This window comes from Taudactylus pleione, unplaced genomic scaffold (genome assembly GCF_031769625.1).
Source record: "Taudactylus pleione unplaced genomic scaffold, aTauple2 ptg001711l, whole genome shotgun sequence".
NCBI lineage: Eukaryota > Metazoa > Chordata > Amphibia > Anura > Myobatrachidae > Taudactylus > Taudactylus pleione.
The window spans coordinates 11,140-587,855 of record NW_028286108.1 but is presented as its reverse complement, the minus strand read 5'-3'; the positions used below and the strand labels follow the sequence as shown (position 1 = coordinate 587,855).

General features: G+C 44.1%; 2 protein-coding genes across 2 annotated transcripts; one reads left to right on the top strand and one right to left on the bottom strand.

Annotated features, from left to right (window-relative positions):
- The first annotated feature begins 76,780 nt into the window (after positions 1-76,780).
- Positions 76,781-207,029, top strand: LOC148439555 (inter-alpha-trypsin inhibitor-like). Its single transcript, XM_088464594.1, has 7 exons — positions 76,781-76,902; positions 90,640-90,820; positions 115,094-115,288; positions 145,914-146,090; positions 155,558-155,614; positions 161,925-162,003; positions 206,919-207,029. The coding sequence occupies exons 2-7, from the start codon at positions 90,757-90,759 to the stop codon at positions 206,971-206,973; spliced, it is 627 nt and encodes a 208-aa protein (XP_088320720.1). The 5' UTR covers positions 76,781-76,902; positions 90,640-90,756; the 3' UTR covers positions 206,974-207,029.
- Positions 207,030-269,625: 62,596 nt separating this feature from the next.
- LOC148439554 (uncharacterized) lies at positions 269,626-532,441 on the bottom strand. Its single transcript, XM_088464593.1, has 17 exons — positions 532,381-532,441; positions 511,037-511,150; positions 507,604-507,715; positions 497,945-497,991; positions 442,643-442,702; positions 442,042-442,161; positions 434,938-435,023; positions 416,975-417,022; positions 383,374-383,421; positions 383,025-383,116; positions 375,078-375,212; positions 370,550-370,665; positions 317,848-318,020; positions 312,318-312,407; positions 307,062-307,227; positions 300,904-301,092; positions 269,626-269,805 (listed from the first exon to the last, which is right to left on the bottom strand). The coding sequence occupies exons 2-17, from the start codon at positions 511,121-511,123 to the stop codon at positions 269,764-269,766; spliced, it is 1,611 nt and encodes a 536-aa protein (XP_088320719.1). The 5' UTR covers positions 511,124-511,150; positions 532,381-532,441; the 3' UTR covers positions 269,626-269,763.
- Positions 532,442-576,716: the final 44,275 nt, after the last annotated feature.

The window sequence follows — 576,716 nt, the reverse complement described above, 5'->3', positions numbered from 1 at the left end:
TAAGGGTCGGCGACACAGGAGACAATGAAGGAGGTTTATGTATCTCTAGCTATTTATCACTCCTCTGTAACATAAATATCACAGTAAGGGTGGGCAAGACAGGAGTCAATGAAGAAGGTTTATGTATCTCTAGCTATTTATCACTCCTCTGTAACATAAATAGCACAGTAAGGGCAGGCGACACAGGAGACAATGAAGGAGTATTATGTATCCCTAGCTATTTATCACTCCTCTGTAACATAAATACCACAATAAGGGCAGGCGACACAGGAGACAATGAAGGAGGTTTATGTATCTCTAGCTATTTATCTCTCCTCTGTAACATAAATAGCACAATAAGGGTGGGCGAGACAGGAGTCAATGAAGAAGTTTTATGTTTCTCTAGCTATTTATCACTCCTCTGTAACATAAATAGCACAATAAGGGCGGGAGAGACTGGAGTCAATGAAGGAGTTTTATGTATCTCTAGCTATTTATCACTCCTCTGTAACATAAATAGCACAATAAGGGCGGGTGAGACAGGAGACAATGAAGGAGGTTTATGTATCTCTAGCTATTCATCAATTCTCTGTAAAATAAATAGCACAATAAGGGCGGGCGAGACAGGAGACAATGAAGGAGGTTTATGTATCTCTAGCTATTTATATCTTCTCTGTAACATACATAGCACAATAAAGGTGGAGGAGACAGGAGTCAATGAAGGAGCTATATGTATCTGTGGCTATTTATCACTCCTCTGTAACATAAATAGCACAATAAGGGCAGGTGACACAGGAGACAATGAAGGAGGTTTATGTATCTCTAGCTATTTATCACTCCTCTGTAACATAAATAGCGCAATAAGGGCAGGCGAGACAGGAGCCAATGAAGGAGGTTTATGTATCTCCAGCTATGTATCACTCCTCTGTAACATAAATATCACAGTAAGGGCGGGCGAGACAGGAGTCAATGATGGAGATTTATGTATCTCCAGCTATGTATCACTCCTCTGTAACATAAATAGCACAATAAGGGCGGGTGAGACAGGAGTCAATGAAGGAGGTTTATGTATCCCCAGCTATGTATCACTCCTCTGTAACATAAATATCACAGTAAGGGCGGGCGAGACAGGAGTCAATGATGGAGATTTATGTATCTCTAGCTATTTATCACTCCTCTGTAACATAAATAGCACAATATGGGCGGGTGAGACAGGAGTCAATGATGGAGATTTATGTATCTCTAGCTATTTATCACTCCTCTGTAACATAAATAGCACAATAAGGGCGGGTGAGACAGGAGTCAATGATGGAGATTTATGTATCTCTAGCTATTTATTACTCCTCTGTAACATATATAGCACAATAAGGGCGGGCGAGACAGGAGTCAATGAAGGAGTTTTATGTATCTCTAGCTATTTATCACTCCTCTGTAACATAAATAGCACAATAATGGTGGGCGAGACAGGAGTCAATGAAGGAGTTTTATGTATCTCTAGCTATTTATCACTCCTCTGTAACATAAATAGCACAATAAGGACGGGCGAGACAGGAGACAATGAAGGAGGTTTATGTATCTCTAGCTATTTATATCTTCTCTGTAACATACATAGCACAATAAAGGTGGAGGAGACAGGAGTCAATGAAGGAGCTATATGTATCTGTGGCTATTTATCACTCCTCTGTAACATAAATATCACAATAAGGGTGGGTGAAACAGGAGTCAATGAAGGAGGTTTATGTATCTCTAGCTATTTATCACTTCTCTGTAACATAAATAGCACAATAAGGGCAGGTGACACAGGAGACAATGAAGGAGGTTTATGTATCTCTAGCTATGTATCACTTCTCTGTAACATAAATAGCACAATAAGGGCGGGCGAGACAGGAGTCAATGAAGGAGTTATATGTTTCTCAAGCTATTTATCACTCCTCTGTAACATACATAGCACAATAAGGGTCGGCGACACAGGAGACAATGATGGAGGTTTATGTATCTCTAGCTATTCATCACTCCTCTGTAACATAAATAGTACAATAAGGGCGGGCGAGACAGGAGTAAATGAAGGAGCATTATGTATCTCTAGCTATTTATCACTTCTCTGTAACATAAGTAGCACAATAAGGGCGGGCGAGACAGGAGTCAATGAATGAGGTTTATGTATCTCTAGCTATTTATATCTTCTTTGTAACATACATAGCACAATAAGGGTCGGCGACACAGGAGACAATGAAGGAGGTTTATGTATCTCTAGCTATTTATCACTCCTCTGTAACATAAATAGCACAGTAAGGGCAGGCGACACAGGAGACAATGAAGGAGTATTATGTATCCCTAGCTATTTATCACTCCTCTGTAACATAAATACCACAATAAGGGCAGGCGACACAGGAGACAATGAAGGAGGTTTATGTATCTCTAGCTATTTATCTCTCCTCTGTAACATAAATAGCACAATAAGGGCGGGCGAGACAGGAGTCAATGAAGAAGTTTTATGTTTCTCTAGCTATTTATCACTCCTCTGTAACATAAATAGCACAATAAGGGCGGGAGAGACTGGAGTCAATGAAGGAGTTTTATGTATCTCTAGCTATTTATCACTCCTCTGTAACATAAATAGCACAATAAGGGCGGGTGAGACAGGAGACAATGAAGGAGGTTTATGTATCTCTAGCTATTCATCAATTCTCTGTAAAATAAATAGCACAATAAGGGCGGGCGAGACAGGAGACAATGAAGGAGGTTTATGTATCTCTAGCTATTTATATCTTCTCTGTAACATACATAGCACAATAAAGGTGGAGGAGACAGGAGTCAATGAAGGAGCTATATGTATCTGTGGCTATTTATCACTCCTCTGTAACATAAATAGCACAATAAGGGTGGGTGAAACAGGAGTCAATGAAGGAGGTTTATGTATCTCTAGCTATGTATCTCTCCTCTGTAACATAAATACTACAATACGGGTGGGCGAGACAGGAGACAATGAAGGAGGTTTATGTATCTCTAGCTATTTATCACTCCTCTAACATAAATAGCACAATAAAGGTCGAAACAGGAGTCAATGATGGAGCTTTATGTATCTCTAGCTATTTATCACTTCTCTGTAACATAAATAGCTCAACAAGGGAGGGTGAGACAGGAGTCAATGAAGGAGCTTTATGTATCTCTAGCTATTTATCACTCCACTGTAACATAAATAGCACAATAAGGGCGGGCGAGACAGGAGTCAATGAAGGAGCATTATGTATCCCTAGCTATTTATCACTCCTCTGTAACATAAATACCACAATAAGGGCAGGCGACACAGGAGACAATGAAGGAGGTTTATGTATCTCTAGCTATTTATCTCTCCTCTGTAACATAAATAGCACAATAAGGGCGGGCGAGACATGAGTCAATGAAGGAGTTTTATGTATCTCTAGCTATTTATCACTTCTCTGTAGCATAAATAGCACAATAAGGGTGGGCGAAACAGGAGTCAATGAAGGAGCATTATGTATCTCGAGCTATTTATATCTTCTCTGTAACATAAATAGCACAATAAGGGCGGGTGAGACAGGATTCAATGAAGGAGGTATCTCTAGCTATGTATCACTCCTCTGTAACATAAATAGCACAATAAGGACGAGCGACACAGGAGTCAATGAAGGAGGTCTATGTATCTCTAGCTATTTATATCTTCTCTGTAACATACATAGCACAATAAAGGCGGGCGAGACAGGAGTCAGTGAAGGAGCTATATGTATCTCTGGCTATTTATCACTCCTCTGTAACATAAATAACACAAAAAGGGTGGGCAAAACAGGAGTCAATGAAGGAGCTTTATGTATTTCTAGCTATTTATATCTTCTCTGTAACATAAATAGCACAATAATGGCGGGCGAGATAGGAGTAAATGAAGGAGGTTTATGCATCTCTAGCTATTTATCACTCCTCTGTAACATAAATAGCACAATAAGGGTGGGTGACACAGGAGACAATGAAGGAGGTTTATGTATCTCTAGCTATTTATCACTTCTCTGTAACATAAATAGCACAATAAGGGCGGGCGAGACAGGAGTAAATGAAGGAGGTTTATGCATCTCTAGCTATTTATCACTACTCTGTAACATAAATAGCACAATAAGGGTGGGCGACACAGGAGACAATGAAGGAGGTTTATGTATCTCTAGCTATTTATCACTTCTCTGTAACATAAATAGCACAATAAGGGCGGGCGAGACAGGACTCAATGAAGGAGCATTATGTATCTCTAGCTATTTATCACTCCTCTGTAACATAAATAGTACAATAAGGGCGGGTGAGACACGAGACAATAAAGGAGGTTTATGTATCTCTAGCTATTTATCACTTCTCTGTAACATAAATACCACAATAAGGGCGGGCGAGACAGGAGACAATGAAGGAGGTTTATGTATCTCTAGCTATTTATCACTTCTCTGTAACCTAAATAGCACAATAAGGGCGGGTGAGACAGGAGACAATGAAGGAGGTTTATGCATCTCTAGTTTATCAATCCTGTGTAACATAAATAGCACAATAAGGGTGGGCGAGACAGGAGTCAATGATGGATCATTATGTATCTCTAGCTATTTATCACTTCTCTGTAGCATAAATAGCACAAGAAGGGTGGGTGAGACAGGAGACAATGAAGGAGGTTTATGTATCTCTAGCTATTTATCACTTCTCTGTAACATAAATAGCACAATAAGGGTGGGTGAGACAGAAGACAATGAAGGAGCATTATGTATCTCTAGCTATTTATATATTCTCTGTAAAACAAATAGCACAATAAAGGCGGGTGAGACAGGAGTCAATGAAGGAGGTTTATGTATCTCTAGCTATCACTCCTCTGTAACATAAATAGCACAATAAGGGCAGGCGAAACAGGAGTGAATGAAGGAGATTTATGTATCTCTAGCTATGTATCACTTCTCTGTAACATAAATAGCACAATAAGGGCGGGCGAGACAGCAGTCAATGAAGGAGGGTTATGTATCTCTAGCTATTTATCACTTCTCTGTAACATAAATAGCACAATAATGGCGGGCGAGACAGGAGTAAATGAAGGAGCATTATGTATCCCTAGCTATTTATCACTCCTTTGTAACATAAATACCACAATAAGGGCGGGCGACACAGGAGACAATGAAGGAGGTTTATGTATCTCTAGCTATTTATCACTCCTCTGTAACATAAATAGCACAATAAGGGCGGGCGAGACAGGAGTCAATGATGGAGATTTATGTATCTCTAGCTATTTATCACTTCTCTGTAACATAAATAGCACAATAAGGGTGGGCGAGACAGGAGTCAATGAAGGAGGTATATGTATCTCTAGCTATGTATCACTTCTCTGTAACATAAATAGCACAATAAGGGTGGGCGAGACCGGAGTCAATGAAGGAGCATTATGTATCTCTAGCTATTTATCACTCCTCTGTAACATAAATAGCACAATAAAGGCGGGTGAGACAGGAGTCAATGAAGGAGCTTTATGTATCTCTAGCTATTTATCACTCCTCTGTAACATAAATAGCACAATAAGGGTGGGCGAAACAAGAGTCAATGAAGGAGCTTTATGTATCTCTAGCTATTTATCACTTCTCTGTAACATAAATAGCACAAAAAGGGCGGGCGAGACAGGAGTCAATGAAGGAGTTTTATGTATCTCTAGCTATTTATCACTTCCCTGTAACATAAATAGCACAATAAGGGCGGGTGAGACAGGAGTCAGTGAAGGAGGTTTAAGTATCTCTAGCTATTTATCACTTCTCTGTAACATAAATAGCACAATAAGGATGAGCGACACAGGAGTCAATGAAGGAGGTCTATGTATCTCTAGCTATTTATATCTTCTCTGTAACATACATAGCACAATAAAGGCGGGCGAGACAGGAGTCAATGAAGGAGCTATATGTATCTCTGGCTATTTATCACTCCTCTGTAACATAAATAACACAATAAGGGTGGGTGAAACAGGAGTCAATGAAGGAGCTTTATGTATCTCTAGCTATTTATATCTTCTCTGTAACATAAATAGCACAATAATGGCTGGCGAGACTGGAGTAAATGAAGGAGGTTTATGCATCTCTAGCTATTTATCACTCCTCTGTAACATAAATAGCACAATAAGGGTGGGCAAATCAGGAGTCAATGAAGGAGCATTATGTATCCCTAGCTATTTATCACTCCTCTGCAACATAAATACCACAATAAGGGCGGGCTACACAAGAGACAATGAAGGAGGTTTATGTATCTCTAGCTATTTATCACTTCTCTGTAACATAAATAGCACAATAAAGATGAGCGACACAGGAGACAATGAAGGAGGTTTATGTGTCTCTATCTATTTATCACTTCTCTGTAACATAAATAGCACAATAAGGGCGGGCGAGAAAGGAGTAAATGAAGGAGGTTTATGCATCTCTAGCTATATATCACTACTCTGTAACATAAATAGCACAATAAGGGTGGGCGACACAGGAGACAATGAAGGAGGTTTATGTATCTCTAGCTATTTATCACTTCTCTGTAACATAAATAGCACAATAAGTGCGGGAGAGACAGGAGTCAATGAAGGAGCATTATGTATCTCTAGCTATTTATCACTCCTCTGTAACATAAATAGCACAAGAAGGGTGGACGATACAGGAGTCAATGAAGGAGGTTTATGCATCTCTAGTTAATCAATCCTCTGTAACATAAATAGCACAATAAGGGTGGGTGAGACAGGAGTCAATGAAGGATCATTATGTATCTCTAGCTATTTATCACTTCTCTGTAGCATAAATAGCACAATAAGGGTGGGTGAGACAGGAGACAATGAAGGAGGTTTATGTATCTCTAGCTATTTATCACTTCTCTGTAACATAAATAGCACAATAAGGGCGGGGGAGACAAGAGACAATGAAGGAGCATTATGTATCTCTAGCTATTTATATATTCTCTGTAAAACAAATAGCACAATAAGGGCGGGTGAGACAGGAGTGAATGAAGGAGGTTTATGTATCTCTAGCTATTTATCACTCCTCTGTAACATAAATATCACAATAAGGGTGGGTGAAACAGGAGTCATTGAAGGAGCTTTATGCATCTCTAGCTATTTATCTCTCCTCTGTAACATAAATAGCACAATAAGGGCGGGCGAGACAGGAGACAATGAAGGAGGGTTATGTATCTCTAGCTATTTGTCACTATTCTGTAACACAAATAGCACAATAAGGGCGGGCGAGACAGGAGTCAATGAAGGAGGGTTATGTATCTCTAGCTATTTATCACTTCTCTGTAACATAAGTAGCACAATAAGGGCGGGCGAGACAGGAGACAATGAAGGAGGGTTATGTATCTCTAGCTATTTGTCACTATTCTGTAACACAAATAGCACAATAAGGGTGGGCGAGACAGGTGTCAATGAATGAGGTTTAAGTATCTCTAGCTATTTATATCTTCTCTGTAACATACATAGCACAATAAAGGCGGAGGAGACAGGAGTCAATGAAGGAGCTATATGTATCTCTGGCTATTTATCACTCCTCTGTAACATAAATAGCACAGTAAGGGCAGGTGACACAGGAGACAATGAAGGAGCATTATGTATCCCTAGCTATTTATCACTCCTCTGTAACATAAATACCACAATAAGGGCAGGCGACACAGGAGACAATGAAGGAGGTTTATGTATCTCTAGCTATTTATCACTCCTCTGTAACATAAATAGCGCAATAAGGGCAGGCGAGACAGGAGCCAATGAAGGAGGTTTATGTATCTCCAGCTATGTATCACTCCTCTGTAACATAAATATCACAATAAGGGCGGGCGAGACAGGAGTCAATGATGGAGATTTATGTATCTCCAGCTATGTATCACTCCTCTATAACATAAATATCACAATAAGGGCGGGTGAGACAGGAGTCAATGAAGTAGGTTTATGTATCTCTAGCTATTCATCACTCCTCTGTAACATAAATATCACAGTAAGGGCGGGCGAGACAGGAGTCAATGATGGAGATTTATGTATCTCTAGCTATTTATCACTCCTCTGTAACTTAAATAGCACAATATGGGCGGGTGAGACAGGAGTCAATGATGGAGATTTATGTATCTCTAGCTATTTATCACTTCTCTGTAACATAAATAGCACAATAAGGGCGGGTGAGACAGGAGTCAATGATGGAGATTTATGTATCTCTAGCTATTTATCACTCCTCTGTAACATATATAGCACAATAAGGGCGGGCGAGACAGGAGTCAATGAAGGAGTTTTATCTATCTCTAGCTATTTATCACTCCTCTGTAACATAAATAGCACAATAAGGGTGGGCGAGACAGGATACAATGTAGGAGGTTTATGTATCTCTAGCTATTCATCACTTCTCTGTAACATAAATTGCACAATAAGGATGGGCGAGACAGGAGACAATGAAGGTGGTTTATGTATCTCTAGCTATTTATCACTTCTCTGTAACATAAATAGCACAATAAGGGCGGGCGAGACAGGAGTCAATGAAGGAGTTTTATGCATCTCTAGCTATTTATATCTTCTCTGTAACATACGTAGCACAATAAGGGCAGGCGAGACAGGAGTCAATGAAGAAGGTTTATGTATCTCTAGCTATTTATATCTTCTCTGTAACATACATAGCACAATAAAGGTGGAGGAGACTGGAGTCAATGAGAGGTTTTTGCATCTCTAGCTATTTATCACTTCTATGTAACATAAATATCACAATAAGGGTGGGTGAAACAGGAGTCAATGAAGGAGGTTTATGTATCTCTAGCTATGTATTACTTCTCTGTAACATAAATAGCACAATAATAGCGGGCGAGACTGGAGACAATGAGAGGTTTATGCATCTCTAGCTATTTATCACTCCTCTGTAACATTAATAGCACAATAAGGGCGGGTGAGACAGGAGTCAATGAAGGAGGATTATGTATCTGTGGCTATTTATCACTCCACTGTAACATAAATATTACAATAAGGGTGGGTGAAACAGGAGTCAATGAAGGAGGTTTATGTATCTCTAGCTATGTATCACTTCTCTGTAACATAAATAGCACAATAATGGCGGGCGAGACTGGAGTCAATGAGAGGTTTATGCATCTCTAGCTATTTATCACTCCTCTGTAACATAAATAGCACAATAACGGCGGGTGAGACAGGAGTCAATGAAGGAGGTTTATGTATCTCTAGCTATGTATCACTCCTCTGTAACATAAATAGCACAATAAGGACGAGCGACACAGGAGACAATGAAGGAGTTTTATGTATCTCTAGCTATTTATCACTCCTCTGTAACATAAATAGCACAATAAGGGCGGGCGAGACAGGAGACAATGAAGGAGGGTTAGGTATCTCTAGCTATTTATCACTTCTCTGTAACATAAGTAGCACAATAAGGGCGGGCGAGACAGGAGTCAATGAAGGAGGTTTATGTATCTCTAGCTATTTATATCTTCTCTGTAACATACATAGCACAATAAGGGTGGACGAGACAGGAGTCAATGAAGGAGGTTTATGTATCTCTAGCTATTTATCACTCCTCTGTAACATAAATATCACAGTAAGGGTGGGCGAGACAGGAGTCAATGAAGGAGGTTTATGTATCTCTAGCTATTTATCTCTCCTCTGTAACATAAATAGCACAATAAGGGCGGGCGAGACAGGAGTCAATGAAGGAGTTTTATGTTTCTCTAGCTATTTATCACTCCTCTGTAACATAAATAGCACAATAAGGGCGGGAGAGACAGGAGTCAATGAAGGAGTTTTATGTATCTCTAGCTATTTATCACTCCTCTGTAACATAAATAGCACAATAAGGGCGGGTGAGACAGGAGACAATGAAGGAGGTTTATGTATCTCTAGCTATTCATCACTTCTCTGTAAAATAAATAGCACAATAAGGGCGGGCGAGACAGGAGACAATGAAGGAGGTTTATGTATCTCTAGCTATTTATATCTTCTCTGTAACATACATAGCACAATAAAGGTGGAGGAGACAGGAGTCAATGAAGGAGCTATATGTATCTTTGGCTATTTATCACTCCTCTGTAACATAAATAGCACAATAAGGGTGGGTGAAACAGGAGTCAATGAAGGAGGTTTATGTATCTCTAGCTATGTATCTCTCCTCTGTAAAATAAATACTACAATACGGGTGGGCGAGACAGGAGACAATGAAGGAGGTTTATGTATCTCTAGCTATTTATCACTCCTCTGTAACATAAATAGCACAATAAGGGCGGGCGAGACAGGAGTCAATGAAGGAGCATTATGTATCCCTAGCTATTTATCACTCCTCTGTAACATAAATACCACAATAAGGGCGGGCGAGACAGGAGTCAATGATGGAGATTTATGTATCTCTAGCTATTTATCACTCCACTGTAACATAAATAGCACAATAAGGGCGGGCGAGACAGGAGTCAATGAAGGAGCATTATGTAACCCTAGCTATTTATCACTCCTCTGTAACATAAATACCACAATAAGGGCAGGCGACACAGGAGACAATGAAGGAGGTTTATGTATCTCTAGCTATTTATCTCTCCTCTGTAACATAAATAGCACAATAAAGGTCGAAACAGGAGTCAATGAAGGAGTTTTATGTATCTCTAGCTATTTATCACTCCTCTGTAAAATAAATAGCACAATAAGGGTGGGCGAGACAGGAGACAATGAAGTAGGGTTATGTATCTCTAGCTATTTGTCACTATTCTGTAACACAAATAGCACAATAAGGGCGGTCGAGACAGGAGTCAATGAAGGAGGGTTCTGTATCTCTAGCTATTTATCACTTCTCTGTAACATAAGTAGCACAATAAGGGCGGGCGAGACAGGAGACAATGAAGGAGGGTTATGTATCTCTAGCTATTTGTCACTATTCTGTAACACAAATAGCACAATAAGGGTGGGCGAGACAGGTGTCAATGAAGGAGGTTTATGTATCTCTAGCTATTTATATCTTCTCTGTAACATACATAGCACAATAAAGGCGGAGGAGACAGGAGTCAATGAAGGAGCTATATGTATCTCTGGCTATTTATCACTCCTCTGTAACATAAATAGCACAGTAAGGGCAGGCGACACAGGAGACAATGAAGGAGGTTTATGTATCTCTAGCTATTTATCACTCCTCTGTAACATAAATAGCGCAATAAGGGCAGGCGAGACAGGAGACAATGAAGGAGGGTTATGTATCTCTAGCTATTTGTCACTATTCTGTAACACAAATAGCACAATAAGGGCGGGCGAGACAGGAGTCAATGAAGGAGGGTTATGTATCTCTAGCTATTTATCACTTCTCTGTAACATAAGTAGCACAATAAGGGCGGGCGAGACAGGAGACAATGAAGGAGGGTTATGTATCTCTAGCTATTTGTCACTATTCTGTAACACAAATAGCACAATAAGGTTGGGCGAGACAGGTGTCAATGAAGGAGGTTTATGTATCTCTAGCTATTTATATCTTCTCTGTAACATACATAGCACAATAAAGGCGGAGGAGACAGGAGTCAATGAAGGAGCTATATGTATCTCTGGCTATTTATCACTCCTCTGTAACATAAATAGCACAGTAAGGGCAGGCGACACAGGAGACAATGAAGGAGCATTATGTATCCCTAGCTATTTATCACTCCTCTGTAACATAAATACCACAATAAGGGCAGGCGACACAGGAGACAATGAAGGAGGTTTATGTATCTCTAGCTATTTATCACTCCTCTGTAACATAAATAGCGCAATAAGGGCAGGCGAGACAGGAGCCAATGAAGGAGGTTTATGTATCTCCAGCTATGTATCACTCCTCTGTAACATAAATATCACAATAAGGGCGGGGGAGACAGGAGTCAATGATGGAGATTTATGTATCTCCAGCTATGTTTCACTCCTCTGTAACATAAATATCACAATAAGGGCGGGTGAGACAGGAGTCAATGAAGGAGGTTTATGTATCTCTAGCTATTCATCACTCCTCTGTAACATAAATATCACAGTAAGAGCGGGCGAGACAGGAGTCAATGATGGAGATTTATGTATCTCTAGCTATTTATCTCTCCTCTGTAACATAAATAGCACAATAAGGGCGGGCGAGACAGGAGTCAATGAAGGAGTTTTATGTATCTCTAGCTATTTATCACTCCTCTGTAACATAAATAGCACAATAAGGGCGGGCGAGACAGGAGTCAATGAAGGAGCATTATGTATCCCTAGCTATTTATCACTCCTCTGTAACATAAATACCACAATAAGGGCGGGCGAGACAGGAGTCAATGATGGAGATTTATGTATCTCTAGCTATTTATCACTCCACTGTAACATAAATAGCACAATAAGGGCGGGCGAGACAGGAGTCAATGAAGGAGCATTATGTAACCCTAGCTATTTATCACTCCTCTGTAACATAAATACCACAATAAGGGCAGGCGACACAGGAGACAATGAAGGAGGTTTATGTATCTCTAGCTATTTATCTCTCCTCTGTAACATAAATAGCACAATAAAGGTCGAAACAGGAGTCAATGAAGGAGTTTTATGTATCTCTAGCTATTTATCACTCCTCTGTAAAATAAATAGCACAATAAGGGTGGGCGAGACAGGAGACAATGAAGGAGGGTTATGTATCTCTAGCTATTTGTCACTATTCTGTAACACAAATAGCACAATAAGGGCGGTCGAGACAGGAGTCAATGAAGGAGGGTTCTGTATCTCTAGCTATTTATCACTTCTCTGTAACATAAGTAGCACAATAAGGGCGGGCGAGACAGGAGACAATGAAGGAGGGTTATGTATCTCTAGCTATTTGTCACTATTCTGTAACACAAATAGCACAATAAGGGTGGGCGAGACAGGTGTCAATGAAGGAGGTTTATGTATCTCTAGCTATTTATATCTTCTCTGTAACATACATAGCACAATAAAGGTGGAGGAGACTGGAGTAAATGAGAGGTTTATGCATCTCTAGCTATTTATCACTTCTCTGTAACATAAATATCACAATAAGGGTGGGTGAAACAGTAGTCAATGAAGGAGGTTTATGTATCTCTAGCTATGTATTACTTCTCTGTAACATAAATAGCACAATAATAGCGGGCGAGACTGGAGACAATGAGAGGTTTATGCATCTCTAGCTATTTATCTCTCCTCTGTAACATTAATAGCACAATAAGGGCGGGTGAGACAGGAGTCAATGAAGGAGGATTATGTATCTGTGGCTATTTATCACTCCACTGTAACATAAATATCACAATAAGGGTGGGTGAAACAGGAGTCAATGAAGGAGGTTTATGTATCTCTAGCTATGTATCACTTCTCTGTAACATAAATAGCACAATAATGGCAGGCGAGACTGGAGTCAATGAGAGGTTTATGCATCTCTAGCTATTTATCACTCCTCTGTAACATAAATAGCACAATAAGGGCGGGTGAGACAGGAGTCAATGAAGGAGGTTTATGTATCTCTAGCTATGTATCACTCCTCTGTAACATAAATAGCACAATAAGGACGAGCGACACAGGAGACAATGAAGGAGTTTTATGTATCTCTAGCTATTTATCACTCCTCTGTAACATAAATAGCACAATAAGGGCGGGCGAGACAGGAGACAATGAAGGAGGGTTATGTATCTCTAGCTATTTATCACTTCTCTGTAACATAAGTAGCACAATAAGGGCGGGCCAGACAGGAGTAAATGAAGGAGGTTTATGTATCTCTAGCTATTTATATCTTCTCTGTAACATACATAGCACAATAAGGGTGGACGAGACAGGAGTCAATGAAGGAGGTTTATGTATCTCTAGCTATTTGTCACTATTCTGTAACACAAATAGCACAATAAGGGTGGGCGAGACAGGTGTCAATGAAGGAGGTTTATGTATCTCTAGCTATTTATATCTTCTCTGTAACATACATAGCACAATAAAGGCGGAGGAGACAGGAGTCAATGAAGGAGCTATATGTATCTCTGGCTATTAATCACTCCTCTGTAACATAAATAGCACAGTAAGGGCAGGCGACACAGGAGACAATGAAGGAGGTTTATGTATCTCTAGCTATTTATCACTCCTCTGTAACATAAATAGCGCAATAAGGGCAGGCGAGACAGGAGCCAATGAAGGAGGTTTATGTATCTCCAGCTATGTATCACTCCTCTGTAACATAAATATCACAATAAGGGCGGGCGAGACAGGAGTCAATGATGGAGATTTATGTATCTCCAGCTATGTATCACTCCTCTGTAAAATAAATAGCACAATAAGGGCGGGCGAGACAGGAGTCAATAAAGGAGCATTATGTATCCCTAGCTATTTATCACTCCTCTGTAACATAAATACCACAATAAGTGCAGGCGACACCGGAGACAATGAAGGAGGTTTATGTATCTCTAGCTATTTATCTCTCCTCTGTAACATAAATAGCACAATAAGGGCGGGCGAGACAGGAGTCAATGAAGGAGTTTTATGTATCTCTAGCTATTTATCACTCCTCTGTAACATAAATAGCACAATAAGGGCGGGAGAGACAGGAGTCAATGAAGGAGTTTTATGTATCTCTAGCTATTTATCACTCCTCTGTAACATAAATAGCACAATAAGGGTGGGCGAGACAGGAGACAATGAAGGAGGTTTATGTATCTCTAGCTATTCATCACTTCTCTGTAAAATAAATAGCACAATAAGGGTGGGCGAGACAGGAGACAATGAAGGAGGTTTATGTATCTCTAGCTATTTATATCTTCTCTGTAACATACATAGCACAATAAAGGTGGGCGAGACAGGAGACAATGAAGGAGGTTTATGTATCTCTAGCTATTTATCACTCCTCTGTAACATAAATAGCACAATAAGGGCAGCCAGACAGGAGTTAATGAAGGAGGTTTATGTATCTCTAGCTATTTATCACTCCTCTGTAACATAAATAACACAATAAGGGCAGGCGAGACAGGAGTCAATGATAGAGCTTTATGTATCTCTAGCTATGTATCTCTCCTCTGTTACATAAATGCTACAATACGGGCGGGCGAGACAGGAGACAATTTAGGAGCTTTATGTATCTCTAGCTATTTATATCTTCTCTGTAACATAAATAGCACAATAAGGGTGGCCGAGACAGGAGTAAATGAAGGAGGTTTATGCATCTCTAGCTATTTATCACTCCTCTGTAACATAAATAGCACAATAAGGGTGGCCGAGACAGGAGACAATGAAGGAGGTTTATGTATCTCTAGCTATTTATCACTCCTCTGTAACATAAATAGCACAATAAAGGTAGAAACAGGAGTCAATGATGGAGCTTTATGTATCTCTAGCTATTTATCACTCCTCTGTAACATAAATAGCACAATAACGGTGGGCGAGACAGGAGTCAATGAAGGAGCTTTATCCATCTCTTGCTATTTATCACTCCTCTGTAACATAAATAGCACAATAACGGTGGGCGAGACAGGAGTCAATGAAGGAGCATTATGTATCTCTAGCTTTTTATATCTTCTCTGTAACATAAATAGCACAATAAGGGCAGGCGAGACAGGAGTCCATGAAGGAGCATTATGTATCTCTAGCTATTTATCACTCCTCTGTAACATAAATAGCACAATAAGGGCGGGTGAGACAGGAGTCAATGAAGGAGATTTATGTATCTCTAGCTATTTATCACTCCTCTGTAACATAAATAGCACAATAAGGGTGGGTGAGACAGGAGTCAATGAAGGAGATTTATTTATCTCTAGCTATTTATCACTCCTCTGTAACATAAATAACACAATAAGGGCAGGCGAGACAGGAGTCAATGATGGAGCTTTATGTATCTCTAGCTATTTATCACTCCTCTGTAACATAAATAGCACAATAAGGGTGGGTGAGACAGGATTCAATGAAGGAGGTTTTTGTATCTCTAGATATTTATCACTCCTCTGTAACATAAATAGCACAATAAGGATGAGCGACACAGGAGACAATGAAGGAGTTTTATGTATCTCTAGCTATTTATTACTTCTCTGTAACATAAATAGCACAATAAGGGCGGGCGAGACAGGAGTCAATGAAGGAGGTTTATATATCTTAAGCTATTTATCACTCCTCTGTAACATAAATAGCACAATTACGGCGGGCAAGACAGGAGACAATGAAGGAGCTTTATGCATCTCTTGCTATTTATCACTCCTCTGTAACATAAATAGGACAATAACGGCGGGCGAGACAGGAGTAAATGAAGGAGCTTTATGCATCTCTTGCTATTTATCACTTCTCTGTAACATAAATAGCTCAATAAGGGCAGGCGACACAGGAGTCAATGAAGGAGGTTTATGCATCTCTAGCTATTTATCACTCCTCTGTAACATAAATAGCACAATAAGGGCAGGCGAGACTGGAGTCAATGATGGAGGTTTATGTATCTCTAGCTATTTATCACTCCTCTGTAACATAAATAGCACAATAAGGGCGGGCGAGACCGGAGTCAATGATGGAGGTTTATGTATCTCTAGCTATTTATCACTTCTCAGTAACATAAATAGCACAATAATGGCGGGCGAGACAGGAGTAAATGAAGGAGCATTATGTATCCCTAGCTATTTATCACTCCTCTGTAACATAAATACCACAATAAGGGCAGGTGACACAGGAGACAATAAAGGAGGTTTATGTATCTCTAGCTATTTATCACTCCTCTGTAACATAAATAGCGCAATAAGGGCAGGTGAGACAGGAGCCAATGAAGGAGGTTTATGTATCTCCAGCTATGTATCACTCCTCTGTAACATAAATATCACAGTAAGGGTGGGCGAGACAGGAGTCAATGATGGAGATTTATGTATCTCCAGCTATGTATCACTCCTCTGTAACATAAATATCACAGTAAGGGCGGGCGAGACAGGAGTCAATGATGGAGATTTATGTATCTCTAGCTATTTATCACTCCTCTGTAACATAAATAGCACAATATGGGCGGGTGAGACAGGAGTCAATGATGGAGATTTATGTATCTCTAGCTATTTATCACTCCTCTGTAACATAAATAGCACAATAAGGGCGGGTGAGACAGGAGTCAATGATGGAGATTTATGTATCTCTAGCTATTTATCACTCCTCTGTAACATATATAGCACAATAAGGGCGGGCGAGACAGGAGTCAATGAAGGAGTTTTATGTATCTCTAGCTATTTATATCTTCTCTGTAACATACATAGCACAATAAAGGTGGAGGAGACAGGAGTCAATGAAGGAGCTATATGTATCTGTGGCTATTTATCACTCCTCTGTAACATAAATATTACAATAAGGGTGGGTGAAACAGGAGTCAATGAAGGAGGTTTATGTATCTCTAGCTATGTATCACTTCTCTGTAACATAAATAGCACAATAAGGGCGGGCGAGACTGGAGTCAATGAGAGGTTTATGCATCTCTAGCTATTTATCACTCCTCTGTAACATAAATAGCACAATAAGGGCGGGTGAGACAGGAGTCAATGAAGGAGGTTTATGTATCTCTAGCTATGTATCACTCCTCTGTAACATAAATAGCACAATAAGGACGAGCGAAACAGGAGACAATGAAGGAGTTTTATGTATCTCTAGCTATTTATCACTCCTCTGTAACATAAATAGCACAATAAGGGCGGGCGAGACAGGAGAAAATGAAGGAGGGTTAGGTATCTCTAGCTATTTATCACTTCTCTGTAACATAAGTAGCACAATAAGGGCGGGCGAGACAGGAGTCAATGAAGGAGGTTTATGTATCTCTAGCTATTTATATCTTCTCTGTAACATACATAGCACAATAAGGGTCGGCGACACAGGAGACAATGAAGGAGGTTTATGTATCTCTAGCTATTTATCACTCCTCTGTAACATAAATAGCACAGTAAGGGCAGGTGACACAGGAGACAATGAAGGAGCATTATGTATCCCTAGCTATTTATCACTCCTCTGTAACATAAATACCACAATAAGGGCAGGCGACACAGGAGACAATGAAGTAGGTTTATGTATCTCTAGCTATTTATCTCTCCTCTGTAACATAAATAGCACAATAAGGGCGGGCAAGACAGGATTCAATGAAGGAGCATTATGTATCTCTAGCTATTTATCACTTCTCTGTAACATAAGTAGCACAATAAGGGCGGGCGAGACAGGAGTCAATGAATGAGGTTTATGTATCTCTAGCTATTTATATCTTCTCTGTAACATACATAGCACAATAAGGGTCGGCGACACAGGAGACAATGAAGGAGGTTTATGTATCTCTAGCTATTTATCACTCCTCTGTAACATAAATAGCACAATAAGGGCGGGCGAGACAGGAGTCAATGAAGGAGTTTTATGTTTCTCTAGCTATTTATCACTCCTCTGTAACATAAATAGCACAATAAGGGCGGGAGAGACAGGAGTCAATGAAGGAGTTTTATGTATCTCTAGCTATTTATCACTCCTCTGTAACATAAATAGCACAATAAGGGTGGGCGAGACAGGAGTAAATGAAGGAGCATTATGTATCTCTAGCTATGTATCTCTCCTCTGTAACATAAATACTACAATTCGGGTGGGCGATACAGGAGACAATGAAGGAGGTTTATGTATATCTAGCTATTTACCACTCCTCTGTAACATAAATAGCACAATAAAGGTCGAAACAGGAGTCAATGATGGAGCTTTATGTATCTCTAGCTATTTATCACTTCTCTGTAACATAAATCGCTCAACAAGGGTGGGTGAGACAGGAGTCAATGAAGGAGCTTTATGCATCTCTAGCTATTTATCACTTCTCTGTAACATAAATATCACAATAAGGGTGGGCGAGACAGGAGTCAATGATGGAGATTTATGTATCTCTAGCTATTTATCACTCCACTGTAACATAAATAGCACAATAAGGGCGGGCGAGACAGGAGTCAATGAAGGAGCATTATGTATCCCTAGCTATTTATCACTCCTCTGTAACATAAATACCACAATAAGGGCATGCGACACAGGAGACAATGAAGGAGGTTTATGTATCTCTAGCTATTTATATCTTCTCTGTAACATACATAGCACAATAAGGGTCGGTGACACAGGAGACAATGAAGGAGGTTTATGTATCTCTAGCTATTTATCACTCCTCTGTAACATAAATAGCACAATAAGGGCGGGCGAGACAGGAGTCAATGAAGGAGTTTTATGTTTCTCTAGCTATTTATCACTCCTCTGTAACATAAATAGCACAATAAGGGCGGGAGAGACAGGAGTCAATGAAGGAGTTTTATGTATCTCTAGCTATTTATCACTCCTCTGTAACATAAATAGCACAATAAGGGCGGGTGAGACAGGAGACAATGAAGGAGGTTTATGTATCTCTAGCTATTCATCACTTCTCTGTAAAATAAATAGCACAATAAGGGCGGGTGAGACAGGAGACAATGAAGGAGGTTTATGTATCTCTAGCTATTTATATCTTCTCTGTAACATACATAGCACAATAAAGGTGGAGGAGACAGGAGTCAATGAATGAGCTATATGTATCTGTGGCTATTTATCACTCCTCTGTAACATAATTAGCACAATAAGGGTGGGTGAAACAGGAGTCAATGAAGGAGGTTTATGTATCTCTAGCTATGTATCTCTCCTCTGTAACATAAATACTACAATACGGGTGGGCGATACAGGAGACAATGAAGGAGGTTTATGTATCTCTAGCTATTTATCACTCCTCTGTAACATAAATAGCACAATAAAGGTCGAAACAGGAGTCAATGATGGAGCTTTATGTATCTCTAGCTATTTATCACTTCTCTGTAACATAAATCGCTCAACAAGGGTGGGTGAGACAGGAGTCAATGAAGGAGCTTTATGCATCTCTAGCTATTTATCACTCCACTGTAACATAAATAGCACAATAAGGGCGGGCGAGACAGGAGTCAATGAAGGAGCATTATGTATCCCTAGCTATTTATCACTCCTCTGTAACATAAATACCACAATAAGGGCATGCGACACAGGAGACAATGAAGGAGGTTTATGTATCTCTAGCTATTTATCACTCCTCTGTAACATAAATAGCACAATAAGGGTGGGCGAGACAGGAGACAATGAAGGAGGTTTATGTATCTCTAGCTATTTATATCTTCTCTGTAACATACATAGCACAATAAAGGTGGAGGAGACAGGAGTCAATGAAGGAGGTTTATGTATCTCTAGCTATTTATATCTTCTCTGTTACATAAATACTACAATACGGGTGGGCGAGACAGGAGACAATGAAGGAGGTTTATGTATCTCTAGCTATTTATCACTCCTCTGTAACATAAATAGCACAATAAAGGTCGAAACAGGAGTCAATGATGGAGCTTTATGTATCTCTAGCTATTTATCACTTCTCTGTAACATAAATAGCTCAACAAGGGTGGGTGAGACAGGAGTCAATGAAGGAGCTTTATGCATCTCTAGCTATTTATCACTCCTCTGTAACATAAATAGCACAATAAGGATGAGCGACACAGGAGACAATGAAGGAGCTTTATGTATCTCTAGCTATTTTTATCTTCTCTGTAACATAAATAGCACAGTAAGGGCGGGTGAGACCGGAGTCAATGAAGGAGGTTTATGTATCTCTAGCTATTTATCACTCCTCTGTAACATAAATAGCACAATAAAGGCGGAGGAGACTGGAGTCAATGAAGGAGGTTTATGTATCTCTAGCTATTTATCACTCCTCTGTAACATAAATAGCACAATAAGGGTGGGCGAGACTGGAGTCAATGAAGGAGCATTATCTATCCCTAGCTATTTATCACTTCTCTGTATCATAAATAGCACAATAAGGGCGGCCAGATAGGAGTCAATGAAGGAGGTTTATGTATCTCTAGCTATTTATCACTCCTCTGTAACATAAATAGCACAATAAAGGCGGAGGAGACTGGAGTCAATGAAGGAGCATTATCTATCCCTAGCTATTTATCACTTCTCTGTAAGATAAATAGCACAATAAGGGCGGGTGAGACAGGAGTCAATGAAGGAGGTTTATGTATCTCTAGCTATGTATCTCTCCTCTGTAACATAAATAGCACAATAACGGTGGGCGAGACAGGAGTCAATGAAGGAGCATTATGTATCTCTAGCTTTTTATATCTTCTCTGTAACATAAATAGCACAATAAGGGCAGGCGAGACAGGAGTCAATGAAGGAGCATTATGTATCTCTAGCTATTCATCACTCCTCTGTAACATAAATAGCACAATAAGGGCGGGCGAAACAGGAGACCATGAAGGAGATATATTTATCTCTAGTTAATTATCACTTCTCTTTAACATAAATAGCACAATAAGGGTTGGCGAGACAGGAGTCAATGAAGGAGCATTATGTATCTCTAGCTATTTATCACTCCTCTGTAACATAAATAGCACAATAAAGGCAGGTGAGACAGGAGTCAATGAAGGAGATTTATGTATCTCTAGCTATTTATCACTCCTCTGTAACATAAATAGCACAATAAGGGCGGGTGAGACAGGAGTCAATGAAGGAGATTTATGTATCTCTAGCTATTTATCACTCCTCTGTAACATAAATAGCACAATAAGGACGGGCGAGACATGAGTCAATGATGGAGGTTTATGTATCTCTAGCTATTTATCACTCCTCTGTAACATAAATAACACAATAAGGGCAGGCGAGACAGGAGTCAATGATGGAGCTTTATGTATCTCTAGCTATTTATCACTCCTCTGTAACATAAATAGCACAATAAGGGCGGGTGAGACAGGATTCAATGAAGGAGGTTTTTGTATCTCTAGATATTTATCACTCCTCTGTAACATAAATAGCACAATAAGGATGAGCGACACAGGAGACAATGAAGGAGTTTTATATATCTTAAGCTATTTATTACTTCTCTGTAACATAAATTGCTCAATAAGGGCAGGCGACACAGGAGTCAATGAAGGAGGTTTATGCATCTCTAGCTATTTATCACTCCTCTGTAACATAAATAGCACAATAAGGGCGGGCGAGACAGGAGTCAATGAAGGAGGTTTATGTATCTCTAGCTATTTATATCTTCTCTGTAACATAAATAGCACAATAATGGCGGGCGAGACTGGAGTCAATGAAGGAGGGTTATGTATCTCTAGCTATTTATCACTCCTCTGTAACATAAATAGCACAATAAGGGCGGGCGAGACAGGAGTCAATGAAGGAGGTTTATGTATCTCTAGCTATTTATATCTTCTCTGTAACATAAGTAGCACAATAATGGCGGGCGAGACAGGAGTCAATGAAGGAGGTTTATGTATCTCTAGCTATGTATCACTCCTCTGTAACATAAATAACACAATAAGGGCATGCGAGACAGGAGTCAATGAAGGAGGTTTATGTATCTCTAGCTATTTATCACTTCTCTGTAACATAAATAGCACAATAAGGGCGGGCGAGACAGGAGTCAATGAAGGAGTTTTATGTTTCTCTAGCTATTTATCACTCCTCTGTAACATAAATAGCACAATAAGGGCGGGAGAGACAGGAGTCAATGAAGGAGTTTTATGTATCTCTAGCTATTTATCACTCCTCTGTAACATAAATAGCACAATAAAGGTCGAAACAGGAGTCAATGATGGAGCTTTATGTATCTCTAGCTATTTATCACTTCTCTGTAACATAAATCGCTCAACAAGGGTGGGTGAGACAGGAGTCAATGAAGGAGCTTTATGCATCTCTAGCTATTTATCACTTCTCTGTAACATAAATATCACAATAAGGGTGGGCGAGACAGGAGTCAATGATGGAGATTTATGTATCTCTAGCTATTTATCACTCCACTGTAACATAAATAGCACAATAAGGGCGGGCGAGACAGGAGTCAATGAAGGAGCATTATGTATCCCTAGCTATTTATCACTCCTCTGTAACATAAATACCACAATAAGGGCATGCGACACAGGAGACAATGAAGGAGGTTTATGTATCTCTAGCTATTTATCACTCCTCTGTAACATAAATAGTACAATAAGGGCGGGCGAGACAGGAGTAAATGAAGGAGCATTATGTATCTCTAGCTATTTATCACTTCTCTGTAACATAAGTAGCACAATAAGGGCGGGCGAGACAGGAGTCAATGAATGAGGTTTATGTATCTCTAGCTATTTATATCTTCTCTGTAACATACATAGCACAATAAGGGTTGGTGACACAGGAGACAATGAAGGAGGTTTATGTATCTCTAGCTATTTATCACTCCTCTGTAACATAAATAGCACAATAAGGGCGGGCGAGACAGGAGTCAATGAAGGAGTTTTATGTTTCTCTAGCTATTTATCACTCCTCTGTAACATAAATAGCACAATAAGGACGGGCGAGACATGAGTCAATGATGGAGGTTTATGTATCTCTAGCTATTTATCACTCCTCTGTAACATAAATAACACAATAAGGGCAGGCGAGACAGGAGTCAATGATGGAGCTTTATGTATCTCTAGCTATTTATCACTCCTCTGTAACATAAATAGCACAATAAGGGCGGGTGAGACAGGATTCAATGAAGGAGGTTTTTGTATCTCTAGATATTTATCACTCCTCTGTAACATAAATAGCACAATAAGGATGAGCGACACAGGAGACAATGAAGGAGTTTTATGTATTTCTAGCTATTTATTACTTCTCTGTAACATAAATAGCACAATAAGGGCGGGCGAGACAGGAGTCAATGAAGGAGGTTTATATATCTTAAGCTATTTATCACTTCTCTGTAACATAAATTGCTCAATAAGGGCAGGCGACACAGGAGTCAATGAAGGAGGTTTATGCATCTCTAGCTATTTATCACTCCTCTGTAACATAAATAGCACAATAAGGGCGGGCGAGACAGGAGTCAATGAAGGAGGTTTATGTATCTCTAGCTATTTATATCTTCTCTGTAACATAAATAGCACAATAATGGCGGGCGAGACTGGAGTCAATGAAGGAGGGTTATGTATCTCTAGCTATTTATCACTCCTCTGTAACATAAATAGCACAATAAGGGCGGGCGAGACAGGAGTCAATGAAGGAGGTTTATGTATCTCTAGCTATTTATATCTTCTCTGTAACATAAATAGCACAATAATGGCGGGCGAGACAGGAGTCAATGAAGGAGGTTTATGTATCTCTAGCTATGTATCACTCCTCTGTAACATAAATAACACAATAAGGGCATGCGAGACAGGAGTCAATGAAGGAGGTTTATGTATCTCTAGCTATTTATCACTTCTCTGTAACATAAATAGCACAATAAGGGCGGGCGAGACAGGAGTCAATGAAGGAGTTTTATGTTTCTCTAGCTATTTATCACTCCTCTGTAACATAAATAGCACAATAAGGGCGGGAGAGACAGGAGTCAATGAAGGAGTTTTATGTATCTCTAGCTATTTATCACTCCTCTGTAACATAAATAGCACAATAAAGGTCGAAACAGGAGTCAATGATGGAGCTTTATGTATCTCTAGCTATTTATCACTTCTCTGTAACATAAATCGCTCAACAAGGGTGGGTGAGACAGGAGTCAATGAAGGAGCTTTATGCATCTCTAGCTATTTATCACTTCTCTGTAACATAAATATCACAATAAGGGTGGGCGAGACAGGAGTCAATGATGGAGATTTATGTATCTCTAGCTATTTATCACTCCACTGTAACATAAATAGCACAATAAGGGCGGGCGAGACAGGAGTCAATGAAGGAGCATTATGTATCCCTAGCTATTTATCACTCCTCTGTAACATAAATACCACAATAAGGGCATGCGACACAGGAGACAATGAAGGAGGTTTATGTATCTCTAGCTATTTATCACTCCTCTGTAACATAAATAGTACAATAAGGGCGGGCGAGACAGGAGTAAATGAAGGAGCATTATGTATCTCTAGCTATTTATCACTTCTCTGTAACATAAGTAGCACAATAAGGGCGGGCGAGACAGGAGTCAATGAATGAGGTTTATGTATCTCTAGCTATTTATATCTTCTCTGTAACATACATAGCACAATAAGGGTTGGTGACACAGGAGACAATGAAGGAGGTTTATGTATCTCTAGCTATTTATCACTCCTCTGTAACATAAATAGCACAATAAGGGCGGGCGAGACAGGAGTCAATGAAGGAGTTTTATGTTTCTCTAGCTATTTATCACTCCTCTGTAACATAAATAGCACAATAAGGGCGGGAGAGACAGGAGTCAATGAAGGAGTTTTATGTATCTCTAGCTATTTATCACTCCTCTGTAACATAAATAGCACAATAAGGGCGGGTGAGACAGGAGACAATGAAGGAGGTTTATGTATCTCTAGCTATTCATCACTTCTCTGTAAAATAAATAGCACAATAAGGGCGGGTGAGACAGGAGACAATGAAGGAGGTTTATGTATCTCTAGCTATTTATATCTTCTCTGTAACATACATAGCACAATAAAGGTGGAGGAGACAGGAGTCAATGAATGAGCTATATGTATCTGTGGCTATTTATCACTCCTCTGTAACATAATTAGCACAATAAGGGTGGGTGAAACAGGAGTCAATGAAGGAGGTTTATGTATCTCTAGCTATGTATCTCTCCTCTGTAACATAAATACTACAATACGGGTGGGCGATACAGGAGACAATGAAGGAGGTTTATGTATCTCTAGCTATTTATCACTCCTCTGTAACATAAATAGCACAATAAAGGTCGAAACAGGAGTCAATGATGGAGCTTTATGTATCTCTAGCTATTTATCACTTCTCTGTAACATAAATCGCTCAACAAGGGTGGGTGAGACAGGAGTCAATGAAGGAGCTTTATGCATCTCTAGCTATTTATCACTCCACTGTAACATAAATAGCACAATAAGGGCGGGCGAGACAGGAGTCAATGAAGGAGCATTATGTATCCCTAGCTATTTATCACTCCTCTGTAACATAAATACCACAATAAGGGCATGCGACACAGGAGACAATGAAGGAGGTTTATGTATCTCTAGCTATTTATCACTCCTCTGTAACATAAATAGCACAATAAGGGTGGGCGAGACAGGAGACAATGAAGGAGGTTTATGTATCTCTAGCTATTTATATCTTCTCTGTAACATACATAGCACAATAAAGGTGGAGGAGACAGGAGTCAATGAAGGAGGTTTATGTATCTCTAGCTATTTATATCTTCTCTGTTACATAAATACTACAATACGGGTGGGCGAGACAGGAGACAATGAAGGAGGTTTATGTATCTCTAGCTATTTATCACTCCTCTGTAACATAAATAGCACAATAAAGGTCGAAACAGGAGTCAATGATGGAGCTTTATGTATCTCTAGCTATTTATCACTTCTCTGTAACATAAATAGCTCAACAAGGGTGGGTGAGACAGGAGTCAATGAAGGAGCTTTATGCATCTCTAGCTATTTATCACTCCTCTGTAACATAAATAGCACAATAAGGATGAGCGACACAGGAGACAATGAAGGAGCTTTATGTATCTCTAGCTATTTTTATCTTCTCTGTAACATAAATAGCACAGTAAGGGCGGGTGAGACCGGAGTCAATGAAGGAGGTTTATGTATCTCTAGCTATTTATCACTCCTCTGTAACATAAATAGCACAATAAAGGCGGAGGAGACTGGAGTCAATGAAGGAGGTTTATGTATCTCTAGCTATTTATCACTCCTCTGTAACATAAATAGCACAATAAGGGTGGGCGAGACTGGAGTCAATGAAGGAGCATTATCTATCCCTAGCTATTTATCACTTCTCTGTATCATAAATAGCACAATAAGGGCGGCCAGATAGGAGTCAATGAAGGAGGTTTATGTATCTCTAGCTATTTATCACTCCTCTGTAACATAAATAGCACAATAAAGGCGGAGGAGACTGGAGTCAATGAAGGAGCATTATCTACCCTAGCTATTTATCACTTCTCTGTAAGATAAATAGCACAATAAGGGCGGGTGAGACAGGAGTCAATGAAGGAGGTTTATGTATCTCTAGCTATGTATCTCTCCTCTGTAACATAAATAGCACAATAACGGTGGGCGAGACAGGAGTCAATGAAGGAGCATTATGTATCTCTAGCTTTTTATATCTTCTCTGTAACATAAATAGCACAATAAGGGCAGGCGAGACAGGAGTCAATGAAGGAGCATTATGTATCTCTAGCTATTCATCACTCCTCTGTAACATAAATAGCACAATAAGGGCGGGCGAAACAGGAGACCATGAAGGAGATATATTTATCTCTAGTTAATTATCACTTCTCTTTAACATAAATAGCACAATAAGGGTTGGCGAGACAGGAGTCAATGAAGGAGCATTATGTATCTCTAGCTATTTATCACTCCTCTGTAACATAAATAGCACAATAAAGGCAGGTGAGACAGGAGTCAATGAAGGAGATTTATGTATCTCTAGCTATTTATCACTCCTCTGTAACATAAATAGCACAATAAGGGCGGGTGAGACAGGAGTCAATGAAGGAGATTTATGTATCTCTAGCTATTTATCACTCCTCTGTAACATAAATAGCACAATAAGGACGGGCGAGACATGAGTCAATGATGGAGGTTTATGTATCTCTAGCTATTTATCACTCCTCTGTAACATAAATAACACAATAAGGGCAGGCGAGACAGGAGTCAATGATGGAGCTTTATGTATCTCTAGCTATTTATCACTCCTCTGTAACATAAATAGCACAATAAGGGCGGGTGAGACAGGATTCAATGAAGGAGGTTTTTGTATCTCTAGATATTTATCACTCCTCTGTAACATAAATAGCACAATAAGGATGAGCGACACAGGAGACAATGAAGGAGTTTTATGTATTTCTAGCTATTTATTACTTCTCTGTAACATAAATAGCACAATAAGGGCGGGCGAGACAGGAGTCAATGAAGGAGGTTTATATATCTTAAGCTATTTATCACTTCTCTGTAACATAAATTGCTCAATAAGGGCAGGCGACACAGGAGTCAATGAAGGAGGTTTATGCATCTCTAGCTATTTATCACTCCTCTGTAACATAAATAGCACAATAAGGGCGGGCGAGACAGGAGTCAATGAAGGAGGTTTATGTATCTCTAGCTATTTATATCTTCTCTGTAACATAAATAGCACAATAATGGCGGGCGAGACTGGAGTCAATGAAGGAGGGTTATGTATCTCTAGCTATTTATCACTCCTCTGTAACATAAATAGCACAATAAGGGCGGGCGAGACAGGAGTCAATGAAGGAGGTTTATGTATCTCTAGCTATTTATATCTTCTCTGTAACATAAATAGCACAATAATGGCGGGCGAGACAGGAGTCAATGAAGGAGGTTTATGTATCTCTAGCTATGTATCACTCCTCTGTAACATAAATAACACAATAAGGGCATGCGAGACAGGAGTCAATGAAGGAGGTTTATGTATCTCTAGCTATTTATCACTTCTCTGTAACATAAATAGCACAATAAGGGCGGGCGAGACAGGAGTCAATGAAGGAGGTTTATGTATCTCTAGCTATTTATATCTTCTCTGTAACATAAATAGCACAATAAGGGCGGGCGAGACAGGAGTCAATGAAGGAGGTTTATGCATCTCTAGCTATTTATCACTTCTCTGTAACATAAATAGCACAATAAGGGTGGGCGAGACAGGAGTCAATGAAGGAGGTTTATGCATCTCTAGCTATTTATCACTCCTCTGTAACATAAATATCACAATAAGGGTGGGCGAGACAGGAGACAATGAAGGAGGTTTATGTATCTCTAGCTATTTATCACTCCTCTGTAACATAAATAGCACAATAAGGGCGGGCGAGACAGGAGACAATGAAGGAGGGTTATGTATCTCTAGCTATTTATATCTTCTCTGTAACATAAATAGCACAATAAGGGCGGGCGAGACAGGAGTAAATGAAGCAGGTTTATGTATCTCTAGCTATTTATCTCTCCTCTGTAACATAAATAGCACAATAAGGGTGGGCGAGACAGGAGACAATGAAGGAGCTTTATGTATCTCTAGCTATTTATCACTCCTCTGTAACATAAATAGCACAATAAGGACGGGCGAGACAGGAGTCAATGAAGGATCATTATGTATCTCTAGCTATTTATCACTCCTCTGTAAAATAAGTTCTGAAAATAATTTGTAGCAGTACCCCAATTAAGCCACAATGTCATATATAAGTCTCCAGAAGTGGGGATGTTATTGATGTAATATAATCCTTTCACTTTGTACCTAGGCTAAAGCTATATCCCTAATTATTGATGAGATCAATCAGTACTTATACTGTAGATAATTTGAAGGTCGCTGCTTGCCGAAAACCTCAGGATAAATCAGTACCCCTGGTGCTCTTCTCTCCTTAGGATTATCTCCCTAGCACTTATTCTCCTATTTTGCTATATGTTTGACTAGGATTCCAAATAATAATGTTAGTATAAGTCTCAAGGTGACTTCTGTGGTAGAATAACTCCTATCTGTGCTGTTTACGTTTAGGGTGAATTATTAATGCTGTATGAGAGATCCAGCTGAGTGTGTTACTGCTGTAATAGTAGTCACTGTAAGTACAGCGCTACTTCTGTTCCCACTGCCACTAGTTAGCTTCACTCACTTCTGCTACCAGACTAGCTGTCAGCTGCCTGTATAATGCCGGCTCTCCTTGCCTTGGCATCGGTGGCTGGGACTCGGGCACGGCTGTCAGCTGTCTCAATATGGGCAGTCTCTCTTACTGACCGGCCCCAGCTCTAATGCCGCTGTACTCTTCACCTCCGGCTGCCTTCTACTGGAACAGCCACTGGGAAATATGGTCACCTCTGACCAAGTCACTACCCATCCAGCCTCACTCTGGCCCTGCGCAATCTCACACTCCCGGACTCTGCTAGGCTCTCCCTTCACACAGCGCCGGTGGAGTGATGAGTAGCAGCCTCTGGTGAGGGGAACTCCCGACTGTCAGGTGCTAACAGTTCTTATCTACCACTCTCTAAATGGATCCTTTTTTCCTGACTGAAACCAAATCACTCCCACCTATATTACTCCGCCCCTGCTCTGCATGCTTATGTTCCAACATTAACCCCTGCCAGTCCCGCCCTTTTACTATCAAAACATAACATTTTACAAAGATTCATCTCTATGTTTAATCTTATATGCTAAAACAACTTTCCCTAATAAATTGTGATATATCATATCTCAGAGATCTGTCACAATATCCCTATACTCCCTGTATAACAAACTCAGTCCTCAGGATCCCAAACACTGCATGTTTTGAAGGTCTCCTCACAGAATCACAAGTGCAATAATTAGCTCCACCTGTGGATGTTTTAAAATGTGTCAGTGAGTAATGAGTACACCTGTGCACCTGCTGGGTGACCTGGAAAAAGTGTACTGTGTGGGGTCCTGAGGACCGACTTTGAGAACCACTGCTCTAGACATATATCAATATGGCTACAGTAGTAAGTGATGACACTTGCTGTTTTAACTCCACAATGTCATGAAAATTAGCCCCGATATGATTTTCATTTTCAGAGATTTAATGAGACATAGAGGACAATTGTGATTTTATTTCCGCTACTGCACCCATAAATTTGTCAGCTTGTGTTTGTAGTAATGGTCCAACAGTTTCCTGAATGGCTCTGACCACCTCCGCGTACGATAAAGGGACAGGGGATACCAGAGAGTCCGAAGCTGAAAGGGTGGCATTAGAATCAGGAGTTGCTGAAATGTCTTCAGCACGCTGCAAGTTAGTATCCACACGTTTGACTCCAGTTTTACCCCGCTGAGTTTCAGGAGTGGACGATGAAACCACATATTTATCCATTCTTCAAAATAAAGGGACAAAAGGCCAAAAGCACAACTGAGGATCTCCAAATCACTTTGGTCTTGCAATATAAACTATGACCACTAGATGGCTTGCAACTCACAATATATAGGATAACATTATAATAGTGTAACCAAGTCCAGAAAAGTTAGGATTCCACGTGGTTCAATATGAGGACTGCAGTCACACAGGAGAGACCAGCAGTGTCACCAGTATAATAAGCTGACAGGTAGTGATGACTGCCAGAACAAATCTCTCCAGCAGTGTCACCAGTATAGTAAGCTGACAGGTAGTGGTGACTGCCAGAACAAATCTCTCCAGAGGTGTCACCAGTATAATAAGCTGACAGGCAGTGGTGACTGCCAGAACAAATCTCTCCAGCAGTGTCACCAGTACAGTAAGCTGACAGGTAGTGGTGACTGGCAGAACAAATCTCTCCAGCAGTGTCACCAGTATAGTAAGCTGACAGGTAGTGGTGACTGCCAGAACAAATCTCTCCAGCAGTGTCACCAGTACAGTAAGCTGACAGGTAGTGGTGACTGCCAGGACAAATCTCTCCAGCAGTGTCACCAGTATAATAAGCTGACAGATCAGGTGACCAAGCCCTCCAGCGAAACGTGCGTCCGTTCGTTTGCTAGCTGCATGCTGCCCTCCACACATGTGCTGTCTACCACCCTCCTGACCACAGGTACCTTTCTATCATTCTATCTATCATTCCACCGCGCTGCTGCGCAGAGGACACCAGCGAGTGACCCCCCTGCAATGCCTGTTAGGTAACAGGTGAGTGACACAGCTGTTATCTCTGCTTCAGCAGCGTTTCTGCATTTCCCCTGTGACCGTGGTGGCTACCCTTCTGCCGGTCCTCCATTTGATTTTGACTGGAGACTTTAGAGTGGGCTTGGCCGCTGTGTGATCACAGGACTTACTTTTTTTCCTTCTCTCATCTCATTCACGTTTGGCATTAGATGACCCTAGTTTTTGATTCTGTCCGTATATATGTGCATCAATGTCATTTTCAGCACCAGACTTATATTAGTATTTAATCTTACTTTGCGGTATACTAAATGCTTCTATTTACCATTATTGACCTGATGCTTAGCTTTTGAAATTTCAATTGTGGACTGAATTCACTGTAATATACGTCCCTCTATCTTTTGTATCCCTCCAACAAGCTCTCTCATCTGGGTTAATTTCTTATCACTCCCTCTGCAATGCTATCTGTATCAGAGGAGATTAATTTATAGTTGTCCCAGAAAGCAGAAGCGTTGCCTTACTCTTCACCTGGGAATGACGCATCAGATACACTCTCTCATCTCCTGTCTGATATAGACAGGTGACAGCAGAAGTGTATGGGCGTAACCCCATCCCAGGTCTTACTTTCTTCTTTTTCTCTTGGTATCTGTCATTTATATATATTAAGGGAACACAGATAACCGGATGATCCCTATAATCAGCACTCTCCATACTACTTTGGTGTGTGGTATCATTTTAATTGATTAAAATAATTTGTTTATTGAGGGCAGCAACAGATTAATAACAATATTTTTTGCCTTATGACATATAATTCTTGTTTTTGTTATGTCACAGAATTAATACATGTGTCACGATAGATGTCCTTCTGTGACGCTATATGATTTATTGTGATATTTTCAGAGTCACTATATATGTCACAGTAGATGTTCTCTTGTGACTATAATGTACTAGTATGCCTGTGGGTACCATGAGTCTGATTGTCATCTGTTCTGATTAGATGACAAATGTTTACATGTGGAAATTTTTGTACGTCAATTGTTCTTTCATTTTACTTCATATATTGTTATGATAAATTTGTTCATTTTTCACTTATATAATTGACTATCTATATGTATATCCAGTATATTTCTAGTGTCTCTGTTTATGTCGTTTTCTTTTAAGGTTCTTGATTAAAGGTTAAGTTTTAACCCCTTCCTATGATTATTACATGACTTTCACATTTCATTTAAGAGTGCCCCAAAATAGACGTTATTTGTCTTTCCCCCCACCTCTGCTTCTAGCATAGGTACATTCTTGATGTGTTCTGCACAAAGTCTATGGGTGCACCACCAACCACTAATTGTGTTGAATTATCTAAATAATCCACCTGTATGTTGGTCCTTATAATAAGTTTATTGCTGATTACTATTTAATCTATCACTAGTGCGGACTCATCCCTGTGTTTTTTTTGTTAGGTAGTGGTGACTGCCAGAACAAATCTCTCCAGCAGTGTCACCAGTATAATAAGCTGACAGGTAGTGGTGACTGCCAGAACAAATCTCTCCAGCAGTGTCACCAATGTAATAAGCTGACAGGTAGTGGTGACTGCCAGAACAAAACTCTCCAGCAGTGTCACCAGTATAATAAGCTGACAGGTAGTGGTGACTGCCAGAACAAATCTCTCCAGCAGTGTCACCAGTATAATAAGCTGACAGGTAGTGGTGACTGTTGAACAAATCTCTCCAGCAGTGTCACCAGTATAGTAAGCTGACAGGTAGTGGTGACTGTTGAACAAATCTCTCCAGCAGTGTCACCAGTATAATAAGCTGACAGGTAGTGGTGACTGCCAGAACAAATATCTCCAGCAGTGTCACCAGTATAGTAAGCTGACAGGTAGTGGTGACTGTTGAACAAATCTCTCCAGCAGTGTCACCAATGTAATAAGCTGACAGGTAGTGGTGACTGCCAGAACAAATCTCTTCAGCAGTGTCACCAGCATAATAAGCTGACAGGTAGTGGTGACTGCCAGAACAAATCTCTCCAGCAGTGTCACCAGTATAATAAGCTGACAGGTAGTGGTGACTGCCAGAACGAATCTCTCCAGCAGTGTCACCAGTATAATAAGCTGACAGGTAGTGGTGACTGTCAGAACAAATCTCTCCAGCAGTGTCACCAGTATAGTAAGCTGACAGGTAGTGATGACTGCCAGAACAAATCTCTTCAGCAGTGTCACCAGTATAATAAGCTGACAGGTAGTGGTGACTGCCAGAACAAATCTCTCCAGCAGTATCACCAGTATAATAAGCTGACAGGAAGAGGTGACTGCCAGAACAAATCTCTACAGCAGTGTCACCAGTATAGTAAGCTGACAGGTAGAGGTGACTGCCAGAACAAATCTCTCCAGCAGTGTCACCAGTATAGTAAGCTGACATGTAGTGGTGACTGTTGAACAAATCTCTCCAGCAGTGTCACCAGTATAGTAAGCTGACAGGTAGTGGTGACTGTTGAACAAATCTCTCCAGCAGTGTCACCAGCATTATAAACTGACAGGTAGTGGTGACTGCCAGAACAAATCTCTCCAGCAGTGTCACCAGTATAATAAGCTGACAGGTAGTGGTGACTGCCAGAACAAATCTCTCCAGCAGTGTCACCAGTATAGTAAGCTGACAGGTAGTGGTGACTGCCAGAACAAATCTCTCAAGCAGTGTCACCAGTATAGCAAGCTGACAGGTAGTGGTGACTGCCAGAACAAATCTCTCCAGCAGTGTCACCAGTATAGTAAGCTGACAGGTAGTGGTGACTGCCAGAACAAAGCTCTCCAGCAGTGTCACCAGTATAATAAGCTGATAGGTGGTGGTGACTGCCAGAACAAATCTCTCCAGCAGTGTCACCAGTATAGTAAGCTGACAGGTAGTGGTGACTGTTGAACAAATCTCTCCAGCAGTGTCACCAGTGTACTAAGCTGACAGGAAATGGTGATTGCCAGAACAAATCTCTCCAGCAGTGATACCAGCATTATAAACTGACAGGTAGTGGTAACTGCCAGAACAAATCTCTCCAGCAGTGTCACCAGTATAATAAGCTGACAGGTAGTGTTGACTGCCAGAACAAATCTCTCCAGCAGTGTCACCAGTATAGTAAGCTGACAGGTAGTTGTGACTGTTGAACAAATCTCTCCAGCGGTGTCACCAATATAGTAAGCTGACAGGTAGTGGTGATTGCCAGAACAAATCTCTCCAGCAGTGTCACCAGTATAATAAGCTGACAGGTAGTGGTGACTGCCAGAACGAATCTCTCCAGCAGTGTCACCAGTGTAGTAAGCTGACAGGTAGTGGTGACTGTTGAACAAATCTCTCCAGCAGTGTCACCAGTATAGTAAGCTGACAGGTAGTGGTGACTGCCAGAACAAATCTCTCCAGCAGTGTCACCAGTATAGTAAGCTGACAGGTAGTGGTGACTGCCAGAACAAATCTCTCCAGCAGTGTCACCAGTATAGTAAGCTGACAGGTAGTGATGACTCCCAGAACAAATCTCTTCAGCAGTGTCACCAGTATAATAAGCTGACAGGTAGTGGTGACTGCCAGAACAAATCTCTCCAGCAGTGTCACCAGTATAATAAGCTGACAGGTAGTGGTGACTGCCAGAACAAATCTCTCCAGCAGTGTCACCAGTACCGTAAGCTGACAGGTAGAGGTGACTGCCAGAACAAATCTCTCCAGCAGTGTCACCAGTATAGTAAGCTGACAGGTAGTGGTGACTGTTGAACAAATCTCTCCAGCAGTGTCACCAGTATAATAAGCTGACAGGTAGTGGTAACTGTTGAACAAATCTCTCCAGCAGTGTCACCAGTATGATAAGCTGACAGGTAGTGGTAACTGTTGAACAAATCTCTCCAGCAGTGACACCAGTACAGTAAGCTGACAGGTAGTGGTGACTGCCAGAACAAATCTCTCCTGCAGTGTCACCAGTATAGTAAGCTGACAGGTAGTGATGACTCCCAGAACAAATCTCTTCAGCAGTGTCACCAGTATAATAAGCTGACAGGTAGTGGTGACTGCCAGAACAAATCTCTCCAGCAGTGTCACCAGTATAATAAGCTGACAGGTAGTGGTGACTGCCAGAACAAATCTCTCCAGCAGTTTCACCAGTACCGTAAGCTGACAGGTAGAGGTGACTGCCAGAACAAATCTCTCCAGCAGTGTCACCAGTATAGTAAGCTGACAGGTAGTGGTGACTGTTGAACAAATCTCTCCAGCAGTGTCACCAGTATAATAAGCTGACAGGTAGTGGTAACTGTTGAACAAATCTCTCCAGCAGTGTCACCAGTATGATAAGCTGACAGGTAGTGGTAACTGTTGAACAAATCTCTCCAGCAGTGACACCAGTACTGTAAGCTGACAGGTAGTGGTGACTGCCAGAACAAATCTCTCCAGCAGTGTCACCAATGTAATAAGCTGACAGGTAGTGGTGACTGCCAGAACAAAACTCTCCAGCAGTGTCACCAGTATAATAAGCTGACAGGTAGTGGTGACTGCCAGAACAAATCTCTCCAGCAGTGTCACCAGTATAATAAGCTGACAGGTAGTGGTGACTGTTGAACAAATCTCTCCAGCAGTGTCACCAGTATAGTAAGCTGACAGGTAGTGGTGACTGTTGAACAAATCTCTCCAGCAGTGTCACCAGTATAATAAGCTGACAGGTAGTGGTGACTGCCAGAACAAATATCTCCAGCAGTGTCACCAGTATAGTAAGCTGACAGGTAGTGGTGACTGTTGAACAAATCTCTCCAGCAGTGTCACCAATGTAATAAGCTGACAGGTAGTGGTGACTGCCAGAACAAATCTCTTCAGCAGTGTCACCAGCATAATAAGCTGACAGGTAGTGGTGACTGCCAGAACAAATCTCTCCAGCAGTGTCACCAGTATAATAAGCTGACAGGTAGTGGTGACTGCCAGAACGAATCTCTCCAGCAGTGTCACCAGTATAATAAGCTGACAGGTAGTGGTGACTGTCAGAACAAATCTCTCCAGCAGTGTCACCAGTATAGTAAGCTGACAGGTAGTGATGACTGCCAGAACAAATCTCTTCAGCAGTGTCACCAGTATAATAAGCTGACAGGTAGTGGTGACTGCCAGAACAAATCTCTCCAGCAGTATCACCAGTATAATAAGCTGACAGGAAGAGGTGACTGCCAGAACAAATCTCTACAGCAGTGTCACCAGTATAGTAAGCTGACAGGTAGAGGTGACTGCCAGAACAAATCTCTCCAGCAGTGTCACCAGTATAGTAAGCTGACATGTAGTGGTGACTGTTGAACAAATCTCTCCAGCAGTGTCACCAGTATAGTAAGCTGACAGGTAGTGGTGACTGTTGAACAAATCTCTCCAGCAGTGTCACCAGTGTACTAAGCTGACAGGAAATGGTGATTGCCAGAACAAATCTCTCCAGCAGTGTCACCAGCATTATAAACTGACAGGTAGTGGTGACTGCCAGAACAAATCTCTCCAGCAGTGTCACCAGTATAATAAGCTGACAGGTAGTGGTGACTGCCAGAACAAATCTCTCCAGCAGTGTCACCAGTATAGTAAGCTGACTGGTAGTCGTGACTGTTGAACAAATCTCTCCAGCAGTGTTAGCACAAACCACGGGTTTGGGGGAGGCAGGATGGTGAAGCCCGTGTAGCAGGCTGAATGAATAGCCGGCCAGGATAGCAGCCACAAACCCAGGAGACAGAAAGGGAGTAGCAGAGTTCAACAGGAGTCAGTGCCTGGTGAGCTGGATTACCGTCTTCCGGATGAGACAGCCGCAGATAGGCAACGCACTCCACTCCCTCACAGCCACCAGCAGCAGGAGCCAGCCAGTCCCCACCAGGAGTACATACAGCGCCAGGAAGCACCCAAACACACCGCTATACTTGGTGATTGTATCAGGCAGCAGAGAGCGGGACCCAGAGGAAGAGGTCACCAGTGGGCAGGTATGACAGCCCCGGGCCACTCCGGCGGCAGGAAGAAATTGAGGCCGCAGCTTTAGCGCGGCATGCAGGCTCCAGCACCGAAGACCACCAGCGGGAACCGGGAGACGATCCGGCTGCAGCGGAAATGTCCATGAGCAGAAGCCCACGAAGGCAAGTTAAGGAGGGGTGAAAAAGGGTCTCCAGTACTTAGTAAGGCAGGAGCTCCTGAAAGATGCATCCAGCCCGGTCGGCAGCCAAGCCACTTATCCTATCTTTTAAACAAATGGACACATAAATAATACATTACTGTTTGAAAATAGAGCAAACAGCTGGTGCTCTCTATTAATTTGTATGATATATAGGTATGTGTCTAGGGTGAAAATCCTTTTATACGTACAGATCAATTGATATTGAATTGTTTCTGTACTATTTATTCTTATCATTTTATATGTAAATGATCATTTTGTGATAATATCAAAATATCTCCCAACCCGACCTCTCCGCTCAGCACAAGATCTGCGTCTCTCATCCCCAAGCATTACTTGCTCCCATTCATGGTTACAGGATTTCTTTGGGCTGCACCCCCTCTATGGAATGCCTTACCACGCACAATAAGACTTACCTTTATTCTCCAATCCTTCAAGCGATCCCTGAAAACTCACCTCTTCAGACAAGCTTATCAGATTCCAGAACCGCCCATATAACCTTCATAGCTTCCATGTCTTATTACATCCCCTCTCACAGTCCTCACATAATCTCACACATTGTCTTTCTCTCACATCCTCCTGATATTTGGCCGACATTCCTGTGTGACTGGATCATGCAGCCAACCAAGAAACTGTGCATTCTGGCCGGACCAAATTGCAATATATAGCACCTATCCTTGTGTACCATATATAGCACCTATCCTTGTGTATCATATACAGCACCTATCCTTGTGTATCATATATAGCACCTATCCCTGTGTATCATATATAGCACCTATCCTTGTGTATCATATACAGCACCTATCCTTGTGTATCATATATAGCACCTATCCTTGTGTACCATATATAGCACCTATCCTTGTGTATCATATATAGCACCTATCCTTGTGTATCATATATAGCACCTATCCCTGTGTATCATATATAGCACCTATCCTTGTGTACCATATATATCACCTATCCTTGTGTATCATATACAGCACCTATCCTTGTGTACCATATATAGCACCTATCCTTGTGTACCATATATAGCACCTATCCTTGTGTACCATATATAGCACCTATCCTTGTGTACCATATATAGCACCTATCCTTGTGTACCATATATAGCACCTATCCTTGTGTACCATATATAGCACCTATCCTTGTGTACCATATACAGCACCTATCCTTGTGTATCATATACAGCACCTATCCTGTGTACCATATAGCACCTATCCCTGTGTACCATATATAGCACCTATCCTTGTGTATCATATACAGCACCTATCCTTGTGTATCATATATAGCACCTATCCTTGTGTTCATATATAGCACCTATCCCTGTGTATCATATATAGCACCTATCCCTGTGTACCATATATAGCACCTATCCTTGTGTACCATATATAGCACCTATCCCTGTGTACCATATATAGCACCTATCCTTGTGTATCATATACAGCACCTATCCTTGTGTATCATATACAGCACCTATCCTTGTGTATCATATATAGCACCTATCCTTGTGTATCATATACAGCACCTATCCTTGTACCATATAGCACCTATCCTTGTGTATCATATATAGCACCTATCCCTGTGTATCATATATAGCACCTATCCTTGTGTATCATATATAGCACCTATCCTTGTGTATCATATATAGCACCTATCCCTGTGTATCATATATAGCACCTATCCCTGTGTATCATATATAGCACCTATCCTTGTGTATCATATATATCACCTATCCCTGTGTACCATATATAGCACCTATCCTTGTGTACAATATACAGCACCTATCCCTGTGTATCATATATAGCACCTATCCTTGTGTATCATATATAGCACCTATCCCTGTGTATCATATATATCACCTATCCCTGTGTACCATATATAGCACCTATCCTTGTGTACAATATACAGCACCTATCCCTGTGTATCATATATAGCACCTATCCTTGTGTATCATATATAGCACCTATCCCTGTGTATCATATATAGCACCTATCCTTGTGTATCATATATAGCACCTATCCTTGTGTATCATATATAGCACCTATCCCTGTGTATCATATATAGCACCTATCCTTGTGTATCATATATAGCACCTATCCTTGTGTATCATATATAGCACCTATCCTTGTGTACCATATATAGCACCTATCCTTGTGTATCATATATAGCACCTATCCTTGTGTATCATATATAGCACCTATCCCTGTGTACCATATATAGCACCTATCCTGTGTATCATATACAGCACCTATCCCTGTGTACCATATACAGCACCTATCCTTGTGTATTATATATAGCACCTATCCTTGTGTATCATATATATCACCTATCCCTGTGTATCATATATAGCACCTATCCCTGTGTACCATATATAGCACCTATCCTTGTGTATCATATACAGCACCTATCCTTGTGTATCATATACAGCACCTATCCTTGTGTATCATATACAGCACCTATCCTTGTGTATCATATATAGCACCTATCCCTGTGTATCATATATAGCACCTATCCTTGTGTATCATATACAGCACCTATCCTTGTGTATCATATACAGCACCTATCCCTGTGTACCATATATAGCACCTATCCTTGTGTATCATATATAGCACCTATCCTTGTGTATCATATATAGCACCTATCCTTGTGTATCATATACAGCACCTATCCTTGTGTATCATATACAGCACCTATCCTTGTGTATCATATACAGCACCTATCCTTGTGTATCATATACAGCACCTATCCTTGTGTATCATATACAGCACCTATCCCTGTGTACCATATACAGCACCTATCCTTGTGTATCATATATAGCACCTATCCTTGTGTATCATATATAGCACCTATCCTTGTGTATCATATATAGCACCTATCCTTGTGTATCATATATAGCACCTATCCTTGTGTATCATATATAGCACCTATCCTTGTGTATCATATACAGCACCTATCCTTGTGTATCATATACAGCACCTATCCTTGTGTATCATATACAGCACCTATCCCTGTGTATCATATATAGCACCTATCCTTGTGTATCATATATAGCACCTATCCTTGTGTATCATATACAGCACCTATCCTTGTGTATCATATACAGCACCTATCCTTGTGTATCATATACAGCACCTATCCTTGTGTATCATATATAGCACCTATCCTTGTGTATCATATATAGCACCTATCCTTGTGTATCATATATAGCACCTATCCCTGTGTATCATATATAGCACCTATCCTTGTGTATCATATACAGCACCTATCCTTGTGTATCATATACAGCACCTATCCTTGTGTATCATATATAGCACCTATCCTTGTGTACCATATATAGCACCTATCCCTGTGTATCATATACAGCACCTATCCCTGGGTATCATATACAGCACCTATCCTTGTGTATCATATACAGCACCTATCCTTGTGTATCATATACAGCACCTATCCTTGTGTATCATATATAGCACCTATCCTTGTGTACCATATATAGCACCTATCCCTGTGTATCATATATAGCACCTATCCCTGTGTATCATATATAGCACCTATCCCTGTGTATCATATATAGCACCTATCCCTGTGTATCATATATAGCACCTATCCTTGTGTATCATATATAGCACCTATCCCTGTGTATCATATATAGCACCTATCCCTGTGTATCATATATAGCACCTATCCTTGTGTACCATATATAGCACCTATCCCTGTGTATCATATATAGCACCTATCCCTGTGTATCATATATAGCACCTATCCTTGTGTATCATATATAGCACCTATCCCTGTGTATCATATATAGCACCTATCCTTGTGTATCATATATAGCACCTATCCTTGTGTATCATATATAGCACCTATCCTTGTGTATCATATATAGCACCTATCCCTGTGTATCATATATAGCACCTATCCCTGTGTATCATATATAGCACCTATCCTTGTGTACCATATATAGCACCTATCCCTGTGTATCATATATAGCACCTATCCCTGTGTATCATATATAGCACCTATCCCTGTGTACCATATATAGCACCTATCCTTGTGTATCATATATAGCACCTATCCTTGTGTATCATATATAGCACCTATCCCTGTGTATCATATATAGCACCTATCCTGTGTATCATATATAGCACCTATCCTTGTGTACCATATATAGCACCTATCCCTGTGTATCATATATATCACCTATCCCTGTGTATCATATATAGCACCTATCCTTGTGTATCATATATAGCACCTATCCCTGTGTATCATATATAGCACCTATCCTTGTGTACCATATATAGCACCTATCCTTGTGTATCATATATAGCACCTATCCTTGTGTATCATATATAGCACCTATCCTTGTGTACCATATATAGCACCTATCCCTGTGTATCATATATAGCACCTATCCTTGTGTATCATATATAGCACCTATCCTTGTGTATCATATATAGCACCTATCCCTGTGTATCATATATAGCACCTATCCTTGTGTATCATATATAGCACCTATCCTTGTGTATCATATATAGCACCTATCCCTGTGTATCATATATAGCACCTATCCTGTGTATCATATATAGCACCTATCCTTGTGTATCATATATAGCACCTATCCCTGTGTATCATATATAGCACCTATCCTTGTGTACCATATATAGCACCTATCCTTGTGTATCATATATAGCACCTATCCTTGTGTATCATATATAGCACCTATCCCTGTGTATCATATATAGCACCTATCCTTGTGTATCATATATAGCACCTATCCTTGTGTATCATATATAGCACCTATCCCTGTGTATCATATATAGCACCTATCCCTGTGTATCATATATAGCACCTATCCTTGTGTACCATATATAGCACCTATCCCTGTGTATCATATATAGCACCTATCCCTGTGTATCATATATAGCACCTATCCCTGTGTACCATATATAGCACCTATCCTTGTGTATCATATATAGCACCTATCCTTGTGTATCATATATAGCACCTATCCCTGTGTATCATATATAGCACCTATCCCTGTGTATCATATATAGCACCTATCCTTGTGTACCATATATAGCACCTATCCCTGTGTATCATATATATCACCTATCCCTGTGTATCATATATAGCACCTATCCTTGTGTATCATATATAGCACCTATCCCTGTGTATCATATATAGCACCTATCCTTGTGTACCATATATAGCACCTATCCTTGTGTATCATATATAGCACCTATCCTTGTGTATCATATATAGCACCTATCCTTGTGTATCATATATAGCACCTATCCTTGTGTACCATATATAGCACCTATCCTTGTGTATCATATATAGCACCTATCCTTGTGTATCATATATATCACCTATCCTTGTGTATCATATATAGCACCTATCCTTGTGTATCATATACAGCACCTATCCTTGTGTACCATATATAGCACCTATCCTTGTGTACCATATATATCACCTATCCCTGTGTATCATATATAGCACCTATCCTTGTGTATCATATATAGCACCTATCCCTGTGTATCATATATAGCACCTATCCTTGTGTACCATATATAGCACCTATCCTTGTGTATCATATATAGCACCTATCCTTGTGTATCATATATAGCACCTATCCTTGTGTATCATATATAGCACCTATCCTTGTGTACCATATATAGCACCTATCCTTGTGTATCATATATAGCACCTATCCTTGTGTATCATATATATCACCTATCCTTGTGTATCATATACAGCACCTATCCTTGTGTATCATATACAGCACCTATCCTTGTGTACCATATATAGCACCTATCCTTGTGTACCATATATAGCACCTATCCTTGTGTATCATATATAGCACCTATCCTTGTGTATCATATATAGCACCTATCCCTGTGTATCATATACAGCACCTATCCTTGTGTATCATATACAGCACCTATCCCTGTGTATCATATACAGCACCTATCCTTGTGTACCATATATATCACCTATCCCTGTGTATTATATACAGCACCTATCCTGTGTATCATATACAGCACCTATCCCTGTGTATCATATACAGCACCTATCCCTGTGTATCATATACAGCACCTATCCCTGTGTACCATATATAGCACCTATCCTTGTGTATCATATATAGCACCTATCCTTGTGTATCATATATAGCACCTATCCTTGTGTATCATATATAGCACCTATCCCTGTGTATCATATATAGCACCTATCCCTGTGTATCATATATAGCACCTATCCTTGTGTACCATATATAGCACCTATCCCTGTGTATCATATATAGCACCTATCCCTGTGTATCATATATAGCACCTATCCCTGTGTACCATATATAGCACCTATCCTTGTGTATCATATATAGCACCTATCCTTGTGTATCATATATAGCACCTATCCTGTGTATCATATATAGCACCTATCCCTGTGTATCATATATAGCACCTATCCTTGTGTACCATATATAGCACCTATCCCTGTGTATCATATATATCACCTATCCCTGTGTATCATATATAGCACCTATCCTTGTGTATCATATATAGCACCTATCCCTGTGTATCATATATAGCACCTATCCTTGTGTACCATATATAGCACCTATCCTTGTGTATCATATATAGCACCTATCCTTGTGTATCATATATAGCACCTATCCTTGTGTATCATATATAGCACCTATCCTTGTGTACCATATATAGCACCTATCCTTGTGTATCATATATAGCACCTATCCTTGTGTATCATATATATCACCTATCCTTGTGTATCATATATAGCACCTATCCTTGTGTATCATATACAGCACCTATCCTTGTGTACCATATATAGCACCTATCCCTGTGTACCATATATATCACCTATCCCTGTGTATCATATATAGCACCTATCCTTGTGTATCATATATAGCACCTATCCCTGTGTATCATATATAGCACCTATCCTTGTGTACCATATATAGCACCTATCCTTGTGTATCATATATAGCACCTATCCTTGTGTATCATATATAGCACCTATCCTTGTGTATCATATATAGCACCTATCCTTGTGTACCATATATAGCACCTATCCTTGTGTATCATATATAGCACCTATCCTTGTGTATCATATATATCACCTATCCTTGTGTATCATATATAGCACCTATCCTTGTGTATCATATACAGCACCTATCCTTGTGTACCATATATAGCACCTATCCTTGTGTACCATATATAGCACCTATCCTTGTGTATCATATATAGCACCTATCCTTGTGTATCATATATAGCACCTATCCCTGTGTATCATATACAGCACCTATCCTTGTGTATCATATACAGCACCTATCCCTGTGTATCATATACAGCACCTATCCTTGTGTACCATATATATCACCTATCCCTGTGTATTATATACAGCACCTATCCCTGTGTATCATATACAGCACCTATCCCTGTGTATCATATACAGCACCTATCCCTGTGTATCATATACAGCACCTATCCCTGTGTACCATATATAGCACCTATCCTTGTGTATCATATATAGCACCTATCCTTGTGTATCATATATAGCACCTATCCCTGTGTATCAATGCCTATTTCCCTATAGAGTGTAAGCTTGCAAGCAGGGCCCTCTTACCTCTATGTCTGTCTGTTATTACCCAGTTTTGTTCTATTTATGTTTCCAATTGTAAAGCGCAACAAAATATGCTGCGCTATATAAGAAACTGTTAATAAATAAATAAAATAACTATATATCTGTAGATCCAGTAAAATAAAATATTATTGTATTTATCTGGATTGTGTGTCTTAGTAAAATAAAATATTATTGTATTTATCTGGATTGTGTGTCTTTTGGGTCCAGGACAGACACTGTGGCGCTATCCTTTATCTATTCACAAATTTCTACTCGAATTAGGATGTTGGGAGACCCCTAGGAGAGCTGCCTGTCACTATTGAACTGCTGAGAGGTGGGCGCCCATGTATATTTCTTAAACTGAGCCTGTGTGTTCCTGCGCCTGTGTGTTCCTGCGCCTGTGTGTACCTGCGCCTGTGTGTGTGCTTGCACCTTTGTAAACCTGTGTGTTCCTGCACCTGTGTGTTCCTGCACCTGTGTGTTCCTGCACCTGTGTGTTCCTGCGCCTGTGTGTTCCTGCACCTGTGTGTTCCTGCACCTGTGTGTTCCTGCACCTGTGTGTTCCTGTGCCTGTGTGTACCTGCGCCTGTGTGTTCCTGCACCTGTGTGTTCCTGCACCTGTGTGTTCCTGCACCTGTGTGTGCCTGTGTGTACCTGTGTCTGTGCCTGCACCTGTGTGTGCCTGCACCTGTGTGTTCCTGCACCTGTGTGTTCCTGCACCTGTGTGTGCCTGTGTGTGCCTGTGTCTGTGCCTGCACCTGTGTGTGCCTGCACCTGTGTGTTCCTGCACCTGTGTGTTCCTGCACCTGTGTGTTCCTGTGCCTGTGTGTACCTGCGCCTGTGTGTGCCTGCACCTGTGTGTGCTGTGTCTGTGCCTGCACCTGTGTGTGCCTGCACCTGTGTGTTCCTGCACCTGTGTGTTCCTGCACCTGTGTGTTCCTGTGCCTGTGTGTACCTGCGCCTGTGTGTGCCTGCACCTGTGTGTGCCTGTGTCTGTGCCTGCACCTGTGTGTGCCTGCACCTGTGTGTTCCTGCACCTGTGTGTTCCTGTGCCTGTGTGTACCTGCGCCTGTGTGTGCCTGCGCCTGTGTGTGCCTGCGCCTGTGTGTGCCTGCGCCTGTGTGTTCCTGCGCCTGTGTGTTCCTGCGCCTGTGTGTACCTGCGCCTGTGTGTACCTGCACCTGTGTGTACCTGTGTGTGCCTGTGTGTACCTGTGTGTACCTGTGTGTTCCTGCACTTGTGTGTACCTGTGTGTACCTGTGTGTTCCTGCACCTGTGTGTACCTGTGTGTACCTGTGTGTGCCTGTGTGTACCTGTGTGTACCTGTGTGTGCCTGTAGGGGGAAGGGTGGTTTCACTTCATAGTTACGTTATTCTCATCTCTTCTCAGATGTAATATCTCCACCAGAGTCGTGTTCTGGAAACCCCCGCCTGGCCCACAATAGGTGACTCACTCACACGGCACAGTCATTAAATGGCCGGATGACTAGAAGACCAGTAACTTATTAATGAGTTGATAAAGAAGATAAAGTTGCTGAGATGACTAATACTAGGAGATACACACAGAATGTAATAACACAGTGTACAGAGGACGAGCCTAACAGTAACAGGACAAAGAAATGTCTGTAGTATCCGCAAAGATGAGATAAAGTCTCACTCTAAGAATTTAACCCCTCACACGTCACACCTAAAGTGGGTATATTCACATTTACACACAAATGTGGGGTGGGGGGGGATTGCAGGGTCTCTTTACAAACAGAGCAATGAAGGATTGTTTCTCTCTTGGTGATAATAGGATTACTAGTCCCAACAAAAGCATCTATTATATATATATAATCTCTTTATACAATCCCGTACTCACTTCTCATTTAGTCAGCATTGAGGTGCACAACCATGGACCATCACAGTAACCCAGATTTACAAAAATAAATACAAAAAAAGACTTTTTGGAAAAGAAGGCACTCACCAAAAATTGTATTTTTCATTTGGTCGACGTCTCTATTCTCACAAATCATTCTCAAGACCAACACAGCTACAGGCATTAGGGCAACTGATTCACATACAGCAGGCTTCTTTTCTACAGAGTCTTTTAATGTATAGATAGATAGATACAGAGCAGCCATCAGAAAATGCCCGGGACTGACAAAACAGACAGGGCCCCCCTCTCCTCCCGTGTTTCTGAAACTCCAGCCCTGCATTGTCTCTTTAGTTCAACAGAGTCCCCTTCTTTCTCTTCAGACCCCCCTCTGTCTGCCCAACCAGCCCTCCTTCTGTCTCCCCAGTAATAGGATGCAATCCTGTGTCTCCAAGGTCCCAGCTCCTCTTCCCCTAGGTGTCTCCAAGGTCCCAGCTCCTCTTCCGCTGTGTGTCTCCAAGGTCCCAGCTCCTCTTCCCCTGTGTGTCTCCAAGGTCCCAGCGCCTCTCCCCCTGTGTGTCTCCAAGGTCCCAGCTCCTCTCCCCCTGTGTGTCTCCATTGTCCCAGCTCCTCTCCCCCTGTGTGTCTCCATGGCCCCAGCTCCTCTCCCCCTGTGTGTCTCCATGGCCCCAGCTCCTCTTCCCCTGTGTGTCTCCAAGGTCCCAGCTCCTCTTTCCCTGTGTGTCTCCAAGGTCCCAGCTCCTCTTCCCCTGTGTGTCTCCAAGGTCCCAGCTCCTCACCCCCCGTGTGTCTCCAAGGTCCCAGCTCCTCTCCTCCCGTGTGTCTCCATGGTCCCAGCTCCTCTCCCCCTGTGTGTCTCCAAGGTCCCAGCTCCTCTTCCCCAGTATGTCTCCAAGGTCCCCGCTCCTCTCCCCCTGTGTGTCTCCAAAGTCCCAGCTCCTCTTCCCCTAGGTGTCTCCAAGGTCCCAGCTCCTCTTCCGCTGTGTGTCTCCAAGGTCCCAGCTCCTCTCCCCCTGTGTGTCTCCTTGGTCCCAGCTCCTCTCCCCCTGTGTGTCTCCATGGTCCCAGCTCCTCTCCCCCTGTGTGTCTCCATGGTCCCAGCTGCTCTCCATCGTGTGTCTCCAAGGTCCCAGCTCCTCTCCCCCTGTGTGTCTCCATGGTCCCAGCTCCTCTCCCCCTGTGTGTCTCCATGGTCCCAGCTCCTCTCCATCATGTGTCTCCATGGTCCCAGCTCCTCTCCCCCTGTGTGTCTCCTTGGTCCCAGCTCCTCTCCCCCTGTGTGTCTCCTTGGTCCCAGCTCCTCTCCCCCTGTGTGTTTCCATGATTTTAAGCTCCCATCTTGTGTCTCCTTCCCTGTGTGTCTCCATGGTCTTCAGCTATCCTCATTTGTCTCCCACCGCATAGCTTCCTTCAGCTTCTTCCCCTTTTCTCCAGCAGCCACTTACCTCTCCTACCCAGACTTGGTCTCTGCTGAGCTCTTCAACGTGGCGCGCATGCATCATGTCGTCACGAGCGCTGACACAGCGTCAACTAAACAATAAAAACTTTATTGTGTTGGGACAACATGCCCAGCTACCCTGCTGCAAGTTGATAACATCATGTGCCCGCTGATCACTAAGTTTAGCATCACAGGTAAAGGGGAGAAACAAAGCAGCGGGGCCCAGGAAGTAGCATGGAAATTTGGTAGGAGCGGGTGGGCCCCCATTCTATGCCTGAGTGTCTGGGCCCAGGACTCCAGTCCTGACAGTGCCCCCCTGATTGTGGCCCTGGATAGATAGATAGAAACATGCCCAGCCCCAGGCCACCATCATTACAGCAGTGCCACCAGGCCACCACAGTCACTCACTCGGCAGCCCAAACAAGCAGCACCTCTGGGACTCAGTGAGTCAGATGATGATTCAGGCACCAAAGCACCATCTCTGACTCATCACCACCTCATGTGCCCATCACCACCTCATGTGCCCATCAGTACCTCTTTTAGTTAGACAGTGAGTCAGATCAAGCAGGCAGCAGCACGGCCAGCACCCCAGAGATTGTATAGTACTACAGTATGGGGACTAAATAGTACTATAGTATGGGAACCGTATAGTACTATAGTATGGGAACTGTATAGTACTACAGTATGGGCATGGTATAGTACTATATTATGGGGACCGTATAGTACTATAGTATGGGGACTGTATAGTACTATAATATGGGGAGTATATAGTACTATAGTTTGGGGAGTATATAGTACTATAGTATGGGGACTGTATTGTACTATAGTATGGGGAATGTATAGTACTATAGCATGGGGACTATATTGTACTACAGTATGGGTGGTATATAGTACTATAGTATGGAGAGTATATAGTACTAAAGTATGGGGACTGTATAGTACTATAGTATGGGGACTGTATAGTACTATAGTATGGAGAGTATATAGTACTAAAGTATGGGGACTGTATAGTACTATAGTATGGGGACTGTATAGTACTATAGTATGGGGAGTATATAGTACTATAGTATGGGGACTGTATTGTACTATAGTATGGGGAATGTATAGTACTATAGCATGGGGACTGTATTGTACTATAGTATGGGTGGTATATAGTACTATAGTATGGGGACTGTATAGTACTATAGTATGGGGACTGTATAGTACTACAGTATGGGGACTGTATAGTACTATAGTGTGGGGACTGTGGACTGTATTGTACTATAGTATGGGACTATATAGTACTATAGTATGGTGACTGTATAGTATTATAGTATGGGGACTGTATAGCACTATAGTATGGGGACTGTATAGTACTATAGTATGGGGACTATATAGTATTATAGTATGGGGACTGTATAGTATTATAGTATGGGGACTGTATAGTACTATAGTATGAGGACTGTGGACTGTATTGTACTATAGTATGGGACTATATAGTACTATAGTATGGTGACTGTATAGTATTATATTATGGGGACTGTATAGCACTACAGTATGGGGACTGTATAGCACTACAGTATGGGGACTGTATAGTACTATAGTATGGGGACGGTATAGTACTATAGTATGGGGACTGTATAGTACTATAGTATGGGGACTGTGGAATTGATCGGAGGAGAATTTTAACCACGAGATATCAGTGATATCTTCTACGTTACATGAATGATGAATGGGTTTGACAATTAATTTATACAAAAATAGGTGAAAATGTTAATTTTCACCTGCTTTTGTATAAATTAAGTGATAAAAAATAGACCCCAAAGAGAGATAGCTGCCAGCGGCTGTGTATTACCTCCTGGAGAGGAACAACAAAAAACAAAACAACTTCTCTTTTAGCTGGGTTTACTCAGCCAACACATAGGAACTAGTTACCCTTAGTTGTCTTGTGCACAGGTAACTGCCACCCACCCAGGATTAACAAGGCAGAGAAAAGAGGACAGCAGCACACTTTGGCTTTCTCCGTTAACCCTTTCTCTGCTGGTGCAAACTTGCAAATTAAACTTTTACGGGACGGTTAACCCCAGTCACCCATCCAGCAGGGCAGTGTCTGGTGTCTGCCATGTGTAACATGGCTGGCAGAAGGATCCCACGAATGACACCACGTTGTAAGAATCCTGCTTACCAATGACTCCAGATTCTCTTCTGCTTAGTTAGAGGGCTTCATTATTTCATCACAGATACACTGTAACACAAGAATTGACACAACCCACAGCTTCCAGAAATTAGCTGAACCCACCAGCCCTAGCTATCGTCTGGCTTCTATTCAGTGTCAGAAGACCCACCCCAGTGTCGTAAGTTCATCCCAGATGCCTCCATTGTCTCCCATAGTTCTGCCCCTGCCCCACCCACTGGATCCCACAATCCTTTTATTCTCCTAACACATCCCAAACCAATCACACCCATTTAGTGCACCTGTGTGTAGATCCTTTCCTGTAGGTAACAACAGGATATTTAACATTGTCTGACCATTTACCACATTCTGATGTCCAGAAAAGAAATTCAAAAGTTCCCCTTTGTCATACTATAGATGAATAAATAATGTCTGTCTCTCCCATCTGTGTCACCCCTGTCTGTTTGTCCCTCCCCTTTAGAATGTAAGCTCACGAGCAGGGCCCTCTACCCTCATGTGCTTCTCCTTCCCTTACTGTACTCATATGATTGATTACTCCTGACTCGCCACAATGGCACCTAACACTTGGCTCTTTACACCCTGCTGCTTATGTAACTGTTATTCTCATTTATACAGCAATGTTTATATACCATGTCCTGCATTGTTTTGTACTGTAAGTTGCTCTTTCTTGTTTACTCATTTGTTTATGTACTTTGAAAGGTTCTAACCATTGTAGCGCCATATAAATAAAGGATGATATTAATAATGCTTTTCAAACTCAATTTTTTGTAATATTGGCTATTTATTTGCTATTCATACTGAAAAAGAATATCACAATTGAATATTTGAGAGCATAAAATTCATTTGGTGCATTGCAAGGACAGTATATTTGTTGCAGAATACACATTATGTCATGTTACTGTGTGTATGGGGCTAGCCTCTCTGCTACAGCCTGAGGTGTATAAAGCTTGTGGAGTCATTACCAAGGCTGTCACATTATGTCATGTTACTGTGTGTATGGGGCTGTCACATTATGCCATGTTACTGTGTATGGGGCTAGCCTCTCTGCTACAGCCTGAGGTGTATAAAGCTTGTGTGGTCATTGCCAAGGCTGTCACATTATGTCATGTTACTGTGTGTATGGGGCTAGCCTCTCTGCTACAGCCTGAGGTGGATAAAGCTTGTGGAGTCATTACCAAGGCTGTCACATTATGTCATGTTACTGTGTGTATGGGGCTGTCACATTATGCCATGTTACTGTGTATGGGGCTAGACTCTCTGCTGCAGCCTGAGGTGGATAAAGCTTGTGGTGTCATTACCAAGGCTGTCACATTATATCATGTTACTGTGTGTATGGGGCTAGCCTCTCTGCTACAGCCTGAGGTGGATAAAGCTTGTGGAGTCATTACCAAGGCTGTCACATTATGTCATGTTACTGTGTGTATGGGGCTAGCCTCTCTGCTACAGCCTGAGGTGGATAAAGCTTGTGGAGTCATTACCAAGGCTGTCACATTATGTCATTTTACTGTGTGTATGGGGCTAGCCTCTCTGCTGCAGTATGAGGTGGATAAAGCTTGTGGTGTCATTACCAAGGCTGTCACATTATGTCATGTTACTGTGTGTATGGGGCTAGCCTCTCTGCTACAGCCTGAGGTGGATAAAGCTTGTGGAGTCATTACCAAGGCTGTCACATTATGTCATTTTACTGTGTGTATGGGGCTAGCCTCTCTGCTGCAGTATGAGGTGGATAAAGCTTGTGGTGTCATTACCAAGGCTGTCACATTATGTCATGTTACTGTGTGTATGGGGCTAGCCTCTCTGCTACAGCCTGAGGTGGATAAAGCTTGTGGAGTCATTACCAAGGCTGTCACATTATGTCATTTTACTGTGTGTATGGGGCTGTCACATTATGCCATGTTACTGTGTATGGGGCTAGCCTCTCTGCTACAGCCTGAGGTGGATAAAGCTTGTGGTGTCATTACCAAGGTTGTCACATTATATCATGTTACTGTGTGTATGGGGCTAGCCTCTCTGCTGCAGTATGTGGGGGATAAAGCTTGTGGTGTCATTACCAAGGCTGTCACATTATGTCATGTTACTGTGTGTATGGGGCTAGCCTCTCTGCTACAGCCTGAGGTGGATAAAGCTTGTGGAGTCATTACCAAGGCTGTCACATTATGTCATTTTACTGTGTGTATGGGGCTAGCCTCTCTGCTGCAGTATAAGGTGGATAAAGCTTGTGGTGTTATTACCAAGGCTGTCACATTATGTCATGTTACTGTGTGTATGGGGCTAGCCTCTCTGCTACAGCCTGAGGTGGATAAAGCTTGTGTGGTCATTACCAAGGCTGTCACATTATACCATGTTACTGTGTGTATGGGGCTAGCCTCTCTGCTACAGCCTGAGGTGGATAAAGTGTGTGACATCATTACCAAGGCTGTCACATTATGTCATGTTACTCTGTGTGTATGGGGCTATACTCTCTGCTACAGCCAGAGGTGGATAAAGCTTGTGTGGTCATTGCCAAGGCTATCACATTATATCATCTTACTGTGTGTATGGGGCTAGCCTCTCTGCTACAGCCTGACGTGTATAAAGCTTGTGGAGTCATTACCAAGGCTGTCACACTATGTCATGTTACTGTGTGTATGGGGCAAGCCTCTCTGCTACAGCCTGAGGTGGCTAAAGCTTGTGGAATCATTACCAAGGCTGTTACATGATATCATATTACTGTGTGTATGGGACTAGCCTCTCTGTTACAGCCTGAGGTGTATAAAGCTTGTGGAGTCATTACCAAGGCTGTCACATTATGTCATGTTACTGTGTATATGGGGCTAGCCTCTCTGCTACAGCCTGAGGTGGATAAAGCTTGTGGAGTCATTACCAAGGCTGTCACATTATGTCATTTTACTGTGTGTATGGGGCTGTCACATTATCCCATGTTACTGTGTATGGAGCTAGCCTCTCTGCTACAGTATGAGGTGGATAAAGCTTGTGGTGTCTTTACCAAGGCTGTCACATTATGTCTTTTCACTGTGTGTATGGAGCTATCCTCTCCGCTACAGCCTGATGTGGATAAAACTCATGGAGTCATTACCCAGGCTGTCACATTAAGTCATGTTACTGTGTGTATGGGGCTAGCCTCTCTGCTACAGCATGAGGTGGATAAAGCTTGTGGAGTCATTACCAAGGCTGTCACATTATGTCATGTTACTATTTGTATGGGGCTAGCCACTCTGCTACCGCCTGAGGTGGATAAAGCTTGTGGTTTCATTACCAAGGCTGTCACATTATGTCATGTTACTGAGTGTATGGGGCTAGCCTCTCTGCTACAGTCTGAGGTGGATAAAGCTTGTGGAGTCATTACCAAGGCTGTCACATTATACCATGTTACTGTGTGTATGGGGCTAGCCTCTCTGCTGCAGTATGAGGTGGACAAAGCTTGTGTGGTCATTACCAAGGCTGTCACATTATGTCATGTTACTGTGTGTATGGGGCTAGCCTCTCTGCTACAGCCTGAAGTGGATAAAGCTTGTGGAGTTATTACCAAGGCTGTCACACTATGTCATGTTACTGTGTGTATGGGGCTACTCACTCTGCTACAGCCTGAGGTGGATAAAGCTTGTGGAGTCATTACCAAGGTTGTCACATTAAGTCATGTTACTGTGTGTATGGGGCTAGCCTCTCTGCTACAGCCTGAGGTGGATAAAGCTTGTGGAGTCATTACCAAGGCTGTCACATTATGTCATGTTACTGTGTGTATGGGGCTAGCCTCTCTGCTGCAGTATGAGGTGGACAAAGCTTGTGTTGTCATTACCGAGGCTGTCACATTATCTCATGTTACTGTGTGTATGGGGCTAGCCTCTCTGCTACAGCCTGAGGTGGATAAAGCTTGTGGAGTCATTACCAAGGCTGTCACATTATGTCTTTTCACTGTGTGTATGGAGCTATCCTCTCTGCTACAGCCTGATGTGGATAAAACTTATGGAGTCATAACCCAGGCTGTCACATTAAGTCATGTTACTGTGTGTATGGGGCTAGCCTCTCTGCTACAGCCTGAGGTGGATAAAGCTTGTGGAGTCATTACCAAGGCTGTCACATTATGTCATGTTACTGTGTGTATGGGACTAGCCTCTCTGCTACAGCCTGAGGTGGATAAAGCTTGTGGTGTCATTACCAAGGCTGTCACATTATGTCATGTTACTGTGTGTATGGGACTAGCCTCTCTGCTACAGTCTGAGGTGGATAAAGCTTGTGGAGTCATTACCAAGGCTGTCACATTATACCATGTTACTGTGTGTATGGGGCTAGCCTCTCTGCTACAGCATGAGGTGGATAAAGCTTGTGTGGTCATTACCAAGGCTGTCACATTATGTCATGTTACTGTGTGTATGGGGCTAGCCTCTCCGCTACAGCCAGAGGTGGATAAAGCTTGTGATGTCATTACCAAGGCTGTCACATTATGTCATGTTACTGTGTGTATGGGGCTAGCCTCTCCGCTACAGCCAGAGGTGTATAAAGCTTGTGATGTCATTACCAAGGCTGTCACATTATGTCATGTTACTGTGTGTATGGGGCTAGCCTCTCCGCTACAGCCTGAGGTGGATAAAGCTTGTGATGTAATTACCAAGGCTATCACATTGTCATGTTACTGTGTGTATGGGGCTAGTCTCTCTGCTACAGCCTGAGGTGGATAAAGCTTGTGGAGTCATTACCAAGGCTGTCACATTATGTCATGTTACTGATTGTATGGGTCTAGCCTCTCTGCTACAACATGAGGTGGAAAAAGCTTGTGGAGTCATTACCAAGGCTGTCACATTATGTCATGTTAGTGTGTGTATGGGGCTAGTGTCTCTGCTACAGCCTGAGGTGGATAAAGCTTGTGGAGTCATTACCAAGGCTGTCACACAATGTCATGTTACTGTGTGTATGGGGCAAGCCTCTCTGCTACAGCCTGAGGTGGCTAAAGCTTGTGGAATCATTACCAAGGCTGTTACATGATATCATATTACTGTGTGTATGGGACTAGCCTCTCTGTTACAGCCTGAGGTGTATAAAGCTTGTGGAGTCATTACCAAGGCTGTCACATTATGTCATGTTACTGTGTGTAAGGGGCTAGCCATTCCGCATTATCTCTCTAATTCCACAGAGTCCCCTTCTTTCTCTTCAGACCCCCCTCTGTTTGCCCAACCTGCCCTACTTCTGTCTCCCCAGTAATGGGATGCAATCCTTTGTCTCCAAGGTCCCAGGTCCTCTCCCCCTGTGTGTCTCCAAGGTCCCAGCTCCTCTCTCCCAGTGTGTCTCCAAGGTCCCAGCTCCTCTCCCCCGTGTGTCTCCAAGGTCCTAGCTCCTCTTCTCCTGTGTGTCTCCATGGTCCCAGCTCCTCTCCCCCTGTGTGTCTCCCTGGTCCCAGCTACTCTCCCCCTGTGTGTTTCCATGGTTCTGGCTCCTCTCCCCCTGTGTGTCTCCAAGGCCCTGTCTCCTCTCCCCCTGTATGTGTCCATGGTCCCAGCTCCTCTACCCCTGTGTGTCTCCAAGGTCCCAGCTCCTCTCCCCAGTGTGTCTCTAAGGTCCCAGCTCCTCTCCCGCTGTGTGTCTCCAAGGTCCCAGCTCCTCTCCCCCTGTGTGTCTCCATGGTCCCAGCTCCTCTCGCCCTGTGTGTCTCCATGGTCCCAGCTCCTCTCCCCCTGTGTGTCTCCATGGTCCCAGCTCCTCTCCCCCTGTGTGTCTCCATGGTCCCACCAGGTCCTCTCCATTGTGTGTCTCCAAAGCCCTAGCTTCTCTCCCCCTGTATGTGTCCATGGTCCCAGCTCCTCTACCCCTGTGTGTCTCCAAGGTCCCAGCTCCTCTCCTGCTGTGTGTCTCCAAGGTCAGAGCTCCTCTCCCCCTGTGTGTCTCCATGGTCCCAGCTCCTCTCGCCCTGTGTGTCTCCATGGTCCCAGCTCCTCTCCCCCTGTGTGTCTCCAAGGTCCCAGCTCCTCTCCCCCTGTATGTCTCCATGGTCCCACCAGCTCCTCTCCATTGTGTGTCTCCAAGGTCCCAGCTCCTCTTCCCCTGTGTGTCTCCATGGTCCCAGCTCCTCTCCCCCTGTGTGTCTCCATGGTCCCAGCTCCTCTCCCCCTGTGTGTCTCCATGGTCCCACCAGGTCCTCTCCATTGTGTGTCTCCAAAGCCCTAGCTTCTCTCCCCCTGTATGTGTCCATGGTCCCAGCTCCTCTACCCCTGTGTGTCTCCAAGGTCCCAGCTCCTCTCCTGCTGTGTGTCTCCAAGGTCCCAGCTCCTCTCCCCCTGTGTGTCTCCATGGTCCCAGCTCCTCTCGCCCTGTGTGTCTCCATGGTCCCAGCTCCTCTCCCCCTGTGTGTCTCCAAGGTCCCAGCTCCTCTCCCCCTGTATGTCTCCATGGTCCCACCAGCTCCTCTCCATTGTGTGTCTCCAAGGTCCCAGCTCCTCTTCCCCTGTGTGTCTCCAAAGCCCTAGCTTCTCTCCCCCTGTATGTGTCCATGGTCCCAGCTCCTCTCCCCCTGTGTGTCTCCATGGTCCCAGCTCTTCTCCCCTGTGTGTCTCCAAGGCCCTAGCTCCTCTCCCCCTGTATGTCTCCATGGTCCCACCAGCTCCTCTCCATTGTGTGTCTCCAAGGTCCCAGCTCCTCTTCCCCCTGTGTGTCTCCATGGTCCCAGCTGCTCTCCCCCTGTGTGTCTCCATGGTCCCAGCTCCTCTCTCCCTGTGTGTCTCCATGGTTCCAGCTCCTCTCCCACTGTGTGTCTCCAAGGCCCTAGCTCCTCTCCCACTCTATGTGTCCATGGTCCCAGCTCCTCTTCCCCTGTGTGTCTCCATTGTCCCAGCTCCTCTCCACCTGTATGTGTCCATGGTCCCAGCTCCTCTCCCCCTGTGTGTCTCCATGGTCCCAGCTCCTCTCCCCCTGTGTGTCTCCAAGGCCCTGTCTCCTCTCCCCCTGTATGTGTCAATGGTCCCAGCTCCTCTACCCCATGTGTCTCCCAGGTCCTCTCCCCCTGTGTGTCTCCCTGGTCCCAGCTCCTCTCCCCCGTGTGTTTCCAAAGTCCCAGCTCCTCTCCCCCGTGTGTCTCCAAGGTCCCAGCTCCTCTCCCCCTGTGTTTCTCCAAAGTCCCAGCTCCTCTCCCCCTGTGTGTCTCCATGGTCCCAGCTCCTCTCGCCCTGTGTGTCTCCCTGGTCCCAGCTCCTCTCCCCCGTGTGTCTCCCTGGTCCCAGCTCCTCTCCCCCGTGTGTCTCCAAGGTCCCAGCTCCTCTCCCCCTGTGTTTCTCCAAGGTCCCAGCTCCTCTCCCCCTGTGTGTCTCCATTGTCCCAGCTCCTCTCACCCTGTGTGTCTCCATGGTCCCAGCTCCTCTCCCCCCTGTGTGTCTCCAAGGTCCTAGCTCCTCTCCCCCTGTGTTTCTCCAAGGTCCTAGCTCCTCTCCCCTGTATGTTTCCATGGTCCCACCAGCTCCTCTCCATTGTGTGTCTCCAAGGTCCCAGCTCCTCTCCCCCTGTGTGTCTCCTTGGTCCGAGCTCCTCTCCCCCTGTGTGTCTCCATGGTCCTAGCTCCTCTCCCCCTCTGTGTCTCCATGGTTCCGCCTCCTCTCCCCCTGTGTGTCTCCATGATCCCAGCTCCTCTCCCCCTGTGTGTCTCCAAAGTCCTAGCTCCTCTCCCCCTATGTGTCTCCATGGTCCCAGCTCCTCTCTCCCTGTGTGTCTCCATGGTTCCAGCTCCTCTCCCACTGTGTGTCTCCAAGGCCCTAGCTCCTCTCCCACTCTGTGTCCATGGTCCCAGCTCCTCTTCCCCAGTGTGTCTCCATGGTCCCAGCTCCTCTCCCCCTATATGTGTCCATGGTCCCAGCTCCTCTCCCCCTGTGTGTCTCCATGGTCCCAGCTCCTCTTCCCCTGTGTGTTTCCATGGTTCTGGCTCCTCTCCCCCTGTTTGTCTCCAAGGCCCTGTCTCCTCTTCCCCTGTGTGTTTCCCTGGTCCCAGCTCCTCTCCCCCGTGTGTCTCCAAGGTCCCAGCTCCTCTCCCCCTGTGTGTCTCCAAAGTCCCAGCTCCTCTCCCCCTCTGTGTCTCCAAGGTCCCAGCTCCTCTCCCCCGTGTGTCTCCAAGGTCCCAGCTCCTCTCCCCCTGTGTGTCTCAATGGTCCCAGCTCCTCTCCCCCCTGTGTGTCTCCAAGGTCCTAGCTCCTCTCCCCCTGTGTTTCTCCAATGTCCTAGCTCCTCTCCCCCTGTGTGTCTCCATGGTCCCACCAGCTCCTCTCCATTGTGTGTCTCCAAGGTCCCAGCCCCTCTTCCCCCTGTGAATCTCCATGGTCCCTGCTGCTCTCCCCCTGTGTGTCTCCACGGCCCTAGCTTCTCTCCCCCTGTATGTGTCCATGGTCCCAGCTCCTCTCCCCCTGTGTGTCTCCATGGTTCCGGCTCCTCTCCCCCTGTGTGTCTCAATGGTCCCAGGTCCTCTCCCCCTGTGTGTCTCAATGGTCCCAGGTCCTCTCCCCCTGTGTGTCTCCAAGGTCCCAGGTCCTCTCCCCCTGTGTGTCTCCAAGGTCCTAGCTCCACTCCCCCTGTGTGTCTCCAAGGTCCTAGCTCCTCTCCCCCTGAATGTCTCCATGGTCCCAGCTCCTCTCCCCCTGTGTGTCTCCATGGTCCTAGCTCCTCTCCCCCTGTGTGTCTCCATGGTCCCAGCTCCTCTCCCCCTGTGTGTCTCCATGGTCCCAGCTCCTCTCTCCCTGTGTCTCCATGGTTCCGGCTCCTCTCCCACTGTGTGTCTCCATGGTCCCAGCTGCTCTCCCCCTGTGTGTCTCCAAGGCCCTAGCTTCTCTCCCCCTGTATGTGTCCATGGTCCCAGCTCCTCTCCCCCTGTGTGTCTCCAATATTTCCGGCTCCTCTTCCCCTGTGTGTCTCCATGGTCCCAGCTCCTCTCCCCCGTGTGTCTCCATGGTCCCAGCTCCTCTCCCCCTGTGTGTCTCCATGGTCCCACCAGCTCCTCTCCCCCTGTGTGTCTCCATGGTCCCAGCTCCTCTCCCCGTGTGTCTCCATGGTCCCAGCTCCTCTACCCCTGTGTGTCTCCATGGTCCCAGCTCCTCTCCCCGTGTGTCTCCATGGTTCCAGCTCCTCTCCCCCTGTGTGTCTCCTTGGGAAGGGAGGGAGATTCACTTTAGCTGCCATCTGAGCTGTAAGGTATCATCTATACCTTATGTATCTGTACCCACTGCAACACATAGGATACTATAAAGGGCATTGAGTAGACTTTGATTCCAGCATGCTGTGAGCCAGAGCCCTCTTTCTAGATCCCCATATTTTGGTTTTGGATCTGGATTCATTTTTGTGTTTTGGTTTGCAATACCACCCTCAAGTGTTTTTGATTTGGATAAAAATCGATAAAAACAGCTAAATATTCTGAATCCAACACCTGAGTTCAGTTTTTAAATTCTAGTTCCGAACCTTCACTCTGGGTGCGATTCAGACCCCCTCATATGTAGCTGCTAATATTTGCATAGGAAGCGATCACACGGCCAGGAAAGAGAACGCCCACTATGTCTAAGTGTGCGACGGCAGAGTGATGGCACGCCAGTCTAAAGATGCTCCCTTCCCTTTGCAGCACATGTCATCTCCAGGAAGTGTACAATATGCTTTATCACTAACAAGAGCCATCGGAGCCCTTAAGGTTGACCCTACCCTGTCGTAAGCACTGCATTCACTGCAGTCCGAAATACAACCAGGTGACGTGTACAATGACGCTTCCATGCTAATTATGCACCGTTAGAACTTAGAGGCACGCCTGCGTTCGCACATCCTCTCCCCCATTTACAAAGAGCAGCCCCTGTCACCACCCACAAATGGCACTGTCACTAGAGAGCAGAATAAGGCTGGTGTGTAATCGCTTCCCGATCGTTATGACTTGCTCGCACACACAATGTGCACATACGCATGCGCAGATGGGAAAAATCGGCCATCTGCATGCAAACGCAGCCTAGCAAGCGAGTCTGAATCAGGCCCTCTGCTCAAACTAGGTCACAAAAGTTAATCTGAACCTCGACCGGTTTTACTCGGAACCCTAAATTCGGGTGTGTCCGGATGAGAACATCTCTACTCTTTTCTACAGTATTTACAGTCACAGAGATCCTCAGCAAGTGATAATATTCTTATAAATATCCATTGAATAAAGCTGTACATGGTCACTCTGTGTCATTCATACACTGGGGAACAAAAACATTATTTTTTCTTGCCCAGGATGTAAGATCGGTGTGAGAGTACTCGCAGGTCCTATTTTCACATTAGATCTTTGCTATAGCTGAATTTGCTCCAGTTTTCAAATATAAAATGCAATTATTTCCTCCATGTGAAGTACCTTACTAGTATAGTCCTGCTTTATGTAACAGAATCTAATTAGTTTTGCATTAACAACTACGCTCTTTCAACAATAACAATAATTGGTTGTATTTGTGATAATGTAGCTTGTAGACATGTTTGTGACACATAACACATTCATATCTCCTCACTAATGCTGGGAGGAGGCGTGGCCATGCACTGCTGAGCATGCTGGGACATCCTCACACCACAGCCACGCCTCCTCCCATCATACAGAGAGGAGCAATGCACTGCTGAGCCTGCTGGGACATCCTCACACCACAGCCACGCCTCCTCCCATCATACAGAGAGGAGCAATGCACTGCTGAGCATGCTGGTACATCCTCACACCACAGCCACGCCTCCTCCCAGCATACAGAGAGGAGCAATGCACTGCTGGGCCTGCTGGTACATCCTCACACCACAGCCACGCCTCCTCCCAGCATACAGAGAGGAGCAATGCACTGCTGAGCCTGCTGGGACATCCTCTCACCACAGCCACGCCTCCTCCCAGCATACAGAGAGGAGCAATGCGCTGCTGAGCCTGCTGGGACATCCTCACACCACAGCCACACCTCCTCCCAGCATACAGAGAGGAGCAATGCACTGCTGAGCCTGCTGGGACATCCTCTCACCACAGCCACGCCTCCTCCCAGCATACAGAGAGGAGCAATGCGCTGCTGAGCCTGCTGGGACATCCTCACACCACAGCCACACCTCCTCCCAGCATACAGAGAGGAGCAATGCACTGCTGAGACTGCTGTGACATCCTCACACCACAGCCACGCCTCCTCCCTGCATAAAGAGAGGAGCAATGCACTGCTGAGCCTGCTGGGACATCCTCACACCACAGCCACGCCTCCTCCCAGCATACAGAGAGGAGCAGTGCACTGCTGAGCCTGCTGGGATATCCTCACACCGCAGCCACGCCTTCTCCCAGCATACAGAGAGGAGCAATGCACTGCTGAGCCTGCTGGGACATCCTCACACCACAGCCATGCCTCCTCCCAGCATACAGAGAGGAGCAATGCACTGCTGAGCCTGCTGGTACATCCTCACACCACAGCCACGCCTCCTCCCAGCATACAGAGAGGAGCAATGCACTGCTGAGCCTGCTGGGACATCCTCACACCACAGCCACGCCTCCTCCCAGCATACAGAGAGGAGCAATGCACTGCTGAGCCTGCTGGTACATCCTCACACCACAGCCATGCCTCCTCCCATTATACAGAGAGGAGCAGTGCACTGCTGAGCATGCTGGGACATCCTCAGACCACAGCTACGTCTCCTCCCAGCATACAGAGAGGAGCAATGCACTGCTGGGACAGCCTCACACCACAGCCACACCTCCACCCAGCATCCAGAGAGGAGCAGTGTACTAAGCCTGCTGGGAAATCCTCAGACCACAGCCACGCCTCCTCCCAGCATACAGAGAGGAGCAGTGCACTGCTGAGCCTGCTGGGACATCCTCAGACCACAGCCACGCCTCCTCCCAGCAAAAAGAGAGGAGCAATGTGCTGCTGAGCATGCTGGGACATCCACACACAACTGCCACGCCTCCTCCCAGCATACAGAGAGGAGCAATGTGCTGCTGAGCCTGCTGGGAAATCCTCACACCACAGCCACGCCTCCTCCCAGCATACAGAGAGGAGCAATGTGCTGCTGAGCCTGCTGGGACATCCTCAGACCACAGCCACACCTCCTCTCAGCATACAGAGAGGAGTAGTGCACTGCTGAGCATGCTGGGACATCCACAGACCACAGCCACGCCTCCTCCCAGCATACAGAGAGCAGCAATGCACTGCTGAGCCTGCTGGGACATCCTCACACTACAGCCACACCTCCTCCCAGCATACAGAGAGCAGCAATGCACTGCTGAGCCTGCTGGGACATCCTCACACCACAGCCACACCTCCTCCCAGCATACAGAGAGGAGCAATGCACTGCTGAGCCTGCTGGGACATTCTCAGACCACGGCCATGCCTCCTCCCAGCACACAGAGAGGAGCAGTGTGCTGCTGAGCCTGCTGGGACATCCACAGACCACAGCCACGCTTCCTCCCAGCATACAGAGGGGAGCAATGCACTGCTGGGACATTCTCAGACCACGGCCATGCCTCCTCCCATCATACATGATGATCCTGCTGGTACATCCTCAGACCACAGCCACGCCTCCCAATATTTAGAGAAAGTAGGTGACAACCTGACGTAGCTGGGTGGTTGTGATGTGGGTTTCACCTAAGTTGCCACCACAAAGAGTATTAAAATAGCGCTCTTACATTCGCCAGACACTTAATTCTGACTTAAAGGTGGGTATCCACTACCCGACAGTGAAAAGACTGAACGATATAGGTATCGTTATTGTTCACTACACTGCAGGGTGCTCACACTGAATGATATGTCGGTCAGTGCAGGCACAATCAATCATCTGCAAACATGCTGAACCTGACGATATTATCAGGTTGACCAGCATGTTTGCACGATGATAGATGTCTAAAAGACCAAATTTTCAAAAGAATTTCAAACGATGTTCTAACGATAAACAATATGGATATTATTATCTTTCAATCGCTCATTTTAATCGTCTAGTGGATAGGCACCTTTAAACTTACAGTTGTACACATATAGCATGGGCCACTCCAGGAACGTGAATTCATTAGAGCACAGTGAGAACGCTGATAAAATTTTAGGATTTATCTCTAGGGTTAAATTACAAGAACAATACATAAATAAACAAGACATACATATAATTGCACAGAATGATTTAAAGTAAAAAGAAAGGTATAAAGAATCAGAATCCTAAGGGGTCTTATGCTGAGATCTTAGAGAATTTGGGTGGAGGGAGCCCACCAGGCATCACGATGGGTAGCACCCTTAGCTACCAGCTACTCCCTAAGGGTGAACAACTAGTAGTGTGGGCTGCTGGGCCTTATAGTCCCATGACTTTCTCTCCCCCAGCAGCCCCCACCCTTTCCAGTCTCAAAAATACTATCCTTTGTTCTCCCAGGGTCTGTGTAGATGCAAATTAGCACAACTACCAGACCTGACACTAATATAACTCCCTGGACCTTGAAGGTATTTTATGATAGGAAGACTGATAGCATAAGGTGTTACAAATGACCCTTCTAGCAGCCAGTGTGTCTATGTACTGGACTTGCACAATGGCCCCCACCTAGGGTGAGAGCAAACGTTACATCCAGGAGCTTTGTCTTCACAGGCTAGGTGACACTTAGCCATTTGTTCTGATTAGCTTATGCAATCCAGTTTTGACACATTGGACCTGATTCAGACCCGCTCGCTAAGGCGCGATCACTCGCTCAGCGATTTTCTCCCATCTGTGCATGCATACAATTTGCAGTGCGCGTGCGCAAGCCATTCATTGCGATCTAATTTTGGTAGCTCGTAAGCCACTATCAGGTCGCTACTTTGAGTGACAGATAGTGCCGTTTGTGGGTGGTAACAAGGGAAGGTGCTTGTAAATGGCGTTTAAAGGGCGTGCATAATTAGCAAAGTAGCCATTGTACACATCACCTGCATGTATTTCAGCCAGCGCTGATCGCTGTGGTTGCGGCAGGCTATGGCAACCCCAAGGGCTGCGAGCAGCTCCGATGGCTGATGATGGGCTCGATTAATCTTTCATTTCACAGAGATGACGTGTTGAGAGTGGTAAAAGAGCCAAGGAGAGGGGAATAGGAAAAGTTTTTTGAGCACAGGATCGTATGAATATTCAATAATTGAATACTTTGATTAAATGATCCACAATAATATAGATAGTACCTTGAAAAAATATGAGATATGGTAAGAACTTACCCTTGTTATCTCTATTTCTACGAAGTCCATAGGGTTCCACAGGATACCTTGGGGTATAGGTGTGACGTCAGTCATCGGGCACCAAAGAGTTAAGCTTTCAGCCTCCCAGGATGCACTAGGTCCCCCTCCTATACCCCGCCCCCAAGCCAAGGCATCTCCGTTAGTTACCAAGCCATAGGCTGGAGGAGGAGAAGGAAGAGAGAGAACAAAGATCTGGACACATACAAGAATCACATTCTCACCAGAGGGAGACGGTAAACCGGTGACCAGAGCAAAGCCCATCTGCAGCACAGGTGCGACAGGGCGGGAGTCCTGTGGAACCCTATGGACTTCGTAGAAATAGAGATAACAAGGGTAAGTTCTTACCATATCTCATATTTTCTACTTCAGGGTCCATAGGGTATCCACAGGATACCTTGGGGATGTCCCAAAGCAGAATCCTTTAAGGGTGGGGACGCTCCTGTGCAGAAAGGAGAATCCGCCGCCCGAAGGAAGCATCCTGAGAGGCGAAGGTGTCAAACCTGTAATACCTCACGAAGGTATGGACAGAGGACCACGTAGCAGCCTTGCAGATCTGGACTGCAGAGGCACCACGTCAAGCTGCCCACGAAGGACCCACAGACCTAGTGGAATGAGCCTTCACAGAAGGAGGAACCGGCAGGCCTTCATGAAGATAAGCTTCAGAAATAGCCATACGGATCCAGGCTGCCAAAGTTTGCTTTGAAGCAGGCCAACCCTTTTTACGGAAGCCATAGAGGACAAACAAAGCGTCCAACTTCCTAAACGAAGAAGTGCGGTCAACATAAGTCCTTAAGGCCCGCACAACATCCAAAGAGGCCTCACCCACGGAAAGACCCGGTGAGTTAAAGGCCGGAACAACGATTTCCTCGTTAACATGAAACTGGGAAACAACTTTGGGAAGAAACTCGGGCCGAGTGCGGAGCACTGCCTTGTTCCCATGAAAAACCAAGAAAGGGGGTCTACAAGAAAGAGCCCCTAACTCAGAAACACGTCTGGCCGAAGCAATAGCCAGAAGGAAAACAGTCTTAGCTGTTAGCCATTTAAGATCCACTGAGCCCAGTGGTTCAAACGGCGGTCCTTGGAGAGCCCTCAGGACCACAGCCAAATCCCAAGGCACCACAGGTGGAACAAAGGGCGGCTGAATGCGGACAACACCTTGCATAAAGGTGCGCACATCCGGGATTGTAGCAATCCTACGGTGAAACCAAACAGACAGGGCCGAAACCTGTACCTTCAAAGAAGCAAGGCGAAGCCCATGATCTAGTCCCGCTTGTAGGAAGGCGAGAATCCGAGACAGACGAAACTCCCGCGGTGCATAACCTCTCGGTCGACACCACTGGAAGAACGTATGCCACACGCGATGGTATATCCTCGCGGAAGATGGTTTCCGAGCTCGCAACATGGTATGCACCACAGAGCTGGAAAACCCACGGGACCTCAGCATGGCCGTCTCAACAGCCACGCCGTCAAAGACAGCCGAGTCAGGTCCGGGTGAAGACAAGGACCCTGAGACAGAAGGTCCGGTCGTAGCGGCAACCGCAGAGGACTGTCCACGGACAGACCCTGAAGGTCTGAGAAACAGTGCCGTCTGGGCCACGCGGGAGCTATCAACAGGAGCATCCCTCCTTCCTGTTTGACTTTCCGGATTACCCGTGGAAGAAGGGAGACTGGAGGGAACAGGTATGCGAACCGGAACGTCCACCGGACGGACAGAGCATCCACCAGAGACGCCCCTTCATCTCTTGTGCGAGACCCGTACACCGGCAACTTGTTGTTGTGCCGGGATGCCATGAGGTCGATCTCTGGAAGACCCCACCTGTCCACCAGCAGTTGAAAAACATCCAGGTGCAGAGACCATTCCCCCGGATGAACGTCCTGGCGACTTAGAAAGTCCACCTCCCAATTTAGCACTCCCGGGATGAAGACAGCTGATATGGCCGGAAGATTGCGCTCCGCCCAAACCAGGATCCGAGAGACCTCTACGAGAGCCGCCCGACTGCGGGTTCCTCCTTGCCTGTTTATGTAGGCCACGGTGGTAGCGTTGTCCGACTAGACCTGTACCGGGTGACCCTGGAGAAACCGATGTACCTGCTGGAGAGCATTGAAGACCGCACAGATTTCCAAGATATTTATGGGAAGCTCCGCTTCTGTCGGTGTCCACTTGCCCTGGAACAAGTGTAGACCCGAAACCGCTCCCCAGCCCCGAAGACTGGCGTCCGTTGTCAACAGGACCCAATTTGGAACCCAGAACGGACGTCCCTTGTTGAGGAGGGTCGTCTGTAACCACCAAGCAAGGGACAGGCAAACCTCCGGGGTGAGCACAATCGTCTGGGACTTCAGAGACTGAGGCAGCCCATTCCACTTGGACAGGATCAGGTGCTGCAGAGGTCTGGAGTGAAACTGGGTGTATTCCACCATGTCGAACACCGACACCATGGAGCCCAGTAACCTCATCGCCGAGTGTAGGGACACCCGGCGGCTGTGCAGACAACTGCGCACCCTTGACTGTAAAGCAGAGATCTTGTCCTCCGTCACCAAGATCCTTTGCTGTCCCAAGTCCAATAAGGCTCCAAGATGCAGAATCCTCCAAGACGGGATTAGAGTGGACTTCTGCCAGTTGATTAGCAGCCGTGCTGTTGCAGCAGTGCAATGGTCAGGTCCAAGTGGTGTAACAGGAGCTCTGGAGATCCTGCCACCAATAACAGGTCGTCCAAGTACGGCAACATGCGGACTCCCTGCAGCCGCAGAGAAGCCGCCATAACCGCCATCACCTTGGTGAAAACCTGTGGTGCTGTCGCCAGGCCAAAAGGTAACGCCCGAAACTGGAAGTGGTCGCTGCAGATTGCAAACCTGAGGAACTGTTGATGGTGCAAAAGAATAGGGACATGCAGGTAAGCGTCCTGTATGTCCAATGATACCATGTAGTCCCCAGGTTCCAGCGCCAGAATGATGGACCGTAGGGTCTCCATCCGAAACTTCGGTACCCGCAAAGACCTGTTGAGTGCTTTGGGGTTGAGAATCAGACGATACGACCCATTGGGTTTCTGTACCAAAAAAAGATTTGAATACAAAACCCTGGCCCCTCTGGGAGAATGGAACAGGCACTATAACTCCAGCCTGGAGCATAGTGTGCAATACCTTCTGCAGCTCCGTAGCCTTGTTCCGGTCTGATGGTAGACCCGTGGTGAAGAATCGAGCCAGGGGTCTGTGCCGGGAGGAGAGGGCGTACCCGTGGGAGACCACCTCCAGAACCCAAGTGTCTGTCGTAGTGGTCGACCAACAGTGGGCGAACTGCAGCAGGCGGCCTCCCACCCTGGGATCCCCCAAAGGGAGGCCCGGACCGTCAGGCCGCAGGCTTGTCATCTGGCTTGGGGGCCGGACGTCTGGTACTCCATACCTGCTTCTGGGGCTTGACCGATTTCTTAGGGCCAGCCTGTCGAGGAAACGACTGTGGTTTGGGCCTGCCCTGGGCCCTAGATGACCGAAAGGACGATGGTCAAGAACCAGAAGGAGCAGCGGCCGACGGGAGACAAGCCGATTTGGCTGCCGCCAGCGTGGCCACAATCTTATCCAGATCCGGACCAAAGAGAACTTCTCCGGTAAACGGCAACGCCTCCAGACCCTTTTTGGAACCTGCGTCTGCCTTCCAGGATCGCAGCCACAAGGTGCGACGAGCAGCTACCGCTGCTGAAGAAATCCTAGACACCAGAGTACTAATGTCTAGGGCCACCTCGTTGATGTAGGTGGCCGAATCACGGAGATTGCCAATCAACTCTGCCTGTTCGGCCGGACAGTCGGAATCAAAAGAAGCCTCTAATGAATCCGCCCAGTGCTCCATCTCTCTGGCAACCCAGCAAATGGCCATAGCCTGCTGTGCTGCCCCCCCCCGCAAGGGAATAAGTGGACTTCAGGCAGATCTCCACCTTGCGGTCTGTAGCATCCTTAAGGGAGGACATGGATGGCATCGCAATGTGGCACTACGGACAAGACGGGTCACGTGAGAATCCACCTGTGGAGGGGATTCCCACTTTGCAAAATAATTATCCGCGAACGGATAAGCCACTGCCAGGCGTCTCTGCGGCTGGTATCTTTTGCCAGGCTGTTTCCACGCCTCCTCTAAATGGTCCACCAACTGACCCGAAAGAGGAAAGACTGTGGCATCGCCCTTCACATCTTTGAAAAAGGCATACTTAGATTTAGCCACTGGGGGAACTTCGTCCTCAATCACCAAGGCTGTGCGCACCGCCCGAATAAGTCCAGGAATATATACTTTGGACTTAGCATCAGCGTCCTTAGCATGGAGAGGTTCCTGATCATAAGGATCCAGAATCTCCCCATCATCAGACGTCCCCTCGTCATCCTCATAAGGAGCCGACAGAAACGCCACCGGCCGTTTATGCGGCCGCATCACAGACGCCCCTTGCAACACATCCGACAAGTGCTGTACAGAACTCGTCAGGGAGTTAACCCACGCTGGCTCCTGAGAAACCGGGAGCAGGGAAATAGGGAGACTGTGGGGTACCACCAATTGTTGTGGGAAACCCTGCAAGGGTGATGACACCACTGACTGCTGGGACAAACCCATCGGTGTAAACGCGGGCTGCGGAGCTAACTGACCCCACTAAAGGCTGTAAGCACTTGAGCGAAACAAGCCCAGGGCGGCTCCTGTACCGGTGCAGTAACCGTAAGAGGCCGCGCCATAGACAAACACTGCCGGCAGAGGCCCTCCGCGCTACCCTCCACCTCCGCTAACGGTACTTTACACGTAGTACACTGTAGCCGGAGGGGAAAATCACTTTCAGACATGATGGCACCACGTATGTGACCCCTCTCACCAATTATATATTTAAGAGGCGAGAGACCACCCTGCAGCACCGCACCGCAAGGGCTTAGCAGAAAAAACAGAGACAGTATAAAGCTGACAGTTTAGAAAAAAAGTTACAGGCAGCAGCGCTAGCACAGTCACATACAATGCAGAGAAATAACAATTCCTGCACTAACAGTGCTGATCACTCAACTACACAGACACAGGGCCTGGTAGGACACAGCGCCGCATACACAGACCTGACCACAGCGGAGGAGAGGTATGCGGGGGGACCCAGACCACGATGCTTCCAATGCAGGCTTCCAGCAGCGTTCACCATGCTTCAGAAAAGATGGCCGCCGAGGAGCAGAGAGAAGGCTGGCCTGGGGGAGGAGCGCTGACACAGGGCCAGTCAGCACAGTGCAGAGAGGGCTGTGTGCAGTGGGGGAGGCGCCGGCTGTGAGACAGGGAAGGCGCGCTCCCCTGGCATGCATTTAACCCCTGGGACGCCGCAGCGCTACTGCTTGGCTGTGGTCCGCTGTCCCAGGGGGTAGTGGAAGTGCAGGTTGGTCGCCTGGCTCCACGCTGCAGCCAGTCCCCAGGACCATGTGATCAGTGGGGACCCCGCTGCTTACCTCTGTCCCCCTTGAATCCGGCCATGGTCCGGAACATCTGGGGTCACCGCTAGCTGTGACCCCAGATGTCCACCAGCATCCCCGGATCAGTACCGGCGTTCTGATACCGGCGGGGTGTAGGGAAGACAGCATGGACATCAGGATGTCAGGATGCAGATGTGCAGCCACAGCTGCATGAAGAAAAAGCTTCAGGGGCTCTTCTAAGCCCCCCTCTAGCAGGTGCCTCCGACTCCGGCCGGACACCAAATGAAACTGAGGTGCCTTGGCTCGGGGGCGGGGTATAGGAGGGGGACCTAGTGCATCCTGGGAGGCTGAAAGCTTAACTCTTTGGTGCCGATGACTGACGTCACACCTATACCCCAAGGTATCCTGTGGATACCCTATGGACCCTGAAGTAGAAAGGAAATATTGAAGTGTGGAGGTGCTCCCCCTGAGAGTATAAATATATAGAGAACAAGGAGTAAAAAGAAGAACTCTCTTGTTGGGAGGCACTCGGCTATAAATTATCTCTAATTAATAATTAACTTTTATTTTGTATACATTAAAATGCGTTTAGCAGGTCAAAGAGTACCCACATCAAAACATGTAACATACAGGGACATAGACATAAACAAATACTAAAAACAAAGTCTCAATCATTTGAGAAGCTAAGTGAAATAATACTATAGAGTGTCAATAAGATCAATTAACTTGGGTGGTGTTGAGATCCACCTGGATATCCGATTATCCAAAATCCACCTGGAAATCCAAAAAATCCTCTCAAAACATAATATCATATCACAGCATAATAGCTAATCAAAAAAGCATGCAGCAAACACAGAAATATTAGTCGGTTTGAAGATGATGGTATACCATACAAAGAATGTGTAAATGATGCAGAAATATTCGCAGAATGTAAAGATGTATACCAATCAAATAAAATCAAACGACAAATACCTCAATATATATAGTTATATAGCCAGTGACAGATCATCCACAAGTTGCCTGAAAAAATGATAAACCCAGGTACACATAGACAGTTAAGTGTAGATACCAAGAAATAGAGTGTAGACTACTCCCTTATAGGATATCAAAAGTGGCAGCTGCTGCAAGTCATTATAATAAATGATTGAATGGCATGTGAGCGTACCACTATGTTTCCCCAGAGTAGGGAATAAGTGCAATGGACATCTGAGGGTCCTGGTGTATTATATATATTGCAGGAGCCTCCTATGGCAGGGTACCAATGAGAGTGCCCATATGGAGTATATAAAGATAATGTAATATATATCACTCAGCATAAAGTCGCAGTCTGTGCTGCTGCCACCCACATACCTAAAGGTTGTGGTGAGTGGTGGGAAGCACAGATCACATTCTGCAGTGTGGATAGAGAGATAAGAATTATACAGCTACAGTGTGATTAATCTAGTGTGAGCTGAGCCCTGTTACCTTAAGGCATTGCATGGTCATATGCTCACACATAAGATATGTGGTCACTGACTGTGCTTGAAGTAAGAAGGAAGTATAAGAAGTACCTGGGTGCACTTATGCAAGAAGTCGGCATCAGGTGGAGAGGATCTGTCATGGCAATTGGTAACTGTGCTGCTGTGCTGCATCCCGCCTGTACACAGCGGGACTCGCGGGTCTGAGACGCGCGTTTCACTGGTCGCTTCCTCAGTCAGATGCCGGTAAGGAGAGAAACACAGGTGAACTTTTACCCTGTGTTTTGGCCAATCAATGGGCGCTTCTTCTATCAGCAAGTGTGAAACACTCGCTGATAGGTTAAAGTAATCTCTCTCTCTATTGGTAGATCGTTTGGGAGAGAGAAAAAAACATGTCACCAGAGGGGGAGGTATAGTTTAAATGAGACTGAAGACTATTTACGTCCCAAAAGAGTCACGAGCTGCATATTGAGTAACCATGGTTACTATGAAAACAAAGCAAAACAAAATAGAAAGAGATGAGATTAATCGCTAAGGATGTAAACATGTAGATGGACTTAAAAGGTTTAGACACTAGGTCAGTTATATGATAACTAAAACATATATGTTGCATGAAGGGCAAATAATGTAATGAATAGTGAGGTTGTGTTAGTGAAGTAAAAAATATGAATAATAAGGTGAATATATATTATATGAACAAAAGTGAAAGTAATAATAAAACATGAATGAAAATATAAATGATTAAAAGATGAAAATATAAATAAGATGAAAAAATATACAGAGATAATTATAATTATGCAAGGTATATATGTGCATGGTATTAATGGGGTGACTATGTTGGTTATAATTATTCAGGTATGTGTATGCAAGGTAAATGTTAAATAAGTGGAAAAAAAGATAATGAGTAATAATATTAAAATATAAAAATAAAAATAAAAATAAATATGAATGAAAAATATTGGAATATATAATAATAAAAATTACAAATAAAAATGAAAATTATTATATAATGAAAAAATCAGTGGAGATCAGTAGTTTGCCCGTGACAGTATCCACATAATCAGATGGATACCTAGAGCTAGCATAATAATGAATATAAGTTATAAGAAACAAAAATGTGTAAAAAAAAGGGGTAAAGTGCAAATACTGTATAATTAAATGTATATACTGAGTAATATGAAAAAAATAATCAAAAAATATAATAAAATAATAATAGAAAGATATATTATAAACAGAAAGAATAATATAGTACAGTGATGATTTCAGTGGTTATAACCACTCCCTATGGTGTCATAAAAATGTACTGTAGTTGATCATTTCGTTGAGCCCATTAGGGCTAACAGTATTAAGTCTAAAAGTCCATTTGCTTTCCCGTTGAAGTAATGTTTTTGTCAGATTGCCACCTCGAACACCCAATCTTACATGTTCAAGACCAAATGCTTTCAAATCCTGGGTGTGTCCATTATGATACTTCAAAAAGTGTCTGGCGACTGATGTAAGTTTCTTCATTTTGACAAGGTCATCTTTAGCATTTTTAATGTTTCCCACATGTTCTAATATTCGTTGCTTGAAAATTCGACTGGTCATGCCAATGTATCTGAGGTTACAGCTGCACTCCAGGCAGTATATAACCCCCATGGCATCACAATTAATGAATTGTGTAAGGTTAATGTTCCGACCATATCTGTTGATAACATTGTCCTTTTTGATGATATAGCTACAGGCCTTACACTTACCACATGGGAAAGTCCCTCTTAATTTAGTCTGTCTTTTCGGAGTTCCTATAAAATGACTCATGACCAGTTTGTCCCTAAGGTTCTGAGATCTTCGCCAGCTGAAGATGGGTTTGTTCTCTAAACATTTCTTCAGGTCCTCATCCATAAGTAAGATGTGCCAATGCTTTGTAACCATCCTTTGAAGTTCTTGCCACTCATTACAATAATGTGATGAACCTGAACTGACTTGTATATTCCTGGGGTTTATTATTATTAAAGATCAAAGTTTGTCTGTTTGTTTTGAGTGCCTGATGTTTGGCATTCTTAATCATTTTGTTGCTGTAGCCTCTATGAAGCAGGCGTCCCGTCAGATCTTTACTTTTGAGTAAAAAGGTATCATCGGTTGTACAATTTCTCCTGAGTCTAAGAAATTCACCCTTCGGTAAGTTTTTGATGGTGGGTGGAAAGTGGGCACTACTACTATGAAGAAGACTATTTGTGGATGTCTCTTTTCTAAATAATTCTGTAAGTACATGACCATCCTCATCTGTAAATAGATGGAGGTCTAGAAAGAAGGCCTCATTCCTACTGACAGAATATGTAAGTTTCAGATTGATTGAGTTGTTGTTTAGTTCCTGAATGAAACTGAGTAAATCATTGTTACTGCCGTGCCAAATCATAAGGATATCATCGATATACCTTAGCCAGGTGATAATGTGGCTGGTAAGTTGTTCATTATTTTCATTGAAGACAATCTCCCTTTCCCACCATCCGTAGAACAGGTTGGCATATGTGGGTGCACATGCAGCGCCCATCGCTGTTCCTCGGATCTGTAGGAAGAACTTGTCATCAAATGTGAAAAAATTCTTATGTAGGACAAACTCAAGTAATTCTAATAGAAACTCTTTGAAATCATCCATCCCTTCCATTTGTAGGAAGTATCTAATAGCCGCAATCCCAATGTCATGCTGGATACTTGTGTAGAGAGATTCTACGTCTAATGTAACCAAGAGTTGGTCTTCATCAAGTTGTATGTCGTGAATCTTCCTAAGGACATCTCTTGTGTCCTGGACATATGATGGTAATGTATCAACATGATGTTGCAGTTGTTGGTCCAGGAATATGCTCGCTTGCTCAGATAGTCCCCCAATTCCTGATACGATTGGTCGTCCGGGAGGGTTGTTGATATTCTGGTGGATTTTAGGTAGCATATAAAAGGTGGGTGTTTTAGGTTTGTCCACAAATAAAAAGGCATGTTCCTGTTTGGTGATAATGCCTTTCTTGAAAGCTCCGTCGATGAGTTTGTGGTACAGCAATTTAAACAGTTCCATTGGGTTGAAAATCATTTGTTTATAGCAAGTTCTGTCATATAGTTGCCTGTAGGCTTCTTTCAAATACATTTCCTTAGGCCAGAGGACTATATTGCCCCCTTTGTCTGATGGTTTAATAAGTATATCATCCCATTTGTTCATTTCGTTGAATGCCCGTCTTTCTTCCTGATTCAGGTTGTCGCCTAAATGGTGCTTACTTTTGTCTTTCTGCGCTTGTCCATGTCTCGAGAGATCAGATCTAAGAAGATCTTTACCTCTGGACATATTGTCTCCGATGGTGTAAAAGAGCTCTTGGTTTTACAGAGGTTTCTAAGTCTTGGTAAAGCTCCAGTGGGATTATCAGATGTTTCCATAAGTTTCTTTAAATCCATGAGGGCTTGTAATTCTTCATCTGTTTGGAAGGCTGACGGGATGTCATCGGAAGGTAATTCTTGAGTTTCTATGTTGGATGTCATAGGATGAATTTTTTCTTTGTTTGAAAAGAATTTCTTAAGTAATAATTTGCGTCCGAACAGGTGTAGATCTTTTTCCCATGTGAACCTATCGAATGACATACTTGGAGAGAAGGAAAGTCCCTTGCTAAGCACATTCATTTCCGTGATGGTGAGGGACCTTGAAGATAAGTTTATAACTTTAAGGCTAGATGCAACTGTTAGTTCTTGTTGCGGTTTCTGGACGACTGTCTCTGGGGTATGGGAGAAATCCACGTCCTTATATCTCTTCCCCTTCATGTTACTTCTACTCATCCTCCTCTTTTTTGGCGAAATCCCTTTACACTTCTACTTTCCTCTAAAAAAGTGTGTGTAGTTCTATGGGGTGATGATGCCAAATCTTCTGTACCAGAAGATTCTGTTTCGGAGGAACTATAGTTGGAGGGATGTTTGTGTTCTTTATTAAAGTGATGTTGTTTCCACTTGAAAATGTTACCGTGGGAGAAATCTTTCTTGTCTCTAATGAATTTATTCCTTTTTCTTTCTATTAGTGTCTCTTCATAAATATGTAAGTCTTCTTTTGTTTTCTCAATTAATTTCTGAAACTTTGTATCCTTCTCCCACTGTTCAAGTGTCTGGCCTAAGGCATCAACTTCTTTATCCAACTCTTCAAGTATGAGAAGATTATGTTTCATTAAGATGTTCATAAGCTCATGGGAACATTTTAGAAGACAGGCTTCCCAGTCATTTTTTAGAGTACTGGTGGCAAGTTCAAATGTGGGAAAGATTTTTGGTCTTAGACCCCGGGGGACAATTTTTTGCTTCAGATAGTTCTCTATTGTGGTTAACTCCCAATTTGTCCTGGTTTGTTTCTGGAGTAAAAGCTTAAGTTTTTTCACGTCCTCATCCCAATTAGATTCGTGTGGTAAACCTGCTAAATCATTGGGGAATATATCGTTCAATTCTTCAGTAGTTTTCCGTTTGGAACTTAGTTCATTTTTAAGGCTAAATGCCATAATATATTGTTCCCTCCGTAAGAGAGTAACACAGAAGTATAAGTAGTTGATGGTCCTACAGATGTATACCAATTAGTTTTAGGAAGGTATATGCGTAGTGTGTTGCCAAATCTTATTAATATCTGTGCATCAAAAAGTAGAAACTGGGATAACCCAGAAAGACAAATCGTAAAAGAGCATGTTTACATCCTTAGCGATTAATCTCATCTCTTTCTATTTTGTTTTGCTTTGTTTTCATAGTAACCATGGTTACTCAATATGCAGCTCGTGACTCTTTTGGGACGTAAATAATCTTCAGTCTCATTTAAACTATACCTCCCCCTCTGGTGACATGTTTTTTTCTCTCTCCCAAATGATCTACCAATAGAGAGAGAGATTACTTTAACCTATCAGCGAGTGTTTCACACTTGCTGATAGAAGAAGCGCCCATTGATTGGCCAAAACACAGGGTAAAAGTTCACCTGTGTTTCTCTCCTTACCGACATCTGACTGAGGAAGCGACCAGTGAAACGCGCATCTCAGACCCGCGAGTCCCGCTGTGTACAGGCGGGATTCAGCACAGCAGCACAGTTACCAATTGCCATGACAGATCCTCTCCACCTGATGCCGACTTCTTGCATAAGTGCACCCAGGTACTTCTTATACTTCCTTCTTACTTCAAGCACAGTCAGTGACCACATATCTTATGTGTGAGCATATGACCATGCAATGCCTTAAGGTAACAGGGCTCAGCTCACACTAGATTAATCACACTGTAGCTGTATAATTCTTATCTCTCTTCCCACACTGCAGAATGTGATCTGTGCTTCCCACCACTCACCACAACCTTTAGGTATGTGGGTGGCAGCAGCACAGACTGCGATTTTATGCTGAGTGATATATATTACATTATCTTTATATACTCCATATGGGCACTCTCATTGGTACCCTGCCATAGGAGGCTCCTGCAATATATATAATACACCAGGACCCTCAGATGTACTGGGTCCAAAAGCAGATGTCCATTGCACTTATTCCCTACTCTGGGGAAACATAGTGGTACGCTCACATGCCATTCAATCATTTATTATAATGACTTGCAGCAGCTGCCACTTTTGATATCCTATAAGGGAGTAGTCTACACTCTATTTCTTGGTATCTACACTTAACTGTCTATGTGTACCTGGGTTTATCATTTTCTCAGGCAACTTGTGGATGATCTGTCACTGGCTATATAACTATATATATTGAGGTATTTGTCGTTTGATTTTATTTGATTGGTATACATCTTTACATTCTGCAAATATTTCTGCATCATTTACACATTCTTTGTATGGTATACCATCATCTTCAAACCGACTAATATTTCTGTGTTTGCTGCATGCTTTTTTGATTAGCTATTATGCTGTGATATGATATTATGTTTTGAGAGGATTTTTTGGATTTCCAGGTGGATTTTGGATAATCGGATATCCAGGTGGATCTCAACACCACCCAAGTTAATTGATCTTATTGACACTCTATAGTATTATTTCACTTAGCTTCTCAAATGATTGAGACTTTGTTTTTAGTATTTGTTTATGTCTATGTCCCTGTATGTTACATGTTTTGATGTGGGTACTCTTTGACCTGCTAAACGCATTTTAATGTATACAAAATAAAAGTTAATTATTAATTAGAGATAATTTATAGCCGAGTGCCTCCCAACAAGAGAGTTCTTCTTTTTTCTCCTTGTTCTCTATGTGTGTTGCGAGTGGCAAGGGGGCGTCTTCAGACATTTGCGAGCGCACTTTGCCGTAGCTCGCTAAAACTTAGTGGTGCAGTGTGAGCGCTTCATTTAAATATCCGGCCCCTTTTTGCCAATGAGCGATCGCATCTAGCGATCCACTGTACCCATTCCAAGCAAACAGCCATTCCTGAAATTTAGAATTATAATAACACACACACTTTATCCAGAGCACACAAAATATGTAAAGTCATGACATGGGGCTTTGAGGAATTGCCGTAACCCATGGCGATGGTCAGATTTGGATTGGGCCGGCGGGGATTCGGGGAAATCCCCGATGGGCCCCGGGCAGTCATAGCCACGCCCTCAATTGCAGGAGGGCGGGGCCTAAACCAGGTCATTGGCGCCGTTCATTTCAGCAGGTCAGGCTGCACACTGTCCCGGCAGAAGACTGCAGGCTGTGAGATCCTTTTTTTCCCCTCTTCACTAATGTCCCCTGCCCGGTCCCACGCTGCTCACTGGAGGTTTGTTTACACTGCCAGTGTCAGTAGCTCCCCCCCCTCCCCCCAGATCAGCCACCAATCAGCTGGTTTTCTTTCTCTAGAGACCTGCCCCCTCCTCTCTGTCCTGGGTCCTGCAGCAGGAATGTGCTTCTCTTCCCCTGCGTGGCTGCTGGCTTCCTGCTCTCAGTGAGGGACCCTGGCTGGCAGGTGCTTTATATCAATGTCTACTTCAGCCAAGGTCCCCAGGCATCTGTGTTTAGCATTATTACAGGTCACAAAGTGCAATACAAAAACTCTATTAAGTGTGACCCCCCTGCCTACACATGTCTCTAATCTCTGCATCCCTCCCATAGGAATCCTTGTAACTGCTTCCTCTTCAATGCATCAGCCTCTCCTGTAACCCTCTCCCTGCTATGCCAGATGCCTATATATTCTATATATTGCAACACAGTGTGTGTATATATATATACTGTATATATGCACTGTATATACACATATACGTATATACTGGGTTGCCACAGCATGCCGAATGTTTCCTACTACTGCAGTGTATGTGCATATTGCCTACTATGTACTAGGCATGTGTATATATAGATGGATATGTCTTGCAATGTGTGTATGGACGGTCCTTTGCAAGTTTCTATTTATAACCAGTCCCTGAGTGCTTTTTACTATTGACTATTGTAATGCCGGGCACCTACAGCATGTGGACATTGTGTATATGTGTATATTGTATATAATGCACACGCACACACACATATATATACACGGGATGAAAGATAGGTGCAGAAATAACGTTGCCTATTTTTTATTCCGATGCCGGATCTAGACAGAAGCCATCCCGAATTAGGTATGTCGGGGCATTTTAGCTGTTAGCCACGGGGGGGAGTGTTCAGGTTAGGCAGCATAGCGTGGTTAGGTTTTGAGGGGGGATTAGGATTAGGGACCCCTAGGGGGGCTAGGGTTAGGCACCACTGGGGGGGTTAGGGTTAAGCACCACTGGGGGGGTAGGTTTAGGCATGAAGGGGGAGATTTAGGATTAGGCACTAATGGGGAGGGGGAGGGTTACAGTGCGGGGTGGGTTAGGGTTAGGCTACAAGATGGGCAAGTTAGGGGGAGAAGGTGGGAGGGTTAGTATGCTTACTTGACCCCTGTCGGGATACCGACCATTGGGATGCCGCTGTCGGTTTCCCGACTGCCGGTATTTCATACCCATTCCGTGTACAAACGCTGGCCTCTAGGGACTACATCAGCTGCAGCCCCTAGAAGCTGGGTAGGGCTTGTTGAAAAGCAGAGGAGTGGCTTCCCATTATAAGCACTCTCTGCTAATTGTGGTATGGATTAGTAGACCCAGTGGGAGAAAGCACACCCCCCGCCCCCTGTGGCTGCCTGTCTGTCAGTGATCAGCAGATAGCGGTTCTAATAGGGAGTCAATGCCAGTAAACTCTCTTCCTCACTGGGGTGCCAGATTTTATGGGGGGATGGGAACTGCAGCCACTTATTAAAAGGGTCACAGATTTTTGATATTGTAATAGTCTGGGATGACCACACCCCTCTAATTGATGGCCACACCTACCCAAGACTGGCAATGCCCCTTCAGTGGGCCCCTGCCATTGCATTCCCCTGTGGGCCCTTCATGACCCAGTCCGACACTGGCGATGGTCACAATGAGTATTAAAGTACATTTTTTGTACAGCCATTTAGATCACCACCACTAACTTTCCTCCTAATAGGATTGAGCATATGATAAGAGATATAATCAGCCAATTGGTGTGCACCCATGCCCATACATGCGTTTTTATACAAGTAATAACCTATATCACTGTCCCTTTCATAGGGAAGTGATGTATTGATATATTGTGTTTTATATGTCTTATTAAATGTTTTTATTTGAGCCAGATGCCATTATGTTTAATTAACAATTAGCACCACACAAGGGTGATTTCTCAAACCCCACCCAGTATACCCAAAAAGTTCACACTAGCGCTGTTTTTTTTCAATTTTCCGTCTTGGCTTCCTATTGAGGAGACTTCCACCCTCCTCCTTACAGCTGCTTTCATGATTAGCGCCACTCCTTTGTTTTTTTGTGGTTATATTGTGTATTGAGTATACAGCTGCTATCATGAGTGGGTTTTTAGAAAGAGCACAAAGAAGGCAATCATATTTTAATCAATGGGATTGTGATATTAAGGGACCCCATCTTGAAGGATATTCTACCCAAATAGCCTAAGTTTAAATATAGGAGGGGGAATAACCTGAAAAATCTATTGGTGTACAAAGTAGCTTACAGTTTGAACCCTTTAATCCAGTGCGTTCCAAAGGTTTCCATCGATGCGGAACCTGCTTTGCATGCAGAACGATCCCTTCACAACAGTCTAAAATTACTGGATTCTCCACAGAGGGTTTTAATTATGAAATTAAAGATTTCATAACATGTCACACAGTAAATGTTGTATACCTTATAGAGTGTTCCTGCGGTTTGGTATATATAGGTAGAACTGGGAGAGCTTTGAAAACACGAATATCGGAACATATCCGTAACATCAAAAAAGGTTTAATTACACACACGTCTGAACATTTTTGAAAACATCATAAGTGTTCTACTTCAAACATCGTGAAATTTATAGGCATACAACATGTTAAATCCAACTGGAGAGATCGAAACGTGGAGGGAAATTTGGCTAGGTGTGAAATGAGGGGATTTTTAAATGAGAGTATAATACCAGAAGGTCTCAATTCCGATTTCGAATTAAAATGGTGTTTAAATTGAGAAAATCTATGTATTTTAAAGGATGGTATTATGGTACTCAGGAACCCATTTGAAACGGGGTTATTTTCCCCGTATTTCTTGTGTGTGTGTGTATATATATATATATATTTATTTTCATATACAATATAATTTTAGATTCATTTATGTGGTTTTATGGAATCTTGCCCTTGTTGCTATTTATGTGTTGTCCGATTGTAACTCTTTACCCTGGACCAATAGCTCTGCGTTCCACTTGTACCTGATTCTCTAAACCTCCCTCTATAGACAGGGCAGTGGAATGCTCATAACACTTAGGGACTTCCCGGTCTGCGTGTCACGAGCCACACGACTTTTAGAAACCCTGGAGCGCAGGACTTGCTGGTCCGTGTATCGAGGTTGTTTACATTGCAGGACAGTGAAACGCTCGTGACACGCAAGGACTTCCTGGTCTGCGTGTCATGAGCCACGTGACTTTTGGAAACCCTGTAGCGCAGGACTTCCGGGTCCTCGTTTCCAGGGTGTTTACATTATTGTCCGTGTGTTGGATCCACTACCAGATTGCGCCTGCTAGTTATTTGTTATTACAGACAGGGTAATGGAATGCTGGGAAAGCGAAGGACTGTTCAGTCCCTAACACGGTGTTTACTTCCGGAATCCGTGGAACGCACGACTTCCGGTCCGCGTTCTCCAGAATATATTACTGTTTTTATTGTATTTCAATGTATTTTAATGCATTAGCACTTTAGATTTTAAGAGAAGCTATAAGATGTAAACTACAATCTTCTATGTCATTAGGGTTAAGGACTATTCTATGTTTCTTTTCATTTAAGTGTGTTACATCACTTCCTGTTTGGGAGGATTTTCTTTTCATTTAAAGTGTTACATCACTTCCTGTTTGGGAGGATTTTCTTTTCATTTAAAGTGTTACATCACTTCCTGTTTGGGAGGATAAATAGCACCATTCACCCACTGTCTCATTACACCTTGACAAAGATCGAGTGAGGATCGAAACGGAGTTGGTGCTGAGACCAGTGGATATTAAAGAACAGTTACAAAAACCGGGACACCCTTATTTGGAGGATACACAGTGAGTCCATTACCTGTTTTAAGTCCGGACCTTTTACTGGTGTTTGGATTTTCTGTTTCCTCCAATTGGAAAATCTGGAACCTTGGTTATTGTACCTAGTGCCTTTTAATTTTGGAATAAAGTGAAATTTCTACAATTTGATTAATTGATCACATGATTATCTCTGGATTAATAAAATCATCAGATCAAAAGACTTAAAGATACCGATATATGTGGATCACCTCTACTCCTGAACGTGAGTTGGGGTACGCCCATTTTTAAAGATACCTTGATATACATTTCCATTCCTTGATACATGTGAGTTTATGGTACGCCCAGCTCATTTATCAGTGGTGGCGAGGCTCTATCCCTTGGATCTTCCTTAAACTGATACACTGCTCCATTTCCACACGGGAAAATTGTTGTAGCATTTATTAAGATTATCTTGCTGTAATTCACATCTGTGCCTTTTTGTTTGCTTTTGTTTACATATCCTGTCCATTTGGAGTTGACCATTCATGAGAGAGGAGTCACCTTACAACATTGGGGTTGGATTTCATTTTTATGTTAGTGTCGCCTTAGATCTTATTACCCATTTTTTCCATTACCTTTCTTTTTGCCTTTATTGGGAAGGCACTTAGGTAATAAGATTGGGCTGACATCTTTGTTTGCGCCAGGATTCCACTTACCATTTGATATATAAGTTAGGGATTGTGATATTGTTAATGCTGATTTAGTAACTGATAATTGTGATATGAATATTGATACTAATATAGTTGTAATGCGTAAATAATTATTTCATCTAGAAGAATTATTACTGAATGAATCTCGGAATTAGTTAGATTGTGTTATTCTCCAACAGTATGTGGATAGGAAGATGATTCCTAGGGGACTTAGACTCTTCAAACCCTCGATTTTTGAGGAGGGGTCTGAGTTCCAACAGGAATGGGAACAAGCATTAGATCTATGTTCTATTAATTTATTGAAAATAATTATTAGATATAGATTGAATAAAACTGATATTTTGGAAAAGTAAATAGAGAAAACAAGGAAGGAATTGGAACTCTTTCAAACTAACAAAAAATTTCAGGAGAAGGATCTAATTATTAATGAGAGGATTGTGAGTTTTGAAAAACATAGTAGAGAATAAAAAAAAGAAATTCTGAATGGTCCTGAATGATTACCAAAGTAACATGGTTAGGAGCTATAAACGCAATATTAAATTCAGGAGGAATATACCAGAATCTCATAGAGAGTCACCTAAACACATTGATAGACGATACACTAATTCATATGAGAACAGGGAATGGAGGACCCCTAGATCAGACCCCCAACATCTTATGAGAGTACAACAGAAATATGCCCATTCCCACAATGAACCAGGAGCTAGACCTAAAACTCGGTATTCATCTAATGGTAGATTAGTTAGCTCATTCCATCAGGATTTTAGGGAGGCCCCCTCTCATCCCAATCATTGGGATCTAAAACAGCCTCCATCAAGAGAATTAGGGACACCAAAAAGACAGAGAGAAAAAAGTTGAGGTTGTAGAGGAGGCACACGTAGTCAAGGGAAACACAAGAAGGATTTAAGATCTACATACTTGAATGAAAATAATAATGGGGACATTAAATTACATGAAACCTCTACACATCCGAATGTATTCAACATTTCTTCCAAAAGCTTGAACAAAGATGAATTATCCCTGCTAAGTAGGGGCTTAAAATTTTCACCAATGAGCGAACCTAATATCTTTGAGTTATTCATAGATCTCAATAAGTATGTAAGAAACTTATGTCGCAAGAGATATTTTGCGAATAAAAAATTAAGACAGGATCAGGATGACTCTGTACCAATTATTTTAGACTAAACAGATGATCTCTGTCCATTTAACATGAACTCTGGGAAGAGGGTAATACTACGGTTCTGGATACAACAGTCAAACTATATAATGCTACACTCCCCAATATAAGTCAATTCAAACTGAAATCGGAATTTTTTCCAATCTCAGCTAGGAGTAGTAATATTGAGTCATTCTATAAAGTCACTCTTGAGGACTTTAAGTCCCTATGTTATAAGGTCTCAAAAAAAAACCCTCGCACCTCCAATCTAACTAGAGCAGAGAAACGAGCACTTCACTTACTAACTAAAGACTCGTCAATAATAATAAAGGAGGCAGACAAGGGTGGTGGTCTGGTAGTTCAGGATAGGAAGGATTATCTTCAGGAAGCTAACAATCAATTTAATAATCCTATCTTCTACCAGACCCTTACCGGTAACCCTACTGCGGTTTTCCTAAGTGAGTATAAAATTATGTTGGACAGTGCTTTACATGAAGGGGTCCTATCCAGGGAGACATGGCGGTTTCTTTTCAACCCTTTCCCTACTATTCCGGTGTATTTTCATTTGCCCAAAATTCACAAATCCCTCACGTCCCCCCCCGGTTGTCCTATTATTTCTGGTATTCATTAACTCACGTCCAACCTTTATTTCTATATTGACTCTTTCTTACAACCTATTGTCCCCATGCTCAGATCTCATCTCAGGGATACACATTTTCTCTCACGTATATCGGACATCCAGTGGGAGGAGACCTTTGCATTCCTCACACTCAATGTCCAATTGTTATATATCAACATCCCCCAGTGGGTGTAGAGACTATTGCCACCTGTTTATCTCGAGATGAGAATCTGACATGAGGACAAAGGGCATTTTTATTAACCTCTATATCTTTCATTCTGTTACATAATTATTTTCTTTTTGACAACACATTTTTCCTTCAAATCATGTGGATGGACATGGGGACCAGATTTGCACTGAGCTATGCCAACCTGTACATGGGGGTGTTTGAAGACCTCCATGTGTGGGGCAGTGGCTTCGGCGCATCTCTGGTCTTCTATGGCCATTACATCGATGATCTTTTTATTATTTGGGATGGGGAATTCACTTCGGCTGAACGTTTTGTTTCTTCTCTCAATTCTAACACCTTCAATCTCACTTTCACTTTCACATACGATAGGAGACGCATTGACTTCCTGGATGTGACCTTTGAGGCTTTTGGAACCACAATACATACTTCAAATTGTACCAAACCGGTGAATACTCTGTCCTACCTCCATTTCCATAGTTTTTACCATAAACCATGGAAGACGAACATACCGAAAGGACAGTTAATGCGCTTGCGCAGAAACTGTTCATTAGATAGTGTATTCAAACAACAAGTTCATGAAATGTTGAGTGCTTTCAGATGTAGGGGCTACCCAGAGGGTGTTCTCACTAAAGCTATGAGGGAAGTCTTGGAGATGAATAGGTCAGATCTTTTGCTCCCTAAATACTTACCACATACAGAGGATCAATCCTCTATACGAGATTTTGCATTCATTTGCAGATATACTTCTCAGCATAAAGAGATTAGTGATATTATAAAGAGAAATTATAAACTGCTGGGACACGACAATATTTTGAAAGATCTCTTACCAGATACACCACGTATTATTTATAGGATTAAAAATCCTTGAAAAACATTCTTGCCCCTAGCTATCTCAAAACAACTAAGTCGATTGACTGCTCTTCTGAGAAATTGTCTTCAACACAGTGGCTACCTATTCGACCACCAGGTTTTTATAGATGTGGAAAGAAAAGATGCACTATGTGCACCCATATTCCTAGATGTACCACTGACATCAATTTGGGCTCTATGAGTGAATTACTCACGATAAATAGCTTTATGAACTGTGATTCTATTTATGTCATTTATTTGTTGACATGTGGGTGTGACCTGAGTTATGTTGGGTGCACCACCAGAGCCATTAAGACCAGGTTTATGGAATACCGTCGTAATATCAATAATAAATTTCATAACCACAGTGTATCAAGACACTTTATCGAAGCCCATGAGAGCATTTCAAGTAGTTTATCTGTTGTGGGATTAGAACAAATTCAGAACACAGCATGTGGGGGTGATAGATATAAAACCTTATGTCAGCAAGAAGTCTACTGGATGTATAGATTGAACTCCTTATATCCAGAAGGCCTAAATGAAGCAGTAGAACTTATACAATAACAATAACAATATTATCTAAACTGTATTTGAGTGTGTAGAGAGATAGAATCCCCATCACCTTTTATACTCATTAAGGTGAGGATATTTATTTTTATACATTTCTTTCTATTACTGATCTACTAAATTAATAATACTCCTCTTTACATCTGGAGTTATGGGGATACCCATCTGTTTTCTCCTTCTTTTCCTTTCCTCATGACTATGTTCCCCTCATATATCTCATATTGGGCTCTATTTATCAACATTATTTTTACTACTAAAATAAAGTGAAAAATGGTGTTTTCACACACTTTTCACATTATTTTAGTATCACCTATAGTTATTACAGGGCAATTGGAGTAGAACATCGTAAAATTCTACTCCAACCCCTAAGTATCACTTATTTTTAGTAAAGCAGATCGCATTTCCCATAACTGTAATGGGAAATGAGAGCAGAGCCGGGAGTCGGTCCCAGTAATCAGCTGTGTGGTCTAAACAGACTGCAAGCTGATTACTGTAAAAAAAAGAAAAAAAAATAGTAAAAAAAAAAATGTGCTTACCTGACTCCAGGGACCGGTGATCGGGGCTTCGGTGATGTCTCCCCTCCGGTTAGCTGGTCTCCCAAAGTGCACTGTTGCCCGGTCATCAGGTGATCGGGCCCCAGTGCAGTATGGGAGATCACCTGACCGGAGGAATGGAGAACATCACCAGAGGGCCGGAGCATGCAGGTAAGCGTAAGTAAGGGAGGGGGGGGTCACGGGGGGTCACGGGGGGTCCACGATCGTGGGGGGTGGGGCTTAGCACTGGGGGGTGGGGCTTAGCACTGGGGGGGTAGCAGCGGTTGTTTGGTCGGCGCATGCGCGGGCACTTAATCACGGTATTTTTTGTGAAAATACCGTGATAAGGCTCCGAAGGGGATTCGCAGGGACAGAGCTTCATTGCAAGCTCTGTCCCTGCAAGGGATTTGTAGTAAATCCCTGTGATATTGGCAATGCAAATTCAGTCGGTAATATCACACTACAATCTGCAGTACAAATGCGGATTGTAGTAAATACAGCCCTATGTCTCTTTCACAAACAACCATATCCCTATTGTGTCTCAGAGTCGATATATATATATATAATGTATATTTACCTAGGCATATTTGCTAATGATTTTATTGTTGATGTTTGTTTGTATATTTATTTCTAATATGAGATTATATATAATCTACTAGTTGATTCTCTAATATGAGATTATGATGATAATGTGTGACACTTCATATCTTCACCTTCACTGATCCATCCTATCTGTATTGGAGATTTACAAGTGGATAACTGATCCATCTCTGGTATAGGAGCAGTGACCAATACTTGTTATATACAGGTTTTCATGGTTAAACCTTATAAAATCTGCATTCTCTAAAAGTTATGATATGATTGTGATATCATGTTGATGTTAGCCAGTTAATATGTGAACGTAGACGTATTTTATGTAACCAGTAAGAGATTAGATGGTTACACTGTTTACATTGTGGAGTCATGTGATGGATGTTTACACCACGTGACCGCACATGTACTGTGGCCGCTATGAGCCCTGATATAATGTGCCGCACGTCTCCGCTTGGAAGCTTTTCCAAGCCATGTGCGCATGAATGACTAGCGGCCAATGGGATTTCCTCGACATCATTGAATCACGTGATCGGGCTGGAGTCACGTGATCATGACCGGGGAACAGCTAATAAAAGGTATCTCAGCATTGTATTGGAATAAAAACCACTCGTTTTTAATTACAAACCTGTTTTGGTCTATACTATGATTGCCTTCAGTGACAACTGTAGCTGGGTTGTTTGTTTTGCATAATGGCCTGGCTAATTAATTAATTGTTTTCTACACATCTGTTTATAATTTACTTATTTAAGGGGTATAAATACCAGATACACTGAGTGTGATTTACACACTTGCTCCTGATGAAGGTGTGGGTATTTCCACATGGAAACGCATTGAGCACAGTACCATTCATTTGGATCTGGTACCATCTATCTGCCTGAGGTTTTGATTCCACCTATTTGTATGCTGAACCAATTTGAGGAAGATTCCACTAACTTTACAGTTTATTGCCACCTGCTCCGGACCAGCCCAACCACTTCTATAGAGACACCACTGGACACTTCTACATTTGGTGACACTCTTGCAAGGACACCTTGCTAACCACACAGGATTGGTAAACGTCTCTTTATATTGCTGGACATTATTCCGAGACTTAACCACCACTAACTTTCCTCCTAATAGGATTGAGCATATGATAAGAGATATTATCAGCCAATTGGTGTGCACCCATGCCCATACATGTGTTTTTATACCAGTAATAACCTATATCACTGTCCCTTTCATAGGGAAGTGATGTATTGATATAATGGGCCAAATGTAATAGGGTGAGAGTTTAGAAAAGTGAGAGTTTCTGACACTTTTTAAACTTTGCTAATGTAATAGAGTCCAAAAACAAAGTAACAGAGGGAACTTGCATGTTTTTTTAGACTTAAAAAACTGTCACGATTTAAAATCTCATTCACATGTTTTCCCATTTTGAATATAAAACTCAACCAATGTAAGTGTTACTGCTAAACTCTCACATTTTCTAAACCCTCACCCTATTACATTTGGCCCATTGTGTTTTATATGTCTTATTAAATGTTTTTATTTGAGCCAGATGCCATTATGTTTAATTAACAATTAGCACCACACAAGGGTGATTTCTCAAACCCCACCCAGTATACCCAAAAACTCCACACTAGCGCTGTTTTTTTTTCAATTTTCTGTTTTGGCTTCCTATTGAGGAGACTTCCACCCTCCTCCTTACAGCTGCTTTCATGATTAGCGCCACTCCTTTGTTTTTTTGTATTTAGATCACTTCCCGTCCAATCTAGGAGATTTAAGTGAAGAACAGGGTGAACGGTTCCACCAGGATATTCAGGTAGTGGAAGAAAGATATCAAGGAAGGTGGGACCGTGACACGATGGCTGATTACTGAGTCTGCAGAGGGACTGCCCACAACAAGGATACAAAAGAAAATCCTACAAAAAACTGTTCTCATAGCTTCCTAATACTTATAAAAAGACACATGATAATTACATACATAACACTTCACAAATCAAATGTAATCAGAATAAAAAAAATATCTTTTTAACTATTTTTATCATTGTTTAATTAAATTTTTCATGAATATTAAAGACATATGCATATCTCAAAAACTAGAGTAAATTGAAAAATAAGCATGACATATTCATGATCAGGAGCACAAAATTAATCGAAATCGATGCTTAATTCCCTGGCAACAGATAGACTGTTCCCCAGTAATAATTATTTATTATCATTATATATAAAATCAAATGTCCTGATTGACTGACTGACTCATCAACACCCAGCCCAAACCCCTGGACCTAGAGAATATTCCTTCCATGACGTAGGTGCCCACTAAGCAGGGACTTTTCAAAATTCAACTCCTAAGGTGATGAAAATGGCTAAAATGTTTCCTCCCCCTGTGACTGTCTCATCGTGGCTGTAGCACAGTGCAGAATTCAAACACCAACTGCCACTCCAAGTGCTGCCAAACATAACTGGCAGTTGGTGTAAATCCCCTATTTGCATGGTGAGGGAAGGAAATATGTTAATACAGAGGCCAGAGAGGAAAATGTGTTGCAACAGCAGTGAGGGAGGAATGTGTTACTATAGATGTGAGGGAAGGGAATGTTTTACTACATAGATGAGGGAGGGGAGTGTCAAATGTGTTACTGCAGAGTGAGTGAAGGGAATGTGTTACAACATGGATGAAGGAGGGAAATGTGATATTACAGGGGTGAGCAAGGGTAATGTGTTACTCCAGAAGTGAGGAAGGGGAATAAGTTACTACAGGTGAGAGTGAGGAGAGATTGTATTTCTACGCAGGTGAGGGAGAGGAATCTCAAATGTGTTACAACATAGGTGAGGGAAGGAAATGTGTTACTACAGAGGTGTGCAAGGATAATGTGTTACTACAGTTGTGAGAGAGTGGAATGTGTTAATACACAGGTGAGAGGGGAATATGTTACTATAGCAGTGAGGGAGGGGATGCATTACTATAAAGGTGAAGGATTAATGTGTTACTGGAGTGGTGAGCTGGAAATGGAAACAGTAAATATATAAGGTCTACCTGGGTGAAACCAGATACATCAGCTAGTCTAATACAGATAGAAAAAGATGATGTCAAATGATCTGCTGTGTATAGATTACATACTATTGTGTTATCATTGTACATGAAATTGGCCTAATAAAACTGCTCCCCTTATCAGGAAGGACACATTATCTGCTTCATACACAAGATCCAAAGATCATTTACAGACTTCCGGCTGGGAACAAGTCATTGTCTGCTCGATACTACATACAACCTGCTCCTTACCCCAAAGATAATGCACTGGTTGTGCATTCTGTGTCTCGGACTCCTGTCCCTGGTCTTTGGTGCAAAATCTCAAGGTAAGAACATTTTGTCATTATTACAAGTTAATCTACATTATTCCCATCTAATAACTACCTGGGCACTGATACAATACACAATGTCCTCTCAGGCCTACCTGGGATAATAAGGACCTGCACAGGAAAGTGTACCCATCATGGGAGACACTCAGCAAAATATTATTAGTTAGAATGAAGTAAACCTCCAATCAGAGTATATAATACTGAGTGTGATGGGGTCCCACATTCAGAGTATATAATACTGAGTGTGATGGGGTCCCACATTCATAGTATAATATGGAGTGTGATGGGGTCCCACATTCAGAGTATATAATACTGAGTGTGATGGGGTCCCACATTCAGAGTATATAATACTGAGTGTGATGGGGTCCCACATTCAGAGTACAGAATGGAGTGTGATGGGGTCCCACATTCAGAGTATAGAATGGAGTGTGATGGGGTCCCACATTCAGAGTATATAATACTGAGTGTGATGGGGTCCCACATTCAGAGTATATAATACTGAGTGTGATGGGGTCCCACATTCAGAGTATATAATACTGAGTGTGATGGGGTCCCACATTCAGAGTATATAATACTGAGTGTGATGGGGTCCCACATTCAGAGTATATAATACTGAGTGTGATGGGGTCCCACATTCAGAGTACAGAATGGAGTGTGATGGGGTCCCACATTCAGAGCATAATATGGAGTGTGATGGGGTCCCACATTCAGAGTATAATACGGAGTGTGATAGGGTCCCACATTCAGAGTATAATACGGAGTGTGATAGGGTCCCACATTCAGAGTATAATATGGAGTGTGATGGGGTCCCACATTCAGAGTATAATACGGAGTGTGATGGGGTCCCACATTCAGAGTATAATACGGAGTATGATGGGGTCCCACATTCAGAGTATAGAATGGAGTGTGATGGGGTCCCACATTCAGAGTATATAATACTGAGTGTGATAGGGTCCCACATTCAGAGTATAATACGGAGTGTGATAGGGTCCCACATTCAAAGTATAATATGGAGTGTGATGGGGTCCTACATTCAGAGTACAGAACGGGGTGTGATGGGGTCCTACATTCAGAGTACAGAACGGGGTGTGATGTGATGCTGACCCCAGTAGGGTGATACCAGCCTGACTCGTGCATTGAACGGGTGTGCACCGCCCTTACTGCAGCAATATGGATGCTTTACAGACTGTCGGTTTTTCCCCGCCATGAAATAAAGCCGACACAATAGGGAAGGGAGGGCGGGAGATAAGAATCATAGAGGCTGACTAACCTACAAACATTACCCATAAGCCCAATAACCACTCCCCCCTCAACGACAAATAACCTATCCCTGTAACATAGCAACTGTCAATCCTAAATTACCCCTCCTTTCACATTATTAACCCCATCCATCCCTGTCAAGAGGATTATATGCCCTCTGCTCTATGCAAACCTCGGTTACTTTACATATTAGTGAGATGTGGAGCTCATTGCACCTAAAATAATGCTTAAGGGTGTGTGTGAGTGTGTACATGTGTGTGTGTCTGTTTACATGTACGTGTGTGTGTGTGTGTCTGTGGATGTGTGTGTGGACGTGTGTGTGTGTGTCTGTGTACGTGTGTGTGTGTACATGTGTGTGTGTGTGTCTGTTTACATGTACGTGTGTGTGTGTACGTGTGTGTCTGTGTACATGTGTGTGTGTATGTGTGTGAGTACGTGTGTGTGTGTATGTCTGTGTACGTGTGTGTCTGTGTACGTGTGTGTGTGTGTGTGTGTGTGTTTGTACATGTGTGTGTACGTGTGTGTGTGTACATGTGTGTGTGTGTGTGTACATGTGTGTGTGTGTGTGTGTGTGTGTGTGTACAGATATGCAGAGAAATGTAAGGGGAATGTGAAGGCCACATGGATTCTATTGCCTAAATCTCATGGTCCTTACACAAAACTCCATTTTGAATGTATGAAAACTCACATAGAAGACTCCCATAATGCCATGTTCTGTAATCCAATATAATGCATCCAGTAACTCACATACACTGTATATCCATATACCTGCTTAATACTCTCTTATAAATATGCAAACTGAATATTGTATACCGATTGCTAACATACATGTTACTGTTCAATGCTCTCTCGCAGATACGATACCTATTAGTGAGATGTGGAACTCATTTCACCTTGAAAACTGTATTTGGTAAATTCTTACTGTGATATCATTAGGTCACCATTATATTATATTAGTGTTCCTATATGTAATACAGCCAGCAGTCACTAGGTCACCATTGTATTATATTAGTGTTCCTATATGTAATACAGCCAGCAGTCACTAGGTCACCATTGTATTATATTAGTGTTCCTATATGTAATACAGCCAGCAGTCACTAGGTCACCATTGTATTATATTAGTATTCCTATATGTAATACAGCCAGCAGTCAATAGGTCACCATTATATTATATTAGTATTCCTATATCTAATACAGCCAGCAGTCACTAGGTCACCATTGTATTATATTAGTGTTCCTATATCTAATACAGCCAGCAGCCACTAGGTCACCATTGTATTATATTAGTGTTCCTATATGTAATACAGCCAGCAGTCACTAGGTCACCATTGTATTATATTAGTATTCCTATATGTAATACAGCCAGCAGTCACTAGGTCACCATTGTATTATATTAGTGTTCCTATATGTAATACAGCCAGCAGTTACTAGGTCGCCATTGTATTATATTAGTGTTCCTATATGTAATACAGCCAGCAGTCACTAGGTCGCCATTGTATTATATTAGCGTTCCTATATGTAATACAGCCAGCAGTCACTAGGTCACCATTGTATTATATTAGTGTTCCTATATGTAATACAGCCAGCAGTCACTAGGTCACCATTGTATTATATTAGTGTTCCTATATGTAATACAGCCAGCAGTCACTAGGTCACCATTGTATTATAATAGTATTCCTATATGTAATACAGCCAGCAGTCAATAGGTCACCATTATATTATATTAGTATTCCTATATCTAATACAGCCAGCAGTCACTAGGTCACCATTGTATTATATTAGTGTTCCTATATCTAATACAGCCAGCAGCCACTAGGTCACCATTGTATTATATTAGTGTTCCTATATGTAATACAGCCAGCAGTCACTAGGTCACCATTGTATTATATTAGTATTCCTATATGTAATACAGCCAGCAGTCACTAGGTCACCATTGTATTATATTAGTGTTCCTATATGTAATACAGCCAGCAGTTACTAGGTCGCCATTGTATTATATTAGTGTTCCTATATGTAATACAGCCAGCAGTCACTAGGTCGCCATTGTATTATATTAGTGTTCCTATATGTAATACAGCCAGCAGCCACTAGGTCACCATTGTATTATATTAGTGTTCCTATATCTAATACAGCCAGCAGTCACTAGGTCACCATTGTATTATATTAGTGTTCCTATATCTAATACAGCCAGCAGCCACTAGGTCACCATTGTATTATATTAGTGTTCCTATATGTAATACAGCCAGCAGTCACTAGGTCACCATTGTATTATATTAGTATTCCTATATGTAATACAGCCAGCAGTCACTAGGTCACCATTGTATTATATTAGTGTTCCTATATGTAATACAGCCAGCAGTTACTAGGTCGCCATTGTATTATATTAGTGTTCCTATATGTAATACAGCCAGCAGTCACTAGGTCGCCATTGTATTATATTAGTGTTCCTATATGTAATACAGCCAGCAGCCACTAGGTCACCATTGTATTATATTAGTGTTCCTATATGTAATACAGCCAGCAGTCACTAGGTCGCCATTGTATTATATTAGTGTTCCTATATGTAATACAGCCAGCAGTCACTAGGTCACCATTGTATTATATTAGTGTTCCTATATGTAATACAGCCAGCAGTCACTAGGTCACCACATTGTATTATATTAGTGTTCCTATATGTAATACAGCCAGCAGTCACTAGGTCACCATTATATTATATTAGTGTTCCTATATGTAATACAGCCAGCAGTCACTAGGTCACCATTGTATTATATTAGTGTTCCTATATGTAATACAGCCAGCAGTCACTAGGTCACCATTGTATTATATTAGTGTTCCTATATGTAATACAGCCAGCAGTCACTAGGTCACCATTGTATTATATTAGTATTCCTATATGTAATACAGCCAGCAGTCAATAGGTCACCATTATATTATATTAGTATTCCTATATCTAATACAGCCAGCAGTCACTAGGTCACCATTGTATTATATTAGTGTTCCTATATCTAATACAGCCAGCAGCCACTAGGTCACCATTGTATTATATTAGTGTTCCTATATGTAATACAGCCAGCAGTCACTAGGTCACCATTGTATTATATTAGTATTCCTATATGTAATACAGCCAGCAGTCACTAGGTCACCATTGTATTATATTAGTGTTCCTATATGTAATACAGCCAGCAGTTACTAGGTCGCCATTGTATTATATTAGTGTTCCTATATGTAATACAGCCAGCAGTCACTAGGTCGCCATTGTATTATATTAGTGTTCCTATATGTAATACAGCCAGCAGCCACTAGGTCACCATTGTATTATATTAGTGTTCCTATATCTAATACAGCCAGCAGTCACTAGGTCACCATTGTATTATATTAGTGTTCCTATATCTAATACAGCCAGCAGCCACTAGGTCACCATTGTATTATATTAGTGTTCCTATATGTAATACAGCCAGCAGTCACTAGGTCACCATTGTATTATATTAGTATTCCTATATGTAATACAGCCAGCAGTCACTAGGTCACCATTGTATTATATTAGTGTTCCTATATGTAATACAGCCAGCAGTTACTAGGTCGCCATTGTATTATATTAGTGTTCCTATATGTAATACAGCCAGCAGTCACTAGGTCGCCATTGTATTATATTAGTGTTCCTATATGTAATACAGCCAGCAGCCACTAGGTCACCATTGTATTATATTAGTGTTCCTATATGTAATACAGCCAGCAGTCACTAGGTCGCCATTGTATTATATTAGTGTTCCTATATGTAATACAGCCAGCAGTCACTAGGTCACCATTGTATTATATTAGTGTTCCTATATGTAATACAGCCAGCAGTCACTAGGTCACCACATTGTATTATATTAGTGTTCCTATATGTAATACAGCCAGCAGTCACTAGGTCGCCATTGTATTATATTAGTGTTCCTATATGTAATACAGCCAGCAGTCACTAGGTCACCATTGTATTATATTAGTGTTCCTATATGTAATACAGCCAGTAGTCACTAGGTCACCATTGTATTATATTAGTGTTCCTATATCTAATACAGCCAGCAGTCACTAGGTCACCATTGTATTATATTAGTGTTCCTATATGTAATACAGCCAGCAGTCACTAGGTCACCATTGTATTATATTAGTGTTCCTATATGTAATACAGCCAGGAGTCACCATTGTATTATATTAGTGTTCCTATATGTAATACAGCCAGCAGCCACTAGGTCACCATTGTATTATATTAGTGTTCCTATATGTAATACAGCCAGCAGTCACTAGGTCACCATTGTATTATGTTAGTGTTCCTATATCTAATACAGCCAGCAGTCACCATTGTATTATATTAGTGTTCCTATATGTAATACAGCCAGCAGCCACTAGGTCACCATTGTATTATATTAGTATTCCTATATGTAATACAGCCAGCAGTCACTAGGTCACCATTGTATTATATTAGCGTTCCTATATCTAATACAGCCAGCAGTCACTAGGTCACCATTGTATTATATTAGTGTTCCTATATCTAATACAGCCAGCAGTCACTAGGTCACCATTGTATTATATTAGTATTCCTATATGTAATACAGCCAGCAGTCACTAGGTCACCATTGTATTATATTAGTGTTCCGATATGTAATACAGCCAGCAGTCACTAGGTCACCATTGTATTATATTAGTATTCCTATATCTAATACAGCCAGCAGTCACTAGGTCACCATTGTATTATATTAGTATTCCTATATGTAATACAGCCAGCAGTCACCATTGTATTATATTAGCGTACCTATATCTAATACAGCCAGCAGTCACAAGGCCACCATTGTATTATATTAGTGTTCCTATATGTAATACAGCCAGCAGTCACTAGGTCACCATTGTATTATATTAGTGTTCCTATATGTAATACAGCCAGCAGTCACTAGGTCACCATTGTATTATATTAGTGTTCCTATTTCTACTTCAGGGTCCATAGGGTATCCACAGGATACCTTGGGGTATAGGTGATGACGTCAGTCTTCAGGCACCACAGAGTTAAAGTTTTCAGCCTCCCAGGATTCCTCTGGGTCCCTCTCCTATACCCCGCCCCCGGGCCAAGGCAGCTCAGTTTTCGTCGGTGCCTGGCCGTAGTCGGAGGCACTGTGCAGAGGGGGGCTGTGAAGAGCCCCTGAAGTTTCTTTTAAAGGCAGCGCTGGCTGCACATCTGGGAGTACAGCATGGACAGTCAGTACTGACGTCCATGCCGTCTCCCCTACACCCCGCCGGTACCAGAACGCCGGTACTGATCCGGGGATGCTGGTAGACATCTGGGGTCACGGCTAGCGGTGTCCCCAGATGTTTTGGACCATGGCCGGATCCAAGGGGATAGCAGGTAAGCAGCAGGGTCCCGTGGTGGGTCCCCGCTGGTCACATGGTCCTGAGTCCCCAGGCAGGGGGCTCCCTGGGGACTGGCTGCAGCGTGGAGCCAGGCGACCAACCTGCGCTTCCACTACCCCCTGGGACAGCGGGCCGCTGCTGAGCGGCATGCACTGCGGCGTCCCAGGGGTTAAATGCATGCCAGGGGAGTGCGCTTTCCCTGTCTCACAGCCGGCGCCTCCCCTGCTGCACACAGCCTCTCTGCTCTGCCTGATTGGCCACAGTGTGTCAGCTGTCCTCCCCAGGCCGGCCTCCTTCATCCTCTGCTCCTCGGTGGCCATCTTTAAAGCATGCTGAACGCTGCTGGAAGCCTGTGAGCGGTGGCATTGCGGTCTGGGTCCCCCAGCATACCTCTCCTCTGTTTGTTACAGGTCAGTGTATGCAGCGCTGAGTCCTACCAGCCTGAGGGTCTGAGTAGTTGAGAACCAGCGCTAATATTGCAGGGATTTGTTTCTTCTGCATTGTATGTGAGCTGAACTGCTAGCCTGCTGTCTGTACTTTCACTTTCTACTGTCAGCTTTATTACTGTCCCTGATCTTGCTCTGCTCAAAGCCCTTGCGGTGCGTGGTGTGCAGGGTGTTATTCACACTATACCAATACGTATAGGTGTGAGTGTCACATACTTACCATCATGTCTGAGACTGACTTTCCTCTCCAGCTCATGTGTACTAAATGCAAGGTACCAATAGCGGAGGGGGAGGGTAATGTGGAGGGGTTATGTCCCCAGTGCCTGGCACTGTCACGGCCGATTATGGTCATGGTCCCGGTACAGGAACCTCCCTGGGCTTGTTTCGCTAAGGCGCTTACAACCCTTGTGGGCCAGCTAGCTCCGCCACCTGCATTTACCCAGACGGGTTTGTCCCAGCAGTCAGTGGTGTCGTCACCCATGCGGGAGTTCCTGAGACAATTGATGGTACCCCACAGTCTCCCTGTCCCTTCCCAGGTTTCTCCGGAGCCTGCGTGGGTTAATACTCTAACTACATCGGTTCAGCATTTATCCGATGTTTTACAGGGGGAGTCTGTGTTGCGGCCTCATAACGGCCGGTGGCGTCTTTATCTGCTCCTTATGGGGATGACGATGAGACGTCAGATGATGGGGAGATTCTGGATCTATCTGACCAAGAACCTCTCCGTAGCAAAGAGCCGGACGCTAAGTCCAAGGTGTATATCCCTGGTCTTATTCGAGCGGTCCGCTCGGCTTTAGTTATTGAGGATATTGATCCTTTGGTGGTCACATTCATATATGCCTTTTTTAAGGATATTAAGGGTGAGGCTACGGTGTTCCCTCTTTCTGATCAATTAGTGGATCATTTAGAGGAGGCGTGGAAAAATCCAGGTAAACCGTTTCAGCCCCAGAGGCGCTTAGCCGCGGCTTATCCGTTTGCGGTCAATTATTTTTCTAAGCGGGAATCCCCTACGCAAGTGGATTCACATGTCACACGCCTAGTCAAAAGTGCCACGTTGCCTATGCCTTCGATGTCATCCTTGAAGGATGTCACTGACCGCAAGGTGGAGATCTGCCTCAAATCCGTTTATTCCCTTGCAGGGAAGCATCCAGACCGGCTCTAGCCGTGTGTTGGGTAGCCAGAGCTATGGAGCGCTGGGCGGATAATTTGGAGGCGTCTTTGGACTCTGACTGTTCAGCTGAACAGACCGAGTTGGTGGGCAATCTCCGAGACTCGGCCACTTACATTAATGAAGCGGCCTTAGATATTTGTATGCTCACCTCTAGGATCTCCTCTGCAGCCGTGGCTGCTCGTCGCACCTTATGGTTGCGTTCTTGGAAAGCGGACGCGGATTCCAAAAAGGGATTAGAAGGTCTGGACAGGTACTATTTGGTCCGGATCTGGACAAAATTGTAGTTACGTTGGCAGCAGCAAAATCTGCATGTCTTCCGTCTGCTACGATTCCTTCTAGTGCTGGTGGGTCGTCCTTTTGGCCTCACAGGGCCCAAGGTAGGCCTAAAGTACAGTTCTTTCCATGGCAGGCTGGGACCAAGAAATTGTCCAAGCCCAAGAAACAGGTCTGGAGTACCAGACGTCCGGCTCCTAGGTCAGATAACAAACCTGCGGCCTGACGGTCCAGGCCTCCTTTTGGGGGACCCCAAAGTGGGGGGCGCCTGCTTCAGTTCTCCCAGTGCTGGTCGAGGACTACGACAGACACTTGGGTTCAGGAGGTGGTCTCTCACGGGTATGCCCTCTCCTTTCGGGACAGGCTTCCGCTAGACCAGAGCAAAGCCTCGGAACTGCGGAAGGTTTTGCCCATTATGCTCCAGGCCGGAGTTTCAGTGCATGTTCCAATTTCCCAGAGGGGCCTGGGTTTCTATTCCATTCTATTTTTGGTGCAGAAACCCAATGGGTCTTACCGTTCAATACTAAACCTAAAGGCCCTCAACAAGTCCTTGAGGGTGCCTCTGTTTCGGATGGAGACCCTGCGGTCCATTATTCTGGCACTGGAACCTGGGGACTACATGGTGTCATTGGACATCCAGGACGCTTACCTGCATGTCCCTATTCTTTTGCGCCATCAGCAGTTCCTCAGATTGGCAATCTGCAATGAACATTTCCAGTTCCGGGCACTGCCTTTTGGCCTGGTGACTGCTCCACGGGTATTCACCAAGGTCATGGCGGCTCTCCTGCGGACGCAGGGAGTCCGACTGTTGCCTTATCTGGACGACCTCCTGTTGATAGCGGGGTCTCCAGAGCTTCTTTTACACCATCTGGATCTGACGATTGCGGTACTGCAACGTCACGGCTGGTTGACAAACTGGCAGAGGTCCACTCTCACCCAGTCTCAGAGGATCCTGCACCTCGGGGCCTTATTGGACTCCAGGCAGCAGTGGATCTTTTTGACGGAGGAAAAGATCCTTGCTTTGTAGTTGAGGGTGCGCAGTTGTCTGCAGTGTCATCGAGTGTCGATACACTTGGCAAAGAGGTTATTGGGCTCAATGGTGTCGGTATTCGACATGGTGGAGTACGCCCAATTTCACTCCAAACCTCTGCTGCTATTGATCCGGTCTAGATGGAATGGATTGCCTCAGTGTCTCAAGTCCCAGACGATGGGGCTCACTCTGGATGTTCGCCTGTCTCTAACCTGGTGTTTGCAGACGACCCACCTCAACAAGGGTCGCCCGTTCTGGGTGGCGAACTGGGTCCTGTTAACAATGGACGCCAGTCTCCGGTGCTGGGGAGCTGTCACGGGTCCACACTTGTTTCAGGGCAGGTGGACTCGGGCGGTAGCGGAGCTTCCAATAAACATTTTGGAGCTCCATGCGGAGTCAAGAGCTCTCCAGCGGGCATAGCCGGTTCTCCAGGGTCACCCTGTGCAGGTCCCATCAGACAACGCCACCACGGTGGCCTATTTAAACCAGCAAGGAGGAACTGGGAGAGTGGTCTTTACACCAGGACGTCTTTCGAAGTCTGGTGGACAAGTGGGGTCTTCCAGACATAGACCTCATGGCGTCCCGGCACAACAACAAGTCGCCGGTGTACGGGTCTCGAACATGAGACGAAAAGGCATCTCTGGTGTATGCCCTGTCCGTCTAGTAGACGTTCCAGTTTGCCTACCTTTTCCCTCCATTTTCCCTTCTTCCGCGGGTATTACGGAAATTCAAATCAAGAAGGTGGTACGCTACTGTTGATAGCTCCCGAGTGGCCCAGACAGCACTGGTTCTCCGACCTCCAGAGTCTGTCAGTAGAAGTTCCTCTGAGGTTACCATTACAACCGAATCTGCTGTCACAGGGTCCTTGTCTTCACCCGGACCTGACTCGGTGTGGCTGTTGAAACGGTCATGCTAAGGTCCAGAGGGTTTTTCTGGCTTCCTGGTGCAAACCATACTAAGAGCTCGTAAACCTTCCTCGGCAAGAATCTACCATCGTGTGTGGCATACTTTCTTCCGGTGGTGTAGACCTAGAGGGTATTCCCTTAGGGAGTTCCGCCTGTCTGGGGTGTTGGCTTTCCTACAGGCTGGACTGGATCATGGGCTTCGCCTGGCTTCTCTGAAAGTGCAGGTGTCTACCCTGTCAGTCTGGTTTCATCGTAGGATTGCTGCGCTCTCTGATGTGCACACCTTTATGTGAGGTGTTATTCGCATTCAGCCACCTTTTGTTCTACTGGTGGCGCCTTGGAATTGGGCTGTGGTCCTGAGAGTTCTCCAGGGACCGCCGTTTGAACCACTGGACTCAGTGGACTTTAAATGGCTTACAGCTAAAACCATATTCCTTCTGGCCATTGCCTCGGCCAGAAGGGTTTCGGATTTAGGGGTTCTCTCTTGTAGACCCCCTTTTCTGATTTTTCATAGGAATAGGGCGGTGCTTCGCACTCGTCCGGGATTCCTTCCTGAAGTGGTATCCAGTTTTCACATCAATGAAGAAATTGTTGTGCCGGCTTTCAATTCACCTGGACTTTCAGTGGGTGACACCACTTGGGATGTTGTGCGGGCATTGAGAATTTATGTTGACCGCACGTCTTCTTTTAGGAAGTCGGACGCCTTGTTTGTCCTCTATGGCTTCCGTAAAAAGGGTTGGCCTGCTTCAAAGTAGACTTTGGCAGGCTGGATTCGTATGGCAATTTCAGAAGCTTATCTTCATGAAGGTCTTCCAGTTCCTTCCTTGGTGAGGGCTCATTCCACTAGGTCTGTGGGTCCTTCGTTTGCAGCTAGACGTGGTGCCTCTGCAGTTCAGATCTGCAAGGCTGCTACGTAGTCTTCTGTCTATACCTTTGTGAGGTATTACGCTTTTGACACCTTTGCCTCTCAGGATGCTTCCTTCGGGCGGCAGATTCTCCTCTCAGCACAGGAGCGTCCCCACCCTTAAAGGATACTGCTTTGGGACATCCCCAAGGTATCCTGTGGATACCCTATGGACCCTGAAGTAGAAAATATGAGATATGGTAAGAACTTACCCTTGTTATCTCTATTTCTACGAAGTCCATAGGGTTCCACAGGACTCCCGCCCTGACGCACCTGTACTGCAGATGGGCTTTATTCTGGTCACCGGTTTTTCCGTCTCCCTATGGTGAGAATGTGATTCTTGTGAGTGTCCAGATTTTTTCTTCTCTCTCTTTCTTCTCCTCCTCCGGCCTATGGCTTGTGACGTAACTGAGCTGCCTTGGCCCTGGGGAGGGGTATAGGAGAGGGACCCAGATGCATCCAGGGAGGCTGAAAACTTTAACTCTGTGGTGCCTGAAGACTGACGTCATCACCTATACCCCAAGGTATCCTGTGGAACCCTATGGACTTCGTAGAAATAGAGATAACAAGGGTAAGTTCTTACCATATCTCATATTATGTAATACAGCCAGCAGTCACTAGGTCACCATTGTATTATATTAGTATTCCTATATCTAATACAGCCAGCAGTCACTAGGTCACAATCGTATTATATTAGTATTCCTATATCTAATACAGCCAGCAGTCACTAGGTCACCATTATATTATATTAGTGTTCCTATATGTAATACAGCCAGCAGTCACTAGGTCACCATTGTATTATATTAGTGTTCCTATATGCAATACAGCCAGCAGTCACTAGGTCACCATTGTATTATACTAGTATATCTATATGTAATAGAGCCAGCAGTCACTAGGCCACCATTGTATTATAATAGTGTTCCTTAATGTAATACAGCCAGCAGTCACCATTGTATTATATTAGTGTTCCTATATGTAATACAGCCAGCAGTCACTAGGTCACCATCGTATTATATTAGTGTTCCTATATGTAATACAGCCAGCAGTCACCATTGTATTATATTAGTGTTCCTATATGTAATACAGCCAGCAGTCACTAAGTCACCATTGTATTATATTAGTGTTCCTATATGTAATACAGCCAGCAGTCACTAGGTCACCATTGTATTATATTAGTGTTCCTATATGTAACACAGCCAGCAGTCACTAGGTCACCATTGTATTATATTAGTGTTCCTATATGTAATACAGCCAGCAGTCACTAGGTCACCATTGTATTATATTAGTGTTCCTATATGTAATACAGCCAGCAGTCACTAGGTCACCATTGTATTATATTAGTATTCCTAAATCTAATACAGCCAGCAGTCACTAGGTCACCATTGTATTATATTAGTGTTCCTATGTGTAATACAGCCAGCAGTCACTAGGTCACCATTGTATTATATTAGTGTTCCTATATGCAATACAGCCAGCAGTCACCATTGCATTATATTAGTGTTCCTATATGTAATACAGCCAGCAGTCACTAGGTCACCATTGTATTATATTAGTGTTCCTATATGTAATACAGCCAGCAGTCACCATTGTATTATATCAGAGTTCCTATATCTAATACAGCCAGCAGTCACTAGGTCACCACATTGTATTATATTAGTATTCCTATATGTAATACAGCCAGCAGTCACTAGGTCACCATTGTATTATATTAGTGTTCCTATATGTAATACAGCCAGCAGTCACCATTGTATTATATCAGAGTTCCTATATCTAATACAGCCAGCAGTCACTAGGTCACCACATTGTATTATATTAGTATTCCTATATGTAATACAGCCAGCAGTCACCATTGTATTATATTAGTGTTCCTATATATAATACAGCCAGCACTCACTAGGTCACCATTGTATTATATTAGTGTTCCTATATGTAATACAGCCAGCAGTCACTAGGTCACCATTGTATTATATTAGTGTTCCTATATGTAATACAGCCAGCAGTCTCTAGGTCACCATTGTATTATATTAGCGTACCTATATCTAATACAGCCAGCAGTCACTAGGTCACCATTGTATTATATTAGTGTTCCTATATGTAATACAGCCAGCAGTCACTAGGTCACCATTGTATTATATTAGTGTTCCTATATGTAATACAGCCAGCAGTCACCATTGTATTATATTAGTGTTCCTATATGTAATACAGCCAGCAGTCACTAGGTCACCATTGTATTATATTAGTGTTCCTATATCTAATACAGCCAGCAGTCACCATTGTATTATATCAGTGTTCCTATATCTAATACAGCCAGCAGTCACTAGGTCACCATTGTATTATATTAGTGTTCCTATATGTAATACAGCCAGCAGTCACTAGGTCACCATTGTATTATATTAGTGTTCCTATATCTAATACAGCCAGCAGTCACCATTGTATTATATTAGTATTCCTAAATCTAATACAGCCAGCAGTCACTAGGTCACCATTGTATTATATTAGTGTTCCTATATGTAATACAGCCAGCAGTCACTAAGTCACCATTGTATTATATTAGTGTTCCTATATGTAATACAGCCAGCAGTCACTAGGTCACCATTATATTATATTAGTGTTCCTATATGTAATACAGCCAGCAGTCACTAGGTCACCATTGTATTATATTAGTGTTCCTATATGTAATACAGCCAGCAGTCACTAGGTCACCATTGTATTATATTAGTGTTCCTATATGTAATACAGCCAGCAGTCACTAGGTCACCATTGTATTATATTAGTGTTCCTATATCTAATACAGCCAGCAGTCACCATTGTATTATATTAGTATTCCTAAATCTAATACAGCCAGCAGTCACTAGGTCACCATTGTATTATATTAGTGTTCCTATATGTAATACAGCCAGCAGTCACTAGGTCACCATTGTATTATATTAGCGTTCCTATATCTAATACAGCCAGCAGTCACTATGGTCACCATTGTATTATATTAGTGTTCCTATATGTAATACAGCCAGCAGTCACTAGGTCACCATTGTATTATATTAGTGTTCCTATATCTAATACAGCCAGCAGTCACTAGGTCACCATTGTATTATATTAGTATTCCTATGTGTAATACAGCCAGCAGTCACCATTGTATTATATTAGCGTTCCTATATCTAATACAGCCAGCAGTCACTAGGTCACCATTGTATTATATTAGTGTTCCTATATCTAATACAGCCAGCAGTCACCATTGTATTATATTAGTGTTCCTATATGTAATACAGCCAGCAGTCACTAGGTCACCATTGTATTATATTAGCGTTCCTATATCTAATACAGCCAGCAGTCACTAGGTCACCATTGTATTATATTAGTGTTCCTATATGTAATACAGCCAGCAGTCACTAGGTCACCATTGTATTATATTAGTGTTCCTATATGTAATACAGCCAGCAGTCACTAGGTCACCATTGTATTATATTAGTGTTCCTATATGTAATACAGCCAGCAGTCACCATTGTATTATATTAGTGTTCCTATATGTAATACAGCCAGCAGTCACTAGGTCACCATTGTATTATATTAGTGTTCCTATATGTAATACAGCCAGCAGCCACTAGGTCACCATTGTATTATATTAGTGTTCCTATATGTAATACAGCCAGCAGCCACTAGGTCACCATTGTATTATATTAGTGTTCCTATATGTAATACAGCCAGCAGCCCTAGGTCACCATTGTATTATATTAGTGTTCCTATATGTAATACAGCCAGCAGTCACTAGGTCACCATTGTATTATATTAGTGTTCCTATATGTAATACAGCCAGCAGTCACTAGGTCACCATTGTATTATATTAGTGTTCCTATATCTAATACAGCCAGCAGTCACTAGGTCACCATTGTATTATATTAGTATTCATATATCTATTACAGCCAGCCGTCACTAGGTCACCATTGTATTATATTAGCGTTCCTATATGTAATACAGCCAGCAGTCACTAGGTCACCATTTTATTATATTAGTGTTCCTATGTGTAATGCAGCCAGCAGTCACTAGGTCACCATTGTATTATATTAGTGTTCCTATATGTAATACAGCCAGCAGTCACTAGGTCACCATTGTATTATAATAGTGTTCCTATATGTAATACAGCCAGCAGTCACTTGGTCACCATTGTATTATTTTAGTGTTCCTATATGTAATACAGCCAGCAGTCACTAGGTCACCATTGTATTATATTAGTGTTCCTATATGTAATACAGCCAGCAGTCACTAGGTCACCATTGTATTATATTAGTGTTCCTATATGTAATACAGCCAGCAGTCACTAGGTCACCATTGTATTATAATAGTATTCCTATATGTAATACAGCCAGCAGTCACTAGGTCACCATTGTATTATATTAGCGTTCCTATATGTAATACAGCCAGCAGTCACTAGGTCACCATTTTATTATATTAGTGTTCCTATGTGTAATGCAGCCAGCAGTCACTAGGTCACCATTGTATTATATTAGTGTTCCTATATGTAATACAGCCAGCAGTCACTAGGTCACCATTGTATTATAATAGTGTTCCTATATGTAATACAGCCAGCAGTCACTTGGTCACCATTGTATTATTTTAGTGTTCCTATATGTAATACAGCCAGCAGTCACTAGGTCACCATTGTATTATATTAGTGTTCCTATATCTAATACAGCCAGTAGTCACTATGGCCGGCTATTGCTTAGAACATGGGGGGAGGGGGGGCACATGTGGGGAGGGGGGGGCACATGGGGGGAGTGGGGGCACATGGGGGGAGGGGGTGCATATGGGGGGAGAGGGGGCACATGGGGGGAGAGGGGGCACATGGGGGGAGGGGGAGCACATGGGGGGAGAGGGGGCACATGGGTGGATGGGGGGCAAATGGGGGGAGGGGGAGGGGGAGCACATGGGGGAAGGGGGAGCACATGGGGGGAGGGGGGGCACATGGGGGGAGGGGGAGCACATGGACTTCCTTTGTTACAAGCCTCATGCCGGCTGCCATATTGACTGCAGATTCCATTCCACACGGTTATTACTTATAACAAACCTTTTTGTATTATGCAATCCCCAAACTATTATAGTATATAAATATGATCATAATATGGCCAGTAACCCACAACTCTTATGGAACTACAATTACTTGCTGATTCCAACCTGAAATATACACATTCCATAGACTACAATATTTGAACCAGATTCCATTATACAATATTTCAGATATAAACTATCAAACAGTATAAACTACTTATGGGCTTCTTACAATAAAATTGACCACTACCGAATTACGAAATGTATATTCTGCAGCAAACAGCTCCATCCCATCTCTAACCGCGCCATACTATGTAACTGTAGCTTCCATTAAACACATGGATAGACAAATTCTAGCACTATATCATCCACTTTAACCATTATTGTAACCTGAACTATGTCCTTAGTAAGTTTCCATATGATCAGATACTTAGCATTTCCCAGGCGTCTGTAGCTGCATCTTTGTGGTCTTGTGAGAGGACCTATCTCTGAGAGAGTGTGTCCTGAGTATCTGCTACTTTCCCCATCCGATCACCTGTGAGGTCGTGCCTGTATAAGGGCATCTCAAACCTGCTTGTGTTATGTAGGGCCTCAGGCAGGAAGTGGTCTATGGGGTCTATTTACTAAGCAGTGTTAGGAGACAGAGTGAAAAGCGATAAGAAAGTGATAATGTACCAACCAATCAGCTCCCAACTGTCATTTTTCAAACACAGCCTGTGAGATGACAGTTGGGAGCTGATTGGCTGGCACCTTATCACTTTCTTATCACTTTTCACTCTATCTCCTAACACTGCTTAGTAAATAGACCCTTGTATGTGTGAACTGCTATGGCCAGGTCTGTCGATATGTAAATAACCCTGATAAACTAGTTTCTTAGATTCTGGAATAGTAATTAATCTATATATTATTGATTCTAGTTATATAAGGAATTAATATTATTATATAGTCGTAATAAGAATGTAATAGTCATTTATATTTTGTGATTTTAATAAATACACTGTCACAGGGTCCCATATTCATGTATTTATTGGAATGGGTGTAATAATAATGTGGGACATGTTTGGCGGCGTGATGTATTTATGAAAAATTTTCCATAAATACAACACACTACCATACATGTATTACATCATTATTATACCCATTTCCCATTATTATTATTATTAGTATTATGCTTTATTTATATGGCACCACAAGGGTTCCGCAGCGCCTTACAAAGTACATAAACAAATGAGCACACAAGACAACAGTTATTAACAGTACAGACAATGCAGGACACATACATGATCTATACACATTGCTGCATAACACCTAAACAAGCAGCAGGGTGTCAGTAACCAAGTGTTAGGTGCCATTGTAAATGAAAGTAAAAGTAAGGCAAGAAGAAGCACGTGAGGGAAGAGGGCCCTGCTCACGAGAGCTTACATTCTAAAAGGGAGGGTCAGACAAACAGGGGTGACACAGATGGGCTAGATAGTGAGGAAGGAGCATAGAGTAGTGGGTTAGGATGAGCACTGGAAAGCATTGAGGAAGAAATGGGTCTTAAGAGCCCATTCAAAGATTAAGAGCCAGGAAACCAAGTGATGGAGGAATTTTGAGCGAAGGCCAGGGAGACAAAAAAGGCAGCTACTCGAAAAAGTTGGAAGAGGCAAATTGTCATTAGTGTCGAATGGAAAGAATGAGATGGAGGGTTCAGAAGGTAAGAGTTGGTAGGAGTGAAGGATCCCAACACCACCACCATGGAAGCCTCCAGGCCAGGTGTGTGAAAGAATGTGAGGCCCCCAAAGGAGATAGTTGCAGGAGCAGTGGTGTCAGATGGGTAAATCCAGGGTTTGGTGATGGCAAGAAGAATCAAGGCATTGCAGATGAAGTGCTCATGTATGGGGACCAGTTTATTATAGACAGAACTGGCTTTCCAGAGGGAGCAGGAGAGAGGGACAGAATTAAGAGGCGAGAGGAGAATGAGATTATTAGGGTTGATGTAGTGTGGAGGTGATATTGATCTAGAGCAGGGGTATAAGGAGTGTGGGGGTATGTGGCTGGCTTCTGAATGAGGAAGGGTGACAGCAGGTGGTGGGTCAGGTGGAGGTTTAGTGTGGTGATGGGGGGAAGAGGACAGGTAACTTGGAGAAAAGAGAGGGTGAAGGGTTTAATGGTGGTGCAGCAGGGCCATGGTGGAAGAGAAGTGAATAATACTGGAGTTGTGGGAGATGCAGTGGAGAGACTTATATGTGATGAAGAGAGACAGAGGAGGGGGAGAATGTAGAGGGGACTATGGATGGAGAAAAGAGGTGAGAACTGGTGGTAGAGGAGAAAATAATGTGGCAGCTGAGTGAGGGAGGAGTAGAAGAAAAGAGATATTGTGTACATGAGGCAGTTGAGGGGGGAGTCAGTAGTAATGAGTGTGAGATGAGGCAGTTGGGGGGAAGTCAGTAGTAGTAATGAGTGTGAGATGAGGCAGTTGGGGGGAGTCAGTAGTAGTAATGAGTGTGAGATGAGGCAGTTGGGGGGAGTCAGTAGTAGTAATGAGTGTGAGATGAGGCAGTTGGGGGGAGTCAGTAGTAGTAATGAGTGTGAGATGAGGCAGTTGGGGGGAGTCAGTAGTAGTAATGAGTGTGAGATGAGGCAGTTGGGGGGGGAGTCAGTAGTAGTAATGAGTGTGAGATGAGGCAGTTGGGGGGAGTCAGTAGTAGTAATGAGTGTGAGATGAGGGAGTTGGGGGGGGAGTCAGTAGTAGTAATGAGTGTGAGATGAGGCAGTTGGGGGGAGTCAGTAGTAGTAATGAGTGTGAGATGAGGCAGTTGGGGGGGGAGTCAGTAGTAGTAATGAGTGTGAGATGAGGGAGTTGGGGGGGGAGTCAGTAGTAGTAATGAGTGTGAGATGAGGCAGTTGAGGGGGGAGTCAGTAGTAGTAATGAGTGTGAGATGAGGCAGTTGGGGGGAGTCAGTAGTAGTAATGAGTGTGAGATGTTGGAGGGGAGTCAGTAGTAGTAATGAGTGTGAGATGAGGCAGTTGGGGGGGGAGTCAGTAGTAGTAATGAGTGTGAGATGAGGCAGTTGGGGGGGAGTCAGTAGTAGTAATGAGTGTGAGATGAGGGAGTTGGGGGGGGAGTCAGTAGTAGTAATGAGTGTGAGATGAGGCAGTTGGGGGGAGTCAGTAGTAGTAATGAGTGTGAGATGAGGCAGTTGGGGGGGGAGTCAGTAGTAGTAATGAGTGTGAGATGAGGCAGTTGGGGGGGAGTCAGTAGTAGTAATGAGTGTGAGATGAGGCAGTTGGGGGGGGAGTCAGTAGTAGTAATGAGTGTGAGATGAGGCAGTTGGGGGGAGTCAGTAGTAGTAATGAGTGTGAGATGAGGCAGTTGGGGGGGGTCAGTAGTAGTAATGAGTGTGAGATGAGGCAGTTGGGGTGGAGTCAGTAGTAGTAATGAGTGTGAGATGAGGCAGTTGGGGGGGGTCAGTAGTAGTAATGAGTGTGAGATGAGGCAGTTGGGGGGGAGTCAGTAGTAGTAATGAGTGTGAGATGTTGGAGGGGGAGTCAGTAGTAGTAATGAGTGTGAGATGAGGCAGTTGGGGGGGAGTCAGTAGTAGTAATGAGTGTGAGATGAGGCAGTTGGGGGGGGGGTCAGTAGTAGCAATGAGTGTGAGATGAGGCAGTTGGGGGGAGTCAGTAGTAGTAATGAGTGTGAGATGTTGGAGGGGAGTCAGTAGTAGTAATGAGTGTGAGATGAGGCAGTTGGGGGGGGCAGTAGTAGTAATGAGTGTGAGATGAGGCAGTTGGGGGGGAGTCAGTAGTAGTAATGAGTGTGAGATGTTGGAGGGGAGTCAGTAGTAGTAATGAGTGTGAGATGAGGCAGTTGGGGGGGAGTCAGTAGTAGTAATGAGTGTGAGATGAGGCAGTTGGGGGGGGGGTCAGTAGTAGCAATGAGTGTGAGATGAGGCAGTTGGGGGGAGTCAGTAGTAGTAATGAGTGTGAGATGTTGGAGGGGAGTCAGTAGTAGTAATGAGTGTGAGATGAGGCAGTTGGGGGGGGCAGTAGTAGTAATGAGTGTGAGATGAGGCAGTTGGGGGGGGGGGGGCAGTAGTAGTAATGAGTGTGAGATGAGGCAGTTGGGGGGGGTCAGTAGTAGTAATGAGGGTGCGATGAGGCAGTTGGGGGGGCAGTAGTAGTAATGAGTGTGAGATGAGGCAGTTGGGGGGGGAGTCAGTAGTAGTAATGAGTGTGAGATGTTGGAGGGGGAGTCAGTAGTAGTAATGAGGGTGCGATGAGGCAGTTGGGGGGGCAGTAGTAGTAATGAGTGTGAGATGAGGCAGTTGGGGGGGGAGTCAGTAGTAGTAATGAGTGTGAGATGAGGCAGTTGGGGGGGGAGTCAGTAGTAGTAATGAGTGTGAGATGAGGGAGTTGGGGGGGAGTCAGTAGTAGTAATGAGTGTGAGATGAGGCAGTTGAGGGGGGAGTCAGTAGTAGTAATGAGTGTGAGATGAGGCAGTTGGGGGGGGAGTCAGTAGTAGTAATGAGTGTGAGATGAGGCAGTTGGGGGGAGTCAGTAGTAGTAATGAGTGTGAGATGAGGCAGTTGGGGGGGGAGTCAGTAGTAGTAATGAGTGTGAGATGAGGCAGTTGGGGGGGGAGTCAGTAGTAGTAATGAGTGTGAGATGAGGGAGTTGGGGGGGAGTCAGTAGTAGTAATGAGTGTGAGATGAGGCAGTTGAGGGGGGAGTCAGTAGTAGTAATGAGTGTGAGATGAGGCAGTTGGGGGGAGTCAGTAGTAGTAATGAGTGTGAGATGTTGGAGGGGAGTCAGTAGTAGTAATGAGTGTGAGATGAGGCAGTTGGGGGGGAGTCAGTAGTAGTAATGAGTGTGAGATGAGGCAGTTGGGGGGGGGGTCAGTAGTAGCAATGAGTGTGAGATGAGGCAGTTGGGGGGAGTCAGTAGTAGTAATGAGTGTGAGATGTTGGAGGGGAGTCAGTAGTAGTAATGAGTGTGAGATGAGGCAGTTGGGGGGGGCAGTAGTAGTAATGAGTGTGAGATGAGGCAGTTGGGGGGGAGTCAGTAGTAGTAATGAGTGTGAGATGTTGGAGGGGAGTCAGTAGTAGTAATGAGTGTGAGATGAGGCAGTTGGGGGGGAGTCAGTAGTAGTAATGAGTGTGAGATGAGGCAGTTGGGGGGGGGGGTCAGTAGTAGCAATGAGTGTGAGATGAGGCAGTTGGGGGGAGTCAGTAGTAGTAATGAGTGTGAGATGTTGGAGGGGAGTCAGTAGTAGTAATGAGTGTGAGATGAGGCAGTTGGGGGGGGCAGTAGTAGTAATGAGTGTGAGATGAGGCAGTTGGGGGGGGGGGGGGCAGTAGTAGTAATGAGTGTGAGATGAGGCAGTTGGGGGGGGTCAGTAGTAGTAATGAGGGTGCGATGAGGCAGTTGGGGGGGCAGTAGTAGTAATGAGTGTGAGATGAGGCAGTTGGGGGGGGAGTCAGTAGTAGTAATGAGTGTGAGATGTTGGAGGGGAGTCAGTAGTAGTAATGAGGGTGCGATGAGGCAGTTGGGGGGGCAGTAGTAGTAATGAGTGTGAGATGAGGCAGTTGGGGGGGGGAGTCAGTAGTAGTAATGAGTGTGAGATGAGGCAGTTGGGGGGGGAGTCAGTAGTAGTAATGAGTGTGAGATGAGGGAGTTGGGGGGGAGTCAGTAGTAGTAATGAGTGTGAGATGAGGCAGTTGAGGGGGGAGTCAGTAGTAGTAATGAGTGTGAGATGAGGCAGTTGGGGGGGGAGTCAGTAGTAGTAATGAGTGTGAGATGAGGCAGTTGGGGGGAGTCAGTAGTAGTAATGAGTGTGAGATGAGGCAGTTGGGGGGGGAGTCAGTAGTAGTAATGAGTGTGAGATGAGGCAGTTGGGGGGGGAGTCAGTAGTAGTAATGAGTGTGAGATGAGGGAGTTGGGGGGGAGTCAGTAGTAGTAATGAGTGTGAGATGAGGCAGTTGAGGGGGGGGTCAGTAGTAGTAATGAGGGTGCGATGAGGCAGTTGGGGCGGCAGTAGTAGTAATGAGTGTGAGATGAGGCAGTTGGGGGGGGGTCAGTAGTAGTAATGAGGGTGCGATGAGGCAGTTGGGGGGGCAGTAGTAGTAATGAGTGTGAGATGAGGCAGTTGGGGGGGAGTCAGTAGTAGTAATGAGTGTGAGATGAGGCAGTTGGGGGGGGGCAGTAGTAGTAATGAGTGTGAGATGAGGCAGTTGGGGGGGGGGGGCAGTAGTAGTAATGAGTGTGAGATGAGGCAGTTGGGGGGGAGTCAGTAGTAGTAATGAGTGTGAGATGAGGCAGTTGGGGGGGCAGTAGTAGTAATGAGTGTGAGATGAGGCAGTTGGGGGGGGTCAGTAGTAGTAATGAGGGTGCGATGAGGGAGCAGTAGAAGTCAATGGTCAGAATCAGATAGAAGGAAGAATAGGGCTGGAAGATGTAAAGGCAGAACTACAATAGTATATTATAACCAAAAGGAGTTTACAGCTGTTAAAGTTGCAGGACTTTAGAATTAGTATAAAGTATGATTATAAATATAAAAGGTATAGGTGTGAAACAATGGTAGATACTACAGTGGTATAGAGATAAAGTGACGGTGGTACTGGAATGATTTATACAGTGTAGAGAAGAAACACAAACATACAAGAATGAAATGTTCAGTAAGCAGGTAGTTGCTTGCAATGATGAAGCAGGGTGTTGGCAATACAACATCCCACCATACATGTATATTACATCATTATTACACCCATTTCCCATAGATACAACATCCCACCATACATGTATATTACATCATTATTACACCCATTTCCCATAGATACAACATCCCACCATACATGTATATTACATCATTATTACACCCATTTCCCATAGATACAACATCCCACCATACATGTATATTACATCATTATTACACCCATTTCCCATAGATACAACATCGCACCATACATGTATATTACATAATTATTACACCCATTTACCATAGATACAACATCCCACCATACATGTATATTACATAATTATTACAACCATTTCCCATAGATACAACATCCCACCATACATGTATATTACATCATTATTACACCCATTTCCCATAGATACAACATCCCACCATACATGTATATTACATCATTATTACACCCATTTCCCATAGATACAACATCCCACCATACATGTATATTACATCATTATTACACCCATTTACCATAGATACAACATCCCACCATACATGTATATTACATCATTATTACACCCATTTACCATAGATACAACATCGCACCATACATGTATATTACATAATTATTACACCCATTTCCCATAGATACAACATCGCACCATACATGTATATTACATCATTATTACACCCATTTCCCATAGATACAACATCCCACCATACATGTATATTACATCATTATTACACCCATTTCCCATAGATACAACATCCCACCATACATGTATATTACATCATTAAACCCACTTCCCATCAATTTAACATCATACACCAATTTAATTTCACATTTTAAGCATTTTTTTTGCCATCTCTTGATTAATTTATTATTCCTGTATGATCCTATAATAACATCGATATCATCCAGGGGTGATTATATACCTGTTTGTTAGGAGCAAATCAATAACACGAGTAATTATGGAGCAATTTGCTCCTTGATCTCACCATAATGCAATGTAAGGGGTGTATGAGGGGAAATACTGACTGCGTAGCATGTAGCTCTGATTTTCACTGAGAATTAGAGTTTATTTCCTGCACATTATTCACCTGCCCCATCTGCTTCTAACTGTGAATCAAGCCGACTATCTGCAATGCCCCAGGAGTCATTTTCTGTTCTCATTTCCCTTTGTGTGTGCAGACAGTGAATGTGACGTTTCGGTGATAGAGGACCCAGGAGCTGGACCTGTTATCAGATGGACATATGACAAATCTCAGAAATTGTGTAAAATCATCCGACAGAAAGACCCTGTAAATGGCAGCAACAGATTCCTGACTGAGAAGGAATGTCAGAGTCGGTGCAATCAGGAGTATGATGAGGTTTACCCCACAAGAGGTGAGAGACCAGTCCCACTAGGGGCATTATAGACAGGCGCAATGCCAGGTTCTGCTCATACTGTCCCTGACTGTCGGAGAGACTCCCTGAAAAATCAGCAATCTCCCTCCCCATTATGTAGCTGATATATATATATGTATGTATGTATGTATAAATACAGAAATCCAAAACAAGGGTCACTCTCCAAATCTTCAATGAATATAGCCAGCAAGGTTTATTTCACAAAACAGCTGCACTGTTGTATGTCATGTCGATGTTTCGTTCTCTTAAGACCTCTTTCAAGACACTTTCTCCATAAGTAGAAAATCCACCACCTCATAGATCCACCATTGTTCGTGAATCATATCATGGGCCACCCCTGCTGCGGGGGATTCTCTCATAAGCACGGGAGGCTTGTCTGCCTTTCCAGGGGGCCGGGAGCAGCACTCAATTTTCATGAGGCTCCCAGCCGAATCGGGAGAGTAGGCAAGTATAATCTAATAGAGGTTGTAGTATTAGTGGATGCCAGGTAAAGGATTAATAGATTGATTAAATTATTTAAATGGAACAAACTATTCAAATACAAGAATCCAAATGAGATTGATTTACAGAATTAGGACTGCCAGTAAAATCATTGGCGTGCAGTTGCCAACTATTCATGATGTTTATGGGCTTAGGGTTCTAAAGAGAACCAAGGGTATCATATCGGATCCTAGCCATCCATTTCATGAAATTGATAAGCTCCCGTCTTTAAAGCGGTTTAGAGTACTACGGGCACGTACGAGTCGCTTGAGGGTTAGTTTTCTTCCATCTGCTGTGCGCATGCTGAATGCTATGAATGTAACTCTCAGTTAATTTAACATCATTATTTCACGTAACTGTCTGTAATAACCTTTACCACGAATTGCTATTCACTGTGTTTTTTAGCGTGTTTTTGTGCAATGTAATTTCATCTGACAAACTTGTTTTGCTGATGACAATAAATAAATATGACTATAACTATAAAGAAAAACAATTTAGAGACATGGAAAACACTATCAATAAACAAGCATCCAAACCCCAATGAGATTGATTGCTTGCTCAGGATTTAAGGTAGATTAAAAACCTACTCTAATTGAATAATTATTTGCTATATAATTGTATGATTTGATGATACTAGTCTGTATCTGCTGAGAAGCTACAGGAAATGGGACCTATATGCCTGGATGAGAAGCTGGTGATGGATGACATTGCAAGATACAAAAGAACATGAGAACCCTAGTAAAGTAAAGCAATACACAGTACACTGCCTGTCACACCCACCCACTATTGGCAAAGACCATATGTTGTATGTTACAAAGAACATGCACAGTTAAACAAACCAAGCACATCAGCAACAGGGACTGCCTTTTATGGCTGAAGTGCTTGGTTTATTTGAGCCCCCACAAAACAAACTATTAAAGGGCCTAAGGTGGCTAATAGTGTTGTCAATGTCAATCATCTCTACAGTTCAAAGATGTCATTATCATCCTCATCATCACCCTCATCAGTGTTGTTAATATTATCGTCACACAATATTAGCTCATCCCCACTGAATCCACCATCACAGAAGTCTCTGTACTTTGTTGTAATAGGCAGCAAAGATCTTCCTCATAGAATTTGTAGTTAATTTTTATGAACATCAGTTTTTTCATATTTTTAGGAAGTAGCCTCATACACCCATCACTCACAAGGTTCCCGGCTGTGCTAAGCACTCTTTCTGAGTACACACTGGAGGGTCGGCAGCTTAAGTAATGCAAAGTTAGGTCCCCACTTATCAATGAATAATAACCCCTTTAGCGCTCGCTAAAGGGGTTATGCCAGGTTTCTGGATTTAACAAAGATTACCGATGTTTGTCAAGCATCGCTCTCACCATCTTTTAGATGGCGAGAGTGATGAGGTCCCCATTGTCTGCAATGGAGACCCGGTGGTGCCTTTCCTGGTTCAGCGAAGCCCTCCAGGCACTGCCAGGTCCCTGTGACATGCACATGCGCTGATGGATCGCCGCGCATGCACATAACACAGGAGCCCCATCACTGGCAGCATTAGGCTGCCAGGAGCCCAGCAGAGGAACTCGCCAAGGATGAGGACTTCCCTGGACCTCGCTGGAGGGGTGAATATTGGTAAATACTAGTACATTTTTTGTTTGTATCACAGTGACACTAAATGTTAAATTGGGGCCTTAGTTTGTACAAAGAGCTCCAAAATGCCTTTTTTTTGCCTCCCAGTATTCAAAGAGACTGTGTGAAATGCTACTTTGTACATGGTCATAAATATAATCCTTCACAGTTTTATTGATGCATAGTGTATCAGGTTGAGTAGGTGTTAAAATTTTTGGATAATTCTTTCAAGCCTGACCAGATGTCATAATGTTTTACTCTGGTGCATTGAGGCAACTTATCCTCGTCACCAGTGGGTCTGGGGACAGGTCTGTTTTTTTTTCCTGGTAGCAGCATTTGTAGGAGAACCTAAAGCAGGAGACATTGTCGTATCATGTGCCACTTGAGTTGACAACTTGCTGGTAAGGAGCCCTTTGCATCTCTTAAGATCTGTGACAGTTGGAAAGAAAGACATTTTGTTGGACTTAAACCTAGGATCAAGCAAGGTTGCCAAAATGTAGTGATCCAATTGCAAGATGTTGCAAACCCTTTGGTGCTGGTGAAGGGAATAAAGAACTTGATCTACAAGTCCATCAAACTTAGTTGAATCCATTTGTTTCATCTCCTCAAGTTCCTCTAGCTGTGTTTCAAGTTGTTTATTTAAGGGAATCACCTGACTCACGCTGGCAGTGTCTGAATTATACCCCTTTCAGACAGAAATATCCTTTCAAACCCAGCTTTTACCCCACATTTGAATGGCGGGTCATCTTGCCAGCCCCAGCCTGATCCCCCTTTCACACAAAAATGCAAAATATTGGGTCAAGCATTTCTACCCAGTAATTTACTGATCAACACTGGTATTTCGTCTGTGTGAAACGGTCAACCAGGATCAAAGTCCCAGGAATTTCAACCCAGGTTGACCTTTTCACACAGAAAAAGGACCAGTGTTGATCAGAAAATTACAAGGTAAAAGTGGTCATTTGCCTTTCTGCGTGAAAGGTTATTAGGTACATTTCAAATTTTTTCAATATTTGGCATAAAATAGAGCGTATTCTCCACTGTGCTGGAGTAAGGTACATTCCCCCTCCTCTCCTTATGTCATGGCTTGTAGTGTAGGCTTGGGTGGCTTTTTGCTGTACCTACATTGGCTAAAGCATATAAAGGTTGGAATTCCACCTTGTTACTACCTCTTTCTTCAGTTGGTGGAATTAAACTGTTCTTGCAGCTACTACAATATTTACATGCAGTTGCTGATGCTGAAAATTCCCAGAAATGTTATGGGCCACAGACGGCATCTCCTCTATGCACCTGTGATTTAAAAAAAAAAAAATATCTGAACCACCGTTTACTGTGTGTGCAAAAACATGGTACACGCTCAAAGTCACCCTGCTGTAATGCTCTGATTATGTAACTTGCATTATTGGAAATGACAAACCCTGAGGAGAGTATTAGCGGGGTAAGCGATTTGGCTATCACATCCTTGAGTTCTTCAACATGTTGACACAAGCTGGTGATACATAGAGTAGCCTCCCTGTGAATGAGCTGGCATTAGATACTGCTGCTGGTGAAGGTGATACACCAACCCACTGGGCTGCCACAGTCATGTAATCTTTCATTTGCCCAGCAGTGGCGTAACTAGGGTATTTGGAGCCCAGGGCAAAAAGGAGCCCCCCCCCCAACATCCTGAGATGTGCGGGCGCCCCAAAAAAATGGGCGTGGTCACTTAAAAATGGGGCGTGTCAACATGACACACCCCTTAATTTTCATGCTGAACATTCCTATCCATATGCACCTTAACCCCAGTAGTACCCCTTATACAGTACCCTCTTATGCAGGCCCATAGTAGTGCCCCTTACTCAGTGCCCCCAGTAGTGGTCCCCCCAAATGCAGTGCCCTATGTAGTGTTCCCCCTTATGCAGTGCCCCCAGTAGCAGTTCCCACAATGTAGTGCACCCAGTAGTGGTATCCCCTTATGCAGTGCCCTTTATATAGTGCCCCCAGTAGTAGAACCCCCCCTATGCAGTGCCCTTTATATAGTGCCCCCAGTAGTAGAAACCCCCCCTATGCAGTGCCCTTTATATAGTGCCCCCAGCAGTAGTCTCCCCCCCATGCAGTTTTCCCAGTAGTGATCCCCCCCTATCTAGTGCCCCCTGTAGTGGTCCCCGCAGTGCAGTGCCCCTAGCCCCTTATGTAGTGCCCCCAGCAGTAGTCCCCCCCTTCCCAAGCAGTGCCCCCAGTAGTGGTCCCCCCCCTTCCCAAGCAGTGCCCCCAGTAGTGGTCCCCCTGATGCAGGCAACCAGTAGTGACCCCCCTATCCAGTGGTCCCTGTAGTGGTCCTTCCTGTTATTGCCCCCAGTTGCGGTCCCCCCAGTGCAGTGCCCCTAGTAGTAGGCCCCTGTTATAATGCCCCCAGTAGTAGTCCCCCCCCAAGTAGTGGTCCCCAGTTGAGGTTCCCCCTCCCGATTAAGTGCCCCCTGTATTAGCCCCCCCAGTAGAGGTCCCCCCAATAATGGTGCCCCTAGTAGTAGCCACCCCCCCCCGTTGTGCCCCCACCCCAGTAGAGGTCCCCCCAGTAGTAGCCACCCCCCTCCCCCGTTGTGCCCCCAGTGGTGCTGACAGGTTTTAAAAAAGTAAATATATAAAAACATACCTGAATCCACGCTGCTGCTCCGGACCGCGACACCGCTCCTGCCGCCGCCACCAGTCCTTCCGGGCTGGCGCGCTCGGCATAATAGGACAGACATCATGATGTCATGACGTGAAGATTGCATGTGCTGGGATCCATCCATGTTGCTGGCAGCCGATGCTGCACTGTTCTTATTTACTTACAGGATTTTTGAGATTTTCACAAATAATTTGCATGAAGTTTCTGTAATTACTTAACAGGGAGGAGGTTCCTAGATGTTGGGGCAATTGCTGTAAATGACGTAACAGGGAGGAGGTTCCTAGATGTTGGGGCAATTGCTGTAAATGACGTAACAGGGAGGAGGTTCCTAGATGTTGGGACAATTACTGCAAAAGATGTAACAGGGAGGAGGTTCCTAGATGTTGGGACAATTACGGCAAAAGATGTAACAGGGAGGAGGTTCCTAGATGTTGGGACAATTACTGTAAGTGACGTAACAGGGAGGAGGTTCCTAGATGTTGGGGCAATTGCTGTAAATGACGTAACAGGGAGGAGGTTCCTAGATGTTGGGACAATTACTGTAAATGAAGTAACAGGGAGGAGGTTCCTAGATGTTGGGACAATTACTGCAAAAGATGTAACAGGGAGGAGGTTCCTAGATGTTGGGACAATTACTGCAAAAGATGTAACAGGGAGGAGGTTCCTAGATGTTGGGACAATTACTGTAAGTGACGTAACAGGGAGGAGGTTCCTAGATGTTGGGACAATTACTGTAAATGAAGTAACAGGGAGGAGGTTCCTAGATGTTGGGACAATTACTGTAAATGATGTAACAGGGAGGAGGTTCCTAGATGTTGGGACAATTACTGTAAATGATGTAACAGTGAGGAGGTTCCTAGATGTTGGGACAATTACTGTAAATGACGTAACAGGGAGGAGGTTCCTAGATGTTAGGACAATTACTGTAAATGACGTAACAGGGAGGAGGTTCCTAGATGTTGGGACAATTACTGTAAATGACATAACAGGGAGGAGGTTCCTAGATGTTGGGAAAATTACTGTAAATGAAGTAACAGGGAGGAGATTCCTAGATGTTGGAACAATTACTGTAAATGACGTAACAGTGAGGAGGTTCCTAGATGTTGGGGCAATTACTGTAAGTGACGTAACAGGGAGGAGGTTCCTAGTTGTAGCGGCAATTACTGTAAATGACGTAATAGTGAGGAGGTTCCTAGATGTTGGGACAATTACTATAAATGACGTAACAGGGAGGAGGCTCCTATATTGTCGGGACAATTACTATAAATGACGTAACAGGGAGGAGGTTCCTAGATGTTAGGACAATTACTGTAAATTACGTAACAGGGAGGAGTTGACATACATCACTGTATTATATATTTCCAAACTGTCGATACTGAGTACGTCTACTATGAGTAGGGTCTGTGGGCAAAAAGTGGCCCTCCTGCTGTTGTTGAACTACAAATCCCAGCATACCTTGCAACAGTTTTAGCATGGTCAGATAACAAAACTATGGCAGGGCATGCTGGGAAGTGTAGTTCTACTTTTTTCCCACCCCTAAAATAGTGACTACAGTAAGTACTTGTTAAGTTATGAATAAGATGATTAGTGGGGGAAATCCATTTGTTTTTGGCACCATGCTAATAAAAGGGCTTGTGTCACAGCAATTCTGGTGTTTTGAATTACCAAAAATGTTGGTGCCCAAAGAATTCTCACATGTAAGTAATAGGTAAGTACACAGCCTAGTACAACATGCAGGGACGGCTCATGGTTACGGCACTGCAGGTTACAACATGCCAGGATGGCTCATGGTTACGGCACTGCAGGTTACAACATGCCAGGACGGCTCATGGTTACGGCACTGCAGGTTACAACATGCCAGGATGGCTCATGGTTACGGCACTGCAGGTTACATCCACGAAGCAGCCGACCTCCCAGGGGGCTACGAGCGGCATACATTTCAGGGCAATCGGTGGCTGTGTTCATGGCTGCCATCAGAAATTGTGGGCAGATAGCTGTGTGTGTTACATTAAAGTAGGGGTGAGCGGGTTCGGATTTCTGAAATCCGAACCCCCCCGAGCCCCCCCGATCCGAGGCAGATCCGAGTCAGGCTCGACTTTTCCCACCTGACTCGGATCTGAAATCGAGGCAAAACGTCATCATCCCGCCTTCCGAGTCTCGTGGGTTTTGGATCCTATATAAGGTACCCGCGTTGGCGCCATTTTCTCACTCGGCTGTGGACAGTGAAGAGGGAGGGTGGGAGTTAGGGCTGGCTGGGCTGTGTAGTGTAGTGTAGTGTAGTGTAGTGCTGCTGTTGTCCACTACTTCAAAGTCCATAGGGGCTGGCTGTGTTGTGCTGTGTTGTTCTGTGCTGCTGTTGTTAATAGGGGCTGTGTCCACTACTTCAAAGTCCATAGGGGCTGGCTGGACTGTGTTGTGCAGTCAGTTCTCCATAGGGGCTGTGTCCACTCCAAAGTCCTGTGCAGTGTCCCAGTCCTAAAGGGGTGCTGTAGTGTTGTCCAGGGGGTGCTCTGTCCATCAGGGGTGCTCCCCCCAAGTGCTAAAAAAATAATATTTTTTCTGTGTTTGTGAATTGTGTGCGCAGTAGCCGCACGTGCATCAACAAAGTAGTGCCAAGCGTGCGCCTCTGTCATAAGTAAAGGGCCGGCTGGCTTGACCGTTAAAGGGTGCTGTAACCCCCAAAGTACACTCCAAACAAAATAAAAAATTATTTTCTGTGTTTGTGAATTGTGTGCGCAGTAGCCGCACGTGCATCAACAAAGGAGCAGTGCCAAGTGTGCGCCTGTGTCCCATAAGTAAAGGGCCGGCTGGCTCATTTCTTAAAGGGTGGTGTAACCCACAAAGTGCACTACTCTCCAGCAAAAATAAAAAAATATTTTCTGTGTTTAGCCGCACGTATATATCAAATCGATATAACATAAATGGAGGACCAAACTTTTTCTGATAAAAATAAAATAGAGAAAGATCAAGAACCACTTCCTCCTAGTGCTGAAGCTGCTCCCACTAGTCATGACATAGACGATAACATGCCATCAACGTCGTCTGCCAAGGCCGATGCCCAATGTCATAGTAGAAGCCACATACAATCACAAATGACAAAGTTCAGGAAAATGACCTTAAAAAAAACATTTAAATCATCTGAAGAGAAACGTAAACTTGCCAATATGCCATTTATGACACGGAGTGGCAAGGAACGGCTAAGGTCGATCCCTAGTATGTTCATGACTAGTGGTTCAGCTTCACATGACGATGGAAGCCCTCCTCCCGCTAAAAAAATCAAACGAGTTAAGCTGGCAAAAGCACAGCAAAGAACTGTGCGTTCTAAGAAGATATCACAAATCCCCAAGGAGAGTCCAAGTGTGGTGGCGGTTGCGATGCCTGACCTTCCCAGCACTGGACGGGAAGAGGTGGCTCTCTCCACCATTTGCACGCCCCCTGCAAGTGCTGAAAGGAGCACCCACAGTCCACTTGCTGATATGCAAATTGAAGATGTCACTGTTGAAGTACAACAGGATGAGGATACTGGTGTAGCTGGCGCTGAGGAGGAAGTTGGCGAGGAGGATTCTGATGGTGATGTGGTTTGTTTAAATCAGGCTCCGGGGGAGACAGTTGTTGTCTGTGGGATGAAAAAGCCCATCACGGTCATGCCTGGGCAGAAGACCAAACATTCCACCTCTTTGGTCTGGCAATATTTCTATCCAAATCTGGACAACAACTGTCTTGCCATATGTACCATATGTAAACGTGGAATAAGTAGGGGTAGGGATGTTAACCACCTAGGAACATCCTCCCTTATACGGCACCTGCAGCGCGTTCATAAAAAGTTACTGTCAAGTTCAGAAACTTTGGCTAAGACCGTAAGCAGTCCAGGGACACCTATATCCCGTTGTCCTGTTGTATCCAAGTGCCTGCAAACCACACCGTCAACTCCCTCCTCGTCAATTTCCTCCTTAGTCAGGATCGGAAGTAGTCCTGCAGGCCATGTCACTGGCATGACTGACTCTCTTATCCGGGATTCCTTCGGAGGATCCTGCATTGCTGCGCCTCCTGCTGCTGCTGTTGCTGCTGCTGGGAGTCGTTCATCATCCCAGAGAGGAAGTAGGAACACCACTACTTTTACTAAACAATTGACCCTCCAACAGTCCTTAGCGAGGAGGATGAAGTACGACAGCAGTCATCCTGAAGCAAAACGTATAACTGAGGCCTTGACTGCTATGTTGGTGTTAGACGTGCATCCGGTATCCGCCATTAGTGCAGTGGGATTTAGACAATTGATGGAGGTAGTGTGTCCCCGGTTCCAAATCTCGTTTAGATTCCACTTCACTAGGCAGGCGATACCGAGACTGTACAGAAACATCAACAAAAGTGTCCTCAGTGTCCTGAAAAATGCTGTTGTACCCAATGTCCACTTAACCACGGACATGTGGACAAGTGGAACAGGGCAGACTAAGGACTATATGACTGTGACAGCCCACTGGGTAGATGTATCACCTTACGCAGCAACAGCAGCAGCGTCACCAGTAGCAGCATCTCAGAAACGCCAGCTCGTTCCAAGGCAGGCTACGCTGTGTATCACCAGTTTCAGTAAGAGGCACACCGCCGACAACCTCTTAGAGAAACTGAGGGAAATCATCGCCCAGTGGCTTACCCCACTTAGACTCTCCTGGGGATTTGTGATATCTGACAACGCCACCAATATTGTGCGGGCATTACATCTGGGCAAATTCCAGCACGTCCCATGTTTTGCTCACACAATAAACTTGGTGGTGCAGAATTTTCTGAAAAGCGACAGGGACGAGCAGGAGACGCTTTGGGTGGCCCGAAAAATTTCTGGCCACTTTCGCCATTCAGTGACTGCGTGCCGAAGACTGGAGCACCAGCAAACACTCTTGAACCTGCCCCGCCATCATCTGAAGCAAGAGGTTGTGACACGGTGGAACTCAACCCTCTATATGCTTCAGAGGATGGAGGAGCAGCAAAAGGCCATTCAAGCCTATACATCCACCTATGACATAGGCAAAGGAGGGGGTATGCACCTGACTCAAGCACAGTGGAGAATGATTTCCGTATTGTGCAAGGTTCTCCAGCCCTTCGAACTTGCCACACGTGAAGTCAGTTCAGACACTGACAGCTTGAGTCAGGTCATTCCCCTCATCAGGCTTTTGCAGAAGCAGCTGGAGAAAGTGAAGGAGGAGCTATGATGGAGCGATTCCGCTCGGCATGTGGGACTTGTGGATGAAGCCCTTCTTTCGCTTTGCCAGGATTCCAGGGTGGTCAATCTGTTGAAATCAGACCACTACATTTGGCCACCGTGCTCGATCCTAGGTTTAAAGCCTATGTGGTGTCTCTCTTTCCGGCCGACACAAGCCTGCAGAGGTGCAAAGACCTGCTGGTGAAAACACTGTCAGCTGAAGCGGAACGTGACACGTCAACAGCTCCTTCTTCATTTTCTCTCGCAACTGGGGCTGCCAGGAAAAAACTTAGGTATCCTAAGCAACCCGCTGGCGGTGATGCAGGGCAGGCAGGACCAAGTTTGGACATCTGGTCCGGACTGAAGGACCTGGCAACAATTTCTGACATGTCTACTGTCACTGCATATGATACTGTCACCATTGACAGAATGGTGGAGGATTACATCGGTGACAGCATCCAAGTAGGCATGTCAGACAGTCCGTACCTGTACTGGCAGGAAAAAGAGGCAATTTGGAGGCCCCTGTACAAACTGGCTCTATTTTACCTGAGTTGCCCCCCCTCCAGTGTGTACTCCGAAAGAGTGTTTAGTGCAGCCGGGAACCTTGTCAGCGAAAGGCATAGGAGGTTGCTTCCACAAAATGTGGAGAAGATGATGTTCATAAAAATGAATTATCAACTCTTCCAGGGAGACCAGCCTCCAGAACGTACAGAGGGACCTGTGGTGGTGGATTCCAGCGGGGACGAATTAATACTCTGTGAGGATGAGGATGTACACAACACTGAAGAGGGTGAGGAATCGGTGGATGAGGATGAGGACGACATCTTGCCTCCGTAGAGCCAGTTTGTGCAGGGACAGATTAATTGCCAGCTTGTTTTGTGGGGGCCCAAACGAACCAATCATTTCAGCCACAGTCGTGTGGCAGACCCTGGTGCTGAAATGATTGGTTTGTTAAAGTGTGTATGTCCTGTTTATACAACATAAGGGTGGGTGGGAGGGCCCAAGGACAATTCCATCTTGCACCTCTTTTTTTTCTTTGAATTATGTACAGTTTGGGGCCTAGTTTTTCAAACTGCCATCCTGTCTGCCACGGCAGTGTCACTCCTAGATGGGCCACGTGTTTGTGCCGCCCACTCGTGTCGCTTAGCATAGTCATCCATCTACCTCGGTGCAACCTTTTGGACATAAAAACACTATTGTGAGGTGTGAGGTGTTCAGAATAGACTGGAATTGAGTGGAAATTAAGGTTTTTGAGGTTAATAATAGCATAGGAGCAGAAAAATCAACACATTCTGTGATTTTAGCTGTTTTTATGCTTTTTTTAAAAAAAAATACAGATCCAAAACACAAAACCCAGAACCCAAAACACGGAAGGGTGGTTTTGGCAAAACCAATCCAGATCCAAAACACGAAGAAAGATCCAGATCCAAAACACAAAACGTGGCCGGTACACACCCCTACATTAAAGAGGATGTAACGGAATGTGCAGGGGGAGGGGGCCAGATGGAGGGGGAGACTGCCAGGGAGGAGATAGGGGCAGCCAGGAGATGCCAGGGAGGAGATAGGGGCAGCCAGGAGATGGCAGGGAGGAGATAGGGGCAGCCAGGAGATGCCAGGGATAAAAGAAAAAGAAGCTACACGTGAGAATGATAGATAAAAAATTGACAGCCGCAGCTGAAGAGGTGCCCCCTGCCCTGTGGTGTCCTGTGCCACGGCACATGTGGCACCACCCTAGTTACAGCCCTGCGGTGCTCTGTGCTTCAGCACATGTGGCACCACCCTAGTTATGGACCTGCAGTGCCCTATGCCATGGCACATGTGGTACCACCCTAGTTATGGCCCTACGGTTGAATACATGACTGTGTAGAGTTGTAGGTGTATCACAGGAAATCAGCAAAGGTAACAGGAATATTCTCAGACGTTCGTAGCTGCGGGAACGATCCAAACAGCAAGTACAGGAAGCAGCAGAGTCACAGAGTGGATAATTAGAAGCGTCTGAGTCACATTTCTATCCTACCACATACAAAGGAAAATCTTGCTGCCAAACTCTGCAGTGACATAGTGATGTCATAGTGATGTCACTGATTGTAGTGAATATATTTTTATTTTGGGGCAGTTCCCAACCCTGCATTTACTAATTGTGTGTGTGACTTTAATTTTTTTGCAGTTAACTAGATATTGCTGCTACAGTATTTGCTGCAAAAGTCGCACAAGCAGAGGGGTGACTTCATAGAGCGCCCCTCAACACACTCTTCATTTGTAAGACATGTCACCACTGTGTGCCCCTAGGCGTTGGCAGAACAACGTGCAGATACAGTATGGTAGCAAAGGTTACATTTATAAAAAATATACACTGTAGATATAATATTGATTAAAAAAATCACATTGCTTAGTGCCCACGGCCTTATGGGAATCAAACCCAAGTTGACGGCTCTCTAAGCAGTTACCTTAACCATTGACCCACAGAGGGTACTGGCAACATGTCTAACACCTGTTGTCTGTGATTTGCATATTCACTGTATACTACTGTATATATACTGTATATAGAGCAAGCTGCACACACACACTGATCATTGATGCTATATAACAGGTGCTATAACGTCGCACATTTGATATGTCATACAATGATGGGCTTTTCATGCTGGAACTTGTAGTTACACCTGGTTATCAATTCTGGAGCAAAAAAAAAATATATAAATAAAAAAAACCTCTAATACTAATGTACTGTATGTGTCCCCTTACAATCATATTCACAGTATGATCTACTATAGAGCAAGCCACGCACACATGGAACATTGACGCTATAGTCACACCTGCTATAGTCAGACGCTGTAGTCGCACCAGCTATACTATAGTCACACCTTCAGTGTGTTATACAGAGATGTGCTTTTCATGCTGCGATTTCTAGTTTCACCTGGTTGTTAAATCTGGAGAAAAAGAAAATAATGAAGAAAATAATAATAATTATAATAATAATAATAATAATAATAATAACAATAATAATAATAATAATAACAATAACAATAATAATAATAATAATAACAATAATAATAATAATAATAATAATAAATAATAATAAATAATAATTAATAAAAATAATAATAACAATAATAATAATAATAATAATAGTGATATTTTGCTAAAACTTGCAGATGTTAAAAAATATATCCAGCATCTGTCCTTAGTGGGAATCAAACCCCAGTATAAGCAATGACCATACCGCTAGCCCATGGTAGCCACATAGTCTGGTGCTGCACACCTGCAGGGACATAGTGATGTCATAGTGATGTCACTGATTGTAGTGAATATTTTTTATTTCAGGTGTTTCCCAACCCTGCATTTACTTTTCTGTGTCACTTATTGTGTGTGTGACAGTATTTGCAGTTAGATATTATCGCTACAGTAGTTTGCTGCAAAAGTCGCACAAGCAGTGTTTAATCTGCAGAGACCTTTTTCTGTGCTGGGACTTGTGGTTGAGTGGTGAGGTCATAGAGAACCACCGTTCATCTGTAAGGCATGTCACCACTGCGTGAGTGCCACACATCACTGCCGAAATTGCCGCTAGGCGCTTGCAGAACAATGTGCACGGCACAAGTAATCGCACAGACAGTCTTTAATAAAATAGTCCACCGTGCAGTATTAGTACAGTATATAAAACAGACTGTTACAATGTGCAGTGCGTGATTGGCCCAGCTGTCAGCGCTTACTATTGTATTCTGTAGCGCCATACCTATCCACTGCTGTATTATTCAGGACTGTAGCTTACATTAGTGGAGCAATCGCCAGTATTGCATGCCGTGGATCCTCTTGCCCCTTAGCACGCCTTACCACACCAACCCACGCTGTTTTCATGCCATGACTAGGACGCCTGTTTGCTGCGATTATAGCAAGGATGAGCATGGACACATTTGTATATGTTGCATATGAGCTATTCTATCATTATTCCTAAGGAGCTATTCTTACCTTTAGATGTTAGGAGCCGCTGCCCTGCTCCCAGCAAGCTTCTGGGTCCTGTCCATCTCTAGGAGACTGGGACGCCAGACCATAGTACGCGCAGCCTCTCACCTGCAGTGAATAGTGATTGGGAGCTTGTCCTAGCTGGGACAATCCAATTGGCCCATGTGTTTGAAAAAAGGCAGGGAGGGCGGGCTTAGCCTCCCTGTCAGTCATAGCTTCTGCCTCACTGGAGTTACCGACCCGCTCTTATCTTCTGGATCGTGCCAGCCTCTGCTTCTGGATTCTGCCTCGCTGGAGTTACCGACCCGCTCTTATCTTCTGGATCATGCCAGCCTCTGCTTCTGGATTCTGCCTCGCTGGAGTTACCGACCCGCTCTTATCTTCTGGATCGTGCCAGCCTCTGCTTCTGTATTCTACCTCGCTGGAGTTACCGACCCGCTCTTATCTTCTGGATTGTGCCAGCCTCTGCTTCTGTATTCTGCCTCGCTGGAGTTACCGACCCGCTCTTATCTTTTGGATCGTGCCAGCCTCGGCTTCTGGGTTCTGCCTCGCTGGAGTTACCAACCCGCTCTTATCTTCTGGATCGTGCCAGCCTCGGCTTCTGGGTTCTGCCTCGCTGGAGTTACCGACCCGCTCTTATCTTCTGGATCGTGCCAGCCTCGGCTTCTGGGTTCTGCCTCGCTGGAGTTACCGACCCGCTCTTATCTTCTGGATCATGCCAGCCTCTGCTTCTGGATTCTGCCTCGCTGGAGTTACCGACCCGCTCTTATCTTCTGGATCGTGCCAGCCTCTGCTTCTGTATTCTACCTCGCTGGAGTTACCGACCCGCTCTTATCTTCTGGATTGTGCCAGCCTCTGCTTCTGTATTCTGCCTCGCTGGAGTTACCGACCCGCTCTTATCTTTTGGATCGTGCCAGCCTCGGCTTCTGGGTTCTGCCTCGCTGGAGTTACCAACCCGCTCTTATCTTCTGGATCGTGCCAGCCTCGGCTTCTGGGTTCTGCCTCGCTGGAGTTACCGACCCGCTCTTATCTTCTGGATCGTGCCAGCCTCGGCTTCTGGGTTCTGCTTCGCTGGAGTTACCGACCCGCTCTTATCTTCTGGATCGTGCCAGCCTCTGCTTCTGTATTCTACCTCGCTGGAGTTACCGACCCGCTCTTATCTTCTGGATTGTGCCAGCCTCTGCTTCTGTATTCTGCCTCGCTGGAGTTACCGACCCGCTCTTATCTTTTGGATCGTGCCAGCCTCGGCTTCTGGGTTCTGCCTCGCTGGAGTTACCAACCCGCTCTTATCTTCTGGATCGTGCCAGCCTCGGCTTCTGGGTTCTGCCTCGCTGGAGTTACCGACCCGCTCTTATCTTCTGGATCGTGCCAGCCTCGGCTTCTGGGTTCTGCTTCGCTGGAGTTACCGACCCGCTCTTATCTTCTGGATCGTGCCAGCCTCGGCTTCTGGGTTCTGCCCTGTCCTGTCATAGATTCTTATTTTTCAGCATATTGCCTCAACTTTATTTAAGTCTATATTTTTTTTATCTCCGCAATTATTGTTACATTTCCTCCTCAGAGGGGTATTCAATATGAAACGTTAACTTCACTGCCGAAGTTAACGCAGAAAAAAACACCGATATGAAACGTTAAGTCTGCTGCGCGCTCCCGCGTATCCCCGTATTCAATATCAAATTAATGAAAACGGGAAACTTCGAAGTTGGATTTGCGTAAAGTTACGAATTTTTCCTTAAAATATTTGCAAGACCCCCTAAAGTTGTAAAAACATTGGGGAACACTATGGGTACCCCCGTTTTAGCCTTTAATTGAAGGTCGGGGATTTAAATAGCCGCAGCAGGTGCTTTTTTCCCGACATTGATGAAGTGATGCAGAAGAGCACTCAGGTTATTTTTTTTTGTTTTTTTAAGTGGTCCCATCAAATTTGGGGTACATGAAAATGGGTACTAGCATATTTTGGTGTCCCTAAAGTAATTTTTTAAAAATTCTGCATTTGTGCACCTGCCGCTATAATTCTATTCTAGAAAACACCTGCCGCTATAATTCTATTCTATAATACACCTGCCGCTATAAATCTATTCTAGAAAACACCTGCCGCTATAATTCTATTCTAGAAAACACCGGCCGCTAATAGCCTATTCTAGAATACACCGGCCGCTATAATTCTATTCTATAATACACCTGCCGCTTTAAATCTATTCTAGAAAACACCTGCCGCTATAATTCTATTCTAGAAAACACCGGCCGCTAATAGCCTATTCTAGAATACACCGGCCGCTATAATTCTATTCTATAATACACCTGCCGCTATAAATCTATTCTAGAAAACACCGGCCGCTAATAGCCTATTCTAGAATACACCGGCCGCTATAATTCTATTCTATAATACACCTGCCGCTATAAATCTATTCTATAATACACCTGCCGCTATAATTCTATTCTATAATACACCTGCCGCTATAAATCTATTCTAGAAAACACCTGCCGCTATAATTCTATTCTAGAAAACACCGGCCGCTAATAGCCTATTCTAGAATACACCGGCCGCTATAATTCTATTCTAGAATACACCTGCCGCTAATAGCTTATTCTATAATACACCTGCCGCTAATAGCTTATTCTATAATACACCTGCCGCTAATAGCTTATTCTATAATACACCTGCCGCTATAATTCTATTCTAGAAAACACCGGCCGCTATAATTCTATTCTAGAATACACCGGCCGCTAATAGCTTATTCTATAATACACCGGCCGCTAATAGCTTATTCTATAATACACCGGCCGCTAATAGCTTATTCTATAATACACCTGCCGCTATAATTCTATTCTAGAAAACACCGGCCGCTATAATTCTATTCTAGAATACACCGGCCGCTATAAATCTATTCTAGAATACACCGGCCGCTAATAGCCTATTCTAGAATACACCGGCCGCATACATGCAGAATAGCCCTGAACCTATTTGCCTATTGTTTAACAATTTTTTCCCTTTTTTTTTTTTTGCACCCTAATTTTTAAATTAATTTTTTGGGGTGTCCCTATTTTTTTTAAAAACTTGTTTTGACACAGTTCTTTTTTAAATGTCAATCTCAGGGGTGCAGGCTATTTTTTTTAAGCCTGCACCCCTAAACCCCAATTCTGCACTTTTTTTCGACACCTATTCAATGGTGAAAAGTTATCACCGTTTTTTATCAAAGACTTTTCAAAACTGCGATAAGTCTTTGAAATTGAATACGGTGTAAAACTAAAACCAGTGATATTAACGCAAAAAATGATGTTATAGCACCCATATTGAATACCCCTATTAGTCTTTTCCTTGTGCACACCTAGGGGCATATTCAAATGGGGCGAGTATAGCAAAAATCCTGCACCTGCACCTGCGAGGTTTGTCCTGCACTGGGGGATTTTTGCTATTCAGTTAGTTGCGGATATTTATCTATTTTGAGCGCCGGGTTGTTCTTCTCGCAGCCCCAGAGAAAGTCTGATTTTTCTGAAAATCCTTAATTTTAGGAAAAATCAGAGGGACTTGCTCTGGGACAACCCCCCTGAGGACTAATTAAGCAATTGGAAGTGACCAATTAGCATAATTAGTCCTTAATTACTCACCTTCTGCAGCGCAGTCTTCTGCATCCAGCGTCTGGTCTTCTGCAGCTGTGAGTATGTCAGTGTTTGTAAGTCTGTGTGTATGAGCGTTGTGTGTGTGCCCCCCCAGTGTCAGTGATTCCCCCCGTAATGGGCGCTGAGAGAACTACATCTCTCAGCAGCCCTTGTGCCTCCCCGCAGCCCCCGGGACTCCCAGCAGCCCCCACTCCAATGACAAGATGGAGGAGAGGCCACCGGGAGCCGTAGAGACCACCAGAGACCCCCGGGCAGGTAAGTGTAATTTTTTTTTATTTTTACACATGTGGGGTTTTCAGCTCTGAAACCACGCAACCTCTTTTTTTAATTGGATGCCGCGGGTATCGGGAACACGCATACCCGCGGTAATCCACAATTGGGTGTGAGGTTTTTTCCTCGCTAAACCTCGCGCTCTATTGAATATGCCCCCTAGACTTAGTTTCTCCTTGTATTTATTTTATTTATAGACCTGGAAGTCCCTCATTTGTCCCTCAGCTCTTACCGAGAAAGCTATCCTTTGCGAAGGGTGGTGAGATGCATGGCAGCCTGAATGCATGCCACCCCAAGTCTGCAGGAACAGTACCTGGCGGGCACAGCATTAGAACATAACAACGGGGTAGCGATAGGTCACTTCTGGGATGAAAACTGGAAGTGTGGATATGTGTAGTCTGAGTAAACAAGTGACTCCATGGCAACTGGTAGTAAAGGATTCCAGCGGGGGTCCCGGCAATATGGAGCAATACAGGCGCCAAATACAATAGACATAAGTGGAGACCACATCACTTCCTACAACAGGTGGGGCATAAGCGGCAAATGGAAAGTAAAGATGGACTCTACATCGCTTCCAGTGTCCAAAACCACAAGTGAGGCAGTGCTGGGAAATGGATTGTTTAAAAGTTTTGAACATTATGTATTAAATGGTTTATATTGTATACATGTTTTGGGCTAAAGTGATAATTTGTAATACTTGAACCCAATTACTTTGTTTAGTAGGGTATTTAAACATACCTCATTGTGCTGTCCCTATACCTTGTAAGAGATCCAGCATTGGATAGAAACGCGCTGGTGGGGACAGGTCAGCTTACCTGGAGGGAGACCATAGAAGGAGGAGGTTTTATGTGACATACCCGAGGATTAAGGAGAGTTCAATGATGGTAAGAAGAACTGGGAGCTGAGTCCCCTTTCATTTTATTTTGGACTTCTTGCCTTAATGTTGTTAATAAAGGGATTTCTACTTGTGAACCCCTTTGGTGATTGTCTCTCCTTTTACGGTAATTGGGGGCGGCCACAGTGAAGGAACACGTCTCTGGCTAAATTAAAAAGCAGGCTTGATTTCCAATATTGAGGGGCCTATTCATCATCGGGGGGCAATAATAAAGTATTCACCTTGCCGCGGGGGATACCTAACATTGGAGCAATTCTTCATTGCTCCGATGTGGGGACAGCTGCTCCAATGTATAGGGGGAATCCCCACTACAATGATTTTGGACTATTTAGCTCCATATCCCATGTGGTGTTACATTTTATTACTGATACATTGTATAAACAGTGTTACGCCAGAACATGTTGTATCCTTTTCTCTCTTTTATGTGTATTTCATAATTGAGACTGAAGAGGATCTTTCCTTAGTGTGATTGATGTTTTTAGCGCCATATCCAAACTGTTGAATATTTTGTTTTGTATAGATGTTATAATACTATACTAGTCCTTGCACGAAGATTCACCCTCCATAGAACACATACAGTACTGTATATAAGGAAGCCAAATCTATCAGGATTTTTGATATTAGACCATCAGTGGTCTGAACATATAATCCTAACCACCATAAATGATAAAGCAGAGTTGGTATGTATGTACACGAGATACATGTTTAATGAACCTCTATCTAAGAGAGGGACTCAGTATCCTGACTCAAAAGTTAGAGTTCAGTTCTACAGCTTGGTTTAGGCCCTTTGGATGTAAAGAACCACTTCTATACCACCTAGAGGACCTCTTGTTTGCACAATTTCCCTCACTTATAAGGTGGCAGATATGGTTTCCAATCCAATTAGTTTCAAAAACGTAGGAATTGCATTATGAACTTCATGGAAAAGTCTGGAAATACTATGTTTCTGTTCTGTGCTGTGTGAGTGACTGACTGCTGCTACTACAGGGCCGTGTGCTGCACTCCGATTGGCTCTCTGAGCCAGGGAGAGCTAATCAGAGCTAGCAATGTGCCCTGTTGTTTAGCAGCAGCCTAGAGAGGGGAGGAGGCTGGAGATGGAGGGAGGAGGGGTGAGGTAATGAGGCTGGAGATGGAGGGAGGAGGGGTGAGGTAATGAGGCTGGAGATGGAGGGAGGAGGGGTGAGGTAATGAGACTGGAGATGTAGGGAGGAAGGGTGAGGTAATGAGGCTGGAGATGGAGGGAGGAGGGGTGAGGTAATGAGGCTGGAGATGGAGGGAGGAGGGGTGAGGTAATGAGGCAGGAGATGTAGGGAGGAGGGGTGAGGTAATGAGGCTGGAGATGTAGGGAGGAGCGGTGAGGTAATGAGGCTGGAGATGGAGGGAGGAGGGGTGAGGTAATGAGGCTGGAGATGGAGGGAGGAGGGGTGAGGTAATGAGGCTGGAGATGTAGGGAGGAAGGGTGAGGTAATGAGGCTGGAGATGGAGGGAGGAGGGGTGAGGTAATGAGGCTGGAGATGGAGGGAGGAGGGGTGAGGTAATGAGGCTGGAGATGGAGGGAGGAGGGGTGAGGTAATGAGGCTGGAGATGGAGGGAGGAGGGGTGAGGTAATGAGGCTGGAGATGTAGGGAGGAGGGGTGAGGTAATGAGGCTGGAGATGTAGGGAGGAGCAGTGAGGAGATGAGGCTGGAGATGTTGGGAGGAGCAGTGAGGTAATGATGCTGGAGATGTAGGGAGGAGGGGTGAGGTAATGAGGATGGAGATGTAGGGAGGAGGGGTGAGGTAATGAGGCTGGAGATGGAGGGAGGAGGGGTGAGGTAATGAGGCTGGAGATGTAGGGAGGAGCGGTGAGGTAATGAGGCTGGAGATGGAGGGAGGAGGGGTGAGGTAATGAGGCTGGAGATGTAGGGAGGAGCGGTGAGGTAATGAGGCTGGAGATGGAGGGAGGAGGGGTGAGGTAATGAGGCTGGAGATGGAGGGAGGAGGGGTGAGGTAATGAGGCTGGAGATGTAGGGAGGAGGGGTGAGGTAATGAGGCTGGAGATGGAGGGAGGAGGGGTGAGGTAATGAGGCTGGAGATGGAGGGAGGAGGGGTGAGGTAATGAGGCTGGAGATGGAGGGAGGAGGGGTGAGGTAATGAGGCAGGAGATGGAGGGAGGAGGGGTGAGGTAATGAGGCTGGAGATGTAGGAAGGAGGGGTGATGTAATGAGGCTGGAGATGTAGGGAGGAGGGGTGAGGTAATGAGGCTGGAGATGTTGGGAGGAGGGGTGAGGTAATGAGGCTGGAGATGTAGGGAGGAGCGGTGAGGTAATGAGGCAGGAGATGTAGGGAGGAGCGGTGAGGTAATGAGGCAGGAGATGTAGGGAGGAGCGGTGAGGTAATGAGGCTGGAGATGGAGGGAGGAGGGGTGAGGTAATGAGGCTGGAGATGGAGGGAGGAGGGGTGAGGTAATGAGGCTGGAGATGGAGGGAGGAGGGGTGAGGTAATGAGGCTGGAGATGGAGGGAGGAGGGGTGAGGTAATGAGGCTGGAGATGTAGGGAGGAGCAGTGAGGTAATGAGGCAGGAGATGTAGGGAGGAGGGGTGAGGTAATTAGGCTGGAGATGTTGGGAGGAGGGGTGAGGTAATGAGGCTGGAGATGTAGGGAGGAGGGGTGAGGTAATGAGGCTGGAGATGTAGGGAGGAGGGGTGAGGTAATGAGGCTGGAGATGTAGGGAGGAGCAGTGAGGAGATGAGGCTGGAGATGTTGGGAGGAGCAGTGAGGTAATGATGCTGGAGATGTAGGGATGAGGGGTGAGGTAATGAGGATGGAGATGTAGGGAGGAGGGGTGAGGTAATGAGGCTGGAGATGGAGGGAGGAGGGGTGAGGTAATGATGCTGGAGATGTATGGAGGAGGGGTGAGGTAATGATGCTGGAGATGTAGGGAGGGTGTGTGAGGTAATGAGGCTGGAGATGTAGGGAGGAGCAGTGAGGTAATGAGGCTGGAGATGTAGGGAGGAGGGGTGAGGTAATGAGGCTGGAGATGGAGGGAGGAGGGGTGAGGTAATGAGGCTGGAGATGTAGGGAGGAGCGGTGAGGTAATGAGGCAGGAGATGTAGGGAAGAGCGGTGAGGTAATGAGGCTGGAGATGTAGGGAGGTGCGGTGAGGTAATGAGGCTGGAGATGTAGGGAGGAGGGGTGATGTAATGAGGCTGGAGATGTTGGGAGGAGGGGTGAGGTAATGAGGCTGGAGATGTAGGGAGGAGGGGTGAGGTAATGAGGCTGGAGATGTAGGGAGGAGGGGTGATGTAATGAGGCTGGAGATGTTGGGAGGAGGGGTGAGGTAATGATGCTGGAGATGTATGGAGGAGGGGTGAGGTAATGATGCTGGAGATGTAGGGAGGAGCAGTGAGGAGATGAGCCTGGAGATGTAGGGATGAGGGGTGAGGTAATGAGGCTGGAGATGTAGGGAGGAGCAGTGAGGAGATGAGGCTGGAGATGTTGGGAGGAGGGGTGAGGTAATGATGCTGGAGATGTAGGGAGGGTGTGTGAGGTAATGAGGCTGGAGATGTAGGGAGGAGCAGTGAGGTAATGAGGCTGGAGATGTAGGGAGGAGGGGTGAGGTAATGAGGCTGGAGATGTAGGGTGGAGCAGTGAGGAGATGATCCTGGAGATGTAGGGAGGAGCTATGAGATGAGCCTGGAGATGTAGGGAGGAGCTGTGAGGAGATGAGCTAGGAGATGGGTGACCCCCCTTCTATTCCACATCAAGCCAGACAGGGTGACGCTCTGTGTTAGATTTAATCACCTTAATTAGGAAATGTGTATATTATTAAATGTGTATTTTATTATTATGCCTTAAAATCCTAACACACTGAAGAAAACAAAACACTCCCCTACATCCTGAGGCTACTCTGGGGATATAAGGAGAGCTACCCAGAGAGCTGGATGTTACTCACTGGCCCTAAGGTAAGAGAGGAGACTTGTTGTGGGAACTGTTGGATTGTATTACATAACTGTGTCTTGCTGTTTATCATCCATTCTGTTCAATTAACCACCACTGATCTTCACCTGCTACCATTCCTGGGTGAGCTGCAACACTGTGTCTTAATAGAGCTGATAAGCTCACTGAGATAACACATACAGAGAGAGAATGAGGCCAGGGAAAGGACCTTGGGGTGGGCGGGGCTCTGACAGAATGGGTATGCAGAGGGGAGATGTCACAGCGCCGCCGAATCCAGGTTGCCCTTACCTGGTCCGGCGACGCTGGAGTCCAGGCCGGTGTGTGACAGCGGGCGGGAGATCCCCGGCACCCGCTGTCAGCTGCTCCTCTTCTCCTCCGGCGGCTGTGTGCAGGCGGCCACGGCTTCCTTAGGCGCCGCTCTGTTAAATATTTAAAGGGACAGGCACCTGTAATGGAAGGGCTGATTGGGGACTAGTTGAACTCTGCCCTATAAAAGGAAGTTCCTGGGAGCACTCCAGTGCCAGAGTATAGGCTCCATTACCATACTCCAGCGTTCCTGTGCATATCTTGATTATTGGTTCTGACCCTTGGCGTGCTTTGTGACTCGGATTCTGGCTGATCCCTGGTTCTACGTTGATATCTGTTTCTCACCTCAGCTAATCCCTGTGACCCGTTTACGTCTGCTACCTGGTACTGCTTCGTGCGCCTTGAGGAGGACTTAGGTGACCTTGGTTTGGGCAGTTTCAGTAATATTATGAGACAAAAAGCCAAATTGGAGAGTGTCTAGGAGGGCGATGAGTGGAGAGTAAGGAGGTGAGGTGGTTGTACACCTCCTGTTCAAGGTGCTTGAAAGCAATGGTGAAAAGATAAATGGGACAGTAGTCAGTGAGAAACAAGGTGTCAAGAGGGTGTTTCTTAACAATGGGGGAGACCAGGACATGAGTGAAAGACAAAGAGAAGGTGCCAGAAGAGAGAGAAATTGACCAGGGACGGGATACATGACGCATCACATTTGGACCGCTCTGTCGGTAAGAGAGGCCCTTTGTGATGGAGCCGCCACAACCAAGCCCTGGAGTGCATATTCAGGGTTTAACCGCATTTCTGCCTTTGCTGCGTCCCGCCCCAGGTGTGCAATGCTGGGAGAAGAATCGGAGGAGGTTGAGGGAATGGAGTCAAGGGGTCAGATTGAGAGGAAAAAGTCCAGGGTGAAAGAGGACAATATTGGAAGTCCCAGTAGAAAGGGGAGAGTGAGGTTGGACCTAAAGGGTTAAGCAGAATGGAATTTGCTGGTGCGCTATATATATATATATATAGCGCACCAGCATATTATATATATTATATATATATATATATATATATTATAAAAAAAACTAATAAATCAGAAATAAATAATAAGATGCCATGGCCAATAGACTCAATTTTGGAGGTGATGTGAGTAGACGCCTCATGACATGATAATAATAATGATATTGGTCATGTTTTGAGCTTATAATTATAAGGGTCAAAAATACAATGTACAGTACACTGGCATTATACAGTATATTATTGTACCAGTATGCCTTTATTTACATTATATGTGACTACAAAGTATAGCATCACCCTTTATAGTGCACCTGAGAGAGGGCCATGGCCTCATGGGGAAGGGCCAGGGAAGAGATAGGAGAGGCCAGGAGATGCTGGGGATAAATAGGGACATAATACAGTGCACCTGAGAGAGGGCCATGGCCTCATGGGGGAAGGGCCAGGGAAGAGATAGGGGAGGCCAGGAGATGCTGGGGATAACTAGGGACATAATATAGTGCACCTGAGAGAGGGCCATGGCCTCATGGGGAAGGGACAGAGAAGTGATAGGGGAGGCCAGGAGATGCTGGGGATGAAAGAAGAGGAAGCTACAAGTGAGAATGAGAATGATAATAAACAGGAAAACTGGTTTGCCAGGACAGCGCTGATATCTCAGATTGGCTCCTCCATTTGAATAATTTTACCAATACAACACTAGAAGAAGCTTTATTCCACCCATGGAATGGATGGCTATTAACAAATCACTCCAATGTAACCCTCTTATCACTCCATTTAATACCTTTGTGGGGAAATCCAAATTTTGCACCCTCTTTGGATAACCAGACCTATAAGTCTTGGTATTGTAAGGGGATCCTAGCATTTAAAAACATTTTTGACCCTGGTGGTCATTTATTTTCATTTACACAACTCCAAGAACAATTTCATATACCCCGATCAAATTTCTTTATGTACCTTCAAGCCCGACATTATGTACAGTCACTCACTGATCCTCTAGAGTCTACCCATACTGATTCCAAATTAAGAGATGTTCTTATTCTTAGCCAAACTAAAAAAATTCAAACTAATTTTCTATATCCAGATCTTATCCAGTTAAGAGATTCCTCATGGTCAAAACTTTCAAACATCTGGCAGTCGGAAATACCAGATCTACCTGAACTTGAGGACATGCTCCGCTATAATGCAAGGATTGTACCGACGTTAAAGTCGGCACGCTTGCAGGAAATTCATATCCGTGTATTAAATAGAACTTATATTTCACCTGCCCAAAAGAAACATTTTGTTTCTACTGAGATGCGTTCATGCCTCAAATGCAAGGCCTCTTGTGCTACAATTTCCCATAATTTTTGGCTTTGTAGGAAGATTAGAAAATTCTTGTGTAAACTGCTAGACTATCTATCAACATCTCTTCATGTCCGGCTACCAAGAACAGCAAGCGTCCAGTGGTGTAACTAGGGTATTTGGAGCCCAGGGCAAATTTTAAAATGGAGACCCATAGCACCCCCCCACCCCCGTATGTGCACGCGGCAAAAAATGGGCATGGTCACAAGGGGCAGGGTCACTTAACAATGGGGCATGTCAACAGGACACATATACCCCTTTCTCGTCACTCTTAACATTCCTTTCCTTATGCACCTTAACCCCTGTAGTGCTCCTTATACAGTCCGCCCTATGCAGTGCCCCCAGTAGTGGTCCCTTGTACAGTACTCCCAGTATCCAATGTCCCCAGTACTGGTGGCTCTTATGCAGGCCCCCAGTAGTGCCCCTTGTACAGTACCCCCAGTAGTGGTCCCCCTTGTGCAGCTCCCCATTAGTTCCACTTATACAGTGCCCCCAGTAGTAATACCCTTTATGCAGCCCCCCAGTAATGGTCCCCACTATCCAGTGCCCCTTGTAGTGGTCCTCCCTATTTAGTGCCCCCAGTGCAGTGTCCCTTGTGCCTCCAGTAGTAAGCCCCTTATATAGTGCCCCCAGTAGTAGACTCCCCTTATCCAGTGCCCCTTATATAGTGAGACCAGTAGAAGTCCCCCCCATGCAGTGCCCTCAGTTGTGGTCCCCCTATGCAGTGCCCTTTATATAGTGCCCCCAGTAGTAGTCCCCCCCTATGCAGTGCCCTTTTTATAGTGCCCAAAGTAGTAGTCCCCCCTATGCAGTGCCCTTTATATAGTGCCCCCAGTAGTAGTGCCCCCCTATGCAGTGCCCTTTATATAGTGCCCCAGTAGTTGTCCCCCCGATTAGTGCCCCCAGTAGAGATCCCCCCAGTGGTGACTCCAGTAGTAGTCCCCCCAATTAGTGCCCACAGTAGAGGTTCCCCCCAGTGGTGCCCCCAATTACTGCCCACAGTAGTAGTCCCCCTGATTAGTGCCCCCAGTAGAGGTCCCCCCAGTGGTGCCTCCAGTAGTAGTCCCCCCAATTAGTGCCCCTAGTAGAGGTTCCCCCAGAGGTGCCCCCAATTACTGCACCAGTAGTAGTCCCCCCAATTAGTGCCCCCAGTAGAAGTCCCCCCAGTGGTGCCTTCAGTAGTAGTCCCCCAAATTAGTGCCCCCAGTAGAGGTTCCCCCAAGTGGTGCACAATTACTGCCCACAGTAGTAGTCCCACCAATTAGTGCCCCCAGTAGAGGTCCCCCCAGTGGTGCCTCCAGTAGTAGTCCCTCCAATTAGTGCCCTCAGTAGAGGTTCCCCCCAGTGATACCCCCATTTACTGCCCTCAGTAGTAGTCCCCCCGATTAGTGCCCCCAGTAGAGCTCCCCCCAAGTGGTGCCTCCAGTAGTAGTCCCCCCAATTAGTGCTCACAGTAGAGGTTCCCCCCAGTGGTGCCCCCAATTACTTCCCCCAGTAGTAATCCCCCTGATTAGTGCCCACAGTAGAGGTCCCCCAGTGGTGCCTCCAGTAGTAGTCCCCCCAATTAGTGCTCCTAGTAGAGGTTCCCCCCAATGGTGCCCCCAATTACTGCACCAGTAGTAGTCCCTCCAATTAGTGCCCCCAGTAGAGGTCCCCCCAGTGGTGCCTTCAGTAGTAGTCCCCTCAATTAGTGCCCCCAGTAAAGGTTCCCCCCAGTGGTGCCCCCAATTACTGCCCACAGTAGTAGTCCCCCCCGATTAGTGCCCCCAGTAGAGGTCCCCCCAGTGGTGCCTCCAGTAGCAGTCCCCCCAATTAGTTCCCCCCAGTGGTGCCCCCAATTACTGCCCACAGTGGTAGTCCCCCCGATTACTGCAGCCAGTAGTAGTCCCGCCGATTACTGCCCCCAGTAGAGGTGCCCCCCCCAAAAAAATACATAGCAAAAAATAAAATTAAAATAAAACTTACCTGCATCCACGCTCCTGCTCCCGCTGCTGCGATGTCCGCACGTCAGCCCTCCCAGACTGGCGCGCTCTGCATTATGGGAGAGACATCATGATGTCTCTCCCATTACCCACTGCAGGAGCCAGAAGGGAGCCGGCTCTTGCAGTGGGCGCTGCAGCAGCCAATGAGAGTCTATCTGGGAAGCCTAGCGCCAGTCCTACGTAAATGTGTAGTGCTGACCTCACTCACTGCGGTCGGCACTACACTGGGTAACTAGGATGGGTTGGTACCATGGCCGGTGGTGCCCCCCTGTGCCACCTGTCCCACGGTGCCCAGGGCACGTGCCCCGCTTGCCCTGCTCTAGTTACGCCACTGCTAGCGCCTTACTTTTTTCAGATTTTTCTTCATGGGAGGAGACTCAGGATATTTCCCATCTATTACCTTTATTACCAGTTATAGTTACAGTGGCCAAACAAGTTATCTTGCGACATTGGATTTATCGGTCAACTCCTACATTGGGGGAATGGAAAATAGCTTTACTAGATGTTCTCTATCACGAGCGTCATATAGCCACATTTTTCATTGAAAAAGGAGTGATTCCCTTTCATAAAAAATGAGGTGTTTATATTGATGGCCTCCCGACGCAAACACAGGAAAAGATCTGGAGAGTTTTTGAAAACACAAATTGGTTTTTGTTACAACAGCTACATAAACGGCAAAATAGTAATGTATTCCTCTGTTTACAATACCCCTTTCATTTTTAAGTAGCAAGGTTCCCAAATTTGGAAAAAAAACTCATACTATATTTTCCTGGCGAATATTGATCCTCTTTTTGTTTTTGTTTTTTTTCTCGCTCTGATTGTTTTAATTTTTTCTTTCATTATTCTTTCTTATTTAATTTTATTTACCTATTTCTTTTTTGATATAGTGTATGGTATTTTCAGTTTATTTTTTATGATTTTATGTAATTCAAGTGTTATTAGTTCATTTATATAATGTTATGTATACAGGTGCTCGCCATTGGCGGTGCACCTACCTTGTTTGTTGAAACAAAAACAAAAAATTACAGCAGATTTGATTATGTAAACTTTATTGCAGACCGAAAATGAAGATATGGTAATTTTATGTATGTCACTCTTTGTATATGTTATTCTTTTTGTCTGTATATTTTTGTTCTGCTTTTTCGATGTACAATAAATAGAATTCTGAAAAAACAAAAAAACAGGAAAACTGACAGCCCCAAACAGCGCCCCCTGCCCTGCAGTGCCCTGTGCCATGTCACTGGTCGTACCACCCTAGTTACGGCCCAGGCAGCACTCCACAAGCCTGCAATGCTAGCGTACCTGGTATGTATTATGGATTCTATTTAATCTCTATACCCCTAAAGTCGCTGTTTAGCGTTGCACAAAATAATAATTGCAGACCAGCCCAATTGTGTTTCCAAAGCACAAATAGTTATATTAGTCAACAAAAAGAAACAATACACGCTTTGATCTAGACACTGAGCATAAATACAATTATAATACAAGGTTTCAGCCAAATACATACGCTTGCGCCCCGGTACCAGGTCCCAGCTGATCAATCCAGATGTCTGTGGTCATCAAACAGGTGACGACTACTGGCCTAGCTTATTGAGCAAACATATATTCTCTTACAAGATGTATCAACACAATGGGGACAGACAAACACTGTTTCATTGGCTCTTGTTCCAGCTTGATCTTCTCATTGGACAATTCATATGATGTCATTAGGGGCATGGCTTGGTCTTGGAGTTGTTTCTTTGTGTAATTTTCCCTCTGCATAACTAATCTAAACTAGGCATTTTATTGCATACAACATTTCCAAATAAAACCATAATTTCTCTACGATCTATATTTCGGGAACACACGATGCGGCTTCCTCGTTGTCAGAACAGAGCAAAGAAACAGAGCATCAGTTGGATACTAAACATAGTGTGCTTACATTGTTCTATACCATAGATATCAAATACAATCATTTCATATTATAACTTATATCTCTAACATAAACCATAATGTGCAGGAACCTTTTATAAGTGTAAATATGTGTATATGATTGTGGTCACTAATGTGTGTCTGTATTTAAACTAAGAAAATGTTCGTGAAGGTGTATATACCTCACTAAGGTCACATGCGTCATTGGGTACTTAAATAAGTATATATACAATTATCAATGTGTGTATATTTATGATTATATGTAAATATGTGTCTATGTTTGTGCATTTATGTAATTATGTGTATTTTGTGATGAATTAATATTTTATTCATTTCTGACATATTTTAAAACTACAGTGCAATGTGTTGACAAAAAGCAAAGTTCACTTCCAAGCAGGGGGGAAGAGAGAGCCACATCTGCTTACAGGTGCCACATTCTAATTAACAAATTCAATGGTTTTTCCTCTACCTATTCACAGTCTAAATGCCAGTTCCTTTAGACTAAACTAGTACTGAACAAAGAGGCTTACAATTGCAAATGACTTGCAGGTTCTTGGCAATAACCCTTAATTTCACATTTAGATAACTTCTTTTGAGTATGCTACTGTAGTTTCTGTGTATATTTCAATTATTTGTTACAGGCATACTAGTTTAAGTATGCGGAGTCTTCTCAATACCTATGCAAACACCCACAACATACACACCAGACCTGTCTCCCACACTCTGACCAAATTCTGTAGTGATAAAAATATATATTTGTGCATATACGAATTGTGCTGACGCCAGATAGCGTCCAAGCAATTCGTCATCAGACCATAGATGACTAAATCGTCAGATGATAATTGCAAGCGATCATATCCAATTATTTGGTTTCGACAGTATCCTTTCATGGACTGGATCCCATGATTGTGGATCTGTTTGGTCTATATATCAGTGTAATTATGGCTGTTTCTTTGGTCACACACCGGAGTTTGTAAAGAGTTGGTTGCAATTGTTTTTATTGATGGTGGGTGAACTGTTTGGTTGGCGCTTTCCTGTTCCTAATTATAGCAGGTATTAAGCTGGATGATGATGGGTCCTTGAAGAAGGTGGAAGCTTCTACCAAAACGGTATAGTGACAAGAATCACATAGACCAGGTAAATTCCAACAGAAGCTTTATTTCCTCACCACAGACAGGTATACAGGACATGTTCATAGGCAAGATGTTACAGGCCGGTACACAGAATCTTCCAAACAGCAATACAGCTCTTCAACCCTGCATTGCATCAGGTATTACACAGCCACATAACCTGTGTAATTCAGTAATTCATGAGTGTCCTGGTTTAAAGGGATAGTGTGGTAAGCCTACAGTATATATTAGTGTGTGTGTAATATATATATATATATATTACACACACACATGTATATTATATTGCTTTACTTTTGTCTCTTTTTTAATATCTCCCATCTCACTGTACAGACCCTGCGTGTGAACTGCCCCAGGATACAGGCCCTTGTATGGCGCTGATTCTCATGTGGTATTATGACAAGACACGTGAAGACTGCAACACATTTTTTTATGGCGGCTGTCGGGGAAATGTAAATAGATTCAGCAACAAGGATGATTGTACAAAGCTCTGTGTGATCACCAAAAAAGGTGAGTGTGATCCATGGTACATTTTGGCTTATTCTTGTCATACTTATTACTGCTCTATTCTCCTACAAGTCCTGCTTACTTTCTTACTAAGGGCGTGATGTACTAAGCATCGAATCCACAATGCCATACATACCGCCCATTATTGGGTACATACTGATGATAATATCGCTGGTATGTGCCTAGAAAATAACAAAGGACAGCTGTCCTGCTAAGCGCTGTCCTTTGTAACAGAGGGACTACAGCTTATGACCCAGAAGACCCTCTGATGTCCTTCTGTTATACATGTGTGGCTGTGGGTAATGCTCTGAGTATCAGGGGTGTCTGTGATGTCACCATGAGGTGGGATGTGATGAGTAAGTATGAGGAAGTAATAGAAGTGTGAGGAGACTGTAGATATGTGTTATACCGGCACTCTCTGTACTGTATGTGTCCTGTGCCCCCTGTGTGCCTTTTCCCTCTCCTCTATACTGTTATACATGTCTGGCTGTGGGTAATACTGTCATGTTACTGGGTGAGTATCAGGGGTGTCTGTGATGTCACCATGAGGTGGGATGTGATGAGTAAGTATGGGGAAGTAATAGAAGTGTGAGGAGACTGTAGATATGTGTTATACTGGCACTCTCTGTACTGTATGTGTCCTGTGCCCCCTGTGTGCCTTTTCCCTCTCCTCTATACTGTTATACATGTCTGGCTGTAGGTAATGCTGTGATGTTACAGGGTGAGTATCAGGGCTGTCTGTGATGTCACCATGAGGTGGGATGTGATGAGTAAGTATGGGGAAGTAACAGAAGTGTGAGGCGACTGTAGATGTGTGTTATGCTGTGATGTTATTGGGTGATTATCAGGAGTGTCTGTGATGTCACCATGATGTCTGTGATGAGTATGTTTGGAAACTGTAGATGTGTGTTATGCTGTGATGTTGTTGGGTGATTATCAAGAGTGTCTGTGATGTCAACATGATGTCTGTGATGAGTATGTTTGGCAATTGTAGATGTGTGTTATGCTGTGATATTATTGTTTGAGTATCAGGAGTTTGTCACAGTCATGGGATCTTGAGGCTGTGTTCCTGGGTTGGGTCTTGGACCTGTGTTATTAAACTCAGATGCTCTCTGGAGGAGACTTGGTTTGATAAAGTTCCTATGCATGAAAGAGTATAGAAGTGTAGATGCTAATGAATGCGTGTAGAAGGATGTCTGAAAAGCCAGAGACAGCACAGAAACTGGTGCGGCTGGGAAGCCGCAAGGGGAACGGCGGTAGCACGGGATCTAGTAGGTGCCGCTGGGTAGCCCTATGATGAGTGGTGGTAGCATGGAAGCTACTTGGAGCTGCTGGGTAGCCGTATGATGAGTGGTGGTAGCACGGAAGCTACTTGGAGTGGCTTAGGAAGCCGTAAGCTGAATGGTGGCAGTACGGACTGCTTGGAGCGGCTTAGTTAGCCGTAAGGTGAAGTATAAGCTGGATGGTAGCAAATACCTATGGAGCTCAGTGGGAAGGCTCACTTAGTTAGACTAGGAAACTAGTTGCACTGGCAATTTGCAAGTGGGACAGGAGGTCCCTTTATACCATCTGCTGGATGCTGACTGGCCAGATCCAGAGGGAGAGCTGCTCCATTGGTGGAGACAACATCACATGTTCAGGACCAAGATGGCTGCGCCCATCTGCACTGGGAGTGCGGCAGGAGTGCTCGTGTATGACAGCCCAGCTGAGGGAGATGGAGTGCAGGTGCCGGTGGGGAGCGGAGAAGACAGCGGCGACACGGGAGCAGATGCAGAGACAGCAGCAAACAGCCAGGGAGTCAGAACACCGTGGGACAGCACCTGGACAGGTAAGCAGCTATGTCTGATGCAGAGGTTTCTGTGGCAGCTTGTGACAGTACCCCCTTCTTCATGAGTGGCCACCGGACACTATCTTGGTTTGTGAGGAAACTTCATGTGAAATGCTTTGACTAGGCGAGAAGCATAAACCTCTGAAGAGTTCATCCAAATTCTTTCCTCTGGACCATAACCTTTCCAATCAATGAGGTATTGGAGACGGTTATAACGGTAACGAGAGTCCAGTATGCTTTCAACCTCAAATTCCTCTCCTCGTTGGGTTTTATACTTGAGGCTTTGGGAAGAGCCTTCTGGAATTTGTTTAGAACTAGTGGCTTCAGGAGAGAGATATGGAAGGAATTAGGTATAGAAAAAAAGTATTTTCCCTCCAGCACACTGCAGTAAAATCAACAAAAATACTTGAATCCTACATGATAATAGAAATTCAGAGGTATTAGTTACATACATTTGCAAATATATGAATAAGCACTGGGCCAACATCAAGGCTCCTCTATACCAGCATCCCTAGCATTATGGGGTTCACGTCCGAGACGCAGGGAACCCCAAAAGAATCCAGCCAAGGACTATCCCCAAGGCATCACACGAAAAATGGAAAAAAGGTGAAAGTGAAGTGTAAAGTATAGTTGTGTAAAGATAAATCAATAAGTGTTAATGGTAAAGGGTTAAAATTACATAAATAATAGACAAACAAATAGAAAGGTGATAAAAAAATATCTATGTGAATTAAGTGGTGATGCCCTGAAAAAAGGCCCAGCCAGAGCAACTTCGGGGGCCCCACGCCCAAACGCTCACCCCAAAATAATTGTTGTTTCCTAATAGTAGCACCCACTCTGGGTCATATAATTACAAATTAATGTACTGCATAATAACAGTACATGTATAAGCTGAGAGCAGACTCACCTAGAAGGTACCCCAGAAACCTCCTTATGGCACTATTCAGACCAACACATCCTCCCAATGCTGGCTCCTTTCATGCCTCACAAAACTGCAAACAAAAAGTATGGTGGTCACTCACATCAACTTAATGACATTGCACAGGTGCTTGTAAAGGGCGGGGTTTACACTGAGCTACAGAAAAAAAGGGATTTTTCCCTCCAGCACACTGCAGCAAAATCAACAAAAATACTTGAATCCTACATGATAATAGAAATTCAGAGGTATTGGTTTACATGCATTTGCAAATATATGAATAAGCGCTGGGCCAACGTCAAGGCTCCTCTATACCAGCGTCCCTAACATTATGGGTTTCACGTCCTAAATGCAGGGAACCCCAAAAGAATCCAGCCAAGGACTATCCCCAGGGCATCACACAAGTATTTTTGTTGATTTTGCTGCAGTGCTGGAGGGAAAATCCCTTTTTTTTCTGTAGCTCACCCTGTACACAAGCACCTGTGCAATGTCATTAAGTTGATGTGAGCGACCACCATACTTTTTGTTTGCAGGAATTAGGTATACTAAGGAAAGTAATTTGAATTGGTAGGCAACGGGGTTAAGCACTTGGCATTATAGGAAATGTGCCGATGAAGCATGGAGCCAACTTCATGGAAGGAACTCAAAGTCTGAGATTACGAGTGGAGAGCCAGACCATATCTCCAGTTTGAAGATTTGGGCCCACTTGTCTCTGCAAATATTTTGTATCGAGCCGAGGCTTGGGTCATAGCAGAATAGACTTTCTTCCAGATGTCAGAGAACTTCTGGAGAGATAACTTGGCCACCGGCACATCCAAGACTGGGAGCAGAGTGAATTCTGGAACTCGTAGATGATGACCAAAGACCGTGAGGAAAGGAGTTGACTTAGTGGTGGTATGGTAGTGATTGTTGTGGGCAAACTCAGCCCAAGGAAGAAGTTCAATCCAGTCATCTTGAGAGGAGGAAATGAAGGTGCGAAGGAACTGCTCTAGATCCTGGTTAACCCTCTCGGTTTGCCTGTTGGTTTAAGGATGGTATGCAGTGGAAAACTTCAGCTCCACCCATAGGGCCGAACAAAGTGACCTTCAGAACTTTGCCATGAACTGCACCCACCTATCCAAAATGATTTCTTGGGGTAGGCCATGTAATCTAAAGATCTCCTTAATGAAAGTTTGAGCGAGTAACGGTGCAGATGGTAATCCGGTTAGGGGCATGAAATGGGTCATTTTGGAAAATCTGTCCACTATAACCCAAATGGTATTATGACCTCGAGATGGAGGAAGATCAGAGATGAAGTCCATTGACAAGTGGGTCCATGGTGTTAACGGAATAGCTAGTGGTTGGAGCTGTCTGAGTGGAGCCTGTTGGGGTACCTTGTGCTGGGCACACTTGACACATGACGATACATAAGACCTTACATCCCCTTTCATTGAGGGCCACCAATAGGACTGCTGGATGCATTCAAGAGTCTTGTCCATTCCCAAGTGACCAGAGAACTGAGAAGCATGAGCCCACTGTAGTAACTTCTTGCGGAGATGAGGAGCAACAAATGTTTTCCCAACAGGTGGATTCGGGGTCACATTAGTAGTGAAAAAAGTAGTTGGGTCCAAGATCGGATAAGATTGTTATGTGGGAGACTCAAGACCACCCTCCATGGAACGGGAAAGAGCGTCAGACTTGCTATTTTGGGATCCAGGATGATAGGAGAGCTTAAAGTTGAATCTTGAAAAGAGCATTGCCCATCTAGCTTGTTGAGGATTCAGACAATTTGCAGATTTCAGATATAACAGATTTTTATGATTGGTGTAGATGGTGATTGGATATTGAGCCCCCTCTAAGAGGTAACGCCACCCCTCAAGTGCCAATTTTATAGCAAGCAGTTCTTGGTCACCTATAGCATTGTTCCTCTCTGCGGGCAAGAATTTTCAGGGAAAAAACCACAGGGATGAAGCTTTTCATCTTCAAATTGTTGAGACAGGGATGGCACCAACACCATCTACCTCCAGAATGAATGATCAAGCTAAATCTGGTTGTTTCAAGATTGGAGTGGAGATGAATGCTTGTTTGAGGAGTTGAAATGTGGAAGTAGCTTTGACAGGCCATTTGGTTGGGTCTGCAGTCTTGCAGGTGAGGGCTGAGATGGGTGCTAACAATGTTGAAAAACCCTTCACAAACTTGCGGTAATAGTTGGCGAAGCCTAAGAACTGCTGTATGGCTTTCAGAGTTGTCGGGAGAGACCAATCAAGGACGGCTTGGAGTTTAGCAGGATCCATTTGAAGATCAGTTCCAGAGATGATGTATTCCAGAAATGGTATGCTTGATACTTCAAAAAGACACTTCTCCAGATTGAAGAAGAGTTGGTTGGAGCCTAACCTAGAAAGGACATCTTTAACTTCATTCCAATGGCTCTCTAGATCCTGAGAGAAAATAAAGATATCGTCCAAGTAGACAACCACACTCTTGTACAGAAGATCTCAGAAAATTTTGTTGATGAAGAATTGAAAAACAGCTGGGGCATTGCAGAGGACGAAGGACATAACGAGATACTCGTAATGCCCATCCCTGGTGTTGAAGGCTGTTTACCATTCGTCTCCAGGGTGAATATGAATTAAATTGTAAGGCCTCTCTTAAGTCGAGTTTGGTGAAAACTGTGGCTCCTTTGACCCTGTCGAACAATTCAGTTATGAGGGGAAGAGGATAGCAATTTTTAATGGTTATGTCATTGAGACCTCGGTAGTCAATGCATGGGCACAACCCACCATCTTTCTTTTTGACGAAGAAAAATCCTGCCATGGCTGGAGACATGGAAGGTCGAATGAAACCTTTACTCAAATTTTCCTCAATGTACTCTGACATGGCTTGAGTCTCTGGAAGAGATAGAGGATATGTTCAACCTCTGGGAGGGTTCTTCCCTGGGATCAGGTCTATAACACAATCCCAGTTATGATGGGGAGGTAAGACATCAGCGTTCTGTTTACTGACAGACCTGCCGGAAGCTGTAGATCAGAGGATCGACCAGGTACAACCTGATGGAGGCAATTCTTGAAACAATCAGAACTCCAGGAGATGATCTGCATAGTTGACCAGTCAATTTGGGGAGGATGTCTCTGTAGCCAGGGTAGTCCAAGAACTAGAGAGTGAGAGGCTTTGGGAATCACTAGGAAGGACTACTCCTCAGAATGGAGAACCCCGATGGTAAGTTTAAGTGGTTTGGTGCGATGAGCAATGGTACCACTGGTGATGCGACTACCATCGAAGGTGGTTAGAGTGATGACTCGAGGTAAAGCTTCAACGGGAATCCGATGTTCTCGGATAAAGTCCATAGTCACGAAATTCTCTGCAGATCCGGAATTCAAAAGAGCTAGAGTTGCTCTAGAACCTCGTGGAAGCTTCAACTGAGCCCAGATGGTGGAATCTGACTTCCTAGATGATTCAACGGCAACTCCTAACTTAACCTCTCTGTCATAAGTTAGGAGGGGGCATTTCCCAGATGAATGGGACAGGATCTAACTAAATGTTGGGACGATCCACAATACATATAAAGATTCTCTTTCTGCCTTTTCTGCTGTTCCTCGGTCGACAAGCAGTTGACCTGCATGGGTTCTTCGCCCACGGGAGAAGTTACATGAGTAACCGGACGTGGTCTACCGTGATCAATTTGGCTTCTTTCCAGAGCACGCTCTCTATGACGGAAGTCCACTTTGTTGCAAAGAGAGATCACATCACCCAGCTTGGGTGGAAGATCACAGGAGGCCAGATCATCTTTGAGTCTTTCTGAGAGACAACTCCAGAAGGCAGCAGTGAGAGCATCCTCATTCCAGTTGAACTCAGATGCAAGGGTTCAGAATTGGATGACATATTCCCCGACAGTCTTGCTACCCTGACGGAGAGGTAGAATATCAGTTGAGGCAGAAGTGGTTCTTCCTGGCTCATCGAAAATTCTGCAAAATGTGGCAACAAATTCAGGATAGTTGGAGAGTAAAGGATCCGATTTTTCCCAGAGGGGTGAGGCCCAATCCAGTGCTTGACCAGAGAGCAGAGAGATAATGTAGGCCACTTGGGTTCTGGCTGTCGGGAAGTTGGCAGGTTGAAGCTCGAAATTAATTTCACATTGGTTCAGAAACTCTCTGCATAACTTGGGGTTGCCATCGAACTTGCTTGGAGGTGCTAGCTGAACACTAGCAGAAGGTGAGTATGTTTGGAGATTGTAGATGTGGGTATTGCTGTGATGTTATTGGGTGATTATCAAGCGTGTCTGTGTTGTCACCATGAGGTCTGTGTTGAGTATGTTTGGAAACTGTAGATGTGTGTTATGCTGTGATGTTATTGGGTGATTATCAAGAGTGTCTGTGATGTCACCATGAGATATGTGATGAGTATGTTTGGAGACTGTAGATGTGGATAATGCTGTGATGTTATTGGGTGAGAATCAGGAGTGTATGTGATGTCACCATGACGTCTATGATGAGTATGTTTTGAGACTGTAGATGTGTGTTATGCTGTGATGTTATCGAGTGAGTATCAGGAGTGTCTGGAATGTCACCATGAGGTCTGTGATGAGTATGTTTGGAGATTGTAGATGTGTGTTATGCTGTGATGTTATTGGGTGAGTATCAGGACTGTCTGGAATGTCACCATGACGTCTGTGATGAGTATGTTTGGAAACTGTAGATGTGTGTTATGCTGTGATGTTATTGGGTGATTATCAGGAGTGTATGTGATGTCACCATGACGTCTGTGATGAGTATGTTTTGAGACTGTAGATGTGTGTTATGCTGTGATGTTATTGGGGGATTATCTGGAGTGTCTATGATGTCACCATGAGGTCTGTGATGAGTATGTTTGGAGACTGTGGATGTATGTTATGCTTTGATATTATTAGGTGATTATCAGGAGTGTCTATGATGTCACCATGAGGTCTGTGATGAGTATATTTGGAGACTTTAGATGTGTGTTATGCTGTGATGTTATTGCGTGATTATCAGGAGTGTATAAAAATGTCATCATGAGGTCTGTGATGAGTGTGAGGTTCTGATTTTGTTGTGGACCCGGGGTGGTGATAGGAGCAGACACAGAAGCAGACTTAAATGAAAAAGTGGAGTTTTTAATAAGTGGCTTAGAAGACATGGGAATGGCAAATTAAAAAAGTCCAGGTATAGCACTAAAGTGCACTGGATAACTGTAGTGGGGGTTAATGGAAGAATGTCCAGATAGTGACAGGCAGGAATAGTCCAGTATACAAGTATGGAGAGCTATAACAGAATGCAGGTATGAAGAGCTGTAACTGAATGCAGACATGGTGAGCTGTAACAGAATGCAGGTATGATGAGCTGTAACAAATGCAGGCATAGGTAGTGAAGTCCAGCTGGGAGTGAAGGGAGGCAAGGTGCAGGGAAACAGTAGGTTCAGGAACTCAGGCAGGTGAGAAGGTATATGAAGGGTAAGTCCAGCAGGTCGGAGCAGGCAAGGTTCAGGCTAGTAGCATTTACAAGCAGGCAGGTAAGACACAGGTACTCTCTCTCAGCTGCAGCTGAGAAATACGTTGCACTGGCAAGGGAAGGAAGGCTCTGGACCTTCCTAAATACTCAGTGCCGCTCTGTGACTGGCTGGAATGAGCACATGACCCACCAGGATTGGACAGCTGGAATTACATGGCTGCAGGCAAGATAGTGGCGCCCATGCCAATGGAATGGAAACACCGCCAGACCTCACCAGGCCTAGTGACAATGTGCCCGCACAGAACCACGCGCAGCCAATGCCCCTTGCCAAACACGAGCACCGCTGCCAGAGACCCCGTGCCATAACGACCTCACAGGTAATACCCGGTGACTACCATGCCGAGAAACCCTGGCCGTGACAATGAGTATGTTTGGAGACTGTAGATGTGGATAATGCTGTGATGTTATTGGGTGAGTATCAGGAATGTCTGGAATGTCACCATGAGGTCTGTGATGAGTATGTTTGGAGACTGTGGATGTATGTTATGCTTTGATATTATTAGGTGATTATCAGGAGTGTCTATGATGTCACCATGAGGTCTGTGATGAGTATATTTGGAGACTGTAGATGTGTGTTATGCTGTGATGTTATAGCGTGATTATCAGGAGTGTCTGTGATGTCACCATGAGGTCTGTGATGACTATATTTGGAGACTTTAGATGTGTGTTATCCTGTGATGTTATAGCGTGATTATCAGGAGTGTCTGTGATGTCACCATGAGGTCTGTGATGAGTATGTTTGGAGACTGTAGATGTGGATAATGCTGTGATATTATTGGGTGATCAGGAGTGTCTATGATGTCACCATGAGGTCTGTGATGAGTATGTTTGGAGACTGTAGATGTGTGTTATACTGTGATGATGTTATTGGGTGATTATCAGGAGTGTCTGTGATGTCACCATGAGGTATGTAATGAGTATGTTTTGAGACTGTGTGTTATGCTGGAACTTTCTGGAAATGACATCACTAACACTGGTGGGAGGGTCAGAGGTCTAAAAATGGTTATTACAGGCCAATGTCATTATTGCTACTTACTTTTTATCTGTGTGAGAGAATAGCCATAATGCTTTTATGAGAACCAAATATTACTTTCAATAGACAGTTTTTCCCACACTAGAAGGGCCCTGAGAAGTGAAAACTCTAATGCTGGTGATGAGATTTCATACAACAGAATGAAAGGTTCTTTGTTCATCTGGATAATAATCTTGTCGTATGTCTTCCTTGCAGGAAAGTCTGGTGTCTCGACTCAGTCTGAGGAACCCTCAGATTCACAGAACGATGCAGGTAACAATTGTCATTATTGTTCCTTCACTCTTAGAATAGCTGTGATACCAGGTACACAATCTAGTACAGAATCACTATAAAATGCACTTACATTGAATTATGGCCAATAATAGTGACCTTTAGATGTATATAATCTACACTTATAATAAAGTTGCAATGGTTGTGTCTGGAGAAATGTACAATTGGGACCAGTGTCAGAATGGGGCATGGACACAGGAAAATGCAATCATAGAGGCCCACTAAGGGGTGTGGCTAGTTGCTGGAAGGGGTGTGCCCATAATTATAGTATCTTATACCGGTTATGCATTTGCACAACCCTGCACCATTTGGAACAAAACCAAAGCAAGGTGGTCCAGTTGGATCCTGGCCAGGTTTTAAGGTGCTAAGGGTCCCGGTCAGACTACCTGTTGGTGTACGCTGGGCAGAACTTTGACCCGGAGAGCCTGTTCTGAACCTTCCTTGGATGAAAACTTCACAGAGTGGTAACATTGGATCCCAGAACACATACTAGGGGGTTGAGGTTCTGGTCGGACCTCCGGTTGGTGTACACTGGGCAGAACTTTGACCCAGGAAGCCTGTGTCTGGGCCTTTCACTGGATGGATTTGGATGAAGACTTCACAGACAGGTGGCAATTAGTCTGGGATGCCTAACTTAATAACTTGAAGACTAAACCCAGGCAATGCCGAGTACATCAGCTAGTAGAGTATAAATAAAAGAATGTATCTTTCAAATTAGGTCAATTTTACATTTTTCATTAACCCCCATCATGCTAGCAGAACATATCTACATCTTCATCACAGTTTCCCCATGTTCTGCCCTTATAAAGGTTAAAGGGGAGCCTTTAAAGTGTACCAGGTTGGCTAACACTGTCCTAGTGGATGATCCAGAGGCGGATGTAGACCTCATAGGGTCCTAAGCAAGATATCTGTTCCAGGCCCCACTCCCTCAACTGCATACAATTTTACACACACACGGCCCCCATTGCCACACAAACACACTGCCCCCATAGCAGCACACACACAGGATCCCCATAGCCGCACACAAATACAGCCACCCATAGCCACACACACACACAAGATCCCCATAGCCTCACACACACTCAATGCCCGCATAGCCTCACACACACACAGCCCCCATAGCCTCACACACATACTGCCCCCATAGCAGCACACACAAGACCCCCATAGCTGCACACACACAAGACCCCCCATAGCCACACAAACATACAGCCACCCATAGTCACACACAAAAGGCCCCCATAGCCTCACACACACACTGCCCCCATTGCCGCACAAACACACTCTGCCCCCATAGCCTCATATACACACACTGCCCCCATAGCCTCACACACACACTGCCCCCATTGCCGCACAAACACACTCTGCCCCCATAGCCTCATATACACACACTGCCCCCATAGCCTCACACACACACTGCCCCCATTGCCGCACAAACACACTCTGCCCCCATAGCCTCATATACACACACTGCCCCCATAGCCTCACACACACACTGCCCCCATTGCCGCACAAACACACTCTGCCCCCATAGCCTCATATACACACACTGCCCCCATAGCCTCATACACACACTGCCCCCATTGCCGCACAAACACACTCTGCCCCCATAGCCTCATATACACACACTGCCCCCATAGCCTCACACACACACTGCCCCCATTGCCGCACAAACACACTCTGCCCCCATAGCCTCATATACACACACTGCCCCCATAGCCTCACACACACACTGCCCCAATTGCCTCACAAACACACTGCCCCCATAGCAGCACACACACAAGACCCCCATAGCTGCAAACACAAAAGACCCCCATAGCCGCACACACATACAGCCACCCATAGTCACACACACAAGGTCCCCATAGCCTCACACACACTCACTACACCCATAGCCTCATATACACACACTGCCCCCCATAGCCTCACACACTCACTGCCACATAGACTCACACACACTGGCCCCATAGCCTCACACACACACACACACACACACACACACACACATTGCCCGCATAGCCTCATACACACACTGCCCCCATAGCCTCACACACACACAGCCCCCATAGCCTCACACACACACTGCCCCCATAGCCTCACAAACACACTCTGCCCCATAGCCTCATATACACACACTGCCCCCATGTCCTCACACACACACTGTCCCCAAAGACGCACATACACACTGCCCATATCCACATACACACACACTGCCCCCATAGCCACATACACACACACTGCCCCCATAGCCTCACACACACACAGCCCCCATAGCCTCACACACATACTGCCCCCATTGCCGCACAAACACACTCTGCCCCCATAGCCTCATATACACACACTGCCCCCATAGCCTCACACACACACACTGCCCCCATAGCCACATACACACACACACTGCCCCCATAGCCACATACACACACACAGCGTAACCTCCAGCATCATCAGTATGACAGATAAGTGTATAACACACACAGAATAACCTCCAGCATCATCAGTATGACAGATAAGTGTATAACACACACAGCGTAACCTCCAGCATCATCAGTATGACAGATAAGTGTATAACACACACAGCGTAACCTCCAGCATCATCAGTATGACAGATAAGTGTATAACACACACAGCGTAACCTCCAGCATCATCAGTATGACAGATAAGTGTATAACACACAGCGTAACCTCCAGCATCATCAGTATGACAGATAAGTGTATAACACACAGCGTAACCTCCAGCATCATCAGTATGACAGATAAGTGTATAACACACAGAATAACCTCCAGCATCATCAGTATGACAGATAAGTGTATAACACACAGAATAACCTCCAGCATCATCAGTATGACAGATAAGTGTATAACACACAGCGTAACCTCCAGCATCATCAGTATGACAGATAAGTGTATAACACACACAGCGTAACCTCCAGCATCATCAGTATGACAGATAAGTGTATAACACACACAGCGTAACCTCCAGCATCATCAGTATGACAGATAAGTGTATAACACACAGCGTAACCTCCAGCATCATCAGTATGACAGATAAGTGTATAACACACACAGCGTAACCTCCAGCATCATCAGTATGACAGATAAGTGTATAACACACAGAATAACCTCCAGCATCATCAGTATGACAGATAAGTGTATAACACACAGCGTAACCTCCAGCATCATCAGTATGACAGATAAGTGTATAACACACACAGCGTAACCTCCAGCATCATCAGTATGACAGATAAGTGTATAACACACACAGCGTAACCTCCAGCATCATCAGTATGACAGATAAGTGTATAACACACAGCGTAACCTCCAGCATCATCAGTATGACAGATAAGTGTATAACACACACAGCGTAACCTCCAGCATCATCAGTATGACAGATAAGTGTATAACACACAGCGTAACCTCCAGCATCATCAGTATGACAGATAAGTGTATAACACACACAGCGTAACCTCCAGCATCATCAGTATGACAGATAAGTGTATAACACACACAGAATAACCTCCAGCATCATCAGTATGACAGATAAGTGTATAACACACACAGCGTAACCTCCAGCATCATCAGTATGACAGATAAGTGTATAACACACACAGCGTAACCTCCAGCATCATCAGTATGACAGATAAGTGTATAACACACACAGCGTAACCTCCAGCATCATCAGTATGACAGATAAGTGTATAACACACAGCGTAACCTCCAGCATCATCAGTATGACAGATAAGTGTATAACACACAGCGTAACCTCCAGCATCATCAGTATGACAGATAAGTGTATAACACACACAGAATAACCTCCAGCATCATCAGTATGACAGATAAGTGTATAACACACACAGCGTAACCTCCAGCATCATCAGTATGACAGATAAGTGTATAACACACACAGCGTAACCTCCAGCATCATCAGTATGACAGATAAGTGTATAACACACACAGCGTAACCTCCAGCATCATCAGTATGACAGATAAGTGTATAACACACAGCGTAACCTCCAGCATCATCAGTATGACAGATAAGTGTATAACACACAGCGTAACCTCCAGCATCATCAGTATGACAGATAAGTGTATAACACACACAGCGTAACCTCCAGCATCATCAGTATGACAGATAAGTGTATAACACACAGCGTAACCTCCAGCATCATCAGTATGACAGATAAGTGTATAACACACAGCGTAACCTCCAGCATCATCAGTATGACAGATAAGTGTATAACACACAGCGTAACCTCCAGCATCATCAGTATGACAGATAAGTGTATAACACACAGCGTAACCTCCAGCATCATCAGTATGACAGATAAGTGTATAACACACACAGCGTAACCTCCAGCATCATCAGTATGACAGATAAGTGTATAACACACACAGTGTAACCTCCAGCATCATCAGTATGACAGATAAGTGTATAACACACACAGTGTAACCTCCAGCATCATCAGTATGACAGATAAGTGTATAACACACACAGTGTAACCTCCAGCATCATCAGTATGACAGATAAGTGTATAACACACAGCGTAACCTCCAGCATCATCAGTATGACAGATAAGTGTATAACACACAGTATAACCTCCAGCATCATCAGTATGACAGATAAGTGTATAACACACACAGTGTAACCTCCAGCATCATCAGTATGACAGATAAGTGTATAACACACAGCGTAACCTCCAGCATCATCAGTATGACAGATAAGTGTATAACACACAGCGTAACCTCCAGCATCATCAGTATGACAGATAAGTGTATAACACACAGCGTAACCTCCAGCATCATCAGTATGACAGATAAGTGTATAACACACAGCGTAACCTCCAGCATCATCAGTATGACAGATAAGTGTATAACACACAGCGTAACCTCCAGCATCATCAGTATGACAGATAAGTGTATAACACACAGCGTAACCTCCAGCATCATCAGTATGACAGATAAGTGTATAACACACAGCGTAACCTCCAGCATCATCAGTATGACAGATAAGTGTATAACACACAGCGTAACCTCCAGCATCATCAGTATGACAGATAAGTGTATAACACACAGCGTAACCTCCAGCATCATCAGTATGACAGATAAGTGTATAACACACAGCGTAACCTCCAGCATCATCAGTATGACAGATAAGTGTATAACACACACAGCGTAACCTCCAGCATCATCAGTATGACAGATAAGTGTATAACACACACAGCGTAACCTCCAGCATCATCAGTATGACAGATAAGTGTATAACACACAGCGTAACCTCCAGCATCATCAGTATGACAGATAAGTGTATAACACACAGCGTAACCTCCAGCATCATCAGTATGACAGATAAGTGTATAACACACAGCGTAGGTCATTACGTTACCCTGAGTGTTACATCTGTTACAGCCCCAGAATAGTTTCATCCAATCAGACCCTTAGGGTTACACGTTCTTAGTATCCTATGTGCACCATATACCCATACATGCCTACCCTCCCGGTTTTCGCGGGAGGCTCCCGATTTTTCGGGTAACCCCCCGCACCCCCGGAAGGGTAGGCATTTCTCCCGCATTCTGCCCACTTCCTAGTGAAGTGGGCAGAATTAGGAGAATACTCGCGGCAATCGCGGGTCTCCGTGAAGGGGGCGGGGCTCTAGCTGTGATTCTGCATGAATCACAGCATTTGGCCCCGCCCCCTATGTAAATTGTGCCCAATCGCGGCAATTTTACCGCGATGGGGCGTGGCTTAATGACGCAAATCGTCAAGCCCCGCCCCCGTCACCCCCCTGCTGCATCTCTTACCCGGGCTTCTCCCGGGAAGAGAATGTTAAAGGTAGGCAACCCTGCATATACCTAAGATAATTGATTAATAACTACAACGTTAAACAAGCAGATATTTCATATAAAGACCATTTATCCTGTCTGTACAGTACATTTACAACAAGGCACCTATGTAACATCATCCTCTAATGGGCAAATGGTTTAAATTAAGGCTTCTTTGCTCTAGGCGCACATCCACTACCCGATTAAACAGAGCGATTGAACTATAATGACATCGTCGACGTTCTGTCATTTGTTAATCGGGCACAAATCGGGCAGCTTAATGTCAAAAACTTCCAGCGATGCGCAACTCCCACTGGTCGTTATTTACATCTATCATCGCCGGAACATACTGCTCAATCTGCGGATAGCGACAGATCGGCCATGTTAGTGGATGAGCCTCTATAGACACTAGACCTGAGGACGTACAATCTTACTTACCCCACGTTACCCCTTCTCTCCTCCTATCTGTACACCTAGGTCTGATCATTGGGATTGTTTTCGGATGTGTATTTGGAGCAGCTTTCCTCATTACCCTGGGAATGTACCTAGTGCAGAGGTAAGTAACTAAGAGAAAAGATGTTTCCCAGAGCAACCAAATGTTTCCTTTCATATTCTAAACGCTGCTAGAAAACGTAAAGTTACTTTCTAATAAGGATCTCTGAGTATAATCATTGTACAGCAGCTGTCAGTGTTCTCATATATATCCCACGATACACGGTATGTACAATCCATGCTGTATACTAACCCTAACCCGAATATACCAGAACCAACCCTGACTGTGACCCTAACCCGAATATACCAGAACCAACCCTGACTGTGACCCTAACCCCTAATATTCCTGCATCAGACCTGACTGTGACCCTAACCCGAATATACCAGAACCAACCCTGACTGTGACCCTAACCCGAATATACCAGAACCAACCCTGACTGTGACCCTAACCCCTAATATTCCTGCATCAGACCTGACTGTGACCCTAACCCGAATATACCAGAACCAACCCTGACTGTGACCCTAACCCGAATATACCAGAACCAACCCTGACTGTGACCCTAACCCCTAATATTCCTGCATCAGACCTGACTGTGACCCTAACCCGAATATACCAGAACCAACCCTGACTGTGACCCTAACCCGAATATACCAGAACCAACCCTGACTGTGACCCTAACCCCTAATATTCCTGCATCAGACCTGACTGTGACCCTAACCCGAATATACCAGAACCAACCCTGACTGTGACCCTAACCCGAATATACCAGAACCAACCCTGACTGTGACCCTAACCCCTAATATTCCTGCATCAGACCTGACTGTGACCCTAACCCGAATATACCAGAACCAACCCTGACTGTGACCCTAACCCGAATATACCAGAACCAACCCTGACTGTGACCCTAACCCCTAATATTCCTGCATCAGACCTGACTGTGACCCTAACCCGAATATACCAGAACCAACCCTGACTGTGACCCTAACCCGAATATACCAGAACCAACCCTGACTGTGACCCTAACCCCTAATATTCCTGCATCAGACCTGACTGTGACCCTAACCCGAATATACCAGAACCAACCCTGACTGTGACCCTAACCCGAATATACCAGAACCAACCCTAACTGTGACCCTAACCCGAATATACCAGAACCAACCCTGACTGTGACCCTAACCCCTAATATTCCTGCATCAGTCCTGACTGTGACCCTAACCCGAATATACCAGAACCAACCCTGACAGTGACCCTAACCCCTAATATTCCTGCATCAGTCCTGACTGTGACCCTAACCCCTAATATTCCTGCATCAGTCCTCTAACCCTAACCCCTAATATTCCTGCATCAGTCCTGATTGTGACCCTAACCCCTAATATTCCTGCATCAGACCTGACTGTGACCCTAACCCAAATATACCAGAACCAACCCTGACTGTGACCCTAACCCGAATATACCAGAACCAACCCTGACTGTGACCCTAACCCCTAATATTCCTGCATCAGACCTGACTGTGACCCTAACCCGAATATACCAGAACCAACCCTGACTGTGACCCTAACCCGAATATACCAGAACCAACCCTGACTGTGACCCTAACCCGAATATACCAGAACCAACCCTGACTGTGACCCTAACCCCTAATATTCCTGCATCAGTCCTGACTGTGACCCTAACCCGAATATACCAGAACCAACCCTGACAGTGACCCTAACCCCTAATATTCCTGCATCAGTCCTGACTGTGACCCTAACCCCTAATATTCCTGCATCAGTCCTCTGACCCTAACCCCTAATATTCCTGCATCAGTCCTGACTGTGACCCTAACCCCTAATATTCCTGCATCAGACCTGACTGTGACCCTAACCCGAATATACCAGAACCAACCCTGACTGTGACCCTAACCCGAATATACCAGAACCAACCCTGACTGTGACCCTAACCCCTAATATTCCTGCATCAGACCTGACTGTGACCCTAACCCGAATATACCAGAACCAACCCTGACTGTGACCCTAACCCGAATATACCAGAACCAACCCTGACTGTGACCCTAACCCGAATATACCAGAACCAACCCTGACTGTGACCCTAACCCCTAATATTCCTGCATCAGTCCTGACTGTGACCCTAACCCGAATATACCAGAACCAACCCTGACAGTGACCCTAACCCCTAATATTCCTGCATCAGTCCTGACTGTGACCCTAACCCCTAATATTACTGCATCAGTCCTCTGACCCTAACCCCTAATATTCCTGCATCAGTCCTGACTGTGACCCTAACCCCTAATATTCCTGCATCACTCCTGACTGTGACCCTAACCCCTAATATTCCTGCATCAGTCCTGACTGTGACCCTAACCCCTAATATTCCTGCATCACTCCTGACTGTGACCCTAACCCCTAATATTCCTGCATCAGACCTGACTGTGACCCTAACCCCTAATATTCCTGCATCACTCCTGACTGTGACCCTAACCCCTAATATTCCTGCATCACTCCTGACTGTGACCCTAACCCCTAATATTCCTGCATCAGTCCTGACTGTGACCCTAACCCCTAATATTCCTGCATCAGACCTGACTGTGACCCTAACCCCTAATATTCCTGCATCAGTCCTAACTGTGACCCTAACCCCTAATATTCCTGCATCAGACCTTACTGTGACCCTAACCCCTAATGTTCCTGCATCAGAGCTGACTGTGACCCTAACCCTTAATTTTCCTGCATCAGTCCTGACTGTGACCCTAACCCCTAATATTCCTGCATCAGTCCTGACTGTGACCCTAACCCTTAATTTTCCTGCATCAGACCTGACTGTGACCCTAACCCGAATATACCAGAACCAACCCTGACTGTGACCCTAACCCCTAATATTCCTGCATCAGACCTGACTGTGACCCTAACCCGAATATACCAGATCCAACCCCGACTGTGACCCTAACCCCTAATATTCCTGCATCAGTCCTGACTGTGACCCTAACCCCTAATATTCCTGCATCAGTCCTGACTGTGACCCTAACCCGAATATACCAGAACCAACCCTGACTGTGACCCTAACCCGAATATACCAGAACCAACCCTGACTGTGACCCTAACCCCTAATATTCCTGCATCAGACCTGACTGTGACCCTAACCCGAATATACCAGAACCAACCCTGACTGTGACCCTAACCCGAATATACCAGAACCAACCCTGACTGTGACCCTAACCCGAATATACCAGAACCAACCCTGACTGTGACCCTAACCCCTAATATTCCTGCATCAGTCCTGACTGTGACCCTAACCCGAATATACCAGAACCAACCCTGACAGTGACCCTAACCCCTAATATTCCTGCATCAGTCCTGACTGTGACCCTAACCCCTAATATTCCTGCATCAGTCCTCTGACCCTAACCCCTAATATTCCTGCATCAGTCCTGACTGTGACCCTAACCCCTAATATTCCTGCATCAGACCTGACTGTGACCCTAACCCGAATATACCAGAACCAACCCTGTCTGTGACCCTAACCCGAATATACCAGAACCAACCCTGACTGTGACCCTAACCCCTAATATTCCTGCATCAGACCTGACTGTGACCCTAACCCGAATATACCAGAACCAACCCTGACTGTGACCCTAACCCGAATATACCAGAACCAACCCTGACTGTGACCCTAACCCGAATATACCAGAACCAACCCTGACTGTGACCCTAACCCCTAATATTCCTGCATCAGTCCTGACTGTGACCCTAACCCGAATATACCAGAACCAACCCTGACAGTGACCCTAACCCCTAATATTCCTGCATCAGTCCTGACGGTGACCCTAACCCCTAATATTCCTGCATCAGTCCTCTGACCCTAACCCCTAATATTCCTGCATCAGTCCTGACTGTGACCCTAACCCCTAATATTCCTGCATCACTCCTGACTGTGACCCTAACCCCTAATATTCCTGCATCAGTCCTCTGACCCTAACCCCTAATATTCCTGCATCAGTCCTGACTGTGACCCTAACCCCTAATATTCCTGCATCACTCCTGACTGTGACCCTAACCCCTAATATTCCTGCATCACTCCTGACTGTGACCCTAACCCCTAATATTCCTGCATCAGTCCTGACTGTGACCCTAACCCCTAATATTCCTGCATCAGTCCTGACTGTGACCCTAACCCCTAATATTCCTGCATCAGACCTGACTGTGACCCTAACCCCTAATATTCCTGCATCAGTCCTAACTGTGACCCTAACCCCTAATATTCCTGCATCAGACCTTACTGTGACCCTAACCCCTAATGTTCCTGCATCAGAGCTGACTGTGACCCTAACCCTTAATTTTCCTGCATCAGTCCTGACTGTGACCCTAACCCCTAATATTCCTGCATCAGTCCTGACTGTGACCCTAACCCTTAATTTTCCTGCATCAGACCTGACTGTGACCCTAACCCGAATATACCAGAACCAACCCTGACTGTGACCCTAACCCCTAATATTCCTGCATCAGACCTGACTGTGACCCTAACCCGAATATACCAGATCCAACCCCGACTGTGACCCTAACCCCTAATATTCCTGCATCAGTCCTGACTGTGACCCTAACCCCTAATATTCCTGCATCAGTCCTGACTGTGACCCTAACCCGAATATACCAGAACCAACCCTGACTGTGACCCTAACCCCTAATATTCCTGCATCACTCCTGAGTGTGACCCTAACCCCTAATATTCCTGCATCAGTCCTGACTGTGACCCTAACCCCTAATATTCCTGCGTCAGTCCTGACTGACCCTAACCCCTAATATTCCTGCATCAGTCCTGACTGACCCTAACCCCTAATATTCCTGCATTAGTCCTGACTGTGACCCTAACCCCTAATATTCCTGCATCACTCCTGACTGTGACCCTAACCCGAATATACCAGAACCAACCCTGACTGTGACCTAACCCCTAATATTCCTGCATCAGACCTGACTGTGACCCTAACCCCTAATATTCCTGCATCAGTCCTGACTGTGACGCTAACCCCTAATATTCCTGCGTCAGTCCTGACTGACCCTAACCCCTAATATTCCTGCATCAGTCCTGACTGACCCTAACCCCTAATATTCCTGCATTAGTCCTGACTGTGACCCTAACCCCTAATATTCCTGCATCACTCCTGACTGTGACCCTAACCCGAATATACCAGAACCAACCCTGACTGTGACCTAACCCCTAATATTCCTGCATCAGACCTGACTGTGACCCTAACCCGAATATACCAGAACCAACCCTGACTGTGACCCTAACCCCTAATATTCCTGCATCAGACCTGACTGTGACCCTAACCCGAATATACCAGAACCAACCCTGACTGTGACCCTAACCCCTAATATTCCTGCATCACTCCTGAGTGTGACCCTAACCCCTAATATTCCTGCATCACTCCTGAGTGTGACCCTAACCCCTAATATTCCTGCATCAGTCCTAACTGTGACCCTAACCCCTAATATTCCTGCATCAGTCCTGACTGTGACCCTAACCCCTAATATTCCTGCATCAGACCTGACTGTCACCCTAACCCCTAATATTCCTGCATCAGTCCTGACTGTGACCCTAACCCCTAATATTCCTGCATCAGACCTGACTGTCACCCTAACCCCTAATATTCCTGCATCAGACCTGACTGTGGCCCTAACCCCTAATATTCCTGCATCAGTCCTGTGACCCTAACCCCTAATATTCCTGCATAAGTCTTGACTGTGACCCTAACCCCTAATGTTCCTGCATCAGACCTGACTGTGACCCTAACCCGAATATACCAGAACCAACCCTGACTGTGACCCTAACCCGAATATACCAGAACCAACCCTGACTGTGACCCTAACCCCTAATATTCCTGCATCAGACCTGACTGTGACCCTAACCCGAATATACCAGAACCAACCCTGACTGTGACCCTAACCCGAATATACCAGAACCAACCCTGACTGTGACCCTAACCCCTAATATTCCTGCATCAGACCTGACTGTGACCCTAACCCGAATATACCAGAACCAACCCTGACTGTGACCCTAACCCGAATATACCAGAACCAACCCTGACTGTGACCCTAACCCGAATATACCAGAACCAACCCTGACTGTGACCCTAACCCCTAATATTCCTGCATCAGTCCTGACTGTGACCCTAACCCGAATATACCAGAACCAACCCTGACAGTGACCCTAACCCCTAATATCCTGCATCAGTCCTGACTGTGACCCTAACCCCTAATATTCCTGCATCAGTCCTCTAACCCTAACCCCTAATATTCCTGCATCAGTCCTGATTGTGACCCTAACCCCTAATATTCCTGCATCAGACCTGACTGTGACCCTAACCCAAATATACCAGAACCAACCCTGACTGTGACCCCAACCCTGACTGTGACCCTAACCCCTAATATTCCTGCATCAGACCTGACTGTGACCCTAACCCGAATATACCAGAACCAACCCTGACTGTGACCCTAACCCGAATATACCAGAACCAACCCTGACTGTGACCCTAACCCGAATATACCAGAACCAACCCTGACTGTGACCCTAACCCCTAATATTCCTGCATCAGTCCTGACTGTGACCCTAACCCGAATATACCAGAACCAACCCTGACAGTGACCCTAACCCCTAATATTCCTGCATCAGTCCTGACTGTGACCCTAACCCCTAATATTCCTGCATCAGTCCTCTGACCCTAACCCCTAATATTCCTGCATCAGTCCTGACTGTGACCCTAACCCCTAATATTCCTGCATCAGACCTGACTGTGACCCTAACCCGAATATACCAGAACCAACCCTGACTGTGACCCTAACCCGAATATACCAGAACCAACCCTGACTGTGACCCTAACCCCTAATATTCCTGCATCAGACCTGACTGTGACCCTAACCCGAATATACCAGAACCAACCCTGACTGTGACCCTAACCCGAATATACCAGAACCAACCCTGACTGTGACCCTAACCCGAATATACCAGAACCAACCCTGACTGTGACCCTAACCCCTAATATTCCTGCATCAGTCCTGACTGTGACCCTAACCCGAATATACCAGAACCAACCCTGACAGTGACCCTAACCCCTAATATTCCTGCATCAGTCCTGACTGTGACCCTAACCCCTAATATTACTGCATCAGTCCTCTGACCCTAACCCCTAATATTCCTGCATCAGTCCTGACTGTGACCCTAACCCCTAATATTCCTGCATCACTCCTGACTGTGACCCTAACCCCTAATATTCCTGCATCAGTCCTGACTGTGACCCTAACCCCTAATATTCCTGCATCACTCCTGACTGTGACCCTAACCCCTAATATTCCTGCATCAGACCTGACTGTGACCCTAACCCCTAATATGCCTGCATCACTCCTGACTGTGACCCTAACCCCTAATATTCCTGCATCACTCCTGACTGTGACCCTAACCCCTAATATTCCTGCATCAGTCCTGACTGTGACCCTAACCCCTAATATTCCTGCATCAGACCTGACTGTGACCCTAACCCCTAATATTCCTGCATCAGTCCTAACTGTGACCCTAACCCCCTAATATTCCTGCATCAGACCTTACTGTGACCCTAACCCCTAATGTTCCTGCATCAGAGCTGACTGTGACCCTAACCCTTAATTTTCCTGCATCAGTCCTGACTGTGACCCTAACCCCTAATATTCCTGCATCAGTCCTGACTGTGACCCTAACCCTTAATTTTCCTGCATCAGACCTGACTGTGACCCTAACCCGAATATACCAGAACCAACCCTGACTGTGACCCTAACCCCTAATATTCCTGCATCAGACCTGACTGTGACCCTAACCCGAATATACCAGATCCAACCCCGACTGTGACCCTAACCCCTAATATTCCTGCATCAGTCCTGACTGTGACCCTAACCCCTAATATTCCTGCATCAGTCCTGACTGTGACCCTAACCCGAATATACCAGAACCAACCCTGACTGTGACCCTAACCCGAATATACCAGAACCAACCCTGACTGTGACCCTAACCCCTAATATTCCTGCATCAGACCTGACTGTGACCCTAACCCGAATATACCAGAACCAACCCTGACTGTGACCCTAACCCGAATATACCAGAACCAACCCTGACTGTGACCCTAACCCGAATATACCAGAACCAACCCTGACTGTGACCCTAACCCCTAATATTCCTGCATCAGTCCTGACTGTGACCCTAACCCGAATATACCAGAACCAACCCTGACAATGACCCTAACCCCTAATATTCCTGCATCAGTCCTGACTGTGACCCTAACCCCTAATATTCCTGAATCAGTCCTCTGACCCTAACCCCTAATATTCCTGCATCAGTCCTGATTGTGACCCTAACCCCTAATATTCCTGCATCAGACCTGACTGTGACCCTAACCCAAATATACCAGAACCAACCCTGACTGTGACCCTAACCCGAATATACCAGAACCAACCCTGACTGTGACCCTAACCCCTAATATTCCTGCATCAGACCTGACTGTGACCCTAACCCGAATATACCAGAACCAACCCTGACTGTGACCCTAACCCGAATATACCAGAACCAACCCTGACTGTGACCCTAACCCGAATATACCAGAACCAACCCTGACTGTGACCCTAACCCCTAATATTCCTGCATCAGTCCTGACTGTGACCCTAACCCGAATATACCAGAACCAACCCTGACAGTGACCCTAACCCCTAATATTCCTGCATCAGTCCTGACTGTGACCCTAACCCCTAATATTCCTGCATCAGTCCTCTGACCCTAACCCCTAATATTCCTGCATCAGTCCTGACTGTGACCCTAACCCCTAATATTCCTGCATCAGACCTGACTGTGACCCTAACCCGAATATACCAGAACCAACCCTGACTGTGACCCTAACCCGAATATACCAGAACCAACCCTGACTGTGACCCTAACCCCTAATATTCCTGCATCAGACCTGACTGTGACCCTAACCCGAATATACCAGAACCAACCCTGACTGTGACCCTAACCCGAATATACCAGAACCAACCCTGACTGTGACCCTAACCCGAATATACCAGAACCAACCCTGACTGTGACCCTAACCCCTAATATTCCTGCATCAGTCCTGACTGTGACCCTAACCCGAATATACCAGAACCAACCCTGACAGTGACCCTAACCCCTAATATTCCTGCATCAGTCCTGACGGTGACCCTAACCCCTAATATTCCTGCATCAGTCCTCTGACCCTAACCCCTAATATTCCTGCATCAGTCCTGACTGTGACCCTAACCCCTAATATTCCTGCATCACTCCTGACTGTGACCCTAACCCCTAATATTCCTGCATCAGTCCTCTGACCCTAACCCCTAATATTCCTGCATCAGTCCTGACTGTGACCCTAACCCCTAATATTCCTGCATCACTCCTGACTGTGACCCTAACCCCTAATATTCCTGCATCACTCCTGACTGTGACCCTAACCCCTAATATTCCTGCATCAGTCCTGACTGTGACCCTAACCCCTAATATTCCTGCATCAGTCCTGACTGTGACCCTAACCCCTAATATTCCTGCATCAGACCTGACTGTGACCCTAACCCCTAATATTCCTGCATCAGTCCTAACTGTGACCCTAACCCCTAATATTCCTGCATCAGACCTTACTGTGACCCTAACCCCTAATGTTCCTGCATCAGAGCTGACTGTGACCCTAACCCTTAATTTTCCTGCATCAGTCCTGACTGTGACCCTAACCCTAATATTCCTGCATCAGTCCTGACTGTGACCCTAACCCTTAATTTTCCTGCATCAGACCTGACTGTGACCCTAACCCGAATATACCAGAACCAACCCTGACTGTGACCCTAACCCCTAATATTCCTGCATCAGACCTGACTGTGACCCTAACCCGAATATACCAGATCCAACCCCGACTGTGACCCTAACCCCTAATATTCCTGCATCAGTCCTGACTGTGACCCTAACCCCTAATATTCCTGCATCAGTCCTGACTGTGACCCTTACCCGAATATACCAGAACCAACCCTGACTGTGACCCTAACCCCTAATATTCCTGCATCACTCCTGAGTGTGACCCTAACCCCTAATATTCCTGCATCAGTCCTGACTGTGACCCTAACCCCTAATATTCCTGCGTCAGTCCTGACTGACCCTAACCCCTAATATTCCTGCATCAGTCCTGACTGACCCTAACCCCTAATATTCCTGCATTAGTCCTGACTGTGACCCTAACCCCTAATATTCCTGCATCACTCCTGACTGTGACCCTAACCCGAATATACCAGAACCAACCCTGACTGTGACCTAACCCCTAATATTCCTGCATCAGACCTGACTGTGACCCTAACCCCTAATATTCCTGCATCAGTCCTGACTGTGACGCTAACCCCTAATATTCCTGCGTCAGTCCTGACTGACCCTAACCCCTAATATTCCTGCATCAGTCCTGACTGACCCTAACCCCTAATATTCCTGCATTAGTCCTGACTGTGACCCTAACCCCTAATATTCCTGCATCACTCCTGACTGTGACCCTAACCCGAATATACCAGAACCAACCCTGACTGTGACCTAACCCCTAATATTCCTGCATCAGACCTGACTGTGACCCTAACCCGAATATACCAGAACCAACCCTGACTGTGACCCTAACCCCTAATATTCCTGCATCAGACCTGACTGTGACCCTAACCCGAATATACCAGAACCAACCCTGACTGTGACCCTAACCCCTAATATTCCTGCATCACTCCTGAGTGTGACCCTAACCCCTAATATTCCTGCATCACTCCTGAGTGTGACCCTAACCCCTAATATTCCTGCATCAGTCCTAACTGTGACCCTAACCCCTAATATTCCTGCATCAGTCCTGACTGTGACCCTAACCCCTAATATTCCTGCATCAGACCTGACTGTCACCCTAACCCCTAATATTCCTGCATCAGTCCTGACTGTGACCCTAACCCCTAATATTCCTGCATCAGACCTGACTGTCACCCTAACCCCTAATATTCCTGCATCAGCCCTGACTGTGGCCCTAACCCCTAATATTCCTGCATCAGTCCTGTGACCCTAACCCCTAATATTCCTGCATAAGTCTTGACTGTGACCCTAACCCCTAATATTCCTGCATCAGTCCTGACTGTGACCCTAACCCCTAATATTCCTGCATCAGTCCTGACTGTGACCCTAACCCCTAATATTTCTGCATCAGTCCTGACTGTGACCCTAACCCCTAATATTCCTGCATCAGTCCTGACGGTGACCCTAACCCCTAATATTCCTGCATCAGTCCTCTGACCCTAACCCCTAATATTCCTGCATCAGTCCTGACTGTGACCCTAACCCGAATATACCAGAACCAACCCTGACAGTGACCCTAACCCCTAATATTCCTGCATCAGTCCTAACTGTGACCCTAACCCCTAATATTCCTGCATCAGACCTTACTGTGACCCTAACCCCTAATGTTCCTGCATCAGAGCTGACTGTGACCCTAACCCCTAATATTCCTGCATCAGTCCTGACTGTGACCCTAACCCCTAATATTCCTGCATCAGTCCTGACTGTGACCCTAACCCTTAATTTTCCTGCATCAGACCTGACTGTGACCCTAACCCGAATATACCAGAACCAAACCTGACTGTGACCCTAACCCCTAATATTCCTGCATCAGACCTGACTGTGACCCTAACCCGAATATTCCAGATCCAACCCTGACTGTGACCCTAACCCCTAATATTCCTGCATCAGTCCTAACTGTGACCCTAACCCCTAATATTCCTGCATCAGTCCTGACTGTGACCCTAACCCGAATATACCAGAACCAACCCTGACTGTGACCCTAACCCCTAATATTCCTGCATCACTCCTGAGTGTGACCCTAACCCCTAATATTCCTGCATCAGTCCTGACTGTGACCCTAACCCCTAATATTCCTGCGTCAGTCCTGACTGACCCTAACCCCTAATATTCCTGCATCAGTCCTGACTGACCCTAACCCCTAATATTCCTGCATTAGTCCTGACTGTGACCCTAACCCCTAATATTCCTGCATCACTCCTGACTGTGACCCTAACCCCTAATATTCCTGCATCACTCCTGACTGTGACCCTAACCCGAATATACCAGAACCAACCATGACAGTGACCCTAACCCCTAATATTCCTGCATCAGACCTGACTGTGACCCTAACCCGAATATACCAGAACCAACCCTGACTGTGACCCTAACCCCTAATATTCCTGTATCAGACCTGACTGTGACCCTAACCCGAATATACCAGAACCAACCCTGACTGTGACCCTAACCCGAATATACCAGAACCAACCCTGACTGTGACCCTAACCCTTAATATTCCTGCATCAGACCTGACTGTGACCCTAACCCGAATATACCAGAACCAACCCTGACTGTGACCCTAACCCCTAATATTCCTGCATCAGACCTGACTGTGACCCTAACCCCTAATATTCCTGCATCAGTCTTGACTGTGACCCTAACCCCTAATATTCCTGCCTCAGTCCTGACTGTGACCTTAACCCCTAATATTCCTGCATCAGTCCTGACTGACCCTAACCCCTAATATTCCTGCATTAGTCCTGACTGTGACCCTAACCCCTAATATTCCTGCATCACTCCTGACTGTGACCCTAACCCCTAATATTCCTGCATCACTCCTGACTGTGACCCTAACCCCTAATATTCCTGCATCAGACCTGACTGTGGCCCTAACCCCTAATATTCCTGCATCAGACCTGACTGTGACCCTAACCCGAATATACCAGAACCAACCCTGACTGTGACCCTAACCCCTAATATTCCTGCATCAGTCCTGACTGTGACCCTAACCCCTAATATTCCTGCATCAGACCTGACTGTGACCCTAACCCCTAATATTCCTGCATCAGACCTGACTGTGACCCTAACCCGAATATACCACAACCAACCCTGACTGTGACCCTAACCCCTAATATTCCTGCATCAGTCCTAACTGTGACCCTAACCCCTAATATTCCTGCATCAGTCCTGACTGTGACCCTAACCCCTAATATTCCTGCATCAGACCTGACTGTGACCCTAACCCCTAATATTCCTGCATCAGTCCTGACTGTGACCCTAACCAGAATATAGCAGAACCAACCCTGACTGTGACCCTAACCCCTAATATTCCTGCATCAGTCCTGACTGTGACCCTAACCCCTAATTTTCCTGCATCAGTCCTGACTGTGACCCTAACCCCTAATATTCCTGCATCAGTCCTGACTGTGACCCTAACCCTTAATTTTCCTGCATCAGATCTGACTGTGACCCTAACCCGAATATACCAGAACCAACCCTGACTGTGACCCTAACCCCTAATATTCCTGCATCAGTCCTAACTGTGACCCTAACCCCTAATATTCCTGCATCAGTCCTGACTGTGACCCTAACCCCTAATATTCCTGCATCAGACCTGACTGTGACCCTAACCCCTAATATTCCTGCATCAGTCCTGACTGTGACCCTAACCAGAATATAGCAGAACCAACCCTGACTGTGACCCTAACCCCTAATATTCCTGCATCAGTCCTAACTGTGACCCTAACCCCTAATATTCCTGCATCAGACCTGACTGTGACCCTAACCCGAATATACCAGAACCAACCCTGACTGTGACCCTAACCCCTAATATTCCTGCATCAGACCTGAGTGTGACCCTAACCCCTAATATTCCTGCATCAGACCTGACTGTGACCCTAACCCCTAATATTCCTGCATCACTCCTGAGTGTGACCCTAACCCCTAATATTCCTGCATCAGTCCTAACTGTGACCCTAACCCCTAATATTCCTGCATCAGTCCTGACTGTGACCCTAACCCGAATATACCAGAACCAACCCTGACTGTGACCCTAACCCCTAATATTCCTGCATCAGTCCTGTGACCCTAACCCCTAATATTCCAGCATCAGACCTGACTGTGGCCCTAACCCCTAATATTCCTGTATCAGTCCTGTGACCCTAACCCCTAATATTCCTGCATCAGTCCTGTGACCCTAACCCCTAATATTCCTGCATCAGTCCTGACTGTGACCCTAACCAGAATATAGCAGAACCAACCCTGACTGTGACCCTAACCCCTAATATTCCTGCATCAGTCCTAACTGTGACCCTAACCCCTAATATTCCTGCATCAGTCCTGACTGTGACCCTAACCCCTAATTTTCCTGCATCAGTCCTGACTGTGACCCTAACCCCTAATATTCCTGCATCAGTCCTGACTGTGACCCTAACCCTTAATTTTCCTGCATCAGATCTGACTGTGACCCTAACCCGAATATACCAGAACCAACCCTGACTGTGACCCTAACCCCTAATATTCCTGCATCAGACCTGACTGTGACCCTAACCCGAATATACCAGAACCAACCCTGACTGTGACCCTAACCCCTAATATTCCTGCATCACTCCTGAGTGTGACCCTAACCCCTAATATTCCTGCATCAGACCTGACTGTGACCCTAACCCCAAATATTCCTGCATCACTCCTGAGTGTGACCCTAACCCCTAATATTCCTGCATCAGTCCTAACTGTGACCCTAACCCCTAATATTCCTGCATCAGTCCTGTAACCCTAACCCCTAATATTCCAGCATCAGACCTGACTGTGGCCCTAACCCCTAATATTCCTGCATCAGTCCTGTGACCCTAACCCCTAATATTCCTGCATCAGTCCTGTGACCCTAACCCCTAATATTCCTGCATCAGTCCTGACTGACCCTAACCCCTAATATTCCTGCATCAGTCCTAACTGTGACCCTAACCCCTAATATTCCTGCATCAGACCTTACTGTGACCCTAACCCCTAATGTTCCTGCATCAGAGCTGACTTTGACCCTAACCCCTAATATTCCTGCATCAGTCCTGACTGTGACCCTAACCCCTAATATTCCTGCATCAGTCCTGACTGTGACCCTAACCCCTAATATTCCTGCATCAGTCCTGTGACCCTAACCCCTAATATTCCTGCATCAGTCCTGTGACCCTAACCCTTAATTTTCCTGCATCAGTCCTGACTGTGACCCTAACCCCTAATATTCCTGCATCAGTCCTGACTGTGACCCTAACCCTTAATTTTCCTGCATCAGACCTGACTGACCATCTTTTCGTGTTTAGGTATCAACATAGCTATAGGTTATACTTAAGGAAGAGACTGCTAATATTGGGGTCTATTCATTATGTTAATTATCAAAATTCTGTTCCTATTCTAGTGTATGGGGATAGCGGCCATTCCTGATATATGTGATACTAGTGTATGGGGATAGCGGCCATTCCTGATATCTGTGATACTAGTGTATGGGGGATTGCGGCCATTCCTGATATCTGTGATACTAGTGTATGGGGGATTGCGGCCATTCCTGATATCTGTGATACTAGTGTACGGGGACAGCAGCTATTCCTGATATCTGTGATACTAGTGTACGGGGACAGCAGCTATTCCTGATATCTGTGATACTAGTGTATGGGGATAGCGGCCATTCCTGATATATGTGATACTAGTGTATGGGGATAGCGGCCATTCCTGATATCTGTGATACTAGTGTATGGGGGATTGCGGCCATTCCTGATATCTGTGATACTAGTGTATGGGGGATTGCGGCCATTCCTGATATCTGTGATACTAGTGTACGGGGACAGCAGCTATTCCTGATATCTGTGATACTAGTGTACGGGGACAGCAGCTATTCCTGATATCTGTGATACTAGTGTATGGGGATAGCGGCCATTCCTGATATCTGTGATACTAGTGTATGGGGATAGCGGCCATTCCTGATATCTGTGATACTAGTGTATGGGGGATTGCGGCCATTCCTGATATCTGTGATACTAGTGTATGGGGGATTGCGGCCATTCCTGATATCTGTGATACTAGTGTACGGGGACAGCAGCTATTCCTGATATCTGTGATACTAGTGTACGGGGACAGCAGCTATTCCTGATATCTGTGATACTAGTGTATGGGGGATTGCGGCCATTCCTGATATCTGTGATACTAGTGTATGGGGGATTGCGGCCATTCCTGATATCTGTGATACTAGTGTACGGGGACAGCAGCTATTCCTGATATCTGTGATACTAGTGTACGGGGACAGCAGCTATTCCTGATATCTGTGATACTAGTGTACGGGGACAGCGGCCATTCCTGATATCTGTGATACTAGTGTACGGGGACAGCGGCCATTCCTGGTATCTCTTGCTTTACCTACTGAATGGACCAATAACTTATACAACTTATATAACTTATAATTTCTGTAGTTGACATTTTTTCACGATAGTGAGGCTATTCCTAAATCCCCTTAGAATTACGGCCATGGATATATTACAACGCACAGGTATACAATCAGTGACGGTATCTCCTGTTTTGGCTGCTTAGAGAGAGTCATTTCCAAACAACGTCGTTATGATGCTGCTAAATTAAAAACATATCAGATCTGTAAATATCGTGACCCTATTTCCTTACTCACATAAAATACATTAACAGAATTATATCTATGACATTTCAACTATATTTACTGGTGGTCCTAATACAATATTTCACGACATGTAAATACATAGCAATCCATTATAAATGCATTCTAGATAATGTAATGTATCGCTGTATAGTATCAGTCTGTGACCTATAATGAGGTATATAGCCGGCATACAGCTGTATAGTATCAGTCTGTGACCTATAATGAGGTATATAGCCAGCATACAGCAGTATAGTATCAGTCTGTGACCTATAATGAGGTATATAGCCGGCATACAGCTGTATAGTATCAGTCTGTGACCTATAATGAGGTATATAGCCGGCATACAGCTGTATAGTATCAGTCTGTGACCTATAATGAGGTATATAGCCGGCATACAGCTGTATAGTATCAGTCTGTGACCTATAATGAGGTATATAGCCAGCATACAGCAGTATAGTATCAGTCTGTGACCTATAATGAGGTATATAGCCGGCATACAGCTGTATAGTATCGGTCTGTGACCTATAATGAGGTATATAGCCAGCATACAGCAGTATAGTATCAGTCTGTGACCTATAATGAGGTATATAGCCGGCATACAGCAGTATAGTATCAGACTGTGACCTATAATGAGGTATATAGCCAGCATACAGCAGTATAGTATCAGTCTGTGACCTATAATGAGGTATATAGCCAGCATACAGCAGTATAGTATCAGTCTGTGACCTATAATGAGGTATATAGCCAGCATACAGCAGTATAGTATCTGTCAGTGACCTATAATGAGGTATATAGCCAGCATACAGCAGTATAGTATCGGTCTGTGACCTATAATGAGGTATATAGCCAGCATACAGCAGTATAGTATAGGTCTGTGACCTATAATGAGGTATATAACCAGCATACAGCAGTATAGTATCAGTCTGTGACCTATAATGAGGTATATAGCCAGCATACAGCAGTATAGTATCTGTCTGTGACCTATAATGAGGTATATAGCCAGCATACAGCAGTATAGTATCAGTCTGTGACCTATAATGAGGTATATAGCCAGCATACAGCTGTATAGTATCGGTCTGTGACCTATAATGAGGTATATAGCCAGCATACAGCTGTATAGTATCAGTCTGTGACCTATAATGAGGTATATAGCCAGCATACAGCAGTATAGTATCAGTCTGTGACCTATAATGAGGTATATAGCCAGCATACAGCTGTATAGTATCGGTCTGTGACCTATAATGAGGTATATAGCCGGCATACAGTAGTATAGTATCGGTCTGTGGGTATATAGCCAGCATACAGCAGTATAGTATCAGTCTGTGACCTATAATGAGGTATATAGCCAGCATACAACAGTATAGTATCGGTCTGTGGGTATATAGCCAGCATACAGCAGTATAGTATCAGTCTGTGACCTATAATGAGGTATATAGCCAGCATACAGCTGTATAGTATCGGTCTGTGACCTATAATGAGGTATATAGCCAGCATACAGCAGTATAGTATCAGTCTGTGACCTATAATGAGGTATATAGCCAGCATACAGCAGTATAGTATCAGTCTGTGACCTATAATGAGGTATATAGCCGGCATACAGCTGTATAGTATCGGTCTGTGACCTATAATGAGGTATATAGCCAGCATACAGCAGTATAGTATCAGTCTGTGACCTATAATGAGGTATATAGCCGGCATACAGCAGTATAGTATCGGTCTGTGACCTATAATGAGGTATATAGCCGGCATACAGCAGTATAGTATCAGTCTGTGACCTATAATGAGGTATATAGCTGGCATACAGCAGTATAGTATCAGTCTGTGACCTATAATGAGGTATATAGCCAGCATACAGCAGTATAGTATCAGTCTGTGACCTATAATGAGGTATATAGCCAGCATACAGCAGTATAGTATCGGTCTGTGACCTATAATGAGGTATATAGCCAGCATACAGCAGTATAGTATCGGTCTGTGACCTATAATGAGGTATATAGCCAGCATATAGCAGTATAGTATCTGTCTGTGACCTATAAGGAGGTATATAGCCAGCATACAGCAGTATAGTATCGGTCTGTGGGTATATAGCCGGCATACAGCAGTATAGTATCTGTCTGTGACCTATAATGAGGTATATAGCCGGCATACAGCAGTATAGTATCAGTCTGTGACCTATAATGAGGTATATAGCCGGCATACAGCAGTATAGTATCAGTCTGTGACCTATAATGAGGTATATAGCCGGCATACAGTAGTATAGTATCAGTCTGTGACCTATAATGAGGTATATAGCCGGCATACAGTAGTATAGTATCAGTTTGTGACCTATAATGAGGTATATAGCCGGCATACAGTAGTATAGTATCAGTCTGTGACCTATAATGAGGTATATAGCCGGCATACAGCAGTATAGTATCAGTCTGTGACCTATAATGAGGTATATAGCCAGCATACAGCAGTATAGTATCAGTCTGTGACCTATAATGAGGTATATAGCCAGCATACAGCAGTATAGTATAGGTCTGTGACCTATAATGAGGTATATAGCCGGCATACAGCAGTATAAACCTTCTATCAGATGAGGTGTTGTCATGTGTGCAAACCACTTATCATACTAACATAAAATAAAGACACTGAGACGTGGATTTGGCAGATAACTTGATGGCGATTTATTGGAGCAATAATAATTATTATTTATTTAAGGATGTATGGTGGCAAAGAAAGGACAGCCAGAAATCAGCCAGTTCTGCTATGCCCACACACAAACAACAAAAGGCATAGCAGGCGTAGATCGCCCAGAGTGCATACACATAACCATGTAACTCATATCATCAACAAAAGGTAACGCTCACCCCCATCTTGACTTCCCACCCGTTTAGGTGGTGATACTGCCCCCCGTTAGGTTGGTACAGCCAACTACCAGTCAACGAAGGGAGCGCCCTTAAATCATAATTGCACCCGGACTGGCGACCTGCCGTTCTTTCCCGCCACAGCAAGGTTCTGCTTATAGAACCGCTGCACCGCCACCATACCAAGTACTACCCCAATAACGCCAACTCCTCAAAAAGATCCCCAATAAACAATGACCAACCCTCCTCTGTTAAATGAACTCCATCAGGTCTATACATATAACTAAATCGAAATTGAATGTTCTTATGGTAAATGAAACGGCCATAATTGGCCATCACAAATTTGGCAACTGCGAAATTAAGTTTCTTCCTAGCTTCGTCATTAGCAGGAAAACTCCTAACCCCACGCCAGACCTGTCGAGGTACAATGCAAGACCAAATTAATTTACACAAGGGCCAGGCCGATAGCACCCTCGCCAAATCGTTGACAATATCAACTCGTAATTCTACAGTGGACCTCTGCCCTAAGTCGTTGCCTCCTAAATAAGCCACCAAAATACGTGGCCTACCAAAAAGCCTTGCATAGTCTAACAGTTTAGGACAAAAGGAATGCCATCTCATACCTCTGGAACCTATCCAATGGACCCTAGCTGAATATTCAAAAATTTGAGCTTGATCTGAACTCATAAACCTAGCAGCCCAAAAATATATGAGTGGCCTATCACCCAAATGTCCTGCGTGTCAAAGAGCAATCCTAAAGGTGGAGGAAAGCAGTAAATAAAAAATTAGTAATTGTCATAAAACAATAAAATTTTATGGTGTATTAGTGGGATCTGATAGAACATAAGTGAGTATCTGCCAAAAAGAAAAATTTTCTATTGGTCGCCGACTTTACTATTTGAAGTGGCTGAGACAAACAGAAGACACAAAGGGGAAGAATGGGTGGGGGGGAATTGGGAAAAAACAGGTGAACTCGGCAAGAGGTAAAATAAAAACCTGCTGAGGGATGGACTATGGCCTAATTAAATGATTGAGAATAGCCGAATTGAATCCGTCAGTTCAGGTAAAAATTGTAAAATCCCTCAAGACTCCCATTGCCAGCAATGGCGAGTAGCTAATCCCGAGTAGGACGGACAGGGGTAACAGACAAGACAGGACAGTACATGAGACAAGACAAAAACCAGGCAAGCATAAAATATAAACGTAACCGGAACAGACTGTGAAATGACTTTAAAACAAAGGGCCTTCACGCCTAGGTCGAATGTAACCTTTATAACTATCCGATTTCCAACGTCCTAGGGCCTTAATTTCTGATGCCGAGAAACCCGCAGCTGCCGCCGAAGTTGCGGCTCCGATCAGAAACGAGTGTGTACCAAAATCTTGAGGCGGGAGGCCTAAAACTGATACACACCTCTTCAAAAACCAACCAAACTGGTATTTGGTAAGCGGAGTCCTGTCCATATGCATGAGTCATGAACCAGGAACATCCGGCCGCAATAACTCATACCGCATAGCTAGTGCCACGGGGCAGATCTGTTCGTACCTAGATGGACCCAACGAGATCCACCCACCCCTACCAGTCTGGTCGGTCTTTGACCGCCGAATCCTACCGAGAACAGACCTCTCACTGACCAGGATATCCGAGAGGAGCATGGCGGCATCAACCCATTTGGATGATGCCACCAGCTCCGATACCCTCAAGGTGCCGTGAAAAGCCTCTGAAAACACCACTTGAATCAGGACCGCCTCATACGCAGTAAGAGCCACTCCGAGAACCGCCCCTAATACTGCCGGAAGCAGATGAGCGTCCACAGGTCTCCTAAGGTCAGCTACTGGCCGGGAGACCCGTGCCCAACCCTTTAAAGCCTTCACAATCAGAAAACTTTTAGTAAAGTCAGGTTGGCCCTTCAATTTACAATAAAATGCAATGCACCCCAAAGAGCGCGCATCAGAAGCCCTGGATCTGCCAGCCAAATGGAGACTCCAAATAAAAGAAAGCATCGAACGATGCTGACTCTTACCTGCCTGTTTGCTGCTACGGGAATAATCTTCCCATTCATTCCATGCCTGCCGATATGCTCGCAACGTGGAGGGGGCTAAAGACTGTTCTGCTAAGCCCTCCATGCCGGCTCGATCACCTGCCAAACATAAGAGGGGCAAAGCACAACGTCAGCACCAGGGGCCACAGATCGGGACCTAGCCCACTGGAAACGTGATAACGCATTGTCTATCTCATTCTCCACCCCAGGAACGTGTCTTGCCTTAAACATGATGTTACAGCGCAAACATGTGAGCACAGCTGCGCTAGCAAGCGCAAAACCAGCAGGGAAGCCGCATGTTGCTGATTGTATCGCATGGACCACGCCCAGGTTGTCACACCTGATAATGATGCTGCGATTGCGTAACCATTCCCCCCAGATTTCCAAGGAAACCATTATGGGAAAGAGTTTGAGAAGGAGTAAGTCCTTAGTCAAACCCTTTCCCACCCATTCTTCCAGCCAACGGCCAACGGACCAGGAGCCATCAAGGTAACATCCGAACCCTGTGGTGCCTGCTGCGTCGGTGAACAGCTGCAGCTGCAAATTGTCAGCGGCTGGAGACATCCACAACCGAACGCCATTAAAATCCCGAAGAAACGAGACCCAGACAGAGAGGTCCTGCTTAATCTCTGAGGATAAACGTAGCAAATGTCTCGGTTAGTGACACCAGCCGTGGCCCTTTCCAATTTACGTGAAAAAGCTCTGCCCATTGGAATTACTTTACAGGCCCAGGAGGGATTGCGCCTGCCGCAGGGTAATTCTACTGGAAGCCGTGCATTCCGCTATGGCATTACACAACTTGACAGGATTATCGAGAGGAATGCGACAAGAACCCGCTGAGGTACAGATCTCGATACCCAGGAATGACAAGGGGAAGGGCCCTCCGTTTTGTCCGCAGCAACGGGAACTCCAAATGAAAAAACAGCGCTCGTAAAGAAAACAAAAGATAACTGCATCTGCCTGAACCGGAAGGGCCGACACACAGAAAGTCATCGAGATAGTGGGCTATTCCATGACTACCGCAAAAATTAAATAAATAAATTCTGCGCACCAGTGTAGGAAGGTGCTAAAATGCTCGAAAAACGCACAGGACACAGAACACCCCATAGGCAAGCATTTGTCTATGCAATATCCGTTGTCCAAGCTAAAAACCCATAAACTGGAATGACTCTGGGTGCAAAGGAAGTAGACGAAAAGCTGACTCAACATCTATCTTAGCCATCAGTGCGCCCGGACCATAACACCTAATGACGTCCAAAGCATCGTCAAAAGACTGGTACACCACCGAGGAAACCTCAACTGGTATGGCAAAATTTACTGACGAGCCTGGCGGATAAGACAGATGTTGCATGAGCCCTTATTTTCCTGGAATTTTCTTGGGAACCACTCCCACCGGGGAATTCACAAGATCCCTAATGGGGGTTCTGCAAAAGGCCCTGCAATGCTCCTGACGCTAACCTCGCCAGCCACTTTTTCCCTAAGAATGTGAGGCAATTCAAAGGCAGACTTCAAATTTCTAGGCGAATATGTGTCGACATCCCTGCAAATAGGTAAACGAAAACCAAAACTGAAGCCTTTTAACGAAAATTCTGCGTCCTGCAGAACCGGGTACCAACTCAACCATTTTGCTATCGCTGTGACACGGACAGGGGATGGAACTTTACTTAGCACTTGTGCCTTTTGCTGGCTGTGCAGGCTGCTGCTGGGCACCCCCCTTGAAACACTTGGCAACTGGGTGATTGCCACCACATCGCAAGCAGAGGTGACGAAAACGACATTTTAATGTGGAATTATTAAAGGCGAAGCATTTTCCCCAGACGCCTGCTGTTAGCCCTGACGAACTGAACTAGCTGCTTTGCTCGCGTTGTACCCCTCATAGGCAGGACGCGAAGGCTGCGTGACCTCCAGCAATGTATATTTGTGGAAGTAGGAGCATAGCTGAGAATGGAGCTTCCCGGTGATAGCTGCTTGGGGCAGTGATTGCAATAATAAGCTGTGCACCCTGTAGAAATTCACTGTAGCACATGTATTCTGTCTATTTTGTAAGTTAAATGCTCAGAATACAGTATATAATACAATCTCCTCTATTGGCTGATAATAATGATTCAAAGGAGATAAAAGCTAGATCTAAGGTGCTATACATAAATAAAGCAGTGTCAAAGCCATTACCCCTTACTGTCATATAACGCATCACTAAAGCATTCTATTCCCCCAATGATACCTCAATGCCCAGCATAATACTGACACTGTTTGCTGCAACTGTTTTCTACCATTAAGAGCCATAATCAGCACAGACCAGCTATAAAATACATCATACGAATGTACTGAATGATATAATTCTGGCATATACAGGACCAGCAGACACAGTAAGTAATTATATGTAGAAGTAGAGCCATCCTGTCTGAGCTGAATCTTTTTATTTCATGTGCCGGCTCCTTTACAGATCATATGAGCAAGTTGGGGAATCTGGGAGAGGGCAGAAAAAGAAACCATGCTCTGTCCTGGACACAGATGCACAGATTGGTCCCCTATGTACTGGATGGTGTATTATCCAGTATTAATAATTGATCCAATAGGTGATCCATATCAGTGCACCCCGTACAGTGCATGTTTTCCAGATCTAGTTGGTGCACAACAATATTCATTACTGGCTTTTTAACTTTTTCTACTGGCTGACACATTTAAAAGATCAACAGGGACTGTAGTGCTAGTTATTTCATTTGTGACACTGAGGGGATCCTAAAAAACATGCAACTTTAGTATTATATGCTATTTCTATTGTAGTCATCATGGTGTGGGCTGAGGGGGGGTTCAGGCAAGGCACTCATAAACCCCTCCTGCATTTGCCTATGGTGCTGGCCACTGCAGCCACAAAGATGATATTGACCAGGGGCATTAAGGACTAAAGGGAAGCACCCCTCCCCCGCACTGGCACACCTTCCACAAAGCTGCTGCAGCCTGAGGGGGGATAGAACTATCAATAGGGGAACCACACCTGCAGCTCCTAATAACATGGGGACACTGTGGAGCCAAGGACCAGGGTCTGGGGAGGCTCATTACTAGGCAGGACATAGCTACACCCACCCCCAGCAGAACAAGAAATCAGAAAAGACTGTGATTGAGGACAGAAAGGAAAAGTAAAAGCAATGATATGAAGTAAATGAAAAGAGACTAAATACAATAAGGAAAAGGAGGAGAGAAGAAGAGAAGAAGGAGAAGCACTAAGAGAATTTTATTAAGGAAAATGACAACTGACACAATGCACTTCCCTGTCCTGGAGGAATCTGGAACAAAGAGGCTTTGGCCACACTGCTAGCCCTTTATATAATGTTCCTGTTACAAACCCGCCCCTGCTTGCCATAGGCTAACTCCCACAAGTAATTTGCATACATGCCGGCCCCCATCCTAGAGGTTTAACACACCTCTTTTCTTATGCAATCTTTCGGTTTCTCTAGTATCAGTCTGTGACCTATAATGAGGTATATAGCCGGCATATAGCAGTATAGTATCTGTCTGTGACCTATAATGAGGTATATAGCCGGCATATAGCAGTATAGTATCAGTCTGTGACCTATAATGAGGTATATAGCCAGCATATAGCAGTATAGTATCTGTCTGTGACCTATAATGAGGTATATAGCCGGCATATAGCACTATAGTATCAGTCTGTGACCTATAATGAGGTATATAGCCGGCATACAGCAGTATAGTATCAGTCTGTGACCTATAATGAGGTATATAGCCAGCATACAGCAGTATAGTATCGGTCTGTGGGTATATAGCCAGCATACAGCAGTATAGTATCTGTCAGTGACCTATAATGAGGTATATAGCCGGCATATAGCACTATAGTATCAGTCTGTGACCTATAATGAGGTATATAGCCGGCATACAGTAGTATAGTATCAGTCTGTGACCTATAATGAGGTATATAGCCAGCATATAGCAGTATAGTATCAGTCTGTGACCTATAATGAGGTATATAGCCAGCATACAGCAGTATAGTGTCGATCTGTGACCTATAATGAGGTATATAGCCAGCATACAGCAGTATAGTATCATTCTGTGACCTATAATGAGGTATATAGCCAGCATACAGCAGTATAGTATCAGTCTGTGACCTATAATGAGGTATATAGCCAGCATACAGCAGTATAGTATCGGTCTGTGACCTATAATGAGGTATATAGCCGGCATACAGCAGTATAGTATCAGTCTGTGGGTATATAGCCAGCATACAGTAGTATAGTATCAGTCTGTGACCTATAATGAGGTATATAGCCGGCATACAGCTGTATAGTATCAGTCTGTGACCTATAATCAGGTATATAGCCGGCATATAGCAGTATAGTATCTGTCTGTGACCTATAATGAGGTATATAGCCGGCATATAGCACTATAGTATCAGTCTGTGACCTATAATGAGGTATATAGCCGGCATACAGCAGTATAGTATCAGTCTGTGACCTATAATGAGGTATATAGCCAGCATACAGCAGTATAGTATCAGTCTGTGACCTATAATGAGGTATATAGCCAGCATACAGCAGTATAGTATCTGTCAGTGACCTATAATGAGGTATATAGCCGGCATATAGCACTATAGTATCAGTCTGTGACCTATAATGAGGTATATAGCCGGCATACAGCAGTATAGTGTCGATCTGTGACCTATAATGAGGTATATAGCCGGCATACAGCAGTATAGTATCATTCTGTGACCTATAATGAGGTATATAGCCGGCATACAGCAGTATAGTATCGGTCTGTGACCTATAATGAGGTATATAGCCAGCATACAGCAGTATTGTATCAGTCTGTGACCTATAATGAGGTATATAGCCAGCATACAGCAGTATAGTATCGGTCTGTGACCTATAATGAGGTATATAGCCGGCATACAGCAGTATAGTATCAGTCTGTGGGTATATAGCCAGCATACAGTAGTATAGTATCAGTCTGTGACCTATAATGAGGTATATAGCCGGCATACAGCTGTATAGTATCAGTCTGTGACCTATAATGAGGTATATAGCCGGCATATAGCAGTATAGTATCTGTCTGTGACCTATAATGAGGTATATAGCCGGCATATAGCACTATAGTATCAGTCTGTGACCTATAATGAGGTATATAGCCGGCATACAGCAGTATAGTATCAGTCTGTGGGTATATAGCCAGCACACAGTAGTATAGTATCAGTCTGTGACCTATAATGAGGTATATAGCCAGCATACAGCAGTATAGTATCTGTCAGTGACCTATAATGAGGTATATAGCCGGCATATAGCACTATAGTATCAGTCTGTGACCTATAATGAGGTATATAGCCAGCATACAGCTGTATAGTATCAGTCTGTGACCTATAATGAGGTATATAGCCGGCATACAGCAGTATAGTATCAGTCTGTGACCTATAATGAGGTATATAGCCGGCATACAGCTGTATAGTATCGGTCTGTGACCTATAATGAGGTATATAGCCGGCATATAGCACTATAGTATCGGTCTGTGACCTATAATGAGGTATATAGCCGGCATACAGCAGTATAGTATCAGTCTGTGACCTATAATGAGGTATATAGCCAGCATACAGCTGTATAGTGTCGATCTGTGACCTATAATGAGGTATATAGCCAGCATACAGCAGTATAGTATCAGTCTGTGACCTATAATGAGGTATATAGCCAGCATACAGGTGTATAGTATCAGTCTGTGACCTATAATGAGGTATATAGCCAGCATACAGCAGTATAGTATCAGTCTGTGACCTATAATGAGGTATATAGCCAGCATACAGCTGTATAGTATCGGTCTGTGACCTATAATGAGGTATATAGCCGGCATATAGCACTATAGTATCGGTCTGTGACCTATAATGAGGTATATAGCCAGCATACAGCTGTATAGTATCTGTCAGTGACCTATAATGAGGTATATAGCCGGCATACAGCAGTATAGTATCAGTCTGTGACCTATAATGAGGCATATAGCCAGCATACAGCAGTATAGTATCTGTCTGTGACCTATAATGAGGTATATAGCCAGCATACAGCAGTATAGTATCAGTCTGTGACCTATAATGAGGTATATAGCCGGCATACAGCAGTATAGTATCATTCTGTGACCTATAATGAGGTATATAGCCGGCATACAGCAGTATAGTATCGGTCTGTGACCTATAATGAGGTATATAGCCAGCATACAGCAGTATTGTATCAGTCTGTGACCTATAATGAGGTATATAGCCAGCATACAGCAGTATAGTATCGGTCTGTGACCTATAATGAGGTATATAGCCGGCATACAGCAGTATAGTATCAGTCTGTGGGTATATAGCCAGCATACAGTAGTATAGTATCAGTCTGTGACCTATAATGAGGTATATAGCCGGCATACAGCTGTATAGTATCAGTCTGTGACCTATAATGAGGTATATAGCCGGCATATAGCAGTATAGTATCTGTCTGTGACCTATAATGAGGTATATAGCCGGCATATAGCACTATAGTATCAGTCTGTGACCTATAATGAGGTATATAGCCAGCATACAGCACTATAGTATCAGTCTGTGACCTATAATGAGGTATATAGCCGGCATACAGCAGTATAGTATCAGTCTGTGGGTATATAGCCAGCATACAGTAGTATAGTATCAGTCTGTGACCTATAATGAGGTATATAGCCGGCATACAGCTGTATAGTATCTGTCTGTGACCTATAATGAGGTATATAGCCGGCATATAGCAGTATAGTATCAGTCTGTGACCTATAATGAGGTATATAGCCAGCATATAGCACTATAGTATCAGTCTGTGACCTATAATGAGGTATATAGCCGGCATACAGCAGTATAGTATCAGTCTGTGACCTATAATGAGGTATATAGCCGGCATACAGCTGTATAGTATCAGTCTGTGACCTATAATGAGGTATATAGCCGGCATATAGCAGTATAGTATCTGTCTGTGACCTATAATGAGGTATATAGCCGGCATATAGCACTATAGTATCAGTCTGTGACCTATAATGAGGTATATAGCCAGCATATAGCACTATAGTATCAGTCTGTGACCTATAATGAGGTATATAGCCGGCATACAGCAGTATAGTATCAGTCTGTGGGTATATAGCCAGCATACAGTAGTATAGTATCAGTCTGTGACCTATAATGAGGTATATAGCCGGCATACAGCTGTATAGTATCGGTCTGTGACCTATAATGAGGTATATAGCCGGCATATAGCACTATAGTATCAGTCTGTGACCTATAATGAGGTATATAGCCGGCATATAGCACTATAGTATCAGTCTGTGACCTATAATGAGGTATATAGCCGGCATACAGCAGTATAGTATCAGTCTGTGGGTATATAGCCAGCATACAGTAGTATAGTATCAGTCTGTGACCTATAATGAGGTATATAGCCGGCATACAGCTGTATAGTATCGGTCTGTGACCTATAATGAGGTATATAGCCAGCATACAGCTGTATAGTATCAGTCTGTGACCTATAATGAGGTATATAGCCGGCATACAGCAGTATAGTATCAGTCTGTGACCTATAATGAGGTATATAGCCGGCATACAGCTGTATAGTATCGGTCTGTGACCTATAATGAGGTATATAGCCGGCATATAGCACTATAGTATCGGTCTGTGACCTATAACGAGGTATATAGCCGGCATACAGCAGTATAGTATCAGTCTGTGACCTATAATGAGGTATATAGCCAGCATACAGCAGTATAGTATCAGTCTGTGACCTATAATGAGGTATATAGCCAGCATACAGCAGTATAGTATCTGTCAGTGACCTATAATGAGGTATATAGCCGGCATATAGCACTATAGTATCAGTCTGTGACCTATAATGAGGTATATAGCCAGCATACAGCTGTATAGTGTCGATCTGTGACCTATAATGAGGTATATAGCCAGCATACAGCAGTATAGTATCAGTCTGTGACCTATAATGAGGTATATAGCTGGCATAAAGCAGTATAGTATCAGTCTGTGACCTATAATGAGGTATATAGCCAGCATACAGGTGTATAGTATCAGTCTGTGACCTATAATGAGGTATATAGCCAGCATACAGCAGTATAGTATCAGTCTGTGACCTATAATGAGGTATATAGCCAGCATACAGCTGTATAGTATCGGTCTGTGACCTATAATGAGGTATATAGCCGGCATATAGCACTATAGTATCGGTCTGTGACCTATAATGAGGTATATAGCCAGCATACAGCAGTATAGCATCAGTCTGTGACCTATAATGAGGTATATAGCCGGCATACAGCAGTATAGTATCAGTCTGTGACCTATAATGAGGCATATAGCCAGCATACAGCAGTATAGTATCAGTCTGTGACCTATAATGAGGTATATAGCCAGCATACAGCAGTATAGTATAGGTCTGTGACCTATAATGAGGTATATAGCCGGCATACAGCTGTATAGTATCGGTCTGTGACCTATAATGAGGTATATAGCCGGCATACAGCAGTATAGTATCGGTCTGTGACCTATAATGAGGTATATAGCCGGCATACAGCAGTATAGTATCTGTCTGTGACCTATAATGAGGTATATAGCCGGCATACAGCACTATAGTATCAGTCTGTGACCTATAATGAGGTATATAGCCAGCATACAGCAGTATAGTATTAGTCTGTGACCTATAATGAGGTATATAGCCAGCATACAGCAGTATAGTATCAGTCTGTGACCTATAATGAGGTATATAGCCAGCATACAGCAGTATAGTATCGGTCTGTGGGTATATAGCCGGCATACAGCTGTATAGTATCGGTCTGTGACCTATAATGAGGTATATAGCCAGCATACAGCAGTATAGTATCGGTCTGTGGGTATATAGCCGGCATACAGCTGTATAGTATCGGTCTGTGACCTATAATGAGGTATATAGCCAGCATACAGCTGTATAGTATCAGTCTGTGACCTATAATGAGGTATATAGCCAGCATACAGTAGTATAGTATCAGTCTGTGACCTATAATGAGGTATATAGCCGGCATACAGCAGTATAGTATCAGTCTGTGACCTATAATGAGGTATATAGCCAGCATACAGCAGTATAGTATCTGTCTGTGACCTATAATGAGGTATATAGCTGGCATAAAGCACTATAGTATCAGTCTGTGACCTATAATGAGGTATATAGCCGGCATACAGCAGTATAGTATCATTCTGTGACCTATAATGAGGTATATAGCCAGCATACAGCAGTATAGTATCTGTCTGTGACCTATAATGAGGTATATAGCCGGCATACAGCACTATAGTATCAGTCTGTGACCTATAATGAGGTATATAGCCAGCATACAGCAGTATAGTATCAGTCTGTGACCTATAATGAGGTATATAGCCAGCATACAGCAGTATAGTATCAGTCTGTGGGTATATAGCCGGCATACAGCTGTATAGTATCGGTCTGTGACCTATAATGAGGTATATAGCCAGCATACAGCTGTATAGTATCAGTCTGTGACCTATAATGAGGTATATAGCCAGCATACAGCTGTATAGTATCAGTCTGTGACCTATAATGAGGTATATAGCCAGCATACAGTAGTATAGTATCAGTCTGTGACCTATAATGAGGTATATAGCCAGCATACAGCAATATAGTATCTGTCTGTGACCTATAATGAGGTATATAGCTGGCATATAGCACTATAGTATCAGTCTGTGACCTATAATGAGGTATATAGCCGGCATACAGCAGTATAGTATCAGTCTGTGACCTATAATGAGGTATATAGCCAGCATACAGCAGTATAGTATCTGTCTGTGACCTATAATGAGGTATATAGCCAGCATACAGCACTATAGTATCAGTCTGTGACCTATAATGAGGTATATAGCCAGCATCCAGCAGTATAGTATCGGTCTGTGACTGTTAATGAGGTATATAGCCAGCATACAGCAGTATAGTATCAGTCTGTGACCTATAATGAGGTATATAGCCGGCATACAGCAGTATAGTATCAGTCTGTGGGTATATAGCCGGCATACAGCTGTATAGTATCAGTCTGTGACCTATAATGAGGTATATAGCCGGCATACAGCAGTATAGTATCAGTCTGTGACCTATAATGAGGTATATAGCCAGCATACAGCACTATAGTATCAGTCTGTGACCTATAATGAGGTATATAGCCAGCATCCAGCAGTATAGTATCGGTCTGTGACTGTTAATGAGGTATATAGCCAGCATACAGCAGTATAGTATCAGTCTGTGACCTATAATGAGGTATATAGCCGGCATACAGCAGTATAGTATCAGTCTGTGACCTATAATGAGGTATATAGCCGGCATACAGCTGTATAGTATCGGTCTGTGACCTATAATGAGGTATATAGCCGGCATACAGCTGTATAGTATCGGTCTGTGACCTATAATGAGGTATATAGCCAGCATACAGCAGTATAGTATCGGTCTGTGGGTATATAGCCGGCATACAGCTGTATAGTATCGGTCTGTGACCTATAATGAGGTATATAGCCAGCATACAGCTGTATAGTATCAGTCTGTGACCTATAATGAGGTATATAGCCAGCATACAGCTGTATAGTATCAGTCTGTGACCTATAATGAGGTATATAGCCAGCATACAGTAGTATAGTATCAGTCTGTGACCTATAATGAGGTATATAGCCAGCATACAGCAGTATAGTATCGTTCTGTGACCTATAATGAGGTATATAGCCAGCATACAGCAGTATAGTATCTGTCTGTGACCTATAATGAGGTATATAGCCAGCATACAGCAGTATAGTATAGGTCTGTGACCTATAATGAGGTATATAGCCGGCATATAGCACTATAGTATCAGTCTGTGACCTATAATGAGGTATATAGCCAGCATACAGCAGTATAGTATCAGTCTGTGACCTATAATGAGGTATATAGCCAGCATACAGCAGTATAGTATCTGTCTGTGACCTATAATGAGGTATATAGCCAGCATACAGCAGTATAGTATCGGTCTGTGGGTATATAGCCGGCATACAGCTGTATAGTATCGGTCTGTGACCTATAATGAGGTATATAGCCAGCATACAGCTGTATAGTATCAGTCTGTGACCTATAATGAGGTATATAGCCGGCATACAGCAGTATAGTATCAGTCTGTGACCTATAATGAGGTATATAGCTAGCATACAGCAGTATAGTATCTGTATGTGACCTATAATGAGGTATATAGCTGGCATATAGCACTATAGTATCAGTCTGTGACCTATAATGAGGTATATAGCCGGCATACAGCAGTATATTATCAGTCTGTGACCTATAATGAGGTATATAGCCAGCATACAGCAGTATAGTATCTGTCTGTGACCTATAATGAGGTATATAGCCGGCATACAGCACTATAGTATCAGTCTGTGACCTATAATGAGGTATATAGCCAGCATACAGCAGTATAGTATCGGTCTGTGACTGTTAATGAGGTATATAGCCAGCATACAGCAGTATAGTATCAGTCTGTGACCTATAATGAGGTATATAGCCGGCATACAGCAGTATAGTATCAGTCTGTGGGTATATAGCCGGCATACAGCTGTATAGTATCGGTCTGTGACCTATAATGAGGTATATAGCCAGCATACAGCAGTATAGTATCAGTCTGTGACCTATAATGAGGTATATAGCCAGCATACAGCTGTATAGTATCAGTCTGTGACTTATAATGAGGTATATAGCCAGCATACAGTAGTATAGTATCAGTCTGTGACCTATAATGAGGTATATAGCCAGCATACAGCAGTATAGTATCGTTCTGTGACCTATAATGAGGTATATAGCCGGCATACAGCAGTATAGTATCTGTCTGTGACCTATAATGAGGTATATAGCCGGCATACAGCAGTATAGTATCAGTCTGTGACCTATAATGAGGTATATAGCCAGCATACAGCAGTATAGTATCAGTCTGTGACCTATAATGAGGTATATAGCCAGCATACAGCTGTATAGTATCGGTCTGTGACCTATAATGAGGTATATAGCCAGCATACAGCAGTATAGTATAGGTCTGTGACCTATAATGAGGTATATAGCCGGCATACAGCAGTATAGTACCAGTCTGTGACCTATAATGAGGTATATAGCCGGCATACAGCAGTATAGTATCAGTCTGTGACCTATAATGAGGTATATAGCCAGCATACAGCAGTATAGTATCAGTCTGTGACCTATAATGAGGTATATAGCCAGCATACAGCTGTATAGTGTCGATCTGTGACCTATAATGAGGTATATAGCTGGCATAAAGCAGTATAGTATCAGTCTGTGACCTATAATGAGGTATATAGCCGGCATAAAGCAGTATAGTATCAGTCTGTGACCTATAATGAGGTATATAGCCGGCATATAGCACTATAGTATCAGTCTGTGACCTATAAGGAGGTATATAGCCAGCATACAGCAGTATAGTATCGGTCTGTGACCTATAATGAGGTATATAGCCAGCATACAGCAGTATAGTATCAGTCTGTGACCTATAATGAGGTATATAGCCAGCATACAGCTGTATAGTATCAGTCTGTGACCTATAATGAGGTATATAGCCAGCATACAGCAGTATAGTATCTGTCTGTGACCTATAATGAGGTATATAGCCGGCATACAGCAGTATAGTATCGGTCTGTGACCTATAATGAGGTATATAGCCAGCATACAGCAGTATAGTATCAGTCTGTGACCTATAATGAGGTATATAGCCAGCATACAGCTGTATAGTATCGGTCTGTGACCTATAATGAGGTATATAGCCGGCATATAGCACCTATAGTATCAGTCTGTGACCTATAATGAGGTATATAGCCAGCATACAGCAGTATAGTATCATTCTGTGACCTATAATGAGGTATATAGCCGGCATACAGCAGTATAGTATCGGTCTGTGACCTATAATGAGGTATATAGCCAGCATACAGCAGTATAGTATCGGTCTGTGACCTATAATGAGGTATATAGCCGGCATACAGCACTATAGTATCAGTCTGTGACCTATAATGAGGTATATAGCCAGCATACAGCAGTATAGTATCGGTCTGTGACTGTTAATGAGGTATATAGCCAGCATACAGTAGTATAGTATCAGTCTGTGACCTATAATGAGGTATATAGCCAGCATACAGCAGTATAGTATCAGTCTGTGACCTATAATGAGGTATATAGCCGGCATACAGCAGTATAGTATCAGTCTGTGGGTATATAGCCGGCATACAGCTGTATAGTATCGGTCTGTGACCTATAATGAGGTATATAGCCAGCATACAGCAATATAGTATCTGTCTGTGACCTATAATGAGGTATATAGCCAGCATACAAACCCTCCTTTACTTTTATTTTGGTGTTTTATTTTGTGTTTTTCATTTTATATTTATTTCTTCTTTCAAAGACTTGAAATTCTACAAACATTAATCTCAGTCTTTAATTAATATCTCCTAAGCTGTGGAATAAAACACCAAAAACTATTAGAGCTGGAGTCACAAATGCGTCCTGTACACTAACTAAACAAATGACCATAACACAACAAAAATGTAATAAAATTGTATTGTCATCCCTCAGTGGTCAGATCTAATCATTAGGCCTTAAGGAAACAAAGGCCCTCATTCAGACCCACTCGCAAGCGGGCGCACGTACGTTAGGCATACGTACAAAAATATTTAAATTCAATGGCTCGCTCGTATTTTCGTTCGCATCTAAAATTCCTCCCTAAACTCAGGCGACCCCTCCTCTAACTAACGAGCGTGCGAAATAGCGAGCGTACATCCCCGAAATGGCTTGAAGGGAACGCACGCACAAGTGAATCCGGAAGTGGCCTTGTCAGATGTCGATTACCTGCTCCTTTATTCTGCCTACCTCAATCGTATCATGCCAATCAATGTATCAATTAGCTTAATTGGTTTTTTTTTTTCAACACAATGCAAGAAACTTTACTCTTGTCCGTGTTTGTGTTTACCCGCAGAATATGTACGGATGGAACATTCGCTTTTATTGTTCAAAAAACATGTGAACCACAATTAAACAATTGTTCTATTGCTGTGGATCCCCGCATATTTTCCGGGGTTCATTTCTTTATTTAAATTTGCAAACGCATGTCACTGCATCAAGCCTATCATAACTCTCCAGAGATTTCTGGCCCTGTTGAACACATGACTCATACACTAACCAATAAAATTGCTCCTGTTAATTTCCAAAATACATTAGCCAATCAGAAATTTTGGCCACACTTTATCAAAAATGTTTTGTATGAAATACACCATTGCCATCATGAGAGCCTCCGCATTCACCAGGCGCGAGCTGCTGGTGCTTACGGAGGTGATGGATAGGCAGATCACCAGCCAGCCTCCACCCATCACCAACCGGCAGAAGCGCTCGGCGTATGCGGAGGCACGGTCCCGCCTGCGGTCGTTGGGTTCACGCCGCAACATCGGGCAGCTTGAGCGCAGGTGGTCAGACCTGCAACGGCGAACGCCCCGCTTGCTGGCATGCTTTCGCATGCAGATCGTTGAAAGTAAGTGTTATGTATTGTGGTTTTCATGTTTGTGGGGCAAACTGCGTGTGCATGTTTTCCTGTCTGTCCTATTAATTATTTGTCCTCATATCTGCGTGTGCATGTTTTCCTGTCTGTCCTATTAATTATTTGTCCTCATATCTGCGTGTGCATGTTTTCCTGTCTGTTCTATTAATTATTTGTCCTCATATCTGCGTGTGCATGTTTTCCTGTCTGTCCTATTAATTATTTGTCCTCATATCTGCGTGTGCATGTTTTCCTGTCTGTCCTATTAATTATTTGTCCTCATATCTGCGTGTGCATGTTTTCCTGTCTGTCCTATTAATTATTTGTCCTCATATCTGCGTGTGCATGTTTTCCTGTCTGTCCTATTAATTATTTGTCCTCATATCTGCGTGTGCATGTTTTCCTGTCTGTCCTATTAATTATTTGTCCTCATATCTGCGTGTGCATGTTTTCCTGTCTGTCCTATTAATTATTTGTCCTCATATCTGCGTGTGCATGTTTTCCTGTCTGTCCTATTTATTATTTGTCCTCATATCTGCGTGTGCATGTTTTCCTGTCTGTCCTATTTATTATTTGTCCTCATATCTGCGTGTGCTTGTTTTCCCTCTATTTCTGTTTTTTTCATTCTACTCCTTTTTGCATGTTTTTTGTTGCTGGTTTTTTTTTTTTTAATTTGGGCCCCGGATTTGCCCAGAAACTAACCTCAATTTGTTTGACATATTTTAGGAGGACAGCCAAGACTACGCCGTCACCGTCCGGCCAGATGGCGTTCCCGGCCACTATCCCCAACCCCCAGCCAACACTCCACCCCAAATATTTCCCCTATACCCCACTCCTCCCCAGCCTTCCCAGACCCTCTCCCGGAACTGTCGGGCCTCCTTCCCCTCCGTCCCACTTCCCCCTCTCCTCCACCCACCCCTCTTCCAATTACCCCCTCCCCGGAGTCCATCATTACCCCTCCCCGTTCTTTGGGGAATGAAGGCTCCTCCGAGGAGGAACATGGAGGGACTTCCGGAGCTCCCGTTTTGGCTCCCGGTATGTTTTTATTTCTCATTTTTTTTAAGCACAAACTGTTTGTATGTAATCATGTGTCGTGCCTTTATTCGTGCTTGTTTGGTTTACTTTTGGTGATTTAGCAGTTTGCCTTTACCTCTTCCTGCTGATTTCAACATACACATATCACACCTGTGTGAATTTGTACATAGGCCTTGTATTTTTGCCAGCACCCCCTTTTTGTTTTTTTTTGTTTTTTTCCGGTTTAGGAGTGATTTTGTTGTGTTTTTGTTTTTTTAATGTGGATTCCCTATTGTTTTATTAATCCACACACTTTTCTCACCCACAGAGGAACAGAGGCGTCGTCAAGAGGTGGACGATTGTGTTGGCCAGATGCGCCAACATGTAATTGGCCTTCTTGTGGCCCTTGACCGGCTGTCTGGCATCCTTCGCCAGTAGTTTTTTTTGTTTATTTTTGTTTTGTAAATAAATTTTGTAGTTCTAATATACGTTCTGGCTCATTCTTTTTTTCTAAAACACAAATAGTTTTCCCTGACATAAGTAGACTGTTCCTGCAAGGATTTCCATTTTTTAAAAGTTAGATTGTATTTTGTATTTGTATGTTAAACAGCCACAAGAAACACATAACAGTAACAATGTCATTTCCCTTTTTGGGTGTAGTGTCAATTAGCTATTTCGCCCTTTTACAGGTTCCTAGTTGGTGTGCAAGCTGCTTAGGCCAATCTTCAAAATCCAAAGGTTTGGACAGGCTTCCTTTTGGTGTGGGTTGGGAACCTGCAAACATATTTCAGTTTACATCAACTGGTGTCAGTACTGGATTACCCCTTAGTCAATTGTAAGGTGTGTTAACCTGGTTCCACTTGCTGTTAACGTCCAAAAAAAGGAAGACCATTTCACTCTCCAAACATTTATTCACAACATAAATGAGAAATCAAAGTGGTCAGTCCCAAAACAAAAAAACAGTGATAATCTCAAATACAACACATACAAATAAAATATTTAATTAAAAAAAACAATCAAGAACTGGTTGACGAAGGACCATGCCAACATGATTCCACAAACATGGCGTTGCGATATGGGTTCCAGAATATATGGACAAAATCACCAGATCCAGGTTTGGTAAGGGTAGCAGGAAGTAGTGAGCGTTGGAGTGCCAAAGATTATGTGAACAAACAGAAGATGGTGAAAAAATAAAAATAAATTAGATGTTCGCAAACAAACACAAACACATTAGGTATAAACACTGTAGTTTGGGTCAAACTTACCTAAAAAATCTGGCCACCACATCATCGCGTATGGCCCCCCCACATACTGACCTCCGACCAACCTCGGGGGGGCCATCCTCAGGTAAGGCATCCTCTGGCTGCATTGGGACACCACTCCTTATGGCGATGTTGTGAAATATCCCACACAGGACCACAATTTTAGACACCATATCCGGCAAATACATGAGCTCGCCACCAGAGCGGTGGAGGCATCTGAATCGGCCTTTTAAAAGGCCGATACAGCGCTCCACCACTTGCCTGGTGGCTGTAAGTGCGGAATTATACTCACTTTGTGGGCCTGGTGTGGGAGCCAAATAAGGAGTGAGCAGCCAGGACATGCAAGGGTATCCACTGTCTCCTGTGAAAAATAAGAGACAACATCAGGAACACTGTGTATCAAGCTTAACATTGTTATGTACTAAAGGTCTCCACTTACCCAGAAGCCACGCATCACCAGCTTGTAGGTTGGTTAATTTCTGCCATATCCCTGATTGCCGGATGACGAAGGAGTCATGTGCACTTCCTGGTAACTTAGCATTCAGGGACAGGATCTGGAGGGAGGCATCACATACCACCATTACATTCAGGGAGTGATAGTGTTTCCTGTTTCGAAATATTGCCTCCAGCCGTGCTGGAGGCTGAAGTGGTATGTGAGTACCATCCACAACCCCTATGATGTGTGGGAAGCCAGCTATTTGGTAAAAATTGGCCTTGGCCACACTAAGGGCACCCATATCCAAAGGCATTTGAATAAAATGATGGAGGTGCTTGAAAAGTGCCTCCATCACTGCCCTCAGGATCCGGGAAAAGGAGGATTGGGAGATGCCCGCCACTATTCCCACCATTGTTTGAAACGATCCTGAGGCACAGAAATGTAACACCACCATAAATTGCGTCAGTGGTGGTATTGCTGTTGGACTGTCAATTTGCCGCTCAAGATCACTTTCTATTAATGAGAGAGTGTCTATGATGATTTTGGGAGGTAGACGGTAGCGTCTTAAAACCTCATCATCGGGCATTCCAAAAAGGGTGACACGTGTTCGAAATATCTGGGGCCTTGCATGCCTACGATGCCTACGCCTGGGATGAGATTGAGGTTGGTCGGCTTCCGGGAGCATGGCCAGAACAATCCTCCCCAGATCAACCTGAAATTCCAAAATTTAAAAGTAAGGCTTTTGACCCACCCCAAAACTATATTAAAACAACTTAGCTTGATGATACCATCCATTGCTGCTTACATGCCGGGGTATTGTCATGATACGTCCAAACTGAAAATAAACAACAAAATTACTTGACACATTTCACTCTGTGCATTTTTGGGGATACATTTTGTGCTAGACCAAAGTTCAAATATGCCAAACACCCATTTAGCAAAACCGCAAAGCGACATTTAACACAGTACATCAAAACGGGTCAAAATGTTGGCTCAAAAAGTGAAAGCTAAACCATCAAAAAGTTAGAATGATTATTAAGCTGTTTAAAATGCGCTAATTAGTTCGCTAATACAAGTCACAAGAGTAACTACTAAAAATGCGCTAATTAGTTCGCTAATACAAGTCACAAGAGTAACTACTAAAAATGCGCTAATTAGTTCGCTAATACAAGTCACAAGAGTAACTACTAAAAATGTGCTAATTAGTTCGCTAATACAAGATAAAAAATGGACTTACCAAGAGCAAATATCTAAGATGCAAAATCAAAAGGTCTTTGGGGTCGAAAATAAACAAAATCTAAAATAGAATAAATTAGGTATCCAAAAATTACAAAATATACGAAACACAATGAAACAACAATTGAACAAAAGTTAGACTTCACAAAACTTACCAAATCAACAAACGAGGTCCCAAAAATATAAACCAACAAAGATAACGGAAAAAAAAACGCAAATCTAACCAACAAACGATTCTCCAACCTCCAACTCCTTTCTACACAATCAATAAACTCCAGCCAAGATAACCTCCAACAATCCAAAAACGCCACCTCGACTTGAGACACACCAAGCCATAAATAGTGTTTCGTTTCCCGCACAAATTAAGGAGGGATCATAGGGCCGCACAATCAATGATGCGGCCGCAAAATAAGGACGCATGTATAAATACGTCACGAAAACACATTCAAATTCTGGTGTATTTCTTGTTTGGACCGCAGACATGGCGACAGACCAGGGAAAAAATGCCCAAGAGTCAGGCGGTAAGTCTTTCATGCATTTTCTATCAACGATTAATTTGAAACATAAGATTGGGCAAGTTGTGATTTTGTGAATTCTGTAAATTTACACAAATAGGTGAGGAGGATGACATGGAAGAGGCTGCTGGGCCCAGTATTCCGGCCAAAGCGGCCAAAAAAAAAAGGCAGCCACATTTCACAAGAAAGGAGATGGAGGTTTTGATCCAGAAGTGTGTGGACATCCTGCCACAGGCAGACAGGAATATGAGTCTAAGCCAGAAGTGGAGAATGTGGGAAGAGGTAGCCGTTGCTGTCAATACGGTGGGTGATTATGTCCGTCTAGCCCGGGATGTCAAACGGCGGTAAGTAAACCCTTGCCCCCCCTAAAAACAAACCCCATTTTAAACCAAAGGATAATGGCTTCCATTTTTCCCCACAGATGGGGCGACTTCAAATATCGCCTAAAGCAAAAACTCGCGGACAGGGCTAGGCATGCAAAGGGGACAGGTGGGGGTCCCACCCCTGTGTCATTGGAGTTGACGGATTTAGAAGAGCTGGCACAGGGGTGTGTGCAGCCTGTGGAGGTGTTTGGCGTGTCCAACATGGATACGGACATGCCAGACTTTGCGGCTCCTCTTGTTGGCCCAGGTAAGTATTGTGATGTCACCAACTCTGAAATGCTATTGTGCCAATATGTAGATTCTAATGTGAGTCTTTTCTCATTTTTCCAACAGAGACACAGGCGGATGAGTCTGCTCCAGAGGGAAGCCTTGGCCGCAGAATTTCTGCTGGCTCTGCAGGGGAGGAACCAGTACATCCGGCTGAGGACCCTGCAGAAGCCAGTCCAGGGCGTGCCCCCTCGCAGGCAGTGGGCCTCCTCACAGAACTCAATTTCAAATCGGATTTCCATACGGAGATTCTGCAGAGGATGGACGCCAGTCTGCTACGGGTGGCTGAGGCCCTGGAGCAAAATGCTGCGGCCAACGTGACCATTGGTCAGGCCCTGGCGGAAAATACCAGGGCCAACATCCGCATCGCCGATGCCCTGGAGCAGCTCGTTCGCCAGCACATGGTGGAGCCGACCTCCCTTCCTGCCGGAACATCAGGATCCTCCACCTCTGGCACAACATCAGCCAATCCTCCAAATGTGCCTAGCCCTGTGCCTAGTCCAGAGGCCACAACATCTGCCTCTGGACAGGCCAGCCCGATGGCATCCCGGACCCGGTCTGGCGCCCACCCTCCCCCATCCAAACGGGCGAAAAAACGGTGACAGCAATGGCGACTTTTCCCACACTCCTTCTGTGCTTGGCTCATATTCCTTTCTGGTCAAAACTTCCCTCTCCTTTCTTGTGAAATGTTTTTAAGTTATTTTTGTACGTTTATGTTATCAGTTATTGATTTATTTTTTTTGATAAAAAGTATCTTTGGCAGAAAAACAAAAAAAAAATATTAGGCCAATTGGTTTGTGTTTAAACAATAAATTTATGATAAAAATCTGACATTGTATTGTGACATTATTGTACAAATGGGTTACATTTAATCCTGGCCCTAAAGGCAAAAAAGGACACCAAAAACCATTTCATTTGTATAAAAAAAAGGCCTCTTGAAGGAACGTTTAAAAATTCACCTAACGATGCAAATTGCACATTAAAAAAAAAAAGGGGAGCTAATTAAAACATGATGACATTATTGTCACAATAGGCCATAAACAACAAATTGAGGCCAAAAAAAACCCCAAAAAATGTACGCCAATTGATTGTGTAATCCTGACATTAGCAGGTATGATTTCCACCTGCGTACGGTTTTGTGCTATCCCAATAAACTGCAACATCGTGGAGTCCCGGGACGGAGGAGAAGGCCATCGCCAATGTGGTCGAGTAATCCAGACCCTAAACTGTGCGAGCATTTTGAAGGGAAAGAGGATGTTCCAGTGACGTATGTGACGGTCCGAACACATTTGACGTTCGCATCTGCTAATGTATGTACGCCCCAAAAACGCCTCGCCACGCCTGCGTTTTTCCATCTCCACCCCCGTCAACACCCAAAAACGCCCTGTTCTGTCAATCACATTTGACATGTCACTTCCTGTACGCTATTTTAGGAACGACAGATAAAAAGCTCGCAAACTGCCGTACGCACATGCGCAGTGTAACACCGACGCATGCGTGATTAGTCAACATCGGAACGCAACGAGCGTACTGCTGTTTGCGAGTGGCTCTGAATGAGGGCCAAAGTTTGTATTCTGAGTGTACAAATTGTCGCTTCTATACACAGTTTGCGGAACCAGTCTCCTCCCATTATGGTAGCTGGTAATTAGCTCCTTCTCCCCCACTTAGTCCCGTTGGGTCACTGTTATGCATACTGTGAGGTTGTTTCATTATAGTAACACACAATACAATTTGTAGTTTGAGCAGATGATAGAATCCCCTCCAAAACAACAAAAAAGAGCTCTAGGGTGCGATTGTCCTCTGCCCCCCTAAGGAGTCCCTGGCCAATGGAGCCACAGGATGAGGGTATTCAGACCACCCTTTTACACAAGGCTGGAGGGGGCTCAACTCAGAGATTCCACAAAGCTTTACACAGGGTGCAGAACCTTCTGTGTCCACCTGAAGCCAACAATATAGAAAGTGACAAAATAAAGGATGTGATATAAATGTGTGCGAGGGGTCATGTCTGCAGCTAGTGTAACATTTGTACAGATATATAGGGCGGACTTCCATGGAATGGAAATATTTGTACAGATATATAGGGCGGACTTCCATGGAATGGAAACATTTCTACAGATATATAGGGCGGACTTCCATGGAATGGTAACATTTGTACAGATATATAGGGCAGACTTCCATGGAATGGAAATATTTGTACAGATATATAGGGCGGACTTCCATGGAATGGAAACATTTGTACAGATATATAGGGCGGACTTCCATGGAATGGAAACATTTGTACAGATATATAGGGCGGACTTCCATGGAATGGTAACATTTGTACAGATATATAGGGTGGACTTCCATGGAATGGAAACATTTGTACAGATATATAGGGCGGACTTCCATGGAATGGAAACATTTGTACAGATATATAGGGCAGACTTCCATGGAATGGAAACATTTGTACAGATATATAGGGCGGACTTCCGTGAAATGGTAACATTTGTACAGATATATAGGGCAGACTTCCATGGAATGGAAACATTTGTACAGATATATAGGGCGGACTTCCATGGAATGGAAACATTTGTACAGATATATAGGGCGGACTTCCGTGGAATGGTAACATTTGTACAGATATATAGGGGGGAATTCCGTGGAATGGTAACATTTGTACAGATATATAGGGCGGACTTCCGTGGAATGGTAACATTTGTACAGATATATAGGGCGGACTTCCATGGAATGGAAACATTTGTATAGATATATAGGGGGGGTTCCTTGGAATGGTAACATTTGTACAGATATATAGGGCGGACTTCCATGGAATGGAAGCATTTGTACAGATATATAGGGCGGACTTCTGTGGAATGGTAACATTTGTACAGATATATAGGGCGGACTTCCATGGAATGGAAACATTTGTACAGATATATAGGGCGGACTTCCATGGAATGGAAACATTTGTACAGATATATAGGGCGGACTTCCATGGAATGGTAACATTTGTACAGATATATAGGGCAGACTTCCGTGGAATGGTAACATTTGTACAGATATATAGGGCGGACTTCCGTGGAATGGTAACATTTGTACAGATATATAGGGGGGAATTCCGTGGAATGGTAACATTTGTACAGATATATAGGGCGGACTTCCGTGGAATGGTAACATTTGTACAGATATATAGGGGGGAATTCCGTGGAATGGTAACATTTGTACAGATATATAGGGCGGACTTCCGTGGAATGGTAACATTTGTACAGATATATAGGGCGGACTTCCATGGAATGGAAGCATTTGTACAGATATATAGGGCGGACTTCTGTGGAATGGTAACATTTGTACAGATATATAGGGCGGACTTCCATGGAATGGTAACATTTGTACAGATATGTAGGGCGGACTTCCATGGAATGGTAACATTTGTACAGATATATAGGGCGGATTTACATGGAATGGTAACATTTGTACAGATATGTAGGGCGGACTTCCCTCTGATGAAGTGACGTGTAATGAAACGCATTGGAGCATGGACTGTACCATCTGTACTTGGATTATTGTACAGTAAGAAAGGGATGGGGGTGATCTGAAGTGTCTTTATACTGTATCTTTGTACCATGGCCTAGTCCTAAAGCTGCTTCAATATCTGCTTCTTCCCATTCATTTTACAGATCCACCCAGTGCACGGTTTATTTATTCTGATTAAACATGTAAAATAGGGCTCAGTACATAGATATTTGCCTCTTTCATGACTCTAATATTGTGAGGTGAAACTAGATAAACGTATTCTATCCTGATTTTCAGTGTTATTTTCTAAATCGTGCTGACAATTAATTTATGTATTAAATTATTGTATTATGTATTAATCTAAATATCCATCTTCGTCTTATCCCCTGTTCTTTATTGTTTTATAGGAAGAAACTGAAGAAGAAACAGCACAAGCTGGTCCCCGATACGCAGATGAAATAACTGTAGTAACATGATGGAGAATTTGATGTTTTATAAAAGAAATATATGAATAATAAAATGAGGAGCAGCCGGTGGGTGGGAGAATATATCTGCGTGAAGTGTTTTATTGTTAGAAATTTTATCTCAACAGTTTGTCCAACAACCAAATTACACCCTAATTACTAGTTATTACTGTATATAGCGCACACATCCCGCAGCGCTGTACAGAGAGTATTCACATCGGTCCCTGCGCCCGTGGAGCTTACGATCTACAGTCCCTACCACATACAAATAATGGAAAGACAAAGATTTGTGGTGACAAGGACAGAGTTACATAAAATATAACTTTTTATTATAAGCAATAAATGTCATATAAAAATGACTGTGAAATACTAGTAAAATGACAGAAATGTGAATAAAGATATATAATAGATATAGTGATTACAATTGCTGTGAGCAGGAATCGCACTATAAGTGTCTCTATTACTATAACAATATCAGTTACTGACCAACATCCTTTCTTACCATCCATGTGGGCATAGAGGGGGAATAGAATCTTGTGGTGAGTGCAGTGAGCCCACCGAGACCACAAGGGGACAACTTTCTTCTTTTGGTGGACAGTATGGACAGAATACTGCACTTCCGCCCTCACTTACACAGAGGTGTAGCTAGGAGCCATGGTGCCCAGAGCCCCCTCACCTGTACTGGATTGGGGATGTGGTCACATGTGGGGACATGTCAGCATTTGAAAGGAAAAAACAATTCTATCAGTGACGTGCGGTGAGGGGAATGGCTGGGGAGGCACTGGCAGTGACGTTTGTTGAGGTGAATGGCTGGGGAGGCACTGACAGTGACGTGCGGTGAGGGGAATGGCTGGGGAGGCACTGGCAGTGACGTTTGTTGAGGTGAATGGCTGGGGAGGCACTGACAGTGACGTGCGGTGAGGTGAATGGCTGGGGAGGCACTGACAGTGACGTGCGGTGAGGTGAATTGCTGGGGAGGCACTGGCAGTGACGTGCGGTGAGGTGTATGGCTGGGGAGGCACTGGCAGTGACGTGCGTGAGGTGAATGGCTGGGGAGACACTGACAGTGATGTGCGGTGAGGTGAATGGCTGGGGAGGCAGTGACGTGCGGTGAGGTGAATGGCTGGGGAGGCACTGGCAGTGACGTGCGTGAGGTGAATGGCTGGGGAGACACTGACAGTGATGTGCGGTGAGGTGAATGGCTGGGGAGGCACTGGCAGTGATGTGCGGTGAGGTGAATGGCTGGGGAGGCACTGACAGTGACGTGCGGTGAGGTGAATGGCTGGGGAGGCACTGGCAGTGACGTGCGGTGAGGTGAATGGCTGGGGAGGCACTGACAGTGATGTGCGGTGAGGTGAATGGCTGGGGAGGCACTGACAGTGATGTGCGGTGAGGTGAATGGCTGGGGAGGCACTGGCAGTGACGTGCGTGAGGTGAATGGCTGGGGAGGCACTGACAGTGACGTGCGGTGAGGTGAATGGCTGGGGAGGCACTGGCAGTGATGTGCGGTGAGGTGAATGACTGGGGAGGCACTGGCAGTGACGTGCGGTGAGGTGAATGGCTGGGGAGACACTGACAGTGACGTGCGGTGAGGTGAATGGCTGGGGAGGCACTGACAGTGATGTGCGGTGAGGTGAATGGCTGGGGAGGCACTGACAGTGATGTGCGGTGAGGTGAATGGCTGGGGAGGCACTGGCAGTGACGTGCGTGAGGTGAATGGCTGGGGAGACACTGACAGTGACGTGCGGTGAGGTGAATGGCTGGGGAGACACTGACAGTGACGTGCGGTGAGGTGAATGGCTGGGGAGGCACTGGCAGTGACGTGCAGTGAGGTGAATGGCTGGGGAGGCACTGGCTAGTATTAGAACCAGATTTACACACGTATATATACACAATAGAGGCACATGTCAGGGAGAGCTGAGCTATGTTGTGCACTGTGCACGTTTTGTTGTAGTGGAGATTGGGACCTTTGCGTGCACCCAGAGAAGGGGACATGAAATGACATGCCTGCCAGTCACTCCCCTGCTATTGTCACTCTGGGAGCATTACCCACAGTCCCTCTCACCAGTGAGCAGAAGCTGCGCGCATGTGAATGAATCTTTTCTCGCCAATATGATCAGAGCCGTAACTAGACTTTTTGGCACCCCCCTCATTTTTCAAAGGGACATAGTGCACCCAAAAAAGGGCCATGGCCTCATGGGGAAGGGCCAGGGAAGAGATAGGGGAGGCCAGGAGATGCTGGGGATAAATAGGGACATAATATAGTGCACCTGAGAGAGGGCCATGGTCTCATGGGGAAGGGCCAGGGAAGAGATAGGGGAGGCCAGGAGATGCTGGGGATAAATAGGGACATATGTCCAAACCGGCCCTTGACTTATGACACAGGCGCACGCTTGGCGCTGCTACTGTGTTGATGCATGTGCGGCTACATCGCACACAAGTCACAAACACATAAAAAATTTAGTTTTTTATTTTTTGGAGCACTTTGAGGGTTACACCACCCTTTAACAGACAGACGCACGCTTGTCGCTGCTGCTTTGAGGATGCAATTGGAATCTAGGCGGGATTTGGAACCGGGGACACACTACCTCCATCAATTGTCTAAATCCCACTGCACTAATGGCGGATACCGGACGCATGTCTAACACCAACATAGCAGTCAAGGCCTCAGTTATACGTTTTGCTTCAGGATGACTGCTGTCGTACTTCATCCTCATCGCTAAGGACTGTTGGAGGGTCAATTGTTTAGTAAAAGTAGTGATGTTCCTACTTCCTCTCTGAGATGAAGAACAACTCCCAGCAGCAGCAACAGCACTAGGAGGAAGTGGTTCTTGATCTTTCCCTATTTTATTTTTATCGGAGAAAGTTTGGTCCTCCATTTATGTTATATTGATATATACGTGCGGCTAAGGCGCACACAAACACAGAAAAATATTTTTTTATTTTGTTTGGAGTGTACTTTGGGGGTTACAGCACCCTTTAATGGTCAAGCCAGCCGGCCCTTTACTTATGACACAGGCGCACGCTTGGCACTACTTTGTTGATGCATGTGCGGCTACTGCGCACACAATTCACAAACACAGAAAATAATTATTTTTTTTGCACTTGGGGGGAGCACCCCTGATGTACAGAGCACCCCCTGGACAACACTACAGCACCCCTTTAGGACTGGGACTCTGCACAGGACTTTGGAGTGGACACAGCCCCTATGGACAACTGACTGCACAACACAGTCCAGCCAGCCCCTATGGACTTTGGAGGAGTGGACACAGCCTCTATGGACAACAGCAGCACAGCACAGCACTGCACTACACTACACTACACAGCCCAGCCAGCCAGCCCTAACTCCTACCATCCCTCTTCACTGTCCACAGCCGAGTGAGAAAATGGCGGGTACCTTATATAGGTTCCAAAACCCGCGAGACCCGGAAGACGGGATGATGATGTTTTGCCTCGATTTCAGATCCGAGTCAGGCGGGAAAAGTCGAGCCTGACTCGGATCGGCCTCGGATCGGGGGGGCTCGGGGGGGTTCAGATTTCAGAAATCCGAACCCGCTCACCCCTAATATATATATATATATATATATATATATATATACATATACACACACACATTAAATATATATATATTCACATATGTATATATATATATATATATATATATATACATACATACATACACACATATGTATATATATATTGTGACACAGTTAGGTTAGGGGGGTCCCTCTCCTGGGTAGAGGTCTCCTTCCTTACACACACACACAGCAGCAGGGAAGCAGCACACCAGTCTGGATGCAAGTACAACTGGTCGGCTCCAGTTTTTATTGTACAATGACAGAAATATAAAGAAAACATAAATATAAATCCTAGCCCTGTCGGGGCACTAACTTCACAGGTAGTTCCCTCGCTACCAGAACCTGGTAGGGCCTAATGCCCTCGCCAGCAACAAAGCACAGCACAGTACTCACAGATAGGTTTTTCAAGTGTCTCTGAGCAAACTCCCTGCCTGCTCTCCCAGGTGAGACCCTCAGCCCTAAACACACTAGGCTTATATTGGCCACTCTCAGGTGGAAAACTAACAAGCCTGTTACCAGGCTGCGAGAACCAAAACCTGGAGTGGCCGTGGGTGGAGCCCTCCCTCTCCTCTCACCCACAACCCCCAGGTCCCAAACCGGCTTTTCAAAAAGCCGAAACTCAAGCCTGCTACACTGCAGACTTACTCCTGGGGGTTTAAAACACAAAAGACAGGAATCTGGGACAAATGTACCTGCCACAGACCACTTTACCAGTGATCCTATCACAATATATATATATATATATATATATATATATACACACATACATACACACATACATGTATGCATTGTATATAATTATACATAAGTATATATATATATATGTATATGTGTATATATAACACTGTGTATGTGAGAGAGGAGTACTGTGTGATTGAAGTAGAGAGAGGAGTGCTGTGCAGCCGGCTGTACTGACCTTCCTTCCTTACTGTATGTCTGTTCAACCATCTTCTAAGCACGGGGGTGGCGTGGTGCAACTGCTGCCATTGTGTGAGCCAGACTCTCTGTGGTCACTGTGCTGTGCTCCGCTTCCAGGTCTTAAGCTCCAACAGTGAGTGGCAGCGGCTACGTGAGGACGTCGCTCCTAATCCAGTCTGGGAGCGGGGGAAGACTGTGTGCGGGCCTCGCTGCTGCTGCTCAGGGGCAGTGGGTGGGGCCTGATGAGTGGCGATCCCGTGAGGAGGCGGCGTGGGCCAGCCAGTGTCTGTCTGGCTGGATGGAGCTGCCTGCTGGCTGATGAGACACAGTGCGGTGGGGACTGATTAAGGAGATGGCACCAACTATTGGCTGTTGCGTAGCACAGCCATACTCTGCAGGACCCGCTCAGTTTTAAAATCGGGTCAGTGTATTTTGCGATCACTTGGTTTGTCAGGGGGGGTTTCTGGGTACCCCTGCGTGCGCTAGTGTCTTCTAAGGGTTGGGTATGAAATCATGGCAGTCAGGATGCCGCTGGTCAGAATCCCAACACCAATAAGAAACAAAGGTAAGTCTAACCTAACCCCTACCCTAACACTCCCTCCCCGCTATTAACTATCCTGTAACAGAAGCACCATGAAGGAGAACCAATGGAATCATACCAATCTGTTCTATTGTATTGCCTATCCCTGAAAATGTATATATGTGTGCTCTCTGAACCCAGTCTTGAGTCTTCTTGCTGTGCTGTTGACGGAGGTTTCTATTGCTGATGCCGGTATCTGGGTCCAGAGCGCATGCGTATGTAACAACTGTACCTTGGGTCTGTATGATTTACTTGCGCTAATTGTACTTAGATCACAGCTTGTAACCATCTGTTTTTATATTGAATAATATCTTTTTGTACTTTGGAACCACACTCAAAGTCTGAAGGCATTTATTTCTTGTGAGACTCATAACGGTAGCTTTGATAAGGAGGTATTGAACAATGTCCGAGATAAAATCTGTATGGTGCATTCTCTAATGAAAAAGGTAAAATATAACAAGTGTTTAAGGTTGTGGCAGCATGTTGGGGATGCGCGGCTTAAGGTGTCTCAAGCACGTTACAGGAGGGCGCACCCGCAGCGCTAAACTGCGGTGCGTGCGCGCCACGAAATAGTGCGCATGTGCAGCAAGGTAGTGTTGTGGAAGGTATTGCCAGTGGTTCACACGCTCCACCACCGCCCTATGCGGATGGGGGTGCAGGTACAGTTGTTGGAAAAATCCATAAAAATTTAACAAGTAACTTGTACCCTCTCTTAAGTAATCATAAAGAAAATGTTTATGATGCGGATGATGAGCCTATTGTTATGTCTGCCATTTCCCATGCTGTGCACACGTTAGATGTTCCATCACAACAAGCACAAATGGTGCCGCCATCTCCATCAGTGATAGTACAGCAAGTGTTAACATCCACTGCACCCGTAGAGGAATTTGTTAATCACATACATAGCAGTAACAGACTGAATCCCCAGCCAGGTAATAAGGTCAAAAGTAGCAGTGCGGCCAGTCTGCATCCCATCCGAACAATAACGGTTGCGAATGGGAATGCGGATGCGAATGGTGTAGTGCCCACAAGGGAAGTAGTAATGTATTGTCCTTGGACAAGAGCGGAGCTAAATTCCATAATGAATGATTTCCCTGATCCAAAAAAGGAATTAGCCAAATGTCAAAGATTTTTGAAAAATTTGGTAAGTGCTCACGAGTCAACCAATAAAGATTGGTGAGTGGTGTTAAGGGCTTGTCTTCCATGCAATTCCGACATGAAAAAGTTTATCACGGATTGTGTATTGGATAGAGATGTTCCCTTAACAGACGAAATTAACCAAGGTAACATTACCCGCATTATAACTCTATTGGGTGTATATTTTCCAGTAGTAGTTAACTGGAGCAAAATTTTCACCATAAAACAAAAAGAGAGTGAATCTGCAGAGAATTATTGTAACCGAGCTCTGCAGGCTATCACCCAGTACACTGGGTTAGAGGATATTAAAGATAGCACCCACCATAGGGAAATGATCATAATGGTACTTATGGATGGTCTTAAAGACAATCTGAAGACCCGAATGGTCTAAAAGAGAACTTAAAGACCCGAGTTCAGACCTCACAACCTGGCTGGAGGGGAGTCACTGTAGACACCCTCATAGAATCCACTATTGAACATTATAAGAACATCCTTAAAAAGAGAGAGACTCAGAGCGAGAAGCTAATGGCTGTTAGTATTCAAGCTCTAGAAGGAATGACTGTAACATCACAGCCACCAGACACACATACACCTCCACAGCTACACGTCCTCACCAATCCTGCACCACCTCAAACACAACCCTACCCCACTTATCACACACAGCCACAAAACCCATACTATCCACAACCACTATATTACCCTCAAACTCCTTATCCACACCCACAATCTTTCCCTACCGCTCAACCCACACAACAACCCTGTCACCCACCCCACTCATGAAGGTGCTTCAACTGCAACCAAGTGGGACATGTAAGTAAGCACTGTAGGGTGAAGAAGGTAGGACCCCCTAACCAGGGAGTACCTGGATATCCTCATAAGGGATATACACAGAGTACAGGACATTTCCAACAGTCAGCAGCTCCAATTGTAGCAGTAAATGCTGTATTGGAGGGTGAGAGTCAACGCTAGGGGTCAGGTCATACTTGTAGTCTACAGATAGTCAGGTTACTGGGAAGTACTAGGGAAGAACCGGTGATGATGGTTGATGTAGCTGGTACTAAGTATCCTTTTCTTGTAGACACAGGGGCGACCAGGTCAGTGATAAAAATCTCCCGCTAACTTACAGGTGACCAGCGAGACAGTACCAGCAATGGGTGTAACGGGTAAAGTGCAACATTATCCTTTAACAAACTCCACAGAGGTCACTATCGGGCCATTGCATACCAGGCATTCTTTCCTCCTGGCAGCAGCGGCTCCTACTAACCTACTGGGAAGGGATTTGTTATGCAAGATGGGATGTGTCATATATTGTACCCCTGATGGTATATTTGTAGATATCCCAGAGAGAGTTGCGCACGAGGTGAGGGTTATGTTGGACACTCCCCAAAGGATAATGTATCACTCTACTGGTACAGGTAAAAATCCATCTCAGGTAGATCAAATGTTATCCCAAATTCCAGATTCACTTTGGACCAAGGATGGACAGGACACTGGATTAATGGCAAACGTAAGTCCCGTAATGGTAAATCTAAAAAGTGGTAGGCAAGCTTACCCATTAAAACAGGAGGTAGAATTAGGGGTTTATCCCATAATTGAGCAATTGTTACAGCAGGGAATTTTAGTCCGTACAGCAAGTGTAGCCAACAGTCCCATCTTTCCTGTGAAAAAGAGTGGTGGGAGGGGTTATAGGCTTGTACAAGACCTTAGAGGGGTTAATAAGGTGGTAGAGAGCCAATTTCCCATAGTGCCAAATCCAGCTGTCATTCTTTGCAGATCCCACCAAATGCAACCCATTTCACTGTCATTGACCTCTGTTCTGCTTTCTTCTCTGTACGTCTTCATCCTGACTGTCAGTACCTATTCGCTTTTACATACAGGTGTGTACAATACACATGGACACGATTGTACCAGGGTTTCATAGACAGCCCCAGTATCTTCTCCCAGGCCTTACATGACTGTTTACAAACTTTTCAACCTGCCAATGGATCTGTTCTAATACAATATGTGGACGATTTATTGTTATGTTCTGATTCATTTATGTCATGTTTAAATGATACTAAACTTTTATTATTTCATCTATCACAAACTAAGGACAAACTACAGGCATGCCAGTCCAGGGTTAAATACTTGGGACACTGCCTAACCCAGGGGTTATGACATCTCTCAAATGACAGAATCGAGGCCATACAGAACATGACTGCCGCAGAATCAACAGCAAATACGTACCTTCTTGGGAATGTGTGGATACTGCAGAATGTGGATCCCAGGTTTTTCTATTTTGGCCTTGCCATTACAGGACTTAGTCTCTTCCTCAAAGCCCGATTGTGTCATACACACAGAGGAATCAGAGCAGGCTTTCCATAATCTTAAGGATAGTCTGACAAGAGCACCTGCATTGGGAATACCTGACTATAAAAAACCTTTTGATTTGTATTGTACGGAAGCTGAGGGTTGTGCAGCAGGTGTCCTCACACAAAAACATGGTGATGCCAGTAGGCCCATAGCATACTACAGTGCACAATTGGACACTGTGGCAAGATCACTCCCAACATGTTTAAGAAGTCTAGCAGCAGCTGCTCTATTGGTCAGTAAGAGTGAGGATGTAGTATTAGGCCATGATATGATTGTCTATACTCCCCATGCTGTATCTGCTTTGCTAAACACTGCCCAAACCAGACATGTCTCCTCAGCTAGGTTCACAAACTGGGAACTAGCCTTAATAGCACCTGCCAACATCACCATCAAAAGGTGCAGTACGTTATACCCAGCTACGTATTTACCATATGTGCAACATGATGCACACAGGGTGGAGAGAGGTGAGCTGCTGGCAACAGGTGAGTTCCGCAGGTATATCGATGCACATGATTGTATGGAATATCTGAATCAAACCTTTACCGTAAGACTTGACATACGGGATACACCATTAGAAAATGTAGATGTGACATTTTACACGGATGGGAGTTGCCATAGACAAACTGACACTGGAGAGTTATGTACAGGTTATGATGTGGTAAATGACGAGGACATTATAGAAGCCAAACCATTAGGCCCACCACACTCTGGGAACTGGTGGCACTAAAGAGAGCATGTGAATTAGTGGAAGGGAAATCTGCTAATATCTACACTGACTATAGGTATGCCTTCGGGGTAGTACACGATTTTGGCGCCCTATGGCGTCTGAGAAAGTTTATGACAGCAGCAGGCACACCAATCGCACATTCCAGACTTATAAAAGGACTAACAGCAATCCAATTGCCTAAGGCAGTGGTGGTAATTAAGTGTAAAGCATACATGTGAGGATGATCCGGTGTCACTGGACAACAACAGGGCAGACAAAGCTGCAAAATGGGCAGCAGGGTTGAAAATGAATGTACCAACTGAACAAATTATGACTTTTCAAACAATTGACATGCTGAAATTAATTGAGATGCAAAATTTGTGTTCTACCCAGGAAAAGGCAGTCTGGAGGCCAATGGATGTGGGCAAGATGTTCTGGACTCTGGAGAGATGGACAAGGTAAGCCAGTGGCTCCCAAGGTGTACTATCCAAGCCTGGCTGAGGCAGCGCACGGTCTGACTCATTTGGGAAAGCAAGGTATGTGCAAATTGGTGAGAGCATACTGGTGTGCACGGGTTTTTCTTCTCAAGTGGAAAAGAGAGCATTGTCCTGTCTGACCTGCTTGAGGAAAAACATTGGGAAAACGATCCCTACTGAACCATCCCACATTCCTCTGACTGACGGACCTTTCCAGGTAAGACAAATTGATTTAATCCAATTACCACCCTGCAGGAATCTCAAGTATGTATTAGTGTGCACTGATGTGTTTTCTAATTAGGTTGAGGCATATCCAGCTGCCACTAATACTGCTGTATTTACTGCCAAGAAAATTGTTCAGGAGTTTGTATGCAGATACGGTATCCCTAAAATTATCGAGAGTAATAGGGGTACTCATTTCACAGGTGATGTTTTCCAAAATATGTGTAAACTGATGGGTATTAATAGCCGACTTCATACCCCCTACCAACTGCAAGCCAGTGCCAAGGTGGAGGATGAACGGGACTATAAAAAACAAATTAAGTAAGATCATGTCAGAGACTGGACTAAGATGGCCAGAAGCATTACCGTTGGTCCTACATAGCATAAGGACCATTCCTAGACCCCCTCTAAATCTGTCCCCTTTGAAATACTGTTTGGTAGACAACCTCATTTGAGTATAAGTCCACAGGAAGATTTGAAAGGTAACAACGAGGTAACTGTAAGGTATCTTATACTAGTTAAAACAGCAACAGCAGAAACTGAAATTGTTGTCCCATGATATGCCTGAAACAAACTGTCTTGATGTTGAACCCGGAAAATATGTTATGATCAGAAATTTCTTGTGTTCAGGTTGTTTGACTGATCGGTGGGAAGGTCCGTATCAGGTGTTGCTGACGAGTACCACATCTTTGAAGGTGGCCGAGAGAGATACCTGGGTCCATTCCATGCAGTGCAAGAAGGTCAACCAACCGGTGGAGAAACAAGGCGGAGACTAGGCAGATAACGTTGACCTGTCGATCGCGAGCTTGTTCCGGGAGGGTTAATAGGTTGCAGTGAGATATCTGAGCTAAAGAAATTTGTAGATCCTTGCTACAGGAATGGACTGGTCTGCTGTGTTCATTCTTATATTCTCTTCCAGAGTTTCCATCATCCTGGTTTGTTGGGGGATTTCTGGTTTCTGTGATGGGGGACTGATAGAGGAGATGGGAGCTAATGGCACTATTGATGGAGTGGAGTCGAAAGGAGGAGCGCTATGCCAATCAGGGGAGTGTCTGACCAATCTTAGTACAGTAATTGTTAAGAGATCTGTTATTTTGGATACTCGGAGACAGTGTGAAGGTCTATCGTCTGAGGATTATTGTATGTGTGAGGTCTGTGGGTCCGTAAATGATGAGAGATGCATCCAAAGGTGTCAACCCAAGTATAATCAGTATTGGGGTGGGTATCCTTTAGAGGATTATCATACCATGGTGGGCAAAATTTTGAACCAAACCAACTGCTGGGTGTGCTCACACATGCCCCAAGGACAGCATAATGTAGGATTAGTGCCATTCCCTTTAAATGTCTCTGAAATTCTAGAATCACAAAGAGGGCATGCACTAGATGGAAAATTTCTTAAGTCCAAACCACCTCATTTTAAACTCCACCAGTACCAAGTAGATAAATCACTTTTATGTTTAAACATCACCAACTCCAATGAACCAGGAAGTTGGGAGGTAACTGGGAATAACCAGATGATGACCTTCTCACTAAGAGCTGATCATGAGCCTATGAATTATGAACTGTTACGCACAATTAGGTCGGGTGGAAGACACTTCCGGTATAAATATACACTAAGTTCCACCAAAGAAATGATTGGTAGGGTACCAGAAGGGTAATGTGCCAAGATATTACAATGAGAAACTTGTATGAGTCAAATGGGAGAACCTGAAGTAGGATCACTTGCTAGGGAAATGTGTTTGACGATAATGATGTTTACTATTCCTTATGTTCTCCCCAATGATGTGTATTTTATATGTGGAAGGAAAGCATATAAGTGGTTCTCTCCGAGTTCCGAAGGTTTGTGTTACCTGGGAAGAGTAGTCCCAGAGGTTATGACCCTTACACATGGTGAAATGCTTGGTATTCATAAAGACACACCATCACCATATCTTCACACACAGTATGAACACAGAGACAAAAGAAATATGATACCTGGTGACGTGCATAAAGCCACACAGTTAATTAGTGAGACAACTGGCTTTCAAGTTTTGGTAGCATTGTATCCCACCAGGATCGCTCGGGGTACACTAAATTTTAGATATATCCAAGATCTTGCTAAATTAGTAGATAATATCACCGAGATGTATGATGACACATTCAGGTATGCAGGTAGGGAGTTGCAAGCATACAAGAAAGAACTGGTGCAACACAGACTAGTGTTAAATTATTTAACAGCTGTCACTGGAGGGTATTGCGTAACTTTGGCCACCCAATTTGGAGTAAAGTGCTGCAGCTATGTCACCAATGATACCAGCGACCCCAAGGAGGCGATAGACCAGAAGATGGATGAAATTCTGCAGTTAAAATGGGAATTTCGAAAGAACCATAATGCTTCAGTGGCTGAAGTAGAAGAGAAGGTAGAGAAATGGGTTTCATGGTTGAACCCAGTGAAATGGTTCTCAGGTCTAGGAGAGTGGGTCCAGGAAATGATTTTGAGTATAGGTAAACTCCTGATCCTCATATTTGGTGTCATCATAGTAATTGGCATATGTGTCAGGTGTGTTCCTACTGTGTTGAAATGTGGAAAATGTAAAGATAAGGTAAACCAGAAGAATGAAATTATGATGGTGGTCAGTAGTAACAATATGAATACTGAGATAAATGTAGGACTGCATTACAACCCTGAACTAGAATGTACCATCATATGATGTATAAGATTTAGACATGCATAAAATATGTTATTAAAATGTTATTTTAAAACATTCTAAATAATGTAAGTCCCTATTTCCCCTCAAGACTTCCCTTATAGGATTGGTGTATCCCCACATCTTTCCCATGATCTCCCAAGGTCTGCGGTGTGCGTATAACAGTAGTTTTATGTCCCCTCCTAGAGACACATTATTGATGGTTTAAGAACCACCTTGTGCCATCCCATAATATAACATTAAATAATATGTCATAATGTAAGCCTAAATTAATTTTAAGATCAGAGTATGATAGCATGTTGTTTGCTATCAAAGGGTGGACTGTCGAAGCCGGATAACTGGCTGAGAGAAGGTCGGTTTAAAATTAAATCTGCGTGATCCCATTTTGCGAATGTTAATGAGACGCAATTTTGCGATTGGCCGCCCAGCGCCATTTTAGTGAATCTCGCCATTATAAGTACATACGGCGATGCTATTATTTAGCGTCGTGCGATTCCCACGCAATAGAAAGAAGTTAAAAGTCCTCACCATGTAAATACAGATAGTCACTAAAACATATAGAATGATTAACCCCGCAAAACACGTACCATGGTGTACTCCACAAACACGGAGTCGCACAATGCTAACTAGCGTCTTTTCTCAATTCCCCAATGCTTACACACTGCACACTTACATAAAAGGTTCCCTAATATTAAAGTGTAATATTCAAGGTTTATTCAGTAATGATTAATGTTGTGAAATAAGGGTTATTTAATACCTAAGGTTTAGTACATGGTAAGCAGACCGTGTTTGGTGCTGTACTGATCCACTGTGTCTCAACAGATTTCCGGTATCATCGGTGAGAAGATCGCAACATGCACCTGCAAATTAAGGACTATAGAGATTTAAATATTAAAATGTACTCTGTAATGTAGCCAGCTTAGATTTATTATGCAGCGGGAAAAAGGACACAAAGTGCTGTTGGAGGCTGATTTGTGTCCATATGAATTGACCTATTAACTATTCTGTAACAGAAGCACCATGAAGGGGAACCAATGGAATCATGCCAATCTGTTCTATTGTATTGCCTAACCCTGTAAGAGTATATATGTGTGCTCTCTGAACCCAGTCTTGAGTCTTCTTGCTGTGCTGTTGACGGAGGTTTCTATGCTGATGCCGGTATCTGGGTCCAGAGCGCGTGCATATGTAACAACTGTACCTTGGGTCTGTATGTTTTACTTGCGCTAATTGTACTTAGATCACAGCATGTAACCATCTGTTTTTATATTGAATAATATCTTTTTGTGCTTTGGAACCACACTCAAAGTCTGAAGGCATTTATTTCTTGTGCAACTTATAACGCTGAATAGTGACAATTTTAGAAGGTATAGGAAGGAATATTGGCCCTCATTCAGAGCCACTCACAAACAGCAGTACGCTCGTTGCGTTCCGATGTTGACTAACCGCGCATGCGTCGGTGTAACACTGCGCATGTGCGTACGGCAGATTGCGAGCTTTTTTGGTCTCGTTCGTCAAATAGCGTACAGGAAGTGACATGTCAAATGTGATTGACAGAACAGGGCGTTTTTGGGTGTTGATGGGGGTGGAGATGGAAAAACGCAGACGTGGCGAGGCGTTTTTGGGGCGTACATACATTAGCAGATGCGAGCGTAAAATGTGTTCGGACCGACTCATACGTCACTGGATGATCCTCTTTCCCTTCAAAATGCTCGCACAGCTTAGGGTCTGGATTACTCGACCACATTGGCGATGGCCTTCTCCTCCGTCCCGGGACTCCACGATGTTGTTGCGATTAATCGTGGGTGGTCTGAAAAGCAATTAGTGTTGGATTGAAAACCGGCTTGGTATGTGTTTTGAAATCAGTTTTTTGGGATAGCACAAAACCGTACGCAGGTGGAAATCATAGCTGCTAATGTCAGGATGACACAATCAATTTGCGTACATTTGTGGGGGTTTATTTTGGCCTCAATTTGGTGGTTAGGGCCTATTGTAACAATAATGTCATCATGTTTTAATTTTCTCACCTTTTTATTTTTGCCTGTTGAATTTGCCTCGTTATGTGAATTTTTAAACGTTCCTTAAAGAGCCCTTTTTAAAAAAAAATTGTTTGTTTTTTTTTTTGCAAGTTTTTGCCTTTTGGGCCAGGATTAAATGTAACCCATTTGTACAATAATGTCACAATACAATGTCAGATTTTTGCCGTAAATTTATTGGTCAAACCAAAACTAAAATAATAAAAAATTTGGGGACATCTTTTTTTGGCAAAGATCATTCCCAAAATCAAACAAATTGGCCCAACATAACTGTAGACATAAACGTACAACAAAAAATTAAAAACATTTCACAAGAAAGGAGAGGGAAGTTTTGACCAGAAAGGAATATGAGCCAAGCACAGAAGGAGTGTGGGAAAAGTCGCCATTGCTGTCACCGTTTTTCACCCGTTTGGATGGGGGAGGGTGGGCGCCAGAGGCCGATGTTGTGGCCTCTGGACTAGGCACAGGGCTAGGCACATTTGGAGGATTGGCTGATGTTGTGCCAGAGGTAGAGGATCCTGATGTTCCGGCAGGAAGGGAGGTCGGCTCCACCATGTGCTGGCGAACGAGCTGCTCCAGGGCATTGGCGATGCGGATGTTGGCCCTGGTATTTCCCGCCGGGGTCTGACCAATGGTCACGTTGGCCGCAGCATTTTGCTCCAGGGCCTCAGCCACCCGTAGCAGACTGGCGTCCATCCTCTGCAGAAGCTCCGTATGGAAATCCGATTTGAAATTGAGTTCTGTGAGGAGGGCCACTGCCTGCGAGGGGGATTGCCCTGGACTGGCTTCTGCAGGGTCCTCAGCCGGATGAACTGGTTCCTCCCCTGCCGAGCCAGCAGAAATTCGGCGGCCAAGGCTCCCCTCTGGAGCAGACTCATCCGCCTGTGTCTCTGTTAGGAAAAATGAGAAAAGACTCACATTAGAATCTACATATTGGCCCACTAACATTTCAGAGTTGGTGACATCAAAAGATTTACCTGGGACAACATGAGGAGCCGCAAAGTCTGGCATGTTCGTATCCATGTTGGACACGCCGAACACCTCCACAGGCTGCACACACCCCTGTGCCAGCTCTTCTAAATCCGTCAACTCCAATGACACAGGGGTGGGACCCCCACCTGTCCCCCTTGCATGCCTAGCCCTGTCCACGAGTTTTTGCTTTAGGCGATATTTGAAGTCGGCCCATCTGTGGGAAAAAATGGAAGCCATTATCCTTTTGTTTAAAATGGTGTTTGTTTTTAGGGGGGGCAAGTGTTTATTTACCGCCGTTTGACATCCAGGGCTAGACGGACATAATCACCCACCCTATTGACAGCAACGGCTACCTCTTCCCACATTCTCCACTTCTGGCTTAGACTCATATTCCTGTCTACCTGTGGCAGGATGTCCACACACTTCTGAATCAAAACCTCCATCTCCTTTCTTGTGAAATGTGGCTGCCTTTTTTTTTTTGCAGCTTTGGCCGGAATACTGGGCCCAGCAGCCTCTTCCATGTCATCCTCCTCACCTATTTGTGTAAATATTCAGATTTCTCAAATTCACAACTTGCCCAATCTTATGTTTCAAATTAATCATTGAGACAAAATGCATGAAAGACTTACCGCCTGACTCTTGGGCATTGTTTCCCTGGTCTGTCGCCATGTCTGAGGTCCAAACAAGAAATACACCAGAATTTAAATGTGTTTTCGTGACTTATTTATACATGCGTCCTTATTTTGCGGCCGCATCATTGATTGTGCGTTCCTATGATCCCTCCTTAATTTGTGCGGGAAACGAAACACTATTTATGGCTTGGGGCGTCTCGAGTCGAGGTGGCGTTTTTGGATTGTTGGAGGTTACCTTGGTTGGAGTTTCTTGTTTGCGGATAAAGGAGTTGGCGTTTGGAGTTTATTTTGTTTGCTAGATTTGCGTTTTTATTTTCAGTTATCTTTTTTGGTATATTTTTTTTTGGCCTCGTTTCTTGATTTGGTAAGTTTTGTGAAGTCTAACTTTGGTTCAATTGGTGTCTCATTGTGTTTCTTCTTGTTTTTAATTTTTGGATCCATAATTTCATATCTTTTAGCTTTTTTTTAATTTCGGACCCAAAGACCTTTTGATTTGGAATCTTATATATTTGCTCTTGGTAAGTCCATTTTTTATCTTGTATTTGTGAACTAATTACGCATTTTTCTCTGTTTGTATAGTGACTTGTATTTGCGAACTAATTAGTGCATTTTTACTACTTACTATTGTGACTTGTATTTGCGAACTAATTAGTGCATTTTTACTACTTACTATTGTGACTTGTATTTGCGAACTAATTAGCGCATTTTTACTACTTACTATTGTGACTTGTATTTGCGAACTAATTAGCGCATTTTTACTACTTACTATTGTGACTTGTATTTGCGAACTAATTAGCGCATTTTTCTCAGTTTATTAACTTGTATTTGCGAACTAATTAGCGCATTTTTAAATGCTTATTAATCCTGTCAAATTTTTTGTGGTTGCCCTTTCGCTTTTTTGGCTTACATTTCAACCCATTTTGATGTACTGTGTGCAATGTCGTTTTGCTCTTTGGCCAAATGTGTGTTTTGCATATTTTAAGTTTTGTCTAGCACAAAATTTAGTAACATAAATGCATAGACTAAAATTTTTCAAATTATTTTTGTGATTAATTTCAGTTTGGACGTATCTTGACAATACCCCGGCATGTAAGCAGCAATGGATGGTATCATCAAGCTAAGTTGTTCTTAATTTTCTTTTGGGGTGGGTCCAAAGCCTTACATTCCAATCTTGCCATTTCAGGTTGATCTTGGGCGGATTGTTCTGGCCATGCTCCCGGAAGCCGACCAACCTCAATCTCGTCCCAGGCGTAGGCATCGTAGGCGTGCAAGGCCCCAGATATTTCAAACACGTGTCACCATTTTTGGAATGCCCGATGATGAGGTTTTAAGATGCTACCGTCTTCCTCCCAAAATCATCATAGACACTCTCTCATTAATAGAGAGTGATCTTGAGCGGCAAATTGACAGTCCAACAGCAATACCACCACTTACGCAAATTATGGCGGTGTTACATTTCTGTGCCTCAGGATCGTTTCAAACAACGGTGGGAATAGTGGCGGGCATCTCACAATCCTCCTTTTCCAGGATCCTGAGGGCAGTGATGGAGGCACTTTTCAAGCACCTCCATCATTTTATTCAAATGCCTTTGGATATGGGTGCCCTTAGTGTGGCCAAGGCCAATTTTTACCAAATAGCTGGCTTCCCACACATCATAGGGGTTGTGGATGGTACTCACATACCACTTCAGCCTCCAGCACGGCTGGAGGCCATATTTCGAAACAGGAAACACTATCACTCCCTGAGTGTAATGGTGGTATGTGATGCCTCCCTCCAGATCCTGTCCCTGAATGCTAAGTTACCAGGAAGTGCACATGACTCCTTCGTCATCCGGCAATCAGGGATATGGCACAAATTAACCAACCTACAAGCTGGTGATGCGTGGCTTCTGGGTAAGTGGAGACCTTTAGTACATAACAATGTTAAGCTTGATACACAGTGTTCCTGATGTTGTCTATTATTTTTCACAGGAGACAGTGGATACCCTTGCATGTCCTGGCTGCTCACTCCTTATTTGGCTCCCACACCAGGGCCACAAAGTGAGTATAATTCCGCACTTACAGCCACCAGGCAAGTGGTGGAGCACTGTATCGGCCTTTTAAAGGCTGATTCAGATGCCTCCACCGCTCTGGTGGCGAGCTCAGGTATTTGCCGGATATGGTGTCTAAAATTGTGGTCCTGTTTGGGATATTTCACAACATCGCCATAAGGAGTGGTGTCCCAATGCAGCCAGAGGATGCCTTACCTGAGGATGGCCCCCCCGAGGTTGGTCGGAGGTCAGTATGTGGGGGGGCCATATGCGATGATGTGGTGGCCAGATTTTTTAGGTAAGTTTTGACAAAACAACAGTGTTTATACCTAATGTGTTTGGGTTTGTTTGCGAACATCTTCTGTTTTTTCACATAATCTTTGGCACTCCAACGCTCACTACTTCCTGCTACCCTTACAAAACCTGGCTGTGGACATTTTGGGAATATATTCGGGAACCCATATTGCAACGCCATGTTTGTGGAATCATGTTGGCATGGTCCTTCGTCAACCAGTTCTTGATTTGTTGTTTTTTTTTTTGTTTGTTTGGTATGTGTTGTATTTGAGATTATCCCTGTGTGTTTTTTTTGTGAGTGACCACTTTGATTTATCAGTTCTGTTGTGAATAAATGTTTGGAGAGTGAAATGTTCTTCCTTTTTTTGGACGTTACCAGCAAGTGTAACCAGGTTCACACACGTTACATTTGACTAAGGGGTAATCCAGTACTGACGCCAGTTGAGCTAAAATGTAATCTGTTTTCAGGGTCCAAACCAACACCCAAAGGAATCCTGTACAATCATTTGGCTTCGTAAGATTGGCCTAAGCAGCTTGCACACCAAATAGGAACCTGTAAAATGTAGTAATATCTAATTGACACTACACCAAAAATGGGAAATGACATTGTGACTGTTATGTGTTTCTTGTGGCTGTTTTACATACAAATACAACACACAATCTTACTGTAAAAAAAAGGAAATCCTTCCAGGAACAGTCTACTTATGTCAGGGAAAACAATCTTTGTTTTTGAAAAAATGAATGAGCCAGAACGTTACTTAGAAAAAAACAATTTATTTATAAAATGAACACAAAAAAAAAAAACTATTGATGAAGGAGGACCGACATACGGTCAAGGGCCACGAGCACCCCGATGATATTGTGGCGCATCCGTACCACAGTCGGCTAAATCTTCCCGACGCCTCTGTTCCTCTGTGGGTGAGAAAAGTGTGTGGATTAATACAACAATAGGGAAACCACATTAAAAAAAAAAAAACACAACGAAACCACCCAAATAAATTTTTTTAAAAAAGAAAAAAAAACACAGCAAACTGAAATGGGGGCTGCAAAAAATACAAGGCCTAGGTACAAATTCCCACAGGTGTGATATGTGTATGTTGAAATCAGCAGTAACAGGTAAAGGCAATCTGCAAAATCACCAAAAGTCTACCCAAAAACCCTGAAAAAAGGAACGACAAATGATTACATACAAACAGTTTGTGTTTAAAAAAAAGCCTAAAGAAAAACATACCGGAAGAAAAAACGCCAGCTCCGGAAGGCACTCCATCATCCTCCTCGGAGGTGCCTCCATTCCCCAAAGATCGGGGCGGGGTAATTACCGATTCCGGGGAGGGGGTAATTCGAACAGGGGTGGTTGGAGGAGAGGGGGAAGTGGGACGGAGGGGAAGGAGGCCCGACATTTCAGGGAGAGGGTCTTGGAAGGCTGGGGAGGAGTGGGGAATAGGTGAATTATTGGGTGTGGAGTGTTGGCTGGGGGTTGGGGAGAGTGGCCGGGAGCGCTGTCTGGCCGGACGTTGACGGCGTAGTCTTGGCTGGCCCCCTAAAAGATGATAAACAAATTGTGGTTAGTTTCAACACAAATCCTGGCCAAAAAACATTTTCAAAAAAAACCATGCAGATATGAGGACAATGCAAAAATATGAAATACAGGGAAAACATGGCCATGCAGATATGAGTAGAATGAATAAATAGGACAGATATGAAAACATGCATACGCAGATATGAGTAGAATGAATAAATAGGACAGACATGAAAACATGCACACGCAGATATGAGTAGAATGAATAAATAGGACAGACATGAAAACATGCACACGCAGATATGAGTAGAATGAATAAATAGGACAGACATGAAAACATGCACATGCAGATATGAGTAGAATGAATAAATAGGACAGACATGAAAACATGCACACGCAGATATGAGTAGAATGAATAAATAGGACAGACATGAAAACATGCACACGCAGTTAGGGACACAAAGACAAACATGAAAACCACAATACATAAAACTTACTTTCTGCGATCTGCATGCGAAAGCATGCAAGCAAGCGGGGCGTCCGCCGCTGCAGGTCCGACCACCTGCGCTCCAGGCGGCGACGTACCTCCGCATATGCGGAACGCTTCTGCTGGTTGGTGATGGGTGGAGGCTGGCTGGTGATCCGCCTATCCATGACCTCCGTAAGCACAAGGAGCTCGCGCCTGGTGAATGCGGAGGTTCTCATGATGGCAATGGTGTTTTTCTTAAAAATCATTTTTGATAAAGTGCCAAAAAAATTTCTGATTGGCTAATGTATTTGGGAAATTAACAGGAGCAATTCTATTGGTTAGTGTATGAGTCGTGTTCGACAGGGCCACAAATCTCTTGAGAGTTATGATAGGCTTGATGCAGTGACATGCGTAAGCAAATTTACATAAAGAAATGAACCCCGGGAAATATGCGGGGATCCAAAGAAATAGAACAATTGTTTAATTGAGGCTAACATGTTTTTTGAGCAATAAAAGCGAATGTTCCATCCGTACGTATTCTGCGGGTAAACACAAACACGGACAAGATTAAAGTTTCTTGCATTGTGTTGAAAAAAAAAAAACAATTAAGCTAACTGATACATTGATTGGCATGATACGATTGAGGGAGGTAGGCAGAATAAAGGAGCAGGTAATCGACATCTGACAAGCCCACTTCCGGTTTGTACTTGTGCGTGCGTTCCCTTCAAGCCATTTCGGGGATGTACGCTCGCTATTTGGCACGCTCGTTAGTTAGAGGAGGGGTCGTCTGAGTTTGGGGCGGATTTTTATATGCGTTCGAAAATACGAGCGAGTCCTTGAATTTAAATATTTTTTTACGTACGCCGAACGTACGTACGCCCAATTGCGAGTGGCTCTGAATGAGGGCCATTGTTACCTAACCTAACCTTCCCTCCCTAGTGCCTAAACCTAACATTCCCCCGAGTGCCTAAGCCTAACCTCGCCCTCCCCACACCCTAAACCTAACCTTCCCTCCCTAGTGCCTAAACCTAACCTCCCCATCCCCCTCCCCGCACCCTAAACCTAACCTCCCCGCATCCTAAACCTAACCTTCCCTCCCTAGTGCCTAAGCCTAACCTCGCCCTCTCAGCACCATAAACTTAACACTCCCTCCCTAGTACATAAACCTCACCTCCCCCTAGTGCCTAAATCTAACCTGCCCCTCCCCACACCGTAATCCTAACCCTCCCTCCCCGATGCCTAAACCTAACATTCCCCCCTAGTGCCTAAGCCTAACCTCGCCCTCCCCGCACCCTAAACCTAATCTTCCCCCCTAGTGCTTAAGCCTAACCTCCCCCTCCCTGCACCCTAAACCTAACCTTCCCACACCTTAAACCTAACCTTACTTCCCTAGTGCCTAAACCTAACATTCAACCCTAGTGCCTAAGCCTAACCTCCCCACTCCCTGCACCCCAACCCTCCCTCCCCAGTGCCTAAACCTAACATTCCCTCCTAGTGCCAAAGCCTAAACTCGCCCTCCCCGCACCCTAAACCTAACATTCCCCCCTAGTGCCTAAGCCTAACCTTGCCCTCCCCGCACCCTAAACCTAAACTTCCCTCCCTAGTGCCTAAACCTAACATTCCCCCCTAGTGCGAAAACCTAACCTCCCCCTCCCCACAACCTAAACCTAACCTTCCCTCCCTAGTGCCTAAACCTAACATTCCCCCCTAGTGCCAAAACCTAACCTCCCCCTCCCCACAACCTAAACCTAACCTTCCCTCCCTAGTGCCTAAATCTAACCTCCCCACACCCTAATCCTCCCTCCTGGTATCTAACCCTAGCCCTCTCCCTTCCCGCACCCTTATCCTTCCTCCCCGGTGCCTAAACCTAACATTCCCTCCTAGTGCCTAAGCCTAACCTCCCCCTCCCTGCACCCTAACCTTCCCTCCATAGTGCCTAAACCTAACCTCACCCTCCCCGCAACCTAATCCTCCCTCCCAGTGCCTATACCTAACATTCCCCCCAGTGCCAAAGCCTAACCTCGCCCTCCCCACACCCTAACCCTAACATTCCCCCAGTGCCTAAGCCTAACCTCGCCCTCCCCACACCCTAAACCTAACTTTCCCTCCCTAGTGCCTAAACCTAACCTCCCCTTCCCTGCACTCTAACCCTAACATTCCCCCCTAGTGCCTAAGCCTAACCTCCCCCTCCCTGCACCCTAAACCTAACCTTCCTTCCCTAGTGCCTAAACCTAACCTCCCCCTCCCTACAACCTAATCCTCCCTCCCTGGTGCCTAACCCTAACATTCCCTCCTAGTGCCTAAGCTGTCGGTCATAGCGGGTCTCACGCATGCGCACGAAGGAGCCGGCTCGCTCGTGCGCATGCGCACTGGACAAAAAATCGAGGCGGCCGTGCGGTCGCCTCTCCGTACGGCCGCCTCTGAATGAAGCCCAATGTTGTGATAGACACTGTTGCAAGTGACAATGGATCCCAGCTACTGTAGCAGCATCTCATAGTCAGACTTGCTGAGTTGCTTATAATATAGTTAGTATTAATTGTCACTGTATAATCCTCAGATGTATAATCTAAACTACATCTGATCATAGATAGAGGCTCAAAAATCTGTAAGGTTGATCTTAGTTACCGATACCTGGTGTTTATTCCCATCAAGGGTTCAGGTCTTCGTTCTTTGTGATCTCATACCATACCTTCCCACTACTAACTCATAAACAATTATATGTCATTAGACCCTGTATGAAGACTCAATGACGTCGTTGGGACAAATTATTGTAGCCATAGTAATAATTACCACACAACTCAAAGTAATATTAGTAGCTAAGTGTAGTAATATTCATCTAATGTAATAACTGCTGTTAATTAACACACTTCTAGTTGCTGTTGATTAATTACAGGGTTTAATCATAGTGCCAGAAGCCGCACACAAGTAAATGCTGTCAGCTAAACAAAAACTCTGATCCATACAAAATGAGGACAGAAGTAGTATTTATGGCGCAATGCAGTGGTCGTGTTCCTCTAATATGACAACTGCTTGTACATGGTGCCTGGTGGCCAAATTGCTGTCTGCACTGAGACTAGAGCAAATAGTATATTGTATGTAGCTGAATGTTGGTGCTATATACGTTGATGGGTTCCTGCCGCACTTAGGTTACTTTTCATTGATAGCTCCAGTTGCCGCACACAAATAAATGCTTTCAGCCAAGTAAATAGCTCTTATCCATATATACTTGGAACATAACTAGCAATGGTGGCTCTATGCAGTATTAGTGTTCCTCTAATATCACAACTGATCGTAGTTAGCTCAGGCAAAAAGCTACCGGAGGCCACTCATAGATCACTATCTGCACTAGGGGCAAAGCATGTGCCCACACATAGATCACTATCTGCACTAGGGGCAAAGCATGTGCCCACTCATAGATCACTATCTGCACTAGGGGCAAAGCATGTGCCCACTCATAGATTACTATCTGCACTAGGGGCAAAGCCCACTCATAGATTACTATCTGCACCAGGGGCAAAGCCAACTCATAGATTACTATCTGCACTAGGGGCAAAGCATGTGCCCACTCATAGATTACTATCTGCACTAGGGGAAAAGCATGTGCCCACTCATAGATCACTGTCTGCACTAGGGGCAAAGCATGTGCCCACTCATAGATCAGTCTGCACAAGGGGCAAAGCATGTGCCCACTCATAGATCACTGTCTGCACCAGGGGCAAAGCATGTGCCCACTCATAGATCACTGTCTGCACCAGGGGCAAAGCATGTGCCCACTCATAGATTACTGTCTGCACTAGGGGCAAAGCATGTGCCCACTCATAGATTACTATCTGCACTAGGGGCAAAGCATGTGCCCACTCATAGATCAGTCTGCACAAGGGGCAAAGCATGTGCCCACTCATAGATCACTATCTGCACTAGGGGCAAAGCCCACTCATAGATTACTGTCTGCCCCAGGGGCAAAGCCCACTCATAGATTGCAATCTGCACTAGGGGCAAAGCATGTGCCCACTCATAGATCACTGTCTGCACTAGGGGCAAAGCATGTGCTCACTCATAGATCACTATCTGCACTAGGGGCAAAGCATGTGCCCACTCATAGATTACTGTCTGCACTAGGGGCAAAGCATGTGCCCACTCATAGATTACTATCTGCACTAGGGGCAAAGCATGTGCCCACTCATAGATTACTATCTGCACTATGGGCAAAGCATGTGCCCACTCATAGATTACTATCTGCACTAGGGGCAAAGCATGTGCTCACTCATAGATCACGGTCTGCACCAGGGGCAAAGCATGTGCCCACTCATAGAATACTATCTGCACTAGGGGCATAGCATGTGCCCACTCATAGATCACTGTCTGCACTAGGGGCAAAGCATGTGCTCACTCATAGATCACTATCTGCACTAGGGGCAAAGCATGTGCCCACTCATAGATCACTGTCTGCACTAGGGGCAAAGCATGTGCCCACTCATAGATTACTGTCTGCACTAGGGGCAAAGCATGTGCCCACTCATAGATTACTGTCTGCACTAGGGGCAAAGCATGTGCCCACTCATAGATCACTATCTGCACTAGGGGCAAAGCCCACTCATAGATTACTGTCTGCACTAGGGGCAAAGCCCACTCATAGATTACTGTCTGCACCAGGGGCAAAGCCCACTCATAGATTACTATCTGCACCAGGGGCAAAGCCCACTCATAGACTACTATCTGCACTAGGGGCAAACCATGTGCCCACTCATAGATTACTATCTGCACTAGGGGAAAAGCATGTGCCCACTCAGATTACTGTCTGCACTAGGGGCAAAGCATGTGCCCACTCATAGATCAGTCTGCACAAGGGGCAAAGCATGTGCCCACTCATAGATCACTATCTGCACTAGGGGCAAAGCCCACTCATAGATTACTGTCTGCACCAGGGGCAAAGCCCACTCATAGATTGCTATCTGCACTAGGGGCAAAGCCCACTCATACATTACTGTCTGCACCAGGGGGAAAGCCCACTCATAGATTGCTATCTGCACTAGGGGCAAAGCCCACTCATAAATTACTGTCTGCACCAGGGTCAAAGCCCACTCATAGATTACTATCTGCACCAGGGGCAAAGCCCACTCATAGATTACTATCTGCACTAGGGGCAAAGCATGTGCCCACTCATAGATCACTATCTGCACTAGGGGCAAAGCATGTGCCCACTCATAGATTACTGTCTGCACTAGGGGCAAAGCATGTGCCCACTCATAGATTACTATCTGCACTAGGGGCAAAGCATGTGCCCACTCATAGATCAGTCTGCACTAGGGGCAAAGCATGTGCCCACTCATAGATCACTGTCTGCACTAGGGGCAAAGCATGTGCCCACTCATAGATTACTATCTGCACTAGGGGCAAAGCATGTGCCCACTCATAGATTACTATCTGCACTAGGGGCAAAGCATGTGCCCACTCATAGATCAGTCTGCACAAGGGGCAAAGCATGTGCCCACTCATAGATCACTGTCTGCACCAGGGGCAAAGCATGTGCCCACTCACTGTCTGCACCAGGGGCAAAGCATGTGCCCACTCATAGATTACTGTCTGCACTAGGGGCAAAGCATGTGCCCACTCATAGATTACTATCTGCACTAGGGGCAAAGCATGTGCCCACTCATAGATCAGTCTGCACAAGGGGCAAAGCATGTGCCCACTCATAGATCACTATCTGCACTAGGGACAAAGCCCACTCATAGATTACTGTCTGCACCAGGGGCAAAGCCCACTCATAGATTACTGTCTGCACCAGGGGCAAAGCCCACTCATAGATTACTATCTGCACTAGGGGCAAAGCCCACTCATAGATCACTGTCTGCACTAGGGGCAAAGCATGTGCCCACTCATAGCTTACTATCTGCACTAGGGGCAAAGCATGTGCCCACTCATAGCTTACTATCTGCACTAAGGGCAAAGCATGTGCCCACTCATAGATTACTATCTGCACTAGGGGCAAAGCATGTGCCCACTCATAGATTACTATCTGCACTAGGGGCAAAGCATGTGCCCACTCATAGATCAGTCTGCACAAGGGGCAAAGCATGTGCCCACTCATAGATCACTATCTGCACTAGGGGCAAAGCCCACTCATAGATTACTGTCTGCACCAGGGGCAAAGCCCACTCATAGATTGCTATCTGCACTAGGGGCAAAGCCCACTCATAAATTACTGTCTGCACCAGGGGCAAAGCCCACTCATAGATCGCTATCTGCACTAGGGGCAAAGCCCACTCATAAATTACTATCTGCACTAGGGGCAAAGCATGTGCCCACTCATAGATTACTATCTGCACTAGGGGAAAAGCATGTACCCACTCATAGATTGCTGTCTGCACTAGGGGCAAAGCATGTGGCCACTCATAGATCACTATCTGCACTAGGGGCAAAGCATGTGGTATATTGGTAGCTTATGTTGCAGCTATATACATTAATACGTGCCTGCTTTATACTGTCACACATAGGCAGTAACAGTCCCGATAGGACTGTTGGTATGAGGTAATTTTTGGACAAAGATATCATAATAATAAGATGAAAATAAATAAAAATAAAATAGTGATGGCGTTGATGGATAATTATGATATTAAAGTGTAAAACTAAGAATGTGCACCAACAATAAGAGAGAGAAAATAAAAATATATAATGTAGAAGACTCTCATAGTAAGTATAAAAAATAATAAAGTGAAAAAAAAGAAAAAACTTAGGCCCTCATTCAGACCCACTCGCAAGCGGGTGCACGTACGTTAGGCGTACGTACAAAATTATTTAAATTCAATGGCTCGCTCGTATTTTCGTTCGCATCTAAAATTCCTCCCTAAACTCAGACGACCCCTCCTCTAACTAACGAGCGTGCGAAATAGCGAGCGTACATCCCCGAAATGGCTTGAAGGGAACGCACGCACAAGTATAAACCCGGAAGTGGGCCTGTCAGATGTCGATTACCTGCTCCTTTATTCTGCCTACCTCCCTCAATCGTATCATGGCAATCAATGTATCAATTAGCTTAATTGGTTTTTTTTTTTCAACACAATGCAAGAAACTTTACTCTTGTCCGTGTTTGTGTTTACCCGCAGAATACGTACGGATGGAACATTCGCTTTTATTGTTCCAAAAACATGTGAACCACAATTAAACAATTGTTCTATTGCTGTGGATCCCCGCATATTTCCCGGGGTTCATTTCTTTATTTAAATTTGCTTACGCATGTCACTGCATCAAGCCTATCATAACTCTCCAGAGATTTCTGGCCCTGTTGAACACATGACTCATACACTAACCAATAAAATTGCTCCTGTTAATTTCCAAAATACATTAGCCAATCAGAAATTTTGGCCACACTTTATCAAAAATGATTTGTATGAAAAACACCATTGCCATCATGAGAGCCTCCGCATTCACCAGGCGCGAGCTGCTGGTGCTTACGGAGGTGATGGATCGCCGTATCACCAGACAGCCTCCACCCATCACCAACCGGCAGAAGCGCTCCGCGTATGCGGAGGCACGGTCCCGCCTGCGTTCCTTCGGTTCACGCCGCAACATCGGGCAGCTGGAGCGCAGGTGGTCAGACCTGCAACAGCGAACGCCCCGCTTGCTGGCATGCTTTCGCATGCAGATCCTTGAAAGTAAGTGTTATGTATTGTGGTTTTCATGTTTGTGTTTGTGGGGCAAACTGCGTGTGCATGTTTTCCTGTCTGTCCTATTTATTATTTGTCCTCATATCTGCGTGTGCATGTTTTCCTGTCTGTCCTATTTATTATTTGTCCTCATATCTGCGTGTGCATGTTTTCCTGTCTGTCCTATTTATTATTTGTCCTCATATCTGCGTGTGCATGTTTTCCCTCTATTTCTGTTTTTTTCATTCTACTCCTATTTGCATGTTTTTTTTTGGGCCCCGGATTTGCCCAGAAACTAACCTCAATTTGTTTGACATATTTTAGGTGGACAGCCAAGACTACGCCGTCACCGTCCGGCCAGACGGCGTTCCCGCCCACTATCCCCAACCCCCAGCCAACACTCCACCCCAAATATTTCCCCTATACCCCACTCCTCCCCAGCCTTCCAAGACCCTCTCCCGGAACTGTCGGGCCTCCTTCCCCTCCGTCCCACTTCCCCCTCTCCTCCACCCACCCCTCTTCCAATTACCCCCTCCCCGGAGTCCGTCATTACCCCTCCCCGTTCTTTGGGGAATGAAGGCTCCTCCGAGGAAGAACATGGAGGGACTTCCGGAACTCCCGTTTTGGCTCCCGGTATGTTTTTCTTTCTCATTTTTTTTAAGCACAAACTGTTTGTATGTAATCATGTGTCGTGCCTTTATTAGTGCTTTTTTGGTTTACTTTTGGTGATTTAGCAGTTTGCCTTTACCTCTTCCTGCTGATTTCAACACACACATATCACACCTGTGGGAATTTGTACATAGGCCTTGTATTTTTGGCATCACCCCCTTTTTGTTTTGGTTTAGGAGTGATTTCGTTGTGTTTTTGTTTTTTTAATGTGGATTCCCTATTGTTTTATTAATCCACACACTTTTCGCACCCACAGAGGAACAGAGGCGTCGGCAAGAGGTGGACGAATGTGTTGCCCAGATGTGCCAACATGTAATTGGCCTTCTTGTGGCCCTTGACCGGCTGTCTGGCCTCCTTCGCCAGTAGTTTTTTTTGTTTATTTTCGTTTTCTAAATAAATTTTGTAGTTCTAATATACGTTCTGGCTCATTCTTTTTTTCCAAAACAAAAATAGTTTTCCCTGACATAAGTAGACTGTTCCTGCAAGGATTTCCATTTTTTAAAAGTTAGATTGTATTTTGTATTTGTATGTTAAACAGCCACAAGAAACACATAACAGTAACAATGTAATTTCCCTTTTTGGGTGTAGTGTCAATTAGATATTTCTACATTTTACAGGTTCCTAGTTGGTGTGCAAGCTGCTTAGGCCAATCTTCAAAATCCAAAGGTTTGGACAGGCTTCCTTTTGGTGTGGGTTGGGAACCTGAAAACATATTTCAGTTTACATCAACTGGTGTCAGTACTGGATTACCCCTTAGTCAATTGTAAGGTGTGTTAACCTGGTTCCACTTGCTGTTAACGTCCAAAAAAAGGGAAGAACATTTCACTCTCCAAACATTTATTCACAACATAAATGAGAAATCAAAGTGGTCACTCCCAAAAAAAAAAACAGTGATAATCTCAAATACAACACATACAAATAAAATATTTAAATAAAAAAAACAATCAAGAACTGGTTGACGAAGGACCATGCCAACATGATTCCACAAACATGGCGTTGCGATATGGGTTCCAGAATATATGCCCAAAATCACCAGATCCAGGTTTGGTAAGGGTAGCAGGAAGTAGTGAGCGTTGGAGTGCCAAAGATTATGTGAACAAACAGAAGATGGTGAAAAAAATAAAAATCAATTAGATGTTCGCAAACAAACACAAACACATTAGGTATAAACACTGTAGTTTGGGTCAAACTTACCTAAAAAATCTGGCCACCACATCATCGCGTATGGCCCCCCCACATACTGACCTCTGACCAACCTCGGGGGGGCCATCCTCAGGTAAGGCATCCTCTGGCTGCATTGGGACACCACTCCTTATGGCGATGTTGTGAAATATCCCACACAGGACCACAATTTTAGACACCATATCCGGCAAATACATGAGCTCGCCACCAGAGCGGTGGAGGCATCTGAATCGGCCTTTTAAAAGGCTGATACAGCGCTCCACCACTTGCCTGGTGGCTGTAAGTGCGGAATTATACTCACTTTGTGGGCCTGGTGTGGGAGCCAAATAAGGAGTGAGCAGCCAGGACATGCAAGGGTATCCACTGTCTCCTGTAAAAAATAAGAGACAACATCAGGAACACTGTGTATCAAGCTTAACATTGTTATGTACTAAAGGTCTCCACTTACCCAGAAGCCACGCATCACCAGCTTGTAGGTTGGTTAATTTCTGCCATATCCCTGATTGCCGGATGACGAAGGAGTCATGTGCACTTCCTGGTAATTTAGCATTCAGGGACAGGATCTGGAGGGAGGCATCACATACCACCATTACACTCAGGGAGTGATAGTGTTTCCTGTTTCGAAATATGGCCTCCAGCCGTGCTGGAGGCTGAAGTGGTATGTGAGTACCATCCACAACCCCTATGATGTGTGGGAAGCCAGCTATTTGGTAAAAATTGGCCTTGGCCACACTAAGGGCACCCATATCCAAAGGCATTTGAATAAAATGATGGAGGTGCTTGAAAAGTGCCTCCATCACTGCCCTCAGGATCCGGGAAAAGGAGGATTGGGAGATGCCCGCCACTATTCCCACCGTTGTTTGAAACGATCCTGAGGCACAGAAATGTAACACCGCCATAAATTGCGTCAGTGGTGGTATTGCTGTTGGACTGTCAATTTGCCGCTCAAGATCACTTTCTATTAATGAGAGAGTGTCTATGATGATTTTGGGAGGTAGACGGTAGCGTCTTAAAACCTCATCATCGGGCATTCCAAAAAGGGTGACACGTGTTCGAAATATCTGGGGCCTTGCATGCCTACGATGCCTACGCCTGGGACGAGATTGAGGTTGGTCGGCTTCCGGGAGCAGGGCCAGAACAATTCGACCCAGATCTACCTGAAATTCAAAGTTTACAATGTAAGGCTTTTGAGCCACCCCAAAAGTAACATAAAACAACTTAGCTTTATGATACCATCCATAGCTGCTTACATGCCGGGGTATTGTCATGATACGTCAAAACTGTAAACAAGCCAAAAATTAAACATCAAAAATATACAGGGTGAATTTATGTTTGTCAAATTGGTGCAAGCCAAAACATAAAATAGGCAAAACACACATTTGGGCATCGATCAAAACGACATTGCACACCGTACGTCAAATAGGGGTCAAATGTAAGGCAAAAATGGTAAAGGGAAAACAAAAACTGGTTTACATGATGAATAAGCATCCCAAAATGCGCAAATTAGTTCGCAAATGCAAGTCACTAGACCAACAGTGAAAAATGCGCTAATTAGTTCGCAAATGCAAGTCACTAGACCAACAGTGAAAAATGCGCTAATTAGTTCGCAAATGCAAGAAAAATAATGGACTTACCAAGAGCTAATATAAAAGATTTCCCTCAAAAAGGTCTTTGGGTCCGCAAGCCAATAAAATCTAAAAGAGATGAAATTAGTGTTAAGCTGAAAATATTAAATTAAAAACAAGAAGTAGACACCAATTGTCCACAAGTTAGACTTCACCAAACTTACCAAATCAGGAAACGAGGCCCAAAAAAAAAAAAAAAAATGCGAACGGATAAAAAATTTAACTGTAGCAAACCCAAAAAATGCCAAAATCCGCCAAATCAACAAACCGTAAACCACAAACTCCAACCAATTTAACCGCCAATAATCCAACAACGCAACCTCGAATCCACACACACCAAGCCATAAATAGTGTTTATTTTCCCGCACAAATTAAGGATGAATCATAGGGACGCACAATCAATGATGCGGCCGCAAACTAAGGACGCATGTATAAATACGTCACGAAATCACATAGAATTTCTGGATGATTTCATGCTGGAAGCAGAGACATGGCTTCAAACCAGGGAAACAATGGGCAAAATTCCGGCGGTAAGGCCTTCATGCATTTTGTCTCAATGATTATTTTCTAACATAATATTGTGCAAGTTGTGAAGTGGCTAAATCAGCATATTTACCCAAATAGGTGAGGACGATGACATGGAAGAGACTGCTGGCCCCAGTCAACCCGCCAAAGCTGGCAAAAAAAACAGGCAGCCACATTTCACAAGAAAGGAGATGGAGGTTTTGATACAGAAGTGTGTGGACATCCTGCCACAGGCAGACAGGAATATGAGTCTAAGCCAGAAGGGGAGAATGTGGGAAGAGGTAGCCGTTGCTGTCAATAGGGTGGGTGATTATGTCCGTCTAGCCCGGGATGTAAAAAGGCGGTAAGTAAACACTTTCCCACCCTATAAACAAGCCCCATTTTAAACAAAAGGATAATGGTTCCAATTTCATTCCACAGATGGGGCGACTTCAAATATCGTCTCAAGCAAAAACTCGCGGACAGGGCTAGGCATGCAAGGGGGACAGGTGGGGGTCCCACCCCTGTGTCATTGGAGTTGACAGATTTAGAAGAGCTGGCACAGGGGTGTGTGCAGCCTGTGGAGGTGTTTGGCGTGTCCAACATGGATACGGACATGCCAGACTTTGCGGCTCCTCATGTTGGCCCAGGTAAGTCTTGTGATGTCACCAACTCTGAAATGCTATTGTGCCAATATGTAGATTCTAATGTGACTCTTTTCTCATTTTTCCAACAGAGACACAGGCGGATGAGTCTGCTCCAGAGGGGAGCCTTGGCCGCAGAATTTCTGCTGGCTCTGCAGGGGAGGAACCAGTACATCCGGCTGAGGACCCTGCAGAAGCCAGTCCAGGGCGTGCCCCCTCGCAGGCAGTGGGCCTCCTCACAGAACTCAATTTAAAATCGGATTTCCATACGGAGATTCTGCAGTGGATGGACGCCAGTCTGATACGGGTGGCTGAGACCCTGGAGCAAAATGCTGCGGCCAACGTGACCATTGGTCAGGCCCTGGCGGAAAATACCAGGGCCAACATCCGCATCGCCGATGCCCTGGAGCAGCTCGTTCGCCAGCACATGGTGGAGCCGACCTCCCTTCCTGCCGGAACATCAGGATCCTCTACCTCTGGCACAACATCAGCCAATCCTCCAAATGTGCCTAGCCCTGTGCCTAGTCCAGAGGCCACAACATCTGCCTCTGGACAGGCCAGCCCGATGGCATCCCAGACCCGGTCTGGCGCCCACCCTCCCCCATCCAAACGGGCGAAAAAACGGTGACAGCAATGGCGACTTTTCCCACACTCCTTCTGTGCTTGGCTCATATTCCTTTCTGGTCAAAACTTCCCTCTCCTTTCTTGTGAAATGTTTTTAATTTATTTTTGTACGTTTATGTTATCAGTTATTGATTATTTATTTTTGTGAAAAAGTATCTTTGCCAGAAAAAAAGGCAACAAAATATTAGGCCAATTGGTTTGTGTTTAAACAATAAATTTATGATAAAAATCTGACATTGTATTGTGACATTATTGTACAAATGGGTTACATTTAATCCTGGCCCTAAAGGCAAAAACTGACCAAAAAAACAATTTCATTTATTTTAAAAAAAGGCCTCTTGAAGGAACGTTTAAAAATTCACCTAACGATGCAAATTCCACAGTAAAAAAAAAAAGGGGAGCTAATTAAAACATGATGACATTATTGTCACAATAGGCCATAAACAACAAATTGAGGCCAAAATAAAACCCAAAAAATGTACGCAAATTGATACCTTAGCAGGTATGATTTCCACCTGCGTACGCTTTTGTGCTATCCCAATAAACTGCTTTCCAAACACATACCAAGCCGGTTTTCAATACAACACTAATTGCTTTTGTGACCACCCGTGATTAATCGCTGCAACATCGTGGAGTCCCGGGACGGAGGAGAAGGCCATCGCCAATGTGGTCGAGTAATCCAGACCCTAAGCTGTGCGAGCATTTTGAAGGGAAAGAGGATGTTCCAGTGACGTATGAGACGGTCCGAACACATTTGACGTTCGCATCTGCTAATGTATGTACGCCCCAAAAACGCCTCGCCACGCCTGCGTTTTTCCATCTCCACCCCCGTGAACACCCAAAAACGCCCTGTTCTGTCAATCACATTTGACATGTCACTTCCTGTACGCTATTTTAGGAACAAGAGAAAAAAAGCTCGCAATCTGCCGTACGCACATGCGCAGTGTAACACCGACGCATGCGCGGTTAGTCAACATCGGAACGCAACGAGCGTACTGTTGTTAACGTGCGGCTCTGAATGAGGGCCTTAATGTGTAGTGAGTAATGGATAATGTGTGAAAAAGGAAAAACAATAAAATTAAGGCAAGATGTATTGATATGTCCGACTATATTACGAGTACATGGGTCAAATGGCATAAAATAGGTCAGAAAATCAGAAAAACCTCCTCTGGGCTTTCTGCTTTCCTCTAGACTCAAAGGGTAAATATTGCCCATCAGAAAAATGAGAGGTGCTTCCCGTCTCAATAGTTGTTTGGTCATGTCACCACCACTACTGTCTGTTTTGATCCTCTCCATCACGAAGGCATTGGGGAAACGTGGGTTGCCTTGGTGATGAAGTAAACAATGCTTTACTACTGTAGTTAATGGTTTAAATCTCCTCTGGTCGGATTCAGCATTGCGGATGTTACCTGCATGCTCCAATAATCTTTGTTTAAAGAGTCTGCTCATCATACCGATATATCGGAGATTGCAGTGACACGTAAGGCAGTAGATGACATTTTGGGAGTTGCAGTTTAAAACCTCTGAGATCTGCCAGATATGATTGTATTTGTCCCAGAAATGTTTGCTTTTACCTACATATTGGAACACTTTACAGTGACCACAGTAACAAAGCCTTTGCTAGATGGTTTCAGAAGAGACTCTGGGCCTGATTCAGACCCACTCGCGAGCGGCTGTCCGCTCGCAAGTGGGTCGATGTTATGCACTGAGCATGCATATGACTCTGAATGAGGGCCTCTGTTCTATAGTGGCTATGTACAAGTAAATCTCGCAGATTTCTAGATCTTCACCACATATATGTACTCTTTCACCAACTATGGTTGCTAACTCTGGATCTGCTTATAAAACATGCCAGTGACTCTGGATAATTTCTCTTATCTATTCATTTTCCTGACAGAAAGTGCCTATAAACCTTATTGGTTGTTAAGAGCCCCCTTTATAGGATTCTGTTTAGGATGCATCAATGACTCTCTCATTCTCATTCTAGCTGAATGGTACGCTTTCCATGTGGATCTTCTGCTGTAACCTCTGGCTGTCAATCTATTGTCCAACTCCTTGGCTCTTTTGTCTAAAATCTCCTCTTCCACGTAATTTTTACGCATCCTCAAAAACTCTCGCTTCGGTATGCCAGTGATTACTGATCTCGGGTGAGAGCTAGTTGCATGTAAAATGCTATTGGTCGCAGTCTTCTTTCTAAAAATGTCAGAGGTAAGATATCTATCCTCTTTGACGGAGATAGTCAAATCTAAGAAGTTCACCGCCTGTTGGCTCATCTCCATGGTCAATTTGAGGTTGAAAGGATTGGAATTAAGGATTCGTATAAATTCCTGAAATTCTTCCTTGCTTCCATCCCAGATTATTAAGAGATCATCAATATAACACAGCAAGAGGAGGACATGCTGGGTAAGGTGTTCATTGATTTCCGTAAATACGTACTCTTTCTCCCACCAACCCATATAAAGGTTACCATAGGTTGGTGCACATGCTGTGCCCATAGTAGTGCCCCTCTACTACAGGAAAAAATTACTGTTGAAAGTAAAATCATTTTTTGTAAACACAAACTCAAGGAGTTGGAGTAGGAAGATATTGAAATTACAGTGAATATCCATGTTGAGGAAATACTCTGTTGCATGTAGAATGCTGGAGTGTTGAATACTCGTATAGAGGGACTCTATGTCACAAGTAGCCAACCATGTTCCTGGAGCTATAGTAAGGTCTTCAATTTTGGTCAGGATATCCATGGTGTCTCTGCATATGATAGAAGGCTGACAACATATTTCCTCAAATGCTTATCTATGAAAAAGCTGGCCTTCTCGGTTAGGTTAACACCGGAGACAATGGGTCTTCCTGGTGGAGTCAATTTGTCTTTGTAGACTTTGGTAACATGTAAAAAGTCGCCACTCTGGGCTCTTTTGTTTCAAGGAACTCAAATTGTGTTTTGTCTATAATACCTGCATCCCTTGCTTTCTTAATCAAATAATTATATTGTTTCAGAAATTACTCTGTTGGTTTAGAGATTAATTTTTGTAACACTGAGAGTCCGAAAGCTGTTTATAGGCTTCTTTCGTGTACATTTCTTTTGGCCAGAGTACTAAATTCCCACCTTTATCAGATGGTTTCACCAGGACATCTGGCCATGGCTGTATTTCTGTAAGAGCCTGTTGTTCTTCGTTACTGATGTTATGTTTCCCTCGGGATTTATGTACAAATAGTTGATCCAAATCATGTGAGACTAGTTCTGTGAATATTTTAATATGCGAGTTACTGTTAATATCTGGAAAAAGATTTATTTTCTAGGAGAGGTTTATTAGGAATCGTTGCTGTGGATTCAGGGGCCCATCTCTCAAGTTGGAGTCTTTGTAGGGCTTCTTTTTCTTCTATAGAGGTAAAGATTTGGAAGATTGAGTGAAGATCATCACTAGTTTGAGTTGAATATCATTGGGATTAATTGTTTTGTTACCCAATGTATCGGACTTATGCAAAAAATATTTTCTTAAGAATAGTTTCCTCGCAAAGAGGTTGACATCTTTCTCCCACTCAAATCTGTTCATGGTTTGCCTCAGCGAGTAGGATAAACCTCTGTGTAAAATCTTTTCTTGGAATTCTGTAAGGACTCTATTAGTTAAGTTGATGATTTGTAACTCCGTTTGTTCTCCTGTTAATATTGTTTCCGATTTGTTTTGGGTTTTTCTCATCTGCCTCCCATATTGCGAGTTCTTAAATTTCTTCCCCTTTCTCCTGGTCCTCTTATATTTGAATTCAAATCCTCTTGGCTTCTCCCTAAAAAATCCCTCTGACAAGACATATATTGATTTGAAGTAGATGGTACATTAGAATTATCAGAATCCGATGACTATCTCAGAGGCGGTATAACCATGCATGTCTCTATTATCTATCCGTCCTTACCCTAAGTTTCCTCCATTTATAGACTTGATCTTCTGCATAGTCATTCTTCTTATCGATGATATGTTTTTCCATATCTTCAACCTCAGAAATATATTTCTGATATAATTTCTGAAAATTCTCAGGGTTTTCAAATGGTCTCAATTTATCTACAAGGCAATTAATTTCCTTAGTGCATTGTTTAAAAATCAACTTGTTGTTTTTGATAAAGATGTTAATCAGTTCCAATCAGCTTCATTTATATCCTAGAAGGTATTATGAGTGTGCGCGAATACCCCTGGCATACGTTTTTAATCTTTAACTTTGATTCTTTAAATTTCATTCTCTGATCTACTTTTTAATACTCGCTAATTGTACAACTCCTGGAGGGGAACCATCTAATATATTTTTAATGAATACTTAATAAAAGTTATTTTTATTTTTGCAATAATTGATTTGTGCACCAAGACACTACCCCTTTTGCTTTACCATTAATTGTTATGGCGCACCCAGAAAACCACATTAACTCCAAGAATCCGCTAGATATTTCTTTACCTATAAAAGCCGCCATTTTCCCATAGAGATAGAGGCTCTTACCGGTAACAAGCAGTAGGGTACCTAAGTCAAATGTAATGTAAAAATACTGGTGCAGCAGTGAGAAATGCTGGCAAATACTGAGTAGGAGAACACTGCTGACAGACAAACATAGAATCCCAGAGGAAAGTGGAGGTACACAAAGGCAAGCTGAATATTGCTGATAGACAAAACACAGGCTGGAAACAGGACATATCGAGGATCAGCAGACAAAGTCAGGAGAACTGCAGGTCAGCTTCAATGCAGGGCAAGGACATTATAACCAGCAGTAATGCTCTCACTGCCTTTTACCTAAGCAGGCACAAAATCAGCATGTCCACTGAAATAAGCCCCTAATTATTGTAACACACTGCAGCTGCCGGGCTGTAAGGGGAAACAGCTAGCAGAAGTCATCCTGACTGCCAGGCAACAACCAGGACCAGAAGGCAGTGCGGCCGGCGTGATGACATCAGGTGCAATCCCTGTCGCATAGCAATGGCCGGGACGAGACAGGGCCATGTGAGCCGTCATGGCCAGAATGACAGCTTATAACAGGCATGGAATGCCCGTGCTACTTGCCCATAAACCAGATATTCCCATAGTCTGTAAGACATCAGCAGGTTCTTCTACAGAGTCCTCCACTTATACGTGCCAAATTGGCATCCCCTCATTGAGCCCCTCTGTCATCTACTTGAGTGGTGGCACTTGCTATATGGCCATGTTCTACTGGCTTTTCACTCTCACTCTGTCTCACCTTTCCATCTCAGGTGATGCTGTTAGGAGATGACTGGGGCCTATTGTCAAGTGGTATTAATGGAGATGTAGGAGGCTGGTGCCTGGTTCTTCTTACAGAGGGAATAAGGGGGATAAGAGGTGTGTAGCCATGAACAATGGGAACCTTTCAACTGGGCTCCTCAAAAATAGTTTATGGCATTGGTTCTTAAACTGGGGACAGGGATGTGCTGACCTGTCACCCTTAGGGTCAGCTATGTGGTGAGGACAGGGATGTGCTGACCTGTCATCCTTAGGGTCAGTTATGTGATGAGGACAGGGATGTGCTGACCTGTCATCCTTAGGGTCAGTAATGTGGTGAGGACAGGGATGTGCTGACCTGTCACCCTTAGGCTCAGTTATGTGGTGGGGGAAAGGGATGTGCTGACCTGTCACCCTTAGGGTCAGTTACAGTATGTGGTGAGGACAGGGATATGCTGACCTGTCATCCTTAGGGTCAGTTATGTGGTGGGGAGAGGGATGTGCTGTCGTCCTTAGGGTGAGTTATGTGGTGAGGACAGGGATGTGCTGACCTGTCATCCTTAGGATCAGTTATGTGGTGAGGACAGGGATGTGCTGACCTGTCATCCTTAGGGTCAGTTATGTGGTGAGGATAGGGATGTGCAGTTATGTGGTGAGGACAGGGATGTGGTGACCTGTCATCCTTAGGGTCAGTTATGTGGTGAGGACAGGGATGTGCTGACCTGTCACCCTTAGGGTCAGTTATGTGGTGAGGACAGGGATGTGCTTCTGTTTGTCTGCATATTGTATGATTGGCAGCCACCAGCTCTGGTTGTGCCTCTCACATTGACCATTAATAACTAGAGTTGGTCCTGGACCACCAGCCAATGGCTCTCTTGCAAACACCACCCAGTTTGGGAACCACTGGTCTATGGGGTTAAGGAGGTTGGTTACAGCACTATCTTTAATTGCTGGATGATTGATTTACATCAAATAATAATAATATCAACTAAAAACAAAATAAAGAAAAAATGAATAGAGGAGAGGGTAAGATACCAGCTGGTAACTGCGGCTACTTGTTTCGCAGAACGTCTGCTTTCTAAGGCTAACCTTAGTAATAGGAAGAACTATACTGGGAGATATGATATCCATGCAGCCTACACAACCACCATGGGGCAACAATAATAATTAACATACTGGTCCTATATATAGAGAGAGTGAGTATGTATAACACCATATTTTATTTGTCTTCTACGTATTTCGATAATTCATTTGGAGAATATGTAATTTGAAGCTTTGATGAAAATCATCATCCAGGGATTAAAGATAATGCCAGAACCATCCTCCTTAACCCAGAGTAGTATTCTTGGCAAAATTGCCACATCTGGTCATCCACCAATTTATGAATTCCACCCTCTCAGGGATATTTAGCAGTTTCCATTCTTATACATCATTCATACTGTAGGAGCACACCTATCTTTGCCGGGTGGTCATCTCAAATCCACACATATTCCTACCAGTGAGTTTTTTTTCCCAAGATAGCCTCATGTACTGCACATTTGCGGCTCAGCCTTGGACTGTTAGTTCCTTCATCTGCAGATAATTTTGTGAGATTCATCCCTCTATGGCCATCCGTTTTGGGAGGTTTGGGGCACTTTTCTGCCTGTCTTTGGAGTGGAATCGGTATGTAATACCAACAGACAGGATCCAGGTGGTCAGAATCCGATGCTTGGATCCCAACAGGGTTAACATACCGACACTTGGTGTTTGGTATGCTAACCCTCCCCCTCTCCCTTCCCTAGCCCTCCCTCCATGGTGCCTGAACCTAACCTCTCCCCCTAGTGCCTAAACCTAACCACCCCCTCCCCTCACCGTAAACCTCCCTCCTTAGTGTCTAACCCTAACTTTCCCCCTACTGCCTAACCCATCCCAGCGATCGGGATGCCAGAGCCGGGATTCTGACCGGCGACGGTATTCTGGCGCCGGTAAGGTAAGCATCGGCATCCAGGCACTGGCTTGTTGAACACATACCTTTGGAACCATTATGCTCATGGGCTGGATCAGTTGAAATTTGGTGCCCTGCACCAGCAAGACTGTCACCTATAGCACACTCCTCCGTTGCCTGCTTACAGGGTATGCCACCGCTGTCCAAAGCCAATACTTAAGCAGAATTCTCTTAATGTGCACACAGATTCCACTTTCCACTACCTCTGGGCACTGCTGGTAAGATATATGGTTTTAGATAAACCCCCAAAGTGCACTAATACTGGCTGGTTTTCAGATTCTGGGGCTTAGGTAATAGGGTGCGAAGCTGCAGCCGCTGCGGGAACTCCTGCCAGTCTTCTCGCATTTTAAAGCAGCAATCATTTTAAGCGCAAACCCAAGATAGTTTTGCCTTTGAAATGATTGCCACTAGAAAAATACAAAATGACTGGCAGGAGTCCAACTGTAATATAAGCACCCCAGGCTGTACATTGATCCAAACTGCGAGATCCAAACTGCTTTCCACCAATTGTGAGGATACCGGGTTTATGTTGTGAGGGTACCGGGTTTCTGTTGTGAGGGTACCGGGTTTATGTTGTGAGGATACCGGGTTTATGTTGTGAGGATACCGGGTTTATGTTGTGAGGATACCGGGTTTATGTTGTGAGGGTACCGGGTTTATGTTGTGAGGGTACCGGGTTTATATTGTGAAGATACCGGGTTTATATTGTGAAGATACCGGGTTTATATTGTGAAGATACCGGGTTTATATTGTGAGGGTACCGGGTTTATGTTGTGAGGGTACAGGGTTTATGTTGTGAGGGTACAGGGTTTATGTTGTGAGGGTACAGGGTTTATGTTGTGAGGATACCGGGTTTATGTTGTGAGGATACCGGGTTTATGTTGTGAGGATACCGGGTTTGTGTGTGCCTTATGGCCTTCACAAAAGCAGTCGTTTATCACGAGCATGGTACCAGGGTAGCTAGAGTCCCCAGATGGTACAGGAAAGACACAATAGCAAAAGTATAATGACGCCTTTATTTTACCAATCACACATAGTAACCATGTAATAACATCAACTGCAACTATATACAGAAACTATTAGAGCCCTCCACCCACTATCAGTATCAGTGCGAGTACGGAACCTACAGTCAGTAATGAATTATACTCTCCTACCTTGTACCTCTGAAGGATAAGTTGCCCCCGAGATGTGTGCTGATCCCAGCTGCTTCACCAACCCTTTATCTACTGTAGCATGGTGGGACCAGGAGCACACTGAAATCCATAAGGCATGTTCCTATCAGAGCAATGGGGTGTAATGGGGTGAAATGGGAATAAAGGCCCTCTGCTAGATCTTTGGTGCATTGCCATTTTCGTTACCTCACATAGGAGATCTGCTACTCCTTGCTGAACCTGGCAGAAACTACAATGCAAGGCCAGTTCTTCCCAGAATGTTCAATAACTCTGAGTCTCTCTGTGTCCTTCCTTATATCCTCACACTCATATCCAGATGAGGATCTAATCCCCCAGTGGGTGTCACTAACAACTTTCAGGTCTGTTATTGTATGCATGCCAACTCTCCCTGATTGTCGGGGAGACTCCCTGACATAGCAGCAGTCTCCCCGTCTCCCTGACATAGCAGCAATCTCCCCGTCTCCCTGACATAGCAGCAGTCTCCCCGTCTCCCTGACATAGCAGCAATCTCCCCGTCTCCCTGACATAGTAGCAATCTCCCTGATTACCCCCATTATGTAGCTGTTATATACTTGAGAGAAAAAAAAAGAAATCAGAGATATATACATTCAAAAAGGGATAATCAGTGCCATTTCCCTGCATTGGCTATAAGGCACAGTGATCCCTATGACTACATGCATTTTCATATAACGTTTCTCGTGGACAAGCCAGTCAGATGTACCAGTACATGCCTATCACATGTATGACACACCTCTCAGATGTAGCAGGACACACCTATCACATGTATGACACACCTCTCAGATGTAGCAGGACACACCTATCACATGTATGACACGCCTCTCAGATGTAGCAGTACACGCCTATCACATGTATGACACGCCTCTCAGATGTAGCAGGACACGCCTATCACATGTATGACACGCCTCTCAGATGTAGCAGGACACACCTATCACATGTATGAAACACCTCTCAGATGTAGCAGGACACACCTATCACATGTATGACACGCCTCTCAGATGTAGCAGTACACTCCTATCACATGTATGACATGCCTCTCAGATGTAGCAGTACACGCCTATCACATGTATGACACGCCTCTCAGATGTAGCAGGACACACCTATCACATGTATGAAACACCTCTCAGATGTAGCAGTACACTCCTATCACATGTATGACATGCCTCTCAGATGTAGCAGTACACGCCTATCACATGTATGACACGCCTCTCAGTTGTAGCAGTACACGCCTATCACATGTATGACACGCCTCTCAGATGTAGCAGTACACGCCTATCACATGTATGACACGCCTCTCAGATGTAGCAGTACACGCCTATCACATGTATGACACGCCTCTCAGATGTAGCATGACACACCTATCACATGTATGATACACCTCTCAGATGTAGCAGTACACGCCTATCACATGTATGACACGCCTCTCAGATGTAGCAGGACACACCTATCACATGTATGACACGCCTCTCAGATGTAGCAGGACACACCCACTTTACCGCCGTGCTCATAGGTGTTGCTTTCACAATCTCCCTGAAATGCTTTCTTAAGTATGTGTTATTGGTCATTTCAATATCTAGACTGTATAGTGACAGTCAGTGGAGATAGATCACCTGGTTCCCCTGTGAGGGCCCTGACAAGTCTAATGATGTCACACTGTAACAATAGTCATCTCCATTACTGAAATGTAGGATTGAAAGTAACACTGAACCTCTGTCACAGGTGACGTGTATGGGTGGGAGCAGAAGGGATTTCACTAACTGTGAGAGATTCACTCAATGCACCTTTAAGACAGATATTTACAGTACAACGAAACTAAGGCAACTGCTTCAAATACAATAACACTCAATGACTAGTAAGATAACCGAGGTTCGGATAGAACAGAGGGCACATAAACCCCTAGGCAGGGATGCGTGGGGTTAATAAAGTTAGGTAGGGGAGTGTTAGTTTTTATGGTCAGATTGACATTAGGTTAGGATTGGTGGAGTGTTGTGTAAGGAGTGTGGTTAGTAGGAGTGTGGGTAGGTCAGTAATGTTACTCTGTCTCTTTGGAATCTGATCTCCCACCCTCCCTCCCCCTTTTTTCCTCTTGTGTCGGCTTTATTTCAAGGGCGGGAAAGAACGTCAGTATCTATAAAGCGTCCACCTTGCTGCAGTATGAGCGGTGCGCCCCCTTCTATGCACTGGTTAGGCTGATTTTACCCTACTGGGGTCAGAGACACCTCTCGTCGGAGAGGGCTAAAATAGTGCATTGGGATGGGGGATGGAAACCGTCTCACTTGCCAGAGAGGGATATCGGCCCTTGCAAGTTTTATATCACTATTACACTTGAATTGGGATATTGGCCCGTTCAGTGAGTGTTTTACATCCTTGCATAAGTCAAGTGGGGCGTCAGGTTACTGGCCGTTCTTTCTTATGCCACCATACTCTGATTGTAAAATAAATAAAGCTGACCATATATTTTTGATCACATATATACTTGGTCTGTCTCTTTATTATATTTAAGCTTGGTTTAATAACTTTGTGGTTGCACGCATTATCTGCCGATAGGGAGTTTAAGAAATCTTGCACCATCATTATGTAGGTTATTAAAGTGACCATAGAATATCCCCCCCATCTATAATTACAGGCAAGAGCCAGCCCGGGACCCCATAGAAAAAAAAAAAAAGGACAAAAGTTCGGCTGTGAGATTGTAGAAAATGCTGTGCGTGTCTCTCTCTCTCTCTCTCTCTCTGTCTCTCTCTCTCTCTCTCTCTCTCTGTCTATAGGATGCAGCATGTCTGCCCAATTATTAACACCTGGCAAGGCCTCTCTTTTACAGACACGGAGGGGGTGTGGCTTGCCTGTCAATCTAGGAGGGGAGGAGCAATCTGGGATATTTAAGGCCTCTGCAGGCTATATAGCAGTATGACCGATGCCAGTTAGTGGCCGGTGACTAGGACTCAGTTAGTAAGTCACAGGGCTGTAATAATACTTCTTTGTAAAATACACTGTTTTGTGGTCATCCTGAAAACAATAAATCAGTAATGGAGAAGACCAGAATCACTATGTGTTTCTTCTATAAGGCTCCTTTTCCAGTATATAAAAAATTATTTTTCTAAAGCCCAACCCACAGTTGCGGAACCTATTTATACAGAAAAAGAGCCCTGACTGTATCCATAGACAAACAATCCATGTGACCGGGGGTATAACTATAGCCATACAGTCCATGTGACCGGGGGTATAACTATAGCCATACAGTCCATGTGACCGGGAGTGTAACTATAGCCATACAGTCCATGTGACCGGGGGTATAACTATAGCCATACAGTCCATGTGACCGCGGGTATAACTATAGCCATACAGTCCATGTGACCGGGGGTATAACTATAGCCATACAGTCCATGTGACCGGGGGTATAACTATAGCCATACAGTCCATGTGACCGGGGGTATAACTATAGCCATACAGTCCATGTGACCGCGGGTATAACTATAGCCATACAGTCCATGTGACCGGGGGTATAACTATAGCCATACAGTCCATGTGACCGGGGGTATAACTATAGCCATACAGTCCATGTGACCGGGAGTGTAACTATAGCTATACAGTCCATGTGACCGGGGGTATAACTATAGCCATACAGTCCATGTGACCGGGGGTATAACTATAGCCATACAGTCCATGTGACCGGGGGTATAACTATAGCCATACAGTCCATGTGACCGGGGGTATAACTATAGCCATACAGTCCATGTGACCGGGGTGTAACTATAGCCATACAGTCCATGTGACCGGGAGTGTAACTATAGCCATACAGTCCATGTGACCGGGGGTATAACTATAGCCATACAGTAGAATGAATGGACAATTCTGGCGCTAAACTCAATAGTCCAATAAAGCAAAAAGACTGCTGCAGATATCAAACTCTGTGTTGGTTTGAAAAAGAAATCAGAAAGAAAAAAAGTGGGGCATCTGCGCTGTCTTAATATATGTATATACACTGCTCAAAAAAATAAAGGGAAGACTAAAATAACACATCCTAGATCTGAATTAATGAAATATTCTTATTAAATACTTTGTTCTTTACATATTTGAATGTGCCGACAACAAAATCACACAAAAATTATCATTGGAAATCAAAATTATTAACCCATGGAGGTCTGGTTTTGGAGCCACACTCAAAATTAAAGTGGAAAAACACACTACAGGCTGCTCCAACTTTGATGTAATGTCCTTAAAACAAGTCATACTGAGGCTCAGTAGTGTGTGGCCTCCACGTGCCTGTATGACCTCCCTACAACGCCTGGGCATGCTCCTGATGAGGTGGCGGATGGACTCCTGAGGGATCTCCTCCCAGACCTGGACTAAAGCATTTGCCAACTCCTGGACAGTCTGTGGTGCAACGTGGCGTTGGTGGATGGAGCAAGACATCACGTCCCAGATGTGCTCAATTGGATTCAGGTCTGGGGAATGGGCGGGCCAGTCCATAGCATCAATGCCTTCGTCTTGCAGGAACTGCTCACACACTCGAGCCACATGAGGTCTAGCATTGTCTTGCATTAGGAGGAACCCAGGCCAACCGCACCAGCATATGGTCTCACAAGGGGTCTGAGGATCTCATCTCGATACCTAATCGCAGTCAGGCCACCTCTAGCGAGCACATGGAGGGCTGTGCTGCCCCCAAAGAAATGCCAGCCCACACCATTACTGACCCACTGCCAAACTGGTCATGTTGGAGGATGTTACAGGCAGCAGAACGTTCTCCTTGACGTCTCCAGACTCTGTCACATCTGTCACATGTGCTCAGTGTGAACCTGCTTTCATCTGTGAAGAGCACAGGGCGCCAGTGGCGAATTTGCCAATCTTGGTGTTCTCTGGCAAATGCCAAACGTCCTGCACGGTGTTGGGCTGTAAGCACAACCCCCACCTGTGGACGTCGGGCCCTCATACCACCCTCATGGAGTCTGTTTCTGACTGTTTGAGCAGACACATGCACATTTGTGGCCTGCTGGAGGTCATTTTGCAGGGCTCTGGCAGTGCTCCTCCTGTTCCTCATTGCACAAAGGCGGAGGTAGCGGTCCTGCTGCTGGGTTGTTGCCCTCCTACGGCCTCCTCCACGTCTTCTGATGTACTGGCCTGTCTCTTGGTAGCGCTTCTATGCTCTGGCCACTATTTTGACAGACACAGCAAACCTTCTTGCCACAGCTCCCATTGATGTGCCATCCTGGATGAGTTGCACTACCTGAGCCACTTGTGTGGGTTGTAGACTCTGTCTCATGCTACCACTAGAGTGAAAGCACTGCCAGCATTCAAAAGTGACCAAAACATCAGCCAAAAAGCATAGGAACTGAGAAGTGGTCTGTAGTCACCACCTGCAGAACCACTCCTTTATTGGGGGTGTCTTGCTAATTGCTTATAATTTCCACCTGTTGTCTATTCCATTTGCACAACAGCATGTGAAAGTGATTGTCAATCAATGTTGCTTCCTAAGTGGACAGTTTGATTTCACAGAAGTGTGAATGACTTGGAGTTACATTGTGTTGTTTAAGTGTTCCCTGTATTTTTTTGAGCAGTGTATAATGATTATCTAGTAAATAAATTATAACACAAGCAGATGGTAAGTACAAGCATATATCGATATTAAATTTAATGCATGTTAAAATACACAATGATATCAATAATACATAAAAATAAAAATTTAAAATTAAAAATAAAACAAACAAACAAAAAAATTATGTAAAGAATTTTCACCAATCAAATAATAAACAGTAAAAATAGTTGCCAGTGACTGTGATTAAACACCTTTTCAGACTGACCAAGGAAAATAAAGTGGCTGATAGAATCTGGTACTGTGAAGAGCTCTTATCATACCTAGTAATGTTTCCACTGAAAGATTATTGTTACTGTTATTGTCACTTATAGCAAATAAAAAATTGCAGTTGGTGTTGATCTCCAGTGGATACAGCTAATGCATATTGATATATTGAAAATAATGTCACAGTTCCTTGGAATAACAGCAATTAGGAAGTTTATCACATTTAGCTGTGAAGCTCATATAATAATCCGACCTCAATAGTAGCTCTGATAAAGGACTGATATAAGGGAGATATTATGTAAGCCCAAGATGACCCCAATGTTTTTTTAAAAGGCCAAATCTTACTGTGTTAAGAACACATAAATAGCCACTGAGCTGCTAACATACGTGGACGGGCAAAGTGAAAGGATCCAGATCAGCTGTACTGCACAATGACAGCACCGCTCAGAGTACTCACGGACCAATCAACCGAGTAATGTCGGGGCCCCCCCGGTTCCTGATGCCGTCCGTTATGCCTGATGGCCGAGTTGAAAAGCTGCCAATACAGTGTATAATGATACTGCGGCGTACCTCCGTGTATATACGGGCAATGCGCTCAGTCCAGCCGGATCCTGCTGGTGTGCTAACAGGGTCCCGAACAGAGACTACCAAATGTCGGAGTAGTGTCAGCAGGCAATAGTGTATCCAATAATGAATAGGTCCCGCCTAACGCATTTCGTCACAGATCATGTGACTTTTTCAAAGGTAGTGATGTAAAACACTAGAGACCTAGATATACCTGGTACCACAGGTGTTTTTAGAAGGTGAATCAAAGGAACCAATCGGTACTTAATTAGATATCCATTTGATGCATATAAGTACCATCCAGGTTACACAAGAAATATATATATATACACTTAATCATTCAAGAAATCAGCCCTGATAATACAAAACAAAAAATATAAAGTAATAAAATAAAAAAAATAAAAAAAATTATATATATATATATATATATATATAAACCAATACATATAATTGAATAAGAAAATTAAAACACCATGATACATATGTTATTGATCATAAAAAATCTATAGAAAGATCTGTACATCTGCTCACTAGTTACAATAACCAAATTAACAGATAATAAATATAAATATGTTAATGTACACACATTAAACACAAAATAATAACACAGGTTGATCTATATCAACATGAAACAGAATGGTTGACCTACATAAGAACATGGTCGGGCGATTAATCAGTCACCATGACCATGATACTATGTGTATAAACAATATTTTCCCATATTAATAACTATATTAATAGTATCTAATAACATGCACCAAAAAATAAAGAAATATAACATATTATAAAGATCAAAAAAGATCCCATGCCATGGATACTAAGAAGCTATATGTTATAACCATGATACATAAATAGAGTTTATATCAATGAGTAAACAATTAGTATAATGAACATGCATAGAAATGGAAGTGGACCTCAGATCCCTCTGGACCGGGGGTCCCTGACATCGAATCCCACCCCTACGCATATTCAAAAACCGATGACAAGTTATAATATTCTGAAATTATACAATTCAATTTACAAGTCAATTTCAATCTTTTCATTTAAGCCATCAGGAGACAATGTGCCCATTTTATGTATCCAAAAGTTCTCATTCAGGCATAATTTAGAATACCTGTCCCCTCCACTTACTGTCTGTGGGATTTGCTCAATACTTACAATCTTGATGTCCCTAGGGTTAGACCGATTGATACATGTAAAATGTCTTGGGACACTATGCAAGATATTGCTTTTCATAATTAGTCTCCTGTGCTCAAGGAATCTACATCTAAGGGGTCTTATAGTTCTCCCAATATATTGAGTCCCGCAGGTGCATTCCAACATGTATATCACATATGCTGTGTAAAAGCAACCAATGGATTGACTGGAATATTGTCTTTTAATACATTGTCAGATAATAAAATCTGAAAATTCAACCTTACAATCCCTTTAATTTTTTGTGAACAGTTGTTAAATTTTGTGATAAATTTAGGATGGTCTAAACTACCTGTGTTCCTTGGTTTAGTTTCCATGAGATCATTTTTATCAAATGATCTAGTTTTCTCAAGTGCCTTTCTGAGAAAGGCGTCGGGATAGTCCCTTTCTCTAAAAGCTTCAATGATCTCTGTCGCTTGACTCTCAAAGATTGCATCACTAGAACAATTACGATGTATACTCCTAAGTTGACCAAAAGGAATATTATATATCCAGGGTTTATAGTGTAAACTATTAAAATGTAAGTAATTATACGTGTCCACCTCTTTTCTAAAAGTCTTAGTGAAAATCATATCATTTTCTACATGAAGAGAATAATCCAAAAATGAAATACAAGAGGAGTGGTAAGTGTTGGTGAAGGTCAAATTAAAATCATTAGTGTTTAACTGTGCTATAAAACGTGACAGTGAATGTGAATCTCCATCCCAAATAAATAATAAGTATTCAATAAAGCGTCCATAGAGCACGAGGTTCGCGCCAAGCTCCCCACCCCAAACATGCGCCTCCTCAAAGGCCCCCATGTAGAGGTTAGCGAAGCTCGGCACAAACCTCATGCCCATCGCCGTCCCAAGTACTTGCAAATAAAATATTTGGTCAAAAATAAAATAATTATGTGTAAGGATGAATTCAATTGAGTCCAAAATAAACTTTCTCTGACACACAGTGACTCCAGCATCCCCTTTTAATACATTTTCCACCACTTTAATCCCCCGATCATGGGGAATACTTGAGTAGAGGGCTTGTACATCACATGTGACAAATAGATAAGTGTCCTTCCAATCAATATTTTTAATTAAGTGCAAAAAGTGATTAGTGTCTTTAATGTGTGACTTAAGTGATATTGCATACAGTCCATGTGACCGGGGTGTAACTATAGCCATAAAGTCCATGTGACCGGGGTGTAACTATAGCCATACAGTCCATGTGACTGGGGGTGTAACTATAACCATACAGTCCACGTGACTGGGGGTGTAACTATAGCCATACAGTCCATGTGACCGGGAGTGTAACTATAGCCATACAGTCCATGTGACCGGGGTGTAACTATAGCCATACAGTCCATGTGACCGGGAGTGTAACTATAGCCATACAGTCCATGTGACCGGGGGTGTAACTATAGCCATAGTACATGTGACCGGGAGTGTAACTATAGCCATACAGTACATGTGACCGGGAGTGTAACTATAGCCATACAGTCCATGTGACCGGGGTGTAACTATAGCCATACAGTCCATGTGACCGGGAGTGTAACTATAGCCATACAGTCCATGTGACCGGGGGTGTAACTATAGCCATAGTACATGTGACCGGGAGTGTAACTATAGCCATACAGTACATGTGACCGGGGTGTAACTATAGCCATACAGTCCATGTGACCGGGGGTGTAACTATAGCCATAGTACATGTGACCGGGAGTGTAACTATAGCCATACAGTACATGTGACCGGGGTGTAACTATAGCCATACAGTCCATGTGATCAAGAGTGTAACTAGTTAGTAGTTTATCTCCACTTTATTACTCTCCAATGCTTAGTCAGCTCCTGTCATTTTTAAAACAGCCTGTGACAGCAGATAGGAGCTGATTGGCTGGTACTTTATCTCTTTCCAAGGCTTAGTACATCTTCCCCAGATAGTGAAATTAGTTAGAAATATGTGAATCTAAAACTGAATTGACTACATTAGGAAAAGAAGCTTGGCCAAAACCACAGTAAAGTTACAACCATTTCATTTGTCAAAGCCCCTCATGTGCCTTCAGTGCCTTTAGAGGCTGACATACCCCTTAATATGCCATCTGCTCCATGTGTCCCTTTATAGGCCATCAGAGCCCTCACATACCCATCTTCAGTTTCCTGTATCCAGATCACCCCACTTACCTCTCTAAAATAATACCAGTCTCCTCCACCCCATCACCCAACTTTCTCAACATATTGTCATCCAACTTTTCGCACCCCTACATACTGTACCTCAGTGATAATCCAGAATTTACATCTTCAAAACTACATTATCTTCCCATTCCAGTACTAGCCTCCTGCAGCCCCCTCATCCCAGCACCCTCAGATAAACTATAGTCTCCTAGCACCTCCATCCTTAAATCCCCACTGCCCTCTAGCTATTAACAGTGCAACTTAAGTTATTGCTGGTCCCTGCCTTCTTGCCCAACAGATATGTTTCTAAGTCCTGATTTATTTCATAATGACAAAGACTAACCTGCAAGGCATGACTTAGTCTGATCCCAGATCATATGAGCTCTGGGGTGACATGAAGAACTACTTACAAAGACACATGACATATTTCTGTACAATGAGCAGAAAATAGAATAGTAATTTGGAAGCTTCTCCAAAATCGGCTGCCAGCAGCCCCCTCACCTATGGTCTTCTTTGTGGAAACTGCAGTCTGAGTCCCCGGTCACTTTGCAGGATGGGGGCAGAGTGATTAATACTACTGTAAGTGGATGGGTGACAGGGTTGATAATGGCTGGCCGAGAGTGTGCAGGTAGCTTAGGACAGGAAAGTGCACCGGGAGCCGGCAGATGGAGGTGCACAGAGCTCATTAACATCAAAGTCAGTGCTGACATTGTGGCTCTGTACAGTGCTGGGGCGGAGGAGGAGGCAAAGGTATAACATCACAGTCAGTGCTGGCATTGTGGCTCTGTACAGGGCTGGGGAGGAGGGAGCACCGGTATAACATCACAGTCAATGCTGGCATTGTGGCTCTGTACAGGGCTGGGGAGGAGGGAGCACCGGTATAACATCACAGCCAGTGCTGGCATTGGGGCTCTGTATAAGACTGGGGAGGAGGGAGCACCGGTATAACATCAGTCGGTGCTGGCATTGTGGCTCTGTACAGGGCTGGGGAGGAGGGAGCACCGGTATAACACCACAGTCAGTGCTGGCATTGTGGCTCTGTACAGGGCTGGGGAGGAGGGAATACCAGTAAAACATCACAGTCATTGCTGGCATTGTGGCTCTGTATAAGACTGGGGAGGAGGGAGCACCGGTATAACATCAGTCGGTGCTGGCATTGTGGCCCTGTACAGGGCTGGGGAGGAGGAAGCACCGGTATAACATCACAGTCAATGCTGGCATTGTGGCTCTGTACAGGGCTGGGGAGGAGGGAGCACCGGTATAACATCACAGTCAGTGCTGGCATTGTGGCTCTGTACAGGACTGGGGAGGAGGAGGGAGCACCGGTATAACATCACAGTCAGTGCTGGCATTGTGGCTCTGTACAGGGCTGGGGAGGAGGGAGCACCGGTAAAACATCACAGTCAGTGCTGGCATTGTGGCTCTGTACAGGGCTGGGGAGGAGGGAGCACCGGTATAACATCACAGTCAGTGCTGGCATTGTGGCTCTGTACAGGGCTGGGGAGAAGGAGGGAATACCAGTCAAACATCACAGTCATTGCTGGCATTGTGGCTCTGTATAAGACTGGGGAGGAGGGAGCACCGGTATAACATCAGTCGGTGCTGGCATTGTGGCTCTGTACAGGGCTGGGGAGGAGGAGGGAATACCAGTATAACATCACAGTCATTGCTGGCATTGTGGCTCTGTATAAGACTGGGGAGGAGGGAGCACCGGTATAACATCAGTCGGTGCTGGCATTGTGGCTCTGTACAGGGCTGGGGAGGGAGCACCGGTATAACATCACAGTCAATGCTGGCATTGTGGCTCAGTACAGGGCTGTGGAGGAGGAGGGAGCACTGGTATAACATCACAGTCAGTGCTGTCATTGTGGCTCTGTACAGGGCTGGGGAGGGAGCACAGGTATAACATCATAGTCAATGCTGGCATTGTGGCTCAGTACAGGTCTGTGGAGGAGGAGGGAGCACCGGTATAACATCACAGTCAGTGCTGGCATTGTGGCTCTGTATAAAACTGGGGAGGAGGGAACACCGGTATAACATCACAGTCAGTGCTGGCATTGTGGCTCAGTACAGGGCTGGGGAGGAGGGAGCACCTGTATAACATCACAGTCAATGCTGGCATTGTGGCTATGTACAGGGCTGGGGAGGAGGAGGGAATACCAGTATAACATCACAGTCAGTGCTGGCATTGTGGCTCAGTACAGGGCTGTGGAGGAGGGAGCACCGGTATAACATCACAGTCAGTGCTGGAATTGTGGCTCTGTACAGGGCTGGGGAGGAGGGAGCACCGATATAACATCAAGTCAGTGCTGGCATTGTGGCTCTGTACAGGGCTGGGGAGGAGGAGGGAATACCAGTATAACATCACAGTCATTGCTGGCATTGTGGCTCTGTATAAGACTGGGGAGGAGGGAGCACCGGTATAACATCAGTCGGTGCTGGCATTGTGGCTCTGTACAGGGCTGGGGAGGAGGGAGCACCGGTATAACATCACAGTCAGTGCTGGCATTGTGGCTCTGTACAGGGCTGGGGAGGAGGAGGGAATACCAGTCAAACATCACAGTCATTGCTGGCATTGTGGCTCTGTATAAGACTGGGGAGGAGGGAGCACCGGTATAACATCAGTCGGTGCTGGCATTGTGGCTCTGTACAGGGCTGGGGAGGGAGCACCGGTATAAAATCACAGTCAATGCTGGCATTGTGGCTCAGTACAGGGCTGTGGAGGAGGAGGGAGCACCGGTATAACATCACAGTCAGTACTGGCATTGTGGCTCTGTATAAGACTGGGGAGGAGGGAACACCGGTATAACATCACAGTCAGTGCTGGCATTGTGGCTCAGTACAGGGCTGGGGAAGAGGGAGCACCGGTATAACATCACAGTCAATGCTGGCATTGTGGCTATGTACAGGGCTGTGGAGGAGGGAGCACCGGTATAACATCACAGTCAGTGCTGGCATTGTGGCTCAGTACAGGGCTGTGGAGGAGGGAGCACCGGTATAACATCACAGCCAGTGCTGGCATTGTGGCTCTGTATAAGACTGGGGAGGAGGGAGCACCGGTATAACATCACAGTCAGTGCTGGCATTGTGGCTCTGTACAGGGCTGGGGAGGAGGGAGCACCGATATAACATCACAGTCAGTGCTGGCATTGTGGCTCTGTACAGGGCTGGGGAGGAGGAGGGAATACCAGTATAACATCACAGTCATTGCTGGCATTGTGGCTCTGTATAAGACTGGGGAGGAGGGAGCACCGGTATAACATCAGTCGGTGCTGGCATTGTGGCTCTGTACAGGGCTGGGGAGGAGGGAGCACCGGTATAACATCACAGTCAGTGCTGGCATTGTGGCTCTGTACAGGGCTGGGGAGGAGGAGGGAATACCAGTATAACATCACAGTCATTGCTGGCATTGTGGCTCTGTATAAGACTGGGGAGGAGGGAGCACCGGTATAACATCAGTCGGTGCTGGCATTGTGGCTCAGTACAGGGCTGTGGAGGAGGGAGCACCGGTATAACATCACAGTCAGTGCTGACATTGTTGCTCTGTACAGGGCTGGGGAGGAGGAGGGAGCACCGGTATAACATCACAGTCAGTGCTGGCATTGTGGCTCTGTACAGGGCTGGGGAGGAGGGAGCACCGGTATAACATCACAGTCAGTGCTGGCATTGTGGCTCTGTACAGGGCTGGGGAGGGAGCACCGGTATAACATCACAGTTAGTGCTGGCATTTTGGCTCTGTACAGGGCTGGGGAGGAGGAGGAAGCACCGGTATAACATCACAGTCAGTGCTGGCATTGTGGCTCTGTACAGTGCTGGGGAGGAGGGAGCACCGATATAACATCAGAGTCAGTGCTGGCATTGTGGCTCAGTACAGGGCTGTGGAGGAGGAGGGAGCACCGGTATAACATCACAGTCAGTGCTGGCATTGTGGCTCTGTATAAGACTGGGGAGGAGGGAGCACCGGTATAACATCACAGTCAGTGCTGGCATTGTGGCTCTGTACAGGGTTGGGGAGGATGTAGCACCGGTATAACATCACAGTCAGTGCTGGCATTGTGGCTCTGTACAGGGCTGGGGAGGGAGCACAGGTATAACATCACAGTCAATGCAGGCATTGTGGCTCTGTACAGGGCTGGGGAGGAGGGAGCACCGGTATAACATCAAAGCCAGTGCTGGCATTGTGGCTCTGTTCAGGGCTGGGGAGGAGGGAGCACCGGTATAACATCACAGTCAGTGCTGGCATTGTGGATCTGTGCAGGGCTGGGGAGGGAGCACAGGTATAACATCACAGTCAATGCTGGCATTGTGGCTCTGTTCAGGGCAGGGGAGGAGGAGGGAGCACCGGTATAACATCACAGTCAGTGCTGGCATTGTGGATCTGTGCAGGGCTGGGGAGGAGGTAGCACCGGTATAACATCACAGCCAGTTCAGGGCTGGGGAGGAGGAGGGAGCACCGGTATAACATCACAGTCAGTGCTGGTATTGTGGCTCTGTATAAGACTGGGGAGGGAGCACCGGTATAACATCACAGTTAGTGCTGGCATTGTGGCTCTGTACAGGGCTGGGGAGGAGGAGAAAGCACCGGTATAACATCACAATCAGTGCTGGCATTGTGGCTCTGTACAGGGTGGGGAGGAGGGAGCACCAGTATAACATCACAGTCAGTGCTGGCATTGTGGCTCTGTACAGGGTGGGGAGGAGGGAGCACCAGTATAACATCACAGTCAGTGCTGGGATTGTGGCTCTGTACAGGGCTGGGGAGGAGGGAGCACCGGTATAACATCACAGTCACTGTTTCAGGATGTGGCCTGGGATTGGCCGCTACTCACCATTGCGCCGGCTTCCCCTGATCTTCCAGATGGTCAGACGCCAGGTTCAGCGTCCATGTGTTGCTCCATGGTTCGGTTCCTGAGGTTACCATCGTGGACAGAGCCATGACAGTCTACATCACCTGATTAAACCTTTACCCAGTGGTAGCATTGGTTTCTGTCAGCTGACGCTATCCTCCAATGGACTGCAACGTTAGGGTATTTTATCTGACTCCAGGAACAGGAAGTTGCTGTTCAACTTCGCTTTCCCAGTGACTGTGACTCTGTTACATGGCTCCAGGCTTATGCTATTTATTTCCAGTGACTTCTTCCAGTGCTAATCAGCATCAGATTTCTCTTGTGATTTCCTCAGTACTTGTCTGTGTGCTCAGACTTTAGTTAAACTTCAGTGCCATCAGTGGCTGGATCACCAGTATGTGTTCTTAGTACATCCGTATACTGACTCCTAGTGCCACTCTCCTGTACCAATTCCACACCCAGATCTCCAGAGATACTTCCTAGTGTTCTCACATTATGAGTTCTCTACAGTGTATGAACTTTCAGTATTCTTGCATTCATTATTCTGCGTACTCATCTCCGCTCCATTTCATTACACGGAGTATGCAGTCTCTCAGTTATCCCACTCTTAGTGTTATATACCGCTCGTTGTCATTCCCAGGTACCTGACCAGAGGGCCGTGACCTGCTCAATTGGTGTGGCGAACCCAAATCTCAATAGAGGGGACACTGGTGAAGACCACCTAGTGGGGTAGACTCCGCACCTCTGGTTAGGTCTTGCCAACACCTGGGTTTGACTATATGAGGACCTTAGTACTGTCACTTTTCCAGTTGCTTACTAGCCACCATAACCCCCGGCTCCCAGTCCTCCAACTGAGGAATTCCCTGAGACAGATCGTGACACACTGCTGGCAGAGCACCAGTATAACATCAGTCAGTGCTGGCATTGTGGCTCTGTCCAGGGCTGCAGCGGAGGAGGGAGCACCAGTATAACATCACAGTCATTGCTGGCACTGTGGCTCTGTACCATGCTGGCGAAGAGGAGGGAAATGGGGGATGAGGGAATAAGGAAGGAAAGAGTGCAGCAGGAGGTAAATAGAAAAAGGAGAAGAAAGGAAAGTTGAGAAGGGAAAGAAGGGAGAAGGAAGGAAAAATGGGAGGAAGGTAAAAGGGGAGAAAGAAGGAAAAATGGAAGGATGGAAAGAAGAGAGAAGGAAGGACAAAGGGGAAGGATGGACAAAGGGGAGAAGGAAGGAAAAATGGAAGGATGGTCAAATGGGAGAAGGGAAAGAAGAGAGAAATAGGGAAAGAGGGGAGAAGAAGGGAAAGAGTGAAGAAGAGAAAGAGGGAAGGGAAAGAGGAGAGAAGGGAAAGAGGAAGAAAAAAGGAGAGAAAGAGGAAGAAAAAAGGAGAGAAGAAGAGGAGGGAAAGGGGGAATGAGGAGGGAAAGAGGGGAGGTGGAGGGAAAGAGGGGAGGAGGTTAAGAGGGGGGAGAAGAGAAAGAGGAGAATAAAGGAAAGAATGGAGAAGGAAGGAAAAAGGGGAGAAGGGAAAAGGGAAGAAGGAAAAAGGGGAGAAGGGAAAGAGTGATGGGAAAGAGAGAAGGAAACAAGGAGAGAAGAAGAGAACGAGTGGAAAGGAAGGGAAAGAGTGATGGGAAAGAGAGAAGGAAACAAGGAGAGAAGAAGAGAACGAGTGGAAAGGAAGGGAAAGAGCAGAGAAGGAAGGAAAAAGGGGAAAATAAGGGAAAGAGGAGAGAAAGAAGGAAAGAGGGGAAAACAAGGAAAATAAGAGAAAGAGGAGAGAGGGAAGGAAAAAGGGGAAAATAAGGGAAAGAGGACAGAAGGAAGGAAAGAGGGGAGAAGGGAAAGGGGAAAAAAGAGGGAAGCAGAAGAGGATAAGGAAGGAAAGAGGGGAGAAAAAGGGAAAGAGGAGAAAAAGGGAAAGAGAAGCGGAAGTGAAAGAAGAGAAGAAAGGGAAGAGGGGAGAAGGGAAAGAGGAGAAGGAAGGAAAGAGGGGAGAAGGGGAAGGGGTGAAAAAGAGAAGTGAAGCGAAAGAGAAGAAAGGAAAGAGGGGAGAAGGGAAAGAAGGGAGAAGTATGGAAAGAGGAGATTGAAGAGAAAGAGGGAAGCAGAAGAGAAAGGAGAAGAAAGGAAAGAGGGGAGAGGAAGGAAAAGAGGGTAGAAAAATAAAGAGGTGAAATAAAGGGAAAGAGGATATAAGGAAGGAAAGAGGAGAGACGGGAAAAGGGAGAAGAGAATGAGAAGCAGAAGTGAAAGAGGAGAAGAAAGGAAAGAGGGAAGAAGGAAAAGAAGGGAGAAGTAGGGAAAGTGGAGAAGAGGAATGGTAAAAAGAGGAATGGTAAAAAGAGAAAAAGAGGGGAGAAGAAGGGAAAGGGGAAAAAAGAATAATGGAAGTGAAAGGGAAAGCGGGAATAAGGGAAAAGAAGGGAGGAGTGAAAGAAAGCAGAAGGAGGTAAAAAGGGGAGAAGAATGAAAGCAATGAGGAGGAGAGCAGGGATTGTAAGGTAGAATAAATGGGGAATGTATAATTGCTGTCACACATAGAATATATTTGCAGAGTACATAATGTAATGGTGCATACACATGGTACAACCTGCACAACCAACGATATCGCTGATAGATTTCCCTTCAACTTTCTGTAGTGCAGGACAAACATTCTTATTTGTACACACTGAAAGATATATATGATAGACATTGGGTGTACACACTGATAGATATATATGATAGATATTGGGTGTACACCATGATAGCTACATATGATAGATATTGGGTGTACACACTGATAGATATGATAGACATTGGGTGTACACACTGATAGATATATATGATAGATATTGGGTGTACACACTGATAGATATATATGATAGACATTGGGTGTACACACTGATAGGTATATATGATAGATACTGGGTGTACACACTGATACAGTATATATGATAGACATTGGGTGTACACACTGATAGATATATATTATTGACATTGGGTGTACACAGTGATAGATATGTATGATAGATATTGGGTGTACACACTGATAGGTATATATGATAGATATTGGGTGTACACACTGATAGATATATATGATAGACATTGGGTGTACACAGTGATAGATATGTATGATAGATATTGGGTGTACACACTGATAGATATATATGATAGACATTGGGTGTTCACACTGATAGATATATATGATAGATATTGGATGTACACACTGATACAGTATATATGATAGACATTGGGTGTACACACTGATACAGTATATATGATAGACATTGGGTGTACACACTGATACAGTATATATGATAGACATTGGGTGTACACACTGATACAGTATATATGATAGACATTGGGTGTACACACTGATACAGTATATATGATAGACATTGGGTGTACACACTGATAGATATATATGATAGACATTGGGTGTACACACTGATAGATATATATTATTGACATTGGGTGTACACACTGATAGATATATATGATAGACATTGGGTGTACACACTGATAGGTATATATGATAGATACTGGGTGTACACACTGATACAGTATATATGATAGACATTGGGTGTACACACTGATAGATATATATGATAGACATTGGGTGTACACAGTGATAGATATATATGATAGACATTGGGTGTACACAGTGATAGATATATATGATAGATATTGGGTGTACACACTGATAGATATATATGATAGACATTGGGTGTACACACTGATACAGTATATATGATAGACATTGGGTATACACACTGATAGATATATATGATAGACATTGGTTGTACACACTGATAGATATATATTATTGACATTGGGTGTACACAGTGATAGATATGTATGATAGATATTGGGTGTACACACTGATAGGTATATATGATAGATATTGGGTGTACACACTGATAGATATATATGATAGACATTGGGTGTGTACACTGATAGATATATATGATAGATATTGGATGTACACACTGATAGATATATATGATAGACATTGGGTGTACATACTGATAGGTATATATGATAGATATTGGGTGTACACACTGATACAGTATATATGATAGACATTGGGTATACACAGTGATAGATATATATGATAGATATTGGGTGTACACACTGATAGATATATATGATAGACATTGGGTGTACACACTGATACAGTATATATGATAGACATTGGGTGTACACACTGATAGATATATATGATAGACATTGGGTGTACACACTGATAGATATATATTATTGACATTGGGTGTACACACTGATAGGTATATATGATAGATATTGGGTGTACACACTGATAGATATATATGATAGATGTTGGATGTATATATATATATATATATATATATATATGATAGATATTGGATGTACACACTGATAGATATATATGACAGACATTGGGTGTACACACTGGTAGATATATATGATAGATATTGGATGTACACACTGATAGATATATATGATAGACATTGGGTGTACACACTGATAGGTATATATGATAGATATTGGGTGTACACACTGATACAGTATATATGATAGACATTGGGTGTACACACTGATACAGTATATATGATAGACATTGGGTGTACACACTGATAGATATATATTATTGACATTGGGTGTACACACTGATAGGTATATATGATAGATATTGGGTGTACACACTGATAGATATATATGATAGATGTTGGATGTACACACTAATATATATATATATATATATATATATATATGATAGATATTGGATGTACACACTGATAGATATATATGATAGACATTGGGTGTACACACTGATAGATAGATATATATGATAGATATTGGATGTACACACTGATAGATATATATATGATAGACATTGGGTATACACACTGATAGATATATATGATAGACATTGGTTGTACACACTGATAGATAGATATATTATTGACATTGGGTGTACACACTGATACAGTATATATGATAGACATTGGGTGTACACACTGATACAGTATATATGATAGACATTGGGTGTACACACTGATACAGTATATATGATAGACATTGGGTGTACACACTGATACAGTATATATGATAGACATTGGGTGTACACACTGATAGATATATATGATAGACATTGGGTGTACACACTGATAGATATATATGATAGACATTGGGTGTACACACTGATAGATATATATGATAGACATTGGGTGTACACACTGATACAGTATATATGATAGACATTGGGTGTACACACTGATAGATATATATTATTGACATTGGGTGTACACACTGATAGATATGTATGATAGACATTGGGTGTACACACTGATAGAAATTTATGATAGATATTAGATGTACAGACTGATAGATATATATGATAGATATTGGGTGTACACCATGATAGGTATATATGATAGATATTGGGTGTACACACTGATAAACAGATATTGGGTGTACACAGTGATAGATATATATGATAGATGTTGGATGTACACACTGATAGATATATATGATAGACATTGGATGTACACACTGATAGATAGATATGATAGACATTGGGTGTACACACTGATACAGTATATATGATAGACATTGGGTGTACACACTGATAGATATATATGATAGACATTGGGTGTACACACTGATAGATATATATTATTGACATTGGGTGTACACACTGATAGATATATATGATAGACATTGGGTGTACACACTGATAGATATACATGATAGACATTGGGTGTACACACTGATAGACATATATGATAGACATTGGGTGTACACACTGATAGACATATATGATATACATTGGGTGTACACACTGATAGATATATGATAGACATTGGGTGTACACACTGATAGATAGATATGATAGACATTGGGTGTACATACTGATAGATATATATGATAGACATTGGGTGTACACACTGATAGATAGATATGATAGATATTGGGTGTACAGACCGACAGATATATATATATTAGATATTTCAGTGAAGTCATCTCTTAACATGCAAATCGTTTTGAAATCGTCCAAGTTGGGCTGCATGTACGGAAGACCATAGATATCGTTACCATCCATGCGGGAACGCACATCGTTGGTCAGTGTCAGGTTGGTGACTGCAAAAAAGAGAACGATATGAACGATATCATTATCGTTCATTAAAATCGTCCCATGTGTACGCACCATAAGAGCTAAATAACATGAACAATGAATCCTTTATAAAGCTGACAAAAAAGATAAAGTTGTAATCATTTTATTTCAAGTATGTTTACATCATTGTGTCTTCTTCTTACTCTGCCATTAATACAATTCCCATAACCTGATACAGAGTAATAATCCCACCACTCGTTATGTCACTTATTCTCTGGTTCTGATTCATGTGCTGCTGTCTCTGGTTGGTGAAGAATCCTGTGGGAGCTAATAAAACAGAAAGATAAAATCTGCATTATTATTATTATCCTTTATATAGCGCCACAAGGGTTCCGCGGCACCTTACATAAACAAATGAGTTATTAGCAGTACAAATCAATGCAGGACAAGGACATGGTATATAAACATTGCTGCATTAGGGATCATAACACTTACATAAGCAGCAGGACGTAAGCAACCAAGTGTTAGGTGCCACTGTGGGGAGTTAGGAGTAGATGATCATATGAGTAAGGGAAGGAGAAGCACATGAGGGAAGAGGGCCCTGCTCGTGAGAGCTTACATTCTAAAGGGGAGCGGCAGAAAGACAGGGGTGACACAGATCAGGTAGGCAGGGATGAAAGAGAATGGAGCAGTGGGTTAGGATGGGAGCTTACACTCTATATGGGTGGGGCAGACAGACGGGTGACAAAGATGGGGAGAGACAGTGAGGAAGGAGCATAGAGTGGTGGGTTAGGATGGGAGCTTACACTCTATAGGGGAGGGACAGACAGACAGGGGTGACACAGATGGGGTAGACAGTGAGTGAGGAGCATAGAGCAGTGGTTTAGGATGGGAGCTTACACTCTATAGGGGAGGAGCAGACAGATAGGGGTGACACAGAGGGGAGACAGTGAGTGAGGAGCATAGAGCGGTGGGTTAGGATGAGAGCTTACACTCTATAGGGGAGGGGCAGACAGACAGGGGTGACAAAGATGAGGTAGACAGTGAGGAAGGAGCATAGAGCAGTGGGTTAGGATGGGAGCTTACACTCTATAGGGGAGGGGCAGACAGACAGGGGTGACAAAGATGGGGAGAGACAGTGAGGAAGGAGCATAGAGTGGTGGGCTAGGATGAGAGCTTACACTCTATAGGGGAGGGGCAGACAGACGGGTGACAAAGATGGGGAGAGACAGTGAGGAAGGAGCATAGAGTGGTGGGCTAGGATGAGAGCTTACACTCTATATGGGTGGGGCAGACAGACGGGTGACAAAGATGGGGAGAGACAGTGAGGAAGGAGCATAGAGCGGTGGGTTAGGATGGGAGCTTACACTCTATAGGGGAGGGGCGGACAGACAGGGGTGACACAGATGGGGTAGACAGTGAGTGAGGAGCATAGAGCAGTGGGTTAGGATGGGAGCTTACACTCTATAGGGGAGGGGCAGACAGACAGGGGTGACACAGATGGTGTAAACAGTGAGGAAGGAGCATAGAGCAGTGGGTTAGGATGGGAGCTTACACTCTATAGGGGAGGGACAGACAGACAGGGGTGACACAGATGGGGTAGACAGTGAGTGAGGAGCATAGAGCGGTGGGTTAGGATGGGAGCTTACACTCTATAGGGGAGGGACAGACAGACTGGGGTGACACAGATGGGGTAGACAGTGAGTGAGGAGCATAGAGCGGTGGGTTAGGATAGGAGCTTACACTCTATAGGGGAGGAACAAGCAGAGGCACCTGTAAGGCCACACCTAGTCCTCATCATGGTTTTGGAACTTGTATAGTTTTCTTTTGGTAACATACTGAAAAATATCACTATGACAGTTAGGGTGGTATTGTATTAGCGTGCCCAATCTCCTGTTTAAAGTGACATGAGAGCATAGAGTGGGGCGCTATTGGTGCGAGCTGAATGCTGGCGCCGGCAGCTGATCGCGCCTGTCAGGAGCAACTATTGAATCATTCCGTCAGGGGGGGGGGGCGGCTTTGGACAATTGAATTCCGCCCTTAAATAGCAAAATAAGAGGCAAAAATCACAAAAAAATTACACTTTTATAAACTTAAAGAAATTCAAATTCACCTGAGAATTACACTCACTCATTATTACTCTTCACCTGAGAATTACACTCACTCATTATTACTCTTCGCCTGAGAATTACACTAACCCATTATTACTCTTCACCTGAGAATTACACTAACTCATTATTACTCTTCACCTGAGAATTACACTCACTCATTATTACTCTTCACCTGAGAATTACACTAACCCATTATTACTCTTCACCTGAGAATTACACTCACTCATTATTACTCTTCACCTGAGAATTACACTCACTCATTATTACTCTTCACCTGAGAATTACACTCACTCATTATTACTCTTCACCTGAGAATTACACTCACTCATTATTACTCTTCGCCTGAGAATTACACTAAAACATTATTACTCTTCACCTGAGAATTACACTAACTCATTATTACTCTTCACCTGAGAATTACACTCACTCATTATTACTCTTCACCTGAGAATTACACTAACCCATTATTACTCTTCACCTGAGAATTACACTCACTCATTATTACTCTTCACCTGAGAATTACACTCACTCATTATTACTCTTCACCTGAGAATTACACTCACTCATTATTACTCTTCACCTGAGAATTACACTCACTCATTATTACTCTTCACCTGAGAATTACACTAACCCATTATTACTCTTCACCTGAGAATAACACTAACCCATTATTACTCTTCACCTGAGAATAACACTAACCCATTATTACTCTTCACCTGAGAATTACACTCACTCATTATTACTCTTCACCTGAGAATTACACTCACTCATTATTACTCTTCACCTGAGAATTACACTCACTCATTATTACTCTTCACTTGAGAATTACACTCACTCATTATTACTCTTCACCTGAGAATTACACTCACTCATTATTACTCTTCACCTGAGAATTACACTCACTCATTATTACTCTTCACCTGAGAATTACACTCACTCATTATTACTCTTCACCTGAGAATTACACTCACTCATTATTACTCTTCACCTGAGAATTACACTCACTCATTATTACTCTTCACCTGAGAATTACACTCACTCATTATTACTCTTCACCTGAGAATTACACTAACCCATTATTACTCTTCACCTGAGAATTACACTCACTCATTATTACTCTTCACCTGAGAATTACACTCAATCATTATTACTCTTCACCTGAGAATTACACTCACTCATTATTACTCTTCACCTGAGAATTACACTCACTCATTATTACTCTTCACCTGAGAATTACTCTCACTCATTATTACTCTTCACCTGAGAATAACACTAACCCATTATTACTCTTCACCTGAGAATTACACTCACTCATTATTACTCTTCACCTGAGAATTACTCTCACTCATTATTACTCTTCACCTGAGAATAACACTAACCCATTATTACTCTTCACCTGAGAATTACACTCACTCATTATTACTCTTCACCTGAGAATTACACTCACTCATTATTATTCTTCACCTAAGAATAACACTAACCCATTATTACTCTTCACCTGAGAATTACACTCACTAATTATTACTCTTCACCTGAGAATTACACTCAGTCATTATTATTCTTCACCTAAGAATTACACTCACTCATTATTACTCTTCAACCTGAGAATTACTCACTCATTATTACTCTACACCTGAGAATTACACTCACTCATTATTACTCTTCACCTGAGAATTACACTCACTCATTATTACTCTTCACCTGAGAATTACACTCACTCATTATTACTCTTCACCTGAGAATTACACTCACTCATTATTACTCTTCACCTGAGAATTACACTCACTCATTATTACTCTTCACCTGAGAATAACACTAACCCATTATTACTCTTCACCTGAGAATTACACTCACTCATTATTACTCTTCACCTGAGAATTACACTCACTCATTATTACTCTTCACCTGAGAATTACACTCACTCATTATTACTCTTCACCTGAGAATAACACTAACCCATTATTACTCTTCACCTGAGAATTACACTCACTCATTATTACTCTTCACCTGAGAATTACACTCACTCATTATTACTCTTCACCTGAGAATTACACTCACTCATTATTACTCTTCACCTGAGAATTACATTTACTCATTATTACTCTTCACTTGTTTTTTTTATGCTGTTATACTTTTTTTTAGATTTATTGTTTTAAATTCAAAAGTTACAAAGACAAAAGAAAAATAGGAATAAAGATTGAAAGAGAAAGAAGAAAAAAACAAAGACAATGAAGATAATTCCAGGATCTCATAATATCAAATTTTTCAGTGTAGTTCATATAACTTATGCATAGGTACAAACACTTCTTAATATTACTCATTACTGTATGTATTATCCTTTACATAGCTCCTCAGATAATATCTCTCTCACTCTGCATACAGTATATCTGCCAGGAACGCCACTTCCTTATGGGAGTATTCACATTTTCATTGCCATTATTGTTTCCATCCAATAACTATAATTTATCTTGCTTACTATCAGTGAGATTGGGGGGGGGGGGGGATTTTTTTGCTTCCAATATTGGGCTATTGCTGATTTGGTAGCTATAAATATATGGTCAAGAATGTATAGGATACCTGGATCTGTGGTGATATATATATATGCTGAAGGACCATCTGGGGAGTTATGTTTACATCTAGGTCAAAGACTTGAAATATTAGGTTTTCTATTTCCAACCATAAGGGTGAATTTTAGCACAGTTCCAGAAGATATGTATAATATCTCCTGCATCTCCAGCAGACATCGATCTGGGATGGACAGATTCTATGTATCCTATCTGGGGTTAGATACAATATGTATAATATCTCCTGCATCTCCAGCAGACATCGATCTGGGATGGACAGATTCTATGTATCCTATCTGGGGTTAGATACAATATGTATAATATCTCTGGTATTTCCAGCAGATATTGATCTGGGATGGACAGATTCTATGTATCCTATCTGGGGTTAGATACAATATGTATAATACCTCCGGCATCTCCAGCAGACATCGATCTGGGATGGACAGATTCTATGTATCCTATCTGGGATTAGATACGATATGTATAATATCTCCAGCATCTCCAGCAGACATCGATCTGGGATGGACAGATTCTATGTATCCTATCTGTGGTTAGATATAATATGTATAATATCTCTGGCATCTCCAGCAGACATCGATCTGGGATGGACAGATTCTATGTATCCTATCTGGGGTTAGATACGATATGTATAATATCTCAGGTATCTCCAGCAGACATCGATCTGGGATGGACAGATTCTATGTATCCTATCTGGGGTTAGATACAATATGTATAATATCTCAGGTATCTCCAGCAGACATCGATCTGGGATGGACAGATTCTATGTATCCTATCTGGGGTTAGATACAATATGTATAATATCTCCGGTATATCCAGCAGACATCGATCTGGGATGGACAGATTCTATGTATCCTATCTGGGGTTAGATACAATATGTATATCATCTCCGGTATCTCCAGCAGACATCGATCTGGGATGGACAGATTCTATGTATCCTATCTGGGGTTAGATACAATATGTATAATATTTCCGGTATCTCCAGCAGACATCGATCTGGGATGGACAGATTCTATGTATCCTATCTGGGGTTAGATACAATATGTACCTCTCTAAATGATATATATATCTTGACATCTTATTATTTAAATAATTGAAACCATTCCGTTTCATCTAGTGCTATTTTTAACTCTTTCCCATTTCATTTGGGCTATTGTCTTATCTATTGGTTTGATCTTTAATAATATTGAATACTAGTACGAAATGCCTCCTTTTCGCATATGGGAAAACATTTTTGTTAAAATTTTATCAGGGATAGTCCGAAGGGTTCCTGTATAAGAAGGAAAATAATACAACCAATGCCTGATCTGCAGATATTTATAGAATTCAGCCATAGGTATTGCAAATTTTGTCCGTATTTGAGTGAACAACATCAGGATATTATCCCGATATAGATCTTTCATTGTACGGATTCCCCTAGATATCCACACATCCAAAATTAGATTTGGGATATAATTTGTCAAAGCCTGTACTGACAGATAAACAAAAGGTACTATAGCTTGATCTTGATGACGCCTTAATTTATCCCATGCTTCCAAAGTTGCTTTTAATTTGTTTTTTGACAATGTTCTATATTTAGGTTGAATCCATATTAAATGCTTTATAGAAAGCCTTCCTATCATCACATCTTCTATCTGGACCAAAAGTTTAGAGGTGTCTCTAATACACCAGTCACTTATCTGATTTATCAGTGTTGAGATTTATTATAATTCTAGATTAGGAAATTGAAGTCAGTGTGCTTTCAGTAGGGTGAGATATTTTTTTGCTAGGCTAGATTTTTTATTTCCCCAAATATACCTATTCAATATAGCGTTAAAGCTATATAGCCAATATTTTTGGAGGAGCCTTGGTATAGAACGGAATAGATATAACATTTTTGGGAGGAAGAACATTTTCACCGCTTCTATTCTTCCGACCCATGATACCTCATAATTTATCCAATCCATTATAGATGTATTAAATTGCTTTAATAAAGGGCCATAATTATAATCTAGGATATTTTCTTATTATGTTACTAAGTATATCCCTAGATATTTTAATACCTGAATTTTCCAGTTAAATCTAAATTTTGCTTTAAGATTAACCAGATCTAATGAGTTGATATTTATAGGGAGAGCTTCAGTTTTATTTTTATTTAGTTTATAATAAGAGACGTGTGCATACTGGTCTAATGTCTTGAGAACTGTCGGAAGAGATACTTTTGGACAGGGGCGTAACTATACCTACAGGGGTCCCATAGCAAAAATTTTTATGGGCCCCCTCTCAGCTCGCGGCCCCCAATCTTGTCCCGCTCTTGCCCTCCTCCGGTCTGAGGCCCCCCCGCACCCCGGCTTACCTGATCCATGGTTGCGCTGTGCAGGGCAGACCCACCTTCCCTCCCGGTCGGCTCCATCTCACTGACTGATGTTGGGAGGAGGTGACCACACCTTCTCCCAGTATCAGCCAATGGGGAGAACCGGAGCTGACTGGGAAGACGCGACCACGGAGCGGGGGGGCACGCAACCAAGGAGCAGGTAAGTGCAGTAGAGGGGAGTGAGGAGACTGATAGGGGAGTGAGGAGGGTGCGGAGGGAAGGGCAGTGGACAGCGGCCTGCAGCCGCACCCCCTGCACCCACGGTAGTTACACCACTGTTGATGGCAGATTGTGCATTGCTGAACTGTGGAAGAGAGGAGGGGTGTATGGTGGGTGGGAGGTGTGGTTGCAAATTGTATTTTCCCTTATCTCACCCCCACATCCCAGGAGCTCCTCTCGCAGATGCTACAATCGGAACATGCAGGGACAATGAATTCTAGATTTCTGATTAGGATAAATGCACATTCTCATTTTAAATATTTTTTTAAATGGGTTTATGGATCTACATAAAAATGAATACAATTTTGTATTGGCAAAAATAGAGAGGTATTGCAGAAAGCTGGGATGAAAAGGTGCGAGGAATACAAGCATGAAGGGAAAAAGCAGCGGTGCCTTGCAGTAGATATTCGCCTTTAATGTATCCTAGTCCTACAATGCAATGTACAAACCTCCTGCAGGCTGCACACATCCTATTAAGGTAACCAATGTCCTCCATGCTATGCCTCTATACTGTGCTGCTTTTACATATGGCAACAGCTATTACCGCTGCTGACCGCGGGCCTGGACACCATCATCTGCAGTGAATATTCATTTCTTGCTGCAGATGGTGGTGTCTCGGCCCGGGGTCAGCAGCGGTAATAGCTGGGTGTTGTGAGGAGCACTTTCCGGACCCAGCCGCGTCTTGACCCAATAGACTAATGCGGCTGCGGCCTGCGGGTTAGCAGTGGTAATAGTCGAGGCCCCCAGGTGGTGTGTAGGGAGAGCGGTTGCCATGCTCTTACCTTCCCACGCGCGCGCACCGTCTCCTCTCCTTCCTGGACGTTACTCGCGAGATGATGACGTCATTGTCATTATCTCACGAGTCTTCTAGCAGGCGGCTGCGGGCGGCTCACCAATCACTGCTGTACTGCTTCTCCTTGCCGGGCCCGCCCTCAGCGCGGTTAAAACCTATAGAGTGGCTGGCGCATAACTACAGATTGTTTAGGGGGCCCGTCCACACCAGATTAAATAAACTTTAAGTTTGCTTGCACTCGGGCGCCCCCAGGCCGCGGGCCCCATAGCAACTGCACCCCCTGCACCCTCTGTAGTTGCGCCAATGCTTTTGGACTAGTAAGAAGTAATAAAACATCATTAGCAATTAATAGGGTCCTTGTGTTGTATATTGTTTATCATAGGACCTGTTATGAATTGTGATTGACGTATACTCTCTGCAAGAGGCTCTATTGATAAAACAAAAATAAGTGGTGACAGGGGACACCCTTGTCTTGTCCCATTAGTAATTGGAAACTTAGATGAGATAAAACCATTACATTATATGTGGGCTTCAGGTGCCGAGTATAAGGCAGTAATTGCATCTAAGAATCTACTGACAATACCAACATTTTCAAGCACTCCTTTCATATTCTCCCAATTTTGCCTATCAAAGGCTTTTTCTGCGTCTAAAGATAGTACTATTATGGTTTTTCTTTATGGAAATATTTAAACAATTTACTATCATCTTAGCATATATTTTAGTATCATATTTAGTAATGCAATAGGTCTATAGTTTTGAGGTCTTGTTGGATCGTTACCTAATTTTAATATCGTCACAAGGTGAGCCTCTAACATCTCTGACAGGAAACTTCCCAAAGTATTGCCAAATTCAAACACCTGAAGTAGTATTGGGGCCAACTCTTCTTGAAAATCAATAAAAAAAATATTAATAAACCCGTCCGGTCCTGGTGCTTTATCTCGTTATAGGGTCCTAATGGTCTTTTTTTACTTCTTGTACTTACCATTTATTATTAAGTATATTTAGTAGTTGTTCATTTAATTTTGGTAAATTTATTTTGGATAGAAACTTTTCTATATCTTCCTTAACAGGTTGGACAACCTATGAGTCATTTCTTAAATTATACAGATGTTTATAATATTCAGCAAATACGTTGGATATATCCAGGGGATTCGCTAATTTAGTGCCTAGTGTATTATGAAGAGCTCGGACTGAATATCTCTCTCTCTTTCCTCTAAGTTTTCTTGCTAAGAGACGTGCGGCTTTATTTCACTCTATATAATACATCTGTTTAATTTTAGCTATACTATTATTAATATGTTTTAAAGTATATTTTTCTAAATGTTGCCTTATTTTAATCTTCTAGTTAGAGTACCATCCGTGGGGTTAATTTTATGTTGCTTCTCTAACTCTTCCAACTGACTCTCTAGCTCTTTCTGAAGTCTTGATTTCTGTCTTTTAAATTTTAATACAATTTGTATTTGAGACCCTCTTAAAACTGCCTTAAATGCGCACATAAAATTAATGGGATTTAAGTCAGTAGGAGAATTAGGTTTTTAAAAATCCATTAATGAGTCTCTAACCAACTGCTTGGTTTCTGTCGTAGTAAGTAGAGAGCTTGGAAATCTCTAGGCTCTACAGCCATGGGCAAAAGTTTTGAGAATGACACAAGTATTGGTTGTCACAAAGTTTGCTGCTTCAGTGTTTTTAGACCTTTTGTCAGATGTTACTATGGTATACTGAGGTAACATTACAGCATGACATAAGTGTCAGATGTTACTATGGTATACTGAGGTAACATTACAGCATGACATAAGTGTCAGATGTTACTATGGTATACTGAGGTAACATTACAGCATTACATAAGTGTCAGATGTTACTATGGTATACTGAGGTAACATTACAGCATTACATAAGTGTCAGATGTTACTATGGTATACTGAGGTAACATTACAGCATGACATAAGTGTCAGATGTTACTATGGTATACTGAGGTAACATTACAGCATGACATAAGTGTCAGATGTTACTATGGTATACTGAGGTAACATTACAGCATTACATAAGTGTCAGATGTTACTATGGTATACTGAGGTAACATTACAGCATTACATAAGTGTCAGATGTTACTATGGTATACTGAGGTAACATTACAGCATTACATAAGTGTCAGAGGCTTGTATTGACAATAACATTAAGTTTATGCAGAGAGTGAATATTTGCAGTGTTGACCCTTCTTTTTCAAGACCTCTGCAATTCGCCCTGACAGCTGTCACTCACCTTCTGGGTCACATACTGACTGATGGCCGCCCATTCTCGCCTAATCAGTGCTTGGAGTTTGTCAGAATTTGTGGGTTTTTGTCCACCCACCACCTGAGGATTAACCACAAGTTCTCAATAGGATTAAAGTTTGGGGAGTTTCCTGGCCATGGACCCAAAATTTCAATGCTTTGTTCCTTGAGCCACTTAGTTATCACTCATGCCTTATGGCAAAGTGCTCCATCAAGCTGGAAAAGGCATTGTTTATCACTAAACTATTAGTAGTGTAGTGGACTGAGTTATGTATATTGTTACACATAGGAATATTAGTAGTGTAGTGGACTGAGTTATGTATAGTTATTGTTACACATAGGAATATTAGTAGTGTAGTGGACTGAGTTATGTATATATATTGTTACACATAGGAATATTAGTAGTGTAGTGGACTGAGTTACTGTATGTATAGTTACTGTTACACATAGGAATATTAGTAGTGTAGTGGACTGAGTTACTGTATGTATAGTTATTGTTACACATAGGAATATTAGTAGTGTAGTGGACTGAGTTATGTATAGTTATTGTTACACATAGGAATATTAGTAGTGTAGTGGACTGAGTTATGTATAGTTATTGTTACACATAGGAATATTAGTAGTGTAGTGGAATGAGTTATGTATAGTTATTGTTACACATAGGAATATTATTAGTGTAGTGGACTGAGTTATGTATAGTTATTGTTACCCATAGGAATATTAGTAGTGTAGTGGAATGAGTTATGTATAGTTATTGTTACACATAGGAATATTAGTAGTGTAGTGGACTACTGTATGTATAGTTATTGTTACACATAGGAATATTAGTAGTGTAGTGGACTGAGTTATGTATATTGTTACACATAGGAATATTAGTAGTGTAGTGGACTGAGTTATGTATAGTTATTGTTACACATAGGAATATTAGTAGTGTAGTGGACTGAGTTATGTATATATATATTGTTACACATAGGAATATTAGTAGTGTAGTGGACTGAGTTACTGTATGTATAGTTACTGTTACACATAGGAATATTAGTAGTGTAGTGGACTGAGTTACTGTATGTATAGTTATTGTTACACATAGGAATATTAGTAGTGTAGTGGACTGAGTTATGTATAGTTACTGTTACACATAGGAATATTAGTAGTGTAATGGACTGAGTTATGTATAGTTATTGTTACACATAGGAATATTAGTAGTGTAGTGGACTGAGTTATGTATAGTTATTGTTACACATAGGAATATTAGTAGTGTAGTGGACTGAGTTATGTATAGTTATTGTTACACATAGGAATATTAGTAGTGTAGTGGACTGAGTTACTGTATGTATAGTTACTGTTACACATAGGAATATTAGTAGTGTAGTGGACTGAGTTACTGTATGTATAGTTATTGTTACACATAGGAATATTAGTAGTGTAGTGGACTGAGTTATGTATAGTTATTGTTACACATAGGAATATTAGTAGTGTAGTGGACTGAGTTATGTATAGTTATTGTTACACATAGGAATATTAGTAGTGTAGTGGAATGAGTTATGTATAGTTATTGTTACACATAGGTATATTAGTAGTGTAGTGGACTACTGTATGTATAGTTATTGTTACACATAGGAATATTAGTAATGTAGCGGACTGAGTTATGTATATTGTTACACATAGGAATATTAGTAGTGTAGCGAACTGAGTTATGTATATATATTGTTACACATAGGAATATTAGTAGTGTAGTGGACTGAGTTACTGTATGTATAGTTACTGTTACACATAGGAATATTAGTAGTGTAGTGGACTGAGTTATGTATGTATAGTTATTGTTACACATAGGAATATTATTAGTGTAGTGGACTGAGTTATGTATAGTTATTGTTACCCATAGGAATATTAGTAGTGTAGTGGAATGAGTTATGTATAGTTATTGTTACACATAGGAATATTAGTAGTGTAGTGGACTACTGTATGTATAGTTATTGTTACACATAGGAATATTAGTAGTGTAGTGGACTGAGTTATGTATATTGTTACACATAGGAATATTAGTAGTGTAGTGGACTGAGTTATGTATATATATTGTTACACATAGGAATATTAGTAGTGTAGTGGACTGAGTTACTGTATGTATAGTTACTGTTACACATAGGAATATTAGTAGTGTAGTGGACTGAGTTATGTATATTGTTACACATAGGAATATTAGTAGTGTAGTGGACTGAGTTATGTATAGTTATTGTTACACATAGGAATATTAGTAGTGTAGTGGACTGAGTTACTGTATGTATAGTTATTGTTACACATAGGAATATTATTAGTGTAGTGGACTGAGTTATGTATAGTTATTGTTACACATAGGAATATTAGTAGTGTAGTGGACTGAGTTATGTATAGTTATTGTTACACATAGGAATATTAGTAGTGTAGTGGACTGAGTTACTGTATATATATTGTTACACATAGGAATATTAGTAGTGTAGTGGAATGAGTTATGTATAGTTATTGTTACACATAGGAATATTAGTAGTGTAGTGGAATGAGTTATGTATAGTTATTGTTACACATAGGAATATTATTAGTGTAGTGGACTGAGTTATGTATAGTTATTGTTACACATAGGAATATTAGTAGTGTAGTGGAATGAGTTATGTATAGTTATTGTTACACATAGGAATATTAGTGGTGTAATGGACTGAGTTACTGTATGTATATTTATTGTTACACATAGGAATATTAGTAGTGTAGTGGACTGAGTTATGTATAGTTATTGTTACACATAGGAATATTAGTAGTGTAGTGGACTGAGTTATGTATATATATTGTTACACATAGGAATATTAGTAGTGTAGTGGACTGAGTTACTGTATGTATAGTTATTGTTACACATAGGAATATTAGTAGTGTAGTGGACTGAGTTACTGTATAGTTATTGTTACACATAGGAATATTAGTAGTGTAGTGGACTGAGTTACTGTATGTATAGTTATTGTTACACATAGGAATATTAGTAGTGTAGTGGACTGAGTTATGTATATTTATTGTTACACATAGGAATATTAGTAGTGTAGTGGACTGAGTTACTGTATGTATAGTTATTGTTACACATAGGAATATTAGTAGTGTAGTGGACTGAGTTATGTATAGTTATTGTTACACATAGGAATATTAGTAGTGTAGTGGACTGAGTTACTGTATGTATAGTTATTGTTACACATAGGAATATTAGTAGTGTAGTGGACTGAGTTATGTATAGTTATTGTTACACATAGGAATATTAGTAGTGTAGTGGACTGAGTTACTGTATGTATAGTTATTGTTACACATAGGAATATTAGTAGTGTAGTGGACTGAGTTACTGTATGTATAGTTATTGTTACACATAGGAATATTAGTAGTGTAGTGGACTGAGTTACTGTATGTATAGTTACTGTTACACATAGGAATATTAGTAGTGTAGTGGACTGAGTTACTGTATGTATAGTTATTGTTACACATAGGAATATTAGTAGTGTAGTGGACTGAGTTACTGTATAGTTATTGTTACACATAGGAATATTAGTAGTGTAGTGGACTGAGTTACTGTATGTATAGTTATTGTTACACATAGGAATATTATTAGTGTAGTGGAATGAGTTATGTATAGTTATTGTTACACATAGGAATATTAGTAGTGTAGTGGACTACTGTATGTATAGTTATTGTTACACATAGGAATATTAGTAGTGTAATGGACTGAGTTATGTATAGTTATTGTTACACATAGGAATATTAGTAGTGTAGTGGACTGAGTTATGTATATTTATTGTTACACATAGGAATATTAGTAGTGTAGTGGACTGAGTTACTGTATAGTTACTGTTACACATAGGAATATTAGTAGTGTAGTGGACTGAGTTATGTATAGTTATTGTTACACATAGGAATATTAGTAGTGTAGTGGACTGAGTTATGTATATTTATTGTATGTATAGTCATTGTTACACATAGGAATATTAGTAGTGTAGTGGACTGAGTTACTGTATGTATAGTTATTGTTACACATAGGAATATTAGTAGTGTAGTGGACTGAGTTACTGTATGTATAGTTATTGTTACACATAGGAATATTAGTAGTGTAGTGGACTAAGTTATGTATAGTTATTGTTACACATAGGAATATTAGTAGTGTAGTGGACTAAGTTATGTATAGTTATTGTTACACATAGGAATATTAGTAGTGTAATGGACTGAGTTATGTATAGTTATTGTTACACATAGGAATATTAGTAGTGTAGTGGACTGAGTTATGTATATTTATTGTTACACATAGGAATATTAGTAGTGTAGTGGACTGAGTTACTGTATGTATAGTTACTGTTACACATAGGAATATTAGTAGTGTAGTGGACTGAGTTATGTATAGTTATTGTTACACATAGGAATATTAGTAGTGTAGTGGACTGAGTTACTGTATAGTTACTGTTACACATAGGAATATTAGTAGTGTAGTGGACTGAGTTATGTATAGTTATTGTTACACATAGGAATATTAGTAGTGTAGTGGACTGAGTTATGTATATTTATTGTATGTATAGTCATTGTTACACATAGGAATATTAGTAGTGTAGTGGACTGAGTTACTGTATGTATAGTTATTGTTACACATAGGAATATTAGTAGTGTAGTGGACTGAGTTACTGTATGTATAGTTATTGTTACACATAGGAATATTAGTAGTGTAGTGGACTAAGTTATGTATAGTTATTGTTACACATAGGAATATTAGTAGTGTAGTGGACTAAGTTATGTATAGTTATTGTTACACATAGGAATATTAGTAGTGTAATGGACTGAGTTATGTATAGTTATTGTTACACATAGGAATATTAGTAGTGTAGTGGACTGAGTTATGTATATTTATTGTTACACATAGGAATATTAGTAGTGTAGTGGACTGAGTTACTGTATGTATAGTTACTGTTACACATAGGAATATTAGTAGTGTAGTGGACTGAGTTATGTATAGTTATTGTTACACATAGGAATATTAGTAGTGTAGTGGACTGAGTCATGTATAGTTACTGTTACACATAGGAATATTAGTAGTGTAGTGGACTGAGTTATGTATAGTTATTGTTGCACATAGGAATATTAGTAGTGTAGTGGACTGAGTTATGTATATTTATTGTATGTATAGTCATTGTTACACATAGGAATATTAGTAGTGTAGTGGACTGAGTTACTGTATGTATAGTTATTGTTACACATAGGAATATTAGTAGTGTAGTGGACTGAGTTACTGTATGTATAGTTATTGTTACACATAGGAATATTAGTAGTGTAGTGGACTGAGTTACTGTATGTATAGTTATTGTTACACATAGGAATATTAGTAGTGTAGTGGACTGAGTTATGTATAGTTATTGTTACACATAGGAATATTAGTAGTGTAGTGGACTGAGTTACTGTATGTATAGTTATTGTTACACATAGGAATATTAGTAGTGTAGTGGACTGAGTTACTGTATGTATAGTTATTGTTACACATAGGAATATTAGTAGTATAGTGGACTGAGTTACTGTATGTATAGTTATTGTTACACATAGGAATATTAGTAGTGTAGTGGACTGAGTTACTGTATGTATAGTTACTGTTACACATAGGAATATTAGTAGTGTAGTGGACTAATTTATGTATAGTTATTGTTACACATAGGAATATTAGTAGTGTAGTGGACTGAGTTACTGTATGTATAGTTATTGTTACACATAGGAATATTAGTAGTGTAGTGGACTGAGTTACTGTATGTATAGTTATTGTTACACATAGGAATATTAGTAGTGTAGTGGACTGAGTTATGTATAGTTATTGTTACACATAGGAATATTAGTAGTGTAGTGGACTGAGTTATGTATATTTAATGTTACACATAGGAATATTAGTAGTGTAGTGGACTGAGTTACTGTATGTATAGTTACTGTTACACATAGGAATATTAGTAGTGTAGTGGACTAATTTATGTATAGTTATTGTTACACATAGGAATATTAGTAGTGTAGTGGACTGAGTTACTGTATGTATAGTTATTGTTACACATAGGAATATTAGTAGTGTAGTGGACTGAGTTACTGTATGTATAGTTATTGTTACACATAGGAATATTAGTAGTGTAGTGGACTGAGTTATGTATAGTTATTGTTACACATAGGAATATTAGTAGTGTAGTGGACTGAGTTACTGTATGTATAGTTACTGTTACACATAGGAATATTAGTAGTGTAGTGGACTGAGTTACTGTATGTATAGTTACTGTTACACATAGGAATATTAGTAGTGTAGTGGACTGAGTTACTGTATGTATAGTTATTGTTACACATAGGAATATTAGTAGTGTAGTGGACTGAGTTACTGTATGTATAGTTATTGTTACACATAGGAATATTAGTAGTGTAGTGGACTGAGTTACTGTATAGTTATTGTTACACATAGGAATATTAGTAGTGTAGTGGACTGAGTTACTGTATGTATAGTTATTGTTACACATAGGAATATTATTAGTGTAGTGGAATGAGTTATGTATAGTTATTGTTACACATAGGAATATTAGTAGTGTAGTGGACTACTGTATGTATAGTTATTGTTACACATAGGAATATTAGTAGTGTAGTGGACTGAGTTATGTATAGTTATTGTTACACATAGGAATATTAGTAGTGTAGTGGACTAAGTTATGTATATTTAATGTTACACATAGGAATATTAGTAGTGTAGTGGACTGAGTTATGTATATTTAATGTTACACATAGGAATATTAGTAGTGTAGTGGACTGAGTTATGTATAGTTATTGTTACACATAGGAATATTAGTAGTGTAGTGGACTGAGTTATGTATAGTTATTGTTACACATAGGAATATTAGTAGTGTAGTGGACTAAGTTATGTATATTTAATGTTACACATAGGAATATTAGTAGTGTAGTGGACTGAGTTATGTATAGTTATTGTTACACATAGGAATATTAGTAGTGTAGTGGACTGAGTTATGTATAGTTATTGTTACACATAGGAATATTAGTAGTGTAGTGGACTGAGTTATGTATAGTTATTGTTACACATAGGAATATTAGTAGTGTAGTGGACTGAGTTATGTATAGTTATTGTTACACATAGGAATATTAGTAGTGTAGTGGACTGAGTTACTGTATGTATAGTTATTGTTACACATAGGAATATTAGTAGTGTAGTGGACTGAGTTACTGTATGTATAGTTATTGTTACACATAGGAATATTAGTAGTGTAGTGGACTGAGTTACTGTATGTATAGTTATTGTTACACATAGGAATATTAGTAGTGTAGTGGACTGAGTTATGTATAGTTATTGTTGCACATAGGAATATTAGTAGTGTAGTGGACTGAGTTATGTATATTTTATGTTACACATAGGAATATTAGTAGTGTAGTGGACTGAGTTATGTATATTTTATGTTACACATAGGAATATTAGTAGTGTAGTGGACTGAGTTATGTATAGTTATTGTTACACATAGGAATATTAGTAGTGTACTGGACTGAGTTACTGTATGTATAGTTATTGTTACACATAGGAATATTAGTAGTGTAGTGTACTAAGTTATGTATAGTCATTGTTACACATAGGAATATTAGTAGTGTAGTGGACTGAGTTACTGTATGTATAGTTATTGTTACACATAGGAATATTAGTAGTGTAGTGGACTGAGTTACTGTATGTATAGTTACTGTTACACATAGGAATATTAGTAGTGTAGTGGACTGAGTTATGTATATTTAATGTTACACATAGGAATATTAGTAGTGTAGTGGACTGAGTTATGTATAGTTATTGTTACACATAGGAATATTAGTAGTGTAGTGGACTGAGTTATGTATAGTGATTGTTACACATAGGAATATTAGTAGTGTAGTGGACTAAGTTATGTATATTTAATGTTACACATAGGAATATTAGTAGTGTAGTGGACTGAGTTATGTATAGTTATTGTTACACATAGGAATATAAGTAGTGTAGTGGACTGAGTTATGTATAGTTATTGTTACACATAGGAATATTAGTAGTGTAGTGGACTGAGTTATGTATATTTATTGTATGTATAGTCATTGTTACACATAGGAATATTAGTAGTGTAGTGGACTGAGTTACTGTATGTATAGTTCTTGTTACACATAGGAATATTAGTAGTGTAGTGGACTGAGTTACTGTATGTATAGTTACTGTTACACATAGGAATATTAGTAGTGTAGTGGACTGAGTTATGTATAGTTATTGTTACACATAGGAATATTAGTAGTGTAGTGGACTGTTATGTATAGTTATTGTTACACATAGGAATATTAGTAGTGTAGTGGACTGAGTTATGTATAGTTATTGTTACACATAGGAATATTAGTAGTGTAGTGGACTAAGTTATGTATATTTAATGTTACACATAGGAATATTAGTAGTGTAGTGGACTGAGTTATGTATATTTAATGTTACACATAGGAATATTAGTAGTGTAGTGGACTGAGTTATGTATAGTTATTGTTACACATAGGAATATTAGTAGTGTAGTGGACTGAGTTATGTATAGTTATTGTTACACATAGGAATATTAGTAGTGTAGTGGACTGAATTATGTATAGTTATTGTTACACATAGGAATATTAGTAGTGTAGTGGACTGAGTTACTGTATGTATAGTTATTGTTACACATAGGAATATTAGTAGTGTAGTGGACTGAGTTACTGTATGTATAGTTATTGTTACACATAGGAATATTAGTAGTGTAGTGGACTGAGTTATGTATAGTTATTGTTACACATAGGAATATTAGTAGTGTAGTGGACTGAGTTATGTATAGTTATTGTTACACATAGGAATATTAGTAGTGTAGTGGACTGAGTTATGTATAGTTATTGTTACACATAGGAATATTAGTAGTGTAGTGGACTGAGTTATGTATAGTTATTGTTACACATAGGAATATTAGTAGTGTAGTGGACTGAGTTATGTATAGTTATTGTTACACATAGGAATATTAGTAGTGTAGTGGACTGAGTTACTGTATGTATAGTTATTGTTACACATAGGAATATTAGTAGTGTAGTGGACTGAGTTATGTATAGTTATTGTTACACATAGGAATATTAGTAGTGTAGTGGACTGAGTTATGTATAGTTATTGTTACACATAGGAATATTAGTAGTGTAGTGGACTGAGTTATGTATAGTTATTGTTACACATAGGAATATTAGTAGTGTAGTGGACTAAGGCCCTCATTCAGAGCCGCTCGTTAGCGGCAGTACGCTCGTTCCGAGAGATGTTTGCACATCTACGCATGCATACGGTTTTTAGTACGCATGCGCGAACCAGTCAGTGCGGCCGAAAATCGTTTGTACGCTATATAGCGAGTGCCTGCTATTTTGAGTGACAGAATGAGGCGTATGTGGGTGGTAACAGGGGAAGGTGCTTGAAAATGGGGAGTGGAGATCCGAACGCAGGCGTGCTTAAAGGTCAAAACGGGCGTTTTATGGGTGTGTATATTTAAAACAGCAGCGTCAGTGACCACGTCACAGGGTTATTTTAGAGCCAGAACTGCTCGCAAATTTGTGGTAGCAAACACCAACCACAGGAATAGCGAGCAGTTCATACACTGGTCGATGTACTCGATTAATCTAATAAATAGCGGACATGACGTATGGTGCGAGCGGCCAGGGGGCGTTTTTAACAAATAAACGAGCGTATGTTTTGCTCGCTCGTTCAGACTTAGAGGTGTGAACAGACTGCAATGTGCGTACGGTTCATTTGAATAGCCACCCCTTGTTTTTAAACGAACGACCGCAAATAGCGAACGGCTCTGAATCAGGCCCTAAGTTATGTATATATATTGTTACACATAGGAATATTAGTAGTGTAGTGGACTGAGTTACTGTATGTATAGTTACTGTTACACATAGGAATATTAGTAGTGTAGTGGACTGAGTTATGTATAGTTATTGTTACACATAGGAATATTAGTAGTGTAGTGGACTGAGTTACTGTATGTATAGTTATTGTTACACATAGGAATATTAGTAGTGTAGTGGACTGAGTTATGTATAGTTATTGTTACCCATAGGAATATTAGTAGTGTAATGGACTGAGTTATGTATAGTTATTGTTACACATAGGAATATTAGTAGTGTAGTGGACTGAGTTACTGTATGTATTGTTATTTTTACACATAGGAATATTAGTAGTGTAGTGGACTGAGTTATGTATAGTTATTGTTACACATAGGAATATTAGTAGTGTAGTGGACTGAGTTACTGTATGTATAGTTATTGTTACACATAGGAATATTAGTAGTGTAGTGGACTGAGTTATGTATAGTTATTGTTACACATAGGAATATTAGTAGTGTAGTGGACTGAGTTATGTATAGTTATTGTTACACATAGGAATATTAGTAGTGTAGTGGACTGAGTTATGTATATATATTGTTACACATAGGAATATTAGTAGTGTAGTGGACTGAGTTACTGTATGTATAGTTATTGTTACACATAGGAATATTAGTAGTGTAGTGGACTGAGTTATGTATAGTTATTGTTACACATAGGAATATTAGTAGTGTAGTGGACTGAGTTATGTATAGTTATTGTTACACATAGGAATATTAGTAGTGTAGTGGACTGAGTTATGTATATATATTGTTACACATAGGAATATTAGTAGTGTAGTGGACTGAGTTACTGTATGTATAGTTATTGTTACACATAGGAATATTAGTAGTGTAGTGGACTGAGTTACTGTATGTATAGTTATTGTTACACATAGGAATATTAGTAGTGTAGGGGACTGAGTTACTGTATGTATAGTTACTGTTACACATAGGAATATTAGTAGTGTAGTGGACTAAGTTATGTATAGTTATTGTTACACATAGGAATATTAGTAGTGTAGTGGACTGAGTTACTGTATGTATAGTTACTGTTACACATAGGAATATTAGTAGTGTAGTGGACTAAGTTATGTATAGTTATTGTTACACATAGGAATATTAGTAGTGTAGTGGACTGAGTTATGTATAGTTATTGTTACACATAGGAATATTATTAGTGTAGTGGACTGAGTTATGTATAGTTATTGTTACACATAGGAATATTAGTAGTGTAGTGGACTGAGTTACTGTATGTATAGTTACTGTTACACATAGGAATATTAGTAGTGTAGTGGACTGAGTTATGTATAGTTATTGTTACACATAGGAATATTAGTAGTGTAGTGGACTGAGTTATGTATAGTTATTGTTACACATAGGAATATTAGTAGTGTAGTGGACTGAGTTATGTATAGTTATTGTTACACATAGGAATATTAGTAGTGTAGTGGACTGAGTTATGTATAGTTACTGTTACACATAGGAATATTAGTAGTGTAGTGGACTGAGTTACTGTATGTATAGTTATTGTTACACATAGGAATATTAGTAGTGTAGTGGACTGAGTTACTGTATGTATAGTTATTGTTACACATAGGAATATTAGTAGTGTAGTGGACTGAGTTAGTGTATGTATAGTTATTGTTACACATAGGAATATTAGTAGTGTAGTGGACTGAGTTACTGTATGTATAGTTACTGTTACACATAGGAATATTAATAGTGTAGTGGACTGAGTTACTGTATGTATAGTTATTGTTACACATAGGAATATTAGTAGTGTAGTGGACTAAGTTATGTATAGTCATTGTTACACATAGGAATATTAGTAGTGTAGTGGACTGAGTTACTGTATGTATAGTTATTGTTACACATAGGAATATTAGTAGTGTAGTGGACTGAGTTACTGTATGTATAGTTATTGTTACACATAGGAATATTAGTAGTGTAGTGGACTGAGTTACTGTATGTATAGTTACTGTTACACATAGGAATATTAGTAGTGTAGTGGACTAAGTTATGTATAGTTATTGTTACACATAGGAATATTAGTAGTGTAGTGGACTGAGTTACTGTATGTATAGTTATTGTTACACATAGGAATATTAGTAGTGTAGTGGACTGAGTTATGTATATTTAATATTACACATAGGAATATTAGTAGTGTAGTGGACTGAGTTATGTATATTTTATGTTACACATAGGAATATTAGTAGTGTAGTGGACTGAGTTATGTATATTTTATGTTACACATAGGAATATTAGTAGTGTAGTGGACTGAGTTATGTATAGTTATTGTTACACATAGGAATATTAGTAGTGTAGTGGACTGAGTTACTGTATGTATAGTTATTGTTACACATAGGAATATTAGTAGTGTAGTGGACTAAGTTATGTATAGTCATTGTTACACATAGGAATATTAGTAGTGTAGTGGACTGAGTTACTGTATGTATAGTTATTGTTACACATAGGAATATTAGTAGTGTAGTGGACTGAGTTACTGTATGTATAGTTACTGTTACACATAGGAATATTAGTAGTGTAGTGGACTGAGTTATGTATAGTTACTGTTACACATAGGAATATTAGTAGTGTAGTGGACTGAGTTATGTATAGTTATTGTTACACATAGGAATATTAGTAGTGTAGAGGACTGAGTTACTGTATGTATAGTTATTGTTACACATAGGAATATTAGTAGTGTAGTGGACTGAGTTACTGTATGTATAGTTACTGTTACACATAGGAATATTAGTAGTGTAGTGGACTGAGTTATGTATAGTTACTGTTACACATAGGAATATTAGTAGTGTAGTGGACTGAGTTATGTATAGTTATTGTTACACATAGGAATATTAGTAGTGTAGTGGAATGAGTTATGTATATTTAATGTTACACATAGGAATATTAGTAGTGTAGTGGACTGAGTTATGTATAGTTATTGTTACACATAGGAATATTAGTAGTGTAGTGGACTGAGTTATGTATATTTAATGTTACACATAGGAATATTAGTAGTGTAGTGGACTGAGTTATGTATAGTTATTGTTACACATAGGAATATTAGTAGTGTAGTGGACTGAGTTATGTATATTTAATGTTACACATAGGAATATTAGTAGTGTAGTGGACTGAGTTACTGTATGTATAGTTACTGTTACACATAGGAATATTAGTAGTGTAGTGGACTAAGTTATGTATAGTTATTGTTACACATAGGAATATTAGTAGTGTAGTGGACTGAGTTATGTATAGTTATTGTTACACATAGGAATATTAGTAGTGTAGTGGACTGAGTTACTGTATGTATAGTTACACATAGGAATATTAGTAGTGTAGTGGACTGAGTTATGTATAGTTATTGTTACACATAGGAATATTAGTAGTGTAGTGGACTAAGTTATGTATAGTTATTGTTACACATAGGAATATTAGTAGTGTAGTGGACTGAGTTATGTATATTTAATGTTACACATAGGAATATTAGTAGTGTAGTGGACTGAGTTATGTATATTTAATGTTACACATAGGAATATTAGTAGTGTAGTGGACTGAGTTATGTATATTTTATCTTACCATGGTTTTATGTAAAATGTTGCAGAATTGGATCAGGCATTTCGCTCTGATTGTTGAATAACATTTATGGAACTGAGTTACTGTGAATAACAGTTGTTTTCCCTTGTGTAAGTGGTTCCTGGTTCTAAGAGAGTTCTTACTTAATAAAAAGAATATAATTGTACTTTACTGTGCTGGGATTGGGGACCCCCTGCGTCTCTGCTGTAACGAGGAAAGGGAGAAATATCCCAGAAGAGTATTACATATTTATACTTTGTCACCTCTTGTATGGAGCTGCAAGCACCTTGTGTAGCGTTTAACAAATAAAATATAATACTAGTGAAATAGGGGAACAGCGGCTGCACGTACATCTCTCAGGAAACGTATCTGCGTCCCACCAAGTACAAGAGCTCATAATGGCCAACAGTACAGAAAAGACAGAGAACTCTGGTATAGTACCAACCAGTGTGGGGCTGTATCCCTCAGGGGTGTCAGGCCTGCCCTTAGGAAATGTAGCTCAGATTTGATAGCACTAAGGCTACATCATGCCCAGTATATGTATGTGTGTGAGCATTCAGGTGCTTGTAGTACTACAATCACCAGCATATTTGTGGTTATCCTGAGTACACTGGGACTTGTAGAGTACCACAGAGAAAATCTTTATAAAACTGTTATTATAAATACATATTCCTCCAGAGAAACCCTCATTCTCCAGGTTACTACAGACCTACAGTAAGTACTGGGCTCTGGGGCCCCTCTCGGTCTATGCATCACATTTATACAGTGGGGTATCCCCACACTCTGAGCCAGGTGATGGAGAGTCCCCAGGAATACACAGTGTGATATGGTGACAGCAGTGGTCTCCCCAGGCTGGTGTTTGTGGGTGCACCACCCGGCACTTTGGGAGCCTCCAAGTGGGGACAGTATCTGGGAGCTGTATAAAAAGGACCAGATCCTACAGACTTTGCAGCTTTTCATAATCAGACAACTGGGCCCCTAATAAGAGGAGAATTAATATATAAAACTGTTATTTCAAGTGTAAATCTGTCACAGCTTGGCGTGCACCTGGACCCGGAGTGGAGTCGGATGGCGAGTGAGGGTTCGTTTGCTGGTGCTTGAAAGCAGCGGCCTTAGGGGGGTATGACTCATGAAGAAATGGTTTACATAAAGGGGTGAGACAGGCTGGGAGACACTGGCGGCACTCGGAGTACCGGGGTTGGCTGGGTAAACAACGGGTAGCCGGTGTCAGGAGACAGGTAGTAACAGGAGCAGAACCGCACCAAGGCTGAGAGGTGAATCTGCAAGAACACACTGGAGCAATGGCACTTTAAGGAGCAAGGGAGCACAGAGAACTAGCTCACAGCATACGCAGTGATAGACGTTGCACTGGCAACTAAAGAGCCTCTTGACAGCCCTTTAGTACCCTCAGGTAGTGCAGGATTGGCTGCTAGCCTCCCTAGCCCAGGCTGTTACCTGATTGGCCCAAATCAACATGTGACCCAAATCCAAGATGGCCGCGCCCAGTGGTCAGTGTGCAGAAGCACTGTCAGACTCAACCTCTCTCACCTTCCTCCAGATGGAAGCCCTTAGTCTGCGGAGGCTCACAGTACCCAGCGCTGCTCTCCAGGTCTCTGCACCCCCGCCGGAGATGCCATGCCAGAGCGCCCGGATTAGTAAGGGCCGCGATCTCGGCAGCCTGTCAGCCCTGATCGTGACAGTACCCCCTCCTTTAGGGGTGGCCTCTGGACACTTCTTGGGTTTACCAGGATTTTCAGAGTGAAACTTAAGCACCAAGCGAGGAGCATGGACATCCTCAGCTTTGACCCAACAACGCTCTTCAGGACCATAACCTTTCCAATCCAGCAAATATTGAAGCTGACCATAACGAAAACGGGAGTCCAGGATTTGTTTGAACTCAAACTCTACACCCCTCTCAGTTAGGACTTTGGGAGAGCATGGCAGGACTTTGCAAAAGCGATTCAGGATGAGAGGATTCAGCAGGGAGATATGGAAGGAGTTTGGTATTTTGTGATAGGACGGGAGTTTCAATTTGTAGGTCACTGGTTTGATCACTTGAGTGATTGGGAAATGGACCGATGAAGCGGGGAGCAAACTTCATGAACGGGACCTTAAGGCGAAGATTACGAGTAGACAGCCACACTAAATCACCCGTTTTTAGGTTGGGCACCGCTCTCCTTTTTTTGTTAGCTGCTAATTTATATCGAACAGAGGCTTTTTGTAAGGCGGAATGAACCCGAGTCCAAATCTAAGAGAATTTCTGTAGTGTGGAGGTTACCGCTGGTACATCGAAGACTGGCAATTCTTGAAACTCTGGTACTCTGGGATGCAGACCAAAAACTACAAAAAATGGGGTTTGCCCCGTAGAAGAATGATAAGAGCTGTTATGGGCAAATTCGGCCCAGGGCAGAGTGTCTGCCCAGTTGTCTTGTGATGAAGACATGTGGATCCACAGAAACGTCTCGAGGTCCTGATTGACACTCTCTGTAGATCCATTAGACTGAGGGTGATAAACAAAAATTTTCAACAGCTTAATTTGGAAGACAGAACACAGAGCTCTCCAAAATCTTGCTACAAACTGCACCCCTCTATCGGAAACAATTTCAATTGGGAGTCCATGGAGACGGAAGATATTGTCGACGTACAGCTGGGCCAACCCTGGAGCAGATGGCAATTTCTTGAGGGGAAAGTAATGAACCATTTTGGAGAAACGATTCACCACAACCCAGATGGTGGTAAACCCGTTGGAAACGGGTAGGTCCGTTACAAAGTCCATGGATAGGTGTGTCCAAGGATGGGTTGATATCGACAGGGGTAGCAATGTGCCGGCAGGAGCTTGTCTGGATGTTTTATGCTGAGTGCACTGTGGAAAGGAGGAAATAAAAGCTTCAATTTCAGATTTCATAGCAGGCCACCAATATGAACGTTGCAGGAATTCCAAAGTCTTGCATATGCCCGGGTGTCCGGCGAAACGAGAAGTATGTTCAAAAACTTCAAAAGCTGTGTGCGCATATCTGGGGTCACAAAGGTTTTCCCAGGAGGGGGTTGAATGCAAGTGACAGCAAATACTCTGGAGTCCAGAACTGGAGTCTCCTTATGACCTTCGGAAGATGCATCGGAGAGAGAACGAGAGAGAGCATCTGCTTTTTGATTCAGTGAGCCTGGGCGAAAAGTCAAAGTAAAATTGAAACGGGAGAAGAATATTGCCCACCGGGCCAGACAAGAACTGAGGCACTGGATATTCTTTAGATATAGGAGGTTCCAATGATCCATATAAACGGTGATGGGAAACGTGGCACCTTCGAGAAGATAACGCCACTCTTCAAAGGCTAACTTCACAGCCAACAATTCCTGCTCTCCAATGGGATAATTCCTTTCCGCTAGGGAAAATTTCTTTGAGAAGAACCCGCAAGGATGAAACTTGTTATCCTCAAGTTTCTGGTATAGTACTGCCCCTACTGCTTTGGAAGAGGCATCCACTTCTAGAAAAAATGGGTAATTAATGTTAGGTTGTCTCAGTACAGGAGCGGAAATGAAGGCTTGTTTTAAAAGTTGAAAGGCGGTTTCGGCCTCGGGAGGCCACTGAGATGGGTTTGCCCCCTTGCGAGTCAGAGCGGAAATGGGTGCCATGAGGGTGGAGAATCCTTTGATGAATCTTCGATAATAGTTAGCGAAGCCTAGAAATCTTTGTACCGCCTTCAAAGAATTCGGACGAGACCAGTCCAAGATTGCCTGTACTTTCTGGAGATCCATTTCAAGCCTGGAACCTGAGACGATGTAACCTAGAAAGGGAACCAAGGAAACTTCGAACACACATTTTTCAGCTTTACAATACAGGTGGTTATTTCGTAAACGAGTAAGCACTTCCTTGACTTGGGACCGATGATTGTCAATATTGGAGGAGAATATCAGAATATCGTAAACCACTACAGAAATATATAATAAGTCCCGGAAGATCTCATTCACGAAGTTCTGAAAAACAGCAGGGGCGTTACAGAGGCCAAAGGGCATTACAAGATATTCAAAATGACCGTCCCGGGTATTGAATGCTGTTTTCCACTCGTCTCCGGCTCGTATCCTAATGAGATTATAGGCCCCTCTTAAATCCAGTTTGGTAAAAATAGTAGCACCTTTTACTCGATCGAAAGGTTCGCTAATGAGGGGTATCGGGTAGCGGTTTTTGAGAGTTATGTCATTTAAGCCCCTATAATCGATGCAAGGGCGCAGACCTCCATCCTTCTTTGACACAAAAAAGAATCCTGCCCCTGCCGGTGAGGAGGAAGGTCGAATTAACCCTTTTTGCAGGTTCACCTGGATGTACGCTGACATGGCCTTGGTCTCGGGCAGGGAGAGTGGGTAAGTACGACCACGTGGAGGAGTTTTGCCAGGGATCAACTCAATGGAACAATCCCACTCCCGATGAGGAGGCAGAATATCGGCCCCGGTTTTGCAGAAGACGTCAGAGAAGGAGCTGTACTGGCAGGGAATTGGAGAAGTGGTTGCAATGTGAATTTCTTTGACGGGCTTGATTTGAGGAAGGCAGGACGCTCGACAAGTTTCTCCCCAGGACAAGATTTGCATGGTACCCCAGTCAATATTGGGAGAATGCTTGCGTAACCAGGGATATCCAAGGATGACTTCATGGGAGGCTTTGGGAATCACCAAGAATTGGAAGAGCCCCAACACGAACTGGCACAGGTAGAGTACGTAGAGAGACGACTCCGTTGCTAATCTGGGTGCCATCCACTGCAGATAGGGTGACGGTATGGTCGAGAGAAGAGACAGGAATCCGAAATCTCTGGACAAGTTCGGCGGTGATTAAATTTTCGGCGGCCCCTGAATCAAGGAGAGAAAGAACAACTTTAGAACCATGGGAAATCTCTAAAGTAATGGTCAAGGTAGATTCAGTTTTTGTCGGAGACAAGGACATCACTCCCAACCTGGTGTCTCCGGCACAGGTTAGGATCGGGAGTTTCCCGGACGAAGTGGACAGGCCACGACCAGATGACCGGTTGTGCACAGGTACATGCACAGGTTCTCCCGTCGGTGCCTTTGCCGCTCCTCTACCGTGAGGCGAGCCCGATTAATCTGCATGGGTTCATCTCCCACAGGTTCAGATAGAGGGGTGGTCGGAGTAATGGTTGGCCTGAACCTAAAGCGATCTCCCCTATTTTTCTCACTCTGCCGTTCTCGGTACTGCAGGTCCACTTTATTACAGAGAGATCTAAGCTCGTTGAGGGTAGCCGGCAGATCTCGAGTGGCGAGGTCATCCTTTAAACGATCTGACAACCCACTCCAGAAGGTGGAAATCAGGGCCTCCTCATTCCACTTTAGCTCCGAGGCCAGTGTTTGAAATTGGATGATGTACTGGCTGACCGGTCGATTCCCTTGGCGAAGTCGCAGGATCTCCGCTGCAGCTGAGGTTATTCTCCCGGGCTCGTCTAAGATCCTTCGGAAGGATGTGTGAAATTCGGAGTAGTTTTCTAATAAGGGGTCAGACCTCTCCCAGAGGGGCGAAACCAAATCTAGGGCAGAACCGGACAGCAGAGACACAATATATGCCACATTGGATTTAGGAGATGGAAAGTTCGGAGGCTGTAATGTGAAGTGGACGTCACACTGGTTAAGAAACCTTCGGCATAATTTGGGGTTCCTGTCAAATTTATTGGAAGTAGGAAGGTGCAGATGGGATGGTGCAGACGGAACAGGAACGACTGGAGCTGCTGGCTGGCTTGTGGCAGCAGGCATATTAACGGTAACCAGGGAGGCTTGTAATGTGTCCTGTCGACGAGACATTTCCTGCAGGAACTGAGCCATTTGTCGCTGTGTCGCCTCTAAACCCTCCAGGTGACTGGCGATACCCTGGAGCAGGTGGGCCCTCAAATCCTGTCCACTAGCCGAATCCATTTGGCCAGTGCAAACTGTCACGGCTTGGCGTGCACCTGGACCCGGAGTGGAGTCGGATGGCGAGTGAGGGTTCGTTTGCTGGTACTTGAAAGCAGGAATGGTTTACACGAAGGGGTGAGACAGGCTGGAAGACACTGGCGGCACTCGGAGAACCGGGGTTGGCTGGGTAAACAACGGGTAGCCGGTGTCAGGAGACAGGTAGTAACAGGAGCAGAACCGCACCAAGGCTGAGAGGTGAATCTGCAGGAACACACAGGAGCAATGGCACTTTTAAGGAGCAAGGGTGCACAGAGAACTAGCTCACAGCATACGCAGTGATAGACGTTGCACTGGCAACTAAAGAGCCTCTTGACAGCCCTTTAGTACCCTCAGGTAGTGCAGGATTGGCTGCTAGCCTCCCTAGCCCAGGCTGTTACCTGATTGGCCCAAATCAACATGTGACCCAAATCCAAGATGGCCGTGCCCAGTGGTCAGTGTGCAGAAGCACTGTCAGACTCAACCTCTCTCACCTTTCTCCAGATGGAAGCCCTTAGTTTGAGGAGGCTCACAGTACCCAGCGCTGCTCTCCAGGTCCCTGCACCCCCGCCAGAGACGCCATGCCAGTGCGCCAGAAGCGGTAAGGACCGCGATCTCAGCAGCCTGTCAGCCCTGATCGTGACAAAATCATTATAAGGTCAGGGTTTAAATAATTTTATTATTGCTATTATTAAGGCCCCACCCGGCTACTTCTTGATGCTACTGACCAGCGAAGCTACACCAGTGAGTAAGGTATGAACACGATGCATGTTACTTAATATATACAGCTGCCGCCACATTAGTGTACCGGCAGCTCGTTATATTCTGCTACATGCATAGTTTTTATGAACGCATATTTTTGGCATAAATTGCATTTTAGCGCGTGAGAACAGCCGTACTAATTATCCATTATCTAAGGCTTCATTCTCACCTATTTCCATATCTAGTAAACACAAGTTCTCAATCAGACACGGAGCCCTAGGTTTTATTTTCCATGTTCCCGATATGAGAATACAATGAATTGCACGTTGTTACTAATCCAAAGATACAAACACAGTAAATCACTGATAGATCTATTTAGGGCAAGTTATACAGAGACAGTTTTCTCTCCTATTCCAACTAATTCAGCTGTTAGACGCCATCCGTGGTGGCTCTAGAGGCGGGGCTGCAGCTCAGTCTAAAATTCAATAAGGGAGCTACACCAACTGCCACCCTAAACACTGCCAAACATCGCCGGCCGGGATTACCTGGCAGTTGGTGTGGCCCCTATTTGAATTTTGAACTGCACTGCAGCCCCCCCCTCTGGAGCCGCCACTGGACGCTATCATTTCCCATTCAATGGAAACCCTTATTAGTAGGAATGATGGAAAATTCTGCTGACCTCTAGTGGTCGGACGAAGATGCTGCAATCTCAGACAATCACTGCAGCAGGCTCCATATTAAAATAGTAACATAACATGTGTCTCCATTAATAGAAATGAAGCAAAGATGACACATATACAGAATACTACCCTATTTCTTAACTAACACCGTGAAACCAATTGCAACATTTAAACACTAAAAAGAGGGATATTCAGATCCTCCTCCTCTGGGTCCTTTTGTGCCCAGGTGACTCCACATTCTTAATAAAGCAATTCTATTATTTATAGCTCCCGGAAGGACCGCCTGAGAGAAGGTCTCACCTGTTGGATCTCATGCATGGCTCGCCGAATTGACTTGTGGAGACGAGGGAGCAGGTGAGATGGCTGCACTGAATTCCTGTTGCCAGAATGGTCAGATGAAGAAGGAAGAGATGGAGCTTTCTCCCCATCCAGTGACCATGTTCTTCGCAGGAACTTTAACTCCTCACAATCAGGTTGCCAGTTATTTATCTACAGAAGAAAGATTTAGCAGTACGAAAACCCATTCCCAGGTCTCTACTATTCTTTCTCACAGCAAACACCTCATCAGACCCCTAATTCCTGGATCACTTACACTGCAAATTCTCCTTTCTTGGACTTACCCTCCAGCCTACCATCCTGACCTCTATCCTCCATCCTTCCTATCCTCTATCCTCCAGTCTTCCTATCCTCTATCCTCCAGTCTTCCTATCCTCTATTCTCCATCTGTCCTATCCTGTCTGCTATCCTCCATCCTTCCTATCCTGTGTCACAACTTGATTAGAACTTGGATCCAGAGTGGACACTGGAGACGTTCGTGGGACGGTTTGCTGGTATTGGAAAGAAGCTGGCCTCAGGGGGGCGTGATTCATGAATGGAGAGAAGTGCGGGAAGTACAGGCTGTGGCAACCAAGGGAGACGAGGTAAGTCGGACACTAGAGCTGGAGATGGAGGCTGAAGAGGACACTCAACTCCAGGGACGGCAGGCCCTTCTGCGGGATAGGCAAATAGGGTGACGCGCTCTGGACGGGAGTCAGAGGTGGTATTGGCTGGAACAGAGATATAGAAATAGCAGGCTGACTCCAACCAACTGCAGAAATATAGAGGCAAGGGAGCACAGGAACTAGCACACAACTACGCTGTGTATAACGTTGCACTGGCAACTAGAGGGTGTGCAAAACACCATTAAGTACCATAACTGGTGCAGGATAGGCTTGCTAGGACTCCCAGGAAGCTGCTGAGACAGGATTGGCTAACCAGGTCACATGACGGAATCCAAGGTGGCGGTGCCCAGTATTCATCGGCGCTGCTTGGGAATCCACTGCCTGCTGTTCCGCCTGACACCCTGCCCGATCTCCAGCATCAGGATCACCTCCAGAAGCCAGGACTCCTGCAGGAAGGACCCTGCCAGCGCGCCCTGACAGGTAAGGTCCGCGCTCTCCGGGGGCCCACAGTCCTGGTCGTGACAGTACCCCCTTCTTTAGGGATGGCCTCCGGACATCTTTTAGGTTTCCCTGGATTTTTTGAATGGAAATCGCGGATCAAACGAGGTGCCTGGACATCCTCTGCTTTTACCCAAGACCGTTCCTCAGGACCGTAACCTTTCCAATCTAGAAGGTATTGTAATTGACCATAACGAAACCTGGAGTCCAGAACTTGTTTAACCTCGAATTCCACTCCTCTCTCGGTCTTAATCTTAGGAGATGGGGGTAACACTTTGAAGAATCGATTGAGAATTAACGGTTCTAACAGAGAAATATGGAAAGAATTTGGAATTTTGAGGTAAGGCGGAAGTTTTAACTTGTAGGCCACGGGATTGATGATATCGGTAATAGAAAAAGGACCAATGAAGCGAGGAGCGAACTTCATGGAAGGAACATAATTTACGAATAGACAGCCACACTTGATCACCCACTTTGAGACTGGGGACAACTCTTCTCTTTCTGTCTGCCCCTAGTTTGTATCAGTGAGATGAACCTGGGTCCAGATTTTAGAAAACGTTTGTAAAGTCGAGGTCACGGCTGGATCATCAAAGACTGGCAGATCTTTAAACTCGGGCACACTGGGGTGAAGACCGTAGACGGCAAAAATGGGGTTTGTCCAGAAGAAGAGTGGTAGGAGCTATTGTGCGCGAATTCCACCCATGGTAGAGAATTGGACCAGTTATCCTGGGATGAAGACATATAAATTCTTAGAAAGGTTTCAAGATCCTGATTCACTCTCTCAGTGGATCCGTTGGTCTGGGGATGATATATCCCGTAGAAAATTTTAATTTGACCTGGAACACTGAACATAAGGCCCTCCAGAAATTGGCCACAAACTGGACTCCTCGGTCCGAAACGATCTCAGTAGGAAGTCAGTGTAGACGAAATATATGAAGAACAAAAAGTTGAGCCAACTCAGAGGCTGTGGGTAGCTTTTTAAGGGGGATGTAGTGTACCATTTTAGAGAAGTGATTAATCACTACCCAGATAGTGGAAAAGCCATTGGAGATGGGTAAATCCGTCACAAAGTCCATGGACAAATGAGACCAAGGTCGAGTCGGAGTGGAGAGAGGCATCAGAGCTCCTGCTGGAGGTTGTCTGGGTGTTTTGTGCTGGGTGCATAGAGTACAGGAAGAAATAAATTCAGTAACTTCGGACTTCGTGGCGGGCCACCAGTAGAATTGTTGTAAGAATTCCAGAGTCTTGCGAATGTCAGTATGTCCAGAGAAACGAGACGCATGTGCCCAAGTGAGAAGTCGTTTACGAAGAGCAGGAGCAACGAAGGTTTTCCCAGGAGGTGGCTGGATCTGGATGGTGGCGAATACCTTGGACTCCAGAACGGTAGTTTCTTTTAGAACTTCAGAGAGAGTTTCAGAGGAAAATGAACGGGAGAGGGCATCCACCTTCTGATTCAGAGATCCCGGACAAAAGGTCAGAATAAAATTAAATCTGGAGAAGAATATTGCCCATCTGGCCAGACGGGAACTGAGACACTGAATGTTCTTTAAGAACAATAAGTTCCGATGATCGGTGTAGACAGTGATGGGAAATTTGGCTCCCTCGAGGAGATAATGCCACTCTGTAAAAGCTGCTTTAACTGCCAACAACTCTTGTTCCCCAATTGGATAATTCCTCTCTGCTGTCAGAAAATTTTTAGAGAAGTATCCACAAGGATGGATCCTATTATCTTCAAACCTTTGCTATAACACAGCCCCCACGGCTTCGGGTGAGGCATCTACTTCCACAAAAAAGGGACTGTTGACATTGGGCTGTCTCAGGATGGGTGCGGAAATGAAAGCCTGTTTCAGCATCTGAAAGGCTGTCTCAGCTTCAAAAGACCACTGCGAGGGATTTGCTCCTTTGCGAGTCAACGCTGAAATTGGGGCCATTAGGGTAGAGAACCTTTTATAAACTTCCTGTAATAATTTGCAAATCCCAAGAATCTCTGTACTGCTTTTAATGAGTTAGGGCGAGACCAATCCAAAATGGCATGTACCTTCTTGGGATCCATCTCCAAACTAGACCCAGAGATGATATATCCTAGAAATGGAATGGAGGATACTTCAAATACGCATTTTTCCAGCTTGCAATACAAATAGATCTCCCTCAGGCGGTATAGGACCTCCTTCACATTGGATCGATGTTCAGAAATGGACGAGGAAAAGATCAGAATGTCATCCAGATATACAACCACAGAAACATACAGCAAATCTCTGAAAATTTAATTCACGAAGTTCTGGAAGACTGCAGGTGCATTGCAGAGCCCGAATGGCATCACCAGATACTCAAAATGTCTGTCCCTAGTATTGAAGGTGGTTTTCCATTCATCGCCAGAACGTATTCTAATGAGGTTGTACGCACCTTGTAGGTCTAATTTAGTAAATACTATAGCGCCTTTGACACGGTCAAATAATTTGTTGATAAGGGGTAATGGGTATCAATTTTTCACCGTAATGTCATTCATACCCTGTTAATCGATACAGGGTCGGAGACCCCCATCCTTCTTAGAGACAACAAAGAAACCAGCGCCAGCAGGAGAAGTGGAAGGGCGGATAAAACCTTTTTTTGGCGGTTTTCTTGTATATATTCTGACATAGCTTTGGTCTCAGGTAATGACAGCAGGTATATATGACCACGAGGAGGAATCTTGCCTGGAACTAGGTCAATGGGACAATCCCAGTCTCGATGTGGAGGTAATGCATCAGCCCTGGTTTTGCAGAACAAGTCACTAAAACATTTGTAATGGATAGGGATTTGCGAACTTTCTGAGGTTTGAATCTTTTTAATAGGCTTAATACAAGGCAAGCAGGAAACATAACAGGAATCCTCCCAGGACAATACTTGTATGAAGCTCCAATCCATTCTGGGGTTGTGTTTACATAACCATGGATATCCCAGAATAAATCCATGGGAGGCTTTAGGAATAACTAAAAAATAAATGAGTTCAGTATGAAGGGCCCCCACACGAACACGAACAGCTTGGGTTTGCATGGAAACAGTCCTGTTGAGAATTTGACTGCCGTCTACCGCCGATAAGGTGATGGTACGGGAGAGAGATTTGACAAGAATTTGAAGTTTTTGGACCAGTTCTGCGGTGATGAAGTTTTCGGCGGCCCCTGAATCGAGGAGAGAAGGAACAATTTGAGATCCTTGTTTTAATTCCAATAGGATAGACATAACAGATTTGTTCTTACTTGGAGACAACGACATAAATCCCAACCTGGTGTCACCGGTGCCAGTTAGGAACGAAGGTTTCCCGGACAACGGGAACAGGTGGCAACCAAATGACCCGTCTCTCCACAGTACATACACAGGTTCTCGCGACGGCGTCTTTGCCGTTCTTCAATAGTAAGTCAGGCTCGGTTAATTTGCATTGGTTCATCGCCCGTATGTTCAGGGATGGGGGTAACCGGAGGTTTGGTAGCTCGGAACCTGAAACGATCTCCCTTATATTTCTCAGCCTGTCTCTCACGATAACGCAGGTCAACTTTATTGCAGAGATAAATTATCTCATTTAATTTTGTTGGTACGTCTTGAGTGGCAAGGTCATCTTTTAGTCGATCCAAGAGACCATTCCAAAAAGCTGAGACTAGAGCTTCCTCATTCCATTTTAGTTCTGACGCCAAAGTTTGAAATTGTATAACATATTGGCTGACCGGGCGACTCCCTTGGCGGAGACGCATAATCTCCATGGAGGCAGATGTGGTTCTTCCCGGCTCATCGAACATCCTCCGAAAGGATGGCAAAAAGTTGGTATAACTGTCCAGCAGAGGATCCGACCTCTCCCAGAGTGGGGACACCCAGTCTAATGCAGAGCCAGACAGAAGGGAGACAATGTAGGCGACCTTAGATTTCGCGGTAGGAAAGTTCGATGGTTGGAGTGTAAAATGGACGTCACACTGAACCCCGGGGACGGCAGGCCCTTCTGTGGGATAGGCAAATAGGGTGACGCGCTCTGGACGGGAGTCAGAGGTGGTATTGGCTGGAACAGAGATATAGAAATAGCAGGCTGACTCCAACAAACTGCAGCAATACAGAGGCAAGGGAGCACAGGAACTAGCACACAACTATGCTGTGTATAACGTTGCACTGGCAACTAGAGGGTGTGCAAAACACCATTAAGTACCATAACTGGTGCAGGATAGGCTTGCTAGGACTCCCAGGAAGCTGCTGAGACAGGATTGGCTAACCAGGTCACATGTCGGAATCCAAGATGGCGGCGCCCAGTATTCATTGGTGCTGCTTGGGAATCCACTGCCTGCTGTTCCGCCTGACACCCTGCCCGATCTCCAGCATCAGGATCACCTCCAGAAGCCAGGACTCATGCAGGAAGGATCCTGCCAGAGCGCCCTGACAGGTAAGGTCCGCGATCACCAGGGGCCCGCAGTCCTGGTCGTGACATCCTGTCTTCTATCCTCCATCCTGACCTCTATCCTCCATTATTCCTATCCTCTAGTCTTCCTATCCTCTATCCATTCTATCCTCCATCCTTCCTATGCTCTATTCTCCATCCGTCCTATCCTGTCTTCTGTCTTCTATCCTCAATCCCTCCTATTGTGTCTTCTATCCTCCATCCCTCCTATCCTGTCTTCTATCCTCCATCCTGACCTCTATCCTCCATTATTCCTATCCTCTTTCCTATATCCATCCTATCCTGTCTCCTATCCTCCATTATTCCTATCCTCTAGTCTTCCTATCCTCTATCCATTCTATCCTCCATCCTTCCTATGCTCTATTCTCCATCTGTCCTATCCTGTCTTCTATCCTCCATCCTACCATCCTGACCTCTATCCTCCATTATTCCTATCCTCTATCCGTCCTATCCTGTCTTCTATCCTCCATCCGTCCTATCCTGTCTCCTATCCTCCATCCTACCATCCTGACCTATATCCTCCATCCCACAGGTTCTCAAACTCGTTTCTCAGGACCCCAAACAGTGCATGTTTTCCAGGTCTCCTCACAGAATCACAAGTTTACCTTTTCACAGGGTTTTCTCAGAACTTCCCCATAAGGCTGGATTCCAACTGTTTGGTGAAACCCCACAAGAGTGCTAAGTGAGGGGTGAGCGTGGTCCCCGCCAAGAATCACATAGCAGCCATTGGACAGCACTTGAATCATGTAATGTCGGCAGCGATCCTGGCCCCTGGCAAGATATACAATGTATTATTCAATGTGATAAAACTTCACAACTTACAGTGATACCTGAACAGACATTACTGCGTCAATAATATATTTGCAATTTTGCTAAAACATTTTGAAAGAAACAACAAACAAAGCTGACATTACAAATACTGATCATTTATTTCAAAAGATACGCATTAGACAAGGATATTTCAGAATAAATTGTTAGCTCTTGGGACAAGTCGTTCTTTTTCTGTCATGAATTTAGAGAATGTAACTTTGTCTATAGTATTCCATCATTTCCTACAGCTATAATTACAATGATAAATCTATGGAAATGTAGATTCAACCCGACCCCTCATACCCGCTGACTACCCCTAATACCCAATGCCTAACCCTCATACCCGCTGCCTACCCCTCATGCCCGCTGCCTACCCCTCATACACGCTGCCTACCCCTCATACACGCTGCCTACCCCTCACACCCGCTGCCTACCCCTCACACCTGCTGCCTACACCTCACATCCGCTGCCTACACCTTATACCTGCTGCGTAGGTGCCATCCAGAACTTGGAACTGACCTTTGCTGTCCACAATCAGGATGTTTCCAATTCCGGTTATATATCACTAAAGAAACTGCAAAAATGAGAGTTATGGTAAAACTTACCTTTGCTAACTCTCTTTCTTCGAAGTATATAGGGTCCACAGGGAGACCTTGGGGTGTAGGTGGTGGATGAGGAATCCGGGCACCACGCAGTTAAAGCTTTCAGCTCCCAGGATGCACTGGTCCACTCTCCCTATACCCCACCCCCGAGCCACCTCAGTTTATGACAAGCCAAAGGCCGGAGTAGGATACAAAAGAGAAGGAAGACTGGAACACTCAAGAATCACACACTCACAGAGAAGGAGACGGGAAACCGGTGACCAGAAACAAAGCCTCACTGAAGCCAGGTGCGTCAGGGCGGGTGCCCTGTGGACTTCGAAAAAAGAGAGTTAACAAAGGTAAGTTTTACCATAACTCTCATTTTGTTCTTCAGGATCCATAGGCTCCACAGGGAGACCTTGGGGATGTCGCAAAGCAGTCCTTTAAGGGTGGAGATGCTCCTGCGCTGAGAGGAGAATCCGGCGCCCAAAGGAAGCATCCTGAGAGGTGAAGGTATCAAATGCATAGAACCTCAATAATGTCTGGATAGAAGACCACGTGGCCGCCTTACAAAGCTGAAGAGCCGAGGTGCCACGTCGAGCTGCCCACAAGGGACCCACAGACCGAATAGAATGAGCAGTAACAGAACCCAGAACAGGAAGGCCTGCCTGCGTGTAAGCCTGAGAGAGTCATACGAAGCCATCTAGCCATTGTTTGTTTATTGGCTGGCCATCCCTTCTTGTGAAATCCATAGAGCACAAATAAGGAGTCTGATTTCCGAAGGGAACTGGTACGGTCCACATAAATCCTGAGGATGCGGACCACATACAAAGAGGCCTCACCTGCCGAGAGGTCTGGTGATTGAAAGGCTGGGACTATAATTTCCTCATTAATGTGGAAACTAGAAACAACTTTAGGAAGGAACCCAGGGTGAGTCCGAAGCACAGCCCTGTCCTGGTGAAAGATCAGAAAAGTGGAGCGACAGGAGAGCGCCTCTAACTCTGACACTCTCCTAACGGAGGCAATAGCCAGAAGAAAAAGAGTCTTTGCTGTTAACCACTTGAGTTCCACCGAATCTAGGGGTTCAATGGAGGACCCGAAGAACTACTGACAATTCCCAAGGAGCCACTGGGGGGACAAAGGGAGGTTGAATCCGAAGGATACCCTGGAGGAAGGTGTGGATAGCCAGTAGCGGAGCAATTCTACGTTGGAACCATACTGACAGAGCAGAGACTTGCACTTTCAGTGAGGCCAGGCGGTAGCCAAGGTCCAATCCAGCTTGAAGGAAGGCCAGGACTCTGGAAATCTAAAGCACCTGGGGGTCTTAATCTCTGGGACGACACCATTGGAAATATGTATGCCACACTCTGTGGTAGATCCTAGCAGAAGCTGGCTTACGCGCTCTAAGCATCGTGTTGATAACAGAGCTAGAGAATTCTTTGGACTTTAGGAGGGATGTCTCAAGAGCCACACCGTCAAAGATAGATGATCCAGGTCCAGGTAAAGGCTAGGACCCTGAGACAACAGGTCCAGACGTTGAGGCAACAGTAACGGAGTGTCGATGGAAAGACTCTGAAGATCTGAGTATCAATGATGTCTAGGCCAAGCTGGAGCCACAAGCAGGACAGTGCCTCCGTCTGGTTTGAACTTCTGAAGAACTCGAGGAGGAAGAGAGACTGGAGGAAACAGGTACGCAAACTGGAAGGCCCACTTCACTGACTGAGCGTCCACCAAGGTTGCCTCGGAATCTCTTGTTCTGGACCTGTATACTGGCAATTTGTGATTGTGTCAGGAGGCCATGAGGTCCACCTCCGGGAGGCCCCATTTGTCCACTAGGAGTTGAAACACCTCTTGGTGAAGAAACCATTCCCCGGGATGCACGTTGTGATGGCTGATGAAGTCTGCTTCCCAATTGAGAACTCCCGGTATGAACACTGCAGAAATGGAGCGGGAGATGACACTCTGCCCAAGTCAGAATGCGTGACACTTCTGTCATTGTTATCCATTGGGCTTTCCTTGGGGACGAAAGGACCTAAAGGAAGAGGTTCGAGGCTTTGAAGAAGCAAATGCTGAAGGCAGAAATGCCTATTTTTATGCTGCCAACATGTCAACAATCTTGTCCAGGTCTCCCCATTGTAGGGTAAGCCTTCCAGGCCTTTCTTAGAATCAGCACCCACCCTCCAAGAGTGCAGCCACAGAGGAGAGAGATAAAAAATACCATTAAATGAATCGCACCTATATACAAAACGTATTTTGATCAAATAAATCCTGGTTTATTAATCTACCTAAAGAGTATACACCAGCGCAGTTTTGTGTTACTAGAATTACCTCTGTGAGGTTGGCAACACCTCTTTCTGTACCTGCTGCAGGTGTACACCTTCATCCTTCCCGTACCTGGTGCAGGTGTACGCCTTCATCCTTCCTGTACCAGCTGCAGGTGTACACCTTCATCCTTCCTGTGCCTGCTGCAGGTGTACACCTTCATCCTTCCTGTACATGCTGCAGGTGTACACCTTCATCCTTCCTGTACCTGCTGCAGGTGTACACCTTCATCCTTCCTGTACCTGCTGCCGGTGTACACCATCATCCTTTCTGTACCTGCTGCCGGTGTGTACACCTTCATCCTTCCTGTACCTGCTGCCGGTGTACACCTTCATCCTTCCTGTACCTGCTGCAGGTGTACACCTTCATCCTTCCTGTACCTGCTGCAGGTGTACACCTTCATCCTTCCTGTACCTGCTGCAGGTGTACACCTTCATCCTTTCTGTACCTGCTGCAGGTGTACACCTTCATCCTTTCTGTACCTGCTGCCGGTGTACACCTTCATCCTTCCTGTACCAGCTGCAGGTGTACACCTTCATTCTTCCTGTACCTGCTGCAGGTGTACACCTTCATCCTTCCTGTACCTGCTGCTGGTGTACACCTTCATCCTTTCTGTACCTGCTGCAGGTGTACACCTTCATCCTTCCTGTACCTGCTGCAGGTGAACACCATTATCCTTCCTGTACCTGCTGCAGGTGTACACCTTCATCCTTCCTGTACCTGCTGCAGGTGTACACCATCATCCTTCCTGTACCTGCTGCAGGTGTACGCCTTCATCCTTTCTGTACCTGCTGCAGGTGTACGCCTTCATCCTTTCTGTACCTGCTGCAGGTGTACGCCTTCATCCTTCCTGTACCAGCTGCAGGTGTACGCCTTCATCCTTCCTGTACCTGCTGCAGGTGTACGCCTTCATCCTTCCTGTACCAGCTGCAGGTGTACGCCTTCATCCTTCCTGTACCTGCTGCAGGTGTACGCCTTCATCCTTCCTGTACCAGCTGCAGGTGTACGCCTTCATCCTTCCTGTACCAGCTGCAGGTGTACGCCTTCATCCTTTCTGTACCTGCTGCAGGTGTACACCATCATCCTTTCTGTACCTGCTGCAGGTGTACACCTTCATCCTTTCTGTACCTGCTGCAGATGTACACCTTCATCCTTCCTGTACCTGCTGCAGGTGTACACCTTCATCCTTCCTGTACCAGCTGCAGGTGTACACCTTCATCCTTCCTGTACCTGCTGCAGGTGTACACCATTATCCTTCCTGTACCTGCTGCAGGTGTACACCTTCATCCTTCCTGTACCTGCTGCAGGTGTACACCTTCATCCTTCCTGTACCTGCTGCAGGTGTACACCATCATCCTTCCTGTACCTGCTGCAGGTGTACACCTTCATCCTTCCTGTACCTGCTGCAGGTGTACACCTTCATCCTTCCTGTACCTGCTGCAGGTGTACACCTTCATCCTTCCTGTACCTGCTGCAGGTGTACACCTTCTTCCTTCCTGTACCTGCTGCAGGTGTACACCTTCTTCCTTCCTGTACCTGCTGCAGGTGTACACCTTCTTCCTTCCTGTACCTGCTGCAGGTGTACACCTTCATCCTTCCTGTACCTGCTGCAGGTGTACACCTTCTTCCTTCCTGTACCTGCTGCAGGTGTACACCTTCATCCTTCCTGTAGCTGCTGCAGGTGTACACCTTCATCCTTCCTGTAACTGCTGCAGGTGTACACCTTCATCCTTCCTGTACCAGCTGCAGGTGTACACCTTCTTCCTTCCTGTACCTGCTGCAGGTGTACACCTTCATCCTTCCTGTACCTCAGGTGCTTAGTATACAGTATTTCTCCACACTAGCATCTTAGCTACATCCCGGCCACTTTCCCAATTAGAATCTCTTTAAACAGTTCACAAAAAAATGAAACCGTGTTCTCTATAAAGATGCTCACAATCATTGACCCCAGAAGAACATGTATGGCCGGATCACACAGCTGTCTAAGCACAGTCTCCTATTGTAATCTGGCTGGAACAGTATTCAGCTCAGGTATCAAATCTTAATTCACTATAATATACTGTATTACTCAGTCTTGTTCCCAATTGTAAAGCACAATGGAATATACCGAGGTCGTATAAATAATAATAATAATAATAATCATCTTACCTGAAACTCAGTATGTAACCTGCATGAGTCTGGCTGATCCGAATAAGGAAATCACCAGGATCTTTATCCACCAGTAAAGTTTCTGTGTCCCTAAGTGTATATGACAGAGACTTAGGATTTTCTGCAATAAATTAGCTAGCAGATATACATATGTACTATTATATGTACAAGGTAAATATTACAGAAATTGGTCAAATGATTTACTTTAGCCGATGTTTAGAATCGCAATTCCTAGAAATTAACTGATAATCGGATTGTGCCTAATAATGTGTTAACACAAGGCCGTAACTAGGGTAGTGCTACCAGTGCCATGGCACAGGGCACCACAGGACAAGGGCCGTAACTAGGGTAGTGCTACCAGTGCCATGGCACAGGGCACCACAGGACAAGGGCCGTAACTAGGGTAGTGCTACCAGTGCCATGGCACAGGGCACCACAGGACAAGGGCCGTAACTAGGGTAGTGCAACCAGTGCCATGGCACAGGGCACCACCGGACAAGGGCCGTAACTAGGGTAGTGCGACCAGTGCCATGGTACAGGGCACCACAGGACAAGGGCCATAACTAGGGTAGTGCGACCAGTGCCATGGCACAGGGCACCGCAGCACAAGGGCCGTAACTAGGATAGTGCTACCAGTGCCATGGCACAGGGTACCACAGGACAAGGGCCGTAACTAGGGTAGTGCGACTTTGATATGGCACAGGGCACCGCAGGACAAGGGCCGTAACTAGGGTAGTGTTACCATTGCCATGGCACAGGCTCTTCCCCAAGAAGCCATGGTCCTCTCTCAGGTGCACTATATTATGTACCTATTTATCCCCAGCATCTCCTGGCCTCCCCTATCTATTCCCTGGCCCTTCCCCAAGAGGCCATGGCCCTGTTTTGGGTGCTTTATGCCCCTATTTTAAAAAGGAGGGGGGCGCCAATGCTCTTTCTGGCACAGGGCACCAAAAAGTCTAGTTAAGGCTCTGTGTCAACATATAAAACCCCAAAATACAAAGATATGACATTTTACCTGCATAATGTGTCAATAATGTTATGCCATGTTACCTGCGTGATATCACCCCTCACATTGTGCTGCCAGATGTGTCAGTCATGTTATGTCATGTTACCTGCGTGATATCACCCCTCATATTAGTAATGTTATGTCATGTTACCTGCGTGATATCACCCCTCATATTGTGCTCCTGGATGTGTCACTAATGTTATGTCATGTTACCTGCGTGATATCACCCCTCATATTGTGCTGCCAGATGTGTCACTAATGTTATGTCATGTTACCTGCGTGATATCACCCCTCATAGTGTGCTGCTGGATGTGTCTGTAATGTTATGTCATGTTACCTGCGTGATATCACCCTTCATATTGTGCTGCTGGATGAGTCAGTAATGTTATGTCATGTTACCTGCGTGATATCACACCTTACATTAGTAATGTTATGTCATGTTACCTGCGTGATATCACCCCTCACATTAGTAATGTTATGTCATGTTACCTGCGTGATATCACACCTCACATTAGTAATGTTATGTCATGTTACCTGCGTGATATCACACCTCACATTAGTAATGTTATGTCATGTTACCTGAGTGATATCACCCCTCACATTGTGCTTCCAGATGTGTCAGTAATGTTATGTCATGTTACCTGCGTGATATCACCCCTCATATTGTGCTGCGAGATGTGTCAGTAAGGTTATGCCATGTTACCTGCGTGATATCACCCCTCATATTGTGCTTCTGGATGTGTCACTAATGTTATGTCATGTTACCTGCGTGATATCACCCCTCATATTGTGCTGCCAGATGTGTCACTAATGTTATGTCATGTTACCTGCGTGATATCACCCCTCATATTGTGCTGCCAGATGTGTCACTAATGTTATGTCATGTTACCTACGTGATATCACCCCTCACATTGTGCTGCCAGATGTGTCAGTAATGTTATGTCATGTTACCTGCGTGATATCACCCCTCATATTGTGCTGCGAGATGTGTCAGTAAGGTTATGCCATGTTACCTGCGTGATATCACACCTCATATTGTGCTTCCGGATGAGTCAGTAATGTTATGTCATGTTACCTGCGTGATATCACCCCTCATATTAGTAATGTTATGTCATGTTACCTGCGTGATATCACCCCTCATATTGTGCTTCTGGATGTGTCACTAATGTTATGTCATGTTACCTGCGTGATATCACCCCTCATATTGTGCTGCCAGATGTGTCACTAATGTTATGTCATGTTACCTGCGTGATATCACCCCTCATAGTGTGCTGCTGGATGTGTCAGTAATGTTATGTCATGTTACCTGCGTGATATCACCCCTCATATTGTGCTGCTGGATGAGTCAGTAATGTTATGTCATGTTACCTGCGTGATATCACACCTTACATTAGTAATGTTATGTCATGTAACCTGCGTGATATCACCCCCCATCATATTGTGCTGCCAGATGTGTCATCATGTTACCTCAGCAATATCACCCCTAATATTAGTAATGTTATCTCATGTTACCTGAGTAATATCACCCCTAATATTAGTAATGTTATGTCATGTTACCTGAGTAATATCACTCCTAATATTAGTAATGTTATGTCATGTTACCTGAGTAATATCACTCCTAATATTAGTAATGTTATGTCATGTTACCTGAGTAATATTACCCCTAATATTAGTAATGTTATGTCATGTTACCTGCGTGATATCACCCCTCATATTGTGCTGCTGGATGTGTCAGCAATGTTACGTCATGTTACCTGCGTGATATCACCCCTCATATTGTGCTGCCAGATGAGTCATCATGTTACCTCAACATTACTAATATTAGGGGTGATATTGCTATCTCATGTTACCTGAGTAATATCACCCCTAATATTAGTAATGTTACGTCATGTTACCTGAGTAATATTACCCCTAATATTAGTAATGTTATGTCATGTTACCTGTGTGATATCACCCCTCATAGTGTGCTGCTGGATGTGTCAGTAATGCTATGTCATGTTACCTGCGTGATATCACCCCTCATATTGTGCTGCTGGATGTGTCAGCAATGTTACGTCATGTTACCTGCGTGATATCACCCCTCATATTGTGCTGCCAGATGTGTCATCATGTTACCTCAGCAATATCACCCCTAATATTAGTAATGTTATCTCATGTTACCTGAGTAATATCACCCCTAATATTAGTAATGTTACGTCATGTTACCTGAGTAATATTACCCCTAATATTAGTAATGTTATATCATGTTACCTGCGTGATATCACCCCTCACATTAGTAATGTAATGTCATGTTACCTGTGTGATATCACCCCTCACCTTGTGCTGCTGGATGTGTCTGTAATGTTACGTCATGTTACCTGAGTAATATTACCCCTAATATTAGTAATGTTATATCATGTTACCTGCGTGATATCACCCCTCACATTAGTAATGTTATGTCATGTTACCTGCGTGATATCACACCTCACATTAGTAATGTTATGTCATGTTACCTGCATGATATCACACCTCACATTAGTAATGTTATGTCATGTTACCTGCATGATATCACACCTCACATTAGTAATGTTATGTCATGCTACCTGCGTGATATCACACCTCACATTAGTAATGTTATGTCATGTTACCTGCGTGATATCACCCCTCACATTAGTAATGTTATGTCATGTTACCTGCGTGATATCACCCCTCATAGTGTGCTGCTGGATGTGTCAGCAATGTTACGTCATGTTACCTGCGTGATATCACCCCTCATATTGTGCTGCCAGATGTGTCATCATGTTACCTCAGCAATATCACCTATAATATTAGTAATGTTATCTCATGTTACCTGAGTAATATCACCCCTAATATTAGTAATGTTATGTCATGTTACCTGAGTAATATCACCCCTAATATTAGTAATGTTATGTCATGTTACCTGCATGATATCACACCTCACATTAGTAATGTTATGTCATGCTACCTGCGTGATATCACACCTCACATTAGTAATGTTATGTCATGTTACCTGCGTGATATCACACCTCACATTAGTAATGTTATGTCATGTTACCTGCGTGATATCACCCCTCACATTAGTAATGTTATGTCATGTTACCTGCGTGATATCACCCCTCATAGTGTGCTGCTGGATGTGTCAGCAATGTTACGTCATGTTACCTGCGTGATATCACCCCTCATATTGTGCTGCCAGATGTGTCATCATGTTACCTCAGCAATATCACCTATAATATTAGTAATGTTATCTCATGTTACCTGAGTAATATCACCCCTAATATTAGTAATGTTATGTCATGTTAACTGAGTAATATTACCCTTAATATTACTAATGTTATGTCATGTTACCTCAGTAATATCACCCCTAATATTAGTAATGTTATCTCATGTTACCTGAGTAATATCACCCCTAATATTAGAAATGTTATGTCATGTTACCTGAGGAATATTACCCCTAATATTAGTAATTTTATATCATGTTACCTGCGTGATATCAGCCCTCACATTAGTAATGTTATGTCATGTTACCTGCGTGATATCACCCCTCACCTTGTGCTGCTGGATGTGTCAGTAATGTTACGTCATGTTACCTGAGTAATATTACCCCTAATATTAGTAATGTTATGTCATGTTACCTGCGTGATATCACCCCTCATATTAGTAATGTTATATCATGTTACCTGCGTGATATCACCCCTCACATTAGTAATGTTAAGTCATGTTACCTGCGTGATATCACACCTCACATTAGTAATGTTACGTCATGTTACCTCAGTAATATTACCCCTAATATTAGTAATGTTATGTCATGTTACCTGCGTGATATCACCCCTCATATTAGTAATGTTATGTCATGCTACCTGCGTGATATCACACCTCACATTAGTAATGTTATGTCATGTTAACTGCGTGATATCACACCTCACATTAGTAATGTTATGTCATGTTACCTGTGTGATATCACACCTCACATTAGTAATGTTATGTTATGTTACCTGCGTGATATCACACCTCACATTAGTAATGTTATGTCATGTTACCTGCGTGATATCACACCTCACATTAGTAATGTTTTGTCATGTTACCTGCGTTATATCACCCCTCACATTAGTAATGTTATGTCATGTTACCTGCGTGATATCACCCCTCACCTTGTGTTGCTGGATGTGTCAGTAATGTTACGTCATGTTACCTGAGTAATATTACCCCCAATATTAGTAATGTTATGTCATGTTACCTGCGTGATTTCACCCCTCATATTAGTAATGTTATGTCATGTTACCTGCGTGATATCACACCTCACATTAGTAATGTTATGTCATGTTACCTGCGTGATATCACCCCTCACCTTGTGCTGCTGGATGTGTCAGTAATGTTACGTCATGTTACCTGAGTAATATTACCCCTAATATTAGTAATGTTACATCATGTTACCTGCGTGATATCACACCTCATATTAGTAATGTTATGTCATGTTACCTGCGTGATATCACCCCTCACATTAGTAATGTTATGTCATGTTACCTGCGTGATATCAGGCCATGTAGCCACGGGGGGAAGGTTCCGTCATCCAGTACTTTCCTGGCCTGTGTTTCCTTGAACCAGAGGAGAGTTTTGCGTCTCTGCATCAGCTTCTGCTCCCCGTGTGCAGTAACAGAGGGGACAGGAGAACTCTTGGGGTTGTCGAATGGGGATAACTGTAATAAGAGCACAAGTACAAAATAACCGATCCTACATCATCGTTTCTCTTCTATCCACAAGTCTCACTGACACTGATCCACCCGCAAGTCTCACTGACACCGATCCACCCCACCCGCAAGTCTCACTGACACCCCTCCACCCGCAAGTCTCACTGACACCCCTCCACCCGCAAGTCTCACTGACAATGCTCCACCCCACCCGCAAGTCTCACTGACACCACTCCACCCGCAAGTATCACTGATGCCGATCCACCCGCAAGTCTCACTGATGCCGATCCACCCGCAAGTCTCACTGACACCGATCCACCCGCAAGTCTCACTGACACCCCTCCACCCGCAAGGCTCACTGACACCCCTCCACCCGCAAATCTCACTGACACCCCTCCACCCCATCCTCAAGTCTCACAGACACCCCTCCACCCGCAAGTCTCACTGACACCCCTCCACCCGCAAGTCTCACTGACGCCGATCCACCCGCAAGTCTCACTGACGTCGATCCACCCGCAAGTCTCACTGACACCGATCCACCCGCAAGTCTCACTGACACCGATCCACCCGCAAGTCTCACTGACACCACTCCACCCGCAAGTCTCACTGACACCGATCCACCCTCAAGTCTCACTGACACCCCTCCACCCGCAAGTCTCACTGACACTGCTCCACCCCACCCGCAAGTCTCACTGACACCGCTCCACCCGCAAGTCTCACTGACACCGCTCCACCCGCAAGTCTCACTGACACCACTCCACCCCACCCGCAAGTCTCACTGACACCCCTCCACCCGCAAGTCTCACTGACACCGATCCACCCGCAAGTCTCACTGACACCGATCCACCCGCAAGTCTCACTGACACCGATCCACCCGCAAGTTTCACTGACACTGCTCCACCTGCAAGTCTCACTGACACCGCTCCACCCGCAAGTCTCACTGACAATGCTCCACCCGCAAGTCTCACTGACACCCCTCCACCCCACCAACAAGTCTCACTGACATAGCTCCACCCGCAAGTCTCAATGACACCGATCCACTCGCAAGTCTCAATGACACCGCTCCACCCGCAAGTCTCACTGACACCCCCCACCCGCAAGTCTCACTGACACCACTCCACCCGCAAGTCTCACTGATACCACTCCACCTGCAAGTCTCACTGACACCCCTCCACGCCAACCGCAAGTCTCACTGACACCACTCTACCCGCAAGTCTCAATGACACCACTCAACCCGCAAGTCTCACTGACACCACTCCACCCGCATGTCTCACTGACACCACTCCACCCGCAAGTCTCACTGACACCCCTCCACCCCACCCGCAAGTCTCACTGACACCGCTCTACCCGCAAGTCTCAATGACATCGCTCCACACGCAAGTCTCACTGACATCGCTCCACCCGCAAGTCTCACCGACACCGATCCACCCGCAAGTCTCAATGACACCCCTCCACCCGCAAGTCTCAATGACACCCCTCCACCCGCAAGTGTCACTGACACCCCTCCAGCCGCAAGTCTCACTGACACCCCTCCACCCGCAAGTCTCACTGACACCGCTCCACCCGCAAGTCTCACTGACACCGATCCACCCACAAGTCTCAATGACACCCCTCCACCCGCAAGTCTCAATGACACCGCTCCACCCGCAAGTCTCACTGACACCCCTCCACCAGCAAGTCTCACTGACACCGCTCCACCCGCAAGTCTCACTGACAATGCTCCACCCGCAAGTCTCACTGACACCCCTCCATTCCACCCGCAAGTCTCACTGACAGCGCTCCACCCGCAAGTCTCACTGACACAGATCCACCCTCAAGTCTCACTGACACCCCTCCACCCGCAAGTCTCACTGACACTGCTCCACCCCACCCGCAAGTCTCACTGACACTGCTCCACCCGCAAGTCTCACTGACACCGCTCCACCCGCAAGTCTCACTGACACCGCTCCACCCGCAAGTCTCACTGACACCACTCCACCCGCAAGTCTCACTGACACCCCTCCACCCCACCCGCAAGTCTCACTGACACCGCTCTACCCGCAAGTCTCAATGACATCGCTCCACCCGCAAGTCTCACTGACATCACTCCACCCGCAAGTCTCACTGACACCGATCCACCCGCAAGTCTCAATGACACCCCTCCACCCGCAAGTCTCACTGACACCCCTCCACCCGCAAGTCTCACTGACACCCCTCCAGCCGCAAGTCTCACTGACACCCCTCCACCCGCAAGTCTCACTGACACCGCCCCTCCCGCAAGTCTCACTGACACCACCCCACCCGCAAGTCTCACTGACACCCCTCCACCCCACCCGCAAGTCTCACTGACACCCCTCCACCCGCAAGTCTCACTGACACCGATCCACCCGCAAGTCTCACTGACACGGATCCACCCGCAAGTCTCACTGACACGGATCCACCCGTAAGTCTCACTGACACTGCTCCACCTGCAAGTCTCACTGACACCGCTCCACCCGCAAGTCTCACTGACAATGCTCCACCCGCAAGTCTCACTGACACCCCTCCACCCCACCCGCAAGTCTCACTGACACAGCTCCACCCGCAAGTCTCAATGACACCGATCCACTCGCAAGTCTCAATGACACCACTCCACCCGCAAGTCTCACTGACACCCCCCACCCGCAAGTCTCACTGACACCACTCCACCGCAAGTCTCACTGATACCACTCCACCTGCAAGTCTCACTGACACCCCTCCACGCCAACCGCAAGTCTCACTGACACCGCTCCACCCCACCCGCAAGTCTCACTGACACCGCTCCACCCCACCCGCAAGTCTCACTGACACCGCTCCACCCCACACGCAAGTCTCACTGACACCGCTCCACCCCACACGCAAGTCTCACTGACACCGCTCCACCCCACATGCAAGACTCACTGACACCGCTCCACCCCACACGCAAGACTCACTGACACCGCTCCACCCCGCACACAAGTCTCACTGACACCGCTCCACCCCACACACAAGTCTCACTGATGCCACTCCACCCGCAAGTCTCACTGACACCACTCCACCCGCAAGTCTCACTGACACCACTCCACCCGCAAGTCTCACTGACACCACTCCACCCGCAAGTCTCACTGACACCCCTCCACCCGCAAGTCTCACTGACACCCCTCCACCCCACCCGCAAGTCTCACTGACACCGCTCTACCCGCAAGTCTCAATGACATCGCTCCACCCGCAAGTCTCACTGACATCGCTCCACCCGCAAGTCTCACTGACACCGATCCACCTGCAAGTCTCAATGACACCCCTCCACCCGCAAGTCTCAATGACACCCCTCCACCCGCAAGTCTCACTGACGCCCCTCCACCCGCAAGTCTCACTGACACCCCTCCAGCCGCAAGTCTCACTGACACCCCTCCACCCGCAAGTCTCACTGACACCGCTCCACCCGCAAGTCTCACTGACACCACTCCACCCGCAAGTCTCACTGACACCCCTCCACCCCACCCGCAAGTCTCACTGACACAGCTCCACCCGCAAGTCTCAATGACACCGATCCACTCGAAGTCTCAATGACACCGCTCCACCCGCAAGTCTCACTGACACCGATCCACCCGCAAGTCTCAATGACACCCCTCCACCCACAAGTCTCAATGACACCGCTCCACCCGCAAGTCTCACTGACACCCCTCCACCCGCAAGTCTCACTGACACCCCTCCACCCGCAAGTCTCACTGACACCGATCCACCCGCAAGTCTCACTGACACCGATCCACCCGCAAGTCTCACTGACACCGATCCACCCGCAAGTCTCACTGACACCGATCCACCCGCAAGTCTCACTGACACCGATCCACCCGCAAGTCTCACTGACACTGCTCCACCTGCACGTCTCACTGACACCGCTCCACCCGCAAGTCTCACTGACAATGCTCCACCCGCAAGTCTCACTGACACCCCTCCACCCCACCCGCAAGTCTCACTGACACAGCTCCACCCGCAAGTCTCAATGACACCGATCCACTCGCAAGTCTCAATGACACCGCTCCACCCGCAAGTCTCACTGACACCCCCCACCCGCAAGTCTCACTGACACCACTCCACCCGCAAGTCTCACTGATACCACTCCACCTGCAAGTCTCACTGACACCCCTCCACGCCAACCGCAAGTCTCACTGACACCGCTCCACCCCACCCGCAAGTCTCACTGACACCGCTCCACCCCACCCGCAAGTCTCACTGACACCGCTCCACCCCACCCACAAGTCTCACTGACACCGCTCCACCCCACACGCAAGACTCACTGACACCACTCCACCCCACACACAAGTCTCACTGACACCGCTCCACCCGCAAGTCTCACTGACAATGATCCACCCGCAAGTCTCACTGACACCCCTCCACCCCACCCGCAAGTCTCACTGACACAGATCCACCCGCAAGTCTCAATGACACCGATCCACTCGCAAGTCTCAATGACACCGCTCCACCCGCAAGTCTCACTGACACCCCCCACCCGCAAGTCTCACTGACACCCCCCACCCGCAAGTCTCACTGACACCACTCCACCCGCAAGTCTCACTGATACCACTCCACCTGCAAGTCTCACTGACACCGCTCCACCCCACCCGCAAGTCTCACTGACACCGCTCCACCCCACCCGCAAGTCTCACTGACACCGCTCCACCCCACACGCAAGACTCACTGAAACCGCTCCACCCCACACGCAAGTCTCACTGACACGGATCCACCCGCAAGTCTCACTGACACGGATCCACCCGCAAGTCTCACTGACACGGATCCACCCGCAAGTCTCACTGACACCGCTCCACCCCACCCGCAAGTCTCACTGACACCGCTCCACCCCACCCGCAAGTCTCACTGACACCGCTCCACCCCACACGCAAGACTCACTGACACCACTCCACCCCACACACAAGTCTCACTGACACCGCTCCACCCCACACACAAGTCTCACTGACGCCCCTCCACCCATAATTCTCCCAACCTAGGCACTCCCAACGTAAGCACTCCCAACCTAAGTATTCCCAATATAAGCACTCCCAACCTAGGCACTCCCAACATAAGTATTCCCAATATAGGCACTCCCAACCTAGGCACTCCCAACATAAGCACTCCCAACATAAGCACTCCCAATATAGGCACTTCCAACCTAGGCACTCCCAATATAGGCACTTCCAACCTAGCCACTCCCAACCTAGGCACTCCCAACATAAGCACTCCCAACCTACGTATTCCCAATATAGGCACTTCCAACCTAGGCACTCCCAATATAAGCACTCTCAACCTAGGCACTCCCAATATAAGCACTCCCAACCTAAGTATTCCCAATATAGGCACTTCCAACCTAGGCACTCCCAACCTAGACAACCCCAACAAAAGCAATCCCAACCTAGGCACTCCCAACATAAGCACTCCCAACCTAGGTAACCCCAACAAAAGCACTCCCAACCTAGGCACTCCCAACATAAGCACTGCCAACCTAGGTAACCCCAACATAAGCACTCCCAACCTAGGCACTCCCAATATAAGCACTCCCAACCTAGGCAACCCCAACATAAGCACTCCCAACCTAGGCACTCCCAATATAAGCACTCCCAACCTAGGCAACCCCAACAAAAGCACTCCCAACCAAGGTAACCCCAACATAAGCACTCCCAACCTAGGCACTCCAAATATAAGCACTCCCAACCTAGGCAACCCCAACAAAAGCACTCCCAACCTAGGTACTCCCAATATAAGCACTTCCAACCTAGGCACTCCCAACCTAGGCAACTCCAACATAAGCACTCTCAACCTAAGCACTCCCAACATAAGCACTCCCAACCTAGGCAACCCCAACATAAGCACTCCCAAACTAGGCACTCCCAACATAAGCACTTCCAACATAGGCAACCCCAACATAACCAATCCCAAACTAGGTACTCACAACATAAGCACTTCCTACCTAGGCACTCCCAACATAAGCACTCCCAACCTAGGTACTCCCAACATAAGCACTCCCAACATAGGCACTCCCAACCTAGGCACTCCCAACCTAGGCACTCCCAACCTAGGCACTCCCAACCTAGGCACTCCCAACATAAGCAATCCCAACCTAGGCAATCCCAACATAGGCACTCCCAACCTAGGCACTCCCAACCTAGGCACTCCCAACCTAGGCACTCCCAACCTAGGCACTCCCAACCTAGGCACTCCCAACCTAGGCACTCCCAACCTAGGCACTCCCAACATAAGCACTCCCAACATAAGCACTCCCAACATAAGCACTCCCAACATACTGTAAGCACTCCCAACATAAGCACTTCTGAACTCAGCACCCCTTTACATCAACCGCTCCCAACCTATGTGTCCTCATACATCTAGCCTCCTTGCGCGCCATGACTTGGTAGCGCCAACAGTCTTTTCATGCGACTTGTTACCTTCAAATATGTTTAATTCGCACAGCAATGTGAAAAGATAGCACAAGCAGCTTCTGCTGAGTAAAATGATATGCAGCATGCCTATGTTATGTGAGTGAGTGCGGGTGTATCTGCATGTGAAATGCTATGTTACAGTGTCAGCATCTGTAACACTGTAATATAGCATTTTGCAATTGGCTATCCCAATGTAATCACCCCCAATGCAAGCAATGCGAATTCAGTCGGTAATATCACACTACAAGCTGCATTACAGAAGCGGATTGTTGTAGATAGAGCCCTAAGTAACAGATTGCTCTTGGGATATTCTCCCATAGGATGTGTTTATGGAAGTGACTAGCCTAAGATTGGCATGGGCAGTGTGTTGGGTTCAGGCACTTTCTTTGAAATGCACACTATGGGGTCTCTGTATGTCTCTGTGTAGAATGTGCAGCAAGTATATGGGGAGGGGCAGTTGGCTCTTTCCTGTACATACGTGGAGGTCATGTGCTGATTCTGTTGCGGTTTGGGCTGCATAGATACTTTGATTCTGTGTTGGATATATGAAAGGAGGAATACAAATGTCCAGTCCTGTGATAAGTTATTTGTGTACTAGTCTTAGAGGTCCGGGCGGTCTAACCCCCCTGTGGTATTGTGTGTTAGAAGTTGGAAATGGATAAAAAAAGAATGCCTGCCTGTCCTGAATGTGTATATCCCCTGGCCATCTAGGGAGTAGTAACCTTCTGTAACATCTTGTATGCTGTGGAGAAACAAACATTAATTGCTTTAAGACGCCTGCATCTGCTAGCATCCTGTTACCACCAGAATAGCCCAAAATGTTACTCCATTCTCATGCTGTCCTGGATTGAGCCCAGTATCTCCGAGCTGTAACCCTTTGCCCGATACTCAGTGTAGACTGGTCCAAAGTGAGGGACCAGGGGGAATTAGCCAACACTACCCAGGAGGTGTTGCAGCAGCATTTCCACATATACCCAGAAGTAAGCAGTTCCAGGTGCCGGTGGTAGAAGCCTGCATGGATCAAGTGGTTCCTGGTGCCAGTGTAGAAACCTGGTGATGGCAGTGAGTTACCCACCCACTATGCAGTGGGTGGAGTCAGTAACAGGCGGTTGCTGATGGTGAAAGGAAATACCTAGGAGTGGTGGCATAAGTCCACTCAGATTACTCAGGGATAAGTAACCACCCTCTGTGGCCCCTGGTGGAGCGAGGTCATCCAGCCACAACCCCATAATAAGCTCTCCCAACATAATCAGCCCCATAAACGCTTCAAATATAATCAGCACCATCCAACGTTACCCCCAATCTAAGCACTTACAACCTAATTTCCCCATAATAAGCACAAGCAATTAAATCACCCCCAAAATACAGTACAATTACCCATAATAAGCTCTCCCAACATAATCACTTCCAATATAAGGGATCAAGGCCAGAACGTGAACAAGCTGATAGAAGGCGAAACGCGTGTCATTCACATGGTGTTGGTCTGTGCATGGACGGGACACTCAGAGATTACTGGTTCCTTCTCTTCCATTACCCTGAACATACTGCTACTACTACTTCCAGGTGCTTTTCACCCTCTGTTCTGCACTCTCATTGGGGCACGCTGCAGCACACAACCAGGCGTCAGCTTCAGCTGTGTACCTGACATCAGATCCCTTCTCCTGCACTCTCATTGGGGCACGCTGCACCACACAACCAGGCACCAGCTTCAGCTGTGTACCTGACATCAGATCCCTTCTCCTGCACTCTCATTGGGGCACGCTGCACCACACAACCAGGCCCCAGCTTCAGCTGTGTACCTGACATCAGATCCGTTCTCCTGCACTCTCATTGGGGCACGCTGCACCACACAACCAGGCCACAGCTTCAGCTGTGTACCTGACATCAGATCCATTCTCCTGCATTCTCATTGGGGCACGCTGCACCACAGAACCAGGCCCCAGCTTCAGCTGTGTACCTGACATCAGATCCCTTCTCCTGCACTCTCATTGGGACAAGCTGCACCACACAAGCAGGCGCCAGCTTCAGCTGTGTACCTGATATCAGATCCCTTTTCCTGCACTCTCATTGGGGCACGCTGCACCACACTACCAGGCCCCAGCTTCAGCTGTGTATCTGACATCAGATCCATTCTCCTGCATTCTCATTGGGGCACGCTGCACCACACAACCAGGCCCCAGCTTCAGCTGTGTACCTGACATCAGATCCCTTCTCCTGCATTCTCATTGGGGCACGCTGCACCACACAACCAGTCCCCAGCTTCAGCTGTGTACCTGACATCAGATCCCTTCTCCTGCACTCTCATTGGGGCACGCTGCACCACACAACCAGACCCCAGCTTCAGCTGTGTACCTGAGATCAGATCCCTTCTCCTGCATTCTCATTGGGGCATGCTGCACCACACAACCAGGCCCCAGCTTCAGCTGTGTACCTGACATCAGATCCCTTCTCCTGCATTCTCACTGGGGCACGCTGCACCACACAACCAGGCACCAGCTTCAACTGTGTACCTGACATCAGATCCCTTCTCCTGCACCCTCATTGGGGCAGGCTGCACCACACAACCAGGCGCCAGCTTCAGCTGTGTACCTGACATCAGATCCGTTCTCCTGCACTCTCATTGGGGCACGCTGCACCACACAACCAGGCCCCAGCTTCAGCTGTGTACCTGACATCAGATCCATTCTCCTGCACCCTCATTGGGGCAGGCTGCACCACACAACCAGGCGCCAGCTTCAGCTGTGTACCTGACATCAGATCCGTTCTCCTGCACTCTCATTGGGGCACGCTGCACCACACAACCAGGCCCCAGCTTCAGCTGTGTACCTGACATCAGATCCATTCTCCTGCACTCTCATTGGGGCATGCTGCACCACACAACCAGGCCCCAGCATCAGCTGTGTACCTGACATCAGATCCCTTCACCTGCACTCTCATTGGGGCACGCTGCACCACACAACCAGGCACCAGCTTCAGCTGTGTACCTGACATCAGATCCCTTCTCCTGCACCCTCATTGGGGCACGCTGCACCACACAACCAGTCCCCAGCTTCAGCTGTGTACCTGACATCAGATCCGTTCTCCTGCACTCTCATTGGGGCACGCTGCACCACACAACCAGGCGCCAGCTTCAGCTGTGTACCTGACATCAGATCCCTTCTCCTGCACTCTCATTGGGGCACATTGCACCACACAACCAGGCGCCAGCTTCAGCTGTGTACCTGACATCAGATCCGTTCTCCTGCACTCTCATTGGGGCACGCTGCACCACACAACCAGGCGCCAGCTTCAGCTGTGTACCTGACATAAGATCCGTTCTCCTGCACTCTCATTGGGGCACGCTGCACCACACAACCAGGCCCCAGCTTCAGCTGTGTACCTGACATCAGATCCCTTCACCTGCACTCTCATTGGGGCACGCTGCACCACACAACCAGGCGCCAGCTTCAGCTGTGTACCTGACATCAGATCCATTCTCCTGCACTCTCATTGGGGCACGCTGCACCACACAACCAGGTCCCAGCTTCAGCTGTGTACCTGACATCAGATCCCTTCACATGCACTCTCATTGGGGCACGCTGCACCACACAAACAGGCCCCAGCTTCAGCTGTGTACCTGACATCAGATCCCTTCTCCTGCACTCTCATTGGGGCACGCTGCACCACACAACCAGGTGCCAGCTTCAGCTGTGTACTTGACATCAGATCCCTTCTCCAGCATTCTCATTGGGGCACGCTGCACCAGACAACCAGACGCCAGCTTCAGCTGTGTACCTGACATCAGATCCGTTCTCCTGCACTCTCATTGGGGCACGCTGCACCACACAACCAGGCCCCAGCTTCAGCTGTGTACCTGACATCAGATCCCTTCTCCTGCACTCTCATTGGGGCACGCTGCACCACACAACCAGTCCCCAGCTTCAGCTGTGTACCTGACATCAGATCCGTTAACCTGCACTCTCATTGGGGCACGCTGCACCACACAACCAGGCGCCAGCTTCAGCTGTGTACGTGACATCAGATCCCTTTTCCTGCACTCTCATTGGGGCACGCTGCACCACACATCCAGGCCCCAGCTTCAGCTGTGTACCTGTCATCAGATCCCTTCTCCTGCACTCTCATTGGGGCACGCTGCACCACACAAATGGGCCCCAGCTTCGGCTGTGTACCTGTCATCTGATCCCTTCTCCTGCACTCTCATTGGGGCACGCTGCACCACACAACCAGGCCCCAGCTTCAGCTGTGTACCTGACATCAGATCCATTCTCCTGCACTCTCATTGGGGCATGCTGCACCACACAACCAGGCCCCAGCATCAGCTGTGTACCTGACATCAGATCCCTTCACCTGCACTCTCATTGGGGCACGCTGCACCACACAACCAGGCACCAGCTTCAGCTGTGTACCTGACATCAGATCCCTTCTCCTGCACCCTCATTGGGGCACGCTGCACCACACAACCAGTCCCCAGCTTCAGCTGTGTACCTGACATCAGATCCGTTCTCCTGCACTCTCATTGGGGCACGCTGCACCACACAACCAGGCGCCAGCTTCAGCTGTGTACCTGACATCAGATCCCTTCTCCTGCACTCTCATTGGGGCACATTGCACCACACAACCAGGCGCCAGCTTCAGCTGTGTACCTGACATCAGATCCGTTCTCCTGCACTCTCATTGGGGCACGCTGCACCACACAACCAGGCGCCAGCTTCAGCTGTGTACCTGACATAAGATCCGTTCTCCTGCACTCTCATTGGGGCACGCTGCACCACACAACCAGGCCCCAGCTTCAGCTGTGTACCTGACATCAGAACCCTTCACCTGCACTCTCATTGGGGCACGCTGCACCACACAACCAGGCGCCAGCTTCAGCTGTGTACCTGACATCAGATCCATTCTCCTGCACTCTCATTGGGGCACGCTGCACCACACAACCAGGTCCCAGCTTCAGCTGTGTACCTGACATCAGATCCCTTCACATGCACTCTCATTGGGGCACGCTGCACCACACAAACAGGCCCCAGCTTCAGCTGTGTACCTGACATCAGATCCCTTCTCCTGCACTCTCATTGGGGCACGCTGCACCACACAACCAGGTGCCAGCTTCAGCTGTGTACCTGACATCAGATCCCGTCTCCTGCACTCTCATTTCAGCACGCTGCACCACACAACCAGGCGCCAGCTTCAGCTGTGTACCTGACAGCAGATCCCTTCTCCTGCACTCTCATTGGGGTACGCTGCACCACACAACCAGGCACCAGCTTCAGCTGTGTACCTGAACTCAGATCCCTTCTACTGCACTATCATTGGGGCACGCTGCACCACACAACCAGGCGCCAGCTTCAGCTGTGTACCTGACATCAGATCCCTTCTCCTGCATTCTCATTGGGGCACGCTGCACCAGACAACCAGGCGCCAGCTTCAGCTGTGTACCTGACATAAGATCCCTTCTCCTGCATTCTCATTGGGGCACGCTGCACCACACAACCAGGCACCAGCTTCAGCTGTGTACTTGACATCAGATCCCTTCTCCAGCATTCTCATTGGGGCACGCTGCACCAGACAACCAGACGCCAGCTTCAGCTGTGTACCTGACATCAGATCCGTTCTCCTGCACTCTCATTGGGGCACGCTGCACCACACAACCAGGCCCCAGCTTCAGCTGTGTACCTGACATCAGATCCCTTCTCCTGCACTCTCATTGGGGCACGCTGCACCACACAACCAGTCCCCAGCTTCAGCTGTGTACCTGACATCAGATCCGTTAACCTGCACTCTCATTGGGGCACGCTGCACCACACAACCAGGCGCCAGCTTCAGCTGTGTACGTGACATCAGATCCCTTCTCCTGCACTCTCATTGGGGCACGCTGCACCACACATCCAGGCCCCAGCTTCAGCTGTGTACCTGTCATCAGATCCCTTCTCCTGCACTCTCATTGGGGCACGCTGCACCACACAAATGGGCCCCAGCTTCGGCTGTGTACCTGTCATCTGATCCCTTCTCCTGCACTCTCATTGGGGCACGCTGCACCACACAACCAGGCCCCAGCTTCAGCTGTGTACCTGAACTCAGAACCCTTCTCCTGCAGTCTCATTGGGGCACGCTGCACCACACAACTAGGTGCCAGCTTCAGCTGTGTACCTGACATCAGATCCCTTCTCCTGCACTCTCACTGGGGCACGCTGTACCACACAACCAGGCGCCAGCTTCAGCTGTGTACCTGACATCAGATCCCTTCTCCTGCACTCTCATTGGGGCACACTGCACCACACAACCAGGCACCAGCTACAGCTGTGTACCTGACATCAGATCCCTTCTCCTGCACTCTCATTGGGGAACGCTGCACCAAACAAACAGGCCCCAGCTTCAGCTGTGTACCTGACATCAGATCCCTTCTCCTGCACTCTCATTGGGGCACATTGCACCACACAACCAGGCCCCAGCTTCAGCTTTGTACCTGACATCAGATCCCTTCTCCTGCACTCTCATTGGGGCAAGCTGCACCACACAACCAGGCCCCAGCTTCAGCTGTGTACCTGACATCAAATCCCTTCTCCTGCACTCTCATTGGGGCACACTGCACCACACAACCAGGCACCTGCTTCAGCTGTGTACCTGACATCAGATCCCCTCTCCTGCACTCTCATTGGGGCACACTGCACCACACAACCAGGCCCCAGCTTCAGCTGTGTAGCTGACATCAGATCCCTTCTCCTGCACTCTCATTGGGGCACGCTGCACCACACAACCAAGTGCCAACTTCAGCTGTGTACCTGACATCAGATCCCTTCTCCTGCACTCTCATTGGGGGAGGCTGCACCATACAATCAGGCCCCAGCTTCAGCTGTGTACCTGACATCAGATCCCTTTTCCTGCACTCTCATTGGGGCACACTGCACCACACAACCAGACCCCAGCTTCAGCTGTGTACCTGACATCAGATCCGTTCTCCTGCACTCTCACTGGGGCACACTGCACCACACAACCAGGCCCCAGCTTCAGCTGTGTACCTGACATTAGATCCCTTCTCCAGCACTCTCATTGGGGCACACTGCACCACACAACCAGGCCACAGCATCAGCTGTGTACCTGACATCAGATCCCTTCTCCTGCACTCTCATTGGGGCACACTGCACCACACAACCAAGCGCCAGCTTCAGCTGTGTACCTGACATCAGATTCCTTCTCCTGCACTCTCATTGGGGCACGCTGCACCACACATCCAAGCGCCAGCTTCAGCTGTGTACCTGACATCAGATCCCTTCTCCTGCACTCTCATTGGGGCATACTGCACCACACAACCAAGCGCCAGCTTCAGCTGTGTACCTGACATAAGATCCCTTCTCCTGCACTCTCATTGGGGCACATTTCACCACACAACCAAGCGCCATCTTCAGCTGTGTACCTGACATCAGATCCCTTCTCCTGCATTCTCATTGGGGCACATTGCACCACACAACCAGGCACCAGCTACAGCTGTGTACCTGACATCAGATCCCTTCTCCTGCACTCTCATTGGGGCACGCTGCACCACACAAACAGGCCCCAGCTTCAGCTGTGTACCTGACATCAGATCCCTTCTCCTGCATTCTCATTGGGGCACGCTGCACCATACAACCAGGCACCAGCTTCAGTTGTGTACCTGACATCAGATCCCTTCTCCTGCACTCTCATTGGGGTATGCTGCACCACACAACCAAGCGCCAACTTCAGCTGTGTACCTGACATCAGATCCCTTTTCCTGCACTCTCATTGGGGCACGCTGCACCACACAACCAGGCGCCAGCTTCAGCTGTGTACCTGACATCAGATCCCTTCTCCTGCACTCTCATTGGGGCACGCTGCACCACTCAACCAGGCACCATCTTCAGCTGTGTACCTGACATCAGATCCGTTCTCCTGCACTCTCATTAGGGCACACTGCACCACACAACCAGGCCCCAGCTTCAGCTGTGTACCTGACATCAGATCCATTCTCCTGCATTCTCATTGGGGCACGCTGCACCACACATCCAGGCCCCAGCTTCAGCTGTGTACCTGACATAAGATCCCTTCTTCTGCACTCTCATTGGGGCACATTGCACCACACAACCAGGCCCCAGTTTCAGCTTTGTACCTGACATCAGATCTCTTCTCCTGCACTCTCATTGGGGCACGCTGCACCACACTACCAGGCCCCAGCTTCAGCTGTGTACCTGACAGCAGATCCCTTCTCCTGCACTCTCATTGGGGCACACTGCACCACACAACCAGGCCCCAGCTTCAGCTGTGTACCTGACACCAGATCCCTTCTCCTGCACTCTCATTGGGGCACGCTGCACCACACAACCAAGCGCCAACTTCAGCTGTGTACCTGACATCAGATCCCTTCTCCTGCACTCTCATTGGGGCACGCTGCACCACACAACCAGGCCCCAGCTTCAGCTGTGTACCTGACAGCAGATCCCTTCTCCTGCACTCTCATTGGGGCACGCTGCACCACACAACCAAGCGCCAGCTTCAGCTGTGTACCTGACATCAGATCCCTTCTCCTGCACTCTCATTGGGGCACATTGCACCACACAACCAGGCACCAGCTACAGCTGTGTACCTGACATCAGATCCCTTCTCCTGCACTCTCATTGGGGCACGCTGCACCACACAACCAGGCCCCAGCTTCACCTGTGTACCTGACATTAGATCCTTTCTCCTGCAGTCTCATTGGGGCACGCTGCACCACACAACCAGGTGCCAGCTTCAGCTGTGTACCTGACATCAGATCCCTTCTCCTGCACTCGCATTGGTGCATGCTGCACCACACAACCAGGCCCCAGCTTCAGTTGTGTACCTGAACTCAGATCCCTTCCCCAGCACTCTCATTGGGGCACGCTGCACCACACAACCAAGCGCCAGCTTCAGCTGTGTACCTGACATCAGATCCCTTCTCCTGCACTCTCATTGGGGCATACTGCACCACACAACCAAGCGCCAGCTTCAGCTGTGTACCTGACATAAGATCCCTTCTCCTGCACTCTCATTGGGGCACACTGCACCACACAACCAAGCGCCATCTTCAGCTGTGTACCTGACATCAGATCCCTTCTCCTGCATTCTCATTGGGGCACAATGCACCACACAACCAGGCACCAGCTACAGCTGTGTACCTGACATCAGATCCCTTCTCCTGCACTCTCATTGGGGCACGCTGCACCACACAAACAGGCCCCAGCTTCAGCTGTGTACCTGACATCAGATCCCTTCTCCTGCATTCTCATTGGGGCACGCTGCACCATACAACCAGGCACCAGCTTCAGTTGTGTACCTGACATCAGATCCCTTCTCCTGCACTCTCATTGGGGTATGCTGCACCACACAACCAAGCGCCAACTTCAGCTGTGTACCTGACATCAGATCCCTTCTCCTGCACTCTCATTGGGGCACGCTGCACCACTCAACCAGGCACCATCTTCAGCTGTGTACCTGACATCAGATCTGTTCTCCTGCACTCTCATTAGGGCACACTGCACCACACAACCAGGCCCCAGCTTCAGCTGTGTACCTGACATCAGATCCCTTCTCCTGCACTCTCATTGGGGCACATTGCACCACACAACCAGGCCACAGTTTCAGCTTTGTACCTGACATCAGATCTCTTCTCCTGCACTCTCATTGGGGCACGCTGCACCACACAACCAAGCGCCAACTTCAGCTGTGTACCTGACATCAGATCCCTTCTCCTGCACTCTCATTGGGGCACGCTGCACCACACAACCAGGCCCCAGCTTCACCTGTGTACCTGACAGCAGATCCCTTCTCCTGCACTCTCATTGGGGCACGCTGCACCACACAACCAAGCGCCAGCTTCAGCTGTGTACCTGACATCAGATCCCTTCTCCTGCACTCTCATTGGGGCACATTGCACCACACAACCAGGCACCAGCTACAGCTGTGTACCTGACATCAGATCCCTTCTCCTGCACTCTCATTGGGGTACGCTGCACCATACAACCAGGCCCCAGCTTAAGCTGTGTACCTGACATCAGATCCATTCTCCTGCACTCTCATTGGGGCACGCTGCACCACACAACCAGGCCCCAGCTTCACCTGTGTACCTGACATTAGATCCTTTCTCCTGCAGTCTCATTGGGGCACGCTGCACCACACAACCAGGTGCCAGCTTCAGCTGTGTACCTGACATCAGATCCCTTCTCCTGCACTCGCATTGGGGCATGCTGCACCACACAACCAGGCCCCAGCTTCAGTTGTGTACCTGAACTCAGATCCCTTCCCCAGCACTCTCATTGGGGCACGCTGCACCACACAACCAAGCGCCAGCTTCAGCTGTGTACCTGACATCAGATCCCTTCTCCTGCACTCTCATTGGGGCACGCTGCACCACACAACCAGTCCCCAGCTTCAGCTGTGTACCTGACATCAGATCCGTTCTCCTGCACTCTCATTGGGGCTTGATGCACCACACAACCAGGCCCCAGCTTCAGCTGTGTACGTGACATCAGATCCCTTCACCTGCACTCTCATTGGGGCACGCTGCACCACACAACCGGGCAGCTTCGGCTATGTACCTGTCATCAGATCCCTTCACCTGCACTCTCATTGGGGCATGCTGCACCACACAACCAGGCGCCTGCTTCAGCTGTGTACCTGACATCAGATCCCTTCTCCTGCACTCGCATTGGGGCATGCTGCACCACACAACCAGGCGCCTGCTTCAGCTGTGTACCTGACATCAGATCCCTTCTCCTGCACTCTCATTGGGGCACATTGCCCCACACAACCAGGCCCCAGCTTCAGCTTTGTACCAGACATCAGATCCCTTCTCCTGCACTCTCATTGGGGCACGCTGCACCACACAACCAGGCCCAGGCTTCAGCTGTGTACCTGACATCAGATCCCTTCTCCTGCACTCTCATTGGGGCACACTGCACCACACAACCAGGCCCCAGCTTCAGCATTGTACCAGACATCAGATCCCTTCTCCTGCACTCTCATTGGGGCACGCTGCACCACACAACCAGGCCCAGGCTTCAGCTGTGTACCTGACATCAGATCCCTTCTCCTGCACTCTCATTGGGGCACACTGCACCACACAACCAGGCCCAAGCTTCAGCTGTGTACCTGACATCAGATCTCATCTCCTGCACTCTCATTGGTGAACGCTGCACCACACAACCAGGCACTAGCTTCAGCTGTGTACCTGACATCAGATCCCTTCTCCTGCACTCTCATTGGGGCACACTGCACCACACAACCAGGCCCCAGCTTCAGCTGTGTACCTGACACCAGATCCCTTCTCCTGCCCTCTCATTGGGGCACGCTGCACCACACAACCAAGCGCCAACTTCAGCTGTGTACCTGACATCAGATCCCTTCTCCTGCACTCTCATTGGGGCACGCTGCACCACACAACCAGGCCCCAGCTACAGCTGTGTACCTGACATCAGATCCCTTCTCCTGCACTCTCATTGGGGGAGGCTGCACCATACAACCAGGCCCCAGCTTCAGCTGTGTACCTGACAACAGATCCCTTCTCCTGCACTCTCATTGGGGCACGCTGCACCACACATCCAGGCCCCAGCTTCAGCTGTGTACCTTTCATCAGATCCCTTCTCCTGCACTCTCATTGGGGCACGCTGCACCACACAACCGGGCAGCTTCGGCTATGTACCTGTCATCATATCCCTTCACCTGCACTCTCATTGGGGCATGCTGCACCACACAACCAGGCCCCAGCTTCAGCTGTGTACCTGAACTCAGATCCCTTCTCCTGCACTCTCATTGGGGCACGCTGCACCACACAACCAGGCCCCAGATTCAGGTGTACCTGACATCAGATCCCTTCTCCTGCACTCTCATTGGGGCACGCTGCACAACACAACCAGGCTCCAGCTTCAGCTGTGTACCTGACATCAGATCCCTTCTCCTGCACTCTCATTGGGGCACGCTGCACCACACAACCAGGTGCCAGCTTCAGCTGTGTACCTGACATCAGATCCCGTCTAATGCACTCTCATTTCAGCACGCTGCACCACACAACCAGGCGCCAGCTTCAGCTTTGTACCTGACATCAGATCCCTTCTCCTGCTTTCTCATTGGGGCACACTGCACCACACAACCAGGTGCCAGCTTCAGCTGTGTACCTGACAGCAGATCCCTTCTCCTGCACTCTCATTGGGGCACGCTGCACCACACAACCAGGCCCCAGCTTCACCTGTGTACCTGACATTAGATCCTTTCTCCTGCAGTCTCATTGGGGCACGCTGCACCACACAACCAGGTGCCAGCTTCAGCTGTGTACCTGACATCAGATCCCTTCTCCTGCACTCGCATTGGGGCATGCTGCACCACACAACCAGGCCCCAGCTTCAGTTGTGTACCTGAACTCAGATCCCTTCCCCAGCACTCTCATTGGGGCACGCTGCACCACACAACCAAGCGCCAGCTTCAGCTGTGTACCTGACATCAGATCCCTTCTCCTGCACTCTCATTGGGGCATACTGCACCACACAACCAAGCGCCAGCTTCAGCTGTGTACCTGACATAAGATCCCTTCTCCTGCACTCTCATTGGGGCACACTGCACCACACAACCAAGCGCCATCTTCAGCTGTGTACCTGACATCAGATCCCTTCTCCTGCATTCTCATTGGGGCACATTGCACCACACAACCAGGCACCAGCTACAGCTGTGTACCTGACATCAGATCCCTTCTCCTGCACTCTCATTGGGGCACGCTGCACCACACAAACAGGCCCCAGCTTCAGCTGTGTACCTGACATCAGATCCCTTCTCCTGCATTCTCATTGGGGCACGCTGCACCATACAACCAGGCACCAGCTTCAGTTGTGTACCTGACATCAGATCCCTTCTCCTGCACTCTCATTGGGGTATGCTGCACCACACAACCAAGCGCCAACTTCAGCTGTGTACCTGACATCAGATCCCTTTTCCTGCACTCTCATTGGGGCACGCTGCACCACACAACCAGGCGCCAGCTTCAGCTGTGTACCTGACATCAGATCCCTTCTCCTGCACTCTCATTGGGGCACGCTGCACCACTCAACCAGGCACCATCTTCAGCTGTGTACCTGACATCAGATCCGTTCTCCTGCACTCTCATTAGGGCACACTGCACCACACAACCAGGCCCCAGCTTCAGCTGTGTACCTGACATCAGATCCATTCTCCTGCATTCTCATTGGGGCACGCTGCACCACACATCCAGGCCCCAGCTTCAGCTGTGTACCTGACATCAGATCCCTTCTCCTGCACTCTCATTGGGGCACATTGCACCACACAACCAGGCCACAGTTTCAGCTTTGTACCTGACATCAGATCTCTTCTCCTGCACTCTCATTGGGGCACGCTGCACCACACAACCAAGCGCCAACTTCAGCTGTGTACCTGACATCAGATCCCTTCTCCTGCACTCTCATTGGGGCACGCTGCACCACACAACCAGGCCCCAGCTTCACCTGTGTACCTGACAGCAGATCCCTTCTCCTGCACTCTCATTGGGGCACGCTGCACCACACAACCAAGCGCCAGCTTCAGCTGTGTACCTGACATCAGATCCCTTCTCCTGCACTCTCATTGGGGCACATTGCACCACACAACCAGGCACCAGCTACAGCTGTGTACCTGACATCAGATCCCTTCTCCTGCACTCTCATTGGGGTACGCTGCACCATACAACCAGGCCCCAGCTTAAGCTGTGTACCTGACATCAGATCCCTTCTCCTGCACTCTCATTGGGGCACGCTGCACCACACAACCAGGCCCCAGCTTCACCTGTGTACCTGACATTAGATCCTTTCTCCTGCAGTCTCATTGGGGCACGCTGCACCACACAACCAGGTGCCAGCTTCAGCTGTGTACCTGACATCAGATCCCTTCTCCTGCACTCGCATTGGGGCATGCTGCACCACACAACCAGGCCCCAGCTTCAGTTGTGTACCTGAACTCAGATCCCTTCCCCAGCACTCTCATTGGGGCACGCTGCACCACACAACCAAGCGCCAGCTTCAGCTGTGTACCTGACATCAGATCCCTTCCCCTGCACTCTCATTGGGGCACGCTGCACCACACAACCAGTCCCCAGCTTCAGCTGTGTACCTGACATCAGATCCGTTCTCCTGCACTCTCATTGGGGCTTGATGCACCACACAACCAGGCCCCAGCTTCAGCTGTGTACGTGACATCAGATCCCTTCTCCTGCACTCTCATTGGGGCACGCTGCACCACACAACCGGGCAGCTTCGGCTATGTACCTGTCATCAGATCCCTTCACCTGCACTCTCATTGGGGCATGCTGCACCACACAACCAGGCGCCTGCTTCAGCTGTGTACCTGACATCAGATCCCTTCTCCTGCACTCGCATTGGGGCATGCTGCACCACACAACCAGGCGCCTGCTTCAGCTGTGTACCTGACATCAGATCCCTTCTCCTGCACTCTCATTGGGGCACGCTGCACCACACAACCAGGCCCAGGCTTCAGCTGTGTACCTGACATCAGATCCCTTCTCCTGCACTCTCATTGGGGCACACTGCACCACACAACCAGGCCCAAGCTTCAGCTGTGTACCTGACATCAGATCTCATCTCCTGCACTCTCATTGGGGAACGCTGCACCACACAACCAGGCACTAGCTTCAGCTGTGTACCTGACATCAGATCCCCTCTCCTGCACTCTCATTGGGGCACACTGCACCACACAACCAGGCCCCAGCTTCAGCTGTGTACCTGACACCAGATCCCTTCTCCTGCCCTCTCATTGGGGCACGCTGCACCACACAACCAAGCGCCAACTTCAGCTGTGTACCTGACATCAGATCCCTTCTCCTGCACTCTCATTGGGGCACGCTGCACCACACAACCAGGCCCCAGCTACAGCTGTGTACCTGACATCAGATCCCTTCTCCTGCACTCTCATTGGGGGAGGCTGCACCATACAACCAGGCCCCAGCTTCAGCTGTGTACCTGACAACAGATCCCTTCTCCTGCACTCTCATTGGGGCATGCTGCACCACACATCCAGGCCCCAGCTTCAGCTGTGTACCTTTCATCAGATCCCTTCTCCTGCACTCTCATTGGGGCACGCTGCACCACACAACCGGGCAGCTTCGGCTATGTACCTGTCATCATATCCCTTCACCTGCACTCTCATTGGGGCATGCTGCACCACACAACCAGGCCCCAGCTTCAGCTGTGTACCTGAACTCAGATCCCTTCTCCTGCACTCTCATTGGGGCACGCTGCACCACACAACCAGGCCCCAGATTCAGGTGTACCTGACATCAGATCCCTTCTCCTGCACTCTCATTGGGGCACGCTGCACAACACAACCAGGCTCCAGCTTCAGCTGTGTACCTGACATCAGATCCCTTCTCCTGCACTCTCATTGGGGCACGCTGCACCACACAACCAGGTGCCAGCTTCAGCTCTGTACCTGACATCAGATCCCGTCTAATGCACTCTCATTTCAGCACGCTGCACCACACAACCAGGCGCCAGCTTCAGCTTTGTACCTGACATCAGATCCCTTCTCCTGCTTTCTCATTGGGGCACACTGCACCACACAACCAGGTGCCAGCTTCAGCTGTGTACCTGACAGCAGATCCCTTCTCCTGCACTCTCATTGGGGCACGCTGCACCACACAACCGGGCAGCTTCGGCTATGTACCTGTCATCATATCCCTTCACCTGCACTCTCATTGGGGCACGCTGCACCCCACAACCAGGCCCCAGCTTCAGCTGTGTACCTGAACTCAGATCCCTTCTACTGCACTCTCATTGGGGCACGCTGCACCACACAACCAAGCGCCAGCTTCAGCTGTGTACCTGACATCAGATCCCTTCTCCTGCACTCTCATTGGGGCACATTGCACCACACAACCAGGCAACAGCTACAGCTGTGTACCTGACATCAGATCCCTTCTCCTGCACTCTCATTGGGGCACACTGCATCACACAAACAGGCCCCAGCTTCAGCTGTGTACCTGACACCAGATCCCTTCTCCTGCACTCTCATTGGGGTACGCTGCACCACACAACCAGGCAACAGCTACAGCTGTGTACCTGACATCAGATCCCTTCTCCTGCACTCTCATTGGGGCACACTGCACCACACAAACAGGCCCCAGCTTCAGCTGTGTACCTGACACCAGATCCCTTCTCCTGCACACTCATTGGGGCACGCTGCACCACACAACCAAGCGCCATCTTCAGCTGTGTACCTGACATCAGATCCCTTCTCCTGCATTCTCATTGGGGCACATTGCACCACACAACCAGGCACCAGCTACAGCTGTGTACCTGACATCAGATCCCATCTCCTGCACTCTCATTGGGGCACGCTGCACCACACAAACAGGCCCCAGCTTCAGCTGTGTACCTGACATCAGATCCCTTCTCCTGCACTCTCATTGGGGCACGCTGTACCACACAACCAGGCGCCAGCTTCAGCTGTGTACCTGACATCAGATCCCTTCTCCTGCACTCTCATTGGGGTACGCTGCACCATAAAACCAGGCCCCAGCTTAAGCTGTGTACCTGACATCAGATCCCTTCTCCTGCACTGTCATTGGGGCACGCTGCACCACACAACCAGGCCCCAGCTTCACCTGTGTACCTGACATTAGATCCTTTCTCCTGCAGTCTCATTGGGGCACGCTGCACCACACAACCAGGTGCCAGCTTCAGCTGTGTACCTGACATCAGATCCCTTCTCCTGCACTCGCATTGGGGCATGCTGCACCACACAACCAGGCCCCAGCTTCAGTTGTGTACCTGAACTCAGATCCCTTCCCCAGCACTCTCATTGGGGCACGCTGCACCACACAACCAAGCGCCAGCTTCAGCTGTGTACCTGACATCAGATCCCTTCTCCTGCACTCTCATTGGGGCACGCTGCACCACACAACCAAGCGCCAGCTTCAGCTGTGTACCTGACATCAGATCCATTCTCCTGCACTCTCATTGGGGCACACTGCACCACACAACCAGGCCCCAGCTTCAGCTGTGTACCTGACATCAGATCCCTTCTCCTGCACTCTCATTGGGGCACGCTGCACCACACAACCAAGCGCCAGCTTCAGCTGTGTACCTGACATCAGATCCCTTCTCCTGCACTCTCATTGGGGCACATTGCACCACACAACCAGGCACCAGCTACAGCTGTGTACCTGACATCAAATCCCTTCTCCTGCACTCTCATTGGGGGAGGCTGCACCATACAACCAGGCCCCAGCTTCAGCTGTGTACCTGACATCAGATCCCTTCTCCTACACTCTCATTGGGGCACACTGCACCACACAACCAGGCCCCAGCTTCTGCTGTGTACCTGACATCAGATCCGTTCTCCTGCACTCGCATTGGGGCATGCTGCACCACACAACCAGGCCCCAGCTTCAGTTGTGTACCTGAACTCAGATCCCTTCCCCAGCACTCTCATTGGGGCACGCTGCACCACACAACCAAGCGCCAGCTTCAGCTGTGTACCTGACATCAGATCCCTTCTCCTGCACTCTCATTGGGGCACGCTGCACCACACAACCAGTCCCCAGCTTCAGCTGTGTACCTGACATCAGATCCGTTCTCCTGCACTCTCATTGGGGCTTGATGCACCACACAACCAGGCCCCAGCTTCAGCTGTGTACGTGACATCAGATCCCTTCTCCTGCACTCTCATTGGGGCACGCTGCACCACACAACCGGGCAGCTTCGGCTATGTACCTGTCATCAGATCCCTTCACCTGCACTCTCATTGGGGCATGCTGCACCACACAACCAGGCGCCTGCTTCAGCTGTGTACCTGACATCAGATCCCTTCTCCTGCACTCGCATTGGGGCATGCTGCACCACACAACCAGGCGCCTGCTTCAGCTGTGTACCTGACATCAGATCCCTTCTCCTGCACTCTCATTGGGGCACATTGCCCCACACAACCAGGCCCCAGCTTCAGCTTTGTACCAGACATCAGATCCCTTCTCCTGCACTCTCATTGGGGCACGCTGCACCACACAACCAGGCCCAGGCTTCAGCTGTGTACCTGACATCAGATCCCTTCTCCTGCACTCTCATTGGGGCACACTGCACCACACAACCAGGCCCCAGCTTCAGCATTGTACCAGACATCAGATCCCTTCTCCTGCACTCTCATTGGGGCACGCTGCACCACACAACCAGGCCCAGGCTTCAGCTGTGTACCTGACATCAGATCCCTTCTCCTGCACTCTCATTGGGGCACACTGCACCACACAACCAGGCCCAAGCTTCAGCTGTGTACCTGACATCAGATCTCATCTCCTGCACTCTCATTGGTGAACGCTGCACCACACAACCAGGCACTAGCTTCAGCTGTGTACCTGACATCAGATCCCTTCTCCTGCACTCTCATTGGGGCACACTGCACCACACAACCAGGCCCCAGCTTCAGCTGTGTACCTGACACCAGATCCCTTCTCCTGCCCTCTCATTGGGGCACGCTGCACCACACAACCAAGCGCCAACTTCAGCTGTGTACCTGACATCAGATCCCTTCTCCTGCACTCTCATTGGGGCACGCTGCACCACACAACCAGGCCCCAGCTACAGCTGTGTACCTGACATCAGATCCCTTCTCCTGCACTCTCATTGGGGGAGGCTGCACCATACAACCAGGCCCCAGCTTCAGCTGTGTACCTGACAACAGATCCCTTCTCCTGCACTCTCATTGGGGCACGCTGCACCACACATCCAGGCCCCAGCTTCAGCTGTGTACCTTTCATCAGATCCCTTCTCCTGCACTCTCATTGGGGCACGCTGCACCACACAACCGGGCAGCTTCGGCTATGTACCTGTCATCATATCCCTTCACCTGCACTCTCATTGGGGCATGCTGCACCACACAACCAGGCCCCAGCTTCAGCTGTGTACCTGAACTCAGATCCCTTCTCCTGCACTCTCATTGGGGCACGCTGCACCACACAACCAGGCCCCAGATTCAGGTGTACCTGACATCAGATCCCTTCTCCTGCACTCTCATTGGGGCACGCTGCACAACACAACCAGGCTCCAGCTTCAGCTGTGTACCTGACATCAGATCCCTTCTCCTGCACTCTCATTGGGGCACGCTGCACCACACAACCAGGTGCCAGCTTCAGCTGTGTACCTGACATCAGATCCCGTCTAATGCACTCTCATTTCAGCACGCTGCACCACACAACCAGGCGCCAGCTTCAGCTTTGTACCTGACATCAGATCCCTTCTCCTGCTTTCTCATTGGGGCACACTGCACCACACAACCAGGTGCCAGCTTCAGCTGTGTACCTGACAGCAGATCCCTTCTCCTGCACTCTCATTGGGGCACGCTGCACCACACAACCAGTCCCCAGCTTCAGCTGTGTACCTGACATCAGATCCGTTCTCCTGCACTCTCATTGGGGCTTGATGCACCACACAACCAGGCCCCAGCTTCAGCTGTGTACGTGACATCAGATCCCTTCTCCTGCACTCTCATTGGGGCACGCTGCACCACACAACCGGGCAGCTTCGGCTATGTACCTGTCATCAGATCCCTTCACCTGCACTCTCATTGGGGCATGCTGCACCACACAACCAGGCGCCTGCTTCAGCTGTGTACCTGACATCAGATCCCTTCTCCTGCACTCGCATTGGGGCATGCTGCACCACACAACCAGGCGCCTGCTTCAGCTGTGTACCTGACATCAGATCCCTTCTCCTGCACTCTCATTGGGGCACATTGCCCCACACAACCAGGCCCCAGCTTCAGCTTTGTACCAGACATCAGATCCCTTCTCCTGCACTCTCATTGGGGCACGCTGCACCACACAACCAGGCCCAGGCTTCAGCTGTGTACCTGACATCAGATCCCTTCTCCTGCACTCTCATTGGGGCACACTGCACCACACAACCAGGCCCCAGCTTCAGCATTGTACCAGACATCAGATCCCTTCTCCTGCACTCTCATTGGGGCACGCTGCACCACACAACCAGGCCCAGGCTTCAGCTGTGTACCTGACATCAGATCCCTTCTCCTGCACTCTCATTGGGGCACACTGCACCACACAACCAGGCCCAAGCTTCAGCTGTGTACCTGACATCAGATCTCATCTCCTGCACTCTCATTGGTGAACGCTGCACCACACAACCAGGCACTAGCTTCAGCTGTGTACCTGACATCAGATCCCTTCTCCTGCACTCTCATTGGGGCACACTGCACCACACAACCAGGCCCCAGCTTCAGCTGTGTACCTGACACCAGATCCCTTCTCCTGCCCTCTCATTGGGGCACGCTGCACCACACAACCAAGCGCCAACTTCAGCTGTGTACCTGACATCAGATCCCTTCTCCTGCACTCTCATTGGGGCACGCTGCACCACACAACCAGGCCCCAGCTACAGCTGTGTACCTGACATCAGATCCCTTCTCCTGCACTCTCATTGGGGGAGGCTGCACCATACAACCAGGCCCCAGCTTCAGCTGTGTACCTGACAACAGATCCCTTCTCCTGCACTCTCATTGGGGCACGCTGCACCACACATCCAGGCCCCAGCTTCAGCTGTGTACCTTTCATCAGATCCCTTCTCCTGCACTCTCATTGGGGCACGCTGCACCACACAACCGGGCAGCTTCGGCTATGTACCTGTCATCATATCCCTTCACCTGCACTCTCATTGGGGCATGCTGCACCACACAACCAGGCCCCAGCTTCAGCTGTGTACCTGAACTCAGATCCCTTCTCCTACACTCTCATTGGGGCACGCTGCACCACACAACCAGGCCCCAGATTCAGGTGTACCTGACATCAGATCCCTTCTCCTGCACTCTCATTGGGGCACGCTGCACAACACAACCAGGCTCCAGCTTCAGCTGTGTACCTGACATCAGATCCCTTCTCCTGCACTCTCATTGGGGCACGCTGCACCACACAACCAGGTGCCAGCTTCAGCTGTGTACCTGACATCAGATCCCGTCTAATGCACTCTCATTTCAGCACGCTGCACCACACAACCAGGCGCCAGCTTCAGCTTTGTACCTGACATCAGATCCCTTCTCCTGCTTTCTCATTGGGGCACACTGCACCACACAACCAGGTGCCAGCTTCAGCTGTGTACCTGACAGCAGATCCCTTCTCCTGCACTCTCATTGGGGCACGCTGCACCACACAACCAGGCCCCAGCTTCACCTGTGTACCTGACATTAGATCCTTTCTCCTGCAGTCTCATTGGGGCACGCTGCACCACACAACCAGGTGCCAGCTTCAGCTGTGTACCTGACATCAGATCCCTTCTCCTGCACTCGCATTGGGGCATGCTGCACCACACAACCAGGCCCCAGCTTCAGTTGTGTACCTGAACTCAGATCCCTTCCCCAGCACTCTCATTGGGGCACGCTGCACCACACAACCAAGCGCCAGCTTCAGCTGTGTACCTGACATCAGATCCCTTCTCCTGCACTCTCATTGGGGCATACTGCACCACACAACCAAGCGCCAGCTTCAGCTGTGTACCTGACATAAGATCCCTTCTCCTGCACTCTCATTGGGGCACACTGCACCACACAACCAAGCGCCATCTTCAGCTGTGTACCTGACATCAGATCCCTTCTCCTGCATTCTCATTGGGGCACATTGCACCACACAACCAGGCACCAGCTACAGCTGTGTACCTGACATCAGATCCCTTCTCCTGCACTCTCATTGGGGCACGCTGCACCACACAAACAGGCCCCAGCTTCAGCTGTGTACCTGACATCAGATCCCTTCTCCTGCATTCTCATTGGGGCACGCTGCACCATACAACCAGGCACCAGCTTCAGTTGTGTACCTGACATCAGATCCCTTCTCCTGCACTCTCATTGGGGTATGCTGCACCACACAACCAAGCGCCAACTTCAGCTGTGTACCTGACATCAGATCCCTTTTCCTGCACTCTCATTGGGGCACGCTGCACCACACAACCAGGCGCCAGCTTCAGCTGTGTACCTGACATCAGATCCCTTCTCCTGCACTCTCATTGGGGCACGCTGCACCACTCAACCAGGCACCATCTTCAGCTGTGTACCTGACATCAGATCCGTTCTCCTGCACTCTCATTAGGGCACACTGCACCACACAACCAGGCCCCAGCTTCAGCTGTGTACCTGACATCAGATCCATTCTCCTGCATTCTCATTGGGGCACGCTGCACCACACATCCAGGCCCCAGCTTCAGCTGTGTACCTGACATCAGATCCCTTCTCCTGCACTCTCATTGGGGCACATTGCACCACACAACCAGGCCACAGTTTCAGCTTTGTACCTGACATCAGATCTCTTCTCCTGCACTCTCATTGGGGCACGCTGCACCACACAACCAAGCGCCAACTTCAGCTGTGTACCTGACATCAGATCCCTTCTCCTGCACTCTCATTGGGGCACGCTGCACCACACAACCAGGCCCCAGCTTCACCTGTGTACCTGACAGCAGATCCCTTCTCCTGCACTCTCATTGGGGCACGCTGCACCACACAACCAAGCGCCAGCTTCAGCTGTGTACCTGACATCAGATCCCTTCTCCTGCACTCTCATTGGGGCACATTGCACCACACAACCAGGCACCAGCTACAGCTGTGTACCTGACATCAGATCCCTTCTCCTGCACTCTCATTGGGGTACGCTGCACCATACAACCAGGCCCCAGCTTAAGCTGTGTACCTGACATCAGATCCCTTCTCCTGCACTCTCATTGGGGCACGCTGCACCACACAACCAGGCCCCAGCTTCACCTGTGTACCTGACATTAGATCCTTTCTCCTGCAGTCTCATTGGGGCACGCTGCACCACACAACCAGGTGCCAGCTTCAGCTGTGTACCTGACATCAGATCCCTTCTCCTGCACTCGCATTGGGGCATGCTGCACCACACAACCAGGCCCCAGCTTCAGTTGTGTACCTGAACTCAGATCCCTTCCCCAGCACTCTCATTGGGGCACGCTGCACCACACAACCAAGCGCCAGCTTCAGCTGTGTACCTGACATCAGATCCCTTCCCCTGCACTCTCATTGGGGCACGCTGCACCACACAACCAGTCCCCAGCTTCAGCTGTATACCTGACATCAGATCCGTTCTCCTGCACTCTCATTGGGGCTTGATGCACCACACAACCAGGCCCCAGCTTCAGCTGTGTACGTGACATCAGATCCCTTCTCCTGCACTCTCATTGGGGCACGCTGCACCACACAACCGGGCAGCTTCGGCTATGTACCTGTCATCAGATCCCTTCACCTGCACTCTCATTGGGGCATGCTGCACCACACAACCAGGCGCCTGCTTCAGCTGTGTACCTGACATCAGATCCCTTCTCCTGCACTCGCATTGGGGCATGCTGCACCACACAACCAGGCGCCTGCTTCAGCTGTGTACCTGACATCAGATCCCTTCTCCTGCACTCTCATTGGGGCACGCTGCACCACACAACCAGGCCCAGGCTTCAGCTGTGTACCTGACATCAGATCCCTTCTCCTGCACTCTCATTGGGGCACACTGCACCACACAACCAGGCCCAAGCTTCAGCTGTGTACCTGACATCAGATCTCATCTCCTGCACTCTCATTGGGGAACGCTGCACCACACAACCAGGCACTAGCTTCAGCTGTGTACCTGACATCAGATCCCCTCTCCTGCACTCTCATTGGGGCACACTGCACCACACAACCAGGCCCCAGCTTCAGCTGTGTACCTGACACCAGATCCCTTCTCCTGCCCTCTCATTGGGGCACGCTGCACCACACAACCAAGCGCCAACTTCAGCTGTGTACCTGACATCAGATCCCTTCTCCTGCACTCTCATTGGGGCACGCTGCACCACACAACCAGGCCCCAGCTACAGCTGTGTACCTGACATCAGATCCCTTCTCCTGCACTCTCATTGGGGGAGGCTGCACCATACAACCAGGCCCCAGCTTCAGCTGTGTACCTGACAACAGATCCCTTCTCCTGCACTCTCATTGGGGCATGCTGCACCACACATCCAGGACCCAGATTCAGCTGTGTACCTTTCATCAGATCCCTTCTCCTGCACTCTCATTGGGGCACGCTGCACCACACAACCGGGCAGCTTCGGCTATGTACCTGTCATCATATCCCTTCACCTGCACTCTCATTGGGGCATGCTGCACCACACAACCAGGCCCCAGCTTCAGCTGTGTACCTGAACTCAGATCCCTTCTCCTGCACTCTCATTGGGGCACGCTGCACCACACAACCAGGCCCCAGATTCAGGTGTACCTGACATCAGATCCCTTCTCCTGCACTCTCATTGGGGCACGCTGCACAACACAACCAGGCTCCAGCTTCAGCTGTGTACCTGACATCAGATCCCTTCTCCTGCACTCTCATTGGGGCACGCTGCACCACACAACCAGGTGCCAGCTTCAGCTCTGTACCTGACATCAGATCCCGTCTAATGCACTCTCATTTCAGCACGCTGCACCACACAACCAGGCGCCAGCTTCAGCTTTGTACCTGACATCAGATCCCTTCTCCTGCTTTCTCATTGGGGCACACTGCACCACACAACCAGGTGCCAGCTTCAGCTGTGTACCTGACAGCAGATCCCTTCTCCTGCACTCTCATTGGGGCACGCTGCACCACACAACCGGGCAGCTTCGGCTATGTACCTGTCATCATATCCCTTCACCTGCACTCTCATTGGGGCACGCTGCACCCCACAACCAGGCCCCAGCTTCAGCTGTGTACCTGAACTCAGATCCCTTCTACTGCACTCTCATTGGGGCACGCTGCACCACACAACCAAGCGCCAGCTTCAGCTGTGTACCTGACATCAGATCCCTTCTCCTGCACTCTCACTGGGGCACATTGCACCACACAACCAGGCAACAGCTACAGCTGTGTACCTGACATCAGATCCCTTCTCCTGCACTCTCATTGGGGCACACTGCATCACACAAACAGGCCCCAGCTTCAGCTGTGTACCTGACACCAGATCCCTTCTCCTGCACTCTCATTGGGGTACGCTGCACCACACAACCAGGCAACAGCTACAGCTGTGTACCTGACATCAGATCCCTTCTCCTGCACTCTCATTGGGGCACACTGCACCACACAAACAGGACCCAGCTTCAGCTGTGTACCTGACACCAGATCCCTTCTCCTGCACACTCATTGGGGCACGCTGCACCACACAACCAAGCGCCATCTTCAGCTGTGTACCTGACATCAGATCCCTTCTCCTGCATTCTCATTGGGGCACATTGCACCACACAACCAGGCACCAGCTACAGCTGTGTACCTGACATCAGATCCCATCTCCTGCACTCTCATTGGGGCACGCTGCACCACACAAACAGGCCCCAGCTTCAGCTGTGTACCTGACATCAGATCCCTTCTCCTGCACTCTCATTGGGGCACGCTGTACCACACAACCAGGCGCCAGCTTCAGCTGTGTACCTGACATCAGATCCCTTCTCCTGCACTCTCATTGGGGTACGCTGCACCATAAAACCAGGCCCCAGCTTAAGCTGTGTACCTGACATCAGATCCCTTCTCCTGCACTGTCATTGGGGCACGCTGCACCACACAACCAGGCCCCAGCTTCACCTGTGTACCTGACATTAGATCCTTTCTCCTGCAGTCTCATTGGGGCACGCTGCACCACACAACCAGGTGCCAGCTTCAGCTGTGTACCTGACATCAGATCCCTTCTCCTGCACTCGCATTGGGGCATGCTGCACCACACAACCAGGCCCCAGCTTCAGTTGTGTACCTGAACTCAGATCCCTTCCCCAGCACTCTCATTGGGGCACGCTGCACCACACAACCAAGCGCCAGCTTCAGCTGTGTACCTGACATCAGATCCCTTCTCCTGCACTCTCATTGGGGCACGCTGCACCACACAACCAAGCGCCAGCTTCAGCTGTGTACCTGACATCAGATCCATTCTCCTGCACTCTCATTGGGGCACACTGCACCACACAACCAGGCCCCAGCTTCAGCTGTGTACCTGACATCAGATCCCTTCTCCTGCACTCTCATTGGGGCACGCTGCACCACACAACCAAGCGCCAGCTTCAGCTGTGTACCTGACATCAGATCCCTTCTCCTGCACTCTCATTGGGGCACATTGCACCACACAACCAGGCACCAGCTACAGCTGTGTACCTGACATCAAATCCCTTCTCCTGCACTCTCATTGGGGGAGGCTGCACCATACAACCAGGCCCCAGCTTCAGCTGTGTACCTGACATCAGATCCCTTCTCCTACACTCTCATTGGGGCACACTGCACCACACAACCAGGCCCCAGCTTCTGCTGTGTACCTGACATCAGATCCGTTCTCCTGCACTCTCATTGGGGCACGCTGCACCACACAACCAGGCCCCAGCTTCAGCTGTGTACCTGACATCAGATCCCTTCTCCTGCACTCTCATTGGGGCACACTGCACCACACAACCAGGCCCCAGCTTCAGCTGTGTACCTGACATCAGATCCGTTCTCCTGCACTCTCATTGGGGCACGCTGCACCCCACAACGAGGCGCCAGCTTCAGCTGTGTACCTGACATCAGATCCCTTCTCCTGCACTCTCATTGGGGCACGCTGCACCACACAACCAAGCGCCAGCTTCAGCTGTGTACCTGACATCAGATCCCTTCTCCTGCACTCTCATTGGGGTACGCTGCACCACACAACCAGGCCCCAGCTTCAGCTGTGTACCTGACATCAGATCCCTTCTCCTGCACTCTCATTGGGGCACGCTGCACCACACAACCAGGCGCCAGCTTCAGCTGTGTACGTGACATCAGATCCCTTCTCCTGCACTCTCATTGGGGCACGCTGCACCACACATCCAGGCCCCAGCTTCAGCTGTGTACCTGACATCAGATCCCTTCACCTGCACTCTCATTGGGGCACGCTGCACCACACAAACAGGCCCCAGCTTCAGCTGTGTACCTGACATCAGATCCCTTCTCCTGCACTCTCATTGCGGAACGCTGCACCACACAACCAGGCCCCAGATTCAGGTGTACCTCACATCAGATCCCTTCTCCTGCACTCTCATTGGGGCACGCTGCACAACACAACCAGGCTCCAGCTTCAGCTGTGTACCTGACATCAGATCCCTTCTCCTGCACTCTCATTGGGGCACGCTGCACCACACAACCAAGCGCCAGCTTCAGCTGTGTACCTGACATCAGATCCCTTCTCCTGCACTCTCATTGGGGTACGCTGCACCACACAACCAGGCCCCAGCTTCAGCTGTGTACCTGACATCAGATCCCTTCTCCTGCACTCTCATTGGGGCACGCTGCACCACACAACCAGGCGCCAGCTTCAGCTGTGTACGTGACATCAGATCCCTTCTCCTGCACTCTCATTGGGGCACGCTGCACCACACAGCCAGGCCCAGGCTTCAGCTGTGTACCTGACATCAGATCCCTTCTCCTGCACTCTCATTGGGGCACACTGCACCACACAACCAGGCCCAAGCTTCAGCTGTGTACCTGACATCAGATCTCATCTCCTGCACTCTCATTGGTGAACGCTGCACCACACAACCAGGCACTAGCTTCAGCTGTGTACCTGACATCAGATCCCCTCTCCTGCACTCTCATTGGGGCACACTGCACCACACAACCAGGCCCCAGCTTCAGCTGTGTACCTGACACCAGATCCCTTCTCCTGCCCTCTCATTGGGGCACGCTGCACCACACAACCAAGCGCCAACTTCAGCTGTGTACCTGACATCAGATCCCTTCTCCTGCACTCTCATTGGGGCACGCTGCACCACACAACCAGGCCCCAGCTACAGCTGTGTACCTGACATCAGATCCCTTCTCCTGCACTCTCATTGGGGGAGGCTGCACCATACAACCAGGCCCCAGCTTCAGCTGTGTACCTGACAACAGATCCCTTCTCCTGCACTCTCATTGGGGCACGCTGCACCACACATCCAGGCCCCAGCTTCAGCTGTGTACCTTTCATCAGATCCCTTCTCCTGCATTCTCATTGGGGCACGCTGCACCACACAACCGGGCAGCTTCGGCTATGTACCTGTCATCATATCCCTTCACCTGCACTCTCATTGGGGCATGCTGCACCACACAACCAGGCCCCAGCTTCAGCTGTGTACCTGAACTCAGATCCCTTCTCTTGCACTCTCATTGGGGCACGCTGCACCACACAACCAGGCCCCAGATTCAGGTGTACCTGACATCAGATACCTTCTCCTGCACTCTCATTGGGGCACGCTGCACAACACAACCAGGCTCCAGCTTCAGCTGTGTACCTGACATCAGATCCCTTCTCCTGCACTCTCATTGGGGCACGCTGCACCACACAACCAGGTGCCAGCTTCAGCTGTGTACCTGACATCAGATCCCGTCTAATGCACTCTTATTTCAGCACGCTGCACCACACAACCAGGCGCCAGCTTCAGCTTTGTACCTGACATCAGATCCCTTCTCCTGCTTTCTCATTGGGGCACACTGCACCACACAACCAGGTGCCAGCTTCAGCTGTGTACCTGACAGCAGATCCCTTCTCCTGCACTCTCATTGGGGCACGCTGCACCACACAACCAGGCCCCAGCTTCACCTGTGTACCTGACATTAGATCCTTTCTCCTGCAGTCTCATTGGGGCACGCTGCACCACACAACCAGGTGCCAGCTTCAGCTGTGTACCTGACATCAGATCCCTTCTCCTGCACTCGCATTGGGGCATGCTGCACCACACAACCAGGCCCCAGCTTCAGTTGTGTACCTGAACTCAGATCCCTTCCCCAGCACTCTCATTGGGGCACGCTGCACCACACAACCAAGCGCCAGCTTCAGCTGTGTACCTGACATCAGATCCCTTCTCCTGCACTCTCATTGGGGCATACTGCACCACACAACCAAGCGCCAGCTTCAGCTGTGTACCTGACATAAGATCCCTTCTCCTGCACTCTCATTGGGGCACACTGCACCACACAACCAAGCGCCATCTTCAGCTGTGTACCTGACATCAGATCCCTTCTCCTGCATTCTCATTGGGGCACATTGCACCACACAACCAGGCACCAGCTACAGCTGTGTACCTGACATCAGATCCCTTCTCCTGCACTCTCATTGGGGCACGCTGCACCACACAAACAGGCCCCAGCTTCAGCTGTGTACCTGACATCAGATCCCTTCTCCTGCATTCTCATTGGGGCACGCTGCACCATACAACCAGGCACCAGCTTCAGTTGTGTACCTGACATCAGATCCCTTCTCCTGCACTCTCATTGGGGTATGCTGCACCACACAACCAAGCGCCAACTTCAGCTGTGTAGCTGACATCAGATCCCTTCTCCTGCACTCTCATTGGGGCACGCTGCACCACTCAACCAGGCACCATCTTCAGCTGTGTACCTGACATCAGATCCGTTCTCCTGCACTCTCATTAGGGCACACTGCACCACACAACCAGGCCCCAGCTTCAGCTGTGTACCTGACATCAGATCCATTCTCCTGCATTCTCATTGGGGCACGCTGCACCACACATCCAGGCCCCAGCTTCAGCTGTGTACCTGACATCAGATCCCTTCTCCTGCACTCTCATTGGGGCACATTGCACCACACAACCAGGCCACAGTTTCAGCTTTGTACCTGACATCAGATCTCTTCTCCTGCACTCTCATTGGGGCACGCTGCACCACACAACCAAGCGCCAACTTCAGCTGTGTACCTGACATCAGATCCCTTCTCCTGCACTCTCATTGGGGCACGCTGCACCACACAACCAGGCCCCAGCTTCACCTGTGTACCTGACAGCAGATCCCTTCTCCTGCACTCTCATTGGGGCACGCTGCACCACACAACCAAGCGCCAGCTTCAGCTGTGTACCTGACATCAGATCCCTTCTCCTGCACTCTCATTGGGGCACATTGCACCACACAACCAGGCACCAGCTACAGCTGTGTACCTGACATCAGATCCCTTCTCCTGCACTCTCATTGGGGTACGCTGCACCATACAACCAGGCCCCAGCTTAAGCTGTGTACCTGACATCAGATCCCTTCTCCTGCACTCTCATTGGGGCACGCTGCACCACACAACCAGGCCCCAGCTTCACCTGTGTACCTGACATTAGATCCTTTCTCCTGCAGTCTCATTGGGGCACGCTGCACCACACAACCAGGTGCCAGCTTCAGCTGTGTACCTGACATCAGATCCCTTCTCCTGCACTCGCATTGGGGCATGCTGCACCACACAACCAGGCCCCAGCTTCAGTTGTGTACCTGAACTCAGATCCCTTCCCCAGCACTCTCATTGGGGCACGCTGCACCACACAACCAAGCGCCAGCTTCAGCTGTGTACCTGACATCAGATCCCTTCCCCTGCACTCTCATTGGGGCACGCTGCACCACACAACCAGTCCCCAGCTTCAGCTGTGTACCTGACATCAGATCCGTTCTCCTGCACTCTCATTGGGGCTTGATGCACCACACAACCAGGCCCCAGCTTCAGCTGTGTACGTGACATCAGATCCCTTCTCCTGCACTCTCATTGGGGCACGCTGCACCACACAACCGGGGAGCTTCGGCTATGTACCTGTCATCAGATCCCTTCACCTGCACTCTCATTGGGGCATGCTGCACCACACAACCAGGCGCCTGCTTCAGCTGTGTACCTGACATCAGATCCCTTCTCCTGCACTCGCATTGGGGCATGCTGCACCACACAACCAGGCGCCTGCTTCAGCTGTGTACCTGACATCAGATCCCTTCTCCTGCACTCTCATTGGGGCACATTGCCCCACACAACCAGGCCCCAGCTTCAGCTTTGTACCAGACATCAGATCCCTTCTCCTGCACTCTCATTGGGGCACGCTGCACCACACAACCAGGCCCAGGCTTCAGCTGTGTACCTGACATCAGATCCCTTCTCCTGCACTCTCATTGGGGCACACTGCACCACACAACCAGGCCCCAGCTTCAGCATTGTACCAGACATCAGATCCCTTCTCCTGCACTCTCATTGGGGCACGCTGCACCACACAACCAGGCCCAGGCTTCAGCTGTGTACCTGACATCAGATCCCTTCTCCTGCACTCTCATTGGGGCACACTGCACCACACAACCAGGCCCAAGCTTCAGCTGTGTACCTGACATCAGATCTCATCTCCTGCACTCTCATTGGGGAACGCTGCACCACACAACCAGGCACTAGCTTCAGCTGTGTACCTGACATCAGATCCCCTCTCCTGCACTCTCATTGGGGCACACTGCACCACACAACCAGGCCCCAGCTTCAGCTGTGTACCTGACACCAGATCCCTTCTCCTACCCTCTCATTGGGGCACGCTGCACCACACAACCAAGCGCCAACTTCAGCTGTGTACCTGACATCAGATCCCTTCTCCTGCACTCTCATTGGGGCACGCTGCACCACACAACCAGGCCCCAGCTACAGCTGTGTACCTGACATCAGATCCCTTCTCCTGCACTCTCATTGGGGGAGGCTGCACCATACAACCAGGCCCCAGCTTCAGCTGTGTACCTGACAACAGATCCCTTCTCCTGCACTCTCATTGGGGCACGCTGCACCACACATCCAGGCCCCAGCTTCAGCTGTGTACCTTTCATCAGATCCCTTCTCCTGCACTCTCATTGGGGCACGCTGCACCACACAACCGGGCAGCTTCGGCTATGTACCTGTCATCATATCCCTTCACCTGCACTCTCATTGGGGCATGCTGCACCACACAACCAGGCCCCAGCTTCAGCTGTGTACCTGAACTCAGATCCCTTCTCCTGCACTCTCATTGGGGCACGCTGCACCACACAACCAGGCCCCAGATTCAGGTGTACCTGACATCAGATCCCTTCTCCTGCACTCTCATTGGGGCACGCTGCACAACACAACCAGGCTCCAGCTTCAGCTGTGTACCTGACATCAGATCCCTTCTCCTGCACTCTCATTGGGGCACGCTGCACCACACAACCAGGTGCCAGCTTCAGCTGTGTACCTGACATCAGATCCCGTCTAATGCACTCTCATTTCAGCACGCTGCACCACACAACCAGGCGCCAGCTTCAGCTTTGTACCTGATATCAGATCCCTTCTCCTGCTTTCTCATTGGGGCACACTGCACCACACAACCAGGTGCCAGCTTCAGCTGTGTACCTGACAGCAGATCCCTTCTCCTGCACTCTCATTGGGGCACGCTGCACCACACAACCGGGCAGCTTCGGCTATGTACCTGTCATCATATCCCTTCACCTGCACTCTCATTGGGGCACGCTGCACCCCACAACCAGGCCCCAGCTTCAGCTGTGTACCTGAACTCAGATCCCTTCTACTGCACTCTCATTGGGGCACGCTGCACCACACAACCAAGCGCCAGCTTCAGCTGTGTACCTGACATCAGATCCCTTCTCCTGCACTCTCATTGGGGCACATTGCACCACACAACCAGGCAACAGCTACAGCTGTGTACCTGACATCAGATCCCTTCTCCTGCACTCTCATTGGGGCACACTGCATCACACAAACAGGCCCCAGCTTCAGCTGTGTACCTGACACCAGATCCCTTCTCCTGCACTCTCATTGGGGTACGCTGCACCACACAACCAGGCAACAGCTACAGCTGTGTACCTGACATCAGATCCCTTCTCCTGCACTCTCATTGGGGCACACTGCACCACACAAACAGGCCCCAGCTTCAGCTGTGTACCTGACACCAGATCCCTTCTCCTGCACACTCATTGGGGCACGCTGCACCACACAACCAAGCGCCATCTTCAGCTGTGTACCTGACATCAGATCCCTTCTCCTGCATTCTCATTGGGGCACATTGCACCACACAACCAGGCACCAGCTACAGCTGTGTACCTGACATCAGATCCCATCTCCTGCACTCTCATTGGGGCACGCTGCACCACACAAACAGGCCCCAGCTTCAGCTGTGTACCTGACATCAGATCCCTTCTCCTGCACTCTCATTGGGGCACGCTGTACCACACAACCAGGCGCCAGCTTCAGCTGTGTACCTGACATCAGATCCTTTCTCCTGCACTCTCATTGGGGTACGCTGCACCATAAAACCAGGCCCCAGCTTAAGCTGTGTACCTGACATCAGATCCCTTCTCCTGCACTCTCATTGGGGCACGCTGCACCACACAACCAGGCCCCAGCTTCACCTGTGTACCTGACATTAGATCCTTTCTCCTGCAGTCTCATTGGGGCACGCTGCACCACACAACCAGGTGCCAGCTTCAGCTGTGTACCTGACATCAGATCCCTTCTCCTGCACTCGCATTGGGGCATGCTGCACCACACAACCAGGCCCCAGCTTCAGTTGTGTACCTGAACTCAGATCCCTTCCCCAGCACTCTCATTGGGGCACGCTGCACCACACAACCAAGCGCCAGCTTCAGCTGTGTACCTGACATCAGATCCCTTCTCCTGCACTCTCATTGGGGCACGCTGCACCACACAACCAAGCGCCAGCTTCAGCTGTGTACCTGACATCAGATCCATTCTCCTGCACTCTCATTGGGGCACACTGCACCACACAACCAGGCCCCAGCTTCAGCTGTGTACCTGACATCAGATCCCTTCTCCTGCACTCTCATTGGGGCACGCTGCACCACACAACCAAGCGCCAGCTTCAGCTGTGTACCTGACATCAGATCCCTTCTCCTGCACTCTCATTGGGGCACATTGCACCACACAACCAGGGACCAGCTACAGCTGTGTACCTGACATCAAATCCCTTCTCCTGCACTCTCATTGGGGGAGGCTGCACCATACAACCAGGCCCCAGCTTCAGCTGTGTACCTGACATCAGATCCCTTCTCCTACACTCTCATTGGGGCACACTGCACCACACAACCAGGCCCCAGCTTCAGCTGTGTACCTGACATCAGATCCGTTCTCCTACACTCTCATTGGGGCACGCTGCACCACACAACCAGGCCCCAGCTTCAGCTGTGTACCTGACATCAGATCCCTTCTCCTGCACTCTCTTTGGGGCACACTGCACCACACAACCAGGCCCCAGCTTCAGCTGTGTACCTGACATCAGATCCGTTCTCCTGCACTCTCATTGGGGCATGCTGCACCCCACAACCAGGCGCCAGCTTCAGCTGTGTACCTGACATCAGATCCCTTCTCCTGCACTCTCATTGGGGCACGCTGCACCACACAACCAAGCGCCAGCTTCAGCTGTGTACCTGACATCAGATCCCTTCTCCTGCACTCTCATTGGGGTATGCTGCACCACACAACCAGGCCCCAGCTTCAGCTGTGTACCTGACATCAGATCCCTTCTCCTGCACTCTCATTGGGGCACGCTGCACCACACAACCAGGCGCCAGCTTCAGCTGTGTACGTGACATCAGATCCCTTCTCCTGCACTCTCAATGGGGCACGCTGCACCACACATCCAGGCCCCAGCTTCAGCTGTGTACCTGACATCAGATCCCTTCACCTGCACTCTCATTGGGGCAAGCTGCACCACACAAACAGGCCCCAGCTTCAGCTGTGTACCTGACATCAGATCCCTTCTCCTGCACTCTCATTGCGGAACGCTGCACCACACAACCAGGCCCCAGATTCAGGTGTACCTCACATCAGATCCCTTCTCCTGCACTCTCATTGGGGCACGCTGCACAACACAACCAGGCTCCAGCTTCAGCTGTGTACCTGACATCAGATCCCTTCTCCTGCACTCTCATTGGGGCACGCTGCACCACACAACCAGGTGCCAGCTTCAGCTGTGTACCTGACATCAGATCCCGTCTCCTGCACTCTCATTTCAGCACGCTGCACCACACAACCCGGTGCCCGCTTCAGCTTTGTACCTGACATCAGATCCCTTCTCCTGCTTTCTCATTGGGGCACACTGCACCACACAACCAGGCGCCAGCTTCAGCTGTGTACCTGACAGCAGATCCCTTCTCCTGCACTCTCATTGGGGTATGCTGCACCACACAACCAGGCCCCAGTTTCAGCTGTGTACCTGACATCAGATCCCTTCTCCTACACTCTCATTGGGGCACAATGCACCACACAACCAGGCGCCAGCTTCAGCTGTGTACCTGACATCAGATGCCTTCTCCTGCATTCTCATTGGGGCACGCTGCACCAGACAACCAGGCGCCAGCTTCAACTGTGTACCTGACATCAGATCCCTTCTCCTGCACTCATTGGGGCACGCTGCACCACACAACCAGGCCCCAGCTTCAGCTGTGTACCTGACATCAGATCCCTTCTCCTGCATTCTCATTGGGGCACGCTGCACCACACAACCAGGCGCCAGCTTCAACTGTGTACCTGACATCAGATCCCTTCTCCTGCACTCTCATTGGGGTATGCTGCACCACACAACCAAGCGCCAACTTCAGCTGTGTACCTGACATCAGATCCCTTTTCCTGCACTCTCATTGGGGCACGCTGCACAACACAACCAGGCGCCAGCTTCAGCTGTGTACCTGACATCAGATCCCTTCTCCTGCACTCTCATTGGGGCACGCTGCACCAATCAACCAGGCACCATCTTCAGCTGTGTACCTGACATCAGATCCGTTCTCCTGCACTCTCATTAGGGCACACTGCACCACACAACCAGGCCCCAGCTTCAGCTGTGTACCTGACATCAGATCCATTCTCCTGCATTCTCATTGGGGCACGCTGCACCACACATCCAGGCCCCAGCTTCAGCTGTGTACCTGACATCAGATCCCTTCTCCTGCACTCTCATTGGGGCACATTGCACCACACAACCAGGCCCCAGTTTCAGCTTTGTACCTGACATCAGATCTCTTCTCCTGCACTCTCATTGTGGCACGCTGCACCACACAACCAGGCCCCAGCTTCAGCTGTGTACCTGACAGCAGATCCCTTCTCCTGCACTCTCATTGGGGCACACTGCACCACACAACCAGGCCCCAGCTTCAGCTGTGTACCTGACACCAGATCCCTTCTCCTGCACTCTCATTGGAGCACGCTGCACCACACAACCAAGCGCCAACTTCAGCTGTGTACCTGACATCAGATCCCTTCTCCTGCACTCTCATTGGGGCACGCTGCACCACACAACCAGGCCCCAGCTTCAGCTGTGTACCTGACAGCAGATCCCTTCTCCTGCACTCTCATTGGGGCACGCTGCACCACACAACCAAGCGCCAGCTTCAGCTGTGTACCTGACATCAGATCCCTTCTCCTGCACTCTCATTGGGGCACATTGCACCACACAACCAGGCACCAGCTACAGCTGTGTACCTGACATCAGATCCCTTCTCCTGCACTCTCATTGGGGTACGCTGCACCATAAAACCAGGCCCCAGCTTAAGCTGTGTACCTGACATCAGATCCCTTCTCCTGCACTCTCATTGGGGCACGCTGCACCACACAACCAGGCCCCAGCTTCACCTGTGTACCTGACATTAGATCCTTTCTCCTGCAGTCTCATTGGGGCACGCTGCACCACACAACCAGGTGCCAGCTTCAGCTGTGTACCTGACATCAGATCCCTTCTCCTGCACTCGCATTGGGGCATGCTGCACCACACAACCAGGCCCCAGCTTCAGTTGTGTACCTGAACTCAGATCCCTTCCCCAGCACTCTCATTGGGGCACGCTGCACCACACAACCAAGCGCCAGCTTCAGCTGTGTACCTGACATCAGATCCCTTCTCAAGCACTCTCATTGGGGCACGCTGCACCACACAACCAGGCCCCAGCTTCAGCTGTGTACCTGACATCAGATCCGTTCTCCTGCACTCTCATTGGGGCTTGATGCACCACACAACCAGGCCCCAGCTTCAGCTGTGTACGTGACATCAGATCCCTTTTCCTGCACTCTCATTGGGGCACGCTGCACCACACAACCGGGCAGCTTCGGCTATGTACCTGTCATCAGATCCCTTCACCTGCACTCTCATTGGGGCACGCTGCACCACACAACCAGGCCCCAGCTTCAGCTGTGTACCTGAACTCAGATCCCTTCTCCTGCAGTCTCATTGGGGCACGCTGCACCACACAACCAGGTGCCAGCTTCAGCTGTGTACCTGACATCAGATCCCTTCTCCTGCACTCGCATTGGGGCATGCTGCACCACACAACCAGGCCCCAGCTTCAGTTGTGTACCTGAACTCAGATCCCTTCTCCTGCACTCTCATTGAGGAATGCTGCACCACACAACCAGGCCCCAGATTCAGGTGTACCTGACATCAGATCCCTTCTCCTGCACTCTCATTGGGGCACGCTGCACAACACAACCAGGCTCCAGCTTCAGCTGTGTACCTGACATCAGATCCCTTCTTCTGCACTCTCATTGGGGCACGCTGCACCACACAACCAGGTGCCAGCTTCAGCTGTGTACCTGACATCAGATCCCGTCTCCTGCACTCTCATTTCAGCACGCTGCACCACACAACCAGGCGCCAGCTTCAGCTTTGTACCTGACATCAGATCCCTTCTCCTGCTTTCTCATTGGGGCACACTGCACCACACAACCAGGCGCCAGCTTCAGCTGTGTACCTGACAGCAGATCCCTTCTCCTGCACTCTCATTGGGGTATGCTGCACCACACAACCAGGCCCCAGTTTCAGCTGTGTACCTGACATCAGATCCCTTCTCCTACACTCTCATTGGGGCACAATGCACCACACAACCAGGCGCCAGCTTCAGCTGTGTACCTGACATCAGATGCCTTCTCCTGCATTCTCATTGGGGCACGCTGCACCAGACAACCAGGCGCCAGCTTCAACTGTGTACCTGACATCAGATCCCTTCTCCTGCACTCTCATTGGGGCACGCTGCACCACACAACCAGGCCCCAGCTTCAGCTGTGTACCTGACATCAGATCCCTTCTCCTGCATTCTCATTGGGGCACGCTGCACCAAACAACCAGACCCCAGCTTCAGCTGTGTACCTGACATCAGATCCCTTCTCCTGCACTCTCATTGGGGCACACTGTACCACACAACCAGGCGCCAGCTTCAGCTGTGTACCAGACATCAGATCCGTTCTCCTGCACTCTCATTGGGGCACGCTGCACCACACAACCAGGCCCCAGCTTCAGCTGTGTACCTGACATCAGATCCTTTATCCTGCATTCTCACTGGGGCACGCTGCACCACACAACCAGGCCCCAGCTTCAGCTGTGTACCTGACATCAGATCCGTTCTCCTGCACTCTCATTGGGGCACGCTGCACCACACAACCAGGCGCCAGCTTCAGCTGTGTACCTGACATCAGATCCCTTCTCCTGCACTCTCATTGGGGCACACTGCACCACACAACCGGGCAGCTTCGGCTATGTACCTGTCATCAGATCCCTTCACCTGCACTCTCATTGGGGCACGCTGCACCACACAACCAGGCCCCAGCTTCAGCTGTGTACCTGAACTCAGATCCCTTCTCCTGCAGTCTCATTGGGGCACGCTGCACCACACAACCAGGTGCCAGCTTCAGCTGTGTACCTGACATCAGATCCCTTCTCCTGCACTCGCATTGGGGCATGCTGCACCACACAACCAGGCCCCAGCTTCAGTTGTGTACCTGAACTCAGAACCCTTCTCCTGCACTCTCATTGGGGCACGCTGCACCACACAACCAAGCGCCAGCTTCAGCTGTGTACCTGACATCAGATCCCTTCTCCTGCACTCTCATTGGGGGAGGCTGCACCATACAACCAGGCCCCAGCTTCAGCTGTGTACCTGACATCAGATCCCTTCTCCTGCACTCTCATTGGGGCACGCTGCACCACACAACCAGTCCCCAGCTTCAGCTGTGTACCTGACATCAGATCCGTTCTCTTGCACTCTCATTGGGGCTTGATGCACCACACAACCAGGCGCCAGCTTCAGCTGTGTACGTGACATCAGATCCCTTTTCCTGCACTCTCATTGGGGCACGCTGCACCACACATCCAGGCCCCAGCTTCAGCTGTGTACCTGTCATCAGATCCCTTCTCCTGCACTCTCATTGGGGCACGCTGCACCACACAACCGGGCAGCTTCGGCTATGTACCTGTCATCATATCCCTTCACCTGCACTCTCATTGGGGCACGCTGCACCACACAACCAGGCCCCAGCTTCAGCTGTGTACCTGAACTCAGATCCCTTCTCCTGCAGTCTCATTGTGGCACGCTGCACCACACAACCAGGTGCCAGCTTCAGCTGTGTACCTGACATCAGATCCCTTCTCCTGCACTCTCATTGGGGCACGCTGCACCACACAACCAGGCACCAGCTTCAGCTGTGTACCTGACATCCGATCCCTTCTCCTGCACTCTCATTGGGGCACACTCAACCACACAACAAAGCGCCAACTTCAGCTGTGTACCGGACATCAGATCCATTCTCCTGCACTCTCATTGGGGCACACTGCACCACACAACCAGGCCCCAGCATCAGCTGTGTACCTGACATCAGATCCCTTCTCCTGCACTCTCATTGGGGCACGCTGCACCACACAACCAGGCGCCAGCTTCAGCTGTGTACCTGACATCAGATCCCTTCTCCTGCACTCTCATTGGGGCACATTGCACCACACAACCAGGCCCCAGCTTCAGCTTTGTACCTGACATCAGATCCCTTCTCCTGCACTCTCATTGGGGCACGCTGCACCACACAACCAGGCCCAGGCTTCAGCTGTGTACCTGACATCAGATCTCATCTCCTGCACTCTCATTGGGGCACATTGCACCACACAACCAGGCACCAGCTACAGCTGTGTACCTGACATCAGATCCCTTCTCCTGCACTCTCATTGGGGCACACTGCACCACACAACCAGGCCCCAGCTTCAGCTGTGTACCTGACATCAGATCCCTTCTCCTGCACTCTCATTGGGGCACGCAGTACCACACAACCAGGCACCAGCTTCAGCTGTGTACCTGACATCAGATCCCTTCTCCTGCACTCTCATTGGGGCACGCTGCACCACACAACCAGGCACCAGCTACAGCTTTGTACCTGACATCAGATCCCTTCTCCTGCACTCTCATTGGGGCACATTGCACCACATAACCAGGCACCAGCTACAGCTGTGTACCTGACATCAGATCCCTTCTCCTGGTCACTGCTGGTGGCTGCATATACTGTACATACTCTCTTACATTGGGTCTAAATGTAAAGTGGAAGTGATGATACAGTATCAATTATAGGGCAGGACGTACTAAAGGGAAAATGAGTCCAAAATTCCAAAAAGTTACCCATATATATTAAGTTCCGGGGTGCAATAACTTCCACAGCTTGTACCCATCTCTATAGATGGCGTTGCCTAACAGAAGCCTATGGGCTTCCCTGAGATTGAACCATTTGGATCCCTACCAGTGTCACCCAGCGTGCGCAGAAGGAATTCCGGGTCCTCGGATCACTAAGGACAGCTTTTTTGGAAGACTTTCATCGCAATTCTAGGTACATAACGGTGTTTTTAACACTGGTACGTACCCGATAAGTGGCGGGATGTGCTACATCCAAAATGCAATGCGTAGTTCATCCTGATCATATTGTTTTATATACACGGCACTTACAGCCAGTGGCGTCACAAGGGTAGTGCGGCCCGCGCCCGGGTGTCACCTGCCGAGGGGTGACACCAAAGTGCCAATGACTCCTCGGTGACAGGAGCTGGGTGCTGCACTGACACGTTGAGGGAGCCGGCACTGCATAGAGAACCGCACCTCAGGGACCCCCGGAGTGAATAAAACAGGGCATCAACCCCCCCTTTTTGCTGGCACTACAACCATGCCCGCACTTAGTGTCACCACGGGGAGGGACGCCACTGCTTACAGGATAAATGACTTTGCATGCAATTACATATGAGGATAAGATACCATTGTGACTAATGACCCATGTATATATCCTGTCCCTGTACCTTTGACCAGCTTCTGGCTGGGTGACTTTGGGGGTTTGATGCTACATCCAGGAGCTGCACTAGGATACCAGGTATAGGGGACCAGCAGCAAATCTATCAGTGGTACGATACATTGTCTTTTTTACACTCCCCCATTGCGGCATCGACCATCAGCGATCAGGTGTTACGACCTGGCCACTGAGCACCCAACATAAATACCTCCAATATCAGCAGCCCCCATATAATTACCCTTAACATTATCACTCCTAATAAAAGGCCCCCTACATAATCACTCCCAATATAAGTTATCCCATTACAATCAATGCCAGTAGTCTCCCTACCATGGCACACTGTGAAGACTTTCATCAATAACTGGAGAAAATGTGGCACAACAGGGGCATCCAAGCCTAAACTACATTTTGCCCAAACGCCCAAACCGCCCCCCCCCCCTCCCCCCTCCCTGTGGGAAATGTGTTACTGGCGGATCAGATGAAGGTTGAAGCTTTTGGCAAAAAAAAAAGCTTTGGCCTTATCCTCTCACCCAGGAGAGGAGGATAATGATTATCTCTCAGTATAAAACGGGATCGTGGCCTTGGTCAGAAAGCGGAGGATGAGGAGGGGTACCTATCCCAAGTGCACTTGCAGCTCTTTCCAGGGATGGCTTCTGATAAGGAAGATGAATGTCAGAGCCCAGGGGGAACATTTACGAAGTGAGGAGTTTTGGTGGCTTTTCAAACCTCGGATGTACTAAAGCCACCACCGTAAAATCACTGGTTTAGAAGACACTAATAAACGCACCACTACCAAAATTCTTTTCACATGTGAAGAATAAATGTAACCAAATTTATCAATCAGTGGTTTTGTAAACTGCTGGAAACGGTCATCAAAATGCAACAATGTAAATGAGGTGGTTGTGACAGGTGAGAAGCTGTGTGAGCTAACTGGCCAATCAGAAGGCGAGGTGAGAAGCTGTGTGAGCTAACTGGCCAATCAGAAGGCGAGGCAAGAAGCTGTGTGAGCTAACTGGCCAATCAGAAGGTGAGGTGAGAAGCTGTGTGAGCTAACTGGCCAATCAGAAGGCGAGGCAAGAAGCTGTGTGAACTAATTGGCCAATCAGAAGGCGAGGCAAGAAGCTGTGTGAACTAATTGGCCAATCAGAAGGCGAGGTGAGAAGCTGTGTGAGCTAACTGGCCACAGAAAAAAAGAGATTTCCCCCCCAGCACACTGCAGCAAAAACAATACTTAAATCCTACATAATAATAGCGATTCAGAGGTATTAGTTACACACATTTGCAAATATATGAATAAGCGCCAGGCCAATCGTCAAGGCTCCTCTATACTGGCGTCCCTAAAATTAAGGGGCTCACGTCCGAGAAGCAAGGCACCCCAAAAAAATTCCAGCCAAGGGCCATCCCCAGGGCATCACACGAAAAAGGGAAAAAGGTGATAGTGAAGTATGAAAAAAAGATGTGTACAAATAAATCAATAAGTGTTAATGAAATAATAAAGAATTAAAATGACATAAATATTGTACAAACAAATAGAAAAGTGGTAAAAGTATTCTATGTGAATTAAGTGGTGATGCCATGAGAAAGGCCCAGTCAGAACCCCCCCGGGGGCCCCACTCCCAAACGCTCACCCCAAAATAATTATTGCTACATAATAGTAGCACCCACTCTGGGTCCTATAATTACAATTGATGTACTGCATGATAACAGTACATATATAAGCTGAGAGATAACTTACCTTGGAGGTAAGCTGAGAGCTAACTGGCCAATCAGAAGGGGAGGCGAGAAGCTGTGTGAGCTAACTGGCCAATCAGAAGGCGAGGCGAGAAGCTGTGTGAGCTAACTGGCCAATCAGAAGGCGAGGCGAGAAGCTGTGTGAGCTAACTGGCCAATCAGAAGGCGAGGCGAGAAGCTGTGTGAGCTAACTGGCCAATCAGAAGGCGAGGCAAGGCGAGAAGCTGTCTGAGCTAACTGGCCAATCAGAAGGCGAGGTGAGAAGCTGTGTGAGCTAACTGGCCAATCAGAAGGCGAGGCGAGAAGCTGTGTGAGCTAACTGGCCAATCAGAAGGCGAGGTGAGAAGCTGTGTGAGCTAACTGGCCAATCAGAAGGCGAGGCGAGAAGCTGTGTGAGCTAACTGGCCAATCAGAAGGCGAGGTGAGAAGCTGTGTGAGCTAACTGGCCAATCAGAAGGCGAGGCAAGGCGAGAAGCTGTGTGAGCTAACTGGCCAATCAGAAGGCGAGGTGAGAAGCTGTGTGAGCTAACTGGCCAATCAGAAGGCGAGGAGAGAAGCTGTGTGAGCTAACTGGCCAATCAGAAGGCGAGGCGAGAAGCTGTGTGAGCTAACTGGCCAATCAGAAGGCGAGGCGAGAAGCTGTGTGAGCTAACTGGCCAATCAGAAGGCGAGGTGAGAAGCTATGTGAGCTAGATGGCCAATCAGAAGGCGAGGCGAGAAGCTGTGTGAGCTAACTGGCCAATCAGAAGGCGAGGTGAGAAGCTGTGTGAGCTAACTGGCCAATCAGAAGGCGAGGTGAGAAGCTATGTGAGCTAACTGGCCAATCAGAAGGCATGGCGAGAAGCTGCGTGAGCTACAGTAACTGGCCAATCAGAAGGCAAGGCGAGAAGCTGTGTGAGCTAACTGGCAAATCAGAAGGTGAAGGGAGAAGCTGTGTGAGCTAACTGGCCAATCAGAAGGCAAGGCGAGAAGCTGTGTGAGCTATTTGGCCAATCAGAAGGTGAAGGGAGAAGCTGTGTGAGCTAACTGGCCAATCAGAAGGTGAAGGGAGAAGCTGCGTGAGCTATCTGGCCAATCACAAGGTGAAGGGAGAAGCTGTGTGAGCTAACTGGCCAATCAGAGGGTGAAGGGAGAAGCTGTGTGAGCTATCTGGCCAATCAGAAGGTGAAGGGAGAAGCTGTGTGAGCTATCTGGCCAATCAGAGGGTGAAGGGAGAAGCTGCGTGAGCTATCTGGCCAATCAGAGGGTGAAGGAAGAAGCTGCGTGAGCTATCTGGCCAATCAGAAGGTGAAGGGAGAAGCTGTGTGAGCTATCTGGCCAATCAGAAGGTGAAGGGAGAAGCTGTGTGAGCTATCTGGCCAATCAGAAGGTGAGGTGAGAAGCTGTGTGAGCTAACTGGCCAATCAGAAGGCGAGGCGAGAAGCTGTGTGAGCTAACTGGCCAATCAGAAGGCGAGGCAAGGCGAGAAGCTGTCTGAGCTAACTGGCCAATCAGAAGGCGAGGTGAGAAGCTGTGTGAGCTAACTGGCCAATCAGAAGGCGAGGCGAGAAGCTGTGTGAGCTAACTGGCCAATCAGAAGGCGAGGCGAGAAGCTGTGTGAGCTAACTGGCCAATCAGAAGGCGAGGCGAGAAGCTGTGTGAGCTAACTGGCCAATCAGAAGGCGAGGTGAGAAGCTGTGTGAGCTAACTGGCCAATCAGAAGGCGAGGTGAGAAGCTGTGTGAGCTAACTGGCCAATCAGAAGGCGAGGCGAGAAGCTGTGTGAGCTAACTGGCCAATCAGAAGGCGAGGTGAGAAGCTGTGTGAGCTAACTGGCCAATCAGAAGGCATGGCGAGAAGCTGCGTGAGCTACAGTAACTGGCCAATCAGAAGGCAAGGCGAGAAGCTGTGTGAGCTATCTGGCCAATTAGAAGGCGAGGTGAGAAGCTGTGTGAGCTATCTGGCCAATCAGAAGGCGAGGCGAGAAGCTATGTGAGCTAGATGGCCAATCAGAAGGCGAGGCGAGAAGCTGTGTGAGCTATCTGGCCAATCAGAAGGCGAGGTGAGAAGCTGTGTGAGCTAACTGGCCAATCAGAAGGCGAGGTGAGAAGCTATGTGAGCTAACTGTCCAATCAGAAGGCGAGGTGAGAAGCTGTGTGAGCTATCTGGCCAATCAGAAGGCGAGGTGAGAAGCTGTGTGAGCTAACTGGCCAATCAGAAGGCGAGGTGAGAAGCTGTGTGAGCTAACTGGCCAATTAGAAGGCGAGGCGTCACAATATAACAAGGGTAATCATTATGTACTGAATAAGGAGGCAGATACAGTAACAGTGATAATTCTATTACAGGGGATAATTATTCTTTCATTTTATTAAGCAAATTTGCTTATTAATTATATTAAATGGTGGCAACATTTATTATTTTATGATGCGTTACATTTACAGTATATAGCCATAAAATAATGCCGTTCAATCCGCTAACAATTCCTTATTACTCCTTTTTTATACTTAATAAGGAATATTGTTGTCTCAATAAAGTTAAATACATTTTGTCTCCCTAATAAATGAAGGAAATGCGATTTTCCTGGCTGCTATCTGTGTCTGTGAGCAGTACAGAATGAGCCCTCACTATAAATGCATCGCCACTCCCGTCCTCCGGACTGGCCGGATTAATGAAGCCGTTTTATGGAGTTTTTTCCTTTGGTCGTTTATAAACCGATGGACGATGAGTAGTAAATACACCCCGATCCCATAGAAGTGTCCTCAGCGAACCCCTCACAATACAAGAGACCCTGAACCTGCAGAGAGAATAGGACAGAACTGCCAAAGTCAGGTGTACGGAATGAATAGAGATATATTCAGAAATACTCACAGTGATAATAAAACCAGAGTGTGCTTCCACATAGTATTATTACATTAGGGGTGTGCTCACTTATGCAACCTGGGTATTGTACATTTTAATTGTCGCTTCTTTTTCCTAGAAAGTGTCTCTGTTTTTCAGTTGGTACCAAGGTCACTATAAAGGTGGAAAATGTCAGAGGATTTATCCTGATTATAGAACTTGCAATAAGGGTGTGTAGACTTTTTATGTTAGACAGATAATATATAGTTTCCTTGCCATAAAGCGATCTTGTCTATATTTAATACCATGCACAGATATTACCTTATACATTCTTGCTGCAGATGTGCTAAAAGTCCCCTCTTGGAGCGCCAGGTCCCGTGAGACTCTGCTGGCGCCAGGCGTCTTTTTTGCCAAAAAAGCGTGTAAGTCGCAATGCGATGAGACTAGGATGCACCATTAATTTGATTTGTGTAACTGAGTCTCAGATCAAACTAATTAGCACGGTCTCCTGGCGCGCCTCGCAGTGCGACTTAGATGCATATTCTGCAAAAAAAGAACCCTGACGAAAGCAGAGTAACGCGGGACCTGCACAAGTGGCGCTGCGTGGCGTATTGAGGCTACATGTATGAGGACACATCTGTATATGTACAATTGCTAATTATACTTCTATTTGACAAACATTTTCATTTATTTAATGAAAGATATTTGACTGTAGAAATAATTCAGTTTACCATTACCTCAACCAGCTGGCTTCTGGGACGCGGCACAGGCGGCTGCACGCGGACATCTCCCGAGCCCGATGTTATTACAGGAAGTCTCTTTCGTGGTAGAGGAACAGGTCGGGTGAATGATCCTAAAGGACCGAGATTTATTTATTTTTTTGGATTATGAAAATTAGCACTAAAGGAGCTGAAAGTAATATGACATACACAAACACATGTAATGCAATCACCGTATATTATACAGCCACATGTAATGCAATCACGTATGTTATACAGCCACATGTAATACAATCACCGTATATTATACAGCCACATGTAATGCAATCACCGTATATTATACAGCCACATGTAATGCAATCACCGTATATTATACAGCCACATGTAATGCAATCACTGTATATTATACAGCCACATGTAATACAATCACCGTATATTATACAGCCACATATAATGCAATCACCATATATTATACAGCCACATATAATGCAATCACGTATGTTATACAGCCACATGTAATGCAATCACCGTATATTATACAGGCACATGTAATGCAATCACCGAATATTATACAGCCATATGTAATGCAATCACCGTATATTATACAGCCACATGTAATGCAATCACTGTATATTATACAGCCACATGTAATACAATCACGTATGTTATACAGCCACATGTAATGCAATCACCGTATATTATACAGCCACATATAATGCAATCACCATATATTATACAGCCACATATAATGCAATCACGTATGTTATACAGCCACATGTAATGCAATCACCGTATATTATACAGGCACATGTAATGCAATCACCGAATATTATACAGCCATATGTAATGCAATCACCGTATATTATACAGCCACATGTAATGCAATCACTGTATATTATACAGCCACATGTAATACAATCACGTATGTTATACAGCCACATGTAATGCAATCACCGTATATTATACAGCCACATATAATGCAATCACCGTATATTATACAGCCACATGTAATACAATCACCGTATATTATACAGCCACATGTAATACAATCACGTATGTTATACAGCCACATGTAATGCAATCACCGTATATTATACAGCCACATATAATGCAATCAAGTATGTTATACAGCCACATGTAATGCAATCACCGTATATTATACAGCCATATGTAATGCAGTCACCGTATATTATACAGCCACATGTAATGCAATCACCGTATATTATACAGCCACATGTAATGCAATCACCGTATATTATACAGCCACATGTAATGCAATCACCGAATATTATACAGCCACATGTAATGCAATCACTGTATATTATACAGCCACATGTAATGCAATCACTGTATATTATACAGCCACATGTAATACAATCACCGTATATTATACAGCCACATGCAGACACGTATAATACAATCACCGTATATTATACAGCCACATGTAATGCAATCACCATATATTATACAGCCACATGTAATGCAATCACCGTATATTATACAGCCACATGTAATGCAATCACCGTATATTATACAGCCACATGTAATGCAATCACCGTATATTATACAGCCATATGTAATGCAGTCACCGTATATTATACAGCCACATGTAATGCAATCACCGTATATTATAAAGCCACATGTAATGCAATCACCGTATATTATACAGCCACATGTAATGCAATCACCGAATATTATACAGCCACATGTAATGCAATCAATGTATATTATACAGCCACATGTAATACAATCACCGTATATTATACAGCCACATGTAATACAATCACGTATGTTATACAGCCACATGTAATGCAATCACCGTATATTATACAGCCACATATAATGCAATCACGTATGTTATACAGCCACATGTAATGCAATCACCGTATATTATACAGCCATATGTAATGCAGTCACCGTATATTATACAGCCACATGTAATGCAATCACCGTATATTATACAGCCACATGTAATGCAATCACCGTATATTATACAGCCACATGTAATGCAATCACTTTATATTATACAGCCACATGTAATACAATCACCGTATATTATACAGCCACATGCAGACACGTATAATACAATCACCGTATATTATACAGCCACATGTAATGCAATCACTGTATATTATACAGCCACATGTAATGCAATCACCGTATATTATACAGCCACATGTAATGCAATCACCGTATATTATACAGCCACATGTAATACAATCACCGTATATTATATAGCCACATGCAGACACGTATAATGCAATCACCATATATAATACAGCCACATGTAATGGAATCACCGTAAATTATACAGCCACATGTAATACAATCACCGTATAATATACAGCCACATGTAATGGAATCACCGTAAATTATACAGCCACATGTAATGCAATCACCGAATATTATACAGCCATATGTAATGCAATCACCGTATATTATACAGCCACATGTAATGCAATCACTGTATATTATACAGCCACATGTAATGCAATCACCGTATATTATACAGCCACATGTAATACAATCACGTATGTTATACAGCCACATGTAATGCAATCACCGTATATTATACAGCCACATATAATGCAATCACCGTATATTATACAGCCACATGTAATACAATCACCGTATATTATACAGCCACATGTAATACAATCACGTATGTTATACAGCCACATGTAATGCAATCAAGTATGTTATACAGCCACATGTAATGCAATCACCGTATATTATACAGCCACATGTAATGCAATCACCGTATATTATACAGCCACATGTAATGCAATCACCGTATATTATACAGCCACATGTAATGCAATCACCGTATATTATACAGCCACCTGCAGACACATATAAAGTAATCACCGTATGTTATACAGCCACCTGCAGCCACATATAATGTAATCACCGTATGTTATACAGCCACCTGCAGACACGTATAATGTAATCACTGTATGTTATACAGCCACCTGCAGACACGTATAATGTAATCACCGTATGTTATACAGCCACCTGCAGACACGTATAATGCAATCATCGTATGTTATACAGCCACCTGCAGACACGTATAATGCAATCACCGTATATTATACAGCCACCTGCAGACAGATATAATGTAATCACCGTATATTATACAGTCACCTGCAGACACATATAATGTAATCCCCTATCATACAACCACCTGCAGACACGTATAATGCAATCACCGTATGTTATACAGCCACCTGCAGACACGCATAATGTAATCACAGTATGTTATACAGCCACCTGCAGACACGTATAATGTAATCACCGTATGTTATACAGCCACCTGCAGACACATATAATATAATCACCGTATGTTATACAGCCACCTGCAGACACATATAATGTAATCACCGTATGTTATACAGCCACCTGCAGACACATATAATGTAATCACCGTTTGTTATACAGCCACCTGCAGCCATATATAATGTAATCACCGTATGTTATACAGCCACTTGCAGCCATGTATAATGTAATCACCGTATGTTATACAGCCACCTGCAGACACGTATAATGTAATCACTGTATGTTATACAGCCACCTCCAGACACGTATAATGTAATCACCGTATGTTATACAGCCACCTGCAGACACGTATAATGCAATCATCGTATGTTATACAGCCACCTGCAGACACGTATAATGCAATCACCGTATATTATACAGCCACCTGCAGACAGATATAATGTAATCACTGTATATTATACAGCCACCTGCAGACACATATAATGTAATCCCCTATCATACAACCACCTGCAGACACGTATAATGCAATCACCGTATGTTATACAGCCACCTGCAGACACGCATAATGTAATCACCGTATGTTATACAGCCACCTGCAGACACGTATAATGTAATCACCGTATGTTATACAGCCACCTGCAGACACATAATATAATCACCGTATGTTATACAGCCACCTGCAGACACATATAATGTAATCACCGTATGTTATACAGCCACCTGCAGACACATATAATGTAATCACCGTTTGTTATACAGCCACCTGCAGCCACGTATAATGCAATCACCGTATGTTATACAGCCACCTGCAGCCACGTATAATGCAATCACCGTATGTTATACAGCCACCTGCAGCCACGTATAATGCAATCACCGTATGTTATACAGCCACTTGCAGACACGTATAATGCAATCACCGTATGTTATACAGCCACCTGCAGACACATATAATATAATCACCGTATGTTATACAGCCACCTGCAGACACATATAATGTAATCACCGTATGTTATACAGCCACATGCAGCCACGTATAATGCAATCACCGTATGTTATACAGCCACCTGCAGACACGTATAATGCAATCACCGTATGTTATACAGCCACCTGCAGACACGTATAATGTAATCACCGTATGTTATACAGCCACTTGCAGACACGTATAATGCAATCACCGTATGTTATACAGCCACCTGCAGACACGTATAATGTAATCACCGTATGTTATACAGCCACATATAATGTAATCCCCTATCATACAGCCACGTACTATGTGCCGATTCTTCCTGCTGTCTCATACGTTCTCTTTCTGCCTCATGTTCCTCCAGCTTTAATCTTTCTTTAAGTGTTTTCATCTGATGCAGCAGCCTTAGGAAAGTGCGACGGCAGAGGATCGCCTTGTAACCTATAGAGGACATAACGGGAATCCGGGGACACAAAGGGAAGATGGAGGGATCTTAGATTTTGTGTATTTTGTAAACCATACAGGGCTGAGATACAGAACATACAACGTGTACACACATACATACATACATACATACAAACAAAATCCCACCAGCGTAAAACATCTAATAGTCCTAACACAAATATCTAACAGAACCTAATGTATTATTATAAAGTGCTTCTCATCCATCATCTCCACTACAAGCAACATTCAGGTTTAGTAACTAACTCTTTATCTCATTCACTAACAAGTTTTCCTGAGGTCAGCTAGATCCTTAAAGAGCTGAAAGCAGTAACATATATAATATATAATACATATGTACAATAAGAAGGGTGTGATATAGACTCAGTGGCCACATTATCAGGTGCCCCTTCCTAGTACTGGGTAGAGCCCCCCTTTGTGTACAGAGCAGCCGAATGTCCTCCTGGCATAGATACAACAAGGTGCGTCCGCGAATGTATATGTGTACTGCGTTTGCCTTGCGCCTCCATAGGATTGCATGGAGCGATTGCAGTGCACGCCATAGCGTACTGTAGCGTATGCTGCTGCGGGTAATCACATGGGACGATGCATGTGCACGTTTGTAGCGCGATCGGCAAAGATGTAGCTGGATGCCTTTCTGCTTACCCTTGCGGCAAAGCATGGTTATATCAGTTCCGGTCACCATCCTGTCAGTCAGTCTGGTCATTCTCCTCTGACATTATTTCCCCACAGAACTGACGCTCGCTGGATGTTGTTTCTCTGTAATCTATAGAGACTGATGTGTGTGAAAAACAAGAGATATGGTAAGAACTTACCTTTGTTATCTCTGTTTCTACGAAGTCCATAGGGTCCACAGGGTTGACCTTGGGGTATAGCTGGATCTGGATCCACGGGCACCACGCAGTTAAAGCTTTGCTGCTCCCAGGATGCACTTGGGTCCGTCCTCCTCTATACCCCGCCCCGGCCACAGGCACCTCAGTTGGTAAGCAGCTAAGGCCGGAGGAGGAGACTAAACAGAGAGAAGGAAGACTGGAACACACAAGAAACCATACTCACAGAAATGGGAGACGGAAAACCGGTGACCAGCCACACAGCCCATTTGAAGCCAGGTGCGTCAGGGCGGGCGCCCTGTGGACCCTATGGACTTCGTAGAAACAGAGATAACAAAGGTAAGTTCTTACCATATCTCTTGTTTTCTACTTCAGGGTCCATAGGGGGTCCACAGGGTTGACCTTGGGGATGTCCCAAAGCAGTTCAACTAAGGGCGGGGACGCTCCTGTGCTGAAAGGAGTACCCGGCGCCCAAAGGATGCATCCTGAGAGGCGAAGGTGTCAAACGCATAAAACCTCAAAAACGTCTGAATTGAAGACCAAGTAGCCGCCTTACACAGCTGAACAGCGGAGGCGCCACGTCTAGCAGCCCAAGAGGGACCCACAGAACGAGTGGAATGAGCCTTAACAGAGGCTGGCACAGGTAAACCCTCCTGCGCATAAGCCTCACAAATAACTGAACGAAGCCAACGGGCTAACGTTTGCTTGTTGGCAGGCCAACCCCTCTTGTGAAAACCGAAGAGGACAAACAAAGAATCCGACTTCCTAACCGAAGCAGTCCGGTCCACATAGATTCTAAGTGCCCGGACCACATCCAAGGAAGCCTCACCAGCAGAAAGATCAGGTGACTGAAAAGCTGGCACAACAAGTTCCTGATTAATGTGGAACCTTGAAACCACTTTGGGCAAAAACTCAGGACGCGTGCGGAGCACTGCCCTGTCCTGGTGAAAAATCAGAAAAGGAGGGCGACAGGAAAGCGCCCCCAATTCTGAAACCCTCCTGGCCGAAGCAATTGCCAGGAGAAAAATGGTCTTAAACGTCAGCCACTTGAGCTCCACCGACTCAAGCGGCTCAAAAGGAGGACCCTGCAAGACCCTCAGTACCACCGTCAAGTCCCACGGAGCCACCGGAGGCACGAAGGGAGGCTGGATCCTGAGAACACCTTGGAAAAAGGTGTAAACATCTGGCAGTGTAGCAATCAGTCGCTGAAACCACACGGACAAAGCAGACACATGAACCTTCAGAGAGGCCAGGCGTAAGCCGAGGTCCAAACCCGATTGAAGAAATTCCAAGATTCTGGAAACCCGGAACACCTGCGGATCATAGTTTCTGGATTCACACCACTGAAAATAAGTGCGCCACACCCTGTGGTAAATCCGCGCGGAGGCAGGCTTGCGTGCCCTAAGCATGGTACCAATCACTGAACTGGAGAAACCCCTAGACCTCAAGACGGCTGTCTCAAGAGCCACGCCGTCAAAGACAGCCGACCCAGATCCGGGTAAAGGCAGGGCCCCTGAGACAACAGGTCCCGACGCTGAGGAAGAAGGTACGGAGCGTCGATGGAGAGGCACCTCAGATCGGAGTACCAAGGACGTCTGGGCCACGCCGGAGCCACCAGCACGAGCGTGCCGCCGTCCTGCTTGAATTTCCGCAGAACACGAGGAAGTAAGGATATCGGAGGAAACAGATACGCCAGGTGAAACGTCCATGTCACCGACAGCGCGTCCACCAGACTTGCACCTGCGTCTCTTGTCCTTGACCCGTAAACGGGCAACTTGTGATTGTGACGGGAGGCCATCAAGTCCAGCTCCGGCAGCCCCCACCTGTCCACGAGTAGCTGAAACACCTCTGGGTGAAGCGACCATTCCCCGGGATGCACATCGTGACGGCTGAGGAAGTCCGCCTCCCAATTGAGGACTCCGGGAATGAAGACTGCCGAGATCGCTGGAACGTGACACTCCGCCCAAGCAAGAATGCGAGACACCTCCGACATTGCTGCCCGACTGCGAGTTCCCCCTTGGTGGTTGATATACGCCACCGTGGTAGCGTTGTCGGACTGCACCTGAACCGCCCTTCCGTGAAGAACGGGGCCGGACGACTGCAGGGCCCTGTACACAGCCCGCAGTTCCAGGATGTTGATGGGGAGAAGTGCTTCTTCCGCGGACCAACGACCCTGAAGCGATAATGAGCCGGTCACTGCCCCCCAACCCCGAAGACTGGCATCCGTCGTGAGCAGGACCCAGTCCGGGATCCAAAAGGGGCGCCCCTCGACCAGATGCACCGTCTGAAGCCACCAAGCCAAAGACTGCCGAACCTCCGCGGACAACACCAGCATCTGAGAGCGGATCCGGTGAGGTAACCCGTTCCATTCCGATAGAATCAGCGCCTGCAGGGGCCGGGAATGGAACTGGGCAAATTCCACCATGTCGAATGTCGACACCATGGACCCCAGAACTCTCATAGCTGAATGGACCGACAGGCGGCAACTGTGTATCCGCAGCTGCAGGGAGGAGACCTTCTCTGGAGTCAGGAAAATCCGCTGCTGACGAGAATCCAGCAGGGCTCCCAAATGAACCATCCGCTGTGATGGAATCAGGGAGGACTTCTTCCAGTTTATCAACCACCCGTGTGCTTGAAGACAAGCAATGGTCAGGTGGAGATGTCGAAGAAGCACCTCCGGGGAGCTCGCCAGCAGCAGAAGATCGTCCAAGTACGGCAACAGACGTAGACCCTGACCCCGAAGGTGGGCAGCCATAACCGCCATCACCTTGGTGAACACCCTCGGAGCCGTGGAAAGGCCAAAAGGCAACGCCCGAAATTGGTAGTGATGGTTCAGGATAGCAAACCTCAGATACCGCTGATGTGCCGGTGCTATGGGCACATGGAGATAGGCGTCCTGGATATCGAGGGAGACCATATAATCCCCGGGTTCCATCGCCAGAATGATGGAACGTAACGTTTCCATCCTGAACCTGGGAACTCTGAGGTATCTGTTCAGAGACTTCAAATTCAGGATAGGGCGATGAGAACCATTGGGTTTCTGTACCAGAAACAGAGTAGAATAGTACCCCGTCCCGCGCTGAGACTGCGGAACGGGAACAATGACCCCTGCTTGTAGCAAGGATTCTATAGCTACCTGAATCTGACCAGCTTTGGTCTTGTCCAGAGAAGGACTCGTACAGAAAAACTGGTGGGGCGGCCTGAACCGAAAAGACAGGGTGTACCCCTGAGAGACTACTTCTCGAACCCAGGCATCCGTGGTGGTATTGTGCCAACACTGGGCGAATTGGAGAAGTCGGCCTCCCACTCTGGGGTCCCCCAGAGAGAGGCCCGTCCCATCAGGCAGCAGGCTTATCCTCCTGCTTGGAAGAAGGGCGTTGAGCACTCCATGCTTGCTTCTTGGGCTTGGGTGCGGCCTTGGTCGCCGAATGTCTCGGGAAGGACTGGCCCTTGGCCTTACCCTGAACCCGAAAGGACCGAAAGGCAGAGCTCCTCACTTTAGCCGGCGCAGAGGCCGAAGGGAGAAAAGCCGACTTGGACTTAGCCAAAGTATCCACTATTCTGTCCAAATCCGGACCAAATAGTAAATCACCATTAAAAGGCAAGGCCTCCAGACCCTTTTTTGAATCTGCATCAGCCCTCCAGGACCTCAGCCACAGGGAGCGCCGAGCAGATACCGCTGCAGCCGACACCCTAGAAGTGAGCAGGCTGGCATCCAAAGACGCTTCCCCAATATAGGAAGCTGCATCCCGCATCTGTCCCACTAACGCTCTCTGGATTTCCGGAGCCTCATCAGGAAAGGTATCCTCCAAGGCATTGGCCCATGCCTCAATGGCTTTAGCCACCCAGGAGATAGCCATGGACGGGCGAGCCACCGCCCCGGAAAGAGAATAAATGGACTTTAAACAAGTCTCCACCTTCCTGTCCGTGGGATCCTTCAAAGAGGAGATAGACGGCAATGGCAACGTCGCGCTTTTGATCAAGCGGGTAACGTGGGAATCCACCGCCGGCGGAGTTTCCCATTTCCTGCAATGAGCTTCAGGAAAAGGATAGTTCGCCGCCAACCTCTTCTGTGGATGGAACCTCTTACTAGGTAATTGCCAGGCCGCCGCCATATGATCCGAAAATTGATCAGACAGGGGGAACACAGTTGAGGTCACCTTGGCCTTTTTAAAATTAGGAAACTTCGACCTAGGAGCCGGCGCATCATCCTCAACATGTAGGATAGCCCGCACCGCCCTAACTAAGGCTGGAACATTAATGGAGGACTTAGCTTCCACCTCCTGCCCCATGACATCAGAGTCAGAGTCCTCATGGATTTCTCCATCATCTGAGGACACTTCCGAGTCTGACAACTGCGCAGCTAGTGAACTCACAACCGGACGTTTAGACACCCTTGGTGGCACATCACCTTGCAACATGGACTGAAACGCCGAGGATGAAGCCGCCAGACTCTGTACGGAGCTGGATAGAACATCCACCCAAGGCGGAGGCTGCAAAGGCACTACAGACTGACACGTCCCTGGGGAAGACTGCACATACACAGGCAGTCCCGAGTAAGGACCCACAGTCTGGGCCCCGGGGGAAGACCGCAACATTTGTGGAACCCTCGGGGAATGGGGGATGGTGGGCTGCGGTAACGCCCTAGAAGGGACCGCTGATGGGACCGATAACCGGTCCGCAATAGACGCCAGCACCTGTGAAAACATCGCCCAAGGAGGGTCCTGTGATACAGGGGGGTTGGAGGGGCCCGGTACCAGCTGGCACCGCCCGCACAGACCATCCTGAGATAAGTCCTCCCCATCAACTCCAGCAGCACAGCGTCTGCAGGAAAATAGCACAGGAGCCACAGAGCGCTCAGTCTCCTCATCAGACATGATACCGTAAATCACAAGAAACAGGTATCACCAGAGGAATTACGGTTTTAACACCCGCGCACTCACCAGTATGCGACACAACAGCCCAGATATGGTACTGTGTAGCACACAACAGTATGTGACTGACCCCACAAATACGTGTTTTATATAAGTGAGGGTCTCAGAAAAACGCCCTTCCCCCACACACCTGCCGGGCCGTAGGAGAAGGAAAGGGATAGGTATAAGCTGACAGTAAAGGAGAATAAGTCACAGACAGGCAGCACTAGCAATAGTCACATACAATGCAGAAAAGTTATACTCACTGCACCTTCCGCTACAATCAACCGCCCAGATTCAGTGTCTGGGAGGGCTATAGCGCTGTGTACACTGTCCTTTAGCAGGGGAGAGGTACACAGGGGGACCGGTCCACTTGATACCGCCTGGGAGTCTGCGATGTGCCAGTAAAGATGGCCGCCGGAGACCTCAGAGGAGGAGTGGCCGAGAGATAAGAGCAGCTCAGCGACGCCAGACTCCTAGTTGAAAGGCGCGCTGAGCTGAGGGGAGGAGCCGCTAGACAGGGAAGGCTGCCTCCCCTGGCTAGCAATTAACCCCCGGGTTGCCGGTCCCGCTACCAGCCTGATACCCTGGTGGTCTAGCGGACACGCGGGGTATTCCTCAATTGAGGGGGAGCCCGCCGCCGCCGCTAGCGCCTCCGGTCTGTCCCCAGAGACCGGAGGCTCCTGACTGCATTGAAGTATCCGTGGGCCGCCGCGTGCGGCGACCCGCGGCTTACCTGATCCCCGTCGCGTCCGGCTCTGGGGTCCCGCCGCGATCCCCAGAGCTGTACTGGCGTCGCGGCGCCAGCGGGGAGAAGGAGCGGCAGCGTGGACGTCCTAAAGGACAGTCTGATGCTGCCGCTCTAACAGTGTAAAAAAAGAAGAAAAAAATTTATCTTTTAAAATAAAGCTTAGGGGCTGCTCCTGCAGCCCCACTGCGACAGGGTGACCCGACTCCGGCCGGGCACCAACTAAAACTGAGGTGCCTGTGGCCGGGGCGGGGTATAGAGGAGGACGGACCCAAGTGCATCCTGGGAGCAGCAAAGCTTTAACTGCGTGGTGCCCGTGGATCCAGATCCAGCTATACCCCAAGGTCAACCCTGTGGACCCCCTATGGACCCTGAAGTAGAAATCCCCAATTGGCATTTCTGACAGTGCCGGATTACCAAATAGGCAGAGTAGGCACTAGCCTATGGGCCCTGCGACTATGGATCCACATAATAATGATTTCACCTTCAAAGAAAATTACTCAGCTGAAAGAAATACTGTATTCCTGTAATGTACCCACTATCAGCTTACAGCACATAAACCACAGACATCACATTTCTCTCTTATAAACTCTTCTGTCAATTTACAAAAAATTTTCGGTGCAACCTATACACGGTTTATTAAATTTGTTGGTTGGTAAAATGAAACACGTATTAGGAGATAATTTGCGAGGTTGCCCCGAGATTTCCGCTGCCCAGAGGCCTCCACAGGGTTTAATCCAGCGCCGATTTCTTGTAAACTTCAACCACTCTGACACCTAAAATCATTCCACGGTCAAAGTGAGTTTGTTCACATTTCTTTCCTCATCTGGTGTTTGTTCTGAACAACAACTGATCCACTTGACCATGTCTGTGCTTTTACACATTGAGTTTCTGCCACGGCTGTTTAGATGTTGCATTGATTGTGTACATGTCTACCTAACAATGTGGCCACTAAGTGTACAACATGGGCTGGGTACGAAATCCCGGCGGCTCAAAGTCACCAGAATAAAATGCTGATTCCGGAAGTCCCGACAGTGGAGAACGGCTTGGCTTAGTGCGAAGGATGGCCAGACTTACCTTGATTGGTCCGGCATCCTTCGGCATTCCGGCGTCGGGATTCAGATAGGCATTGGTATTTCGACACCTATCTCAAGTCCCTTGTCGGGCTTCTGCTTTCGGGATATAGACCGGCGGTATTTAGTCCGTCAGTCTATACACTACATCCCATATAATATAGCAGAAGAAGTAGAAATTATAATGTAATAAGACATCTTGCACAGGTACAGATTCTGCTACTAACACTTCTGGATTCTGATTGCAGCGTTCCGGACTTTCAGCATATACTGAGTCAGCTCATCCTGGTGCCAGTATTTGAATAAAATGCGGGATGTCCTGTTGGGTCAAAGATCAGAGTGTAATAGATGCAATTGTTATATCTTAGGGCAGAGGTTCCCACACTCCGTCCACAAGGCAGCCAACGGTCCAGGGTTTAAGGCTAACCATGCTTGGGCACAAGTGACTAATTAGTGCCTCAGTCTTTTGATTTAACCATCTGTACTCAACCATGGATATCCTTAAAACCTGGACCGTTAGGTACCTTGAGGACAGAGTTTGGGAACCTAGGTACAGTTTCTCCATGTGTCACTTACCCGCACTGCCAGCCACTCAGATGTGCCCTCTGCAGGATGCCGACACAACTGGGAGAAGAAGATAAAAGGGACAACATAGAAAGATCAATTAAAGAAGAGGACACACAAGTACTTCCGTGATACATGAGAATTTAACTTGTTTGAGTTCCTAACTTAAGGGCTAGCTACTCGCCATCTTGGATGGGGGTCTTGAGGAATTTTACTTTCCTGCCAGGTGCCTTAAGCCCTGTGCCAAGCCTGCTCAGAAACTTTTTGATCTCTCATCAAGTTTACAGTACACTTCATGTTACATTGTGTTTTTTGCAGTCTGGTTTAATAGGGTTTGCGGTTCATTTCTGGGGAGGGTTTGATCGCGTGTTAGGATATGGGGTTGGTTTTGTTTTAATTATTGGTTGTTCTTTCTTTTCTTTGGTTCAGGTCTGTGGTTGGATGATTGTCCGATTTGGTGTGTCATCTTTCATTTATTGAGCAGCCTTGTCCCAGGCTGGAGTCGACTAAACAGCGGCTTCGCCTGGTCCGGTGGATAGGACGGAGAGGGCATTGTTGGGATATTTTTTTTAATTTTATTTATCTAATTGGTGCATCGTTTGCAGGATATTAGGTCCGCCATTCGGCAGGAGCTGATATGGCTAGCGGGGCGTTTTCTGTTCATTCACTTCGGGTGGTCAGAGATCGTCCTGAGACATCATTGGCGTGGAGCCATCTGTCCGGCTTCCATTTAGTTGATTCAGATCTGGGTCAATTCATTGGAGGGCAGAGCATTAGTAGCTGCAGGGTTGGACTGGCCCACAGGGGTATAGGGGAATTCCCCGGTGGGCCCCACTGCCTAAGGGCCCACCCCCTCTTCAAGGTGTCAGGTTCCAGACCTCAAATTATACATTGTTACTCTATTAGATGGTCAGTTACCTGGTGGAGCAGTACCACTGATCAATATGGGTGATTGGTTCCCTTCTATAGAATCTACACCAGACTTATTGATTAGTCAAGCATTTTGGGTGACTGGCCACACCCCCTCTGATGGATCACCACACCCCTTAAGCATGGGCCCCTACCACTGCATTCCCCGGTGGGCCCTTCATGCCCCAGTCCGACACTGAGTAGCTGCGGGGGTTTTTGTAATAGGACACCCTTGTTTAATTTTGAGTGAGACTCACCTGTTTCTGTCGGATGGTGTGAATTTGTCTGATCGGGGAACTAAGGGCCTGATTCAGAATCGCTCGCAAGCAAGCAATAAATTGCACCCTTGTGCTTTCTTTTCACAGAAGTTCCAGGCAGCTGAAAGAAACTATGATGTGGGCAATCGGGAACTTCTGGCTATCAAGTGGGCCTTCGAAGATTGGCGCCACTGGTTAGAGGGAACTAACCATGTGGTTTCGGTGCTTACGGATCATTAGAATCTGGCCTATATTGAGTCTGCCAAGAGATTGAATGCCAAACAGGCACGATGGGCTCTATTCTTCAACCAGTTTAATTTCACCATCTCCTTTCAGCCGGGTTCCAAGAGTGTGAAGGCGGATGCCCTTTCGCATTATTTTTATGATGAACCTTGTTCTACTGGTGGTGAGGAGTCCATCATTCCCTCCTCTAGGATTCATTTCGCCATGGCCAGAACTTTGGCAGACTCGCTCAGACAGTATCAATCTGAAGCGCCTCCGGAAATGCCCCATGGCTTAGTTTATGTCCCTGAGAGGTCTTGCAAAGCAGTCCTCAAAGATTTCCACTCCTCCTTGGCTGTGGGTCATCCTGGTGTTGCCAGAACTCTAGAACTTCTGTCACACTCTGTTTGGTGGCGGTCCATGCATCGAGATGTTAGTGAGTTTGTGGCAGCTTGTGATGTTTGTGCTAAGAACAAGAACCTCCGTACTTCTCCTACTGGTCTGTTGTGTCCATTAGCTACTCCTCTTAAGCCATGGACACATATCGCTATGGACTTTGTGGAGAATCTCCCGTCATCTGCTCATTGTACAGTCATCTGGACAATTGTCGATAGGTTCTCCAAAATGGTGCATTTTGTTCCTCTCAGCAAGTTACCCTCAGCCAAGGAACTCACAGTACTTTTTATTCAACATGTCTTTAGAACTCATGGGTTTCCCTTGGACATTGTTTCAGACCGCGATATCCAGTTTGTTGCAAGATTTTGGAGGTGTTTTGTGCAGAGCTGGGCATCAAAGTCAGCCTTTTGCTGGGATATCATCCACAGTCCAATGGCCAAACAGAGAAGGCCAATCAATCCCTCAAGCAGTATCTTCGCTGCTTCATTGCAAAATGTCAGAACAACTGGGTGTCTCTCTTGCCTTTTGCTGAGTTCGCTTACAATAATTCTCATCATTCTTCATCTTCAATTTATCAGTTTTTCTGTAATTTCGGAAGTTATCCCAGGTGCAATTCTTTTGAGTCTTCACCAAATCCAGATTCTTCATTTTCATCAGTTTCCAGATTGCGATCAGTCTTGAGGAAAGTTCATCAGTCCCTTCTGCAGGCATCTGGTCATTCCAAGGGATGGCAGACAGACGCCATAGACCTTGCAGTCTGAAGGTAGGGGATTTGGTTTGGCTATCCACCAAGAACATCAATATTCGCCAAAGATCACGAAAATTGGGACCCAAGTTCATCTGAATGAACTTGGGACCCAAGTTCATTCAGAATAATTACACAAGTTAAACCTGTGGCTTTCCGTTTAAAGTTACCCCGGTCTCTCAAGATCAATAACACCTTCCACTGTTCCCTTTGGAAGCCAGTATTCTTCTAAACCAGATACTCTCTCAAACGTCTCGTCAATCCGCCACCAGTCCTTGTTTAAGGATGGCAAGAGTTTGTTGTGGAAAAGATTTCCAGAGGCCGTCTCCAGTTTCTTGTTCACTGGAAAGGATATGGGACCACAGGAGCGCTCCTAGATTCCAGAAAAGTAATTGCACACTCCTGTCCTGATGAGAATGTTTTTTGAGGACTATCCAGACAAACTAGGGTCTAGGGGTTTCTTAACCCCTCATCAAGGGGGGGGGGGTACTGTTAGGATCTGCAATTATCAGATCATTTTTGACACTGCATTTAATCCTGTGTGCTGATCACATGTGTTTAGTAATTAACTGTATGCCTGTGTGCAGTATCAGCTGCTCACTAATTTAGTTGTCAATGTGCACAGGCCAGCTGCACACTGATCTGTCATTAACGAGACTTGCAAGGCTTCCTCTGATTGGACTTTTACAGCCAGCCCTTCACTCCATGCTGGTGATAGAGTTTCTCGTACTTCCGGTTGTTCCAGTCTCCTGATTCCCAGTCAAGTTCCTGTGCCAGTTTGCTGTGCCAGTTTGCTGCTGTCTGTACCATCCAGGTGGCGCAGTCTGCATTCCACCTGCTCGTGGCGCTTGTGTCATCTAGGCAGCACTGTGTGCTTCCTACTCCTGAAGCGCCAGTCTAGACCGGCGACTTGTGTCAACCCGGCGGCATAGGCCACAACTCAGCGTTCCAGGTGCGCAATCCTGTGCATCGTCACCAGTGTCATCCTGGCGGCATTGGTAGCAACTTTGTGTTCCCAGTGCGCAAACCAGTGCACCATCGCCAGTGTCATCCCAGCGGCACTGGTAGCTGCTCAGCGTCCCCAGTGTGCAAACCAGCGCACCATCGCTGGTGTCATCCCGGCGGCACTGGTAGCTACTCAACATTCTATGTGCGCAAACCTGCACACCGTCGCCAGTGTTATCCGGGCGACATTGGTAGCAGCGCTACTTCTTTCATTGAAGGCTGCATCTAACCCTGGGTCCCCAGGTCACAACTTGCCACGGCGACCACCTCTTAAGGCTGCTCCCCAAGCCCAAAGGCTGCATCTTGCTCCGGGCCCCCAGGCCGCTACGAGCCCTCAAGGTTGCTTCAACAGCCCATTGGCTGCATCACACATTTGCTCCATTGGCCGCCACTTCCTACATCTAAATCGGCCCTCAAGGCTACTCCAATACCCCAAAGGTTGGCTCTCATCTCTAGTCTTTCGGTTACCACCAACTCATGTAAATCAGCCCTCAAGGCTGTTTACACCAGGTCTAACCAAGACTAACCCTCAGTCCTTAACATTGGTTTAAGTTAGAAGGGTTAAGGTTTAAAGGAGTAGACAGTTCTAAGTATGGTGGCAAGGGTTTGTAGAACCTTTGGCAGGTGGGATGGCCTAATTGTCTTGGGTCTACAGTATAATGTGCCCCGAGGTGTTTCCTGGGACTGTCAACAGGGATGTAAGTTATTACCCCGTGGAGAATTGGGGCACCACCGGCCCAGGTTTGCTCCTTTTCTCACGGGGGGGGAGGGGAGGTATTGACAGGCACCTCAAGTTGAGTCAGGGTGGGGTGGGCAGTTGGCCACCATTCTTTCACTTTGTGGCCCCGAATGGGGATGGCAGAAGGCCATTTAACAGCCCTCTTTCGAGCTGAGGTGGAGGTTGGGCAGGACCTTGGGCCCACCCTCCTATGTGATTGTAATATGAGTTGGGGAATGTTTTATTATCTGTTAGATTTACATACAGACATTCCCCAATTAAATAGGCTGTCCTTTTTCTCGGCCACCATACTTATTTTATTTAATAAAGATGACCGAATTATAGCACTGTACAACAAATTAATACTTTTAATTTGTTTACTTTCTAAAAATAGTCATACATTACTAACAGTCAAACATTATGAATAGTCATACATTACTAATAGTCATACAATACAAATAGTCATACATTACTAACAGTCATACATTACTAACAGTCATACATTACTAACAGTCACACATTACTAGTAGTCATACATTACTAACAGTCATACATTACTAACAGTCATACATTACTAACAGTCACACATCACTAATAGTCACACATTACTAATAGTCATACATTACTAATAGTCATACATTACTAATAGTCATGCATTACTAATAGTCATACATTACTAACAGTATACATTACTAATAGTCATACATTACTAACAGTCACACATTACTAACAGTCACACATTACTAACAGTCACACATTACTAATAGTCACACATTACTAATAGTCACACATTACTAATAGTCACACATTACTATTAGTCACACATTACTAATAGTCACACATTACTAATAGTCACACATTACTAATAGTCATACATTACTAATAGTCATACATTGCTAACAGTCATACATTACTAACAGTCACACATTAACAATAATCATACATTACTAACAGTCACACAATAACAATAATCATACATTACTAATAGTCATACATTACTAACAGTCATACATTACTAATAGTCATACATTACTAATAGTCATACATTGCTAACAGTCATACATTACTAACAGTCACACATTAACAATAATCATACATTACTAACAGTCACACAATAACAATAATCATACATTACTAATAGTCATACATTACTAACAGTCATACATTACTAATAGTCATACATTACTAACAGTCACACAATAACAATAATCATACATTACTAACAGTCACACAATAACAATAATCATACATTACTAACAGTCATACATTACTAACAGTCATACATTACTAACAGTCATACATTACTAATAGTCATACATTACTAACAGTCATACATTACTAACAGTCACACATTACTAACAGTCACACATTACTAACAGTCACACATTACTAATAGTCATACATTACTAACAGTCACACATTACTAATAGTCACACATTACTAATAGTCATACATTACTAATAGTCATATATTACTAATAGTCATACATTACTAATAGTCATACATCACTAATAGTCATACATCACTAATAGTCATACATTACTAATAGTCATACATTACTAATAGTCACACATCACTAATAATCATACATTACTAATAGTCATACATTACTAACAGTCATACATCACTAATAGTCATACATCACTAATAATCATACATTACTAACAGTCACACATTACTAATAGTCATACATTACTAACAGTCACACATTACTAATAATCATACATTACTAATAGTCATACATCACTAATAGTCATACATTACTAACAGTCATACATCACTAATAGTCATACATCACTAATAGTCATACATTACTAACAGTCATACATCACTAATAATCATACATTACTAATAGTCATACATTACTAACAGTCATACATCACTAATAGTCATACATCACTAATAGTCATACATTACTAACAGTCACACATTACTAATAGTCATACATTACTAACAGTCACACATTACTAATAATCATACATTACTAATAGTCATACATTACTAATAGTCACACATTACTAACAGTCACACATTACTAATAATCACACATTACTAATAATCATACATTACTAATAGTCATACATTACTAATAATCACACATCACTAACAGTCATATATTACTAATAGTCATACATTACTAATAGTCACACATTACTAATAGTCATACATCACTAATAGTCACACATCACTAATAGTCATACATCACTAATAGTCATACATCACTAATAGTCACACATTACTAATAGTCATACATTACTAATAGTCATACATTACTAATAGTCATCCATCACTAATAGTCATCCATCACTAATAGTCATACATTACTAATAGTCATACATTACTAACAGTCACACATTACTAATAGTCATACATTACTAACAGTCATACATCACTAATAGTCATACATCACTAATAGTCATACATTACTAATAGTCATACATCACTAATAGTCATACATTACTAATAGTCATACATTACTAATAGTCATACATTACTAACAGTCATACATCACTAATAGTCATACATCACTAATAGTCATACATTACTAATAGTCATACATTACTAATTTGAGGTAAAAAAACAAAAATGATTTCAGAATGTTGTTACTAGCTCTATTTTTTTAGCTACACTACTTGCACTATACTGTACGTACATTAGTAATATAGTCATACTGAAAAGCTATTTTAAAATAATCTGTTATTTTCACGATAGAAAATAAATAACAGTTGTTTTAATTCAATCAAACACAAATAGGAACACAAAACGAAACAAACATACAGCATACGAAACAAACATACAACATACGAAACATACAGCATAGGAAACAATCATACAGCATAGGAAACATACAGCATAGGAAACATACAGCATAGGAAACAATCATAAAGCATAGGAAACACACAGCATAGGAAACATACAGCACAGGAAACAAACATACAGCATAGGAAACATACATACAGCATAGGATACAGACATACAGCATAGGAAACAAACATACAACATACGAAACATACAGCATAGGAAACATACATACAGCATAGGATACAGACATACAGCATAGGAAACAAGCATACAACATACGAAACATACAGCATAGGAAACATACAGCATAGGAAACATACAGCATAGGAAACATACAGCATAGGAAACATACAGCATAGGAAACAATCATACAGCATAGGAAACAAACATACAGCACATGAAACAATCATACAGCATAGGAAACATACAGCACAGGAAACAAACATACAGCATAGGAAACATACATACAGCATAGGAAACATACAGCATAGGAAACAAACATGCAGCATAGAAAACATACAGCATTGGAAACATACAGCATAGGATACACACATACAGCATAGGAAACAAACATATAGCAATAGGAAACAAACATACAGCATAGGAAACATACATACAGCATAGGAAACAAACATACAGCATAGTAAACACACATACAGCATAGGAAACATACAGCATAGGAAACATACAAACAGCATAGGAAACATACAGCATAGGAAAAAAACATACAGCATAAGAAACATACAGCATAGGAAACATACATACAGCATAGGAAACATACAGCATAGGAAAAAAACATACAGCATAGGAAACATACAGCATAGGAAACATACAGCATAGGAAACATACAGCATAGGAAACAAACATACAGCATAGGAAACATACAGCATAGGAAACATACAGCATAGGAAACATACAGCATAGGAAACATACAGCATAGGAAACATACAGCATAGGAAACATACAGCAAAGGAAACATACAGCATAGGAAACAAACAGCACATGAAACAATCTTACAGCATAGGAAACACACAGCATAGGAAACATACAGCATAGGAAACATACATACAGCATAGGAAACATACATACAGCATAGGAAACATACATACAGCATAGGAAACATACAGCATAGGAAAAAAACATACAGCATAGGAAACATACAGCATAGGAAACATACATACAGCATAGGAAACATACAGCATAGGAAAAAAACATACAGGATAGGAAACATACAGCATAGGAAACATACAGCATAGGAAACATACAACATACGAAAAATACAGCATAGGAAACATACAGCATAGGAAACATACAGCATAGGCAACATACAGCATAGGCAACATACAGCATAGGAAACAATCATACAGCATAGGAAACAATCATACAGCATAGGAAACACACAGCATAGGAAACATACAGCACAGGAAACATACATACAGCATAGGATACATACAGCATAGGATACAGACATACAGCATAGGAAACACACAGCATAGGAAACACACAGCATAGGAAACACACAGCATAGGAAACATACAGCACAGGAAACATACAGCACAGGAAACAATCATACAGCATAGGAAACATACAGCATAGGAAACATACAGCATAGGATACACACATACAGCATAGGTTACACACATACAGCATTGGAAACATACAGCATAGGAAACAAACATGCAGCATAGAAAACATACAGCATTGGAAACATACAGCATAGGATACACACATACAGCATAGGAAACAAACATATAGCAATAGGAAACAAACATACAGCATAGGAAACATACATACAGCATAAGAAACAAACATACAGCATAGTAAACACACATACAGCATAGGAAACATACAGCATAGGAAACATACAAACAGCATAGCAAACATACAGCATAGGAAAAAAACATCCACATAAGAAACATACAGCATAGGAAACATACAGCACAGGAAACATACAGCATAGGAAACAATCATACAGCATAGGGAACATACAGCATAGGAAACACACAGCATAGGAAACATACAGCACAGGAAACAATAATACAGCATAGGAAACATACAGCATAGGAAACATACAGCATAGGAAACATACAGCATAGGATACACACATACAGCATAGGAAACATACAGCATAGGAAACATACAGCATAGGAAACATACAGCATAGGAAACAAACATATAGCATAGGAAACAAACATATAGCATAGGAAACATACAGCATAGGAAACAAACATACAGCATAGGAAACATACAGCATAGGAAACAAACATGCAGCATAGAAAACATACAGCATTGTAAACATACAGCATAGGATACACACATACAGCATAGGAAACAAACATATAGCAATAGGAAACAAACATACAGCATAGGAAACATACATACAGCATAGGAAACAAACATACAGCATAGTAAACACACATACAGCATAGGAAACACACATACAGCATAGGAAACATACAGCATAGGAAACATACAAACAGCATAGGAAACATACAGCATAGGAAAAAAACATACAGCATAAGAAACATACAGCATAGGAAACATACATACAGCATAGGAAACATACAGCATAGGAAACATACAGCATAGGAAACATACAGCATAGGATACACACATACAGCATAGGAAACATACAGCATAGGAAACATACAGCATAGGAAACATACAGCATAGGAAACAAACATATAGCATAGGAAACAAACATATAGCATAGGAAACATACAGCATAGGAAACAAACATACAGCATAGGAAACATACAGCATAGGAAACAAACATACAGCATAGAAAAACAAACATATAGCATAGGATACATACATACAGCATAGGATACATACAGCATAGGAAACAAACATACAGCATAGGAAACAAACATACAACATAGGAAACATACAGCATAGGAAACATACAGCATAGGAAATATACATACAGCATAGGAAACACACAGCATAGGAAACACACAGCATAAGAAACATACATACAGCATAGGAAACATACATACAGCATAGGATACAGACATACAGCATAGGAAACACACAGCATAGGAAACATACAGCATAGGAAACATACAGCACAGGAAACAATCATACAGCATAGGAAACATACAGCATAGGAAACATACAGCATAGGAAACATACAGCATAGGATACACACATACAGCATAGGAAACATATAGCATAGGAAACATACAGCATAGAAAACATACAGCATAGGAAACATACATACAGCATAGGAAACATACATACAGCATAGGAAACACACATACAGCATAGGAAACACACAGAATAGGTAACATACATACAGCATAGGAAACATACAGCATAGGAAACATACAGCACAGGAAACATACAGCACAGGAAACATACAGCACAGGAAACATACAGCACAGGAAACATACAGCATAGGAAACATACAGCATAGGAAACATACAGCATTGGAAACATACAGCATAGGAAACATACAGCATAGGAAACACACAGCATAGGAAACACACAGCATAGGAAACACACAGCATAGGAAACATACAGCATAGGAAACATACAGCATAGGAAACATACAGCATAGGAAACAAACATACAGCACAGGAAACATACAGCATAGGAAACATACATACAGCATAGGAAACAAACATACAGCGTAGGATGCATACATACAGCATAGGAAGCACACAGCATAGGAAACAATCATACAGCATAGGAGACATACAGCATAGGAAACAAACATACAGCATAGGAAACATACATACAGCATAGGAAACAAACATACAGCATAGGAAACAAACATACAGCATAGGAAACAAACATACAGCATAGGAAACAAACTTACAGCATAGGAAACAAACTTACAGCACAGGAAACATACAGCATAGGGAACAAACACACAGTATAGGAAACATACAGCACAGGAAACATACAGCATAGGAAACATACAGCATAGGAAACATACAGCATAGGAAACAATCATACAGCATAGGAAACAATCATACAGCATAGGAAACAATCATACAGCATAGGAAACAATCCTACAGCATAGGAAACATACAGCATAGGAAACAATCCTACAGCATAGGAAACATACAGCATAGGAAACAAACATACAGCACAGGAAACATACAGCATAGGAAACATACATACAGCATAGGAAACAAACATACAGCATAGGGAACATACAGCATAGGGAACATACAGCATAGGGAACATACAGCACAGGAAACAAACATACCGTATAGGAAACAAACATACAGCACCGGAAACATACATACAGCATAAGAAACATACAGCATAGGAAACATACAGCATAGGAAACAAACATACAGCATAGGAAACAAACATACAGCATAGGAAACATACAGTATAGGAAACAAACATACAGCATAGGAAACATACAGCATAGGAAACATACAGTATAGGAAACATACAGTATAGGAAACATACAGCATAGGAAACATACATACAGCATAGGAAACAAAAACACAGCATAGGAAACATACAGCATAGGGAACAACCATACAGCATAGGAAATATACAGCATAGGAAACAAACATACAGCACAGGAAACATACATACAGCATAGGAAACATACATACAGCATAGGAAACAGACATACAGCATAGGAAACAGACATACAGCATAGGAAACAGACATACAGCATAGGAAACATACATACAGCATAGGGAACAAACACACAGCATAGGAAACAATCATACAGCATAGGAAACAAACAAACAGCATAGGAAACAAACATACAGCATAGGAAACAAACATACAGCATAGGAAACATACATACAGCATAGGAAACATACAGCATAGGAAACAATCATACAGCACAGGAAACATACAGCATAGGAAACATACAGCATAGCAAACATACATACAGCACAGGAAACATACAGCATAGGAAACATACTACATACAGCATAGGGAACAAACACACAGCATAGGAAACATACAGCACAGGAAACAATCATACAGCATAGGAAACATACAGCATAGGAAACATACAGCATAGGAAAAAAACATACAGCATAGGAAACATACAACATAGGAAACATACATACAGCACAGGAAACATACATGCAGCATAGGGAATAAACACACAGCATAGGAAACATACATACAACACAGGAAACATACAGCATAGAAAACATATATACAGCATACGAAACACACATACAGCATAGGAAACATATATACAGCATAGGAAACATATATACAGCATAGGAAACATACATACAGCATAGGAAGGAAACATACAGCATAGGAAACATACAGCATAGGAAACATACAGCATAGGAAACATACATACAGCACCGGAAACATACAGCATAGGAAACATACATACAGCATAGGGAATAAACATACAGCATAGGAAACATACATACAGCATAGGAAACATACATACAGCATAGGAAACATACAGCATAGGAAACATACATACAGCATAGGAAACATACATACAACATAGGAAACAAACATACAGCACAGGAAACATACAGCATAGGAAACAATCATACAGCATAGGAAACACTCATACAGCATAGGAAACAATCATACAGCATAGGAAACATACAGCATAGGAAACATACAGCACAGGAAACATACATACAACATAGGAAACAATCCTACAGCATAGGAAACATACAGCATAGGAAACAACCATACAGCATAGGGAACATACAGCATAGGGAACATACAGCATAGGGAACAACCATACAGCATAGGGAACAACCCTACAGCATAGGGAACATACAGCATAGGGAACATACAGCATACGGAACATACAGCATAGGGAACATACAGCACAGGAAACAAACATACCGTATAGGAAACAAACATACAGCATAGGAAACATACATACAGCATAAGAAACATACAACATAGGAAACATACAGCATAGGAAACAAACATACAGCATAGGAAACACAGCATAGGAAACAAACATACAGCATAGGAAACATACAGCATAGGAAACATACATACAGCATAGGAAACAAACATACAGCATAGGAAACATACATACAGCATAGGGAACAAAAACACAGCATAGGAAACATACAGCATAGGGAGCAACCATACAGCATAGGAAACATACAGCATAAGAAACAAATATACAGCACAGGAAACATACATACAGCATAGTAAACAGACATACAGCATAGGAAACAAACATACAGTATAGGAAACATACATACAGCATAGGAAACATACATACAGCATAGGAAACAAACAAACAGCATAGGAAACAAACAAACAGCATAGGAAACAAACAAACAGCATAGGAAACAGACATACAGCATAGGAAACATACATACAGCATAGGGAACAAACACACAGCATAGGGAACATACAGCATAGGAAACAATCATACAGCATAGGAAACATACAGCATAGCAAACATACATACAGCACAGGAAACATACAGCATAGGAAACATACATACAGCACAGGAAACACACAGCATAGGAAACAAACATACAGCATAGGAAACATACAGCATAGGAAACATATATACAGCATACGAAACACACATACAGCAAAGGAAACATATATACAGCATAGGAAACATATATACAGCATAGGAAACACACATACAGCATAGGAAACAAACATACAGCATAGGAAACATACAGCATAGGAAACAATCATACAGCATAGGAAACAAACATACAGCATAGGAAACAAACATACAGCATAGGAAACAAACATACAGCATAGGAAACATACAACATAGGAAACATACATACAGCACAGGAAACATACAGCATAGGAAACATACAGCATAGGAAACATACATACAGCATAGGAAACATACAGCATAGGAAACATACAGCATAGGAAACATATATACAGCATAGGAAACACACATACAGCATAGGAAACATATATACAGCATAGGAAACACACATACAGCATAGGAAACAAACATACAGCATAGGAAACATACAGCATAGGAAACAATCATACAGCATAGGAAACACAACATAGGAAACATACATACAGCATAGGAAACAAACATACACCATAGGAAACATACATACAGCATAGGGAATAAACACACAGCATAGGGAATAAACACACAGCATAGGAAACATACATACAGCATAGGAAACATACAGCATAGGAAACATACAGCATAGGAAACAGACATACAGCATAGGAAACATACAGCATAGGAAACATACAGCATAGGAAACATACAGCATAGGAAACATACAGCATAGGAAACATACAGCATAGGAAACATACAGCATAGGAAACAAACATAGAGCATAGGAAACAAACATACAGCATAGGAAACAAACATACAGCATAGGAAACAAACATACAGCATAGGAAACATACATACAGCATAGGAAACATACATACAGCATAGGAAACATACATACAGCATAGGATACATACATACAGCATAGGAAACATACATACAGCATAGGATACATACATCATAGGAAACAAACATACAGCACAGGAAACATACAGCATAGGAAACATACATACAGCATAGGAAACATACATACAGCACAGGAAACATACAGCATAGGAAACATACATACAGCATAGGAAACATACATACAGCATAGGAAACATACAAACAGCATAGGAAACATACAGCATAGGAAATAAACATACAGCACAGGAATCAAACATACAGCATAGGAAACATACATACAGTATAGGATACATACATACAGCATAGGATACATACATACAGCGTAGGATACATACATACAGCATAGGTAACATACAGCATAGGAAACATACATACAGCATAGGATACATACATACAGCATAGGAAACATACATACAGCATAGGATACATACATACAGCATAGGAAACATACATACAGCATAGGAAACATACATACAGCATAGGATACATACAGCATAGGAAACAAACATACAACACAGGAAACATACAGCATAGGAAACATTCATACAGCATAGGAAACATACAACATAGGAACCATACATACAGCATAGGGAACACACAGCATAGGATGCATACATACAGCATAGGAAACATACAGCATAGGAAACAATCATACAGCATAGGAAACATACATACAGCATAGGGAACATACAGCATAGGATGCATACATACAGCATAGGAAACATACATCATAGGAAACAAACATACAGCATAGGAAACATACATACAGCCTAGGAAACATACATACAGCCTAGGAAACATACAGCCTAGGAAACATACAGCCTAGGAAACATACAGCATAGGAAACATACAGCATAGGAAACATACATATAGCATAGGAAACATACAGCATAGGAAACATACAGCATAGGAAACATACATACAGCATAGGGAACATACAGCATAGGAAACATACATATAGCATAGGAAACATACAGCATAGGAAACATACAGCATAGGAAACATACATATAGCATAGGAAACATACAGCATAGGAAACATACATATAGCATAGGAAACATACAGCATAGGAAACATACATACAGCATAGGAAACAAACATACAGCATAGGAAACATACATACAGCATAGGAAACATACATACAGCATAGGAAACATACAGCATAGGAAACATACATACATACAGCATAGGAAACATACATATAGCATAGGAAACATACATATAGCATAGGAAACATACATATAGCATAGGAAACATACATACAGCATAGGAAACATACACACAGCATAGGAAACATACAGCATAGGAAACATACATACAGCATAGGAAACATAAATACAGCATAGGAAACATACAGCATAGGAAACATACATACAGCATAGGAAACAAACATACAGCATAGGAAACATACATACAGCATAGGAAACATAAATACAGCATAGGAAACATACATACAGCATAGGAAACATACATACAGCATAGGAAACATACACACAGCATAGGAAACACACACACAGCATAGGAAACACACATACAGCATAGGAAACACACATACAGCATAGGAAACATACATACAGCATAGGAAACATACAGCATAGGAAACAATCATACAGCATAGGAAACATACAACATAGGAAACATACAGCATAGCAAACATACATACAGCACAGGAAACATACAGCATAGGAAACATACAGCATAGCAAACATACATACAGCACAGGAAACATACAGCATAGGAAACATACTACATACAGCATAGGGAACAAACACACAGCATAGGAAACATACAGCACAGGAAACAATCATACAGCATAGGAAACATACAGCATAGGAAACATACAGCATAGGAAAAAAACATACAGCATAGGAAACATACAACATAGGAAACATACATACAGCATAGGGAATAAACACACAGCATAGGAAACATACATACAACACAGGAAACATACAGAATAGAAAACATATATACAGCATACGAAACACACATACAGCATAGGAAACATATATACAGCATAGGAAACATATATACAGCATAGGAAACATATATACAGCATAGGAAACAAACATACAGCATAGGAAACAAACATACAGCATAGGAAACATACAGCATAGGAAACATACAGCATAGGAAACATACAGCATAGGAAACATACAGCATAGGAAACATACATACAGCACAGGAAACATACAGCATAGGAAACATACATACAGCATAGGGAATAAACATACAGCATAGGAAACATACATACAGCATAGGAAACATACAGCATAGGAAACATACATACAGCATAGGAAACACATACAGCATAGGAAACAAACATACAGCACAGGAAACATACAGCATAGGAAACAATCATACAGCATAGGAAACACTCATACAGCATAGGAAACACTCATACAGCATAGCAAACACTCATACAGCATAGGAAACACTCATACAGCATAGGAAACAATCATACAGCATAGGAAACATACAGCATAGGAAACATACAGCATAGGAAACATACAGCACAGGAAACATACATACAACATAGGAAACAATCCTACAGCATAGGAAACATACAGCATAGGAAACAACCATACAGCATAGGGAACATACAGCATAGGGAACATACAGCATAGGGAACAACCATACAGCATAGGGAACAACCATACAGCATAGGGAACATACAGCATACGGAACATACAGCATAGGGAACATACAGCACAGGAAACAAACATACCGTATAGGAAACAAACATACAGCATAGGAAACATACATACAGCATAAGAAACATACAGCATAGGAAACATACAGCATAGGAAACAAACATACAGCATAGGAAACATACAGCATAGGAAACAAACATACAGCATAGGAAACATACAGCATAGGAAACATACAGCATAGGAAACATACAGCATAGGAAACATACAGCATAGGAAACATACAGCATAGGAAACATACATACAGCATAGGAAACAAACATACAGCATAGGAAACATACATACAGCATAGGGAACAAAAACACAGCATAGGAAACATACAGCATAGGGAACAACCATACAGCATAGGAAACATACAGCATAAGAAACAAATATACAGCACAGGAAACATACATACAGCACAGGAAACAAACATACAGCATAGGAAACATACATACAGCATAGGAAACATACATACAGCATAGGAAACAAACAAACAGCATAGGAAACAAACAAACAGCATAGGAAACATACATACAGCATAGGGAATATACATACAGCATAGGGAACAAACACACAGCATAGGGAACATACAGCATAGGAAACAATCATACAGCATAGGAAACATACAGCATAGCAAACATACATACAGCACAGGAAACAAACAGCATAGGAAACATACATACAGCATAGGAAACACACAGCATAGGAAACAAACATACAGCACAGGAAACATACAGCATAGCAAACATACATACAGCACAGGAAACACACAGCATAGGAAAAAAACATACAGCACAGGAAACATACAGCATAGGAAACATATATACAGCATACGAAACACACATACAGCATAGGAAACATATATACAGCATAGGAAACATATATACAGCATAGGAAACAAACATACAGCATAAGAAACAAACATACAGCATAGGAAACATACAGCATAGGAAACAATCATACAGCATAGGAAACAAACATACAGCATAGGAAACAAACATACAACATAGGAAACATACATACAGCACAGGAAACATACAGCATAGGAAACATACAGCATAGGAAACATACAGCATAGGAAACATACAGCATAGGAAACATACAGCATAGGAAACATACAGCATAGGAAACATACAGCATAGGAAACATACAGCATAGGAAACATACAGCATAGGAAACATACAGCATAGGAAACATACAGCATAGGAAACATATATACAGCATACGAAACACACATACAGCATACGAAACACACATACAGCATAGGAAACATATATACAGCATAGGAAACATATATACAGCATAGGAAACACACATACAGCATAGGAAACAAACATACAGCATAGGAAACAAACATACAGCATAGGAAACATACAGCATAGGAAACAATCATACAGCATAGGAAACACAACATAGGAAACATACATACAGCATAGGAAACAAACATACAGCATAGGAAACAAACATACAGCACAGGAAACATACAGCATAGGAAACATACATACAGCATAGGGAATAAACACACAGCATAGGAAACATACATACAGCATAGGAAACATACATCATAGGAAACATACAGCATAGGAAACATACAGCATAGGAAACATACAGCATAGGAAACATACAGCATAGGAAACATACAGCATAGGAAACATACAGCATAGGAAACATACAGCATAGGAAACATATATACAGCATACGAAACACACATACAGCATACGAAACAAACATACAGCATAGGAAACATACATACAGCATAGGAAACATACATACAGCATAGGAAACATACATACAGCATAGGATACATACATACATACATACAGCATAGGAAACATACATACAGCATAGGATACATACAGCATAGGAAACAAACATACAGCACAGGAAACATACAGCATAGGAAACATACAGCATAGGAAACATACATACAGCATAGGAAACATACATACAGCACAGGAAACATACAGCATAGGAAACATACATACAGCACAGGGAACATACAGCATAGGAAACATACATACAGCATAGGAAACATACATACAGCATAGGAAACATACAGCATAGGAAATAAACATACAGCACAGGAATCAAACATACAGCATAGGAAACATACATACAGTATAGGATACATACATACAGCATAGGATACATACATACAGCATAGGATACATACATACAGCATAGGTAACATACAGCATAGGAAACATATATACAGCATAGGAAACACACATACAGCATAGGAAACATATATACAGCATAGGAAACACACATACAGCATAGGAAACAAACATACAGCATAGGAAACATACAGCATAGGAAACAATCATACAGCATAGGAAACACAACATAGGAAACATACATACAGCATAGGAAACAAACATACACCATAGGAAACATACATACAGCATAGGGAATAAACACACAGCATAGGGAATAAACACACAGCATAGGAAACATACATACAGCATAGGAAACATACAGCATAGGAAACATACAGCATAGGAAACAGACATACAGCATAGGAAACATACAGCATAGGAAACATACAGCATAGGAAACATACAGCATAGGAAACATACAGCATAGGAAACATACAGCATAGGAAACATACAGCATAGGAAACAAACATAGAGCATAGGAAACAAACATAGAGCATAGGAAACAAACATACAGCATAGGAAACAAACATACAGCATAGGAAACAAACATACAGCATAGGAAACATACATACAGCATAGGAAACATACATACAGCATAGGAAACATACATACAGCATAGGATACATACATACAGCATAGGAAACATACATACAGCATAGGATACATACATCATAGGAAACAAACATACAGCACAGGAAACATACAGCATAGGAAACATACATACAGCATAGGAAACATACATACAGCACAGGAAACATACAGCATAGGAAACATACATACAGCATAGGAAACATACATACAGCATAGGAAACATACAAACAGCATAGGAAACATACAGCATAGGAAATAAACATACAGCACAGGAATCAAACATACAGCATAGGAAACATACATACAGTATAGGATACATACATACAGCATAGGATACATACATACAGCGTAGGATACATACATACAGCATAGGTAACATACAGCATAGGAAACATACATACAGCATAGGATACATACATACAGCATAGGAAACATACATACAGCATAGGATACATACATACAGCATAGGAAACATACATACAGCATAGGAAACATACATACAGCATAGGATACATACAGCATAGGAAACAAACATACAACACAGGAAACATACAGCATAGGAAACATTCATACAGCATAGGAAACATACAACATAGGAACCATACATACAGCATAGGGAACACACAGCATAGGATGCATACATACAGCATAGGAAACATACAGCATAGGAAACAATCATACAGCATAGGAAACATACATACAGCATAGGGAACATACAGCATAGGATGCATACATACAGCATAGGAAACATACATCATAGGAAACAAACATACAGCATAGGAAACATACATACAGCCTAGGAAACATACATACAGCCTAGGAAACATACAGCCTAGGAAACATACAGCCTAGGAAACATACAGCATAGGAAACATACAGCATAGGAAACATACATATAGCATAGGAAACATACAGCATAGGAAACATACAGCATAGGAAACATACATACAGCATAGGGAACATACAGCATAGGAAACATACATATAGCATAGGAAACATACAGCATAGGAAACATACAGCATAGGAAACATACATATAGCATAGGAAACATACAGCATAGGAAACATACATATAGCATAGGAAACATACAGCATAGGAAACATACATACAGCATAGGAAACAAACATACAGCATAGGAAACATACATACAGCATAGGAAACATACATACAGCATAGGAAACATACAGCATAGGAAACATACATACATACAGCATAGGAAACATACATATAGCATAGGAAACATACATATAGCATAGGAAACATACATATAGCATAGGAAACATACATACAGCATAGGAAACATACACACAGCATAGGAAACATACAGCATAGGAAACATACATACAGCATAGGAAACATAAATACAGCATAGGAAACATACAGCATAGGAAACATACATACAGCATAGGAAACAAACATACAGCATAGGAAACATACATACAGCATAGGAAACATACATACAGCATAGGAAACATAAATACAGCATAGGAAACATACATACAGCATAGGAAACATACATACAGCATAGGAAACATACACACAGCATAGGAAACACACACACAGCATAGGAAACACACATACAGCATAGGAAACACACATACAGCATAGGAAACATACATACAGCATAGGAAACATACAGCATAGGAAACAATCATACAGCATAGGAAACATACAACATAGGAAACATACAGCATAGCAAACATACATACAGCACAGGAAACATACAGCATAGGAAACATACAGCATAGCAAACATACATACAGCACAGGAAACATACAGCATAGGAAACATACTACATACAGCATAGGGAACAAACACACAGCATAGGAAACATACAGCACAGGAAACAATCATACAGCATAGGAAACATACAGCATAGGAAACATACAGCATAGGAAAAAAACATACAGCATAGGAAACATACAACATAGGAAACATACATACAGCATAGGGAATAAACACACAGCATAGGAAACATACATACAACACAGGAAACATACAGAATAGAAAACATATATACAGCATACGAAACACACATACAGCATAGGAAACATATATACAGCATAGGAAACATATATACAGCATAGGAAACATATATACAGCATAGGAAACAAACATACAGCATAGGAAACAAACATACAGCATAGGAAACATACAGCATAGGAAACATACAGCATAGGAAACATACAGCATAGGAAACATACAGCATAGGAAACATACAGCATAGGAAACATACATACAGCACAGGAAACATACAGCATAGGAAACATACATACAGCATAGGGAATAAACATACAGCATAGGAAACATACATACAGCATAGGAAACATACAGCATAGGAAACATACATACAGCATAGGAAACACATACAGCATAGGAAACAAACATACAGCACAGGAAACATACAGCATAGGAAACAATCATACAGCATAGGAAACACTCATACAGCATAGGAAACACTCATACAGCATAGCAAACACTCATACAGCATAGGAAACACTCATACAGCATAGGAAACAATCATACAGCATAGGAAACATACAGCATAGGAAACATACAGCATAGGAAACATACAGCACAGGAAACATACATACAACATAGGAAACAATCCTACAGCATAGGAAACATACAGCATAGGAAACAACCATACAGCATAGGGAACATACAGCATAGGGAACATACAGCATAGGGAACAACCATACAGCATAGGGAACAACCATACAGCATAGGGAACATACAGCATACGGAACATACAGCATAGGGAACATACAGCACAGGAAACAAACATACCGTATAGGAAACAAACATACAGCATAGGAAACATACATACAGCATAAGAAACATACAGCATAGGAAACATACAGCATAGGAAACAAACATACAGCATAGGAAACATACAGCATAGGAAACAAACATACAGCATAGGAAACATACAGCATAGGAAACATACAGCATAGGAAACATACAGCATAGGAAACATACAGCATAGGAAACATACAGCATAGGAAACATACATACAGCATAGGAAACAAACATACAGCATAGGAAACATACATACAGCATAGGGAACAAAAACACAGCATAGGAAACATACAGCATAGGGAACAACCATACAGCATAGGAAACATACAGCATAAGAAACAAATATACAGCACAGGAAACATACATACAGCACAGGAAACAAACATACAGCATAGGAAACATACATACAGCATAGGAAACATACATACAGCATAGGAAACAAACAAACAGCATAGGAAACAAACAAACAGCATAGGAAACATACATACAGCATAGGGAATATACATACAGCATAGGGAACAAACACACAGCATAGGGAACATACAGCATAGGAAACAATCATACAGCATAGGAAACATACAGCATAGCAAACATACATACAGCACAGGAAACAAACAGCATAGGAAACATACATACAGCATAGGAAACACACAGCATAGGAAACAAACATACAGCACAGGAAACATACAGCATAGCAAACATACATACAGCACAGGAAACACACAGCATAGGAAAAAAACATACAGCACAGGAAACATACAGCATAGGAAACATATATACAGCATACGAAACACACATACAGCATAGGAAACATATATACAGCATAGGAAACATATATACAGCATAGGAAACAAACATACAGCATAAGAAACAAACATACAGCATAGGAAACATACAGCATAGGAAACAATCATACAGCATAGGAAACAAACATACAGCATAGGAAACAAACATACAGCATAGGAAACATACATACAGCACAGGAAACATACAGCATAGGAAACATACAGCATAGGAAACATACAGCATAGGAAACATACAGCATAGGAAACATACAGCATAGGAAACATACAGCATAGGAAACATACAGCATAGGAAACATACAGCATAGGAAACATACAGCATAGGAAACATACAGCATAGGAAACATATATACAGCATACGAAACACACATACAGCATACGAAACACACATACAGCATAGGAAACATATATACAGCATAGGAAACATATATACAGCATAGGAAACACACATACAGCATAGGAAACAAACATACAGCATAGGAAACAAACATACAGCATAGGAAACATACAGCATAGGAAACAATCATACAGCATAGGAAACACAACATAGGAAACATACATACAGCATAGGAAACAAACATACAGCATAGGAAACAAACATACAGCACAGGAAACATACAGCATAGGAAACATACATACAGCATAGGGAATAAACACACAGCATAGGAAACATACATACAGCATAGGAAACATACATCATAGGAAACATACAGCATAGGAAACATACAGCATAGGAAACATACAGCATAGGAAACATACAGCATAGGAAACATACAGCATAGGAAACATACAGCATAGGAAACATACAGCATAGGAAACATATATACAGCATACGAAACACACATACAGCATACGAAACAAACATACAGCATAGGAAACATACATACAGCATAGGTAACATACATACAGCATAGGAAACATACATACAGCATAGGATACATACATACATACATACAGCATAGGAAACATACATACAGCATAGGATACATACAGCATAGGAAACAAACATACAGCACAGGAAACATACAGCATAGGAAACATACAGCATAGGAAACATACATACAGCATAGGAAACATACATACAGCACAGGAAACATACAGCATAGGAAACATACATACAGCACAGGGAACATACAGCATAGGAAACATACATACAGCATAGGAAACATACATACAGCATAGGAAACATACAGCATAGGAAATAAACATACAGCACAGGAATCAAACATACAGCATAGGAAACATACATACAGTATAGGATACATACATACAGCATAGGATACATACATACAGCATAGGATACATACATACAGCATAGGTAACATACAGCATAGGAAACATACATACAGCATAGGATACATACATACAGCATAGGAAACATACATACAGCATAGGAAACATACATACAGCATAGGATACATACAGCATAGGAAACAAACATACAGCACAGGAAACATACAGCATAGGAAACATTCATACAGCATAGGAAACATACAGCATAGGAACCATACATACAGCATAGGGAACACACAGCATAGGATGCATACATACAGCATAGGAAACATACATCATAGGAAACAAACATACAGCATAGGAAACATACATACAGCCTAGGAAACATACAGCCTAGGAAACATACAGCCTAGGAAACATACAGCCTAGGAAACATACAGCATAGGAAACATACAACATAGGAAACATACATATAGCATAGGAAACATACAGCATAGGAAACATACATACAGCATAGGAAACATACATACAGCATAGGAAACATACATACAGCATAGGAAACATACATACAGCATAGGAAACATACAGCATAGGAAACATACAGCATAGGAAACATACAGCATAGGAAACATACAGCATAGGAAACATACATATAGCATAGGAAACATACAGCATAGGAAACATACATACAGCATAGGAAACAAACATACAGCATAGGAAACATACATACAGCATAGGAAACATAAATACAGCATAGGAAACATACAGCATAGGAAACATACATACATACAGCATAGGAAACATACAGCACAGGAAACAAACATACAGCATAGGAAACACACATACAGCATAGGAAACACACATACAGCATAGGAAACACACATACAGCATAGGAAACACACATACAGCATAGGAAACATACAGCATAGGAAACACACATACAGCATAGGAAACACACATACAGCATAGGAAACACACATACAGCATAGGAAACATACATACAGCATAGGAAACAGACATACAGCATAGGAAACAAACACACAGCATAGGAAACAAACACACAGCATAGGAAACATACACACAGCATAGGAAACATACATACAGCATAGGAAACAAACATACAGCATAGGAAACAAACATAGAGCATAGGAAACAAACATACAGCATAGGAAACAAACATACAGCATAGGAAACATACACACAGCATAGGAAACACACATACAGCATAGGAAACATACATACAGCATAGGAAACATACAGCATAGGAAACATACAGCATAGGAAACATACAGCATAGGAAACATACAGCATAGGAAACAAACATACAGCATAGGAAACATACATACAGCATAGGAAACATACATACAGCATAGGAAACATACACACAGCATAGGAAACACACATACAGCATAGGAAACACACATACAGCATAGGAAACACACATACAGCATAGGAAACAATCATACAGCATGGGAACCATACAGCATAGGAAACATACATACAGCACAGGAAACATACATACAGCATAGGAAACAGACACACAGCATAGGAAACATACAGCATAGGAAACACACATACAGCATAGGAAACACACATACAGCATAGGAAACACACATACAGCATAGGAAACACACATACAGCATAGGAAACACACATACAGCATAGGAAACATACATACAGCATAGGAAACATACATACAGCATAGGAAACATACACACAGCATAGGAAACACACATACAGCATAGGAAACACACATACAGCATAGGAAACACACATACAGCATAGGAAACAATCATACAGCATGGGAACCATACAGCATAGGAAACATACATACAGCATAGGAAACATACATACAGCATAGGAAACAGACACACAGCATAGGAAACAGACACACAGCATAGGAAACATACAGCATAGGAAACATACAGCATAGGAAACACACATACAGCATAGGAAACACACATACAGCATAGGAAACACACATACAGCATAGGAAACACACATACAGCATAGGAAACACACATACAGCATAGGAAACACACATACAGCATAGGAAACACACACACAGCATAGGAAACACACACACAGCATAGGAAACACACATACAGCATAGGAAACAAACATACAGCATAGGAAACAAACACACAGCATAGGAAACAAACACACAGCATAGGAAACATACATACAGCATAGGAAACATACACACAGCATAGGAAACATATACACAGCATAGGAAACATACACACAGCATAGGAAACATACATACAGCATAGGAAACATACAGCATAGGAAACATACAGCATAGGAAACATACATACAGCATAGGAAACATACAGCACAGGAAACAAACATACAGCATAGGAAACATACATACAGCATAGGAAACATACATACAGCATAGGAAACAATCATACAGCATAGGAACCATACAGCATAGGAACCATACAGCATAGGAACCATACAGCATAGGAACCATACAGCATAGGAACCATACAGCATAGGAACCATACAGCATAGGAAACATACAGCATAGGAAACATACAGCATAGGAAACATACAGCATAGGAAACATACAGCATAGGAAACACACATACAGCATAGGAAACATACAGCATAGGAAACAAACATACAGCATAGGAAACAAACATACAGCATAGGAAACAAACAGCATAGGAAACAAACATACAGCATAGGAAACAAACATACAGCATAGGAAACATACATACAGCATAGGAAACATACATACAGCATAGGAAACACACATACAGCATAGGAAACACACATACAGCATAGGAAACAAACATACAGCATAGGAAACACACATACAGCATAGGAAAGTATTATGTAATATAGTGGCCTATACATGGGGGGGCTTTCTCTTTGCTTGTCGCTTGTACTCCTCCCCTGGGGCATCTCTTGTCACTGTCACCTCCCCTGATATCTTTGTCCCATTGCTGAGATGTCTTGGTGGAATCGCTCCCTATGCTGTCACTCAGTGCACCACAGTTATCTTGTGGGGGAATCCAGTGAATCGCATATATTTGAATAGGGGAGGGGACAAATAACTGATTGATTTCATTGGGTCATTAGGCCCCGCCCCCTCTGCGCAGAGATTCTCTCCATTCTGCCCACGTCACTAGGAATACCCCGACATCGTCATACATGGGCTATATCTCACAACTCAGAGCTAACAGAGGTTTACATGTTAGATTCATTCTTTGCTGCTGACATCAATTAGAGGTAACTATTGTCACATGGGAAACATTATCATTGTTGTGTAGTGTAATCACTAATACACACAGTCACATCACTATGGGGCCTATTCATGATGTTAATTATCGGGGTCCGAACAGACCCCGATAATTAACATTGTAATTCGCCCCGGCCACCAGAGCAATTCAGCATTGCTCCGATGCGGTGGCAGCTGATGTGAAATCAGCTGCCCCCACGAGCGGCCTCACTGCTCCTTTTCGGAGCAGTGAATCTTTTCACTGCTCCTTTCAAAGCAGTGAAAGGGGTGCGAATGCGCAACCTTCAGGTCACGCATGCGCACAAGAGCCCCAACATCCGGCGGAAGGAGCCGAACAGGGGCGGCGGGATCCGAAAGGATCCCTTCTCGCAACCCGGACCTAATTCCCATAGGGAAGAGCTGGTTGTGAACCCCTAGTGGGGGTATTTGCCATCTGAAAATGGCGAATGCTCCCGCAGTCAAGCTCCGGATATATAATATTTTCAGAGCTTGATGAATTCTGTCCCCATACTAGTGTATGGGGACAGCAGCCATTCCAGGAGAGGAAGGTAAGCAGGAGATATCTGTGATACTAGTGTATGAGGACAGAGGACATTCCGGGAGAGGAAGGTAAGCAGGAGATATCTGTGATACTAGTGTATGGGGACAGCGGCCATTCCGGGAGAGAAAGGTAAGCAGGAGATATCTGTGATACTAGTGTATGGGGACAGCGGCCATTCCGGGAGAGGAAGGTAAGCAGGAGATATCTGTGATACTAGTGTATGGGGACAGCGGCCATTCCGGGAGAGGAAGGTAAGCAGGAGATATCTGTGATACTAGTGTATGAGGACAGCGGCCATTCCGGGAGAGGAAGGTAAGCAGGAGATATCTGTGATACTAGTGTATGAGGACAGAGGACATTCCGGGAGAGGAAGGTAAGCAGGAGATATCTGTGATACTAGTGTATGGGGACAGAGGACATTCCGGGAGAGGAAGGTAAGCAGGAGATATCTGTGATACTAGTGTATGAGGACAGAGGACATTCCGGGAGAGGAAGGTAAGCAGGAGATATCTGTGATACTAGTATATGGGGACAGCGGCCATTCCGGGAGAGGAAGGTAAGCAGGAGATATCTGTGATACTAGTGTATGGGGACAGCGGCCATTCCGGGAGAGGAAGGTAAGCAGGAGATATCTGTGATACTAGTGTATGGGGACAGCGGCCATTCCGGGAGAGGAAGGTAAGCAGGAGATATCTGTGATACTAGTGTATGGGGACAGCGGCCATTCCGGGAGTGAAAGGTAAGCAGGAGATATCTGTGATACTAGTGTATGAGGACAGCGGGCCATTCCGGGAGAGGAAGGTAAGCAGGAGATATCTGTGATACTAGTGTATGGGGACAGCGGCCATTCCGGGAGAGGAAGGTAAGCAGGAGATATCTGTGATACTAGTGTATGGGGACAGCGGCCATTCCGGGAGAGGAAGGTAAGCAGGATATATCTGTGATACTAGTGTATGAGGACAGCGGGCCATTCCGGGAGAGGAAGGTAAGCAGGAGATATCTGTGATACTAGTGTATGAGGACAGCGGCCATTCCGGGAGAGGAAGGTAAGCAGGAGATATCTGTGATACTAGTGTATGGGGACAGCGGCCATTCCGGGATAGGAAGGTAAGCAGGAGATATCTGTGATACTAGTGTAAGGGGACAGCGGCCATTCCGGGATAGGAAGGTAAGCAGGAGATATCTGTGATACTAGTGTATGGGGACAGCGGGACATTCCGGGCCAGGAAGGTAAGCAGGAGATATCTGTGATACTAGTGTATGGGGACAGCGGGACATTCCGGGAGAGGAAGGTAAGCAGGAGATATCTGTGATACTAGTGTATGAGGACAGAGGACATTCCGGGAGAGGAAGGTAAGCAGGAGATATCTGTGATACTAGTGTATGGGGACAGAGGACATTCCGGGAGAGGAAGGTAAGCAGGAGATATCTGTGATACTAGTGTATGAGGACAGAGGACATTCCGGGAGAGGAAGGTAAGCAGGAGATATCTGTGATACTAGTATATGGGGACAGCGGCCATTCCGGGAGAGGAAGGTAAGCAGGAGATATCTGTGATACTAGTGTATGGGGACAGCGGCCATTCCGGGAGAGGAAGGTAAGCAGGAGATATCTGTGATACTAGTGTATGGGGACAGCGGCCATTCCGGGAGAGGAAGGTAAGCAGGAGATATCTGTGATACTAGTGTATGGGGACAGCGGCCATTCCGGGAGTGAAAGGTAAGCAGGAGATATCTGTGATACTAGTGTATGAGGACAGCGGGCCATTCCGGGAGAGGAAGGTAAGCAGGAGATATCTGTGATACTAGTGTATGGGGACAGCGGCCATTCCGGGAGAGGAAGGTAAGCAGGAGATATCTGTGATACTAGTGTATGGGGACAGCGGCCATTCCGGGAGTGAAAGGTAAGCAGGAGATATCTGTGATACTAGTGTATGAGGACAGCGGGCCATTCCGGGAGAGGAAGGTAAGCAGGAGATATCTGTGATACTAGTGTATGGGGACAGCGGCCATTCCGGGAGAGGAAGGTAAGCAGGAGATATCTGTGATACTAGTGTATGGGGACAGCGGCCATTCCGGGAGAGGAAGGTAAGCAGGATATATCTGTGATACTAGTGTATGAGGACAGCGGGCCATTCCGGGAGAGGAAGGTAAGCAGGAGATATCTGTGATACTAGTGTATGAGGACAGCGGCCATTCCGGGAGAGGAAGGTAAGCAGGAGATATCTGTGATACTAGTGTATGGGGACAGCGGCCATTCCGGGATAGGAAGGTAAGCAGGAGATATCTGTGATACTAGTGTAAGGGGACAGCGGCCATTCCGGGATAGGAAGGTAAGCAGGAGATATCTGTGATACTAGTGTATGGGGACAGCGGGACATTCCGGGCCAGGAAGGTAAGCAGGAGATATCTGTGATACTAGTGTATGGGGACAGCGGGACATTCCGGGAGAGGAAGGTAAGCAGGAGATATCTGTGATACTAGTGTATGGGGACAGCGGGCCATTCCGGGAGAGATAGGTAAGCAGGAGATATCTGTGATACTAGTGTATGAGGACAGAGGACATTCCGGGAGAGGAAGGTAAGCAGGAGATATCTGTGATACTAGTATATGGGGACAGCGGCCATTCCGGGAGAGGAAGGTAAGCAGGAGATATCTGTGATACTAGTGTATGGGGACAGCGGGCCATTCCAGGAGAGGAAGGTAAGTAGGAGATATCTGTGATACTAGTGTATGAGGACAGGGGGTCATTCAGGGAGAGAAAGGTAAGTAGGAGATATGTGATACTAGTGTATGGGGACAGGGGGTCATTCAGGGAGAGAAAGGTAAGCATGAGATCTGTGATACTAGTGTATGGGGACAGGGGGTCATTCAGGGAGAGAAAGGTAAGCAGGAGATATCTGTGATACTAGTGTATGGGGACAGCGGCCATTACGGGAGAGGAAGGTAAGCAGGAGATATCTGTGATACTAGTGTATGAGGACAGCGGCCATTCTACAAACAGAAGTAAAATAAGAGATATCTGTGATATCTCCTGCTTCACCTTCTTAATGAATGGTCCGAATACTTAAATGTCACAATTGCAGGTGAAAATGTGCTTTTTCACCTGCTTTTGTGACAATTAAGTGATTATGAATAGGCCCCTATATGAGCAGTACACATTTCTCTCATTTCTCTCATAATCACAGTCATATCACTATGTACAGTACACACGTCACCTCTCTCATGACTAATGTACAAAGTCACATCACTATATGTACAGTACACACGTCACCTCTCTCATGACTAATGTACAAAGTCACATCACTATATGTACAGTACACACGTCACCTCTCTCACCACTAATGTACAGTACACACTCACCTCTCTCATCACTAATGTACAGTACACACTCACCTCTCTCATCACTAATATACACAGTCACATCACTATATGTACAGTACACACGTCACCTCTCTCACCACTAATGTACAGTACACACTCACCTCTCTCATCACTAATGTACAGTACACACTCACCTCTCTCATCACTAATATACACAGTCACATCACTATATGTACAGTACACACTCACCTCTCTCATCACTAATATACACAGTCACATCACTATATGTACAGTACACACTCACCTCTCTCACCACTAATGTACAGTACACACTCACCTCTCTCATCACTAATGTACACAGTCACATCACTATATGTACAGTACACACGTCACCTCTCATCACTATGTACAGTACACACTCACCTCTCTCATGATTAATGTACACAGTCACATCACTATATGTACAGTACTCACTTCCCTGTCACATCACTAATGTACAGTACACACTCACCTCTCTCACCACTAATGTACAGTACACACTCACCTCTCTCATCACTAATATACACAGTCACATCACTATATGTACAGTACACACTCACCTCTCTCATCACTAATATACACAGTCACATCACTATATGTACAGTACTCACTCCCCTCTCTCATCACTAATGTACAGTACACACTCACCACCTCTCTCATCACTAATGTACAGTACACACTCACCTCTCTCACCACTAATGTACAGTACACACTCACCTCTCTCATCACTAATATACACAGTCACATCACTATATGTACAGTACACACTCACCTCTCTCATCACTAATATACACAGTCACATCACTATATGTACAGTACTCACTCCCCTCTCTCATCACTAATGTACAGTACACACTCACCACCTCTCTCATCACTAATGTACAGTACACACTCACCTCTCTCACCACTAATGTACAGTACACACTCACCTCTCTCATCACTAATATACACAGTCACATCACTATATGTACAGTACACACTCACCTCTCTCATCACTAATGTACAGTCACATCACTATATGTACAGTACACACCTCACCTCTCTCATCATCACTAATGTACAGTACACACTCACCTCTCTCATCACTAATATACACAGTCACATCACTATATGTACAGTACACACTCACCTCTCTCATCACTAATGTACAGTCACATCACTATATGTACAGTACACACCTCACCTCTCTCATCATCCCTAATGTACAGTCACATCACTATATGTACAGTACACACCTCACCTCTCTCATCATCACTAATGTACAGTACACACTCACCTCTCTCATCACTAATGTACACTACACACTCACCTCTCTCACCACTAATGTACAGTACACACTCACCTCTCTCATCACTAATATACAGTTACATCACTAATGTACAGTACACACTCACCTCTCTCATCACTAATATACACAGTCACATCACTATATGTACAGTACTCACTCCCCTCTCTCATCACTAATGTACAGTACACACTCACCACCTCTCTCATCACTAATGTACAGTACACACTCACCTCTCTCATCACTAATATACACAGTCACATCACTATATGTACAGTACTCACTCCCCTCTCTCATCACTAATGTACAGTACACACTCACCTCTCTCATCACTAATGTACAGTACACACTCCCCTCTCTCATCACTAATGTACAGTACTCACTCCCCTCTCTCATCACTAATGTACAGTACACACTCACCTCTCTCATCACTAATGTACAGTACACACTCACCTCTCTTTGCTCATTGTTACATGAGGTGTAAGAAGGATAATTCCGAACCTAAAAACAAAAGAAAAGTCTGTAAACATCATATAACATATATTTTATTCTACAACTTGTTTGTAAAGGTTTCAATAAAAACTGTAATTCTGACCAATAAACATGTCATTTACACATAGGGCTCTATTTATTAACATTATTTTTACTAAAATAAAGTGATAAAGGCTGTTTTGTGTTTTCACACCCTTTTCACATTATTTTAGTATCACCTGTAGTTATTACAGGGCAATTGGAGTAGAATTCGTAAAATTATACTCCAAGCCCTAATTATCATTTATTCAAGGTAACCAGATCGCATTTCCCATCATTGTAATAAGAAATGTGATCCAACCATAGTTACTAAAAATAAATTGTGAGAAAATACCAGGGAAAGCCCTGTGGTAATAACGTCACCTGGAGGTGGCGTTATCCAGGGTCTCCCCCGGTTACCGTAATCCTGCCTTTAACAGGCAGAGCAGAGCCCGGAGCCGGCCCCAGTGACCAGCTGTGTGGATACAGACCATACGCTCACACACTGCCAAAAGAAAGAAAACAAAATTAGGAAAAAAAAGCTGAGTCTAGGGACCGGTGATCGGTGCTCCGGTGAGGTCCTCCCTCCGGTCAGCTGGTCTCCTATCTTGCACTGGAGCCCGGTCGTCACTTGACCGGGTCCCAGTGCAGGATGGGATGTCAGCTGACCGGAGCCACAGAGGACATCACCGGAGCACCGATCACTGCAGGTAAGTGTAATTAAGGGAGGGGAGGTCACGGGGGTGGAGCTTAGCAACAAGGGGCAGGGCTTAGCGATGGTCGGTCGGCGCATGCGCAGGCACTTGTCACTGTATTTTGGGCGCAAATACTGTGATAAGTGTGCGGAGGGGATTCGCAGGGACACAGCTTTATCACAAGGATTTCTAGTAAATCCCTGTGATATCGCAATGCAAATTCAGTCGGTAATATCACACTACAATCTGCATTACCAATGCGGATTGTAATACATAGAGCCCTTAATGATCAGTATATCATGGCCACAACACATAACTGTTCATCACATTAAATAACGGGACGGTCTACATCTGACCACATGTAATGTTATCTGAGAACAGCGCAGAGGACGGACTCCACAGTCTCTTCTTTTTCTCTTTATCCTAACAGCACTATTGTGTCTGCTCAGATATCTTAGTTCAGTCCAAGTAACAGGCAGCCTACGCTTCTGGTGTGTAACCATCTATATGGATAAACTGCATACATTTACACTGGTGTCACTATTATCACTCACTACATTTACACTGGTGTCACTATTATCACTCACTACATTTACACTGGTGTCACAATTATCACTCACTACATTTACACTGGTGTCACTATTATCACTCACTACATTTACACTGGTGTCACTATTATCACTCACTACATTTACACTGGTGTCAGTAATTATCACTCACTACATTTACACTGGTGTCACAATTATCACTCACTACATTTACACTGGTGTCATTATTATCACTCACTACATTTACACTGGTGTCACAATTATCACTCACTACATTTACACTGGTGTCATTATTATCACTCACTACATTTACACTGGTGTCATTATTATCACTCACTACATTTACACTGGTGTCACAATTATCACCCACTACATTTACACTGGTGTCACTATTATCACTCACTACATTTACACTGGTGTCACTATTATCACTCACTACATTTACACTGGTGTCACAATTATCACTCACTACATTTACACTGGTGTCACTATTATCACTCACTACATTTACACTGGTGTCACTATTATCACTCACTACATTTACACTGGTGTCAGTAATTATCACTCACTACATTTACACTGGTGTCACAATTATCACTCACTACATTTACACTGGTGTCATTATTATCACTCACTACATTTACACTGGTGTCACAATTATCACTCACTACATTTACACTGGTGTCATTATTATCACTCACTACATTTACACTGGTGTCATTATTATCACTCACTACATTTACACTGGTGTCACAATTATCACCCACTACATTTACACTGGTGTCACTATTATCACTCACTACATTTACACTGGTGTCACTATTATCACTCACTACATTTACACTGGTGTCACTATTATCACTCACTACATTTACACTGGTGTCACTATTATCACTCACTACATTTACACTGGTGTCACTATTATCACTCACTACATTTACACTGGTGTCAGTAATTATCACTCACTACATTTACACTGGTGTCACTATTATCACTCACTACATTTACACTGGTGTCAGTAATTATCACTCACTTCATTTACACTGGCGTCACTAATTATCAACCACTACATTTACACTAGTGTCATTATTATCACTCACTACATTTACACTGGCGTCACTAATTATCAACCACTACATTTACACTGGTGTCACTATTATCACTCACTACATTTACACTGGCGTCACTAATTATCAACCACTACATTTACACTGGTGTCACTATTATCACTCACTACATTTACACTGGTGTCACTATTATCACTCACTACATTTACACTGGTGTCAGTAATTATCACTCACTACATTTACACTGGTGTCACTAATTATCAACCACTACATTTACACTGGTGTCACTATTATCACTCACTACATTTACACTGGTGTCAGTAATTATCACTCACTACATTTACACTGGTGTCACTATTATCACTCACTACATTTACACTGGTGTCAGTAATTATCACTCACTACATTTACACTGGTGTCACTATTATCACTCACTACATTTACACTGGTGTCAGTAATTATCACTCACTACATTTACACTGGTGTCACTATTATCACTCACTACATTTACACTGGTGTCACTATTATCACTCACTACATTTACACTGGTGTCACTATTATCACTCACTACATTTACACTGGTGTCACTATTATCACTCACTACATTTACACTGGTGTCACTATTATCACTCACTACATTTACACTGGTGTCACTATTATCACTCACTACATTTACACTGGTGTCAGTAATTATCACTCACTACATTTACACTGGTGTCACTATTATCACTCACTACATTTACACTGGTGTCAGTAATTATCACTCACTACATTTACACTGGCGTCACTAATTATCAACCACTACATTTACACTAGTGTCATTATTATCACTCACTACATTTACACTGGCGTCACTAATTATCAACCACTACATTTACACTGGTGTCACTATTATCACTCACTACATTTACACTGGCGTCACTAATTATCAACCACTACATTTACACTGGTGTCACTATTATCACTCACTACATTTACACTGGTGTCACTATTATCACTCACTACATTTACACTGGTGTCAGTAATTATCACTCACTACATTTACACTGGTGTCAGTAATTATCACTCACTACATTTACACTGGTGTCACTATTATCACTCACTACATTTACACTGGTGTCAGTAATTATCACTCACTACATTTACACTGGTGTCACTATTATCACTCACTACATTTACACTGGTGTCACTATTATCACTCACTACATTTACACTGGTGTCACTATTATCACTCACTACATTTACACTGGTGTCACTATTATCACTCACTACATTTACACTGGTGTCACTATTATCACTCACTACATTTACACTGGTGTCAGTAATTATCACTCACTACATTTACACTGGTGTCACTATTATCACTCACTACATTTACACTGGTGTCAGTAATTATCACTCACTACATTTACACTGGCGTCACTAATTATCAACCACTACATTTACACTGGTGTCACTATTATCACTCACTACATTTACACTGGTGTCACTATTATCACTCACTACATTTACACTGGTGTCACTATTATCACTCACTACATTTACACTGGTGTCACTATTATCACTCACTACATTTACACTGGTGTCACTATTATCACTCACTACATTTACACTGGTGTCACTATTATCACTCACTACATTTACACTGGTGTCAGTAATTATCACTCACTACATTTACACTGGTGTCACTATTATCACTCACTACATTTACACTGGTGTCAGTAATTATCACTCACTACATTTACACTGGCGTCACTAATTATCAACCACTACATTTACACTGGTGTCACTATTATCACTCACTACATTTACACTGGCGTCACTAATTATCACTCACTACATTTACACTGGTGTCAGTAATTATCACTCACTACATTTACACTGGTGTCAGTAATTATCACCCACTACATTTACACTGGTGTCACAATTATCACCCACTACATTTACACTGGTGTCACAATTATCACTCACTACATTTACACTGGTGTCAGTAATTATCACCCACTACATTTACACTGGTGTCACAATTATCACTCACTACATTTACACTGGTGTCAGTAATTATCACCCACTACATTTACACAGGCATCACTAATTATCACCCACTACATTTACACTGGTGTCAGTAATTATCACTCACTACATTTAAACTGGCGTCACTAATTATCAACCACTACATTTACACTAGTGTCATTATTAACACTCACTACATTTACACTGGTGTCACTAATTATCACTCACTACGTTTACACTGGTGTCACAATTATCACTCACTACATTTACACTGGTGTCACTAATTATCACCCACTACATTTACACTGGTGTCACTAATTATCACCCACTACATTTACACTGGTGTCACAATTATCACCCACTACATTTACACTGGTGTCAGTAATTATCACCCACTACATTTACACTGGTGTCACAATTATCACCCACTACATTTACACTGGTGTCAGTAATTATCACTCACTACATTTACACTGGTGTCAGTAATTATCACTCACTACATTTAAACTGGCGTCACTAATTATCAACCACTACATTTACACTAGTGTCATTATTAACACTCACTACATTTACACTGGTGTCACAAATTATCACTCACTACGTTTACACTGGTGTCACAATTATCACTCACTACATTTACACTGGTGTCACTATTATCACTCACTACATTTACACTGGTGTCACTAATTATCACCCACTACATTTACACTGGTGTCACTAATTATCACCCACTACATTCACACTGGTGTCACTAATTATCACCCACTACGTTTACACTGGTGTCACAATTATCACTCACTACATTTACACTGGTGTCACTATTATCACTCACTACATTTACACTGGTGTCACTAATTATCACCCACTACATTTACACTGGTGTCAGTAATTATCACCCACTACATTTACACTGGTGTCACAATTATCACTCACTACATTTACACTGGTGTCAGTAATTATCACCCACTACATTTACACAGGCATCACTAATTATCACCCACTACATTTACACTGGTGTCAGTAATTATCACTCACTACATTTAAACTGGCGTCACTAATTATCAACCACTACATTTACACTAGTGTCATTATTAACACTCACTACATTTACACTGGTGTCACTAATTATCACTCACTACGTTTACACTGGTGTCACAATTATCACTCACTACATTTACACTGGTGTCACTAATTATCACCCACTACATTTACACTGGTGTCACTAATTATCACCCACTACATTTACACTGGTGTCACAATTATCACCCACTACATTTACACTGGTGTCAGTAATTATCACCCACTACATTTACACTGGTGTCACAATTATCACCCACTACATTTACACTGGTGTCAGTAATTATCACTCACTACATTTACACTGGTGTCAGTAATTATCACTCACTACATTTAAACTGGCGTCACTAATTATCAACCACTACATTTACACTAGTGTCATTATTAACACTCACTACATTTACACTGGTGTCACAAATTATCACTCACTACGTTTACACTGGTGTCACAATTATCACTCACTACATTTACACTGGTGTCACTATTATCACTCACTACATTTACACTGGTGTCACTAATTATCACCCACTACATTTACACTGGTGTCACTAATTATCACCCACTACATTCACACTGGTGTCACTAATTATCACCCACTACGTTTACACTGGTGTCACAATTATCACTCACTACATTTACACTGGTGTCACTATTATCACTCACTACATTTACACTGGTGTCACTAATTATCACCCACTACATTTACACTGGTGTCACTAATTATCACCCACTACATTTACACTGGTGTCACTAATTAATACCCACTACATTTACACTGGTGTCACTATTATCACTCACTACATTTACACTGGTGTCACTAATTAATACCCACTACATTTACACTGGTGTCACTATTATCACTCACTACATTTACACTGGTGTCACTAATTATCACCCACTACATTTACACTGGTGTCACTAATTATCACCCACTACATTTACACTGGTATCACTAATTAATACCCACTACATTTACACTGGTGTCACTAATTATCACCCACTACATTTACACTGGTGTCAGTAATTATCACTCACTACATTTACACTGGTGTCACTATAACCAACTACATTTACACTGGTGTCACTAATAATCACCCACTACATTTACACTGGCGTCAGTAATAATCACTCACTACATTTACACTGGCGTCACTATTATCACCCACTACATTTACACTGGCATCACTAATTATCACCCACTACATTTACACTGGTGTCATTATTAACACTCACTACATTTACACTGGTGTCACTAATTATCACCAACTACATTTACACTGGTGTCACTATTATCACTCACTACATTTACACTGGTGTCACTATTATCACTCACTACATTTACACTGGTGTCACTAATTATCACCCACTACATTTACACTGGTGTCACTAATTATCACCCACTACATTTACAATGGTGTCAGTAATTATCACCCACTACATTTACAATGGTGTCAGTAATTATCACCCACTACATTTACACTGGTGTCACAATTATCACTCACTACATTTACACTGGTGTCACTAATTATCACCCACTACATTTACACTGGTGTCACTATTATCACTCACTACATTTACACTGGTGTCACTAATTATCACCCACTACATTTACACTGGTGTCACTATTATCACCCACTACATTTACACTGGTGTCACTATTATCACCCACTACATTTACACTGGTGTCAGTAATTATCACCCACTACATTTACACTGGTGTCACTAATTATCACCCACTACATTTACACTAGTGTCACTAATTATCACCCACTACATTTACACTGGTGTCACTATTATCACTCACTACATTTACACTGGTATCACTAATTATCACCCACTACATTTACACAGGTGTCAGTAATTATCACCCACTACATTTATGGTGCGTACACACTACACGATATGCTCCCTGAGCGATATCGTCTAGTGTGTCCCCGACAGTCTGTGCTCAATGTCGTTCATGACATTGAGCACAGCCGCTGAACGAGATCATTAACGATATCGTTCAGCGCCGGGCTCTCTCCCCCATTCCCCAACATGCAGCAACCCGACGACGTCGTCAGGTTGGGCTGCATGTTAACCCGATGAACGATAATGACGAACGACCCGCGGGAACACGCGTCGTCGTTATCGTTCATTGTTTTGGTGTAAAAAATGGACGATAAAATGGACGACTGAACAATAACGATATCGTTATCGTGCAGTCGTCCACTTTAATCGCCCAATGTGTACGCACCTTTACACTGGTGCCTCTAATTATCGCCCACTACATTTACACTGGTGTCACTATTATCACTCACTACATTTACACTGGTGTCAGTAATTATCACTCACTACATTTACACTGGTGTCACTAATTATCACCCACTACATTTACACTGGTGTCACTATTATCACTCACTACATTTACACTGGTGTCAGTAATTATCACCCACTACCTTTACACTGGTGTCACTAATTATCACTCACTACCTTTACACTGGTGTCACTAATTATCACTCACTACATTTACACTGGTGTCACTAATTATCGCCCACTACATTTACACTGGTGTCACTAATTATCACCCACTACATTTACACTGGTGTCACTAATTATCACTCACTACATTTACACTGGTGTCACTAATTATCACCCACTACCTTTACACTGGTGTCACTAATTATCACCCACTACATTCACACTGGTGTCACTAATTATCACCCACTACATTTACACTGGTGTCACTAATTATCGCCCACTACATTTACACTGGTGTCACTAATTATCACCCACTACATTTACACTGGTGTCACTAATTATCACTCACTACATTTACACTGGTGTCACTAATTATCACCCACTACCTTTACACTGGTGCCTCTAATTATCGCCCACTACATTTACACTGGTGTCACTAATTATCACCCACTACATTTACACTGGTGTCACTAATTATCGCCCACTACATTTACACTGGTGTCACTAATTATCGCCCACTACATTTACACTGGTGTCACTAATTATCGCCCACTACATTGACACTGGTATCACTAATGATCACCCACCACATTTACACTGGTGTCACTAATTATCACCCACTACATTTACACTGGTGTCACTATTATCACTCACTACATTTACACTGGTGTCACTAATTATCACCCACTACATTTACACTGGTGTCACTAATTATCACTCACTACATTTACACTGGTGTCACTAATTATCACCCACTACCTTTACACTGGTGCCTCTAATTATCGCCCACTACATTTACACTGGTGTCACTAATTATCACCCACTACATTTACAATGGTGTCAGTAATTATCACCCACTACATTTACACTGGTGTCACTAATTAATACCCACTACATTTACACTGGTGTCACTAATTATCACCCACTACATTTACACTGGTGTCAGTAATTATCACTCACTACATTTACACTGGTGTCACTATAACCCACTACATTTACACTGGTGTCACTAATAATCACCCACTACATTTACACTGGCGTCACTATTATCACCCACTACATTTACACTGGCATCACTAATTATCACCCACTACATTTACACTGGTGTCATTATTAACACTCACTACATTTACACTGGTGTCACTAATTATCACCCACTACATTTACACTGGTGTCACTAATTATCACCCACTACATTTACACTGGTATCACTAATTATCACCCACTACATTTACACAGGTGTCAGTAATTATCACCCACTACATTTATGGTGCGTACACACTACACGATATGCTCCCTGAGCGATATCGTCTAGTGTGTCCCCGACAGTCTGTGCTCAATGTCGTTCATGACATTGAGCACAGCCGCTGAACGAGATCATTAACGATATCGTTCAGCGCCGGGCTCTCTCCCCCATTCCCCAACATGCAGCAACCCGACGACGTCGTCAGGTTGGGCTGCATGTTAACCCGATGAACGATAATGACGAACGACCCGCGGGAACACGCGTCGTCGTTATCGTTCATTGTTTTGGTGTAAAAAATGGACGATAAAATGGACGACTGAACAGTAACGATATCGTTATCGTGCAGTCGTCCACTTTAATCGCCCAATGTGTACGCACCTTTACACTGGTGCCTCTAATTATCGCCCACTACATTTACACTGGTGTCACTATTATCACTCACTACATTTACACTGGTGTCAGTAATTATCACTCACTACATTTACACTGGTGTCACTAATTATCACCCACTACATTTACACTGGTGTCACTATTATCACTCACTACATTTACACTGGTGTCAGTAATTATCACCCACTACCTTTACACTGGTGTCACTAATTATCACTCACTACCTTTACACTGGTGTCACTAATTATCACTCACTACATTTACACTGGTGTCACTAATTATCGCCCACTACATTTACACTGGTGTCACTAATTATCACCCACTACATTTACACTGGTGTCACTAATTATCACTCACTACATTTACACTGGTGTCACTAATTATCACCCACTACCTTTACACTGGTGTCACTAATTATCACCCACTACATTCACACTGGTGTCACTAATTATCACCCACTACATTTACACTGGTGTCACTAATTATCGCCCACTACATTTACACTGGTGTCACTAATTATCACCCACTACATTTACACTGGTGTCACTAATTATCACTCACTACATTTACACTGGTGTCACTAATTATCACCCACTACCTTTACACTGGTGCCTCTAATTATCGCCCACTACATTTACACTGGTGTCACTAATTATCACCCACTACATTTACACTGGTGTCACTAATTATCGCCCACTACATTTACACTGGTGTCACTAATTATCGCCCACTACATTTACACTGGTGTCACTAATTATCGCCCACTACATTTACACTGGTGTCACTAATGATCACCCACCACATTGACACTGGTATCACTAATGATCACCCACCACATTTACACTGGTGTCACTAATTATCACCCACTACATTTACACTGGTGTCACTATTATCACTCACTACATTTACACTGGTGTCACTAATTATCACCCACTACATTTACACTGGTGTCACTAATTATCACCCACTACATTTACACTGGTGTCACTAATTATCACCCACTACATTTACACTGGCGTCACTAATTATCACCCACTACATTCACACTGGTAACAGTTATTATCACCCACTACATTTACACTGGTGTCACTAATTATCACTCACTACATTTACACTGGTGTCACTAATTATAACCCACTACATTTACACTGGTCTCAGTAATTATCACCCACTATCCTGTATACAGTTATACCCCTTTTACACCAGAGCAAAAACCTGGGTTTTTGCTGGGTCTACCCGGGACGCAGCTCCGTGTAAAAGGGTCTCTGAAAAATAACCTGGGTCAAGTGACCCTGCAATCCAACCCAGGTAGCTACAAGGGTTGGACCCAGGATGGACCCAGGTAATGGTGCAGTGTAAACGGTGCAACCCAGGTTATCTGACCTGGATCATGCCTAAAATGAGCGGATTGGTGGTTGTCGAGCATTCACCTCCCACTTTTTATGACCTCAGAGGTTTAGCAGGGCAGACCTGAGTTCAGTGTGAACAGGACTGACCTGGGAGTAACCCAGATCAAAGGTGCAGTGTAAATGGGTCTGACCTGGGTCTGACCAGGGTTGGAACCATGTCCAAAAACCCAGGTCGGACCTGGGTTTTTGGTGGAAAAGAGGTATAATTATCACCCACTACATTTACACTAGTGTCAGTAATTACCATACACTATCCTGTATACAATTACACTGGTGTCACTAATTATCACCGACTACATTTACACTGGCGTCACTAATTATCACCCACTACATTTACAGTGACTGTACCTTGTGTCACACACATAGCTCTCCTCAGTGACTGTACCATGTGTCACACACTCAGCTCTCCTCAGTGACGGTACCCTGTGTCACACACATAGCTCTCCTCAGTGACGGTACCCTGTGTCACACGCACAACTCTCCTCAGTGACTGTACCCTGTGTCACACACATAGCTCTCCTCAGTGACTGTACCCTGTGTCACACACACAGCTCTCCTCAGTGACTGTACCCTGTGTCACACACATAGCTCTCCTCAGTGACTGTACCCTGTGTCACACACACAGCTCTCCTCAGTGACTGTACCCTGTCACACACAGCTCTCCTCAGTGACTGTACCCTGTCACACACAGCTCTCCTCAGTGACTGTACCCTGTCACACACAGCTCTCCTCAGTGACTGTACCCTGTCACACACAGCTCTCCTCAGTGACTGTACCCTGTCACACACGCAACTCTCCTCAGTGACTGTACCCTGTCACACACATAGCTCTCCTCAGTGACTGTACCCTGTCACACACGCAGCTCTCCTCAGTGACTGTACCCTGTCACACACAGCTCTCCTCAGTGACTGTACCTGTCACACACAGCTCTCCTCAGTGACTGTACACTGTCACACACAGCTCTCCTCAGTGACTGTACACTGTCACACACGCAACTCTCCTCAGTGACTGTACCCTGTCACACACAGCTCTCCTCAGTGACTGTACACTGTCACACACAGCTCTCCTCAGTGACTGTACACTGTCACACACGCAGCTCTCCTCAGTGACTGTACCCTGTCACACACGCAACTCTCCTCAGTGACTGTACCGTCACACACACAGCTCTCCTCAGTGACTGTACCCTGTCACACACACAGCTCTCCTCAGTGACTGTACACTGTCACACACAGCTCTCCTCAGTGACTGTACCGTCACACACATAGCTCTCCTCAGTGACTGTACCCTGTCACACACACAGCTCTCCTCAGTGACTGTACCCTGTCACACACAGCTCTCCTCAGTGACTGTACCGTCACACACATAGCTCCCCTCAGTGACTGTACCCTGTCACACACAGCTCTCCTCAGTGACTGTACCCTCTGTCACACGCATAGCTCTCCTCAGTGACTGTACCCTGTCACACACATAGCTCTCCTCAGTGACTGTACCCTGTGTCACACACGCAGCTCTCCTCAGTGACTGTACCCTGTCACACACGCAGCTCTCCTCAGTGACTGTACCCTGTCACACACATAGCTCTCCTCAGTGACTGTACCCTGTCACACACGCAGCTCCCCTCAGTGACTGTACCCTGTGTCACACACGCAGCTCTCCTCAGTGACTGTACCCTGTCACACACGCAGCTCCCCTCAGTGACTGTACCCTGTCACACACGCAGCTCTCCTCAGTGACTGTACCCTGTGTCACACACGCAGCTCCCCTCAGTGACTGTACCCTGTGTCACACACGCAGCTCTCCTCAGTGACTGTACCCTGTCACACACGCAGCTCTCCTCAGTGACTGTACCCTGTCACACACATAGCTCTCCTCAGTGACTGTACCCTGTCACACACATAGCTCTCCTCAGTGACTGTACCCTGTCACACGCATAGCTCTCCTCAGTGACTGTACCCTGTGTCACACACGCAGCTCCCCTCAGTGACTGTACCCTGTGTCACACACGCAGCTCTCCTCAGTGACTGTACCCTGTCACACACGCAGCTCCCCTCAGTGACTGTACCCTGTCACACACATAGCTCTCCTCAGTGACTGTACCCTGTCACACACAGCTCTCCTCAGTGACTGTACCCTGTCACACACAGCTCTCCTCAGTGACTGTACCCTGTCACACACAGCTCTTCTCAGTGACTGTACCCTGTCACACACATAGCTCTCCTCAGTGACTGTACCCTGTCACACACGCAGCTCTCCTCAGTGACTGTACCCTGTCACACACACAGTTCTCCTCAGTGACTGTACCCTGTCACACACAGCTCTCCTCAGTGACTGTACCCTGTCACACACACAGTTCTCCTCAGTGACTGTACCCTGTAACCTGCAATGGAGCAGCCAGGTTATCCTGCTGTGCACGTGCCATAGCCCGGCTGCAGTGACAGTGCAGTCACTAGTGGCTATGTGATGCCAGCGCTGGAGGCGCTAGTAAGTGTCCTCACCACGATGGAGCCGCGATTAGCCGAGCAGTCTATAAGAGAGTGGTCTGAGGGGATTGTTAGGAGCTGGCTGGATCCTGGGGATGAATGTGTTGCAGGCGCCATTATGGATCTGGCAGCCATTTTAGAGTCACATTCCCCTGCTGTGGAGAAAACTGCAGTAAGGGCGGATATCAGAATCAACTTTATTGGCCACATATTCAGTCACATACAAGGAAGTTGACTCTGGTTAGCTACTAGCCAAGTACTCACATAACAACATGGCAAACATACATTCTCTGTATACCAGGTGATAAATAACACCCACATCTCTATTCTCAGTTAGGAATTAAACAACAAAACCACCTGAGGGAAAAAGATTTAAAGATGTCTAAAGGTCTTAACAGAACATGATCTACATAGTCTTCCTGACGGGAAACAAATCCGGGGTCTGCGTCCTCTGCCACCATGTTCCTAGACCAATACAACCCCTGTATAGAAGAAAGCTCAGCACCTATTATTCTCCCCGCAGCCAGCACCTATCTCAGGCAGGGTTAGGTAGGTCTGAGGGGTTACTACCTGGTAGATGCTCCTGTTATATCCTATGTAATGCTCTGCCCAGAGACCACCTATGCTGACAGCACCCCCTCTGGCTTTATACCTGTCCCCTCACTCATGTCTCAGCCCAGGTCCATGGAGTTCTGGTTCTCTTCCTCCTGTTTGGTCTCCTCCAGCTGAGGCTCAGTCTGCCCCCTTCAAGCTCAATTTGCTTCTCCTGTGACCCAGCCATTGTCTTACTGGTCTCCTCCGTTTTCTTATCCACCTTCCTTCTCAGTAGGACGCCCCCGTTTCCCCATCAGCAGAGCCATCTTATACAATCGCAGTGGCCTCAGCAAGTGTTTACTCCCCCTCCCCCTACCTTCCCCTCGCAGAGTAGAGGAGTTGCGGAGTCCGGTGTCTTCTATAGCGTTACCTCATTCCCCTGCGTCAGATCCGCCCGACCCACCCCTGCCTATTACTATCAGTGGTGCTGTCAGGTCTCCTCTTAATGTTGCTGCGGTTATTTCAGACAAAACTGGATAAGAATCAAAGAAGTGATCGGACTCAAGCTGCAGATGGCGTCCGGCAGGAGGATGAAGATGAAGGTCATCAGGTGGTGGTGAGTATGGCAGAGAGCCCCCACCCCCATATCATTTTTTTGTTGTTTTAGAACTGAATGCCAGGACACAGAGCCCACTACAGCTGGAGGTTCATCTTCTATGTCTAAAGATCATCTAGGGTGATGTTTTTAGCCAATTTTAATAGAGTAAGAATTTGGGCACCGATCCTGGTGTCTAATCCGTTACAATGGTTACTGATGCGGCTGTGTCTTCCGGTTTTGGTGCCTATTTGATGAGGAATGGTACACGACATCTTGGCCAGTCTCTTGGCACACCGAGGGCTTTACCGCTAACTTACTGCTTTTGTATGGTTTCCGATGATTGTGTGGTGGAGCTTTGGGTTAGTAGACTGTCTAATTAGACTATAATTTCCTGCAGTGACAGCTAAGGTGTGTGCATGTGACAGACAATCAGCAGGACTGTCTAATCAGTGTATAATATCCTGCAGTGACAGCTAAGGTGTGTGCATGTGACAGACAATCAGCAGGACTGTCTAATCAGTGTATAATATCCTGCAGTAACAGCTAAGGTGTATGCATGTGACAGACAATCAGCGGGACTGTCTAATCAGTATATAATTTCCTGCAGTGACAGCTAAGGTGTATGCATGTGACAGACAATCAGCAGGACTGTCTAATCAGTGTATAATATCCTGCAGTGACAGCTAAGGTGTGTGCATGTGACAGACAATCAGCGGGACTGTCTAATCAGAGTATAATTTCCTGCAGTGACAGCTAAGGTGTGTGCATGTGACAGACAATCAGCAGGACTGTCTAATCAGTGTATAATTTCCTGCAGTGACAGCTAAGGTGTGTGCATGTGACAGACAATCAGCAGGACTGTCTAATCAGTGTATAATATCCTGCAGTGACAGCTAAGGTGTGTGCATGTGACAGACAATCAGCAGGACTGTCTAATCAGTGTATAATATCCTGCAGTAACAGCTAAGGTGTATGCATGTGACAGACAATCAGCGGGACTGTCTAATCAGTATATAATTTCCTGCAGTGACAGCTAAGGTGTATGCATGTGACAGACAATCAGCAGGACTGTCTAATCAGAGTATAATTTCCTGCAGTGACAGCTAAGGTGTGTGCATGTGACAGACAATCAGCAGGACTGTCTAATCAGTGTATAATATCCTGCAGTGACAGCTAAGGTGTGTGCATGTGACAGACAATCAGCGGGACTGTCTAATCAGTATATAATTTCCTGCAGTGACAGCTAAGGTGTATGCATGTGACAGACAATCAGCAGGACTGTCTAATCAGTATATAATTTCCTGCAGTGACAGCTAAGGTGTGTGCATGTGACAGACAATCAGCAGGACTGTCTAATCAGTGTATAATTTCCTGCAGTGACAGCTAAGGTGTGTGCATGTGACAGACAATCAGCAGGACTGTCTAATCAGTATATGAGAGAGAGAGATATATATATATATATATATATATATATATATATATATATTACCCCCTATCCCTGGCTCGGTGTTACTGTACGTTTGCTGCAGTCTTTGTTCATGTTGGTGATTAGACGCTGCTGTCGTGTTTGTTATCACAAGATCTTCCAGTGTAATACTGCGCTATGTATTACTGTGATGTGCGAACATGTTCCTACATAAGCGCAGTATTATAATCCGGGAGATGATCACATTCTCCCCCAGATTATATGTAGGAAAGGAAGATTCCAGTATGTATCAGATACTCAAATACAACAGCACAGAAAAGAAACAATGTTCCAGCACTTTAGAAGCAAATGAACATTTATTGCTCAGAAAGTATTTACTGCATCACAAGTTTTACCAAGAATCCATATAGGAACGTATGTATCAGCTATATAACGGCGCAATATTCCAACCGTGTACAAAACATAAACGTCTGTTGTTTCTCATAGAAAAAAATGTGGAACCTGGAACCGTAATGTGTTCAGCCCCCGGCAAGGTGCTATAATGGTGCCATAAAGGTGCTATAATGGTGCTATAAAGGTGGTATAATGGTGCTATAACGGTGCTATAATGGTGCTATAATGGTGCCATAAAGGTGCTATAATGGTGCCATAAAGGTGCTATATTGGTGCCATAAAGGTGCTATAATGGTGCCATAAAGGTGCTCTAAAGGAGCTATAATGGCGCTCTAAAGGTGCTATAATGGTGCCATAATGGTGCTCTAAAGGTGGTATAAAGGTGCTATAATGGTGCCATAATGGTGCTCTAAAGGTGCTATAATGCTGCTCTAAAGGTGCTCTAAAGGTGCTATAACGGTGCTATAATGGTGCTATAACGGTTCTATAATGGTGCTCTAAAGTGGTATAATGGTGCCATAATGGTGCTATAAAGTGGTATAATGGTGCCATAATGGTGCTATAAAGTGCTATAATGGTGCTATAAAGTTGCTATAATGGTGCTATAATGGTGCTCTAATGGTGCTCTAATGGTGCTCTAATGGTGCCATAATGGTGCTATAATGGTGCTAGAATTGTGCTATAAAGGTGCTATAATGGTGCCATAAAGTGGTATAATGGTGCTATAATGGTGCTAGAATTGTGCTATAATGGTGCCATAATGGTGCTATAAAGTGATATAATGGTGCTATAATGGTGCTAGAATTGTGCTATAAAAGGTGCTCAAATGGTGCTCAAATGGTGCCATTAAGTGGTATAATGGTGCTATAATGGTGCTAGAATTGTGCTATAAAGGTGCTATAATGGTGTCATAATGGTGCTATAAAGTGATATAATGGTGCTAGAATTGTGCTATAAAGGTGCTATAACGTGAGTATATTGGGAGGTTTCCGGAATCCTTCCCTCCTCCCTTCATGCAAACTGCCAGGTTGTCCACGGATGGTTCTCAATGGAATTGGGTAGGAGCAGATAAGTCCATAAAACCATCACCAACACATTTCGGGTTGGATAACTCTTCCTCAGGGTGGTACCGGACTGGTTACTTATTCACGTTGGAGGTAACAACTTAGGTCGGTTGAAGAGTCTACAACTCAGCGCACAAGTCGTCATTGTGGGACACTTATCCTTGATTTAGTGGCGACTTTGTCCTAGCTAGGGACCTGGACGCTTTTTTGCTGAAGCAATCGCACTGTGCTCAAATGGGCGAGGCGATCCCTGGCAGTGGTAGTGTGCCTGGGGGGTGTCTTAGTAGATCCCCATTTGTGTAGAATATTTGGATAGAGCTGTATAGCCTTCTTAGTCACCCGTTCGGTTAATTCAGAATTCGGTCAATACATAAAAGCTCTGACCTATTTTCCAAAGCTACGGTTGTCAGGGTCTTTATTTCTATTTCGTTTAAGTTAGGGGGTCATTATTGTTGGTTAATTGACAATAAACTAATATATGTCTTATCTGCTCTGTAATTACTCACTGCTCAATGAAGTCCTGGAAAGTCGGTCTCCACGAATAACCATCTCTGCGGATCTGCAAAGTCTCCATCAGACCATTGTACCGAAGCTGAAACAAGGAATGATACTATGGAGTCATTATATATTCCAGTACACAGATGTAGTCGTCACATATCCAGGTATACAGAACAAGAGGAAGTGGTACTTTGCAGCTATCACATATCCATATATACAGGAGAAGTGGTACTATACAGTAATCGCATATCTCAGTATACAGAACAAGAGAAGTGGTACTATGCAGCTATCACATATCCAGGTATACAGAACAGGAGAAGTGGTACTATGCAGCTATCACGTATCCAAGTATACAGAACAAGAGGAAGTGGTACTATGCAGCTATCACATATCCATGTATACAGAACAAGAGGAAGTGGTACTATGCAGCTATCACATATCCATATATACAGGAGAAGTGGTACTATACAGTAATCACATATCTCAGTATACAGAACATGAGAAGTTGTACTATGCAGATACCACATATCCATGTATACAGAACAGGAGAAGTGGTACTATGCAGCTATCACGTATCCAAGTATACAGAACAAGAGGAAGTGGTACTATGCAGCTATCACATATCCATGTATACAGAAGTGGTACTATGCAGCTATCACATATCTCAGTATACAGAACAGGAGAAGTGGTACTATGCAGCTATCACATATCCAGGTATACAGAACAGGAGAAGTGGTATTATACAGTAATCGCATATCTCAGTATACAGAACAGGAGGAAGTGGTACTATGCAGTAATCACATATCTCAGTATACAGAACAGGAGAAGTGGTAATATGCAGCTATCACATATCCAGGTATACAGAACAAGAGGAAGTGGTACTATGCAGCTATCACATATCTCATTATACAGAACAGGAGAAGTGGTACTATGCAGTAATCACATATCTCAGTATACAGAACAGGAGAAGTGGTACTATGCAGCTATCACATATCCAGGTATACAGAACAAGAGGAAGTGGTACTATGCAGCTATCACATATCCATGTATACAGAAGTGGTATTATACAGTAATCGCATATCTCAGTATACAGAACAGGAGAAGTGGTACTATGCAGCTATCACATATCCATGTATACAGAACAAGAGGAAGTGGTACTATGCAGCTATCACATATCCATATATACAGGAGAAGTGGTACTATACAGTAATCACATATCTCAGTATACAGAACATGAGAAGTTGTACTAAGCAGATACCACATATCCATGTATACAGAACAGGAGAAGTGGTACTATGCAGCTATCACGTATCCAAGTATACAGAACAAGAGGAAGTGGTACTATGTAGCTATCACATATCCATGTATACAGAAGTGGTACTATGCAGCTATCACACATATTAGTATACAGAACAGGAGAAGTGGTATTATACAGTAATCGCATATCTCAGTATACAGAACAGGAGGAAGTGGTACTATGCAGTAATCACATATCTCAGTATACAGAACAGGAGAAGTGGTAATATGCAGCTATCACATATCCAGGTATACAGAACAAGAGGAAGTGGTACTATGCAGCTATCACATATCTCATTATACAGAACAGGAGAAGTGGTACTATGCAGTAATCATATATCTCAGTATACAGAACAGGAGAAGTGGTACTATGCAGTAATCACATATCTCAGTATACAGAACAGGAGAAGTGGTACTATGCAGCTATCACATATCCAGGTATACAGAAGTGGTATTATACAGTAATCGCATATCTCAGTATACAGAACAGGAGAAGTGGTACTATGCAGCTATCACATATCCAGGTATACAGAACAGGAGAAGTGGTATTATACAGTAATCGCATATCTCAGTATACAGAACAGGAGGAAGTGGTACTATGCAGCTATCACATATCTCAGTATACAGAATAGGAGAAGTGGTACTATGCAGCTATCACATATCCAGGTATACAGAACAGGAGAAGTGGTACTAGACAGTAATCACATATCTCAGTATACAGAACATGAAAAGATGTACTATACAGTAATCACATATCTCAGTATACAGAACAAGAGGAAGTTGTACTATGCAGATACCACATATCCATGTATACAGAACAGGAGAAGTGGTACTATGCAGCTATCACGTATCCAAGTATACAGAACAAGAGGAAGTGGTACTATGCAGCTATCACATATCCATGTATACAGAAGTGGTACTATGCAGTAACCACATATCCAGGTATACAGAACATGAGAAGTGGTACTATACAGTAATCACATATCCTAGTATACAGAACAAGAGGAAGTGGTACTATGCAGCTATCACATATCTCAGTATACAGAACAGGAGAAGTGGTACTATGCAGCTATCACATATCTCAGAATACAGAACAGGAGAAGTGGTACTATGCAGCTATCACATATCCTAGTATACAGAACAAGAGGAAGTGGTACTATGCAGCTATCACATATCCATGTATACAGAACAAGAGGAAGTGGTACTATGCAGCTATCACATATCCATATATACAGGAGAAGTGGTACTATACAGTAATCACATATCTCAGTATACAGAACAGGAGAAGTGGTACTATGCAGCTATCACATATCCATGTATACAGAACAAGAGGAAGTGGTACTATGCAGCTATCACATATCCATGTATACAGAAGTGGTACTATGCAGCTATCACATATCTCAGTATACAGAACAGGAGAAGTGGTACTATGCAGCTATCACATATCCATGTATACAGAACAAGAGGAAGTGGTACTATGCAGCTATCACATATCCATGTATACAGAAGTGGTACTATGCAGCTATCACATATCTCAGTATACAGAACAGGAGAAGTGGTACTATGCAGCTATCACATATCCAGGTATACAGAACAGGAGAAGTGGTATTATACAGTAATCGCATATCTCAGTATACAGAACAGGAGGAAGTGGTACTATGCAGTAATCACATATCTCAGTATACAGAACAGGAGAAGTGGTAATATGCAGCTATCACATATCCAGGTATACAGAACAAGAGGAAGTGGTACTATGCAGCTATCACATATCTCATTATACAGAACAGGAGAAGTGGTACTATGCAGTAATCACATATCTCAGTATACAGAACAAGAGAAGTGGTACTATGCAGTAATCACATATCTCAGTATACAGAACAGGAGAAGTGGTACTATGCAGCTATCACATATCCAGGTATACAGAACAAGAGGAAGTGGTACTATGCAGCTATCACATATCCATGTATACAGAAGTGGTATTATACAGTAATCGCATATCTCAGTATACAGAACAGGAGAAGTGGTACTATGCAGCTATCACATATCCAGGTATACAGAACAGGAGAAGTGGTATTATACAGTAATCGCATATCTCAGTATACAGAACAGGAGGAAGTGGTACTATGCAGCTATCACATATCTCAGTATACAGAATAGGAGAAGTGGTACTATGCAGCTATCACATATCCAGGTATACAGAACAGGAGAAGTGGTACTAGACAGTAATCACATATCTCAGTATACAGAACATGAAAAGATGTACTATACAGTAATCACATATCTCAGTATACAGAACATGAGAAGTTGTACTATGCAGATACCACATATCCATGTATACAGAACAGGAGAAGTGGTACTATGCAGCTATCACGTATCCAAGTATACAGAACAAGAGGAAGTGGTACTATGCAGCTATCACATATCCATGTATACAGAAGTGGTACTATGCAGTAATCACATATCCAGGTATACAGAACATGAGAAGTGGTACTATACAGTAATCACATATCCTAGTATACAGAACAAGAGGAAGTGGTGCTATGCAGCTATCACATATCTCAGTATACAGAACAGGAGAAGTGGTACTATGCAGCTATCACATATCCAGGTATACAGAACAAGAGGAAGTGGTACTATGCAGTAATCACATATCTCAGTATACAGAACAGGAGAAGTGGTACTATGCAGCTATTACATATCTCAATATACAGAGCAGGAGAAGTGGTACTATGCAGCTATTACATATCTCAATATAGAGAACAGGAGAAGTGGTACTATGCAGCTATCACATATCTCAGTATACAGAACAGGAGAAGTGGTACTATACAGCAATCGCATATCTCAGTATACAGAACAGGAGAAGTGGTACTATGCAGTAATCGCATATCTCAGTATACAGAACAGGAGAAGTGGTACTATGCAGTAATCACACATCCTAGTATACAGAACAGTAGAAGTGGGACTATGCAGCTATTACATATCTCAGTATACAGAACAGGAGGAAGTGGTACTATGCAGTTATCACATATCCTAGTATACAGAACAGGAGAAGTGGTACTATACAGTAATCACATATCTCAGTATACAGAACATGAAAAGATGTACTATACAGTAATCACATATCTCAGTATACAGAACATGAGAAGTTGTACTATGCAGATACCACATATCCATGTATACAGAACAGGAGAAGTGGTACTATGCAGCTATCACATATCCATGTATACAGAAGTGGTACTATGCAGTAATCACATATCCAGGTATACAGAACATGAGAAGTGGTACTATACAGTAATCACATATCCTAGTATACAGAACAGGAGGAAGTGGTACTATGCAGCTATCACATATCTCAGAATACAGAACAGGAGAAGTGGTACTATGCAGCTATCACATCCATGTATACAGAACAAGAGGAAGTGGTACTATGCAGTAATCACATATCTCAGTATACAGAACAGGAGGAAGTGGTACTATGCAGCTATCACATATCTCAGTATACAGAATAGGAGAAGTGGTACTATGCAGTAATCACATATCCAGGTACACAGAACATGAGAAGTGGTACTATGCAGTAATCACATATCCAGGTATACAGAACATGAGAAGTGGTACTATACAGTAATCACATATCCTAGTATACAGAACAAGAGGAAGTGGTACTATGCAGCTATCACATATCTCAGTATACAGAACAGGAGAAGTGGTACTATGCAGCTATCACATATCTCAGAATACAGAACAGGAGAAGTGGTACTATGCAGCTATCACATATCCAGGTATACAGAACAAGAGGAAGTGGTACTATGCAGTAATCACATATCTCAGTATACAGAACAGGAGGAAGTGGTACTATGCAGCTACCACATATCTCAGTATACAGAATAGGAGAAGTGGTACTATGCAGTAATCACATATCCAGGTATACAGAACATGAGAAGTGGTACTATGCAGTAATCACACATCCTAGTATACAGAACAGTAGAAGTGGGACTATGCAGCTATTACATATCTCAGTATACAGAACAGGAGGAAGTGGTACTATGCAGCTATCACATATCCTAGTATACAGAACAGGAGAAGTTGTACTATGCAGTAATCACATATCTCAGTATACAGAACAAGAGGAAGTGATACTATGCAGCTATGACATCCAGGTATACAGAACAGGAGAAGTGGTAATATGCAGCTATCACATATCCTAGTATACAGAACAGGAGAAGTTGTATTATGCAGTAATCACATATCTCAGAATACAGAAAAAGAGGAAGTGGTACTATGCAGCTATCACATATCTCAGTATACAGAACAGGAGAAGTGGTACTATGCAGCTATCACATATCCAGGTATACAGAACAGGAGAAGTGGTATTATACAGTAATCGCATATCTCAGTATACAGAACAGGAGGAAGTGGTACTATGCAGTAATCACATATCTCAGTATACAGAACAGGAGAAGTGGTAATATGCAGCTATCACATATCCAGGTATACAGAACAAGAGGAAGTGGTACTATGCAGCTATCACATATCTCATTATACAGAACAGGAGAAGTGGTACTATGCAGCTATCACATATCTCAGTATACAGAACAGGAGAAGTGGTACTATGCAGTAATCACATATCTCAGTATACAGAACAGGAGAAGTGGTACTATGCAGCTATCACATATCCAGGTATACAGAACAAGAGGAAGTGATACTATGCAGCTATCACATATCCAGGTATACAGAACAGGAGAAGTGGTACTATACAGTAATCACATATCCTAGTACACAGAACAAGAGGAAGTGATACTATACAGCTATCACATATCTCAGTATACAGAACAGTAGAAGTGGTACTATGCAGCTATCACATATCTCAGTATACAGAACAGGAGGAAGTGGTACTATGCAGCTATCACATATCCAGGTATACAGAACAAGAGGAAGTGGTACTATGCAGCTATCACATATCCAGGTATACAGAACAGGAGAAGTGGTACTATGCAGCTATCACATATCCAGGTATACAGAACAAGAGGAAGTGGTACTATGCAGTAATCACATATCTCAGTATACAGAATAGGAGAAGTGGTACTATGCAGCTATCACATATCCAGGTATACAGAACAGGAGGAAGTGGTACTATGCAGCTATCACATATCTCAGTATACAGAATAGGAGAAGTGGTACTATGCAGTAATCACATATCCAGGTATACAGAACATGAGAAGTGGTACTATGCAGTAATCACACATCCTAGTATACAGAACAGTAGAAGTGGGACTATGCAGCTATTACATATCTCAGTATACAGAACAGGAGGAAGTGGTACTATGCAGCTATCACATATCCTAGTATACAGAACAAGAGGAAGTGATACTATACAGCTATCACATATCTCAGTATACAGAACAGTAGAAGTGGTACTATGCAGCTATCACATATCTCAGTATACAGAACAGGAGGAAGTGGTACTATGCAGCTATCACATATCCAGGTATACAGAACAAGAGGAAGTGGTACTATGCAGCTATCACATATCCAGGTATACAGAACAGGAGAAGTGGTACTATGCAGCTATCACATATCTCAGTATACAGAACAGGAGGAAGTGGTACTATGCAGCTATCACATATCTCAGTATACAGAACAGGAGGAAGTGGTACTATGCAGCTATCACATATCTCAGTATACAGAACAGGAGAAGTGGAACACATGGTATGTACAAGTTGTACTTAGACTTTTGTCATAGTCTGTAGAATCCATCACTGGGTTGGTATATAAAACGTTACTGGACCATCTGATAAAGCGTATCTCTATAACCTCACCTGATTCCGCACTTCCTCCGGCTGAAAGACCCCTGGAATGTTGCCGCCATTGGGTTTAATGCAGCGGATAAAATGAGGATTTGCCGAGTTAATCTTCTCCATAAGAATTCCAAGGGATCGCTGAGAAAGCAGAGGCATGAAGGGACAGATAAGCCTAAAGTATACTGCTCTGATGGGATGTGGTCACTATCCCGACCGGGGGGATTCTGGCGCTTAGAATCGCGGCGCCAGCATCCTGACAGCTGGAATCCCGAAAGTAATGGGGTTGGGGAGGGGAGGGGAGGGGAGGCTAGGGGTAGCATTAGGGTTAGGTACTAGGGGGAGGGTTGGGGTCTGGCACTAAGGGGGAGGTTAGGTTTAGGGTGCGGGGATGGGAGGTTAGGATTAGGCACCGGGGAGGGAGGGCTAGGGTAGGGAGAGGGGGAAATATACAATACTGACCGACAAGTGTCCGTACTCTAACCCTTTTGGGACTCTGACCCCCAGGCATCCTGTATCCATCCCCCTCTGATGGACACACAGTAACAGCACAAGGCAATATGTAGGTTACAGAGATACCTTACAATAAGAGATTGGGAGGCAGAGAAATAGGAATTCATACCCTAAATTGTGCTCCTACGGACATCTTGCGTGTAGCAGCTGTCTGCTGTGAGATAAGAGCCTGCAAGAAGCGAATAACAGCTATTGAGTGATTTATTAATATAAAAATCAATAGGAAAAAGTTAATTAAGAGATTCTATAGCATATCCGAGTGATGGATAATATTCAATATGTGAAGGTGTATAGATGTGACAGCTTGTTGGTGATTTAGATTAGATCTGAAATCCTAACGATGATGGAAAGGAGATGTGAAGGTCTATAGGTGAATGAGTGGTGTTACAATGTCCTACAGGTGACTGGTGAGGTGTATTGTTCTGTAGGTGATTGAGATGTGTTGCAATGCCCTATAGGTGACAGAGGTGTTGCAATGCACTATAGGTGACAGAGGTGTTGCAATGCCCTATAGGTGACAGAGATGTTGCAATGTTCTGTAGGTGACAGAGATGTTGCAATGTCCTGTAGGTGACAGGGATGTCACAATGCCCTATAGGTGACAGAGATGTTGCAATGTTCTGTAGGTGACAGAGATGTTGCAATGTCCTATAGGTGACAGAGATGTTGCAATGCCCTATAGGTGACAGAGGTGTTGCAATGCCCTATAGGTGACAGAGGTGTTGCAATGCCCTATAGGTGACAGAGGTGTTGCAATGCCCTATAGGTGACAGAGGTGTTGCAATGCCCTATAGGTGACAGAGGTGCTGCAATGCCCTATAGGTGACAGAGGTGTTGCAATGTCCTATAGGTGACAGAGGTGTTGCAATGTCCTATAGGTGACAGATGTGTTGCAATGTCCTATAGGTGACAGAGGTGTTGCAATGCCCTATAAGTGACAGAGGTGTTGCAATGCCCTATAGGTGACAGAGCTGTTGCAATGCCCTATAGGTGACAGAGGTGTTGCAATGTCCTATAGGTGATAGAGGTGTTGCAATGCCCTATAGGTGTCAGAGGTGTTGCAATGTCCTATAGGTGACAGAGGTGTTGCAATGCCCTATAGGTGACAGAGGTGTTACAATGTCCTATTAGTGATAAAGATGAGATGTGAGGGACTAAAGGTGATTCAGCAATGATGCAAACATTAATAGGTTATTAACAAGTGGTGAGAGTATGTAGGATATTAATAAGTGATCCAAATGACTAAGGGTTAAATTCAGAGCTGGACTGAGTGCGGATGTTTGAGCAGTTGAGTGAAGTTTTGCTACAGCATCTGTGCAACGTCTAGACAACACTAACTGCACAAGTGTGAGCCAATTTGTGCAATGGTGTACGCATTTGTGTATGACATTGCTATCACTTGAGATGGCTTCTGTGAACCACGAGCGTTTCAGGGTGAAGACCAGGAGGTGACCTAAAGTGATCATGGCATGGGTGTGCTATGGTAATATCAAGGGTGTGTTATGGTAGTATCAGGGGTGTGTTTCAGCATGGGTGTGCTATGGTAGTATCAGGGGTATGTTTCGGCATGATTGTGTTATGGTAGTATCAGGGGTTTGTTTCAGCATGGGTGTGTTATGGTAGTATCAGGGGTATGTTTCGGCATGGGTGTGTTATGTTAGTATCAGGGGTGTGCTATGTAGTATCAGGGGTTTGTTTAAGCATGGGTGTGTTATGGTAGTATCAGGAGTGTGTTTCGGCATGGGTGTGTTATGGTAGTATCAGGGGTGTGCTATGGTAGTATCAGGGGTGTGCTATGGGAGTATCAGGGGTGTGTTTCGGCATTGGTTTGTTATGATAGTATCAGGGGTGTGTTTCGGCATGGGTGTGCTATGGTAGTATCAGGGGTATGTTTCAGCATGGGTGTGTTATGATAGTATCAGGGGTATGTTTCGGCATGGGTGTGTTATGGTAGTATCAGGAGTGTGTTTCGGCATGGGTGTGTTATGGTAGTATCAGGGGTGTGCTATGGTAGTATCAGGGGTGTGCTATAGGAGTATCAGGGGTGTGTTTCGGCATTGGTTTGTTATGGTAGTATCAGGGGTGTGTTTCGGCATGGGTGTGCTATGGTAGTATCAGGGGTATGTTTCAGCATGGGTGTGTTATGATAGTATCAGGGGTATGTTTCAGCATGGGTGTGTTATGGTAGTATCAGTAGTGTGTTTCGGCATGGGTGTGCTATGTAGTATAAGGGGTATGTTTTGGCATGGGTGTGTTATGGTAGTATCAGGGGTGTGTTTCATCATGGGTGTGTTATGGTAGTATCAGGGGTATGTTTCGGCACGGGTGTGTTATGGTAGTATCAGGGGTGTGTTTCAGCATGGGTGTGTTATGGTAGTATCAGGGGTATGTTTCGGCATGGGTGTGTTATGGTAGTATCAGGGGTATGTTTCGGCATGGGTGTGTTATGGTAGTATCAGGGGTGTGTTTCAGCATGGGTGTGTTATGGTTCTATCAGGGGTGTGTTTCGGCATGGGTGTGTTATGGTAATATCAGGGGTGTGTTTCGGCATGGGTGTGTTATGGTAGTATCAGGGGTGTGTTTCGGCATGGGTGTGTTATGATAGTATCAGGGGTGTGTTTCGGCATGGGTGTGCTATGGTAGTATCAAGGGTGTGTTTCGGCATGGGTGTGTTATGGTAGTATCAGGAGTGTTTTTCGGCATGGGTATGTTATGGTAGTATCAGGGGTGTGTTTCGGCATGGGTGTGTTATGGTAGTATCAGGGGTGTGTTTCGGCATGGGTGTGTTATGGTAGTATCAGGGGTGTGTTTCGGCATGGGTGTGCGATGGTAGTATCAGGGGTGTATTTCCACATGGGTGTGTTATGGTAGTATCAGGGGTGTGTTATGGTAGTATCGGGGGGGGTGTTATGGTAGTATCAGGGGTATGTTTCAGCATGGGTGTGTTATGGTAGTATCAGGGGTGTGTTTTCAGCATGGGTGTGTTATGGGGGTATCAGGGGTGTGTTTAGGCATGGGTGTGTTATGGTGGTATCAGGGGTGTGTTTCTGCATGGGTGTGTTAAGGTAGTATCAGGGGTGTGTTTCGGCATGGGTGTGTTATGGTAGTATCAGGGGTGTGTGTTATGGTAGTATCAGGGGTATGTGTTATGGTAGAATCAGGGGTGTGTTTCGGCATGGGTGTGTTATGGTAGTATCAGGGGTGTGTGTTATGGTAGTATCAGGGGTATGTGTTATGGTAGTATCAGGGGTGTGTTTCGGCATGGGTGTGTTATGGTAGTATCAGGAGCGTGTTTCGGCATTGGTGTGTTATGGTAGTATCATGGGTGTGTTTCGGCATGGGTGTGTTATGGTAGTATCGGGGTGTGTGTTATGGTAGTATCAGGGGTATGTGTTATGGTAGTATCAGAGGTGTGTTTCGGCATGGGTGTGTTATGGTAGTATCAGGGGTGTGTTTCGGCATGGGTGTGTTATGGTAGTATCAGGGGTGTGTTTCGGCATGGGTGTGTTATGGTATTATCAGGGGTGTGTTTCGGCATGGGTGTGTTATGGTAGTATCAGGGGTGTGTTTCGGCATGGGTGTGTTATGGTAGTATCAGGGGTGTGTTTCGGCATGGGTGTGTTATGGTAGTATCAGGGGTGTGTTTCGGCATGGGTGTGTTATGGTAGTATCAGGGGTATGTTTCAGCATGGGAGTGTTATGGTAGTATCAGGGGTGTGTTTCGGCATGGGTGTGTTATGGTAGTATCAGGGGTATGTTTCGGCATGGGTGTGTTATGGTAGTATCAGGGGTGTGTGTTATGGTAGTATCAGGGGTGTGTGTTATGGGAGTATCAGGGGTGTGTTTTCAGCATGGGTGTGTTATGGGGGTATCAGGGGTGTGTTTCGGCATGGGTGTGTTATGGTGGTATCAGGGGTGTGTTTCTGCATGGGTGTGTTAAGGTAGTGTCAGGGGTGTGTTTCGGCATGGGTGTGTTATGGTAGTATCAGGGGTGTGTGTTATGGTAGTATCAGGGGTATGTGTTATGGTAGAATCAGGGGTGTGTTTCGGCATGGGTGTGTTATGGTAGTATCAGGGGTGTGTGTTATGGTAGTATCAGGGGTATGTGTTATGGTAGTATCAGGGGTATGTGTTATGGTAGTATCAGAGGTGTGTTTCGGCATGGGTGTGTTATGGTAGTATCGGGGTGTGTGTTATGGTAGTATCAGGGGTATGTGTTATGGTAGTATCAGAGGGGTGTTTCGGCATGGGTGTGTTATGGTAGTATCAGGGGTGTGTTTCGGCATGGGTGTGTTTTGGTAGTAACAGGGGTGTGTTTCGGCATGGGTGTGTTATGGTATTATCAGGGGTGTGTTTCGGCATGGGTGTGTTATGGTAGTATCAGGGGTGTGTTTCGGCATGGGTGTGTTATGGTAGTATCAGGGGTGTGTTTCGGCATGGGTGTGTTATGGTAGTATCAGGGGTGTGTTTCGGCATGGGTGTGTTATGGTAGTATCAGGGGTATGTTTCAGCATGGGAGTGTTATGGTAGTATCAGGGGTGTGTTTCGGCATGGGTGTGTTATGGTAGTATCAGGGGTATGTTTCGGCATGGGTGTGTTATGGTAGTATCAGGGGTGTGTGTTATGGTAGTATCAGGGGTGTGTGTTATGGGAGTATCAGGGGTGTGTTTTCAGCATGGGTGTGTTATGGGGGTATCAGGGGTGTGTTTCGGCATGGGTGTGTTATGGTGGTTTCAGGGTTGTGTTTCTGCATGGGTGTGTTAAGGTAGTGTCAGGGGTGTGTTTCGGCATGGGTGTGTTATGGTAGTATCAGGGGTGTGTGTTATGGTAGTATCAGGGGTATGTGTTATGGTAGAATCAGGGGAGTGTTTCGGCATGGGTGTGTTATGGTAGTATCAGGGGTGTGTGTTATGGTAGTATCAGGGGTATGTGTTATGGTAGTATCAGGGGTGTGTTTCGGCATGGGTGTGTTATGGTAGTATCGGGGTATGTGTTATGGTAGTATCAGGGGTGTGGTGTGTTATGGTAGTATCAGGGGTGTGTTTCGGCATGGGTGTGTTATGGTAGTATCAGGGGTGTGTTTCGGCATGGGTGTGTTATGGTAGTATCAGGGTATGTGTTATGGTAGTATCAGGGGTGTGTTTCGGCATGGGTGTGTTATGGTAGTATCAGGGGTGTGTTTCGGCATGGGTGTGTTATGGTAGTATCAGGGGTGTGTTTCGGCATGGGTGTGTTATGGTAGTATCAGGGGTGTGTTTCGGCATGGGTGTGTTATGGTAGTATCAGGGGTGTGTTTCGGCATGGGTGTGTTATGGTAGTATCAGGGGTGTGTTTCGGCATGGGTGTGTTATGGTAGTATCAGGGGTGTGTTTCGGCATGGGTGTGTTATGGTAGTATCAGGGGTGTGTTTCGGCATGGGTGTGTTATGGTAGTATCAGGGGTGTGTTTCGGCATGGGTGTGTTATGGTAGTATCAGGGGTGTGTTTCGGCATGGGTGTGTTATGGTAGTATCAGGGGTGTGTTTCGGCATGGGTGTGTTATGGTAGTATCAGGGGTGTGTTTCGGCATGGGTGTGTTATGGTAGTATCAGGGGTGTGTTTCGGCATGGGTGTGTTATGGTAGTATCAGGGGTGTGTTTCGGCATGGGTGTGTTATGGTAGTATCAGGGGTGTGTTTCGGCATGGGTGTGTTATGGTAGTATCAGGGGTGTGTTTCGGCATGGGTGTGTTATGGTAGTATCAGGGGTGTGTTTCGGCATGGGTGTGTTATGGTAGTATCAGGGGTGTGTTTCGGCATGCGTTGTTTTCACTTTCGCAGCACCGCATCCACAAATGCCATATTTTGAGAAAAAGCAGGGGATGCTGGGAGAGTCGATGTTGTGACCATTACTGGAGATAACAGATCCTCTAGCACAGTTAAGCAATGCTCAGGCACATAAAGTGGCCACCCGATAAACGCTGTGACGGTGGGGGGCCCTGCCTGTCATATGTTACAACCTAGGGGTGAACTGGGAAGAGATGAGGCAGGAGGCCAGAAAGTATGAGAATGTGAGGACAGCAGATAAGCTTTGATGAACAGGTGAGTTTTGGCTGATAGCACATGTGAGGGTCAGTATATAACTAATAGTACATGTGAGGGTCAGTATATAACTAATAGCACATGTGAGGGTCAGTATATAACTAATAATACATGTGAGGGTCAGTATATAACTAATAATACATGTGATGGGTCAGTATATAACTAATAGTACATGTGAGGGTCAGTATATAACTAATAGTACATGTGATGGGTCAGTATATAACTAATAATACATGTGAGGGTCAGTATATAACTAATAGTACATGTGATGGTCAGTATATAACTAATAATACATGTGAGGGTCAGTATATAACTAATAATACATGTGAGGGTCAGTATATAACTAATAATACATGTGATGGGTCAGTATATAACTAATAGTATATGTGAGGGGTCAGTATATAACTAATAATATATGTGAGGGTCAGTATATAACTAATAGTACATGTGAGGGTCAGTATATAACTAATAGTACATGTGATGGGTCAGTATATAACTAATAGTACATGTGAGGGTCAGTATATAGGTAATAGTACATGTGATGGTCAGTATATAACTAATAGTACATGTGATGGGTCAGTATATAACTAATAATATATGTGAGGGTCAGTATATAACTAATAGTACATGTGAGGGTCAGTATATAACTAATAGTACATGTGAGGGTCAGTATATAACTAATAGTACATGTGATGGGTCAGTATATAACTAATAGTACATGTGAGGGTCAGTATATAGCTAATAGTACATGTGATGGTCAGTATATAACTAATAGTACATGTGATGGTCAGTATATAACTAATAGTACATGTGATGGTCAGTATATAACTAATAGTACATGTGATGGTCAGTATATAACTAATAGTACATGTGATGGTCAGTATATAACTAATAGTACATGTGAGGGTCAGTATATAACTAATAATATATGTGATGGGTCAGTATATAACTAATAGTACATGTGAGGGTCAGTATATAGGTAATAGTACATGTGATGGTCAGTATATAACTAATAATACATGTGATGGGTCAGTATATAACTAATAGTACATGTGAGGGTCAGTATATAACTAATAGTACATGTGAGGGTCAGTATATAACTAATAGTACATGTGACGGTCAGTATATAACTAATAGTACATGTGAGGGTCAGTATATAACTAATAATACATGTGAGGGTCAGTATATAACTAATAATACATGTGAGGGTCAGTATATAACTAATAGTACATGTGAGGGTCAGTATATAACTAATAGTACATGTGAGGGTCAGTATATAACTAATAGTACATGTGATGGGTCAGTATATAACTAATAGTACATGTGATGGGTCAGTATATAACTAATAGTACATGTGATGGTCAGTATATAACTAAAAGTACATGTGAGGGTCAGTATATAACTAATAGTACATGTGAGGGTCAGTATATAACTAATAGTACATGTGAGGGTCAGTATATAACTAATAATACATGTGAGGGTCAGTATATAACTAATAGTACATGTGACGGTCAGTATATAACTAATAGTACATGTGACGGTCAGTATATAACTAATAGTACATGTGATGGTCAGTATATAACTAATAGTACATGTGATGGTCAGTATATAACTAATAATAAATGTGAGGGTCAGTATATAGGTAATAGTACATGTGATGGGTCAGTATATAACTAATAATAAATGTGAGGGTCAGTATATAGGTAATAGTACATGTGATGGTCAGTATATAACTAATAGTACATGTGATGGTCAGTATATAACTAATAATACATGTGACGGTCAGTATATAACTAATAGTACATGTGAGGGTCAGTATATAACTAATAGTACATGTGACGGTCAGTATATAACTAATAGTACATGTGATGGGTCAGTATATAACTAATAGTACATGTGACGGTCAGTATATAACTAATAATATATGTGAGGGTCAGTATATAACTAATAGTACATGTGATGGTCAGTATATAACTAATAGTACATGTGACGGTCAGTATATAACTAATAGTACATGTGAGGGTCAGTATATAACTAATAGTACATGTGATGGTCAGTATATAACTAATAATACATGTGATGGTCAGTATATAACTAATAGTACATGTGAGGGTCAGTATATAACTAATAGTACATGTGACGGTCAGTATATAACTAATAGTACATGTGATGGGTCAGTATATAACTAATAGTACATGTGAGGGTCAGTATATAACTAATAATACATGTGAGGGGTCAGTATATAACTAATAGTACATGTGATGGTCAGTATATAACTAATAATATATGTGATGGTCAGTATATAACTAATAATAAATGTGAGGGTCAGTATATAGGTAATAGTACATGTGATGGTCAGTATATAACTAATAGTACATGTGATGGGTCAGTATATAACTAATAGTACATGTGATGGTCAGTATATAGCTAATAGTACATGTGAGGGTCAGTATATAACTAATAGTACATGTGATGGTCAGTATATAACTAATAGTACATGTGAGGGTCAATATATAACTAATAGTACATGTGATGGTCAGTATATAACTAATAGTACATGTGATGGGTCAGTATATAACTAATAGTACATGTGATGGTCAGTATATAACTAATAATACATGTGAGGGTCAGTATATAACTAATAGTACATGTGATGGGTCAGTATATAACTAATAGTACATGTGATGTTCAGTATATAACTAATAGTACATGTGATGGGTCAGTATATAACTAATAGTACATGTGATGGGTCAGTATATAACTAATAGTACATGTGAGGGGTCAGTATATAGCTAATAATACATGTGAGGGGTCAGTATATAACTAATAGTACATGTGAGGGTCAGTATATAACTAATAATACATGTGATGGTCAGTATATAACTAATAGTACATGTGACGTCAGTATATAACTAATAGTACATGTGAGGGTCAGTATATAACTAATAGTACATGTGAGGGTCAGTATATAACTAATAGTACATGTGACGGTCAGTATATAACTAATAATACATGTGATGGGTCAGTATATAACTAATAATACATGTGAGGGTCAGTATATAACTAATAGTACATGTGATGGGTCAGTATATAACTAATAGTACATGTGATGGTCAGTATATAACTAATAGTACATGTGATGGTCAGTATATAACTAATAATACATGTGAGGGTCAGTATATAACTAATAATACATGTGAGGGTCAGTATATAACTAATAGTACATGTGACGGTCAGTATATAACTAATAATACATGTGAGGGTCAGTATATAACTAATAGTACATGTGATGGGTCAGTATATAACTAATAGTACATGTGATGGTCAGTATATAACTAATAGTACATGTGATGGTCAGTATATAACTAATAATACATGTGATGGTCAGTATATAACTAATAATACATGTGATGGTCAGTATATAACTAATAATACATGTGATGGGTCAGTATATAACTAATAGTACATGTGATGGTCAGTATATAACTAATAGTACATGTGATGGTCAGTATATAACTAATAATACATGTGAGGGTCAGTATATAACTAATAATACATGTGAGGGTCAGTATATAACTAAAAGTACATGTGACGGTCAGTATATAACTAATAATACATGTGAGGGTCAGTATATAACTAATAGAACATGTGATGGGTCAGTATATAACTAATAGTACATGTGATGGTCAGTATATAACTAATAGTACATGTGATGGTCAGTATATAACTAATAATACATGTGATGGTCAGTATATAACTAATAATACATGTGAGGGTCAGTATATAACTAATAGTACATGTGAGGGTCAGTATATAACTAATAATACATGTGAGGGTCAGTATATAACTAATAGTACATGTGAGGGTCAGTATATAACTAATAATACATGTGAGGGTCAGTATATAACTAATAATACATGTGATGGTCAGTATATAACTAATAATACATGTGAGGGTCAGTATATAACTAATAGTACATGTGATGGGTCAGTATATAACTAATAGTACATGTGAGGGTCAGTATATAACTAATAATACATGTGAGGGTCAGTATATAACTAATAGTACATGTGATGGGTCAGTATATAACTAATAGTACATGTGATGGTCAGTATATAACTAATAGTACATGTGAGGGTCAGTATATAACTAATAATACATGTGAGGGTCAGTATATAACTAATAGTACATGTGATGGTCAGTATATAACTAATAGTACATGTGAGGGTCAGTATATAACTAATAGTACATGTAAGAGGTCAGTATATAACTAATAGTACATGTGAGGGTCAGTATATAACTAATAATACATGTGAGGGTCAGTATATAACTAATAGTACATGTGATGGGTCAGTATATAACTAATAGTACATGTGATGGTCAGTATATAACTAATAATACATGTGAGGGTCAGTATATAACTAATAGTACATGTGATGGGTCAGTATATAACTAATAGTACATGTGAGGGGTCAGTATATAACTAATAATACATGTGAGGGTCAGTATATAACTAATAGTACATGTGATGGGTCAGTATATAACTAATAGTACATGTGATGGTCAGTATATAACTAATAGTACATGTGAGGGGTCAGTATATAACTAATAGTACATGTGAGGGTCAGTATATAACTAATAGTACATGTGAGGGTCAGTATATAACTAATAGTACATGTGATGGTCAGTATATAGGTAATAGTACATGTGATGGGTCAGTATATAGGTAATAGTACATGTGAGGGGTCAGTATATAACTAATAGTACATGTGATGGGTCAGTATATAACTAATAATACATGTGAGGGTCAGTATATAGGTAATAGTACATGTGATGGTCAGTATATAACTAATAGTACATGTGATGGGTCAGTATATAACTAATAATACATGTGATGGTCAGTATATAACTAATAGTACATGTGATGGTCAGTATATAACTAATAATACATGTGATGGTCAGTATATAACTAATAATACATGTGAGGGTCAGTATATAACTAATAGTACATGTGACGGTCAGTATATAACTAATAGTACATGTGAGGGTCAGTATATAACTAATAGTACATGTGAGGGTCAGTATATAACTAATAGTACATGTGATGGGTCAGTATATAGCTAATAGTACATGTGATGGTCAGTATATAACTAATAGTACATGTGATGGTCAGTATATAACTAATAATACATGTGATGGTCAGTATATAACTAATAATACATGTGATGGTCAGTATATAACTAATAATACATGTGAGGGTCAGTATATAACTAATAGTACATGTGATGGGTCAGTATATAACTAATAGTACATGTGATGGTCAGTATATAACTAATAGTACATGTGATGGGTCAGTATATAACTAATAGTACATGTGATGGTCAGTATATAACTAATAGTACATGTGACGGTCAGTATATAACTAATAGTACATGTGACGGTCAGTATATAACTAATAGTACATGTGATGGTCAGTATATAACTAATAGTACATGTGATGGTCAGTATATAACTAATAATAAATGTGAGGGTCAGTATATAGGTAATAGTACATGTGATGGGTCAGTATATAACTAATAATAAATGTGAGGGTCAGTATATAGGTAATAGTACATGTGATGGTCAGTATATAACTAATAGTACATGTGATGGTCAGTATATAACTAATAATACATGTGACGGTCAGTATATAACTAATAGTACATGTGAGGGTCAGTATATAACTAATAGTACATGTGACGGTCAGTATATAACTAATAGTACATGTGATGGGTCAGTATATAACTAATAGTACATGTGACGGTCAGTATATAACTAATAATATATGTGAGGGTCAGTATATAACTAATAGTACATGTGATGGTCAGTATATAACTAATAGTACATGTGACGGTCAGTATATAACTAATAGTACATGTGAGGGTCAGTATATAACTAATAGTACATGTGATGGTCAGTATATAACTAATAATACATGTGATGGTCAGTATATAACTAATAGTACATGTGAGGGTCAGTATATAACTAATAGTACATGTGACGGTCAGTATATAACTAATAGTACATGTGATGGGTCAGTATATAACTAATAGTACATGTGAGGGTCAGTATATAACTAATAATACATGTGAGGGGTCAGTATATAACTAATAGTACATGTGATGGTCAGTATATAACTAATAATATATGTGATGGTCAGTATATAACTAATAATAAATGTGAGGGTCAGTATATAGGTAATAGTACATGTGATGGTCAGTATATAACTAATAGTACATGTGATGGGTCAGTATATAACTAATAGTACATGTGATGGTCAGTATATAGCTAATAGTACATGTGAGGGTCAGTATATAACTAATAGTACATGTGATGGTCAGTATATAACTAATAGTACATGTGAGGGTCAGTATATAACTAATAGTACATGTGATGGTCAGTATATAACTAATAGTACATGTGATGGGTCAGTATATAACTAATAGTACATGTGATGGTCAGTATATAACTAATAATACATGTGAGGGTCAGTATATAACTAATAGTACATGTGATGGGTCAGTATATAACTAATAGTACATGTGATGTTCAGTATATAACTAATAGTACATGTGATGGGTCAGTATATAACTAATAGTACATGTGATGGGTCAGTATATAACTAATAGTACATGTGAGGGGTCAGTATATAGCTAATAATACATGTGAGGGGTCAGTATATAACTAATAGTACATGTGAGGGTCAGTATATAACTAATAATACATGTGATGGTCAGTATATAACTAATAGTACATGTGACGTCAGTATATAACTAATAGTACATGTGAGGGTCAGTATATAACTAATAGTACATGTGATGGGTCAGTATATAACTAATAGTACATGTGAGGGGTCAGTATATAGCTAATAATACATGTGAGGGGTCAGTATATAACTAATAGTACATGTGAGGGTCAGTATATAACTAATAATACATGTGATGGTCAGTATATAACTAATAGTACATGTGACGTCAGTATATAACTAATAGTACATGTGAGGGTCAGTATATAACTAATAGTACATGTGAGGGTCAGTATATAACTAATAGTACATGTGACGGTCAGTATATAACTAATAATACATGTGATGGGTCAGTATATAACTAATAATACATGTGAGGGTCAGTATATAACTAATAGTACATGTGATGGGTCAGTATATAACTAATAGTACATGTGATGGTCAGTATATAACTAATAGTACATGTGATGGTCAGTATTAACTAATAATACATGTGAGGGTCAGTATATAACTAATAATACATGTGAGGGTCAGTATATAACTAATAGTACATGTGACGGTCAGTATATAACTAATAGTACATGTGAGGGTCAGTATATAACTAATAGTACATGTGATGGGTCAGTATATAACTAATAGTACATGTGATGGTCAGTATATAACTAATAGTACATGTGATGGTCAGTATATAACTAATAATACATGTGATGGTCAGTATATAACTAATAATACATGTGATGGTCAGTATATAACTAATAATACATGTGATGGGTCAGTATATAACTAATAGTACATGTGATGGTCAGTATATAACTAATAGTACATGTGATGGTCAGTATATAACTAATAATACATGTGATGGTCAGTATATAACTAATAATACATGTGAGGGTCAGTATATAACTAATAGTACATGTGAGGGTCAGTATATAACTAATAATACATGTGAGGGTCAGTATATAACTAATAGTACATGTGAGGGTCAGTATATAACTAATAATACATGTGAGGGTCAGTATATAACTAATAATACATGTGATGGTCAGTATATAACTAATAATACATGTGAGGGTCAGTATATAACTAATAGTACATGTGATGGGTCAGTATATAACTAATAGTACATGTGAGGGTCAGTATATAACTAATAATACATGTGAGGGTCAGTATATAACTAATAGTACATGTGATGGGTCAGTATATAACTAATAGTACATGTGATGGTCAGTATATAACTAATAGTACATGTGAGGGTCAGTATATAACTAATAATACATGTGAGGGTCAGTATATAACTAATAGTACATGTGATGGTCAGTATATAACTAATAGTACATGTGAGGGTCAGTATATAACTAATAGTACATGTAAGAGGTCAGTATATAACTAATAGTACATGTGAGGGTCAGTATATAACTAATAATACATGTGAGGGTCAGTATATAACTAATAGTACATGTGATGGGTCAGTATATAACTAATAGTACATGTGATGGTCAGTATATAACTAATAATACATGTGAGGGTCAGTATATAACTAATAGTACATGTGATGGGTCAGTATATAACTAATAGTACATGTGAGGGGTCAGTATATAACTAATAATACATGTGAGGGTCAGTATATAACTAATAGTACATGTGATGGGTCAGTATATAACTAATAGTACATGTGATGGTCAGTATATAACTAATAGTACATGTGAGGGGTCAGTATATAACTAATAGTACATGTGAGGGTCAGTATATAACTAATAGTACATGTGAGGGTCAGTATATAACTAATAGTACATGTGATGGTCAGTATATAGGTAATAGTACATGTGATGGGTCAGTATATAGGTAATAGTACATGTGAGGGGTCAGTATATAACTAATAGTACATGTGATGGGTCAGTATATAACTAATAATACATGTGAGGGTCAGTATATAGGTAATAGTACATGTGATGGTCAGTATATAACTAATAGTACATGTGATGGGTCAGTATATAACTAATAATACATGTGATGGTCAGTATATAACTAATAGTACATGTGATGGTCAGTATATAACTAATAATACATGTGATGGTCAGTATATAACTAATAATACATGTGAGGGTCAGTATATAACTAATAGTACATGTGACGGTCAGTATATAACTAATAGTACATGTGAGGGTCAGTATATAACTAATAGTACATGTGAGGGTCAGTATATAACTAATAGTACATGTGATGGGTCAGTATATAGCTAATAGTACATGTGATGGTCAGTATATAACTAATAGTACATGTGATGGTCAGTATATAACTAATAATACATGTGATGGTCAGTATATAACTAATAATACATGTGATGGTCAGTATATAACTAATAATACATGTGAGGGTCAGTATATAACTAATAGTACATGTGATGGGTCAGTATATAACTAATAGTACATGTGATGGTCAGTATATAACTAATAGTACATGTGATGGGTCAGTATATAACTAATAGTACATGTGATGGTCAGTATATAACTAATAGTACATGTGAGGGTCAATATATAACTAATAATATATGTGAGGGTCAGTATATAACTAATAATACATGTGATGGTCAGTATATAACTAATAATACATGTGATGGGTCAGTATATAACTAATAGTACATGTGATGGTCAGTATATAACTAATAATACATGTGAGGGTCAGTATATAACTAATAGTACATGTGACGGTCAGTATATAACTAATAATACATGTGAGGGTCAGTATATAACTAATAGTACATGTGATGGGTCAGTATATAACTAATAGTACATGTGATGGTCAGTATATAACTAATAATATATGTGATGGGTCAGTATATAACTAATAGTACATGTGATGGTCAGTATATAACTAATAATACATGTGAGGGTCAGTATATAACTAATAGTACATGTGACGGTCAGTATATAACTAATAATACATGTGAGGGTCAGTATATAACTAATAGTACATGTGAGGGTCAGTATATAACTAATAATACATGTGAGGGTCAGTATATAACTAATAATACATGTGACGGTCAGTATATAACTAATAGTACATGTGATGGGTCAGTATATAACTAATAATATATGTGATGGTCAGTATATAACTAATAATACATGTGATGGTCAGTATATAACTAATAATACATGTGAGGGTCAGTATATAACTAATAGTACATGTGAGGGTCAGTATATAACTAATAGTACATGTGAGGGTCAGTATATAATTAATAGTACATGTGAGGGTCAGTATATAACTAATAGTACATGTGAGGGTCAGTATATAACTAATAGTACATGTGAGGGTCAGTATATAACTAATAGGACATGTGACGGTCAGTATATAACTAATAGTACATGTGAGGGTCAGTATATAACTAATAGTACATGTGAGGGGTCAGTATATAACTAATAGTACATGTGAGGGTCAGTATATAACTAATAGTACATGTGAGGGTCAGTATATAACTAATAGTACATGTGAGGGTCAGTATATAACTAATAGGACATGTGACGGTCAGTATATAACTAATAGTACATGTGATGGTCAGTATATAACTAATAGTACATGTGAGGGTCAGTATATAACTAATAGTACATGTGAGGGGTCAGTATATAACTAATAGTACATGTGAGGGTCAGTATATAACTAATAATACATGTGATGGTCAGTATATAACTAATAATACATGTAAGGGTCAGTATATAACTAATAGTACATGTGAGGGTCAGTATATAACTAATAATATATGTGATGGGTCAGTATATAACTAATAGTACATGTGATGGTCAGTATATAACTAATAATACATGTGAGGGTCAGTATATAACTAATAATACATGTGATGGTCAGTATATAACTAATAATACATGTGATGGGTCAGTATATAGGTAATAGTACATGTGACGGTCAGTATATAACTAATAATACATGTGAGGGTCAGTATATAACTAATAGTACATGTGAGGGTCAGTATATAACTAATAGTACATGTGATGGTCAGTATATAACTAATAATACATGTGAGGGTCAGTATATAACTAATAGTACATGTGAGGGTCAGTATATAACTAATAATACATGTAAGAGGTCAGTATATAACTAATAGTACATGTGAGGGTCAGTATATAACTAATAGTACATGTGAGGGTCAGTATATAACTAATAGTACATGTAAGAGGTCAGTATATAGCTAATAATACATGTAAGAGGTCAGTATATAACTAATAATACATGTGATGGTCAGTATATAACTAATAGTACATGTAAGAGGTCAGTATATAGCTAATAATACATGTAAGAGGTCAGTATATAACTAATAGTACATGTAAGAGGTCAGTACATAACCCGGTGTACAGGTGAGATCAGTATATAGCTAATAGTACATGTAAGAGGTCAGTACATAACCCGGTGTACAGTTGAGATCAGTATATAGCTAATAGTACATGTAAGAGGTCAGTACATAAATCGGTGTACAGGTGAGATCAGTATATAGCTAATAGTACATGTAAGAGGTCAGTACATAACCCGGTGTACAGGTGAGATCAGTATATAGCTAATAGTACATGTAAGAGGTCAGTATATAACTAATAGTACATGTAAGAGGTCAGTATATAGCTAATAGTACATGTAAGAGGTCAGTACATAAATCGGTGTACAGGTGAGATCAGTATATAGCTAATAGTACATGTAAGAGGTCAGTACATAAATCGGTGTACAGGTGAGATCAGTATATAGCTAATAGTACATGTAAGAGGTCAGTACATAACCCGGTGTACAGGTGAGATCAGTATATAGCTAATAGTATATGTAAGAGGTCAGTACATAACCCGGTGTACAGGTGAGGTCAGTATATAGCTAATAGTACATGTAAGAGGTCAGTATATAACCAGGTGTACAGGTGAGATCAGTATATAGCTAATAGTACATGTAAGAGGTCAGTACATAACCCGGTGTACAGGTGAGGTCAGTATATAGCTAATAGTACATGTAAGAGGTCAGTATATAACCAGGTGTACAGGTGAGATCAGTATATAACTAATAGTACATGTAAGAGGTCAGTAAATAACCCGGAGTACAGGTGAGGTCAGTATATAGCTAATAGTACATGTAAGAGGTCAGTATATAACCAGGTGTACAGGTGAGATCAGTATATAGCTAATAGTACATGTAAGAGGTCAGTACATAACCCGGTGTACAGGTGAGATCAGTATATAGCTAATAGTACATGTAAGAGGTCAGTATATAGCTAATACTACATGTAAGAGGTCAGTACATAACCCGGTGTACAGGTGAGATCAGTATATAGCTAATAGTACATGTAAGAGGTCAGTATATAACCAGGTGTACAGGTGAGGTCAGTATATAGCTAATAGTATATGTAAGAGGTCAGTACATAACCCGGTGTACAGGTGAGATCAGTATATAACTAATAGTACATGTAAGAGGTCAGTAAATAACCCGGAGTACATGTGAGGTCAGTATATAGCTAATAGTACATGTAAGAGGTCAGTAAATAACCAGGTGTACAGGTGAGATCAGTATATAGCTAATAGTACATGTAAGAGATCAGTATATAGCTAATAGTATATGTAAGAGGTCAGTACATAACCCGGAGTACAGGTGAGCTCAGTATATAGCTAATAGTACATGTAAGAGGTCAGTACATAACCCGGTGTACAGGTGAGATCAGTATATAGCTAATAGTACATGTAAGAGATCAGTATATAGCTAATAGTATATGTAAGAGGTCAGTACATAACCCGGAGTACAGGTGAGCTCAATATATAGCTAATAGTACATGTAAGAGGTCAGTATATAGCTAATAGTATATGTAAGAGGTCAGTACATAACCCGGAGTACAGGTGAGCTCAGTATAAAGCTAATAGTACATGTAAGAGGTCAGTACATAGCTAATAGTACATGTAAGAGGTCAGTATATAGCTAATAGTACATGTAAGAGGTCAGTATATAGCTAATAGTACATGTAAGAGGTCAGTACATAACCCGGTGTACAGGTGAGATCAGTATATAGCTAATAGTACATGTAAGAGGTCAGTACATAGCTAATAGTACATGTAAGAGGTCAGTATATAGCTAATAGTACATGTAAGAGATCAGTATATAGCTAATAGTATATGTAAGAGGTCAGTACATAACCCGGTGTACAGGTGAGATCAGTATATAGCTAATAGTATATGTAAGAGGTCAGTACATAACCCGGTGTACAGGTGAGATCAGTATATAGCTAATAGTACATGTAAGAGGTCAGTATATAACTAACAGTACATGTAAGAGGTCAGTACATAATCCGGTGTACAGGTGAGATCAGTATATAGCTAATAGTACATGTAAGAGGTCAGTATATAACTAATAGTACATGTGAGAGGTCAGTACATAAACCGGTGTACAGGTGAGATCAGTATATAGCTAATAGTACATGTAAGAGGTCAGTACATAACCCGGTGTACAGGTGAGATCAGTATATAGCTAATAGTACATGTAAGAGGTCAGTATATAACTAACAGTACATGTAAGAGGTCAGTACATAACCCGGTGTACAGGTGAGATCAGTATATAGCTAATAGTACATGTAAGAGGTCAGTACATAGCCCGGTGTACAGGTGAGATCAGTATATAGCTAATAGTATATGTAAGAGGTCAGTACATAACCCGGTGTACAGGTGAGATCAGTATATAGCTAATACTACATGTAAGAGGTCAGTACATAACCCGGTGTACAGGTGAGATCAGTATATAGCTAATAGTACATGTAAGAGGTCAGTACATAACCCGGTGTACAGGTGAGATCAGTATATAGCTAATAGTACATGTAAGAGGTCAGTACATAACCCGGTGTACAGGTGAGATCAGTATATAGCTAATAGTACATGTAAGAGGTCAGTATATAGCTAATAGTACATGTAAGAGATCAGTATATAGCTAATAGTACATGTAAGAGATCAGTATATAGCTAATAGTACATGTAAGAGGTCAGTATATAGCTAATAGTACATGTAAGAGGTCAGTACATAACCCGGTGTACAGGTGAGATCAGTATATAGCTAATAGTACATGTAAGAGGTCAGTATATAGCTAATAGTACATGTAAGAGATCAGTATATAGCTAATAGTACATGTAAGAGATCAGTATATAGCTAATAGTACATGTAAGAGGTCAGTATATAGCTAATAGTACATGTAAGAGGTCAGTACATAACCCGGTGTACAGGTGAGATCAGTATATAGCTAATACTACATGTAAGAGGTCAGTACATAACCCGGTGTACAGGTGAGATCAGTATATAGCTAATAGTACATGTAAGAGGTCAGTACATAACCCGGTGTACAGGTGAGATCAGTATATAGCTAATAGTACATGTAAGAGGTCAGTATATAACCCGGTGTACAGGTGAGATCAGTATATAGCTAATAGTACATGTAAGAAGTCAGTATATAACCCGGTGTACAGGTGAGGTCAGTATATAACTAATAGTACATGTAAGAGGTCAGTATATAGCTAATAGTACATGTAAGAGGTCAGTATATAACTAATAGTACATGTAAGAGGTCAGTATATAACTAATAGTACATGTAAGAGGTCAGTATATAGCTAATAGTACATGTAAGAGGTCAGTATATAGCTAATAGTACATGTAAGAGGTCAGTATATAGCTAATAGTACATGTAAGAGGTCAGTACATAACCCGGTGTACAGGTGAGATCAGTATATAGCTAATAGTACATGTAAGAGGTCAGTATATAGCTAATAGTACATGTAAGAGGTCAGTATATAGCTAATAGTACATGTAAGAGATCAGTATATAGCTAATAGTACATGTAAGAGATCAGTATATAGCTAATAGTACATGTAAGAGATCAGTATATAGCTAATAGTACATGTAAGAGGTCAGTACATAACCCGGTGTACAGGTGAGGTCAGTATATAACTAATAGTACATGTAAGAGGTCAGTATATAGCTAATAGTACATGTAAGAGGTCAGTATATAGCTAATAGTATATGTAAGAGGTCAGTACATAACCCGGTGTACAGGTGAGATCAGTATATAACTAATAGTACATGTAAGAGGTCAGTACATAACCCGGTGTACAGGTGAGATCAGTATATAGCTAATAGTATATGTAAGAGGTCAGTACATAACCCGGTGTACAGGTGAGATCAGTATATAGCTAATACTACATGTAAGGGGTCAGTACATAACCCGGTGTACAGGTGAGATCAGTATATAGCTAATAGTACATGTAAGAGGTCAGTACATAAACCGGTGTACAGGTGAGATCAGTATATAGCTAATAGTACATGTAAGAGGTCAGTATATAACCCGGTGTACAGGTGAGATCAGTATATAGCTAATAGTACATGTAAGAGGTGAGTACATAACCCGGTGTACAGGTGAGATCAGTATATAGCTAATACTACATGTAAGAGGTCAGTATATAGCTAATACTACATGTAAGAGGTCAGTACATAGCTAATAGTACATGTAAGAGGGCAGTATATAGCTAATAGTACATGTAAGAGGTCAGTACATAACCCGGTGTACAGGTGAGATCAGTATATAGCTAATAGTACATGTAAGAGGTCAGTATATAGCTAATAGTACATGTAAGAGGTCAGTATATAGCTAATAGTATATGTAAGAGGTCAGTACATAACCCGGTGTACAGGTGAGATCAGTATATAACTAATAGTACATGTAAGAGGTCAGTACATAACCCGGTGTACAGGTGAGATCAGTATATAGCTAATACTACATGTAAGGGGTCAGTACATAACCCGGTGTACAGGTGAGATCAGTATATAGCTAATAGTACATGTAAGAGGTCAGTACATAACCCGGTGTACAGGTGAGATCAGTATATAGCTAATAGTACATGTAAGAGGTCAGTACATAACCCGGTGTACAGGTGAGATCAGTATATAGCTAATAGTACATGTAAGAGGTCAGTACATAACCCGGTGTACAGGTGAGATCAGTATATAGCTAATAGTACATGTAAGAGGTCAGTATATAGCTAATAGTACATGTAAGAGATCAGTATATAGCTAATAGTACATGTAAGAGGTCAGTATATAGCTAATAGTACATGTAAGAGGTCAGTATATAGCTAATAGTACATGTAAGAGGTCAGTACATAACCCGGTGTACAGGTGAGATCAGTATATAGCTAATACTACATGTAAGAGGTCAGTACATAACCCGGTGTACAGGTGAGGTCAGTATATAGCTAATAGTACATGTAAGAGGTCAGTACATAACCCGGTGTACAGGTGAGATCAGTATATAGCTAATAGTACATGTAAGAGGTCAGTATATAACCCGGTGTACAGGTGAGATCAGTATATAGCTAATAGTACATGTAAGAAGTCAGTATATAACCCGGTGTACAGGTGAGGTCAGTATATAACTAATAGTACATGTAAGAGGTCAGTATATAGCTAATAGTACATGTAAGAGGTCAGTATATAACTAATAGTACATGTAAGAGGTCAGTATATAACTAATAGTACATGTAAGAGGTCAGTATATAGCTAATAGTACATGTAAGAGGTCAGTATATAGCTAATAGTACATGTAAGAGGTCAGTATATAGCTAATAGTACATGTAAGAGGTCAGTACATAACCCGGTGTACAGGTGAGATCAGTATATAGCTAATAGTACATGTAAGAGGTCAGTATATAGCTAATAGTACATGTAAGAGGTCAGTATATAGCTAATAGTACATGTAAGAGATCAGTATATAGCTAATAGTACATGTAAGAGATCAGTATATAGCTAATAGTACATGTAAGAGATCAGTATATAGCTAATAGTACATGTAAGAGGTCAGTACATAACCCGGTGTACAGGTGAGGTCAGTATATAACTAATAGTACATGTAAGAGGTCAGTATATAGCTAATAGTACATGTAAGAGGTCAGTATATAGCTAATAGTATATGTAAGAGGTCAGTACATAACCCGGTGTACAGGTGAGATCAGTATATAACTAATAGTACATGTAAGAGGTCAGTACATAACCCGGTGTACAGGTGAGATCAGTATATAGCTAATAGTATATGTAAGAGGTCAGTACATAACCCGGTGTACAGGTGAGATCAGTATATAGCTAATACTACATGTAAGGGGTCAGTACATAACCCGGTGTACAGGTGAGATCAGTATATAGCTAATACTACATGTAAGGGGTCAGTACATAACCCGGTGTACAGGTGAGATCAGTATATAGCTAATAGTACATGTAAGAGGTCAGTACATAACCCGGTGTACAGGTGAGATCAGTATATAGCTAATAGTACATGTAAGAGGTCAGTATATAACCCGGTGTACAGGTGAGATCAGTATATAGCTAATAGTACATGTAAGAGGTGAGTACATAACCCGGTGTACAGGTGAGATCAGTATATAGCTAATACTACATGTAAGAGGTCAGTATATAGCTAATACTACATGTAAGAGGTCAGTACATAGCTAATAGTACATGTAAGAGGGCAGTATATAGCTAATAGTACATGTAAGAGGTCAGTACATAACCCGGTGTACAGGTGAGATCAGTATATAGCTAATAGTACATGTAAGAGGTCAGTATATAGCTAATAGTACATGTAAGAGGTCAGTATATAGCTAATAGTATATGTAAGAGGTCAGTACATAACCCGGTGTACAGGTGAGATCAGTATATAACTAATAGTACATGTAAGAGGTCAGTACATAACCCGGTGTACAGGTGAGATCAGTATATAGCTAATAGTACATGTAAGAGGTCAGTACATAACCCGGTGTACAGGTGAGATCAGTATATAGCTAATAGTACATGTAAGAGGTCAGTACATAACCCGGTGTACAGGTGAGATCAGTATATAGCTAATAGTACATGTAAGAGGTCAGTATATTACCCGGTGTACAGGTGAGATCAGTATATAGCTAATAGTACATGTAAGAGGTGAGTACATAACCCGGTGTACAGGTGAGATCAGTATATAGCTAATACTACATGTAAGAGGTCAGTACATAGCTAATAGTACATGTAAGAGGTCAGTATATAGCTAATAGTACATGCAAAAGGTCAGTATATAGCTAATAGTACATGTAAGAGGTCAGTACATAACCCGGTGTACAGGTGAGATCAGTATATAGCTAATACTACATGTAAGGGGTCAGTACATAACCCGGTGTACAGGTGAGATCAGTATATAGCTAATAGTACATGTAAGAGGTCAGTACATAGCTAATAGTACATGTAAGAGGTCAGTACATAACCCGGTGTACAGGTGAGATCAGTATATAGCTAATAGTACATGTAAGAGGTCAGTATATAACCCGGTGTACAGGTGAGATCAGTATATAGCTAATAGTACATGTAAGAGGTGAGTACATAACCCGGTGTACAGGTGAGATCAGTATATAGCTAATACTACATGTAAGAGGTCAGTACATAGCTAATAGTACATGTAAGAGGTCAGTATATAGCTAATAGTACATGTAAGAGGTCAGTATATAGCTAATAGTACATGTAAGAGGTCAGTACATAGCTAATAGCACATGTAAGAGGTCAGTATATAGTTAATAGTACATGTAAGAGGTCAGTACATAGCTAATAGCACATGTAAGAGGTCAGTATATAGTTAATAGTACATGTAAGAGGTCAGTATATAGTTAATAGTACATGTAAGAGGTCAGTACATAACCCGGTGTACAGGTGAGATCAGTATATAGCTAATAGTACATGTAAGTGGTCAGTATATAACCCGGTGTACAGGTGAGATCAGTATATAGCTAATAGTACATGTAAGAGGTCAGTATATAGCTAATAGTACATGTAAGAGGTCAGTATATAGCTAATAGTACATGTAAGAGGTCAGTACATAACCCGGTGTACAGGTGAGATCAGTATATAGCTAATAGTACATGTAAGAGGTCAGTATATAACCCGGTGTACAGGTGAGATCAGTATATAGCTAATAGTACATGTAAGAAGTCAGTATATAGCTAATAGTACATGTAAGAGGTCAGTACATAACCCGGTGTACAGGTGAGATCAGTATATAGCTAATAGTACATGTAAGAGGTCAGTATATAACCCGGTGTACAGGTGAGATCAGTATATAGCTAATAGTACATGTAAGAGGTCAGTATATAACCCGGTGTACAGGTGAGGTCAGTATATAACTAATAGTACATGTAAGAGGTCAGTATATAGCTAATAGTACATGTAAGAGGTCAGTATATAACTAATAGTACATGTAAGAGGTCAGTATATAACTAATAGTACATGTAAGAGGTCAGTATATAGCTAATAGTACATGTAAGAGGTCAGTATATAGCTAATAGTACATGTAAGAGGTCAGTACATAACCCGGTGTACAGGTGAGATCAGTATATAGCTAATAGTACATGTAAGAGGTCAGTATATAGCTAATAGTACATGTAAGAGGTCAGTATATAGCTAATAGTACATGTAAGAGATCAGTATATAGCTAATAGTACATGTAAGAGATCAGTATATAGCTAATAGTACATGTAAGAGATCAGTATATAGCTAATAGTACATGTAAGAGATCAGTATATAGCTAATAGTACATGTAAGAGGTCAGTACATAACCCGGTGTACAGGTGAGGTCAGTATATAACTAATAGTACATGTAAGAGGTCAGTATATAGCGAATAGTACATGTAAGAGGTCAGTATATAGCTAATAGTATATGTAAGAGGTCAGTACATAACCCGGTGTACAGGTGAGATCAGTATATAACTAATAGTACATGTAAGAGGTCAGTACATAACCCGGTGTACAGGTGAGATCAGTATATAGCTAATACTACATGTAAGGGGTCAGTACATAACCCGGTGTACAGGTGAGATCAGTATATAGCTAATAGTACATGTAAGAGGTCAGTACATAACCCGGTGTACAGGTGAGATCAGTATATAGCTAATAGTACATGTAAGAGGTCAGTATATAACCCGGTGTACAGGTGAGATCAGTATATAGCTAATAGTACATGTAAGAGGTGAGTACATAACCCGGTGTACAGGTGAGATCAGTATATAGCTAATACTACATGTAAGAGGTCAGTATATAGCTAATACTACATGTAAGAGGTCAGTACATAGCTAATAGTACATGTAAGAGGGCAGTATATAGCTAATAGTACATGCAAGAGGTCAGTATATAGCTAATAGTACATGTAAGAGGTCAGTACATAACCCGGTGTACAGGTGAGATCAGTATATAGCTAATAGTACATGTAAGAGGTCAGTATATAGCTAATAGTACATGTAAGAGGTCAGTATATAGCTAATAGTATATGTAAGAGGTCAGTACATAACCCGGTGTACAGGTGAGATCAGTATATAACTAATAGTACATGTAAGAGGTCAGTACATAACCCGGTGTACAGGTGAGATCAGTATATAGCTAATACTACATGTAAGGGGTCAGTACATAACCCGGTGTACAGGTGAGATCAGTATATAGCTAATAGTACATGTAAGAGGTCAGTACATAACCCGGTGTACAGGTGAGATCAGTATATAGCTAATAGTACATGTAAGAGGTCAGTATATTACCCGGTGTACAGGTGAGATCAGTATATAGCTAATAGTACATGTAAGAGGTGAGTACATAACCCGGTGTACAGGTGAGATCAGTATATAGCTAATACTACATGTAAGAGGTCAGTATATAGCTAATAGTACATGTAAGAGATCAGTATATAGCTAATAGTACATGTAAGAGGGCAGTATATAGCTAATAGTACATGCAAGAGGTCAGTATATAGCTAATAGTACATGTAAGAGGTCAGTACATAACCCGGTGTACAGGTGAGATCAGTATATAGCTAATACTACATGTAAGGGGTCAGTACATAACCCGGTGTACAGGTGAGATCAGTATATAGCTAATAGTACATGTAAGAGGTCAGTACATAGCTAATAGTACATGTAAGAGGTCAGTACATAACCCGGTGTACAGGTGAGATCAGTATATAGCTAATAGTACATGTAAGAGGTCAGTATATAACCCGGTGTACAGGTGAGATCAGTATATAGCTAATAGTACATGTAAGAGGTGAGTACATAACCCGGTGTACAGGTGAGATCAGTATATAGCTAATACTACATGTAAGAGGTCAGTACATAGCTAATAGTACATGTAAGAGGTCAGTATATAGCTAATAGTACATGTAAGAGGTCAGTATATAGCTAATAGTACATGTAAGAGGTCAGTACATAGCTAATAGCACATGTAAGAGGTCAGTATATAGTTAATAGTACATGTAAGAGGTCAGTACATAGCTAATAGCACATGTAAGAGGTCAGTATATAGTTAATAGTACATGTAAGAGGTCAGTATATAGTTAATAGTACATGTAAGAGGTCAGTACATAACCCGGTGTACAGGTGAGATCAGTATATAGCTAATAGTACATGTAAGTGGTCAGTATATAACCCGGTGTACAGGTGAGATCAGTATATAGCTAATAGTACATGTAAGAGGTCAGTATATAGCTAATAGTACATGTAAGAGGTCAGTATATAGCTAATAGTACATGTAAGAGGTCAGTATATAGCTAATAGTACATGTAAGAGGTCAGTACATAACCCGGTGTACAGGTGAGATCAGTATATAGCTAATAGTACATGTAAGAGGTCAGTACATAACCCGGTGTACAGGTGAGATCAGTATATAGCTAATAGTATATGTAAGAGGTCAGTATATAACCCGGTGTACAGGTGAGATCAGTATATAGCTAATAATATGAGATATGGTAAGAACTTACCCTTGTTATCTCTATTTCTACGAAGTCCATAGGGTTCCACAGGATACCTTGGGGTATAGGTGTGACGTCAGTCGCAGGGCACCAAAGAGTTAAGCTTTCAGCCTCCCAGGATGCACTAGGTCCCCCTCCTATACCCCGCCCCCGGGCCAAGGCACCTCAGTTAGTTACCAAGCCATAGGCCGGAGGAGGAGAAGGAAGAGAGAGAACAAAGATCTGGACACATACAAGAATCACATTCTCACCAGAGGGAGACGGAAAACCGGTGACCAGAGCAAAGCCCATCTGCAGCACAGGTGCGACAGGGCGGGAGTCCTGTGGAACCCTATGGACTTCGTAGAAATAGAGATAACAAGGGTAAGTTCTTACCATATCTCATATTTTCTACTTCAGGGTCCATAGGGTATCCACAGGATACCTTGGGGATGTCCCAAAGCAGTATCCTTTAAGGGTGGGGACGCTCCTGTGCAGAAAGGAGAATCCGCCGCCCGAAGGAAGCATCCTGAGAGGCGAAGGTGTCAAACCTGTAATACCTCACGAAGGTATGGACAGAAGACCACGTAGCAGCCTTGCAGATCTGAACTGCCGAGGCACCACGTCGAGCTGCCCACGAAGGACCCACAGACCTAGTGGAATGAGCCTTCAGAGAAGGAGGGACCGGTAGGCCTTCATGAAGATAAGCTTCAGAAATAGCCATACGGATCCAGGCTGCCAAAGTTTGCTTTGAAGCAGGCCAACCCTTTTTACGGAAGCCAAAGAGGACAAACAAAGCGTCCGACTTCCTAAACGAAGAAGTGCGGTCAACATAAGTCCTTAAGGCCCGCACAACATCCAAAGAGGCCTCACCCACGGAAAGACCCGGTGAGTTAAAGGCCGGAACAACTATTTCCTCGTTAATATGAAACTGGGAAACAACTTTGGGAAGAAACTCGGGCCGAGTGCGGAGCACTGCCCTGTTCCCATAAAAAACCAAGAAAGGGGGTCTACAAGAAAGAGCCCCTAACTCAGAAACACGTCTGGCCGAAGCAATGGCCAGAAGGAAAACAGTCTTAGCTGTTAGCCATTTAAGATCCACTGAGCCCAGTGGTTCAAACGGCGGTCCTTGGAGAGCCCTCAGGACCACAGCCAAATCCCAAGGCGCCACAGGTGGAACAAAGGGCGGCTGAATGCGGAGAACACCCTGCATAAAGGTGCGCACATCCGGGATTGTAGCAATCCTACGGTGAAACCAGACAGATAGGGCCGAAACCTGTACCTTCAAAGAAGCAAGGCGAAGCCCATGATCTAGTCCCGCTTGCAGGAAGGCGAGAATCCGAGACAGACGAAACTCCCGCGGTGCATAACCTCTCGGTCGACACCACTGGAAGAACGTATGCCACACGCGATGGTATATCCTCGCGGAAGACGGTTTCCGAGCTCGCAACATGGTACGCACCACAGAGCTGGAAAACCCCCGCGACCTCAGCATGGCCGTCTCAACAGCCACGCCGTCAAAGACAGCCGAGTCAGGTCCGGGTGAAGGCAAGGACCCTGAGACAGAAGGTCCGGTCGTAGCGGCAACCGCAGAGGAATGTCCACGGACAGACCCTGAAGGTCTGAGAACCAGTGCCGTCTGGGCCACGCGGGAGCTATCAACAGGAGCGTCCCTCCTTCCTGTTTGAATTTCCGGATTACCCGTGGAAGAAGGGAGACCGGAGGGAACAGGTATGCGAACCGGAACGTCCACCGGACGGACAGAGCATCCACCAGAGACGCCCCTTCGTCTCTTGTGCGAGACCCGTACACCGGCAACTTGTTGTTGTGCCGGGACGTCATGAGGTCGATTTCTGGAAGACCCCACCTGTCCACCAGTAGTTGAAAAACGTCCGGGTGCAGGGACCATTCCCCCGGATGAACGTCCTGGCGACTTAGAAAGTCCGCCTCCCAATTGAGCACTCCCGGGATGAAGACCGCTGATATGGCCAGAAGATTGCGCTCCGCCCAAACCAGGATCCGAGAGACCTCTACGAGAGCCGCCCGACTGCGAGTTCCTCCTTGCCTGTTTATGTAGGCCACGGTGGTAGCGTTGTCCGACTGGACCTGCACCGGGCGACCCTGGAGAAACCGCTGTGCCTGCTGGAGAGCATTGAAGACCGCACGGAGTTCCAAGATATTTATTGGAAGCTCCGCTTCTGTCGGCGTCCACCTGCCCTGGAACAAGTGTGGACCCGAAACTGCTCCCCAGCCCCGAAGACTGGCGTCCGTTGTCAACAGGACCCAATTTGGAACCCAGAACGGACGTCCCTTGTTGAGGTGGGTCGTCTGTAACCACCACGTAAGGGACAGGCGAACCTCCTGGGTGAGCACAATCGTCTGGGACTTCAGAGACTGAGTCAGCCCGTTCCACTTGGACAGGATCAGGTGCTGCAGAGGTCTGGAGTGAAACTGGGCGTATTCCACCATGTCGAACACCGACACCATGGAGCCCAGTAACCTCATCGCCGAGTGTAAGGACACCCGGCGGCTGTGCAGACAACTGCGCACCCTTGACTGTAAAGCAGAGATCTTGTCCTCCGTCACAAAGACCCTTTGCTGTCCCGAGTCCAATAAGGCTCCAAGATGCAGAATCCTCCGAGACGGGATTAGAGTGGACTTCTGCCAGTTGATTAGCCAGCCGTGCCGTTGCAGCAGTGCAATGGTCAGGTCCAAGTGGCGTAACAGGAGCTCTGGAGATCCTGCCACCAATAACAGGTCGTCCAAATACGGCAACATGCGGACTCCCTGCAGCCGCAGAGAAGCCGCCATGACCGCCATCACCTTGGTGAAAACACGTGGTGCTGTTGCCAGGCCAAAAGGTAACGCCCGAAACTGGAAGTGGTCGCTGCTGATTGCAAACCTGAGGAACTGTTGATGGCGCCAAAGAATAGGGACATGCAGGTAAGCGTCCTGTATGTCCAATGACACCAAGTAGTCCCCAGGTTCCAGCGCCAGAATGATGGACCGTAGGGTCTCCATCCGAAACTTCGGGACCCGCAAAGACTTGTTGAGTGCTTTGAGGTTGAGAATCGGACGATATGACCCATTGGGTTTCTGTACCAAAAATAGATTTGAATAGAAACCCTGGCCCCTCTGGGAGAATGGAACCGCCACTATAACTCCAGCCTGGAGCATAGTGTGCAATACCTTCCGCAGCTCCGTAGCCTTGTTCCGGTCTGATGGGAGACCCGTGGTGAAGAAGCGAGCCGGGGGTCTGTGCCGGAAGGAGAGGGCGTATCCGTGAGAAACCACCTCCAGAACCCAAGTGTCTGTCGTAGTGGTCGACCAACACTGGGCGAACTGTAGCAGGCGGCCTCCCACCCTGGGATCCCCCAAAGGGAGGCCCGGACCGTCAGGCCGCAGGCTTGTCATCTGGCTTGGGGGCCGGACGTCTGGTACTCCATGCCTGCTTCCGGGGCTTGACCGATTTCTTAGGGCCAGCCTGTCGAGGAAACGACTGTGGTTTGGGCCTGCCCTGGGCCCTAGATGACCGAAAGGACGATGGTCCCGAACCAGAAGGAGCAGCGGCCGACGGGAGACAGGCAGATTTGGCTGCCGCCAGCGTGGCCACAATCTTATCCAGATCCGGACCGAAGAGAACTTCTCCGGTAAACGGCAACGCTTCCAGACCTTTCTTGGAATCTGCGTCCGCCTTCCAGGATCGCAGCCACAAGGTGCGACGAGCAGCTACCGCTGCTGAAGAAATTCTAGACACCAGAGTACTAATGTCTAGAGCCGCCTCGTTGATGTAGGTGGCCGAATCACGGAGATTGCCAATCAACTCCGCCTGATCGGCCGGACAGTCGGATTCAAAAGAAGCCTCTAATGAATCCGCCCAGCGCTCCATCGCTCTGGCAACCCAGCAAATGGCCATAGCCGGCCGTGCTGCCCCCCCTGCAAGGGAATAAGCGGACTTCAGGCAGATTTCTACCTTGCGGTCCGTAGCATCCTTAAGGGAGGACATGGATGGCATCGGCAATGTGGCACTACGGACAAGACGGGTCACGTGAGAATCCACCTGTGGAGGGGATTCCCACTTCGCAAAATAATTATCCGCGAACGGATAAGCCACCGCCAGGCGTCTCTGCGGCTGGTATCTTTTGCCAGGTTGTTTCCACGCCTCCTCTAAATGGTCCACCAACTGACCCGAAAGAGGAAAGACTGTGGCATCGCCCTTCACATCTTTGAAAAAGGCATACTTAGATTTAGCCGCTGGGGGAACTTCGTCCTCAATCACCAAGGCTGTGCGGACCGCCCGAATAAGTCCAGGAATATATACTTTGGACTTAGCATCAGCGTCCTTAGTATGGAGAGGTTCCTGATCGTAAGGATCTAGAATCTCCCCATCATCAGACGTCCCTTCGTCATCCTCATAAGGAGCGGACAGAGACGCCACCGGCCTTTTATGAGACCGCATCACAGACTCCCCTTGCAACACATCCGACAAGTGCTGTACAGAACTCGTCAGGGAGTTAACCCACGCTGGCTCCTGAGAACCCGGGAGCGGGGAAATAGGGAGACTGTGGGGTACCACCAATTGTCGTGGGAACCCCTGCATGGGTGACGACACCACAGACTGCTGGGACAAACCCATCGGAGTAAACGCGGGCTGCGGAGCTAACTGGCCCACTAAAACTGTTAACGCCTGAGCGAAACAAGCCCAGGGCGGCTCCTGTACCGGTGCTGTAACCGTAATAGGCCGCGCCATGGACAAACACTGCCGGCAAAGGCCCTCCGCGCTACCCTCCCCCTCCGCTAACGGTACTTTGCACGTGGTACACTGTAGCCGGAGGGGAAAATCACTTTCAGACATGATGGCACCACGTATGTGACCTCTCTCACCAATTAAGTATTAAATAGGCGAGAGACCACCCTGCAGCACCGCACCGCAAGGGCTTTAGCAGAAAGAACAGGGACAGTAATAAAGCTGACAGTTTAGAGAAGAAAAGATTACAGGTAGCAGCGCTAGCACAGTCACATACAATGCAGAAAAATAACAATTCCTGCACTAACAGCGCTGATCACTCAACTACACAGACACAGGGCCTGGTAGGACACAGCGCTGCATACACAGACCTGACCACAGCGGAGGAGAGGTATGCGGGGGGACCCAGACCACGATGCTTCCGTCCAGCGCTTCCAGCAGCGTTCACCATGCGTTCTGGAGAAGATGGCCGCCGAGGAGCAGAGAGGAGGCTGGCCTGGGGGAGGAGCGCTGCCACAGGACCAGTCGGCAGCATGCAGAGAGGGCTGTGTGCAGCGGGGGAGGCGCCGGCTGTGAGACAGGGAAGGCGCGCTCCCCTGGCATGCATTTAACCCCTGGGACGCCGCAGCGCTACCGCTCTGCTGCGGTCCGCTGTCCCAGGGGGTAGTGGAAGCGCAGGTTGGTCGCCTGGCTCCACGCTGCAGCCAGTCCCCAGGGAGCCCCCTGCCTGGGGACTTAGGACCATGTGATCAGCGGGGACCCCCCGCGGGACCCCGCTGCTTACCTCTGTCCCCCTTGAATCCGGCCATGGTCCGGAGCATCTGGGGTCACCGCTAGCTGTGACCCCAGACGCCCACCAGCATCCCCGGATCAGTACCGGCGTTCTGGTACCGGCGGGGTGTAGGGAAGACAGCATGGACGTCAGGACTGACTGTCCATGCTGTTCATCCAGTTGTGCAGCCACAGCTGCATGAAGAATAAGCTTCAGGGGCTCTTCTAGCCCCCACTCCAACAGGTGCACCCGACTCCGGCCGGGCACCAAACTAAACTAAGGTGCCTTGGCCCGGGGGCGGGGTATAGGAGGGGGACCTAGTGCATCCTGGGAGGCTGAAAGCTTAACTCTTTGGTGCCCTGCGACTGACGTCACACCTATACCCCAAGGTATCCTGTGGATACCCTATGGACCCTGAAGTAGAAAGTACATGTAAGAGGTCAGTATATAGCTAATAGTACATGTAAGAGGTCAGTATATAGCTAATAGTACATGTAAGAGGTCAGTATATAGCTAATAGTATATGTAAGAGGTCAGTACATAACCCGGTGTACAGGTGAGATCATTATATAGCTAATAGTACATGTAAGAGGTCAGTATATAGCTAATAATACATGTAAGAGATCAGTATATAGCTAATAGTACATGTAAGAGATCAGTATATAGCTAATAGTATATGTAAGAGGTCAGTATATAGCTAATAGTATATGTAAGAGGTCAGTATATAGCTAATAGTATATGTAAGAGGTCAGTACATAACCCGGTGTACAGGTGAGATCAGTATATAGCTAATAGTACATGTAAGAGGTCAGTATATAACTAATAGTACATGTGAGGGGTCAGTATATAGGTAATAGTACATGTGAGGGGTCAGTATATAGCTAATAGTACATGTAAGAGATCAGTATATAACTAATAGTACATGTAAGAGGTCAGTATATAGCTAATAGTACATGTGAGGGGTCAGTATATAGCTAATAGTACATGTGAGGGGTCAGTATATAGGTAATAGTACATGTGAGGGGTCAGTATATAGGTAATAGTACATGTGAGGGGTCAGTATATAGGTAATAGTACATGTGAGGGGTCAGTATATAACTAATAGTACATGTGAGGGTCAGTATATAACTAATAGTACATGTGAGGGGTCAGTATATAACTAATAATACATGTGAGGGGTCAGTATATAGCTAATAGTACATGTGAGGGGTCAGTATATAGGTAATAGTACATGTGAGGGGTCAGTATATAGGTAATAGTACATGTGAGGGGTCAGTATATAGCTAATAGTACATGTGAGGGGTCAGTATATAGGTAATAGTACATGTGAGGGGTCAGTATATAGGTAATAGTACATGTGAGGGGTCAGTATATAGGTAATAGTACATGTGATGGGTCAGTATATAGCTAATAGTACATGTGAGGGGTCAGTATATAGCTAATAGTACATGTGAGGGGTCAGTATATAGGTAATAGTACATGTGAGGGGTCAGTATATAGGTAATAGTACATGTGAGGGGTCAGTATATAGCTAATAGTACATGTGAGGGGTCAGTATATAACTAATAGTACATGTGAGGGTCAGTATATAACTAATAGTACATGTGAGGGGTCAGTATATAACTAATAATACATGTGAGGGGTCAGTATATAACTAATAGTACATGTAAGAGGTCAGTACATAATCCGGTGTACAGGTGAGATCAGTATATAGCTAATAGTACATGTAAGAGGTCAGTATATAACTAATAGTACATGTGAGAGGTCAGTACATAAACCGGTGTACAGGTGAGATCAGTATATAGCTAATAGTACATGTAAGAGGTCAGTACATAACCCGGTGTACAGGTGAGATCAGTATATAGCTAATACTACATGTAAGAGGTCAGTACATAACCCGGTGTACAGGTGAGATCAGTATATAGCTAATAGTACATGTAAGAGGTCAGTACATAACCCGGTGTACAGGTGAGATCAGTATATAGCTAATAGTACATGTAAGAGGTCAGTATATAGCTAATAGTACATGTAAGAGATCAGTATATAGCTAATAGTACATGTAAGAGATCAGTATATAGCTAATAGTACATGTAAGAGGTCAGTATATAGCTAATAGTACATGTAAGAGGTCAGTACATAACCCGGTGTACAGGTGAGATCAGTATATAGCTAATAGTACATGTAAGAGGTCAGTATATAGCTAATAGTACATGTAAGAGGTCAGTATATAGCTAATAGTACATGTAAGAGGTCAGTATATAGCTAATAGTACATGTAAGAGGTCAGTATATAGCTAATAGTACATGTAAGAGGTCAGTATATAGCTAATAGTACATGTAAGAGGTCAGTACATAACCCGGTGTACAGGTGAGATCAGTATATAGCTAATTCTACATGTAAGAGGTCAGTACATAACCCGGTGTACAGGTGAGGTCAGTATATAGCTAATAGTACATGTAAGAGGTCAGTACATAACCCGGTGTACAGGTGAGATCAGTATATAGCTAATAGTACATGTAAGAGGTCAGTATATAACCCGGTGTACAGGTGAGATCAGTATATAGCTAATAGTACATGTAAGAAGTCAGTATATAACCCGGTGTACAGGTGAGGTCAGTATATAACTAATAGTACATGTAAGAGGTCAGTATATAGCTAATAGTACATGTAAGAGGTCAGTATATAACTAATAGTACATGTAAGAGGTCAGTATATAACTAATAGTACATGTAAGAGGTCAGTATATAGCTAATAGTACATGTAAGAGGTCAGTATATAGCTAATAGTACATGTAAGAGGTCAGTATATAGCTAATAGTACATGTAAGAGGTCAGTACATAACCCGGTGTACAGGTGAGATCAGTATATAGCTAATAGTACATGTAAGAGATCAGTATATAGCTAATAGTACATGTAAGAGATCAGTATATAGCTAATAGTACATGTAAGAGATCAGTATATAGCTAATAGTACATGTAAGAGGTCAGTACATAACCCGGTGTACAGGTGAGGTCAGTATATAACTAATAGTACATGTAAGAGGTCAGTATATAGCTAATAGTACATGTAAGAGGTCAGTATATAGCTAATAGTATATGTAAGAGGTCAGTACATAACCCGGTGTACAGGTGAGATCAGTATATAACTAATAGTACATGTAAGAGGTCAGTACATAACCCGGTGTACAGGTGAGATCAGTATATAGCTAATACTACATGTAAGGGGTCAGTACATAACCCGGTGTACAGGTGAGATCAGTATATAGCTAATAGTACATGTAAGAGGTCAGTACATAACCCGGTGTACAGGTGAGATCAGTATATAGCTAATAGTACATGTAAGAGGTCAGTATATAACCCGGTGTACAGGTGAGATCAGTATATAGCTAATAGTACATGTAAGAGGTGAGTACATAACCCGGTGTACAGGTGAGATCAGTATATAGCTAATACTACATGTAAGAGGTCAGTATATAGCTAATACTACATGTAAGAGGTCAGTACATAGCTAATAGTACATGTAAGAGGGCAGTATATAGCTAATAGTACATGCAAGAGGTCAGTATATAGCTAATAGTACATGTAAGAGGTCAGTACATAACCCGGTGTACAGGTGAGATCAGTATATAGCTAATAGTACATGTAAGAGGTCAGTATATAGCTAATAGTACATGTAAGAGGTCAGTATATAGCTAATAGTATATTTAAGAGGTCAGTACATAACCCGGTGTACAGGTGAGATCAGTATATAACTAATAGTACATGTAAGAGGTCAGTACATAACCCGGTGTACAGGTGAGATCAGTATATAGCTAATACTACATGTAAGGGGTCAGCACATAACCCGGTGTACAGGTGAGATCAGTATATAGCTAATAGTACATGTAAGAGGTCAGTACATAACCCGGTGTACAGGTGAGATCAGTATATAGCTAATAGTACATGTAAGAGGTCAGTATATTACCCGGTGTACAGGTGAGATCAGTATATAGCTAATAGTACATGTAAGAGGTGAGTACATAACCCGGTGTACAGGTGAGATCAGTATATAGCTAATAGTACATGTAAGAGGTGAGTACATAACCCGGTGTACAGGTGAGATCAGTATATAGCTAATAGTACATGTAAGAGGTCAGTATATAGCTAATAGTACATGTAAGAGGGCAGTATATAGCTAATAGTACATGCAAGAGGTCAGTATATAGCTAATAGTACATGTAAGAGGTCAGTACATAACCCGGTGTACAGGTGAGATCAGTATATAGCTAATACTACATGTAAGGGGTCAGTACATAACCCGGTGTACAGGTGAGATCAGTATATAGCTAATAGTACATGTAAGAGGTCAGTACATAGCTAATAGTACATGTAAGAGGTCAGTACATAACCCGGTGTACAGGTGAGATCAGTATATAGCTAATAGTACATGTAAGAGGTCAGTATATAACCCGGTGTACAGGTGAGATCAGTATATAGCTAATAGTACATGTAAGAGGTGAGTACATAACCCGGTGTACAGGTGAGATCAGTATATAGCTAATACTACATGTAAGAGGTCAGTACATAGCTAATAGTACATGTAAGAGGTCAGTATATAGCTAATAGTACATGTAAGAGGTCAGTATATAGCTAATAGTACATGTAAGAGGTCAGTACATAGCTAATAGCACATGTAAGAGGTCAGTATATAGTTAATAGTACATGTAAGAGGTCAGTACATAGCTAATAGCACATGTAAGAGGTCAGTATATAGTTAATAGTACATGTAAGAGGTCAGTATATAGTTAATAGTACATGTAAGAGGTCAGTACATAACCCGGTGTACAGGTGAGATCAGTATATAACTAATAGTACATGTAAGTGGTCAGTATATAACCCGGTGTACAGGTGAGATCAGTATATAGCTAATAGTACATGTAAGAGGTCAGTATATAGCTAATAGTACATGTAAGAGGTCAGTATATAGCTAATAGTACATGTAAGAGGTCAGTATATAGCTAATAGTACATGTAAGAGGTCAGTACATAACCCGGTGTACAGGTGAGATCAGTATATAGCTAATAGTACATGTAAGAGGTCAGTACATAACCCGGTGTACAGGTGAGATCAGTATATAGCTAATAGTATATGTAAGAGATCAGTACATAACCCGGTGTACAGGTGAGATCAGTATATAGCTAATAGTATATGTAAGAGGTCAGTATATAACCCGGTGTACAGGTGAGATCAGTATATAGCTAATAGTACATGTAAGAGGTCAGTATATAGCTAATAGTACATGTAAGAGGTCAGTATATAGCTAATAGTACATGTAAGAGGTCAGTATATAGCTAATAGTATATGTAAGAGGTCAGTACATAACCCGGTGTACAGGTGAGATCAGTATATAGCGAATAGTACATGTAAGAGGTCAGTATATAACCCGGTGTACAGGTGAGATCAGTATATAGCGAATAGTACATGTAAGAGGTCAGTATATAACCCGGTGTACAGGTGAGATCATTATATAGCTAATAGTACATGTAAGAGGTCAGTATATAGCTAATAATACATGTAAGAGTTCAGTATATAGCTAATAGTACATGTAAGAGATCAGTATATAGCTAATAGTATATGTAAGAGGTCAGTATATAGCTAATAGTATATGTAAGAGGTCAGTATATAGCTAATAGTATATGTAAGAGGTCAGTACATAACCCGGTGTACAGGTGAGATCAGTATATAGCTAATACTACATGTAAGAGGTCAGTACATAACCCGGTGTACAGGTGAGGTCAGTATATAGCTAATAGTACATGTAAGAGGTCAGTACATAACCCGGTGTACAGGTGAGATCAGTATATAGCTAATAGTACATGTAAGAGGTCAGTATATAACCCGGTGTACAGGTGAGATCAGTATATAGCTAATAGTACATGTAAGAAGTCAGTATATAACCCGGTGTACAGGTGAGGTCAGTATATAACTAATAGTACATGTAAGAGGTCAGTATATAGCTAATAGTACATGTAAGAGGTCAGTATATAACTAATAGTACATGTAAGAGGTCAGTATATAACTAATAGTACATGTAAGAGGTCAGTATATAGCTAATAGTACATGTAAGAGGTCAGTATATAGCTAATAGTACATGTAAGAGGTCAGTATATAGCTAATAGTACATGTAAGAGGTCAGTATATAGCTAATAGTACATGTAAGAGATCAGTATATAGCTAATAGTACATGTAAGAGATCAGTATATAGCTAATAGTACATGTAAGAGATCAGTATATAGCTAATAGTACATGTAAGAGGTCAGTACATAACCCGGTGTACAGGTGAGGTCAGTATATAACTAATAGTATATGTAAGAGGTCAGTATATAGCTAATAGTACATGTAAGAGGTCAGTATATAGCTAATAGTATATGTAAGAGGTCAGTACATAACCCGGTGTACAGGTGAGATCAGTATATAACTAATAGTACATGTAAGAGGTCAGTACATAACCCGGTGTACAGGTGAGATCAGTATATAGCTAATACTACATGTAAGGGGTCAGTACATAACCCGGTGTACAGGTGAGATCAGTATATAGCTAATAGTACATGTAAGAGGTCAGTACATAACCCGGTGTACAGGTGAGATCAGTATATAGCTAATAGTACATGTAAGAGGTCAGTATATAACCCGGTGTACAGGTGAGATCAGTATATAGCTAATAGTACATGTAAGAGGTGAGTACATAACCCGGTGTACAGGTGAGATCAGTATATAGCTAATACTACATGTAAGAGGTCAGTATATAGCTAATACTACATGTAAGAGGTCAGTACATAGCTAATAGTACATGTAAGAGGGCAGTATATAGCTAATAGTACATGCAAGAGGTCAGTATATAGCTAATAGTACATGTAAGAGGTCAGTACATAACCCGGTGTACAGGTGAGATCAGTATATAGCTAATAGTACATGTAAGAGGTCAGTATATAGCTAATAGTACATGTAAGAGGTCAGTATATAGCTAATAGTATATTTAAGAGGTCAGTACATAACCCGGTGTACAGGTGAGATCAGTATATAGCTAATAGTACATGTAAGAGGTCAGTATATAGCTAATAGTACATGCAAGAGGTCAGTATATAGCTAATAGTACATGTAAGAGGTCAGTACATAACCCGGTGTACAGGTGAGATCAGTATATAACTAATAGTACATGTAAGAGGTCAGTACATAACCCGGTGTACAGGTGAGATCAGTATATAGCTAATACTACATGTAAGGGGTCAGTACATAACCCGGTGTACAGGTGAGATCAGTATATAGCTAATAGTACATGTAAGAGGTCAGTACATAACCCGGTGTACAGGTGAGATCAGTATATAGCTAATAGTACATGTAAGAGGTCAGTATATTACCCGGTGTACAGGTGAGATCAGTATATAGCTAATAGTACATGTAAGAGGTGAGTACATAACCCGGTGTACAGGTGAGATCAGTATATAGCTAATAGTACATGTAAGAGGTGAGTACATAACCCGGTGTACAGGTGAGATCAGTATATAGCTAATAGTACATGTAAGAGGTCAGTATATAGCTAATAGTACATGTAAGAGGGCAGTATATAGCTAATAGTACATGCAAGAGGTCAGTATATAGCTAATAGTACATGTAAGAGGTCAGTACATAACCCGGTGTACAGGTGAGATCAGTATATAGCTAATACTACATGTAAGGGGTCAGTACATAACCCGGTGTACAGGTGAGATCAGTATATAGCTAATAGTACATGTAAGAGGTCAGTACATAGCTAATAGTACATGTAAGAGGTCAGTACATAACCCGGTGTACAGGTGAGATCAGTATATAGCTAATAGTACATGTAAGAGGTCAGTATATAACCCGGTGTACAGGTGAGATCAGTATATAGCTAATAGTACATGTAAGAGGTGAGTACATAACCCGGTGTACAGGTGAGATCAGTATATAGCTAATACTACATGTAAGAGGTCAGTACATAGCTAATAGTACATGTAAGAGGTCAGTATATAGCTAATAGTACATGTAAGAGGTCAGTATATAGCTAATAGTACATGTAAGAGGTCAGTACATAGCTAATAGCACATGTAAGAGGTCAGTATATAGTTAATAGTACATGTAAGAGGTCAGTACATAGCTAATAGCACATGTAAGAGGTCAGTATATAGTTAATAGTACATGTAAGAGGTCAGTATATAGTTAATAGTACATGTAAGAGGTCAGTACATAACCCGGTGTACAGGTGAGATCAGTATATAGCTAATAGTACAAGTAAGTGGTCAGTATATAACCCGGTGTACAGGTGAGATCAGTATATAGCTAATAGTACATGTAAGAGGTCAGTATATAGCTAATAGTACATGTAAGAGGTCAGTATATAGCTAATAGTACATGTAAGAGGTCAGTATATAGCTAATAGTACATGTAAGAGGTCAGTACATAACCCGGTGTACAGGTGAGATCAGTATATAGCTAATAGTACATGTAAGAGGTGAGTACATAACCCGGTGTACAGGTGAGATCAGTATATAGCTAATAGTATATGTAAGAGATCAGTACATAACCCGGTGTACAGGTGAGATCAGTATATAGCTAATAGTATATGTAAGAGGTCAGTATATAACCCGGTGTACAGGTGAGATCAGTATATAGCTAATAGTACATGTAAGAGGTCAGTATATAGCTAATAGTACATGTAAGAGGTCAGTATATAGCTAATAGTACATGTAAGAGGTCAGTATATAGCTAATAGTATATGTAAGAGGTCAGTACATAACCCGGTGTACAGGTGAGATCAGTATATAGCGAATAGTACATGTAAGAGGTCAGTATATAACCCGGTGTACAGGTGAGATCAGTATATAGCGAATAGTACATGTAAGAGGTCAGTCTATAACCCGGTGTACAGGTGAGATCATTATATAGCTAATAGTACATGTAAGAGGTCAGTATATAGCTAATAATACATGTAAGAGATCAGTATATAGCTAATAGTACATGTAAGAGATCAGTATATAGCTAATAGTATATGTAAGAGGTCAGTATATAGCTAATAGTATATGTAAGAGGTCAGTATATAGCTAATAGTATATGTAAGAGGTCAGTACATAACCCGGTGTACAGGTGAGATCAGTATATAGCTAATAGTACATGTAAGAGGTCAGTATATAACTAATAGTACATGTGAGGGGTCAGTATATAGGTAATAGTACATGTGAGGGGTCAGTATATAGCTAATAGTACATGTAAGAGATCAGTATATAACTAATAGTACATGTAAGAGGTCAGTATATAGCTAATAGTACATGTGAGGGGTCAGTATATAGCTAATAGTACATGTGAGGGGTCAGTATATAGGTAATAGTACATGTGAGGGGTCAGTATATAGGTAATAGTACATGTGAGGGGTCAGTATATAGGTAATAGTACATGTGAGGGGTCAGTATATAACTAATAGTACATGTGAGGGTCAGTATATAACTAATAGTACATGTGAGGGGTCAGTATATAACTAATAATACATGTGAGGGGTCAGTATATAGCTAATAGTACATGTGAGGGGTCAGTATATAGGTAATAGTACATGTGAGGGGTCAGTATATAGGTAATAGTACATGTGAGGGGTCAGTATATAGCTAATAGTACATGTGAGGGGTCAGTATATAGGTAATAGTACATGTGAGGGGTCAGTATATAGGTAATAGTACATGTGAGGGGTCAGTATATAGGTAATAGTACATGTGATGGGTCAGTATATAGCTAATAGTACATGTGAGGGGTCAGTATATAGCTAATAGTACATGTGAGGGGTCAGTATATAGGTAATAGTACATGTGAGGGGTCAGTATATAGGTAATAGTACATGTGAGGGGTCAGTATATAGCTAATAGTACATGTGAGGGGTCAGTATATAACTAATAGTACATGTGAGGGTCAGTATATAACTAATAGTACATGTGAGGGGTCAGTATATAACTAATAATACATGTGAGGGGTCAGTATATAGCTAATAGTACATGTGAGGGGTCAGTATATAGGTAATAGTACATGTGAGGGGTCAGTATATAGGTAATAGTACATGTGAGGGGTCAGTATATAGCTAATAGTACATGTGAGGGGTCAGTATATAACTAATAGTACATGTGAGGGTCAGTATATAACTAATAGTACATGTGAGGGGTCAGTATATAGCTAATAGTACATGTGAGGGGTCAGTATATAACTAATAGTACATGTGAGGGTCAGTATATAACTAATAGTACATGTGAGGGGTCAGTATATAACTAATAGTACATGTGAGGGGTCAGTATATAGGTAATAGTACATGTGAGGGGTCAGTATATAGGTAATAGTACATGTGAGGGGTCAGTATATAGCTAATAGTACATGTGAGGGGTCAGTATATAGGTAATAGTAAATGTGAGGGGTCAGTATATAGGTAATAGTACATGTGAGGGGTTAGTATATAGGTAATAGTACATGTGAGGGGTCAGTATATAGGTAATAGTACATGTGAGGGGTCAGTATATAGGTAATAGTACATGTGAGGGGTCAGTATATAGCTAATAGTACATGTGAGGGGTCAGTATATAACTAATAGTACATGTGAGGGTCAGTATATAACTAATAGTACATGTGAGGGGTCAGTATATAGCTAATAGTACATGTGAGGGGTCAGTATATAGGTAATAGTACATGTGAGGGGTCAGTATATAGCTAATAGTACATGTGAGGGGTCAGTATATAACTAATAGTACATGTGAGGGTCAGTATATAACTAATAGTACATGTGAGGGGTCAGTATATAGCTAATAGTACATGTGAGGGGTCAGTATATAGGTAATAGTACATGTGAGGGGTCAGTATATAGCTAATAGTACATGTGAGGGGTCAGTATATAACTAATAGTACATGTGAGGGTCAGTATATAACTAATAGTACATGTGAGGGGTCAGTATATAGCTAATAGTACATGTGAGGGGTCAGTATATAGGTAATAGTACATGTGAGGGGTCAGTATATAGGTAATAGTACATGTGAGCCCCATCTGTGGGAATGTCTGGCAGTTTCAGTACTAAGGGGCATATTTTATGCAGATGTGCAAAATATTTTTTGCTTAAATTGGCAAAGATGAAGAGAAATTAGTTCTCTTGCCAGGAAATGGGCCCCAATAAGCGCTTCCTTCTGGTTCAGCTCCCCAGCGCATATGTGGTCATCACATGACGCACGTGTCACCAGGAGGCCAAGGAGAGAATACGGGCGGCTCCCACGCCAAAGAAATGTGCAGGTTAGTATCCCATAAGTAATAGAAAAAGCCTAAGCGTGTATAAGCACTAACACGTATATAGAAAAGCCTAGGCATGTATAAGCACTAACACGTATATAGAAAAGCCTAAGCATGTATAAGCACTAACACATGTATATAGAAAAGCCTAAGCATGTATAAGCACTAACACGTATATAGAAAAGCCTAAGCATGTATAAGCACTAACACGTATGTAGAAAAGCCTAAGCATGTATAAGCACTAACACATGTATATAGAAAAGCCTAAGCATGTATAAGCACTAACACATGTATATAGAAAAGCCTAAGCATGTATAAGCACTAACACGTATATAGAAAAGCCTAGGCATGTATAAGCACTAACACATGTATATAGAAAAGCCTAAGCATGTATAAGCACTAACACATGTATATAGAAAAGCCTAAGCGTGTATAAGCACTAACACATGTATATAGAAAAGCCTAAGCGTGTATAAGCACTAACACATGTATATAGAAAAGCCTAAGCGTGTATAAGCACTAACACATGTATATAGAAAAGCCTAAGCGTGTATAAGCACTAACACGTATATAGAAAAGCCTAAGCATGTATAAGCACTAACACATGTATATAGAAAAGCCTAAGCATGTATAAGCACTAACACATGTATATAGAAAAGCCTAAGCATGTATAAGCACTAACACGTATATAGAAAAGCCTAGGCATGTATAAGCACTAACACATGTATATAGAAAAGCCTAAGCATGTATAAGCACTAACACATGTATATAGAAAAGCTTAAGCGTGTATAAGCACTAACACATGTATATAGAAAAGCCTAAGCGTGTATAAGCACTAACACATGTATATAGAAAAGCCTAAGCGTGTATAAGCACTAACACATGTATATAGAAAAGCCTAAGCGTGTATAAGCACTAACACATGTATATAGAAAAGCCTAAGCATGTATAAGCACTAACACATGTATATAGAAAAGCCTAAGCGTGTATAAGCACTAACACATGTATATAGAAAAGCCTAAGCATGTATAAGCACTAACACATGTATATATCAAAGCCTAAGCATGTATAAGCACTAACACATGTATATAGAAAAGCCTAAGCATGTATAAGCACTAACACATGTATATAGAAAAGCCTAAGCATGTATAAGCACTAACACATGTATATATCAAAGCCTAAGCATGTATAAGCACTAACACATGTATATATCAAAGCCTAAGCATGTATAAGCACTAACACATGTATATATCAAAGCCTAAGCATGTATAAGCACTAACACATGTATATAGAAAAGCCTAAGCATGTATAAGCACTAACACATGTATATAGAAAAGCCTAGGCATGTATAAGCACTAACACATGTATATAGAAAAGCCTAAGCGTGTATAAGCACTAACACATGTATATAGAAAAGCCTAAGCATGTATAAGCACTATCACATGTATATAGAAAAGCCTAAGCATGTATAAGCACTAACACATGTATATAGAAAAGCCTAGGCATGTATAAGCACTAACACATGTATATAGAAAAGCCTAAGCGTGTATAAGCACTAACACATGTATATAGAAAAGCCTAAGCGTGTATAAGCACTAACACATGTATATAGAAAAGCCTAAGCATGTATAAGCACTAACACATGTATATAGAAAAGCCTAAGCATGTATAAGCACTAACACATGTATATATCAAAGCCTAAGCATGTATAAGCACTAACACATGTATATATCAAAGCCTAAGCATGTATAAGCACTAACACATGTATATATCAAAGCCTAAGCATGTATAAGCACTAACACATGTATATAGAAAAGCCTAAGCATGTATAAGCACTAACACATGTATATAGAAAAGCCTAAGCATGTATAAGCACTAACACATGTATATAGAAAAGCCTAAGCATGTATAAGCACTAACACATGTATATAGAAAAGCCTAAGCATGTATAAGCACTAACACATGTATATAGAAAAGCCTAAGCGTGTATAAGCACTAACACATGTATATAGAAAAGCCTAAGCATGTATAAGCACTAACACATGTATATAGAAAAGCCTAAGCATGTATAAGCACTAACACATGTATATAGAAAAGCCTAAGCGTGTATTAGCACTAACACATGTATATAGAAAAGCCTAAGCATGTATAAGCACTAACACATGTATATAGAAAAGCCTAAGCATGTATAAGCACTAACACATGTATATAGAAAAGCCTAAGCATGTATAAGCACTAACACATGTATATAGAAAAGCCTAAGCGTGTATAAGCACTAACACATGTATATAGAAAAGCCTAAGCATGTATAAGCACTAACACATGTATATAGAAAAGCCTAAGCGTGTATAAGCACTAACACATGTATATAGAAAAGCCTAAGCATGTATAAGCACTAACACATGTATATAGAAAAGCCTAAGCGTGTATAAGCACTAACACATGTATATAGAAAAGCCTAAGCATGTATAAGCACTAACACATGTATATAGAAAAGCCTAAGCGTGTATAAGCACTAACACATGTATATAGAAAAGCCTAAGCATGTATAAGCACTAACACATGTATATAGAAAAGCCTAGGCATGTATAAGCACTAACACATGTATATAGAAAAGCCTAGGCATGTATAAGCACTAACACATGTATATAGAAAAGCCTAAGCGTGTATAAGCACTAACACATGTATATAGAAAAGCCTAAGCGTGTATAAGCACTATCACATGTATATAGAAAAGCCTAAGCATGTATAAGCACTAACACATGTATATAGAAAAGCCTAAGCGTGTATAAGCACTAACACATGTATATAGAAAAGCCTAAGCATGTATAAGCACTATCACATGTATATAGAAAAGCCTAAGCATGTATAAGCACTAACACATGTATATAGAAAAGCCTAGGCATGTATAAGCACTAACACATGTATATAGAAAAGCCTAAGCGTGTATAAGCACTAACACATGTATATAGAAAAGCCTAAGCATGTATAAGCACTAACACATGTATATAGAAAAGCCTAAGCGTGTATAAGCACTAACACATGTATATAGAAAAGCCTAAGCATGTATAAGCACTATCACATGTATATAGAAAAGCCTAGGCATGTATAAGCACTAACACATGTATATAGAAAAGCCTAAGCATGTATAAGCACTATCACATGTATATAGAAAAGCCTAGGCATGTATAAGCACTAACACATGTATATAGAAAAGCCTAAGCATGTATAAGCACTAACACATGTATATAGAAAAGCCTAGGCATGTATAAGCACTAACACATGTATATAGAAAAGCCTAAGCGTGTATAAGCACTAACACATGTATATAGAAAAGCCTAAGCATGTATAAGCACTAACACATGTATATAGAAAAGCCTAAGCATGTATAAGCACTAACACATGTATATAGAAAAGCCTAAGCGTGTATAAGCACTAACACATGTATATAGAAAAGCCTAAGCATGTATAAGCACTAACACATGTATATAGAAAAGCCTAAGCGTGTATAAGCACTAACACATGTATATAGAAAAGCCTAAGCATGTATAAGCACTAACACATGTATATAGAAAAGCCTAAGCATGTATAAGCACTAACACATGTATATAGAAAAGCCTAAGCATGTATAAGCACTAACACATGTATATAGAAAAGCCTAAGCGTGTATAAGCACTAACACGTATATAGAAAAGCCTAAGCATGTATAAGCACTAACACATGTATATAGAAAAGCCTAAGCATGTATAAGCACTAACACATGTATATAGAAAAGCCTAAGCGTGTATAAGCACTAACACGTATATAGAAAAGCCTAAGCATGTATAAGCACTAACACATGTATATAGAAAAGCCTAAGCATGTATAAGCACTAACACATGTATATAGAAAAGCCTAAGCGTGTATAAGCACTAACACGTATATAGAAAAGCCTAAGCATGTATAAGCACTAACACATGTATATAGAAAAGCCTAAGCATGTATAAGCACTAACACATGTATATAGAAAAGCCTAGGCATGTATAAGCACTAACACATGTATATAGAAAAGCCTAAGCGTGTATAAGCACTAACACATGTATATAGAAAAGCCTAAGCATGTATAAGCACTAACACATGTATATAGAAAAGCCTAAGCGTGTATAAGCACTAACACATGTATATAGAAAAGCTTAAGCGTGTATAAGCACTAACACATGTATATAGAAAAGCCTAAGCGTGTATAAGCACTAACACATGTATATAGAAAAGCCTAAGCGTGTATAAGCACTAACACATGTATATAGAAAAGCCTAAGCGTGTATAAGCACTAACACATGTATATAGAAAAGCCTAAGCATGTATAAGCACTAACACATGTATATAGAAAAGCCTAAGCGTGTATAAGCACTAACACATGTATATAGAAAAGCCTAAGCATGTATAAGCACTAACACATGTATATATCAAAGCCTAAGCATGTATAAGCACTAACACATGTATATAGAAAAGCCTAAGCATGTATAAGCACTAACACATGTATATAGAAAAGCCTAAGCATGTATAAGCACTAACACATGTATATATCAAAGCCTAAGCATGTATAAGCACTAACACATGTATATATCAAAGCCTAAGCATGTATAAGCACTAACACATGTATATATCAAAGCCTAAGCATGTATAAGCACTAACACATGTATATAGAAAAGCCTAAGCATGTATAAGCACTAACACATGTATATAGAAAAGCCTAGGCATGTATAAGCACTAACACATGTATATAGAAAAGCCTAAGCGTGTATAAGCACTAACACATGTATATAGAAAAGCCTAAGCATGTATAAGCACTATCACATGTATATAGAAAAGCCTAAGCATGTATAAGCACTAACACATGTATATAGAAAAGCCTAGGCATGTATAAGCACTAACACATGTATATAGAAAAGCCTAAGCATGTATAAGCACTAACACATGTATATAGAAAAGCCTAAGCGTGTATAAGCACTAACACATGTATATAGAAAAGCCTAAGCATGTATAAGCACTAACACATGTATATAGAAAAGCCTAAGCATGTATAAGCACTAACACATGTATATATCAAAGCCTAAGCATGTATAAGCACTAACACATGTATATATCAAAGCCTAAGCATGTATAAGCACTAACACATGTATATATCAAAGCCTAAGCATGTATAAGCACTAACACATGTATATATCAAAGCCTAAGCATGTATAAGCACTAACACATGTATATAGAAAAGCCTAAGCATGTATAAGCACTAACACATGTATATAGAAAAGCCTAAGCATGTATAAGCACTAACACATGTATATAGAAAAGCCTAAGCATGTATAAGCACTAACACATGTATATAGAAAAGCCTAAGCGTGTATAAGCACTAACACATGTATATAGAAAAGCCTAAGCATGTATAAGCACTAACACATGTATATAGAAAAGCCTAAGCATGTATAAGCACTAACACATGTATATAGAAAAGCCTAAGCGTGTATTAGCACTAACACATGTATATAGAAAAGCCTAAGCATGTATAAGCACTAACACATGTATATAGAAAAGCCTAAGCATGTATAAGCACTAACACATGTATATAGAAAAGCCTAAGCATGTATAAGCACTAACACATGTATATAGAAAAGCCTAAGCGTGTATAAGCACTAACACATGTATATAGAAAAGCCTAAGCATGTATAAGCACTAACACATGTATATAGAAAAGCCTAAGCGTGTATAAGCACTAACACATGTATATAGAAAAGCCTAAGCATGTATAAGCACTAACACATGTATATAGAAAAGCCTAAGCGTGTATAAGCACTAACACATGTATATAGAAAAGCCTAAGCATGTATAAGCACTAACACATGTATATAGAAAAGCCTAAGCGTGTATAAGCACTAACACATGTATATAGAAAAGCCTAAGCGTGTATAAGCACTAACACATGTATATAGAAAAGCCTAGGCATGTATAAGCACTAACACATGTATATAGAAAAGCCTAGGCATGTATAAGCACTAACACATGTATATAGAAAAGCCTAAGCGTGTATAAGCACTAACACATGTATATAGAAAAGCCTAAGCGTGTATAAGCACTATCACATGTATATAGAAAAGCCTAAGCATGTATAAGCACTAACACATGTATATAGAAAAGCCTAAGCGTGTATAAGCACTAACACATGTATATAGAAAAGCCTAAGCATGTATAAGCACTATCACATGTATATAGAAAAGCCTAAGCATGTATAAGCACTAACACATGTATATAGAAAAGCCTAGGCATGTATAAGCACTAACACATGTATATAGAAAAGCCTAAGCGTGTATAAGCACTAACACATGTATATAGAAAAGCCTAAGCATGTATAAGCACTAACACATGTATATAGAAAAGCCTAAGCGTGTATAAGCACTAACACATGTATATAGAAAAGCCTAAGCATGTATAAGCACTATCACATGTATATAGAAAAGCCTAGGCATGTATAAGCACTAACACATGTATATAGAAAAGCCTAAGCATGTATAAGCACTATCACATGTATATAGAAAAGCCTAGGCATGTATAAGCACTAACACATGTATATAGAAAAGCCTAAGCATGTATAAGCACTAACACATGTATATAGAAAAGCCTAGGCATGTATAAGCACTAACACATGTATATAGAAAAGCCTAAGCGTGTATAAGCACTAACACATGTATATAGAAAAGCCTAAGCATGTATAAGCACTAACACATGTATATAGAAAAGCCTAAGCATGTATAAGCACTAACACATGTATATAGAAAAGCCTAAGCGTGTATAAGCACTAACACATGTATATAGAAAAGCCTAAGCATGTATAAGCACTAACACATGTATATAGAAAAGCCTAAGCGTGTATAAGCACTAACACATGTATATAGAAAAGCCTAAGCATGTATAAGCACTAACACATGTATATAGAAAAGCCTAAGCATGTATAAGCACTAACACATGTATATAGAAAAGCCTAAGCATGTATAAGCACTAACACATGTATATAGAAAAGCCTAAGCGTGTATAAGCACTAACACGTATATAGAAAAGCCTAAGCATGTATAAGCACTAACACATGTATATAGAAAAGCCTAAGCATGTATAAGCACTAACACATGTATATAGAAAAGCCTAAGCGTGTATAAGCACTAACACGTATATAGAAAAGCCTAAGCATGTATAAGCACTAACACATGTATATAGAAAAGCCTAAGCATGTATAAGCACTAACACATGTATATAGAAAAGCCTAAGCGTGTATAAGCACTAACACGTATATAGAAAAGCCTAAGCATGTATAAGCACTAACACATGTATATAGAAAAGCCTAAGCATGTATAAGCACTAACACATGTATATAGAAAAGCCTAGGCATGTATAAGCACTAACACATGTATATAGAAAAGCCTAAGCGTGTATAAGCACTAACACATGTATATAGAAAAGCCTAAGCATGTATAAGCACTAACACATGTATATAGAAAAGCCTAAGCGTGTATAAGCACTAACACATGTATATAGAAAAGCCTAAGCATGTATAACCACTAACACATGTATATAGAAAAGCCTAAGCATGTATAAGCACTAACACATGTATATAGAAAAGCCTAAGCATGTATAAGCACTAACACATGTATATAGAAAAGCCTAAGCATGTATAAGCACTATCACATGTATATAGAAAAGCCTAAGCATGTATAAGCACTAACACATGTATATAGAAAAGCCTAAGCGTGTATAAGCACTAACACATGTATATAGAAAAGCCTAGGCATGTATAAGCACTAACACATGTATATAGAAAAGCCTAAGCGTGTATAAGCACTAACACATGTATATAGAAAAGCCTAAGCATGTATAAGCACTAACACATGTATATAGAAAAGCCTAAGCGTGTATAAGCACTAACACATGTATATAGAAAAGCCTAGGCATGTATAAGCACTAACACATGTATATAGAAAAGCCTAAGCGTGTATAAGCACTAACACATGTATATAGAAAAGCCTAAGCATGTATAAGCACTAACACATGTATATAGAAAAGCCTAAGCGTGTATAAGCACTAACACATGTATATAGAAAAGCCTAAGCATGTATAAGCACTAACACATGTATATAGAAAAGCCTAAACATGTATAAGCACTATCACATGTATATAGAAAAGCCTAAGCATGTATAAGCACTAACACATGTATATAGAAAAGCCTAAGCATGTATAAGCACTAACACATGTATATAGAAAAGCCTAAGCGTGTATAAGCACTAACACATGTATATAGAAAAGCCTAAGCATGTATAAGCACTAACACATGTATATAGAAAAGCCTAAGCGTGTATAAGCACTAACACATGTATATAGAAAAGCCTAAGCGTGTATAAGCACTAACACATGTATATAGAAAAGCCTAAGCGTGTATAAGCACTAACACATGTATATAGAAAAGCCTAAGCATGTATAAGCACTAACACATGTATATAGAAAAGCCTAAGCATGTATAAGCACTAACACATGTATATAGAAAAGCCTAAGCGTGTATAAGCACTAACACATGTATATAGAAAAGCCTAAGCGTGTATAAGCACTAACACATGTATATAGAAAAGCCTAAGCGTGTATAAGCACTAACACATGTATATAGAAAAGCCTAAGCGTGTATAAGCACTAACACATGTATATAGAGGCATCTTATGAATCAGGGAGTGAATACAACTGACATGTTCACAAGATACTTTTATTTGTATCAAAAAGCAAAGTATTTATTGCTAAAAGATGAGATTAAAATAGCATATAATCACTAACATGTAATGCTGTAATGCTGTAATGCACATAAACCACAAAAGTATATAAAATTCAACACATTTATGTCATGTTCCTCAGTCTACAACGTAGTGACTGGCACCCTGTATTCTCACAGTATATAGCTTCTCAAATGTTCCCTGTATTTCTTTCCCCAACAGATTAGTATATACTAGTGCTGTAGTTAGTATATACCTGATAGTTTTTTTCATAAAGTGTCCCGTATACAAATGTTCCGAATCTCCAATACTTAGAGAAGGACAAGACTCTACTCCTGTTCGGGGAGCTTATTATTCACAGATTAAAAGTTTTTTCTGCTGTAGCCTCTATATATATATGTATTATACACCTTACATAGGTTGTTGCAGGGCCGGCTCCAGAGGTCGGAGCATCCTGTGCGCGCGACCGAAAATGGGGGCGTGGCCTAATGGGCTCAACATGGGAGAGTGGCATAATCACCAAAGGCCACGCCCCCTACGTGACGTTATTAGGAGGCACGCCTCCAAACAACGTCAGGCTGGGGGGAGCCTCAATAGCTGGGCTTCCCCCAGCCCTCTCCCGTCACTGAATGGATGGATGCTGCAGCGGTGGGGGTCCCCAACCTCCCGATTTGACCACCCGCAGGCCACTTCAGCCCACGGATGGAACAGTGGGACAGTATTGTTCCGCTGAAATCGGGATGTTGGGGAGGGGTGCACCCTCTATGGGTGGCACCCCTGTTCGACCGCACTGGTCGAACACCCCTAGAGCCGGCCCTGGGTTGTTGGGGCCAAGCTCTGGAATGCTTCACTGTTTTTGGAGAATATCCTGCAAATATTATTTGATAAATAGGCCACTAAATGACAGACCCCAGCAGAGATACCCCTACTGCCCACATTTACAGCCCAGGAATAGAAACCACTGGGACAAAAGCTGTGGAGGTCGGGTCAAAATTGCATATATGAAACTTTTAAAATTATTTATTAATTTTCCTTTCTTATTTAAACAATAGAAGTAATGTAGTTGGAATGTGTCCAGGGGCGAATTAAAGAGGAGGGGGCCCGTGTGCATTTCCTGTCTGGGACCTCCTCCTCTAACCCCGGCGTCCGGCAGTGGACTAGTCTGTGCCCGGAGTCTACTGTGTATGATGCTGGCAAAATGGCTGCATCACCCGTTTTCCAGGCGTATTATGCAGGTCTGTGACGACCAACGCGGAACTTCGGAGAGGTGAGTGTTAAAAAGGATGGGTGCAGGGGGTGTGGTGTGGACCCCTCGTTGGACCCAGGGGCTGTGTGTCCATATCCTGCACCAATTATAGATAAGCTCATGACTGTGTCCCATGACTTCTGTGACATCAGAATTGTTCAGTTGGAGAGAAGTTGGCTGGTCTGATGAAACAGTTGGTTAGATGTTGACAGGACATTAGTTGGACAAATGTTGGACAGTTGGATGAAGGTTGGTAAGATGTAGACAGGACATTAGTTGGACAAACTTAACTTTGGACAGTTGGTTAGTAGGATGAAAATTGGTTAGATGTAGACAGGAAATTAGTTGGACAAACTTTGGACAATTGGTTAGTAGGATGCAAGTTGGTTAGATGTAGACAAGGCATTAGTGGGACAAATGTTGGACAGTTGGTTGGTTGGATGAAAGCTGGTTAGATATGTGGCCAGAGTAAAGCTGGGTACACACCTAAAGATTTTCTGTCCAACCATTCAACTAGTTGATTGGTTAGAATGAAAATCTGGTAAGGTATGAAAGCAAATGACAATCAGCAATTTGCTCCCAAACGCCGTAAAATGGACAAAAACTGTCTTTGAACAAATTGTTAACATCAAACATTTAACAAACTTGTCTGACCGACCATTTTCATCTATTTTCTGGCATTTAGAAGCAAATTGCTGATCATCATATACTCCCATACGTTACCAGATTTTCATTCCAACCAATCAACTAGTTGGTTGGTTGGACAGATAATCTTTAGGTGTGTACCCAGCTTAAGTCTGAGGCCCCAATGGTGAATGCAATGGAATCGGTCACATTTTCACCTTACAAGTCAGTAATTTGCAGAGAGGTCCCCACACAGAACACAACACAGAGAAGTAGAGAATATAATCTGATAACTTACTTTTTCTCTCTTTACAGGCATTAAAGTTCCTGTCCTGGAAATGCTGGCTACAAAGCACAAGGAACAAAGCAAGAGAGATAAAAATGAATGATAAAGAAACCACATGATGGTCCTAGAGGCCAAAGATATCGGAGTTTTGGAATGACTATTGTTTTTTGCAATTTTCAGACAACAGTAAATGTTACACAATAACCTGGTACCTCAGTGACATAGCATGCATGGCCCCTACAGAACGCTGTGGGGACCCCATCTTGCAGTCGCATCATACGTATGTCACATGCACTCAAAGATATCCACAGGGATACCATGGGGTTAATGTGGTTGGAGTGATCCAGGCACCAAATAGTTAAGCTTTCAGCTCCCAGAATACCCCAGGTCCTCCTCCACAAATAGTTTGTCACCCCTGGCCTCAGGCCTTCAGTTTTGTAAACAAGCACAAGGCAGTGTCACAGCCAGGTTTTCTCGGCATGGTGGTCACTGGGTATTACCTGTGAGGTAATTGTGGCTGGGGGTGCCTGGCAGCAGTGCTGGTGTTTGGCGAGGGCATTGGCTGCACGTGGTTCTGTGCGGGCACATTCTCACTAGGCCTGGTGGGGCCTGGTGGTGTTTCCGTTCTGTTTGGCATGGGCGCCGCCATCTTGCCTGCGGCCATGTGATGCAAGCTGTCCAATCCTGGTGGGTCATGTGCTCTTTCCAGCCAGTCACAGCGTGGCACCGGGTATTTAGGAAGGTACAGAGCCTTCCTTCTTTGCCAGTGCAACGTGTTTCTCAGCTGAGGCTGAGAGAGAGTACCTGTGCCTTACCTGCTTCAGATCCACAATTGTCCTGAATCGGGAAATGGTCCTTCGACACTGCTTGACGTCTAAAGACCACCTCGTTAGATGCTGCTAAGACCTCCTCCTCCTGTATATTGAGGACAGACCTCACTTGCCTCACCAAGACGGGAACATCCAACAAGGATGATAATCATCTCTTATCGAGACCGACTCCGAAACCTGAGACTACTCATCTGATGAATCAACAATGAGTCCAACTCCTGAGGAGACATATGGTGGATCTTATGCCCCCGCTTCCTAGGCACTTGAGAGGTCAACACTGGCATTACCCCCTGGCTGGAGTGACCCACATCTGGCCAACCAGGGTTCATGGGAGGTACCCCCATAGGAAGAGCCCACTGTGGGAACACCACAGCCTGAGGTACCTACACAGCAGGAGTCTGTAACTCAGTGACCCTGCCTAAAAGATAGGACAGCCACCCATGAAGGTTCTGGAGCTGATACAGGATTGGTATCAGTAGCAGACCTAGCAGGCATCAGCTTACTGCAATATTTACAGAACCCTTCCAGATTCACAACCTGTTCTGATAAGCCTATAGCACAGGACTTACAAAATACCAGTACTGGAGAACTTAGTTCCTTACTCACTGGCATAGTCAAAAAATATGCAATGTGACTTGTTACTATTAGTGATGCACCCCTCCTTCAACAGGATAAGGAGAAACACAGAAATAGCAATACCTGATTGTTTGTGAAACATAGGCAGTGTACATACAGCAGCTGGCACACAGTCACATTCAATGCATAAAGACATGCAACTGCGTCAGCAGTATGTACTCACTCAACTAAACCAGCCCCCCAAGGGGGATGGTAGGATATAGAGTATGCTATATATAAAACCCCAATGAGAGATATATAGAGACTGACCGAAACCTCTGAGAACTCCGCTGCAGCCGCTGAGCAAACGCTAAACTGCACGCTTCTCATACACGAGGAGGTCTTTCATGCCAGACGCGGGAATCCTGCCAGAAGATAGTGTCTCGGGAGAGGAGCGGCCGGGGGAGCGCCAATCTCCCCTAAACTGCGATTTTGACGGACGGGTACGCTGCACTACAAAGTGGCAAGACGCCAACCAGTGCGCACTAGTGTGTCTTGCCACCCATCCCACAGGCGATAAGGCCACGACCACCGTAATGAGGAATCATCTCTTTTACAAGTACGTCTTTCACACACAGCTGCCTCTGATGCGTCTCACCAGATGCTAGGGACTGCTCGCGCGCGATTCCCCAAAGGGAATCCTTACCGGATATCTCCGTGTCTCTAACCGCAGTCCCGGACCTCAGCGTCTTCCGGCCTCCAGCTAAGCCACGCTGAGGCCTGCCGAAAACACTCAGAGCACACAGCGGTCTGGTGTTTCGGTCGTCAGCGGAGGTAGATGGAGTCGCAGTAAAGCGTCAATTTGGCGCCGGTACCGCTAAACTCTTGAAGTTTTACAATTTAAGGTAAGAGGAAAAATAGAAAACTTTAGGACTGACAAGCAGTCCCAGTGTTATAACAGGGGCGTCTTGCTGCGCACCAAACAAAACAACTGAATGCCTGTGCCTGGGGCGGGGGATAAAGGGAGGGGACCAGTGCATGCTGGGAGCTCCAAAGCTTTGCTGTTTGGTGCAATAGATGCCGTCCAACTATATATCCCAATGTAATTCCTGTGGACCCTATGGAACCAGAAATTTTACATATGTTCTCTTAGTACACTCCCACATCCCACATATAACGTTACATATATATGTTCTCTTACTACACTCACACATCATATTACATATGTTCTCTTACTACACTCACACATCATATTACATATGTTCTCTTAGTACACTCACACATCATATTACATATGTTCTCTTACTACACTCACACATCCCACATATAACGTTACATATATATGTTCTCTTACTACACTCACATCATATTACATATGTTCTCTTACTACACTCACACATCCCATATATAACGTTACATACTCTATATATGTTCTCTTACTACACTCACACATCATATTACATATGTTCTCTTACTACACTCACACATCATATTACATATGTTCTCTTAGTACACTCACACATCATATTACATATGTTCTCTTACTACACTCACACATCCCACATATAACGTTACATATATATGTTCTCTTACTACACTCACACATCATATTACATATGTTCTCTTAGTACACTCACACATCATATTACATATGTTCTCTTAGTACACTCACACATCCCACATATAATGTTACATATATATGTTCTCTCACTACACTCACACATCATATTACATATGTTCTCTTACTACACTCACACATCCCACATATAATGTTACATATATATGTTCTCTCACTACACTCACACATCATATTACATATGTTCTCTTACTACACTCACACATCCTACATATAACGTTACATATATATGTTCTCTCACTACTCACACATCATATTACATATGTTCTCATACTACACTCACACATCCTACATATAACGTTACATATATATGTTCTCTCACTACTCACACATCATATTACATATGTTCTCATACTACACTCACACATCCCACATATAACATTAAATATATATGTTCTCTTACTACACTCACACATCATATTACATATGTTCTCTTACTACACTCACACATCCCACATATAACATTACATATATATATATATATATATATATATATATATATATATGTTCTCTTACTACACTTACACATCATATTACATATGTTCTCTTACTACACTCACACATCCCATATATAACGTTACATATGTATGTTCTCTTACTACACTCACACATCATATTACATATGTTCTCTTACTACACTCACACATCCCATATATAACGTTACATATGTATGTTCTCTTACTACACTCACACATATTACATATGTTCTCTTAGTACACTCACACATCCCACATATAACGTTACATATACAGTATATATTCTCTTACTACACTCACACATCATATTACATATGTTCTCTTACTACACTCACACATTCCACATATAACGTTACATATACATGTTCTCTTACTACACTCACATCATATTACATATGTTCTCTTACTACACTCACACATCCCATATATAACGTTACATATATATGTTCTCTTACTACACTCACACATCATATTACATATGTTCTCTTACTACACTCACACATATTACATATGTTCTCTTACTACACTCACACATCCCACATATAACGTTACATATATATGTTCTCTTACTACACTCACACATCATATTACATATGTTCTCTTACTACACTCACACATTCCACATATAACGTTACATATGTATGTTCTCTTACTACACTCACACATCACATTACATATGTTCTCTAACTAAACTCACACATCCCACATATGTTACATATGTATGTTCTCTTACTACACTCACACATCATATTACATATGTTCTCTTAGTACACTTACACATCCCACATATAACGTTACATATGTATGTTCTCTTAGTACACTCACACATTATATTACATATGTTCTCTTAGTACACTCACACATTATATTACATATGTTCTCTTTGTACACTCACACATCCCACATATAACGTTACATATACAGTATATATTCTCTTACTACACTCACACATCATATTACATATGATCTCTTACTACACTCACACATTCCACATATAACGTTACATATGTATGTTCTCTTACTACACTCACACATCACATTACATGTGTTCTCTTAGTACACTCACACATCCCACATATAACGTTACATATATATGTTCTCTTACTACACTCACACATCATATTACATATGTTCTCTTACTACACTCACACATATTACATATGTTCTCTTACTACACTCACACATCCCACATATAACGTTACATATATATGTTCTCTTACTACACTCACACATCATATTACATATGTTCTCTTACTACACTCACACATTCCACATATAACGTTACATATGTATGTTCTCTTACTACACTCACACATCACATTACATATGTTCTCTAACTAAACTCACACATCCCACATATGTTACATATGTATGTTCTCTTACTACACTCACACATCATATTACATATGTTCTCTTAGTACACTTACACATCCCACATATAACGTTACATATGTATGTTCTCTTAGTACACTCACACATTATATTACATATGTTCTCTTAGTACACTCACACATTATATTACATATGTTCTCTTACTACACTCACACATCCCACATATAACGTTACATATACAGTATATATTCTCTTACTACACTCACACATCATATTACATATGATCTCTTACTACACTCACACATTCCACATATAACGTTACATATGTATGTTCTCTTACTACACTCACACATCACATTACATGTGTTCTCTTAGTACACTCACACATCCCACATATAACGTTACATATATATGTTCTCTTACTACACTCACACATCATATTACATATGTTCTCTTACTACACTCACACATATTACATATGTTCTCTTACTACACTCACACATCCCACATATAACGTTACATATACATGTTCTCTTACTACACTCACACATCATATTACATATGTTCTCTTAGTACACTCACACATCCCACATATAACGTTACATACATATGTTCTCTTAGTACACTCACACATCATATTACATATGTTCTCTTATTACACTCACACATCCCACATATAACGTTACATATGTACAGTCAGGTGCATAAATATTGGGACATTGACAGAATTTTCAGATTTTGGCCTCTATTCACCACCACAATGGCTTTGAAATGAAACAAACAAGATGTGATTTACCTGCAGACTTTCAGATTTAATTTGAGGGTAATTACATCCAAATCAGGTGAACGGTGCAGGAATTACAACGGTTTCTATATGTGCCTCCCACAAAGCTTTGGAGCTCCCAGCATGCACTGGTCCCCTCCCTTTATCCCCCGCCCCAGGCACAGGCATTCAGTTGTTTTGTTTGGTGCGCAGCAAGACGCCCCTGTTATAACACTGGGACTGCTTGTCAGTCCTAAAGTTTTCTATTTTTCCTCTTACCTTAAATTGTAAAACTTCAAGAGTTTAGCGGTACCGGCGCCAAATTGACGCTTTACTGCGACTCCATCTACCTCCGCTGACGACCGAAACACCAGAACTGTAATGGCTTTTTTAGATGTTGTTTGGCAAACTCTAATCTGGTCTTCCTGTTTTTGTGGCTCACCAATGGTTTACATCTTGTGGTGAATCCTCTATATTCACTCTTGTGAAGTCTTCTCTTGATTGTTGACTTTGACACATATACACCTACCTCCTGGAGAGTGTTCTTGATTTGGCCAACTGTTGTGAAGGGGTTTTTCTTCACCAGGGAAATAATTCTTCTGTCATCCACCACAGTTGTTTTCCGTGGTCTTCCGGGTCTTTTGGTGTTGCTGAGCTCTCCGGTGCGTTCTTTCTTTTTAAGAATGTTCCAAACAGTTGATTTGGCCACACCTAATGTTTTTGCTATCTCTCTGATGGGTTTGTTTTGATTTTTCAGCCTAATGATGGCTTCACTGATAGTGACCGCTCTTTGGATCTCATATTGAGAGTTGACAGCAACTGATTCCAAATGCAAATGTCTCACCTAGAATCAACTCCAGACCTTTTACCTGCTTAATTGATAATGAAATAACGAGGGAATAGCCCACACCTGTCCATGAAATAGCTTTTGAGTTGATAGTCCCATTACTTTTGGCCATTTAAAAAGTGGGAGGCACATATAGAAACCGTTGTAATTCCTACACCGTTCACCTGATTTGGATGTAATTACCCTCAAATTAAATCTGAAAGTCTGCAGGTAAATCACATCTTGTTTGTTTCATTTCAAAGCCATTGTGGTGGTGACTAGAGGCCAAAATATGAAAATTCTGTCAATGTCCCAATATTTATGGACCTGACTGTATGTTCTCTTACTACACTCACACATCCCACATATAACCTTACATATATATGTTCTCTTACTACACTCACACATTATATTACATATGTTCTCTTACTACACTCACACATCCCACATATAACGTTACATACATATATATGTTCTCTCACTACACTCACACATCATATTACATATGTTCTCTCACTATATTCACACATCCCACATATAACGTTACATATATATGTTCTCTCACTACTCACACATCATATTACATATGTTCTCATACTACACTCACACATCCCACATATAATGTTACATATACATGTTCTCTTAGTACACTCACATATCATATTACATATGTTCTCTTACTACACTCACACATCCCACATATAACGTTACATATATATGTTCTCTTACTACACTCACACATCATATTACATATGTTCTCTTACTACACTCACACATCCCACATATAATGTTACATATATATGTTCTCTTAGTACACTCACATATCATATTACATATGTTCTCTTAGTACACTCACACATCCCACATATAACGTTACATATACATGTTCTCTTACTACACTCACACATATTACATATGTTCTCTTACTACACTCACACATCCCACATATAACGTTACATATACATGTTCTCTTACTACACTCACACATATTACATATGTTCTCTTACTACACTCACACATCCCACATATAACGTTACATATACATGTTCTCTTACTACACTCACACATCATATTACATATGTTCTCTTAGTACACTCACACATCCCACATATAACGTTACATATACATGTTCTCTTACTACACTCACACATCATATTACATATGTTCTCTTACTACACTCACACATTCCACATATAATGTTACATATATATGTTCTCTTAGTACACTCACATATCATATTACATATGTTCTCTTAGTACACTCACACATCCCACATATAACGTTACATATACATGTTCTCTTACTACACTCACACATTCCACATATAATGTTACATATATATGTTCTCTTACTACACTCACACATCATATTACATATGTTCTCTTACTACACTCACACATCCCACATATAACGTTACATATATATGTTCTCTTACTACACTCACACATCATATTACATATGTTCTCTTACTACACTCACACATCCCACATATAACGTTACATATATATGTTCTCTTACTACACTCACACATCCCACATATAACGTTACATGTTATGTTATCTGCACACACGTCCTGGGGTGTCTTTCGGTACTCTGGGAACTGTAAGTGACCATAGATCCTTTGAGTGACATGGTAAAGTACCTAGTGGTGCACAGAGGACACTCCTGGTGACATCTCATACACAATATATATACAATACACACCATGCACATCAATACAGGGGGGAGACCCAGCCGGCTTAGGCTATGTATCAAGGCCCTGGCCATGCCCCAGCTATAGAATGCTATATAGTGTGATAGGTATAGAAGGAATACTCTGAGATCTGCCCCTTACCTCTCGTATGTTCTCATATAGTCTGAGACAAATCTGCACTGGTGACAGGTTTGTGCTGTTTTGTATATGGTATGTACTGGGTCCCTGCTCACAATCTGTACCTGGGACCAGGGACTATTCACTACGTCACTGGCGCAATTGTGAGGAAGGCAAGTGTATGGCTAGTATACGGCATACCCCCCCACCAAGTACCAGTGATGGCACTACATGAGTTACCCTGAGGTATAAGCTGGGTGGGGACAGACACTACATGAGTTATCCTGAGGTGTAAGCTGGGTGGGGACAGACACTACATGAGTTATCCTGAGGTATAAACTGGGTGGGGACAGACATTACATGAGTTATCCTGAGGTATAAGCTGGGTGGGGACAGACATTACATGAGTTATCTTGAGGTATAACCTGAGTGGGGACAGACACTACATGAGTTACCCTGAGGTATAAGCTGGGTGGGGACAGACATTACATGAGTTACCCTGAGGTATAAGCTGGGTGGGGACAGACACTACATGAGTTATCCTGAGGTGCAAGCTGGGTGGGGACAGACACTACATGAGTTATCCTGAGGTATAAACTGGGTGGGGACAGACATTACATGAGATATCCTGAGGTGTAAGCTGGGTGGGGACAGACACTACATGAGTTATCCTGAGGTATAAACTGGGTGGGGACAGACATTACATGAGTTATCCTGAGGTATAAGCTGGGTGGGGACAGACATTACATGAGTTATCTTGAGGTATAACCTGAGTGGGGACAGACATTACATGAGTTACCCTGAGGTATAACCTGGGTGGGGACAGACATTACATGAGATATCCTGAGGTGTAAGCTGGGTGGGGACAGACACTACATGAGTTAGCCTGAGGTGAAAGCTGGGTGGGGACAGACACTACATGAGTTAGCCTGAGGTGTAAGATGGGTGTGGTATCCTGAGGTATAACCTGAGTGGGGACAGACATTACATGAGTTATCCCAAGGTGTAAGCTGGGTGGGGACAGACATTACATGAGTTATCCTGAGGTGCAAGCTGGGTGGGGACAGACACTACATGAGATATCTTGAGGTGCAAGCAGGGTGGGGACAGACACTACATGAGATATCCTGAGGTATAAGCTGAGTGGGGACAGACACTACATGAGTTATCCTGAGGTATAAGCTGGGTGGGGACAGACACTACATGAGATATCCTGAGGTATAAGCTGGGTGGGGACAGACACTACATGAGTTATCCTGAGGTGTAAGATGGGTGTGGTACCCTGAAGCATAAGCTGGGTGGGGACAGACATTACATGAGGTATCCTGAGGTATAAGCTGGGTGGGGACAGACATTACATGAGTTATCCTGAGGTATAAACTGGGTGGGGACAGACATTATTTTGTCATTTCTGCTACACAGATGTTATGTACTGTAAGATACCTGTGAATAAGAGGCTCAATAATGAGGTTACACTGTTTACAAAGAGATTCTGGATATTCACAGGGAGCGTGTCGCGGTTCTTCTCCAAAAACCCAACTGCTGAATACTTCACCTGGAGGGGACAAGAGTTGGAGGCAATACACAGAGGTGCACATTACAGTCCAACCATGTGGCCTAAATAATTGTTCAGGTGAAAGATACAAGGCCCACACAGAAGGGTAACTTACAAATAAGACATTTCATGCTCCTACTTCTGCTAATTTCACCTATTTTTACAGACACAGGAGGGGCATGAGGCTGGAAAGACACAGGAGGGGCATGAGGCTGGAAAGACACAGGAGGGGCATGAGGCTGGAAAGACACAGGAGGGGCATGAGGCTGGAAAGACCAGGAGGGGCATGAGGCTGGAAAGACACAGGAGGGGCAAGAGGCTGGAAACACACAGGACAGGCATGAGGCTGGAGAGACACAGGAGGGGCATGAGGCTGGAAAGACACAGGAGGGGCATGAGGCTGGAAAGACACAGGAGGGGCATGAGGCTGGAAAGACACAGGAGGGGCATGAGGCTGGAAAGACACAGGAGGGGCATGAGGCTGGAAATTATATTGAATCCTCGACCCAGTAACATAATAGCGGATACACTATTGTGCTTAGTGTGTGACAGCATAAGCGTGTGCTATACATACAGAATCTAAAATGAGACCAGATACACTGTAGTGCTTAGTGTTCTTTTTTTATTCTGCAGGCCCTACCCAGGAAAGGCATGAGGCTGGAAAAACACAGATGGGACATGAGGCTGGAGGCACACAGATGCAAGGGGGAATGAGGCTCGAGGGACACAGAGGGAAGGAGGTTGGAGAAAAAAAATGGGGAGCATGAGGCTGGAGAAAAACAGAGGGAGGGGTATGAGGCTGGAGAAATGGAAGGGCTTGTGGCTGGAGAGACACAGGAGGGGCATGAGGCTGGAAAGATGCAGGAGGGCATGAGGCTGGAGAGATGCAGGGGGGCATGAGGCTGGAGAGATGCAGGGGGCATGAGGCTGGAGAGATTCAGAGGAGGCATGAGGCTGGAGAGATTCAGAGGAGGCATGAGGCTGGAGAGATGCAGAGGAGGCATGAGGCTGGAGAGATGCAGAGGAGGCATGAGGCTGGAGAGATGCAGAGGAGGCATGAGGCTGGAGAGATGCAGAGGAGGCATGAGGCTGGAGAGATGCAAGGGAGGTATGAGGCTGGAGAGAAATGTGGGCAGGGCCAGATTACGGAGTGGGCGACAGGGGCGGTTGTCCTGAGGCCCCCACACAAAAAGGGCCCCCACACAATGTCCCCACAATACCCATTGTAAAGCTGCTTCTGGTCCGGTCTTCCTAAGTGTGCCTGCAGCAGGATGACAGTGACTGGCTTGCTTCCTGCTTCTACCTGCAGGGCTAGATTAACAGGGGGGGAGCGCGACTACACACTGCGGGGGAGTGGCTTGACCGGCGAGCGGGACAGCTGCAGCTGAATTTGACAGCCACACTGCCAGAAGAACTGCTCTTACCCCATCTTCTGCTTGAGGCTCTCAGTCTCTCTGGACCTTCACATTCCCTTGACTACCGAAGCTGCTGCACCTGGCTCCCGCGGGGTTGCCGCTGGGCGGAATTCTGCTCCCTTCTACCCTCATCTGCATCCCTCTAGGTTCCCTACGCCACATCCAGATCCCTCTCCACCTATACCACCAACAGACTGGTTACAGAAGTGACTGGTGAGTGATATATCATGTGGGTGCCTATATGTGTGGTTTTTTCCTGTGTGTTTCTGTATTTTTTTTCATGTGAAGCCGATGGGCCCCATTAAACAATGAGACATAACCCCTTTAGTCCTCCTTTCCTTATTTAACAAATTGCACTAAGAATAGCTTTATCGCTGTTTGTCAATGTATCGCTTACGCCATCTGTAGATGGTAAGAGTGGTATGGTTCCTATTGCGCATACCCATATTTCGACCACTGCAATATATATATATATATATATATATATATAATTTTTTTTTTTACAGGGGCACCCACAGGTTTGTTCCCCAGGGGCCTGTACAGACCTTAATCCTGCCCTGAATGTGGGGTTGGTGACATGGGGCTGGAGAGACACACAGGGGGGCTGGAGAGACACACAGGGGGGCTGGAGAGACACACAGAGGGGCTGGAGAGACACACAGAGGGGCTGGAGAGACACACAGAGGGGCGGAAGAGACACACAGGGGGGCGGAAGAGACACACAGGGGGGCGGAAGAGACACACAGGGGGGCGGAAGAGACACACAGGGGGGCGGAAGAGACACACAGGGGGGCGGAAGAGACACACAGGGGGGCGGAAGAGACACACAGGGGGGCTGGAGAGACACACAGGGGGGCTGGAGAGACACACAGGGGGGCTGGAGAGACACACAGGGGGGCTGGAGAGAGAGACAGGGGGGCTGGAGAGAGAGACAGGGGGGGTGGAGAGAGAGACAGAGGGGCTGGAGAGACACACAGAGGGGCTGGAGAGACACACAGAGGGGCTGGAGAGACACACAGAGGGGCTGGAGAGACACACAGGGGGGCTGGAGAGACACACAGGGGGGCTGGAGAGACACACAGGGGGGCTGGAGAGACACACAGGGGGGCTGGAGAGACACACAGGGGGGCTGGAGAGACACACAGGGGGGCTGGAGAGACACACAGGGGGGCTGGAGAGACACACAGGGGGGCTGGAGAGACACACAGGGGGGCTGGAGAGACACACAGAGGGGTTGGAGAGACACACAGGGGGGCTGGAGAGACACACAGGGGGGCTGGAGAGACACACAGAGGGGCTGGAGAGACACACAGAGGGGTGTGGAGAGACACACAGAGGGGCTGGAGAGACACACAGAGGGGCTGGAGAGACACACAGGGGGGCGGAAGAGACACACAGGGGGGCGGAAGAGACACACAGGGGGGCTGGAGAGACACACAGGGGGGCTGGAGAGACACACAGGGGGGCTGGAGAGACACACAGGGGGGCTGGAGAGACACACAGGGGGGCTGGAGAGACACACAGGGGGGCTGGAGAGACACACAGGGGGGCTGGAGAGACACACAGGGGGGCTGGAGAGACACACAGAGGGGCTGGAGAGACACACAGAGGGGCTGGAGAGACACACAGAGGGGCTGGAGAGACACACAGAGGGGCTGGAGAGACACACAGGGGGGCTGGAGAGACACACAGGGGGGCTGGAGAGACACACAGGGGGTGAGGCTATATCACTGCCACATTAGATAGTTACTGGATATATTAATATGAGATGGGGACACTGATGACAGGCCTAATACTATACAGACATTTATTAAATACTGCATTCAGTGTATTAGGAACTAAGCACATAACCCTAGAAGTTGGTACAATATATCGATAAATTGGAGAGTGTAATATTTGTTTTTACCTTCCCGGCATAATGATGAATGATGAATCCCGGATCCTTTCCTCGCGCTCGCTCAAAGTGTGGATTCATGCAACATCCGGCAGCCATCTTCTCCACAAATGAAGCGTCGGAAGCCTGGACAGATGGAACTAGATTAGTAAATAATATTGTGCAAACAAACTGTCCTAGTAGAAGCCTTTTAGGTTCTTCCTAACAATGTATTTTATACTATTATTATTATTATTATTATTTATTTATATGGCGCCATCAACAGCAGTGAAACGATATATATACCCCAATGAGCCCCAATCCTTATCCGCGAGTCAGCGCCAGTATATGATCCGCAGCGACAGCGCTTACACCAAGATGTTTACAGTGATTTCTGCTACAAATACCCAACACAGGAAAGAAAATACATTTCTATCACAACCATCGTTACGGGGGATCTTTTTCTGTAGTTTTTATGTCTTTTTTCTAAAAAAAAAAAAACCAAAGAACACAAGACATTAATTCTATAAAATGTACATTTTGTATATTTACATCAGAACAATTTCCATTCTATTCCTACATTTAGCTATACTGTACATGACTACATGTATATAGTGTACATGACTACATGTATATAGTGTACATGACTACATGTATATAGTGTACATGACTACATGTATATAGTGTACATGACTACATGTATATAGTGTACATGACTACATGTATATAGTGTACATGACTACATGTATATAGTGTACATGACTACATGTATATAGTGTACATGACTACATCTATATACTGTACATGACTACATGTATATAGTGTACATGACTACATCTATATACTGTACATGACTACATGTATATAGTGTACATGACTAAATCTATATACTGTACATGACTACATGTATATAGTGTACATGACTACATCTATATACTGTACATGACTACATGTATATAGTGTACATGACTAAATCTATATACTGTACATGACTACATGTATATAGTGTACATGACTAAATCTATATACTGTACATGACTACATGTATATAGTGTACATGACTAAATCTATATACTGTACATGACTACATGTATATAGTGTACATGACTACATGTATATACTGTACATGACTACATGTATATAGTGTACATGACTACATGTATATAGTGTACATGACTACATGTATATAGTGTACATGACTACATGTATATAGTGTACATGACTACATGTATATAGTGTACATGACTACATGTATATAGTGTACATGACTACATGTATATAGTGTACATGACTACATGTATATAGTGTACATGACTACATGTATATAGTGTACATGACTACATGTATATAGTGTACATGACTACATGTATATAGTGTACATGACTACATGTATATAGTGTACATGACTACATGTATATAGTGTACATGACTACATGTATATAGTGTACATGACTAAATCTATATACTGTACATGACTACATGTATATAGTGTACATGACTAAATCTATATACTGTACATGACTACATGTATATAGTGTACATGACTACATGTATATAGTGTACATGACTACATGTATATAGTTACAGTACTAGAGATGAGCGGGTCCTGTTCTCAGATAACATAGTGAATCTGAGCAGGAGCAGAGTCGGGCTCGGCTTTTCCCATTGACTCGGAATCCAAAACGAGGCAAAACGTCATCAATCCTGCGTCAGATTCTCGTGGGTTTTGGATTGCATATTGGTTCCTCCCAGCGGTGATCGGCGCCATTTGCTGCTGAGTCTCCCTGCAGGGAGGGTGGGCTGGCGGGCTGTACTGGTCATCCAGTGTGCTGTTCATCCAGGGGTGTAGTGTGCTGTCCATCCAGTGTAATGTCCAATCAGGGGTGTGCTGTACTGTCCATCCAGTGTAATGTCCAATCAGGGGTGTGCTGTGCTGTCCATCCAGGGGTGTGCTGTGCTGTCCATCCAGAGTACTGTCCATACAGGGGTGTGCTGTACTGTCCATCCAGTGTGCTGTCCATCCAGGGGTGTGCTGTGCTGTCCATCCAGTGTAATGTCCAATCAGGGGTGTGCTGTGCTGTCCATCCAGTGTAATGTCCAATCAGGGGTGTGCTGTGCTGTCCATCCAGTGTAATGTCCAATCAGGAGTGTGCTGTGCTGTCCATCCAGTGTAATGTCCAATCAGGGGTGTGCTGTCCATCCAAGATGTGCTGTGCTGTCCATCCAGAGTACTGTCCATCCAGGGGTGTGTTGTACTGTCCATCCAGTGTGCTGTCCATCCAGGGGTGTGCTGTACTGTCCATCCAGGGGTGTGTTGTACTGTCCATCCAGTGTGCTGTCCATCCAGGGGTGTGCTGTACTGTCCATCCAGTGTAATGTCCAATCAGGGGTGTGCTGTGCTGTCCATCCAGTGTAATGTCCAATCAGGGGTGTGCTGTGCTGTCCATCCAGTGTAATGTCCAATCAGGAGTGTGCTGTGCTGTCCATCCAGTGTAATGTCCAATCAGGGGTGTGCTGTCCATCCAAGATGTGCTGTGCTGTCCATCCAGAGTACTGTCCATCCAGGGGTGTGCTGTGCTGTCCATCCAGGGGTGTGTTGTACTGTCCATCCAGTGTGCTGTCCATCCAGGGGTGTGCTGTACTGTCCATCCAGTGTAATGTCCAATCAGGAGTGTGCTGTGCTGTCCATCCAGTGTAATGTCCAATCAGGGGTGTGCTGTGCTGTCCATCCAGTGTAATGTCCAATCAGGGGTGTGCTATGCTGTCCATCCAGTGTAATGTCCATCCAGGGGTGTGCTGTACTGTCCATCCAGGGGTGTGCTGTACTGTCCATCCAGTGTGCTGTCCATCCAGTGTGTGGCCATACAGGGGTGTGCTGTACTGTCCATCCAGTGTGCTGTCCATACAGGGGTGTGCTGTACTGTCCATCCAGTGTACTGTCCATCCAGGGGTGTGCTGTACTGTCCATCCAGGGGTGTGCTGTACTGTCCATCCAGTGTGCTGTCCATCCAGAGGTGTGCTGTACTATCCATCCAGTGTGCTGTCCATCCAGGGGTGTGCTGTGCTGTCCATCCAGGGGTGTGCTGTGCTGTCCATCCAGTGTGCTGTCCATACAGGGGTGTGCTGTGCTGTCCATCCAGTGTGTGGCCATACAGGGGTGTGCTGTACTGTCCATCCAGTGTGCTGTCCATCCAGGGGTGTGCTGTGCTGTCCATCCAGGGGTGTGCTGTACTATCCATCCAGTGTGCTGTCCATCCAGGGGTGTGCTGTGCTGTCCATCCAGGGGTGTGCTGTACTATCCATCCAGTGTGCTGTCCATTCAGGGGTGTGCTGTGCTGTCCATCCAGTGTGCTGTCCATACAGGGGTGTGCTGTGCTGTCCATCCAGGGGTGTGCTGTACTGTCCATCCAGGGGTGTGCTGTGCTGTCCATCCAGGGGTGTGCTGTACTATCCATCCAGTGTGCTGTCCATCCAGGGGTGTGCTGTACTATCCATCCAGTGTACTGTCCATCCAGGGGTGTGCTGTACTGTCCATCCAGGGGTGTGCTGTACTGTCCATCCTGGGGTGTGCTGTACTGTCCATCCAGGGGTGTGCTGTACTGTCCATCCAGTGTGCTGTCCATCCAGAGGTGTGCTATACTATCCATCCAGTGTGCTGTCCATACAGGGGTGTGCTGTACTGTCCATCCAGTGTACTGTCCATCCAGGGGTGTGCTGTGCTGTCCATCCAGTGTGCTGTCCATCCAGGGGTGTGCTGTACTATCCATCCAGTGTGCTGTCCATCCAGGGGTGTGCTATACTATCCATCCAGTGTGCTGTCCCTACAGGGGTGTGCTGTGCTGTCCATCCAGTGTACTGTCCATCCAGGGGTGTGCTGTGCTGTCCATCCAGTGTGCTGTCCATCCAGGGGTGTGCTGTGCTGTCCATCTAGTGTGCTGTCCATCCAGAGGTGTGCTGTACTATCCATCCAGTGTGCTGTCCATCCAGGGGTGTGCTGTGCTGTCCATCCAGGGGTGTGCTGTGCTGTCCATCCAGTGTGCTGTCCCATCCAGGGGTGTGCTGTGCTGTCCATCCAGGGGTGTGCTGTGCTGTCCATCCAGTGTGCTGTCCCATCCAGGGGTGTGCTGTGCTGTCCATCCAGGGGTGTGCTGTACTGTCCATCCAGGGGTATGCTGTGCTGTGCTGTCCATCCAGGGGTGTGTTGTACTGTCCATCCAGGGGTGTGTTGTACTGTCCATCCAGGGGTGTGCTGTACTATCCATCCAGTGTGCTGTCCCATCCAGGGGTGTGCTGTGCTGTCCATCCAGGGGTGTGCTGTGCTGTCCATCCAGGGGTGTGCTGTACTGTCCATCCAGTGTACTGTCCATCCAGTGTGCTGTACTGTCCATCCAGTGTGCTGTCCATCCAGGGGTGTACCACAGTGTATGCTTTCATGCCCCAGTATATCAATATAAGCACTGTGATGCTGCAGGCCATACCCCAGTGTATCCGTATAAGCACTGTGATGCTGCAGGCTGCACCCCAGTGTATCCATCCATATAAGAACTGTGGCGTTTCATGTCCTACTCCAGTGTACCCATATACTTACTGTGATGCTGCAGGCTGTACCCTAGTGTATCCATACAACTACTGTGAATTAAAGTACATTTACAAACTAATCAATCCTTCCTTCCTTTCTCTGCCTTCATCTACTCCATAAACATACTCCATCTCCTTCAGGTTTCTGATCTAGTTCTTGATAAATAAAAACATTCTTGGTTGTATAGTTTATTAAACTGCCATACTGTCTGCCACTGCAGTGCCACTATGTTTCCTAGATGTGCCATGTTGAAAGCTGAACTGCCACGCTTGTGACGCCCACTGCTGTCGCTTAGCTTAGTCAGCCAACTAGCTTGGTGCAACCTTTTGGCCTAAACTGGATGAAAACAATATTGTGAGTTGTGGGGTGGTTAAACTGACTGGAAATAAATGTTATTGAAGTTAATAATACTGTAGGAACAAAAACAGGCCCAAAATATATGATTTCAGTGTTTTTTATGATTTTTTTTTGAAAAAAACACAGATCCAAAACCAAAACACACAAGGTTCGTTTTGCAAAACCAAATCCAGATCCAAAGCACAAAGATGATACAGATCCAAAACCAGCAAAAAATGGCCCGGCGCATATTTCTAATAGTTACAGAATAAAACAACTTTCTCTGAGAAGGAAAACGTAATCTCATTTTCTGTTCTATAAAGATGAAAATAACTTTTTATAATTGTGAAATGAACGTCTCTAACATAGATAGGCTGCTGTATATCCTTAGTGCCGCTGGGGGTATGTGCAGCTTCCATCTATTCACAATCCAGCCAACACTGGGATATCTCAGAATTTGGATATTATTTTGTAGACTTTTCCCATCTGGTGAACGTCTATAACTTTATCTTTCCTGCTTTTAGGCTGTTCCTGGGTCTCACTGTCAGATCTTTCCTTCTGATCTGCAGAATGGAGCAATCTTGTTTGAATGAAAAGATAATTTCTCCATAAAACTGTCTGTTCTAATGATTCACAGGTAGAGATCAAAGCCATTTGCTAGGGCAATATAATTCATCTGTTTCCACAACATTGGGATTGAATACTTATGCAAACAGCATTTTCAGGGTTTTTTTTGTTTAGTTTTAAATCAGCAGACAAATTATGAATTAGAAAGCCTACTGGTTCACAATAATATACTGTCTGGAACAATCTGGGTAAGTGTTGTTAGTAACACAGATTTACCTGTTGACTTAAAGTTGGTTGGATACTTTTGCAATTCCCTATATATATTGCTAATCATGGTTGGCTGGTTTTAACCAAATGATTAAAAAAAAATGTATTATGCTGTGACCATAGGCACCGGGGCTTCATGGATTCTTAACTAAAAATCCTGTTATAAGGGAACCCTCATGGTATTATTCCAAATTCTTGTTGCTTGTGGTCTTCATTTGAGTAAGCTGAGCCAATACAGTAAATGAACACACAACATAGGAATAGGGAGGGTGAACCACATCATATAGGTACTATATCTGCCTAACGTCAGCTAATACTCCACAAACTCCTCCCCTAACAATCCTATAGGACAGGAGAAAACCACAACTAACATTCTCAATCTTAAAGGGTAAACACTCTAAAGCTACATACACACATAAAGATCATCTGTCCAACCAGACAACTAGTTCATTGGTTGGAATGAGAATCTGATGACAATCAGCAATTTGCTCTCAGACGCCGGAAAATGGACAAAAACTGTTGTTGGAACAAATAGTTTAGATCAAACATTTAACAAACTTGTCTGACGTCATTTTCATCTGTTTTCTGGCATTTAGGAGCAAATTACTGATCATATACTCCGATACGTTACCAGATTCTCATTCCAACCAATCAGCTAGTTGGCTGGTTGGACAGATAATCTTTACGTGTATGTGCAGCATAACGCATTAAAGTGACAATCCCCAGAGAGACAGCTCATGTTGTAATCTCCTTCATGTTTATTTCAGTACAAACCCTCCAGTCCTACAGAGACGAGCGGAAGGAAGGAAGACTTAGGGATAAATGTAATAGAGCGCGAGCCGCTGGGGGAATATATGCGGCTATGCCTGTATAACCAGCTTGGGTCAGCCTCTAACATACTTAGCATTCTCACATGTATTCCCGCAGTGGCGCCGGCTCGCGATCTATGATGTTTAAGGACAAATAACAGTCTGGAAGGTATATGTGGAGATTCTGAAGTTGTGAAGAAAGATTCTGTGCCAGACCAGCATGAATGGAGAAAACTGGAATAATGGGCAACTTAGCTGAGGTGGAATGATGCTACAGAAGGGAACTGAGACAAAGCTTTGATATACTTAGAACTAGGTCTCTATGTGATAATTAAAGTAAAACAAAAAAGTGCACAATGTGCCTGTCTGGAGTTAAGTCTTTAGGCTGACTCATTATAAAGCAGGTTGTTATGATCTGTGATGACTGTGATGATATACACAGCACCCTCCAACCGATGCCTCCAGTCTTCAAAAGCCCATGTAATAGCAAGAAGCTCTCCGGAAGAGTAAAGCACAGGCATGCAACTTGTGGTCAAGAGGATCTTTTTGGCTTGCACTGACCCCCACTTCTGAGGCATCCACTTCCACAATGAAAGGTAACTCCGGGTTAGGATGCTGGAGTGCAGGAGCTAAGACAAAGGCTTCCGACACTTGAGAGGTCCAATTGGTGGTATCTGCTCCTTGTTTTGTTAAGTCGGTGATAGGAGCAGCCAAAACGTAGAAGGAGTAGATAAACCAGGGCCGAAACTAGGATATCTGTCACCCGGTGCAAGGCAGCAATTTTGCGCCCCCTCCCTTTCTGTACCTGGAGTTTGTCCTTGCTCCTCCATAAGGCAGTGCACTACTCAGACGTCACTGATATAGTGACTTACATTATTCCACACACCATGAAGCCCATTACACATTATGCCACACACTGTGATGCCTATTACCAAAGTGTCACATATTTGCCCGACACCATTTTATGCCCCACAGTAAGGCTTCTAATTACTTTAAAATTACCTGCTCGTTGTCAGGGGTTACATGCTTGTTGCCATGGGGTTACATGCTCGTTGCCATGGGGTTTCATGCTTGTTGCCAGGGGGTTTATCCTCGTTGCCAGGGGTTACATGCTCATTGCCAGGGGTTACATGCTCGTTGCCAGGGGGTTTATGCTCGTTGCCTGGGGTTACATGCTCGTTGCCATGGGGTTTATGCTCATTGCCATGGGGTTTATGCTCATTGCCATGGGGTTTATGCTCATTGCCATGGGGTTTATGCTCATTGCCATGGGGTTTCATGCTCGTTGCCAGGGGGGTTTATGCTCGTTGCCAGGGGATTTCACGGGAGAAGATGCAGCTTTCAGCATCTTCTCCCAGCAGCGCTGGCCTAACAGACACTAGAGGTCCAGTAGGACCTCTAGCATCTGTCTCCTCCTAGGCGGCGGCCATTTTTGGATGGCCGTTTTCAGCAGAGTCCATGCGGACGACTAGTCCGCATAGAATCTGTTGAAAACGGCCATCCAAAAATGGCCGCCGCCAAGGAGGAGACAGACACTAGAGGGCCAGTAAGGACCAAAAATGGCTGTTTTCTGAATCTGCAGCCCCCAAGCCACCTCGAGTCAGATTTTTTCACCCCCTGCAATCCGGCACCCGGTGCATGTGCACCTCTAGCCCCCCCCCTAGTTGCGGCCCTGGATAAACCATCTGTAATAGTTGGCAAAACCCTAAAACCTTTGTATGGCCTGTAAATTGACAGGTAGTACCCCATCAAATATGGCTATGAGTTTGCTAGGATTCATGGAAAATCCCTTTGAGAGATGACGTATCTGAATTAGACGATTTCCTCAATTCAACTTTAAATTTGCATTTTTCTAGTTTAGCGAACAGACGGTGCTCACAGAGTTTCTGAAGAACTTGCCTGACATGACAGCAAAGAAGAACCCCAAAATCAAGGTTAAAGGTCGCAGCAAATCTCAAAACAAGCCTATGTAATATACAGTACCCCATATTAATGCATTTATTTCTCAAATAATGTCTTATCATATACAAGTAATGCTTTGGGTGCTACTCCAGGACTTATAGTAATAGTCTTCACAAACATAGAACAAGTAGTCCCTATCATAGAGTGCACTTGTATTTGCATAAGCACAAAAACATTATAAAACTTTACCTTTATTTGGTATTTGCTAATAAACTGTTACAAAAATGAAATAGATCAAAATGAGACATTAATTATAGAACAAAAAAGAAGAAAATTTGCAAGGGACAAAAATTATTATTCACAGAATCTGATCTTTAAATGGAATAAAGAGAAGGATAGGAGAAGACAAGAACCAACAGCCATTTATTCAACTTCAGAAGCGGAATCTTCGGATAGTGAGACACAAAGTACATCATTTGGAGAAAGGAGTTTTTTAGGGAGAGGGACAGAAACTGTGGAGGAACCTACAGGAGAAAATACAAGAAAACACGTAGAGGGGGTCAGAGATCTAAGAAAAAGATACAACAAAACCAAATGGGAAGAAGGACCTCAGAAACAGAGGAGACATTACAGAAGGTAGAAGAACAACAAGACACACTCAGAATAGGAAATCTGACAAAATTCTGAATGAAGAACATATCTCCTTCTTAAGTAAGGGACTATCCTTTTCGAAATGAAATCTTCTGATAAAAGCGGAAACATCGTTATCTGGCCGAGAGATATGTATCTACAGGAAGCTAAAAAGGCAGCTAACATATGTTAAATGCTATAAAGAACTAATTGTTATTCCTACTCCGAATTTCCTAAAAATCTATCAAAACATGTTCGATAATGTGTATAGAGAGGGAGTGATTATGAAAACAGATTTGGATTACCTGTGGGTAGCAAATCCCAAAATTGCAACACATTATCTGCTACCCGAAACACATAAAAATGAACAGAATCCCAGGACGCCCAATAGTTTTGGGTATAGGTAAACTGGGGGAAAGAGCCAGCAATTTTGTGGATAAACATCTAAGAAGACATGTGACACAACTACCATCATATTTACGAGACACAATGGTGCTACTAGGGAAGATAGGTGGCATCTCCCTAAGTGAAATATGATACTTGCCACATGCGACGTCAAAAGCTTGTATACAAGCATTAATCATGACTCAGGATTAAGAGCTGTGAGGTATTTCTTGAAGATGAAAAGAAGAGACGATGAATTTAACATCTTTGTGTTAAAGTTATTAAACTTCATTTTGACAAAGAACTATTTCATATTCAATGAGAAATATTACCTGCAGGTATGCGGGACCGCAATGGGCAGTACATGTGCCCCGACGAAGGCTAATTAGAATTTAGGCTGGTGGGAGCAGGAGGCAGTCTTCGAAGAGGAAAAATACACAGACAATCCAATATCGTAGTTTAGGTTCATAAACAATATTTTTATTGTCTGGGAAGGGGAGGAGAAGGCTTTGGTGGAATTTATCGATAAACTCAACGACACCACTCTGAACTTAAAACTGACAGTAGAAATTGATCATGTGCAGATAATCTTTTTGGACCTTACTATTAAAACCAGTGAAGAAAGAAACTTGGTGACAGATGTATACAGAAAAAAAGACAGCGACTAATATTATCCTACACTATCAAAGTTCTCACTATCCGGCTACAAAAAAAAAAAAAAGTATGTCCCGTTTCTTAGGATGAAAAGGAACTGTTCCACAGAAGAAAGTTTTCAAAAAAGAGCTAAGGAATTAGGAGGAAAATTGAGATCCAGGGGATATAGCAATAAGATGATTAAGAAGGCATACCAGGATACTCAATTGAGAAATACGAACACATTATTGTACCAAAGAGATCAACAGAAAACAGTAAAGCATGAACAATCGATCAGATTCATAGGTACCTTCTGCAGACAATGGATAAGCTTACAAAATGCTGTTCAAAAACATTTACATGTGATCAAAATGGATGAAGAACTGGTAACCATCTTAGGCCATAAAATAAATATTAGTTGGAGGAGATCAAAAAATCTTAAGGACTATTTGTCATTTTGAAACCAGGAAGAGAAAAAAAGAACAATAATACTGGTTCTCATAAATGCGGGCATTGTAGGCCTGTGAATTTATGGTTAAGAGATATTACTATGTGAACAAATATGGTAATAGATGCAAGATAAAAAATGTCATCAACTGCTCCACATTCGGGGTCATACATTGCATCCGGAAAGTATTCACAATGCTTCGCTTTTTCCACATTTTGTTATGTTACAGCCTTATTCCAAAATGGAATAAATTCATTTTTGTCCTCAAAATTCTACACACAATACCTCATAATGACAACGTGTAAAAAGTTTTTTTTTGAGATTTTTGCAAATTTAATTGAAAAAAAAACAACTAAGAAATTACATGTACATAAGTATTCACAGCCTTTGCTCAATACTTTGTTGATGCACCTTTGGCAGCAATTACAGCCTCATGTCTTTTTGAATATGATGCCACAAGCTTGGCACACCTATCTTTGGGCAGTTTCGCCCATTCCTCTTTGCAGCACCTCTCAAGCTCCATCAGGTTGGATGGGAAGTGTCGGTGCACAGCCAGTTTCAGATCTCCCCAGAGATGTTCAATTGGATTCAAGTCAGGCTCTGGCTGGGCCACTCAAGGACATTCACTGAGTTGCCCTGAAGCCACTCCTTTGATATCTTGGCTGTGTGCTTAGGGTCGTTGTCCTGCTGAAAGATGAACCGTCGCCCCAGTCTGAGGTCAAGAGCACTCTGGAGCAGGTTTTCATCCAGGATGTCTCTGTGCATTGCTGCATTCATCTTTCCCTCTATCCTGACTAGTCTCCCAATTCCTGCCGCTGAAAAACATTCCCACAGCATGATGCTGCCACCACCATGCTTCACTGTAGGGATGGTATTGGCCTGGTGATGAGCGTTGCCTGGTTTCCTCCAAACATAATGCCTGGCATTCACGCCAAAGAGTTCAATCTTTGGCTCTCATGGTCTGAGAGTCCTTCAGGTGCATTTTTTTCAAACTCCAGGCAGGTTGCCATGTGCTTTTTACTAAGGAGTGGCTTCCGTCTGGCCACTCTAATATACAGGCCCGATTGGTGGATTGCTGCAGAGATGGTTGTCCTTCTGGAAGGTTCTCCTCTCTCCACAGAGGAATGCTGTAGCTCTGACAGAGTGACCATCGGGTTCTTTGTCACCTCCCTGACTAGGGCCCTTCTCCCCCGATCGCACAGTTTAGATGGCCGGCCAACTCTAAAAAGAGTCCCGGTGGTTCCGAACTTCCTCCATTTATGGATGATGGAGGCCACTGTGCTCATTGGGACCTTCAAAGCAGCAGATATTTTTCTGTACCCTTCCCCAGATTTGTGCCTCGAGACAATCCTGTCTCGGAGGTCTACAGACAATTCCTTGTGCTGGTCATACACTATACAATTATCTGTCAGATATCTGTCCAATCTGGCTGATTGGAATGAAAATCTGGTAATGTATGTGAGCAAAAGACAATTGACCATTTGCTCACAAACACTGGAAAACAGACAAAAATGGTCGTTCAGACAAATTAGTTAAAACACACAAATTTAACAAATTTGAACAATTGTTCTTTGTCTGTTTTCCAGTATTTGTGAGCAAATTGTCGATTGTCATTAGCTCCCATACATTACCAGGTTTTCATTCCAACCAGCCAGCTTGGACAGATATCTGGCAGATAATTGTATAGTGTATGCCCAGCATTGAACTTCATGCTTGGTTTGTGCTCTGACATGCATTGTCAAGTGTGGACCTTATATAAACAGATGTATGCCTTTCAAAATCATGTCCAATCAACTGAATTTACCACTCCAATTAAGCTGTAGGAAGATCTCAAGGATGATCAGTGGAAACAGGATGCACCTGAGCTCAATTTTGAGCTTCATGGCAAAGGCCGTTAATACTTATGTACATGTGATTTCTTAGTATACTTATAATAATATATACTTTCCGGATGCACTGTATATTGTTTGACATGACCCTGTGGAAAGGTTTATATTGGTATGACTAAGACAACTTAAGAGAATATTGGAGCATGTTTCTAATATCAATAATGCACGGAGGGATGAGAGTAGAATTAAAGCTCTCAGTAGTGTAGTGAGACATTTTCTGCAATGCCATCAAAGAAGGAGTAGTGGACGGATTGCCTTTGGAATGGAAAATATACAACTAGGCCTGAGAGGGTGACATAACCCATGAACTCCTAAAGAAGCCAGACAATATAGTATAACACCTAAAGGCCTTAATGAAAACATTAATTTCTCTATGTTTCTGGAATAGTAGATAATTGTATATCTATATGACAACTACCATTATTAATACAACCATAGATAGTTACATTGAGAATGATCTACTTGGGTTAACATGTGTATATTAATGAGTAGTATACAGGATCCCCATGCACTTGCTTTCCATTTTATCTCTATTTATATTCCTTTTCATGTAATAAAAGTACAGACACATAGGATATGGAATACAATAGTAGTATATAATGAGAACAGAGTATATTTATGTTGGTTTAGATTGACACAGTATGAGGTGAATACACTATAGGATAGGAACTTATATAGTATTGGTTAAAGATACCACATGAGGTGAGTATTTGATTGTAATAGGTTTAGGATTTCATTTCACATGAATATTGATTGAGAATTACATGATGTTTATTAACACATATATCAAAAATCATAGATTTAATGAACACAATATACACACTTTATACAATATAAATACACAGTTTGTTAAATATAGTTTATAATACACATCAATTGACATGCATAATTTGTGGATACACAACTGGTAAGAATAAATCACTGGAATAAGAACATAAATATAATTAAATTAATTTATTAATATACACTGCACTATAATATTGAATGAGATGGGAATAATTACACAAGACATGCAATAATTTCTAATTAATTACTTTGACTAATGGAACAATAGAATATTTTCTACATTAAATTATATAAGATTAGGAACAAATTAAATAGCACTATTATAAATATATACACATATAACACTTTATAAAGGGATATAATTTATAATGAATTAGGAAATGTAGGATATTATAACTATGTGAAACAATTGATAATTGTCATGTAAAAATATTTAATCACTAAGTAATTAATTCTATAGTGACTCCTAAATAATATAAATATAAAAACATTCGAATAATGAGTTCATAAACTATAATATACTATATACACATATTGGTGAATCATTGAAGGTAAAATATAATGGGAGATAGGGTGACCAATCAGATAAGCCATACTCTAATTTTCAAACTAAGCAGAGGAGATTGGATAGCGCACATATAAAAGCATATGTAGAGGTAGCGGTCGGCTTGCGTATCTGAAAAAGCTACAGCCAAACGTGTGTCAGCGTTTGCTGTGATTGTGTATAAGAGAGTGCACTCATGTAATTAACAGATGCTGTAATAGATGTGCATAGTGCAGGACAGTATTGGCATGTGATATGTTATAGATGGACCATGGCTGTGGCACCGATATAACATACGGAGCCACTGATCAGGGTGAATGAGCGGCACCACCAGATTCAGTAGGCATAAGCAGTGATAAACGCAGCCTATGAACATTGACCAATAATAGCGGCATTAGCGTTTATAAGTTGTACATCTGGACTAATACGGAATTATAGCACTGATTCTGTTATGCAGTGTGAGATTTCAGTTATAGCTGATATAATATAAACGCTAGATGTGGGGGATAGGGAAAAAAGGGGAAGCGAATGAGCACTGGCAACAAAGCTTCGTAAGAAAAATCCAGAGTAACTTGGAAATGATGGATATACTGCTGTGATAGGTAATTATATATTAAATTCAGAGTAACTTGGAAATGATGGATATACTGCTGTGATAGGCAATTATATATTAAATTCAGAGTAACTTGAAAGTGATGGATATACTGCTGTGATAGGTAATTATATATTAAATTCAGAGTAACTTGGAAATGATGGATATACTTCTGTGATAGGTAATTATATATTAAATTCAGAGTAACTTGGAAGTGATGGATATACTGCTGTGATAGGTAATTATATATTAAATTCAGAGTAACTTGGAAATGATGGATATACTTCTGTGATAGGTAATTATATATTAAATTCAGAGTAACTTGGAAATGATGGATATACTGCTGTGATAGGTAATTATATATTAAATTCAGAGTAACTTGGTAGTGATGGATATACTGCTGTGATAGGTAATTATATATTAAATTCAGAGTAACTTGGAAATGATGGATATACTGCTGTGATAGGTAATTATATATTAAATTCAGAGTAACTTGGAAATGATGGATACACTGCTGTGATAGGTAATTATATATTAAATTCAGAGTAACTTGGAAATGATGGATACACTGCTGTGATAGGTAATTATATATTTTCTATCATATTTTCATAATAATTAGCTTATGCATTATTTTTCAAGAAACCTATATCTGAGAGGTCCAATTTAAAAAGTGTATTATTTCAACACTGTGGGACCTAGAACATCTTCTCAGGATGAGACACTATCCAAGTCTCGTTGCTTTGTGTTTGTGTGTGATTATTTTGTTGTATTTCATATGAGTGTTTTCTGACATTTTTTTATATATTAACAATAAAAGTTAAGTCTTAGTTACGTAAATATTTACAATTTACATCTCTCTTATCATGGATTAGTGCCCCACCAAGGAGACTACTGTCTTTCTTCTCTTTTATAATATAAACACTATTAATATAGGGAAAACGATATACATTAGTCCCTATTCAATATCTATACACGTGTGATGTGAAGTGGGTATTATGTGTCAATCTAACATTTGAAGAAATTCTTTGTGACTCAAACACAATAAACACTATTTGAAAAATCTAGATTATAACTGTGAATCACTATAATCCATTACACAGATAGGAGCTAAAAGTTCACTGTGCTTATATGCTTAAGAATGCGGCAATAGATACTAATGTTTAAACTAAACACATATAATGGGCGTTGATTCCTTTTCAGTGAGACGATACTTGTGGATCTGAATAGAAGATATTGTGTGTGAATAGGACAGCTGCTGTAATACATACACACTGATATGTGATGAGCCTGTGAGAACAATTACAGTATATAGAATGGTGGAATCTGTACAATCAGAAGATATATAAACTCAAATGCTCCAATTTAACTGAAACATTTATGTCACTGCCACGTTATCTCACTGGGACACAGGTGGGAGGGGAGAGTACAAATGACAGCAGAAGGGGTACAGGCATGGAGAGAGGGTAAGAGGGGGCACAGGAGAGCAGAAGGGGTACAGACATGGAGAGAGGAGAACAGTGGGCACAGGTGGGAGGGGAGAGTACAAATCACAGCAGAAGGGGTACAGACATGGAGAGAGGGTAAGAGGGGTCACAGGAGAGCAGAAGGGGTACAGACATGGAGAGAGGGTAAGAGGAGTCACAGGAGAGCAGAAGGGGTACAGACATGGAAAAAGGGTAAGAGAGGGCACAGGAGAGCAGAAGGGGTACAGACATGGAAAAAGGGTAAGAGAGGGCACAGGAGAGCAGAAGGGGTACAGACATGGAGAGAGGGTAAGAGGGAGCACAGGAGAGCAGAAGGGGTACAGACATGGAGAGAGGGTAAGAGGGGGCACAGGTGGGAGGGGAGAGTACACATGACAGCAGAAGGGGTACAGACATGGAGAGAGGGTAAGAGGGGGCACAGAAGAGCAGAAGGGGTACAGACAGGGAGAGAGGGTAAGAGGGGGCACAGGAGAGCAGAAGGGGTACAGACATGGGGAGATGGTAAGAGGGGGCACAGGAGAGCAGAAGGGGTACAGACATGGCGAGAGGGTAAGAGGGGGCACAGGAGAGCAGAAGGGGTACAGACATGGAGGGAGTGTAAGAGAGGGCACATGAGAGCAGAAGGGGTACACACATGGAGAGAGGGGAACAGGGGGCACAGGAGAGCAGAAGGGGTACAGACATGGGGAGAGGGTAAGAGGGGGCACAGGAGAGCAGAAGGGGTACAGACATGGAGAGAGGGTAAGAGGGGGCACAGAAGAGCAGAAGGGGTACAGACATGGAGAGAGGGTAAGAGGAGTGACAGGAGAGAAGAAGGGGTACAGCCATGGAGAGAGGATAAGAGGGGGCACAAGAGAGCAGAAGGGGTACAGACATGGGGAGAGGGTAAGAGGGGGCACAGGAGAGCAGAAGGGGTACAGACATGGGGAGAGGGTAAGAGGGGGCACAGGAGAGCAGAAGGGGTACAGACATGGAGAGAGGGTAAGAGGGGGCACAGGAGAGCAGAAGGGGTACAGACATGGAGAGAGGGAAAGAGGGGGCACAGGAGAGCAGAAGGGGTACAGCCATGGAGAGAGGATAAGAGGGGGCACAAGAGAGCAGAAGGGGTACAGACATGGGGAGAGGGTAAGAGGGGGCACAGGAGAGCAGAAGGGGTACAGACATGGGGAGAGGGTAAGAGGGGGCACAGGAGAGCAGAAGGGGTACAGACATGGAGAGAGGGTAAGAGGGGGCATAGGAGAGCAGAAGGGGTACAGACATGGAGAGAGGGTAAGAGGGGGCACAGGAGAGCAGAAGGGGTACAGCCATGGAGAGAGGATAAGAGGGGGCACAAGAGAGCAGAAGGGGTACAGACATGGGGAGAGGGTAAGAGGGGGCACAGGAGAGCAGAAGGGGTACAGACATGGGGAGAGGGTAAGAGGGGGCACAAGAGAGCAGAAGGGGTACAGACATGGGGAGAGGGTAAGAGGGGGCCCAGGAGAGCAGAAGGGGTACAGACATGGGGAGAGGGTAAGAGGGGGCCCAGGAGAGCAGAAGGGGTACAGACATGGGGAGAGGGTAAGAGGGGGCACAGGAGAGCAGAAGGGGTACAGACATGGGGAGAGGGTAAGAGGGAGCACAGGAGAGCAGAATGGGTACAGAAAGGAGGTGGGAGTGCAGAGGGAGCACAGGAGAGCAGAAGGGGTACAGACATGGGGAGAGGGTAAGAGGGGGCACAGGAGAGCAGAAGGGGTACAGACATGGGGAGAGGGTAAGAGGGGGCACAGGAGAGCAGAAGGGGTACAGACATGGAGAGAGGGTAAGAGGGGGCACAGGAGAGCAGAAGGGGTACAGCCATGGAGAGAGGATAAGAGGGGGCACAAGAGAGCAGAGGGGGCACAAGAGAGCAGAAGGGGTACAGACATGGGGAGAGGGTAAGAGGGGGCCCAGGAGAGCAGAAGGGGTACAGACATGGGGAGAGGGTAAGAGGGGGCACAGGAGAGCAGAAGGGGTACAGACATGGGGAGAGGGTAAGAGGGGGCACAGGAGAGCAGAAGGGGTACAGACATGGGGAGAGGGTAAGAGAGGGCACAGGAGAGCAGAAGGGGTACAGACATGGGGAGAGGGTAAGAGAGGGCACAGGAGAGCAGAAGGGGTACAGACATGGGGAGAGGGTAAGAGGGAGCACAGGAGAGCAGAAGGGGTACAGAAAGGAGGTGGGAGTGCAGAGGGAGAGGGGAATAGGGGTGAGAGGAGACTACACAGGGAGCAGAATGGATACAATAGTTTGCTTCATTATTATTATTACTATTATTATTACTATTATTATTTATTATTATTACTATTATTATTACTATTATTATTTCTATTATTATTATTACTATTATTATTTATTATTATTTATTATTATTACTATTATTATTACTATTATTATTATTACTATTATTACTATTATTATTACTATTATTTATTATTATTACTATTATTACTCTTATTACTATTATTATTACTATTATTATTACTATTATTATTTATTATTATTACTATTATTATTACTATTATTATTATTACTATTATTATTACTATTATTATTACTATTAATTATTATTATTATTATTATTATTATTATTATTATTATTATTATTATTATTATTACTATTATTATTATTTATTATTACTATTATTATTTCTATTATTACTATTATTATTATTATTATTATTATTATTACTACTATTATTATTTATTATTATTACTATTATTATTACTATTATTATTATAGGACACAAGTCTGTTCCCCATATATACCGGACCAGCGCTGCAGAGCAGCAAAAAATCTCAGGGAAAATGTCGGCGGCCATTTTCCCTGTGAATCGGGCATGCGCAGAAGAGATGTCCCCGGGAAAAAAGCGCAGATTACATTTTCCCGGAGACTCGCGCATGCGCACTAGATTCTGGCATGAAGCCAGAATCAACTGCGCTGACAGAGAGGAGGGGGCCCAAACGGAGGCTGCACATGGCCCCCGCCTCTCTTAGAATGACCCTGCATCAAGGCCACATACCATAATAGCTGGAGTTATCTTACAAGAGGGTCCTCATGAGACCAAGCTTTAATAAATTCCCAGCAGCATGACTCGCCAGAAATGACACGCCAGAAAAGACGCGCCAGAAATGACGCGCCAGAAATGCTGACACCTCCACAGCCCAAGCATTAAAATGAATCTGGGTCAGAATCAAGAGAGAAGAGATTAGCTGACTCCCTACATCAGGGGTGGGGAACCTTTTTTCTGCCGAGGGTCATTTTGATATATATATATAACATAATCCGCGGGGCCGGTGCAGGCCACACCCATCCACGTGATGTCACACGGGGGCGGGGTCACAATCACCGGTGATTACAGCAATGCCCGGAGCATCCTGATGATGCTTCGGGGAGCTGTTAAAGCAGCGGTGTGACAGTCTGTAGTGTCCTAAGGACGCCCCAGGTGACACTGCTGCATAGATTCTGGCTGACATTAGAGGCACCCTGCTATCCAGATGAGGCTAACCGAAAATAGCTCAGAGGGTCAGACCAAATGATTCTGCGGACCTTATACGGCCCCCGGGCAGGAAGTTCCCCATCCCTGACCTACATGGACCTCTTTCTTATCCTTTAGGATTGGTCTTTTCCCGGCTTACTGGGACAGGTTAGCGCCAAATGACCTTTGCCTCCGCAATATAAACAGAGACACAAAGAGCGTATTCTGGACTTTCCTTCTACAGGCAATCTATATGCCCCAAGCTCACCGGCTCAGAGGTATCCATAGTAACAGAAGAAGGTGGTAATACTGGTGACTCCTCCATCTTCCTTTCCTTATTACGCCTGGCAATCTCAATTGCAAGCTGCATAAGCTTCTCCAAAGAATCCGGAACATGATATTGAATTAGGGAATCCTTGATCTGTTCAGAATACGCAGGGCCAGGTGTTTTCTCAATTTCTTAGAAACATGTGCTGCTGCTATGTCTCAGGTGAGTCTGTGCTGCTGCTGCTGTGTGTCAGGTGAGTCTGTGCTGCTGCTTTGTGTCAGGTGAGTCTGTGCTGCTGCTGCTGCTATGTCTCAGGTGAGTCTGTGCTGCTGCTGCTATGTCTCAGGTGAGTCTGTGCTGCTGCTGCTATGTCTCAGGTGAGTCTGTGCTGCTGCTGCTGCTATGTCTCAGGTGAGTCTGTGCTGCTGCTATGTGTCAGGTGAGTCTGTGCTGCTGCTGCTATGTGTCAGGTGAGTCTGTGCTGCTGCTGCTATGTGTCAGGTGAGTCTGTGCTGCTGCTGTGTGTCAGGTGAGTATGTGCTGCTGCTGTGTGTCAGGTGAGTATGTGCTGCTGCTTTGTGTCAGGTGAGTCTGTGCTGCTGCTGCTATGTGTCAGGTGAGTCTGTGCTGCTGCTGTGTGTCAGGTGAGTCTGTGCTGCTGCTGTGTGTCAGGTGAGTCTGTGCTGCTGCTATGTGTCAGGTGAGTCTGTGCTGCTGCTTTGTGTCAGGTGAGTCTGTGCTGCTGCTTTGTGTCAGGTGAGTCTGTGCTGCTGCTTTGTGTCAGGTGAGTCTGTGCTGCTGCTGCTGTGTGTCAGGTGAGTCTGTGCTGCTGCTATGTCTCAGGTGAGTCTGTGCTGCTGCTGTGTGTCAGGTGAGTATGTGCTGCTGCTTTGTGTCAGGTGAGTCTGTGCTGCTGCTGCTATGTGTCAGGTGAGTCTGTGCTGCTGCTGCTATGTGTCAGGTGAGTCTGTGCTGCTGCTGTGTGTCAGGTGAGTCTGTGCTGCTGCTGTGTGTCAGGTGAGTCTGTGCTGCTGCTGTGTGTCAGGTGAGTCTGTGCTGCTGCTTTGTGTCAGGTGAGTCTGTGCTGCTGCTGCTGTGTGTCAGGTGAGTCTGTGCTGCTGCTGCTGTGTGTCAGGTGAGTCTGTGCTGCTGCTGTGTGTCAGGTGAGTCTGTGCTGCTGCTGTGTGTCAGGTGAGTCTGTGCTGCTGCTGTGTGTCAGGTGAGTCTGTGCTGCTGCTTTGTGTCAGGTGAGTATGTGCTGCTGCTTTGTGTCAGGTGAGTGTGCTGCTGCTTTGTGTCAGGTGAGTATGTGCTGCTGCTTTGTGTTAAGTGATATAATATATGGGGTGCAGTGACAGTAGGAGGGAGGAATGATGTTGCTGTAAAAACATCAATATCATTCAGCTACTCAGACACTGTCTGCAGGAGGAAGTGAAAAGTGATTGTGTGTGAGGTTTCCTCCTGCACTGTGTATATGGAGTGCAGTGACAGTAAAGGGATAACTGATTCACTTGCAATTACATAGGAGTATCAGCCAGCTCCTTATACACAGTCTGCAGGAGGAAGTGCACAGTGATTGTGTGTGAGGTTTCCTCCTGCACTGTGTATATGTAGTGCACTGACAGTAGGAGAGAGGAAAGATTTTACAGGAAATAACATGACAGTATCAACCAATGAGGAAGAGAGCAGTGACCTGAAATGTCGATTAGATCTCCGATAACAATGAAGAACGAGACAAAACAAAACACAGTAAATGTGACACACCTGTGGAAAAGAAGTTTGTTCATCGAGAATAGAGAGGATACCCGATGGCCGGCAGAGGAACAGATCCTGCGTGGGAAGAAGAAAAAAAAAACATCATTAAAATCCAGATTAATATTTCACAAAAAGAAGCAGTTTTAACAAATTGTGGAAATAAACGTTGTTTAACATTAAGGGCTCTATTTACTAACATTACGTTTACTAAAATGAAGTGTAAAGGGTGTTTTGTGCTTTCACATTATTTCAGTTTCACATAAAGTTACTAAAGGGCAATTGGAGTAGAATTTGTAAAATTCTACTCCGAACCATAATTATCACATTTTTAGTAAGCAGATCGCATTTCACATAATCGTAATGGGAAATATCATCTGGTCAAATGTGAAAAAATACTGGGGGAGGCCCTGTGATAATAATGCCACCTGGAGATGCAGGGTTTCCCCCGGTTCCCCCACTCCTGCTCTGCCCGGTTCCCCACCTCCTGCTCTGCTCTGACAAACAGACCACAAGCTGATCATCACTGCAAAAAAAATAAAAATACTTAAAAGAAAAAAAAAAAAGAAATGTACCCGATTCCAGGGTGATCGGTGCTCCGGTGATGTCCTCTGGGAATCCAGTCAGCTGGTCTCCCGGCTGCTGCCATATGCATCTGAACAGCTGGCCAGGGTCACAGTGCAGGCCAGGAGACTAGCTGACCGGAGCCCCAGAGACCATAACCGGATGTAAGTGAAAGTGAGGGGTGTCATGGTGAGCCGGTCGGTGCATGCGTGGACAACTTCTCACTGTATTTTTGTGAAAAAATACAGGGCCTGATTCAGAGCCAGACGCTCTTTGAGAGCGCTCGCTCTGAAACAGGGCGTCCCTGTGTTTTTTTTTTTAAAGATGGCCTCCTGGCCGCTCACTAAGCTGTGGGTGACCACCTACAGCTTTAGCGTGTGGCCAGATGATGGTCACGATGGTCACGACCGTCGCGACCATCGGGGCTTGCGTCGAGACCCTTGTGGTAGGGTCTCGTTCCCACAAGCCCAGTGAGCATTCGGCTCTAATAGAGCCGGAAGCTCACCCACTGACATCACTCCTGTCGTGTGCGCAGTGGGGGACCATCGACCCGCTTGCGAGCGCTGTGATCTCGCGAGCGGATCTGAATCAGGCCCACATTGAGAAGAAATACAGTGAGGATGGGATTCACAGGAACGTTATACGAGAGGGGTGGTTGGTGCTCTGAGTACACACTGACAGACAGACAGGCAGACACACTGACGGACAGACAGACAGGCAGACACATTGACAGACAGACAGGCAGACACATTGACAGACAGACAGGCAGACACATTGACAGACAGACAGGCAGACACATTGACAGACAGGCAGGCAGACACTGACAGACAGGCAGACACACACACTGACAGACAGGCACACACTGACAGACAGGCACACACACTGACAGACACACTGACAGACAGGCAGACACACTGACAGACAGGCAGACACACTGACAGACAGGCAGACACACTGACAGACAGGCAGACACACTGACAGACAGGCAGGCAGACACTGACAGACAGGCAGACACACACACTGACAGACAGACACACTGACACAGACCGACACACTGACACAGACCGACACACTGATACAGACCGACACACTGATACAGACCGACACACTGACACAGACCGACACACTGACAGGCAGACACACTGACAGACAGGCAGACACACTGACAGACAGGCAGACACACTGACAGACAGGCACACTGACAGACAGACACACTGACAGACAGGCACACTGACAGACAGACACAGACACACTGACAGACAGACACACTGACATGCAGACACACTGAAGGACAGACAGGCAGACACACTGACAGACAGACATACAGGCAGACACACTGACAGACAGACAGACACACTGACAGACAGACAGACACACTGACAGACAGACAGACACACTGACAGACAGACACACTGACAGACAGACACACTGACAGACAGACTGACACACTGACAGACAGACACAGACACACTGACAGACAGACACAGACACACTGACATGCAGACACACTGATGGACAGACAGGCAGACACACTGACAGACAGACTGAAATGCAGACACACTGACGGACAGACAGGCAGACACACACCCGACAGACAGGCAGACACACACACCCGACAGACAGGCAGACACACTGACAGGCAGACAGACACACTGACAGGCAGACAGACACATGGACGGACAGGCAGGCAGACACAGACTGACATGCAGACACACTGACGGACAGACAGGCAGACACACTGACAGACAGGCAGACACACTGACAGACAGGCACACTGACAGACAGACACACTGACAGACAGACACACTGACAGACAGGCACACTGACAGACAGGCACACTGACAGACAGACACAGACACACTGACAGACAGACACACTGACATGCAGACACACTGAAGGACAGACAGGCAGACACACTGACAGACAGACATACAGGCAGACACACTGACAGACAGACACACTGACAGACAGACAGACACACTGACAGACAGACACACTGACAGACAGACACACTGACATGCAGACACACTGAAGGACAGACAGGCAGACACACTGACAGACAGACATACAGGCAGACACACTGACAGACAGACACACTGACAGACAGACAGACACACTGACAGACAGACACACTGACAGACAGACACACTGACAGACAGACACAGACACACTGACAGACAGACAGACACACTGACATGCAGACACACTGATGGACAGACAGGCAGACACACTGACAGACAGACTGACACACTGACAGACAGGCAGACACACTGACAGACAGACTGACACACTGACAGACAGGCAGACAGACACATGGACGGACTGACATGCAGACACACTGACGGACAGACAGGCAGACACACTGACAGACAGGCAGACAGACACATGGACAGACAGGCAGACAGACACATGGACGGACAGGCAGGCAGACACACTGACAGACAGACACAGACACTGACAGACAGGCAGACACACACACTGACAGACATGCAGACACACACACTGACAGACAGGCAGACACACACACTGACAGACAGGCAGACACACACACTGACAGACAGGCAGACACACTGACAGACAGGCAGACACACTGACAGACAGGCAGACACACTGACAGACAGGCAGACACACTGACAGACAGGCAGACACACTGACAGACAGGCAGACACACTGACAGACAGGCAGACACACTGACAGACAGGCAGACACACTGACAGACAGGCAGACACACACACTGACAGACAGGCAGACACACTGACAGGCAGGCAGACACTGACAGACAGACAGACACACTGACAGACAGACACACTGACAGACAGACACAGACACACTGACAGACAGACACAGACACACTGACATGCAGACACACTGATGGACAGACAGGCAGACACACTGACAGACAGGCAGACACACTGATGGACAGACAGGCAGACACACTGACAGACAGGCAGACACACTGACAGACAGGCAGACACACTGACAGACAGGCAGACACACTGACAGACAGACATACAGGCAGACACATTGACAGACAGACATACAGGCAGACACACTGACAGACAGACACACTGACAGACAGGCAGACAGACACATGGACGGACAGGCAGGCAGACACACAGACTGACATGCAGACACACTGACAGACAGGCAGACACACTGACAGACAGACAGGCAGACACACTGACAGACAGGCAGACAGACACATGGACGGACAGGCAGACAGACACACTGACAGACAGGCAGACACACTGACAGACAGGCAGACACACACACTGACAGACAGGCAGACACACTGACAGACAGGCAGACACACTGACAGACAGGCAGACACACTGACAGACAGGCAGACACACTGACAGACAGGCAGACACACTGACAGACAGGCAGACACACTGACAGACAGGCAGACACACTGACAGACAGGCAGACACACTGACAGACAGGCAGACACACTGACAGACAGGCAGACACACACACTGACAGACAGGCAGACACACTGACAGACAGGCAGACACACTGACAGACAGGCAGACACACTGACAGACAGACATACAGGCAGACACATTGACAGACAGACACACTGACAGACAGACACACTGACAGACAGACAGACACACTGACAGACAGACTGACATGCAGACACACTGATGGACAGACAGGCAGACACACTGACAGACAGACTGACATGCAGACACACTGAAGGACAGACAGGCAGACACACGGACGGACAGGCAGGCAGAAACACAGACAGACAGGCAGACTGACAGACAGACAGACACACACACTGACAGACAGGCAGACACACACACTGACAGACAGGCAGACACACACACTGACAGACAGGCAGACACACACACTGACAGACAGGCAGACACACACACTGACAGACAGGCAGACACACACACTGACAGACAGGCAGACACACTGACAGACAGACAGGCAGACAGACAGACAGGCAGACAGACACACTGACAGACAGACACACTGACAGACAGGCAGACAGACACATGGACGGGCAGGCAGACACACAGACATACAGGCAGACACACTGACAGGCAGACACACACACTGACAGACAGGCAGACAAACACACTGACAGACAGGCAGACAGACACATGGATGGACAGGCAGGCAGACACACAGACAGACAGGCAGACACACTGACAGACAGACACACTGACAGACAGGCAGACAGACAGACAGGCAGACAGACAGACAGACAGGCAGACACACTGACAGGCAGACACACTGACAGGCAGACAGACACATGGACGGGCAGGCAGACACACAGACAGACAGGCAGACACACAGACAGACAGACAGGCAGACACACTGACAGACAGACACACTGACAGACAGACACACTGACAGACAGACACACTGACAGACAGACACACTGACAGACAGACACACTGACAGACAGACACACTGACAGACAGACACACTGACAGACAGACACACTGACATGCAGACACACTGATGGACAGACACACTGATGGACAGACAGGCAGACACACAGTCAGACAGACAGGCAGACACACTGACAGACAGACACACTGACAGACAGACACACTGACAGACAGACACACTGACAGACAGACACACTGACAGACAGACACACTGACATGCAGACACACTGATGGACAGACACACTGATGGACAGACACACTGATGGACAGACACACTGACATGCAGACACACTGATGGACAGACAGGCAGACACACTGACAGACAGGCAGACAGACACATGGACGGACAGGCAGGCAGACACACAGACAGACAGGCAGGCAGACACACACACTGACAGACAGGCAGACACACTGACAGACAGACACACTGACAGACACACTGACAGACAGACAGACAGACAGACAAGCAGACAGACAGACAAGCAGACACACTGACAGGCAGACACACTGACAGGCAGACACACTGACAGGCAGACACACTGACAGGCAGACACACTGACAGGCAGACACACTGACAGGCACACACACTGACAGGCACACACACTGACAGGCACACACACTGACAGGCAGACAGACAGGCACACACACTGACATACAGGCAGACACACACACCCGACAGACAGGCAGACACACACACCCGACAGACAGGCAGACACACTGACAGACAGGCAGACACACTGACAGACAGGCAGACACACTGACAGACAGGCAGACACACCCGACAGACAGACAGGCAGACACACACACCCGACAGACAGGCAGAAACACACACCCGACAGACAGACAGAAACACACACCCGACAGACAGACAGAAACACACACCCGGCAGACAGGCAGAAACACACACCCGGCAGACAGGCAGAAACACACACCCGACAGACAGGCAGACACACTGACAGACAGGCAGACACACTGACAGACAGACACACTGACAGACACACTGACAGACAGACAGACAAGCAGACACACTGACAGGCACACACACTGACAGGCACACACACTGACAGGCAGACACACTGACAGGCACACACACTGACAGGCACACACACTGACAGGCACACACACTGACAGGCACACACACTGACAGGCAGACAGACAGGCACACACACTGACATACAGGCAGACACACACACCCGACAGACAGGCAGACACACACACCCGACAGACAGGCAGACACACACACCCGACAGACAGGCAGAAACACACACCCGACAGACAGACAGAAACACACACCCGACAGACAGACAGAAACACACACCCGGCAGACAGGCAGAAACACACACCCGACAGACAGGCAGACACACTGACAGACAGGCAGACATACACACCCGACAGACAGGCAGACACACACACCCGACAGACAGGCAGACACACTGACAGACAGGCAGACACACTGACAGACAGGCAGACAGACACACTGACAGACAGGCAGGCAGGCACTGACAGACAGGCAGACACACACACTGACAGACAGGCAGACACACACACTGACAGACAGGCAGACACACTGACAGACAGACAGGCAGACAGACACACTGACAGACAGACACACTGACAGACAGACACACTGACAGACAGACACACTGACAGACACACTGACAGACAGACACACTGACAGCCAGACAGACACACTGACAGACAAACTGACAGACAGACAGACACACTGACAGCCAGACAGACACACTGACAGACACACTGACAGACAGACAGACACACTGACAGACAGACAGACACACTGACAGACAGACACACTGACAGACACACTGACAGACAGACACACTGACAGCCAGACAGACACACTGACAGACACACTGACAGACATACAGACACACTGACAGACAGACAGACACACTGACAGACAGACAGACAGGCAGACACACTGACAGGCAGACACACTGACAGGCACACACACTGACAAACAGTGTTTTTTTTTATTTTGACACAGTTTACCTCTGGGGGACTGTCTGAAGGCTGCACGGGGGTTCCCACAATGTTACACCCCAAAACCCCAAATCTGCACTTTTTTCCGCCTGCTATTCATAGGCGAAACTTTTTCGCCTATTACATTGCATTGACTTTCCATCTGAGCGGAAAGTCTTCCAAATTGAATACGGGGTAAAAGCCAAACAGGCGAACATGGACTTTTCACCTCAAATTGATTATGGCCCTAAAATGGCTAAACCTGTTTTCATTCCTGGTTAGGGCGCGCTATCTGCGGTTATCACGCCCTAACCAGGGTGTTTTAGACACATTTCTGCTCGCGCTCTCCTGGCTAAACATTTGAATTCTCCCCATGAGTCCGGTCTATTGGGATTATGGGCTGAATAATAGATTCCCGGTTGCTGGGCAGAATTAGTTCTGGTTAGTGTTGATGTCAGAGCGTTATATAGTTCCCTCACCTCCCCCCCCCCCTTCTTTAGCTTTGTGGTTTTGTTTTCTCTTTATTCTTTTATTGTTGATGTCCTTCTCCATTTAGTATGGCCCCCACCTCCCCCACCTGGGCCGTCTCTCCGAATGTGTACGCTCCCTTATTGTGTGTCCCCAGTTACCTTGGCATCACTTGAGCATCAGAAGTTGCTGCCCACAACGCTACAGCTGACTGTTCCTGTACATGTCACTGTACACGCTGAGCGGCTGTATCACCCGGAGGTGAGCGCGCTGCACGGGAGCCCCGACGGGGGTAGAAGGCAGACGTCTGCAGCACTGGTCCCTGTGAGCGCACTGCTGCAGGATACCCTCTATTTAAGCACATACCCGAGCTCCGGTATGGTAACTATACTACATTGTGCCGGCACACAGCCAACTACTCTGGAATTCTGATTTCTATTTAGAGACTGACTGACACGTTACTGATAGTCTCCACTTTGTATTTCCATTGGCTACGATGAACTGTCTCAGCCCTCATTATGAACTTTTCTATGGTAATGTGGAGCGTATATTTGATTCCAGCTGTCTGATGCTGCATTCAGCAGGTGTCATTTATTGGATATAGCATTTTGACAGTGTTTGCAACACTATTATCATCGACCACAGTTTCTATTTATCATTATTATTTGCGCTTGTTTTGTTATATACTTTTGCTTATTATAGCTATTGCTGTTACACTCCCGAGAGTATTTCTATTATATACCCTGTATTTATTGTTTTTAAATACATTCAATTGTATATCAAGCAGCGCAATCTGTGTGTGGTTTCTTATATGTTTATTGAGGAGTGGCATTCCTCTTTTCTGGTTGGCTGCAGTTTGATACATGATTGCTGTGCCTTGTGTGCTTATCATATATTAATTTGGTATCACCTTCCTAGCGCCAGGACTATACTAATTACTAATTCTGACCTGGGGCCTGATTCATTATGGATCGCTATTGCGATTGCAGTTGATCTGTGCGTGTAATCGCAGGTATGCTAATCTCTGCTATCGCAATGCCATCTTAACAAAACATAATGACGCCCACTTCTCTTTACTCACATCCGTAATACTTAGTGTGTGAAACCATCAGTAACATCGCATAACATCGGAGCCTCATGCACAAGCCGTGACCTTACTCAGAGATTGCTAAGCTGAGCGCACACTGTTGTAGCTTGAGCTGCGTATGGCATCACAGTGAATAATTTATGCATGCCCCTGCAACGGCGATCAAACGCACTGTAACGCCTGCGTTGTGACAACCACCTCCCCCTCCCCCCCCGTCACCACCCACAAACGGCAGTTCTCGTCATTCACTCTGCGATGGGTCTGTGTAGTCACTGCGATCGCAGTCCCGATCGCAGTGGCTAGTTCACGCTCTGCAATGCATATCGCAATAATCGGCCGATTGTGTATGTAATTGCAGTTGTGATCCGTAATGACTCAGGACCTTAGGCTGTATACACACCTATAGCTATATCTGTCTGGTGGGAAGGAAAATCCGGTACTGTATGGGAACGAACAATAATAGAGATGTGATCCCAGACACTGGAAAATGGACCAGATTATTCTTCCCAGCAGACAGATTGGACAGATATATCTACTGGTGTGTACACAGCCTAAACTTCTAAATTCCTCACTGGTTCCAGTTCCAGGTCTTGCATCAGAGCAATACCAGAGTTGCAGCTTCCACACGTTGTATTCTATAAACACAAGACTCCGATGCCTGGCCTGAGATCTGAGGTTCTATCTACCAGCAATAAGCTGTTCTGAGTTTCGGAGGTCATCTTTGTTCCTGGATTATATCTCTGGTCTTACTGGCCTTCACGGGTCACTAGATGAGAAGTTACCCAGTGCACCTGGTCTGTTTGCTCCAGTTCCATGGTGTTTAAGGGGCTACACCTCAAAAGCTATTGGAGGTACCAAGCTGAAATTTGGCACGGGTGGGTAGAACTATCGCTCAGTGCTACATGCCAAATTTCAGGGCAATAACATAAAAACTGAGGACATGGGAGTAATCTAAATCTCCAACTGTCACTTTTTTCTGACATTCTCAGTTAGGACCACTTTCTGCTATTCTCTATGGGGGATGCTTGAGAAGGCAAAACTCAGTGTAGGGGGTCAATTTAGACTTGGGGCTTTTTTATTAGGTAGCTATTGTACTAGGGTAGGTGATTTGATGGTTTAAGTAATTGAGAAAGTTACAGTTTTTAAACTAATACTTCACGAATTATAGAGATAGGATTATAGACGCCTGTCATTTAACCCTAGCCGGGATTAAGGATTCTAGATGCCCGTGGTCAGGATTGCGACCGCCGGCATCTTAAACGTATCCCGTGAGGACTGCATCTGTATGCTCTGAGCCGGTCCTGGTTCTGGAAATACAGGAGAAAAAATTAGTAGGGTTTCCCTGTATTTAACAGAACCAGCACCGGACTTTTTCTAGCGGGGGGCTGATGCCACAGCCAGGGGAGCCCTTTCACTGGGCCCCCCAGCCGAAGCATCAACCCTAACCGCTAGTCAGCCCAGATGGGGGATCCCTGGGGAGCCCCACAATAAAGGGGTCCCTCACTCCAGGGCACCCCAGGCCTAGGCTGATAGCCCGGGGCTATCCCCTGCACCACTGGGGCGGTGGGTGCCAGGTTGATAGTGTAATGTGGTGTAAAAAATAAAGTTAAATAGTGTCTTTTGCTGTGGTACTACAGTTCTCAGCAAGCCTCCCCTCCCCCGCATGCTGGTACTTGGAGAACTACAAGTACCCGCATGTGGGGCATTATGGGCCCAATGGTACCTGTAGTTCTACAGCAAAATAAATATTACAATAAACACAAGACACACACAAAGTAAAAGTTTATTAAACATAGATGTACACACACAAGCACCGAGGAAGTCCTGGATGGGCGGCGGCCATGTAACAGAGCTTAAAGGCTGCCGCTCCCCAGGTGAAGGCGCAGAACAATAAATTAATAAAACAAACTGTGTCTTTTTTTTTATATATATATTTCTTTTACAGGGGTACTATAGGTACCAGTGGGTCATTAATGCCCCGCCTGCTAGTACTTGTGGTTCTCCAAGTACCAGCATGCGGTGGAGGCTTGCTGGTATCTGTAGTTCTACTGCAAAAGACAATATAATACTTCTATTTTTTACACCACATTACACTATCAACCCGGCAGCCATCGCCCCAGGGGTGCCGGGTATAGCCCCGGGCTATCAGCCTAGGCCTGGGGTGCCCTGGAGAGGGGGACCCTTTTATTGGGGGGTCCTCAGCTCCCCAAGGATCCCCGGCCTGGGCTGACTAGCGGTCAGGATTAATATTTCGGCAGGAGTGCCCGGTGAAAGGCTCCCCTGGCTGTGGCATCAGCACCCTGCTAGAAAAAGTCCAGTGCTGGTTCTGGAAAATACAGGGGAACCCTACTCATTTTCCCCCCTTCATTTCCAGAACCGGCTCACAGCCTGAATACAGGGGACCCCTTCGTTGTCTGTCCCCCGTATTTTTGCACCCAGGACTGGTTCTTATTTGCCTGGTGCTGGTTGTGCTTAATATGGGGGACCCCTACGTCGTTTGTCATCCATATTTTCACAACCAGAACCAGCGGTGAAAAGCCCGGAGCTGGTTGTGATTGGGGAGGAAAAATGTCCCATTTTTTTATTTTAACGCAGATGCATAGATGGAGCTCACTGAATCATCCATGCATCTGTGTCTTATTTTCTCAGATGCATGCCCAGCGCCAATGAGTACCTCTGTCGCCCGCTGATGCTCCTGTGCACTGCTCCACTGCTACCACTGCCCCTCACTCCTGCAGCCCGCCCCCACAGTCGTCTCTCCATGTACATCCCCAAAACTCCTACTGTGTGCCGGCCTTCCTCCACCTGCGCTAATGTACAATTGTGTTGCCCTTCTCCCCTGCAGGTGCCGGTTTACTCCTCCAAACCATGATAGTTAATACATTTTAAAAAAGCGATGAAATTCCATAAACAGAAAACCTTACGGTTACATATGTCCCATTACGGCTGCTTAGACATGATCTGAAATTTCACAAAACTTATTGAATTTCTGCCACTCGAACTTCGAAAAGCAATGAAATTAAATCATTAAGCCTGACGCTTAGTGGACGTGTTCCTTGCATAATACAGATATGGTATGCCATCACACCATGTGGTTAACTGCAGATTCAGCACTCTCACAGAATGAGATTGCTGTCACTCACTAAAATGGTGGAGCTGCTAATTCACAAAACTGTGTGCTCATTGGAATACACACATGCAGTTTATGCAACTGAGGTCTGAGCAGAATAAAGAGCTGCACAGATGGGATAAGAGCAAGGCCACCATCAAGGGGGGACTGCGGGGACTCCAGTCCAGGGCCCGCAGAGAGAGGGGGCCCAGGTAGCGGAAGTGTGAAGTTGTGAAATGCAGTGATGTGCGGTACCGCACATCACTGCTGGAATGCACCAGAGGCAGCCAAAGAAGTAAAGTGACTTGGTGGTTTTAAATACATGGAGCCGTCCGCAAGCCAATCACAGCAGCTCGCGGAACGGCAGTCAGCCAATCAGCAGCAGCCGCTGCTGATTGGTTGCAGTTTCGCGAGCCAATCACAGCTCGTGGAACGACAGCCAGCCAATCAGCAGCGGCCGCTGCTGTTTGGCTGGCTGCCGTTCCACAAACTGTGATTGGCTTGCGACCGGCTCCATGTATTAAATGCCACCGAGACTCTTCTCCTCTTCTCTGGCAGCTGCCGCTGCATTCCACCAGTGACATGCGGTACCTCACATCACTCTGCGCTGAGGGAGCTCCCAGAGTCACGGAGATGGCCGAGTGTCCAGGTAAGTTTGGGCTCTGTTGTAGTGAGGGAGTGCCTAATTTATGTATTATATACAGTATATGTATATATACTGTGTATATATATATATATATATATATATATATACACACACACAGTATATATACTGTGTGTGTATATACTGTGTGTGTCTATATATATATATATATATATATATATATATATACACACACACACATACAGTATATACAGTGTGTGTATATATATATATATATATATATATATATATATAAAATCATACACATACATGTGGGTAAGTTCTGTTATATTACTTGCTGTGCTGACACTTACATTTGCATGCTTTTAATTTAATATAGCTAAGCACCAGAGACTTGTTTGTTGTATGTGTATATATATATTTATTATATATGCACACACACAACATCTTGTGCTTAGATATGTTAAATTAAAAACATGCAAATAAAAATGTCAGCACAGCAAGTAATATAACAGAACTTACGAACGATTAATCTGTGCCCCCAATAGGTCCAGCCCTCCCTGTCTCTCACCCCCAAAGTAGCTCCACCCACATCCACAGCTCCACCCACTTCTGCCCCATACCCCGGGTGAGGGGAGCCCTGCCTAATTTGTCAGAACCGGGCCCCACCATTTCTGATGGCAGCCCTGGATAAGAGTATGGTGGATGGGGGGAGAAGACAGAAAGGCGTGGAGAGGGAAAGATTAAGCAGTAATGATGGGGGAGAGCCAAAGTGATGCAGATTGATGGAAAACAGTGGTGCACACGGGGGGGAGACAGAGTGGCATGGTTTGGGGGAATAGAGCGACATGAATGGAGGGTACAGAGTGGCATGGATGCGGGAAAACAGAGCAGCACAGATGAGTAAAGACAGATTGGTGTGGATGAGGAATACAAACTAGCACTATAGGAGAAAACACAACAGTAGGGATTGGGGATGACAGATTGGTGTTGGTGGGAGGGGACAGAGTGGTGCAGAAGGAGGAATAAAGAGTGGCAGAGATGAGGGGAAGACGGTGACGTGGCTGGGGGCAAGGCAGTGGTGCAGATGGAAGGAAACACAGTGGCACGGATGCAGGAAGACAGGACGGATGGGGAAAGACATAATGGTGTGGGACAGGGCATGCAGACTAGCACAGGAGATCACACAGATGTAGGGATTGGGGAATATATAGCAGCATGGAGGTGAATATAGTGTACATGTATACACAGCTGTAGGGATTGGGGAAGTTATAGCAGCATGGAGGGGAATATAGTGTATATGTATACACAGCTGTAGGGATTGGGGAAGTTATAGCAGCATGGAGGAGAAGATAGTGTACATGTATACACAGATGTAGGGATTGGGGAAGTTATAGCAGCATGGAGGAGAAGATAGTGTACATGTATACACAGCTGTAGGGATTGGGGAATATATAGCAGCATGGAGGAGAAGATAGTGTACATGTATACACAGATGTAGGGATTGGGGAATATATAGCAGCATGGAGGCACAGATAGTGTACATGTATATACAGCTGTAGGGATTGGGGAATATATAGCAGCATGGAGGGGAATATAGTGTACATGTATACACAGATGTAGGGATTGGGGAATATATAGCAGCATGGAGGTGAATATAGTGTACATGTATACACAGCTGTAGGGATTGGGGAATATATAGCAGCATGGAGGAGAAGATAGTGTACATGTATACACAGCAGTAGGGATTGGGGAATATATAGCAGCATGGAGGAGAAGATAGTGTACATGTATATACAGCTGTAGGGATTGGGGAATATATAGCAGCATGGAGGAGAAGATAGTGTACATGTATACACAGCTGTAGGGATTGGGGAATATATAGCAGCATAGAGGAGAAGATAGTGTACATGTATACACAGCTGTAGGGATTGGGGAATATATAGCAGCATGGAGGAGAAGATAGTGTACATGTATACACAGCTGTAGGGATTGGGGAAGTTATAGCAGCATGGAGGGGAATATAGTGTATATGTATACACAGCTGTAGGGATTGGGGAAGTTATAGCAGCATGGAGGAGAAGATAGTGTACATGTATACACAGATGTAGGGATTGGGGAAGTTATAGCAGCATGGAGGAGAAGATAGTGTACATGTATACACAGCTGTAGGGATTGGGGAATATATAGCAGCATGGAGGAGAAGATAGTGTACATGTATACACAGATGTAGGGATTGGGGAATATATAGCAGCATGGAGGCACAGATAGTGTACATGTATATACAGCTGTAGGGATTGGGGAATATATAGCAGCATGGAGGGGAATATAGTGTACATGTATACACAGATGTAGGGATTGGGGAATATATAGCAGCATGGAGGTGAATATAGTGTACATGTATACACAGCTGTAGGGATTGGGGAATATATAGCAGCATGGAGGAGAAGATAGTGTACATGTATACACAGCAGTAGGGATTGGGGAATATATAGCAGCATGGAGGAGAAGATAGTGTACATGTATATACAGCTGTAGGGATTGGGGAATATATAGCAGCATGGAGGAGAAGATAGTGTACATGTATACACAGCTGTAGGGATTGGGGAATATATAGCAGCATAGAGGAGAAGATAGTGTACATGTATACACAGCTGTATGGATTGGGGAATATATAGCAGCATAGAGGAGAAGATAGTGTACATGTATACACAGCTGTAGGGATTGGGGAAGTTATAGCAGCATGGAGGGGAATATAGTGTACATGTATATACAGCTGTAGGGATTGGGGAAGTTATAGCAGCATGGAGGAGAAGATAGTGTACATGTATATACAGCTGTAGGGATTGGGGAAGTTATAGCAGCATGGAGGGGAATATAGTGTACATGTATATACAGCTGTAGGGATTGGGGAAGTTATAGCAGCATGGAGGGGAATATAGTGTACATGTATATACAGCTGTAGGGATTGGGGAAGTTATAGCAGCATGGAGGGGAATATAGTGTATATGTATACACAGCTGTAGGGATTGGGGAAGTTATAGCAGCATGGAGGCACAGATAGTGTACATGCATATACAGCTGTAGGGATTGGGGAAGTTATAGCAGCATGGAGGAGAAGATAATGTACATGTATACACAGATGTAGGGATTGGGGAAGTTATAGCAGCATGGAGAGGAATATAGTGTACATGTATACACAGATGCTGTAGGGATTGGGGAAGTTATAGCAGCATGGAGAGGAATATAGTGTACATGTATACACAGATGTAGGGATTGGGGAATATATAGCAGCATGGAGGGGAATATAGTGTACATGTATATACAGCTGTAGGGATTGGGGAATATATAGCAGCATGGAGGGGACTATAGTGTACATGTATACACAGCTGTAGGGATTGGGGAATTTATAGCAGCATGGAGGAGAAGATAGTGTACATGTATACACAGCTGTAGGGATTGGGGAATACATAGCGGCATAGAGGCACAGATAGTGTACATGTATACACAGATGCTGTAGGGATTGGGGAATATATAGCAGCATGGAGGAGAAGATAGTGTACATGTATACACAGCTGTAGGGATTGGGGAATATATAGCAGCATGGAGGAGAAGATAGTGTACATGTATATACAGCTGTAGGGATTGGGGAATATATAGCAGCATGGAGGGGAAGATAGTGTACATGTATACACAGCTGTAGGGATTGGGGAATATATAGCAGCATGGAGGTGAATATAGTGTACATGTATATACAGCTGTAGGGATTGGGGAATATATAGCAGCATAGAGGAGAAGATAGTGTACATGTATATACAGCTGTAGGGATTGGGGAAGTTATAGCAGCATGGAGTAGAAGATAGTGTACATGTATACACAGCTGTAGGGAATGGGGAATATATAGCAGCATGGAGGGGAAGATAGTGTACATGTATATACAGCTGTAGGGATTGGGGAAGTAATAGCAGCATGGAGGGGAAGATAGTGCACATGTATATACAGCTGTAGGGATTGGGGAAGTTATAGCAGCATGGAGGGGAAGATAGTGCACATGTATATACAGCTGTAGGGATTGGGGAAGTAATAGCAGCATGGAGGGGAAGATAGTGTACATGTATACACAGCTGTAGGGATTGGGGAAGTAATAGCAGCATGGAGGGGAAGATAGTGCACATGTATATACAGCTGTAGGGATTGGGGAAGTTATAGCAGCATGGAGGGGAAGATAGTGCACATGTATATACAGCTGTAGGGATTGGGGAAGTAATAGCAGCATGGAGGGGAAGATAGTGTACATGTATACACAGATGTAGGGATTGGGGAAGTTATAGCAGCATGGAGGAGAAGATAGTGTACATGTATACACAGCTGTAGGGATTGGGGAATATATAGCAGCATGGAGGAGAATATAGTGTACATGTATACACAGCTGTAGGGATTGGGGAATATATAGCAGCATGGAGGCACAGATAGTGTACATGTATACTCAGCTGTAGGGATTGGGGAATATATAGCAGCATGGAGGAGAAGATAGTGTACATGTATACACAGATGCTGTAGGGATTGGGGAATATATAGCAGCATGGAGGAGAAGATAGTGTACATGTATATACAGCTGTAGGGATTGGGGAAGTTATAGCAGCATGGAGGAGAAGATAGTGTACATGTATACACAGGTGTAGGGATTGGGGAATATATAGCAGCATGGAGGAGAAGATAGTGTACATGTATTCACAGATGTAGGGATTGGGGAATATATAGCAGCATGGAGGGGAATACATTGTACATGTATACACAGCTGTAGGGATTGGGGAATATATAGCAGCATGGAGGGGAATATAGTGTACATGTATATACAGCTGTAGGGATTGGGGAAGTTATAGCAGCATGGAGGGGAATATAGTGTACATGTATACACAGCTGTAGGGATTGGGGAATATTTAGCAGCATGGAGGAGAAGATAGTGTACATGTATACACAGCTGTAGGGATTGGGGAAGTTATAGCAGCATGGAGGTGAATATAGTGTACATGTATACACAGCTGTAGGGATTTGGGAATATATAGCAGCATGGAGGGGAATATAGTGTACATGTATACACAGCTGTAGGGATTGGGAAAGTTATAGCAGCATGGAGGAGAAGATAGTGTACATGTATACACAGGTGTAGGGATTGGGGAATATATAGCAGCATGGAGGAGAAGATAGTGTACATGTATTCACAGATGTAGGGATTGGGGAATATATAGCAGCATGGAGGGGAATATATTGTACATGTATACACAGCTGTAGGGATTGGGGAATATATAGCAGCATGGAGGGGAATATAGTGTACATGTATACACAGCTGTAGGGATTGGGAAAGTTATAGCAGCATGGAGGAGAAGATAGTGTACATGTATACACAGCTGTAGGGATTGGGGAAGTTATAGCAGCATGGAGGTGAATATAGTGTACATGTATATACAGCTGTAGGGATTGGGGAATATATAGCAGCATAGAGGAGAAGATAGTGTACATGTATACACAGCTGTAGGGATTGGGGAATATATAGCAGCATGGAGGAGAAGATAGTGTACATGTATACACAGCTGTAGGGATTGGGGAAGTTATAGCAGCATGGAGGGGAAGATAGTGTACATGTATACACAGATGTAGGGATTGGGGAATATATAGCAGCATGGAGGAGAAGATAGTGTACATGTATACACAGCTGTAGGGATTGGGGAATATATAGCAGCATGGAGGAGAAGATAGTGTACATGTATACACAGCTGTAGGGATTGGGGAAGTTATAGCAGCATGGAGGGGAAGATAGTGTACATGTATACACAGATGTAGGGATTGGGGAATATATAGCAGCATGGAGGAGAAGATAGTGTACATGTATACACAGCTGTAGGGATTGGGGAATATATAGCAGCATGGAGGAGAAGATAGTGTACATGTATACACAGCTGTAGGGATTGGGGAAGTTATAGCAGCATGGAGGGGAAGATAGTGTACATGTATACACAGATGTAGGGATTGGGGAATATATAGCAGCATGGAGGCACAGATAGTGTACATGTATATACAGCTGTAGGGATTGGGGAATATACAGCAGCATGGAGGGGAATATAGTGTACATGTATACACAGCTGTAGGGATTGGGGAATATATAGCAGCATGGAGGAGAAGATAGTGTACATGTATACACAGATGTAGGGATTGGGGAACATATAGCAGCATGGAGGGGAATATAGTGTACATGTATACACAGCTGTAGGGATTGGGGAATATATAGCAGCATGGAGGTGAATATAGTGTACATGTATACACAGCTGTAGGGATTGGGGAATATATAGCAGCATGGAGGAGAAGATAGTGTACATGTATACACAGCAGTAGGGATTGGGGAATATATAGCAGCATGGAGGAGAAGATAGTGTACATGTATATACAGCTGTAGGGATTGGGGAATATATAGCAGCATGGAGGAGAAGATAGTGTACATGTATACACAGCTGTAGGGATTGGGGAATATATAGCAGCATGGAGGAGAAGATAGTGTACATGTATACACAGCTGTAGGGATTGGGGAAGTTATAGCAGCATAGAGGAGAAGATAGTGTACATGTATACACAGCTGTAGGGATTGGGGAATATATAGCAGCATAGAGGGGAATATAGTGTACATGTATACACAGCTGTATGGATTGGGGAATATATAGCAGCATAGAGGAGAAGATAGTGTACATGTATACACAGCTGTAGGGATTGGGGAAGTTATAGCAGCATGGAGGGGAATATAGTGTACATGTATACACAGATGTAGGGATTGGGGAAGTTATAGCAGCATGGAGGGGAATATAGTGTATATGTATATACAGCTGTAGGGATTGGGGAAGTTATAGCAGCATGGAGGCACAGATAGTGTACATGTATATACAGCTGTAGGGATTGGGGAAGTTATAGCAGCATGGAGGAGAAGATAGTGTACATGTATACACAGATGTAGGGATTGGGGAATATATAGCAGCATGGAGGGGAATATAGTGTACATGTATATACAGCTGTAGGGATTGGGGAATATATAGCAGCATGGAGGGGAATATAGTGTACATGTATACACAGCTGTAGGGATTGGGGAATATATAGCAGCATGGAGGAGAAGATAGTGTACATGTATACACAGCTGTAGGGATTGGGGAATATATAGCAGCATGGAGGAGAAGATAGTGTACATGTATACACAGATGTAGGGATTGGGGAATATATAGCAGCATGGAGGGGAATATAGTGTACATGTATATACAGCTGTAGGGATTGGGGAATATATAGCAGCATGGAGGGGAATATAGTGTACATGTATACACAGCTGTAGGGATTGGGGAATATATAGCAGCATGGAGGGGAATATATTGTACATGTATATACAGCTGTAGGGATTGGGGAATATATAGCAGCATGGAGGGGAATATATTGTACATGTATATACAGCTGTAGGGATTGGGGAAGTTATAGTAGCATGGAGGTGAATATAGTGTACATGTATACACAGATGTAGGGATTGGGGAAGTTATAGTAGCATGGAGGGGAATATATTGTACATGTATACACCGCTGTAGGGATTGGGGAAGTTATAGCAGCATGGAGGAGAAAATAGTGTACATGTATATACAGCTGTAGGGATTGGGGAATATATAGCAGTATAGTGGGGAAGATAGTGCACATTTATACACAGCTGTAGGGATTGGGGAATATATAGCAGCATGGAGGTGAATATAGTGTACATGTATACACAGCTGTAGGGATTGGGGAATATATAGCAGCATAGAGGAGAAAATAGTGTACATGTATATACAGCTGTAGGGATTGGGGAATATATAGCAGTATAGTGGGGAAGATAGTGTACATGTATACACAGCTGTAGGGATTGGGGAATATATAGCAGCATGGAGGTGAATATAGTGTACATGTATACACAGCTGTAGGGATTGGGGAATATATAGCAGCATAGAGGAGAAGATAGTGTACATGTATATACAGCTGTAGGGATTGGGGAATATATAGCAGCATAGAGGAGAAGATAGTGTACATGTATACACAGCTGTAGGGATTGGGGAATATATAGCAGCACAGAGGAGAAGATAGTGTACATGTATACACAGATGTAGGGATTGGGGAACATATAGCAGCATGGAGGGGAATATAGTGTACATGTATACACAGCTGTAGGGATTGGGGAATATATAGCAGCATGGAGGTGAATATCGTGTACATGTATACACAGCTGAAGGGATTGGGGAATATATAGCAGCATGGAGGAGAAGATAATGTACATGTATACACAGATGTAGGGATTGGGGAACATATAGCAGCATGGAGGGGAATATAGTGTACATGTATACACAGCTGTAGGGATTGGGGAATTTATAGCAGCATAGAGGAGAAGATAGTGTACATGTATATACAGCTGTAGGGATTGGGGAATACATAGCGGCATAGAGGCACAGATAGTGTACATGTATACACAGATGCTGTAGGGATTGGGGAATATATAGCAGCATGGAGGAGAAGATAGTGTACATGTATACACAGCTGTAGGGATTGGGGAATATATAGCAGAATGGAGGAGAAGATAGTGTACATGTATATAAAGCTGTAGGGATTGGGGAATATATAGCAGCATGGAGGGGAAGATAGTGTACATGTATACACAGCTGTAGGGATTGGGGAATATATAGCAGCATGGAGGAGAAGATAGTGTACATGTATATACAGCTGTAGGGATTGGGGAAGTTATAGCAGCATGGAGTAGAAGATAGTGTACATGTATACACAGCTGTAGGGAATGGGGAATATATAGCAGCATGGAGGAGAAGATAGTGTACATGTATATACAGCTGTAGGGATTGGGGAAGTTATAGCAGCATGGAGTAGAAGATAGTGTACATGTATACACAGCTGTAGGGAATGGGGAATATATAGCAGCATGGAGGGGAAGATAGTGTACATGTATATACAGCTGTAGGGATTGGGGAATATACAGCAGCATAGAGGAGAAGATAGTGTACATGTATATACAGCTGTAGGGATTGGGGAATATATAGCAGCATGAAGGTGAATATAGTGTACATGTATATACAGCTGTAGGGATTGGGGAAGTTATAGCAGCATGGAGGGGAAGATAGTGTACATGTATATACAGCTGTAGGGATTGGGGAAGTTATAGCAGCATGGAGGAGAAGATAGTGTACATGTATACACAGCTGTAGGGATTGGGGAAGTTATAGCAGTATGGGGAGAAGATAGTGTACATGTATACACAGCTGTAGGGATTGGGGAAGTTATAGCAGCATAGAGGAGAAGATAGTGTACATGTATACACAGCTGTAGGGATTGGGGAAGTTATAGCAGCATGGAGGGGAAGATAGTGCACATGTATATATAGCTGTAGGGATTGGGGAAGTAATACCAGCATGGAGGGGAAGATAGTGTACATGTATACACAGCTGTAGGGATTGGGGAATATATAGCAGCATGGAGGAGAAGATAGTGTACATGTATACACAGCTGTAGGGATTGGGGAATATATAGCAGCATGGAGGAGAAGATAGTGTACATGTATACACAGCTGTAGGGATTGGGGAATATATAGCAGCATGGAGGAGAATATAGTGTACATGTATACACAGCTGTAGGGATTGGGGAAGTTATAGCAGCATGGAGGAGAAGATAGTGTACATGTATACACAGCTGTAGGGATTGGGGAAGTTATAGCAGCATGGAGGGGAATATAGTGTACATGTATACACAGCTGTAGGGATTGGGGAATATATAGCAGCATGGAGGAGAAGATAGTGTACATGTATACACAGCTGTAGGGATTGGGGAATATATAGCAGCATGGAGGAGAATATAGTGTACATGTATACACAGCTGTAGGGATTGGGGAATATATAGCAGCATGGAGGCACAGATAGTGTACATGTATACTCAGCTGTAGGGATTGGGGAATATATAGCAGCATGGAGGAGAAGATAGTGTACATGTATACACAGATGCTGTAGGGATTGGGGAATATATAGCAGCATGGAGGAGAAGATAGTGTACATGTATATACAGCTGTAGGGATTGGGGAAGTTATAGCAGCATGGAGGAGAAGATAGTGTACATGTATACACAGATGTAGGGATTGGGGAATATATAGCAGCATGGAGGAGAAGATAGTGTACATGTATATACAGCTGTAGGGATTGGGGAATATATAGCAGCATGGAGGAGAAGATAGTGTACATGTATACACAGATGTAGGGATTGGGGAATATATAGCAGCATGGAGGAGAAGATAGTGTACATGTATTCACAGATGTAGGGATTGGGGAATATATAGCAGCATGGAGGGGAATATATTGTACATGTATACACAGCTGTAGGGATTGGGGAATATATAGCAGCATGGAGGAGAATATAGTGTACATGTATATACAGCTGTAGGGATTGGGGAAGTTATAGCAGCATGGAGGGGAATATAGTGTACATGTATACACAGCTGTAGGGATTGGGGAATATATAGCAGCATGGAGGAGAAGATAGTGTACATGTATACACAGCTGTAGGGATTGGGGAAGTTATAGCAGCATGGAGGTGAATATAGTGTACATGTATACACAGCTGTAGGGATTGGGGAATATATAGCAGCATGGAGGGGAATATAGTGTACATGTATACACAGCTGTAGGGATTGGGAAAGTTATAGCAGCATGGAGGAGAAGATAGTGTACATGTATACACAGCTGTAGGGATTGGGGAAGTTATAGCAGCATGGAGGTGAATATAGTGTACATGTATATACAGCTGTAGGGATTGGGGAATATAAAGCAGCATAGAGGAGAAGATAGTGTACATGTATACACAGCTGTAGGGATTGGGGAATATATAGCAGCATAGAGGAGAAGATAGTGTACATGTATACACAGATATAGGGATTGGGGAAGTTATAGCAGCATGGAGGAGAATATAGTGTACATGTATACACAGCTGTAGGGATTGGGGAATATATAGCAGCATAGAGGAGAAGATAGTGTACATGTATACACAGCTGTAGGGATTGGGGAATATATAGCAGCATGGAGGAGAAGATAGTGTACATGTATACACAGCTGTAGGGATTGGGGAAGTTATAGCAGCATGGAGGGGAAGATAGTGTACATGTATACACAGATGTAGGGATTGGGGAATATATAGCAGCATGGAGGAGAAGATAGTGTACATGTATACACAGCTGTAGGGATTGGGGAATATATAGCAGCATGGAGGAGAAGATAGTGTACATGTATACACAGCTGTAGGGATTGGGGAAGTTATAGCAGCATGGAGGGGAAGATAGTGTACATGTATACACAGATGTAGGGATTGGGGAATATATAGCAGCATGGAGGAGAAAATAGTGTACATGTATACACAGCTGTAGGGATTGGGGAATATATAGCAGCATGGAGGAGAAGATAGTGTACATGTATACACAGCTGTAGGGATTGGGGAAGTTATAGCAGCATGGAGGAGAAGATAGTGTACATGTATACATAGATGTAGGGATTGGGGAATATATAGCAGCATGGAGGAGAAGATAGTGTACATGTATACACAGCTGTAGGGATTGGGGAATATATAGCAGCATGGAGGAGAAGATAGTGTACATGTATACACAGCTGTAGGGATTGGGGAAGTTATAGCAGCATGGAGGGGAAGATAGTGTACATGTATACACAGATGTAGGGATTGGGGAATATATAGCAGCATGGAGGCACAGATAGTGTACATGTATATACAGCTGTAGGGATTGGGGAATATATAGCAGCATGGAGGGGAATATAGTGTACATGTATACACAGCTGTAGGGATTGGGGAATATATAGCAGCATAGAGGAGAAGATAGTGTACATGTATACACAGCTGTAGGGATTGGGGAATATATAGCAGCACAGAGGAGAAGATAGTGTACATGTATACACAGATGTAGGGATTGGGGAACATATAGCAGCATGGAGGGGAATATAGTGTACATGTATACACAGCTGTAGGGATTGGGGAATATATAGCAGCATGGAGGTGAATATCGTGTACATGTATACACAGCTGAAGGGATTGGGGAATATATAGCAGCATGGAGGAGAAGATAGTGTACATGTATACACAGATGTAGGGATTGGGGAACATATAGCAGCATGGAGGGGAATATAGTGTACATGTATACACAGCTGTAGGGATTGGGGAATTTATAGCAGCATAGAGGAGAAGATAGTGTACATGTATATACAGCTGTAGGGATTGGGGAATACATAGCGGCATAGAGGCACAGATAGTGTACATGTATACACAGATGCTGTAGGGATTGGGGAATATATAGCAGCATGGAGGAGAAGATAGTGTACATGTATACACAGCTGTAGGGATTGGGGAATATATAGCAGAATGGAGGAGAAGATAGTGTACATGTATATACAGCTGTAGGGATTGGGGAATATATAGCAGCATGGAGGGGAAGATAGTGTACATGTATACACAGCTGTAGGGATTGGGGAATATATAGCAGCATGGAGGTGAATATAGTGTACATGTATATACAGCTGTAGGGATTGGGGAATATATAGCAGCATAGAGGAGAAGATAGTGTACATGTATATACAGCTGTAGGGATTGGGGAAGTTATAGCAGCATGGAGTAGAAGATAGTGTACATGTATACACAGCTGTAGGGAATGGGGAATATATAGCAGCATGGAGGGGAAGATAGTGTACATGTATATACAGCTGTAGGGATTGGGGAATATACAGCAGCATAGAGGAGAAGATAGTGTACATGTATATACAGCTGTAGGGATTGGGGAATATATAGCAGCATGAAGGTGAATATAGTGTACATGTATATACAGCTGTAGGGATTGGGGAAGTTATAGCAGCATGGAGGGGAAGATAGTGTACATGTATATACAGCTGTAGGGATTGGGGAAGTTATAGCAGCATGGAGGAGAAGATAGTGTACATGTATACACAGCTGTAGGGATTGGGGAAGTTATAGCAGTATGGGGAGAAGATAGTGTACATGTATACACAGCTGTAGGGATTGGGGAAGTTATAGCAGCATAGAGGAGAAGATAGTGTACATGTATACACAGCTGTAGGGATTGGGGAAGTTATAGCAGCATGGAGGGGAAGATAGTGCACATGTATATATAGCTGTAGGGATTGGGGAAGTAATAGCAGCATGGAGGGGAAGATAGTGTACATGTATACACAGCTGTAGGGATTGGGGAATATATAGCAGCATGGAGGAGAAGATAGTGTACATGTATACACAGCTGTAGGGATTGGGGAATATATAGCAGCATGGAGGAGAAGATAGTGTACATGTATACACAGCTGTAGGGATTGGGGAATATATAGCAGCATGGAGGAGAATATAGTGTACATGTATACACAGCTGTAGGGATTGGGGAAGTTATAGCAGCATGGAGGAGAAGATAGTGTACATGTATACACAGCTGTAGGGATTGGGGAAGTTATAGCAGCATGGAGGGGAATATAGTGTACATGTATACACAGCTGTAGGGATTGGGGAATATATAGCAGCATGGAGGAGAAGATAGTGTACATGTATACACAGCTGTAGGGATTGGGGAATATATAGCAGCATGGAGGAGAATATAGTGTACATGTATACACAGCTGTAGGGATTGGGGAATATATAGCAGCATGGAGGCACAGATAGTGTACATGTATACTCAGCTGTAGGGATTGGGGAATATATAGCAGCATGGAGGAGAAGATAGTGTACATGTATATACAGCTGTAGGGATTGGGGAAGTTATAGCAGCATGGAGGAGAAGATAGTGTACATGTATACACAGATGTAGGGATTGGGGAATATATAGCAGCATGGAGGAGAAGATAGTGTACATGTATATACAGCTGTAGGGATTGGGGAATATATAGCAGCATGGAGGAGAAGATAGTGTACATGTATACACAGATGTAGGGATTGGGGAATATATAGCAGCATGGAGGAGAAGATAGTGTACATGTATTCACAGATGTAGGGATTGGGGAATATATAGCAGCATGGAGGGGAATATATTGTACATGTATACACAGCTGTAGGGATTGGGGAATATATAGCAGCATGGAGGGGAATATAGTGTACATGTATATACAGCTGTAGGGATTGGGGAAGTTATAGCAGCATGGAGGGGAATATAGTGTACATGTATACACAGCTGTAGGGATTGGGGAATATATAGCAGCATGGAGGAGAAGATAGTGTACATGTATACACAGCTGTAGGGATTGGGGAAGTTATAGCAGCATGGAGGTGAATATAGTGTACATGTATACACAGCTGTAGGGATTGGGGAATATATAGCAGCATGGAGGGGAATATAGTGTACATGTATACACAGCTGTAGGGATTGGGAAAGTTATAGCAGCATGGAGGAGAAGATAGTGTACATATATACACAGCTGTAGGGATTGGGGAAGTTATAGCAGCATGGAGGTGAATATAGTGTACATGTATATACAGCTGTAGGGATTGGGGAATATAAAGCAGCATAGAGGAGAAGATAGTGTACATGTATACACAGCTGTAGGGATTGGGGAATATATAGCAGCATAGAGGAGAAGATAGTGTACATGTATACACAGATATAGGGATTGGGGAAGTTATAGCAGCATGGAGGAGAATATAGTGTACATGTATACACAGCTGTAGGGATTGGGGAATATATAGCAGCATAGAGGAGAAGATAGTGTACATGTATACACAGCTGTAGGGATTGGGGAATATATAGCAGCATGGAGGAGAAGATAGTGTACATGTATACACAGCTGTAGGGATTGGGGAAGTTATAGCAGCATGGAGGGGAAGATAGTGTACATGTATACACAGATGTAGGGATTGGGGAATATATAGCAGCATGGAGGAGAAGATAGTGTACATGTATACACAGCTGTAGGGATTGGGGAATATATAGCAGCATGGAGGAGAAGATAGTGTACATGTATACACAGCTGTAGGGATTGGGGAAGTTATAGCAGCATGGAGGGGAAGATAGTGTACATGTATACACAGATGTAGGGATTGGGGAATATATAGCAGCATGGAGGAGAAAATAGTGTACATGTATACACAGCTGTAGGGATTGGGGAATATATAGCAGCATGGAGGAGAAGATAGTGTACATGTATACACAGCTGTAGGGATTGGGGAAGTTATAGCAGCATGGAGGAGAAGATAGTGTACATGTATACATAGATGTAGGGATTGGGGAATATATAGCAGCATGGAGGAGAAGATAGTGTACATGTATACACAGCTGTAGGGATTGGGGAATATATAGCAGCATGGAGGAGAAGATAGTGTACATGTATACACAGCTGTAGGGATTGGGGAAGTTATAGCAGCATGGAGGGGAAGATAGTGTACATGTATACACAGATGTAGGGATTGGGGAATATATAGCAGCATGGAGGCACAGATAGTGTACATGTATATACAGCTGTAGGGATTGGGGAATATATAGCAGCATGGAGGGGAATATAGTGTACATGTATACACAGCTGTAGGGATTGGGGAATATATAGCAGCATGGAGGAGAAGATAGTGTACATGTATACACAGATGTAGGGATTGGGGAACATATAGCAGCATGGAGGGGAATATAGTGTATATGTATACACAGCTGTAGGGATTGGGGAATATATAGCAGCATGGAGGTGAATATAGTGTACATGTATACACAGCTGTAGGGATTGAGGAATATATAGCAGCATGGAGGAGAAGATAGTGTACATGTATACACAGCAGTAGGGATTGGGGAATATATAGCAGCATGGAGGAGAAGATAGTGTACATGTATATACAGCTGTAGGGATTGGGGAATATATAGCAGCATGGAGGAGAAGATAGTGTACATGTATACACAGCTGTAGGGATTGGGGAATATATAGCAGCATGGAGGAGAAGATAGTGTACATGTATACACAGCTGTAGGGATTGGGGAAGTTATAGCAGCATGGAGGGGAATATAGTGTACATGTATACACAGCTGTAGGGATTGGGGAATATATAGCAGCATGGAGGGGAATATAGTGTACATGTATACACAGCTGTAGGGATTGGGGAAGTAATAGCAGCATGGAGGGGAAGATAGTGTACATGTATACACAGCTGTAGGGATTGGGGAAGTAATAGCAGCATGGAGGGGAAGATAGTGCACATGTATATACAGCTGTAGGGATTGGGGAAGTTATAGCAGCATGGAGGGGAAGATAGTGCACATGTATATACAGCTGTAGGGATTGGGGAAGTAATAGCAGCATGGAGGGGAAGATAGTGTACATGTATACACAGATGTAGGGATTGGGGAAGTTATAGCAGCATGGAGGAGAAGATAGTGTACATGTATACACAGCTGTAGGGATTGGGGAATATATAGCAGCATGGAGGAGAATATAGTGTACATGTATACACAGCTGTAGGGATTGGGGAATATATAGCAGCATGGAGGCACAGATAGTGTACATGTATACTCAGCTGTAGGGATTGGGGAATATATAGCAGCATGGAGGAGAAGATAGTGTACATGTATACACAGATGCTGTAGGGATTGGGGAATATATAGCAGCATGGAGGAGAAGATAGTGTACATGTATATACAGCTGTAGGGATTGGGGAAGTTATAGCAGCATGGAGGAGAAGATAGTGTACATGTATACACAGATGTAGGGATTGGGGAATATATAGCAGCATGGAGGAGAAGATAGTGTATATGTATATACAGCTGTAGGGATTGGGGAAGTTATAGCAGCATGGAGGAGAAGATAGTGTACATGTATACACAGGTGTAGGGATTGGGGAATATATAGCAGCATGGAGGGGAATATAGTGTACATGTATACACAGCTGTAGGGATTGGGGAATATATAGCAGCATGGAGGTGAATATAGTGTACATGTATACACAGCTGTAGGGATTGGGGAATATATAGCAGCATGGAGGAGAAGATAGTGTACATGTATACACAGCAGTAGGGATTGGTGAATATATAGCAGCATGGAGGAGAAGATAGTGTACATGTATATACAGCTGTAGGGATTGGGGAATATATAGCAGCATGGAGGAGAAGATAGTGTACATGTATACACAGCTGTAGGGATTGGGGAATATATAGCAGCATAGAGGAGAAGATAGTGTACATGTATACACAGCTGTAGGGATTGGGGAATATATAGCAGCACAGAGGAGAAGATAGTGTACATGTATACACAGATGTAGGGATTGGGGAACATATAGCAGCATGGAGGGGAATATAGTGTACATGTATACACAGCTGTAGGGATTGGGGAATATATAGCAGCATGGAGGTGAATATCGTGTACATGTATACACAGCTGAAGGGATTGGGGAATATATAGCAGCATGGAGGAGAAGATAGTGTACATGTATACACAGATGTAGGGATTGGGGAACATATAGCAGCATGGAGGGGAATATAGTGTACATGTATACACAGCTGTAGGGATTGGGGAATTTATAGCAGCATAGAGGAGAAGATAGTGTACATGTATATACAGCTGTAGGGATTGGGGAATACATAGCGGCATAGAGGCACAGATAGTGTACATGTATACACAGATGCTGTAGGGATTGGGGAATATATAGCAGCATGGAGGAGAAGATAGTGTACATGTATACACAGCTGTAGGGATTGGGGAATATATAGCAGAATGGAGGAGAAGATAGTGTACATGTATATACAGCTGTAGGGATTGGGGAATATATAGCAGCATGGAGGGGAAGATAGTGTACATGTATACACAGCTGTAGGGATTGGGGAATATATAGCAGCATGGAGGTGAATATAGTGTACATGTATATACAGCTGTAGGGATTGGGGAATATATAGCAGCATAGAGGAGAAGATAGTGTACATGTATATACAGCTGTAGGGATTGGGGAAGTTATAGCAGCATGGAGTAGAAGATAGTGTACATGTATACACAGCTGTAGGGAATGGGGAATATATAGCAGCATGGAGGGGAAGATAGTGTACATGTATATACAGCTGTAGGGATTGGGGAATATACAGCAGCATAGAGGAGAAGATAGTGTACATGTATATACAGCTGTAGGGATTGGGGAATATATAGCAGCATGAAGGTGAATATAGTGTACATGTATATACAGCTGTAGGGATTGGGGAAGTTATAGCAGCATGGAGGGGAAGATAGTGTACATGTATATACAGCTGTAGGGATTGGGGAAGTTATAGCAGCATGGAGGAGAAGATAGTGTACATGTATACACAGCTGTAGGGATTGGGGAAGTTATAGCAGTATGGGGAGAAGATAGTGTACATGTATACACAGCTGTAGGGATTGGGGAAGTTATAGCAGCATAGAGGAGAAGATAGTGTACATGTATACACAGCTGTAGGGATTGGGGAAGTTATAGCAGCATGGAGGGGAAGATAGTGCACATGTATATATAGCTGTAGGGATTGGGGAAGTAATAGCAGCATGGAGGGGAAGATAGTGTACATGTATACACAGCTGTAGGGATTGGGGAATATATAGCAGCATGGAGGAGAAGATAGTGTACATGTATACACAGCTGTAGGGATTGGGGAATATATAGCAGCATGGAGGAGAAGATAGTGTACATGTATACACAGCTGTAGGGATTGGGGAATATATAGCAGCATGGAGGAGAATATAGTGTACATGTATACACAGCTGTAGGGATTGGGGAAGTTATAGCAGCATGGAGGAGAAGATAGTGTACATGTATACACAGCTGTAGGGATTGGGGAAGTTATAGCAGCATGGAGGGGAATATAGTGTACATGTATACACAGCTGTAGGGATTGGGGAATATATAGCAGCATGGAGGAGAAGATAGTGTACATGTATACACAGCTGTAGGGATTGGGGAATATATAGCAGCATGGAGGAGAATATAGTGTACATGTATACACAGCTGTAGGGATTGGGGAATATATAGCAGCATGGAGGCACAGATAGTGTACATGTATACTCAGCTGTAGGGATTGGGGAATATATAGCAGCATGGAGGAGAAGATAGTGTACATGTATATACAGCTGTAGGGATTGGGGAAGTTATAGCAGCATGGAGGAGAAGATAGTGTACATGTATACACAGATGTAGGGATTGGGGAATATATAGCAGCATGGAGGAGAAGATAGTGTACATGTATATACAGCTGTAGGGATTGGGGAATATATAGCAGCATGGAGGAGAAGATAGTGTACATGTATACACAGATGTAGGGATTGGGGAATATATAGCAGCATGGAGGAGAAGATAGTGTACATGTATTCACAGATGTAGGGATTGGGGAATATATAGCAGCATGGAGGGGAATATATTGTACATGTATACACAGCTGTAGGGATTGGGGAATATATAGCAGCATGGAGGGGAATATAGTGTACATGTATATACAGCTGTAGGGATTGGGGAAGTTATAGCAGCATGGAGGGGAATATAGTGTACATGTATACACAGCTGTAGGGATTGGGGAATATATAGCAGCATGGAGGAGAAGATAGTGTACATGTATACACAGCTGTAGGGATTGGGGAAGTTATAGCAGCATGGAGGTGAATATAGTGTACATGTATACACAGCTGTAGGGATTGGGGAATATATAGCAGCATGGAGGGGAATATAGTGTACATGTATACACAGCTGTAGGGATTGGGAAAGTTATAGCAGCATGGAGGAGAAGATAGTGTACATGTATACACAGCTGTAGGGATTGGGGAAGTTATAGCAGCATGGAGGTGAATATAGTGTACATGTATATACAGCTGTAGGGATTGGGGAATATAAAGCAGCATAGAGGAGAAGATAGTGTACATGTATACACAGCTGTAGGGATTGGGGAATATATAGCAGCATAGAGGAGAAGATAGTGTACATGTATACACAGATATAGGGATTGGGGAAGTTATAGCAGCATGGAGGAGAATATAGTGTACATGTATACACAGCTGTAGGGATTGGGGAATATATAGCAGCATAGAGGAGAAGATAGTGTACATGTATACACAGCTGTAGGGATTGGGGAATATATAGCAGCATGGAGGAGAAGATAGTGTACATGTATACACAGCTGTAGGGATTGGGGAAGTTATAGCAGCATGGAGGGGAAGATAGTGTACATGTATACACAGATGTAGGGATTGGGGAATATATAGCAGCATGGAGGAGAAGATAGTGTACATGTATACACAGCTGTAGGGATTGGGGAATATATAGCAGCATGGAGGAGAAGATAGTGTACATGTATACACAGCTGTAGGGATTGGGGAAGTTATAGCAGCATGGAGGGGAAGATAGTGTACATGTATACACAGATGTAGGGATTGGGGAATATATAGCAGCATGGAGGAGAAAATAGTGTACATGTATACACAGCTGTAGGGATTGGGGAATATATAGCAGCATGGAGGAGAAGATAGTGTACATGTATACACAGCTGTAGGGATTGGGGAAGTTATAGCAGCATGGAGGAGAAGATAGTGTACATGTATACATAGATGTAGGGATTGGGGAATATATAGCAGCATGGAGGAGAAGATAGTGTACATGTATACACAGCTGTAGGGATTGGGGAATATATAGCAGCATGGAGGAGAAGATAGTGTACATGTATACACAGCTGTAGGGATTGGGGAAGTTATAGCAGCATGGAGGGGAAGATAGTGTACATGTATACACAGATGTAGGGATTGGGGAATATATAGCAGCATGGAGGCACAGATAGTGTACATGTATATACAGCTGTAGGGATTGGGGAATATATAGCAGCATGGAGGGGAATATAGTGTACATGTATACACAGCTGTAGGGATTGGGGAATATATAGCAGCATGGAGGAGAAGATAGTGTACATGTATACACAGATGTAGGGATTGGGGAACATATAGCAGCATGGAGGGGAATATAGTGTATATGTATACACAGCTGTAGGGATTGGGGAATATATAGCAGCATGGAGGTGAATATAGTGTACATGTATACACAGCTGTAGGGATTGAGGAATATATAGCAGCATGGAGGAGAAGATAGTGTACATGTATACACAGCAGTAGGGATTGGGGAATATATAGCAGCATGGAGGAGAAGATAGTGTACATGTATATACAGCTGTAGGGATTGGGGAATATATAGCAGCATGGAGGAGAAGATAGTGTACATGTATACACAGCTGTAGGGATTGGGGAATATATAGCAGCATGGAGGAGAAGATAGTGTACATGTATACACAGCTGTAGGGATTGGGGAAGTTATAGCAGCATGGAGGGGAATATAGTGTACATGTATACACAGCTGTAGGGATTGGGGAATATATAGCAGCATGGAGGGGAATATAGTGTACATGTATACACAGCTGTAGGGATTGGGGAAGTAATAGCAGCATGGAGGGGAAGATAGTGTACATGTATACACAGCTGTAGGGATTGGGGAAGTAATAGCAGCATGGAGGGGAAGATAGTGCACATGTATATACAGCTGTAGGGATTGGGGAAGTTATAGCAGCATGGAGGGGAAGATAGTGCACATGTATATACAGCTGTAGGGATTGGGGAAGTAATAGCAGCATGGAGGGGAAGATAGTGTACATGTATACACAGATGTAGGGATTGGGGAAGTTATAGCAGCATGGAGGAGAAGATAGTGTACATGTATACACAGCTGTAGGGATTGGGGAATATATAGCAGCATGGAGGAGAATATAGTGTACATGTATACACAGCTGTAGGGATTGGGGAATATATAGCAGCATGGAGGCACAGATAGTGTACATGTATACTCAGCTGTAGGGATTGGGGAATATATAGCAGCATGGAGGAGAAGATAGTGTACATGTATACACAGATGCTGTAGGGATTGGGGAATATATAGCAGCATGGAGGAGAAGATAGTGTACATGTATATACAGCTGTAGGGATTGGGGAAGTTATAGCAGCATGGAGGAGAAGATAGTGTACATGTATACACAGATGTAGGGATTGGGGAATATATAGCAGCATGGAGGAGAAGATAGTGTATATGTATATACAGCTGTAGGGATTGGGGAAGTTATAGCAGCATGGAGGAGAAGATAGTGTACATGTATACACAGGTGTAGGGATTGGGGAATATATAGCAGCATGGAGGGGAATATAGTGTACATGTATACACAGCTGTAGGGATTGGGGAATATATAGCAGCATGGAGGTGAATATAGTGTACATGTATACACAGCTGTAGGGATTGGGGAATATATAGCAGCATGGAGGAGAAGATAGTGTACATGTATACACAGCAGTAGGGATTGGTGAATATATAGCAGCATGGAGGAGAAGATAGTGTACATGTATATACAGCTGTAGGGATTGGGGAATATATAGCAGCATGGAGGAGAAGATAGTGTACATGTATACACAGCTGTAGGGATTGGGGAATATATAGCAGCATAGAGGAGAAGATAGTGTACATGTATACACAGCTGTAGGGATTGGGGAAGTTATAGCAGCATGGAGGGGAATATAGTGTACATGTATATACAGATGTAGGGATTGGGGAAGTTCTAGCAGCATGGAGGGGAATATAGTGTACATGTATATACAGCTGTAGGGATTGGGGAAGTTATAGCAGCATGGAGGGGAATATAGTGTATATGTATACACAGCTGTAGGGATTGGGGAAGTTATAGCAGCATGGAGGCACAGATAGTGTACATGCATATACAGCTGTAGGGATTGGGGAAGTTATAGCAGCATGGAGAGGAATATAGTGTACATGTATACACAGATGTAGGGATTGGGGAATATATAGCAGCATGGAGGGGAATATAGTGTACATGTATATACAGCTGTAGGGATTGGGGAATATATAGCAGCATGGAGGGGAAGATAGTGTACATGTATACACAGCTGTAGGGATTGGGGAATATATAGCAGCATGGAGGGGAAGATAGTGTACATGTATACACAGCTGTAGGGATTGGGGAATATATATCAGCATGGAGGAGAAGATAGTGTACATGTATACACAGATGTAGGGATTGGGGAATATATAGCAGCATGGAGGAGAATATAGTGTACATGTATACACAGATGTAGGGATTGGGGAAAATATAGCAGCATGGAGGAGAAGATAGTGTACATGTATACACAGATGTAGGGATTGGGGAATATATAGCAGCATGGAAGGGAATATATTGTACATGTATATACAGCTGTAGGGATTGGGGAATATATAGCAGCATGGAGGGGAATATATTGTACATGTATATACAGCTGTAGGGATTGGGGAAGTTATAGTAGCATGGAGGTGAATATAGTGTACATGTATACACAGATGTAGGGATTGGGGAAGTTATAGTAGCATGGAGGGGAATATATTGTACATGTATACACAGCTGTAGGGATTGGGGAAGTTATAGCAGCATGGAGGAGAAAATAGTGTACATGTATACACAGCTGTAGGGATTGGGGAATATATAGCAGCATAGAGGAGAAATTAGTGTACATGTATATACAGCTGTAGGGATTGGGGAATATATAGCAGCATAGAGGAGAAGATAGTGTACATGTATACACAGATGTAGGGATTGGGGAACATATAGCAGCATGGAGGGGAATATAGTTAAAATGTATACAGAGCTGTAGGGATTGGGGAATATATAGCAGCATGGAGGTGAATATAGTGTACATGTATACACAGCTGTAGGGATTGGGGAATATATAGCAGCATGGAGGAGAAGATAGTGTACATGTATACACAGATGTAGGGATTGGGGAACATATAGCAGCATGGAGGGGAATATAGTGTACATGTATACACAGCTGTAGGGATTGGGGAATATATAGCAGCATAGAGGAGAAGATAGTGTACATGTATACACAGCTGTAGGGATTGGGGAAAATATAGAGGCACAGATAGTGTACATGTATACACAGCCGTAGGGATTGGGGAATTTATAGCAGCATAGAGGAGAAGATAGTGTACATGTATACACAGCTGTAGGGATTGGGGAATACATAGCGGCATAGAGGCACAGATAGTGTACATGTATACACAGATGCTGTAGGGATTGGGGAATATATAGCAGCATGGAGGAGAAGATAGTGTACATGTATACACAGCTGTAGGGATTGGGGAATATATAGCAGCATGGAGGAGAAGATAGTGTACATGTATATACAGCTGTAGGGATTGGGGAATATATAGCAGCATGGAGGGGAAGATAGTGTACATGTATACACAGCTGTAGGGATTGGGGAATATATAGCAGCATGGAGGTGAATATAGTGTACATGTATATACAGCTGTAGGGATTGGGGAATATATAGCAGCATAGAGGAGAAGATAGTGTACATGTATATACAGCTGTAGGGATTGGGGAAGTTATAGCAGCATGGAGGGGAAGATAGTGCACATGTATATACAGCTGTAGGGATTGGGGAAGTTATAGCAGCATGGAGGGGAAGATAGTGCACATGTATATACAGCTGTAGGGATTGGGGAAGTAATAGCAGCATGGAGGGGAAGATAGTGTACATGTATACACAGCTGTAGGGATTGGGGAAGTAATAGCAGCATGGAGGGGAAGATAGTGTACATGTATACACAGATGTAGGGATTGGGGAACATATAGCAGCATGGAGGGGAATATAGTGTACATGTATACACAGCTGTAGGGATTGGGGAATATATAGCAGCATAGAGGAGAAGATAGTGTACATGTATACACAGCTGTAGGGATTGGGGAAAATATAGAGGCACAGATAGTGTACATGTATACACAGCCGTAGGGATTGGGGAATTTATAGCAGCATAGAGGAGAAGATAGTGTACATGTATACACAGCTGTAGGGATTGGGGAATACATAGCGGCATAGAGGCACAGATAGTGTACATGTATACACAGATGCTGTAGGGATTGGGGAATATATAGCAGCATGGAGGAGAAGATAGTGTACATGTATACACAGCTGTAGGGATTGGGGAATATATAGCAGCATGGAGGAGAAGATAGTGTACATGTATATACAGCTGTAGGGATTGGGGAATATATAGCAGCATGGAGGGGAAGATAGTGTACATGTATACACAGCTGTAGGGATTGGGGAATATATAGCAGCATGGAGGTGAATATAGTGTACATGTATATACAGCTGTAGGGATTGGGGAATATATAGCAGCATAGAGGAGAAGATAGTGTACATGTATATACAGCTGTAGGGATTGGGGAAGTTATAGCAGCATGGAGGGGAAGATAGTGCACATGTATATACAGCTGTAGGGATTGGGGAAGTTATAGCAGCATGGAGGGGAAGATAGTGCACATGTATATACAGCTGTAGGGATTGGGGAAGTAATAGCAGCATGGAGGGGAAGATAGTGTACATGTATACACAGCTGTAGGGATTGGGGAAGTAATAGCAGCATGGAGGGGAAGATAGTGTACATGTATACACAGCTGTAGGGAATGGGGAATATATAGCAGCATGGAGGGGAAGATAGTGTACATGTATATACAGCTGTAGGGATTGGGGAAGTAATAGCAGCATGGAGGGGAAGATAGTGCACATGTATATACAGCTGTAGGGATTGGGGAAGTTATAGCAGCATGGAGGGGAAGATAGTGCACATGTATATACAGCTGTAGGGATTGGGGAAGTAATAGCAGCATGGAGGGGAAGATAGTGTACATGTATACACAGCTGTAGGGAATGGGGAATATATAGCAGCATGGAGGGGAAGATAGTGTACATGTATACACAGCTGTAGGGATTGGGGAAGTAATAGCAGCATGGAGGGGAAGATAGTGCACATGTATATACAGCTGTAGGGATTGGGGAAGTTATAGCAGCATGGAGGGGAAGATAGTGCACATGTATATACAGCTGTAGGGATTGGGGAAGTAATAGCAGCATGGAGGGGAAGATAGTGTACATGTATACACAGCTGTAGGGATTGGGGAAGTAATAGCAGCATGGAGGGGAAGATAGTGTACATGTATACACAGCTGTAGGGATTGGGGAAGTAATAGCAGCATGGAGGGGAAGATAGTGCACATGTATATACAGCTGTAGGGATTGGGGAAGTTATAGCAGCATGGAGGGGAAGATAGTGCACATGTATATACAGCTGTAGGGATTGGGGAAGTAATAGCAGCATGGAGGGGAAGATAGTGTACATGTATACACAGATGTAGGGATTGGGGAAGTTATAGCAGCATGGAGAAGATAGTGTACATGTATACACAGCTGTAGGGATTGGGGAATATATAGCAGCATGGAGGAGAATATAGTGTACATGTATACACAGCTGTAGGGATTGGGGAATATATAGCAGCATGGAGGCACAGATAGTGTACATGTATACTCAGCTGTAGGGATTGGGGAATATATAGCAGCATGGAGGAGAAGATAGTGTACATGTATACACAGATGCTGTAGGGATTGGGGAATATATAGCAGCATGGAGGAGAAGATAGTGTACATGTATATACAGCTGTAGGGATTGGGGAAGTTATAGCAGCATGGAGGAGAAGATAGTGTACATGTATACACAGGTGTAGGGATTGGGGAATATATAGCAGCATGGAGGAGAAGATAGTGTACATGTATTCACAGATGTAGGGATTGGGGAATATATAGCAGCATGGAGGGGAATATATTGTACATGTATACACAGCTGTAGGGATTGGGGAATATATAGCAGCATGGAGGGGAATATAGTGTACATGTATATACAGCTGTAGGGATTGGGGAAGTTATAGCAGCATGGAGGGGAATATAGTGTACATGTATACACAGCTGTAGGGATTGGGGAATATATAGCAGCATGGAGGAGAAGATAGTGTACATGTATACACAGCTGTAGGGATTGGGGAAGTTATAGCAGCATGGAGGTGAATATAGTGTACATGTATACACAGCTGTAGGGATTTGGGAATATATAGCAGCATGGAGGGGAATATAGTGTACATGTATACACAGCTGTAGGGATTGGGAAAGTTATAGCAGCATGGAGGAGAAGATAGTGTACATGTATACACAGCTGTAGGGATTGGGGAAGTTATAGCAGCATGGAGGTGAATATAGTGTACATGTATATACAGCTGTAGGGATTGGGGAATATATAGCAGCATAGAGGAGAAGATAGTGTACATGTATACACAGCTGTAGGGATTGGGGAATATATAGCAGCATAGAGGAGAAGATAGTGTACATGTATACACAGATATAGGGATTGGGGAAGTTATAGCAGCATGGAGGGGAAGATAGTGTACATGTATACACAGATGTAGGGATTGGGGAATATATAGCAGCATGGAGGAGAAGATAGTGTACATGTATACACAGCTGTAGGGATTGGGGAATATATAGCAGCATGGAGGAGAAGATAGTGTACATGTATACACAGCTGTAGGGATTGGGGAAGTTATAGCAGCATGGAGGGGAAGATAGTGTACATGTATACACAGATGTAGGGATTGGGGAATATATAGCAGCATGGAGGAGAAGATAGTGTACATGTATACACAGCTGTAGGGATTGGGGAATATATAGCAGCATGGAGGAGAAGATAGTGTACATGTATACACAGCTGTAGGGATTGGGGAAGTTATAGCAGCATGGAGGGGAAGATAGTGTACATGTATACACAGATGTAGGGATTGGGGAATATATAGCAGCATGGAGGCACAGATAGTGTACATGTATATACAGCTGTAGGGATTGGGGAATATATAGCAGCATGGAGGGGAATATAGTGTACATGTATACACAGCTGTAGGGATTGGGGAATATATAGCAGCATGGAGGAGAAGATAGTGTACATGTATACACAGATGTAGGGATTGGGGAACATATAGCAGCATGGAGGGGAATATAGTGTACATGTATACACAGCTGTAGGGATTGGGGAATATATAGCAGCATGGAGGTGAATATAGTGTACATGTATACACAGCTGTAGGGATTGGGGAATATATAGCAGCATGGAGGAGAAGATAGTGTACATGTATACACAGCAGTAGGGATTGGGGAATATATAGCAGCATGGAGGAGAAGATAGTGTACATGTATATACAGCTGTAGGGATTGGGGAATATATAGCAGCATGGAGGAGAAGATAGTGTACATGTATACACAGCTGTAGGGATTGGGGAATATATAGCAGCATGGAGGAGAAGATAGTGTACATGTATACACAGCTGTAGGGATTGGGGAAGTTATAGCAGCATAGAGGAGAAGATAGTGTACATGTATACACAGCTGTAGGGATTGGGGAATATATAGCAGCATGGAGGGGAATATAGTGTACATGTATACACAGCTGTAGGGATTGGGGAATATATAGCAGCATGGAGGAGAAGATAGTGTACATGTATACACAGCAGTAGGGATTGGGGAATATATAGCAGCATGGAGGAGAAGATAGTGTACATGTATATACAGCTGTAGGGATTGGGGAATATATAGCAGCATGGAGGAGAAGATAGTGTACATGTATACACAGCTGTAGGGATTGGGGAATATATAGCAGCATGGAGGAGAAGATAGTGTACATGTATACACAGCTGTAGGGATTGGGGAATATATAGCAGCATAGAGGGGAATATAGTGTACATGTATACACAGCTGTAGGGATTGGGGAATATATAGCAGCATAGAGGGGAATATAGTGTACATGTATACACAGCTGTAGGGATTGGGGAATATATAGCAGCATAGAGGAGAAGATAGTGTACATGTATACACAGCTGTAGGGATTGGGGAAGTTATAGCAGCATAGAGGAGAAGATAGTGTACATGTATACACAGCTGTAGGGATTGGGGAATATATAGCAGCATCGAGGGGAATATAGTGTACATGTATACACAGCTGTAGGGATTGGGGAAGTTATAGCAGCATAGAGGAGAAGATAGTGTACATGTATACACAGCTGTATGGATTGGGGAATATATAGCAGCATAGAGGAGAAGATAGTGTACATGTATACACAGCTGTAGGGATTGGGGAAGTTATAGCAGCATGGAGGGGAATATAGTGTACATGTATACACAGATGTAGGGATTGGGGAAGTTATAGCAGCATGGAGGGGAATATAGTGTATATGTATATACAGCTGTAGGGATTGGGGAAGTTATAGCAGCATGGAGGCACAGATAGTGTACATGTATATACAGCTGTAGGGATTGGGGAAGTTATAGCAGCATGGAGGAGAAGATAGTGTACATGTATACACAGATGTAGGGATTGGGGAAAATATAGCAGCATGGAGGAGAAGATAGTGTACATGTATACACAGATGTAGGGATTGGGGAATATATAGCAGCATGGAGGGGAATATAGTGTACATGTATATACAGCTGTAGGGATTGGGGAATATATAGCAGCATGGAGGGGAATATAGTGTACATGTATACACAGCTGTAGGGATTGGGGAATATATAGCAGCATGGAGGAGAAGATAGTGTACATGTATACACAGCTGTAGGGATTGGGGAATATATAGCAGCATGGAGGAGAAGATAGTGTACATGTATACACAGATGTAGGGATTGGGGAATATATAGCAGCATGGAGGGGAATATATTGTACATGTATATACAGCTGTAGGGATTGGGGAAGTTATAGTAGCATGGAGGTGAATATAGTGTACATGTATACACAGATGTAGGGATTGGGGAAGTTATAGTAGCATGGAGGGGAATATATTGTACATGTATACACAGCTGTAGGGATTGGGGAAGTTATAGCAGCATGGAGGAGAAAATAGTGTACATGTATATACAGCTGTAGGGATTGGGGAATATATAGCAGTATAGTGGGGAAGATAGTGCACATTTATACACAGCTGTAGGGATTGGGGAATATATAGCAGCATGGAGGTGAATATAGTGTACATGTATACACAGCTGTAGGGATTGGGGAATATATAGCAGCATAGAGGAGAAAATAGTGTACATGTATATACAGCTGTAGGGATTGGGGAATATATAGCAGTATAGTGGGGAAGATAGTGTACATGTATACACAGCTGTAGGGATTGGGGAATATATAGCAGCATGGAGGTGAATATAGTGTACATGTATACACAGCTGTAGGGATTGGGGAATATATAGCAGCATAGAGGAGAAGATAGTGTACATGTATATACAGCTGTAGGGATTGGGGAATATATAGCAGCATAGAGGAGAAGATAGTGTACATGTATATACAGCTGTAGGGATTGGAGAATATATAGCAGCACAGAGGAGAAGATAGTGTACATGTATACACAGATGTAGGGATTGGGGAACATATAGCAGCATGGAGGGGAATATAGTGTACATGTATACACAGCTGTAGGGATTGGGGAATATATAGCAGCATGGAGGTGAATATCGTGTACATGTATACACAGCTGAAGGGATTGGGGAATATATAGCAGCATGGAGGAGAAGATAGTGTACATGTATACACAGATGTAGGGATTGGGGAACATATAGCAGCATGGAGGGGAATATAGTGTACATGTATACACAGCTGTAGGGATTGGGGAATTTATAGCAGCATAGAGGAGAAGATAGTGTACATGTATACACAGCTGTAGGGATTGGGGAATATATAGCAGCATGGAGGTGAATATAGAGTACATGTATACACAGCTGTAGGGATTGGGGAATATATAGCAGCATGGAGGAGAAGATAGTGTACATGTATACACAGCTGTAGGGATTGGGGAATATATAGCAGAATGGAGGAGAAGATAGTGTACATGTATATACAGCTGTAGGGATTGGGGAATATATAGCAGCATGGAGGGGAAGATAGTGTACATGTATACACAGCTGTAGGGATTGGGGAATATATAGCAGCATGGAGGTGAATATAGTGTACATGTATATACAGCTGTAGGGATTGGGGAATATATAGCAGCATAGAGGAGAAGATAGTGTACATGTATATACAGCTGTAGGGATTGGGGAAGTTATAGCAGCATGGAGTAGAAGATAGTGTACATGTATACACAGCTGTAGGGAATGGGGAATATATAGCAGCATGGAGGGGAAGATAGTGTACATGTATATACAGCTGTAGGGATTGGGGAATATACAGCAGCATAGAGGAGAAGATAGTGTACATGTATATACAGCTGTAGGGATTGGGGAATATATAGCAGCATGAAGGTGAATATAGTGTACATGTATATACAGCTGTAGGGATTGGGGAAGTTATAGCAGCATGGAGGGGAAGATAGTGTACATGTATATACAGCTGTAGGGATTGGGGAAGTTATAGCAGCATGGAGGAGAAGATAGTGTACATGTATACACAGCTGTAGGGATTGGGGAAGTTATAGCAGTATGGGGAGAAGATAGTGTACATGTATACACAGCTGTAGGGATTGGGGAAGTTATAGCAGCATAGAGGAGAAGATAGTGTACATGTATACACAGCTGTAGGGATTGGGGAAGTTATAGCAGCATGGAGGGGAAGATAGTGTACATGTATACACAGCTGTAGGGATTGGGGAATATATAGCAGCATGGAGGAGAAGATAGTGTACATTAATACACAGCTGTAGGGATTGGGGAATATATAGCAGCATGGAGGAGAAGATAGTGTACATGTATACACAGCTGTAGGGATTGGGGAATATATAGCAGCATGGAGGAGAATATAGTGTACATGTATACACAGCTGTAGGGATTGGGGAAGTTATAGCAGCATGGAGGAGAAGATAGTGTACATGTATACACAGCTGTAGGGATTGGGGAAGTTGTAGCAGCATGGAGGGGAATATAGTGTACATGTATACACAGCTGTAGGGATTGGGGAATATATAGCAGCATGGAGGAGAAGATAGTGTACATGTATACACAGCTGTAGGGATTGGGGAATATATAGCAGCATGGAGGAGAATATAGTGTACATGTATACACAGCTGTAGGGATTGGGGAATATATAGCAGCATGGAGGCACAGATAGTGTACATGTATACTCAGCTGTAGGGATTGGGGAATATATAGCAGCATGGAGGAGAAGATAGTGTACATGTATACA

Coding starts and splice junctions, on each gene's coding strand:
- LOC148439555 (XM_088464594.1), top strand. CDS start 90,757: ATGCACTGGTTGTGCATTCTGTGTCTCGGACTCCTGTCCCTGGTCTTT. Junction 90,821..115,093: donor CTTTGGTGCAAAATCTCAAG/GTAAGAACATTT, acceptor TTGTGTGTGCAG/ACAGTGAATGTGACGTTTCG. Junction 155,615..161,924: donor AGATTCACAGAACGATGCAG/GTAACAATTGTC, acceptor CTGTACACCTAG/GTCTGATCATTGGGATTGTT.
- LOC148439554 (XM_088464593.1), bottom strand. CDS start 511,123: ATGGCTGCCGGATGTTGCATGAATCCACACTTTGAGCGAGCGCGAGGA. Junction 383,117..383,373: donor CTGAGTGGCTGGCAGTGCGG/GTAAGTGACACA, acceptor TTGACCCAACAG/GACATCCCGCATTTTATTCA. Junction 318,021..370,549: donor CCAGAAGCCAGCTGGTTGAG/GTAATGGTAAAC, acceptor CTCTTATTACAG/TTATCCCCATTCGACAACCC.